The sequence below is a fragment of the Lampris incognitus genome, chromosome 6, assembly GCF_029633865.1.
Source record: "Lampris incognitus isolate fLamInc1 chromosome 6, fLamInc1.hap2, whole genome shotgun sequence".
Classification (NCBI taxonomy): Eukaryota; Metazoa; Chordata; class Actinopteri; order Lampriformes; family Lampridae; genus Lampris; species Lampris incognitus.
In genome coordinates this window covers 51,191,011-51,747,136 of record NC_079216.1, presented here as the reverse complement: position 1 = coordinate 51,747,136, position 556,126 = coordinate 51,191,011, and the positions used below count along the sequence as shown (strand labels likewise).

The following is a 556,126-nucleotide window of genomic DNA, read 5'->3' as shown; positions in this document are numbered from 1 at the left end:
AGTTCCACATCTTAACCATTAGTCTCAATACTGATGTTTTGTTTTGTTGTGTGTGTGCGTGCGTGTGTGTGTGTGCGTGTGTGTGTGTATAAGAGAGAGAGAGAGAGAGAGAGAGAGAGAGAGAGAGAGAGAGAGAGAGAGAGAGAGAGAGAGAGAGAGATTTTCAGGAAGCCTCTCCTTAGCCTCCGTTGGGGAACATGTTATGACATATATTGCACACCAGAGGGCAGTAGAGGCCCAGTGTCACTGTACACAGCCAAGGTCCCAAAGTTTGAAGCAGTTTGTCTTTTTGTCAAACGTTTGAACATCTCCTTATGATGGTTGTGATGTTATCTGGTGACGGTGGCGGTAATGTGGAGGGAACTTGGGCTCTTTCGATCTTTCAGATCAGACTGCATGGTGGGGTCACTGATGGTCTTACTGTGAATGTATGTCACGATGTTTTGTTACCTTTCCACCTCATTAGACCACCGCTGCTGAGTGAATGTGGGGATGCTGTATGTTAAAAACTACACCAGAAAGCCTGTGATCACACGCTTGGCTCAGTTACCTGGATGGCCTTTGTAAAGTTGGATGAGAAATGGGAGAACTGAGTAGTAACACTGTCCCCTTGCTGATGACCAGCTCTGAATGACTTGCCCTCAGGTAAGGCTATCGACCCCTGCCTCGGTGTCTCAGAGGAAAATATTATGGTTGCATTGTAAAGCTCCTAGCTGAGTGTGTGGCTGTGAACGCTCAGTAAATATACCCTGGGTAAATAGTTACACAAAACATCCCCCTGCAACATCACTGCTGGGGTCATTCCTCACTCTCGGATATTGTAGGACATTTGTGTTAGAAACTGTCCAGTCAGTAGCTGTGTGCTGCGGTCTTTTGAAATAAGATATTTGAATGAGCAATTAGGACCTGTCATCATTTAAGGTATCTGCTCATAACCCCAGATTTTAAACACATGTGGTGCAGGGACTCAGCGTTAACAATTTGACTGAAGTACCCCATCTGTTATTTCTTGCCAAGTGTCAGGATGATGATTTTGGGCAGCTTTAATAACTAGTTTCCATGAATGCTTGTAGTCACTCAGCAAACAGTTTAGTTTCTGTCTTCCCAAGGATGGTAGGACCCAGGACAGCTGGCCAAAATCTCAAGCTTAAATATTTATACTGCAGTTATAACAAAAATACCACAATTCTGGTGACGTTAACGAGCCGCAGGCTTTCAGAAAATATTGCATGTTAAAATGTGCTTAGATATGCAGAAAATTGCTTTATTTGATGTTATGTCTAGTCTTAACAAGTACAGTGGACCATTAAGACAAAAAACTGCTTATGCCTACTTGCTGAGTTGTGTATTCCAGTGATCACTGTCTAAAACGTATAATTGGCAAGATTAACTGTTAAAATAGTGTGTTGATAGATGGGTTATAATTAGTTGGAAATGAAAGATCGTAGGGACGGACAGCAGATACCCTAATCAGTGTTGTGACATTAAACGCAGTCCTGACAGGTGTAAATGCCTCCCTCAGCTGTTCTGCCCGCTATCCCTCTCCTCCACTTGTCTATTCTCATCCCTCTGTCCTTTGCAGGCTACCCGAGCCAGATCACAGTGTGCTCTTTACACATTATTACGTTTCACTAGCAGATATTAAGACGGCTAAATATAGTTTTGCGGCGAGGCTCACCTAGATGACCAACATTTACGGTTTGATGGAGAAAGGAAGGCAGGTGGTCAGCTGTACTGTTTGCTGGCTACTGGGGTTTGACTACTAAATTGGCAACCAAAAACTATCGGGTAAAGCAGGGGTTTCCAAACTTTTCATGCTGTGACCCACCCATGGAGATGCTATTTGGCCCAGGATCCACCAAATTTTGTTTAGTGAAATAAGTCATAAATTCTCAAAAAGCAAGAATTCACAATCCTTTCTATATTGGTCATCAATGCAGTAATCCCATTTTCAGTCTCCCCCCCACCTTTTTCTCCCCAATTACCCCACTCTTCCGAGCCGTCCAGACTACCACATGCCTCCTCCGATACACGTGGAGCCACCAGCCGATTATTATCACCTGGCAACGAGGAGTTTCACCAGGGGGACGTAGCACGTGGGAGGAACATGCTATTCCCCCCAGTTCCCCCTCGAATCGGTGCCCCGACCGACCAGAGGAGGCGCTAGTGCAGTGACCAGACTCATACCCACATCCGGCTTCCCACCCAGACACGGCCAATTGTGTCTGTAGGGACACCCGACCAAGCCGGAGGTAACATGGGAATTCGAACCAGCGATCCCCATGTTGGTAGGCAACGGAATAGACCGCCACACCACCTGGACACCACTTCAGTCTTTAGTCACAGCCTAAAAATGCCCAAATGAAACAGACAAGGCATGTCACCATTAAACATTATTTTCAGTGATATCATGGAATACACAAATCATTGCATTATTTGCATTGACTTTATGTATGTATGTATGTATATATATATATATATATATATATATATATATATATTGTCTCTAAACAAAACGTGTTTATTGTGGACATCCCGCGACCGACCTGGCCTCCCTCTGCAACCCACTAGTCACTAGTGGGTCATGACCCACAGATTAAAAAACATGGGAATAATGTTCACTGGGTAACAGTTACTTCTTTTTAATCTGCAAATATCAAACCAGAAAGGAGGTAATAATTCTACTCCATTCTCCATCTATCATTTGGAGACACAGTGGTCTTGGCATCAGATAGTAAACAATAAACAGAACATCAGTAAAAGGAGACAGAGAAATCAGAATGATGCATTCACCCACTTGTGCAATTACATGTTGGCATGTGAACATAACGCAGAAATCACAGTGGTTGAAGACAAATGTGTGCCTGGAACTTGTCTCTCATTACTGAGTTAGTGTCTGTTATGACGTCAGTATTTTTCCTCCTTTTTCCAACACTGCCTCCAGTGAGTCTGGTTCCTAATTACAGAACTTGCTTTTCCAAAAAGTTTATGTAGCCTGCAAGCGTCCCCCAAGTTTAAATAAATAAATAAACAAATAAAAATTGCCAACCCAGCTAACAGCAGCTTAGACCGCTACACCGGCCATGAGATTGGCAGAACCCAGGTCTCCCATCTTCAAATAACCCCTAAGCCCGACCCGAACGGTCTCGTTCTACACTATTATACATGAAAACGTTTAGCAGTTGCAGGCAGCTAAAATCGGAAGCAACCAATAAAGCAGTTCAAGGGACAGAAAATGCTACTTTGTGCACAGTTAATGTCAGAGATAAGTGCTTGGGGGGAAAAACAGAAGCTAGAGAGATGTATATGCTCAGGTCAGAACTTACCCTTTTTGCACGCATTATGCATAGTTTAGCTTTTGTTAGTTACAACTACTAAATAAGATTCAGCTAAATAAGGTTCCTAACCTTTCCACAGTGAGCACTCAAAATCCAGTTGTTTTCATCTCTACAGCATTTATGGTCTTTGTCAAATGTTATCTAGATGTGCCTGGTTTATAATTTTGTACTAAATGAATCAAGCTTATGCACAAAATCCCTGCCAAAGTTTTAGAATTACTACATTGTGGGGGGCGTCCGGGTGGCGTGGCGGTCTATTCCGTTGCCTGCAAACACGGGGCTCGCCAGTTTCGAATTCCTGTGTTACCCCTGGCTTGGTCAGGCATCCTTACAGACACAAATGGCCGTGTCTGCAGGTGGGAAGACAGATGTGGGTGTTTCCTGGTCGCTGCACTAGCGCCTCCTCTGGTTGGTTGCGGTGCCTGTTCGGGGGAACGGCATGATCCTCCCACACGCTACATCCCCCTGGCGAAACTCCTCACTGTCGGGTGAAAAGAAGCGGCTGGCGACTCCACATGTATCGGAGGAGATATGTGGTAGTCTGCAGCCCTTCCCGGATAGGCAGAGGGGATGGAGCAGTGACCGGGACGGCTCGAAAGAGTGGAGTAGTTGGATGGGTACAATTGGGGAGAAAAGGGGGGATCCAAAAAATTATTACATTGTTTCACACTGAGCCATTTCATGTTAGAATCATGTGCCCAACACAGAAAATGAAATATCTGATCATCTATTGTCGGCATTATTAAAACATTTGGAAGGCTTTTCCTACAGCAGAAACCTTCCCTTAAGGTTTCTGAAGCCAATCCTTTGACACTGGAAAGTTGGACATTTAATGCAAGTATTTTAAGTTGTTTGCCTAACTTTATATTCTACACTGTACATCAGAAATATATTGGATGCCCTTCATTTCACTGTAGGTCATTCTGAAATGTATTACAGTTCTTTTAGGAGATGTTAACTACAGCTACTGGCTCTCCTTAATTAGCTTTTCAATTTAAGGCATACTACGGTTGTGGAAAAAGGAAGCAAAATGATCAGGAACATTATAATAATAACATACATAATTTCATGTTCAGGATTTATTCTGCTCTATAGCCAATCATTCTACAAAAAACTCTTTATTGCAATCACTATAGAGTGGCAGAGTGCCCACTTCGAACAAGAATTAAAAAGTAACAACAAATATGGAGTTGTAATTAAATAATTATATAATTTCTCATCTCACTATTTCATATCCATCCATTATCCAAACCGCTTATCCTGCTCTCAGGGTCACGGGGATGCTGGAGCCTATCCCAGCAGTCATTAGTCCTGCTAAACATTTTTATCACAAGCACAAATACAACATCCAGAGAAAGCAATTTTTACTTTCCCTTCCCCATGTCACCAAGTCCATTTGCCATCTCCTGTACAGCAACCACAGATGAAAGGTTCTGTTCCACTTCCTCTGGACCTTCAAACCAACACATAGCGAGTGAGACCTCCCCCCCGTAGCTCACGCAGGCGTTGGCAGTGTCGTAGCATATTCAGCATCGCCTGGAAACGTTTGTCCACCTTTGTCTGAGTGAAATTGTGAATGTCGTCCTCCACCACAAAAAAATGTCCTGTTGTGGATGAAAAGCAATTTGCACAGTTCAGTTAAAATTACAGCTGTATTCATACCGACATGTTGACTGCTTTTCCAGTCACCAGTAACTATATGGGAAGGTTTACTTAACACCCAAAATTACAGTACTTCCAGACTATACACAGTCCTACTTAAATAACACCTAGTTGTTAGTTCTATAAATAAATAAAAAATGGCCAAAGCTGTTGTTTGTGATTCACAAACAGATTAGTCAACATTCTCCTAAGTGTCAGAAAATCTTCGGTTCCTACACACCTTTAGTATCTTTTGTCTCCTCATCCTTGAAGCGCTGCTTAAGTACGCGTGCACTGTTGTTCAGGCCCTTAGCATGATGATGAACGATTTTGTACTTCGCCGTTACCGCTGCGTTAATAATATGCACGGCAGCATTCAACTGATCATAGGTCACACGTCCTTTCATGTACCTGTATGGACAGTGTTCAGTATAAGGGCAAAAGACATTCAAAGGAAATTAAGCTCTTTGCAGTAAAATAATACATTAAAGAAGCCACTAAGAATATATGGCAATGTTTTTTGTTCCTTACAAAGGAATGATCATGAAGAAATCTTACAACCCTTTCATCTGGATTCTACATTAGTTAACTACATTAGCTGTAATGAATGGTGAAAGAATAATTATATACAACTGCTACTACAGTCCGCTGAAGCTAAGCAAAATATATTCATTGCGAAGGGATTCTACATACTGAGGGATGCCCTCAAACTCTGGCATGGTGATTGGCTCCATCTCTTTGATGTGGTTCTTGTCGGTCTTATTGACTTTCCTCTGCTGGACAGGGGGCATCTCCACTGGCCCATCGTTACTCGTTGCAGGTTTATTTTCACTGAGAAATTGAATGGGAGCAAAAACAAAACCCGTTAATGCTGGGTTCAAAGTTCGTTGTTACAGAATATGGTTTTAAATCTAGGTCACATACCACCATCCCGCATATCACAGAATGATGTTACTGTTGGTAAATAACATCTGAAAAAGACATAACCTGCAATTTATTCAAGGGCGATGGTGTTGAATTCAAGTCAATTTTATTTGTATAGCCCATTATCACAAATTACAAATCTGCCTCAGTGGGCTTAAATTCGTTAGGGAAAATATGCTTGGGTCCCATTATTTCCTATTCGTAATGCTCCTGATAGAGTTTAAAGGAAAAGTTAACACATGGTAAAAATATCATTAAGATAGATATGCATATAAACTAATGATTCATGATTGAAAATAAAGTGCTCCTACAACAGACATATCCGTCTCCAAATGTCGGTTTTTCAGCAGAATTGCCTCATTATCAACAATTTTAAGAATGCAATATTGGAACTATTTTAACTACTCAGAAATAAATCCCTGGATCGCTTACATAAATGGTCTGACATCACATGTGCTTAACAGACCAAGTAAGACTCGAAGCATTATGATCTCCGGCTATTAAATCAACTTTCTTTTTTTTTTTTAAACACCATTTTTCAGAAGTAAATGATAAGAGACGACATTATCAGAGTTTCGCAGCACTGAGCCTATTCAGCCCTATGTGACATCAGACTGCATGGCACCTTCCTCGTGGCATTACAACAGCGATGCATAAATACTCACAACTTTCTCATAAACAGTCAAGCATGACAGAAACCTTTCTTACGAGCTCTAAATATAACAAGCTACCAACCCATGTATGTATTCATGTTACATTTTCTATACCTTTAACAGTCTAAGCTATAACCTCCAATTGAATTGCTGCAAAATGCCCAGCCTCCTGTTCATTAAAACTAAGCAATCGAAAAAAAAACTATGACATCCTCACATTTCAGGCAGTTTTCTCCTGGGCATATGTATGGGTATGTTGTCGTTAAGGTGCTGAACAGCCTCAAAATCCATCTGGAATGACCTCTCCAATTCCTGACAGAAAAATAAAACAGCCATTGCCATTCAGCAGTCCATCTTGTTAAGGAAAAATTATTGGAGTAACAAAATAACATCTGCAAATGGACTGCATTTTATGTAGCACTTTTCTAGCTGCAACAGCCACTCAAAGCACTTTACAGTCAATTAATGTCTCACATTCCCCCACACCCACACCAAGTTTAGGACATCTATTAGGGGTGCACAATTTAGGAACTCTCATGATTCGATTCGGATTCTTGGTGTCACGATTCAATTCAAAATCGATTCGCAATTCAAAATCAATTGTCAATTCAGTACATTCATAGATTTGATTTTAGATTGCCGTTTTAAGTTACTTTTCCCATTTGAGTGCAGTAGACACTTTTATAAGTCCCCCCCCCCCAAAAAAATCACACTGAATCAAATGTAAACGTTTACTACTCAGTGTCAACCCTGAGAAGAGTTATTTTCCTTTAGTCCACTCAGTCAATAGGAAACCAAGGCGGCTCTGGGACAAAGGGTAAAAATCAATACTTAATACAAAATGCAAAGGTAAACTGCAAAGTGCAAACCTTCAAATAATAACTTATAACAAAATCAAACAAACAACAGCTGCCTGCTACATTTAGCTGCACAGTGCAAACACGAACTGTTACATTTAGCTGTAAAGTAAACCCCTGCCTGGACTGTCTAGGTTCTTCTGTAGAAACAGAAGCTGGTCTACATGTTCTGGAGTGAGCATGCTCCACTGTGCAGTTACTATGTCCCCAGCAGTTGAGAATACCCTCTCTGCCGCAACGCTATTACCAGGGATGCATAGATAGCGTTCAGCCAACTTGGCCAGTAGGGGAAAGACAGTCTCGTGGGACCTTCACCAGCTGAGAGGATCTTCTGAGAGTGATAGTGGGGAGGCCTCCAGATACTAGTTCAAGACGTTGTTAATGTAGTCGCTTAAAATGGCAAATTTGATGTAAAAGATGTTTTGCATCACCCAACCACTGTATCCAGACATGTGGAGGGGAGAGCTCAGGCACTGCAGGCGTCAGTGGTAACAGAGATCATCGAAACATATGGATGTGCCATCACAACTGCTATATGGACTGAGGATTATCACAAAGCATCATTCATATCCACCACCATCCATTACACAAACAACGATTTCGGTCTCGTTTCAAGGGTGTTGTTGCGCCCCCCTTCAAAGATGGTGTGTCAAAACCAGGAGAGAACATCAGGAACCGGCTGTTTGGGAAACTCCGTGCGTTTGGAACGGACACGTCACTGGTAGTTGGCCGTGTTGTGTTTGTCACTGACCGTGGAGCCAACATAGTTGCTGCCCTTATTTATTTTATATTTTATCAGCTGAATAAAAAACGAAAAACGTTGTTGCAAAGCAGTCCACTCGTTTTTCGGTTGCGTTTAATGGTGCAATATTTTTGATAGTACACCATATGAATGCAGAGGAGGAGAACAGAATAGAGGAGCGCTACTCCTGATCAGTGCGTCGAAAGACCCAGGGAAACGTAAAACAACCTGAGAAAAACAAACATAGGTTCTAAAATAATAAGTCAAATAAATACAGTTTAATTTTGCCCTAGAATAGGTGCACTTATTGCACTGGAAGATCTATAATTATGCACTAGTAGTATCAATGTAATTAACCCAGCCACTGAGGATGCACAAGCCAGCGCATCCTTAGTGCCGGTCCCAAGCCCGGACAAATGGGGAGGGTTGCGTCAGGAAGGGCATCCGGCGTAAAATCTTTGCCAAATGAAATATGCGGATCATAAATAAGACTTACATACCGGATCGGTCGAGGCCCGGGTTACCAACGACCGCCACCGGTACTGTTAACCAGCAGGGTGTCGGTGGAAACTATGCTACTGTTGGGCGAAGGAGAAGGAGAGGAGGAAAGCATGTCCAGAGGCAGCTAGAGAGGAGGAAGGGTAGGCATGTGGAGGTGAGAGTTGGAACTTTGAATGTTGGCACTATGACTGGTAAAGGGAGAGAGCTGGCTGACATGATGGAAAGAAGAAAGGTAGGCATACTGTGTGTGCAAGAGACCAGGTGGAAGGGGAGTAAGGCCAGGAGTATCGGAGGTGGGTTCAAACTCTTCTACCATGGTGTGAATGGGAGGAGAAATGGGGTAGGGGTAATTCTGAAGGAAGAGTATGTCAAGAGCGTGCTGGAGGTGAAGAGAGTGTCAGACAGAGTGATGAGTATGAAGCTGGAAATTGAAGGTTTATTGCTGAATGTTATCAGCGCATATGCCCCGCAAGTTGGGTGTGAGATGGATGAAAAAGAAGAATTCTGGAATGAGTTGGACGACATGGTGGAGAGGGTACCCAAGGAGGAGAGAGTGGTGATTGGAGCGGACTTCAATGGACATGTTGGTGAAGGGAACAGAGGTGATGAGGAGGTGATGGGAAAGTATGGAGTCAAGAAGAGAAATGTGGAAGGACAGATGGTGGTCGATTTTGCGAAAAGGATGGAAATGGCTGTGGTGAATACATATTTCAAGAAGAGGGAGGAACACAGGATGACGTACAAGAGTGGAGGAAAGTGCACACAGGTGGACTATATCTTATGTAGAAGGCACCATCTAAAAGGGATTGGAGACTGCAAGGTGGTGACAGGGGAGAGCGTAGCCAGGCAGCATCGGATGGTGGTCTGTAGGATGACTTTGGAGACCAAGAAGAGGAAGCGAGTGAAGACACAGCCGAAGATCAAATGGTGGAAGTTGAAGAAGGAAGACTGTTGTGTGGAGTTCAGGCAGGAGTTAAGACAGGCACTGGGTGGTAGTGAAGAGTTGCCAGATGGCTGGAAAACCACTGCAGAAATAGTGAGGGAGACAGCTAGGAAGGTACTTGGTGTGTCATCAGGACAGAGGAAGGAAGACAAGGAGACTTGGTGGTGGAATGAGGAAGTACAGCAAATTATACAGAGGAAAAGGTTGGCAAAGAAGAAGTGGGATAGTCAGAGAGATGAAGAAAGTAGACAGGAGTACAAGGAGATGCAGCGTAAAGCAAAGAGAGAGGTGGCAAAGGCAAAGGAAAAGGCGTATGGTGAGTTGTATGACAGATTAGACACTAAGGAAGGAGAAAAGGACTTGTACCGATTGGCTAGACAGAGGGACCAAGCTGCAAAGGATGTGCAGCAAGTTAGGGCGATCAAGGATAGAGATGGAAATGTGCTGACAAGCGAGGAGAGTGTGCTAAGAAGGTGGAAGGAATACTTTGAGGGGCTGATGAATGAAGAAAATGAGAGAGAGAGAAGGTTGGATGATGTAGGGATAGTGAATCAGGAAGTTCAGCGGATTAGCAAGGAGGAAGTGAGGGCAGCTATGAAGAGGATGAAGAATGGAAAGGCAGTTGGTCCTGATGACATACCTGTGGAGGCATGGAGATGTTTAGGAGAGATGGCAGTGGAGTTTCTAACTAGATTGTTTAACACAATCCTGGAAAGTGAGAGGATGCCTGAGGAGTGGAGAAGAAGCATACTGGTACCGATTTTCAAGAACAAGGGCGATGTGCAGAACTGTAACAACTACAGAGGTATAAAGTTGATCAGCCACAGCATGAAGATTTGGGAAAGAGTAATAGAAGCTAGGTTAAGAGGAGAGGTGACGATCAGCGAGCAGCAGTATGGTTTCATGCCACGAAAGAGCACCACAGATGCGATGTTTGCTTTGAGAATGTTGATTGAGAAGTATAGAGAAGGCCAGAAAGAGTTGCACTGTGTCTTTGTAGATTTAGAGAAAGCTTATGACAGAGTACCGAGAGAGGAGGTGTGGTATTGTATGAGGAAGTCAGGAGTTGCAGAGAAGTATGTAGGAGTGGTGCAGGATACGTATGAGGGAAGTGTGACAATGGTGAGGTGTGCGGTTGGAATGACGGATGGGTTCAAGGTGGAGGTGGGATTACATCAAGGATCGGCTCTTAGCCCTTTCTTGTTTGCAATGGTGATGGACAGGTTGACGGACAAGATCAGGCAGGAGTCTCCATGGACGATGATGTTCGCGGATGACATTGTGATCTGTAGTGAGAGTAGGGTGCAGGTTGAGGAGAGCCTGGAGAGGTGGAGGTATGCACTGGAGAGAAGAGGAATGAAAGTCAGTAGGAGCAAGACGGAATACCTATGCGTGAATGAGAGAGAGGACAGTGGAATGGTCAGGATGCAAGGAGTGGAGGTGACAAAGACATCTGAGTTTAAATACTTGGGGTCAACTGTCCAAAGTAACGGGGAGTGCAGTAGAGAGGTGAAAAAGAGAGTGCAGGCAGGTTGGAGTGGGTGGAGAAGAGTGTCAGGAGTGATTTGCGACAGAAGGGTACCAGCAAGAGTTAAAGGGAAAGTTTACAAGATGGTTGTGAGACCAGCTATGTTATATGGTTTGGAGACATTGGCACTGACGAAAAGACAGGAGGCGGAGCTGGAGGTGGCAGAGTTGAAGATGCTAAGATTTTCACTGGGAGTAACGAAGAAGGACAAGATTAGGAACGATTATATTAGAGGGACCGCTCAGGTTGGACGGTTTGGAGACAAAGCAAGAGAGGCAAGATTGAGATGGCTTGGACATGTGTGGAGGAGAGATGCTGAGTATATTGGGAGAAGGATGCTGAATATGGAGCTGCCAGGGAAGAGGAGAAGAGGAAGGCCAAAGAGGAGGTTTATGGATGTGGTGAGGGAAGACATGCAGGTGGCTGGTGTGACAGAGGAAGACGCAGAAGACAGGAAGAAATGGAAACGGATGATCCGCTGTGGCGACCCCTAACGGGAGCAGCCGAAAGTAGTAGTAGAGTATCAATGTAATTATGCACGAGAACGTAATTTCGCTCCGTTATTACCGACAGGTATGCATCCCCTCATTAATAGTACACAGTAAAATAATGTGTTTTCCCTGTGGGACGGGAGAAGACAAAATCAATTGAATTCTATTGTGCGGGCCTGAATGCTTGCGGGAACGGGCGGGAGTGGACGAGCACATGGCAGGAGTGTAATATGCACCTTGCGGGTGTGGGCGGGAGTGTAATATGCACCTTGCGGGTGTGGGCGGTAGTGTAATATGCACCTTGCGGGTGTGGGCGGGAATGTAATATGCACCTTGCGGGTGTGGGCGGGAGTGTAATATGCACCTTGCGGGTGTGGGCGGGAGTGTAATATGCACCTTGTGGGTGTGGGCGGGAATGTAATATGCACCTTGCGGGTGTGGGCGGTAGTGTAATATGCACCTTGCGGGTGTGGGCGGTAGTGTAATATGCACCTTGCGGGTGTGGGCGGGAGTGTAATATGCACCTTGCGGGTGTGGGCGGGAGTGTAATATGCACCTTGCGGGTGTGGGCGGGAGTGTAATATGCACCTTGCGGGTGTGGGCGGGAGTGTAATATGCACCTTGCGGGTGTGGGCGGGAGTGTAATATGCACCTTGCGGGTGTGGGCGGGAGTGTAATATGCACCTTGCGGGTGTGGGCGGGAGTGTAATATGCACCTTGCGGGTGTGGGCGGGAGTGTAATATGCACCTTGCGGGTGTGGGCGGGAGTGTAATATGCACCTTGCGGGTGTGGGCGGGAGTGTAATATGCACCTTGCGGGTGTGGGCGGGAGTGTAATATACACCTTGCGGGTGTGGGCGGTAATGGTCAGAAATCCAGCGGGAGTGGATTAAGAAAACAGTCCCACGCAGGGCTGCACGCAGTCTCTCCATGACACACACTTCACTTCTCATGTCAAGGTGGTGTGTCCGGGCGGAAACCGTGCGGCGTCATAGCGCCATCTATAGGATTTAGCGAGCTAACACGTAAAAAAAAAAATCGAATCCGGCGTTGTCGCAAGACTAAAAACCATGAATCGATTCTTGGAATTTGTGAATCGATTCTCAATCGGCAGCAACAGAATCGCGATTCTTATGTGAATCGATTTTTTTGCACACCCCTAATATCTATTAGAATCTGCATCACTTTCCCCACACGGGATGTTGGATATGACTATACCTTCAGGTGTTTTAGCTGGTCCTTCCGACGGTCCACACATTTTTCAAACTCATATAGTAGTCCCTCTATGCTACGGATTTCTTGTCCAAGTTTCTGAAGTCTGTTTTGAGGTGCCACTAAATTATGTTAAGAGTTAAAAGAAAAAAAAACCGTGTAAAATAATTATCCAGACATAATAGCATAATAGAAGATAATGTTTAGACAACGTTGCCATCTCTGTTGTCTATTTACCAATACGTCTTACCTGCTAGATCCAGCATGCGTTGTAAGGATAATATCTTATCATTTATGTGGCGGGTGATATCCTCAAACTCACTCATATTCCTGAAATGGTGAACAATTGAGAACTCATGAAAAAAACAAACAAAAAACACAGAGGATTTGAAGTCATTTCAAAAGATGGCTGGTCTGCATTTTGGACTATCATTTGTAAACAGTCAACTGGACTGCTCATTTCATCGCATACAGTACATTCAGGCCAAGCTGACTTGTTTAGATAAGTATCAAAATCAGGAATTGGCTTTTCATCGATGCAAACATACCACTAATAATTTTAATCAGCATAGGATAACTACTGTGAAAACAACTGTTAGATCAGACCTCGGAAACGCTACTTCGGGGCATATGTTATATAGCCGACCTCAACTGAGCTCAGTTTGGAGTGTTTTTCCCCCTCAGGAAAACGCATGTAGGTATGAAAGGGCATTGGAACAGTAGCATGAAAGTTGGAGCTGTCGTTTGCCTGCGTTAAAAGGAAGCAGCTAGTTAAAGTAGGCACCTTTTGGCTGTGTAAACAAACTGCAAATTAGCTACACACTTTGTAGCGTTAGCCGACGCCAGCGACTATGTATGTAGTTATCGTCTATCCTTATGGGTTCTTCTCAACTGCCCAAAAGATCCATGCACTCTTTAACAAACGTATGAATCTAGCGACTTAAACAATAACAACCAAAGAAGGTTGAATCACTTCACCTAGATACGTTAAATGACAGATACGTGACGAAACATATCTGTCAGTAAACGTTGTAACCGGATGAACTGATCCAACCTTTGATTTGCTTACCTGGATTATTGAGCATGCATCAAGACAAACAATAACGACCCACTTCGCCGCAGCCAGAAGTTTGAATTTTATAGATGGTTGTAACTTCCCGCGCTAACCTAAATGCTTCCGCTATGTTGGAGCTGATCACGGTTGCGCCATAGTTTTGGCAGGCAGGACGGCAGCCTTCTTCTTCGTTCTAATTTTTTAGCTCTTGTCCTTCTTCTTGTTTATTGGCGGATCGAAAAGCAACTTTAAATATTTATACCGCCATCTACTGTATCGGAGTGTATACATTCATGGCGGCAGATCATCTGAATGTTGATTGTATTCACTCAAAGTGATCCCATCCATCCTTTCCATCCATTATCCAAACCGCTTATCCTGCGCTCAGGGTTGCGGGGATGCTGAAGCCTATCCCAGCAGTCACTGAGCGGGGGAGACACCCTGGACAGGCCGCCAGGCCATCACGGGGCCAAAGTGATCCCATTCACCACATTGTCCATGCTATAAGCCAGACTCAATTGTCTAAGTTGAAGCAAATCTTTCAAACAGTGTATCATTCTAGCTCTTCAGATATGTCCACAACATTCAAGTATCTGCTGGTAACAACAACAACTTAAATTTATATAGCACCTTTAAAGGGACCCAACGACTCTACACATAGTGGAGCAGACAAAACAAATAATACAAGAACAGAAAATAAAAATAGCAAAGATAGCTGGGGATAATAGAAGTGACTAGAGACCATAGGCCTTGGTGAACAGGTGAGTTTTCAGGAGGAATTTGTTTGTTTTTTTTAAATAAATGTCCAAAGAAACAGCATTGTGGATATCAGCTGGGAGAGAGTTCCAAATGGTGGGGCTGCCTCACTGAAGGCTCTGTCCCCAAAAATTGCAAGCTGATATGGGGGATGGAAAGCAGGCCTGTGTCGCAGACAGCAGACTGCAGAACAGAATATAGGGGTGGGGGAGGTCTGATAAATAATTGGGGGCAAGGGCATGGAGGAATTTGTAGGTGAGGAGGAAGATTTTGTCTGAAATGCTACAACTGTCCCTAGCTTAAGGTCCTTTTTCATATGGGCCTTTAAACAAGGAGACCAATGAAAACATGTGACTGGCCTCAAATCACTGTAACATCTTCAGGCGTCTGCCAAAAGGTCTGAGACAACAGCATCCAATTAGGTAACCAGTGAAAGTGAATGTGCCACTGAATATTGACTCCCTAAGCCAATTACTGCGTACACAAATAGCTGGTAGCATCTAGCACCATCTTGATCCTTTCCAACTTCTCCTTTATTTCAGCAGCGCAGCTTATGACCATGGCAATGAATGCCAAAAATCTTTGCTTGTCCATCAGATATTCTGATCAGCTCCATTCCTTTTCTGCTCGGGTTCTTAGGACAGCGGCCTCATCATGTCCGCTCCATTTGACTGTCGGATCTGAACAAACTGGAGACAAACTCGATCGCACTTACGTAGTTTAGTTTGATAAAATTGGTTTGGTACATCAGAGTCAGCCTTCTCTTTTTGCATTTGAAATTCACTTGCAAATCCATTAGCTGGAGTATATGCAGTTTTTGAGAATGTTATTTAAAACAATACAGTAGCTTGATAATGATATTATTAATGCAAGCTTTTCTTTTCCAAAGTCCTTTTCTGTGTTCTCTTCATTGTGCTTGATCATTTTCAGCACTAGATCCCAATTAACAATAACTTTGGGAAAACTCTACTATGTGCAATTTACATGCTACAACAACAACGGAAACACACAATTTCCATATCTTTTAAGAGTTCACAGTCACTTCAAACCCTCGAAGCACAACATATTGCCTAAATCATAATTTACTACTTAGTGACTGTGGCCGTCTAGGGCTTCTCCTGTTTTTATTTCTTTTCATCAACATTTTTGGCATAATGCTTCATCAAAGAAGTGCTTCTTCCACAGGAAGCATACAAAACCCCAATCTTAGCTACTTAGCAAATGTTACGTCAGTAACTTAATGTGGTTTATGTTGGGTAGGACCAAAAAATAGGAGCTTGATTATGATGTCTGTATTACTTTAATTTTGCACACGTATATCTGCTGGCTCCCTGTCCCATTGTTAGTGTCATCAGATGGTATACATCAGATCTGTATATTTTCAACATGAAAAGAGGAAGAGGATTTCATCCTCAATGAGCCTCTTTAAATATGCTCTACAAAGAATTTGTGAATATTTATATCTTCACATTCTATCAGTGTAAGAGTCATGCAATATTTACTTTATTGAAATACATATTTTACAGGTTCCTCTGCAGTGAGGGTCAACTACACTGTTATGACATGTTTGTCATACTATGCAATGGGCCCTTCAGAGATCCCTGGTAACTGGGGTATGTACCAACTCTATTTGGCCCATATATTAAAACCCTGCATGGCTAGTTAGCTGGTTTTTGGCTCTTGTCTTGACAATGAGCTCAACTTTTTTTGGGGCAGCATGGTGGCTCAGTGGTTAGCACTGTTGCCTCACAGCAAGAAGGTCCTGGGTTCGAACCCCAGGCCGTCCCAGGTCCTTTCTGTGTGGCGTTTGCATGTTCTCCCCGTGTCTGTGTGGGTTTCCTCCGGGTGCTCCGGTTTCCTCCCACCATCGAAAAGACATGCATGTTAGGGTTAATACTCCTGTCTGTGCCCCTGAGCAAGGCAATGGAAAGAAGAACTGGAGTTGGTCCCCGGGTGCTGCAGCTGCCCACTGCTCCTATACAATAGGATGGGTTAAATGCAGAGAACAAATTCATTGTAAGACTACAATTCATTGTAATAACGCAATGACAAAATAAAGTGGCTTTCGTTCTTGTCTTCTTTATATGAACCCAGGCTTGTTACTGTTTATTGATATGGTGATGAAGGAAGTGAATGGGTTTGAGTTAATTTTTATTGGCATAGGCCATTTCAGACCAAAGGTATGTCAGTGTGCTTTAAGAAAATAAAACAGATAAGAATAGTCAAAGCAGATACCAATATAACCCACTCAAACAGACATAAAAGAATAGATGAAAGACAAACATAGATAACGTCTCATAAGCACCACCAAAATTAAATCTCAGGGAAAACTGCAAATCAGCAGACAGACTGGTCCATCTCACCATGTTTAGAGTTGGCTACAAGGAAGGCCAGCGCCTGACAACCTGATGTGTCTAATAGGCTGGTAGGTGATACGAATGTCAATGATGTATTAAGGTGGCAGCTCATTGATGGCTCTGTAGATGTGAGTTAAATCTTGAAATATATTCTGAAAATAATGGGAACCCAGTGAGAAGTTTTATAGACAACGTGAAACACGTTAGGCGGCACGGTGGCCCAGTGGTTAGTGCTGTTGCCTCACAGCAAGTAGGACCTGGGTTCGAATCCCGGGGTTGTCCAACCTTGGGGGTCATCCCAAGCTGTACTCTGTGTGGAGTTTGCATGTTCTCCCTATGTCTGTGGTAGGTTTTCTCTGGGTGCTCCAGTTTCTCCCACCATCAAAAAGACATGTCGGTGCCCTTGGCCGAGGCAATGGAAAGAGCTGGAGTTGGTCTCTGGGTGCTGCACGGCGGCTGCCCACTGATCCGAGCTACACAGCTAGGATGGGTAAATGTAGAGCGTAATTTCCCAACAGGGATCAATAAAGTATCTCAAAATGGGGGGGAAAAAACGGCATTCACAGCGTATCTTGCTTTCATGATGTGATGTATTTCATAGTAAAACAGGATATTTGGGTGGGACAAAACGAAGGGAAGGATAAGACTTCATTCTTCAGGATTTGATCAGATCATGGAAAATGTTTTATTCATATTATTGGTTGCAATGTTGCTTGCCTGCCCGCTCAGAGTTGGTGATGCAAACACAAAAGTTTTAGAGGAAGTTAAGGTGATTAAAAAATCAAAAAAGTATTTTGGTTAATTTGTGATTTTTTTTTGTGATTTCCCATCAGGGATGAATAATGTATTCTGATTCTGATTTGCATTTTTGAATAGGTGCATAATATGACGGGGAAAATGAGCCAACAAGGTAGAAAAAAATCAGTTATCATTTCACAGGTCTGCAGCTATAAGATCAAATTTTGTGTATATAGATAGATAGCTAGCTAGATAGCAAGCTAGCTAGATATACTTTACTTTTTTTTACGCGTGTCGGCCCTGGCAGGCTGCCCAGGTTGTTTCCCCTCCTGCTGCCCAATGACTGCTGGGATAGGCTCCATGGTCCAATAAGCGACCCCATTTCCCCTCAGGGATGAATAAAGTATTCTGATTCTGATAAGCAGTTTGGATAATGGAAGGATGTATGCTTTACATTAAGTTAGATGTTGCTTTGGATGGTAATGGTAATATTTTACAGAAGGAGTCAGAGTCTATGGTGCTTCTGTCATTTGTTTACAGTACAAATGAGAAAAACTTGATTTTTCAGGTCTGAAAAAGATGGCCTGATCATAATCCAAGGATCTGCAGAACTCTCTTGCATCAGTCAAGGACAGTATCAATAACCCAGCCATCACATTACAGCTTGGTAAAGTACTGTGGCTTTGTTTGGAATATGGAAACAGAAATATGAACTTGCAAAAATGACAGACATCACAGCAAAAAAAAGAAAGAAAAGAAATTGAATTAAATTATTATTATTATCTAAACTGTTAGGCTGAAGCATAAAAGAACAGAACACAAAAATGAAATGTAACAACATGCACATCCCAATCTAAGTACGCTGGGTGTCAGATAAGAGAACATATTTAAAGTAAGAGAGTTATCTGTACACGGGGATAATAGCTCCGTCGAGTAAAAGAACCCACACAATATTTCCTTGGTCATCAATGTCCCTGTTATGCTTCAAGTGCAGTGTAACAACATTAGAGCCAAGTGGGTGGAAGAGCAAGGCACCAAAAAGACAGGCCGGGGAATACCATGCAAACTCACATGCTCCCTGGAGGACACGTGGGAATGGAGAGCTGCAGGACATTTAGTTGAGGAAAAGGTCGGGAGAGGACAGGTGTTTGAAATGAAACTTGTTCAGTTGTTTGCAAACCCCTCAGCAATAGGGCGAGTTCCACTTGACAGCAGAACACCATGATATTGAGTATACAGTACAGTGACTAATTCCTTTTGGTTTTCACCTGATGTACCTACACAGGTAAAAACACAACGGCAGACCTGGATTAATAGTTCTAAATAAAAGAGGAGACATAACCACCAATTAGTTCTATCCATTTTTCTAATGATCTAATTTACAAGTGCAAAAGGCAAGCATCAATTTTACATTATAAAATGATTATTGGATGATAAAATGATTATTGCAGCAACCCCAGGGATCATTAATTACAATTTATTCAACCTTACTTAAGGAAGTTGGATTTAATACCATCTTCTATGCTTTCTGCATTTCCACTGAGAAATGAATAATCAGCACCAAAACAAGCATCACCACTACTTGGCTATTAATACATGATATCAAGTAGAGTACCATTTGTGATCAACGTGATCTTAGGTTGCTCTCTAAATGAACAACTGCCTTAATCTTTATTTTTCTGATGGGCAAGCCGGTACAGTTTGTCTGTCCTCTTGGCTTTTTAATAAAGGTACCACCTGAGCATCTAGCAGCCATAGGTTATATTACATGTGTGCACAGAGACATGACTCATATAGGCGGCACGGTGGCCCAGTGGTTAGCGCTGTCGCCTCACAGCAAGAAGGTCCTGGGTTTGAACCCTGGGGTTGTCCAACCTTGGGGGTCCAACCTTGGGGGTCATCACATGGCAAGATGAACTGGAGTTGGTCCCTGGGCGCTGCACAGAGGCTGCCCACTGCTCCTAGCTACACAGCTAGGGTGGGTTAAATGCAGAGCATAATTTCCCAACAGGGATCAATAAAGTATCGCAAAATGAAAAAAAAATATATAGCATGTGTTATTCTAAAATGTCAAAGAATGTGATGGAGATAATATTGAATGTATTATTGTACATCAAGATACTGAAGCAATCTATAAAAGTTGATTGAGATGAAGAATCTGTCCGTGGGTTTTCACCATGTGCCTATATATATCTATAAGTGGATAGTGTGCTTCATGTCCACATGAAAATATAACATGTTAACTCAATAGCTGCCTGATTGTGAAGTCATTTATTCATGGTGAAAGAGGATAGGACTAGTCTGGTTTTCCTTACAGTTTCAATGTATTATCGTACAAAATATTAAGTTGTCTTGGAGGTTTTGTGCGGTTGCTAGAACACTGTGTAATATGGAACGAGTTATTACTTGTTTTACGTCAGAAAATTGCATTGCTGAGTATCTGCTGAAATAATATTTTCCGGAGGGTGTCCTTGTGTTTAGCTAAATTTCCTTTGGCCTGCATTTTTAAACACCATAAATCATGAATTTAATATAGCATTCAATGAACATCATGTCTTCAGAAACGTCACTGGGTAATGGTTGTGTGGAGGGACACGTGCAGGTCTGAGCTTTCATTAAGACTACCTGCTCAGTGTCCACACCAAGGATTCATCCTCCACTTGTACTCATCTTTAGTCAGGCCTTGGATGTTTCTTTCCATATCTTTCTACTCTGGATTTCGTGCAACTTTATTTTAAAATTTAGTTCTTCAGGATGACTGGGCTGAAGAATCGCCTGTGAAAGTTGACAGTAGTCTGGTAACGTCCGTGAACACCTTGTCCTGCTGATGCAGCCCCTGTCACCAAACACAATAAGCACAGGTTACCTGAAGGTATCCAGGAGGTGCGTTGGAACCCTCAGCTGGCTCTGTTACACATTGCTCAAAAGTCGTCAAGACTTCATGATCATGAGCCTATCCAAAAGGAAACCCTGGACGCAGTCAGCTTCTGCTAAACTCAGCACATTCAAACAAATTCTTGGCACCCTCTTTGCGCTCTGGTGGCAGTGTCTTCTTTCATGGTAACTTGTACGTACATGCAAGGCGTAGGAGAGAGTTTTTTTTGGGTGGGGACAAAACCCTGTCGGGGGGTCTGGGGGCATGCTCCCCCAGAAATTTTTTTTAAACGGTTTTAAACTGCCATTTTATAACAGTTTTCAGCAAAGAAAAACATGTTTCATGGCCATATGATACGGCCTACCCCGGAAGATTGTATTGACAATAAAGAGTATAGAACAGTGCAAGAAAGCAATATGCAACAAAATATGCATTTAACCTACCCGCAATGCATATTGTAAATGCTGTACAGCCTTGTAAGGTTAGGTTGCTGTACTGTATGCAATGTTTTCATTTCTCATGTTAAATTTAACTAGCTAGCAAAGTTACCCAACAGCTTAGTAACACATTGTAAAGTTATCAAACTGCCAAAACACAGTACTCTGAAATGACTGCAAATGCTATATCAAACACTGTATTCACAATAAGGTTAATGCAACCCGTTCCATATTAATGTTATAAACTTCAGAATTTATTTGCGTGTGACTATCACAACGTCTCTGCCAGCTAAAGTTAGCCTTCCCGCTCATTGACTAGCATTGACAGGAGTTAGCAAAATACATTTACTTAATTAAATACATATGTTTCAACCCCAGGTTTCATCATAACGACATGTTTATCTTTTGAAAATGGCTAAGTACACTTTGTTTGTGAGGGAATAATAGAGGAGGCTTCATCGTTGCGGCCTTGAAAAGTTGTGGGTGCCACTGCCACTTCACCACAGTCACATCTCAGCGGGACGCCGCCAGTACCAAAGACATTGGGAGGAGGGGGGGGGATTTTTTGTTGTTGTTGTTGTTGTTAATAACTAATACTTTTACATATTGAGGGATTGGTAATGATTAATGCTGGCACATACAGGGGGTATATGTTCAATATTATACATATACTATATGTAGCGATTTTTTTCTGAAACCGTCAATGGTGTTGTTATAAGTGCTCAACTAATGAGGAGTGGAATATCAATACAGATACAGGAAAAAAAAGTTTTAATACATTGCAGTACAGGCCTGTTTCGTGCGTCACACACTCATCAGCGTATATATATATATATATATATATATATATATATATATATATATATATATATATATATATATATATATCTTTATTAAAAGAAACAGTGGTAGGGAAAGTGCTCAACAAATAAGGAGCAAAATAATTTAGTGAGTCAATCATCAGCTGATGATTGCTTGTGGTATGAAACAGGCTTGTACTGTCTCATAAAGAATTTACTTGACTCACTAGATTATGTATATATATATATATTTAGATGTAGGAAAAAAAACTTTAATCCTACATCTATCTTAATATTCTGCTTCTCATTTGCTGAGCACTTTTATCTACACCATTGATAGTTTCCGAAAAAAAGCCAAAACCCTGTTATATTATACATATATATTATTTATTTATTTATTTATGCATATATCTAGGAGTGGATGTTCTTGTTTATTGGGGGAGAGGCCAAAAAAGTCCCCCCCACACTCAGGGGGACTTGTCCCCTCTGTCCCCCGCGGTTTTGATGCCCTTGCATACGTGGTAGGACACATACTGATAGTTCTGTTAAAGGTAGTCTTTAAATTGCTGTAGATATAACCATTATCATTTGGAGACCAGTCAGCAGTGTAATTTTTTTAAATTTTTGACTCACACTTTTCTTCTTATTTCATGTCTGAGGTGATGACTAAACGTATTTCGTCTTTAAAATCACAGTGGTAAATAGGAGTGAATGGGAGTAGTAGAAGCACTGCACTTTAAGAAGTCCACATGCTGTGATTTGAAGGCAGACACCTTGACAGATGCATTCCCTAAAGTCCTGCAGCAGGCTTTGTAGCCTCACTGTTTGAGTCCAGGAGGAGAATATGTGGAGTGGTGTCCTGGTAAAAACCCAACTAATCACCACTTTGCTGCATTTAAGCAAAATCTGAATCTGGCATATATATATAAATCAATTATTTCTGACCAACATATTGACATGAAGTATATAATATGGAATTCTTTAATGGTACAACCTATGTGTTTCCCCATTTTGTTCTCATAGCTATGTCTTACTTTTACTATATCAAATTTTGAAGTAGCCTATATGGAAGTACAAATATGGCACAAAAGTTAAAATGATTCTAATCATCTAGACAGAATGTCTTTATGCATGCTCAATAATCCAGGTAAGGAAATCACAGAGAGGTGAATCAGTTCATCTGGATACAACGTTTATTGAGAGAAATCCCCCATTAAACAGGCCCTGGTTAAGTGTGGTTATCCTAACTGCGTGTTTTCAAAGCCAGGAAGATGCCCAAACAGTGCACCAGCCGATTGAAGAGAGAAGGACAACAGCTGCCTAAGCATAAACCAGTGGTGATTCCATATGTGGCGGGAGTGTCGGAAAAGTTGAGACACATATTTTCCAAACACTGCATCTCAGTTGCTTTCAAACCCCAAAACACGCTGTGCCAGAAATTGGTCCACCCCAAGGATCAGGTCCCCCAGCACAAACAGTAACATAGTGTACGCTGTTAAGTGCCAGGAGGATTGCTGTGACTTGTACATTGGGGAATACAAACAGACGCTGGCCAAGAGAACGGCACAACACAGAGGAGCTAACGTGTCAGGCCAGGACTCCATAGTCTACATCTACAGACCAGTGGCCATACTTTCAAGGATGAGGATGTGCACATCCTTGATAGGGAAGAACACTGGTTTTAATAGTACACATGGCCACTGTAACTCTAGTTAATGGTCACGTCAATCTGCATATGAAACTGATTGTTGGTTTAGGTTGTTATGCCACTGTATTGTTTATAAGGGTGGGGATACCTGCAGTCAGTTTAGACTGGAGTTCACTTAGATGAGCGATAAAACGTTTCTCTCAATAAACGTTGTGTCCAGACGAACTGATTCACCTTTCTGTGATCATCTTGCCAGAAGGCTGAATTACAGCACTGATTGATTTACAGTGCAAATCAACTACCATTAGTCATCCTGCTAACAGCTCTAAGAGAGCTGAAAATCCAGTTAGTATGTGTGTTGCGTGCCAGGCCATATGCTGGACTGGTCAACTCACTAGGAATTTTGCCCTCCACCATCCAACCCCCGCCCCTCACCATCCACCCACACCCCAGTCAACACAAGTCCTTTTGCTATGTCTCCTGCCACATGGGAGGTTTGATTAAAATGATTACTTTTGCAAGTCTCATACTTGGCAACAAGTTAAATTCACTTCATCTTAATTCATCGTCTTTGTCCTTTTAATCCAATCAGACTACATGGAGGAAACATGCCAATATGGAGTGAATACAGCCCACAAAAAGCCAATTCAGTTCAATTAATTTCAGTTCAGTTCAATATGTTGATATAGCTTTCCATAATGACTTGATGATTATAACTAAAAAGCAAAAAGCATTTTGTCATCAGTTAAAGTCATTAAAGGTGACACACACACACACACACACACACACACACACACACACACACACACACACACACACACACACACACACACACACACACACCAGTCTATGCAGTTTAAACCTGTCTTCATTGCCAGAGAGCTTTTTTCAGCCCAATCATTCATATGACAAACCACAGGCTTCTCCCTCTGGGACAGGCTCTATTAGAGAATGATGGCTGAATAGTTCTGTGTTTGATGATTCCAGTGGCTTTGCAGCCACCAATTTCTATGTGCTATTTACAGATTTTTGGAGTTGGACTGGTAAAATAGAAATAATAATTTCAAGAGTTTCTGAAAGAACAGTGATTTAAAATCACTGATTGCAATGTTTGGAACACCGACTGCTGTTTGTTAACTGAAAGTTGTGAACAGCAGTAGAAAAATTGTACTGACAGAGATAAGGGTTCTGTATCAGCAAGCCTGCAGACATGCACAAACAAATCCCACCAAACACGCTCGCATGCATGCATGTGCGCACACACACGCACGCACGCACGCACGCACACACACACACACACACACACTGTTCCTTGATCAGCTCATCAGTCTTATTCCTTGGCGACTTAACATTAGCCAAGTTAATGGATGGCAAGAAGACATGATTTTTCAAGGGTTGTTTCCTTAACCTTTGCCAAATGTCACCACTTTTCCTGCATTCCATAATACAGCAGATTCATTTGGTGACATTTTTCAAAATGCCATCCATCACAACTTGTCGAGTATTAAAATGCACAGCAGCGCCTGTTTGAGGATAGCTCATGGCAGAGCAGCCCCATTATAATCCTAATATAAAGTCTGTCAGGCCCGCATGGGGAGCGTCTTTTTAGGGGCAGGTTATTAGAGTATAAAGGAAACACACCCAAACAACGATAACTGTTTCAGATACTTGCTTCATCGTCACATGTATTCTCATGACAATAATCCCGATCAATGGGTGAAGTCATCTATCCCACGCTACATATTTCTGGATCACACAGACACTAGAAATTTATAATGACAAATAACCATTAAAATATATGATTTAGTTTGAAAAAAAATCAGCTAAATTGGCCAATCAACTAATTAAACACATTAGCCAGTCAACTGATTAATCAAAGAGGCACATTGGAAACATGGAAGGAAAAGAGAGAAATGCTCTTTGTGCTGTTGGCTGGTGCCCAATTGATGTGATGTTGCAGAAAATTGCTCTGAGGATCCTTTTCTTTGATAATGAGATGGTGAGATTATGATGTGAGGAGAATAACAGCATCATTTCTAGCTGTTATAATAACAGCAACTTATGTCCTCTAGAATCTACCGAACCCTTAGCACAAGCAATAAGGCAGAGTGAAGACCTGCAGGGTGTCAATATAGGGGGGAAAGAACATATCATTAGTCTTTTCGCAGACGATATTATAATTTTTCTCAAACAACCAGATGGATGTTTCCCCAACCTAATGAACCTCCTCGAAATATATGGACAATATTCAGGGTATAAATTGAATTTTTAAATCAATAAATATACAATAGGTGTATTTATTGATTTAAAAAAAGCATTCAACACAATAGATCATAACATATTAATTGCTAAATTACATACATATGCTGTGAGGAGTAGTTCTAAATTGGTGAAGTAGTTATTTAGATAACAGAAAACAATTTGTACAGTTTGCTGGCAATACATCGGAGTGCATGAAGATTGAATGTGGAATCCCACAAGGCTCGGTGTTGGGGCCGAATCCTTTCATTTCATATATCAATGACATCTGTGAAGTGTCAAAGATACTGCAGTTTGTTTTGTTTGCAGATGACACAATTTTTTTAGTTCAGGAGATGACTTAAAAAGTTTAGCAGTAATCATTGAAAATGAAATGGTCAAACTGAAAAGATGGTTTGATGAAAATAAGTTATCATTACATTTGAGCAAAACTAAGTTTATGGTTTTTGCTAAACAGAAAAAGGATGAAAATGTTTTACTGTCTATAGACGGAGTTGATATTAAAGAGTATGTGAGTTTAGATTCTTGGGTGTAATAATGGATGACAAACTGACATGGAAATCTCATATAGCATATGTAAAAACAAAGGTGTCTAAGAATATTTCTGTTCTGAACAAAGCAAAGTACGTGTTAAATCACAAGGTAATGTGAATTCTGTACTGTTCACTTATTTTGCCATATTTTAATTACTGTGTGGAAGTGTGGGGCAACACGTATATGAGCAACATAAAGCCATTGTTTATATTACAGAAAAGAGCAGTACGAAGTATCCATAAAGTGGATCCAAGAGAACACACCAACGGACTGTTTATTAAGTCAGGATTAATGAAACTTAAATATTTAGTTGAGTTACAGACATTGTTAGTTATGTACAGGGCATAAAGCAGAGTATTACCAGAAGATTTACAAAAATTATTTGTTTGTAGTTCAAAGCATGAGGACCACAGATGGAAATTTAATTTTAAACCTCAGTATACACGTACTACTTTAAAGCAGATGTGTATTTCGGTATGAGGCGTCAAACTATGGAATTCTTTAGAGAATGATCTAAAGGGTTGTATAAATATCTTTCACTTTAAGAAAATGTATAAGGAAAGAATAATTAGACAATATGGAGTTGTCAGGTAATGGGTTTTCAGTTGATGGTGAATTATTGAGTATGGCTTTTTGGTTCTTTTTCATTTCCTATGTTGCTGCAAGTATTAGTTGTTGAGTAACTGACTGAAAGACCATATATTCTGTTGTTTATTTATGTTTGAGTAAGGGGCAGGTAAAATAAGATTTTTCTTCTCCCTGCTCCTTTTCAATCATGGAATGTGTAAATTGATTTGTGTTTGATTATGAATTGCTTGTTTCTGTCTGGAGCTGTGCATTACCATGAGTGGAATAAATAGTAATGAAATGAAATATAACAAAAACACAAATTCTTTCATTTAATTATTCTCCATCCCAACAAATCAGAGATACATATAATCTGAAATGGAACTATGAAACAATGCAGTATCTTGATGTAACTATAACCAAAACAGGTCTGTGAATGTTCTCATTCATCCAGGTCATGGTCCAGTCGCACTTGATTCAACTCCTTTGGATAACCAAAACACTTTCCAACATGTTTGAAATCAATTATAACAAAACTGATGAAAACATCCAAAAGGACATTGAAAGGTGGTCTACTCTCCCTTTAGACTGCAGTGCCAGAATACAAGCAGTTAAAATGAACAGCCCACCTAAACTACTGTATTTATTCCAATCTCTCCCAATTAATGTTCCCCAAAACAACTTCATAGTCTGGGATAAGATGATCTCTAGATTAATTTGGAACAGCAAAAAGCCAAGAATAAAATTTACGACACTCCAACTGCCTACAAGCAAGGGGGTAATGGCTTTACCAAATCTTAGGGAATATTTTTATGTAGCCCAACTCAAACATCTGACCTGTTGGTGTAGACCTGACTATCAATCTCGGTGGAAAGAAATGGAAAGGGAGATACAGGGTTACCAGACCCAGATTTTGGTGGGAGACAAATATTTAACAGGGGCAATGAAACATGTTATGAACCCTACAGTAGCATTTACGCTAGAAATACGGAATGTTATAGTACAAAAATATAAATTAAAGGGAGGGGTTCGCACACTAAGGTGGTTTGCATATGACTCAAAGTTTAAGCCAGGGCCATATGATCCAACATTCAAAGAATGGGCACAAAAAGGCATTACGGCAATGTGTACAGTTCTAGAAAATGGTGAATTTATGAACTTCCAAGATTTAAAGGCAAAATATCGTCTCAAAAAGAAAAACTTTTTTAGATACATGCAGTTAAGAGACTACTTTACAAAACAGATAAGGTCGAAACTAAATGAAATCTCAAATAATGTGATTGGGGTGATTGTGGATGCATACAAAAAGAAGGGGCTTAGGGTAATCTCTGCTTTGTACCAAGCTTTGGCGAGAAGCAGGGGGGACTCAACTCTCTACATAAAAGTAAAATGGGAAGTAGCATTAACGATTCAGATAACAGAGGAAGAGTGATACCAAATGTGTGAGACACAATGTACATCCACAAACTCCCAAATATAGAGGGAATTCTGCTGGAAGAATTTAACTCGCTTTTTCATAACACCCAAAATAAAAAGTAGGCAACTTGCTGCACAGCAACAGTGTTGGAGGCTGTGTAGGAGCAAGGAGGCTGACCACTCACACATTTCCTTGAAATGCACAAAGATAGGTTATATTGGCAGAATGTAAACGTGGGTATCAACAATATTTTGTGATATGAAATCCCAAATACCTGCCCTGTGATGTATCTTGGTAACATTGATGATGTTGTGATGAGAGAAGTTCTCTACTTGACTAAAGTCTTACTTGCAGCAAGTAAGAAAGCTGTTTCCAAAAATTCGCTTAATGTTACCACTCCAAAACAGGAACAGTGGATGGAAATTGTCCAATAAATTTTTTTTTATGGAAAAGTGGGCATACATTTTGAGAGTCCAAGAGAATATATTTGAAAAGAATTGGGGAAAATGGAACATTTATATGAGAAATTACACTGACTAAATGAATGCCTAATTAAAATATTTGTTTGAATATTGAAATATTTCCAGACAACTATTTATTATTTTTGTTTTGATTTTTTTGTTTTTATTATTATTTCTATCTGTTTGTATATTTTATAGTATTCTTTTTTTGTGTTGATGTTGTTTTACTGTTCTGTTTATATCTTTTTGAAAACTTAATAAAAACTTAAGTGAGAAAAAAAAGAATCTAAATTACTCCACTGCACTGCCAATTAACTTGGCGGTGCAGTGGACTAATATGTACTTATAAGTATAGTATACCAATGCTAACGGGAGTAATGGGGAGTGCAGAAGAGAGCTGAAGAAGAGAGTGCAGGCAGGGTGGAGTGGGTGGAAAAGAGTGACGAGTGATTTGCAACAGAAGGGTACCAGCAAGAGTTAAAGGGAAGGTTTACAAGATGGTAGTGAGACCAACTATATTGTATGGTTTGGAGACTGGCACTGATGAAAAGATGAGGTGGAGCTGGAGGTCGCAGAGTTGAAGATGCTAAAATCTTCATTGGGAGTGACGAAGAAGGACAGGATTAGGAATGATTATATTAGAGGAACCGCTCAAGTTTGACAGTTTGGAGATAAAGAGAGGCAAGATTGAGATGGTTTAGACATGTGTGGAGGAGAGTTGCTGGGTATATTGGGAGAAGGATGCTGAAGATGGAGCTGCCAGGCAAGAGGAAAAGAGGAAGGCCAAAGAGGTTTATGGATGTGGTGAGGGAGGACATGCAGGTGGCTGGCGTAACAGAGGATGATGCAGCGGACAGGAAAATATGGAAAAGGATGATCCATTGTGGCAACCCCTAACAGGAGCAGCCAAAAGCAATAGTAGTAGTAGTAGTAGTAGTAGTAGTAAAAACTCTAAAATTCATGGTTAAAGCTGTAATTAAGGATTTTTCTTCATCCTATCTGGACCATAGAGTCAGGTTACATAATACTAAGTGGTGTGGTGACCCAGATCTATATAACTAGAGACATTCACCTAAGAGGACGGTGTACCTTTAAGGGAAGAGGCGAGGGGTCAGATAATGCACTTCCGCTTCAGGTTCACAGTTCAGTGTCGTTGTCGAATGTATGAAATGCAAAGTTGGAGCTAGTAAACTACTTCGACTACGTCTACTCTCACGTCTCCTGTCTCGTTGTTTTCTAACTCCACAGTGGCATCTTTTCCATGGTTGGAGACACTCTTCATATATCACTGTTGAAATTTTGATCGAGAGCACCAAACATGTTCCCACTCAAGCAGGAAAAATGATTGAAAAATGATGAATGATGATTTGGCAATGCTTCTGTTGGACTGGTGAACCAGCATTTCAACGATCAATATTAAAGTAGAACAGTGTTCCCATATAGTTTGATGTAGTTTTTTAATACATTAGTTTGACTGTGTAAGCTTTGGTCTGAAGATGCCATTTTTACAAGGGTGGGAACCATTTACTGCAAAGCTGGTGGCACACAAGCAACAATGGCTGCTACACCTTGTTTGTAGTTCTTGCTGCTAGAGGAAGGGACAGAATGGGGAAATCATGGATTTCAACTTTTTAAAGCTTGAGCAGTGTCTCCCGCTAGGCTTGGCACTGCAGGGAAATCTCTGTCATTTATGATAAAAGTGCCTGCTAACTGAATAAATGTAAATTCAGTGCATTCAGCATTGTTGCTCTATATAGAAAACAAAAGTAATGCCTTTTAGACGTGGACTCAACAGGGCGCCGCTAAGTGTTCCACAGGGGTGCTGGCCTGTGCTGATCCCAACATGCATCCCACCATTTTACTGAGTTGACTGTTAGTAGACTTAGACCCGGATGACTTTACTGATCCCAAAAAGGGCAATTCAGTTCTAAAGCAGACCCAGCCCCCCCCCCCCCCCCACAAAACCCCTCACAGGCAAGCAGCAATATGTCAGAGACAGCAGATCAGCACATGGGTACAAGGAACGCGAAACAGGAGTCGATGTCTATCCCAATGGATTGTTCTATCTAATTGCTTAGATGTGTAGTTAGATTGAACCCCCCCCCCCCAGCAGATTACTATATCCAGCGAAGTCATTGTCATGTTTGTGGAATCAGTCCTGGACAGTTGTGGAATTGTTGTGGTATCTTGTCTAAAAATCAATTTGCCGGTTGATACACTGCAAACTAATATGAATGGAACTCCCTGGTTGGCAATGATGTTCAAATGCGAAGTGTCAATAAACAATTCTCCACTTTCAGCTCTTTGTGTACCATGAAATCACAGCCTGCACCATCACACAATCAGCAGCACCTTAGCATGATCAATACACAAACTCATGCAGCTGTCCATCGTTTTCATTGATTTGCCCACTAGAATAAATTGCCAGCTGTTATACCTTGAGGGCATAATTTCCACTTTCTCTTAAAAATCCCATTTGTGCCCCCCCCCCAGCCCACTCACACACTTTTAACATCTTTGTGTTATTATTATTATTATTATTTACCACAAATATCGTGCTTGATACGCAACTGGCCCGCCGTCAGATTCTGTGCTGAGAATGTGAGCGAACATTTTGGCGTCTTTGGAGACGGACATATTCCACGCATGCGCATTTAGAAAATTGCTCGCTGACGAACGAGCAGCGGTTCGTAAAAATGAAACGCCATCAGCAGCAGCTAAATTTAATGTCTTTCTTTGGAGAGGGGATGAAGAGAAAGAAAGGAAACGTGATTTGGTTGATTACAAGGCTATGCAGTAATTTAGTCCAGGATAATCATATTTTCTGTTCAGACCTGTTGATGCTAAGCTAATGTTGACTGAGCTAACGTCGATACACTCATGCTAGGTAACGTTGTTGATGATGTTGGCTGGCAAGCGAAATAGACACCAGCCCGTGTAACTTGAAAACGAGTCCATCTTAAACCGCAGCAAGTGTCCGCCAACAATCTATGAAAAGCGAAGTCTCTTAACGTTAGACTCACACACCACGGGCTCGGTAGAATAGCCCGACTCTGCTTTCATATCCGAAGGGGTTGAGTTGCCTATGGAAGACTGGGAAGGCGAGGCAGGGAGAAGCAGCACCGAGTTGCAAGTAGGTTATGTACTGTATAAAGGGTTAGGTAATTTTAGTTTGTTGAGAATGAGAAAAAGGAGTGAACATGATAAGAAGTGAACACGGTTGAATTAAAAATGAAGTACAGTAATAATACAGCCAACGTGATTTCAATATGGCTCTGGCTTTCCCATCAGTATTGTTCAATACTTTGTTCATGTCAACTGCTTTCATGTCAGAGATCAGATGAGGTGGAGGTGCCTATGGAAGACAGCGAGGGCGAGGCAGGGAGAAGCAGCACTGAGTTGCAGGTAGTTTATAAGACAGGTTTTTCTTAATATTAAGTACTATTCTGGCAGAATTTAGCATGATGACGAATTTAATTATTTCCCGGATTTCGTATTGGTTACCATAGTCCCTAAATGTATGTAAAAATGTTGGAAATGAGATTCAAATTTTTTTTCCTGGGGTAGGACCCCCCCCCCATTTTATTGTGCCCCCCCTTCTCAAACCAAACACACCCTTGGATACCACTTTTAAGTCAAGGTACAACAATTATACCAGGTCGTTGTGAAGGTATGTATTCTATTATGCATCTTCTGACACAACCATAGTGTATACCTGATTATATGTAGACCATCTGTTGCTCTCAACAATTTATGTCAGTTTCCTTTGACCTGTTGTCTATCAGCCGTTTTCAGTAACTGGAATGTTGTTTGGATGGTGGACAATTTTACACAGACATACAATACCAGAGATTTAAAAAACAAAAACAAACAAGTGTTTCAGTTCTTGACACTCAAAACCCATTCAAAGGCACTTAAATTTTTTTAATTCACCTTCGTCCTCAAATATACAATTCATGTCTTCAGTGTCTCAAGACTCAAGTTCTTCTTTAATCTGCCTCCTCCCTTTCATCTACACCAGGGGTTTTCAAAGTGCAAGACAGTAAGCCTCCCTTCAGAGAACATCAAGTCACTGGGGCCTCCCCCATTTTAATAAAAGGCAATAATAATAATATTAATAATAAGATTAAAAAAAAAGGACTGGTTGTTAAAATCCCTAGTGTTTGCACTGCAACAGATTCAGTGGAGATCAAACTGGAGATGTCTGCCAAGGTGACATTGCCACCACCAGGACACATCATCAGTTGTGTACCTCAGCATCACAGGGTGTTTCGGCCTTTTATCACAAGACACCCTCCGCTGAGGCAGGCCCACCACAGATTGATCGGTCCTGGGTGTGTGACCTGTGGTTAGCTGTTCACCCTGGCAGCCCAGACGGCGTCTCTCCTTTTGAGCCAGATCCAGTGGCTAGTCCTCTCAGCAGTGTTGGCTAGCTCTTTGATCACTCTCTTGTGGGCCTGCCCCCTGACTCCTAGTTCCCTCAGGAGTTTTGCTGTGGAGCTGGCAACAAAGCCCCTACAACCCACCTCCACAGGGCGCACCTTCACCTTCCAGCCTCTGTCCTCTGCTTCGGTTGCTAGGTTGGCGTACCGCAGCTTCTTACGCTCATACGCTTCATCAACTGCATCCTCCCAGGGGACTGTGAGCTCAATGATGTAAGCGAGCTGGTTAGCGTTGGACCAGAGGACGAGGTCTGGTCGCAAGGTGGTTGTTGCGATCTCTGTCGGGAAGATGAGCTTCTGGCCTAAGTCCACTCGCATTTCCCAATCCCTGGCTGAGTTTAGTGAGCCTAAGTTGGGAAGTGAAGGGTTGGCCTTCCGTTTATCCCCCTCTCGAATGAAAGCTGGGAAACGCCGGGGCCCTTCCTGGTTGTTGAAGGGTTGGGCATTGATGGAAACCCTCTTGCAATCGAGTTCAGCTGCCAATCACCTGAGCACCTGATTGTGTCGCCAGGTGTATCTGCCTTGGGTAAGGCTGGTCTTGCAGCCAACCAAGATATGCTTGAGGGTTGCTGGGGCTGTACACAGGGAGCAAGATGGATTCTCTCCAAACCAGAGATTTAGATTTATGGGAGAGGGCAGGACATCATATGTGGCCTTGATGATGAAACTCAGCCTGTTTGATTCCATGCTCCAGAGCTCACTCCATGTGAGTTTCCTCTTTTCAACACCCTCCCACCTCATCCAGCGACCCTGTTTGGCTTGTGCTACGGCTTTAGCACATCTGGCTGCTTCTTCCTGTCGGCGGACCTCCTCAACCACCATAGTTCGCCATTCGGTAGTAGTCGCCTTTTGCCAGGTAGGTGTTTTTATTCTCAGGCCAAGGCCGCCTCTGCCTTGTTGAACATGGCCTACTACGTCTCGGTGGCGGAGGGCAGATTTCGCCTCCAGTACAGCTGCAGCCGGGGTCCATTTCTTCCCTGTTGCTAGGGTTGGAGCAACTCCTCTCACTATTGGGTCTCGGGATTCTGTGAGGGACATGTCCAGCCTCACTTTGGCACATTTGAATTCCTCAACCAGGCTGGAAATTGGCAGTGCGAGGGCTCCATTGCTGTAGAGTCCAACACTGCTGAGGCACCTTGGCAGTCCAAGCCACTTCCTCACCTGCGAGTTCACTAGCCTCTCCAAGCGATTGGCATGAGATAGTGAGACTTCATACATAGTTATTGGCCACATGAGTCGGGGTAGCAGCCCAAACTGAAAGCACCAAAGCTTCAACTTCCCGGGCAGTGCAGTGTTGTTGATTTTCCTGAGGCCACTGATTGTATCCTGGCGAAGTTGCTCCAGTTGCTGGGTGTCTTTGAGGTCTGCATTGTACCACCGTCCGAGGCTCTTGATGGGCTTCTCCCGGACCGTGGGGATTGGTTGATCACTAATGCAGAACCGTTCATCTACTAGTTGGCCTTTGACAATGGAGATGCTGCGAGATTTGCTTGGTTTAAACTCCATTCGTGCCCACTTGATGTTCTCCTGGGGTCTCTCCAGGCTCCTTCAGTTAACTTTTAAAAATAGATACATTTTGGTCAAAAAAGGACTTTTTTACACAATTATAAAGCTGAGTTGTAATTATTTTGAGTATTGTGTGACTGTGATTATTTGTGAGACTAATGTATTTACGTGATTTTTGATTATTTGTGAGATTATTGTGATTATAATAACTGTAATGTGGTTCTTTTTTGTATGGTTGTTTGTTTTGATTTGTCGAGTCTAGTGTAGAGGATTTGTATCCTGTGCCAAAAAAGTTGTCATTAAATTTCATTGAACATTTTTCACTGGAAGCCTAGAGTCAGAGTGAATAACTGTGTTCGGGATGGATGCAGTTATCTCTGACTCAATCAGGCTTAAAGGGGACCTATTATGCAAAACTCCCTTTTTCAGTGTTTTTGCAAATACATTTGAGCTTCTGATGGGCCGACTAACACACAAACTTTGAAGTAAAACAACCCAGTCATTTTGTTGTGGGCAGCCAAATTGAAAACTTTTGAAAAAAAGTTCAGACCCAGCAAGCCGTTCAAATATCCTTCCGCCCTTTACGTCACGGAAGGAAACTCATTATAATAATCCCGCCTTCAGTTGAATATCTCCACCCACCTGCCTTACATGGCTATAAAGGTTGACATTTTTCGCATGGACCACTAGCTAGCATAATGTCTTCGCACGGAAAATGCGCTGTTCTTGGTTGTAATAACCCGCACAAATCGCTACATTGGCTCCCACCCTCAGAGGGCAGAAGAGCTGAGTGGATAAAGTTTATTTTTGATGGCAACATTCCCGCTAAAGTTGGCAAAACACTGTTAGTGTGTGGCGGGTTTCGGCAGGTTTTCAGGAGACTGTCGATTTTCAGTGTAAAAGCCCGGGGATGTGTCCGCCGTACCGCGGGTGCTTTCTCTGGCCGGGCTGCCTACACCATACCCGGACTGGCTTTGTGTCTTTGTGTCCTGATCAATGGGCTAATTTAACACGCCTTCGGAGGGCCTCCGCCAGCTGGCTTTACCGGATGGTCGGTTCCTCCGGTCTTGCGGAACTTCTTTTTTTTTTTTTTTGCAGCGAGCAGAGTGCTGAGTAGGAGGGGCTCTAGCGCCTAGTCCTCTCCGTTGGTCCACTCCTCAGCTCTTAAGGTGGGGCTCAGCTGGACCGTTTGTCTCAGTTGTTCCTCCATGGCTCCCGCCGCGAGGTTCGCTGCTCGGTGTGTACCTCGTGGCGCTTCCCGGAAGACATTTTCTCAAAATCCTCACATGCTGAAGCGCACGCTTAATAAAATTAAAATAAAAATCTCCTCAAAGCAAGGGCCGAACTCCTGACCGGTGTTTACCGAACTCGGCCGCGGGGTCCGTCACCTACCCGTCCGTACACCCCCACCACCAACGGGGTTGTGGTTTTCGGGTCCGCCCAGCCCAGTCCGTTCAGCCGGGCTCGGCGACATGAGGCTACCTGGTTGATCCTGTCAGTAGCATATGCTTGTCTCAAAGATTAAGCCATGCAAGTTTAAGTACACACGGCCCATACAGTGAACCTGCGAATGGCTATATACACAATGATTGATACAAGTTATTTTTCACACTCAAAGAAGATCCTCAAGTATCAGTCAACTCGGTGGAGTGGATGGAAGAGGTTCTGTTTACATCTCGTTCTCACCTAGGAATGACATCACGGAGTGGGGCATGGGGTGCAGCAGCTCATTTGCATCAAATTAGCACATGCTCAATCCGTGTAATCTGAACAGGAGGTCAAGTGAGGGGTATAGAAGCATGCTAGAACACTTAATTTGAGTGGTATTTTCAGCAAAAATACTCAAAATACATGTTTTGGGGACCCCAAAGACTTCTATTAAATTGTTGAAAAATAGCATAATAGGTCCCCTTTAAAATAACCCCCCCCCACTAGAAAACTTTAACTCGCAAACTTTGACAGGAGAGAAATGAGAGGGGGGAAATCATTGAGAAGTCAGAAGAATTCGATAAACGGCTAACTGAACAACTGATGTCGAAAAAAAGTTAAATGGAGCCCTCTGACGAGGAAAATGGCGTCTTGCTAGCAAGTAGAGAAGAAGCTACTTTGCACGGGGATGTGCTGCTCCATGAAATGTCGTCTATCTAAAGACATCCACGACTTTTAAAAAAGATATGCACACAGCTATGCCCGAGCTTAAAAGGGAGTTAAGGAAAGACTTTAGAAAGAGTTGGCAACGCTAAAACAAGAGCTTAACCAGCAGCTATGTGAAGTCCGGGTGACACTCCGAACTCAAGGCCAGGAGCGCATTTCAGACGAAGAAGCATGCAGCGCTGTAACCAAAGAGGTTCTGCTATATCTGCTGACGGAACAACGCAGGCTGCGGGAAAAGGTGACTGATCTGGAAATCGGATCCAGAAGAAATAACATCCCGATGTACGGGACCCGAGGATGCCGAAGGTGACTCGATGATTGTTTGTGGAAAACCAGCTGACTATGGAGCTCCCCTTACCTGACGATATGCCCCGCCAAATTCAGCGCGCTCATAGAGCCCTGACACAGAAGCCAGGGCCCGATGCTACTCCAAGGTCCATTGTTATAAATTTCCTGCAGTTTGACATTAAAGAAACCGTCCTGAAATTAGCATGGAAGAATAAAGTTCACATAAATAACAAGCAGGTTTTCTTCGACCATGACTATGCATATGAGATGATAGAGAAGCGCTGTGAATACGGAGGAATTAAAAAAAGCACTCAAAGAGAAAGGCATTCACTTTCAAACTCCGTTCACGAGGATTTGGGTTTACTGATGTACTGGACCACGGACCTACGAGAATACGCAGGAAGCCGCACAGGAGCTGCGAGCAAGGGGATTTCAGGTGGCCACCGCCAGAGAGGATCCAGGCTTCAACATGGAGGAGAAAATACAGAAGGCATTCCCATGGCAACAAGCCGACGCCAGAGACAGAGGAAAACGAATGGAGACACGAGTGAGAGAAAAGCTTGAGGAGTTTAGAAGACCACCCCTGCATTAAAAGACCATAAATCACACGGAACAGTAAGTGAACTGAGTGGAAATGAGGGAGGTAAATTTGAGTCATTCTCTCCTTTCTTTTTCTCCCTTTGGATAGTTGCCCACTAAATGCAATATAAAGTAAGACAATTTACAAATACTGAAATTACCGATTGAGCAGGTTAGCATTATGGTATATTCAGTTTAGTTCAATTCAATTCAAAACTTTATTGCAGACTCAGGGTCCATGACAGACAAAGACAAATAGGTAAAAGACAAACCCCAGACAATACAAAGAGTAAACACAATAAAATAACATAAATGGAACAAATCAGTGTCTTATAAGAAGGCAACTATACCAGTGGTCCCACTGCCGGGATTGGTAGTGTGTGGCACCCTTGATGATTACATTATCAGAGTCATTGAGCTGGCAAATAAATGTATACGTAAGATTTCTTAGAAGAGCCTGTAAGTATTGACTCCTGCAGCCACAAACATTTCACTTGCACTACACCATCAAGGTCTTTTTAGTAGTATTCTCATAGCATCATTATAAGCTACTTGAAGCTTCTGTAAGCTTGCTTTTTTATAGTTTGTCCACAGGTGTGCAGTATAGAGTGGTGTACAATATGTAGTTTAACCACAGGTGTGCAGTGTACAATATGTTCTCAACAGAGACATCTTCACACTAACTGAACACATACCAAACTTGTGTGACAGATGTTTGCTTGTGCATACATCATGCGGCATTGACTATAAATATCATAATCATCTGTCATTTGTTCAGTAATATAATGCCCAAGATATTTCACCTTATTACATACCCCAAGATTATTATCAGACAATTTAAAATCAGGAAATTTTATATGATTGACCTCTTTGGTTCTGCAGAACACTTTTAACTAGCATTGTATTTGATATCATGCTCCACACCGTACACGAAACATATATCAAGGAGCTGCTGGAGACCAGCGCTACAGGGACTAAGGATGACAAGGTCATCTGCATACATAATATGGTTCACCAAGGTATTACCAATCATGCACCCAGTGTTACAGGCTTTCAACTGCTTGTACAAATCATCAGTATATAAATTGTAGAGAACTGGAGACAGAATTCCCCCTTGTCTGACACCATTGCTACCCCCAAATGGGGCTGAAACACTATTACCCCATTTTACTTGCATAGTCTGGTGGGCATACGAATAAGCCAGAATTCTCACCCCTCTTAGACTCAATTTAACAAACTAGTATATGTTGGACTTATTAAGGGGATATGGAATATACATGCAGGTTGGTCATTCCGCCACTAGGGAGGGCCACCCATTTGTGGGGGACATTATCCTCCACCTTCCAACAGGGACTTTAGGGGCAAGGGTCCCTTTTTTCTGGGAAATTTCTTTAGTTCTAATGTTCTTGAGTGTGTGTTATTGTTTTGTGTTTAAAGTAGGGGAGCTCTGTTTTTATTTTTTTTCAGTGTAAGAAATCTGCATCTGTAGAGGATATTGCCATATACAATATAGCACACAAAGCTAAAACGATGAGTATAGACAGCATGTGGTTAATGTAATTTCTCTAAATGCTAATGGGCTTCTCATCCCAGTCAAACAGACCAAAATTCTTACAAAATTAAAAAGAGAAAACAGATATTGCATTCCTACAGGAAACCCACATGACAGGGTAGAACATGAAAAACTAAAAAGACATGGCTTTAAATATGTATTTTCCTCCTCAAATGGATCAAATCACTAAAGAGGGGTAGTTATATTGATCTCTGGAAGAGTGATATATGAACATATATCTGTTAACATGGAGAGAGAAGGCAGATTCGTACTGATAAAGGGAAAAGTTGATGGAGTTTTGTTTACCTTCTACAATATATATTTTCCCCCTGGCTCAGAGTCAGATTTTTATATGAAAATACTGGATAGGGGGGGCGTCCGGGTGGTGTGGCAGTCTATTCCGTTGCCTACCAACATGGGAATCCCAGTTCGAATCCCTGTGTTACTTCCGGCTTGGTCGGGAATCCCTACAGTTGGCCGTGTCTGTGGGTGGGAAGCCAGATGTAGGTGTGTGTCCTGGTCACTGCACTAGCACCCCCTTTGGTCGGTTGGGGTGCCTGTTCGGGTGGGAGGGGGAACTGGGGAGGAATAGCACGATCCAGTGTTGTAGTACTCGAGTCCAGGACTCAGACTCGAGTCCGACTTGAGTCCTGATTTTTAGGACTTGTGACTCAATTTGGACTGGAGCACTGATGACTCGGACTTGGACTCGAGTATGGACTGCATTTGGACTCGGAAGTTGGAGATGAGGACTCGGACTTGTTAATGGTAAAGACTTTTTTTGTTTTTGTTAGTTTTTTTGTAATAGGCCCTAATAATTTGGCATAAGATATTGATAGCTATGAATGTCAGCTTTTTTACAGTGCCAGAGTGGAGCACTGGAGCCCATCTTGGAACTCGACTCAGACTCAACCTTGATGACTCGGACTCAGGTAATGGGGACTTGACTCGGACTCTTCTTTGGGGACTTGGACTTGAACACTGGGGACTTGAGACTTGACTCGGACTCGACTACAACACTGGCATGATCGTCCCATGTGCTATGTCACCCTGCCGAAACTCCTCACTGTCAGATGAAAAGAAGTGGCTTGTGATGTGGTAGTCTGCAGCCCTCCTGGGATTGGCAGACGGGGTGGAGCAGTGACCCAGAAGGCTCAGAAGAGAGGTAATTGGCCAAGTACAATTGGGGAGAAAAGAAAGGGGGGGGGATACTGGATAGGATTGCCATAGACGCACAAGGGACTTTTGTATGTGGTGGTGATTTTAATACCACTCTGAATCCTCACGATGACTCACTTAGAATGAGAATATTTCAACCCAAAAAAATAACAAAGAAAATAAACCGTGTTACCTCCGACCAAGTTGGAGGTAACATGGGGATTTGAACCGGCGATCCCCGTGTTGATAGGCAATGGAATGTGTTGGGCAGCACGGTGACACAGTGGTTAGCGCTGTTGCCTCACAGCAAGAAGGTCCTGGGTACGAATTACGGGGTTGTCCAACTTTGGGGGTCATCCCAGGTCGTCCTCTGTTAGGAGTTTGCATGTTCTCTCTGTGTCTGCGGTGGGTTTTCTCTGGGTGGTCCGGTTTTCCCCCACTATAAAAAAAAACATGCATGTTAGAGTTACTACTCCTGTCTGTGCCCCTGACCTGGCATGGCAAGATGAACTGGAATTGGTCCCCGGATGCTGCACGGTGGCTGCCCACTGCTCCTAGCTACACAGCTAGGATGGGTTAAATGCAGAGCATAATTTCCCTATGGGGATCAATAAAGTATCTCAAAATCAAACTCGATAATATCAGAGATAGGACTGATTGATGTTTGGAGACCCCTAAATCCATCAGTTAGAGACTATACGTTTCTTTTCACTCCCACATTCAACATACTCGAGAATCGATTAGTTATTATTTGGAACGGATAGCAGCAGGGTGCAAAAATGTCATATTGGAACAATGGACCTCTCCGATCACTGCCCAGTGTATCTGTCCTTAACAACAGCATATACAAGGAAGCTTACACATTGGAGATTTAATTCTAGCATATTGAATAAACATAGGATTGAACAGTTTGCAAAGAAAGTGTCAGATTATTAAGAATATAAAGATAATGGAGAGGTGTTCCGCCTGTGCTCTGGGATACCTGCAAAGCAGTAGTGAGAGGGAAGGTGATTGCATTTAACATCCTTTCTTAAGAAACAAAGAGCAGAAAAACTCAACATTCTTCAGGTTGAACTGAAAAACCTAGAGTCTGCACATAAGAACTCAATAGATCCCACAATTCAAGTAGAAATAATGAGGGAAAGAAACCAGATTGAAGATATATACACACAGGAAATCCAAAAGAAAATGATATTCACTAAACAAAAGTACTATGAAGGTGGTAGCAAATATACAAAATTACTGGCCTACAAACTTTGAAAACAACAGGCAGATAACACGATATATAAGATAAAGGACCCCAAAACGAAGGACACTCGCAATCAAAAGAAGGAAATTCAAGGTTGTTTTAAGGAATATTATGAAAAAATATATTCACAACCTCTGGTCGATAGTGACCAGAAAATGGAGGCACTATTCAAATCATTGAATTTGCCAACCCTTACAGAAGATCAAAATATAAAGCACTAATTTCACAGATAACAAGAGAAGAACTTTACTCAGCTATAGCCAGATTGAAAGCTAATAAAAACCCAGGCATGGATGGATTCACTCCCGAGTGGTACAAGAGTATGAAAGAGGCTCAGACACCTATTCTACTAAGAACATTCAACTGGGCTCTGAAAAAAGGGGAAACTCCCGCTTCATGGAAAGAAGTGATTATCTCAGTCATATCTAAGGGAGGGAAAGATAAATTAGACTTTGCTAACTACAGACCAATTAGTGTATTAAACCTTGATTACAAATTGTTTACCTCATCACCAAAAGACTTGAAAAATGTTTACCCAAAATTATTAATATGGACCAAACAGGATTTGTTCTGACACGTCAGACTCACAATAACATTAGAAGATCTTTACAAATTATTATACATATAAACTAAAATAGAATACAGGCTATGCTGATAAGTTTAGATGCCAAAAAGGCTTTTGATTCTGTTAGATGGAAATTCCTATTTAAGGTTATGGAGAAGTTTGGGTTTAACCAAGTAATTAGAAGCCCTATATAGCAGGCCATCAGCCAAACTAAAAAACAATGGCGAGCTTACTGATTCTTTTCTATTTGAGATATCCACAAGACAGGGCTGCCCATTAAGTCTGCTTATATTTGCAATTTTTATTGAACCACTGGCACAATGGATTAGACAGAACAACATGATTAAAGGTATACAAATGGCAGCAGGGGAACAAAAACTGGCCTTATTTGCAGATGATATTCTTGTGTATCTCTCAAGTCCAACAGACTCTCTACCTGTGCTAATGTCAGTGCTGGATGAATATGGGTCATATTCAGGCTATAAGCTAAATGAGCAAAAAACCCAGGTCCTAAATTTGAACTATAACCCCCCCTTCAGTATATTTGTTCTAGTTATCAAATGGTCTGGGATAAAAAAAAAAATTAATGTACCTGGGAATTTTTTTGCCTACAGACTTATCCATATTAGAAGAAATTAATTATGGTCCTCTCAAAAAGTAAATTAGAACAGATATTAATAGATGGGATTTAATTCCTTACCTAAATATCAGTTTGTGGAGTTAGAAAACAACGAGACAGGAGACGTGAGAGTAGACGTAGTCGAGGTAGTTTACCAGCTCCAACTTTGCATGTCATACGTTCGACAACGACACTGAACTGACTGTGAACCGGAAGCGGAAGTGCATTATCTGACGCCTCGCCTCTTCCCTTAAAGGTACACCGTCCTCTTAGGTGAATGTCTCTCGATATATAGATGTGGGTCACCACAAGTTCACGTATAGATTCAGTAAAGATGAATAGCTTGCCAAGACTTCTATATTTATTCCATGTGGTACCTATTGAAAAAACAGAACAGTATTTCTCGCAGTGGGATAAAATTAGCTCTAGATTTATTTGGGCTGGGAAAAAAACCAAGAGTAAGATATAAAACTCTACAATTATCAAAGGAGAGAGGTGGATTAGCCCCTCCATGCCTGAGGGATTACTATAGAGCAGCTCAGATTCAACCACTAGATGGTGTAAACCACTGGATGGTGTAAACCCAGCTATAGATCAAGATGGAAAGAGATACAAAGCTCAGTAGGCAAGAGACTACCAGTTAACGCGTTAGTTGGGGATCCCTCATTGAATAATCATATTTCAATCAGACCCCAATAATCCTTGGATAACTAGTTCCCTAAAGAAATGGACTGAAATAATTAAAAGGCACCAATTGAAGGGCAGGACTGAAATTTTCAAATGGTTTGCCGATCATCTGAACTTCATGCACAGTAAATATGACACAAGGTTTAGAAACTGGACTGTAAATGGTCTTACCATGTACTGCACAATCTTAAATCAAGGTACGGTTTCGAGCTTCCAGGACCTTAAGGACAATTTAACCTGCAAAACCAGGATCACTTTAGGTACTTACAAATCAGAGATTTTATTGGCAAGACATTTCCAAAAGATGACACCACAATGGGAAAGGAAATCCTTGATATTTTTCAAAAAGCCTATAAAGACGCTACTTACAAAAAAAAATAATAAAAAAATGAAAAATCTAAATTATATTCTGCCCTTCAAAATTTAAAAGACCATACCCTGAATATTAAAGTAAGATGGGAAGCAGAGGGTAATTTCACAATAACACTGGAAGAATGGGACAGGATCTGCAGACAGCAATGGTTAATGACAAGCTCTCCCTCCTGGAGAGAATTCATCTGGAAGAATGAGACTCGATTCTTCTATACTCCAGTGCAAAAGACTAACTACTCAAATCAGACTGTTTGCTAGAGGTCTTGTGGAAATGCATTGGCAAATCACTTTCATATTTTCTGGAGTTGTCCCTCTGTGGTTCCATTTTGTAGAAATGTCCACAGCGTCCTTAAGGCAATTTTAAGATGAACATCAATTTTGATTTTAAAACCATGTACCTTGGTGATCTGGAAGAGCTCCACTGTGCAAAAAGTGATGAATACTTTTTAAGGGTGTTGTTAGTTCTGCTTCAAATAACCATCCATGGCCAACCTATAAAACAAGTTCAATCCTTTCAGTACCTTGGAAGTATCCTCGAAGAAACTTAGTCTAGAACTGGATATCACCAACAGACTGAAAGCTGCCTGCACTGCCTTTGGCCGACTTTCTCATCGTGTTTTCTATGATTGTGATCTCAAGACATCAACCAAAATCATGGTTTACTGTGCAGTGGTTCTTTCAACCCTCCTGGACAGTTGTGGAGCCTGGACCCTCTACAAGTACCAAATCCATAAATTAGAACGCTTCCACCAGCAAAAACTGAGAAGTATTCTGGGAATTTCCTGGCAAGAATGGGTCACCAACAATCAAGTTCTCGAGAGAGCCGATCTCCTTTCCATTGAGACGATAATTGAACATCACCAGCTGCGGTGGCTTGGCCACATCCAGAGGATGCCAAACGACAGACTCCCAAAACAAATTTTAGACTCTGAACTGACTGAAGGTCAAAGAAAAAGAGGCGCTCCCAAAAAATGCTACAAGGACTGTATCAAGGGAATGCTTTTCACCTTCAACATCGACCCTAAGAACTGGGACAAAGTAGCAGAAAATACACAACACTGGAGAGCTGCCTGCCTGGCTGGTTCCATCAATGCCGAAACTGACAAACGGACGCATGTGGAAGAAAAGCGCCACCGCCAAAAAATCCACCAAGAACAGAGAGCCACAGAAATGGGTCCACCCCCTACCATCCCCTGTCCATGCTGTTTCAGTCTCTTCTATTCTCACCTTGGACTGTCAAGCCATCTTCATTTCAGGCACACACCTTAATCTCTTGGAATGGATGCTCGGACACGAGAGATGCCAACGACGACGAGTTGCTTACAAAAACGCCTTGACCAGAAAATGGCTTAAGAAAGACACACCAACTATAAATGAGTGGACTGACTTAATGTACAAGATATTCACAATGAAGAGAATTACATTTAAGCTAAAGACTCAAATTGACATCTTTAATGAGAATTGGTCAAAATTGGTTACCCACGTGTCAACAATAACACCTGATTTTATATGGGGAGGCGTGAATATGTTTATACAGGTTTGTGCAGATATGTATGCATATATATATATATATATATATGTGTGTGTGTGTGTGTGTGTGCATATGTATGTATCGATATGCATGTACTATATGCTGATCTGGTGTTCATTTAAGAGATGAATCCTTGTGGTTGTTCTTTTTTTTTTCCCTGATTTTTTTTTTGTTTTTTGTTTTTAGTGTGTGTTTTGTGTCCAGTTGGCACATGTATCTTTAAAATAAAACCTAATGAAAAGACAAAAAAAATCATTAAATTTTAAGGCGTTAAATGGTCTTGCTCCTACATACATTTCCATTTTATTGCCCTGTCAACCATTAAGATCCGCAGATGGAGCCCTGCTGGTTATTCCCAGATCTTGGTTTGTCACAAAGGGTGATAGGGCTTTTGCTCTTAGAGCCCCCACACTATGGAACTTTCTTTCTGTCGAACTAAGACAAACCAAGTCTCTAGCTTCTTTTAAATCTCGTCTTAAAACTTTTCTTTTTAGAAAAGCTTTTACAAATGTTTGATATTTGTTTTTATTTATTTATGCTGGTTTTATTTTTACTCTTATTTTTGTAATTTTTTCCATTAGCAAATTACTCTTCCCTTTTGCTCAGATGTTATGGTGCTATTTGTTAGTGCTTTTTATTTTATTCTCTTGCAATGTTTTTTTTTTGTATGTCATTTTTAACTGTTTTATCCTGTTCTGTGAAGCACTTTGTAACCCTGTTTAGAAAAGTGCTATACAAATAAAGTTAATTATTATTATTATTCATTGACATGGCACTCGACATTATTCATTGACATGGCACTCCTTTCCCTGCAGAGAAGTGTTGAGCACATTAATCCTTTGGAAAATATCAGACAAATAGGCCAACCTTGCCACCCAATTCATGTCCATCATGTGTTTCGCCAATGGAGAGTCGATTTCAGTGAGAAATAGGACTTCCTCGCACAGGTCACACAGGTGGGTGAGGACCTTGCCCTAGGACAACCAGTGGACCTCAGAATGCAGGAGTAGCTGGCGGAGGTGTGCGCCCATCTCATAGCAGAGGATGTAGAACAGATGAGGATTCAGAGTACACGATTTAATCAGGTTCACGATTTTTACTGTCTCACCCAGGATGGCACGCAGCTCCTCGGGTAGCTTCTTAGTTGCCAAGGCCTGTCGATGGATGATGCAGTGACTCCAAACAGTGGGGGGAGCAGCTTCTTACATGGATTTCACCAAACCACTGTGGCGACCTGTCATTGCTCTGGCCCTGTGACTACATACACTCACCGGCCACTTTATTAGGCACACCTGTCCAACTGCTCGTTAACGCAAATTTCTAATCAGCCAATCACATGGCAGCCACTCAATGCATTTAGGTATGTAGACATGGTCAAGACGATCTGCTGCAGTTCAAACCGAGCATCAGAATGGGGAAGAAAGGTGATTTAAGTGACTTTGAACGTGGCATGGTTGTTGGTGCCAGATGGACTGGTCTGAGTATTTCAGAAACTGCTGATCTACTGGGATTTTCACGCACAACCATCTCTAGGGTTTACAGAGAATGGCCCGAAAAAGAGAAAATATCCAGTGAGCGTCAGTTCTGTGGGCGAAAATGCCTTGTTGATGCCAGAGGTCAGAGGAGAATGGCCAGATTGGTTCGAGCTGATAGAAAGGCAACAGTAACTCAAATAACCACTCATTACAACCGAGGTATGCAGAAGAGCATCTCTGAACGCACAACACGTCGAACCTTGAGGCAGATGGGCTACAGCAGCAGAAGACCACACCGGGTGCCACTCCTGTCAGCTAAGAACAGGAAACTGAGGCTACAATTCGCACAGGCTCACCAAAATTGGACAATAGAAGATTGGAAAAACGTTGCCTGGTCTGATGAGTCTCGATTTCTGCTGCGACATTCGGATGGTAGGGTCAGAATTTGGCGTCAACAACATGAAAGCATGGATCCATCCTGCCTTGTATCAACGGTTCAGGCTGGTGGTGGTGGTGTGATGGTGTGGGGGATATTTTCTTGGCACACTTTGGGCCCCTTAGTACCAATTGAGCATCGTGTTAACGCCACAGCCTACCTGAGTATTGTTGCTGACCATGTCCATCCCTTTATGACCACAGTGTTCCCATCTTCTGATGGCTACTTCCAGCAGGATAACGCGCCATGTCATAAAGCTTGAATCATCTCAGACTGGTTTCTTGAACATGACAATGAGTTCACTGTCCTCAAATGGCCTCCACAGTCACCAGATCTCAATCCAATAGAGCACCTTTGGGATGTGGTGGACCGGGAGATTCGCATCATGGATGTGCAGCCGACAAATCTGCAGCAACTGCGTGATGCTATCATGTCAATATGGACCAAACTCTCTGAGGAATGTTTCCAGTACCTTGTTGAATCTATGCCACGAAGGATTAAGGCAGTTCTGAAGGCAAAAGGGGGTCCAACCCAGTACTAGCAAGGTGTACCTAATAAAGTGGCCAGTGAGTGTATACCACAGCGCCGCTTCCAATAAATGTTGTTTTTCATCAATGAAGTAATTCAAGGCCTTGAATATTTCTTCTGCCGCAGTATGAGCTGGTGGAGAATGACAAAGCAGAAACTCCCCCTGGACGTTGAGTTCTCTGATGTAGCGCACATAAGTCATCTGTGCGCAGTTGGCCACATTGGTGGACTTATCTATTTGAATGGAGAACTAGGGACACTCATGAATATCGTCCAACACCTGCTCCTTCACTTCTGATGCCTTGTCAGAGATATGGCACTGGACAGTGTTGTCAGACAAGGGGATGACATTCAACTTGGCTGCGGCAGCTTCTTCTATCATCACTGAGCATATATCCCTTGCAGAAGGGAGGAGTAAGGTTTCCTCAACGTTGTGGGGCTTACCTGCCATTGCGGTGTGTAACCCTTTGCGATATGATGCTTCAGTTGCCTTGAAATTTAAAGCATTGAATATTTCAACTGTCTTCTGTTTCTTTAATACCTTTAGCTTTGGACTAAAAAAACTCTAGCAGTTTAGACACCAAATTTTGGTGCTTGGTCTCCAGATGCCTCCTGAATTTGCAGATTCTCATGCTGTCGTTAGCCAGCAACTCTTTACAAACCACACATTGTGGCCTTGGAGCATCAGTGGGCCCGGTCCAAGAAAATCCCAACTTTAAATACACATCATCGTACTTCCTCTGCTCTCTGCTTGGTTCAAACATTTTTTGTGTATTTCCCTGCTTTTTTTTCTGCACCTGCCCTGAAAATCTTTGGCACCCCCCAGGAGAGGCGAGCCTCACACTTTGAAAACCACTGACACTAAATTGGATATAACAAGTAAAATTAACTTTGGGTCATAGCTTCCACCTGCTATGTCTAATTCTAAGAAAGAGCCTCATATGTCGTGTATGTGCACATTGGCAGAATGCCTGTGGGTCTACATTTAATTTTATTAAAGAATTCTCTGCATCAAGGTTCTGCAAAACTTTACAAGTTTCTGTAATACTGTCTGATAAAATAACTCATAATAATGTCAGCAATGCTGCTCAGGTCCACAGCTCAGTGCAACAGTGGCTCAGGACATCTCACTGTTTTTAGATTTATAAATCAGCCATCCGAACAGATTGAAATATTGTTTACATAGCTAATTATTTGTCTTGTTTTTAACTGGGAAAAATATCTTTATCACAGCTACATCGAACAGAGAAACGCTTGGTACATTATGGTTTTAACTCAATATTGAGTTGTTGTAGGTGCTACACAATGAAGTGTGACCACTGTGTGTGTGTACGTGCGCAAATAATTGAGAGTGCATATTCGGTGACAGAATGTGACCAGCATGTGTTGGTGAATTTGCATTTTTGCATGCTGGGGTGTCACCAGGGATTTTTGGCCCCATGAAAAGGTATTACAGTAGGCCTTACGTCACCTCAGCCCTGAACAATTGCTGTAACTACATCTCCAGAACTGAATGAACAACCAATTCAAAGCTTATTCTGCATTTGCAGCATTCTCCTATTAATACTTTAAGAGCTCACAATCTGATGGAAATTAGTACACGAGGTGGAAGATAAAAACTACCTTACATCACCAATGTAAAGTAGAGCAAACGCTTACTATCAGTCAAGAGGTCATAGTTCGCTTTTTAGGAACGGCATGAGTCTTTGTAGATTGCTTATCAATATAGAGTAATTTTAACAGACTAATTCCCCAAGATATGGTAATTCATAATCTGGGGGACTATCACTCACTAAGACACCTGAACTTTGTTTGATAAATGAAAAAGACGTAGAAAGAGATGACTATTTTTTCCCAAACCTGTGAATGTCATTCAACACGGCACTAGTCACCAACTCTTTCTTTATTTGGGACCCATTCACTTCGTTTCTCTTGAGGGTATGATGAAGTATACTAGCTAGTTAGCGTTATTACGCCACACTATCAGGTAGCTTATTTGCACCACTCAGGGACTGATCAACTCATCTCTGACAAATGTGCTACGTGCTACTGCTGTCTTTATTCTCTATTCTCTGTCTTTTATCTCTTTTCATTTTTGATATCGTAATTTTGCTGCTTCTTTTTTAGGAGACACAATACCCCATTGTGTCTCTCATCATTGTTGATAATTAAAAGTTCTTTAACAAGCAAGTGGCATTCTTGAAATGGCAGGACCAAACCATTTTATATAAAGTGCTGTCTGGTTGTTTACTTTTTTAAAGAAAAGAATAAGAAAAGAAATTGTTCGTTTTATTAGTATTGTTGCAGATAATGTGCTCTCTCAAAAGTTCTGTAGCCACCTTCTCTCAAGGTGCGAAGTCCCAACAAATCTTAATGAGCAACGGCTCTCAATAGTAGAAATGACTATTTCAGGATTTGTTTACTTTTTTTATGAAGAGAAGTATCAGAAACACAGACAGATGCAGTAACTGAAGAAGAAAGCCAGCCAAAATGTTTGGCTGTCTACATTTCTTTACTCCACTTTCTAATACAAATACAAATAGGCATTTGTATTGTCAAGAATGGGATCCGTTGCTTATTATGGTTTTGTTAGAACACAATCTGTGGTGGTCTGGCGGCCTGTCCAGGGTGTCACCCTGCCTGCCGCCCAATGACTGCTGGGATAGGCTACAGCATCCCTGCGACCCTGAGAGCACGATAAGCGGTTTGGATAATGGATGGATGGATGGAACACATACTCATATAGGTAGTGCAGCTTCAATGATTGATTAATTAAAAGTTATTTACCCTCTTTACCAATATTTTTGAGGGGCTGTGTCAGTCTGGGCTCTTGTATCAGCCATTTGAACTAACCTGTGCACACTTTTATCTCTATATATGGATATGCTTTGTTTGTCTGTGCATATGCCTTTGTGTGCATATGGATACTGGTGTGTAAGAGCACACAGCATGTACATATATTTGTGCACATATTTCTGTCACAGAGCTTCATCCTGTTTACCTGTGGGTGGTTGATGGTTTGGTTGTGTATGTGTGTGCGCGTGTTGCTTGGTGAGCTGCTTGGGTTTCAGGCGTTTTGGAAAATGCTATTTCAGCTATGTGCAGCATGCCAAGTGCCGAAACTATCACCGCTCACATTACACACTCACACTGATGGATGTTAATACACGTCAAAAGAGCTGCCCTACCCCCACCGCTATTTTGCTGCTTTACAAAGACTCTTTTTTTTTTTACTTCCACCCCCCCTTTTTTTTTTACCGTTGACTTTTTGTGTATTTAATGGAAATGCTCATCATTTACTCTATCATCCCCCTTGAAACATGTATAACTGTGGCCAAACATACAGTAAATTCTTGTTTAATTATATTGTGGTGTAGTCAGTCTAAAAACCACTAAGAATTGTTGAATCTGTATGACTGATTTGTTGCTTGGTCGGGTAACTGATTAATTGATTAAAGTGTCCTACACCAATTGATGTTATTTTATTTATAACGTGCTGAAGGAATCAAATGTAATGGCATGTCTCATTTCCAGTAACGCACCATGAGATCTAGGCCTTGGTATGCAGTCGCAGCTTGGGACGCACACCAATGAGTGTTTAAGTTTTGTTGACAGGAAAGTGCACAATGCATTCTAAGAGAATCCTTCAAAATCCAGCCATCCATTATTCAAACCACTTATCCTGCTCTCAGGGTCGCGGGGATGCTTGAGCCTATCCCAGCAGTCATTGGGCGGCAGGTGGGGAGACACCCTAAGACAGCCGCCAGGCCATCACACAGGGCCGACACACACACACACACACACACACACACACACACACACACACACACACACACACACACACACACACACACACACACACACACACACACAGGGGCTATTTAGTATGGCTGATTCACCAGACCTACATGTCTTTGGCCTGTGGGAGGAAACCGGAGCACCTGGAGGAAATCCACACAGACATGGGGAGAACTTGCAAAGTCCACACAGAGGATGACCCCCAAGGTTGGACTACCCCAGGGCTCGAACCCAGAACCTTCTTGCTGTGAGGCGACTGCACTAACCACTCCGCCACCGTGCCACTCCTTCAAAACCAAGATCGTAAAATACCATTATCAAACTTGAAAAATTGCTCCATAACAGACTCCATTAGTACACTCTCCCAATTGGGCTACATGCATCTCATAACACTTCAGTGCATTGTTTGTGTCAGAGACAAACAGACAAAGAGAGAGAGAGCGACAACTCTAGCAATAGAGGGGAAAGAGAGAGAAAGAGAGCAAGCAAAAACTTCTTAACAAATAGGCTTATGAACAATAGTCCGCACATTTTCAATATATGGATTCCACTTTCAACACAAGATTGCGATCCCACAGGTCAGGCGTTGGACTCCCGTCACTTCAAAGTTGACGTATTACCTCAAACGAAAGCCATGAAAATTGTTTTAGCTGTGATAGCTGTGTCATGTGAACTCACTTGAACTTGCTGAACGTACGAAGGAGCTGGAGGGTGTGTGTGTGTGTGTGTGTGTGTGTGTGCAAATTTACGAAAGCACCGTGAATGTAGAAGTGCAGCACTGGCATAGTACAGTGATGTTTAAAGGCAACGTAGCAATCTGCCTTTGTACATAAATATTAAACTATGTGGGAACTGACTGCGCATGCATGAACACACATCCTTACGATAATATGACAGGAAAAGGCAGAGAAGGGCTGTTCCTGCTCTGCGCCGCCCACAGGCAAGGTTAGGATACAACACAAAGCTAAATGGCTTGTGCAGCTCTGCCCGGCCAGAAGATGACGATGTTGAGTAATTTTAATTAGGTTATGAAAACCACCAAATGCTGCCACATTCAAACCTTTAGTAAGGTATCCGAAATCGAAAGATAAACCTAACATTAAATGAATAATTTCATTTTTGCTATTAGTCTCGGGCAGGCAGCGCCTACCTTGCCTACCCTGATGGCACATCTCCTTTCTTTTCATCGTGGTTTGCTCCTTCTTTCTTCCCATTTCTACTAAATTTCCACACAGAGGAAACGTGTAAGGAACTGGCAATGATGGGCAAACATGAAATTTGCTAAACCCCATGTGTTGCTCTCTGAATTACTTTTGACCTATTTCTACAGATAAAGCAAACTGGACTTTTAGCCAAGTCTAAAGAAAATGTAACAATGCAGTAAAAAAAATCTAATGTTACCATAACTAAAGTGTCCTGTCCACTCATTTTTTGATTTTTAAAAAAAAATGTTTTTATTTTGATATACTTTATTAATCCCCATGGGGAAATTATGCTCTGCATTTAACCCATCCAAGCTGTGTAGCTAGGAGCAGTGGTTAGCCGCCGTGCAGTGCCCGGGGACCAACTCCAGTTCGTCTTGCCATGCCCCGGTCAGGGGCACAGACAGGAGTATTAACATTACATTACATTACAGTCATTTAGCCGACACTTTTATCCAAAGCGACTTACAATAAGTGCATTTAACGTAGGAAATCAGGAGAACTACTAGTCATCAGAGGTCATAAGTGCATCTAAACAAGCATCTAAGAGCAAAACCAGTGCTAAAGTAAAAGTGCAAAAAAGAGATTTTTTTTTAAATGAGTGAATACAATAAGTGTTAAGAACAAGTAACAGGGTAGTAGTTCTTGAAGAGGTGAGTTTTCAACGTGCGTCGAAAGATGGGCAGCGACTCCGCTGTCCTGACATCAGTGGGGAGTTCATTCCACCACTGTGGGGCCAGGACAGAAAAGAGCTGTGACCGGGTCAATCGGCAGCAAGGGCCTCTGAGCGACGGGGCAACCAGGCGTCCCGAGGCAGCAGAGCGAAGTGGTCGGGCGGGAGTGTAGGCCTGGCGATAGGAAGGAGCTGTTCCTTTCACTGCCCTGTAGGCTAGCACCAGTCTTAAACTGGATGCGAGCAGCTACTGGGAGCCAGTATAGGGAAATGAGAAGGGGAGTTGTGTGGGAGAATTTAGGGCGGTTGAACACCAAACGAGCTGCAGCTTTCTGAACAAGCTCCAGAGGTCTGATTGCCGACGCCGGGGCGCCAGCAAGGAGGCAGTTGCCGTAGTCCAGCCGGGAGATGACCAGAGCCTGGATGAGCACCTGTGCCATCTCGTCGGTGAGGAATGGGGGAATCCTCCTGATTTTATAGAGGAGAAATCTGCAACCCTAACATGCATGTCTTTTTGATGGTTTGGGGAAACCGGAGCACCCGGAGAAAACCCACCGCAGACACGGGAGAACATGCAAACTCCACACAGAGGATGACCTGGGATGACCCCCAAGGTTGGACAACCACTGCATTCAAACCCAGGACCTTCTTGCTGTGAGGCGACAGCGCTAACCACTGAATCACCGTGCTGCCCATGCACACCAATAATGACGCAATTCAGCTTGTAAGTCAGTCTCTGTCTGTGCCCTTCGGTTCACATCTTTCTCATCTAGGATCACATCTAAGGATCACAAATTAAGGTTGATACGTAGGTTTCTTAAGTCATTCTGTGAGTGGTGTCACAATCTTATATTGTCTCACATACAGGTCAGGGCAGTGCAGTGAGCTATTTGAGATGCAGACATTATGTGAGTAACTCATCTATAAGATTTACACATTAAATAATCTTAAGAGTTATAGACTTGTTATGCACTTCATTTTAAAAGGAATGATTAAACATTGATAACCTGTCATCCACAGTAGAACACCTTATACTTTTATTTTGGAGTTCAGTTGGAAATGCACTAAGGACAGGGATGTTTGGAGGAGACTCATTAATGAAACTAAGCGTCGATCTCCTCGAATTCTTTCCATGTCACTCTCCCCCTTGTACTCCCTCCACTAGCTTCCTGTGGCTGCTTATATCAAATTCAAAATGCTGCCGCTGGCATGCAAACTGCAAGGGAATCTGCTTCCCCCATGCCTCCAGGCTACGATCCAGCTCTTTGGTCCAGGTCTTGGAGCCAGCTCACGCTCTATGTTCTTCTACCAGTAGTCACTTAGCTCAACTTTCATTGACCTGGTCATTGCCACCCCTGGTCTCAAATTTTTTCCCCCCTCTCATCTCCTAAATGGTGAAATTCAATACTCCAGTGAAAACAGCACTCCCCATCTTCTTTGGATTAAAACTATATTTTAGAGAGTATTTCAGTTTTACCTCACTCTCTTTTACTTGATCTTTTAATTGATTGCATGGTTATTGCCTTGATTCTTCAGTGTTTACCCTCATTTAAGATGTTGAATATAAATGCCTCACATTTCCATGCAAACAAAATGGTATATATGCAGCCCTCCCAGGTAGTTGTTGCACTACTCTTTTTTTTTCTGCTATCTGAATCTCTGAACACTCAAGTGATGTTTGATTTTGAGATAGCATTTTCATTTTTTGTGTCAACACCATATTTCATGAATGCACAAGCACCAAAAGCTTTCATTCCTCTGACCCTGGTCAGCATCACAGTATCACCCAATTTAATACAAAATAAATAGAATATTTATTAAAACAGGATACCACTTCATACTTAGTGTGGCTATCATAACCCCTACCATAGCTCTTACACACACACACACACACACACACACACACACACACAAACATTAAATGCACCTGTCAATGTTTTACCTCATCTCTCTTGCTTGGAAAATGGGATTCAAAGCCAGACAGCCTTAGACTGGCACACTCACTAACCCAGATGCACACACATACACACACTTGTAATTTGCCAAGCACATACCCCATAGCAGCTCAAGTTGCAATGGATTTAAACACTAGGCTTTTATCCAGGGTGGAGCGCAGTTCTGTAGGTTTTATACTGAAAGAACGTGGAGTGGCAGAGCTTTGGGTTGAAAACGCACCGCACATCTGCAACGAATAGAGCATTCACTCCCAGTTATCCTTTAATAGATCAGATATAAGACTTCCAATGGCCATGTATCTCACAATTTCAGTTTGGATGAAAAAAATCCCTGGCTTGACCAAACTAAAAGTTTGATTAACGATCAAATTGAGTTGAATTAACTATAAAATCAAAATTCTTGCTTTCGTACTTGCAAACACAAGCATTTACCAAAGGAGAACTAAGACTTCAGTGTGTGATTTTATTTTGAGCAACATTTTGCACTCTTTTTCAATGAAAATAATCAGTGTCATTTTTGCTCATAAAACATTTATGATTTTACCCATGAAGATGTATTTCAGCAAAGAGCAAGCCATGTGGCTGTTATCAGTAGAGGCAGACCCAAATGCAGACATACAATAGAATTAAGTAACATAAAAAGGGGCTTGTAGAAATAATGGGGAATGAGGATGGCAGGCAAGGTAGAAGGTATAGAGGTGATGGTTGATGGCAAAGCTTAGCTGAGCAGGAAGGTGGTTAGCATAGTTGAGCTGAGCAGGACAGGCAGACAAGGGAGTGAGTGTGGCTGGCTGAGGATAAGCTCGGAGCTTTAGCAAGTGAGGCAGGCAGGCAGGGTAGTAATCCTGGAAGCACAAGGAAACATGGTAAATACAGGTAATGCAAACAACATGAGGTATAACTGATTACGCTATTGCAGCGCAGCCAACGAGAGCGAGGGACTACCACTATGTTGAAACAACGATGAGTGGATGGAGAACCAGAGTAGATATACTGTTGAGTTGATTAGTTGATGGACAGCAGGTGTGCAGGCTGGGCAGGGGAGGTGAGGTGAATGAGCCACAATTAGGAGGGAGCCAGAGAGTGCCAAGGAAGGAAGCCATTCCCACACCACACACACACACACACACACACACAAGGGAAAACAGGAGACAGGAGAAAAGGCCAGTGCTGTGGCAGTGGCAAACGTGTGTAGGTTTGCATTTGAACCAAATATACTCCAGGTGGTGTCACTCACAAAAACACCTTCAGATGGAGAAGAAGAAGAAGAAAGTAAATACTGGAACCGGGCTGATGTATTTCTTGCTTGGAACAGAATTCTGCATAGACACGCAATTTGAGCTAGCAGCTAGTAGATCTGAACCATGAAGTATACAAAACTCACTTTGAAATATAAGCCTGTTTGCTGGGATGCATTGCCAGAGTAATTCTTGCATGCATCCTAACAGACAGATTTGTCAATAAATTAAATTAGCAAGGCAATCACAAAGACCAAACAAAACGATATGAGTAATATATGTCATTTCTGTTTCAATGCTAATTTCTATAAGTTGCAGAAATGGACATGCTTCAGGAAAAAACAAGCTTCATCAACGCTCTTGTGATACTGCTTGTGCTCTGCTATAGAGCACATGTCATTCGGGCGTACACTGAACTCTGCAGGCTTCAAGTCAACTGTCACCACATGGTCATGAAAGTTGGAACACACTGCGTTTTATCTGATCTGCCATTTGAAACAGGTCCAATCCAAGTGATGAAGCTGGGGTATTTTGACTCAGGAGTGGGTTTGCACCAAGAGGCTATTTCAAGGGCTATCAGCCGTTTCATATTTTCATGTCCTATGCCACTTGAAGAAGAGACAAAAACACTGGGCCCAGATTCTGTATGTAAAGACAAGATTTGATAAGTTAAGTGAAAGAATTCACGTTTTTCTTGTTTTCTCAGTCTCCTCTGTGCATTTATTTGTATTGACAATGCTCAGATTGTTGAAAAAGTAATTTATTTGTAAATGTCTTATTGAACTTCAGCCAAGTATACAGTCTATTAAAATTCAATTACTGTACATTCACAAAGGCTTGAACATACTTTGAATGAAGTAATTGCCATCTAAAAAATGTTTTGGATTATTCTGTAACATGATTAAAACAATTCATCGAGACCAATCTCTTTTCACATTTAGTCTTAATGCATTTATCAAAATCAACACACATGGCTTAAATTTACATTTGTTTCCAATATCTGTCTGGATACTTTCCTGACTAAAAAGTCAGCCCATAATAAATTGCCATAGTATGTCTCTTAACCGAATCATCCATCTGAGTATGCCTCAGGGGTAATATGAAATGAGATCTCTTCAAAGCAAATGAATTGCAATGCTTTTTCTATATAATGTCTCGGACTTGACATCGCAGGAGACATCACATTAATTCACCCTGGCATTGGAGATTAATATTATTTGAGAAGAATTTTTAAACCAGAGGTTAGAGGCAGATAAAAGACAGGGACATGGAGCAGGCTAGTCTAATTGGTAAAGGAGGGAAAAGAATATACATTTTACAACGTGGACAAAAGCTATATCAAAGAAGACAATACTATATTTCCACTTCAAATATAAATATAGTGCACTTGCATTACACTTTTTTGGGTATATTGCATAATGCTTTCGTAAAGGTTGCATTTCAAAGGTCTATGTTCTTGTAACTTTTTAAATCAGTTCTTTCCCTGAAAGATGCAAAGAAAGCTGTGCAATTGTTCTTTGAACAAAAGGCTGCTTAAGATATTGCAGAGAAAATCCACAATTAATGCACTTGGTCCAGTTATGCTTTTGCAACATGATGACTTCCAGATGAAATTTGGATTTGTGAAAATGTGAATTTTAGCAAACGTTTTAAATCGGATCGTTAATTTGTCGCCATTTTGAGGTGGCCATTTTGTGACCATGCCCCCATTCTTTTCATGTTGTTACTGCATGATTTGCGTAGTCTTAAACCATAAATAATAGTCCCAGAATCAGCTGTACTCACTTGCCCTTAATCATTATTTCTGATTGAAAATAAAAGGTGTCCATGAACATGATTTTAGTGTTAAATCATTGAGTTTTTTTGATTTTGATATACTTTATTAATCCCCATGGGGAAATTCATGCTCTGCATTTAACCCATCCTAGCTGTGTAGCTAGGTGCAGTGGGCAGCCGCCATGCAACGCGCGGGGACTAACTCAGTTCTCTTGCTACCGGTGGGTTTGACTGTTCTGCCAACATTTACCTCAACCATAGACTCATAACTCTGCATTTAGCTGTCATTAATCATAGTTTAATATTGAAACTAAAGCCACAGACCTGTATCTCTTGAATGAAACTGTGAACTGCAATGTGAGACAAGGCCAAAGCATGGTTTCCATGCCAAGGGGATGTTCCGTTAAGCCCTTGAGATGACAAGTATGTCTGTCTGTCTCTCTCCTCTCCTCAGCCTATACAGAGCTTGAGCAGGTCAAAAGGGTGATCTGAAAAGCAGCCGCAGTTGGTGCCACTTTGTTCAAATGGGTGCAATTAATACCTATCATAACAAAACCCCCACCCTGCAGACAATCTCCACTGCACCGTAATCCCCCACCCAGAAAAAATACTGTCACACCAACAATATGTAACATGTACAAACAAAATAACCTCAGTGGGACATCTCGAGTGATCTTCATCTTTGAACGTGGGTTATTTTTTTCAGCAATAACTACATTTGTTGTAGGTCACAGGGGTGCAATTAATTAAGAAGTCAATAATGATCACGGCGGCACAGTGGCGCAGTGGTTAGCGTGGTCGCCTCACAGCCAGAAGGTCATCGGTTTAAGCCCCGGAGTAGTCCAACCTAGCTGGGTCATCCCAGGTCATCCTCTGTGTGGAGTTTGCATGTTCTCCCCGTGTCTGCCTGGGTTTCCTCCGGGGTCTCCGGTTTCCTCCCACAGTCCAAAGACATGTAAGTCAGGTGAATTGGCCATACTAAATTGTCCCTAGGAATGAATATGTGTGTGTGTGTGTGTGTGTGTGTGTGTGTGTGTGTGTGTGTGTGTGTGTGTGTGTGTGTGTGTGGGGGGGGCCCTGTGATGGCCTGGCGGCCTGTCCAGAGTGTCTCCCCGCATGCCTCTCAATGACTGCTGGAATAGGCTCCAGCATCCCCGTGACCCTGAGAGCAGGATAAGTGGTTAGGATAATGGATGGAATGGATAATGATCACATTTGATTGCCAAAGAACTGCAGTGTTCATTATCATGAGTTTACATAATTTAACATAACCACAGTCTCAATTATCCTCTCTTATTAAGTCATATTCTTCCCTTGCAAATACTATTATCTTAGTAATTCTCCTTACTGGGGTGATGCTGCACTCATGCAGTAGTCCAACAAAACCAGAGGTGGTTGGGATTGCTGTCTCCCAATATACCCATCATCTCTCCTCTGTACATGTCCAAACCTTCTCAATCTTGCCTCTCTTGCTTTATCTCCAAACCATCCAACCTGAGCTGTCCCTCTAATATGCTCCCTAATCCTATCCTTCTTTGTTACTCCCAACAAAAGTCTTAACATCTTCAACTCTGCCATGTCCAGCTCCTGTCTTTTTGCCAGTGCCACTACCTCCAAATCATACAACATAGCTGGTCTCACTACCATCTTGTAAACCTTCCCTTTAACTCTTGCTGGTACCCTTCTGTCGCAAATCACTCCTGACACTCTTCTCCACCCACTCCACCCTTCCTGCACTCTTCTTCACTTTTCTTCGGCGTTCCCCATTACTTTGAACTGTTGACCTCTACTCCTTGCATCCTCACCATTCTGCTGTCCTCCCTCTCATTCTGTCTTGCTCCTACTGATTGTAGGACTTTCATTGCTCATTCCTCTTCTCTCCAGTGCATACCTCCACCTCTCCAGGCTCTCCTCAACCTGCACCCTACTCTCGCTACAGATCACAATGTCCTCCGCGGATATCATAGTCCATGGAGACTCCTGCCTGATCTTGTCTGTCAGCCTGTCCATTACCACTGCAAACAAGAAGGCTCAGAGCCGATCCTTGATGTAATCCTACCTCTAACTTCAACCCGTCCATCATTCCTACCACACCACTCACCACTGTCACACTGCCCCCATACATATCCTGTACCACTCTTACATACTTCCCTGCCATTCCTGACTTACTCATACAATACCATACCCCCTCTCTCGGGACTCTGTCATATGCCATCTCTAAATCCACAAAGACACAATTTAACTCCTTCTGACCTTCTCTATACTTCTCCATCAACATTATCAAAGCAAATATCACATCTGTAGTGGCATGAAACCATACTGCTGCTCACTAATCAACACCTCTCCTCTTAAGCTAGCTTCCACTACTCTTTCCCATATCTTCATGCTGTGGCTGATCAACTTTATACCTCTGTAGTTGTTACAGCTCTGCACATAACTCTTATTCTTGAAAATCGGTACCAGTATGCTTCTTCTCCACTCCTCAGGCATCCTCTCCCTTTCCAAGATTATGTAAAACAATCTAGTTAAAAACTAAATGTCCATCTCTCCTAAACACATCCATGCCTCCACAGGTATGTCATCTGGACCAACTGCCTTTCCGGTCTTCATCCTCTTCATAACTGCCCTCATATCCTCCTTGCTAATCCACTACACTTCCTCATTCACTATCCCCACGTTGTCCAACCTTCTCTCTCTCATTTTCTTCATTCATCAGCTCCTCAAAGTACTCCTTCCACCTTCTCAACACACTCTTTGCTTGTCAGCACATTTCCATCTCTATTCTTGATCACCCTAAATTGCTGCACACCCTTCCAAGCTCAGTCCCTCTGTCCAGCCAATCAGTACAAGTCCTTTTCTCCGTCCATAGTGTCCAACCTCTCATAAAACTCACCATGTGCCTTTTCCTTTGCCTTTGCCACCTCTCTCTTCACTTTACGCCACATCTCCATGTACTCCTGTCTACTTTCTTCATCTCTCTTACTATCCCACTTCTTCTGTGCCAACCTCTTCCTCTGTATACTTTCCTGTACTCCCTCATTCCACCATCAAGTCTCCTTGTCTCCCTTCCTCTGTCCAGATGACACACCAAGTACCTTCCTAGCTGTCTCCCTCACTATTGCTGCAGTGGTTGCTCAGCTATCTGGCAACTCTTCATTACCGCACAGTACCTGTCTTAACTCCTCTCTGAATTCCACATAACAGTCTTCCTTCTTCAACTTCCACCATTCAATCCTTGGCTCTGCCTTCACTCTCATCCTATTCTTGTTCTCCAAAGTCATCCTACAGGCCACCATCCGATGCTGCCTAGCTATGTTCTCCCCTGTCACCACCTTGCAGTGTCCAATCCCTTTCAGATCACGTCTCCTACATAAGATATAGTTCACCTGTGTGCACTTTTTTCCACTCCTGTACGTCACCCTGTGTTCCTCCCTCTTCTTGAAATATGTATTCACCACAGCCAGTTCCATCCTTGTCACAAAATCCCCCCCCCATCTGTCCTTCCACATTGCTCTCCTTGGCACCATACCTGCCAATCACCTCCTCGTCACCTCTGTTCCCTTCACCAACATGCCCATTGAAGTCTGCTCCAATCATCTCTCTCTCCGTGTTTGGTACACTCTCTACCACTTCATCCAACTCACTCCAGAATTCTTCTTTCTCTTCTCTCTCTCACCCAACTTGCGGGACATATGTACTGATAACATTCATTATCACATCTTCGATTTCTAGCTTCATACTCATCATTCTGTGTGACACTCTCTTCACCTCCAACACACTCTTGACAAGCTCTTCCTTCAGAATTACCCCTACTAAATTTCTCCTCCCATTCGCACCATGGTAGAAGAGTTTGAACCAACCTTCAATGCTCCTGGTTTTACTCCCCTTCCATCTGGTCTCTTGCACACACAGTATATCTACCTCCCTTCTCTCCATCATATCAGCCAGCTCTCTCCTTTTACCAGACTTAATGCCAACATTCAAAGATCCGACTCTCACCTCCACACTCTTACCCTTCCTCCTCTCCCGCTGCCTCTGGACATGCCTTACCCCTTTCCTTCTTCTTTGCCCAACAGTAGCATAGTTTTCACTGGCACCCTGTTGGCCAACGGTCCTGGTGGTGGCAATTGGTAACCTAAGCCTCGACCACTCTGGTGTGGAAATCATATTTATGATCCGCATATTTGATTTGGTAAAGGTTTTATGCTGGACCCCCTTCCTGATGCAACCCTCCCTATTTGTCTGGACTTGGGACCGGCACTAAGAATGTATTGGCTTGTGCATCCTCAGTGGCTGGGTGTTCTGGAGTCTTTTGTATTTCAATTTAAAGAAAAATATTTTATACAATTTTGTTTGTTTTTTTTTTTTTGTGTAAGCTGGACTTATACTTAGGGGTTGCATATTTCCAATTGGTGCCACTGGACTGACCACTGCCGTCTTAACCTGTCTCCCACAACCAATCAGAGGCTTTTGCCAAGTTATTCTAAAATATAATTTATTGACAATTTATTCAGTTGTATATTTTTGCAGATCTTACCACAATTCTTTTATTCATTGTGATTGTTTATTAATGAAGATGCCCTTTAAACTCTTGGTTTTGAAAAACCCTATATAAATAAATTTGATTTCATTTCATTTGAGGATTGTTTTCTGTCATATCTGATGAAACAGATATAGCCTCTTATTATTTGTACCATCCCAATTGTATTTGAACAGACTGATTAAAGTTCAACAAGATTTTTAATTTAGCATACTGTCATTATATAGTATTAAAGTGCTACAGCCACCACTAGAATGTGTTTTATTCAACACCAACAAATCTGTCTTTGGGGTACCAGCTAAGATAAAATATAGAGAGAGATTGTGGTTGTGCTAGACTAGTTCCCAAATGTGCATACAACTTTCTTAACACCCGAAACTGGTATCCCAGGCTATTCTGTCAATAATTAGGGTTGTTTCAGCCTGGCTTGTGAAATATGAAGTGACAAAATCTCATCATAATCTCATTATGTAAGTTTCCACTGTGTAGTCATAGATGTGCATTTAAAACATTTTCTCCTCCACCAAACTTAGCACAACACCTGGTGTGCTACAGAAACACTGATCAAAGCCCAAGTACACTGTAATGATATCGCCTGTAAATCAACTGGGGTATTGAGAAGATGATATAGATAGCAAAGTCTTTGGTCCTGGAATCTGGAATATGTACTACAGACAGACAGACATGCGCATTAAGATGCACACAGATATACAATCCAATCCAAAGAAAAAGGAAACTTAATCTTGTTCTGAAATGAGTGTTACGTGACGTTAAAACATTTGCTGTGTTTGCCAATATTTGTAGTGTTTCACGCACATTGACATTGTTATGTACCCACATACACAAGCACACAATGCATGCACACTTAAAAAAGGCACACACATAGTATGTGCATACATTTCCTTGATCTCATTTTTGGTCTGTCGTTCTCACAGACAGGAACAGCAAGTCAGTCAGTAGATGAGTTTACAAAGGAGTTAATGGGCAGTGTGGGACAGGCTGTTAATTTGAACTAATTGTACATGTTTGTGCTGAATTAGTCTGTATGTGTTAACTTTTAAACATGAATGTGTCAGGATTGTAAAACAGTAAAACTGACTGACTTCATGGTGACTTCATACCCTGCTTTGCTCCACTCTGCTTTGCCATGTCTTTAGTCTAAAATGTCACACCTTTGTATTACATTGAACTAATTTGTACAGGTGGATACTAAATATACAGCCAGATGTATGTCGGGGCTGTAAAAATAGCTGAGAGCTAAAGCTGACTACCTGCAGTACAGATTTTGACAACCACAGCAGGAAAAATACCACAAGGTGACTTGATGGCTAAAGTTAGTTACATGACCTGACATTGGATATTAATATCCTGATACTGATGAATTTCTTAGTGATTCCAAAGCAACATTTTTTTGGTTCAGTATGAATATACACTATGTTACTGGCTATAATGGGGGGGGGGGGTTCCCGTTATCAAATATTTTCCTCAGTGTAATTACCCATACTTTTTTAAACACAATCACTGTACAGGTTTCCTTATACTTTTGAAAATGTTTAAAAGCCTCAACATTTGTATTCTTATTAAGATTATATGTTTTATATACCATTCAGTCACATTTACTTGTCTTTGATAAGGTGCTGATAGGTTTCTGTTCTAAAACCAGCCCTTGATACCTGACTCCTGAGGAAGACTTTTACTAAGTAAAAAAAGTCCAAGACACACCACATTGCTGACTACTTCAAAATGTCATACAAACATTTGTATGGTCAGATGAAAGGATCAGTAAACATGGTGTGCCACTGGACAGTTTTTGTATTTAATATATATCAGGTGTCCGGGTGGCATGGCGGTCTATTCCGTTGCCTACCAACACGGGGATCGGCGATTCAAATTCCCATGTTACCACCGGCTTGGTTGGGCGTCCCTACAGACACAATTGGCTGTGTCTGCGGGTGGGAAGCCGGATGTGGGTTATGTGTCCTGGTCGCTGCACTAGCACCTCCTCTGGTCGGTCGGGGCGTCTGTTTGGGGGGGGGGCTGGGGGGAATAGCGTGATCCTCCCACGCGCTGCGTCCTCCTGACGAAACTCCTCACTGTCAGGTGAAAAGAAGCAGCTGGCGACTCCACATGTATCGGAGGAGACATGTGGTAGTCTGCAGCCCTACCCGGATCGGCAGAGGGGGTGGAGCATAGTTTCAGGACGGCTTGGAAGAGTGAGGTAATTGGCCGGACACAAATGCAAATGGGTAGAAAAAGGGAGGGGGAAAAAAGTATATATATATATATATATATATATATATATATATATATATATATATATATATATATATATATATATTTCGCATCTTTGGTAAAATAAGCCCATCTTCCATACATAAGCTTTGGCTTTTCCAACAGCTCACATTGCAGTGAGCCATTACAGTCCCGTCAAGGAGTTGTTAATAGGCTAAATATCTCCTATAGGAATGACTTGGGCTCCTTCCATTGTTATGCCAAGATGTGCAGCATTCCTGGACTTACAGCCTTACACGTGTGTTCGTGTGTGTAATTTTTTTTTTTTTTTAGGATTGTTGAACATACGTCTGTGTGATTGTATATGTGTGTCCCCAGGCCACAGTACTTTCAACTGTACACACACATTTGTGCACTTGCCTGTGTGTGTATTTGTAATAGAGAGTTGCAATGTCTTGCTGTCTGCTTAGACAGAATGGCAGCAGACAGGAATTCATTCCCTCCGTTCAGAATGAATGTTGATAAGTTCCTACACCCACATAGCAAATACCATTATACCATCCCAGTAGCAATTGTTGAAGTCCACATTGTGCATTTAACGTGTATCAGTTCGAAACCAACCGTTGTATGCAGCCGACCCTTTATCAAATGCGAATTAAATTCAGTTGGTTAAGAAAAAAAAAACAAGTATGAAATGAATTCAAGGACCACGCATCATAACACTTAAATTGTTCAAATACTAATTGCTAATTCGGTCCTTGAAATGTTGATACCTAAATGGAGGGGTAATGTTAACTGTACCAACCAGGCTTGGTGTGTAATTCTTTCCTCTCTCCTATTTCAAAAGAGGAAGAAATACTCACCCATTGTTCTTCCCAGTTTGTAACATTTAATTTGACCTCTGTTGTGTCAGAAGAACATTTTCCAGCTTGAACGTTTCACTGTCATGTGCGCGCCATCTTGGAAGTTCATTGGTGAACGTAGACCTGACAAACTAAAACAACAAAACTTGACTACATAAAACTTTATCTTCTCTTTTTGAAAAGAGATGGAAAAGAGAAAAAAAACCCCAACTATTTCAAAAGTTTTCTCCAAGGAGCACAGCGCAAAAAATGCTATAGCAGTGCAGTATAAAGACCTGTGGTTAATGCACCCATAAATGTTCATCATGTTATTTTCATGAGGGCTTTCGAGTTTCATCTATCTCAAAGGTTCTAAACGGTTCAAATGATAAATTCCTCTGATTATGTATTTACCCATTCTTACAAGATGATACAGCTCAATAGACTATTTTATTGTTTGAGTTAGAAGTAATTTTCCACAATTCTTCATTGAAAATGTGTTTTATTTCAGAGAGCGCTGATGCTGGCAGGAAACTTCATAGCCTTAAATGGTCTTTGAAAATCATTGTTTTCGGGAAAGTAAAATGTCAAGCTGGTAATTGAGCTACTGAAGTACTTAAAAAGCTTGCTTTCACCCTTCAGTAAAAACTGCAAATCACAGGAAATGTCTGCAGACATATAACCTGCTTACATAATTGCCAGCCTCCTGGCTGACCGTCTCACGATCGCTGGGAACTTGAAAGCAACTGTTCCAGGAATTATTCACACAGGTTTTGTTCACAAATATGACTGAATTAATTTCAGAGTGGACGAGCTAAAATGTGGTATACTTTCCCCTGATGAGTTAGTGATTCTTGGTAAAAGCATTCTCTCTCTCTCTCTTTTTTGTGGATTTCTCCCCAATCATACCCGGCCAATTACCCGACTTTTCCGAGTTGTCCCGGTTGCTGCTCCACCCCCTCTGCTGATCTGGGGAGGGCTGCAGACTACCACATGCTTCCTCCGATACATGTGGAGTTTCCAGCTGCTTCTTTTCACCTGACAGTGAGGAGTTTCACCGGGGGGACATACCGTGTGGGAGGATCACGCTATTCCCCCCAGTTCCTCCTCCCCCCTGAACAGGTGCCCCAACTGCCCAGGGGAGGCGCTAGTGCTGTGATCAGGACACATACCAACATCCGGCTTCCCACCCGCAGACACAACACGGGGATTCGAACTGGCGATCCCCGTGTTGGTAGGCAACGGAATAGACCGCTACACTGCCCGGACGCCTTGGTTATAGCATTCTCATTATTGGATGTGGAGAAAGCATGAATCCAAGAATCTATTCTATTCTACTCTGAACGGATTACAACTCAATCCTACAAATTTATTGCTATATGCCTAATAAAACATCTCCCTTAGTAGCACTATATAAGCTTTAGCTGATGTTGACCTTCTGTCCCACATGGCACATATATCCTGGCATGTAGAATTTGCAGTAGCAATTCATTAACCTTTACACAGACACAACTCGGTCTCATGTTGTCAGTGATTAGGGGATGACAGCGTATTTTCCAGCTCTCACAAAAGCCAGCCTGACTTCAAAAGGAATATTTATGGGACTGTGTGCGTATATTGCATACTATTTATGCCTATTTTAATTTCAGACTATTTATGTAGCACTGGGGGGAGGAGGATGAATGCAATACTCGACCCCTGGAATCTCTTCAAAGACAAATGAACACCATGGATGCATTCCATCCACTCCCTTCGTTCCCCTCACTTTGTCGTCCTCGCCATCTTTCTCTCTTTCTCTCTCCAGTCTTTTAGTTGTGCCCTCCCTCACTCTTTTTTCACACTTACCATCTCCTTAATTCTTTAAGCCTTTTCCTCACAGACTGTTTCTCTCTACCCCCCCATACACGTTTGTTTCTCTCTCTCTCTCTGTCTCTTTTTAGAACCCCCACACACGCATGCACGCATGCAAGTACACACACACACACACACACACACACACACACACACACACACAGATTCTTTGGTTTGATGTCTTTCACGGCAGGGTGATAGTAGAGCACTGCGGTGCTGCAGAGTCACACTGTTGACAAAGATGATTTACTCACACAAGATTAAATAGCCACTTATACCACGTACCCCCCCCACACACACACACACCACATACACACACACACACACACACACACACATACACACACACACACACACACACACACACACATTTATGGAGCTATATGGGCATTTATAACCCTTCTCTCAAACACATGTTGCACTGCTGTTTGACATTTTGGCTTCTGTCCAATGGGCAGGCAAAAAGGCACAAGGACATTTAAATGCTCGACCAGCACCATAAGCTGTGCTCTATCTCTGTCGCGCTCCCTCTCTCTCTCTTTCCCTCTCTCTCCTAACTCGCACTCTCTTAACAGGTTCAAAACTTCTTTACTTGCTCACTCACTCTCAGAGAGGAGAGGGAGGAAGATAAGAAGAGAGAGAATGAATCTGTTTTTCACGGCCGTCTTTCTTTTTAATCCCTAGTTGGCTGGGTCAGACTGTTAAGACGACAGACAAAGAAAGATAAGGTGTCAGACAGACAGACAGACAGACAGACAGACAGACAGACAGACAGGAAGAGCGACAGACAGGCAAAGAGGAAACAGACAACCAGACAGGATAGATTAACAGATACATACAAAAAAAGAAAAAGAGAAAAGAATATATAACAAGGGAAGTTGAACAAAGACACCCACAGAGAGATCAATAAAGCAGTTTGTCATGTTTGGTTACGGCCGTAGTAACTTCACCTGGAATGGAACTCTGAGAGAGCTGGAGACCAGCTGCCCATCATTCTGTGGAGGTAGGCAGATTCTGTGTGTGTGTGTGTGTGTGTGTGTGTGTGTGTGTGTGTGTGTGTGTGTGTGTGTGTGTGTGTGTGTTTGTGTTGAGAGAGAATGAGATAGATAAAAAGAGAGAAACAGAGAGAGAGAGAGAGAGTGTTCCTTCTCTGTTCCAGAAATGATTCAGCATCTCCAAGTGATAGTCAGCCTGTTGTAAACCACTGGTAGCACTATCAGCTTTTCCACACCAGTGCCAAATGGGACTTTCCATGGCCAGGGCCAACTCTGCATATCAAAACACTAAGGTTAAAGGCTCCGTTTACTAAACTAATAAAAAAAAGAAAAAAGAAAAGACAAAATGTCACTCTACCACTACAGGTAACAATATGCAAAACCTCCCCAAAAAGGCAGTGGAAACAAATGGTCCCAGACTACAGTTGTAGCCGAAACCCTACCTACTCAGCTCAACTGTGAGGTGGAAATGAGAGCTGATGTCTTTAGCACTAGTCAAGCAGGACTGGTATCTTGGCTATGTGACTCTGTTATGTCCTGAATGTGAGAGTGCATGCTCTTTCTTGGCTCTCAGTGTAATAGGACTTCAGATCAGTGTCATAACAAAACAGGAAAGTTAAGACCAGAAGTTCAATTATATATAATATGCATCTCAAGCTGAATTGCTGAAGATCTCTAACTAGATGAGGTTTTTGAAATTGGGATGACTATTAAATTCAATAGAACTCACCAGTTAAATGTATACAGAAGAAGCTTATTTGATAGGAGGCTCTCGTCCAAATGTTTCTTTATGTCAGTGGTGCAGCATTTTATCACAATAGGTATAGTGAAGGTAAAATTACCTAATTACACATGTTCAAAACATGAATCAGAATTGCTCCTTGAGGATTTAGCCCAAACCTGGAATTGCTTCAACCTGAACAGCCATACTCATCTTTCTCATCAGTCACATTTCATAATATATACAGTTGTATGTCGTGCAGAGCTTTGTGCATGTACGATCACACAGTCACATTAGCGCGCTGCCAAGATTTGATAAAATGAGACAAGTTACTAATGACTTGCACTTTCCTTAACTATTTTCTAACCCAACGGGCCTCACAGGGTACCGATGAAAACTGTACAATCCGCTGTGATGACCCCTGAGAAACAGGGAACGATATGAAAGAAGAAGAAGAAGATACTAGATCACAGACTTTATATGCATAATGTCATGACACATGGAGATCACTGAGAAAATAGGTTCATTTAGTTCTTAATTCTGAAAAACATAATTCTCACAGATATATTTCCATAGTTCAGTTTGGAAGTCTGTGGAGGGCTTTGTCAGATGTGGGAGTGTGACTGAAAGAGAGGATGTTATCAGTCCACTTTCAAAATTCTGTCATATTGCATTACAGCTCCTTGAGGATTTAGCACAAACCTGGAATTGCTTCAACCCGAACAGCCATACTCATCTTTCTCATCAGTCACATTTCATAATATATACAGTTGTATGTTGTGCAGAGCTTTGTGCATGTACAATCACACAGTCACATTAGCGTGCTGCCAAGATTTGATAAAATGAGACAAGTTACTAATGACTTGCACTTTCCTTAACTATTTTCTAACCCGACGGCCCTCAGTTCCACAGAACTGCTTGTTCCCAACTCTGTCAGGTAGCAAATCACATTCAGCTCTTGTCACATGTCTAAAACCTCCTTGAATTAAATGGCTGGAATACCTGGTAGAGTAGAAAACCAGTAATATAGGGGATCCTGTGGACTGAAGTTGACAACCATTGGTTTAATTCATGGGTTGAGCTCAACAACAACAACAACAACAACAACAACAACAACTTAGTTTTGTAGGATCAAAAACAAAAACAAAACAAACAAACTTGTGAAAACAAGTTTGGTTTAACATGGATTTAGGGGATTACCACCAGTGTGGCTGTGTGTGTGTGTGTGTGTGTGTGTGTGTGTGTGTGTGTGTGTGTGTGTGTGTAGGGTTGGGCATATTGCCCAACGGCTGTATCATGTTTTGTTTCTATAAGCAGTGCTTCTCAGAACTAAAGCCACAGGTCCTGTTTTAGCTTTTTTACTTAACCCCATCTTATGCATATTAAATGCCATATCATACTAAATATATTATAAGCCTACTTTTAATACCACATATTGAACACTATACACTCACTGTATGTCTCTCAATAACTCTTTATCTCACTATTTACCCAGTGGACATTTGTTATTTTAATGGGCACATTAAGATGGGTAGCACGGGGGTGGGTATTGTGGCTACATAATAGATTAGTAAAGTACTATATACTACTTGACAAACAATTTACTTCACAATTACCATACTCCAGAGCTAAGCAACGGGGAAGCATTTTAAGACTATATTACTGTGGAGGGAAATTGAATTTGAATTGTAAAAGCCTTTGGAACTTAGCTTTAACTTAGAGCAATACAAAAACAAATTCAGTTGACTTTAACTTGACTTGAGGGACATTTTGAAAGTCATCCACATACATACGTAAGTATTTGGGTGTGTTTACTGCATATGTAAGTGTTGTGCAAAGCCCTTTTTCATGTCCACATTAAAGTAAGAATTTGTGTGCAATTCCATTTGGATGTATTTTCCAGAATAAATGTTGATGGTTCAGTATAGTCTTGTCACACTTTTTATTCTTTAAAATGCTCATGGCTATTTAAAAACAGTTGGCCTCATAATGTTGTCATATCCTAAAGGTGTGTTTTATCCGAACGCGAAGCTAAATTTATGAGCGACGCAAGCGGCGAATGGGCGGAGTTAATCGAATGGGCGGAGTTAATCGAACGGGCGGAGTTAATCGAATGGGCGGAGTTAATCGCGGCGAAACTGCGAGCGTTGCAAAATGGGCGAAATTAACATTTGCTTGAGTTAAAAAAATGTCAACTGAGCGAACAGTTGAAAGCCATTCAACTTCAAGTCGTGCTATAAGCCACGCCCCCTTTACAGAACCCTCCTCAGTCAAGATGGAGGACAAGCTGATCACGTCTCCGGTTGATACTATCCACTCTATACCGGTGGTTCCCAACCTTTTTTAGTACTGTACCTCCAAAGCATTTCAAGCCAACCTAAAGTACCCCCTACTACGCAATCAATTGTGGTGATCACCAGGATATATCATTAATGTATATTATTTATATATATACAATATTTTATTTAGTCTATATATAATCAATTTAATTATACCGTTTTATAAAAAACAAGACTCAATCTCCCCAATTAATATGACACTTTAATCACATTCAGTCATAACTAATATAAGCTACTAATAAGACACGTTAGTCCCTAGCTAACGGGTCTGACCCTTTAGCCGAGCGGTTAGTGATGTCGCCTTGTGGTGCAGTACATCCGTATCGAATCCCACCGCTGCCACCAATGTAACCGGTTATTTTTTTTGCCTGGTGCGGGATTCGACACGAGGTGTACTGCACCACAAGGCGACATCACTAACCGCTCGGCTAAAGGGTCAGACCCGCCAGCTAGGGACTAACGTGTTTTATCAGTAGTTTACACTAATCAGATTACTTATAATGGCCATTGTTTATAGACTTTTAAAAAAAGATAAGGCTCAAACTCACCAATTAATGTGACACTCAGTGGGACACTTGAGCCTGTTTCTCACTCATCAGTTTTGTGTGTCTGGGGGAGATTGTTGCAACAGCTGTGACCAGGTTATTCTCCAAGTTGAGCCTGTTCCTGTGTTTAGTTTTGATATGGGTCATGGTGGAGAAGGTCACCTAACACAGGTATGTGGATCCAAAGGGCAACAGTTCATTCAGGGCATGTTTCCCCAATTCAGGATACTCCTTCTCCACAACACACTAGACCGGTATCAGTGGTGTGCTTGAGTACCTCATCTTCAGGCTCCTATCTGAGGACACATCTATGGTTTTCTTGCAATCTGTCAGGAATGCTGCTGTTAATGTCCGTCACAAACGGATTACATACCCAGTCCAGTTTGGATGACTTGTTGACAATATCAGGGAAGTAGGAGTTGAACTCATTCTTGAGCTTGGATAAATGTGTGTGTACTATTTTCACAGTCGTAGCGTTGTCACATTCACCAGTGGCAATGTATGTGTCCAGCTGCAAGAAACAACTTGTATCCCCATCTTCACATTTGCTCTGCCAGAGCTTGATCTTCTCCACGAATCCACATACTTTGTCAAACAAGCTAAGAACATGTGTGTCTTTACAGTGAAGAGAGATATTCAGCTGGTTGAGTTTGCTGAAAATATCGGGGAGGTATCCCAGCCGAGCTACCCAGTCAGCGCCGTCGAACATAGCCACAAGGGGGTGTGTGTGCTCTGACAGAAATTCCCTCACTTCATTGCGTAGCTCGAACAGCCGCTGTAACGCACAAACAGTCAGCTCTCCGGCTATGGTAAATGGCTTTTTTTGATTTAGCCACGAGTAGCGACACAGCATATGATGCCTCCAAAGCCTTGGTTGAGCCTTCTTTAGTTTTTCTTGGCTTCTCTAAAATTCAGCCAGCTTTAGATGGAAAAACTCGGCAGGTTTACCCACACAGGAGAGATGCCTGGTACTGAGGTGGCGATGTAAATAGGACGGTTTCATGCTATTATTCGAAAGCACGTCGCCAAAGAGGAAACACATTGGCTGCGGCAGCTCTGTAGTTGTGACAGTAAATCCAGAGAGCGCATATTGTAATGTGCATGTATAAGTAGACACGTTGGCCGTTAGCTGGTGGGTCTGATCCTTTAGTCGAGCGGTTAGCAATGTCTCCCGTGGTGTGGGCGATACGGGTTCGCGTCCCGGCCGCGGCCAATTACCACACTCTTCCAAGCCGTCCTGGTCGCTGCTCCACCCCCTCTGCTGATCCTGGGAGGGCTGCAGACTACCACATGTGGAGTTGCCAGCCGCTTTTTTTTCACCTGCCAGTGAAGAGTTTCGCCAGGGGGACGTAGCGCGTGGGAGGATCACGCTATTCCTCCAGTTCCCCCTCCCTGCTGAACTGGCGCCCCGACCGACATGAGGAGGTGCTAGTGCAGCGACCAGGACACATACCCACATGCGGCTCCCCACCCGCGGTAGACAGCAGAATAGACTGCTACGCTACCTGGAAGCCCTATGATTTACTTATTAGTAGTGATTTGTTGATCGCAAACGAGTCAGTTCTATGAGCCGGCTCCCGTCGGGCCGATTTCTTTCTTTCTTTCTTTCTTTCTTTCTTTCTTTCTTTCTTTCTTTCTTTCTTTCTTTCTTTCTTTCTTTCTTTTTTTAAATACAAGACAGAATAATAGGATGATCCTATAACGCATTTATTAAGCACGATCCAGAAACTTCTCACTTTGATGATAACATTAAGAGCCAAGCATGGTGAAACTTGTATGTTGTCCTTGCCTCTTAGCTCTCTTTTCCCATCAGTTCCGTTCGGTTCTGACGGAGTGTTAAAATTAAACAGCACTCTCAGGGTCGTGCGGTGTGTGGGACACGATAGTTGCGATTAAGAGATCTCTATCTCTCATTCTTCCACGCCGGCTTGCCACAGCATAAATAAAATGTTCAATAGATGTGTAATAGTGTTTGAGATTTTTCTTTGACATTATCTAAAATACATCATTTGGCTCTTGTTGCTGAGCTGAGCCAAACGATCTGGCTCACTAGAAAGAGCCAGAATTCACATCACTATAACTTAGCTGACTTCTATTGGGTCTAGCAAACTTGCTAGCAGCGTTGGTGCAATTAAAACCGCTTGCTGTAATGTAGCACGAAATTCGGTCGTTCATTTTTCAGGTAGGCGATCAAACCCGAGCGAGGAAAGTGAAGCGAGATTTCACTACCCGTTCGGTCAAGACGCACAGTAAGACGTAAGAAAGGATCTACGAGCCCATCTAATGTGATTTTGTCCAAAAAAAAAATCTTTACAACAGCACAGACACAGCTACCATTCTCTACATTTAAGTGCTGCTGATGTTGAGAGTCATTAATGTGTTTTATAATTAGTTTATCTGAAGAATGCAACAAGTTCTTTTTTAATGGCTTCGTTGAAATTTGAGGCAACTGTCTAGGATTTGTCTCCTGAGGACATCTCAGATTCAAGGCTGGGCTCTATGTTTAGGATGGAGCTGTTTATGTTCACAGCTTTCAGAGAGCTGTTTATGATCATGAGAATAGCATAGGGGAAATGTGTCTTGGGGTAGTTTTTGCTGTAAAAGGAGTCCTTGACCGCATTGCAATGTAAAATGGTTTGACCCAAACCCTGGCAATTATTAGTATGGGACTGTTCTCCCCCCATAGCACTTTTTACAACACTGTCATGGAGGAAATACACAAGTATTTGCATTAGAGAGCGAAAGATAATTAGAAACAGAGCAAGAGGGGTGCAAGTATGGTGCACCACAGGTGTACATCATAACTCATTCCATTTTCAGTGCTCTTAAGACACTAATAGGAATCACTCAAATATACAAAGACAAACAAAAGCATATATTCTCTCTCTCTCTCTCTCTCTCTCTCTCTCTCTCTCTCTCTCTCTCTCTCTCTCTCTCTCTCTCTCTCTCTCTCTCTCTCTCTCTCTCTCTCTCTCTCACACACACACACACACACACAAACGCACACACTTTTATATGCCTCTAAATGATATTGAACTGTCATAGTCTTTCTTTCGCATGAGATAGACAGACAGATAGATAGATAGATAGATAGATAGATAGATAGATAGATAGATAGATAGATAGATAGATAGATAGATAGATAGATAGATAGATAGATAGATAGATAGATAGATAGATAGATAGATAGATACTTTATTGATCCTGAGGGAAACAACATATCACAAATATACACAATTTATAATATAAACAATAACAAAAATACACACAACAGGGATAACATAAACCAAAAACTAGGGAATATACAACATATAAATAACTAAGCTAAACTGAAGTACTTGGTGCCTGTAAAATAAAATAAAGAGATATATGTTTATATATAAAGGCAGGGTGGATCAAGAGCATTGGTATGAAAATAAACTAGAAAATGCATTTCCTGTAGAAAATGCATGTGAATGCTGATAGCTGAAGGAAATTGCTGAAGCAAGCAGTGCTGAAAATTGTTGCAAATACAGCTGAATTGTAAAGGTAAGACGAGGAAGCTGAAAGCTGAAGGAAACTGCCGAAGCAATGCTGAAAATTCCTGAAAAAACCCCAGCTGAAATGAAGAATCAAAATTTGGAAGCTGAAGCTAAAATAAATTGGAGGCTGAAAGCTGAAATAAATTGCTGAAGCAATGATGAAAATGGCTGATAAACCAGCTGATATGAACTGAATGCATTTAATTGCTTAGCTGAAAATAATGCATGCTAAAGTGTAATAGTGGCAGTTGGAAGCTAAAGTCAGTACCTAAAGAAGCTGAAAATGTTGAAATCTTAACTGGAAGCTGGAACATAATCACCTTGGGAGCTGAAGTGGATTACTAAAAGAAAAGCTGGAGTGTATCAGCTGAAGAATCAGAGTTGAAAAAATGTAGTTGAAACAGCTGAAAGGAAAAATTATATACCACCAAAACTGGAAGTAGAATTGAAATACCTTGAAACATTGTAAAAAGAAATGCTTTGTATTAATATCAGACAGATGAAATGTATCATGAAACAGATGGATTGATTTTTTTTTCATTTTAACAGTTAAAATGGAGAGAACAAGTCTCAATTGTGTGTGTCTGTCTGTGAATGGCTTGTGTGTGTGTGTGTGTGTGTGTGTGTGTGTGTGTGTGTGTGTGTGTGTGTGTGTGTGTGTGTGTGTGTGTGTGTGTGTAATCAGTTAGAAGAACTAACTGAAAGTAACTGCCACATGTCTCCTGACTAAACATGTACAGACATATTTTCTGTGAAATCTGTTGAAATGTGTGTAAATCCATGTGTCTCGTATGTAGAGTGGAAACACTGTGTAGCAGGACTTTGACAGAAATGTCAGTCAAGTGTTTGATCCAAACCACAGACATCAGAGAAGTCGTTTAACACTAGAACGTCCGGGATTTCACTCCTACCGAAAACGACCATGGGTGGTCACAGTGACCGTCACGGTTTTTAAACTCTATATTCTGCCAAGATAAATACCCAATTCAGATATTAATGCATTGCAATGTTAGTATGATTGTTATTAAACGAACTGACACCAAAATTAACATTTTAATGAATATAATACTATTTTTAAACAATTTAAACTTCAGAGAGACATGGTCGAACTTGAACAGCAAAATTGAAAAGAAGAAAATATTACCCGAAAAACAAAACAGAAAACATACTGCTAATCTAACAAACGTAACAAGGCATATAAAACATGAGATGTAAAAAAGAACTGAAAGCAGATATTAAAACAGACCCAAACAACGACCGGAACTTAAAAACTAATAGAACAACTGTGGGCGGTCATTTTCACCGCCGTGGTTTTTAAACTCTATATATTCTGTCAAGATAAATACCCAATTGAGATATTGATGTAGTACATATTTTAGTATGTCTGTTATGAAACGAACTGACACCAAAATTAACATTTTAACAACTTTAATACTATTTTTCAAACAATTAAAAATGGCCGCTGTCCAACGCCTGTAAATACTGCACCACTTCGGTGGTAGTCATTTTGACCGCCACGGCTTTTACAGTCTATATTCACAAAAAAGATTTCCATCATCATCATCATCATCAAAAAAAAAAAAAGTTGACAGAATACACAAACAAAACAAAATAGGGGGGGGGGTCTACAAAAGGTACATATATAAGTATATAAACAAAATCATTTCTAAATCACTGGGCAAAGAAGCAAAAGGCTTAAACCATGGGACACAAATCAAAACAATAATAAAGGAGATATGTGCCCATAAATCTTTCTTGCCATTTTGTTAGCATACACTCTTTTAAGAGATGAGAAAAAATAATTTGAAATCATTTTTGAACCAAATAAAAGAGGGCTTACTATTTCTCCATTTACTACAATGAATATGATATTTACTCATAAGAATTATGATATTAATTATATCAGAAATAGATGAGTTTAGGTTATCCATGTAAAACAAAATATGAGAAATGTGAAAGAAAGGAATGTAATTTACCTTAAGTGATATCCAATTTTTTAAATCGGCCCAAAATCTTTTAGACACGAGGCAATAGAAGAACATGTGCTCTAAAGTTTCGCCTGTTGCATTACAAAATGTACAAGGATCTACTTCAAATTTAAAATTTTTCTTAAGAACATCTGCAACTGGGTAAACCTTATGAATTATTTTAAAGTGAGTTTCTTTAACCTTTGGGGAAATGGGCCATTTAATACATTTAGAATGTGCTTTCACCATAATAGGCAAGGCGTTATGGCTCGCCCACCCCGCGCCGTGGCCCGCCCACCCCACGCCGGCAGCCAATCGGTTCATCAGGGCCGGGCTTAGTCATCAGGGCTGGGCTTAAGTTTGGTGGCCTCCCACGTGCCCGTTGTCAGTTCATGTTGTAACCTCCCCGCAGTAGCGGCGACTCTCCTCTCACGGTCCTTTTCTCTACGAACTCATCCCAGCCCTTGGTTCATGTTTTTCCCTTGCAAGGTTTCCCCGTGGAAGTATCCTGCCTTGTTCCCGTTTGGATTACCCGCGAGTTTTTTTCCCCCTTGGACTTTCCGTTTTTTCCTTGTCGCTCATTGCCTTCCTATGTTTGAATAAAGTACGCCAGTTTTCGGCTAACCCCATCTCTGTCTGGTGTCGTGCGCTTGGGGTTTTCCACAAACCCTAACACAAGGTCTCCACATTAGGACCATGTACATACGGCTCTCTATTATAATCATGAACCACTTTGGATTTCTGAATAGCACTGTTCACTTTATTATTACATTTGTTATCCCATAAAGTACAATCGTTAATAACTAAATTTGGCAATACCGATTTAACATGAGTATATCAAGGTGTTTTGGATTAACTGAATCAGCGGTAAAGGGATCACTTTGCAAATGCTACTGTACTCCTTGTGAGTACAATTTAAATTGTATTTATTTAAAAAGGCCATGTAGTCCAAAAGGTTACTGTTGTAATCCAATAGATCACTTACAAACAAAATCCCTTCATCATACCAATTACTCTTAAATACTGATTTCCTATTTATTGTAATCATTCTATTGTTCCATGAAGTTGAACCATGAGGAGAGAAATTATGGCTAAATATCATTTTCCAAAACTGAAGAATTTGTCTATGGAAATTTGACAACTTGACAGGAATCTTGCCTACCTCAAAATCACATTTTAGAACAAAATCAAGCCCACCAATTTTTTTTAAACAAGGACCATGGTATGTGAAACCACATAGAAGTTGGCTATGTCAAGTATGCTTTTAGCCCTATAATCTTAAGAGTTCCAACCATTGATTCAAATTCCAAAGCTTACTCTTTAACTAGCTGTGATCTTTTTATATAATGGGTTTTATTTTCCATATGAATTGGAATACAACTGAGTTGGCTTTTTTAATACTATTGGAAGAAACATATAGGGAGTGACACGGATAAATTGATTTGGAGATACCTTCTGCTTTAGATAAAATGACTCTACCAAAAATAGTAAGATCTCTGGTTAGCCAGTGACTGAGAGAGTTCTTCATATCGGTTATGCAATTAGAAATACTAATGCCTTCTCTTCTAATGACATTTTTAGAAATTGTTATTCCTAGATATTTAACTTCAGACTCAACTCTAACTGAAGCACATTCAGAATCTGTGCATGAATGAATGGGATGTAATTCACATTTTTTAATATTAAAGGATAATCGTGGTGCCTTAAGAGAATAATGAAATTAGGTTAAGGGCTTTCTTTACAATATAAGGCACTCAAAGGTGGCAATGGTAATAGGGCTCCACTGCGATTCTAAAAATAAAACAGGCTTGAGCGCGCATTGAATCATGGGATTGATTTGCGGACAAACTGCTCTTCATTTCGTAGTGTGCCAAAGTGGTCTTGGAGAAGATTTGTGTTTACGATGGCTGGTAACCTTTTCATAGAGGGAGCCAAACAATCTAGAGAAGATGCCACAAAGCATTGCTGCTGGGGAACTTGTAGATCGGATTCACGATATAAAGAAAGGCTGCCTAAAGGAACAGAATTTTTGAGCTTCCCAAAGTCAGGAACCATGCAAGATGACCTAACACAGTGGGAAAAGAAACGCGAACAGAAGACAGAAAAAGCAAAGAGGTGGCTTCATGCATGTGGAAGGAAATACTTCTGTCGTCTTTCGGACATGAAGAAGGACACTTACATATGCAGTTTACATTTCTTCGGGGGGGAAGGGTTCTACGGAGGACCATCCTGACCCTATTCTTGTCATTCTTAACGAGAAAGAAATGGAGGGTCGTGCTCTTCGTGCAACAAAACGATTGAGAATGAAGCAAGCTCGAGAAAGCTGTATTGAAGTAATTACTGCTGGCCGTGTTTCAACAGAAGGATTGCAAATTGAAGATTCTAATTCCATGTTAGTCGGGGCTGACGATGGTGAGGACGATGCCAGCTATCCCTTTCAGGATAAATCTACACAGACCATCTATTGTAAGTATACTCTTGGAGCCAAAGTTGAAAGTATGGTATACAGAAATCAGTTCATAACAGAAGAAACAAATGCAAAATCCTCTAGTTCCAGCAGAGTTAATTCGATGTCGTGTGATCACATAGTACTTGCAGATGACAAGAAATGTAAATATTTTACTGGACTTGATCCCTTGCAATTTAATGCACTATTCAGTTTCCTTGGACAGCCTAAGTATGAACTGAATTACTGGAATGGAAAAGAAAATGGTGACAAAGATGGAAGGATTTGGTGCCCCACCAAATATATCAGTATTTATAGCAGTGCCAGCTCTGTAAATTCTCAATTTATCGCAGCTCTGATCACTCTTTAGCAAGTGAAATACGCTTGCCAGAAAACTTCCAAATTGCTGAAATAAACCACTCACGGGATTAAAACGACAACATTCTCCTAGTTCGCTCAATTCTTGTGTTGAAACGTATGACAGCAAGGCGTGTTGCGCATGGTTGTTTGGCTTGTTTGTCCGCTTTTCGATCCCAAGCTGCATTGCGTGAAAATTTCGTGACGTAGCCACAGAGGAGCCCTGTTGCATGTGCTTAACAATGACTCAGCAATGACTCACAGTTGTATGGCCATTGGCAGGAATGATCTTCTGTGGCGTTCTATGGAGCATCTTGGGCGTATTAATCTGTTGCTGAAGGTGCTCCTGTGTTTGATCAGTGTTTTGTAGAGGCGGTGTGACGCATTGTACATGATGGCCAACAGTTTGAGGTCAGCATCCTCTTCTCCGACACCGTTGTCAGAGAGTCCAGATTCACTCCCAGCACAGAGCTGGCCTTCTTAACCAGCTTGTTCAGTCTGTTGGCATCTCCAGCGTTCACACCACTGTCCTAACACACAACAGTGAAGAAGATGGCGCTGGCCACAACAGACTAGTAGAAATCTGCAGCACTATACTGCAGACCTTAAAGGACCTGAGGCTCCACATGAAATAGCATCGGCTCTGGCCCTTCTTGTAGAGGGTCTCGATATTCCCAGCCAAAGCTCAAAGCACATATACAAAGTAGCTGAACATTATCACCAGAGTTTATCGCCCTGTATCCATCAGGAACCATTTTCCTTGCTACCAGAACTACATCTGTAGGTCTACTTGCAGGTAACACTGTTTGTTTTATATGCTGTTGTTATGCCCCGTTTGGAGACATATTTGAACCAAGGCAGACTCCTGCTAAAATGCTAAAAAATCTCTAAAATTGGGCTGAAATCAATAATCAGATTGAACTTTTCATGCCTAAAAACCTTGAATCGGCATAATAAAACATTCAGGACAATTTTTTTCTTATATTGTGTTTTTTACACCATTCAGAATTCAGAGCTGTGATGGAGTGGTCAATTATCAAAAATACTTGAGAGCACAGTCTTTAACCAAGTCTCTGAATTCCTCTCTGAGAATAACCTGCACGACCTGAATCAGTATGGCTTTAAGCGAGGGCACTCTACCGAGACTGCACTCCTGTCTGTAATGGAATCACTGCGTTCAGCTAGAGCTGCTGGTCAGTCCTCAGCTCTATTACTGCTATATCTGTCAGCTGACTTTGACACAGTTAATCACCGAATCCTCCTCTCCACACTCACTGAGCTTGGTATCTCAGGAACTGCTCTCCATTGGTTCATGTCCTACCTCTCAGGGAGATATTTAAGAGTATCTTGGAGAGGATAATTGTCCAAACAGCATGATTTATTCACAGGGGTTCCTCAATTGTCATTGCTCGGTCCCCCTCTCTTCTCAATATACACCACCTCACTTGGTGCAATCATCCGCTCCCATGGTTTCTCATACCACTGCTATGCTGGCAATACCCAGCTCTTCCTGTTGTTCCCGCTGGAAGACCCCAAAGTCTCCGCTGAGATCTCTTCATGGCTTGCCGATCCATTGGCATGGATGAAAGAATGTCACCTTCAACTTAATCTCTCTAAGACTGAGCTCCTTGTCTTCCCAGCCAGTCCCTCTTTACAGCAAGATATTTGTATCCAGCTTGAATCAATCCAACTCAGGCCCACAAAGTCTGCTCGAAACTTGGGTGATTGATTACAACTATGATTGATTGATGATTGATTACAGCTAACCTTTTAAGGTTCATGTGGAGTCAATTGCTTGGTCATGTCGATTTTACCTATACAACATCAGGAAGATCAGACCATACCTGTCTGAGCATGCAGCACAACTCCTGGTAGAGGCTCTTGTTATATCACGTATTGCAACACCTTACTGGTAGGCTTCCCCACGTACATTCCAACCTCTGCAGTTGATCCAGAATGCAGTGGCACATCTGGTCTTCAATAAACTAAAAAGAGCTGTTCATTTCCCTCCATTGGCTCCCAGTCGCTGCCCACTTCAAATTCAAAACTGACACTCGCTTATAAAATAGCAACTAAAACTGCTCCTGCATACCTGAACGCCATCATTCAGGTCTACGCTTTCTCCAGCTCACTATGCTCTGCCAATGAAAGGCGCCTGGTACTACCACCACCGCTGCAGCAGCAGCCAGAATAAAATCAGTTGGCACGGCAGCCTATTAGATTTTATATAATTTACCAAATTAAGCTCTGGTGTAGATCTTTGCTGATTAACTGCAACTTTTCATTAGAAGTTAATCTTGAAAATGGAGTGGATAATAAATTCGCAACTATGTCCTCGTCACTAATGGTAACGTTAACTCGCTGCTTCTATGGTGAACCCACAACTAACCTGCTAGCTAGTTTATCAGGTTTATCAGCATTTTTTTCCCTGCTAGCTTGTGATTCCTGTTCCTTCGCAGTAGGGATGATATGATTAGTCAATTTTACTGTCATTTGAAATTACTCTCTCATTGAATTACTATTGCTGGGACCATTGTAAAATTAAGCTGGACCACCAATCACAGAGCTGAAAACATAGCATTTTCTTTCTAGCAAATGCAGAGGCAGCAAAATTCTGATAGGGAGACAAAGGAGCTTCTTTCATTTAACTCTTCACATTCCAACACAAACTGAATAGGCAGGTTTGAAAGGTTTATTTCCTAAGAAACATTTTTTTTAGATGTTGATTGTCAAATTACGAATTCATAAACATAAAATTAGAGCTGATGACTTTTTAAATATTATTTTTTAGAATATCTTGGGCCCTAGGGCCCTGACAGCTCCCCTCTGTCCTAATCCATCCCCCTTTTTCAACTGCGACAGGGCTACGCTTGTGTTTCTGGTCACCAAATTAACAAAAATATATTCGACTTGCCCATGTGCACCTGTTCTTGCATTTGCACTTGCACCTAGTTTCATGAAAATAGAGCCCTGAGACACAAAAATGCTGAACTAACAGGAACCAACAATAGTGTGTATTTTTCACTCAGACAAGAAAAAGAAAAAAAAAAGAAGAAAAAGAAATGAGCTATTGTTAACTATTGATAATGTTAGCCCTGGATAGACAGGCAGCCTTAGGGCTGCTGCATGCTTCAATAAAAGTGCTGTTTGGAACATTGAATAATGTTAGCTAACGTTAGAAATTTCATTTCAGACATTTAAATTTGGGAATTCGGCGTTCAATCAATTTATAACTTCCCGAAATTGACATTCTGATATCTACACCCACTTTCCACAGTGATGGGCCAGGTGTGCTTAAATGTGTAAATAGGCAGGACGTCCGGGTTGCATGACGGTCTATTCCGTTGCCTACCAACACAGGGATTGCCGGTTTGAGTCACTGTGTTACCTCCGGCTTGGTCGGGTGTCCCTACAGACACAATTGGCCATGTATGTGGGCAGGAAGCAAGATATGGGTATCCGAATTTGGGTATGTGTCCTGGTCACTGCACTAGTGCCTCCTCTGGTCGGTCGGGGCGCCTGTTCAGGGGAAGGGGGAACTGGGGGAAATAGCGTGATCCTCCCACGTGGTACATCCCCCTGGCGAAACTCCTCACTGTCAGGTGAAAAGAAGCAGCTGGCGACTCCACATGGAGCGGAGGAGGCATGTGGTAGGCGGGAACCCTCCCCAGATTGGCAGAGGGGGTGGAGCAGTGACCGGGATGGCTCAGAAGAGTGTTGTAATTGGCCAGATACAGAGAAAAAGGGGGGTTTCCCCCCCTTGTGCAAATTCCCCCTCTTGTGCAAATTCTCTGTTCATTCTTCACACAGCTACTTCTGCCTTCATTTTGACTGCTCACCGCTCACCATGAATACCTTCAAGGAATAAATCTTGGAGAATATTTGGCTTTATTAGCATTTATTTGGCTCTTCATGTCACAATTACAAGGACTTCCTGTTCAGACAACTTCTCGCCCTATGTTCTCGCCCTGCTTTTGAGTTTAGCTAGTTACGGTATGAATAACTTAGCCAAAATGACCTCCCCAACTTTGTCAGATGACACATCATATGAACTAGATCATTTTAAGTATGCAGAAGCCTTTAATTTCCTTGCTATCACAATTAACATTTGTAATTTTCTTAGCTACATTTTAAAAGTGTTGGTCCAGGTTTTCATTCAGCCTCATGGCAAAGATTTTGATGGGATATTCTTGTAGGTAGGCTTTGGCATCTGCCTGGTGCCTCATTTTGTTGCTGGTTCTGGTCTGGTCTTACACTGGTTCCAAAATGGACGTGATACGAATGAGCGAACATCAGATTGTTTCAGTTTTTCCCAATGAATATGCCCTATCCTGCTCCAATCGCTTGCCTTGGCTCTATTTTTGTGAAGTTTCGTGCACTTGCTCCACCGCCAACATATTTTCACTGGTCAAAATTGATGCTGACGTCCTTGACGTTTCTGTTCCCCCTCCAGTCAGCAGTCAGCATAGACGAAGAGAGACTAATTTACGAGGTTGAGAAGTAGCACATCTTTTTATAAGGACATTCTCAAACAAATCACAAATATTAATCATTGTAGCTGAGGAAATTATTAAAACTTGAAAAAATTACATTATTTATGAATAAATAACTTCGACAATCATTTGCGGAGGGAGAAATCACAAGCAGTAGCAAAAAAAAAACTCATTCCCTCCTTGTGCAGCGACATCGCTCGTAGTTTATTTGGAAAATTTTTCGCGCTCCATCTGCTAGAGTTCTCTTGCTTGCTGTATGTTATGAAGAGGTGTTATGCTGTTTTGTACATACTGCTCAAAAAAGAAATTGATAGATTATAGCTCTAAAAGTTTTGACAGCTGAACGCATTTGCACTGAACTAGAGTTAGGAGTTCATCTTCAAGTGGAGTTAAGATTCTAAATCTACAAAGGCAATCTTTATTAATCATCAAGAACCACTTATAATAACTCCGTCCTTGGGATGATCTGTGGTATGACAAGAGCACAGCGTTTTTACTATACATTTATAGCTGCCACTGGTCTTCTTCAGCATGTTTGATCAGTTAAACAACCAATCAGCATCACTTTTCCAAGAGGGGGACAATCACCACAAGTGAAACCACGGAACTTAGAAAGGAAAAATGATAACATATATCTGATGAGACGTAGGCATAGAAACAGAAGTTGACATTTTTCGACAAAACATAATTAAATCGAACTCATCAATATCAGTTTAGGATAGTCGTTATAGTGATAAAGTAGAAATAGGAAAAAAAGGAGAAAGGACTATGAAGAAGGATGTAACCCAGAGAGCGTTCTAGGGACTGTGAGGCAGATGCCAGCAGTGTGTATACGTGCATGTGATGTGTCCAGGCTTCATCACTTGATGGCTGCTACTCGCAGATGGATGTGTCGCGTTGATAACTTTCATGGTAACTCTACTCGTAACCTAACTTTATGAAAGACTGAGCGAGAGAGTGGGGATATAATTATGAAACTGAAAGAGAGAAGATGGAGAGAGGGGAAGATGAAAATGGGATTTAGAGAGGTTAAAGAAAACGAAAAAGAAGGAACGACGGTGAGAGGGTGGTCGAGATAGAAAGTGTTTCGTGACTCTATGCCTTGCTTCATTTGTTCATTATTAACAGAAAATTACATACAAACTTAAGTTAAATCAATGAAAGAGGAGTACTTAGTGCATGCAAGTGGATTTGCTTTCAGACTCGCTTAATTACTTATTTTGTATTCATTTAATCAGCATTACTTCACTTGCACTTTTGTACCGTCTTTTTTTTTTAAGCGCACATCGCAATTGAAATGGGGGAATGCAATTGGGGATCCACTGTCCTCACTAGCATCTTCCCAGAGTGAAGTAATAGTATGTGCTGTTTTTAATTGCTTTGTTTAAATACATCTATACTTTCTTAAATTTTGATGTGCTTAATGAAAGTATTAAGGTCACTGTTTGTGGGGACCCACTGTCAGCACAGTTTTTGTGGGTGAGCATTCATGAAATCCTACAGTAAAAACATGGGTGCGATAGAAAATAGAATAATCCAAGAAACTGAAATATCACAGTCACAATACATTTTTAAGCATAAATATCATACTGCCTGGTAGAAGGACATTCATTTTTTTGACAGGGGGAGGATGAAAATGTTCAGAGAGAGAGAGCGAGAGCAAGTATACATGTGCGCGTATGTATGTCATTGGCTGTGTGTGTGTGTGTGTGTGTGTGTGTGTGTGTGTGTGTGTGTGTGTGTGTGTGTGTGTGTGTGTGTGTGTGTGTGTTAAATCAGGGTGAATTTGAGAGGGGAAAGGATCCATGCATGTGTTGCTGTATGTTCATGCCTTTCCTGAGTAATCCTTCCTAGCTTTGTTTAAAAGTGGATCATAGTTTCACTGGCTAAGTTTAGCCACTGGACACAGAACAAGGATTTACAATCAATCTGTTCATGTCATTTAGCCTACTTAACCAAACTCATCTTCATCTTTAATTTGGATTTGTTTTCAGTTCAGCCAGCAGTCTCAAACTGCCAACCTTGTTATAGAGTCAAAGTTTGGGAAACTTTTATGAGGGAACACAGCCCAAAAAGCTTTAAATTATCAGTCAATCAAGCTTCTTTTCAGAGTACTCTGCCAAAGACGATCACACTGCAGGAAAAACAGTCTACATTCTGTTCCCTGATATGACTTTCTAACACGTCAGTGTTACTCCTTTTCAACCCATAACACACAACTGTTTGCGTGCTAGCAGTTTACTAATGACCAGAAATGGTTACTTGAAATTCAAATTACTGATGAATCCACTTTGGGATGGCATATCTGTAGAAGTACATTTGCAGTAAAATACAGCTCTGTAGATAAAAATGCTCATTTTGCTGCCCCCCCCTTTTTCTTTTTCTTTTTTAGCGTTCTTATGCTTGTGCTGTATGCAAAAAAACTTCTCACACTTTTATGTCTTTCTCTTTTTCTTTCTCATTCTTGCAATCCCTCTCTTTGTTTCTGTTTTTGCCTTTCTATCCCCTTCTCTTTATCTCTTGTCATCTCTCTCTGTCTATCTGGGTCATCTGGCACATGTTGAAGTGGTGGTGTATTTCTTTCCCATCTATTTTCCTTAGTTTGCTTGAGTTGTGGATGGATTTTGTTACCGGGAACCTCCATGCTTCAACATTAGATTTCAGTCTGATTTATACCTGAGTGGGAGATTAGTTTTATAGCAGAGGGTGCATCCCATGTCCTGAATATACTCCCACTAAAAATATGGAGCCACCACCCCGTTGACCCACCACATGCGGGGATGAGCATTGGGGTAGGGTGAAATGTAGGCCAGGCGGCAGGCAAAGGCGGGGACCGTGGTGTGCCGACTTCCACCATCGCAGATTGGTCTTCGGGACATGGAATGTCACCTCTCTGGCAGGGAAGGAGCCTGAGCTGGTGCGGGAGGTGGAGCAGTACCAACTAGATATAGTTGGGCTCACCTCCACACATAGCATGGGATCTGGTACCAAACTCCTGGAGAGGGGCTGGACTCATTACTTTTCCAGAGTTGGCCAAGGTGACAGGTGGCAGGCGGGTGTGGGGATACTCACAAATCCCCGGTTGAGCACCGGCGTGTTGGAGTTCTCCCCGGGGAATTAGAGGGTCGCCTCTATATGACTGTGAGTTGCTGGGGGGAAGGCTCTGACTGTTGTGTGTGTTTATGCACCGAATAGCAGTTTGGAGTATCCAGCCTTCTTGGAATCTGTGGGTGGTGTCCTGGATAGGGCTCTACCTCAGGATTCTATAGTTCTGCTGGAGGACTTCAATGCTCATGTGGGCAATGATGGAGAAATCTGGAGGGACGTGATTGGGAGGAACGGCCTCCCCGATCTGAACCCAAGCAGTGCCTTGTTATTGGACTTCTGTGCGAGTCATGGATTGGCCATAAAAACACCATGTTTGAACATAAGGTAGTTCATAAGTGTACTTGGTACCAGAACACCTTAGGCCAAAGAGCGATGATAGACTTTGTGGTCATATCATCAGATCTGCGTATGTTTTGGACACGCAGGTGAAGAGAGGAGCAGAACTGTCAACTGATCACCACCTGGTGGTGAATTGGATCAAATAGTGGGGAAGGCTGCCGGACAGACCTGGCAAACCCAAACATGTAGTGAGGGTGAACTGGGAATGTCTGGTGGAGGCCAACCCCTGTCCGTGAGATCTTAAACTCCCCCCTCCGGAAGAAATTCTTGTGTATCTCGAGGGAGGCTGGGGACATGGAGGCTGAATGGGCCATGTTCAAAGTCTGTATTGCAGATGCGGCAGGCAGGAGCTGTTGTCATAAGGTCATCGGTGCCTGTCAAGGCCTAAGAATCCACTGGTGGACACCGGCGGTGAGGGAAGCCGTCAGGCTGAAGAAGGAGGCCTTTCGGACTTGGTTGGCCTAGGGGTCTCCTGAAGCAGCAGACAGATACCGGGAGGCCAGAAGGGCTACCGCTTCAGCAGTCGCGGAAGCAAAAACTCGGGTGTGGGAGAAGTTCGGCGAGGCTATGGAGGACGACTTTCAGTTGGCCTCAATGAAGTTCTGGCAAACCATCCGGTGACTCAGGAAGGGGAAGCAGGGCTTGACTCAGGCTGTGTTCAGCCTGCGAGGGGAACTGTTGACCTGGACTGGGGATGTTGTCGAGCGGTGGAAAGAACATTTTGAGGAGCTCCTGAATCCGGTTAACGTGTCCTCAGTCGAGGAGGTAGAGTCTGAAGACTCAGGGGAAGCCCCACCCATATCCCTGGCAAAGGTCTCTGAGGTAGTTAAAAAGCTCCTCGGTGGCAAGGCGCCGGGTGTGGATGAGATTTGCCCTGAGATGCTGAAGGCTCTGGACATTGTTAGGCTGTCTTGCCTCTTCAGTGTCGCATCTCGGAGGTCGAGGACAGTACCTGTGGAATGGCAGACTGGGGTGGTGGTTCCCATATTTGAAAGGGGGAAGGAAGGGTGTGCTCCAGTTATTGGGGCATCACATTGCTCAGCCTCCCAGGGAAAGTCTACTCTAGGGTGCTGGAAAGGAGGCTCCGACCGATTGTCGAATCTCGGATCCAGGGGGAACAATGCGGATTCTGCCCTGGCCGTGGAACAACAGACCAACTCTTTACCCTTGCAAAAGTGCTGAGGGGAGCATGGGAGTTTGACCAGCAAGTCTACATGTGTTTTGTGGACTTGGAGAAGGTTAACGTCCGTGTACCCCAGGGCACTCTATGGGGGGTACTGGAGGAGTATGGGGTACCGGAGCAGTTGCTACAAGCCATCCAGTCCTTTTATTACCAAAGTGAGAGCTGTCACAAAGTCAAACACGTTTTTGGTTAGTGTCGTTCTCCGCCAAGGTTGTCCCTGGTCTCTAATTCTGTTTATGATATTCATGGACAGGATCTCAAGGTGCAGCCAAAGTGAGGAGTGTGTCCATTTTGGGAACGTGGAAATTGCATCTCTGCTGTTAACAGATGATGTGGTTTTGTTGGCTTCATCAGAACGCAACCTCCAGCGCGCACTGGGGCGGTTTGCAGCTGAGGGTGAAATGGCTGGGATGAGAGTCAACACCTCCAAGTCTGGGGCTATGGTTCTCTACCGGACAATGGTGGATTGCTCCCTCCGTGTTGGGGATGAGTTGTTGCCTCAAGTGAAGGATTTCAAGTATCTTGTGGTCTTGTTCACAAGTGAGGGTAGGATGGAGCGGGGGGTTGACAGGTGGATTGGTGCAGCATCAGCAGTAATGCAGACGTCGTACCAGACTGTTGTGGTGAAGAGGGAGCTGAGCCGGAAGGCAAAGCTCTCAATTTACCAGTCAATCTTGGTTCCAACCCTCACCTATGGTCATAAGCTTTGGGTAGTGACCGAAAGGGTGAGATATAAGTGGCTGAAATGAGTTTCCTCCGTTGGGTATCTGGGCTCAGCCTTAGAGATAGGGTGAGGAGCTCGGACATCCGGAAGGGCTCGGAGTAGAGCCGCTGCTCCTTCGCGTCGAAAGGAGCCAGTTGAGGTGGTTCGAGCATCTGATTAGGATACCTCCTGGGGGCCTTCTTTTGGAGGTTTACCGTGCACGGCCAACTGGGAGGAGACCCCAGGGTAGACCCAGAACTCGCTGGAGGGACAACATGTCCAATCTGGCCTCGGAACGCCTTGGGATCCCCCAGGAGGAGCTGGAGGGTTTTATTGGGGATAGGGACGCCTGGAGTGTCCTACTTAGCTTGCTACCACCGTGACCCTATCCCAGAGAAGCGGCTGAAGATGAATGAATGAATGAATGAATGAAATATCCCCCCAATAAGTAGTGCTACAACACTGGCAGGTGTCACTATGCAAAGGAGTGGTAGTTTTCCAGGGGAGATGACATGTACAGCCAAACACCTTCATTGCGACTAGATGAAAGATTTACCTTGCAGTGGAACAACGTACAAAATAGTGCCACAATGCTACATTGATTTCTCAAAATTACCATATTTTGTAATGTCAAGTTAGCATATAACAACAAATCATTACTATAAGTTGTTTTAGAGATCTTCAATAATGCATTGCTTTGGAATTGTCACCATACAGTAGCATTTTATCTGACAATCCTGCAGTAATATTATAATATTATATATAGTTTTTTTCGGAAACCAGTGGTTTTGATAAGAGTGATCAGCAAATGAAGAGCGGAATATCAATATAGATGTAGGAAAAAAACTTTTAATACATAGCAGTACAAGCTTGTTTCGTGCGTCGTGCACTCGTCAGCTGCTAATGTAATTCAACAAAGAAAACACACAGTATACATTTCCCCGTATCACGCCCCTAATTTCGGTCGACAGCAACCAATGAGAGGAGAAAACTTTTGAACTATTACAACCAATGGGTAAGTAGTTACGATGCACAGCAACTGATGGTGGGGTAGAAAACATTACAACTAATGGAGTAAGGAACTGGGGCTTGTTTGAAAGAGCATTTAAAGGACCAGGGCACTGTTGAAATACTGTCCATTTAGAATATAACAAGGTAATGTCAAAAGGGGTAATTTGTGTATTTTGGTGATACACAATTGACAATAGATTCACCAGGGGCTGCTGCTCCTTTAAGGCAGGTGTTCAGAGTGCTGACGTAGGCACTGCTTAGAGTTTTCCAGGAAGTGGAGCCATGTTTGCAGCAGCCTAGTGGTTAGCTTGGTTGCCACGAGAGATTGTGCTGTGTCGGTGTTGTTTTGTGTGGTGAGTAAACGGAATTGACTCGACTCGATCTCTCCGGCTCCTCATTCCTGCACTCCCACATTGGTGACCATGCACGTTGACAACGAACATGTCGACCCAAAGTGATGACGACACCGCTCCGGCTCCGATGCTAACAGTATGGCTCATGTTAGCGCTAGCGTCTCAGCAGCAACGGTGAAGTTGCCCAAGTTTTGGCAGCACAGTCCCCGGCCATGGTTTCAGCACATTGAAGCCCAGTTCAGGCTGGGAGGAATAACACGGGACGTTACGAGGTATTTCCATGTGGTGGCGGCGTTAGATGCCCAAATGACGGCCCGAGCTATGGGGCTACTGGAAGCCCCCCCCCCCGGCTGCGGGAAAGTACGGCGCACTCAAGGCATTCCTTTTGCAGCTCTTCGAGCTGTTGGAGATGGAGAAGGCGGATCGCCTGTTGTCACTTAACGGAATCGGCAATAGCAAACCTTCTGAGCTGCTGGAGAAGATGTTGGCCGTTTTGGGCTCGGCGGATCCGTCTTTCATTTTCACCCATATTTTTCTACGGCAGCTCCCAGCGCCTTTGCGCACAGCGCTAGCCAGCTCCTCCCTCTCCTCCACCAAAGACTACTGCGCTCTGGGTGCTGTATCAAAGAATATCCATGGAAAGTTGACTGGAAGGGAAAAGTGTGGTAGGAAAAGCTGCACAAGCAAGAGGGATGACTGTAGCCACAAGAGGATTGTCAAGCAAGGTCGATTCAAGAACTTGGGGGAGCTTCACAAGGAGTGGACTGAGGCTGGAGTCAGTGCATCAAGACCCACCATACACAGACGTTCCCAGGAACTGGGCTACAAGTGTTGCATTCCTAGTGTCAAGCCACTCCTGAACCAGAGAGAACGTCAGAAGCATCTTACCTGGGATAAGGAGAAAAAGAACTGGACAGTTGGTCAGTGGTCCAAAGTCCTCTTTTCAGATGAAAGTAAATGTTGCATTTCATTTGGAAATCAAGGTCCCAGAGTCTGGAGGAAGAGTGGAGAGGCACAGAATCAAAGCTGATTGAAGTCCAGTGTGAAGTTTCCACAGTCAGTGATGATTTGGGGTGCCATGTCATCTGCATTTGACTTGACTGGACTTTTTCTGGGCTTTTAAACCGATTATAATCAGAATGTTAGGCTCCATGTAAACATAGGTATTGTTCCAGTCCATAAAGTCTAATTTTTGGTGATAGAAAAGGCTTTTGTCTTGGGTTTTTGGTTTTGGACAGATACATTGTGTTCACTAATATGGGTTGTAAAATTTTAGGCAATAGAAATAACTTAATTTTAATCTTAAATACAACTGTAACTGAAAAAAACATGTCTTTAAGGTACAGAATAACTGATTACTCTGAAAGTGGGTTATGCCTTAAATTGTGCATGTGTTGCTTTCATTAGAGAGTGATGTGAGAAGAGCTGCAGATGAAAATAGTATCAGAGCTTATGCCTGTTGTTAGGCATCAGAACCAGACAGCTGAAACAACATACTGGGTCTTCCCTTGTTATAAAGGAAATGGAGCACATCCCTGTGTGTGTGTGTGTGTGTGTGTGTGTGTGTGTGTGTGTGTGTGTGTGTGTGTGTGTGTGTGTGTGTGTGTGTGGATGGGTCATGTGTGGTTCTGGCCGGGGGATTCCTGTCAAGGACGGAAATGTATATATTATGTCACTCTAGGATTAACATTTTATCCCCAATGGAAATGACGAGGTCTGCGTGGCTTTGTGCATGTCTGTAATCTTGTGTGTCTGTGTATGCCTGTTATATTGTCATGTTGACATTATCTGTGTTGATGTGACCTTATGAGGTCCAGAGTGCCATCGTGAAGTTCATGGGCTCTGGAAAGCTGGCCACGAGCTCAGTGGCTGACAGGATTAATGATGGTATTCCTAATCCACATGTCCTTCAGTTTCAACAAGTCCATCTGCTTCTCTCCTACTCTGTCACTTTTTTTATCGTCACAGACAGACTGACTGATGGACAGATGGACTTACACCTACAAACTCACACACACGCATACGCACACACACACACACACACTCACACACACAGCGGTTACCTCCTGATCGGCAGCAGTGTCACCAAGTGAAATCAATAGAGAGCCCACAGGATAGAGAGACAGAGAGAGTGAGGAAGACAAGACTGAGAATAGCAAGACTAAGAGAAGGAGTGAGAGGAAGGACAGGGAAAGAGAGAACGTAAAAATCTGACTGTGGGGGCCAGAATAAAAAAGGACAGAGAAAGGGAGGAGGAGAGAGGCAGGAGAGAGAGGGTTTTACATGTTTTGAGTTAGAGACATGATATTAAGGTCGAAGGTCCAAAACTGAAGTCTAATGACTGAATCTGTCCATTGATCAAATACCACACTAACACCTACTAATTCTAATACACATTATGGCTTACATTACACTTGAACAAAGCAAAAAAACAAAAAAAAGTGTGTGTGTGTGTGTGTATATATATATATATATATATATATATATATATATACACACACACATACACACACACACACAAGACTAAACAAACCAGAAAATTTGTGGATGTGGAACAATCAGGTCTACATATAAAATGTCACTTTCAAAGATAACACTTGAATGTGTTATTCAGAGGGAGTCTTATGTCAAGTGGGTTAATCCAGCTAAGTCATAAGTAGACACTATTCCATGTACTAGAGGCATGAAAATCCAAGGTTTAAAGGGCGCAGGAGAGACCAAACACCAAACTCTTTTCGCCCTCATCCACCATCTTCCATTAATGTGTACTATTGGTGACAATTCTTCAAACAGCAATTATCAATCAATCAATCACAGCACTTTTCATGCAAGTAAATGTAACGCAAAGTGCTTCACACGGTAAAACAATAACCCCCCCCCGCCTCAGAAAAAAAAACAACAACAACAGTCAGGTCAAAAAAAAAGTACAGAAAATTTTTATAAAAGTGCAGACAAGTTTAAAATTGAGTTAGTAAAATAAATAAAAGTGCCATAGACACTGATTAATTAAAAGTACCTACAATCGGAGCAGAATATATAAAATCAGAATCAGAATACTTTATTCATCCCCGAGAGGAAGTTGGGTTATTAAAAATCTTAAAATATTTTAATATATTAAAAATTAAAAATAGCAAAACATACAAAACACACACTTAGAATTTAGTTGTAGGTTATTTTAAAAAGTAAGGTTTTTAACCTGCTTTTAAACGTGTCCAGTGTGGGGGCCTCTCTCAGGTCCTCAGGCAGGGCGTTCCATCTACTTGGGGCGTAAATAGAAAACGCAGCTTCCCCTGCTCTAGCCCTAGCACGAGGGATGGTTAAAAGACCACTGCCAGTGGACCTGAGAGTTGTTGCTGGTTTGTAAGTAATTCACATGTCTTTTACATAGTGTGGTGCAAGGCCATTTAGTGCTTTGTATACACTTAACGGAATTTTAAAATCGAGTCTAGTTTTACCGCATTATACAGCCTGTCACTGTTGTGTTGAATTAGTGAAAGTACACGAACGATCAGAAAGTGACTCAGAGGCTGTGGGCTTCTCTTTTCCCTTCCCTCATGGAAACCCTTAGGGGACATACACACAAGCATGGGGAAATCGGGCGTTGAAACATGGTGGGTTTAAAACCCCAGCTACGTGATCAGGGCTTCGGTGTGTGCCGTTCACCAGTGTGTGGAGTGAGAGAGAAAAGGAGGGAGCGAAGAAGGGAGAGGTGAGTGTAGAAGTATAGCCAGTGAGTCAGGCTGTCTGTTCATGACAACTGAAAGGTCCTTCTAAAGCATGGTGGATTTGTTGGATTTAGACAGTAGTCTCAAGATGAGGCTTCCTCTTCTGTGTTTATGAACGTGTGGTGTGTGTTCGTGTGCCCATGTATCTGTGTTTCCACCAGGGCATAAAGCTGTGTTTGTGTGTTGATCTGTGCATTTGTGTGTGTGTGTGTGTGTGTGTGTGTGTGTGTGTGTGTGTGTGTGTGTGTGGTTGTGGGTACACTTGTGTCTGTGTATTTGCCTGTGTGTACACCAGCTTACAGACAAATAAGCAGTGTTTCTATGTCGATTCTAGTGTGTGTGTGTGTGTGTGTGTGTGTGTGTGTGTGTTTGAGTGAGTAGGTGGACAGCGAGCGTCACAGCTGTGTTCTCTCTGGGAGATCATTTTAAGGTCAGGACATTTAGTGTGTGTGTCCAGTGTAGGCCCATATAGCATGTACCTGTAGCAGAGACAGAAGCTTACGGACGACTTGCTTAAATTGTTACTCAAGAATGAGTCTAGTAGTTTACCGACAAGCTGCAGAGAGGGAAGGTCATTGTGTTGCTCACTAATGGGTCTTCTCAAAACTCACTGAGGAAGGACAGACATTTCCATAGGGGAGTAAATCAGAGCACTTTATTTGAAATTATAGGAATTTGTTTAACATTTATTAATCTTTCTGGGTTATGCTATGGACATTATTGTAGGCCATCAACATTTGTTCAAAAGTGACAGCTACGCTAAAGTTTATATATATATAGTATATATATATATATATAAACACACACACACACACACACACACATATATGTATATATACTTTATTGATGCCCATAGGGAAATTCTCTGCATTTAACCTATCCTAGCTGTGTAGCTAGCAGCAGTGGGCAGCCGCCATGCAGCGCCCGGGAACCAACTCCAGTTCGTCTTGCCATGCCTCGGTCAAGGACACAGACAGGGGTACTAATCCTAGCATGCATGTCTTTTTGATGATTTATGTTTGATCATTCAAGAATAATACTGAAGCAAATTATTCAAAGTAATGGAAGTTGGCTGTATTTTCTCATTTGATTTTCTTTTAGCTTCTTCTGTCTCCAAACCTCCTGTGTGTGTGTGTGTGTATGTGTGCGCGTGTGTGTGTGTATGTGAGTGCGCACACATATATCTCTATCAAATCAAAGTTTATTTGTCAGATGCACTGTAACAGTGGAGCATGACAGTGGTAGGCAATTAAATTCTTGGTCCACGAGCTCAAAGTGAAGCACAGCATTCTCAAACATGTGAAGTTAACTGTACATGAGATTTTAATAGAAAGGGATAATTAACGTTTATTTTTCATTTTAGGAATGAATATAACCAGCAGGGACAATATTAGCAGTCAAAACCTCAACTCATACGTTTACCATGCTGTTATAAGAACTGGTTATTCAGAACTTGAAGAGGGATCAGGTCTGCTGCCCGCCTGTGACATGGCTGCATACCGCAAGCTTGCCATAGCAAGGGTTTCACTCTTTGCTATGAGCCGAAGCAAGTCCGAGGTTTGACTCATGTACAGAGAATCAGTGTCAAGCAAAATTATATCCGATATCAGATTCAAGGTTAGTGTTGCAGGTCCCGGGCTGCACAGCGTGCAAACAAATAATGTAAACAAATTATATTGTCCTGTAAAACAGCAGGAACGATAACACAGAGAAGCGTATGCTGTGGTTTAACAGGTTATGCTCAGCAGATTTTATTAAAGATCACGTCCGTTGTTAAATATTGATATCTTTTATCTTTTTTCTTGTTTTGTTTCAAGTATGTTTTTATATTTTCTTTGGCATTTCAAATGAGCTTTAGATGAGATACATAAATAGCACTACAGGTAAGAGAAAAACATGTGCTTTTAATTTTGGGGTAAAAAGTCCACACGTTTTCGGTGGGTGTCGGACTCCGCCAAGGTTGTCCCTTGTCTCCGATTCTGTTTGTGATATTCATGGACAGGATCTCAAGGCGCAGCCAAGGTGAGGAGTGCGTCCATTTTGGGAACCTCAGAATTGTATCTCTGCTCTTTGCAGATGATGTGGTTTTGTTGGCTTCATCAGAACGTGACCTCCAGCGCGCACTGGGGCGGTTTGCAGCTGAGTGTGAAATGGCTGGGATGAGAGTCAGCACCTCCAAGTCTGAGGCCATGGTTCTCCCCCGGAAAATGGTGGATTGCTTACTCCGGGTTGGGGATGAGTGGTTGCCTCACGTAAAGGAGTTGAAGTATCTCGGGGTCTTGTTCATGAGTGAGGGTAGGATGGAGCGGGAGGTTGACAGGTGGATTGGTGCAGCATCAGCAGTAATGCGGATGCTGTACCGGACCATTGTGGTGAAGAAGGAGCTGAGCCGGAAGGCAAAGCTCTCAATTTACCGGTCAATCTTTGTTCTAACCCTCACCTATGGTCATGAGCTTTGGGTAGTGACCGAAAGGGTGAGATTGCGGATACAAGCGACTGAAATAAGTTTCCTCCGTATGTTGTCTGGGCTCAGCTTTAGAGATAGGGTGAGGAGCTCGGATATCCGGAGGGAGCTTAGAGTAGAGCTGCTGCTCCTTTGTGTCGAAAGGAGCCAGTTGAGGTGGTTCGGGCATCTGATTAGGATGCCTCCTGGGCACCTTCCTTTGGAGGTTTACTGGGCACAGCCAACTGGGAGGAGACCCTGGGATAGACCCAGAACTTGCTGGAGGGACTACATGTCCAGTCTGGCCTGGGAACGCTTTGGGATCCCCTGGGAGGAGCTGGTAGGTGTTGCTGGGGAGAGGGACGCCTGGAGTGCCCTACTTAGCTTGCTGCCACTGCGACCTGACCCCGGAGAAGCGGCTGATGATGAATGGATTAATTAATTAATTTCAAATGAGCAGGAAAATGAATAGTGCACACCTTCCATGGAATTCAATTAGGAAGTATAAAAACAGAATAATTGTTTTTCATTCTATTTACCAGTAGTCACTAGTGCTTACTTTCAGTTATATAATTACTTTCAGGTATGTTCTAAGGAACGTATATGTGTTTGTGAACTAGAGATGTAAACATTAGTGGGCTTCCGGGTAGTGTAGCAGTCTATTCCATTGCCTACCAACACAGGGATCGCCGGTCCAAGTCCCCATGTTACCCCTGGCTTGGTCGGGGGTCCCAGTTGACCATGTCTGCGGGTGGGAGGCTGGATGTGGGTATGTGTCCTGGTTGCTGCACTAGCGCCTTCTCTGGTCGGTCGGGGTGCCTTGTCGGGTGGGGAGGGGACTGGGGGAAATATCGTGATCGTCCTATGCACTACGTCCCCCTGGCAAAACTCTACAGTCAGGTGAAAAGAAGCGGCTGTTGACTCCACATGTATTGGAGGAGGCATATGGTAGTCTGCAGCCCTCCCTGGATCGGCAGAGGGGGTGGAGCAGCGACCGGGACAGCTCGGAGGGGTTGGGTGGTTGGCTGGAGGCAACTGAGGAGATAGCGGGGGAAAATTAAACAAAAAAAAATTAGCATTAGGCTACATAGATGTTGTGTCGCTGCTACATTTAGCCTACTTTAAATCCACTAGTCAGTGTCACCTGCAAGTATAAACCATTGCAATAGAGTCAAAGGACTACCAGAGAGCAAAAGACAGTCAGCCTCATATTACCAACGATCCATGCTTAAAGTAATAAACATGGGGAAAAAAATGCAAAGGAGCTAAGTTTTAGCTGAAAAATGAGCAGGAGATTCCTTAACAGGAATATGCGATGATATTAACCATGCTATCATTCTGCCATTATTACTTCATGCACAAAGGCACTTTCATTGACTAGAATTACAAGACTAATGCACAACTTATGCTCAACTTACACATGTTTAGCAAAGTGTCATTATGTTTAATATTCATAGCATTTTGTTTGTGCACAAAAATAACCTGTAAAACAGGAGAAACGATGAGAGAGAGGTGCATTCTATTGAGAAGCTAACAACCACTTACTATTATTACTATTAATATGCATACTTATTGTATGCATGTTATTTTGTTCGAAATAAAATGTGGTAATATATAACCAAAATGTTAACACATCTTGTTTTGCATGACAATAGTCATCGAAATTTACACCAACTTTTTAAAAAGTGAATTCAAACACTGAAATTCACGAGGTGGGCCGGTATGGGTAATTTGTCCCACCATTGCAATTAGGGACTCCTGCAGGTGGTGGGATACCTATACAGTTGCAGGTGGATCTGGAGGAGACAGCACGTGCTCGTGTTACATTCCCTTGGAGAAACCATCAGCTGAAAAGATGGCGTCTCTGTGAGTATCGGTGGAATGCATGTGGGAGTCTGCCCTCCCCACCTGCAACAGGGATCGTGCAACGGTGGAGAAGAGAACATTTCGAAACTTGGACTTGTCCAATTGGGATGAAAAAGAAGTGACAATCCCCCAGTGAATTCACATCAGAAAAAGTGGAGAGATAAAATGAAAAGATGGTGAGGGAGGCCATAGAGAGAGACGAGAGAAGAGAAGAACATATCATGTTCTTCTTTTCTCTCATAAACTGGGTTTAGCAAACCCAGTGGCTTGATGTCAGAGTAGATAAAAATAATTTCAAAATGAAAAACAGACTGACAGTCAAAATCTTATGGCAGTAAGAAGTATTAAAAATTGTTCTTTTTTTTTTCTTTTTTTTGCCATGCATTTGGTTCTGTTCTATTCTTATGATTCAAATGCAGAAACTAGTTGAAATGTCATTGACTTGACTCACCTGTCGTGTACAGTCTCAAAAGTGTGGACATAAGTCATATATTGTTAAAAATAAAAGGATAATAATCATCATTATAACTCATTATGAATATCTTAAAATTAGTCTGCAGAACAATCAATTATTTTACAAAATGGTTTACAGTTATTTTCCCACTGCTATAAAATATTATTGATAACCTTTTGTTATCAGATCATTGCATTTTCTGTAGTGTGTGTGTGTGTGTGTGTGTGTGTGTGTGTGTGTGTGTGTGTGTGTGTGTGTGTGTGTGTGTGTGTGTGTGCCAGCTCCCTGCTCTGAAGTGAAATTCTAAACCCGTTGGGGCATTAAGTTCTTTGGATTTCTTCACCTTCTCCTCTCCACACCTCCCTCTATATCTCCCCTCTTCATCTTCTCCAACCTCTCGTTCCTCAACCCCACACTCCTCATCCTCCTAATAATGAAATGACCCAGCAGAAGCTGTCTTTTTGCCCCAGAATGCCCCTTATATCCCTCTTAGTGGCCCTCTCTAGCTCTCTCTCCTCTGTTCTCCTCACTGCTTTCTTTCCCACGTTCCCAACTCCTTTTCCTCTTCTTCTCTCCTACTTCCTCACTTTAAACCTGCCCCCCCCCCATCCTTATTTCTGGCCCTCAAATCCTGGCGTCTTTCTCACTTGCTCTCCTTTCTTTTTCCAGCTGCCTCCTCCTCTTTTGCATTTCTGTCTCCATCTTGGTTGTTTTCGAATCAGAGCCAGATATTGTACAGTGTGTGTGTGCGTGCGTGTGCGTGTGCAAACGTACGTGTGTGCATGCATTTGGCAGAGGAAAAGGTAATTGAATCTAGATGTCTGATGCCAGCAGCACTATCCCTATAAATCATGTTTCAGTGACACTGCATATTCACACAGTCATCACATTACTTACACAGTGCAAATGTGAATGTGTGGCATCGCTGTGTAAATAAAAAAGAAAGTTTCAATAGCATCCTTTTATCAACTTTTAAAGTCAAATGCAAGAAATTTTCAAGTTAGATTACTCAATCTGTGAGTCACAAATACGAAACACTAACATGATGACCAAGATTTGACGGTTAGCAAAATATAACACAAGTGATCGTCTGCGATGATATGAAGCATCCCTTACACATAATTGGGATTATCCAGATGTTTCATTGATTCTGGATATGTATTTTCTTTACCTGTGTGTCATCTCATGTACTGTCCGGGAAACTTTGTATACATCATTGTAACTATAACATTCACTGCCAAATAGGAATAGAGAACTAAGTTTGGAGATTTTCTTCAAAATTTGGTTCAAACTTGGAGGATAGGAGAATCCGCAAACATCCTGTCACAGTCAGCGGCTGCATTTTCTCAACTCCCTTATGTGTCTTCCTCACGCCCCCCCCCTCCACCCCCACCCCTCTTTGTGTGGCGCGGCTGGCCTGCTGGTCTTGTCAGGGCCTTTTTATAGTGGTTGCCTTCTCAACACCCTGGCACAAATGCTTTATCCTGGAGGGATAGGATTACACACAGGCGCGTGCATGGACTGGGAAAAAGACAGACAGATGTGCGTGCAAGCACACGAGGACACAGAAACATGACCGCGTGCTTTTCAAACTAAACAGAATAAAATATAGTCCTACATTTGCGGCAACAACAAACACACACACACACACACACACACACACACACACACACACACACACACACACACTTACCGGGAAGCTGACAAACACTCTTGCAGGAAGCACATCATAGACATACTGTACACGGGTACACAGGTACATGTACACGGCACATGTGCATGCAGGCGGTGGTAGACAGACATGAAGGTAGACCCACACATACACACACACACGCGCACACACACATACACACACATACACACACACACACACACACACACACACACACACACACACACACACACACACACACACACACACACACACACACAAATCCCTCTACTCCCCCGCTCTGCCCCTGGGATCCCCAGTTAAGTTAAGCCAGAGGGAGTCTCTCTGTCGCCTCTTCTAAACAGGAGTCTTGAACGTGTGTGTGTGTGTGTGTGTGTGTGTGTGTGTGTGTGTGTGTGTGTGTGTGTGTGTGTGTGAGAGAGAGAGAGAGACAGAGAGAGAGAGACAGAGAGAGAGAGACAGAAAGAGAGAGACAGGGAGAGAGAGGCTGCAGGTTACACGTGTGACAGTGTATGTATGGGGGCGGCGACAGATTTAGGATTTCTGCTGTCCACTACTGACCACTTTGATTGACAATCAAACTGCTCTTGGTTTCTTGGTTTGGACTTCTCCACCTATCTTTCATGTGGACTCTCTTCCTCTGTTTGCTTCTCTGTGTACGTGCTTTTTTTTAATTAATTTATTTATTTATTTTCTATTAGTTACATTTCCATCCATCCATTTGATTTGGTATCTTTGTAACTCTCTGCTTGTGTCCATCTGTCTATCCAACGGACTGATCTTCCCCTTGCAGAGAGAGTTCGTCCAATCATGACTGCCACCCCCATCTCCAGTGGCTTAGAGGTGCTCCTCACATCTCTGCAGGTAAGGAACTACAATGCCTTGGAGAGTGTGTGTATATATATATGTGTGTGTGTGTGTGTGTGTGTGTGTGTGTGTGTGTGTGTGTGTGTGTGTATAAGAGAGGGAAAGAGAAAAGAGATCCAAGGGACATGACTTGTATAGCTCTGTACAAAGATATAGAGCGCTATCTATAGACATAGCTCTGATGGAAATCCTGCTATGAAGATGATTTTAAGCCTGGAGCCATTTACTTAAGATGGGTTGGCACTAAGGAGTAACTATCTAAAGTAGATTCTCTAAACACGGGTCTTTTTTTATGATGAAAAAGACACACCCATACAGTAACCTAATTATTAGCGAGTTTACTGCTAAGATGTACACCTCATATGGAGGGAAAAGCTGGGGATGCTTTTAGTTTCTCTCTGATAATTCAACTGGACCAGGTTTGGGCCTGTGGCTAGTAATTGTTATATGCCTTGAGGCACCAATGTATTCATCAGTGCTTTTTCTGTTTTAGTATGTCGGTCACTTAATGTAAGGTAAACAATTTTGAGGTTATGAACTTTTAGCTAGTTGTAATTGTACATTTGAAGACAATGTAAATCTATCAACAAATGTTAAAAATTCAAAATCCTAGTTGTCCCTGTCCCAGTAGCAGCCATTATTACCACTTTATATAAACTCTCCTCACCTTGCATTCTGGTCTCATTGTGCCCATATTGTCAACTATTAAAGTGACAACAGTTGTACTTCCTGGTGTTTAATCAGAAACGTAGTGTTGCCCCCTCTCCGTTGGCTGATGATGATCGAGGTCATTACAATCCTATGTGTAAGCTAAGTCATTTAAAGTGCTATGTGTACAGCTAAGTAATTACAATGCTGTTGTAACAGCATCTGGCCTGGACAATAAAGAAAGGTAGATATACATTCCATAGGGCTTTGAACTGAACACATAGAGAATATAAAATTGAATAGGACTTGCAGTCAGTCGGCTAGTCAGCCTTTCATCCATAGTCTTATGATGCATTCATTGACACATTTATTGTCTTACAACTACCACAGTTGGTACCATCTTTGTTTGGTGGTGTTGGTCTGTGTGATTTTCTTTCTTTCTTCCATGGTTTAAGAGGAAGCTTTAATGTCAGGGCGTTCCGGGAAACAGGTGGATGATTGACACTAGACTAATTTCTGTAGCACAATACATGAACCCACTCTTGGTGTTGAATCTGGTCTTGAGACTGAATTAAGAAAGTCTTGGATTTGCTTTAGACACCTACCTAAACGATTACTCCTTTGTTCCTGTGTTTGATTGCTATCTGATTATTCTGGCCAAAACTGGCAAAATCTCAAAGAGATAAAATGTTAAAGCCCTTGCTAATATTAATGACATATCAAAACTGTCTCCTCTTTCATTTCTATATGCCATGACCCTGTCGAGGTTCTCCCTCAGTAAAACTTGATACATGGAAAGCAATTTTAATATTGAGGTGATTAGTCAGCATATGTTTGATATTCTTCACAATCAACCATCGATCAATAGAGGTATATTCTTTCAGTTCTTTGGATAACACAGTATATTTTGTGTTTACATGGCAAACACTTTACTCTCTATAGCTTGCGTATTGCTAGAAGGCACCTAAACAAATAACTTTAATCTCTCATGCTCAAAATAAATACACTGCACTACTACAACTACAACAACAGCTACTACTAAATAAACCGTGCCTCGTTGCAACGTGTTGCTACCTTCCTGTTGTTGTATGGATTCTCACTAGAGGTGGGCCTTTTGCTTCCCAACTGATGATTTGGCACATGATGGAGAGACATGGATATGCAGTGGTCTTGGCAAGGATTATTGCTCAATTAAAATGTGATATTATATGACTGTAAAATATCAGGTTCTGGTGTATGCTGGACTGCGATAAAAATGTCTGTATAAAAAGCATCAGCGATGATGTTTAAGGCCAGCTGGTCGAAAATAGGATCAGTGTAAGAAACAGTACTGGAAAGACAAGGCTGTAATCTATGCGCATGTGTGTGTTTATGTTTGCCCGTGTGTGTGTGTGTGTGTGTGCGTGTGTGTGTGTGCATGTGCATGCAAGTGTATGTCTGCGTGTGTGTACGTGTGTGCATTTGTGATGAAACCCTGAGTGTTGGTGGATGAACAAGAGTTTTTTGTGTATTGACAAAACAAATAAATATAGTGCAGTTAAAGAACACATAGCTATAAGGAATTCTTGTGTTTGTGTCTGCATGTGTGTGTGAAGGGCACACGTGAATGAAACAGTCAGATCACGTCAACCTATATAGCACTGAAAGACACAAAAACGTACTTCACGAGCATAGCACAAATAGGCAAGACAAAGGAGATAAATGAAATCAGAGAGTAAATGAAAGCATTTGTGAAAAATAGCACATGCATCCATGAGAAAATAATTTTCAACAGGAAGTCAGTATATACGCTGGCTTCGTAAAGGCAACCTTAAACTCATTTTAATCAAACAGAAAGAGGAGCAGGTTATGTTTTTATAATTAACCCACAAACATACATTATGAAAAGATATATGTAGATATCTGTAGGTAAAGATAAAAGATACATCCACATAATCTACTACATGTACGTGTAAGTGCAAGGTGATGGCAAGATTACCGGTGATTGTAGAAACAGATGATGTCTGCGTTCACAATACTGTGTGTGCACGTGTGTGTGTGTGTGTGTGTGTGTGTGTGTGTGTGTGTGTGTGTGTGTGTGTGTGTGTGTGTGTGTGTGTGTGTGTGTGTTTATATATAAGAAGGGGAAAAGAGATCCAAGGGAGATGACTTGTATAGCTCTGTACAAAGATATAGAGAACTATCTATAGACATGGTTCTGATAGAAATCCTGCTACGTAGGTGATTTTTAACCCTATGTAATGATATTGTATTTCACCAGGGGGCCTTTTACTTAAGTTACATTGGCACTAAGGAGCAACTGTCCACAGTAGATTCTGTAAACATGGATTTTTTTTATAATGAAAAAGAAAAATCCTTAATTTAAATACAATAACTTAATTATCAGCAAATGTACTGCTAAGATGTGTGCCTCAGATGAATGTTTTCTCTTAGGGAAAAGGTGGGGATGCTTTAAGTTATCCTCTCATAATTCAACTGGGCCAGGTTTGGGCCTGTGGCTGGTAATTGTGACATGCCTTGAGGCACCAATGCATTCATCAGTGTATTTTTTTATGGTTTTGTATGTTGGTCGCTTAGTGTCTGGTAAATAATTTTTAGGTTATCGACTTTTAGCTAGTTGAAATTGTACATTTGAAGACAATGTAACCTATCAACAAATGGTAAAAATTCAAAATCCTGGTTGTCCTTTTCCCAGTGGTAGCCATGTTTTACCACTTTATATAAACTCTCCTCACCTTGCATTCTGGTCTCATTGTGCCCATATTGTCGATTAAAGTGACAAGAGTTGTACTTCTTGGTGTTTAATCAGAAACACAGTGTTGCCCCCTCTCAGTTGGCTGATGATGATCGAAGTCATTACAATGCTATATGTACAGCTAAGTCATTACAATGCTATATGTACAGCTAAGTCATTAAAGTGCTATGTGTACAGCTAAGTCATTACAATGCCATTGTTACAATGCAACAGCAACTGGAAGATAAAGAAAAGTAGAGATACATTACAATGGGCTGTGAACTGAACACACAGAGACTATAAGATAGAATACATCAGGTGTGTATATGTCTAAATGCACTGAGTTCATAAGGCTTAAAAAGCTACAGACCTCAAGTCTGCTGAAATAGAGTAAATAAAGCTCAAGAGCAAAGAACATGTACAGTTCATTGAAATTACTGATTGATCAAACTAAAATTATTTTGTAAAACACTATAACTGCCTTTAATTTTATACTTCACTTCTATGAAAGCAGACTTTTTAGGAAAACTGCCACAGAATTATTTTACATAAGCAATGGGCACATTTTTAAGAAGCATGGATTAAAAAGTGAGGATTTTACAATCACTACGTCTCTGACAGATCAGCTCTAGAAACAATGCTCTATACTTTGAGTCTAGTAAAATGTAATTGGTGGATCCACTCCAAGCACAGTGTGGTGATCCCTGGAATCGGAGAAATGCTTTATTAAAATCTCCATCCACCTGCCCTGGGGTCATATCATAACTATTTTGTCGATTAAGGTAATGTGATCGGATCAAGGAGGTTATGTTGAATTTGCATTGGCTTAGAGAAAATCTGATAAACCCATGGCCACCTGTCTCAATATAGAATGGGACTGGATCCATTGTCCATCACTCAGAGTCTTTGTTTAATTGAGGCCACTGTTTGTCAGATATTGATAGCTATTTTAGCCCTGATAGAAGCGCTGGCCTATCTAGTGTGTGTCTAAGCCATTGGGAAATCACATGTGGTATACGTGTAAAGTGGATGCTGTCAACAGCTGCAGCACTCATTGCTGTGTATAGGGTTTACGCTGCAGTCTTAAATTTACCTATAGGTAAATACGCAACAGGGCAAACTTGCCTGCCCTTTGAACATGGTTCCTTAAAAAAAAAAATCACAAATTTGAGGATTTGAGGATTATGATAATATCCTATACTTATTCGGACAAAAAGCACACAGCTTCACAGCAAAGAGAATCTATATTTTACATCACCTGCATTGTAATGAGACATAATTTTGCTGCTGTTTACAAGTTTGCTCTTTCTAATAAGTTCAGCAATGTACTAATCAGTTCAAGAAGGAAATAAAAGCAAAACAAAAACAGTATATCTATGACGGCAACATACTGCTCTAAGCTACAATCTGTGCTCTGTATTCAGTATGGCTGCATGAGCAAGTGGTTCATAGGCACCTTTTACATAACTCATTCTGTAATTAGAGTAGCTATAGCCTCTGGTAGACAGCAGTCTGTCATCACAGTACCTCAAGACACGGAGGTAAGTTTGTGGGCTCTATGAACCAAGGTAGTACCTTCACATGCAGATCGTGGTTCAGAAGATATTTGGCCACCCCAAAAGATTTCTATGATACTGCCAGGATTTGATTGTGCAGAAAATTGGCTGCTCCTATTGAACACTTAACATAATATAATTTCTTGACTGAGCTGTAATTTGGCTGATTTTATGGGATTATAAATCGTAATATCTCTTCAAATGGTGATGGGCAATACGTCTTGTGTTAGAAAGCTAAGTGAAGGTGTATGGTGGTAGTGGTCTAACCTCAGCCCTACTTAGAAAAACCTCTTAAGATGACAAACCCTGATCCTATCCATCTCCTGCCATCTTGTGAGAAAGGAAGGAATAGGTGCGGAGTGGGCAAGGTAGACAATGTGGTAACAGATGTAGAATCAAATCATGACTACAATTTGTAATAACAAAACATTTCAAAAAGGAAAAGTAAATGCTGGAACAGCACTGTGTGCAAGCATACTCCTCAAATATAGATTCCCATGCAGCATCACCAACCAAGTGCCAACAAGTCCCTGAAAAAATAACAGAGCTCTCTCACACACACAGAGGCACATCACTAGGAGAGCCGGATGGTCACAAATGGCGAAGAAACTGTTGGCAAAAGACAAAATAAAAGGCAGACAAGCCTCGCCAAAGAGGCCTATAGGGCCAGGTTAATGGGGACAGAGGATGCAGCCCGAAAGAAGTCTCACCTCGCCATAATCACGCTGGCCTCGAGCGGTACAAACCCGAATCATGAAAAAAGAGAACATGAGAAAGAGCCCACAGACATGTGACAGACAGACTAATATGCTCACAGCTATCATGCAAATGAACAGATACTGGGATAGACTGGTGTAAAAGGCTTCATGGAGAGCATGCATGTGGTGGATAAAGCAGTCTTGGCGGTCTCTGTTGTATGTAACTCAGAAAGAAAAAGGTGGCTTGAAAGTGGTACCCAGTTTTTTTTGTTTTGTTTTTGTTTTGTTTTTTTATTATTTCCCATTTTTTCTCCCCAATTGTATCTGGCCAATTAACCTACTCTTCTGAGCCGTCCCGGTCACTGTGCCACCCCCTCTGCCAATCTGAGGAGGGCTGCAGACTACCACACGCTTCCTCCGATACATGTGGAGTCGCCAGCCGCTTCTTTTCACCTGACAGTGAGGAGTTTCACCAGGGGGACATAGCGCATGGGGGGGATCACGCTATTCCCCCTCCCCCCTGAAAAGGTGCCCGACTGACCAGAGGAGGCGCTAGTGCAACGACCAGGACAAATACCCACATCCGGCTTCCCATCCGCAGACACAGCCAATTGTGTCTGTAGGGACGCCCGACCAAGCCGGTGGTAACACAGGGATTCGAACCGGCCGTCCCCGTGTTGGTAGGCAACAGAATAGACTGCTACGCTATCCGCACGCCCAGCACCCAGATTTTTAACGAAGGGAGTCTGAGAAACCACACAGGTGTCGGTATTCATCGTTCCTTTCCCAAACTGATGCCTATTTCTCACTTGGCCAAAAGCCAGTGCCTCTCTATTTCCTCAAGTTTAACATAATTGAAATCTAGTTTTTAACTGCAGATGAAAATGCCTCTAAATTTCTAAACGGAATGGTTTCGTTCAACTTAATGAAGGCGTTCTGCATGGCAATGGAAATCGATTCTGTAACTGTGACTAATTTCTTCAAGAACCAGCATATAAAAAGATACCAACAAAGGGCCAAGCGGTGATCCCCGGGGAAAGCCAATGTTCACCACAAAGTATTTAAGCCTAGAGGTAACATTACATTGAAAGACATGTTGTGTTCTCGCAGATAAAAAGGACTTTCAGCAAGAGAGAGCCAGTACTGAGAGGTCTACGTAGTTCTCAAGGTGATCTAAGAATGTGCCGTGGTCGATAGTGTCAAGTGTCATAGGCTGCCATAAGATCACGAAGCAGTAAAACTGAGCTGGAATAAAAAGCCATTGCAAGCGGGAAAATGATTTATCACTTTTATGAGCATGGTCTGAGGAGCGTAACAAAGTTATAAACCTGGACTGACACGGTTTAAAGAGATTGTTGTTGGACATAAAAGCAGTAGTTGGCTTAGGCATAGTATGTTTGGGTAAAGAATTGAAAGATTGACGATCTGTCGATAGTTTTACCTTCATAAAACAGAATGGTTGTTCAGCATTTGACTGCTACTTAAGTTGTTATGTGCCAAATCATGTTTCCACGCAAGGTTCTACATGATAGTAACTGTTAAAATAAACAACTACAAAAGCTGACTGGGATATTTCTGGAAGTATTATTGTTTTAAGTCAGCCAGTTGTTGAAAGTTCAAAAAGGATTGTGGATTGCATCTAATTCGTCAAGATTATAACCTCTCTCTGTCTTCCTCTGCAGAATGTGTGCGATATTGAGAGTACCCTGCACATCCTCAATGTTCTTGATGAACTGCTGTCAGCCGGTAATTGTTTATATACTGATATTTTGTCTTTAATCGAACTGTGTTTGAGCCACAATCACTTTACAGGCCCCAGAAGACATGTTTCTGCCTTGTCTCGAGTCACCTCCTCCTTTTTGTCCTCTTTTGTCTTCTCCCTTTCTGTTGAAATGCAATCAGACATTCTACCCTTCAGCTGCCCTATCACAAACTGAATCTGCCAATTTCCAATGTCTGTAGGGTCAGACCGCCGTATCTACTACATGATTAGTAAAGGTGGCAGCGAGGCCTTGCTTACCGCCTTGATCAACAACGCCAGGTGTTTCAGCCCCAACTATGCCGTACTAGTGCCATTACTCCACCTGTTGGCTAAGGTCGGCCTCAGAGGTAAGGTTGGATGTGTGTGTGTGCACGCGCCTGTATGTATGGGACCGCATACATGTGTGTTTGAAAACATGATTTCTTTTTCACCCTAAGCTAGATGTGAGGTCACCGTTTTCTTTGCTGAGTGAATCTTCTCTGGTACATACAGAACTCTGTGTGTGTGCGTGCGTGTGTGTGTGTGTGTGATGCTAACAGTGACGCTTGTCACTCAGCAACACTGAGCTAAGCATGCAAGAATAGGGCTTGCTGACAGGATGGAACACTGAATCCACTTACACCATTTTGGATCTCTCTCACACACACACACACACACACACACACACACACACACACACACACACACACACACACACACACACACACACACACACACACACACACACACACTCACACACACACAAACATACACTAATAGAAAAACAAAATAAAAACAAGTCACTCTGGATTTTATGGTTTCAAACTTTTAATTTCCATGTTTGTTTGTTTTTACATTTTGTTTGTCATGTTTTTGTTTTAATGTTTATGTTTTGTTTATCATGAATTTAGAAATGGTGGTTTTTGTTTTCAGCAGAGCTGAAACAGGGAGTAAATTAACATTTTCGTCAAGCCCTAGTAATGCTGTTCTCAGCTGAAATGGTCTCAAACATGAACGGTCTAAACAGAGCGGACGTGCAGCCTGCAAACCATTAATCTGTCAATGGTCTGACAACAGGGATTTGATGACAGTGCAGCAGGGGCACAACGTGGCCATTAGCCTGGAGGCGTGAGTATTAGAAGTGTCTCATTTGGGCAACAAGGAACACCGGTGTCTAATTAACCACTGCCAGAAAACGTGTTTTTTTAGCAAACGGCGTAGGAGAACCTGGGAGGATGCTGACACTCTGTTGACCGATGTGGTGGCTGATGAAGGGTGCTCAAAATGGTTTTGTTGTTTTGGTTTGTCCCTTAATTGGCCTGCAAAGGATTTTGTGTGCAGGGGTTCTCTGAATGGACTACTGTCTCTGCTGTTAGTCCACTGACTCAGGTTAACAGGTGCTAAGTGCATAGGAGGGAAAGGGAGGTCCCTTAATGTCATATCTGGAAGAAAATATACTCAATTCTTTATGCCGTGCACATCACATTTAGTCTCTTAGGTAGTTAATATTAATGTCTGTTCTGTTAATTGATTTTTGGGACACTATGTCATAATTATTTTTTTTTTTACTTTCTGTCATAAAGTTGTGGGTCATAATCTTGATACAGTAGCTGGCCGCAAAATGAATTTCAGTTTTATGATATATCTGCTATGATAGCTCAGCAGTATAACAGTTTTTGTTAACTAAATCAGATTAATACCAAATTCACATTAACCATTATTGAACTGTGGTTTTGCATTACCAATAGCATAATTCCATTGCTGTCAATATTGAAAGAAGATGGATGGGGATTCAGTTTCTGGTCTGGTTAGCATGCAATGTCAACCTAGCAGGCAGCCTAGTCAATAGAGGTTTGATCTTGAAATCAGTAGGTAGACTAGAAATGAGTGGATGCTACATTTAGGAATAGCTTTTAGCTCATGTGCAGGTAGAGAAATGTAGAGGCAGTATGTTTTATACAGGCCTTAAACAGGCATAGCTATGCTAAGTTTGGTGGGATTGGGTTTAGGGTCCCCTGAATTAAAGCATAACTGTGGAGTGATAAAGTGAACACTGGTGAAGGGAGATGCCCCACTGATAACCCCAATGGCCTGTCAGCACCCATACGCTCAACCCTGTAACACGCAACCCTGTAAAAGCTAGTTTAACTGATTTATGGAATAATGATACCTGTGAGGATGGGCTTTTATGCTAGTTTATTTCTGACAACAGAACTGGATATTCTTGTACTTTAATTACAAACAGAAATCCTCATATATTGCATCCTGCGTGCTGGAAAATGCTCCTGTTGGGACAAAAAAACAATGTTGGTGCTCATCGCTCTTCCTCTACACTGCTGAACAAATTAATCCATTGTTGACTCGAGTGGTTATGGTGTGTGTGTGTGTGTGTGTGTGTGTGTGTGTGTGTGTGTGTGTGTGTGTGTGTGTGTGTGTGTGTGTGTCCATCCATAAAGGCTTATGCTGGTTTTAATCTTGATCCTTAATCAATTTGTGCATGTGTGAATGTATTTGTCTGTATCCAGACCGCCGTATAGGTCTAAAGGCGGAGGATGCTGGTGCTGTGCTGTTGGTTCTGACGCTACTGAAACAAAACAGCCATCATGCCAGGAGGGCTGCAGCATGCCTCTGGGTTATCCAAGTCTTCTGCTCTTCAGGTAGGTACACAATACTTGTGAAATGAACATATATATTTTTAGTTAAACTACTCTCTTCTCCTTAGATCAAGCTTGCAGTAAGATAATGACGCATATTTGTTATTGTACTGTATTGTTGTGCATTTATGTATCAGCAAAATACATGAGAAAGGTAAGAAGATGTAAAAATGCAAACAGACCAAGAATCAGGCAGTTGTGTGTGTGCGCGCATACTCACACACACACACACACACACACACACACACACTGGACTGTTTTATTTCCACTAACCTGTACTGTGTCCGTGGTTCCACATTTATCAGTAAAAGAGGGAGAGAGGCCAAGTTTGGAGGTGCAGCATGGTTTGGATGCAGGCACTTTAACAGCTGATGTCTTTTACGAGTCAATAAAAACTTGTATATGTGTCTATATATAAATAGAGAAGGATGCTCTTCATCCACAACACATTCCAACTTTATGGGTTCCTGAGGTTTGAATTATAGCAAAAAGAGCCCCATGTGTTGCTATAGATGAGAAGCCCTCTACTTGAGAAAAACTGCTTTACTTGTGATCATGTTAACAAATATGGTTTTGAAGTATTTTGGATATGCACTATTGCTACTCACTTGCTACCATGCAAAAGAATAATTCCAAAAATACTGCTCTACTGCTCCATTTTCCTTCACTGTGTCAACTGCCGCTAACAAGAGTAAACACAATCATATCACACACAATGCCTCCAAAATCATTGGCCTTCTCACCCCCAACCGGTTAGTCCTCAACAGCAAAGCTATCACTCGCAAAACACTTTTTATAGAAAATGACCCCAGGAACCCCCTCTACCCATTTTTCAGTTAACTCCCATCTGGTACAGGTCCATAGCCTGGAGGAAAGCCTGCTTTGGCAGGAGTTTCATCTGCTCTGCCATAACAGCTCCAAACAAAATACCCCCTGAAAGTCTTAACCTGAATCTGTGTACCCGTGTCCCCATAATGTTATTATGTATATCTGCAGCTGAACCTGCGTACCCATGTATGAGTATGAATGTATATTTGTCTATATGTAAATATGTATGGAGGTAAAACATTTTACTGTGCACGTTGTGGCAACAAATTTTGCCAAGAAGGACAATAAAGAATCTATCTTTCTATTAGATGACATGCCAAGGCATACCACAGCAAGCCTTTTAAACTTCCAGTACTCTTTCTGTGAAACTGGGCTCAGATGCAAGTGCAGGCACACAAGAGCATGCTGACTATATCTTACATCAGTTTTTGTGAGGACATGTGTGTGCCCACCAAATCTTTCTGTACCTTCAGTAACAATAAGCCCTGGTTCACAGCAAAACTCGGGCAGCTTTGTCAGACCAGGGAAGAGGCCTACAGGAGTGGCGATAGGATCCTGTACAATCAAGCCAGGAATACTCTGACAAAGGAGATCAGAGTAGCCAAAAGGGGTTACATTAAAAAGCTGAAAAACTGGTTTTCAGCTAACAATCCTGCATCTGTGTGGAGGGGCCTGCAGGACATTACAACCTACAGGAGACCCCCCCCACACACACACACACACACTGTAGATAACCATCAACTGGCTGACTGCCTGTACCTGTTTTACTGCAGGTTTGATAAGCCCACTCTCACACCCCTCACCCTCTCCTGCCACATCACACAACTAACTGTACCCTGTGCCAGCCCCTCCCCCCTCCCCACTGACCCCCCCAGCTGCACTCGGGATCTGTGAAGAGGATGTGTGTCAGCTCTTCTAGAGACAGAAGATCAGGAAGGTACCTGGATCATGTGGCATGTCTCCATCCTGCCTGAAAGTCTTTGCTGACCAGCTGTTCTCCATCTTTTGTGTGAGCTGTGTGAAGTCCCCTCCTGCTTCAAAAGCTTCACTATCATCCCAGTCCCAAGGAAACCCTGTATCTCTGGATTAAATGACTACAGGCCCATCGCCCTGATGTCTGTGGTCATGAAATCCTTTGAAAGACTAGTGTTGGCCCAACTGAAGGATATCACAGGTCCCCTACAGGACCCCTTGCAGTTTGTCTACTGGGCAATCAGGTCAGTGGATGATGCAGTCATCATGGGACTGTACTACATCTTGCAACACCTCGACTCCCCCAGGGGCATATGCAAAGGTCCTGTTTGTGGACTTGAGCTCAGCGTTCAACACCATCATCCCAGACATCCTCCCCTCCAAACTCACCTGGCTCAATGTACCAGCCCCCACCTGTCAGTGTAAGAAAAATGTCCTGACAGACAGGAGACAGCAGTGGAGGCTGGGGAAAATCACATTCAGCACCTGGAAAATCAGCACTGGTGCCCCCCAGGGATGTGTGCTCTCCCGTCTGCACTTCTCCCTCTACACAAATGACTGCATCTCAGGAGACCTGTCTGTTAAAATCCTGAAGTTTGCAGATGACACAATGATCATCAGCCTCATCTGGGACGGTGACAAGTCTTCATACAGATGGGAGGTGGCCCTCTGGTGCAGTCATAACAATCTGACCTAAACGCGCTCAAAACTGTGGCAATGACAGTGGACTTCAGGTGGAGCCCCCCAACACTGCCTCCCCCTTCAGGTTTCAGGGACCCACAATCTCCCAGGACCTAAGGTGGGCATCCAACACAGACACAATAAAGAAAAAGGCCCAGCAGAGGATGTACTTTCTCCGTCAGCTCAGGAATTTCAACCTGCCTCAGGAGCTGCTGATTCATTTCTACTCTGCCGTAATCCAGTCTGTCTTCTGCACATCTATCACTGTCTCGTTTGGATCGGCCGCCAAACAGGACAGGAACAGACTACAACAGACAGTCAGGACGTCAGACAAAATCATTGGCACCAAGCTGCCCTCCATTCAGGACTTATATACCTCCAGACTCAGAAAATGGACAGAAAACATCACTACAGACCCATCACACCCTGGTCACAACCTGTTCCAACTCCTCCCCTCTAGTAGCCGCTACAGAGCACTGGATCCCAAAACAACCAGACACAAGAACAGTTTCTTTCCGCGGGCTGTCGCTCAGATGAACACATAACAGTCATACAGTGTAAGAAACAATCCCTGTGCAATATACTTGTAAAACTGTACCTACAAATACTAAAGTAAATATCCTGTAGTTTAAACACAGTTTTAGCATATCATCATTATCAAAAATAAATCTAAGCACACTGTGTAGACTGTATATTGTATACATGCCTATTCTGTCATGTCCATTTACCTCATGTATATGAAGTGACCTGTTAACATATTTATTCCAGCATTTTTGCACTCTGCACCATTGCACTATTGTCTTCCTGTTACAACATAATTTTTATCTTTTTTGTAATATACTTTTTTATATACATCTATATCTGTACATAGTAGTTAAATGTTTACATTTACCTTATATTTATTTTAACTGTATGTCTATTCTGTGTAATTACATGGAGAGCAATGTGGGAACCGGAGTAAAATTCCTTGTATGTTTAAGCCTACACATACATGGCCAAATAAAACTGATTCTGATTCTGATACATTTCATGGTATTATTCTGACCAACACAGCTTGGTGCAGTTGATAAAGGGGTTGGTGTAGGAAGAATACATTATAGGCAGGTGGAGTTGGGGCGGGCTTCGACCTGGCCAATCACATCAGCTCCTCTCATACCCTTGAAATGTGCTGCAGAACAGGGTTTTGCAATTTTCCTGATGGATGATGATTGAAGCCTATTCAAACCGCTCTGCATTGATTAATTTGGATGAATGAAAGCCGGTGGTGTTAAATTCTTTCTCTATACCGTCACTGTCTTCTAATTATTTTTTCCATTCCTATAGATTGTGACAAAATAAAATAAACATGTGAGCAAACAACACAAACACAACGCAACATTATAAAAATCATTAAACAGCCTGACTTATATAGCTCATAAATTGACTTCAGTGTTGTCACATTGTGCACAAGTCTACAGAGACTGACAATGGACACAATGGTTTAGTCTACAGGGTCTGACAGGAGTGGATTTTCATGACCTGATCCCGTGACTTGGTAAAATAAAAAACCTCCCGTCCCATTTTGCTGATGGGGTTGATACTAGAATTGAGTACCATCCTATGGATTTCCGACCAGATATCGGGCTCTAGTATAGACAGTTTGTACTAGTGGATACATCTATCTGGACCAGACAGACATTCATTATGTCAAGTTAGGTTGACTTTTCTGTGCATCATGATGGGCACAAATTCTTCGATTCACACTAAATTCAACAGCCACATATTGATGGTTTTTTTTCTTCTGATTAACTCATTTAGAATGTTACATTCAATCACTTGTTGCTATTGGTTTAATGATTTATTTCAGTGGGGAGAAATACATAGTCTTACATAAATTAGAACACATTTGGATAGATGTTCCCATGTCAATGCATGAAAATAGCTCAATACGCCTGTGTCTGACCTTAGACTTGGTCTTAGCTGGCAGAGGTATAAGGGCAATTTCAAGCCAAAATGGTCACCAACATTGTGCTATTCCAGCAGATCTTCATCAACATCGCCCCAGCTGCACCACCATACTCTTCTTGATGCAGGCTGGTTCCTTTCGAGCCACGGAATAACCAAATGGACGTAGGCGGGAAAAATTCCCCTTGCGCCCCAGGAAACTGCCAATCAGCCTGCATTTGTGCCTTCGCCGGCTCTGCGACAGCATGAAAATAGAGCCCTCATTTGCACTGATCTGCCCAAACAACATTGTACTGGTGTTGTATTTAGGGTGTGTCAAAGCATTTTAGGTAATACCAAATATGATGCCCAAGAGTTTACTTTGGACAAGCTCTGCTGAATACAGTTTTCCTCACTTCTATGTCTGAGTGTGCACTTTCATACAGGATATTACATTACCAAGGGTGTTAAGCTCATGCAAGCTGTGAAAACTTAACAGTATGCAGAGCAAGGCATACATTCCTCAGCAACCTAAAAAACCATAATATGTATTAATGCATCACATTGAACAGGTCACTTGTGGCTGGCATAAGCGCTTATCTTGGTCGATGTCAGCAGAATAAGTGAACATCTCAAACTTTAATGATAGTGAACATATAAACATAACCAAAAGTTTGTTCTGTTCAGTGTTGTACTGCATTTCTAGTGATTATGATTGACTCCTGTTGTATTCTGACCATTGTTCTTTGCTTGTCATCAGTTTCCACGGCCAACTTGATCGGGGAGAACCATGGGCTAGATGTCGTCTACCGCCTTAATTCCTCTTTTACCACCAGGCACTTGAACACGATAAAGTATGTACCCTACTCTACACATTTTACACACACCACTTAGTGAGTTTACCACCAGCAACCTTTATGTGCTGAATGTATCTTTGTCTCTTAGGCATCTCCTACGTTTTTGTCAACTTGGGCAAGATAGCCCCAATGGCACAGTTAAAACAGTGGTTACAGATAACCGGGGAATACAAGTATTTTGAAGTTCAGTACTATCTATCTATCTATCTATCTATCTATCTATCTATCTATCTATCTATCTATCTATCTATCTATCTATCTATCTATCTATCTATCTATCTATCTATCTATCTATCTATCTATCTATCTATCTATCTATCTATCTATCTATCTATCTATCTATCTATCTATCTATCTGTCTATCTGTCTGTCTGTCTGTCTGTCTGTCTGTCTGTCGATCTATCTATCTATCAATCTATCTATCTGTCTATACACACACACACACACACACACACACACACACACACACACACACACACACACACACACACACACACACACACTTGGGTGACAAATGAAAGGAGACACCTGAATAGTTGACCCCTACTGTGAGGGGGTCCAGGGGCTCTGTTATCCTGTGGGGGGCATTTTCTTGGCATGGTTTGGGTCCACTTGTCTCCTTAGAGGGAAGGGTCACTGCAAATCAATACAAAGTTATTCTGAGTGATCGCCTTTATCCTATGATGAGACATTTTGGACCAACAGTGCTGTCCACCACCATCATCAAAACACCAAATTGGGGTCTTTATGCATGCATATGAGGGTCTTTATGAGCATGGATGCACCTTTATCCTATGATAAGACATTTTGGATGTCTCATCATAGGATAAAGACCCTCATATGAGGGTCTTTTTGCATGCATGCTCATATGCATGAACATGCATGCAAAAAGACCCTCATATGAGGGTCTTTATCCTACGATGAGACAGTTTGGACCAACAGTGCTGTCCACCACCATCATCAAAACACCAAATGAGGGTCTTTATGCATGCATGCTCATATGCATGCTCAATAATCCAGGTAAGAAAATCAAAGAAAGTTGAATCGGTTCATCTGGACACAGTGATTGTTGAGAGAAACGTTTCACCACTCATCTTAAGTGACCTCTTCAGTCTCAACTAACTGCAGACCAAACTGACCAAATGAGGGAATATCTTTTGAAAGAATGGTGTTCATTTCGATTCAATTTATTGTCATTAAAAACAATGTGCAGGCACATGTTAAAAATGAAATAAGGGCTGCGGCTTTGCCAAACAGTGCAGGACAGACATAGACAAACACAGCAAACACAGTGTAAGATTTACACAGATGAAGACCAAAAGCGAAAAAATAAGTTAAAAAAGAACAAGAGTACAAAATATTTAAAAATATCCACACTGTTCTGGAGGCTCCTGGTGGACCAACACCTTACTAAAACACTTTTCCTTTAATTTGTCCCCCGTCTGTCTGTATGATAATGTATTGCTGATGCTTACTGGGCTCTGACTGTTGTTGCATCTTGTGGAATGAGCTCAAAAGTCAGAGGTTTAAAACCAGAGGGAAGAAAATATTCTTTTTAGTTACTGTTAGCTTGAGGTTCTGTAACACCTGTAAAGAACCTCCAATGTTGATTAATACATAAAGTAAAAAATCAAGTTGAATATATTTCGTTAACACGTAAACAATTTATTTTTCTGTGCCCATGTTCTTGTGACCTTTGCTCCACAGAGGGACATGAATATTAACTATGGAAATTTTTACTTTAATGATCTGCCCCTCTTAGATCTAAATCAAACTGTCAATTTTAGGAAATTACTTTTCATATTGTGATGTGCATACACAAGTGTTTATCACCAAAGTAGCAGTTTTGATGTTTCCTTTAAGATGTAAAAATTGTGGCACAATTTTGAAATTAATACAATTTATAGACTACTGATACGTGCTGGTGAAAAAAAGAAGCATCTGCAGGGGCACAACTACCCAAGCTTTATTGCCCCCTCTCATGTTAAACTAAATGTCAACCAATTAGTCTGTCTCATCTGAAGCATGTTCAGACTGGGCTGCCACAACAACATCATCCAAAGAGATGCATGGTCTGCTCCATGATTTTAAAAGACAATTTAAAGGATTTAAAGATGACATGGAATCAATCTGTCTTAAATTACACTGATTTCTGAGATAATTTCACGTATCTCTAGATAGTAAGTGTAAGTAACAACTCCAGACTACACGTACCAGCTGAGGAGCATTGCAAGCTTTCTGCATTGAACCATAGGGCTGATATTTGTAATGGCATACTTACTTTCCGGTACTGGACTTAGTTTTAGTTAAGCTCAATACAATAATAACAATAATGTTCTTATTGTTGTATGTCACGTGTTGGCAATGTAGATGTAGATGGCAAGTCAATTGTCTCTCTAAGTGTAAAGTTTGCTGGAGGGGTCAGAGAAGAAAGGCTGGAAATGGTCATCCTAGAGCTAGCTTTGAATATCACAACAAGCTAATCAAGAGCAACGCCATCTGTCCAACAGCATGTTTTGGGTCACAGATATAATTTATGTGACCGTTTAAGGCTTAAACCTGTGGTCCTCAATCATGTGGCATGGAAGGGTGAGAGTACACAGGTTTTCATTGCAGCTGGACTCCACACCAGATGATTTCGCTGATTAGTTCTCATCTTTGGTTGAAGGTGTGCCAATCAGTGAATTTTTTCAATTATTTTTCATTTATGAAAAATGAATGAAAAAGTTGAATTGAAGCCGTAAATGGAAAAAAAAAACAAACAACAACAATAATAATAAGACTAAAACCTTTTTTGAGGACCAAGTCTTTTTTTGTAAGTGCCTATGTGATAAGCAGCAAAGGAATGCACTTGTCAGATTAATGACTTAGTGCTGCTTGTGGTGGAAATTTATCTGTGAACACTCTGAACTCAGAAATAATTGTACAAAGCAATTGATGGTTGATGAGAAAAGATATTTAGTATTGTACAATACAGAAACAAGACAAGACAATTACTATGGTAACATTCGGAGAAACACACAAGCAGACCTCATGGGCCTGTCCCTGTATTCTCCCATTGTACCATACGGAGAACACCTCCCTGCATTCTCACTGAACGAAAGAGTTGTCTTCCTTATATACCTTCCAAGACCAAGACTTTTCCATTGGTCAACTTCAACCATATATTTTCCTATACCTCACACTATGAGTTAGTTTAAACATCTGGTCATCGTAAGCTAAGGGAGCCATATATTGAATTACAAGGCCCTGTGAGTTAAGCAGCATATATGGGAGAGAAGTCAACACCCATCCCCCATTACAAACATTACTTCCCACTGGGGGAATTCACAAGACCCTTCTTTAAAGCACATTTGACCAACAGGCATAGAAAAACAAATACACAATGAATAAATGATCATTCCTTATGGTTCATGCCAGTTTCCTTCATACACTCCACTGTTCCTTTTGACATTTTTGAACTTTTGGAGCCAAAAGAAGTGTTTATCCATCAAGAGCTCCCAGAAATATATGATAAGTCTTTGCTAGTTGTATGGCCATTACTTGTATATCAATATTACCAGATGTATGTTTTGTGCAGTGTAGCATGAAACATCACTATTATAAACTGCTCACATTTCTCAAAATTCAGTCATAGAGTCCAAAAGAGAGGCATTACACTATGTTAAGAAAAATAGACTTCATATTAATTTATTCCTGATTCAGTTTGTTGTCACTTGGCCAGTGAACTCATCAATAATGCCTGTATCTATTGTAGTCTTCATTCGCTCTCCTGGTATCATATCATTCCCCTGTCTTTCTCTGTCAGAACCTATGGCATTTGACTTGCATGCCAAGCTAGCATCTTGCAGTGCTCTAACGGGAGGATGCCAGGAGCACCAGGCGTACCAGCACCTCCACTCAGCTTGATACCAGTCATAGCTCCCCCTGATCAGCTTCTATTGAACGTGAGGCTCCCTTCCCTGCTGGTGCAACGGAATATGAAACCTGCCCCAGAGACAGCATAAATTTATAGCCCTATGTGAAAGTCTTCCATGTAATTCATCAACAGAAGTTTCTGTTGTCTAACAGAGTTAGCACAATTAACAAACTATATTGGTGTTATAGAGTTCAATTCCCAACTACTGTTCCGAATATTTTTTGGGAAATTGGCAGTTGTGAATACAAGTCATGTAAAGTTAGCAAGATATGTGAATTCCTTTAAGTCTGAGATGTCAGTCACACTGATATGTCCAATTATAGATGTAATATTGTAGTCATAGGATATGTTGGTTGGCTGCTTACCAATCTTTGAGAGTAGTAGTCATTCAGACTGTCCAACGCTGTACAACTAAATCTAACAACATGTTTAAACTGTCATCAGCAATCAACCTTTCACAAAAACTGGTTTATATGCTAGGCAATGCAACACTTGCCAGTATCCTTGCTTTTTTGGGTTTTAATGTAGGCTACGATGGTGAAAGAGATAATATACTTTCTGAACAAAATTCTCTTCTCCAAGAAATTTGGATGAAATGGTAAAATCACAATGTACCATAATATAATTAATATAATACTAGTGGAATCTGCTATAACTATTGTCGTGTTGAGGGCTGCATTTTGGTAAAACTGGGAGCAAGTGAAAACACAAGTACAGTTGCACATGGGCATGTCCAATAAAATGTGGTAAGTTGGTTACCAGAGATGCAATTGTAGCCCTGACAGTGTGTGGCACAGTTGAAAAAGAGGTTGGATTAGGATGAATACATTATAACCAGGTGGAGTTGGGGCGACCTTCAGTGTCGCGTGGAGGTCGGGGACAGTACCTGTGAAGTGGTAGACTGGGGTGGTGGTTTCCATATTTAAGAAAGGGGACCGGAAGGTGTGTTCCAATTATCGGGGCATCACATTGCTCAGCCTCCCTGGGAAAATCTACTCTAGGGTGCTGGAAAGGAGGCTCCGACCAATTGTTGAACCTCGGATCCAGGAGGAAAAATGCGGATTCCGTCCTGGCCGTGGAACAATGGACCAACTCTTTACCCTTGCAGAAGTGCTGGCATAGGAGTTTGACCAGCCAGTCTATATGTGTTTTGTGGACTTGGAGAAGGCTTACGACCATGTACCCCGGGGCACTCTGTGGGGGGTACTGCAGTATGGGGTACCGGGGCAGTTGCTACAAGTCATCTGGTCCTTGTATAACCAAAATGAGAGCTGTGTCCGCATTCTCAGCACAAAGTCAAACACGTTTTCGGTGGGTGTCGGACTTCGCCAAGGTTAGTCTTTGTTGCCGATTCTATTTGTGCTATTCATGGACAGGATCTCAAGGCGCAGCCAAGGTGAGGAGAGTGTCCGTTTTGGCAACCTCAGAACTGCATCCCTGCGCTTCACAGATGATGTGGTTTTGTTGGCTTCATCAGAACGCGACCTCCAGCATGCACTGGGGCAGTTTGCAGCTGAGTGTGAAATGGCCGGGATGAGAGTCAGCACCTCCTAGTCTGAAGCCATGGTTCTCTACCAGAAAATTATGGATTGCTCCCTCCGGGTTGGGGATGAATTGTTGCCACAAGTGAAGGAGTTCATGTATCTTGTGGTCTTGTTCACAAGTGAGGGTAGGATGGAGTGGGAGATTGACAGGTGGATTGGTGCGGCATCAGCAGTAATGCAGACATTGTACTGGACCATTGTGGTGAAGAGGGAGCTGAGCCAGAAGGTAAAGCTCTCAATTTACCAGTCAATCTTTGTTCCAACCCTCACCTATGGTCATGAGCTTTGGGTAGTGACCGAAAGGGCGAGATCATGGATACAAGTGGCTTAAATGAGTTTCCTATGTAGGGTGTCTGGGCTCAGCCTTAGAGATAGGGTGAGGAGCTTGGAGAGCTGGAGGGAGCTTGGAGTAGAGCTGCTGCTCCTTCGCATTGAAAGGAGCCAGTTGAGGTGGTTCAAGCATCTAATTAGGATGCCTCCTGGGTGCCTTCCTTTGGCAGTTATCTGGGCATGTCCAACTGGGAGGAGACCCCGGGGTAGACCCAGAACTTGCTGGAGGAACTACATGTCCAATCTGGGCTGGGAACGCCTTGGGATCCCCCAGGAGGAGCTGGCGGGCGTAGCTGGGGAGAGGGACGTCTGGAGTGTCCTACTTAGCTTGATGCCACCGCGACCCGACCCCAGAGAAGAGGCTGATGATGAGATGGGGTGGGCTCGGACTTGGCCAATTGCATTCTCCTTCTCCTCTCATTAATTTAAATGCTCCATGGCACAATGTATTGTCATTTTCTGTGATGAAATAAAATTACAGAATGGGCAAATTTGGAAAAAAATAATCACAGAATCCTCCCAAAGAGCTGTGGAGGGACCATATCTTACACAAACTGCATGTGTAGTGACAACAGCTCCATTAAGCCTCTTCAAAAATTATCTCGTTCAGAGTCATTCCTCTCAGAAACAAAGTTGGAATTATAAGTATGAATTTTAAATGTAATTTAGAATTGTAAATTATAAATTCATGAAAAAAAAAGGTTGACAAAGAGCAGTGGGATAGACGAAGTAAAGAAAAATTAAGTGAGAAAACTCCACTCTATAGCCTCTAATAGCTTCTGGTCCCCCCATTCAGAAGAACTAATTGACACTGACCTGTCCTGGTGTGAGGAAAACTTTGGAAGGAAACATTTATCAATTTGATATGAATCCAGGCTATTTTTGCACACAATTATTTTAGTATTGATTTTTTAAGAATCACGTTGATGATTTATTCAAGGAGTTTTTACTTAATCATATTAACTGCATGAATGACCACATTTTCAGAGCACTTTTGTTATCCTATACACAAAGTGTTTCATATTGAAATAAATACATGTATGGGTTGCCCCTTTCGGGACTGAAACCCTCAACCCTTGGCTGTATTAGTGCCATACTCAAGGCATCTGCTGTTGTAACAGGAACTCTACCCATTGAATCACACAGGACCGCTAGTGTTGCAGCAAAAAAGAAACACAAAAAGGAGAGCGTATGAAAAGGTACAAAGGTCATGTGCTACAGCAGAACACACATAAGTACTTGGTAACTCACTGCAGGCTTGTAGAAGTCTCGCAGAACAGTGTCGTTTTCACACAACACCAGACCTTCCTTGGTAAGGAATAAAGCAGAAAACAGGGTCATTGCAAAAGTGCAGTTGAGTTTACTTTTAGGGTATTGCGCAATAATTATATTGAGCTGGCTGACGATGATCAGTGTGTATGCTGCTTAAAACACTGCAGGTAGTATGCCGGGAGGTAATATGTGTGTCTTGTCTGGGAGTGCTTCTTGCGTTCTCTATGCATTTGTTTGTGCCCATGAGATGCAAACTAATGTTTAACATTGCGAAAACTTTACTTGCTCTGTTTTGCATACAACCAGGGCGGACCACTCTATGTGTGTGTGTGTGTGTGTGTGTGTGTGTGTGTGAATGAGATATTGGATAACATCATAACCATTACCAAAAACTAGATGCTTCTGACTCTCTTGCCAAAAAAAAAGAAAAAACCCAAAAAGCAGTACTATTCAGTAATTTTCCCCCCCCCCCGCAAATAACAGTAGCTGCGGTTACATGCACACTTTTATGTATTCTGATGGACTGGCGGCCTGTCCAGGGTGTCTCCCCACCTGCCGCCCAATGACTGCTGGGATAGGCTCCAGCATCCCCGTGACCTTGAGTAGGGTAAGCAGTTTGGATAATGGCTGGATGGATAATTTCAACTGAAGATTTCAGGTTAACTGTTTACACGTGGTGTGGTCTAATACGGTCTGGTGTTTACATGCACCGACACAATCGTTGGAACAGCTGTGTGACATGCACAAAAGTGATGAATACATCATGTATTCTTTGGCAAATGTTTGATCAGCTTTGTTTAAGATGGATCTATCGTCTGTTCAGCACAGTAGTAGCTGTTATTTTATTGCTCTTAATCAAGCAACAGCATGCTGACTCGTACTGGAAGCAACTCGTTTCGAGCCTTTCGACCATTGAGGTGTTCAACAGTCCTTAAATCTTTTAAGGTCTTCACCAAAAAACTTGTATCAACCACAGACCAGCTTTGTTTTGCTACCTACCGCCATGTTTCTGTCCGTCCCGGAAACTCGTTCACATCACCTAATGTTACCCCCATGTGGGGCAAACATGCAGAAAGAATATATGTATTCCAACCAGAGAGAAATGATCGGATTAAGCATTTGCATGGTTATTAGGTGCTAATATTTTTCTATTGAATAGATTATCAAAGGTTTTACACCACCTCTCAATCGGATTGAAAATTCTTTCCGATCCGGCCAGATTGGACCAGTCTTTTCTGATTGAGGTGATTACATGAGGCATTTTTATTCTGATTGGGCTATTAGTGGAATATTAGGGTTCAAGTAAATGCAGCTACTGTCGATAATTCTATAAGTTAGTGACTTCTAGTTCATGATGATATTTAAAATGCAAAATCATTACTATAAGTAATTTTTAAAACCACAAAGCACTGTCAAGCTAGTGATCTGTTTCTGTGCCTTTTTTTAATGAGAATTCTGCAACATCACAATGGCAGCAAGACTGTTAATTTGAGCTATGTTACAACACATCAGAATTACAAAATCCTTTCAATGAATCTGGAGTAAACGGTTTAATAAGCACATGTTTTCATCTTTATTAGATAGTGGGTTTGGAAAATTAGCAAGAAAAAACTGAAGAGGAGAGGGAAAGGGTGGGATTTCATAAAAGGTCAGAGGCTGAATTCCAGTTCACGATGTCCAGAATTTATAGTGGGCACCTTAAGAGACCATGCCATCATGACTTACCCTTAACCCTGTGGTGAACTCTGGCTTTGGAATAAATCTGACATGAATTACATGGTGAAAATGTAGCAAGTTTGCCATTTCACTCCTTTGACAAACAGCACAACACCCTGTGACCCTGATGACCCTCGCAGTCAAAACCTCTTGTCACCTCCTATAACCCAGAGATATGACACCTTGGTTTACTTGCTGCTAGTAACTTTACACTGGACAGTGTGACATTTTTGAATTAAGCACACACACAAACAGCCAACAACTGATGCCCAAGTTACCTCTCCAGACAGACACCGGGTCTTCCACTGTGAATGCCTGGTAAGCGCATGCTAACTGTGAAATGATTATTTGTGGAGTGTTTGGATTCTGGGTTTAATTAAGACTGAGGCAAAAGCGCCAAAGTAATAACCATTTGAGCAGAACAAACAAGTTCTCTTTGTGAGCTTTATTGCCTTTTGTCTGTAGTGTTAGTGTTGAGCAGTTTCCCTCCACTTTCAATGAAACCATTATTTCTGTCAGGCTTGTTTGTTTTAATCAGTTTAGAAAGTAATGTAAAATACAAGTCGGCTGAGAGGAGTCATGATCTCAAGCTGAAAAACGAATTCCAGACATAGTCAAGCAGTGAACTAGCAGAGTAAATATCACATTTATTTATTTTATAGATGCCATATGTATATATCAAATTAAAATCAAATCAATTTTATTTGTGTAGCCCAATATCACAAATTACAAATTTGCCCAGTGGGCTTAACAGCAACACAACATCCTGTCCTTAGACCCTTTCATCGGATAAGGAACAACTCCCTAAACAAACCCTTTAACAGGGAGAAAAAAATAGGAAGAAACCTCAGGGAGAGCAACAGAGGAGGGATCTATCTCCCAAGATGGACAGCGTGCAATAGATGTTGTATTTACGCAATTTACATAATACAACATTGAAAGAGGATAACAGAATTATAATGGACTTATAAAATTTATGAAGATTATGATGCACAGGATGCCAAAAATAAAGTTTTCACTGTTACTGTGAAAGCCGCAGTGTATTTCTTCAAGAAAGTATACTGTACAATATCAAATTAGCCTCGCAAATTTGATAAGTTGAGGTAATTGATTTCTGGGCAGTGCAAATGTCTTGTTAATTTATCAATTTAGTTCGATTAACTGGCTTCAGATTTTACACACTTGCAGATGTGGTCCTTTCTGACAGCAACATGGGGAAAAAAAACAACTTCTAGTTGTGTGTTGTCCTTCAAAGCCATTTCCTCTGCCACCAATGGCACAAGATCATGCCAAACTCTTACCGAGGACGAGTGAAAGTATCTCCTCTGGTAGGAGGCTTCATGGTCGAGTTTTTCCCCTGAGAATTTCAAAGTGATTAATATCTAGCCTACCTGTTGTACAAATAGAAAATATAACAATAGTTTGGAGGCAATATTATTTGTTTTCTTACCATCTACTCCTTAGTAACTTTGCTGCCATCCCCCCAACTACACCCTTATGGCCTAAAGAAAGAGAACTACAGCAGATCACAGTGATTGACAGCTCTTCTCTTACTGAAACAACAGTTGATGTTGTTGCCAGAAATTTGCATGAAAAATACTCTTAACCTTAAGGAAATATTATTCACAAGTCTAGTGTAGCCCCTTAGAAAGCTTTTCTATGGTACCTGGCTTAACAATACAGACTTTTCGGTTATATACACCAAAGAGAAGAGGAAGCTAAGCCGTGTGTGAAGGTCAGTCTGTCTTGACTGAGAAGACATTCATAGGAAGAAACATTTTCTTTAAAAGCAGACTCTGGAAAGGTGTTCAACAGGGGCTGCCAGGCAAATAAGCCCCACTTGGTTATTGCACTTTCCTTACATTTTGTGTGTGTGTGTGTGTGTGTGTGTGTGTGTGAGTTTGTGAGCCGAGTGGGAATAGGGGAAGTGTTGTGAGAGTGTAGGAGGACACTTTTCACAATTGCAAACAGGGGAAAGCATCTTCATCTGGAAAGCATTCATGCTCATGACTATTGTGTAACTATTGGATACGCTTAACTGAAATGGATTTACGTTAAAACCAAGAGATGATTCACAAGCGATGATGCGTTTGCAGCATTTTTACTGTGCAGGTCAGCGACAAATCACAATCTTGGTTAATTATGACAATCTCTAGCTCTGGAAATCGTCATGGCTGGCATTGGGGGCCGCTCATTTTGGCTCCTTGCCCACTGACGGCGGCCCCACCCTCACATATAAACTTATTTGTGATTGATGTCATTTTTGACCTGTCACAGCGTCGCATCACTTGACTCAAAATTTGAACTAAGTTGAAAGGTGGAATTAGCTAACAGTGAAGGAACGGAAGAAGGCTGGACCACCACGTCCATCGATACGATCACAATTGGACTGACAAAATGGATATCAGAAATGAGTTTTAAAAAAAAGCCCATCTCAACCAGCACATCAGCATCCTCGCTCTCCATGCCACCAGTGCTGCCACCAGCCTGTGAGGCCTCCACCTCTCTTGACGCTACAACATTGCCGGTGCCACAACCAGCATCATTGGCCTTCCATCGAAGTACAACATCACCAGCACGGCGGCACCACAACCAACAACACCGGCCTCCTGGAGCTCAGCTTCAACAGCAGCTGCTCACTCCCGCTGCTAACCGGATCAGACCAGAACAAGCACACCAGCAACGACCAGTAGCCCCGGATGACCTCAGTGATAATATGCCCAACCAGGTAAAACTGGACATGTTTCCAGCTCGAATGATTTCAGGGAAGCAACAGACTTTTGCAACTGCATGACACCACAACAGACCCTGGCTGGAATATTCAATTAAAGCTGACGCGTCCTTTTATTTTCCATGCTGCAAATTTCGTGTGTGTGTGGGGGCGGGGGGCCGCTGAGGCCTATTATTATTATTATTAGTATTATTTACAATAGTAATGATAAAATACAATTTTAAATTTTCATTAACAAAAACATTAAAGTGCAGTGAGCATGCAGTGGTGCTGTTGTTGTTATTTTGCCATTGCCATGGTGATTTTTTGTGCCCCCTCATGAAAATCAAATGCGCGTCCTATTGATTTGCTCTAGCGCCGAGTCTGGAAATCGCTGATTTCAAAGTGTAAGGGGAGGTGCACTGAGATGGGGCAGCGGTGAAGGCGAGCCACCCAGATGTGCTTTTGCAATGATCATAAAATACGTTAGAGGCTGCTGTTTCACGTCATTACAGATCCTACCTTTAAATTGTAAAAAATAGAGGGCATCCGGGTAGGTAGTGTAGCGGTCTGTTCTGTTGCCTACCAACACGGGGATGGCCGGTTCAAATCCCCTTGTTACCTCCGGCTTGGTCGGGCATCCCTACAGACACAATTGGCCGTGTCTGCGGTTGGAAGCTGGATGTGGGTATGTGACCTGGTCACTGCACTAGCGCCTCCTCTGGTCAGTCGGGGTGTCTGTTCGGGGGGGGGGACTGGGGAGAATAGTGTGATCCTCCCACGCACTACGTCCACCTGGTGAAATGCCTCACTGTCAGGTGAAAAGAAGCAGCTGGCGACTCCACATGTATCGGAGGAGGCATGTGGTAGTCTGCAGCCCTCCCCGGATCGGCAGAGGGGATGGGGCGGCGACCTGGACGGTTCGGAAAAGAGGGTAATTGGCCATGTACGATTGGGGAGAAAAAGGGGGGAACCCCCCCCCCAAAAAAAAGTAAAAAATATTCATTTATTGTTGTCTTTTAAGACCTTGCTATAACTAAAAAAAATAGAGTCAAAATTGTGCCACTGTCTGTTTACAGCAACTAGTTGGTCTTTTCAAGCATTAAAATTACATTTTACCACTCACACCACATCTTGTTTGAAGCACTCTCTTTCATAGTAATGGTGCCATTTTGACCATTTTTATGCCTCAAAGCTGCACGACATCTACAAAATTACCGTTGCTGTGGGGATAAGATTATTGTCTAGCTCTGTCTGGGGGTACATTGTTAGTGAACTAAAAAGTTAACCTCTTTGTCTGCATTTTGATATATGTATGTACGCTTCACATGCAGTGCTTTTGACACGGTTCGAGGTGGGACTCAGACACAGACACAAACAAGGCTGAGTCATGTAGTGTAGCAGTTCAAAAACTGAAAAGGCATTTACTTGACAATATCAGCGAGAATAAAAAATAAAACAGAAAAACTAAACCAGCATGGCAATTGTTGCACGGATTAAAACTTAAGACTAGGCAAGGTAAATAAATAGCTGTGAGCGGGGCTAGACACGGCAAGAGCGACTTGACAACCTGGCAAGGAGGCAATACAAGTGCAGGCTTGAATATGGTGCAGTGATTAATCCTGATGGGGAACATGTGAGAGAGAATGAGAGGTGCAGAACGAGGATAAGCCAGAGAAGGGAGGCACAGAAGGCACAGAATGTGTATCTTTCTTGCAAAATGGAACAAAAGGGAAGTTTATGAGGTTGTTAAAATGTATTTGTGATTTATTTGTTGGCTCAAAAATACACACACTGCACGCTGAGGTTTTTGTACTGCACTACTCTTATTATCACCAGTTGTTTTTCACACATAGCAAAGGAAACACCAACTGATTCTTCTGATGGTTTCCACCCAGAAAAGCTTTTATTTCATGTGTGTGTTTGTGTGTGTGTGTGTGTGTGTGTGTGTGTGTGTGTGTGTGTGTGTGTGTGTGTGTGAGAGAGAGAAAGAGAGCGATAGAGAGACAGACAGACAGACAGATCGACAAAGTAACTAAACCAACCTCCCTTTCTTTTCTAGGGCAGCAATCGATGCCTTAACTGCTCTGCTCTCCACAAGTAAGTGTTTCGTGACTTTCATTTAGCTGAGTTTTTTTTGTGTCATGATTTAGATTGAATACATAATTGTACAACATTCAGTCGCTCCCCCCCAGGGAACCGTTTTGGAAACAACAAGGCACTGGTTTAATATGCTACATTGTTAGACAGATGTCAGGCCCACAAAAAACACACCACAAATTGAAAACATTGTCCAAAAACCCATTCTTTGTGCTATATTATGAATGATTTACAGGCTCAAAAAAAATCTAAGAAACCAGCTTCATTATTTATGTTATTCAGTGTAACATGATGTCTCTGTGTCTTCATAGATCTAACTTTGCACTACCAACAACCAAAACTGACTATTTCCACCCATGTTGTTGATCCTGCATAGAAATAACATGTTGCATGGTTATTGTAGTATTAACATTATCATATGGGATTTACTGCTCATGATGTGCATGACTAGTAAAATATGAGTTCTGGCATATCAATTATTTGTGCCTCTGCATGCCCTGCACAGAACTGTACATATGGTGTCCTCCTGACCTTAGCATCAAGAGCTACGATGCATTTTTTACTGTGCTAGCCACACGTGCATGTAGATAGGTGCAGTGCATATCAGTTTTTATCATGCTCTATCATGTTTGTTCGGTCAGTAAAGAGGCTGTTTCTGTGTTTGTCCGCTAAGGTAATTGCAATACATTTGATTTATGGGACTACATGTATTATTCTCTCAGTGCCCTCTACTTTTCTTCTTGTTTATAACTTAATCCTCCACTGCTGTGGCAACTTAATTTCCCAGTGGAGATATTTAGATTTTCATCTGACTGGATTTATTCTGAAATCAGTTCAATTGTTATAAACAACAATACATTCATTAATGCAAACATTGTTGTAGAGAGGTAGGTAGAATTAGATGCCAGTATTAAGGAATTGAATTTCTCTCTTGCCAAGTAGATAGTAACAAAATGACATTTGACCCACAGGTGTCAGTATTTACATAATAAAAGAGAAATCACAACTGGCAACTGCTTAAGGATATTTTTTTCTTTTAAATGGCTATATTATTGCTCTATCAGCCAATAGCAAACAATGTGTGACCCTTCGTCACTACCCTCGCCCCACTCTGGCGATGTGAAATATGGCTGAATTTCGCAGCACCACATCTGGTTGAGAGGAGACTGCAGGACTTTGAGCTATATGCTTTTGTAGAGAACTTCTTGACATTTGTGATCAGGCTTCAACTGTTTAGACAAGAATGTACCGGGATTGGTCCCCATCCTCTCGTTTTTAACACACATAACCACTCCACTGTCTTAACACCAGGTCAGTCCAATTATAGTTTCTTCCTCTCCATCATTTCCTTCATAGTTAATAACCGACCTATGCAACGTGCACAGAAGTACTGACAATCTGATATTGGTTCAGATGCAGGGACTAGTTAGTTATTCATAATGGCATTATATATTTAAACGCTTTCCCGCTGATTTTAATAAATCACCTTACTGGAGTGCCCAAGCTTTTTAATCAGCGCCGACATTATATTTTAGTTTATAGACTCCCCAAAAATTAACTTACTCTTTTATTGAAAAATTATGTAAACTGCCATATATATATATAAAATGCCTCCTTGTGTCAGAGTGCTTATTCCTGGTATATTTACCATCCAATCTGTTAAAGAGCCCACTCACTGCTAAGGTCACATCTTTGATCTAGTCCTTCCCACAGGTTTTACGCACTTTGGAGGCCTCTTGAAACTATTGATTTCTGCACATGCAATCACAGCGCTGTTGTTTCTAATGCTCTGTTATCACCTCCCCATCCTTAAGCCATGTGTACTACCTCCCCTATCCTCTGCCTGTGGACTTTGTGATGCCTTCAGTGATGCATCTTTCCTCAGATCTACAAAGCTATTTCATATACTGACAGAGGAGCTGACTTGAGGCCAGCACACACTGGTGCAGAAGCGGAGCGGTGAATCAAATGACTCGAGTCAAGTGCTCTCTCTAGCACACACCGGCAGCGCCAGCTGGTGCCTGTCAAACATGAAAGCTGTTGTGTTTAGCACTGCTCTGTAAAGCCAGAAAACACATTTTTTCAATAGAAAATATGAGTCTCTATGAGCGTCGACACCTGGAAATTGAAGTATCCTCAGAATTTGCAGCTCATCAAGTAGATGTGCGTCCACTCAAGGCTAGACACCACCGGTGTGTGGGTTTCATATTTGCAATGAGTAGGAGCACTCCTCCTGACACACATCATCTGGCGCCGGAGTGTACTTCCGTGCCGGCCTTAACAATCTGAACAGTGATTGCAAAATCATCCTTGACTCGATTGTTCGATTCAAAGTCAGGAAAATAAGACTTTATGGCACACTCTGGCTCAGTGATCAAACCAGAGCCATTCGCAGAAATTGTAAACCGAGAGAACGTAAATGTCAAGTTCATTTACACATCCTTACAATCTTATGTAAGACAACTAGATCCACAAACTTATTTAGAAAAAAACAAACTAGCTAAACTCCATTGCCTTTATGGTGGAGTTGTGCAAGAGGGATAAAATCCCACAGATTAAGAGGGAACGACCATCATAGATTTAAAAAAAATGCATATGCAAATAACATGCAAATGGAGTTGACTACACAAGCATATGATCTGGCGTATTTTTTCAAACCGATCAAATATGAAGTAAAAAACGAAGGCCTAAAGTTGTTTAGGGTGGGCTGTAATGACATGATGGGAAAATTGATAACAAAAAATGATATTCTGACAGCTTCATAACCAGGTCAGTGTAAACTAAAGCGCCCATTGCTCACCAGGTTAAGGTAGGCGTTGGGCCATTCATTTCAGTACAGCATGAAAATCAACTTGCAGAGACTTGAGACTCGTCGGGATACGTAATCCATCACAGTGAACCTTTACTCAATTTATTCTTGTTAAAAGTTGGGTTATCATGGCAGGATGATGCGGTTGAAAGTCGCGGATTAATTTGAGAAGATTTCCAGGGCTTTTCAAGTGCATTATCCCCAAAACTATAAGGTAAATTTAACAAGTGTAGTCAATTTTATTTGTATAGCCCAATATCCCAAATTACAAATTTGCCTCAAGGGGCTTTACAGCAACACAACATCCTGTCCTTGGACTCTCGCATCGGATAAGGAACAACTCCCTCAAACAACCCCTTTAACAGGGAGAAAAAATAGGAAGAAACCTCAGGGAGAGCAACAGAGGAGGGATCTCTCTCCCAAGATGGACAGACGTGCAAAGGATGTTGTGTTTACACAATTTACAGAATACAACATTGAAAGAGGATAACAGAATTATAATGGAATTATAAAATATATGAAGAACATGATGAGGAGGATGCCAAGCGGTATCCAGACGCCACAGGAATAGTCCAGGACCCGAGCCACATGACCAGCATCCCCTTGTTTAAAAAAAAGACAACTAAATGTTCACTGTGATGGATAACACTACGGTATGCTTTGGAAAACAGTCGGGAGTAATGTAAAGTATGTAATTTGTAGTTAATTGTCTATAATGTACAAACACACCGGTATGGTATTTTTGCACGTTTTAACCCATTTCGCATTTTCTGTTGTACTGGCATTTTAATGTGGGTGGCAAACTTTCTGAAGATGATTATTGGTTGATGTTATTATGGACGGAAAACTTTTTGACCCATTTTAGACAGGAAAACAGCGATTTACATTCTCTCTGGATGTCGATTGCATGGAGGTAGTTTCTCCATACAGTGTCCATACATATGTCCATACTGCACACTGCCTGCTGAGAATAGCTGGGGGCTTTGGGCAAGTGAGAGGGGGGCCCTGTTGGGGGGGGTAACTTGATGACATTTCCAATTCTCAAAGCGTCATCATTCAGACCTGATTCTTTCAGCCCTTATTAGCAGCAAGAACACAGGCCTTTCACAGAAAATCGAGGAAAACAACATTATGCGGTTTATATTCAACATTTAACATGGATCCATGTGTTTTATAACAAAGTTGTCATCAACACTGATTGACGGTTGGAAAAAGTGCATTTAGGGTTTTATGCCCCATTAAGTGTTGGAGCATGATATCCATTGCTAACGATGCTCATTACACTCTCCACCGTTTAATATGCCGGGAAGAAGGAGGCTTTTAAAGTCCTCAGCGGCTGGAAAAAGACTCGTCATTACACATTCAGCGACTGACTTTTGCGGATTACAGCCAAAAACAAGCACAACTGCAGCCATAGAGGCACACACTTGCCGGCATGCTCAGACTTTTCCAGTTTACGGTTATAAAAATCAAACATGTTTGATGTTGTCATGACGGCTCCAGCTGACCGAAGGCGTGGTCAGGAGGTGAGCGGATTTAACCTCCGCACACTACCAGATAATGTCTCCCAACTGTCCACGGTGACCTGTCAGAACAGTGCGGACTCTTAGAAATCAGTCGCCGTGGGCAAATTGGGGAACCATTCGGGCTTTAAGTCACCCAGTGTGTTCCCAGCCATAGTTTAAATGCTAACATACCCGTGTTAAAGGTGCACAGACAGATTCACATTACACTTGACAGTTAAACCTTATAGTCCATCGAGTGTTATACAGTGGAAGGTGATGATGGCACAACATACTTTTATAACATTGTTTTTCTCAAAACACTGTTCGAATCTGAGTTAGAAACTGTTTATACATCCATTATTTATTTATTTATTTTTACAAATACAAGATAATTGATGTGGTAATGGTTTCATACAGACCTTTTATACATTTTTAGATATTCAGTTAACATTTGAAATCAAAAGTATATTTTCATTGAGAAGAAACGCTAAAGACATAGGAAGCATCAAGAATACAGATGTATGCAATATTTTCTTTTCTCTGTTCCTCTGATCGCTGCTACTCTTCTACTTTCTGTAAACAATTCATATTAATAGTGCGTAGTTTAGTGCGTTATTTCTAAGTCAGACTATCTCGAGAGAAAAGTTCAAGAGTTGGATTGAAGTAGCTCACCAATTCATAAGGAATAAGTTCTTGTGGTCATTAGCATCTCTCACTCTTTTTTTAAGGACTGGACAAGTTGAATAGATTTATCCTCCATTAAAACTGTTCTTCAAGTTGTTGTCTTTCAGTCTGGCTGAAAGTTTACAGGTCTCCATCATGTTAAAAATCTACCCTGTATCTCCGTCAGGGATTGTAGTTCTGTTCTGTATATTGTGGTTTTTACACAAATTTGTGAGGGGGTTTCTTTTTTTCTTATCAGCCGACAGAATTGGATGGACCAATCAAGCAAATCCCTATTCAAATCCTCAAATCCCCGGGATTGCTAAAGATTTGATAATTGGTTTTGGGATTCTCCACTCATCAAATCACGGCTCCTCCTCAGCCAGCTGTATTCTACCAGCTCTTCTCCACAGCATTCACAAGCTTTTCTCTGGTTTCTCTGCTTGTAAGATTTGGAGGCACGATGTCATGGTATTAAGGTATTATCTCAGAGTAACAGATAAACCGCTCATGGATTGCAGTTTGTCGGTCTGCTCTGAAGGGGTCAGTGTTGGATTGTGTGTCACACATCCACCTGTTCTGTGGCGTTGACGCACATAGCACCTGTTGGATGTCAGTGTGACCGTTTATTTGTGTTTGTGTCTGTTTTTTTTTTTTTATTTCTCTCTCACACAGACACACTTTCAGTCAGTGTCTCTGGAGACACACTGACTGAATAAAATGAATATTAACATGCTACTCTATCTCATTTATACAGTAGAGTTGGACGTAAACACGAACCCATACACACACACACACACACACACACACATGCTTGCACAATGATGAGCCAAAACATTATGACCACCTGTTTAATATGCTGTTGGTCCTCCGTGTGCTGCCAAAACAGTGTCGACCTGCAGAAGCATGGACTCTACAAGAGCCCTGAAGGTGTCCCGTGGTATATGGCACCAAATCATTAGCAGCAGATCCTTTAAGTCCTGTAAGTTGCGAGGTGGAGCCACTGTGGATTGGACTTGTCGGTCCAGCACATCCCACAGATGCATGATCAGACTGAGATCTGAAGAATTTGGAGGTCAAAGCAACACTTTTAACAATTCATCATGTTCCTCAAATGATTCCTGAACAATGTGTGCAGTGTGGCAGGGTGCATTATCCTGCTGAAAGCATCAGGGAATATCTGCTGTGAAGGGGTTTACCTGGTCTGCAACAATGTTTAGGTAGGTGATATGTGTCTAATTGACATACACATGAATAGCCGGACCCAGGTTGTCCCAACAGAACATTACCCAGAGCATTACACTCCCTCCACTGGCTTGTCGTCTTCCTACAGTGCATTCTGGTGCCGTCACTTCCCCAGGTAAATGACACACATGTACACAGCCATCCATGTGATCTAAAGGAAAACGAGACTCGTCGGACCAGGCCACCTTCATCCACTGCTCCAAGGTCCAGTTCTGACGCTCCCATGCCCATTGTAGGCACTTTTGATGGTGAATAGGGGTCAGTCATCATGGACGCTCTCACCGGTCTGCAGCTATGCAGCCCCCCCATACGGCAGACAGCAGGGTGTGATGCACTGTGTGTTGAGACACATTCCTCCCATAACCATCATTAAAATTTTCTGTGACTGTGCCACAGTAGACCTTCTCTTGGTTCTCACCAGACGGGATAGCTTTCATTGCCCTTGTGCATCGATGAGCCTTGGGCGTCGGTTTGTGGCTTGTCCCTCCTTGGACCACTGTCAGTTGGTACTCACCACTGCTGACTGGGAGCACCCCACAAGCCTTGCCATTACAGAGATGCTCTGACCCACTTGTCTGGCCATAACAATTTGGTCCTTGCCAAAGACACCCGGGTCTTTACTCCTGCCCTTTTCTCCTGCGTCCTGCACTTTGACTACGAGAACTGATTGTTTGCTTACCATCTAATCTACCCAGACCCTTGACATGTGCCCTTGTTTGGAGATGATCAATGTTATTCGGTTCACCTATGAGTGGCCATATAGTTTTGGCTCATTAGTGTAGATTATGTGTTGTGTTCTCTTTTGGCTAGATGCGTATTACTGCAAACTTCTACTTGCACATAAAAAATAAAAAAAATACATGCGCGCACACACACACACACACACACACACACACACACACACACACACAAAATTCTCCTTTCCTTCCCTCTCTTCTACCTTCTCCCTTGCCCCTTCACTTCTTTTTCCCTTCCAACTGTTTGTCCCATATTCCCATTCTTCTTTGCCCCTGCCTTTTTTGTTTCTCATTTTCTTGTCTTTTGCTCTTCCTTTTCTCTTTCTCCTTGTCTCACCTCTCTCGTTACTATTCTCTCGCTCTCTCCCTTCGCCAGCATCTTTAAACATGCTCTTTCCTTTCGTCTGGTGATGGTAATTTATTCTCTTTGATTCTCAGCTGTGCAGTAGCAGACAGACAGTGCTCTGTGTGTCTGAGTCTGTGAATACCATGAAAGCTTTTATTTACTGGGGATGCTTATAATCTTCATAAGTGATCATACTTACTGGAGTATCATGCTCAAAGGCAGCATTACGAAATGCTTTTATATATATATATATATATATATATATATATATATATATATATATATATATATCAAAAAGTTCGTTTTATCTGCCTAAAATGGGTGGTGGGGACTCACCACTGTGAAGGATTCAATTTTGCTTTTATCTGTATTCAATACTTAACCACATGACCAATTGCAATTTTCCGTTCATGGGTCTCCCTGTAAACGCATTTGCATCCACCAGTGACAATAATTCATTTCCAGACCGAACATGTTATGAAGCAATTATGGGCAATACATGGTGCTAGCATTTGAGGGAAAACAGGTCCATCCTCATTTGCTTTATACCAAATAGGATAGACAGCTTTTTACTTTTCCACTACTTTTAATGCATCTTATCGCTCTCACTTTTGCGTTTCTTAAGGCGTAATTTCAGCTCATTATGCGCCAATAAAGTGGAGGCTCAAATGAAGCAGGACACATTTTTGGCTGCCGATCCATAGTTGGAGAAAACTCACGAGGCAGTGAGAGCTCTGAGCTGTATGTTTTATGCAATATTGTACCGTGCTTCATGTTAGACTGCCAATTTGCACAGAACATCAAGGGGACTGTTTTCACTCATAAATGAGTGCATCAAAATAAGTGTGCGTTCGGTGTTTCACTTTGAACTGTTAATTCCATACTTGTAACCAACACAAAGGGAGCAGTTACAGAGTTACAGGAAAAACAAGTCATATGAGGATAACTGTTATTTCAAATACTTTCCTCTGTGTACCTACTTATACTTGGCAGTTTTCTTCTTCATATTATCTTAATTGTTTTGATGTTTTTATTTTGTTTTTGTTTTTTTTGTTTTTGTTTTGCACAGACCAGTCAAACACAACTTGACCTGATTTTAGGCAGCAAACCTTCTGGCATGCGGTATTTTTCTCAGATGACACTGCAGAGACTTAGGCAGGCTCTGAGCTCAGCATAGTCTTGCCACAGAAAATAAAGTTCCTTAACTAGTTACAGTAATGACAGCATTTATACTGATTAGAGTGTGCGTAGGTGTCAGACAACACAACAGCAACCATCACCATGTAATCCATCCATCCATCCATTTATTCATTCATCCATTTAGTGTTTTATGTATTCGCCTACAGTATATCCATTTGTTTGTTTGTTCAGACATTATTCATTTGCTCCCTCCTCTTATGTATATACAATAAAAATATATATATAAAAAAAAGTCCAGTTTTAAAGCTAAAATATGTTGTAGGTCCGGGTTGGTTGGACGTCCCTACAGACACAATTGGCTGTGTCTGCAGGTGGGAACCTGGATGTGGGTATGTGTCCTGGTTGCTGCACTAGCGCCTCCTCTGGTCGGTCGACGTGCCTGTTCGGGGGGGGGGACTGGGGGGAACAGCGTGATCCTCCCATGTGCTATGTCCCCCTGGTGAAACTCCTCACTGTCAGGTGAAAAGAAGTGGCTGGCGACTCCACATGTATCGGAGGAGACGTGGTAGTCTGCAGCCCTCCTCGGATCGGCAGAGGGGATGGAGCAGAGATTGGGACAGCTCGGAAGAGTGGGGTAATTGGCCGGAAATAATTGGGGAGGAAAAGGGTGGGGGATGCTCTAGGTCGGCCTTGTGATGGCCGGGTGGCCTGTCCAGGGTGTCTCCCCGCCTGCCGGCCAGTGACTACTTAAATAGGCTCCAGCATCCCCGCAATCCTGAGTAAGGATAAGCGGTTTGGATAATGAATGAATGAATGAATGTTCTAGGTCAAAAAAGGGCATGTTCCCTCTGAGATACCTTCCAAAAGGCAAAGATTAGTATCTATAACAACTACACTCAGCACGGTCCACAATAGCCCTATTCTTCAAGCAAAGTTGTTAAATACTTAACCATTAGGATTTCTTGGAGTGCATCTGTTTTCTCTGTAATGGTCTTCTCTAATAAGATACTGATGAGAAGTAAACTTTCTGTGGCAACCTGCCAAGATAAGAATAGTTTTATTGGGGTTTTTAGTCTGCCTATTCTGAACATATTGAATGTGAAAAGGGCTCGTGAATTTTTTGCTCATTCCCTGTATATGTCTTCTGCTGATGAATAAAACACATTGTTTTTAGTTGACTGACTATTGTGCAAAATCAGAGCAACACCATGAAGAAGATTACAAGCGACCTGCAGACAGATGACGGGGAAATGTTAGCAAGGCTGTTGTAGCATTGCAAGGCAGAGTGTCCATCTAATTTCAACTGCCCATTTTGTCATCACACACACAAACCCCACAACGCACAACAATAAACAACATATACACACAAGTACATCAAAGTTTCCTGCATATGTTGCTCCAAGTAATGCTTTGCCAGTACCGCATGTGTGTGTTTGCCTTTATAAGTTTGTACAGGCATGTTTGTGTCTGTCATTGTGTGTGATTTGCTACGTCACTCCTCAATCCTCATGAAAACAATCGTCATACTACCAAATAGATACAGGCTGTTGTCCAATCACTGTGCTACTGTTGATTTGCACTCTGCAGTGACACCAGAATACATGCCCCCATTGTCTCATAACGTGCAGAGCAACGAACATACAGAATAGGGGCAGAATTTAGATTTGGGATTTCTCATTTCACATTTTAATAGTTACAATTTTATTCAGGTACTTAATAACATAGTCTAATGGGTGATCCAAACATAGGAACGTACAATAGCTTGATGCTTTTCTTCCGACATACTGTGCCTCCAAATCTTTTATCAAATTAACATCTGACCTCAACTTTGAAAGAGTTTTCCCAGTATTGATATTAATATTGTCATCATTTGCAATTAATATTAACCACTTCCGAGATTTTACATTACACACATATATATATAACTAGATATGCTAATGCACATATCTAATGATCTTACACACACACACACACACAGACACACATACATATATATATAATCAAGTTTCCAATCCTAAAGATTGTCATTTTTGTTGAACTTGCTGCTGGTGTTTGCTTTGTTGATGGGAAACTCTGAATCCCAGAGAACGATTTGAAATTGAGACAGCTGAATGAAAGAAAAAAAAAGGTAACGCTGTTGCACGTGTGTTTTGGATATTGATGTTCTATCTTCTGGCCATCTACGAGCTTGGTCTGCAGTATCTGTTTGTTACCCACAACAACTTTGCTGCTTCTTTAGGCTCGCCACTACATATCCTATTCTCACACATTTGGCTGCTATGGCCGAAATGTAAAACACATATACCATATAGTTACTCCTGTGACTGTTTTAGCTGGCATTACAGTTAGCAACCACAAAAGCACAGATTAGCCATTGTTATAGGCCAGCAATAAAAATCAAGAAATCAGAATCGAAATAAAGTGCACATTTATTGGCTTGTACATCTTAAAAGATGTAACTTCAATCATGATTTTAATCAAAATAGCACTCACCTGCAAACTCTTTTTTGTTATATAATGCTTGTCAAAATATCACATTTCCAACATAACAATGTTGCAAGTGTGTTGGAAATGTGTCCTAATCCTGTGCATGAATACAGTAAAGGGTGGAGGTACTTTAAAACTTTTCAATTCCCAGACTAGGATGTACTCTGGGAAAGTTTGGGACAACGTAAATAAAATATAGGTCTATGAACGTAGGAGAATGTGCATATTATTTGTGTCTGCAGAAACCACACATTGGTTTCTTTTTTATGTGCAGGCCTAATAGTTGACAAGATTTCCATGCAAAGTAAATGTTTTATGAGGGAGTTCCCTCTGCTTTCCATTCCCTCTGTAGCGAGTGTGAGGAGAGCATGGCACTGACTGCTCTCATTCCCTATGTAACTCATTAATTACATGTGACAGTGTTACTGCTGGGGTAAGAGAATAGTTTCCCTTGGGTCCGATCAAGCTACAACTGTATGCACTCGTGGTACTGCGGAAGCTATTAGGCTTGTGCATGTTCGAAAGACCATATGAATAGATTTTGGCAGAAAGAGAGAAAGGCATAGATGCATGAGTGGGATGTGCATGCATGCACTTGTGGAGAGGGATAATGGTCGGAAAAGACGCCATTATGCTCTCCAGTCAAACAGTTGCTTCACAGCTGTTTGTCCATCTGCACGTGCAAATCTTTGTTTTGTGGGTGGATGTATTGAAACCTGTATTTGTGCGCATGTGCGTGTGTGTGTGTGTGTTTGTGTTTGTGTATGTACACTATGTGTCTATGTGTGTGTGTATGAACCTTACAGTTCATATGTAATGAGGTTATTTAAAATAATAATCCGCTTACCACAGTAGGACACAGGTATCTTTTGGTGGGTATGTGTATGTAAAGGTGTCTTAGTTTGTGTATAGATCCGGGATCAGGAACATTTATTTGTCGTTTCATTTCATGTACGCAAGTGCATGAAATGAAACGACATATTGTTTCCCCCAGCCCACAGCAGTGCAACACAAAGACAAAAACACATATCCAAACTACAAAAACACTTTCCAAGAGAGCGAACGCCAGGATGACTGTCGGAGCTGCTGGTCTGCATGGGCTACACATTCCTGTTTACACATTTCTGAAACACACTGGTGTGTGTAGCTGTGTGTGTTAAAGAGGTCCCAGATGATATGTTGGAGAAGGGCACTGTGTTACCTATTAGTGCATTAATTGCATTTCTTGCTGTGCATGCTGTATGCACATATTGTGAAGTGTTAGTGATACATCGGTGTGTGTGTGTGTGTGTGTGTGTGTGTGTGTGTGTGTGTGTGTGTGTGTGTGTGTGTGTGTGTGTGTGTGTGTGTGTGTGTGTGTGTGTGTGTGTGTCAGACAGAAAGCGCCTTACTTGTCCATCTTTTCACCGGTTCTCATTACTTTAGCCAAAATTTGATTATTTGAAAAGTTGCCATAATATGTACATTGGTAAATGAGTTATTTTTCATGATGATCAAAAGGATGCTGTCGTCAGCTCATGACGGCTGTGTGACGTTTCCAGATTTCCACCTCATGTTGGCTGTGGTTTGGTGGTCTGTTGGCTGTGGTTTGTACGAAGCCTCACACATGTTGAAACCCTGTTTATTTCCTTTAGCTTCGGTTGTCTCTGTATGGGTCGATTAACTTTTCTTCATCTCTCCCCCTCTTTCACTCCCGCCTCTCCCCGTCTTTCACCCCCACAGAGGCTAATGTTCACGTGGCAGTGTGTAAGGGTTATGTCGCGGGCCTCTTGCGACTTTATGAGGACTGGCACAGCAAGGATGCCGAACATGCTGCCGTGGCCATCCGTACAGCGTTGCTACGCTGCCTCCACCAGGCAACTAACTGCAGTGCGGCCAGACAGGCGCTCGTATCCCAAGGAGGGATCAGCCTCCTGTATCAGACTACACAGGTGAAGATGTTATCCCTTCTATTCATTTTTTTCTTTCTTCCTCGTTTTCTTACAGACGGAAAGCCTAGAGTCCTCTTTAAATTGTCTCTAATATTTGCCGGCATTTTATTGTGTACTGTTTGTTTGTGTGCTTGCAGAGCTGTCTGTTGACTAAAGGCCTGGAGTCCCTTGTTGAGCTCTCTGTCCAGCTGATGAGGAAGTGTCTCACTGAAACGTCTTTACCCCTGATGTCAGACCAGTCCGTGTATTCATTTCCCCTGCCCGGAAGACCAGATGGTTGCCCTCATGTTGACGTGGGAACAGGTACCTTATAGTGTGATGGCCTCAGCTCAGTGCAATGTTTCTTTAAAATGCAAGTCGGAACCTAAGCTATGTCTCAGACCTGCATCTAATTCATGTACACATTAAATGCAATTTCGTCCAACATCCCGTGGGGATAATTAAAATGTCATTTGATCCAATCTGCAGAGATAACTACGTATTTCACTGAAGCAGATGATTTTTGTTTTTAAAATATACTAAGCAACATCAATAGTATACAAGTTGGTAATTTAGCAGTAGTTGTAGTAGTTTTGTGCCATTTACCAGTCTCTCAGAGAAATTGCCTTTACAGTAAACAAATGTAAAACAGAAAGAGCCAATAGGCGATTTTGTTTTTCAAGTAAACTCCTCTCCTTGGCTGTCAGTAATGAAGCGAACCCAAAGAAGCTCTTCTTTTACTCTTCGTAGCAGCTTATAAATGTACATACTACAGACCGGAGCTCTGTTGCAGACCTTCACCGCGTGACTCATGCCCCTCAGAAGGACTTACACATGATTACCGTGGCCACAATTTCCAGCTTGGCGAGAGGAGAGAAAAAGAGGGAGGAGGAGGAAATCGCGAGTTAGGGAGAAAGAGAGGGGGAAAGGGAGAGATTTAGAGCGGTAGAGACACGTGTAGCATTTCATTATGGCAAGGTGAATTTTAAAATGCATTTCATTACAGTGATGGATAACCTGATTTAAATTGCAAGTTATTCAAAACATATCAGATTCCTAACATTTGCATTACATTTTGACTATTTTCACTTAGCTTTGAATTAGTTTGTCTAGAACGTAGATGTTTTCGCACTTGTTTTAAGACATGTTAAGCTGTCATTGTGCTCCAGTTTACTAATGTGAATAGTCATCTACATCTATTATTTTTTCAAAGCTTGCATATTGTCTTAACAGTATTTCCACAGGTTCCTTTAAGAAGTCTTTTGCCATGTTTCATGAATTGCATCGAATTGCATTACCAATATTTGTTGGGTCATCTTACCGTCATTCTGTATCGTGTAATGTATTATTCTTCATCCGTGATGGTAGCCAACCGTCATGCTTTAGAAGAACTAGTCAATCATATCATTTCTAAGATTATATTTCAGAATGATGTGTCATTGTGAACATACTGTGCATCAACAGAGATGGTATTTTTATGACATTTGGTGAGTCAGCTAGCTGGAGTTTTAATTTGTGTTAATACGGGGACAAAAAAAATGCTTGTATACTTCACCCAACTTCTCACCCCTTACAATATTTACACATGTAAAGTCAGAATCAGAATACTTTATTAATCCCTGAGGGGAAATTGAGTCCTATTACAGACATTCATGCTCTAGTAAAGAAAAAATAACAAGATACAAGATAACAAGAAAATAGAAATGAATAGGAATAAGAAAATGGAACTAAATAGAAATAGAAGATAAAATAAGAAATAGAAATACAAACAAAATATGTAAACATATGTGCACCATGCTCCAGCATATAACACCTTATGTATACTGTATTACTTCATGAAACAAACAGCACAAACACCCGTGTATTGCACATTGAATTATTGCAGTTATTGTATTGCATATTGAACTGAATTATTGCACAGAGTTACAGTACTGTTAAGTCAGTGTTTCACAGTTAAATGTAATCATAATTATAACCAAGTTATGAGTTAAGACGATGCTGACAAGGTAAAATAAGTTGAAGGGCCAGTCTAGTGACTATTGACTCAGAGTGTCTGACAGTCTGGGGGAGGAGTTGTAAAGTTTGATGGCCACAGGCAGGATGACCTCCTGTGGCGCTCTGTAGTGCATTTCGGCAGAATGAGTCTATCACTAAAAGTATTCCTGTGCCCGACTAGCACGTCATGGAGTGGGTGGGAGACATTGTCCGTGATGTCACATAACTTCAACAGCATCGCTCTTCTCAGAAACCGGAGGATGCTGTCGAAGTTAAAGTAATACTTGAGATAAAGCCATTGTTTTAAATAAACTTTACAATGATTTTGTCATTTTATGTATGGAGTCCTACATTTTCAATTTGAAATTCAACGTCGAAAATAATTATTTTGTATCTATCTTGGAAGTGTGGAGTAAATCAGAGCCAGTGTGACATCTATGATATGAAGTGACAAGTGGAAGAGTAGCATCTCAGTGAGAGAGCTGGCTGGCTTGAAACTGAATAATGTTGCCCTGACGAGTGGCAAAACATGGCTCAGCACAAATCCCTTACAACAATAAAAGGCACCCAGTTAGAGTGGTTACAAAATAATTAACTAGAAGAGTATACTCAGTAGAGTGCAGATCCCCGCCAGGCGTATCTCCTCTTCTCCGGTGCTCGGACTTGGCCAAAAACCAGCTGAGGGGTTAGCACTCAGTTGCAGTGTGAAACAGGTTTTTCAAAGGTTTTAAACCATCACAACCATGAGAGGTCCTTGATGGTCATACAGTCATAACTGTGCACAAAAATTATTTCGCTGACATGCCCAGTAGTATGTAGTATGCAAGATTAGCAGCGGACAGATACATGCGAGGACAGAAAAGTGGACAGATACATGGAGAGAAAATCAGTTTCTCTTGCCATTGTAAGACTTTTGTGCAGCGCCCAACTTGATTGAATGAGGAAAATCGGGGACTTTTTTTTTTTATATGCAGCACTCAAGCTAAAAAGATCTATGCAATAAAAAGGTTTTGCCTGTCAGTTTGTGGATGTGCAGCCTCCTAAGTGGATCCTCGCACAAATCTGACCAAGTCGAATATGAACTTGCACTTTCCAAAAAGAAAAGGTTTGCGATGTGACCATTTTGGTCTAACCCTAACCTTGTCTTTATTTTCATAATATAATAAAGCTGGGTAAACCATTTATGGTCGTGCATGCACGACTCACATCTACGGTTGACTCAGATTGGGCAGTGACAATAAAATGCAACACTTCCTGTTTTGACTGCAACCTAGAGGAAGTTGTTCCTTTATAACTTTAACTTTTTTTTGGATTATCAAAATTCTTTTGATAACTTGACCATGTTGCTGCCGAATCTTGAGTCAGCCATAGATGTGTCGTGCATGCGCAAGCATAAATGGGTTTCCCAGCGTTATTATATTAGGAAAATAAGTGATGGCCTGGCGGCCTGTCCACGGTGTCTCCCCACCTGTCGCCCAATGACTGCTGGAATAGGCTCCAGCATCCCCGCGACCCTGAGAGCAGGATAAGCGGTTAAGATGATGGATGGATGGATGGAAGACAGAGGTTATTATTTTTGGCTCATCCAGTGTTCCTCCAGTTCCCCTGTGCAGAGATCAGCAGTGAATGATTTGCTAACTTGCAAAATTTGATCGACTACTCATTTACTTTCAAGACTCATACCCAAATACTTAATGTTTTGACACTGTCACTGACTCACATCTACAGTTGACTTAGATCAGGCAGCAACAGTGGCCAGTGTTGGTCAAGCGAGCTAGAGAGTGACTGAAGAGAGGGAGCAGTGGTGCGAGAACAAACGTTTTGAATCACTGCAACCACGAGAGGTTCCTGATTATAGCATAAATGTCAGGCTGAAAGGCCCAGTAATATGCGAGATTAGCTGTGAAAACACACACACACACACACACACACACACACACACACACACACACACACACACACACACACACACACACACACACGTACACACGCACACACGCACACACACACACACAACCAAATGCAATATCCCCTCGGGGGGGGGGGGGTAAGAATAAGAGAGTTTGCTTGGTGTCCAAGAAGGCTCATGGAAATGTCATACATAGTCTGTAAGAAATTAATTATTATTGAATGGAGAAGACAGTGGCAACCCCACCATTTTATCAAGCGTAATTAATACATAGGAATGAAGCCATTAGATCATATTGGGATTACAAACCATAAATAGGCCAGATTACTGACATTCAGCTTGAATTTATTTTGAGCTAGGTTTTTTTTTTTTTTTTTTTAGTCTGTCTTGTTACTGAGCAAGCCCTATGCTGGCACTGTGATATTTCTCAACTAACTCCATTTCCACACCGGCTCCACATGGCCTACCAGTTGGAATGTGCTTGTCTGGCTGAGGTTAACAGTTAAGTGCCCACTGAGTCCTCATAAATATTAACATTGTACTGCTGATTGTTGTTTTTAGAAAAACAACATCTGCTACTCTGATGGTTGTTTTAGTGCCACCAGATAAATTGGTTTGTAGCATTTTAAAGCATTTGACTCAATGGACTTTATTTTTACATCTGACGTCTTTTCTGCCCCACCTCTTTTCTTTCTTTTGCAAGAGCAGGGGTAGAAGATGACTTAGAGGTTGACAACACGGCTTTAGACCTTGAAACGGTTGATGAGAAGGGGGAGAAACACAGAGGCAATCAGTTCAGAAGGGGAGGAAAAGAAGCTCCAGGTCTGTACATGTGGATGAAGGAAGGGGACATCAGTGAGGGGACTTAGGATCCACCAGAGAAGGAAAAGGTGCTTGACCAAGAGAGCACAGCATTGATCAGTATTTGTTGAGAAGTAGGTCAGGTTAGTTGAATGAAGGCCATTGGCAGGTTTCACACCAAAGTCCAAAGGATATCAGTACCTCTCTTGCAGAGGAGGCATGTTCGAGCACTGAAGTGCAGGATCATGGAAAGCAAAGGAGAACTAACCATCCTAGGAGGGAAAACAGTAGTGAACAGACACCAAAGATTAGATGGCCTGGAGCTGCTGAGTTTAAAGAGTAGAAAAGTATCAATAGCGATTTGTTTGGAAAACTGAGCAAACTGAAAGGAACAGCTGAGAGTGAGCCATAGTTGGTGAGACCATTTATAAACTGTGGTGTGGGGAGATTTGGACTCCTACAGGGGAAAATAAAGAATGCATAATTCAGTTAAGTCAAGACGTAGAGGTAGAGAAGCTTATTTGGGAGAGAAGACAGCTAAGGAAACGGTGGAGGTGAGCGAGTGACGAAGAAACGAGGGTGTTTCCGGCAGCCATACCAACATGTACCATGTCTCTGCCGAATGACGGAAGCTAAACAGATATGGGCTTGACTAGTACTTGGATGGGAGACCTCCTGGGAAAACTGAGTTGCTGCTGGAAGTGGTGTTGGTGGGCCAGTAGGGGGAAGCCTTCCCTCTGGTCCTAATGAAAAGAACAATTAAAAAAAAAATCCCAATGCACCAGTGCAGTGACGGGGAAACTGCTGTAGGAGATGTCGTCCTGCGGATGAGACATTAAACCGTGGTCCTGACTCACTGTGGTCATTAAAGATCCCATGGCACTTATTGCAAAGAGTAGAGGGGTTCCCCGATGTCCTGGCAAAATTCCCAACCTGGCTCTCTCCATCTGGCTACCTAATCATCCCCCTGTGTAATTTGCTCAGTGATTCCTTCCTCTGCGCCTCAAGTTGATGTGTGGTGACTATTTGGGTGCAAAATAGCTGCCGTGCATCACCCAGGTGGGTGCTACACATTAGTTGACGTGAGTTTCCCCATTAACTGTGTGAAGCACTTCGGGTGTCTAAATAAAGTGCTTTATAAATGTAATCCATTATTATTATCATCATTATTGGTGCATTGCAGGTTGAGCTGGAGAGTAGATTGTGTTGATGAAAGCAGGGCTTCTTAGAAGAAGGAAGAAGAAGGAGGAGCGAGCAAGAGCAGCATTCTTGAGGGATCTGTTTGTATTTACTAAGAAATAATTTCGCAAGGAGAGAAGTGGCAGTTTGAACATGGAAAGACAGGAGTTAATGGTAGTCGTATGGAAAAATTGAATAGTTGTATGGAAAAGGGAGCAATTGTATGGACAAAGGGAGTAGTTGTATGGAAAAGGGAGTTAGTCCAAGAGCTTGTTGTCAGACTCAGGGTCAGAGGAAGTGTTTCCCCTACGATCTTTTCCAGCGGTGGTGCTGTTGTGTACGCTGTATGTCCTCGAGCATGTGACGCTGGCCCATATTCATGCACGTCATAATAGCTTAAAATTTCAGCGTTTTCCCTAGGCTTGTATGCATGTATTTTGTGGGGGGGGGGTTTGTGGTCCTCCCCCAAGAAAATTTAACATTTTTTAATAAAAATGAAATGCAATTTCCCTTTATTTTGGACTATAAGTATTACCATATCTGTGTGCAATAAGTTGAAAAAGCTTGAGCAGATAATGGACAACACCTAAAAAGGTTAAAGACAAAACTTGCTAATGGCTGGATTTATTTGACAGTGTTAAGCGTTCATTTAAATGACAGCCCGTGGAAAGAAACTGTTTTTATATCTGGTTGTTTTGGGGTATAATGTTCTGTAGCACCTACCAGAGGGGAGGAGTTGGAACAGGTTGTGACCAGGGTGTGATGGGTCTGCAGTGATGTTGTCTGCCTGTTTCCCGAGTCTGGAGGTGTATAAGTCCTGAATGGAGGGCAGGTTGGCACCAATAATTTTCTCTGCAGACTTAACTGTCCACTGTAGTCTGTCCCTGCCCTGTTTGGTGGCCGAACCAAACCGGACAGTGATGGATGTGCAGAGGACAGACTGGATTATTGCAGGGGAGAACTGAATCAGCAGTTCCTGAGGCAGGTTGAATTTCTTGAGCTGGTGGAGAAAGTACATCCTCTGCTGGGCCTTTTTGATGATTGTGTCTATGCTGGATGCCCACCTTAGGTACTGGGAGATTATGGAACCCAGAAATCTGTAGGTTTTCACAGCAGACACCGTGCTGTTGAGTATGGTTGGGGGGGGCATTCCTCCTGAAGTCCACTGTCATCTCCACTGTTTTGAGCATGTTCAGCTCCAGGTTGTTATGGTTGCACCAGAGGACCAGCTGATCAAACTTCAGGACTTTAACAGACGGGTCACCTGAGGTGCAGTCATTTGTGTAGAGGGAGAAGAGCAGAGGGGTGAGCACACATCCCTGGGGGGTGCCAGTGCTGATTGTCGGGGTGCTGGATGTGATTTTCCCCAGCCACACCAGCTGCCTCCTGTCTGTCAGGAAGTTTTTAATCGACTGGCAGATGGGGGCTGGTACAGTGAGCCGGGTGAGTTTGGAGAAGAGAATATCTGGGACGATGGTTTTGAACGCTGAGCTGAAGTCCACAAACAGGACCCTTGTGTATGTTCCAGGGGAGTCGAGGTGTTGGAAGATGTAGCACAATCCCATGTTGACTGTGTGCAAACACTGACCTGTTTGCTCGGTAGGCAAACTGCAGGGGGTCGAGCAGGTGACCTGTGCTTTCCATCAGGTGGGCCAACACCAGTTTCTTGAAGGATTTTATGAACACAGTCTTTAGGGCAACTGGCCTGTAGTCATTTCATATTATTAAATTTGTATATTATTAATTCATTTGGCTAAAGCCCAATTCAAATCCAATAATAATGATAATAATAAACCAACTACAGCCAAAAAAATATAATATATAATAATATAAAATATAAAAAATCTATCAACAACAAGAATGCTGATTTCTCCTGGGAGGGCCGAATTCCTGGATGGGCAGGCCTGGACTCCGGGGCCTGCCCATAACGCCTTGTCTGCTTGGCTTGGCTCATGATGTGTTTTCATACCAAAGTGAAAGGACACAGTAGGGATTGGACAGTTTAGGCCTATTTGTCTACCTAAAGTGGAAGGGAATGTCTTTTTTAGTGTGACGGCAAGGAGGTTGGCAACATATTTAAGGGTGAATAATAAGTTAATAGACACATTGGTATAGAAAGTAGGATTTGGAGGGTTCTCAGGCTGCTTAGGGTGATTTGGCACCAAATTCAGGCAGCCAGGAAGGAGAAAAGAGATCTCCTTTTAGTGTTTATGGATCTTTCAAAAGCCTTTGGGTCTGTGCCACATAACCTTATGTCAAAGGCTTTATGATGAGACTAGTCAGATGATGTTGATGATATTAAAGTTTGTTTTACTACTAGTGAATACACAACTACATGTCAACAGCTGGATATATTATGGATAATAGCAGGTTGCTCTGTCTCACCCCTAGCTTTCACTATGGCCATGTAGGTGATAATTACAGCATCTAAGTGGGTTGTTGGTGGTGAGAGGATATAGGATAGGGTGCTTCTTCCTCCCATCAGAGCGCACATGGATGACATGACTACAATTACGACTACAGCTCCCTGTGCAAGTAAGCTAATGGCCAAGTTGAATGACAACTTAAGGTGGGCAAGGATGAAGGTCAAACCTAGTAAATCTTGGAGTTTGTCAATTATTAGGGGGAGAGTGGTGCAGAAGAGCTTTCAGACTGATGAGATAATTCCCTCAATAATAGAGAAACCTGTCCAAAGTCTCCGTAGATGGCATCGCTCTTTTTTAAGGAATAGGGGACAAGGCTAGGAGTTGAGAAAGGTTGTTGTGCAAGGCTTTAGAGGGCTTGATAGGTCATTGTGTGCCTATATTTTGGGATGTGTCCTTGAGTCATTATGTTAATGTGTACATGTATAACTATATAATGCGTGTGTCCATGTTTATGTGTAGGGAAAAAAAAGATACATTTGCTGCTCTACTTCATCCCCCCCCCTTTCTCCCCAGTTGTATCCAGCCAATTACCCCACTCTTGCGAGCTGTCCCGGTTGCTGCTCAACCCCTTCTGCTGATCTGGGGAGGGTTGTAGACTACCACATGCTTCCTCCGATAAATGTGGAGTCGCCAGCCACTTCTTTTCAGCTGACAGTGAGGAGTTTTGCCAGGGGGATGTAGGATCACGCTATTCCCCCCAGTTCCCCCTCCCCCCTGAACAGGCACCCCGACCGACCAGAGGAGGTGCTAGTGCAGTGACCAGGACACATACCTACAATCCAGCTTCCCACCCGCAGACACGGCCAATTGTGTCTGTAAGGAAGCCTGACCAAGCTGGAGGTAACATGGGGATTTGGTCCTGCATTCCCCGTGTTGGCAAGCAATGGAATAGACCATGATGCCACCTGGACCCCCTGCTCCACTTCATTTGACACCTGCACTTGCAGAGTATGCGGGTTGAATATAACAATGTCCAAAAATGAACTGTACTTAACTATAAGAGAAAACTAACATAACTTACTTAACATCTTACTGGGAATTTGTGGGACATGAGATTCAACAGACTCTACATTTAGCACTACATATATTGCCTCCCTGTCCACCAGCATTATTCATGTCGCCACTTGTCTGTCTCTCACTGAAAAGTGGCTCTAGGAAACTGAAGAAGTTGCTGTATATCCAAACCCTTCTGTGTCCGCCAGCCGAGCCTCTTCTTGGTCCCATCCCAAAACACCCCTTTAGCCCTACCCCTCTAGTGGAGAGGGTAAGGCTGGGGGGGGGGAGGTGGGTATACTACATAGTTGGTAGGCAGATTACTGAGGAGGAAGTGGGTATACTATATATTTCAATAACTATTAGGCTGATAGTGGGGTATACTCCAAATTTGTTGTTGGTGTAGTGGAGCGTAGATGCAGGTAGACAGAATGATGCCCTCCACTGCACCAACTGGGGGCCAGGCCCTCCTACTTAGTGTAGAGTGTCACATTTTTATTTGGGATCGAGGTAGTATTCTTCTGCTACACAGCATGGTTACCTTGCGGCAGTGATTTAGCTTGTAATGGGTGAACCAATTGTCTTTATTTCAGATATTTTGTCATTTATCAAGGTGATTCCTGTCCTCCATGCTGTATCAACAACTGCATTCTAGTCAACGATTGTGCTGGTCCATTGCTGTCGCCAGTTAAATTCTAATCTTGGCACAGTGACTCTACTGTATATAGGTCGATCATAAGCGGTTTGGATAATGGATGGACCACAGTCAATGATTTCAGTTGAATGAAAATAATGGTACAAACAGGGAAGGCCAGGGATGAAGTAGTAAAATCGGTCCTAGACCTTTGCCCAGATCAGCGCACTCAGAATCATATGGGATATTGTAAGGAATAATTCACAACAAGGTGTGCATTAAAAGGATTTTAACACTAGATACACATGGAGTGTGTTAAAATCCGTTAAAGCATACCTTTTTGTGAATTATCACACTCCACATATATATCAGGGATGGAAATTAGCACCCGCTACACGCCAAATGCGGGTGGATTTGCGTATTGGCGGGTGAATTTGCTCAACCTACCAGCCACGGTGGTGGGTAAAGAAAAGTAGCAATTTGTGACGTACTGAATCGCGAATCTGCCTTATTCCCCCCCTATGACCCGCCCTACTCTACCTCTGGTTGGCTAGTACTTGTTGCCATCGTTGGTTAGCCAATCAGAGGACGCTTGTCTTGCGAGTCTGCTAATTCACACAGACACTTTCGAGGGCGAGGAGAGAGCCAGAAAACACAATGTGGCGTTACATCGCAGGGGTTAAGAGGTCTGCAGAGAAAACATCCCAGGAGGAGACACAGGTTAAAGAGGTGAAGATGAAACGAAAACGTTTTTTTAATGAGAAGTGGAGAATAACTGACAACGGAGACAGAGAGTCCCGTGATTGGTTAGTTTACGAGGAGACAAGCCAGACAATGTTCTGTTGGGTATGTCGTCAACACGCTTCGGATGCCAACAAGAAAGCTAACAGTTTCATTATTGGGACTAAAAACCTAAAATTGGAAGCCATAAAAGACCATGAGTCATCCAAATGCCACATCCATGTAATAAAGATAGTAAAGGGAAAATCGACCCCACAGGATACCGCTGCCATGAACGCGTCCCAGTTGGAGAAGATGAGCCTACTGTTTAGAAATGCCCACGCAATCGCCAAAAAAGGAAGGCCATTTACAGATTACGTGTGGCAATGCAAGTAAATCGTAATTTTTTAAAAATCTATTCACTAACGTTAGATTAAGTGTTGAATTAAGGTCAGAATATAGCTGTCATGTAATGTCATTAGCTAGCTAACGTTACGTGTAGTTAGCAAGTAAATCGTCATTTACTAACGTTAGATTAAGTGTTGAATTAAGACCCATACTGACACAATTCCTTCTACTTGTTACAGTCTTGGTTTATGTAATAATAAAGGGAATTTTGGTGGCACTGATACACTGGTTATTTTTTGACAAATATGTTAAATGTTTTAAAGGTAGTGTACACAATTTTGAAAACCATAGAAGAGTAAACTAGATTTTGAAAATAGTATTTTAAGAGTTTAAATATTTAAAATAGCCTATTGCTTGAATATTGTAGATCTTGTTTTATTATTTTTCACATGCAGTTACACACTGCCGGTTAAAACAAGAAAGTGTCTGGTAAAAAAATTGAGTGGCTGGTAGATTTTGGAATCCACCAGCCACAGTGGCAGGTGGACAAAAAAGTTAATTTCCACCCCTGATATATATATATATATATATATATATATATATATATATATATATATATATATATATATCAACACGGCTACAGGAAAAAAGACTTTAATACATTGCAGTACAGGCCTGTTTCGTGTGTCTCGCACTAGTCAGCTGCATCAGTGTAAGACGCACGAAACAGGCCTGTACTGCAATGTATTAAAGTCTTTTTTCCTGTATCCGTGTTGATATTCTCTTCCTCATTAGTTGAGCACTCACAACACCATTGACGGTTTCGGAAAAAAGCGCTACATATACGTATATATATATATATACACACATATATGGGGAGCGGCATGGCGGGTCTTCTCGTAATCAGAAGGTCACTGGTTCGATCCCTGGCTCCTCCAGATACCATGTGGAAGTGTCTTTGAGGAAGGCACTGAATCCGTAACTGCCCCTGATGAGCAGGTTGATGCCTTGCATGGCAGCCTCCACCACCAGTGTATGAATGGGTGTGTAAATGGGTGAATGTGAGGCATGCGTTGTAAAGCACTTTGAGTGGTCGGTAGACTAGAAAAAGCCATATATATATACACATACACTCACACACACACACACACACACACACACACACACACACACACACCAATATCATGTAGTGTTTTGAGGTCAAATTCTTATTCACGTAAATTTGAAATTTGGAGGCACTGAGACAATGATTTAATTAATTCATAATTAATTAAAATGTTAATTAGATGGGTGCACCACCTGCACCACAAACAGGCAAGGGCATCTTGGTTTGAAACTAAGTGTTTAATCCATACTCTTTGCAAATTTTTGACATTGCTGACAGAATGAGTCAAACATGCCTTGAAGAGAGTGCCATCAACATTTTTTGTCATAGTTTCTAGTGTTTCTATAGGATGTTGGAATCTGTAACAAAATGAACTTGGATAGGAAAAGGCAGGATATGTCCCACCAGATTTGGCCGGTACCAATCAGAAGGCTGTATGAGTTTCTAACATCCGTTAGGCTGTGAAGACAAGCTAACTCCTAGCTGTTTCATTGGAGTGAAATGAATGATGGCGGTGTGAAATTCACGCTTGCAGCGGCCTCACGCAGTACCATCCATGCAGTGTCTTTGTCCACGTCTGCATTTAAGTTTTGTCTTCGTTTGATGGCTGAGAGAGCTTGGTCTTCTGCGTCTTGTGAGCCCAGCGATTGAGGAGGTAACACCGAGGGCGGTCTGACAGGATGCGGAAGAGGGGCAGGCTAAGCTAACTGCTAGCCCATGCAGAGTGGCAGTTCCGATAACACCGAGGGCAGTTTGGCGGTGGTCTCCCCTGGTGTTGACTGGTGTTTTTGGTGTCGTCACGTGGAGTGCGGAGAGGTGTGTCCAGGGTGTCTGGCTGGGAGAGCTGGCATTGGATCGGCTGGGGGAACCTGGTCTGCCACGCCCGGTGGGCCCAAGGACCACGGCCCCTGCCTGCAGCTACGCCTGAGAAGGAAGCACCAAGGGTGGTCTGACAGGACGCGGACGCAGGGCAGGCTAAGCTAACTGTTAGCTCATATGGACCGGCAGTTCCGACAGTCATCTTGGCTGGCATGCATTCCCTTGGACAGTGATTTTTTTTTTTTGGTTTGGATATACTATGTGTTTGTTTAGGTATATTTGTTAGTTAGTATGTCGGTTCTTGAAGTTTCTGGATATGTGTTTATTGTCTTTGTGTTGCACTGCTGGGGAAAAAATATGAAATGACAAATAAAATATTCCTGATTCCTGATTGGAATAATGTTGATTGGTGTGAAGCCAGAGTGCAGATGCCCCCCCCCTTTTTTTTTTACAGCCCTGACCATTCACATGTTTTAGTTTTTTTTTTTGCCATCATGCATATTGGTTGTATGCGTTTTACTCAGCTGCTTCATTTTGGAGAGTTTGGACGTGGTAGAACTGACGAACATAAATTCCAGGATATAGAAACTGGGATTATCCTTTGAAAGAATGATCGTTCTCTTCGCAACGAAGTCACACAACAGTCATGCTTTGCATCTATGATGTGTCCTGTATGGACATGCTATATCATTTTAACTTCAGTGTAGTCACTGAGAGTGGGAGCAGCTCTCTAGCATGGCTGACACTGAAGACTGTGATGATACAGCTGTAAATATTTGGAGAAAAGTACATTTCTGAATTCTGATCATTTTAAGAGCAATGGGACTTCGGATAAAAAAAACCCCACAAAAAAGACTATTCTATTTTTACATTGACAGTGCAATTTAGGTTTTCTACCAATTACCAAAACTGTTCTTTCATGCACTTTACATGTTACTTACTTAGCAAATAAAATTAACATGCTAATCTATTAATTGTAAATATTCAATCACAGCAATAACAAATCATTATTGCAGATAAAAGACAGTAGATGATACAACATTATGGACTGAAGTTTAATTTATAAATGTCACTGACAAATAACATGCACTTTACCTGATGCAGACAGCTTGTCTGGAGTCCAGCTGTATCAGTTTTCTGAAATTTAATAGGACAGAAACAAGGTTGCCTTTCTTTGTTACTCATCAGTGTACCACTCAGAGACTCTCGATCTCTCCCTCGCCTTCCCTCCTATTATCACACACACACACACACACACACACACACACACACGAACACAAATATTCTAACACTGACATTTGCATCTGCTTGTTCTGCTGTATCTAGATGACAGCTATGAAGAAGACAGTGATGAGGAAGAGAGCGAAGAGAACCAAGAAGCAGATAGCAAGGACAAGGACTATGTGAGTGTGTTCACAAGTGTGTGTGTGTGTGTAGAAGTTTATGTGCGAACATTGAAATGAGAGAATAAGCGGGGTAGAGGACATGGAAATAAAAGGCTTCCGGATAGATTTAATGATGTGAGGAAACAAACAGAAAGGAACTGAGGAGACAACAAGGGCATGCAATGGAGGAGAGGAAGAGAGCATAGACTGTGATTAGGAGAGTCTTGGAGGTAATGGGTTTTCAGCAAGGGGAGAAACAGCTAGAAAGTGAATGCAATGGGGACTAAATAGTGCACCAGCTGAGAAGATGGGGGGGGGGGCAACAAGAGACAATGACAAGACGGCAAAATAGCGAAGGTAATGAATGGGAAAATAGAGAGCGGTGAGTCCCAATTTCCCTAAAATCGTTTTGGGATAATAGAAGGGAGAGAATTGTGTACAAATAATGTGCAAAGAGGGAGCTGAAAAGTAAAAAGGGAACTTCTTTAGAAGAAAACATTATTTTAAAAAGCAGACATCATCAGCCAATCTTAGACAGACAGACAGACAGACGGACAGACACACACACACACACACACACACACAGGCAGGCAGGCAGACAGACGGACAGACAGACAGACAGACAGACACAGACAGACACACACGGGGGGGGGGGGGGGGGGCAGAACAGAGAAACAGGAAGAAAGGGAGACACAGGAGACAGAGGGAGTGAAGGAATACTTTATAGGAAGGTTGGGGAAATTCAGAGATGGAAAGAAACGGGTTAAAAGAGATTAAAAGGATAGAAGCAGAGAAGGAAAGAAGAAAGTGAGAGAGGAGGCTGATTTGGGGGAAGGAGTGCAGGAGAAGATGGGCTGAAATATTAACGTGGGGAACAATTTGAGTATGGAAAGAGGCGGAAGAGAAGCAGAGGTCTGGGGAGGTAATTAAGTTTTCAATCTTTTCGCATCAAATTTTAAGTTCAAGTTATTTGTGAAAAGCTTTTATTTATTCTTTATTTTTGGCGAACATTTCTTGAAACAAGTTTTAGCATCTGTTACGTGCGAACCTTAGAACCAGGGCATTATCCCCTGGCCAATTAAGATAATTTGACTCAAATATCTTGCAGTTAGCTTGATAGGTCTATAAACGAGATAAACTCACCTGCTAATTTTGTTATTGTTTGCAGACAGGTAAATGTAATGAGGCACTTAGGAGGGAGAGAAAAACAGTGGGTTGAAGGGCAGGAGAGAGTAGGACAGCATGATAAGGTAGACATGAAATCAGGACAGGAAAAGAGTTCAAGAGAAAGACAAGGGGGATCCAGGAAAATGAGAAAGCGAGGGAGTGGTATGGAAGAATATCCTTTCCCAGGAATGTATAATTCATCAGACAATATGTTTAACAGATGTACTGTATGCTTAAGTTTATGTACTTAGTCAAAGGTAGCAAGTGCTGTGTCAGTAACTAATCCTTACCCATGACGGTATGTGTGTATTTCTGCAGGACGATGACTTGGAGACAGATCTGAACAAGCTCCGTAGTCGCCCCGAACCAGACAGACCTAAAGAGCTGCTGGCACAATACAGCCGCCTCTGTCCTGAGCTCACACACGACTTCCAGGTGTGTGTGTGTGTGTGTGTGTGAGAGAGAGAGAGAGAGAGAGAGAGAGAGAGACACACATACAGTGCATCTGGAAAGTATTCACACCCCTTCACTTTCCCCGCATTTTGTTATGTTACAGCCTTATTCCAAAATGGATTAAATTCCTTTTTTTCCCCCTCATCAATCTACACGCAATACCCCATAATAACAAAGTGAAAAAGGTTTTGTTGAAATTTTTGCAAATTTATTAAAAATAAAAAACTGAAATATTGCATGTACATAAGTATTCACACCCTTTGCTATGACACTCAAAATTGAGCTCAGGTTCATCCTGTTTCCACTGATCATCCTTGAGATGTTTCTACAGCTTGATTGGAGTCCACCTGTTGTAAATTCAATTGATTGGACATGATTTGGAAAGGCACACACCTGTCTATATAAGGTCCCACTGTTGACAGTGCATGTCAGAGCAGAAACCAAGCCATGAAGTCAAAGGAATTGTCTGTGGACCTCCGAGACAGGATTGTATCGAGGCACAGATGTGGGGAAGGGTACAAAAAAATTTCTACAGCTTTGAAGGTCCCGAAGAGCACAGTGGTCTCCATCATTCGTAAATGGAAGAAGTTTGGATCCACCAGGACTCTCCCTAGAGCTGGCCGCCCAGCCAAACTGAGCAATCGGAGGAGAAGGGCATTGGTCAGGGAGGTGACCAAGAACCCGATGGTCACTCTGACAGAGCTCCAGCGTTCCTCTGTGGAGATGGGAGAACCTTCCAGAAGGACAACCATCTCTGCAGCACTCCACCAATCAGGCCTTTATGGTAGAGTGGCCAGACGGGAGCCTCTGCTCAGTAAAAGGCACATGACAGCCCGCTTGGAGTTTACCAGAAAGCACCTAAAGGACTCTCAGACCATGAGAAACAAGATTCTCTGGTCTGATGAAACCAAGATTGAACTCTTTGGCCTGAATGCCAAACGTCACGTCTGGAGGAAACCAGGCACCTCTCATCACCTTGCTAATACCATCCCTACAGTGAAGCATGGTGGTGGCAGCATCATGCTGTGGGGATGTTCTTCAGCGGCAGGAACTGGGAGACTAGTCAGGATCGAGGGTAAGATGAATGGAGCAAAGTACAGAGAGATCCTTGATGAAAACCTGCTCCAGAGCGCTCAGGACCTCAGACTGGGGCGAAGGTTTACCTTTCAGCACAACAACGACCCTAAGCACACAATCAAGACAACGAAGGAGTGGCTTCGGGACAAGTCTGTGAATGTCCTTGAGTGGCCCAGCCAGAGCCCAGACTTGAACCCCATTGAACATCTCTGGAAAGACCTGAAAATAGCTGTGCAGCAACGCTCCCCATCTAACCTTACAGAGCTCGAGAGGATCTGCAGAGAAGAATGGGAGAAATACCCCAAATATAGGTGTGCCAAGCTTGTAGCTTCATACCCAAGAAGACGTGAGGCTGTAATCGCTGCCAAGGGTGCCTCAACCAAGTACTGAGTAAAGGGTGTGAATACTTATGTACATGCAATATTTCAGTTTTTTATTTTTAATAAATTTGCAAAACTTTCTACAAAACCTTTTTCACTTTGTCATTATGGGGTATTGTGTGTAGATTGATGAGAAAAAAAAGGAATTCAATCCATTTTGGAATAAGGTTGTAACATAACAAAATGTGGGGAAAGTGAAGGGGTGTGAATACTTTCCGGATGCACTGTATATTAATGCATTCATACATGTACAAACACCTAGACACACACACACTTATTTATTTATTATTTATTTTAATACTTTATTGATCCCCGGTGGGAAATTCTTCTCTGCATTTAACCCATCCTAGCTGTGTAGCTAGGAGCAGTGGGCAGCCGCCGTGCAGAGCCCAGGGACCAACTCCAGTTTGTCTTGCCATGCCTCGGTCAGGGGCACAGACAGGAGTACTAACCCTAACATGCATGTCTTTTTGATTGGTGGGGGAAACTGGAGCGCCCGGAGAAAACCCACACAGACATGGGGAGAACATGCAAACTCCACACAAAAAGCACCTGGGATGACCCTCCCAAGTTTGGACAACCCTGGGGTTGGAACCTAAGACCTTCTTGCTGTGAGGCAACTGTGCTAACCACTGTGCCACCATGCCACCCAACTGATGTTACAGTTATTGTATGTTGCTAGTTATGGGGGGCTTCTGTGAATTAAAATGTGGTGGACCCACATGACACTACCCTGTTTGGAGAGTTATGAAACTATTCAATGTTTAAGTTAAAGACAAAAGGATAGATAAATCAAAAGTAGGTGAATAAGGAGGGAAAGGTTTTTGAGAAAGAGACCGACAGCCTGGCCAGGCTGACAGAAAGACAAGAGTCGAATTAACTTTTTTCTTGTTTTACTTCTGTTTGTGAATGCTGACAGTGAGATCATAGGCCTAGAGCTAGACGTTCCCTTAAGGCTGTGGAGAATGGATTATTGGCTTACTGAAAAAAGGGGAAAAATAATTGCACCCTCACAGAAGACTGGATTTAACCAAATGCTGCTTGATAATCATCAGCCTAATGGTGGTAGATTTCTACCAGCTATCAGCTAAATGCTGCTACATTTTCAGCTTCCGTCATCCTAAAGACTTTTAAATCTCAACTGTGGCTACTGAGTTCCTCTAGACACTTTGCTAAGACGACGTCTTGTGTCCGATCGGATATTTCATTCCAAAACGCTACTTCTGGCAGCTAAGGAAGTAAATTGGTGCATGAAATTGCATTCAGTTGCCATGTTTCCCTCCAAGTGTCAAGCAAATCTTCAACTAACTTGTGAAAACTCATAAAAAAAAAAAAAAAACTAATGAGAATCAGTACCATTTCCAATGGCTGTTTTGAAGTGATTAAACAATATCCCTATGTGCAGATATATGTGATCTAAAATGCTGAAGTAATTGGAGAAATTTAAAAAAAATATTTTGCTGTCACTTTTTTCTGACATAAAGACACATCAACTTTTACAACTTCAGACATTTTTTGTGGTACGTGGGAGCTATTTTTCATATTTTGATGTTTCCATTCAGTGTTTCTCATTTGCAGCTTCAAAATTAATAGAATGATGAATAGCCTTATGTAAACACTGGATGTTACATGTTAAATATAATAATGATCTGTGATAGCGTTGTCTTAAGGTGTCCATGTTATCATTTTACATTTAGATATAATTTGTGTGAATAATGTTTGCTCATTATTTGGTTGTGACCTTTAGCACTTGATTTCTAAAAAAAATAATAATTTGGCCTCCGATTGTTAGAAATTAATTGAATTATAGAAAAGGAACAAAGAGTGAGTCAATATGAGCAAGAGAGGCAGTGAAATGGGGCTTGGGTGCGCTAGCACGGCAAACATGGTCATAATTATCGTCACTTACATGGCTGCTGCTAGAAGGAAGGAAACATGACTGATTAAGTCAGAGAGGGAGGGAGAGAAAGTTGGGAAGAGACACAGACAGAAAGTGTGCACTAATATCAAACGTAGTCATTATCATGGTGAATGACCTGGTTGCTACCGGAGGTAGCCATGACTGATTTGGAACATGGAGAGAGATGGAGAGAAGGAAAGGGAGTTGGAGAGGCAATTAAAGTGTGAGCATGTACACGTAAAAAGAAATCGGGCAAAAGATAGACATTATGCACATATGTTTATTGAGGAAGAAGCAGAGGACAGTAAGTGATGGAAATGGATGATCCACTATGGTGACCCCTAATGGGAGCGGCCAAACAAAGAAGAAGAAAAAGAAGAAGAGGAGAGATCAGCACTATCAACATTTCAAACCACCTATTTCCAATGTAAGAATCATGATCAGAAATGGAAGATAAATGGAACAGTTGAAGTCAAGGCAAGGTCTGGAAGACCCAGACATTTCAGATAAAACGTACCACTATCAAAAAAAAGAAAAAAAGAAGTTAGACCAATGCTAACCTAGCTCTGTGATTCCAGCAACATACAGTATCAAATCACAAAATCAAATCGATTTTATTTGTATAGCCCAATATCACAAATTTGCCTCAGTGGGCTTAACAGCAACACAACATCCTGTCCTTAGACCCTCTCATTGGATAAGGAACAACTCCCTTAAAAAAAAAAAAAACCTTTAACAGGGAGAAAAAATAGGAAGAAACCTCAGGGAGAGCAACAGAGGAGGGATCTCTCTCCCAAGACGGACAACGGGCAATGGATGTTGTGTTTACACAATTTACACAATGCAACATTGAAGGAGGATGACACAATCATAATGGACTTATAAAATATATGAAGAATATGATGCACAGGATGCCAAGCAGTGTCCAGATGCCATCGGAACAGTCCAGGACCCAAGCCATGCGACCAGCATCACCATGTAAAAAAAAAAAGTAGCAAGCCCTAGCCAAGTATGGCTATCAAGCTAATAATTGTTTTTTATTTTATTTGAGATGGACATTACGGTAGCATTAGAACTGCAACATACAATTATGCACAAGCACCAGATGCACTGTATTTAGTGTAGCAAATTTGACCCAATTTCCCCTCGGGGATGAAGAAAGTATTTCTGATTCTGACTGTTAAAATGCTAATTTACAACATCTGTCCACAGGACAGGAGGCTTTTTTAAAAGTTAAAATAGAAAAAAAAACATTCTACTACACTAATGTATCAGTAAGCACAGTGCTAGCTAACTTTCAGCCTTGTCCATCATCTCATGGGTGTTACGTTTCAGTCTCAAATGCATATATAGAAATGTTTATTTGAGATTGGGTCTTCAAACCAACGCAGATCTGGATTTGCTGTGTTTCAAAAATAGTCAGTAAAGAAATTATATTAATATCCTGGTAAACTTCCCTTATGAAACAAAATGTCACTGTAAAATTATTTTTGATGTTATATTAGTTTCAGTATGATGAAATGATTTTTTACATAATCAGGAATCAGGAACAATTTACTTGTCATTTCATATTATGTACTATGTACACAAAAGAAACAACATTCCGTTTCCCACAGCCCACAGCACAAGAACACGTATCCAAAAACCTCCAAAAACAACACCACCCAAAACATAAAAAAACAGAGGGAGCAAAGAAAAAAAACAAAAAACAGCCAACAACAGTCCACCCAGTGCAACACAGTCCAAAAACTCCACCGTCCAGAGAACGAACGTCAGCCAGGATGACTCGGAACTACCAGTCGGCATGGGCTAGCAGTTAGCCTAGCCTGCCCCGCCTCCGCGTCCCGTCAGACCGCCCTCGGTGTTTCCCTCTCATGCACAGCTCCAGGCCAGGCCGCTGCATCGCTCAGGGCCTATCGGACGCAGCGACAAGGCTCCCCCAGTAGATCCAATGCCAGCTCTCCAGCCAGACACCCTCGACACACCTCCCCCACGCTCCACACGACAACACAGACGCAGACCCCCCCCCCCAAAAAAAAAACAAAACACTGCACAGTCGACACTAGGTGAGGCCGCCACCAGGCCACCCTCGGGTGTTTCCTCTTCGGGCCCACAGGACGCAGCAGACTAAGCTCTCTCAGCCAATCCAGCGCCAGCTCTCCCAAGCGAAATCGACAATCAAAATAAAAACTTAATACGATGACACAAACTTAGACGTGGACAAAGACACTGCATAATCGCCACTGGGTGAGGCCGCCGCAAATGCGAGTCCACCGCACCGCCATCTTTCCACAGTGGAAGTAATGATAACTAACAATGATAACCACTGTACTTTTTTATCCCGATGATGATAGTTTATCCTGACTGTTTAGCCTAAACCAAATATGTTGCTGTTGTAATAGATTGGGTTACCATGTTGTATCCATGCAACATAACTGGGGGCATGAAAATTATATATTTGCATTTCACAAGGCTATTCTTTTGTTTTAGTGTTGATGAATACATTCTGCACTCCAAACACATAGCATAACTGTACACAGATCACTGTCTGTTTTCCAGGAGTTGGATTCAGGTTCAGAACCAGAGGAGAGTTTGTCCTCCTCCTCATCAGATGAAGAGTCTTGGCTCCTTAATGGTTCGCCGTGTTGCCGCTCCAGGAGGGACAGGAGGAAGAGTGATACCAGCTCCCCAGAGCGGCGTCCTCGCTGTGGCTCTGACACCTCCATATCCTCCCCCGAGTGTCTTTTAGGAAAACTAAATGCCTCTGGAGAACGCACACCAGGTCAGTCTTTAAGATATAAAAAGGATTTGATTATTCTGTGGGAATCCAAGGTGATATTCAAATAGTTTCCTTTACATGCATGTAACTCCTTTAATTTAGCTAACCTGACATGAACTCCAATTGTTGGAATCTGAAATCTTTTTGTCCATCCTCAAAAATTCACAATTTGTTACAGGTGATGACAATAGCACAGAACGTCTGTTACAGTTGCCTTTTAAATGTAGCTCATTAATAATTGGAGGATAAATTCATATAAATCTGGGAAAACGTTTTTTAAAATAATGAACGCTTATGAATCGCAAAGTAGCAGAAAGTGACAAATCTGTATCACCTATTCAGAGTAATCTAATAGATTAAGTTGAAATAATTTCCTGCTGTAAATTAGTAATCGATAATAGAGCACAACATGGAAACAGGCTTCAACATATTGAGTATTAACATATTGCTAGGCTGGAGCTTCCAACTGAGGACACTGCTCACAGAATATCAGCAATTCTGAGGCATGATGAAAATTTAATAACTATTCTAGAGGTACACATGAAACAAAATTATAGAATTTATCTTAGCAGATGCTACCCTTTAGATAGCATGTTACATATTTGATGCTCTGGAAAAAAAAACCACTGCAAGTCAAAATGTTCAGTTTAAGTACTTTAGTATTCTCAGAGCAGATGGAAAAAAATGTGTACCTTTTTTGGCAGTGTGCTGGCTACTGTGTTAAAGAGCTTGAATTTAGGGGTCAAGACGTAATGGCTGTTGTAAAATATATTTAATGTAGTCCTGTTCTGTTGAGTATAGTCTCCTAAACTAGCTTATCTCTTCCACAATATTCTAATGCTCCAGAGAAAGAAGGTAGGCAGAAGCAGAGGCGGACCCCCCTCCCACCCCACCCCAGTCTGGCACAAGAGAAACGAGAATATGTTGAGTATAAAAGAAGGGAAATGAACAATAATCTTGATTAATACGTGCCTCCAATATAACATCAGCGTTTTTTGTGGCAATTGGAAACATATTGAGATTTTTCAGATACCATGATATCATGAGTATTGCAGTTCGATCTTATGATTTTTTTTAAGGCTCCATCCCCTTTTTAATACTGTAAAATGTGCAAAACTACATTAATGCAAACAAAGTGTAGAACAAAATGCATTCATTATAAGCCCCATGTGTTAGAAAACCCAAAAATGTGTGCTTCCATTCAAGTCAAGTCAAGTCAATTTTATTTGTATAGCCCAATATCACAAATTACAAATTTGCCTCAGGGGGCTTTACAGCAATACAACATCCTGTCCTTAGACCCTCGCATCGGATAAGGAACAACTCACAAAAAAAAAAAACCTTTAACAGAGAGAAAAAATAGGAAGAAATCCCAGGGAGAGCAACAGAGGAGGGATCTCTCTCCCAAGACAGACAACATGTAATGATGTTGTGTTTACACAATTTACAGAATGCAACATTGAAAGAGGATAAAATAATTATAATGGAATTATAAAATATATGAAAAATATGATGAGGAGGATGACGAGCAGTGTCTAGATGCCACCGGAACAACCCAGGACCCGAGCCATGTGACCAGCATCACATTGTTAAAAAAAAAAAAAGTCACACATCTTAGTGAGAGAAGGATATAACATTAAAACAGGATCACAAAATGTATATGAATTTATAAGATATATAAAAAGAAAATGTGATGAGGGGGATTCAAACAATTCAAACTGAAACACTCACAGATGTAGAAACAATTACATCAAACCTCTTCACAGCATCTGTTCATTGTACCTCAACAGTGCTATTCAATAAAAAAATGCTTCAATATTAAAATTGTCACAGCTTAGTATCGTGATTTTGCACTGAATTAATCTCTATCAACATATTCTATATATTTATATATAGGTTGTGGTCAGACCTCTACTTTCATTGTATACTCTTGTTCACAGAAAGTTGAATCAGTTCATCTGGATACAACATTTATGTTGAATCAGTTCATCTGGATACAACATTTATTGACAGAAACGTTTCATCACTCAGTTTAAACGGAGTGCAGGTATCTCCACCCTTATAAACAATACAGTTAATGTAATACAGTTTATATAACCAATGTCTAGTTAAGGGTAATGGCAATTTGCATATGAAACCGATCGTTGTTTTCAGTCGTTATGCCACTGTATTGTTAGTAAAGGTGGGGATACCTGCAGTAGTTTAGACTGAAGAGGTCACTTAGATGAGTGGTGAAACATTTCTCTCTCAATAAACAGTGTGTCCAGATGAACTGATTAAATTTTCTGTGATTTCCTTACCTGGATAATTGAGCATGCATAAAAACATTATACTCTTGATGCCAAAAAATGTGCAACAAGGCGTTACTCTTCTAGAACTGCCTGACTTAAAACGTTAAGCCTACTACTTCTAAAACTCCCCCAAAACTGAAAAATCAAATCTAATTTTCTTCCCTCTTTCTTCCCTGCAGTTGTCCCCCACTTTGAACCCTGTGATTTCCACAGTCAAAGCCGAGTTCTCAGCAGCAGCCCCATGTTTTGGATGAAGGGAAGGACTGCAAGGTAAATTGAAATTGCATACTTTGCTCCAAGAATTATAGAATTATTCATTCTACAAAGATATTTTGGAAAATGGCCTTCATCAAGACTCATTTATTGTCAGATTGTCTGAACACTATAATTTGATGGTGTTTTCTGTTTTATCACCTACCAATTAGTCTTCACAATGTCTCCAGTCTTCGACTTTTTATTTTTCAGAATAGATACCAGTAGTGCATCATCATCCTCGTTATTTAACTATATGAATCAGGATTTTGTGCAAAAATTCACTGAGCACATGGTATTGTAGGTGCAAAATAATGTAAAGCAATAACCCTGATACGGAAAACCTGATCTCATTTTCTGGTTAGAGTTTGATGGTATGACACAATATCACTTCTCTTTGGTTTATGACGCCCTCACCCCCACCAATTGTTTTCAGCTCCTGGCGGGAAAACTGCCTGTCAATGTGAATGCTAAAATGCTTTTCAGTCAGTTTTTCAGCAATTTTTCCTCTTGCAATGGCTATCGTGGTTAAAAGAGTTGGACTTACAAGTTTTCAAATAATTTTTGAACTATCAATTTGCTCAACAACATGGGACACACTCTGTTTGATTGAATCAATTGAGGCATGAACATGGCAACAGATGGTGCATGTAAAACTGCAGTTGCTTGCTAAGGGCATATCAAGACCACACTTTTTCTTTTAAATAAAACCACAGAGTTGTTGCTTTTTATTCATTATGACTCTAAGGAAAATGTTTTCATTAAAACGTTTTCTTGACCAAGTTAACGCTTAGTTTCCTGGTCCTATCAGTCTGACGCCTCCTTGTTTTTTTTGTTTTTTTGTGACTGGTCTGACCCTCAAGTATTCAATAAACCTAGCAGACACCCCTTGGTTTGTGCATCTAGAGAATATGCAACCTCAGGTGAAAAGGAGGAAGGGCAAGATGAAGAGGAGGAGGAGAAGGGAGAGGAGGCCCATCATCGCACCATGGTGGACAGGTTACTGGAGAGACATGGAACGTATGTCCCACACCATGACCCCAAGCTGTACCGTGCTGCATCAGCCCTAACCAAATCTATTCCAGGATTCAGCATCCTGGCCTTCCCAGACTTCTGGGGTCACCTTCCACCACCTGGACATGAGCCAATGGCACCACGCAAACCTAAGGTGCAAAGGTACTGTTGTCGATGGCGCACATTTTTTCTCCTTTTCTTTCTCCTGCTCCTGTCCCTTCCCTACCCCCACTTAGTTTTTAATCATTAATCTCTTTTGATTCTTTGATTTTCCATCATTCTTCCTTTCTTTCTTCCAATCTTTCTTTATTTCTTGGTCTTTGTGTCTTTTTTTCATTGTTTATTCAATTTGTTCTTCATTCCTTCATTTCTGTTTGCTCTTTATACCGTCCATCACTCCCCACCAATGTTGTGTTACTTTCACCTTGCCCTTTTCTTCTTCCCTTCCCTTCATCTGTCTTTCTCTTTTTCTTTAGTGTGCTATCTGTCCTTTTTTAACCAGGTGTGACAACACTGATAGCCTTATAGGTCTGTCACCAATCATCGATTTACTGTTGGAACATCCTCGATGTTGCCTCAAAATGCTCCATCTTTCTTTCCTTTTGTTAGTCTGTCTGTCTTCCTGTCTGTTGTTGCTATGCAGGTTTTTGCCTTCACTTTCTCTGTCTCTATCTCTGTCTAACCCCATCTCATACGCACATCTCTGTCACACTAACACATATTAAACACCACACACATGATCCATGGTGTGCCATCAGCAGCATGTTGCCTATTTTAGAGGTTTGATGGAAGCTTTAGAGCCGGTGGTGCTCCTCTCAGCTGCTTTCACACTTGTGTGGGTGGAGCGCTCTTAGGCTGTCCACCATCACCATCACCATCACCTTTCTCTGTCTGGTGTTGTTTTTGGTTTTTTTTGCACAGTGGACATTCTGAATATGACCCAGTGTGGTACAAGTTTATTAGGTGTCAAAACATTATGCAGCAGCAAATTGTTTGCATTTGGGATTTTTTTCAATCTAATTATAAGAATAATGACTATAAATAGATGCAACTGTAATAATTGTGGTATTCAGATCACAATTATACCTCTGATAGAAATAGGTGATGACAGACTGAAATAATCAGAAACATCTTTATAAGCGAAGAAATACATTTGGATTCCGACATTATAAACTAAGCATCATTTTACCTTTCTTGAAGTAATCACACACCATCGATGAATTTAAATTAAGAATAATGTTAATCGATGCCCCACCATATTGTAGATTTGAAGAATCTGCCTGTCTACCTAATGTTTAGGGAAAGTGATTTTTGATTACCATAATGTAAATTTTACATTAACATTATAACATTGGTATAACAAAATAAAAGGCTTTTTTTGTTTGTTTGTTTTTATAAATGGCAAATTTGTTGAAAAAGTCAGATTTCATTTGGGAAGTTATGTTGTCATCCCTGCATGTCTAAAAAGGAAAATAGTGATGGTGTTCAAGAGGAAGAAAACATTTGTAGATGTTTTATTGGAAGGCCTACAGATAGATAGATGCATTTTTATTTAAATGAAAATTGTGAACACTTCATTGCACAATTATTTTATTGCAGCTTGCTTTATCCCCATGTTGTTACTGTTGCAGAAGCGGAATAACAGTGTTTTTAGGTGTCAGAGTAATTTAGTCCCAAGTACCAGCAGACAACTTGACATCACAAAAATAGATTGTTTAAAGTTACTTGTGCTGAATTTTCTCTAAACCTGTTATGAGAAAAAAAAACCTTATACAATTTCTCTGAAACATCGTTATTGATTAATCATGTTTAAAAAAATTGTAAAATAAATCTCTCAAGACTTCCCTCCTCTGGTGCTGTTGATGTGTAATTTACGGTTGTTGCAGGCCGCTTTGCAGCCCGTCGAGTAAACATTTTGTTCCAGGCATTTTGAAACCAAATATGACAAGACTGGAATATCCTCTTAGTTATGTTACGATTATATTGCAATACAATACAATACAATATAAATGGGTGGCATGGTGGCGCAGTGGTTAGCACGGTTGCCTCACAGCAAGAAGGTCCTGGGTTTGGGGCCCATGGTTGTCCCAGGTCATCCTCTGTGTGGAGTTTCATGCTCTCCCTGTGTCTGCGTGGGTTTCCTCTGGGTGCTCTGGTTTCCCCCCACAGTCCAAAGACATGTAGGTCAGGTGAATCGGCTGTACTAAATTGTCTCTAGGTGTGAATGTGTGTGTGTGTGTGTGTGTGTGTGTGTGTGTGTGTGGGTGGGTGGGTGGGTGGGTGGGTGTTGGCCCTGTGATGGACTGGCGGCCTGTCCAAGGTGTCTCCCCAACTGCCGCCCAATGACTGTTGGGATAGGCTCCAGTATCCCCACGACCCTGAGATTAGGATAAGCGGTTTAGATAATGGATGGATGGATGGATGTACAATACAATACAATTCAATACAATACAATTCAATACAGTACAACTTCCCTAAGGCCCATGGGCATTTGATTCAAGGGAGACCAGGGTGCTTTTGAAAACAGTCTGAGTTTCAGACATAAAAGGAAAACAGAAGAGAGACAGCCATCAATTTTTGGTGCAAATACATTTAACAGTCTGAACGAGGTGTCCACCAAACGTTATGCAGCAGTCCTGTTTTTTTTATTTGGACCTGTTGACCAGTCTTATAGCCTCAGGCGGGAAAAAGGCTTTGCACCTTTTTGCTGAACATTTAAGACAGCACAGATGGTGACCAGAAGGGAGCAGCTCAAACTGGAGGTATAGTCTTTAGTCCTAAAGGATTTTTGTAGTCCATCTCCCTGACATGCTGCCCGTAAAATGAGGCGAGACTTCTCAGAGGGGCTCCAGCTGTCTTCAAGTCTTTAAGCAGACAGTTATGATGCCCTGCAGGCGTGTCTCTGTTTTTAGCTGAAGGGGATGTGAACCGGCAAATGAATGAGAAACATGGGGTGCTCTCAATGAAAGAACTGTAAGAGTTTCAAATCATGGGTTTATGCACATTATCAAAGATGGTGCCTAAAAATGTATGCTGGTCCAAAGTCTCCACCTTCTCCCCCGTGGATGACCACTGGATCCAGTCTTGGGGGCATCCTCCTAAAATCAAGAATCATCTCCATTGTTTTGGAGATGTTTAATTTCAGATGGGCAACATCATACCATCTGATGAAATCCTGAAGACCAGGGCGAAGCTTCCATTCAGACCATGAGAGGAGTGAGATGAGGACTGCATCATGGTGGTTAGGGGCAGCACGGTGACCCAGTGGTTAGCACTGCTGCATCACAGCAAGAAGGTCCTGGGTTCGAACCCCAGGCCGTCCCAGGTCGTCCTCTGTGTGGAGTTTGCACGTTCTCCCTGTGTCTGTGTGGGCTTCCTGTGGGTGCTCCACTTTCCTCCCACCATCAAAAAGACATGCATGGTAGGGTTAATACTCCTGTCTGTGCCCCTGAGCAAGGCCATGGAAAGGACTGGAGTTGGTCCCCGGGTGCTGCAGCTGCCTACTGCTCCTATACAATAGGATTGGTCAAATGCAGAGAACAAATTTCATTGTAACCTAAAATGACAAAATAAAGTCGCTTTCTTCTTCTTGTTGGAAAGACTGCACAGTCATTAGTGTAGAGAGGATAGAAAGAAGGGTAGATGAAATACACCATTGTGCGGATCCTGTGCTCATGTGTTGGCTGTCTGACATGATGCCATTTACGTGAACTTTGTGTGGTCTGTTAAGAAGTCAATAATCCATAAAATCAGGCTGTCGTCAGGATTGAAAAGGGTATCCAGTTTCCTGGCAAGGATAACAGGACACCACTAACTACTCTCATGAATCAAATGTAAGCATTTTGTGTTACAAGCCTGTTTTGCAATATAAACTGTATCAATCTAAATATATTCTTCCATTTTCAAGAGTGTAAAGTGGCACAAATTAATAACTTTTTAATATTGCTTGACCAAAGGAGTGACTGGCAGCAATGGTGACAATAGACTACCAGAATAGTTTGCATGGATATAGAGATGCTATAATGATACCATGCATATCTTAAACTGTTAGTCCATAGACTCCTAATAGTTGTGTAATTAGTGGCTAACTGCATTTACATAAATCTATGTATACAAGCAGCTCCCCCTACTGATAAACCTTGATGATGATTTGTATTTTGTATAGTACTTAATCAGGCTTTGGAAAAACAAAAAGTGCAGTAATTATTGAGAGTAGGGTCTGGGAGAAGGTTAATTTGAAAGATTACAGTGGCGTAACTACTACTTTAAAGTCCCAAACACTCTGTTTGGAAGAAAGGCTGAAGTTAAAGATTCATTATTTGTTAAATGGAAAATTAATCTTCCGTGTTGTTTGTTAAGAGCAGAGTCTGAAACGTGGCAAGAGAAATGCTTGATGTCTAATTTTGTTGTTTATGTCCCGGATGAAATTTCAGTGATAAATTATATCAGGAGAGCCGGCATTTAATTTCCTACAGCTTGGCACCAAGTAAACTTTTTGGCACATTTGCTGCCGTATGACTTGGCTGCACTAACACAAAGGTACAACAGATAAGCGCAGATAAAACCTGACACTGGAGCACTTTCTATGCATAAATAGTTTTTATTAAGGGAACACGAACTCATGAATTTATAAATTAACCTGTCAGCATCACGCAGAATTAAACCTACTTATCTACTGACATACTCATCAAAGGATTTGCTTTGTAAATTAGCTTTGCTGCATATTTATTTACTGAGCATTTAATGCTGTAATGCACAAGGAAGGCGGATGCATCACTTCCATAAACACATAAACAGAAAATTAGATATATATGTGTCTCAGAGCTGAAGAAACCCGGGTGTTTTGTTAGCAATATGAGCGTGGCATATTGAACTTCTTTGCATATCCATGTTGTGTCAGTGTTGTTCTCAGTATTGTGATAATCAGGGGCCTCATTTATCAATCATTCATCCATCCATCCATTATCCAAACCCTTTATCCTGCTCTCAGGGTTGCGGGGATGATGGTGTCTATCCCAGCAGTCACTGGGTGGCAGGCGGGGAGACACCCTGGACAGGCTGTCAGTCCATCAAAGAGCCGACACACACACACATTCACACCTAGGGACAATTTAGTTGGGCCGATTCACTTGACCTACATGTCTTTGGACTGTGGGAGGAAACCGGAGCACCCGGAGGAAACCCACACAGACACGGGGAGAACATGCAAACTCCACACAGAGGACGACCCGGGATGACCCACCAAGGTTGGACTACCCCAGGGCTTGAACCCAGGACCTTCTTGCTGTGAGGCAACCACACTAACCACAGCGCCACCATGCTGCCCTCAATCATTCATATGCAGATGTTTGTTTTTATGTACTCATGGAATTTTTTAGGCTGTAATTTTGTCTCATAGAGAAGACAGAGCCTGGGTAACTCCCGAATTTGGCCACCAGTTGGCTAGCAGTCGCATCTTATCTAATCTAAACAACAGATGTCAGGAAGAAGGCATTACAAATAACCATCAGGCCTTGTTGATGTCCTTTAGACAAACTCGAGGGCTGAAATACTGAGAGTGACCTTTACCTTTTCTCTCACTAAACGTTGTGTCCTGTGAAGGACTGGTGGCCTATCCAGGGTGTCTCCCCGCCTGCCACCCAGTGACTGCTGGGATAGGCACCATCATCCCCATGGCCCTGTGTAGGAAAAGCAGTTTGGATAATGGTTGGGTGGATGGATGGATGGATGACACATGATGCCCCTTGTTTTGTCCTTTTGAATAAATGAATGAATTTAGTAAGATGTGGCGTCCAGAGTTTTTGGGTCAGTCAAAGTGTGGTCTATAACATGTGGTCTACCATGACTAAAATCTTTCTTCCACTTACTACGCTTTTTGTTCCTTTATATTGCTTGATTCTGCAATTTCACTTTTACTTTAGCTTCTCTGCAGCTTAAGTGCCGGTGTGTGTGTGTGTGTGTGTGTGTGTGTGTGTGTGTGTGTGTGTGTGTGTGTGTGTGTGTGTGTGTGTGTGTGTGTGTGTTTGAGTGTATACAATGTAGTTGTGTGTATCTATATCTATTCTTGTTTGTCTGTCATGTTTTATGGTCTCCACTTGAAAACTTTCTCAGCACTTGCAAGAAGCCAACAGACACTGACATTTAAAAATGTTAAAAGTCTTTCATTCTGAACATTATCTAATTATGGTACCAGGCTGTCTGAGATTTATATTTATATATATATATATATATATATATATATGTGTGTGTGTGTGTGTGTGTGTGTGTGTGTGTGTAATAAAATCCAGTGAGTCAAGTAAATGCTTTGAGACAAAAAATAATTTACTTGACTCACTGGATAATTTGGCTCCTTATTTGTTGAGCACTTTCCCTGTCATTGAGTGTTTCTTTTAACAAAGTTATATATATATATATATATATCAACACGGATACAGGAAAAAAGATTTTAATTTATATATATATATATATATATATATACAGTCCTTTAACAGAACCAATACTAAAGCCGTTTTGTTTGGGTTTCCATATGAGGAAATTGTCCCATTGTCCCGAGTGTAGAATAAGATTAGACTTAATTTAACAGACCTTTCTCCATCTATTTCCAAACCCAGACTTTTTCTGTACATTTGTATCCTATAATTGGAAAACACTAATTTACAAAGCGCTTGTGGGAAAAAAAAAGCTTCAAGAGCTGAAGGCTGCTCCTAATAATTACACAGAAGCTAGTGCCAAAGCTATTTCCCTCTTTATTTTCAGTTCTTTTTATTTTTTCATTTTTCTTGCATTCTCCTTCCCTCCACTCTTCTGTTATGCATGAGTGTGCACGTGCTGCTTGAAGCGTTTTTTTTTTCTGTATTCAAAGATAGAAAATAAAGGATATGGAAATGGTGAGAATGCAAAAGGGGGAAGGAATTGATAGAGAGAAGGAGGACTAAAAAGCAGGAAAGGTTCAAAAATCATGCAAAGCGAAGATAAGAATGGGCTTCACGCCCATTCTTTTCACAAACTCTCCGAGTGTTGGATCAAAATTGTAACTCAGTATAGCAGGAAAAGGCTGCACTTAGCATAATCTGATTTTTATTTTTTATTTGTCAGAACGTCTCAGCCCAGACACGTTTCCACACAGTGCCTTTATCAGTGTGCTACTTACAGTGTTCATTCAAAGATGAAATGCCCACACCCACAAACACATCCTCATTGTCAACCAATGGTAATTGACCAATCGTGCTCACACATAATTGACAAACTTACCACGTAGTAAACATCAACACACATTACTGAACTATCAAACATCATCACATGGACAAGCAATAGAATAGGTTCATAAAAAACAGGTAAGGGACAGGTCCTCATTCATAACATTAGGTGTGACCATATTTAAAGTGAAGCTATACTAGACCTCCTCTTCAAAAGGCAGTTCTCACAATATATGTATATGTACATGTGTGTGTGTGTACAGATGCAGGAAAAAAAGTTTTAGTACATAGCAGTACAGGCGTGTTCCGTGGGTCTCGCACTCATCAGCTGCTAATGTGATTAAATAAAGAACACAGTTTACGTTGCCCAAGGTCACACCCATAATTTCGGTGGACAGCAACCAATCAGAGCAGAAAACATTTAAATTATAACAACCAATGGGGGCAGGTAGTTACGATGCACAGCAACCAATGGTGGGGTGGAAAACATTACAACCAATGGGGTAAGGGATTGGGGCCGCAACGCATGAAACAGGCCTGTACTGCTATGTATTAAAACTTTTTACCTGCATCTGTATTGATATTCTGCTCCTCATTAGTTGAGCACTTCTAACAACACCACTGACGGTTTCGGAAAAAACGCTATATATATATATATATATATATATATATATATATATATATACACACATACATACATACATACATACACACACACACACACACACACATATATATATATGTGTGTGTATACATACATATATAGTATTTATACATATATACATACATATAAAAACACATATATACATATATATATATATACACACACACATATATATATATATGTATACATAAATATATATCAACATGGATACAGGAAATTTTTTTTAATACATAGCAGTACAGGCCTGTTTCATGCGTCTCACGCTCATCAAATGCAGCTGATGAGTGCGAGACGCACGAAACAGGCCTGTACTGCTATGTATTAAAATCTTTTTTCCTGTATCCGTGTTGATATTCCGCTCCTCATTAGTCGAGCACTCAACACCATTGATGGTTTCGGAAAAAAAAAACGATATATATATATATATAATATATATAACATCCAGTGAGTCAGGTAAATTCTTTGTGAGACAGTACAAGCCTGTTTTATGCCATAAGTAATCATCAGCTGTCATTACCAATGTAACCTCTATGTTCTGGTCACGACGACTCATCCATGCAGATAAGTCAGGTTCAGGCAACAAATGTCCCATTTATTATTGTCTGGCAATGAATCAAGATAACAGTTGGTCAAGTTTGAGTTAAAATATACTATATAGTACTCCAGCTCCGTCCTCGCCACAATCATTACGGAAAGGACAGCTGATGATTGCTGAAACAGGCTTGTACTGTCTCATAAAGAATTTACTTGACTCACTGGATTATTTTGGTCCTTATTTGTTGAGCACTCTCCCTACTGTTGAGTGTTTCTTTTAACAAATATATATATTTTTATGTGTGCGTGTGTGTGTGTGTGTGTTTTACTGGGATGTTTGTGTTTGTAGTTGGTGTTCCGCAGCTCATAAAGTCATAGCATTGGATATTACACACTTGGTCCAGGTAATCCTCCAGAAATGCATTGCTGTATCCCCTATTTGAAAATCTTTGACGCAATTCCGCTGCTTGTCTCTGAAATGCCTTGTTGCCGTCACATGTACAGCGCACCTTTCGGAGGTGGCTGTGTGGTAAGCTATGTTTCAATGACGTCAGATGGAAGCTATGGTAATCTAGGAATGCATTTCAGTCCATTTCCTTGTGGTAGATTTCAGTGCATATCACATTACCTGTCTTTTGAACCAACACATCCAGGAATGAAATGATTTCATTGTTAAAATTTAATACAAATTTGATAGAGGGTAATCTTGTGTTAACATAATCATTGACTGTATCTAGCTATTCTTCCGTGCCACTCCATATAAAGAAAATGTCATCGATGTATCTGTATCGAACTTTAAGACGTTGGCAGAATAGATTATCTGAATAAATAAAATCCTATTCGAGTTTTCCCCTAAAAAGGTTAGCGTAGCGTAATTTGGTGCCATGGATGAGCCCATTGCTGTTCGCTGAATTTGCAAATAAAATTTGTTCTGAAACAGTTGTTTTTTTGTCAGAAAATCATTAGTCAGTGACACCGGAAATTCAGTGTATGGCACTTGAAACTTCTGTAAACAATAATCCAATGCTGTTATCCCTGCCTGGTGAGGAATGCTTGTGTAAAGACTGGTCACATCCATTGTACATAGCATATTTACTGCGTCAACCTTGTTTGTGAATTACCATTGGTTGACCACGAGGGTGTGTCTGTGGGTGTGGGTATTTAAGATTTGCATGAATTCTTTGTAAATAGCATAGTGAAGAAGGCACTATGCGTCTCTGCTGAGATGTTCTGACAAATAAAAAATAAAAATCAGATTATGCAAAGTGCAGCCTTTTCCTGCTTTACTAAGGTTCAGAGATCAGCAAAAAGGATAGATAAAGAGACTGAAATAGACATATCTTCAGTCCAAAAAGGAAAGAAGTCCGATCCAGAAAGAGAATTTATTCATATAGTTTGAGTGAAGGGACTACCGTATATCAAGCATAATCTAAAAAAAATATGTATAGCATGTTGCTGTGATTAGCAGCTTATTTTTTCAGTGTACCGGTTGCCACCTGTTTAAAGCTGCTAAGTGTTGAACTTTTTATGAGATTGTGTCATGCAATTTTGACTTTTTATACAGGGCTTTGATTACAAGAATACTGGTGTAAAATGAGTGGAATTGGCTTATGTTCAAGATCCCGTTAAAGAAAAATATACTAGCATTGCATACAGTATGAACTGTAAAGTGGAGTCTATTGGGGATAGAATGAATATCTAAAAGTTTCTTATTAAGCCTTAAATCATTTGTAAACTAAGTTATATACAGGAACTCAGAAATGGAAGTGAACACAGTTTAAGGAAAGGTCAGAACTGTAAGATCTAAGTAAGTGTCATTTTTTTTGTCACAGCATCCAAAAAAGGAATATGGTCTCTTTCCAAGTAACACAAACTCACTAAAGCATTCTCTTTGCAATTGTGAAAGCAGCAGAAACTGGCCTACAGACCATGCCAGTACCCATAGTATATAGTTTAATAGAAAGTAAGGTCCCAGTGGTCTCCAGCCTGCATTAGCCTAAGATAAATTGCCCAAGAGATTTGACTTCATCCAAGCAAAGATTTTATGTAAGGCACAGAAATTCCTCTCAGGGTCATACCCAAGAGAAACACCAGACATACTCATATTCCTGTTGATACCGGTTGAATAGTTTGAGCACAAAATGACACGCCAACATAACAACCAACCAAAAGCATTTGCACATGATTCAGTGATGCAACAAAGGTGGTGGAAAAGCTTGTAAAGGTTCACCAATTAAAAATTAAGTAGCAACAACAGCAGTGTTATCATAACGTATGGTGCGATGAGTGTGTTGAAGGTTAGCATAAACACAACACTTCATCATCAAGAGTGGTGTGCAACGTCAGTCAGGCTCCTCGTGTGTGAATGGCTGTTATTTGAGAATGACTGCAAAGCACTGTTAGATTCACTAAAGAAAATCACACCTACTGCCAACCTGCAGTACTGTGTGTGTGTGTGTGTGTGTGTGTGTGTGTGTGTGTGTGTGTGTGTGTGTGTGTGTGTGTGTGTGTGTGTGTGTGTGTGTGTGTGTGTGTGTGTGTGTGTGATGCTGGCGGTGGGTGTTCGGGTTTGTCGGAAAATGTTAAAATGTTGATAGATTGGTGGCCCAGTGGTTAGCGCTTTTGCCTCACAGCAAGAAGGTCCTGGGTTCGAACCCCAGGGTTGTCCAAACTTAGGGGTCGTCCTCTGTGTGGAGTTTGCATGTTCTCCCCGTGTCTGCGGTGGGTTTTCTCCAGGTGCTCCGGTTTCCCCCACCATCAAAAAGACATGCATGTTAGGGTTAATACTCCTGTCTGTGCCCCTGACCAAGGCATGGCAAGAAGAACTGGGGTTGGTCCCCGGGCTATGCATGGTGGCTGCCCACTGCTCCTAGCTACACAGCTAGGATGGGTTAAATGCAGAGCGTAATTCCCCAACAGGGATCAATAAAGTATCTCAAAATCAAAATAAAAAAAAAATCAAAAAGGTTAACGGTAGTAGCCCCTGCAATGTTAAAGAATACCATGTTAATGCCAGAAGAGTTTTAAATTGATTCACTGGATGCTAGTTTTCAGTTTGAAGACATTTTGCCATTCATCCAGATGGCTTCTTCACTTCTGACACTGGGTGGAGTTACCTCACTATTTATCCCTGTGATGGTGCCACACCTCTTTTTGAAAGAGGATGTGAGTGGGGACAGCTGTTCAGAGCACACCACAAGATCGCATGCTCTGAACAGCTGTCCCCCACTCTGGTGACATCACTCACCCGTGCCACCTCCCCTTTACCTGACCTGGGCCAGAGAGGTGACCCAGGCTGGCTGTGACCGTTCCCTCTCCCCTTCCGCCCCACTTTCCCAAATGATGCCGTAACCCTCACCCGGAACAACCGGGTGAAAGAGAAAGAAATTAATTAAGAAATTATTAGTTGAATTAAGCATAGCAAACATTGAACAGATGGCACAGTGGTTAGCGCAGTCCCCTCATGGCAAGAAGGTCCTGGGTTCGAACCCCGGGGTTGTGCAACCTTGGAGGTCATCCCAGGTCATCCTCTGTGTGGAGTTTGCATGTTCTCCCCGTGTCTGCGTGGGTTTTCTCTGGGTGCTCCGGTTTCCTCCCACAGTCCAAAGACATGTAGGTCAGGTAAATTGGAGATAGTAAATTGCCCCTAGGTGTGAATGTGTCTTTCTGTATGTCTGCCCTGTGATGGACTGGCGACCTGTCCAGGGTGTTTCCCCACCTTCCACCCAATGAGCGCTGGGATAGGCTCCAGCACCCCGCGACCCTAATAGGATAAGTGGCTTGGATAATGAATGAATGAATAAATGAAAAAAATAGAGATGTGAACATTCAGAGGAGTGATTCTGTAGACTTAAGGAGGAGAACTATATATGGCGAGTACAAAGCAGAAAATAAGGAGTTCGTGAAGGTTTTTGCCTCATCTTCAGATCTTTCCGACTTCTGTAGACCAGCCAGGGTTTACATGTAGCCTGGTTTCAGCAACAGGACAACACAGCTTGTGAGGAGTGATGTATAGAGTGGACACCAGCTTCTGTTAGAAGTCTGTGACCAAGTGTCGTTCTTGAACGACGGAAAAGCTCTGTCAGACTCAACAAAGGAAATCTCACTAAACCTGCCGCCTACCGGCGGAATGTGGAGGAGGGAAAGGGCAGAAGTATTAATAACTACTTCATTGTTAAGTAATATAGTGTTTTTTTTTGCCCTTTAGTCACAGTAGCCTGTTTCTGAAAGCAGACCCAAACAGAAATAGTCAGGGCTAACTCACTTCTCAGTCCCACTGTTCTTTTGGCCGTCATTGTATAATTTCAGGTTACACCTTGAATATGTTCATAAAATATTTTCCAATTTCCATTACAAAGGGCACTATTACTTTCATGTATTACTTTTTAATGTGGTGATAATGTTACTCCATCCTCTTAAGTTTAAATGAAAACTGCTAACTTGCTACAGGGTTAGACTAAATTTGCTCTCTCCAGTAAGCAATGAAAAGTGTTAGGATATGCTGAAATGCTCTCAGCACACCACCATATCAACTTAGTGTCCACATGTGCATAATAGGGCACATTTGGTGACCCAGTTTTATCTAGTGTGCTCAGTTATCCTGATTATTTCTACACACACACATATGCACATTTATTAAGGCTAGGCCTACACACACACACACAGCACCTTACACACATCATACACTATTTATTATTATTACTGCTTTTTTGTTCTGTTTTGTTGTTATTTAATTACTATTGTTGCTGCAGTGTTGAGGAGCCGAAACTCAAGAATTTTTCTCTCTTATACTTTTATATGAGACATAACAAATAAAGAACCTTGAATCTTGTATTTATTTAGGCACTCAAAAATTTTATTGAAAATCTGTGTGTAAATTATAGTCAGATACTAGTTATCCTTTCTCCAGAAGTATACTTCAAACATCCATCCATCCATCTATTCATCCCTTATCCAAAACAGAGATGGGCAACATGATCCAGAAAGGGCCGGTGTGGGTGCAGGTCTTTGTTCCAACCAAGTAGTTACACACCTGATTCTATTAGTCAACCTAATAATAAATAATAATTAATATTAATAATAGTGTTTTTTAATTCATTTTAATTATCTTTTTAATTAATTGGAAGTACTGATGAAGAACGAGTAACAAAACTGTAAATCTGAGTGTGCTCAAGTAAAATCGCATTGTAAAGCACTTTGAGTGGCTGTTGCAGCTAGAAAAGTGCTATATAAAATGCAACTTAATTGATTGGATTAGTCTTATTTAATAGTCTTTGCTAAGGACCTTGATTTGTAGACTCAGGTGTGTAACTGCTTGGTTCTGGATCATGGTTCTGGATCATGTTGCCCATCCCTGATCCAAAGGGTGTGCAAAGACATCCAACCATACTATACTATACTATACTATACTATACTATACTGTACTATACTATACCATACTATACCATACTATACTACTAACAGTGATCTCTGTATGGGGTTATTGCTAACAGGCAGAAGGTGTTTGAGGATGTCCAGCGCTTCCTGAATCCTGATGATCTCATCAACCAGGTTGTGTTCGACCTCGAAGAAACTAGGTAAACCACTGACTCAAAGAACACACACACACACATGCACATGCACACACACCCCATTATCCTCAATCTTGTCAACACAAGTCATTGTTATGGCTATATACTTCATTATCACAGGTTAAGTCAAACCGTGATTCTTTTTAAATTCAGTAGGATTATGAGGATAGATTTTTATATCTTTATTTATGAAATGTTATAGTAAGCGTAGTGCCCGAATGTGAATGATACATTATTTCACTGGAAAAAAAGAAATTGAAATAAAGGCCTGATACCAATCTATTCCAAACATAATGCAGTTTTCAGTCTGTTGTACTTGAAGTAACCTCTGTAATCACCCATCTCTACCTCTCCATTTCCAATTGTGTCCTTCTGTCTCTTGTATAAAAATGTCAAAAATGTACATCTTTGCATCATTTTGTCTTCCTGCTCCTGTTTGTCTTCTTTTTCCTTCCCTTCCTTCATTCTCCTTCCTTTTTTCTGTGTGTTGCTTTTTCTCACTGTCTCAGTCCTCAGTGTGTGTCTGATAGGCCGGACTCATTAAGATTTTTCTCTAAATTTGAATCTGGGAACTTGAGGAAAGCCATCCAGGTTCGCAGGTAAGAATGCACACACACACAAACACAAACACACACACACACAGAGTCATGCACAGCGGTATCTTTTTGGTTTGAGAATAAGATGATCTGTGGAAGGCAGCTGATGTTTATATATTGAACAGCATACAATATGTATGAAAGATAGGTTCAAACATTTTAACGGCTGACCGCAAGTCTTTTTTTAAATTTATTTATTCATGTACGTATATACGTATGTAATGAGAGTAACAATTGCCATTGTTCATTGATGTACCATGTTTAGATGTTATGAGTGAAACCAGTTTGCATAAACTGTTAAAACAGATGTTTGTTGGTTTTAGAAGTCCCTGGCTCCTGTTGTTGCTATGCAACCCTTGAAAATTGATTTGAGTTATGGTGTAGTTTAGTAAACATTTTATCTTCTTTCAGCTTTGAGTACTAGAATTAGGTTTTGCTCCTATCTCGGTTGAGAACACCCAACACGTTTTTGTAAACAGCACTCTTCTCTTTCCTGTGCAGATATGAATATGACCTCATATTGAATGCAGATGCTAACTGCTCCCAGCATACCCAGTGGTTTTACTTCGAGGTCAGTAACATGATGGCTAACATCCCCTATCGCTTCAACGTCATCAACTGTGAGAAGACCAACAGTCAATTCAACTATGGTGAGAAGGGGGAGATGTAGGAAGGGTGGACGTTAAAGAGATGAAAGGAGTGAGTGAGAGTGTGAGAGAGAGGAATAGGAGACAAAAAGATGGAGAGTGAAAAAAGGGCTGCAAAGGAGCAAAAGGGCTGTTTATATAATTCAATCTTTTGATGTTCTTTCTGCAACTTGACATCAAAACAATGGCGAAAGAAAACAACTGCAAGTAAAACTCACCCACAACAATGGCAAAAGTCTATGAAAGCACATGAAGAAATAGCTAAACACATGTCAAATTGTCCTCATCCACAGTACATATTGCACTCCCCACAGCCAAAAACATTCACAAATGTGACAACTATATATACATAATATATAATACATAATATATAATATATACATGTTAGACTTTCTCAGACACACAAGCGTCATGCCTTTCATTGCTGCCTTAGGGTGTACTGGACCCACTCCCCTCATATTGTTCCTGTGGGACAACCGAATATTTGACTTGGCTAGAGGAAATAGAAAATTTCAATTATTCACCAAACACACTTGTCATAAAAATAGATGCCCTCACACATAAAAAAGGTCCCAGTTTATAACACAAAGTAATTACCAATTTGGAAACACATTACCCATAAACCTTGACCCCCCCCAAAAAAAAAAAAAGATGTGAAGATTCAGGTACTCCATCAGAAGGAGTTAATGTGCCCACAACAAGCTGTACCACAAGATGTTACATTGACAAGGCCCAATGCACTGTCTCCCCCCCAACCTCTTGGAGAGTGGCATATTATAATGAACAACAATCTCCACTGTAACCCTGCATCACCTTATCAAGATGGAGAGTGATAGATTGCAGAAACGGTGGTTGGAGAGGACGGAGAGAAATTAACCCTCACTTAAACTCACCTTTCCTCTTTAGTGCTCACTATGTGAAATCAATCTTTGTGATGTGTTTGTACTCTTGAAGTCTGACCCTTTGCCTGTTCTTGTTTTGTATATATTGTGAGGGGGGGCATGTGCTACGGACAGGAAGCGGCAGGGACCTCCTAATATGATGTTATATTAATTCTTATGCAGCCAATTTTATATGTATTAGGATTATTTGAAGCACCATTTTCAACTTATTTTGTTCACAAATGTTAGGAATGGAAGCAAAAAATCAATTCAGTTACAAATCACATTTTTTTAAATGCCATAATATAATTTTTAAACACTTTATATCAGCATAATGACTCCAGAATTGATATTTTTATTCAGCATATAGAGGTGTAAAACTTGTTTTTTAAATTATGTTCAAAGTGGTTAAAATGCCTCAAGTGCTTGGCTGAAAACACATTCTTTTGTTTCTGTGAACACAAGTGTGTGGGTCAATTTATAGATGACTCAATTAAACAGCACATACTGTGGCTTCAGAAGGTATTCAGACTCCTTCACTTTTTGCACACTTTATTGTGTTGTAGATTTAATTTTAAATGGATAAAATTGCCATTTTTTGCCTATCAGTCTGCACTCAATAACCCTTGACGACAAAATGAAAACGTGTTTTTAGATTATTTTTTTTCGGAAAATTTTTGCAAAAAATTAAAAACTTGAAATCTCTCATTTCTATATGTATTCAGACCTTTTGCTGTGGCACTCCAAATTGTGGTCAGGTGCAACCTGTTTGCTTTAATTATCATTGAGATGTGTCTAGAAGTTCATTGGAGCCCACCTGTAGCGATTTGAATTGTTTGGACATAGTTTAGAAAGGCACACACCTGTGTGGCCCCACAATTTACAGTTTCATTTAGCAGATACTTTTATTCAAAGTGACGTGCATCTGTGAGTTAATACAACACAAGCAAGGATCTAGTCAGAAGGTGACAACGCAAACAAGTGTAAAAAAAAACTAGGTTTGAGTGTGATAGGACATAGGTCTCAATGGGCAGTGCACAAAGGCAAAGGTGCATAGAAGCAAATTTTTATTTTTAATAGCAACATGTGTGGAGGAATTCACACTGCATGTCAGGCCAAAAACCAAGCTATGAAGTCCAAGGAACTCTGTAGACATCTGCGATAAAATTATGACGCAGCAAGGTCAGACCAAGGGTATAAAACCATTTCTATAGCTTTGAGTGTTCCCAAGAGTACAATGGCCTCAATAATTGTGAATTGGAAGGCATTTGGAACCACCAGGACTCTTCCTAAAGATGGCCATCCTGCCAAACCGAGTAACCAGGCAAGAAGGACCTTGGTCAGGGAGGGGACCAAGAACCCAAAGGTCACTCTAACAGTGCTTTGGAAGTCCTCTGCAGAAGTTGTAGAACCTGCCGGAAGGACGACCATATCAGCAGCACTCAAACAATCAGGCCTTTATGGTAGGATGGCAAGACGGAAGCCGTTCTTGAGTGAAAGGCATATGACAGCCCACTTGGAGTTTGCCAAACGGCATTTAAAGGAATCTGAGAGCATGAGGAAAAAGATTCTCTGGTCTGATGAGACAAAAATGTAGCTCTTTCTGCAGAACTCCAAGGACTATGTCTGGCGAATACCAGTTGCTGCTCATCACCTGGCTAATACCATCCCTACAGTGAAGAATGGTGGTGTCAGCATCATGCTATGGTGGTGTTTCTCAGTGGCAGGGATGGGAGACTGATGAGAATTGAGGGAAGGATAAATGCAGCCAAATACAGAGAAGTCCTGGGAAGAAAACCTGTTCCAGAGTGCAGGCGACCTCAGACTGGGGTGATGGTTCACCTTTCAGCACGACAATGACCTGGAGCATACATCCAAGACAATGCTGGCGTGGCTTCAGGACAAGTCTCTGACTGTCCTTAAGTGGCCCAGCCAAAGCCCAGACTTAAACTCCATAGAACATCTGTGGAGAGACCTGAAGATCAGACGCTTTCCATCCAATCTGACAGAGCTTGAGAGGATCTGCCAGGAAGAATGGGATAAACTGCCCAAATCCAGGTGTGCAAAGCTTGTAGAGACTTACCCAAGAAGACTTGAAGCTGTAATTGCTGCCAAAGGTTTTTTTTTAACAAAGTACTGAATTAAGGGTCTGAATATAAATGAGAGATTTCAGTTTTTGATACATTTGCAAAAAATTATAAAAACACTTTCACTTTGTCATTACGGGTTACTGAGTGTAGATTGATGGACAAAAATGGCAATTTTATCCATTTAAAATCAAATCTACAACACAAAGTGTGCAAAAAGTGAAGGAGTCTTAACACTTTCTGATGCCACTACTGTAGACTTGCATGGCATATCTGATCTTCATGTTTGCAAGCTTCAGTGCCTGTAAGGTAGTATGTTCTGATTATTCAGTAAAAAATGTAGCCTAACACATAAAAACTTTGCAGAAATGCTGCCTCTCATCAAACAACTTACTTAGAATATTACAGAATTGTAAATATTTAAAACTAATATAATTTAGCTCATTTGCCTCCATTTGCAATTTGGTAATTTGTTTGATGGGGTCTTTTTTCCTGTTCATATTCTCATACACAAAACGAACATAAAGTAACAGAAACTTGATAGTATGGCTGTAATCCAAAAGGTTTTTAGTGTAGAAATTGTCGGTTTATAATCACCCCTCATTTTATATTCAGCCATTAAGGTGAACAGGTAAGTGAAAATTGAGGAGCAGAGAAAAGGACAGGAAGGGTATAGATCTCTATGAACAGATGGAGGCCTACTCGCTGAGTCTGATTCTTGTTTTTTCATAAAATCAATTGAAGTACATGTGGAGGATACAAATATATGGTATCTAATCAAAGGGAAGAAAGAGGGCGAGAGCAAAGGGTCAATAGAGAGCGGGTGAGAGGGAGGAAGACATGCAAGACAAGTTTCCCTTGCAGTTTACATGCAGTGTATTATTTGGACATCATCCGTCTTGAGAGGAGCCACAGGCAGTGTGAAGAAGGGGTGTACGGCAGCCATTTAAATCAAAGCTATTCAGAGCCCCTGTCACGAATCTGGAAAGACCCAAAAGCTGACGGGACAACCAGGTAAGGAAAAAATCAAGTCTTTATTGAAGTGGCAGATCCCAGGAGTAGAGCCGGAGTTGGCTCAGTGGCAGGGAGACTGGCAGGCTGAAGTCCTGAAGAGCAGAGAGCAAAAAATCCGACAGCAGGCAGGCAAGAATGCAAAAACTATGAACATCAGAGAATGCGGACTAGGACTAGACTGCAATAACCTTTAGGCAACAAACCATGAATGGCTACGTTCCAGCAAAGCCTAGTCCACAGTGGAGGCTTCTTAAAGGTGAGGGTGATTGCTTGATGGCCAGCAGGTGTGTTGATTGAAACCATGGACAGGTGTGCCAGAGTGAAGGAGGAGTGAGCAGGTGTCAAGGGAGAGGGGTTGTGACAGCCCCTCAAAAATTGGCCAAACACATTGTTCTTCTTCAAAAAAAAAAAGAGGGCATGGGGGTTGTCAAAAATTGTGCTACAATTTTTGAACATATTATCAGAGAAATTAACTGAAAACTATAAACATTGGCTTGCATTGGATCAGTGCATTATTGTCCAAAGGATTTCTTATGCGAAACACATACACAAAGCAATTCTAAGGCAATTTCCATTACGTCTGAATTTCATCAGCCATAGCTGCCACAGAAGAATCTCTCAAACTTGGATGTGGGATGTTTACTCACACTGTCATTGTTCCAAAGCAGATTTTGCCATTCGATGGCTTTGTGTTTCCAGCATCACTGCCTGAATTATGATCACCATCCAACCAACTTGCTATCAACAAGGCAGTCTCTTATTTATATGTCCACCTGCACTTTGAACACCTATCAGAGCGAGGCGATATAGAAACACAGACACTAAAACACAGTAAGCCGTGACAATACAGAGCTCTTGCTGGGTTATCTTGTTTTCTTCTCTCCCATCCTATAGTGAAGGGCTCTACAGGCCCAACAATAGTTCATACTATAATAGCCGATCTACTATAGGTAAACACCCAGAGAGACAGAATGATTGCAAAACATCCACAGGTTATGCCTTAGCGATCTCTTTCAGCTACCGACAAACACATGCACAGTTTTTTGCTCTCTCTCTCTCTCGTTTTTTTTTTTTTGCTCTGACACACAAACACATACACACATGCACAATGCATATTCCAAACCACACAGACTTGCACAACATCCATCATACTGGAAAAAGGGCTCTTTTTAAGGTTCCCAGGGAATTGGTTTTGTCTCAGGAAAAGGTGAATGAGTAGTAGACTGTTCCCTCAATATGGCCTGTATCCCATTGTGCAGAAAATAGCATTTCCTCTGAAAGATAGCAGCGCTCGGGCAGACTAGAAAGTATTCTATGTAGCGCTTTCTCACCCCAGGAGAACTGATGCTGCTTCATTCCACTGGAACAGGGGCCTCTTCAACCTTTCCATCCAAGGTAGAAAATCTAAAAAAAATATGGTTTATCACAGGGGGAACGAGGTTGGATCATGAGTGCAGACTTGCTGGTTAAATTCCCATCAGTATAGTGGAGCTTGCTGGTAACAAAAGGAACACCATCATGTGGAGGAGTCACTGAGCTTCAATCTCACTGATGCAATGCAGACGTGTAGGGCCTATGTACTTATGTATGGATTTATGTATGGTTTTTCTTTTTTTTTAAAGATATTACCCTGGACCATCCACCGTGTGAAATAGAACAATAATAGTGTCTCCCCTGTCTGTCTTTATGTGTTTTAGGCATGCAGCCTGTGTTGTACTCGGTGAGAGAAGCTCTGGATGGCAGACCGCACTGGGTCAGGACCGGGAGTGAAATCTGTTATTTCAGGTATAGGGTGATGGATATATGTTGAGTATATATGCAAGAATAAACTGTATAAGAAGGCAATACGGAAAAAAAATCATAAAGTTAGCATTAGCCATAAAATGCAAAAGACAAGTATTTTAAGTGATTACAGGGTTTCCACAAGTCCTGGAAAACCTGGAAATTGATAGAAGAGGTTTCCGCTCATGGAAAACAGCTTGAGAATGATAAAATTAAACAAATGCCTTGGAAATATTATTGAAGTTATAGAAAATTGTAAAGTTATGTTATAAATTCACATTTTCACCCATTCAGATGGCATGTTTTTAGTGCACTATTTAGCTGAGATTGCATATGTTAGCCTTACTTTTAACCACTGAGATTACACATCAGCACCTGAAGTTCGGGCGTTATGTTCAGTGACCAGCAAGTTACACAGTCTATTTAGAGACTACAGAGGCTTTCACTGATAGTAAACACTGCATAATATGACCTTCCGTGAGCAGTGTGAGCAGCTGGCGTAGATATCCGAGCAAAAGTTATGGAAAATATCAAGTTAAAAACAAAGTAACAAACAATGTAATACTGAGACAATAAATTGTATTAAGAAGCAATGAAACATTAGAATTTGTGTGTGTGTGTGTGTGTTTATTTATTTATTTATTTCGTCTTATTATTTTATTTCAAGTAACCACAACTATTTAAAGGAAACCTGTATTTAATTCAGTCATAACGCACCTGATGGTAAAATATGGGGGTCCCTTCTGTTTTTCTCATCCAGAAACAACTTCTGTCCGGCTCAGGACAGGAAGGGGGAAACTTTTTACACTTTGACCTTCACTGTGACCTTCAAACATAATGAGGATGTTTGCTACCTGGCTTACCACTATCCCTACACATACTCTGCCCTGCAGGTAATAATCGATCCATCAATCAATCGATCATTAAATCCATCGAACATTTTTTGAGTAATATTGATCAAAAGAACTCATGGTAACATAAGTTTATGTAATACTTGTATTTCATTTCTGGTGAGTTTGTACTTAAGATTTTGTCTTTAAAATAGTATTTCTATGTCTGTTTTTTTTTCTAGTACTTTTTTTTTTCTTTATCTGTCTATTTTTGTCTTCTATATTTGGAGGACCTTGGGGTGGGTGGGGTGTGTGGGGAGGGATAAATGGGGATTGTGTATGTTGTCCCATCCATCCGTCATCCGAACCGCTTATTCTGCTCTCAGGGTCGCGGGGATGCTGGAGCCTATCCCAGCAGTCATTGGGTGGTAGGCAGGGAGACACCCTGGACAGGCCGCCAGGCCATCACACACGGCTCACACACACACACACATACGCACATTCATTCCTAGGGACAATTTAGTGTGTCGGATTCACCTGACCTACGTATCTTTGGACTGTGGGAGGAAACCGGAGCTCCCGGAGGAAATCCACGCAGACACAGGGGGAACATGCAAACTCCACACAGAGGACGAACCGGGATGACCCCCAAGGATAGACTACCCCAGGGCTCAAACCCAGAACCTTCTCGCTGTGAGGCGACCACGCTAACCATTGTGCCACCGTGCCGCCCAGTCCATATTCCTTCAGTCATTAATAGTACACGCATCAGAGGCTGCTTTTCTGATGTAAGGATGATGAAAAAATGATCAGGTCATCAATGAACACTAAAACATCCTTTAGATTGTTCATCTCTCCCATACACTTCTCCAGAAGTCGTTGGAAGGCTGATGGTGCATTTGTGATTTCTTGAGGCATCCTGTTAAATTCCCAAAATCCTAGCAGGCAAATGAATGACGTCTTCTGCTTGTCAGATTCTCTCAATTCAATTTGATAATATGCCGATTTAAGATCCAGAACAGAGAACCACTTCAGCCCAGCTAGAGCAAAGAACGCCTCCTCTAGATTTGGGAGGGCATACGCATCCTTGATGGTCCAAAGATTTAGCTTTGCAAAGATAAACAGAGCCATTCTTCTTCCTCACGACAACTATGGGAGAAGCAAATGGGGACTCAGATTCTCGTATAACTCCCAAGTCAAGGAGTTCCTGAAGGTGTTTCCTTACCGCATCCACATCTCGGGGATGTATTGGACGTGCTCGGTGTTTAAAAGGCGTTTCATTGCTGAGCTTGATATGGTGTTTGACCTTATCTGTATGTCAAAAATCCAGATCATGATGGGAAAATATATCTGGCATGGAATTCAGCATATTTGTTACTCATTCCTTCCACTCGATGGGTTAGGGAGAGTCTCCAAAATCAGAGCTCAACCTTATAGGTTGAGGGCTCTCTGCATGTCAGGGGGGTTTTATTATTTCACTTTACTCTTTATGTAGTACCCGCACTATGGCATTAACATGTGCCAATACTGTTCTGGGTGGTATGACAACCCCGAGGTTGTGTATGTTATATTGACTATAATTCAAAAACTATAAAGTTTCAAAAAATAGGATTTCCAGAGAGGACCTTTTTTTAACTGCTTTTTCCCTTGTTCAATTCTTGAATATGTATTACCTGTAGGTAATTTGAATGGAAAGCATTTTATCAGTGGTTGGTACAGTGAAGTTGAAACACTGATCATAATTATATGTTCCCCTTAAGATAAGATGATAGTTTGCATCAGTAAAGAAAAAAACGTTAATGATGGGTTTTTTTTTTTTTTGGTTGAGACTGGAAATATTCTGCTGACATGGGCAAACAAATACAAACAGGAACCTGATGCCAACTGCTTCTCTCCCACACAGTTTGTGGGCCATATAAATACTTGTACTACAGTAGCTTAACCTTTTATACAGCCAGCAAATATCTGTATTATTTTCCCATGTCTCTCAATCTCTCTTTTTGTCTCTTATTCCATGTTTCTGTATTTTTTCTGTCTTGATAAAAAGATACTGATGACCTGTCTAAAATTGTACCTATAATCCACTGATTTTTTTTTAAATGTGTAACCTCCAATCTTGTCAATGAAAAAAAATTGGATCACTTTGTCTGTAAAACAGTGTGCAGTTTGATGCAGACATTTTATTTTCTGATTCAAAGGCTGTAACATGAACAGCTGTATTATTGTCACGTTAAACGCTAAACACGTTTGGCCATCATGTTAACAGGTGTAAAGTGATGGCAGTATCTTTCTGTTCCATATTCAAGATGATATTTATTATCATTAAATATGCCTCTCTTCCAATGAGTAATCTAGTATTTGTGCAAAAGTTTAGTGTTTTTTAGCCAAATTTACTTAATTCAAACTTTTACAGTTACAGTTGCAGTCAACACTGTTGTACTCATGTATAACTGTGTTCCAGTAACAATAACAACTCAAAGCCCAGCTCTGCTTTTGTATTACTCCACCTCTGAAATACATAGATTAAAAATCCCACTTACTCAGGTGTCCAGGTAGCGTAGTGATCTATTCTGTTGTCTACCAACATAAGGATCGCCAGTTTGAATCCCTGTGTTATCTCCAGCTTGGTCGGGCATCCCTACAGACACAATTGGCCGTGTCTGCGGGTGGGAAGCCGGATGTGGGTATGTGTCCTGGTCGCTGCACCAGCACCTCCTCTGGTCGGTCGGGGCACCTGTTCGGAGGGGGGGGTGGAGAACTGGGGGGAATAGTGTGATCCTCTCATGCGCTACGTCCCCCAGGTGAAACTCCTCACTGTCAGGTGAAAAGAAGCGGCTGGTGACTCCACATGTATCAGAGGAGGCATGTGGTAGTCTGCAGCCCTCCCCGGATCGGCAGAGGGGGTGGAACAGCGACTAGGACAGCTTGGAAGAGTGGGGTAATTGGCCAAGTACAATTGGGGAGAAAAGAAGAGGTTGAAAAAAGCCACACAAAAAAAAAAATCACACTAGACAAAATCAGTCCACCGCAAAATAAATTCTCCAAAGTACTCCTCAGAATCTGTTATAGCTCCTTGTCGTCTTTGCCTCTGCTTTCTCTTTAACTGAACATGTGTTTTTTCTATTGTGTTTGCGTGCTGTGACTACTCGTTTTATTATGTTAAGAACTCTTTATTTTTGCTTGTTGCTCACTCATTCTGTTTTCCTGTGCAGCATCGATTAAATTTCCTCACAGGGATCATTTATATTTTATTATCATCATCATCAGCAGCAGCATCATGTCTCTCCAGGCCCAATTTTGGCTACCGTTTTGTTGACCCTGTCAAGTTTTTTTTTTACTTCTCTAACAAATGCTCTCTTCCTCTCTTTCTTTCTAGTCCCATCTCGAGGCACTGCAGCGTTCAGTGGATCCTGCCAAGGTGTTTTTCCAACAGCAGACCCTGTGTGACAGTTTGGCTGGGAACCCCTGTCCACTGGTCACCATCACAGCTTGTCCTTCCAGCAGAGGATGGAGAGACATACACCAGCTACGTAAGTATTTGTGTTTGCTTGTGTGTGGGTATCTGGTTGTCTGTGTCGATGTGTTTGTTTGTGTGTGGGCACCTGTGGTTGTGTATGTTGGTTTGTGTGTGTGTGTGTGTGTGTGTGTGTGTGTGTGTGTGTGTGTGTGTGTGTGTGTGTGTGTGTGTGTGTGTGTGTGTGTGTGTGTGTGTGTGTGTGTGTGTGTGTGTTGGCAATTGACAGAAGCAAACAAATGGAGACAGTCAGCCATCCAAACTGAGACAAAGATATCCCATGCTTTGTTTATTTTCCAGTACATAATTGAAACCCAGTGATCCTTAGCACTCAGAAATATAAAAAAAAAGAAGAAAAAACTTGGTTTGGAGAAAAACATATGAGATTAATCATACCACATCAGCATGAGCATAATTTGAGGACCCCCTTGAAAAGGAGATGGTACATCTAAAGGGGTTATTCCTAATAAGGAATTTGCAAACATAATGTATATAGTAATAAGTTTCATTATACACTGGGTATTGGCACAAAGCAGTTATACCAGTTCATATTGTGAGTTTTTGCAGATGCTTCATACCTCCAAAGAAGTGAGCTTTTTTGCAACTGAAAATAACTTTTGGATATTGCCAATGTTATCCAGGCATTTTAATAGGAAACGATACAATAAGAATATAATACAATACAAAAATAATTTAGATAGTTTGAGTCAAGGGTTATGGTTGATTCTCTACAAGTGAACGATGATTTCTATGCCAGCAACAGCAAAGAAAAAGGGGAAACAAGTGGTCTTGTAAGGCCCTACTGACATATTGAAACTGAAGGAGGAAATTCTTGGAAGACAGATGTGTATGAATTTTGGAGAAAAAACAGTGTACTTGTAGGGAATGAAGAAAGACTCAAGCTTAATTAAGATTAAGATACTGCCTCCTTCATGAAAAAAAGGCACTTAATCTCTAACAGTTCTAATGAAGCTACAAACAGACTAAGCACAGTGCTGGGCAACTCCAAAAGGAGTCATGCAATTCCAGCAAGAACAAAACTCTTGGCCACACTTCACCATTTGCCTCTGGTTCATTTCAGTGAAAGTAGCATCTGTAGCTGGTTTATCACAGTCAGCATTATCTACACTGTCACAGTTCTCAAGTCACTGTGATGCTCTCAACACAATCAAACAGTAATATCATAGTATTGCAGGGGTCCCAAATGCAGTCGGAACGATTGAAGGGACATGTGTAAATGTGCACATATGCAGGCAAATCCAGCAATAGCAAAACTCTTGGCCACACCTCATTTATTTGCTTTTGGTTCGTTTCAGTGAATGGTAGCATCTATATCTTGTTTGTCACATTTGTGCCCTAATTAAAGGAATACAAAATCATATACAGTTCCCAATTCACTGCAGTGTTCTCAGTGCGATCAAACAGGAATTTTATACTATTGCAGAGGTCCCAAATGCAGTGAAAACAATTGAAGGGAAACATTTGCAAAATGTGTTTATAAAGTGCCGATCACATTTATTTTATCCTGCTTATTTTTAGTAGATACCACACTAAAAGGCCACTCCCATTGACACGAATTGTTGGTAACCATTCATTGATGTGTATGTGCCCGTAGACACGTATGTGCTTCCCTTAATAGATCTGGCCCTATTTGGTTTAGTAGTTATGCTATGAGTTGCCAAGTGGCAGTTGCAGTTTTGGCAAGTTTTACCTAGGGTGGCAAAAAGATGGTATGAGATTCCAATTGGAGGGGGGGGGTTATCTCCCCGAGGCAAATTTGAATTCAATTTTGTTGCACATGTATCACCCACCAACATCCACTAGCCAATTTCTGAGAACATGAAGGCCATGGTGTTATATTAAAATTTGTTAAAACAGTGAACTCTAACATATCATCAGGTCCAGCTGAACTTGTAAAATATATTTGCGCCCCACTGCTCCGGTCTGTCTGTCCATTAGTGTCTCTCTCCATCACTATCCTACTCTGCCCCTCTTTCTGAATCTCTTTCTTTACTTTCAATGGCTCTCATGTTTTGTTCTTCACCACTCACTCAGCTCTTCAAAGTCCTAAGACCTAGCTCAGCACATGCTGTACTGCGACGACAGTCTGTCATATCATGTTAGCGTACACATCAGCATTCTGTCTTGTTGTTCTTTTTTTTAGTTGTAAGTCTTGATAGTCTTAGTCTAGTTAAACCTCTAATATGCTGGATCTATAAAAGGCTTACTGGACCGTATTTATAACCCTATGGATCATCAATAAAAGCTCAGTGTTACAACCAGAGGTTAGTGCCTATAGATTACTCACCTATAGCCAAAAAGATATTCCACAACTTCAGTCTTCTATCCTCTGCAATGTGAAGCCAGTAGCTATACTCCCTCCAGAGATCCGACTGAGGAAAGGAGTTGGGCAAGGTGGTGTACACACCAGACTGTGAAAGCATCCCTTCACACTCCCTCTTCCCTCCATCATACTGGCGGATATACGTTCCCTTCTGAACAAAATGGACTTACTGCATACCTAGTGCCAGGTGGAGAGTGCCTTCAGAGATGCTTGTAACATTGCCTTGATTGAAATCTGGCTCAGTGAGGCAGTCCCAGACACCAAGGTCAGTCTCCATCACTTTTCCACCGTAAGGGCTGACAGTATTAGTCAGTTAGGCAAGGAAAGGGGTGGTGGGGTCTGCATTTTTAAGAGGTGGTGTAATAACATCAAAACCCACAGCATAGTCTGTACACCTGATGTGGAGAGAATTCCCCACTTTGGTCATTGGCTATGGTATACATTCTACCCAGCGCTAAAACCAAAGTGGCACCAGAGCTAGTAGCTGAGAGCACTAGCTCCATCCTGGCTAAATATCGTGAAGCCCTGGTGTGTTCATTGTGGGTGATTTCAACAACAGCAGACGTGATGGTGTTCTGCCCTCTTTCCATCAGTATGTGAATATTCCCACAAGGAAAGATAACATTCTGGACTTACACTACCGTTCAAAAGTTTGGGATCACCCAAACAATTTTGTGTTTTCCATGAAAAGTCACACTTATTCACCACCATATGGTGTGAAATAAATAGAAAATAGAGTCAAGACATTGACAAGGTTAGAAATAATGATTTGTATTTGAAATAAGATTTTTTTTACATCAAACTTTGCTTTCGTCAAAGAATCCTCCATTTGCAGCAATTACAGCATTGCAGACCTTTGGCATACTAGCTATTAATTTGTTGAGGTAATCTGGAGAAATTGCACCCCACGCTTCCAGAAGCAGCTCCCACAAGTTGGATTGGTTGGATGGGCACTTCTTGCGTACCATACGGTCAAGCTGCTCCCACAACAGCTCAATGGGGTTCAGATCTGGTGACTGCGCTGGCCACTCCATTACCGATAGAATACCAGCTGCCTGCTTCTGCTCTAAATAGTTCTTGCACAATTTGGAGGTGTGTTTAGGGTCATTGTCCTGTTGTAGGATGAAATTGGCTCCAATCAAGCGCTGTCCACTGGGTATGGCATGGCGTTGCAAAATGGAGTGATAGCCTTCCTTATTCAGAATCCCTTTTACCCTGTACAAATCTCCCACCTTACCAGCACCAAAGCAACCCCAGACCATCACATTACCTCCACCATGCTTAACAGATGGCGTCAGGCATTCTTCCAGCATCTTTTCATTTGTTCTGCGTCTCACAAACGTTCTTCTTTGTGATCCAAACACCTCAAACTTGGATTCATACGTCCACAACACTTTTTTCCAGTCTTCCTCTGTCCAATGTCTGTGTTCTTTTGCCCATCTTAATCTTTTTCTTTTATTGGTCAGTCTCAGATATGGCTTTTTCTTTGCCACTCTGCCCTGAAGCCCAGAATCCCGCAGCCGCCTCTTCACTGTAGATGTTGACACTGGTGTTTTGCGGGTACTATTTAATGAAGATGCCAGTTGGGGACCTGTGAGGCGTCTGTTTCTCAAACTAGAGACTCTAATGTACTTATCTTCTTGCTCAGTTGTGCAACGCGGCCTCCCACTTCTTTTTCTACTCTGGTTAGAGCCTGTTTGTGCTGTCCTCTGAAGGGAGTAGTACACACCGTTGTAGGAAATCTTCAATTTCTTAGCAATTTCTCGCATGGAATAGCCTTCATTTCTAAGAACAAGAATAGACTGTCGAGTTTCAGATGAAAGTTCTCTTTTTCTGGCCATTTTGAGCGTTTAATTGACCCCACAAATGTGATGCTCCAGAAACTCAATCTGCTCAAAGGAAGGTCAGTTTTGTAGCTTCTGTAACGAGCTAAACTGTTTTCAGATGTGTGAACATGATTGCACAAGGGTTTTCTAATCATCAATTAGCCTTCTGAGCCAATGAGCAAACACATTGTACCATTAGAACACTGGAGTGATAGTTGCTTGAAATGGGCCTCTATACACCTATGTAGATATTGCACCAAAAACCAGACATTTGCAGCTAGAATAGTCATTTACCACATTAGCAATGTATAGAGTGTATTTCTTTAAAGTTAAGACTAGTTTAAAGTTATCTTCATTGAAAAGTACAGTGCTTTTCCTTCAAAAATATGGACATTTCAATGTGATCCCAAACTTTTGAACGGTAGTGTATGTTATGGCAACATTACCGTTGCGTTCAGCGCTCGGGCACATCCTCCTCTTGGCTTTTCAGACCGTAATATTGTCTTCCTGCTTCCACACTACAAATCGGAACTGAAATGCATCAAGCCTCAAATCCGCTGCGCCACCCAACGGAGGATGCCATCACACAATTACAAGGCTCAACTGGGACATTTTTCAAGGCGATCTGGATAACAAAGTACCATTTATTACTAACTATATTAAATTTTGCATCACCACCACCATACCCACATAATTTTTTAGAAAATATCCCAACTCCAAGCCCTGGATTACTTCCCATATTAAGCATAGCTTGGAAGAAAAGCAGAAGGCATTTCAGCACAGGGACTGGGCTTCCCTTAAAGCAATTAACAGACAGATCAAGAATGACATTATTAAGGCCAAACTCAAATATAAGAACAGGTTGGAGCAGTATTTTAGCAACATAAACACAAAACAAGCCTTTCCACAAAGTAAGAACACTAACTAGTTATTAATCAATTCAAGATCATTCCACAATGACAGACCCCACAACCTTTACCAACACTCTAAACTCTTTCTACATATGGTTTGGCATCCACAAAACTCTGCTGTCTGTGATGAGCTGTTTAGTGCCCTTCCCCTCTCATGAACCCACCCACACACCCACCCTTCACAATGGAGGATGCTTGACAGCAGCTGGGCAGATGCAAACCTGGCAAGGCACCTGGGCCAGAAGGCATCCCGGCTAGGGTGCTCAAGCTCTGTGCCATGGCGCTCTCCCCCATCCTCTACTTCATATTCTGGGAATCCTATAGGACAGCATCAATTCCCACCCTCTGGAAAACATCCACCATTATACCAGTACCCAAGAAACCCTATCACTCTTAACCCAACCACTACCAACTGGTCGCACTTATACCCCAAAAGCCATGAAATGCCTGGAAAAACTAATCCTGCACACCATCCTACCAGCTGTCAGTCCATAGCTGGACCCATATCGGTTTGCCTACAGGGCCAAACAGGGGATAGAGGAGGCTGTGGCATGTCTCCTCCACTCCCTCCACCAACATCTGGAATCACCTGGCAACTTCACTTCAATTCTCTTCATCAACTTCAGCTCTGCCTTCAATACAATTCAATGCCACCAGATGATCAAGAAACTCCACCACCTCAGCATCCCTCCACTTCCCATCCACTGGGTCCACAACTTCCTTAGCAACAGAGCACAGGCTGTAAGAATAGGCACAGTAAAATCATCCACCATCATCACCAACACCAGAGTCCCTCAGGGCTGTGTCCACAGTCCCTTTTTCTTCACTGTCTACTATAAATACTCTGATGATCCTGCCATACTGGAACTACTTAATGACAATGACTACCACAGCCTATAAACACTCAATTTCTCATTTTACACAATGGTGCACAGACAACTACTTCCAACTACTTCCAACTGAATGTGGACAAGACAAAAGAACTGGTCATTAACACACAAAACACACCCCTCACTGGACTGAACCCCATCTCCATCCATGGCAAGACAGTAGAACAGGTTAACAACTTCAAATATCTTGGACTCACTTAACTCAGCTTTGATCAACACATCACTGATATCCATAAATGATCCAGCAGAGACTCCACCTCATCCGCAAGCTCAGAGCACTTTCAGTTGCCCCCCACCTCCTGTCTTTACGATACAAAAGCATAATCCAACCCATTCATCTGTACTGTTCCTACTATTTCTATACCATGCTGACTATCTCCAACAAAAACAAACTTACCAGGATCACACTTACTGCCTCCAAGATCACCCCCCCCCCTACTCAACCTCTCAGACATGAACGACGCCTTGCACTCACAATCGTGAATGACATGGATAACCCCCACAAAACATATTTCACACTACTGCTGTCCGGCCACAGATACAGGACTCTGAAATAGAGGAGCTTGCTTTGGCCAAAGTTTTGTCCCTTCTGCCATAGCAGCACTAAACAAACTGCCTCACTGACCTAGCATAGAGCCAGATTTATCTGAGAGTGTGAATGAAAGTTATGTGTTTATGAATATTGTGTGTTTATATATCTATATGTTTATCTGTATGTTGCGATGTGGTTATCTGTATGTTTCTGTGCTGACTATGAAAACAAATATCCTTTTGGACAATAAATACTATATTTATCTATCTATCTTCATTGCTCATTTCTCCCTCCTCTCTCTCGCTCCATCTTCTCTCTTCTTTTTTGAGTTTTTTCCCTCTTTTTATCCCCAATTACAATTGGCCAATTACCCCGTTCTTCCCGAGCCATCCATTGCTCCACCCCCTCTGCCAATCCAGGGAGGGCTGCAGACTACCACCACGTGTCTCCTCCGACACATAAGAAGTTGCCAGCAGCTTCTTTTCACCTGACAAAGAGGAGTTTTGCCAGGGGGATGTACCATGTGAGAGGATCACACTATTACTCCACCTCCTCTGGTCAGGCACCCTGACTGACCAGAGGAGGCGCTAGTGCAGCGACCAGGACACATACCCACATCCGGTTTCCCACCCGCAGACATGGCCAATTGTGTCTGTAGGGACGCTCGACCAAGCCGGAGGTAGCACGGGCGATCCTCATGTTGGTAGGCAACAGAATAGACCGCCATGCCACCCGGACGCGCTTTTCTCTTTCTTGACTGCTCTCCTGTCCCTTGCTCTGCTCTTCACCTTTGTCTAACTCTCCTTCCTTCTGCTCTTCTGTCTTGGCTTTTTTTTTTTTTGGAAGAAGCCGGCAATGGCCCAACTTATCACCTTCCTTTTCATTTTTTTTTCAAATATCTGCGACTCTGACCTACAGTATTCAAATTGAGAAATAATTTGTAGGTTAAAACCATACCATGGGTACATGATTCATGAGCTAACCCAGCAGGCTATGAGCTGTAGGTAGGCTATAATATTGCTATGAACAGTCAACCATTGCTGTTGTAGATTTCTATTTAATACACAGGGCTGCAAACTCATGCAATTGAGCACTATCACACATATTTCACACCCATCAAATTCTTGTAAAAACACTTTAAAAATAGAGCAACAAAAAACATATGAAAGCACCGAACCTGTCACTTACTACCAGCAGCATCAGCATCAGTGAACTACGGAGAGTCAATAGGCATGCAAGGATTGAGATGAGACGAAATTGCAGTGACATCGATTTTCCTGGATTTCCTTAGGTTGGGTGGCAGGCACAGCCATCTTTTTCTTTATTCAGGCAGGCAAAGTGAATTCTAAACCCTTGAGTAAAGAAGCTTACACCTAATACGGAGAAATATCATGAACTTTTAACACCAATTTTTTTTAATATATTAATTGCCTACAAATAGGGTGACAACTGGGTTGGCAAGGCCTTTTTTTCATGGGTAGCCACCCCTTGCCACCCCTTGGAACTGCCGCAGCCAAGTGGTGCAAAAAGGTTGCTATAGTAGATAGTAAGTTTTTACTTTTTTGTTTTTTAAGTAGTCCTTAGGTTTCATTAATAGAACACCAGGTGGCAGCAGTCCTGAGATATGAATATGGGGTAGCAGAGGGGTTAAAAAAAAGACATATGGGTGGTTGTGACACAATGTTTTCATGAATCACTTGCTCATTAGTAAATGGTAAATGAACTGCACTTTATATAGTGCTTTTCTAGCTGCAACAGCCACTCAAAATGCTTCATGATTGATGCCTCACATTCACCCACACACACATACACCGATGGCGGTATCAAACCTGCAAAGTAACAACCAGCTCATTTGGAGCAAATAGGGTTAAAGTGTCTTGCTGAGGAACACCTTGACACCTTTGTTGGGAAAAGCTGAAGATAAAACCAGCAACCCTCAAGTTACCAGATGACTGACCTGCTCTACCTCCTGAACTACTGCCACCCCAATTGCCACTTCATTATGATGTGATGAATAATTTGCTCAATATTTGAATGCAAAATTTTTTTTGTAGAAATTCCCAAGGACGTCTATTAAAACGTACTTAAACCTATTGACATAGCATCTATATTTTCCAAATGTTCCTTATGATGACTCAACATCTACAGTATTTCATTAGCGTTGGCCAATGACATCAATGAGGGACACATACTTGACACATGTGACTCATCTCTGAAGCTAAATACAAGTGGAAAATATAGTCTTTGGTTAATTATAATGCGCAGATTACCACTGATGAAGACCTGTGAAATAATTTCCTACTATATCTAGCAGATCTCACTACTACTATGGTGGCAATACATACATGTGATCAAAAAGTACAAAACCTACCTTGAGCTGGGATAACAATTTAAAAAAAAAAACACTATGCCAGAACTTGGCAAATTTTACTATCAAAAGAGCCATTTTTGGCCAAAAAAAAAAAACAAACTCTGAGGTAATCCATTTTTTTTCCTCAGCCACCTACATGGCAAATCCTCAGGCATGAGCATAAAACACCATAGCTAAGGGTCATTCAGTTCATTGAAAAAAACCACAGCTTACTAAAACAGATACTTTTTTTGTAAAATAATAGCCTATTATAGGATAGCATTCTCACCCATCTAATGTGATTTCTGTGTCTGAACATCATTGCAAATCTTCTCAATATCAGGGCTTTAAGATGTAACTATGATCTTCACACAAGACTGCAGGCTCTCATCTGTGAGGCGGAAGCAATATTTGGATTATGTAGTTCATGTTTGAGGTAGGAAGACTCGGGACTAGCCACCGCCATTGAGGTTCAGCAAAATTTAGAGGAAAAGGCGCCGGCCATAGATGTAGGCTATGACGCACATTTTAGTTGATGAAATGTTAAAGCATTTTTTTATTCTGTATGGTTAAACTAAGAGTCACTTTAGGCCTACAATAAAGATAAATGAAAACGTATCTTCATTGTACATATATTGAGAGGCTGTGCATCTACTCAGAAAGATGTCACAGTGAGTTACTGACACTGTGACATCTTGCATAAGTTTTTTGTGAGGACATGTGTGTGTCCACCAAAACTTTCTGTACCTTTTACAACAATAAGCCCTCGTTCACAGCAAAACTCAGGCAGCTTCGTCAGGCCAAAGAGGGAGCCTACAGGAGTGGAGATAGGATCCGGTATAACAAAGCCAGAAATACACTCACAAAGGAGTGATCAGTGTCAAAAAAGTGCCACTCGGGAGAGTTGAAAATCAGGTTTTCTGCCAACGACGCATCATCAGTCTGGAGTGGTATGAAAGACATTACCAACTACAGGAGACCATCCCCCCACACTGCAGGGAACCATCGTCTGGCTGATGACCTAAATGGGTTTTACTGCAGGTTTGAAAAGCAAACTTTCACACCCCTCACCCTCTCCGGCCACAATACACAACCAACTGCACTCCCTGCCAGCCACTCTCCCCTCCCCACCGAACGCCCACCCACACTCAGGATCTGTGTTGAGGACATGTACCAGCTCCTCCAGAGACAGAAGACCAGGAAGGCACTGGGCCCAGATGGTGTGTCACCCTCCTGTCTTAAAGTCTGCTGACCAGCTGGCCCCCATTTTCACACTGATCTTCAACAGATTAGTGGAGCCGTGAGAAGTCCCTTCCTGCATCTAGAGCTGCACTATCATCCCGGTCCCCAAGAAACCCCATATCACAGGATTAAATGACTACAGGGCCATTGCCCTAATGTCTGTGGTCATGAAATCCTTTGAGAGACTGGTGTTGGCCCACCTAAAGGAAATCACAGCTCCCCTGCCCGCCCCCCTGCAGTTTTCCTACTGAGTAAACAGGCCAGTGGAGGATGCAGTCAACATGGGATTGCACTACATCTTCCAACACCTCGACTCCCCAGGGACATATGCAAGGGTCGTGTTTGTGGATTTCAGCTCAGTGTTTAACACCATTGTCCCAGATATCTTCCTCTCCAAACTCACCTGGCTCACTGTTCCAGGCCCCATCTGACAGTGGATTAAAAACATCCTGACAGACAAGAGGCAGCTGGTGAGGCTGGGGAAAATCCCATCCAGCACCCAGACAATTAGTACTGGTATCCCCACCCCAAGGGATGTGTGCTCTCCCCTCTACTCTTCGCTCTCTACGCAAATGACTGCACCTCAGGTGACCCGTCTGTTAAACTCCTGAAGTATGTGGATGACAGAACCATCACCATCATTGACCTTATCCGAGATGGTGATGAGTCTGCATATAGATAGGAGAGGTTGGTCAGCTGGCCCTCTGGTGCAGCCATAACAACCTAGAACTGAACACGCTCAAAACATTGGAGATGACAGTGGACTTCAGGAGGAGCCCCCCAACACGGCCCGCCCCCCTCCTCACCATACTCAACAGCACGGTGTCTGTTGTGAAAACCTACAGATTTATGGGCTCCACAATCTCCCAGGACCTACAGTGAGCATCCAACATAGACACAATCATCAAAAAAGCCCAGTGGAGGATGTCCTTTCCCTGCTAGCTCAAGAAATTCAACCTGCCTCAGGAACTGTTGATTCAGTTCTACACTGCAATAATCCAGTCATTCCTGTGCACATCCATCACTGTATGGTTTGAATTGGCCACCAAACAGGACAGAGACAGACTACAATGGATAGTTAAGTCAGCAGAGAAAATCATTGGTGCCAACCTGCCCTCCATTCTGAACTTATGCACCTCCACACTCAGGAAACCGGAGTCAAATTCCGCATGTGTGCAAACCTACATGGCCAATAAACATGATTCTGATTCTGAAACATGTCAAGTATTTTCCTCAGATACTGCCAAAAAGCAGCCATGGTATCATGTTTAATTACCAACTGAATGCCTCAGAGCCCTGAAAGAAAAGTTAGTGCTTGCATACACACAGAAGGCAGACCCAGGCACAACGCTCATACAAACAGAGAGAGCGTAGACAGAGGAAAGTGATGTGTGGCTGGAACTGTCACAAAATGGTGAGGAAGCAGTCATGAACAAAAGACAAACAAAAAGTAGACCAGTCTCCAGGGGAGCTAAGGCCCGGGTCAATGGGAACGTCACCTGACCACCACATTGTGTACAGCAGGAGAAACTCAGGTCAGAATGGAGATAAGAGAGACAGAACCCAAACACACAATAGGCTGACTCATATACTCACATCAATCATGCAAACAGACAGAGAGTATCACTAAGTCAGTTTCCATATAATTTAAATTTTTAATCAGATTAAGGCAATCTGATTATCACAACTGCCATGTGAACACCTTAATCGAAATATCTTAATCAAATGAAGAATAATGCAATTAGCAAGCGTTTTCGTCAATCATTCAATTTACCGTGCTTTGCAAACACGCTAATCTGAGTAATTTGAAGAAATTGGTTACGTGCATGCACCAAGTCCCTCAGTCGGATTCAGGTGGTCAATTTAGAGGCTGATGTGTTTACTCAATATATATAAATGACAGAGAACATAAAAAGATACTGATCAGCTAACCAGACAGCTACTAACTTGACTTGAGTTGTGTTGGTGTGTATATTTCAAGCCTGCAGCTCCTCCACTCCACTTCTACCCATCTCCCCGCATTTTCCCCCATGCAGACCCTGTGAACTCAACTATATTGAGTTTATAATGGAATGAATGTGGATGTTGTAGAATGGAAAGATGGGGCAGACAGTCACCATGTGCAAATTACAGATGAGAGTTTTAACCAAACTGTTGCCTTTGAGTATTCACCTTAATCAGATTATTGACTGCAGTCAATAATCTGATTAATAGTTTGATTAAGGTGTCATTGAAAGGAATAATCCATGACAAGGATTTTAACGCACACTATAATTATCTAATTTATGACATGGTAACTCACCAAAAATTTAAATAAAAGCATTCACTTGTTATTGAATGTTGTAGATCCAAAATTAAACAGTCATGGAGCAAAAGCTAGCCGTTAAATTAAAGATTTTAATGTTTTGTGGGCTTGCTACTAATTCAGTATTTTGCTGTGGTTAATATATAGCATGTCAGCACATGACTTTAGAACTGTGATTAAACTTGAGCTGAACTATGTGTGCATAAATGGTTTTTAACACACCCCCTACAACCAATCAGAAATGAGTATTCTCTGTGACCCTAATATAAATCTTTAACTAATGTGAGCTCTTAATGATACAAGTTTACAAGACTTATTGGATAATCAAATTATGAAAAGGATTTTATGTTGCATGCAACCCCCCTTCCAACACTGTGTTTGAGACTTACGAAAATGTCTCCGTTTCTAGTTTTTCTCCCCTACAGAACATTAGGATATTGAGCTCTTTTAGTTTAGTGAGCACGTTTCTGTCTTGTTCCAGAAACACGGATCGTTACTGCAGGAGAAACTTCACACTTCTAACATTGAGGTGACGGCTAATAGGACCAGTATCCAAAGATCAAGAAAAGGAAATTGTATACCTATCTTATTTTAAGTAGGCAACTAAGCTTTCTAAAATGTCAATTAATAAATATCTGCATCAGAGTTATGAGTGTGTTGTTTCCTTTTCTTAATCTTTCTTTACTGATACTCCCTGTGTTGTCCTTTGTCTATTGTTTGTGGGTCAGATGCCAGTAGCAGGACTTAGTCCATGCACATAACCAATTCTCTGGAAAAACTCTGATTAAGGTGTTCTTAATTAATGTGTAAATCAAATGATTGATGGTAAATCTAGCTCCAATAATCACATTATGCTTGCGCTGATATAGCCCTTCATTAGATTAAGCTAGTAGTACTAATAATAATAATAATTATCATTATTATTATTATTATTGTTAGCTTAATAATAATAATAATAAAATAATTCATTTTATTTAAAGCAAGCAAGCAAGATTATTTATATAGCACATTTCGTACACGGCAATTCAGTGTGCTTTACACAAATAAAAACAGAAAAGGAACAACCATATCAAATATAATTAAAAGAGAGTAAGTAAAAATAAATAGGGACAGTCATATATAAAAAACAATTAAAAGAGTACAAAGTACATGAAATGTACTTTGAAATAGTAATTAAAAAGCTTAATATAATTAAAAGACAGTACTATAAAAAGAAAATGCAAAGTACAAAAAAATAGTATAAATACATAGTCACTCCCCCACCGGGAATGACTAGAGGTCTACTTACAGAATTAAAGTGCAATAGCAATAAGGTGCAAGTTTTAATGCTCAATCAAATAGGTTAATCCGCTGTGACGCAGGAAGCCAGTGTAATTGAATCAGCAGGGGAGAGACATGTTCAGTGGACTTTGAACGTGTAATAATCCGTGCTGCAGAATTCTGGATGAGTTGAAGTCAGTTGAATAAGTTTGTTGGGGATGCCTGCCAGGATCGCATTACAGTAGTCAATGTGTGATGTGACCAAAGCATTGACTAAGACTTCTGTGGTGTGTTGTGTTAAAGCAGGGCATCGTTTGGTGATGTTTTGCTGATAGAAAAAGGAAATCCGGGAGACATTGTTTACATGACTGGAAAAGGAAAGGGTACTATTGAGGATAGCACCAAGGCTCTTAGCCTGTGAGGAGAGAGGTATGGTGGCTCCAGCAATGGGGAGTAAGCAAATATTAGTTTTCGAGAGTATAGATTTATTGCCAGTGAGGAGTAGCTCAGTTTTACTACTGTTGAATTTCAGATAATTGTTAAGTCTTCCATATCTGTATATCATGGAGACAAGCAGTAAGGGTACTGGGGGGGGGGTGAATATGGGCTTAGTGGACACATGAAGATGTGTATCATCAACATAACAGTGGAAATGGATACCATAGTGGCTGAAGATGTTGCCACGGGGGAGGAGGTAAATGATAAACAGGAGTGGCCCCAACACTGAACCCTGTGGAACTACATGAGGACCTATCAAACTTTCCGACTGGCAATTCTGAATCTATACAAAATGTGTCCCGTCTGTAAGTTAGAAAGCAAACCACTGATACACAGTGCCCCCAAATCCAATGCTAGTCAGACAATCCATGAGGTGCTGATGGGATATACACTGCTCAAAAAAATAAAGGGAACACATAAGCAATGCAATGTAGCTCCAAGTCAATCACACTTTTGAGATATCAACCTGTCCAGTTAGGAAGCAACACTGATTTGTGAATCAATTTCACCTTTTGATAAATTGTCTAATTTCCACCAGGTGGAAATTAGACAATATGCTGGTCAGACCATATGCTGGTGCAGTGGGCCCTGGGTTCCTGCTCATGCATGACAATGATCGTCCTCATGTGGCCAGAGTGTGTCAGCAGTTCCTGTATGTCGAGGGTACTGATGCTATGGACTGGCCTGCACGTTCCCCAGACCTGAATCCAATCGAGCACCTCTGGGACATCATGTCTCGTACCATCCGCCAACGCGATGTCGCACCACAGACTGTCCAGGAGTTGACCGATGCCCTGATCCAGGTCTGGGAGGAGATCCCTCAGGAGACCATCCGTCGTCTCATCAGGAGCATGCCCAGACGTTGTAGGGAGTGCATACAGGCACGTGGAGGCCACACAGACTACTGAGCCTCATTTTGAATCGTCTTGAAGAATTTCCACAGAAGTTGGATCAGCCTATGTTCTCATTTTCCACTTTGATTTTGAGTATGATTCTGAATCCAGACCTTAATGGGCTAATGATTTTGATTTCCATTGATCATTCTTAGGTTATTTTGCTCTAAACACATTCCTCTGTCTAATAAATAAAGATTTTCAGCTGAAATATTTCATTCATCGAGGTCTATATTGTGTTTTTAGGTGTTCCCTTTATTTTTTTGAGCAGTATAGTATCAAAGGCTACAGCGAGGTCAAGGAGGGTGAGGATAGAGAGTAGACCAGAGTCAGCTGCATGAAGGAGGTCACTGGTAATCTTAACCAGGGCTGTTTCTGTGCTATGTTTGGGGCGAAAGCCAGATTGGAATTGTTCGAAGAAATTATTTTTATCAAGGTAGATCTGGAGTTGAGATGCAACTACCCTCTCAAGGATTTTTGAGATGGATGGTAAATTGGAAATAAGCTGGAGCTGGTTATTCCTTGGTCTTGGTTTGTTACAAAGGGTGATGGGGCTTTTGCTGTTAGATCTCCCACACTATGGAACTCTCTTCCTGTTGAACTGAGACAAACCAAGTCTCTGGCTCTAGCTTCTTTTAAATCTCGTCTTAAAACTTTTACAAATGTTTGATATTTGTTTTTATTTATTTATATTGTTTTTATTTTTACTTTTACTTATTTGGTCTTACTCTTATTTTTGCCTTGTCTGGGTTTATTTCTTTGTAAAGCACTTTGTAACATCGTTTTCGAAAGTGCTATATAAATAAAGTTATTCTTATTCTTATTCTTATTAGCATCTAAACCAGGTTTTTTCAGAGTTGGTCTGATTATGGCAACCTTAGTGAAGGGAGAATGGACCAGTGGACAGAGAGGAGTTGACAATGGAGGTTATCAGGGAGATGATAAGAGGGCAGGCATGTTTTAACTAGGGTTGTGGGAATTGGATCCAAGTGACATGTGGAGGTGCTGGACTTAGTATTAAGTTCAAAAATGTGATTTTCAGTTCGGAAGACTGAATCACATAGGACAGTGTCTAGGGACAGTTTCATGGTGCTTGCTGATGATAAGTCAGTCTGCATGACGTTAACAGAGGCCAGCTGCTCATGAACTGTACTAATTTTGGAGCTAAAAAACTTAAAAAAGCAGAGCATTGTTCATTAGAAAGGTTGCTGTTCATATTGGTTTCAGGTGGGTTGAGTAACCCTTTCACTGTGGAGAAGAGAGTTCTAGTATTCCCTTCACCTGTACTGAGGATATTTGCAAAATAGGATGTTTTAGCTGTTGAAAGAGCATTTTCATAATGGAGTATATGAGCCGAATACATTTGTTTATGAACAGCAAGTCCAGTCTTGGTGCAAAGCCTCCCAAGGTGCTGACCTATAACCTTGAGCTGACATAGTTCAGGTGTTCAGGTGTGTGTGGGAGCAGTATGGGCAAATAGGACAACCTGTGTTTTCAGAGGGGCTAAAGTCTCATGTACAGAAGATAAACTGTCATTGTATTAGTACGTAAGATCAGGGAGTGATGAGGTGGGAGCAGGAATGGGGTTCAAGGTAATTAAACTGCTAAGATAATCTGGATTAACATCTAATGTTACGGTATGATACGGTATGATCAAGGTTCAGCATTTTCGGTTTTTATTTTTCAAAGCCATCCAGCATGCCGAATTTCGCCACAAGAGGACACTGTTACATAACTTCACACGAACAGGAACAAATTTTGGATCCGTGAAAACATAAAATCCAGGTGAAAATCAGTTTAAACCGATCTGCTCCTTTTTAAAAAAAATCTGGGTATTTTTCGGTGAAAATTGGTAAAAAACCGAAAACGCTGAGCCTTGGGTATGATGCACCATTGATTTACTGAGCAGTAGGTTGGTGGTGAATAAAAAAGCTTTATGTTCAGAGATCGGTAGTTCAGCAGAGGTGATGCTATATGGTGCAATGCCAGAACAGCAAACTAAGTCAAGGATATGAGCCTTGGTATGGGTTGTAAAGGTGACATATTGTGTTGGATCAAAGGGCTCTAGCATTGCTTTAAAATATTTAGTGAACACATTCAGTGTTATCAAAATGAACATTTTAACCCTCCCCATTAGTATTATATTCAAAGACATTGCACCAAGGATGGTTAAAACTGTTGAGAGTTCAGTGATAAAAATATTCGATGCCTTAGGTGATCTTTACAGAGCAGCAATAATGTTGGGTGTAGGTCCATAGAGTTTAATAGCCAGCAGTTCAAAGGAAGAGTGATCAGGTAGAGAGAGTGGCATTAGTTTTATACTATCGTGATAGATCAGTGCGAGGCTGCCTTCTCTGCCCGAAGACCGAGGTTTGCATATGTAAACAAATCCTGATGGAGTTGCTGAATTTAGCAGTAGAAAGTCATTCTGTGACTGCCAGGTTTCCATGAGACATAAATAGTCCAGTTTGTGCTCTGTGATGAAGTCATTGTCCAGAGGGGCTTTGTTGGTGATAGATCAGATATTGTAGAGGGCAAACTTATGACAGGTAATACACGTGAGTATAAACACATGATTTAACTAGCGGAGAGTTAGTATTATGTGGTCTATATGTCGGTCATGCCGTAATATGTCGTGTGGATGAGAGGCCCGATGCCTAATAATAGTCTGCATGGGGAAAACTCTCAATGAGAGGGTTGATTACAGATGAGGCCAGTGGGGTGAACTAGCAGGCAGAACAGTACTGTGGGGTGCCACCATAGGTGGAAATGGAGGTTCCGGGAGGGAAGTGTGGGATGTAAACAGTCAGTCACGTGGAGAAGACTGTACGGCGTGCTGCAGGTTGGCCGCTAGCATTCGGCTTCCCAGCCTGTTGGGCTGGACTCTGTCAGTTCTGAAAAGGGAGAAACGATCCCAAAACAGATTAAGATTGTCAATAAATCCTATATTGTGAGCTCTGCAGGTGGAGATGAGGCATGTGTTCAGGCTGAGGATTCTGCTGAAATGCCCTGCTCCACGGGCTAGTGTCGGAGTAGGACCAGAAATAAAAGCAGACTTCCCACAAGTACTTAAAAAGCTGAAAAGGACATTAAAATCCTTTTTGGTTAATTCAGACTGCTGACGAGCTGCGTCGTTTGTCCCCCCATGAATGATCACTCGACTGGTGGAGGACGGGAGTGAGCACAGAAGCCCAGGAGCTTACCCAGAATATCAGGGAATGTCACTCCAGGGAAACAGGGTGTGGCTGCATTGAGAAAACAGATGTACCTGATTAGGGAGTCCCCAACTATTAATGTGGCAGGGGAGATAAAGGGACGAGGAGATGTCAGCCGTGGGTTCTCATGGCAGGAGAGTACACGATCTACACTGTGTTGAAATTGCTGACTGGGGGTGGGGTGTCTGAGCAAGCAAGTGTTGTGATGAGACAGCAACATCAGCTCTGAGAATGGATTTCCCTGCCGGCTTGGGGCAAGAAAGATTTCGAGAGTGTCTAATCACAGCCTCTTTCAGGATCCTATGACGGGAAGAGGAGGTCATTACCCGGGTTGAGGGCTGTTTTTTTGGCTTCACAGTGGGATGGTGAGCCACCTGAACACTGCTAGCCAGTAGCGGGGGAAGCTGCAGTGTTGGTAGGTGCCATTTTTGCAGAAGTGTCCAGATCGGGACATGTCGGAAACGCAGGAACATCAGCTGGGTGGACCGAAGTGTTATCAGACAGGGTCACGCAGCTGTTGGAAAAGGTTAGGCGAGGGGGTGACACAGCCCCTTCTGAGCCTTTCTTGTGACTGCAGACCACTACTTTAGCCCAGAACAACTGGTGGTTAGGTGTCAAGCAGGGGGAAAGCCATGGGCAAGTGGAGGGGTCCCACAGAGCTGTGTCCTTGATGGTTGCACTGAGAGAGGTAATCCGTTTGGACTGCCCAGAAGCCATATCCATGAAGCTGGTCAAAAGGGAGTATTTCTTATGGAGTTCATCAGAAAACTGTCGAACATGCTCTTCAAGAGTAGTGATCTTTCTGTTTGCTTTTTTTGAGTAGCACACAATCTTCATAGGGCAAAGTTGGCATCATTTTTTTTGGTTAGCTTAGCCACTGGCTAGAAACAAGCCACATAAAGCCCCAGCACTACAGAATGGGAGGCTTCAGTGTGATCAGGTCAGAGAGGAGTTGATGATCAAATAAAATCCATAAAATAATAATAGTGGCAAGCCATAAAATCAGTTAAAATAATCTAATGGTCCCAAGGAGTTGTTAAAAGTTATTAGTTATTAAAGTTAAAAACAAGCAGAACAACAAACAAGCCATCAGCTGGGAACCTTATAAGGTTAATGAGCCCTGTGTGAATCAAGGTAGTCTGATTAAGCTGTTTACATGGCACTTTAAATAATCAGATTTTTGCCCAAGTCTGATTACAATCAAATATTTTAAATTGCATGCAAACACATTGTGGGTTAGATGCAACAGCTTTTAGGGCAGAAGTGTTGAGGGTATTCCCATCGGCAGTATCTACAGTATAGTGCAAACTAGAGAGAATAAATTAATCTCTCTTCGAGATTGGGAGCCTCCCAAAAGGATAAGTACCAACAAGGCCGATTGACCCAACAGTAACAGCTGGTCAAATGGTAATGAGAATAAATGGGTTTAAATTAGATTCAAAATTAGAATTAAAGTGAATTAAGTTTAGATATGAAGAAGACAGTCAGCAGGAAGACTATTCCAGCAGGAATTGAACTGTTAACTCTTTTATTGCTCCCTTTTAAACTAAAAGACCTCCAATTGTCTTCGTGGCTCTTCATGTCACCCTTTCTCTTCATCTTTCAGGGTCTGTTTAAGATTTAGGAAAACAAACACTCAAATATAAATTTATTCTATGTAATTTACTGCATGCATGATTTTACTAATTTTACTAATGACAAATAAAGTGTTCCTGTTCCTGATTCCTAATTACATCAGTTTGGAAGCAGAACTGGCCAAGGTAAGATCGTTTCCTTCTCATTTTGTTGCTTCTCATTGTTCTCAGCTAAATTAAGAACCAAGCTGAATAACTGAATTTCACATACAAATAAAAAAACAATGCAAAAAGGAGGTCTCAGCAGCTATTCCAGTTTTCTCCTGTTGTATGAAAATGCATATGCTAATTAGGTCCAACTACCGGTGACCTTGCTGCTAGGTTTATGAAAGCACTAGATCGTTACCCTGTGCAGTGCTGTTGTAGTGAAGAAAAAGTACAACTTCGAAATAATGTGGGATGTTGTTAGTTTAGAATTTCATTTTCCTTATCTCTGTGAAGCTTCCCCCCCACTCCCCCGAGATATAAGTTGTTCTTTAAACATCAAGGATAGGTTAGCCAACGCAGTCCACATTCCCCTCCTCTCCTCTTGTCTCTAATTAAAAAGGCTTCTAGCACAATCATGTGTTATTTCTGAAAGCTGTTAATTATCAAACATAATCTCGTTTATCAGGATTGGCATTGCCTCCAGGTAGCTGACATACTGCAATTTCACACACACTTTGTTATATAGCTTTCTCTCATTCTGTCATTTACTCAGTTTGATATGTCTCTGTTTCACTAACATCCAATCTATGAATCTATATGTTAATATCTCTTCCTCTCTATTTATAGCCCATTTTATTTTAAGATGCACAGCACCTCATAAACCTGACTTCTAAGTCACTCACTCACAAGGTGACATACAGGGCCAGATATACCTAGAGAAGTAGCAAGTTTGCTGACAGTTGGTGCAATAGGGTGGCCAATTTAGCACGGTATTTACTAAAACCGGGCGTGATAATGAACACAGGCAAAGCCTTGTTAATCTAAAAGTGATCGACACTTGATAAACAAATTTTGCGCATCTGTCCTTTCAACTGTTCCTACTACATTCGGGGAATTCTGCAATATTATAAAATCCCCGTTTGATTGCATTGAGAGCGTCACAGTGATTTGGGAACCGTATATGATTCTATACTCTTTGCATTAGTGCATTAAGGACTTGTGACAACGTGGCTGGTAATGCTGACTGACAAACCAGCTACAGATGCTACCATTCGCTAAAATGAACCACAGGCATATAAATAGAGTGTGGCCAAGAGTTTCATAACTGCTGGAATTGCATGACTCCTTTTGGTCTGTGGCTCCAGATCTTCTTTGATTTCCTTCAGCAAATCGAGAATAATGTGAGTTGGCAGGCAATAAATTCGTACAATACTTTCTTCCTACATTGTACATAAATTTATACTTGGAGAAAAAAAGCTTTCCTTTTTGACATGTTCACTGTGTCCTGTGTTGTCTTATCTACACAGTTGAGACATGTTTTTCAGAGGCATTAAATAGCTCCAAGGACTTTATTACTAACAGCCTTGATAAAGGGTTGTATCAATCTCCTCCCAATATTTTGCGATTTGAAAAGGGGAACACCTAGAAATGCACATGCAATGAAACTGAAGCGCAAAAAGGGTTGATCCACCCATTCCCTCCTCTGATTCTAGCAAAGTGCCCATTGAGTCCTTGTTGTAAATGCCAGTAGTCACTACTTAACCCTGAAACAGGGTTTTCACTGGCACAATCTGGCCCTCAACCTCACATTTTAGCTGTACCATCTCCATAGATTTGGGATGGGGGGGATGCAATCCCCCAAAAATTAGTAGGTGCATCTAAAAATGTATGCTGTTGTAAGAATTCAAAGATTTTTTTTCTATAATTAGCATTATAGATCTCACTGCTAAGAAAATTGACAAAATATTTTTGTTTGTTTTTTTCTGCATTGCTACCACTATTCTCTCTGAAGCCCTCACCACATGATGAGTGGTCTAGTGCCGACAGTTGAACATTAGCTCAAAGAGCATAGCAACCTAAATTGCAAGTCACGGTTAGCTTTGTTGTTATCAACAGAAAAGCATTTTGAAAGGTCAATGGTAAACAGGGTTCAAAGTTCAAGTGGCAAATCTGAGGGGTGCATGCCACCCCAAAGGTAACAATACCACTTGGCTGGGTGACACTGCTTTCTCCATAGGAAAACATTGGCTCAATCGGCGCACAACGGTTTTTACACCAATTGTGTGTTGTCGGCTTCCGCCTCTACCTTGTAGTCTATCACTTGGTATTGCCCATGCACTTACATTCAAGGACTTCACAGAAACGCCATCGCCACAGACGAAAGTAATGCCTGCTTTATCACCTCTGTCGTGCTCAAACAAATCAATCTTTTGATGAAAGTTTTCAAGTGTTTTGTATGTATCAGCTTGCTTTCCTGGGATGTTGGATAACTAAAAACATGATTCAGATGAGCTAACTCTAGCTAGCTCTGTTGAACTGGTGCAAAAGCATCTGTTTTACCATTTCAGTGTTACAGTGGCTTGCAAAAGTATTCATACCCCTTGAACTTTTCCACATTTTGTCACGTTTCGACCACAAACATAAATATATTTTATTGGAATTTTATGTGAAAGACCAACACAAAGTGGCACACAATTGTGAAGTACAAAGAAAATTATACATGATTTAAAAATTTTTTTACAAATAAAAAACTGAAAAGTGCGGTGTGCAAAAGTATTCAGCCCCCTGAGTCAATACTTTGTGGAACTGCCTTTTGCTGCAATTACAGCTGCAAGTCTTTTGGGGTATGTCTCTACCAGCTTTGCACATCTAGAGACTGAAATTTTTGCCCATTCTTCTTTGCAAAACAGCTCAAGCTCAGTCAGATTAGATGGAGAGCATTTGTAAACGGCCGTTTTCAGATCTTGCCACAGATTCTCAATTGTATTTAGGTCTGGACTTTGACTGGGCCATTCTAACACATGAATATGTTTTGTTTTAAACCAGTCCATTGTAGCCCTGGCTTTATGTTTAGGGTCGTTGTCCTGCTGGAAGGTGAACCTCCGCCCCGGTCTCAAGTCTTTTGCAGACTCCAACAGGTTTTCTTCCAAGATTGCCCTGTATTTGGCTCCATCCATCTTCCCATCAACTCTGACCATCTTCCCTGTCCCTGCTGAAGAGAAGCACCCCCAGAGCACGATGCTGCCACCACCATGTTTGACAGTGGGGATGGTGTGTTCAGAGTGATGTGCAGTGTTAGTTTTCCGCCACACATAGCGTTTTGCATTTAGGCCAAAAAGTTCAATTTTGGTCTCATCTGACCAGAGCATCTTCTTCCACATATTTGCTGTGTCCCCCACATGGCTTCTGGCAAACTGCAAATGGGACTTCTTATGGTTTTCTTTTAACAATGGCTTTCTTCTTGCCACTCTTCCATAAAGGCCAGATTTGTGCAGTGCATGGCCAATAGTTGTCCTGTGGACAGATTCCCCCACCTGAGCTGTGGCTCTCTGCAGTTCGTCCAGAGTCACCACGGGCCTCTTGGCTGCATCTCTGATCAGTGCTCTCCTTGTTCGGCCTGTAAGTTTAGGTGGACGGCCGTGTCTTGGTAGGTTTGCAGCTGTGCCATATTCTTTCCATTTCCAGATGATGGATTGAACAGTGCTCCGTGAGATGTTCAAAGTGTGGGAAATCTTTTTATAGCCTAACCCTGCTTTAAACTTCTCCACAACTTTATCCCTGACCTGTCTGGTGTGTTCCTTGGACTTCATGATGCTGTTTGCCCCCCAATATTCTCTTAACAAACCTCTGAGGCCGTCACAGAACAGCTGTATTTGTACTGAGATTAGATTACCCACAGGTTGACTCTATTTAATCATTAGGTCAACATTCGATCATTCAGCAATCATCAGGCAACTTCTGAAGGCAATTGGTTGCACTCAGAGAAAAGAGGGCTGAATACTTTTGCACACTGCACTTATCAGTTTTTTATTTGTAAATTTTTTTTTAAATCGTGTATAATTTTCTTTGTACTTCACAATTGTGTGCCACTTTGTGTTGGTCTTTCACATAAAATTCCAATAAAATATATTGTGGCGGACACTAGGGGCTATGCCTCTCACCCAGCAGGACTGTGAGCTGGGGGCGTGGTTTACGTTCCCGGGCTCGCCGGGGCAGGGTTGTTCCTGCTGCAGTTGGTTTTTGGAGTTGAGGAATAAACATCAAACTCGCCTTGGTCTCATGTGTTTTTCCTCATTCCTGCCACATTGGTGACCCCGAATTGAACATGTTTGGAGCAGAAGATGTGTGTGAATCCACTTCGGCCACGCCGCCCCAACTCTCTCAGCCGGCCGTTCTCGCCGCGGCTGTGAAGCTCCCAGAGTTCTGGCAGAGCGACCCAGCCTCGTGGTTCCAGCATGTCGAGGCGCTGTTCCACCTGCGTGGAATCTCCGCGGACGACTCCAGATACTATCTGGTCGTCGCTGCGCTGGATCAGCAGTCCACACGCCGGGCCATGCAGCTGCTGCGCGCCCCTCCGCAACACGATAAATACGTCGCCCTCAAACATCTTCTGCTCCGGAGGTACAGCCTATCTGCCGCAGAGAGGGCAGACAGAATCCTTTCCCTATCCGGTTTGGGCGACGGAACGGCTGTGGATCTCATGGACAATATTCTGTCGCTGCTAGGCTCGGACGAAGGTGGGTTCCTTTTCCCGCACGTTTTCCTGCGCCAGCTTCCGTCTCCTGTGCGCGCGGCTTTGGCTAACTCCCCGTGTCTGGCCGCTGGTGACTGCCGAGGTTTGGCTGAGGAGGCCGATCGGGTCCTGCTGGCTACCAGACGGTTCTCTGTGCGGAGTGTGGCATCGGAGCCTCTGCAGCCGACGTCGGAGGACGCGGACCCGGCAGTGGTGGCTGGAGTGACTGCCCGGAGACGGCGCGGGAGAGGCCTCTGTTTCTTCCACCAGCGGTTCGGCGGCAAAGCGAGGCGCTGCGTCCCTCCGTGCACGTTTGAGGCGGCGGGAAACTCCCGGGCCAGCGCTCAGTAGCAGCTGTGAGCGCTGGCGGACGTAGTGAGCTGCTCTTCATCAAGGACACGATGTCAGGAAGACGGTTTCTGGTGGACTCAGGCTCGCAAAAGAACCTACTCCCTCCTGCTAAGACAGACAGGTCGGCCGAAGGCGGCGGCCCACAGTTAAGTGCAGCTAACGGTTCGTCCATTGCGACGTTTGGCACAAGGTTGGTGACTTTGCTTCCACGGGCGCCATTTTGAGTGGGACTTTGTAGTCGCCACCATTACTGTTCCTATTATCGGCGCGGATTTTCTGTGTCTTAATGGTCTGCTGGTTGATGTTGCAAACCGCCGTTTAATTGATGCCTTGTCTTTCGCCACTGTTCCGTGCGAGACAAGGGGAGCCGGGCCGTTAACACACGCTAACTTTTTAGCATTAGGGGATGTTTTTCAGCGTTTGCTGGCGGATTTTCCATCGGTGACTACGCCTGCCTTTTCCGCCGCGGCTACTAAACACGGGGTAGAACATTTCATTCCGACTCTGGGACCGCCAGTTTTTGCGCGCGCGCGGCGCCCGTTTTCACCGGTCGCTCAAGGCAGTGCTGTGCGCTGCGCTCTCGGATGGTAACTGGGTGGATCGTTTACCTTGGGTTATGCTCGGGTTGCGTTCGGCTCCTAAGGAGGACCTCGACGCGTCACCCGCTGAGCTGGTGCTCGGTCAGCCACTCCGCGTCCCTAGGGAATTTTTGCCTGGGAGTTCCGCTCCTCGACCCCGTCCGGCCGTTTATCCTTTTTTGTCCGACAGCACTCGGGTTCCAGGCCCCGTTCACCACTGTTTTCCGCGGTCGTTCGTGCCTGCGGAGCTCATGTCGGCTCGTTTTGTTTTTGTACGGCATGATGCTCACCGCTCACCCCTCCAACCTCCATACGATGGCCCATTTCGGGTTCTTGAGACGGGTCCTAAGGGTTTTGTGCTACATATGGGTGGGCGTAGGGAGCGTGTCACGCTTGATAGGCTTAAAGCGGCGCACAGGGTGGCAGGCGAAGTTGTGTTTCCGGCCCAGGTTCCCCGTCGGGGTCGTCCTCCTTCCAGGACCCCGGCAGTGTCTTCACGGGTTCAGCGTTCTGCTTCTCAGCCGGCTTTGGACTGTTTCACCTACTGTTTCGGCTGAGTGACGGCGCAGCCATTATGGCAGGCTGCTTAAGCCTCCAGTGAGACACTAAGTCTTTTCAGGAGTCCCTTCTGGGTGTTCGGGGGGGGGGGGGGGGTGTGGCGGACACTAGGGGCTATGCCTCTCACCCAGCAGGACTGTGAGCTGGGGGCGTGGTTTACGTTCCCGGGCTCGCCGGGGCAGGGTTGTTCCTGCTGCAGTTGGTTTTTGGAGTTGAGGAATAAACATCAAACTCGCCTTGGTCTCATGTGTTTTTCCTCATTCCTGCCACAATATTTATGTTTGTGGTCGTAACATGACAAAATGTGGAAAAGTTCAAGGGGTATGAATACTTTTGCAAGCCACTGTAAGTGTCCATTCAGGACTTTATGTAAATAATTTCTAACATAATATACTCCATTAAGAATGTGTAGTCAATACAGGCCTACATCCAATTATAAGCTTAAAACAATGGTCCCGTATTATTTCGCTCACAACAAAGTCACGTAATAGTTGTCTGTCATATCTATGACATATTGTGTCCTTGCTCTTATAATCTCACATTGCACATTCTTTATGTTCACATTCTTTGTTTTCTGCACTCTGTCCCACAGTGTATATATTTTGTGCTTCCTCTCCGAGTATAAGTAGTGTGCTTGTTTTCAAGCAAAGCACATCATTATTTGTCATAATTCCTCCCCTTTAAAATCTTTATTCATCTCCATTGACCGATTTATCAATAATTACAAATCCATACCAGCATATTTATTGGAATTGCAAAGATGTACACAGCAATAAACTACAAACAAGAAAAAAGAAATGACAAAAAGTTTAATTTCCTTGTATAACTGCACAAAAATAATCAAAATCAATCAAGACTGACTCAAAGCATATGTCTAAGTGGCATCACTGTATTAATATTGCAGTGTAGTCTAAGTTTTTTTTTTTTAATAACGTTCTTTATGGAGAATTTAAACTATTTCACACTGCGGTAGTAAAGCTACCACCTGAGGGCAACTCTGTCATGTTCCCTTCCTATAAAGTAGAGAAGTGGGCGCAGTCATATCTGGGCAATAGCATCTCCAGTAACACTTTATTTGAAGGCATTTAAATAACACTGATATGACTGTATATAGTCAATCCTTGTGTATATATCTGAAGCTTGTGTTGTTATTCTGTGTTAAGTACACCGAGAGAGCCATGAAACTGGAGTCAGATTCCATGTATGTGCAAACCTACATGGCCAATAAACATGATTCTGATTCTGACACCATCTTAATCATGTCATGACACCTGTCACAAACATGAAGTAGTCTGTATGGATGTTTATAGCTGGTGTCATGAAGTGTCACTCGGTAAATTGTGTTAGTTTCAATAGAAATTTGACATTGTTTGGGATGTCTTTGCCACTAGCCGAGATAACACAAACTGTCATAAACTTAACATAGCAGACACTATTCAGCGGTGTGGTAGCAGTCAAGTACAGGGCTTGGAGTCCTGATTTTCCCAACTTGTGACTCAACTTGGACTTCAGTGCTGATGGCTTGGACTCAAGCGTTGACTGCATTTAGACTTGGACATAGGAGTTGAGGACACTGATTTGTTCACTGATCATGAACAAGTGATCAATGAACAAGTCAGCGTCCTCGACTCCTACTTCCAACTCTGAATACAGTTAATGCTCATGTTCAAGTAATCATTGCCTGCCCAGTGAATGGTTTCAGTGAAGCTCCTCCTCGATCCAGGGAGGGCTGCAGACTACCACATGCCTCCTCCTATACATGTGGAGTCACCAACCGCTTCTTTTCACCTGACAGTGAGGAGTTTCACCAGGGGGCGTAGCATGTGGGAGGACCAGTTCCCCCTCCCCCTGAACAGGGAGTCCCCAACTATTAATGTGGCTGGGGAGAAAAGGGGACGAGGAGATGTCAGCCGTGGGTTCTCATGGCAGGAGAGTACATGATCTACGCTGTGTTGAAATTGCTGACTAGGGGTGGGGTGTCTGAGCAAGCAAGTGTTGTGATGAGGCAGCAACATTACAAGGCATTTGTTTACAAATGTGGTTGCATATTTTCAAGTCGGGTTACATTTTTTTCAAATGATGGGGTTACAGATACAATTCACTTTGCATTTATTTGTGCATTGTGTTTTACCGCTGCTGCAACTAACATATTTCTCAATCATGAGACATTTGCTTGTGCTCCTTTTGAGACTGTTCTAATTCCATAGTAAATCTCGATGACAAGGGGCAGTTGTACTTGGTTGTGCTCCAGGATCAATATGTTACAAACAGGGCAAATGTGCAATTTTGGACTAAAACCATCACATAGATGAACTGTAGACCTTAGAAAAAAAAAATTTATTGTGTAGGGGAAGTATTTACTAACGAGCGGTTAGCGATGTCACACAGTGGTGCAGTACAACCACGGATCGAATCCCGCAGCGGATGGAAGATATGCTCAGTTACAGTGGTGGTGATGGATATATTTTATTGTATTGGGAAAGTATTTGAATAAAGTAGGCCTTTAAGTCTGAGTCGAGTCACAAGTCACGGAAATCAAGACGCTGAATCCGAGAGTCTGGGCCTTGGACTTGAGCACTGCTGAATAATATCCTTAAGTTTGATAATTAGGCCTGCAATGTCATGTTTATGACAATTTGTTTTACTTTGGCTGATACCAAGCTGTTATAAAGACATTCCAAACAATGTCAACTTGCATTGAAACTGACATAATTTACCGAATGTCACTTAATGACAACAGTCATAAACAGTCATCATCGTAGCGTTCTCGTGTTCATGACAGGTGTCATGACATAACTGAGACAGTGTCAATGTTATTCACACCCTTGAGTGTTAACACATCTTGTTTTGTTTTTTATTGCGGTAGCTTGCTGAATGGGTGGGAGAAAACAAGTGAGCTGGGAAGACAACTCAGTTTATTTAGTAACACCGGATACAAGGATGCACGAAACATGATATTAAAGATGCAAGTAAGCATTTTACCTAGGTTAAGATCTTGAGCTAGTATATGGCACCCTGTGTGTGTGTGTGTGCACAGCCAATAGTTGTTAGTTCTAGAAAAAGTTAAGCTATATACAAGAAAACAGCACTTTATCATGTGCTTATATCTAAATAATTTGGGGGACACACATCCTAATTGGAGAAATATAGACCAGTAATGTATCCCAGGTGACATTAATTTTATAAAATTACAAAAATATAATACATAATTTCTGATGTTGTGATTTTATTAGTGAACAAATTAACAGATTTAATTTTAACCAGTGAGTTACAGTGTTGCTATTCCTTTACATTGCACAAATTGATGCATGCAGAAATATAGCCAAACAGAAAATCTGACATCAAAATATTAACATTCAGCATCTGTACTGATTATCAGCTAGACAGGCTGACAATTCTGGCATTATTGAGCTAGCTGTCCAAACATAACATACAGAACACTGAATTCTCTCCCTCCGCTGGGATAAATGGCCAAAGACAACAACAGTAGCCTGGCGGACTGCTGTCACCACACCTCCCCATGAAAGACAATAAGGCGCCTCACTACACAATCCATGTTTGAACACACACCCCCCCCCCCAACTTTGGAACAAACAACGCAGAAACAGCCAGCATGAGCTGACAACCAGCAAACTCTACCAATAATATAACGTGTCCACACATACGCACACACACCAGCAGAGCGGACACTGCTTGTGGACCCCCTGCCAAGATTGCTCCAAGAGTGGCTATGGACAAAGGACCTGAACCATAAAAGGACACTTGTTAATCCACATGTTTATAGTCTGCATGATAGTTTCACCGTGTCCTACCAGTAACTTTACTGAATCACAAACAGATTGGCAAATGTCTAAATGGTTTGTCAGCTGAATTAAAAATTATTAGAACCATGTCTTGATGCATGCTCAGTAATGCAGGTAAGAAAATCAAAGAAGGTTGAATCAGTTCATTAGGACTATGTTTGGTACCATTCTGCTTGCCTTGACATGAATTATGCAAATTTATAATTAAAAATGTGATTATTGATATTACAAAGTCTGAGAAAACAGCATCTGTAAAACGTAATCACCCACCTTTGGAAGGTGGCTCAGCCTTCTTAACTCAGTGTGTAAAAGGATTGGTCGGGCTACCTTACCCGGTAGGGAGGAGTAAGCCCCTGTAAAATCCATCACCTGAGAAATTAGTCTGAGTTAGACTGCGAAAGTCCAAGAATCAGCCTCTGGGAATCAGCCCGCGAGGCCACTCGACTCTATTCCTGTCCAGATCGGCCCTGGCAAATCACTGTCCTCCGTCTTCCACATCCAACTGTTGACTTCATCCAACGTTTGCTAGTACTCTCACAAAACTCAGTTAACTTGCCTCAAGTTCTTGGTGCTGTTAAAAGTTTACCGCTCCAGTTGGCTTACTTATTCCTAACCATCTGCCTGCGATTTTACTTGGTGCTCTCCTTGTAATGGTGTCCATATATGTCTGCCATTCATTACTTTACCATCACCATCCAAAATTCTTGTGGAATATAGTTGGCTTCCCCCCTTCATGTGTCTTGTTGTCAGTTCTATTTGTTTTGTTTTTGTTAATAACTAAACTGGAAAAGACTTGCCCTGGGCTTTGTAAGATTAATAAGAAGTAAGAGGATCTCTTGCAAGATTATCATTAACTGGTCTTGCTTGACTGGCCAACAAGGAGAGTCAGTTGGTCGTTTTTGTGTAAGCTCTCAGAAGAATTACCTCACTTGATGATTAATTTGATCTTCTAGTTATGTAAAGTAGTGTCCTCTATTTTCCCCTTCATTTCATTCCACATGGTTTGAGCTGAATTCCTACACAGGCAAAATGAAACTAAAGCTCCTGGCATGTGATTTAAGGGTAGTGTACTATCTAATCTGGACTACAGCCCCTAGAGGGATGGCATCATAAAATATACTGTCCAAGTGCACACATATTCTCCTTCTTTTAACATAACATTGTTAAGAGCAAGTGTCTTTGTTTAGAGCTAAAGACTGATCTAAGTATAAGCATAAAAGTTTGTAGTGAGCAAATGATAGTGTTTTCCCTCTTATAGTTATCCTCTGTCACTGTACTGTAGGTTGTAACTATGCTGTGTCTCTCTTTAGCTGGCTGCTGCTATGCCTGGTTTTTCAATATGTGGGAAAATTCGGGGGGAGTTGAGCCTTGGGGGTCACGCTATAGGGGGAAAGTTGATTTACAACCCAGAACAAATAAATACCTTGAGCTGAATACATGGGACAAAAACATTTCAATTGGGAACTGTATGAGATAATGATAAGAAGTCCAACCTTCTGCTATATCTTAGGAGCTATTAAGAAGATTGTTGGCTACATGGAAATAAAAATCTTATCTAACCACAGTTCGCTGGTCCCTGTGGGGAAATTGAATTGCTGTAAGCAGCAGTAAAAGAAATATGAGTATGGGAAGGGAAAATGAAAATAAAATAAAAATACCCCCTCCCCACAAAAAAAGGCTGTATACAATTTTCAGCAAACATCGAACTGCCAAAACATTAAAACCACCTGCCTAATATTGTGTAGGTCCCCCTCGTGCCACCAAAACAGCTCTGACCTGTCTAGCCATGGACTCCGCAAGACCTCTGAAGGTGTCCTCTGGTATCTGGCACCAAGACATTAGCAATACATCCTTTAAGTCCACCCAGCTGCGACGCATAGAATAACAGTATCAATCAACCACACACACATGCACACTTGGAGATAAACGTACATAAACCAACAAATATCTATGTGCAAATTATAGATAGATAGATAGATAGATAGATAGATAGATAGATAGATAGATAGATAGATAGATAGATAGTTTACCCTAGTTTTTAACTATTGATGTAGTATCTAATGATAAAGGTCTTATGTGATTTCTCTGCCATATATACCTAATGGCTACAACAATTTTGCTTCTTCTTCAAACCTGCTACTACCTGCTGTCTTCGTATGCTTCTTCTAATGTTGCTTGCAATTTGCAAAGTCAGAGACAGGGACAACATATATTCTGTTTTTTAATGCTCTCAGCCCATTATACTGTACACCGCTCACGTTTTGATATACACTACAGATAAAGCAATAGTACCTTCAGCATTGTTAATAATAATAATAAACTTTATTTGAATAGCACCTTTCATACATAAAATGCAGCTCAAAGTGCTTTACATTAAAAACAAGGGAAACAATAATGTTAAGGAATGGTGCACGAAAAATAAATGAATAAAATAAATAGAGTTCAAATGCTTCAATATTGTGAGGTAATAAATTTAGAATTTGCTAGTCTTCATTACCTCAAAATGTGGCTGGTGTGTCTGACCTTTTTGTCCTTGACTGTGAAAATAATGTATTGGAAATACATGTGAAAGACAAATAGGACATAAATCAAATTGACACCCAAGATATTATATGCAACTAATGTTCCAAGACTACACCATCAGCCAATAGTAATGGGCTTCCTCAACTTTACAAGCCAATAGTAATGGACCTCAACAATTTCATAAGCCAATAGTAATGAACCTTGAAGGGCCATGGGCCAATAGTAATGAAGCTCAACAATCAGTCAGCCAATGGTAATGTGGGATGACCAGGCCATATGACCAATGAGGTGAGGAAGATAGTTAATTGCTTTGCATGATTAGACATAAAAGCAATGGCCGAGGGGACTGAAAACTGAAAAAGTCACCCAAGTACCAAAAACAAGATATCGTAAACCAGGGCCAAATTTAAGTTAATTAATTAATTAATTGATAATAATAATAATACATCTTATTTGTAGAGCTCTTTTCAAAATACTCAAATATACATTATATATGATATATGATATAATAAACATAAAAGCAACACACCAAAAGCATAAAACACACAACATAATCACACATTAAAAGCAATTCTGAAAAGGTGAGTTATGATTAATGATTTGAATGTGGACAGATTGGTACAGGCTCTGATGTGTTTGGGGAGAGTTCCAGAGGGAGGGGGCAGCTATTGAGAAGGCTCTGTCACCCCAGGTCTGCTGCTTGGTCCAGTGTGGTGGAGACAGGAGGTTGACATCGGAGGAGCGAAGGCTGCGGGGAGGAGTATGATAGAGGAGCAGGTCAGTGAGGTAGGAGAGGGCCTGGTTATGGAGGGCTTTGTGAGTGAGGAGAAGGACTTTGAATTGGATCCGTTATGGGACAAGGAGCCAGTGGAGGATATGAAGGACAGGGGTGATGTGATCACGGGAGCAGGAGAGGGTGAGCAGGTGAGCAGCAGAGTTCTGGATGTTCTGGAGTCTGTTGAGGACTTTGGATGATGAGCCATAGAGAATGATGTTGCAGTAGTCAATTGTGGATGTGATGAAGTCATCATTCAAAGTTTCAGTTTCAGCAGCAGAGAAGAGTGATCGGCGGAGACGAGCTATGTTTTTTAGGTGGGAAAAGGCACTTGTGTTGATTTGATTGATGTGGTGTTCAAAGGAGAGGCTGTTGAAAATGATTCCAGGGTTGCAGATGTGTGTGTATATGTGTGTGCGGGGGGGGGGGGGGCTGTTATTGATGGTAAGGCAGAAGTTGTGGGTGGTTTTGGTAAGGGCTTTGGGACCAATAATGATCATGTCAGATTTATCACAATTTAGTTTTGAGGAAGTTGGCTTGCATCCATGATTTGATATCAGTGAAGCGGTTGGTCAGAGTGAAGTGATTTGTAGTGGTGATAGATTTAGTGGAAAGTGAAGACTGTTTCAGACAGCATGTAATTCAACAATTACACTGACCATTTCCATTCATCCATATGTTGTAAGTAAGATAAATTCTCTTTTTTTCTCTCTTTACTGTCATTTTTGTGAAGTGACAGAAAGTGTTCGGTTACTGGGGAGGAACACTGCTGATTTTTGCAGTTATCTAATAAAAAAAAGTTTTTACTTCCAAACATATTTCTGGGGAAGCTAATGAGTACTTTTTTTTTTGAAAAGCAGATGTAATCTCATTTTTCTTTCTTCCAAGAACTATATATATATATTTTTTTTTAAATACATTTATTTCTGATTTTTCCCTTTTTCTCCCAATTTAGTGGCCGATCGATCCCTATTTTAGTTCAAACTCCCACCCTCGTACTGCATGCGTTCGCCAACTGCATCTCTCCGGCCAGCAGTCTCGAAGGAGACGCCTTGTCGTGACAAGGCGACTCCAAGCCGAGCCACTGCTTCTTCCGACACACACAGAGACGCGTTCATGTGACGAACACAAGCCGACTCCGCCCCCCTCCCGAAGACAGCGTTGCCAATTATTGCTGCTTCGTCGAGTCCAGCCATAGTCGGATCTGACAAGACCGGGGCGCGAACCCCGGTCCCCAGTGGGCAACTGCATCGACACAAAGCCGACGCTTAGACCGCAAAGAACTATATATTTTTAACCTGAAAACTGAAATTCAAAATTTTTATTCAAAATAAATGCATAGCATACAGTATATTGCTGTAAATGTTTAAGTAACATTGACTGTCATACATCTCAAATGATCATATGCAAAATACGATAAAGGTTATCTTAGCTGGCTCACCTTTACTGGTGTACAGGTGTTGTTAGCCTGTCACCAGGTTGGTTCCGCCACCACTCATTCTGCATTATCCAGATCCACTGTGATGCCGCCTCTGCCTGTTTGGTGGTTTGCTACCAGCCGATTCCTAGCTGGGCCTTCAATCCCAAGTAGTCCAAGTGCTCTCCAGAGCGACTGCCCAGCAAAGCTCCTGTAGCTGACTTCCAGGGGCAAATTCCAGGCTTTCCATCTGTTCCACTGGCTCTCGAAGATGAGGGCGTGATATTACTTTAGCTTCCGCTCATGTGCTTCCTCCATCCTCTCTTCCCATGGCACTGTAAGCTTGATAAAAACAACCTGCTTGGTACCTTCTACATCAGAGGACAATCTCGGGTCTGAGGCTAGTGTAGCTTATCTCCTCTGGGAATTTGAGCTGCTTCTTAAGATCCACCCACATCTCCCAGTCGCTTGCCATGGCCAGGACCCCTTTGCCCCTCATCTCTGCTGCTGTACTCTCCCCTGACCTGAGGAAGTGGATGAAACGAAGGCCATTAGAAAGTTGCTTTCGCTTCTTCCTTGCCTGCTCCACACCAGCAGCCAGCTGTTTTAGAATCTGGTTGTATCGCCACAGGAATTTCCCATCCACCATCCATATTGATGTTGACACTCTCCCATCTATTATCATGTAGCTCAAATAACATACACATAGTAATTATACTGCCCATAAGTCACATCACTAATTAGGCTTAAGTGACTGTCATGAAGAGTGTTAACAACCTTCTATCACACATTTAATTGGTGACCTAATTAGATAATTGAAGAATCTGACATACTGGCAGAGAGTATGGAAGTATGGAATGAATAACCGGCAGTTAGTAATTAGTTAGTAATTAGTTTAAATAGAATTAGTTATCAACTAGGAAATTGTTCTTCACAGATTTTCTTTTTCATATTCTGTGACTAGAAAGTTCCAAAGTTGATCCTCCATGACCCCAAATATCAACCCTGTGGAGATGTTCTTGAACAAGACGCTGAACCTGCTCCAGGGGTGCTACCCTGTGGGTGAGCCTATACTATCATCTCGTTGTGAAGGGGCTAAGCAAAAAAAAGAAAGAAAGAAAAAGTAAAAATTCTTTAAGAAACAGAAAAGCCATCTTTCTTCTTCAATCCAGAGCACATTGCTTTCACTTTGCAGAAGCATGGGTCAATTGATAATGATTTTAACTTCTTTCATTAGTTTGTTTTGTTTTGTTTGTTTGCATCCATGTATGTATGCAGGGTTCTCCCCAAAGGATGGGGCAATGGCACTGCGCTTCTTGCTCCTCCAAGTGCACCAGCTTATAAATATTTTCCCCACAATATAAGGGGCTTGCAATAAAACATATTAAATTCCATCCTCAGTTGAGTCATTACATTTGCATGATTCCATCTAATGAAATTTCTACAAGTCATGTTTGCAATATTCATGCGGAACGTGCAAAGAAAAAGGCACAAAAAAAAGTCCATAGAAACCAGAAAACAACTTCTGCTTCACAGAACTTACCAGCCAGCTATGAGAGTGTGGCTATGTCAGGCAAAACAAATGGTAGAAGCTCCTTCTCAACATTGTGTAAAATTGTTCTTCAACAAATAGGCGAAAGGATTCACAGCCTCGGGCTGGAAGTAACAATCTCAAGGATTTCCACTGTCCATTACATTATTTTATTTTACTAGTTCATTAACTTTGATGCTTCTCTCGTGTTGAGTCACCAGGGAGGAAGTTCCACCTAATCCTTTCTGGTATGCCAATCACTGCTCGCTAGCTAAATAAATGTCTGTACTATCATTATTGTTTTACCATAGTTGATGACAGATAGTAACAAAATTTACTTTTTTTAATGTGAAAAAGTTTGATGGTTACTTGAAGTCTTTGAGGCACCGAATCCAGAGGGCTCCCTTGCCAAGAAGGCAAGACATCATAAATACAGGCAGAGTGAACTGGGCCTCAAGACCTGTGGTGTAAACATAGCCTTAAAGGTTTCTAATGGCATTTTCCTCATTAACAACTCAGTCTATACATTTCTTCCTTACATTCAAAGTTTGTCACTGAAACATCAAGGACCCTCGATGCCTCACAAAACATGTTGAATGCATTTCTGACCTCGTAAAACATTTGCAGAGCCTTTATTGGAATGCTTTGAAAGCTGCATTGCTTGCAATTTTCCTCTTATTTCTTATTGGTGGATTTAGTGCATTATCAGCACCAACTGTCAAATTGAATGAAACTGAAACAAACATAAAACTTCGTTCAGCTATTCTTGCCCCTCTGTGTTGGTAGGCAATTTTCTCTCCAACTGCAGACTTCTCCACTTAAGAAGAGCCTCACCAGTGCTTACGAGTTTTCTTTCTTTGTCATTTTGTTTTCTCTGTTCTATGTTGTGGACAGGTTTCCGTCTCTTTATTTTCATTGCAATTATTTTCCTTCCGATTGACTTTTTTTTTTAATCAAACTTTGCTTGAATATGATAAATATACAGTCAGTGACAAAGAAGCAGTCACAAGAACAATGTGTACAGATTCAGTTGAGCGGATAGGATGAAACACACATATTAAATGACCTTGTAAAGCTCGCAAATCATAAGAGCTTTTTTTGTTGTTACATTCAGCTAAAGCAAAGACGTATTGCATGAGATCAATAAACAGTCCAGGAAAGCCGGCTGTATAATTTGCAAGTTTGGAGTAAAGATATAGAAGTTAATTAATAAAATAGTTAAATAGATTAAACTGTGTGCTTGAGTTTCCATCCTGATTGAAGAATCCAAATAATATAGTATCTCATGTTGTCTCCTTTTTCATTTATTTAAGTACTTTTTTCTTTTATTTAAATACTTTTTTCAAGTATTTAAACTCAAGGCATTTGAGTTTAAATACTTGGGGTCAACTGTCCAAAGTAACGGGGAGTGCAGTAGAGAGGTGAAGAAGAGAGTGCAGGCAGGGTGGAGTGGATGGAGAAGAGTGTCAGGAGTGATTTGCGATAGAAGGGTACCAGCAAGAGTTAAACGGAAGGTTTACAAGATGGTTGTGAGACCAGCTATGTTATATGGTTTGGAGACAGTGGCACTGACGAAAAGACAGGAGGCGGAGCTGGAGGTGGCAGAGTGTAAGATGCTAAAATTTTCACTGGGAGTAACGAAGAAGGACAGGATTAGGAACGATTATATAAGAGGGACAGCTCAGGTTGGACGGTTTGGAGACAAAGCAAGAGAGGCACGATTGAGATGGCTTGGACATATGTGGAGGAGAGATGCTGGGTATATTGGAAAAGGATGCTGAATATGGAGCTGCCAGGAAAGAGGAAAAGAGGAAGGCCAAAAAGGAGGTTTATGGATGTGGTGAGGGAAGACATGCAGGTGGCTGGTGTGACAGAGGAAAATGCAGAAGACAGGAAGAAATGGAAATGGATGATCCGCTGTGGCGACCTCTAACGGGAGCAGCCGAAAGTAGTAGTAGTAGATGTTGTCTTCTTTTTTGACTTCTTCCTCCTCTTCTTTGTCATGTTATGTGTCTGCAGAAACGTGTAATATGTCAACCCTGTGCTCATGGCTAGCATGCGCGTCCTCTTGTCCATGGTAGAAGAACACGTGATACAAACAATACACAGACCAGCCCCTTGTACCACGCTCTATATCACCACAAAAACCCATCTGGATTTAGTAGTCTATATCGCTTTCACTTTGAGAGATGAAGGAAAAAAAAAGAGAATAGGTGAGACATGCAGACAGAGCAAGGAAAGGTTAGCTTGAGTTTTCTAAAGAAAAATTAATTTTGATAAATGTGTCACTGAGTTCTGCTTCTACTGAGAAACAATGAAACAATAGGCTTCTGGTAAGCGACAAGCAAGAATGAAAATATATTTGACAAGAACATTTGTCTGTGCGTCTACTCCTCTCTCTTTCACCTTGCCTCCATCTATGTAATTGTTCCTGTAATGTGTTGACAGCTTGTGTTGTCCTAGACAGAATGTAACACTCTTTCCTTTCTCCATTTCCCTTTCTGTCTCACTACAGGTAATCGCCCCTATATTGTGTTGACAGCGCGTGTCCATCCAGGCGAGTCTAACGCTAGTTGGGTGATGAAGGGCACCCTGGAGTTTCTGTGCAGTAGTGAACCTGTGGCTCAGAGTTTGAGGGAGGCCTTTGTCTTCAAAATCATCCCTATGCTGAATCCAGATGGAGTTATCAATGGCATGTGAGTGCAGAGTGCAACAAGATATAAACTTACATGTGCACATGCAGTCAGGCACACCGTTGGTTGGCTGGCCATCTGGAGTACTGTCAGTTTACCCGGTGGGCCAGTCAACCTTGTAAGCTGGTTGTGAGCCAGGCAAGATTGATTAAACAGACACAAAGGTGACACGGAAAATAAAGAGAGAACAAAAGTCTCATGATACAAATGTGGACAAATGCCGGAAACTAATTAATTTGTTTAATGAAACTGGGGGGAAAAAATCAGTGCAAATGCCAGTTCTACTGAGATAATTGTGCAGCAGCACAGGCCTATCATTGGTATAACCATGAAACATGAAATAACTGCCGCCTGACCACCTTGGATTAATCTTAAAGCTTTCCTCCAAATGAAATGGTAAATGGATTGCATTTATATAGCGCTTTTTCCCAAAACGCTTTACAATTCATGCCTCACATATTTACCCATTCACACGTACATACTCATACACCAGTGGCAGTGTCCCCCATGCAAGGTAACAACCAGCTCATCAGAGCAGTTAGGGGTAGGCTGTCTTGCTCAGGAGCACCTCGAAATTTTTTGCCAGGAGGAGCTGAAGATCGAATCCTCCAGTTATCGGACAACCTGATCTACCTCTTCAGCCACTGCTGCCCCAGACATAACCATTTCAGTGGTTTGTGTTGGTAAAATGCCTTTGGATGATGACAAAGCCATAACTGCCATATGGTGTTCCCCTCTCATTGAGGGAACAAAAGTCCCCTATACCTAATATTGCTGTTGAAGATGAAAATACCAGTCAATGAGGAGAAAACCTTGCAAGATGTGCCATAATTTGGTTTCCATAATTAGCAACCCACCGTCATAAATATATTGTTTCACCAATAAAACCTAAAGACAGCTAACTGTTGTCAAGACTGCATAGAACATCTATAAAATTGCAAAACCAAAAAGATAATTTTCTTATACATTCCTTCTCATATTGTATTGGTGTCGAGCCATGTTTTGACAATTTTGACAGCATTCCTATCTACTAATAGCTATTATTCAGGAACACTTTCAGGAATCAGGAACACTTTATTTGTCATTTCACCTCATGTACCTGCTCACATGAAATGAAACAAAATGGTGTTTCCCCCAGCCCACAGCAGTGCAACATACAGACAAAAACACATTCAAGAACTACAAGAACACACATTCAAACTAACACATACATCCAAGCTAAAAAAACAAAACACTGTCCAAGGGAACAAACGCCAGCCAGGATGAATGTTGGAACCACCGGTCTGCAAGGGCTAGCAGTTAGCCTAGCCTGCCTCGATTACGTGTCAGACTGCCCTCCATGTTTCCTTCTCGGGCGCAGTTCCAGGCAGGGGCCGTGGTTCCTGTGGCATCTGGACGAAGCAGACCAAGCCCTCCCAGCTGATCCAGTGTCAGCTCTCGCAGCCAGACACCCTTGACACACCTCCCTGAACTCCATACAACAACATCAAAAACACCACAGTCAATACCAGGTGAGGCTGCTGCCAGACCGCTCTTGGTGTTATTGGACGTGCCGGTCTGCATGGGCTAGCAGTTAGCTCAGCCTGTCCCGCTTCCGCGTCCTGTCAGACCACCCTCGGTGTTACCTCCTCAGGTGCAGCTCCGGGCAAGGCTGCGGTCCCTGGGCCCACAGCACAGCAGACCAAGGTCTCGCAGCGGATCCAGCGCCTATTGTATTTTTCACTTCATATTGTACTAATTGTAAGGTCTTTGGTTCAACCCATGCTCCCAAGATGGGATATTGGATCATATATGTAGATGCTACATCCATCCATCCATCCATTATCCAAATCGCAGTATTTTAGAGGGTCGGAACTTTAAAGTTAATTTAAAGTTATTCAATCTAATTATCATGGCAATTTAAGTTGGCATATGATTGCAAATATGTTTTTATAGCATTGTCTTTATATCTATTAATGTAAATACTGGTTTTTCAGGGGCTCCGGTTTCCTCCCATAGTCCAAAGACTTGTTGGTCAGGTGAATCAGCCATACTAAATTGTCCCTAGGTGTGAATGTGTGTGTGTGTGTGTGTGTGTGTGTGTGTGTGTGTGTGTGTGTGTGTGTGTGTGTGTGTGTGTGTGTGTGTCGGCCCTGTGATGGACTGGCGGCCTGTCCAGAGTGTCTCCCCGCCTGCCGGCCAATGACTGCTGGGATAGGCTCCAGCATCCCACGATGGATGGAGGGTTATTCAGATGTGATATCGACTAAAGGTTTCAAATTTTAAGGCTTTATTTTCCAATGTGAAACGCCGTGATTTTTTTTTTTTTTGTGAAGTATTGTTGCATGGAGTAATGACGACAACAATACTCTAAATAAGGCCAAATTCAAACATGTACACTCAGCGGTGTAGGGGTGGGTTAAGCCCCTTCCCAAAATCCATGGGTGGCGGGTCAAAATCAGCCAACAAAAACTACAACATCTATCCAAAATCTGCAAGCCTCTTCTCTAGATGAAGGAGAAACTGATATGATTTTTATATTGACTGAAAGTACATTCATAAAAATGTCAGGTGTCTGTCAATGGACTGCCACTTTTATTGCAAGTCATGGATTAGCAAATTCACTAAGAAGACTAGTAGTAACCAAACAACATTACACCATAATAGTATACATGCATAATTGCATAATATCATCATTGCATAATGCTTTTATAATGTCTCTCACAACATCGTTAATCTTCCTTGACGACAAATGAAATTTTGCATCCCACAAAAAAGGCAAGTTAATGAAAAATCTTATCTTCACATTGCATTTGCTTTCTCGATCCTCCTTTCTGCTGTCTTCCCTCTGCACCTGATGATAACTTTGCTCTTTTTATTATGAGGATGAAATGTGAACATTTACCATTCATTAACTTTTTTCCTCGTCTGTCAATTGTTGCCGCCTAATTTGCAAAATTATTGATGCTGATTTGCAAGGCAAAAGCCGGTCGGCCCCCCACTTAGGATTGGAAAGGACTACCTAACATATTTTCAAACATACACTATATGTACAAAAGTATTGGGACACCTGGCCATTACACCTACAGCAGCTTTTATGACATCCCATTCTAAAGCCATAGGCATTAGTATGGAGTTGGTCCCCCCCCCCCCCAACCGTGTCTTAATGGACCTTGCTTTGTGCACTGGGGCACAGTCCTGCTGGAACAGAAAAGGACCCTCCCCACACTGTTCCCACAAAGTTGGAAGCATAGAATTGTCCAAAATGTCTTGGTATGCTGAAGCATTAAGATTTCCCTTCACTGGAACTAAGGTGCCTAGCCCAACCCCTTAAAAACAACTCCATACTATTATCCCTCCTTCACCAAAATTTACAGTTGGTACAGTGCAGTCAGGCAGGTAACATTCTCCTGGCATCCGCCAAACCCAGACTCGTTCATCAGACTGCTAGACAGAGAAAGATCTTAGATTACAATTTTTCAGTCCGGTTGGAAATTACATCAGGCGCAGACAGACAAGTAACAGGAAATAGTGTTATGGTGGCACAAAAGTGAATATCAGACTTCTTTTTGAATCCCACGAAAAGACCCAAATCGACATCCAAAACAACCACGGACAACTGCATTCTTGGTAATAGCTCAAGCCCAAGTACCTCGGCAAGCTCTGCCAAGAGAACACAGCGCTAACGTTAACGTTGTTGACATTTGTCAAGAAAGGGATGAAGCTAGCGCTAGCACCCAAGTGCAAAGAGGAGAGGGGGGAGCTAATGCCAACGCCTCAAAACCAAGTGCAGCTGCAGAAGAACCAATGTTAACGCATCCATGCCAGCCTCATAACCACGTTTTCCCTGGTAGGCATTTTGGAGAGGAAAACTTTTCTCGTTCTTTTCAACCTGGCTGGTTTGATAAGTAGAGATGGCTACACCACAGTGGAGAGACTGACAGCGTTTTTTGTTTTGCATGCCCCCAGGCTGTGCAGAAAAAGCTAGTATCTTCAGAGCATGGTGAAAGGCTTTTTGTGGAGAGGGGATTTTCCAACTGGCGTAAAGCAACTGCTAAATTCAGTTTGCACGAGAAATCGCCAATACACACAGATGCTATCCGAACACTGTCTGGGTTACAGCAAATGCCAATAAATGCCTTTCTTTCAGATAGTGTAGCTAAAGGACAACAGACGGCAAGAAGTGTCCTGGAGATTTTGTTCCGTTCCATTTCTTTTCTCTGAAGAAAGGGACTGCCCTTTAGAGAAGACACAAAGCACGACGGCAATCTCTACGAATCAATGTTGGAGCGGACATATCATTTACCCAAAGAAAGAGAATGGCTCATGAGGCAAAACAACTGGGTTAGCAACGCAATACAAAATGAGATTATCGCCCAGTTTGCGCATTTGGTTCAAAGGACAGTGGTATCTCGTGCATCAGGCTGTGATTTTTACGGACTAACAGCTGATGGCACAACCGATATCAGCACTGCAGAGCAGTTTTCCTTCTGCCTTCAGTATATTGACAAGGATCTAGAGACACACTGTGACTTTTTAGGATTTTATAACTGCTCACACACTACAACAGAGACACTGTTTACCTGTTCGAAAGACATTCTAATGAGACTGGACATTCCTATTGCTCATCTTCAGGGGTATTGCTTTGACGGTGCCTCAAATATGTCAGGCCGTTTGTCCGGTGTCCAGGCCCGGCCGAAAGAAGTGAGCCCACACTCACTGTATGTACACTGTTGCAATCACTCCCTGGATCTTATACTCCAGGAAGTTGCACATGAGGTGAACCTGATTGTAGAAGGACTAAATTTTGTGGAGGGTGTTGCTGTGATTATCAGAGTCAGCGAAATGCAAGCAATTGTTTGAGTCATTATTTGGCTATTTGAGTTTGTGCCCAACGCGATGGTGTGTGCGAACCAAAACAATTCAGCGCTGTTACACATTACTCTGTCTTACTGGCAACACTGGAGCGTTTGAAGGAGGACAGAAGTGTTAGAGGGGATATCAGGGCCAAAGTAGCCGGACTTCATAAACAGGCACTCAAAGGCCAAACTCTTTTCAGCCTTCGCTCATGTGAAACGCTATTTGGCCCTTGAGAAGCTGTCGCGAAAACCCTGCAGAGCAAAAAGGCTAGTGCCCTCGGTGCCACTGAGTGTGTTAACCTTTTGATGGAGCGAGTAAGGGCCCTGCGAGTTGATAATGCTGTGACCGGTATGATCAATGAAGTGCCCGATGAAGGTGAATCCAGGGTAAGCAAAACACCTGCCTGGTATCATCAAACCAGAGAGGCTGAATCTTTGCTACAGGCAACGTATGAGGTCAGATGGAGAACTGAATTTTACAAGGCAGTAGATTTGGTTTACTCTGAACTGAACTCCGCAGGAGATTCGACCAGGAGAGAATGGCAGTAGTGGCATTCAGGGAGACGATTGTCCACGATGCAGCAAATGGAAAGCCGGTTGAAGTACTGGACACACAGTCTCTCAATTTACCCATGGTGTTTGACCCAGGCCGACTGCAACTGCAGCTCCAGATGCTGGGAGATGTCTTTAAAGAGACTGTTCACAAGTACAAGAGCTTGCATCAGGTCTCTCAGAACTTGGTCTTCAAACCAGAACTCTTTTCAGAGAAGCAGAGAAACTAATAAAACTCTGCATGTGCCTACCAATATCAGTTGCGTCTTCGGAGAGAAGTTTCTCAACACTCAGATGCCTTAAAACCAGGTTGAGGAGCAGCATGTCCCAGGAGAGACTTACACAGCACCCCCCACTTGAAACGTTCCCACGGCTATGGGTGGCGCAGTGGTTGGCGTGGTCGTCTCACAGCAAGAAGGTCCTGAGTTCGAGCCCCGGGGTAGTTCAAACTTGGTGGGTCATCCCAGGTCGTCCTCTGTGTGGAGTTTGCATGTTCGCCCAGTGTCTGTGTGGGTTTCCTCCGGGGGCTCCGGTTTCCTCCCCCAGTCCAAAGACATATAAGTCAGGTGAATTGGCCATACTAAATTGTCCCTAGGAATGAGTGTGTGTGTGTGTGTGTGTGTGTGTGTGTGTGTGTGTGTGTGTGTGTGTGTGTGTCTCGGCCCTGTGATGGCCTGACGGCCTGTCCAGCGTGTCTTCCCGCTTGCCGCCCAGTGACTACTGGAGTGGCTCCAGCACCCCCGTGACCCTGAGAGCAGGATAAGCGGTTAAGATAATTGATGGATGGATGGATTATTATTATTATTATTATAAACATTGTTTTAAAAATATACATGTTTTATTTTAATGAATGAAGTTTTATCATCAGTTTAAAAATAATACATGACAATTACAACCCCAATAACATGTCAATACATTGTTTAAAGACGGTTTATAAATTTAAATACAATCAAAGACAAATGCAGCAAAAACGGAATAGGTAAAAATGAGCAGTATAAAAGCCTTTTTACAATGACTGATTTTATCAAGTGATTTAAAAATGACGCTAATTTTGACAGTCTAACATTAAAGTAATTAGTGTGGACCTTGGAATGATGACACATCAGAATCCATCCATCTCATTTAAAGTACCCCTCCAGACATGTTTTAAAGTTTAAAATACTCCAAGATTGTTGATATTTTAACTTAGTTTTCCCACATAAAAAGTAGGGAAGCACATTTGCTCTTTCTCCCTCATTGAGAAATTCTGGATCTATGAATATGCAATTATCACAGGCATCACGCCCCGCCCACCACCACTACTTGCTCTAGGTTGACCGGTGAAAGAGCAGTGTGCATCAAGGTGTCTCTTGTTAGAGTAAACATCGGAGAGATTCAGCCATACACGTTTGAGCCTCAGTCAGACACAGACTCAGACTCTGTTGTGCACCAAAATCGGCAACTAGCAGACATATCAGAATGGTAAGTGTAGTTAGCTTCTTTTATTTGTTTAAGTTGTCTGTTAGCTTGTAACAGGCAATGACTGACACAGCAGTAGTTGTGAAACACACAATAATATCCACTATGATGTTACAGTGTGTTTACATCACATTGTTATTATGTAATTATATACCAGAGGTATGGCGGCCTGTCAAGGGTGTAGTATATAGTGCCGGGCACTGATACTAATACAGAAGTTGATGATGTGGAACTGGAGTAACTCTGTTAGTGATTCGTCTGGCCATGCATTCAGTGTAGTATGTGTATGAAGCACGGGTTGTCATTAATAAAGTCATCTCATGCAGTCAAAGTCAAGTCTCTGTACATATTCATCAGCTAAGTTGAGTCTTCCGGTCATGTAAAACCATAACATGGTGTCAGAAGTCTGTCCAGTTCGTAATTTTGCTGCAGTTGAGTGGAGAAAATGGAGTTTTCTACTAGCTAAAAGCTAAGCTAGCGCATACAGTGTACAAACAACGAAAGGTGAGCCACCGTCTGAAGATGGACCAGTTTACGTTACCGTTGCCACTAGTGCTGACAGGCAACTTGGGAGAAAATTGGAGACGATGGGAATGGTGCTTCCAAATTTGCATGACCGTGAGTGGTGCTGATCGTAAGGAAGGAAAGGTAAAAGTAGCCATTTTACTGCACAAGGTGAGGAAGCCCTCGAAATGTATAACACACTTGATATTGACTATGGTGAAGAAGAGACTGTTGAGGAAATTCTAGCAGCTTTCAGAGCCTATTGTCAGCCTAAGAAAAACATGGTGTTTGAAAGACATCAGTTTTGGGTACACCCTATGTCAGAATCTATCACGATAGAGATATATGTGACAGAGCTCAGGCAAAAGAGTAAAGACTGTGAATTTGGCATCTCGGGAAATTACATGATCAGAGACAAGATTATGTTCAGTATGAATGACCAGCACCTGAAAGAGACTTTTAAGAGAACCAAATCTTACATTAGAAAAGCCCATAGACACGTGTCATGCTGCTGAGACTGCTAAAGTACAAATACAAGCAATGGGTGCAGCGTCCCAGGAGAGAGCTGTACATGCAGTGCATAAAAACAGAAAACAAAAGGACAGTCAACCATGGGATAAAGGACAAAAACAGTCAGTTCAATACATACAGAACAAGGGACAAGGGAGCACATGCAGAAAATGTGGAAAATCACACAAGCAAAGGCAATGCCCAGCATATGGTGCATCCTGCCACAAGTGTGGAAAGCAGAACCACTATGCAAAGACGTGCCTGTCAGGCAAAGCACAGCATGGAAAGACAGTACATGAAGTGAATCCTTAAATAGATGCCCTGTTTATTAAAACAGTGAACATTAATCAGCTAGACCCTAAAGTTGACAAATCGTGGTACTCTGAGGTAAATGAAGGCAATATGTCTGTCAAGTTTACGTTGGATACGGAAGCAGAGTCCAGTGTCCTGCCACTGAAGGTGCTTAAGTCCATGAAAAGGAAAGCTAGGCGTGAATGGAGAGCACACCTACTACTACAGCTCACAAGAACAGTGCTGGTGGCATATGGAAGGATGAGACTGAGGTCAGAAGGGAAACTGAATCTCAAGTGCGCTACACCCAAGGCTCAAGCGAGTCTTCCATTTTATGTATCCAGGCACTCCTCCATACCCATCCTAGGGAGGGTGGCATGTTAAGATTTGCATCTAGTAAAAAGTTTGGACATTGACAATGGACGTGAAACCCCCAGCAACAAAGGAACAGCTGATAGCTCAGCACCCAACTGTCTTTGAAGGTCTGTTGGAGTTCTCTGGAGAGTATCACATCCACATGGACCCATAGGCTACACCAGTCATACATGGCTGCAGAAAAATACCACTGGCAGTAATGGACAGGCTCAAAGCCACTCTGAATGATCTGTTACAAGCTGATGTGATTGCACAGGTAACTGAACCAACACCATGGCTGAATAGCCTTGTAGTCCCTGAAAAGAAGGACTAAAAGAAGTTACGGGTTTGCTTGGACCCCAGTAATTTGAACAAAGCAATACTAAGACAGCATTACTCAATTCCTACAACTGATGAAGTTTTGAGCAAACTTGCTGGTAAGAAAATATTCCCAGTGCTCGACGAAAAGGATGGCTACTGGCAAGTAAAGCTAGACAAGGAGTCATCACTACTGTGCACATTTAACACACCTTGGGGGAGATATCGGTTCAAATGCCTACCATTTGGAATAAAGTCAGTGAGTGAAGTCTTCCAGCAACGCAACTGTGAAACATTCAGACGTCCAAGGAGTTCACATCATAGCTGATGACACAATCATCGCTGCATCTACAGAGAAAGAACGTGATGAGATAATACAGAAGGTGATGGCCAGAGCAAAAGAGGCCAATGTGAAATTCAACAAAGAGAAAATACAGTGTAATGTGAGCAGTGTAAACTACATGGGCCACACTGTCACCGCAGAGGGTGTTAAGTCAGATGAAGCAAAAGTTAAGGCCATTGCTGAGATGCTGCCACCTACTGACAAAACAGGACTACAGTGAATGATTGGCATGATCAAATACCTAGCTCAGTATATCCTTGGTGAGGCCACCATAACAGTGCCGCTAAGACAGCTGCTACAGAAGGACAATGTGTGGCAGTGGCAACATGAACATGATGATGCAGTCAACAAACTGAAACATGCCCTCACAAATGCTCTTGTGCACAGGTTCTGTGATCCAAAAAACAGCTCCTAATACAGGCTGATGCATGTAAAGACGGCCTGGGGGTGTGTCTTTTACAAGAGGGCCACCCAATAGCCTATGCATCAAGGGCACTGACTGAGATGGAAAAGAAATATGCACAAATTGAGAAGGAATTCTTAGCTGTTGTCTTCCCTGTCAAAAAATTCCGCCAGTATGTATGTGTATGGTGTGAGAGTGAATGTTCAGTCAGACCACAAACCATTGGAAAACATCCTGAGAAAGCCACTTGGGACAGCTCCTTCCAGACTGCAGAAAATGCTGCTTCAGCTGCAGTGATATGACTTAAATGTCACCTCCACACTGGGTAAAGATCTACTGATCGCAAACACACTCTCACGAGCTGTCATACAAGAACAGCACACGTCAGCAGATGACATCACGAACGAGAAAGTTGTCTATGCTTTGGAGCCCACAGATGCCTTGAGTACAGAGACTCTAGAGCAGCTCACGGGTGAAACAAAGAAAGATGAAACACTGCAGCTGTTGCAAGTCATACACAGAGATGGTTGGCCCCACAGGCACCAGGCAGATTCAAGACTGACACTATACTGGCCTATCAGACACACAATGGCTGTGAGAGAAGGAATAATGTTCGCTGGAGACAGGATAATCATCCCAAGCACAATGAGAACAGAAATGCTACAAAAGCTACATACAGCTCATCAAGGGATGCAGTGGACTAAAGCACTGGCCAGAAAGCACTGGTACTGGCCAGGAATGACAAGAGACATAGAGCAAATTGTTGAGACTTGTGGGATGTGCCAGCAGTTCCAGCCCAGAAACCAGAAGGAGCCACTGATCTCACATGACATCCCTGAGCTTCCTTCTCTTTTAAAAAATATTTCATTCAATGACACTATTAAAAAACTTGCAGAGGAAATCCTCAATGATGGCTTAAGTAATAGCTATGAGGGGGGAAAAAGGGAATTATTTAAATATAAAGTCAGATATGTAGCTATTAAAAGAAGTAAAGAAAGAAAAAAGTATACTAGAAGCTGACTTGATGCACAAACTTGACCTTCTACTGAAAAAATAAAATATTACTTTAGAAGAAGAACTTGATTTAAAGGACATCCAGCTACAGCTGGATCAAATTTATCTGGATATGGCAAAAGGAGCATTAATCAGATCTAAAGCCAAATGGCTAGAAGAGGAGGAAAGGAACAAAGATTTTTTTTTTTTTTGCTCTTGAAAACAGAAATTTTAAAAGGAAGTCATTAACTGCCCTCAATATTGATGGAGCTCCTTCTAAAGATCCAAAGGTAATTTGTAATTTTGTCACTGAGTTTTATGGAAATCTATATAAATCCAACTTTAATGCTAAATGCTACGAGTTTCCTGGGCAGGGGGAAAAATCATACCGATATCCCCTCAATTTTTGAAGAATGTAAAGCTACTTGCGATTCTGACCTATCAGCTAATGAAATTAAAAATGCATTATTTTCAAGGAAAAAAGGAAAGTCTCCAGGAAGTGACAGTTTATCCATCAAATTTTATACTCACTTTTGGGAACTTATTCAAAACTCACTGTTATGTATGTTCCAAGAATGCATCAGACAGGGAGAGATGGTGGCTACAATGAAGCAAGGCATTATATGTCTTATCCCAAAACCCGATAAAGACCCCTTATCAATCGAAAATTGGTGTCCCATCGCTCTTTTAACAATTGATTATAAGATTCTGGCATTAGTATATGCAAACAGATTAAAGAGAGGGCTAGACTCTGTTATAGCCAAAACTCTAACAGGATTCATGAAAAACCGGCATATTAGCTGTAACATAAAACTCATACTAGATCTGTTAGATTATGCAGATGCAGTAAATTCTAAAGCACTTGTTTTGTTCTTAGACTTCTATAAGGCCTTTGAGACAATTGAACACAAATCTCTTTTACAGTCCCTCAAGGCATTTGGTTTTGGAAATAACTTGCATACTTGACATTGTCAGTATGCTTTACAAAACTATTAATAGTTCTGTTATAATTAACTTTAATACCTCTAAAAGATTCCAGATTAACAGAGGGGTCCGGCAATGCTGCCCTATTTCTCCTTTTGTGGCAGGAATGAGGAAAAACACAGGAGACCAAGGCGAGTTTGATGTTTATTCCTCAACTCCAAAAACCAACTGCAGCAGGAACAACCCTGCACCGGCGAGTCCGGGAACGTAAACCACGCCCCCAGCTCACAGTCCTGCTGGGTGAGAGGCATAGCCCCTAGTGTCCGCCACACAGCCGCCCCCCCCCCCCCCCCGAACACCCAGAAGGGACTCCTGGAAAGAAAATTAGTGTCTCACTGGAGGCTTAAGCAGCCTGCAATAATGGCTGCGCCGTCCCTCAGCCGAAACCGTAGGTGAAACACAGTCCAAAGCCGGCTGAGAAGCAGAACGCTGAACCAGTGAAGACACTGCCGGGGTCCTGGAAGGAGGACGACCCCGACGGAGAACCTGGGCCGGAAACACAACTTCGCCTGCCACCCTGTGCGCCGCTTTAAGCCTATCAAGCGTGACACGCTCCCTACGCCCTCCCATATCTAGCACAAAACCCTTAGGACCCGTCTCAAGAACCCGAAATGGGCCATCGTATGGGGGTTGGAGGGGTGAGCGGTGAGCATCATGCCGTACAAAAACAAAACGAGCCGACATGAGCTCCACAGGCACGAACGACCGCGGAAAACAGTGGTGAACGGGGCCTGGAACCCGAGTGCTGTCGGACAAAAAAGGATAAACGGCCGGACGGGGTCGAGGAGCGGAACTCCCAGGCAAAAATTCCCCAGGGACGCGGAGCGGCTGACCGAGCACCAGCTCAGCGGGTGACGCGTCGAGGTCCTCCTTAGGAACCGAACGCAACCCGAGCATAACCCAAGGTAAACGCTCCACCCAGTTACCATCCGAGAGCGCAGCGCGCAGCGCCGCCTTGAGCAACCGGTGAAAACGTTCACACAAGCCGTTAGCCTGAGGGTGATACGCGGTAGTGCGGTGTACCTGCACACCAAAGGATCGCGCAAGTGCCGACCAGAGCTCTGACACGAACTGGGGGCCCCTGTCTGAGGTGATATCTGACGGAGTGCCGAAACGGGCGACCCAGGAGGAAAGAAAAGCGCGTGCAACATCCGAGGATGTTGTGGAGGATAGAGGGACAGCCTCTGGCTACCTGGTGGTCCGATCTACCACTGTGAGCAGGTGCGTAAAACCCTGTGAAGAAAGTAGAGGGCCCACCAGGTCCACATGCACGTGGTCGAAACGTCTGGCCGGGATCGGAAACGGTTCGAGGGGCGATTTAGTGTGCTGGTGGACCTTAGCGCGCTGGCACGCTACACATGCAGCTGCCCACCCCTTGACGTCCTTGCGGAGGCCAGGCCAGACGAACTTGGAACCGACCAACTTCACCGACGCCCGAACTCCAGGGTGCGAGAGGGAGTGAATAGAATCGAAAACTCGACGGCGCCAGGCCACTGGAACAACGGGGCGGGGACGGCCGGTGGAGACATCGCAGAGGAGGGCAGGACTGCCTTCCTGCATCACAGCGTCCTCTAGCTTGAGACCGGTACGCGTTGACCTAAGGGCAAGGACGTCCGGGTCGCTGGGCTGGTCGGCAGCCATAGCGGAGAAATCCACACCGAGGTGCACAGGACACACAAGCACACGCGACAGATAATCAGCAACAGGGTTGGACTTCCCGGCCACATGCTGAATGTCCGTTGTTAACTCTGAGATCGCCGCTAGGTGGCACTGTTGACGAGCAGACCACGGCTCAGTCACCTTGGACATGGCAATAGTCAGCGGCTTATGATCCACATAAGCCATGAATGGGCGACCCTCCAGCAGGAAGCGGAAATGCCGGGTTGCAAGGTGCAGTGCCAGCAACTCCCGGTCAAAAACGCTGTACTTGCGCTCGCTATCCCGCAGTTTGCGGCTAAAAAATGCGAGTGGCTGCCACGCATTCGCCACACGCTGTTCAACCACAGCCCCCACGGCTATGTCAGACGCATCGGTTGTTAAAGCTATGGACGCCGTGGGTGTGGGATGGGCGATGAGGGCAGCGTTAGCCAGGGCGCACTTAGCTCCGTCAAAGGCCTGGACCTGTTCGGAGTCCAGTCGTTAGCCTTCTTAAGCCGCAGGGCTTCGTAAAGTGGCTGAAGGAGGTGGGCAGCGCGAGGGAGGAAACGGTTATAGAAATTCACCATTCTCAAGAATTCCTGCAATGCCTTAACAGAGACCGGGCGGGGAAATTCCGCCACCGCTTGCACCTTAGAAGGCAACGGGACCGCGCCTTGCGGCGAAATGCGGTGACCCAAGAAGTCAATCACCGGCAGTCCAAACTGACACTTGGCCGGGTTGACTATCAGGCCGTGTTCGTCCAGACGACGGAAAACCTGTTTCAGGTGCGCCAGGTGCTCGTCAGCTGACGGACTGGCCACTAATATGTCGTCGAGATAAACGAACACGAAAGCAAGGTCACGCAACACCGAGTCCATCAGCCTCTGAAAGGTTTGCGCTGCCCCCTTCAAGCCAAAAGGCATGCGCATGAACTCAAACAGCCCAAACGGGGTGATCACTGCGGTCTTGGGCACGTCCTCTGCGCGCACGGGAACCTGATGATAGCCGCGCACCAGGTCCACCTTAGAGAAAATAGTGGTACCTGCCAGGCGTATGGAGGCGTATGGAAAAGTCCTGTATGTGTGGGATGGGATAGCGGTCATTGGCGGTGACATTGTTCAGGCGGCGAAAATCGCCGCAAGGCCGTCACGATCCATCCGCCTTGGGCACCATGTGAAGCGGCGAGGCCCACGGGCTGTTGGAACGCCTCACTATACCCAGACGCTCCATGATGGCGAACTCCTCCTTGGCTATAGCCAATTTTACCGCGTCGAGGCGCCGCGCGCGCGCAAAAACTGGCGGTCCCAGAGTGGCAATGAAATGTCCTACCCCGTGTTTAGTAACCGCGGTGGAAAAGGCAGGCGTAGTCACCGATGGAAAATCCGCCAGCAAACGCTGAAAAACATCCCCTAATGCCAAAAAGTTAGCGTGTGTTAACGGCCCGGCTCCCCCTATCTCGCACAGAACAGTGGCGAAAGACACAGCATCAATTAAACGGCGGTTTGCAACATCAACCAGCAGACCATTAAGACACAGAAAATCCGCGCCGATAATAGGAACAGTAATGGCGGCCACTACAAAGTCCCACTCAAAATGGCGCCCGTGGAAGCAAACAGTCACCAACCTTGTGCCAAACGTCGCAATGGACGAACCGTTAGCTGCACTTAACTGTGGGCCGCCGCCTTCGGCCGACCTGTCTGTCTTAGCAGGAGGGAGTAGGCTCTTTTGCGAGCCTGAGTCCACCAGAAACCGTCTTCCTAACATCGTGTCCTTAATGAAGAGCAGCTCACTACGTCCACCAGCGCCCACAGCTGCTACTGAGCGCTGGCCCGGGAGTTTCCCGCCGCCTCAAACGTGCACGGAGGGACGCAGCGCCTCGCCTTGCCGCCGAACCGCCGGTGGAAGAAACAGAGGCCTCTCCCGCGCCGTCTCCGGGCAGTCACTTCAGCCACCACTGCCGGGTCCGCGTCCTCCGACGTCGGCTGCAGAGGCTCCGATGCCACACTCTGCACAGAGAACCGTCTGGTAGCCAGCAGGACCCGATCGGCCTCCTCAGCCAAACCTCGGCAGTCACCAGCGGCCAGACACGGGGAGTTAGCCAAAGCCGCGCGCACAGGAGACGGGAGCTGGCGCAGGAAAATGTGCGGGAAAAGGAACCCACCTTCGTCTGAGCCTAGCAGCGACAGCATATTGTCCATGAGATCCACAGCCGTCCCGTCGCCCAAACCGGATAGGGAAAGGATTCTATCTGCCCTCTCTGCGGCAGACAGGCTGTACCTCCGGAGCAGAAGATGTTTGAGGGCGACGTATTTATCGTGTTGCGGAGGGGCGCGCAACAGCTGCATGGCCCGGCGTGTGGACTGCTGGTCCAGCGCAGCGACGACCAAATAGTATTTGAAGTCGGCCGCGGAGATTCCACGCAGGTGAAACAGCGCCTCGACATGCTGGAACCACGAGGCCGGGTCGCTCTGCCAGAACTCTGGGAGTTTCACAGCCGCGGCGAGAACGGCCGGCTGTGAGAGTTGGGGCGGCGTGGCCGAAGTGGATTCACACACATCTTCTGCTCCAAACATGTTCAATTCGGGGTCACCAATGTGGCAGGAATGAGGAAAAACACAGGAGACCAAGGCGAGTTTGATGTTTACTCCTCAACTCCAAAAAACAACTGCAGCAGGAACAACCCTGCACCGGCGAGTCCGGGAACGTAAACCACGCCCCCAGCTCACAGTCCTGCTGGGTGAGAGGCATAGCCCCTAGTGTCCGCCACACTTTCTTTTTTATTTTAGTCACTGAATTATTATCAATTAATATTGTGAATGATATAAATTTGGAAGGAATTTCGATTTTTGGTAGAGAGTTAAAAATTTCGCTATTGACAGATGACACAACTTTGTTTTTGAAGGACAAAAACCACTTGAGTAACTCTAATTTAGTTAACCAATTTTCCAATGCCTTTTCCTACTAAATCTGTCCAAATGTGAAATTTTGTCTGCATGATTGTAACAATTCTGTAATTGGAAATATCCCAGAAAAAGATTCCGTTAAGTATTTTGGGAATATATATGTAATTGCAATTTTTATAGCTAGACAACATCTAAATTTCTCAAACAAATTAAAAAAGATCAGGTCTGTCTTTAATATTTGGCTTCAAAGGGATTTATCTATTTTAGGTAGAGTTCTCCTCTCCAAAGCAGAGGACCTGTCTTGATTTGTGTATCCATCTTTATCTTTATTTGTAAACTATTCTATAGCCACAGAAGTAAATAGAACTTTTTTTAAATTTCATTTGGAAGAATAAATCCCATAAGCTTAAAAAAATTGTTCTCTCCAATAGTAAAGCAGAAGGAGGTCTTGAAGTTCTAGATTTCATGGATACTGTTAATACTTTTAAAGTTAACTGGTTACAAAAGTGTCTTTAACATCCTGATTCAATTTGGTATTTCATCCCAAATCATGTCTTTAAGAAAATTGGAGGTCTCTCTTTTTTTTTCTTTTTTAATTGTTTGCCAAACAGATTGCCGGTTAAATTGTCAAAATTCGGTCCGCGGTGGCGTAGCGGTCTAAGCATCGGCTTGGTGTCGATGCAGTTGCCCACTGGGGACTGGGGTTCGCGCCCCGGTCTCGTCAGTTCCGACTATGGCCGGACTCGATGAAGCAGCAATCATTGGCAACGCTGTCTTCGGGAGGGGGGCGGAGTCGGCTTGTGTTCGTCATGTGAATGCGTCTCTGTGTGTGTCGGAAAAACAGTGGTTCGGCCTGGAGTCGCCTTGTCACGAAAGTGGGGAGGCAGTCTCCTTCGAGATTGCCGGCCGGAGAGATGCAGTTGGCGAACGCATGCAATACGAGGGTGGGTGTTTGAATTAAAATAGGGATCAATTGGCCACTAAATTGGGAGAAAAAAGGGAAAAATCAGAAATAAATTTATATATAAAAAAAGTCAAAATTCCTTCAGCAAGCCCTTCTAGCCTGGAAGCTGTCTTATGTCCACAATTTCTCACCCCACAAAGCTTTTCTATGGAATAACTGTGACATTCTTATCAGAAACAAATCCTTATTCTTTCCCAAATGGTTCCAAAGAGATAATAATTATATTTTCAATATTTTTGATGAATTTGACAATATCTTGTCGTATGAACGCTTTATGTCTGTACACAGTTTTCATATTCCCTTCAGAGAATTTAATTCCTTAACTCGTGCTATTCCAAAAGAGTTAATTCAACTTGTGAAAAACCACTTGAGCTGTAGTGAAAATAAGATAAGACAACCTTTGCTGATGTTGGATGGAATTGAACTAACAGATGGAAAGTGTTACAATAGGCATATCCGCCAACATTTTCAAAGAAAGAACAAAACTCTACCTAGAGGCAAATTTTTCTGGAGGTCTAAAATTGAGGACATAAAGTGGAGAAGGGCTTGGCTTTTACCTTACAAGTACTGTATTTCTAACAAGGCCAAGGAAATACATTTCAAAATCTTACATAAAATATACCCTGCTAACTGTTTTGTTGGCAAGATTACAGTCATTGCTATCTCTTGTACCTTTTGTAAACATAATACAGAAACCATCCCACACTTGTTCTTTGATTGTGAAATATCCCATAAATTTTGGACTGATCTAGAGTCTCTTTTTTTTAACCTGCAATAGTATCTGTTACTATGATAATCCAAAATATGGTGCTCTTGAATATCTGATTAATTTTGACATTTTATATGCAACATTTTTATTCACAAACAGAAATGATCTAAATCACTACCTAAGATCGCTACTTTTCTCCAAGAACTGAACTCTTTACTTAAATCTCTCAGCCTTGTAAACAACAAAAAAGTAATAAGCTGTTGAATTATTATGAAACTTTTTCCCCTGAAACCTTTGTCTGATTATTTTAGATTTGTACATATGTACTCCGGCTTTGTTTTGTTTGTTTGTCCGTTCTTTGTTTTTATTATGTTATTATCATTTACTTACCGCTGTAACTGTCTGATATACTTATTGTATTCTTTTGATGTAGATGTATAATTATACTGAACCTGATATGTGCTAATACTATATACCTGTTTTTCTGTAAAATTTTCTATTGTTCAATACAAAATTTTTTTAAAAAAAAGCCGTATGAATTGCAGATTTTAGGGACGTGCATAGACAGTTCCTTCTCCAGTGTAGGAATGTGAAAACACTGCTCTAGTGACAAACTTTGCACAGATCCAAGTCAGTATAGTCAAGGCCAGACGTAAGAAAATCATATTTTTGAGTGAAGGGGTAGTATAAAAGCTTTAAAAAACTCACTTTATTGTATAGTCTATTAAAATTGTAAACCCTATTTCAAAGCTGTCTAGCCTCACCTGTTTTAGAGCTTGGTGCTCCACCACTTGATTTATTGGAGTTCCTTCTTTTTGAACTTATTCATGTTTTAAACTTTGTTTGACAGACTGCAAGTTTAGTTTGTGACAGTAAAAAAGGGTTCAGCGACGTATTTGTTCACTGTTATGCTGTTTGTGAACAGTGGATTACAGCAGACCTCATATGATTTATGACCAGTGAAAAAACTTTTACCAAGCTTTCTTTCCATTGCATTTCCAGTTGTTTCTCCTTGCACCATGTACTTATGTAGTTCTGAAAATATTGGGCTTTAACTTTACTAATTATTAGCTTTTGCCCCCCCCATCCCTCCCACCCCCAATAGCTGTGCCATTTACTGAGATGACAAATTTAGTTAGTCTGCTACTTTGGGCCATCCAAACATCACTGTGTGGGAAGCGTGTTTTTCGTGCTGTCATTATTTCAGCTGGTTATGGTTCTCCTGTAAAAAAAATGTGCAGCTCCATTTAAACTTTTAACAGCTACCCAGATGCCGACGTTGCCATAGCAACCTGCCTCGGGGCTTCTGGTAGCATTCTCTGTCACCCAACCCTGCAGACCAGACTTAGATGGGATTGAACATAATGGCTGGACAGTTTGTGTTTCTATATAGATTTTCAATTCAAGCATCCATGTTGACACTTCCAAACCTTTGTCTCACATGCAGTTACCTTTATTTAGTCTTCATTTCAGCACTGGAACTGCTGTTTTGTGTCCACGTGTAGGGGTTGATTGGAATTGCACAGTGCCCGTGTTTTCTCACATTTGTATGCTTGTACAGCTACACTGGATGCAGAGAAGGAATAGACAAGAGTCAATGGGGTTGGTAAATAGAATGGAATAAAGCCAATTCAAGACAACAGTCGCCAAGCACTGCTGAGGAAGTAAAAGCCACTTTTTTCTGGTGACACATCACTTAAGTTGGGCTAGCTACATCTTGATAAGCTTGACATGAGTATATATTAGCCGTTAAACTTCCAACAAAGAAAATCTACACTGATTCTTTCCCTGCTTTTGCTTCCGTCTCTCCGTATTCCCTTGTCTTTTTCTTCTTGTACGTGCCTCTGTCTCTATCCAAGTACCAGCACATTGTAAGGGGTGTGTGTGTGTGTGTGTGTGTGTGTGTGTGTGTATGCGTCTCTCTCTCTCTCCCTCTGACTGTGTGATGCAACCCTTGCAACACGGTTCTGATTTTTCTCAGTGATTAAGTTGGACACCGTAGGGATTTACTGTCTCTCCTAATGTCTAACGTTTACCCTGTCTCTCTCTCATATCCAGTTGCTCATCTTGTCTGTCTGTCTCTCTTTCTTTCTGTCTCTCTCTCTGTTCTCTCTTCTTCTCTCTTTCTCTCTCTCTCTGTCTCTTTCTTTCTGTTGCTCTTTCTGTTGCTCTCTCTCTCTCTCTTCTCCCCTCAGTTTTCCTCTCACTCCCTTTTTCAGTTAAGTTCTATGTGCCTTGAAATTGGCATGGAGTCAAAACAATATTGCCAAAGCATCAAAACTAGGTTTAACTTTAAATCCCTTCCCGTATGTGTGTTTGTGTGTGTGTGTGCTTGCATTCGTGTGCTTATTCATGTGTGAATGAGTGTGTGTGAACCCATGCTTGTTTTTGCCTGTGTGTGTGTGTGTGTGTGTGTGTGTGTGTGTGTGTGTGTATGTGTTTGTGTGCTTGCATGCATGTCTCAGTGACTCAGCAGTCTTGTTTTAGGACCTCAGCCCTGTTTGAATGGCTGGGAAAACTTTAAAAAGAGGGCATCTTTAAAAACAAAATTTAGGACACTCTTGGTATATTTTTATCCATATAAATGGGCACTTGATTTAACTTATTCTGTCCTGCGTACAGGCGGCACGGCGGCTCAGTGGTTAGCGTGGTCACCTCACAGCAAGAACGTCCTGGGTTCGAGCCCCGGGGTAGTCCAACCTTGATGGGTTGCCCCGGGTCGTCCTCTGTGTGGACTTTGCATGTTCTCCCCGTGTCTGTGTGGGTTTCCTCCGGGGGCTCCAGTTTCCTCCCACAGTCCAAAGACATGTAGGTCAGGTGAATCGGCTGTATTAAATTGTCCCTAGTTATGAATATGTGTGTGTGTGTGTGTGTGTGTGGTGGGGGGGGGGCTGTGATGGCCTGGCGGCCTGTCCAAGGTGTCTCCCTGCCTGCCACCCACTGATTGCTGGAATAGGCTCCAGCATCCCTGCGACCCTGAGAGCAGGATGAGCGGTTCAGTTAATGGATGGATGGATGGATGGATGGATGCCCTGTGTACACTGTTGGTGTTTTTCTCTTGGCAATATAGAATCAACAGTACAATTCTAAACCGAGTTCTTCGGCTGGCTGTTTGGCCGGACTACCATTGTCTTTTATGATTTATTAAACAACAGTCAAGACAAGTGAATTGTATTTGAATTCTCCAGACACAGGCGACCATGGACCATGGTGTACATCAGATTTCACTCATTGGTCGCTCCTCTTCGGGTGAAGGTGCGCTTATCAGTGAAATTATCGAATGTAGTAACTGGTTGGAAGGAAGACTTGCATACTCTTTAAAATTTGTGGCACATGATTTGATAGTTCTGGCACATGGTTTGATAGTTTGTGGCACATGGTTTGATAGTTCTGGCACATGGTTGTATAGTTCTGGCACATTTAAACTTTGTGGTACATGGTTTGATAGTTCTGGCACATGGTTTGATAGTTTGTGGCACATGGTTTGATAGTTCTGGCACATGGTTTGATAGTTCTGGCACATTTAAACTTTGTGGCACATGGTTTGATAGTTTGTGGCACATGGTTTGATATTTCTGGCACATGGTTTGATAGTTCTGGTACATTTAAACTTGGTGGCACATGGTTTGATAGCCTTAAATCAGTTACACTCTCAGAAGGGCTTTAGTCTGTCATCAGTGATACAGTAGCCTAGTAGTCACCCATGATTCACTGTTGTCAACAAAGGCACAGTGCATCATACTAGTAAACACAGGCTCTCTCTCTCTCTCTCTCTCTCTCTCTCTCTCTCTCTCTCTCTCTCTCTCTCTCTCTCTCTCTCTCTCTCTCTCTAAAAACAAAGATGATGTGAACGGTCAGTTTGTTTATAGTGGACAACTGATCCAAGCTTATCTCTAAGCTTATCATAAAAGTTTCAAAAATGACACAGCATTTCATGGTTTTAAAGTTATCCTTATTGGTAGCTATCCCTCTAGCTATGCTACATATCTATGTAAGGTTGTTTTTTTTTTTTGGATTAGATGTACTTTACTGATCTCGGTAGGGAAATAACCCATCCTAGCTGTGTAACTAGGAACAGTGGGCAGCTGCTGTGCAGCACCCAGGGACCATCTCCAGTTCATCTTGCCATGCCAAGGGCACAGACAGGCGTATTAACCTTAACATTCATGTCTTTTTCGATGGTGGGGGAAACCAGAGCACCCGGAGAAAACCCACCGCAGACACGAGGAGAATGTGCAAACTCCACATGGGATGACTTGGGATGACCCCAAGGTTGGACAACTCCAGGGTTCTAACCCAGGACCTTCTTGCTGTGAGGCAACAGCGCTAACCACTGCGCCACCCTGCTGCCCATCCATCCATCCATTATCCAAACCGCTTATCCTATACAGGGTCGCGGGTAATGCTGGAGCCTATCCCAGCAGTCATTGGGCGGCAGGCGGGGAGACACCCTGGACAGGATGCCAGGCCATCACCATGCCACCCATTACTCTGTGTAAATTACTGGTTGCTCCTCAACCATTTTTTGCAATGTACACATGTTGGGGTATATTGTTGAGGGAAGGAGTAAGCAAATTGTTTTGCAACCCTAAAAAACACATTGAACTGAATATATGATGCCTTTATAGTGCTAAATCAAAGTTAAAGTTTAGTGTTCTTTTATATTAACTCAGTGAGAAACAGTTATATTTAAAGTATGCCCTTAGACCCTCGATTTGGATGAGGAAAACCGCCACACAAAAAAAAAAAATTCAGAAAGTAAGGATGTGAGAAATCAGAGGAGGCATTCATCTCCCAGGATGTTGAGGTGTGCAGTAGGTGCTGAGTGGGAATGATGGCAGGGGATGCAATAACAGATTTAGAAGTATAAACATCATGAAAGGATTTATTGACTCCATTTAGTAATAATGAAACGCTGCAACTTAGAAAAGTGGATGCTGGGGTAAAAGCAGGGTAAGCAGCTCCCTGCCATTGTCACAGAGCACCAAAGTCCCATGCAGCATCATCATTATCATCTGAGCGTTGGAAAAAAGAAGAGGGCCCCCATACACACAGCAGGCAGACCCACACACGTCACTCTCTCTCTCTCTCTCTCTCTCTCTCTCTCTCTCTCTCTCTCTCTCTCTCTCTCTCTCTCTCTCTCTCTCTCTCTCTCTCTCTCTCTCTCTCACACACACACACACACACACACACACACACACACACACACACACACACACACACACACACACACACACACACACACACACACAGAGGGAGGGAGAGGACAGATTGAGGATGATGTGTAGTTGGAGCTGTCACACATGATAAAGAAGCAGTCATGAACAAAAGACAAAACAAAAGACAGACAAGATTCTCCAGAGAGGGCAGGACCGGGTAAAGCAAAATTGAAAAAAAACAAGATTTTGACAGATTTTAATGTTGTCAGATGTCATTTTAATTGGATTCTCTCTCTTTTCCCTTCTCGTATTTTCCTCCCATCCAAGTCTTTGTCTACCTTCCTCCTGTTTGTATTTCTTTCTTTCTCTCCTTTCCCTCCCATGACTAACGGAAGACCGATGATAATCCTGTAGTGTGGTGCTATGCACCAATAGGACCTTTAAAATATGGAAATATAATTCCCTTACCTGCAGGATGATTATACATTTTGCATGAAAGGACCATGAAATAATTATTTGATTGGTCTTAAACTGGACTGACTGACTGATTCTCTCATTCATTTTGTCTGTTCATCAGTGCCGCTTGTTTCACTTCTGCCTTTACCCTTTTTTCACTGATTTTGTACTCTTCACGTTGTTCCAATTTGCAAGTTTATCTTTCCCTTAGTTTCAAGTGTTAACACTTTTACGCTACAGCAATAAAATGTATGGCTGTTGAAAGTGCATTGACATAAATAGATTGGTGTTCAATTTCTCAATGAGATTAGATTCATTAATATCCTACTTTTACTTGCACGGTTTGAAAATCCAGGTGTCGTTAGTATTACTGGGGTATGTCAGTCCCCATTTCATTTGATTTTGCTGATGCAATCAGTAAATTGAGTCAGTCATCCAGACAGTGAAATCATTTCCTGCTGGGGAATGCGGTTATTAAGAGGGATGTGAGTTGCATATTGTCACTTCCTAGAAGTCGCACTTTCCAAATAAAAACTGCAAAAATGCAACACATAAAATGTGGAATTGCCTTTGCTCCATTCATTAAAGTATCCCTTTAATCAATATGCAGTCTGTTTAAAATGATTATTTGTAATTAGAAAGGATGGGAATTACTCAGCTATTTTGAGATAACTCAAGGTCAATTTTGCTACAATTCCTGCTGAGATGAACTTTAAAAAAAAATCCTTGACTTGTCAATCAACTTACCGCACAACGTTACATTCAAGATACAAGTTTTGGCATACATACAGGCCTCATTCATCAATCATGTCAATCGCCTCCAAAACAAAGCCTGGGGTGATGGATCGCTCACCTGTGAACGCAGTCAGAACCCGATTTGTTTTACACATGCATGTTGTTATTGTTGGGTCATGCAGACGCAAGGTGTAAGGTTAGGGTTATGTTGAGGTTGATGTTAGGACAAATCGGGTTTCCGGTACGGATCGGGTAGTGACAAGGGCAACACTTAGCAACGTGCTTAAACATTTTCTTATTCACTGCATCTGCTGCCAGAGATAATGCGAAAACATGCCCTCTCCGGCTGCTCTCGGCAGAAAGAAACACAACGTGAATGGCTGCCTCCAAAATTGTCGACATTGGAGATTACATTTACACCTGTGTGTTATCTGTAATGCAAGATTTATGTTCAGAGCAAGTATTGGGCAATTACAAAGGCACTGACAGGGCTGCAAATACAGGAGCGAGTCGTGTTACTCCATCATACACGAGTCTTCTCAGTCTTCTAAACATGCTCCAGAGTACAGACACAAAAATATGAGCAACTCATTTGTTCATTCATTCATTCATTCATTCATTCATTCATTCATTCATTCATCTTCAGCCGCTTCTCCAGGGTCAGGTCGCGGTGGCAGCAAGCTAAGTAGGACACTCCAGATGTCCCTCTCCCCAGCAATGCCTTCCAGCTCCTCCTGGGGGATCCCAAGGCGTTCCCAGGCCAGATTGGACATGTAGTCCCTCCAGTAAGTTCTGGGTCTACCCCGGGGTCTCCTTCCAGTTGGACGTGCCCGGTAAACCTCCAAAGGGAGGCGCCCAGGAGGCATCCTAATCAGATGCCCAAACCACCTCAACTGGCTCCTTTCGACGCAAAGGAGCAGCGGCTCTACTCCGAGCTCCCTCCAGATGTCCAAGCTCCTCACCCTATCTCTAAGGCTGAGCCCAGACACCCTATGGAGGAAACTCATTTCAGCCGCTTGTATCCGTGATCTCACCCTTTCAGTCACTACCCAAAGCTCATGACCATAGGTGAGGGTTGGAAGGATGATTGACTGGTAAATTGAGAGCTTTGCCTTCCGGCTCAGCTCCCTCTTCACCATTATGGTCCAGTACAATGTGGGCGATGATGGTGAGCAACTCAAAAGACGCAAATGTGAACGGGGCCATACACATACGGAAAAACTGAATCACATACTATGCACACACATACCCTGTCTAGACAGAAAGACATACACACAAACACAAAGAAAACAATGTTACTGTGTACCATGTAAACCCTTCCTAATCATTCACCTTTGATATAGAAATCAATACAGAAAGACAGCCAGGCCGATATACATGTACTTATATATGGCTACACACTCACACACACGTGCACACACACACACACACACATACACAGGCCCTGGGGCTATACAGCTGCAGTGTTGGACAGAGGGGAGTAAATGTTGTGGAACAGTTTCACAAAGAGTTTTAACATTGTTAGATCCCTGTTTCTTCACGTGTCTGCTGGCCTGGGACCAAACTGTGGTTGTGGGAGCATGTCAGAGAGAGATCGAAGGAGACCAGAGAAGGAAAAAAAGTAGAGAGAGATTATAGCAAGACAGAGTAAACACCGAGAAAGGCATATGGGAGGGAGCAGACACAGAGTAAAACAGAGAGTCAGACAAAGAGAGAGATTACAGCTAGCTCAGTCTAGCCCTAAAAATGAAGAGCTGTCCAAGCCAGAGCAATCTGCTCACTAGCTGATGTAGTTATAAGTCAGTAAGGCCTCAATAGATCCCGTTGATGTTGATCATCATCACTCATATGTTCAATAAACTAAAACTAATTACAAACATTTTTATTTTTTTTATGCGCAGGCAGAAAGATGTCCTCGAGATCTTTCTGAGTCATCTGCTCTGCCTCCCTTGAAAGGATTAAAATCTATTTCAGTGTTTGGTATAACTTAAGTATAAGGCATACCACACGCTATATAATCGTTAATAACAAATTCATCAATGTGTTATTAATCAGTCATAAAATGCAATCCAAGATTTTCTTTGGATCACCAGTTTGATAACCTACATTTTATCAAATTGAGACCGTCTCAATTGACATTCTCTCGGGAACCCCGTGACCAATGAGGGTTAACCGATTCACGTGTACCAAGAACATGACTTGAAAATATTGTGCAATGCATGCGCAAAAGTCGATTGTCACGAAGTAGAAATGGCAATAACAGCTACGGTGGTTAAGTTCAGGGTTAAGGTTAGGTCGAGGTTAGAAAGGCTGCCATACAACAGTTTTGGCTATCTTTGTGTGCGATTTCCGAGAGAATGTCTATGGACGCTCTCCCTACATGGGCTCCTAACCTTTTAACCCTATAAAAGTATTTTTATTAATGCATTATAACATCTTAATGATTAATAATACATCACTGAATTAGTTTTTAACATTAACAATGTGATTAGCCAATAATAACCACCAAAACCACCAATAATCCCTTTATAAGACACGACTTATTGTAAAATGTTACCCAGTGTTTTTTAGTGCTTTTTATCTATTAATGGTATTGTGACTATTGAAGCTACACAAATGTGTTTAGTGCTGTAGTGATGGTTCTTTTAGAGGTAAACAATGCACTGTAAGGTTGTACCCTACACCGTAGCTGCAGGTTGATAAGGAACATCAAAACAACAGCAGAATCCAGCTTCACTTCTTGCTCCCAGCTCCTCTACCTCCAACCTTCTTCCAGACAGTGCTGAGTAAACACGCACACACTCACTCACTCACTCACTCTCTCTCTCTCTCTCTCTCTCTCTCTCTCTCTCTCTCTCTCTCTCTCTCTCTCTCTCTCTCTCTCTCTCTCTCTCTCTCTCTCTCTCTCTCTCTCTCTCTCAGTGAGAAAAGCTGAACAGCTAAAATTATTTTATTGAACTGAGAAAACCTTTTTAACCACACTACAAAGTACAGGAGTGCTGAGGGAAAAATGTAATGGTGCCTTCATTTACAATCAATGACAGCCCGTCATATAGATGCATGGAGAGATGTAGAACAGCACAGGTAGTGACTGCTGTGGCTTTTCATCACCAGGCGGCAGGTGATGTGCCGTAGTGGCAGTCCACATCCATATGAGCCAGCTGTTAGTGTGGAGCTACGAATATCAAAGCAGCACAAATCATACACTCACCCCCTCTTTTTCAAACACAATTGTCAACAAAAAGTTTATTTCTTGAGAGTGGGCAACTAATTTTGATATAACATTGAGCTTAAAATTGATAAATGCATAGAGAATTTCATAGTGTATATCTTCTTATCTTGTGTAACCAACCTTGTACACTCCAGCCACCCTGTCAGAAACGAATTCAATAAACATGCTATTGTGCGTGTCTCTGCTGAGACTGCCTGTTGAGCTTGAACATTTATTAAGAGTTGAATGGGGCCGTGTTGTTTGGGAAGACGGGTTTTATGACCCAGAAAATATAAAATAAAATACAGGAAGTAACAATTAACCGGATATTTGAAAATGCTTTACTTTCACCCTTGAAATATACTTTGAGCCGAATACTGCAGAAAATGTCAGCGCAAATCCCAACCATAAAACATATTTAGAGGACTTCAGACTAGGTTAAAGGGATGTTACAACTTTAATATTTGGCATGTAAGCTAGTAGATGGAACATCACGTTGTCGCATCCTTAACATGTGCAGGAAAAGTCGATTACTTACTATTTTAGCAGCTACTAGTAAGATGCCTATGATCAGGGCAATTAGATTACAACTGTTTTGGTAGAGCTGGTCAATGGCAAACAGTAGAATTGGCTGCACAGAGTAGCTCCCTGCTATGTAAATGTAACTCTCCCTCATCCGTCAACCCTTGCCTTATCTACTATAGACCAGAAAACCTTATCAAACAACTCTTTCAATGAGAAGATTATCTTTTTTGTCAGGTATTGAGGTACACTCTACTTTTGAAAGTCTAACTTTCCCCTCTGGATTCAGGGATACAAATTATTGTATAATGAATGGTTGTATCGGCCATTTTCCCCTCCCCCTGAAGTTCATATTCTCTCGTAAGAGCATCCTCTTTCCTGCACCATCCTACTACATGTCTTGATGTATGCTCAATAATCTAGGAAAGAAAATCAAAGAAGGTTGAATCAATTCACCCGGATACAACGTTTACTGACATATGTTTCATCACTCAACTAAGTGACTTCCTTGAGCCTACCACATGCATATCAACTCATAATAGTACATGCCAAGCCATATGTAGTAGCTGTGTGGTCAATATTGCAGTGCCATGCTGTTAATTGCAGAAACGCGCAAATGTCCCTTTCAAAATTTAGGGCTATATTGAATTGCTTGTATTTCTTCTGCAAACACACACAGATGACATGGCCTTCTTCATAGTCTGTAGTAATCCTGGGCCTCCTGTGCATGCTCTATATTAGGTTCAGCGACTGCTTGATCTTAACCATAAATACCACTTGGTATCAGAGAGGACTGTGTTTTTCTTAACCCCTTGTAAAATCCCTAGGCATAGTATTAACTTTTTTTTTTGTTAGCTAGGTCTGTAGATCTGGACAAAAAATCGAGGCCCATGGCATACTGCTTCTGTGAAAAATTAGATATTAGATATGAAATAGATCATCATAAACCACCTTTCCACCCAAAGTACCTGGACCTTTTAGTCCCAGGAATTAAAAGGTTGTTGAGGACCAGTTGTCTGCATTTCCACCACGGTCTAAAGACCTGCGAAGTTTATGCAAATTAGTCTGCTGACGTATGAATAGTGCCGGCTGTTTTACAGCAGCATGTCTGTTTTCTCTGTCAAGTAATTCTGTTTCTTCTCCTAACGAAAGATATTTGATTGTGAGAACAAAGATTGATATTGGGTGGTATTGTTAAGAAGTATTTTCGACGGGCAAAAGAAATACAGTGCGAACATGTTTAATGTGAGCAGAGCAGTGCATCACAACACAAACGGCCACACAGTCCTTTGTATTTAGTAATTTGGGAAAATACGCTCAGTATAATATCATGTACATAAATACATGTCGGTATCTGTTATGGATGGTCCCCCAGCCAACGTTGATATAGCACGTTTTAATTGTGCGACAGCAATGATGTAATTAATGGCAGAGAAAATGACCATAGTAGTGTAGCGTGGACGGATAAATAGACCCTTTAGTCGGCTGGTTAACGTTGTCGCCCGCGGTGCGAGATATACGAGTTCGCGTCCCGGCTGTGGCGGTTCTCGACTTCCCTCCTGGGTTCGCTGCATTGGTGTCAGAAGTGGGATGGTGAGACCGTGAGGTTATCGGAAGCGCGTGCGCCCAGAGGCGTGAAGGCATCGGGAGGAGCTGATATGCTGAAGCGCGGGGACGCGCTTGTCGAAAGAGGGGGGTAGTGTAACGTGCACGGATAAGTAGACACGTTAGCCCTTGGCTAACGGGTTGGACCCTTTAGTCGACTGGTTAACGTTGTCGCCCGTGCTGCGGGAGAGCTGTGTACGCATCCCGGCTGCGGCGGTTCTCGGACTGCCCCCCCCCAATTCTGCCCCCCCAAGTAGTGTCCGAAAGGGTTTTTTATTTTACTGATGAGCTCACCTCTAAATAGAACTCTAGATAGTGAGTAGGGAGTAGTGAACGGCTGCGGACACAGCGCTGGTTTGCGGCTGCAGATTTTTACAAAATGGCGGTTGAAATAAAAGGCTGTGAGTATTCCACCAATCAGAAATGTCCAGCGATGCAAACCCCCACCCCCAAACTTCCTATACTTTTGGCTAGTACTACCCCCCGAGCAGGGACTTTATGAGGGGTAAAACTATGTCCTCGGAACTTAATTTAAATCCTTGAGGGTTTCCTAGTTCCAGCGGAAAGTTCTTGCGGTGGAAACGCGTCTATAGATTAGAATCCTAGTTCCCTGCTTTGTTAGCTTCATGATAAATTAATTACATCAAGGACTGATTGATTGATTGAGGTTTGCACTTTGATTAATTACAGATGGTGGCCCATTTGAGCTTACCTGACACCCCCCCCCCCACACACACACACACACACACACACATACACATTGAAGAAAAGTGCAGATTTGGGATTGTACAACTGCTTTTTAATTCAGTGGAATGCATGCATGTGGTAACAATCATTCCTGCCCACCCCCACCCCACCCCACACACACACACACACACACACACACACACACACACACACACACACACACACACACATGCAATTGCACACAAACAGATACAGACACGGGCACTGAGAATAAGCGGTGTCTTTTTCACTTCAGAATCAGACAGAGGAATAGACTATTACCCATTAGGAAGCACTACCTCATCCTTGCATAATCTATGCACTCAAGTGTGTAAGGATAGTTAGTTAAGTCTCTTTAAAGCTTAAATCTTGTGACACTGAGCTAAAGTTGGTCTTGTGTAAAGGCTCTAAAGCTAAAGTGGAGCTTTCTTATGCTGTGCTGGACAATACGCTAAAGCTAATGACTCAGTATGGAGCCCCATGAAGGCTGTCTTTACAAAACAGTCTGTTCCTTTTTCACATGTTCATTGCTTAATGGGAAATCCATAATGCATCGTAGGTGACTGGATGGAGCATCAAACTAAAAAAAGAGGGGGAAAAACAGAATGAAGGCCTTGGCCTAAATTCTGCTCTGTTCTCTCTGTTACTGTTTGCTTTTTCCTCCTCTCAGTCATCCTGCTGCCCTCTCTGTTCCTCTCTTTACTCATCACCCCTATTCTCCCTTTCTTCGTCATTTCATTTTGGGACAATATGCCATATTAGCATGAATGATTTATTATCAATATAGCCAAAGCATTTAATTATGACAGTAATCTACCATTCAAGGAAAATTATATTACTGTAAATATGTAGCATCCCCAAATGAATATATGAGTGTGGCTTGTCCTCTCCCCCTCGTAATCAGATGCTTCAAGCTGGCATCTGTTTTGCTGGGGATTGTTTAGTCTTGCATGACCACCTCTCATGGTGTTATCTCTTATTTGTGCGTCAATTGGTGAGCAAGCAGGCCTGTGTTTGTCTGTGCATGTGTTTGTTTTGCTGTGTTTGTATTTGTCAGTGTGTAAGTATATGGTGTGTGTGTGTGTGTGTGTGTGTGTGTGTGTGTGTGTGTGTGTGTGTGTGTGTGTGTGTGTGTGTGTCAGAGAGAAAGGAGAGATATATGTGTTTATGAATATTGTATAGCTTGATGATTATTGGCTGTCCTCCTCCGTTTTATCCTGATTGAGCTCGGTGCCATGGCAGACTGTTCAAAGGGAAAGTAAACTCGTGAAAAAATCAGTTAAACCAGGTATTATATACACTAACAATTCATATATTCATATGGATGATTGCAAATAAAGAGCTCTCGCAATTTAGGTATCTGTCGACAAAAGTTGTCTTTTTTTTTCAAGCTGAATAACTGATTTCATGAATGCTGCTGCACACAGAGGGTTAAATCATAACGGCACATGCTGAGCTCACAGTCAAATGTCACGTTTCAGTAGTTTGGTGCATGAAAACCCATTTTGAGCTTGTACAACTGTACCAAAGATAAACCAGTTGCAGAGTGCAAAGAAAATTTCATCTCCCAAATGGATAAATGAGCAAATGAATACTTGGCTCATTGCTTTAATCAGCTAAGTTCAGTCCTGTTATAACTTTTTGTAAGTGAATGTGTGAGCATTTCTAAACATATGTGTAGAAAACATATTGTGAGTACAAGTAAATTCACTAAACTGATATTCATTGAGAGATGGCAGAGAATTTGCAGACAAACAGTTGTTGTTGGGTTGTTTTTTTTCCAGATTTTCACCTCAAACCTTGTCTTTGTCTTTACATTTGATCAGATCTTTTTATTTTGTTATTTAGGTCCTATTTATTATTAGATAATTACCCCATTATTACCTGGATTTCATCAACGTAAAGCTGTTCATCGATGGAAGTAAAATGCAGGGAAGCATATATCTTAGCGTTTTAACACATTGTACTTTGTGAGGCAGAAATGTGTGTGTTTGTGTGTGTGTTTGTGTGTGTGTTTGTGTGTGTGTGTGTGTGTGTGTGTGTGTGTGTGTGTGTGTGTGTGTGTGTGTGTGTGTGTGTGTTAGGATGAAACAGATGGAGGGAGCAACAGATAATGTCAGCCCTCGGCTACAGGTATCAGAGGTCTTAGCTGTAGGATAGTCAGCCAAATATTTGGCCCTGGTACATTTGGCTTGGGTCATGTTTCAGCGAACGCTCCCCAGCTGTTTGAAGGCATACATATTACAGACCTTTCCAAACAAAGTGCCAAACATCTAGTCAAATTGTTGTTCACGTTCTGCAGAAACAGGTAGCCAAGGGGCATTGCCTTGTGTATCTATTTATGAACCTGTGTGATTGTTGATTCTTATCCCTGATAGGCTCAGTGCACAGAATAATTGAACATTTACCCCCAGAAACCTCTTTAATAGTAAGTAGTATCCCATTCTATCCTAAACCCCCAGAGGTATTGTAGGTTTCATCTGTCTGTTCCATAGAGTTAGTGGGTGATTCAGTTGTAGTGAAGTAGAAGCAGGGTACAGTTTACTGTTTGGTGCATTTTATTGCTTATTCGACACAATTTGTGTGTCTTTCTGCAGATATGGGAGTGGATGTGAGTTGACGTGTGTGCTTGCAAATGAGTGAGTGTTTGTAGATCCCTTTACAAACATGAGATGTCTGTGTGGGGGTTTCTGTATTGCATGTATCTGTACAGCACATCTAAAAACCTTTTGTATGAGTGTCCTGAATGTGTATGCAAGCATGTGTGTGTGTGTATGTGTGTATGCTCTCATGCTCCAGCTGCAGGGCTTTGGTTTCTCACCTATACTTTCAGCATCAAAGGGTCTTTACACATCATATGAAAATATGCAGTTAATGTGGCATGTTAGCCTTTAGCCATTGTCATATCAAATATTTAGAGCCCAAATGTTGACCAGGGAACATAGATTTCATCATCCTATTGCCACCTCTTCTTCTTCTTCTTCTTCTTCTTCTTCTTCTTCTTCTTCTTCTTCTTCTTCTTCTTCTTCTTCTTCTTCTCCCTCTCTCTCTCTCTCTCTCTCTCTCTCTCTCTCTCTCTCTCTCTCTCTCTCTCTCTCTCTCTCTCTCTCTCTCTCTCTCTCTCTCTCATATCAACATCAAATATTAAGAGTCCAAATGCTAGACAGAGAATACAGATTCTCCTATCATTTTCACTCACTGACTTTTGTTCTCTCTATTTCTATAGTCCTTTGTTAGTTGATCATCAAATGATATTACCATTCATAAGCCAAATGGCCTAGTTCATGCCCTCTCTTGCTATTTCTTCCTCTCTCTGTCTCATTTTGTCACTATCCACCCTTATTTTTTCCAGCATGTCCACCAACCAACCCTCTTCCTTTGTTCTGTTTCTCAATGACCTGACCCTACTGCTTTGCTCTCTCTCTCTCTCTCTCTCTCTCTCTCTCTCTCTCTCTCTCTCTCTCTCTCTCTCTCTCTCTCTCTCTCTCTCTCTCTCTCTCTCTCTCTCTCTCTCTCTCTCTCTCTCTCTCTCTCTCTTCTCTCTCCCTTCTCACTCTTGGTCTTTCTTCTACCCTTTTCTCTCCCTTCATCTTTTCCATATGTCAATCTCCAGGCACCGTTGTGCTCTGAATGGCAAAGATTTGAATCGACAGTGGTGTAAACCTGACCCGGTCCTCAGTCCTACTGTCTACCACACCAAGGGATTTCTCTACTACCTCAACAGTATAGGTCGCACTCCACTGGTAAGAGTTACCCTCTCTCTCGCTCTCTTTTAGCCACATTCTTGCTTTCATTTTCTCTTTTATTCTCTTTTCTTTGTTTTTCTACCTATGTACTATCGCCCATCATTCTTTTGATTTCCCTCTTTTCTTTCTCCCCTGTCCCTTGATTCATTCAGCTGCAGGCCCCTCTTTTCTGTCTTTGAGACATTCCTTTCCTTCTATCACCTTATTTCCTAGTTTTTTTTTTAACCAGGAAGGAAATTTGCCCCATCAACAATTAGCAGACTTTTTGAATCAATAGAAGCCTAATCACCAGCCAAATTAGTGGCTGATTATTCAAGTTATCCCTCACAATACCTGCACTCCATTATTCACTTCCACATCGAGCTACAGTTACACATGCACGAAATAAAATTGATGAATATTTGCCTCTGTTCACTTCCATTCTATGGAAGCAAAAGGGCAGATAAAACATTCGCTTCAAGGGTGTCCAGGTAGCGTAGCAGTCTATTCAATTGCCTACCAACATGGGGATCGCCACTTCGAATCCCCGTGTTACCTCTGGCTTGGTCGGGCGTCCTGGAAAGCTAGATGTGGGTATGTGTCCTGGTCGCTGCACTAGCATCTCCTCTGGTCAGTCGGGATGCCTGTTTGGGGGGAGGGGGAAATGGGGGGAATAGCGTGATCCTCCCACGTGCTATGTCCCCCTGGTGAAACTCCTCACTGTCAGGTGAAAAGAGGCGGCTGGTAACTCCGTATGTATCAGAGGAGGCATGTGGTAGTCTTCAGCCCTCGCCGGATCAGAGGGGGTGGAGCAGCGACTGGGATGGCTCAAAAGAGTGGGGTAATTGGCCAAGTACAGTTGGGGAGAAAAATGGTGGAAGGAAAAAAAAGAAAGAAAGAAAAACAACATTCACTTCCTGGCGAAAGAATTTTGCTTCTTCGCTTTGCATGGAGTTCAGCTTTGGTGAACTTTGACCGGCGAATTCACAGCCTCAACCAATAGCAAAGAAGCGTGTGTGTGATTGAGCCCACTTGGCTGTAATTGGCTGTAGTTTTCTTAGTGAGCCAGGATGGAGACTTTGATTGTTGCTGTGTCTAACCAGCTGGTATTGTACGACATTGCTCGTGAAAACTACAAACTGTTCCACAAGACAGATGCTGCCTGGCTGACAGTGAGTCGGGAGACAGGTATTGATCGTGAAGAAATGGAAAATTTATTAATAACATCAATTCATATTTCATGGTATACAAATGTAAATTGTACACCAATGTTCTGCCTCTGTATTTGTCCATAAAACTATGATAACATGTACAAGAGAGACAATTAAGTGAACAATTTTATTTATCTTTCTATGGACATCACTGTTCATTTTCCCATCACAAAACCAACACCCACTCAAACTGACTACAAAGCAGAAAATTGACTTCCGTGTGCAGCACATCCTGCACTGCCTACATTCAGAATGACAAAATATGAATTTCCCTTCAGCAGGCGGTGGTCATTCACCTGCATTCGCACATGTGTGACTGTGACCTAAAGCTGCTTTCAGACACAATTTGATTTGCATTTGTAAACATCGATAAGCCAAAACATTAAAACCACCTGCCTAATATTGTGTAGGTCCCCCTCGTGCCGCCAAAACAGCTCAGACCTGTCGAGGCATGGACTCCACAAGACCTCTGAAGGTGTCCTCTGGTATCTGGCACCAAGACGTTAGTGGCAGATCAGAAGTTGTGAGGTGGGGCCTCCATGGCGCTAATTTTTCCAGCACATCCCGCAGATACTCGATCACATTGAGACCTGGGGAAATTGGAGGCCAATGCACCATCTTGAACTCTTTGTCATGTTCCTCAAACCATTCCTGAAAAAGTTTTGCAGTGTGGCAGGACACATTATCCCACTGAAAGAGGCCACTGCCATCAGGGAATACAGCTGCCATGAAGGGGTGTACCTGGTCTGCAACAATATTTAGGTAGGTGGCACGTGTAAAAGTAACATCCACATGAATGCCAGGACCCAAGATTTCCCAGCAGAGTATTGCACAGAGCATCACACTGCCTCTGTCAGCTTGCCTTCTTCCCATAGTGCCTCCTGGTGCCATCTCTTCCCCAGGTAAACGACGCACATGCACCCTGCCGTCCACATGATAAAAAAGAAAACATGATTCATCAGACCAGGCCATCTTCTTCCATTGCTCCATGGTCCAGTTCTGATGCTCACATGCACATTGTTGGTGCTGTCAGCAGTGGACAGGGGTCACCATGGGTACTTTTTTATTTTTTTAAATTTATTTCTAGTTTTTCCCCTTATCCCACCCGATTAACCCAATGGCATATGGCTGGAACTCTTGTCGAATAACTCCCCTGGCTCACGTTTCCACAGGAAGGAGATAGTCGTAACACCAGCTTCCTTCAAACTCGTGTCGGCTGCTCTCGCCATTTTCCACGCTGAAGCCTCGCATGGATTGCATCACCCTCAGGTTGCGAAGGAGACGTAGGGAGAATGCTTTCGGTTGCTTGGCTGCAGGCGCCCGAGTGGGCCAGAGGGGTCGCTGGAGAACGACAAGTCCCCGAACACTACACCGATCTACACCCACTATCCCTCGGGTAAGGGTGGCCTAATGAATGCCTTACCCCGAGGACGCTCTGGCCGTGACCGGTTATGGTGAGTCTGGGATATGAACCTCCCAGCCACATGACGAGCAGATTATTTCGCTCGGCCATCAGAGCGGCATCATGGGTTCTTTGACCAGTCTGCATCTATACACAGCAAGCTGCAATGCAATGTGTTCTGACTCCTGTCTATCATAGCCAGCATTAACTTTTTCAGCAATTTGAGCTACAGTAGTTCCTCTGTGGGCTCAGACCAGACAGGCTACCTTCACTCCCCACTTGCATCAGTGAGCCTTGGGCACCCATGACCCTGTCACTGGTTCACCGGTTGTCCTTCCTTGGACCACTTTTGGTAGGTACTGACCATTGCATACAGGGAACACCCCACAAGACCTGTTGTTTTGAAGATGCTCTGACCCAATCATCTAGCCATCACAATTTGGCCCTTGTCAAAGTCACTCAGATCCTTACACTTGCCCAGTTTTCCTGCTTCTAACACATCAACTTCAAGAACTGATGGTTCACTTGCTGCGTAATATATCCCAGCCCTTGACAGGTGCCATTGTAACAAGATAATCAATGTTATTCACTTATCTGTCAGTGGTTTTAATGTTTTGGCTGGTGTACACTACCGTTCAAAAGTTTGGGATCACCGAAACAATTTTGTGTTTTCCATGAAAAGTCACACTTATTCACCACCATATGTTGTGAAATGAATAGAAAATAGAGTCAAGACATTGACAAGGTTAGAAATAATGATTTGTATTTGAAATAAGATTTTTTTTACATCAAACTTTGCTTTCGTCAAAGAATCCTCCATTTGCAGCAATTACAGCATTGCAGACCTTTGGCATACTAGCTGTTAATTTGTTGAGGTAATCTGGAGAAATTGCACCCCACGCTTCCAGAAGCAGCTCCCACAAGTTGGATTGGTTGGATGGGCACTTCTTGCGTACCATACGGTCAAGCTGCTCCCACAACAGCTCAATGGGGTTCAGATCTGGTGACTGCGCTGGCCACTCCATTACCGATAGAATACCAGCTGCCTGCTTCTGCTCTAAATAGTTCTTGCACAATTTGGAGGTGTGTTTAGGGTCATTGTCCTGTTGTAGGATGAAATTGGCTCCAATCAAGCGCTGTCCACTGGGTATGGCATGGCGTTGCAAAATGGAGTGATAGCCTTCCTTATTCAGAATCCCTTTTACCCTGTACAAATCTCCCACCTTACCAGCACCAAAGCAACCCCAGACCATCACATTACCTCCACCATGCTTAACAGATGGCGTCAGGCATTCTTCCAGCATCTTTTCATTTGTTCTGCGTCTCACAAACGTTCTTCTTTGTGATCCAAACACCTCAAACTTGGATTCATACGTCCACAACACTTTTTTCCAGTCTTCCTCTGTCCAATGTCTGTGTTCTTTTGCCCATCTTAATCTTTTTCTTTTATTGGTCAGTCTCAGATATGGCTTTTTCTTTGCCACTCTGCCCTGAAGCCCAGAATCCCGCAGCCGCCTCTTCACTGTAGATGTTGACACTGGTGTTTTGCGGGTACTATTTAATGAAGATGCCAGTTGGGGACCTGTGAGGCGTCTGTTTCTCAAACTAGAGACTCTAATGTACTTATCTTCTTGCTCAGTTGTGCAACGCGGCCTCCCACTTCTTTTTCTACTCTGGTTAGAGCCTGTTTGTGCTGTCCTCTGAAGGGAGTAGTACACACCGTTGTAGGAAATCTTCAATTTCTTAGCAATTTCTCGCATGGAATAGCCTTCATTTCTAAGAACAAGAATAGACTGTCGAGTTTCAGATGAAAGTTCTCTTTTTCTGGCCATTTTGAGCGTTTAATTGACCCCACAAATGTGATGCTCCAGAAACTCAATCTGCTCAAAGGAAGGTCAGTTTTGTAGCTTCTGTAACGAGCTAAACTGTTTTCAGATGTGTGAACATGATTGCACAAGGGTTTTCTAATCATCAATTAGCCTTCTGAGCCAATGAGCAAACACATTGTACCATTAGAACACTGGAGTGATAGTTGCTTGAAATGGGCCTCTATACACCTATGTAGATATTGCACCAAAAACCAGACATTTGCAGCTAGAATAGTCATTTACCACATTAGCAATGTATAGAGTGTATTTCTTTAAAGTTAAGACTAGTTTAAAGTTATCTTCATTGAAAAGTACAGTGCTTTTCCTTCAAAAATATGGACATTTCAATGTGATCCCAAACTTTTGAACGGTAGTGTATATATATATATATATATATATATATATATATATATATATATATATATATATATATATATATATATATATAAACCCAGTAAGTGAAGTAAATTCTTTATGAGACAGCACAAGCCTGTTTCATGCCATAAGCAATCATATATGTATATGAGATGAAATGTCAAGGTACTAGAGTACAGCTAGTGCCGACACTACTTTTTAGCTAGTGCAGTTAATTCCGGCAGCTGGGGGAAGAAAAAAAAAGAAGAAGCCTGACACTTGATTTTTCAACACTAATAAAAAGTCACAATGTTAATCTCTCATGACAGATTGCTGGGCCAGTTGCACCCATCAGTCATTGGTGTCTATATCACTTTGAACATTGTTCAAAGGTTCAAAAGTTTAAAAGCAATATCCAGTGCTGTTTTAGCAGTTTTTCCTTCTCTCTGTCTCTCTCTCTCTCTCTCTCTGTCTCTCTGTCTCTCTCTCTCTCTGTCTCTCTCTCTTTGTCTCTGTCTCTCTGCTCCTATCCCTTCATATGTCAGGTGTTCTGTGACTACCATGGACATTCTCGAAAGAAAAATGTCTTTCTTTACGGCTGCAGTGTCAAGGAGACCCTCTGGCAGTCTGGTTCTGCTGTTGATACTGTAGGAGTTAAAGAGGATCCTGGATACAGAGTAAGATACCTGCCCCCCCCCATCAGGCACATTGGCACTGATACTTTATGGTTACCGCAAAACAAGCAACAACAACAAAAAAAATCATTTATACAGCCAAACTGAAGTACACATTCAGTGTTCATATGTTTAATGTGTATGCATTTATGTTTGTTTTTCTGGGGTGTTTGTATTAAGAGAAGGTAACTGTAGCTAACTTTACTTTGGATAATGTGGGATTTCGTTTTCTTTTCTTTTTTTTAGTGTTTTGTTAATTTCATTTGTCTACGTCATTTGGACTGAATAGACGTGATATGGTAAAATCATAGGGGTGCTTTCTTTAAATGATCCCAAATATATCTGAAATTTTAGTTATTGCCTATGTGAACCAATACTTGTCCTGCAAAAGCTGATTTGAAAGCAGGATTTGCCAACATAAACAATGTGGGTACTTGTGTATGGTAAAAACACATTCTGGGTGTTCTACTGTTTCTGTGTGCCACAATTTAAGTTGCTACCCAGTTGTTGGTGTATTTATGAAAACAATATACATTACATGCCTTTCCCCTATTTAGCTCTCCCTCACACACGCACGCACACACACACACACACACACACACACACACACACACACACACACACACACACACACACACACACACACACACATACACACTAACAAATTCAATATACACGTTTATGCATGGTAATCAAAGATCCAAATGAATGGCACAAAGACTGTGCAAGCTATTTCAAATTAATTTTGAATTATTATTTTGCTGTCATGTAGAAATTACGTAGAGCGGTGTGCATAAGGCAAACATTTCTGAACAATCAAAAATTCACACGTTCACATTTTAATGATGTTCCCATTGGAAATCTTTTTCCATCTCCTGTCTTTGTTTTTAGCAAAGACAATTCCCTCTGATCTAATTGTTGATTGGCCTGATTTATTATTCTAATGGCACTTCTGCTTTAGCCATTGTCTAATGCGGTTCTTCAAATCAATCTGCAAAATGAGTGCTTATTAGGGCCAAGCGGGGGGGAAAGAACCATTAGGACAGTAGTCATGGTTGTCTTATCAACATTACAGCCAATAGGCAACAAGGGGTGAGCAACATCACCATGCCTCCAAGCAGCCAAATGGAGAATAGCAGCTAAATCTTAGGACTTTGTAGTTAGCATCATTAATTCACCACAAGAGGGTCCTGATTTAGATCCCAGCACTTCTCTGTGGAGTTTGCATGTTCCCACAGTGTCCATGTAGATTTTCTTCCTCTTACAGTTCAATGACATACATGCTTAGAAAATGGAAGGCCCTAAATTGCTCATAGGAATGAAGGATTGTGTGTGCGTGTGTTTGGGGGGGGGGGGGGAGGCTCTGCAGTAGACTGGTGACCTGTCCAAGGCGACTCTCTGCCTTTTGCCCAATGCTTGCTGAGTTAGGCTTCTGCTCCCACCGACCCTGAATTGGATTAAGTGGATATGAAAAATGAACTGAATGTGTGTGCCTTGGGAATAAATCTCTTTCTCCCCATATCTCTACAGACAATCCCAAAGACCTTGGACCGTATTGCTCCAGCCTTTTCTTTCAACAGCTGCAACTATCTGGTAAATTACTACTACCACAACTACTACTACTAGTATTACTACGAGCTCTTATGATAACAAGGATAGCAATCACTGTATTTTATATGTATGATAAAATTATTTTATTCACCTATTTACATTTTACATTTTAGGTATCTTTTCTGAATCTTTTTAATAGCCAAGTGCACATATAAGGAATTTGACTTTCTGCATTGCTGACGTGAGACACAGGATGTTGATGAAGTACAATAGCCATATTTAACAAAATTAAGAAAGAGGAAGAAATACTGGAAACGGATGATCCGCTGTGGCAACCCCTAACGGGAGCAGCCGAAAGTAGTAGTAGTAAGAAAGAAGACGAATTTAGGGATTAATAGGTTTTCACTGCGCAGTGTGCAAAATTAACCTCTAATGAATTCACATATATGAATTTAACTGTGTTCTGTAAGGTGTCCTTGAGTGCTCTAAAAGGTGCCCACAAATGATGTATTATTATTATTATTATTATTATTGCTGTTGTTGTTATATAAGAAACATTTCCAAATAGTTGATCTCTATTTTACAATAACTAAAATATTTTACAATAACTAAAATATGTTCCTGCTAAGAAAATATTAACAAGAATATGTGTATCCCGACCTGATAAATATTACTCATAAATCTGGTTTAATATTCTCAACTGTACATTAATCTAATTGTCCACTGCCAGGTGGAGAAGTCTCGCTCGGCTACAGCCAGGGTGGTGGTATGGAGGGAGATGGGTGTGTTGAGGTGTTATACCATGGAGAGCACTTACAATGGCTGTGACCAGGGAATTTACAAGGTGAGCACCTATAACTCATTCTTACTGTTGAGTGTACAAGATGTATATCAATCAATCAAGTTGCATTTTATATAGTGCTTTTCTAGCTGCAACAGCCACTCAAAGCGCTTTACAAGTAATTCACCAATGATACCATACCAGTTATGCCACTGTATATGTCAGCAAAAAATGGTATATTATTTGAACCTGACAATAATGTACCCACAGAACAACCTGGCCAAAATCCAACCATAGCCTTGACTTGTCCTGAACCTAACCTAACAAACTTAAAGGGATGGTTTGATTTCTGAGTTTTTTACTGTTTTTCTTACATAGTCTGACAAACTTATGGATACCGTTTTTATGTCTGTGTGTGCAGTTTGAAGGTATGTTGAACAGTGAGTTTTGCATAGCTTAGCCCAGTTGAAGTCTACCAGGATCATTAGTTTATTTCCCTTCAAAAGTAGGGAAATAAACCTTCCCTGAAACTGGTTCATAATTTTTTACTTGTTAGTCTAATGGTAATACTTCACAAATAAATGCAAGATCCAAAAACTTGGATTTTAGTTTTCTTGGCTATTTTTCTGTAATACGCCATCCAGCAGTTGAGCTAAGCTAGGCTAAACTCACCAGTCAGTGGACCGTCAAACTGCACACACAGACATAAAAAAGGTATCCATGAGTTTGTCTGACTCATGGATACCGTTTTAAACTTATGGATACCTATATAAATAGGGCACATACTGAAAAATCTCCGAAACAAAACTATCCCTTTAACCTGACCTAATCTTCTTCTTTTACCTTGCTCATATAATCACTCTTGCCCAAAACAACAGGTGATAGTTTAGATCCTATACTGTCAGAAATTATAGTGTGCTGTATGTATAATATATTTTGAACTAGGGCTGTCAATCGATTTTAAAAAAATTAACTAACTAATCACAGAATTTGCTCTGAAGACTGACGCTTATAATAATGGATATTTAAAATCACAGAATAAGTGTAGAATCAATGCAAAGGAAGTATATCTAAATTCAAATACAATTGTTTAATAGCATCTTTTTAACTTTGAACACAGTTTCTCTCCTGTGAACTACAGATTTCCAATAAAACCATCAGAGCCATTAAAATTGACTGTCAGCTTTCTTATATGCACTAACAGAAATAATAACAAAACCCAGGCCTATATGTTAAAGTGCCAGTTGAATTTCAAAACCGTCAATGCTATTAAAATTAGGTATCAGCTTTGAAGGCAGTCATTTCTTGTGTGCACTACTATTAATGATAATTAACAACAAAAAAGGTGCTCCATGTTCAAGTGCCAGTTGAATTTAATGTGTTGTGAATTCACGACGATCATTCATGATTAATCACAGAACCCCATGTGCGCTCCAATGTCTCAGCATAGTTAGAATATCTGATATTATCCGAGAGGGGATGAGGGCTGGGAACAAATAAAGTCTACTGCTGTGAGAAAGCGGAGATGAAGGTTACGCACTGTAACAGTCCAGTGAGGAGCAGAGTAGAGGAGAAACACAGCTCTCCATGCACAGACAAGCAGCAGAGAGAGCACACAACGGCAACGTTATTCACGGTACCAAAAATAACGTTTGCAACCGACCAAGGCACAACGTCGTGATGACGTTATCCACGGGACCAAATGGCAACATTTGCTTAAAAATGTTGCTGTGACGTCACAAGAACGTCACCAGAAGATAAGTCGCGGTGACCAAATAGGCACTTACTGGCGATATGCCTGTGAAACAGCCTCACACAGCCACCACAGGAAGTAAACAAAACACAAGTGTGTTATTTTCTTTCAACGCATTAAATATTTCATATTAATTGGAAAATTAACCCGTTAGTTTTACGTTAACTTATTTTAAAGATATTATTGGAAAAAGACTGTTAGAAATCATTAATGATTCTGGGACTGGTTTGGCGTTGGATGAACATAATATTGTTAGGGTAAGTTGAGGTCCAAAACAAACTCTACATATAAAGAAGGTGATTCATTATGCCACAAGACAAGCATGGAACCCCATCTACCTGTAAAATCACTTCTAAATTCATAGCCACATGTCTGTCTGTCTGTCTGTCTATCTGTCTGTTTGTCTGTTTGTCTCTCTCTTCCTCAGTCTAATCATCTAATTTGGTCTTATCCAGCTGATCACACAGGTCAATCCTCCACTCATCAATTGATTTGAATCTATTGCCAACTTGAGCTATAACTTCTCTTTTCTAGGGCTTATTCACCATTAACCAGTTCAGAAAAAGCATTTTTATTAATTAAGTATTCATTAGATCAACACTTTTGGACATCAAACAAAGCTGAGATCCAAACAGCTTTAATTAACATGTAATCAGATGGAGCAACTTTCCTGGGCTTCGCCACAGATAATAGCAGTGGGCTGGTAAACACAGTGACACTGGGTAATGGGTACCTTTCCCTGTTTTGATGCCACACATATACAACTCTAATTATGTTCCAAAGACACGTGTACACCAAAAAAATTCCTCAGGTGCCGAGTCAAAGAAATCAAACTTGAATCTGGCACACATAAAACATTAAAATGATAATAAAGATGTTAAACATTGAAACAGATATTTGGAGTATACAACGTTTTTTATTGACTGCCAATGGAACCACTGATGGTGATAGTGTCTTTCTCTATCACAACTGATTAAGATCTAAATTCTCTGGTCCCTGGCTTTAGAAGAGACTTTATTTTCATGTGTCAAGATACTTCAGTTTTGGAAACAATTTAACTATATTTTAGAAGAATTAGGTTTTGGAAAAGAATAAACGTGTGAAATTTTCAATCCAGAAGCAATGATGAAAGATTTGATTTTATAGTGGTTGTTAATTGGTACCTACCCTGTTGACAGTATATTACTGTGGTTGCATTGTCAGTGGTAGCGCTGCAGAAAAGTGCTCTATTTTTTCTCTCTATGCAAATGGGTTCGGTCAATGGTAATTATGAGTAATGCAAATCTAAAACAAAACCCTTTAAAATTCTTCAGGCGTATGAAATTTCAGCCCCAGGTAAATAAGCCTCTTCCTACAGTTTTTCAGTAAATGAATCATGACTATACATGATCATAAAGGAGACGTGGCAAGATTTTGTCAGCATTGTCACAGTAGACAACTCACATACTAGATACACACAGAACCAAATGCAACTGTCAAAAACTATGCATCGTAGTGATGTGTTTGTGAACAATTTGTTCATTTTGAACGAATTTTATTTATGACTCGGGAGTAACGAGTCGTCTCAGCGAGTGAGTCATTCATTTTTGCCTGGGCTGCACATGCATGTCACTCATGTCATTCATCTGAATTGTGACAGCTACAGGCTCAGATTCGTGCACAAACAGGTCTTTTGCATCTGAGTCTTCCGTACACTTGTCACATGGCAGCTGCATATTCAATGTAATACAGGAATGTGTATTACACAGGAATTCGACCCGGCGATCCTGTGTTGGTAGGCAATGAATTAGACCGCTGTGCCACCCAGACGCCCAAAATACTGTAATTTTCTGCCATCTTACGCGGCGAAATTAACAACCGGATGTTACATAGTACATCACAAAACAGAAAAGAAGGCGGGTTTATTTTCTAGATATATGAAATGTATTTATTTCTGAAAACAACACATCACCATAATAACGTTTTTTACATTTTATTTTACCATCCTGGCATTCCGTTGTGCAAGTTGTGGGTTTTTGATATCAACATTTTATTTTTAAATCACACCAGTAATCAATACATTGTCTTTTTTATATCTATTTTTTTCTGTAACTGTTACCTGCAAATTGTTATTTGCACATGGCAAAAGAATACTGTAGCGAATTAGGGGTGCAGCCCAGGAACTGTTGTCACAGCCGGGAAGTGAACCCGTATCTCCCATATCGCGGGCGACAACGTTAACCAGTCGACTAAAGGGTCTGACCCGTTAGCCAAGGGCTAACGTGTCTACTTATTTGTGTACGTTACAATACTAATCTTGACCCCAGAGTAAAAAAAATGAACTGGTACACAGTTACTGCAAAGAACCCTTGTTATCTAGGAACAAAACACTTTTTCTAGTGTTAAAACTTTCCATGCTGATTGGCAATGCAAATGAGTAAGAATTGTTCCCTCTGTAGTATAGCTGCTGAACAAAATAGACCGTTTTTGACAGAAAAATACATTTCATTACAAAACAAAGTATTATTTTATAAATGGCATATCTACACATTGAGCATTAAATTAGAGCATTACCAAAACTGAAGGTGTGTAACAAAGTCACCAAAAAAAAAAAACTTAGGTCAAAGAGACCATATGAAAATTGTTATCCATTCAAACATTATAGCTTTTCTGGTACATTAACCTGTACATTGATTTTGCAGCAGATAAACACATTTTACTTAATGTTTGTTTGTCAATAGGTCAAAAATCCCACCAATATACCGTTGTGACAAATTACATAAAATAGCCTCCCAGAAGTCAGATTGGCACTGAATTGAATTGCTTTGGGAATTCTAGCCAAACCAAAAATGAAAACAAAACCCTGCAGTAACAAAGTACAAAGACTTGGCTTTGACTAGGTACTCGAGCAATAAAAGGAGTATGGTCAGCACCAATAGTTATTCTCCTTGCATTCACACTTTCCAAGATGTCAAATTACTGAACAAATGCATATATAATACAGATTTACATTTGGCAAAAGGCAGTTTTTAGATAGATTAGCGTAGAAAGAAGGCAGGAATGTGTCATACAGTGAGGAATGTCCAGTGTTCTCTTCTCCATTGCCAACCAAACGTGAGTTATCACTGCTCATAAGTGTCTGAAAGTGCCTTCCACTGGGAGGATTAGCTTTTCTAAGGACTTAAGATACATCCCAAAACAGAAAAGCCCCATGTGCCACGGCATCTTGATGATTTGTGCACAGAACGTGTAAGGCATGTAAAACCATCCAGGATGTTATATTCTTTATTTTGTTGGTAAATGATGTTGGAAAAAATATGCAGAATTGTACAAATGTAGCATGAGATTTGTGGGTTTTGTTTTTTTGTTTTTTCCATTCCGTTCTGCCAACTGCCGTTAACCGTTTCCTGGAATCCATGTGAACGAAGCATTATACTTTACCAAGTGATGCAAACCATGTTGCCTCTGGCCCTTTCAGACACAACGATAATATTGTGTGTCAGAATTCGCGAATTGCACAACACAAGTTCACATTTATATAGAGAGATAAAATGATGAACTTGTCCTGCTAGAAGTTTTGAAAACTCGGCCTATTTTGCTCTGTCCTCCATGACTTCCCCAAACACCTAGTCAGATGTGTGGCGAGGACAGCTCAGATCGCCATGAGAACCGTGTCCTTTCTGTCTTCAGATGACAGCTACAGCGCCACACTAGTTCCAATGATAGAAATGAACAAATTATTTGGAAAAAAAAAATTACTGTATGAGCTTCAAAGAGCCGAGTAGGTGAAAAGATCCAAACCTCCCATAACTAGTGCATGGTGATAATTATGACTTATGAATTTCTTAGAACTAATGATAAATCAAATTAATAAATCACAGGGATTTTAATTAAAACGAGTGGATGAAAAAGTTCAATCTCTAACGGCAAAGTGAAAGCAAACACAGAGAGATAGGTTGAGTGGTAGTCACCTCCATTGCATAGGCCCGCTGGAAAGTTTTCATAGAGACGATATAGAGAAAAACACATTAAGGAGCATTACGTCTCAAAGGAATGGATAATTTATAACTGGAAGGATAAAAGATAGGCAAAAAGAGCAATCATGTTCTAAAAACTTTAAATAAACAACAAAAAATTGATTTCAACCAATCTCATTTCCAAAAGAATAACCTACGTCCACACTTTTAGTGATAGGGTATTGTCAGTAGCTGCAGCCATACACTGGGACCTCATCCCTCCATCAATCCATAACGTTGAAATAACATTGACTCAACCTGTTCTCTCTGGCCTCATTTTATTTTTACCCCTTTATTTGTTTTTCTTTGTTTGCTGATAGTGTTTGTGTTGCTTACATTTGCACCTTCTCCCTGTTCCCTTCTTTTATGAAGCATTTTTGAGTTTAAGAAAAGTGCCATATAGATATCTCATGTGATTTGTGTAACTATGGAAAAAGTTTACACTTATTACTTTTTTTTCTCTCTGTTTGAATTGTCAAGTATAAGAAATGAAACTGTGGTTTTAATGTTGTCATTTATCTCCTCAAAGATCACCTTAGAGAAAAGATATACCTGCACTTAGCTTTAGGATATTCCTTAAGGATATATTCCAAATGTAGTATATCTTCAGAAATATGGTCCACGACAAATTTAAGTTTGCAAATGATTGAAATCATCACTTAATTATAAACATCCAAGGAGACAAAAATTATCAAATTGAGCATCATGAGCCTCATAGGTATGCAGTACATACAAAATAGAGGATGGTTTGTACCCACAAGAGGTGCTGTATGTTCTTGCTGTGAGTTAGCGACTGCACTGTTTTCAGTCTCACTTAGCATTCCTAGCGAACCCAAAGCTGTGCCAGGGCTGCAGCATTGCACATGACACACTGGGCTTGGGCCTCTTTGACGAAATGCAAATAAATAAGGTGCCGTGTGTGCATATAGAAAGGAAATGTGGATTCTGGTTGTCTTCTGTAAATTGTCCAATAAAGTAATCTTCTTCTATGAGAAAACTGTCAGTGGAGAGATAAAGGCAGTAGCCGACAGTTCATAGATAGAATAAGTTTTTTGACTGGATTTCAAAGAAAATGTTGATGCGATTATATGCCACTGTATCAGTGTGTGTGTGCGTGTCTGTGTGTGTGTCCCTTTTTGTGTTTGTGTTTATTAAGAGTATCATGCTGAGCTGTTGATGTGAGCAGTGTCTGAAGTCCTCCGCTTATGTAGTTGTTTATCACTGCTGACCAAAGAGAGGGAGGGATGGAGATGTGGCGAGAGAAGCAGAAAGCCAAACCACCTACTCCCTTCTCATTAATGTTTTAGGGTTCCTTCTCACAGCATGTACGTATTACAGCCACAGTAATGCTTGCATTACTGACACCACACAAATCAACTTTCAAAAGCTCAAACGCATTAACATTTCCAGGCATCCTTTAATTTCTGGTGGTACTTTTTAATTCCTCGGATGTGTTTATTTTTATGTCGGCAACTAAATGCACCCTTAACTATTTAAACATAGCAGTGTGGATGTTGCTTTGACATACTTAAAAATGTTCAAAACTAAAGGCCAGCTGTTGAAAGCGAAGAAGCGGAGGTAAAGGGAATCTTAGGGGCAACTTTCCCACCTTACACGAGGCCTACACTTTCCAGTATGCCATGATACGGCACCATGAGCGTCTTCTGTTCATCATCATCATCATAACCTGTTTTGTGTTCGTGTTGACAGAATCAGTAACATGCTGTTGGGTGAATTCCCTCATCATAACCCCCCCCCCCAGGATATTTTCAATAGCGGTCAGTCGTGGCGGTCAATTCAAATTCATTGACACCAAACGTTAGTTCTTTGCTTGCACACTACGGTTGTGCAGACCATCATTAAAAGACCAGTCTATTTAGTGTTAGTAGTATGTAATGGAGGGGGACTTTGGAGGCCTGGTCAGGGTGTTCACTCACAAAGCTACTGAACAAAAAGCCACTGATGTTTCACTTAGCTTACGGAATGTTTTTTTTTACGACCCCCCCCCTTTTTTCTCCCCAATTGTACCCGGCCAATTACCCCACTCTTCCAAGCTGTCCTGGTCACTGCTCCACCCCCTCTGCTGATCCAGGGAGGGCTGCAGACTACCCACATGCCTCCTCTGATACATGTGGAGTTGCCAGCTGCTTCTTTTCCCCTGACAGTGAGGAGTTTTGCCAGGGGTATATAGCATGTGGGAGGATTACGCTATTCCCCACAGCCTCCCCCACCCCCCCGAACAGGTGCCCCAACCGACCAGAAGAGGCGCTAGTGCAGCAACCAGGACACACCCACATCCAGCTTCCCACCCACAGACACAGCCAATTGTGTCTGTAGGGGTGTCCAACCACCAAGCTGGGGGTAACATGGGGATTCAAACCGCCGATCCCCATAGGTAATGAAATAGACCCGCACACCACCCGTACGCCCCCAGCTTGCAGAAATTTAAGCAAGAGAAACGTGAACGTAACATAAGAAAAAGATGTTTTACCCAAATAGTTATTTTCCACTGTAAACAACTACACAACTTTTTTTAAATTAAAAATTGGGCTTGGATAGTCCTATGATGGCACAGTAGTTTTGATGGTGTACAAACTGAACCTTTGATAAGCGTTTGCATGGAATGATCTCCAGAACCATGCTGCAGTAAATACAGAACATAAAACATCAAAACTGCTTTTTCTTTTTTTTTTTTTACCAACTTTATATTAGGGACCTAAAGAGCAGAAAAACGTCTAGGGTGTGTGTCTAACAAGAGTGCCAATATGCTCTGAAATCTGTTTAGGAAGGACAAATCTGTCCATTTAGTTCCTATGTTGACATAGATTTAATGTTCCCCACTTGGTCCAGTTGTGTATTGAATAAATTTGCAGCTCACTAATTAACATCAAGACCCCTAAGTAAATACTTCAGTGCTTTGCTTCAAACATTACAGAATATTGAGATCATCTTTGAATGTGCAAAGCCCTGTTTTTTGTTCATGAAGTGGAACGACAGTAAGAGTAAATGTGGAAATGTACCATTAGATGAAGTGGCGCTCAAGATTTATGTATAAGCCTTTGGACTGATTAAAACATTTCAAAATGTGTCTCAATTTGAAATTAAGACACAATTAGAAATGTGTCTTAATTTCAAATTAAGACACATTTTTAAATGTTTTAATCTGATCAGTAGCATATCTCTCAATCTGAATTTAAAATCACTATTTGAGGAATATTTCTTATTCCAACAAAGCCAAAAAGAGGACAATGTGGGAGTGCAGGAATGAGGAGACGGAGAGATCGAGTCGAGTCAATTCTGTTTACTCGCCACACAAAACAACACCGATACAGCACACACTCTTGTGGCAACCAGCTAACCGCTAGGCTGCTGCAAACATGGCTCCACTTCCTGGAAAAATAAGCAGTGCCTACGTCATCACTCTGAACGTCTGCCTTAAAGGAGCAGCAGCCCCTGGTGAATCTATCGTCAGTTGTGTATCACCACAATATAACATTTTATTCTTCAGGTTTAATTACCCAGAAATAGTTTACAGAAATACCTGTCCACGGGGCATCCGGATCTATTCCATTGCTTACCAAAACGGGGATCCTAGTTCGAATCCCTGTGTTGCCTCCAGCTTGGTCGGGCATCCCTGCAGACACAATTGGCTGTGTCTGCAGGTGGGAGGCCACATGTGGGTATGTGTCCTGATTGCTGCACTAGCGCCTCCTCTCGTCAGTTGGGGCGCCTGTTCGGGGGAGAGGGGGGACTGGGGGAATAGTGTGAGCCTCCCACGCGCTACGTCCCCCTGGCGAAACTCCTCACCGTCAGGTGAAAAGAAGCGGCTGGTGATCGGAGGAGGCATGTGGTAGTCTGCAGCCCTCCCCGGATTGGCAGAGGGGGTGGAGCAGCGACCAGGACAGCTCGGAAGAGTGGGGTAATTGGCTGTATACAGTTGGGGGGAAAAAAGGAGGGGGGGACCTATCCACAATATTGTGTTGTCAGATATGACGTGAAAGACATCAACCATGAAAAACAGTCTTATTGTGAGAGCAAAAATGGGTTATACTGTTGAATATCAGTATTTCCATGCTGCGTTAACTTCTGTGTGTGATGTAGCATGGTTGGCTGCACAGTATGGATAATTTACAGCGTTGACTAAATACTGATTTCTCAAAATGAATTTTGTAGTACTGCAGCTTAGGGATTTTCTTTTTAAAGTTGTAGCACAGTGCGATAGATTCATGTCTCTGAAAGTCTGGGTGAGATTTAAGTGGGTCACCGGCCTTTGCATGACATTTCAAACGGAAAAAGAAACAACACATTACATGACTGGGTATGCTGAAAGGAAATTTACTCACCAGTTCCTCGGATGAAGAAGTTGCATAAACATAGTTCTGAAGAAATACACCTGGGAACTTTTAACTCTAGATTGTCATTAGGAGATTTTGAAGGTAAGGGGAAACTTGGCTTGATAAAATAAGGTAACTTTTTTTGCCTCAACTCATCATCTTTAAATTCATTTTGGTCGCACAGTATGATGGCTGTGGGAGATTGATGCTATCATCAGATCAGCTCCCTAGAGGCTTTGTTTTCACGATGCATTATGCCCGCCACCGGGCACAAAACCTCTCACGAAACTTAGAGATTGCTTTATGGCCCACAAATAAGTATAGTGATTATTGTACCTCATCTGTGAGCATAGCATCTCTTCTTCAGTGATAGCCTTTTGAACTACAGCTTAAAGATGTTGCCAAAATCCAAAAATATACAGTAACTTTAATACATTTTACAGTACTTTTTTGGCTCCGTTTTTCCTCCATTGAATTGAGGGTTGAAGAATAGAAGGTGTCATTCATTGTTTATTGTGACTACGTGTTTGTGTGCGAGTGTACAGAAATCTAATACACTGTGATTCAGGGGTGTACGGTTAAATTTGTCTTGTCCCCTGTATTCAGTTCAGTGTAGTGTTTTTCAGCAGTGTGAATCGCTTCTCCTCTTCTCCCTTCAGCAGCATCCCCCGATAAGTTTGCATTGCAAAAAATAGTTGCGGAGCAGCCAGTAATTACAAAGATATGTAGCATAGCTAATAAGGAGAAAAATACAACCATTTAATGCTGTAATTTATGAAACATTTACATTTGGTGATAAAGTTGGACCAGTTTTCCACTCTGTTGACTGCACTTTTGCGAGAGAGACAGACAGACAGACACGGAGAAAGAAAGAGATAATTCTTCCCCCTCATTTTCTCCCCAATTGTATCCAGCCAATTACCCCACTCTTCCAAGCCATCCCAGTCATTGCTCCACCCCCTCTGCTTATCCGGGGAGGGCTGCAGACTACCACATGCTTCCTCTAATACATGTGGAGTCGCCAGTCGCTTCGTTTCACCTGACAGTGAAGTTTTGCCAGGGGGACGTAGCGCATGGGAGGATCACGCTATTTCCCCCAGTTCCCCCAGTTCCCCCTCCCCCCTCGAACAGGCACCCTGACTGACCAGAGGAGGTGCTAGTGCAGTGACCAGGACACATACCCACATCCGGCTTTCCACCCGCAGACATGGCCAATTGTGTCTGTAGGGACGCCCAACCAAGCCAGAGGCAACACGGGGATTCGAACCGGTGATCCTCGTGTTGGTAGGCAATGGAATAGACCACTACACTACCCGGACGCCCCAGGAAGAGAATTTTTTAAATCTAAAACATTTAATAAAGAGCTCTTTATTAAACAGGAAAACGAAATGTAACAATGACACATCTTTTGACAATATCAACAAAGTCAGTCCTTTACCTTAACACATCCAAAAAAAGAGTTCTCCCTTCTTTTTCTCCCCAGTTGTACTTGGCCAATTACCCTACTCTTCACGTCCGGCTTCCCACCTGCAGACACGGCCAATTGTGTCTGTAGAGATGCCCGATTAAGCCGGAGATAACGCGGGGATTCGAACCGCTGACCCCCGTGTTGGTAGGCAACAGAATAGACAGCTAAACTACCTGGATGCCTTCCTTTTTTTTTCTTCTTTAATTGTAAAACAAGTTTAGTTTTAACAAAAAAGACTTTAACATGACATCTTTTTAACAATGTGTACAGTCACTTCTTCAAAATAACCTGTCCAATAAAGACTTAATTTAATTTTCCATCACAGAACTTATTCACATATCAATAGAGAGAGAAAGAGAGGGGGGGTAGCCTATGTGTGCTAGTATAATATAATGCACATTGGTTCTGATTTGTAGCTGACAGTGGGTCATGGGTGACCACTAGGATAGAGTAAATCACTGCAGCTTGCCTACTGGTAGCTAATAGATAGCCACAGTTTCCTGCTAAATGTGCCCCCTCATTCAGAAGAAATTCCCTTGAAAATATCTGCACCAGCTTTCAGTGGCTAAAGATTACATTTTGCATGAGTCGTCCCCTTTGCAGTTGTGTCATTGTACTTACTAGGAAAAATACAGCTCTTTTTTAGTGTGCTTGTACAGGAGCACTGTCTGGAACGTGGGTTGGCGTTAGGTGGCTCGCTATATCACAGCAACCGCCACCCTCCCCACCCTCCCCACCCAATCCCTCTCACATCCTGTTTATCCCCCCTCCCCCAAAAAAAAATATGGAGTGGCTAGAGTCAGGCTGAAAAGTTTGCGTCTCATTTCCTCTCACAATTCTTGGATGTATTTTTTTCCCCCTTGAAAACTCAGTATACCAAACTGTGTGATGCATGCTGACTGTCAGTTTAAACATGTACAACTGGGGAGGGAGATGGCTTAATTACATGTAATTTTTGGGTTTCTGGAATCAGAGTGCAGACGATGCGACGAGTGGAGAGGGAGGAGGAGGGAAGCGGTGAAGAGGTTTAAGAAAGAGGTAGGCGATAGGGGCGAGAAAATGTCAAGCGACAGGGGAAGGAGACGAGAGCGTGAGGGAGTAGGGTTAGGAGAGGAGAGGAGATGAGATGATGGGGGAGATGAAAGGAGTTCAGGGGAAGAGATAATTGGGGTAGAAACACAAGGGAAGGAAATGAAAGAAGAGGCAATAGAGGAAATAAGAGGAGGGGGTTAGAGAAGTTGAGGAAATCAAAGGAGAGGGGGCAGTTAAAAAAGTGGAAAGGAAAGGCTGTTGAGAGGGAAGAGAGAGAGACGGCAGCGAGAGGAGTGGCAACTGCAGTTGGATTGCGAGCATTAATCCCCGACCATTCACACACTGCATGGAGATTGATTTTGTTTTCCAGGCAAAGCAGTCGGGATTTCTATACATTCTGCACATGTGAAGCTTTTCTACAATCTAAATTATTGAACAGCTGTTCCTTACTTTCTCTCAAGCACGCACACACACACACACACACACACACACACACACACACACACACACACACCCTCTCATGGAAACATAATGGGTCGATACATTAAGGATCTCAAGGGAAATAGGTATTGCAATGGATACACCAAAAAGACACTCAACCAAACAGACACACACAAACACACACATGCATACACATAACACATACCACATACACACTGGTTCCCACAGCCGTGGGACAGGCACACACACAGGGCCCCGTTTGTACTTTTGCATGCAGGCCACGAAGCTCCTTCCAGCTTACAGTACCTGGAGAGGAGGAAGCAGGAGGAGAGTGAGAGGTGTAGGAGGAGAGAGGAGATGGGGAGATAAAGGGAGGATGCGCTGATAGACGAGGAGAACAGAGAGGGTGAGGTGATATCGGAAAGGGAGAGAAGCGAAAGAGACAATGAAAAAAGAAAAGTGTGAGGTGGCAGTTGATAGGAATTAAAGCGCGTATTAAACATCCATCACGCCCACATTAAAAAACAGCTGCTGCAACACCGTTCTCTGAGATTGGCAAGCGTGACCTGACTAATTAGTCTGGTCACACTTGCCAATCTCATTAGCATTCATCCATCACTATACAACAGCTCCACCTCAGCAAATTAATTGGCTGAGGGGTGGGGTGTAATTTTATTTGAGTCGACATCAAAGATACTGCAATCACTAAAATGATTCATACATTAATGCACAGTGAAATGAATGCATTCCCAATCAAGGTATATGCAAATGTTGCATTGATTGTGAGTTGATCTGAGTGAGAAAATGCTTTAGGTTTAATGTAAATTCATAGAGCAAATGCAAATGTACAATATGCAATGCCTTGCAGACCATCCTCGGTTCATTTCCTTTAGAAAAGGAAATAAATTAAATCAAACTTTGCATTGGTGTGTCTGTGTGCGTCTGTATCCAGGGCTTGCAAACAGGCACCAGGGAATTGGAGGAGATGGGAGTGAAGTTTTGCCACAGTTTGCTGTCCTTGAGACGAGACATAACGGCTCTCTACAGCAAGAAACTCATCAACCACATCGACCTGGACCACAATGTGCTGGACCACAACTCATACAAGTAACTAGTTGTGTGTGGTATTTGCGTGTCATGCATATGCAAGTTTGTTTCTCTCTTTCTTGTCTTATCTTCTTCTCATCTCATCTCAGTTTCTCTATAAGAATAGAGAGTCAAGTTGTTTGTTTTGTATAGCCCTAAATCACAGCTACAGTAAAGAACAGATACATACAGTCAGCAACAATGGATCAAACTGGAAAAATTCCACAGGGAGAAAAAAACTTCTCAGGAAAATAGGGGAAAAAAACCCAGGAAGACCATCAGAGCAGCAGCTTGAACGTCTGAAAGTTAAATTATATCTTTTTATCATTGAATTTAAACAGCTTTCTGTTCTGGTACGGTGTGTGGCTAATATGAGGCGAACTTGTATTTTGGGGTATAGGCTGTGGCAACAAGTTTCCCCAGGTAGGACAATAAAGACTCTATCTAATGATCAGTGATTCTAAGGACAAGGTTAATTTTAGCAATAAAAATGTATAGCTAATCAACAGCACCACTTCCAAATGTGATAAATATGATTAATGTCTTTTAACACTTCGCTCTCTCTAGTCAAGGCAGAGATGCAGCTTCAAACAGTTGACATGTGCGCACATGCACACACACCTACACGCATGCACTCGCCTTCTCATGGTACAGCTTTTTTACCACATTCTTTCCTCACCAAAGAACCAATAAAGAATGTCATCCAAAATCAGAACTACGCAAACAAACATTTTTATTGTACTGCATCAGATTTGTCCATGTCATTCTTTTTGCCATACTTAACAAACTCAGAAATGCTGAATACATCTAAATAAAAATAAAATAAACTTAAAAGCGATCAAAGGAAACTTATGGGTGGAAATATAAAAAATAAAAAGATAAAGAGTTGAAATAGTCACAACTTCACATTTAGTCCCTTCGTTCCTGATGATTAGGCCATAGGCTCTCATCACTTTTGATGTTTTCCCTCGCAATGCACCAAGGGAAAAATCTCGTTGCATGACGTATCCATCCCTGGCAGCCCTCTGCACCTATTGCCAGTCAACCAGCATTGCCTCCAGGAGGGAGGGTCATCGGTCATGTTGCCGGTGATCCTGTACCTTCCATCTCCAAGCGGAGAAGAATTCCTCAATTGGGTTCAGAAAAGGAGAGTATGCAGGGAAGAATTGCATCATCGTATGGGGCTGTGCTGCAAACCATTCATTCACAAGGTGAGAGTGGTGGAAGGAAACATTGTCCCAAATGGTGACATATGGAGTCATGCCAGGTCTCAACAGCCCTCTCTCTTTGGATGGAACCAGTCTTTCATTCAGTGGATGAAGAAATGTGATGAGGGTTTCTGTATTGTATGGGCTGATAGTTGGTATGTGGCAAAGAACACCATTATTGGAGATGGCAGCACACATGGTGAAATTTGCGCCCCCCCCCCCTTACCCGGCACTGTAACAGTGGCCCTCTGCCCAATGATGTTCCTTCCATGTCTCCTCATTTTAGAGAGGTTGAAGCCGGCTTCATCCACATAAATGAATATGTGATGTGCCCCTTCAGCCTGAAGCTCCATTGTTCTCTGAGAAAATGGCAAATTCATACAGCAAATTATTCCAGTTGCATGTAACTGTATGGTTTGACAAGGCATTACTATTGACAAATCCTTACCTGCATATACTAGACTCTTGCCTCCTTCACTATGTCAGAGTTTCTTTGGATTGGAACTCTGTACGGCTGCTTCATTCCGACATAGTTTCGTGTAAGGACTCAATCAATAGTAGCCAAACTCACATTGTTGATATTTCTAAATGCTTCCTGACGTGCCATTACTGCTGCCTGGATTTCACACAGTCTGATCACATTGTTTGCCACAACCATATCTACAATGGCAGTATCCTGTTCAGCCCTTAAGATCTTTCCTCTGCCACTGGTGTGTGGTAGTCTAGCGACTGTATAAAGCAAATGCGAAAAGCATGCCAGAATTGACATTACGGCAGTCACATAATGCACATAAGTTGTTAAGCTCAAGTGGGAGAGAGACAGAGGTGTTGATAGCCACACTGGGTTTAGATTTAGTCCATAATCACCTGTAGCCCCCTCCACATGTGCCATGAGTCACAGCCACTGTAGTCATTTTCCAGTTTGTCCCTATATTGTCTTTTAGTGACTTTGATGACTCTCCTTAAGTCATACCTGGATTTTTTTTGTAGCATTCCTTGTACCCCGACTTAAAAGCAGTGGTATGCTCCCTCAGCCTCAAACAAATGTCACTGTTAATCCCGGGCTTCTGGTTGAGGTAGGAGTGAATATGTCATACGGGGATACAGTTATCCACACAGAATCTAACATCGCCAGTGACCGATTCAGCATACTCATCCAAACTCAAGGCTGAATCCTTAAAAGATTGATCAGTTTGTTGATTCAAAACATCGCTGAAGTTTGAATTTGTGTTCTGTAATCCTGGACTGTAGTGTTCTCACAGCGGGCTTCGCACACTTCACTTTCTGCTTGTAGGCAGGAAGCAGGAGCACTGACAGGTGGTCAGATTTCCCGAAGTGAGGTCATGAGATAGACCTGTAAGCTGCCTTGACCATGGAGTAACAGTGGTCAAGAGTCTTATTGCCTCTGTTTGGGCAGGTGACATGTTGGTAAATTTGGGTAGCACAGATTTCAGGTTACAGTGGTTAAAGTCCCCTGCCACAATTGAAATGGCCTCAGGGTAAAAGCTCTGCTGCCTGCCTGCTAATGGCTCCATACAGTTTTTCCAGCGCCACTGTGGCAGTAGCTTGCAGCAGTATCTAGACAGCAGTTAACAACATGCAGGGGAATTATTTTAGGAGATAGAATGGTCTGCGCCTTATTGTTAGTTGTTCCAACACTGGCGAGTAGGATTGAGAGACTATTTCCATGTCAGTGCACCATGAATTGTTAACAAAGAAGCATACACCACCTCCCTTTACCTTGCAGTAGTCGTCACGGAATGGTCCATGTGGTGCACAGAAAAATTCCATTTGTATAGTCCTATCAGGTGTATTAGGGTCCAACTATGTAAAGCAGAACACACAACAGTCCTTCATGTCTCTTTGAGAGCTTATTCGGCAATGAAGTTCATCCAGCTTGTTGTCAAGGGACTTGATATTAGACAGCAGTATGCCAGGAATCGGGGGCTGGATAGGATGCCGTCGTAGCCTCACCAGGGTGCCGCCTCGTTTACCTCACCTCCAGCAGTGCTGTCTGTAGCCATTACTGCATGGTGGTACCTGTTTGTTGTAGGTAATCTATCTTGGCGAGTCCCATGGCTTCCAGCTGTTGGGAATGACTAATCTTATGTCCAGTAAAGTCTTGGGATCATAGGTAATTGTGCAAGAAGTGTTTTGTGCAACAAAAGTAACATACATATGTCTTGATGCATGCCCAATAATCCAGGTAAGGAAACTCCAGAAAGTCTAATCAGTTCATCTGGACAAATAGTTTATTGGGAGAAATATTTCATCACTCATATAAGTGACTTCTTCAGTCTCAACCGACTGCAGGTATCCCCATCCCCACACTATAATGTTTATAAGGGTGGGGATATATCTCAACTGCAGTCAGTTGGGACTGAAGAAGTCACTTATATAAGTGATGAAACATGTCTCGTTTTGTTTTCATTATTTCTCTGTTTCTGTGTTTTCTAAGACTATCTTGCCCAAACTAGGAGCAGAAGGTCATTTAGTAGAGGGTAGAAAATCATAACACACAATCAAATGGGGAAGCTAAGAATGCAGTAGGGCAAAGCAGAACAGCACAAAAATAAAGTATACAATTCAACAGAAGAGAGTGGAGCAGCAGCAAGGATACAGGGTTGCATATAACAGAAGGGATTTATCACTCAGCAAAGTACATGTGTTGGATCCAAGCACACGGCTATGCCCTCTGCTATCATAGTATAGTGAGGAGGAAGAAAGAAAACTTGGCAGTCATTTCAAGGCAGGGTTCTCTGGAGTGGAAAAGAGCCACAGGGATTTCAGAGAAAATCCAAACATGAATCCATGGATATCTTGAAACTGTTGCTGTAAGTAGTGCAAAGTGTGAAAGAGCTTTTTCAGAACTGAATTATGTTGTCACACCATTGCACACACAATTTAGAAATACATCATCTCAAATTGGTTGGAACACAACAAAATATGTGAAAAAGTGAATACTTACCAGAGGGTCTGCTGACCACTTAGCCAATTGACAATGATGTCCCTACTTAAAAGGGTTCAACATAACATATTTGAGACCTGAGTAAATAGGACTGTATAGACTATACAGCCGGCTGTATTTCTTCGTAAGTTGTATAGAGAAACGTTTTTTATTAATGCGGCAGATTGAAATAATTGTTGTCTAGAATTATATTTGAGTACAACATGATATATACCATTTATGAAAAAGTATCAAACAGCACTTTTGGCAATGCTGCTACACTCATGCATGCATCATTACTAACCCTACTAAATTAGCCCCCACACACACAAACCCAACAGCTACGAATGTGGATGTGCAAGCGAATCAGGATTATACACTGTGACTTTGGTCCCACGGCACACCAGTGTGTGCTGTGGGATTTTGTGAAACCATGCGTTATTATTGCAATATACAACTAAAAAGTTATTCATGAATCTTTAATTTTCTGTCAGTATTTTGTACACATTCATTTCCCAATATAGAGACAAATTATCCACCTAAAAAATAATTTATTTAAAAACCTGATGTGGGAATTATTAGAGCATGACACATCAAAGGCCCTGATTGACAGCCAGTGTGAAGGAGGATAACAACATGAGGAATCCATGAGGGGTAAAATGGATCGCTTTCTTGTGTGGAGCAGACCACCACTAACAACCAGTGCAGACAACGCACCACCTACAGAAAAGAGGAAAAACACTTGTTTGTAGACAGTATCACGAAAGCTTCATGTGTTATGTCTTCAGCTGGACCGGGGATGTGAACATTCCTAAGCCTGAGTGCGTCATCTCTTGGGAGAAGCTGACTAATGCTACCATGGTGCCAAGCAAGCTGAAGAGGCACTTGGAAACCAAACATCCCTTCCACATTGAGAGAGGCTTGGCGTACTTCAAATGAGCATGGGATCTGAACCAGAAGCAGCAAGACCATTTGATGGCTTGTGTGAAAGTGTCTGATAAGGCAATGGAGGCAAGTTATATATGCAAGCAGAGCTTATTGCAAAGCAGAAGAAACGTCACACAATAGCGGAGACACTCATTCTCCCTGCTTGCAAAAAAATTGCCGTGTCATGCTAGGTCCAGATGCCGCAAATGCGGTATCAAAAGTGCCTTCGTCTGACAATACAATCAAAAGAAGAATTGACGACATATCAGATGACATTGAACAACAATTGACCGAGAAACTGCAGATGAGCAGCAAATTTTCTCTACAGATAGACAAATCCACTGACATATAAGTGGGGCTGCCCAACTTCTGGCAAAAGTCAGGTATGTTGATGATGACTCTATTAAAGAGACTTTTCTCTTCTGCAAAGAAACAGAAAGCCATACAGCGGGAGGAGAAATATTCAGGGTAACTGATACCTATTTAATAGAGAAAAGTCTGACCTGGGATATGTGTGTCAGTCTTTGCACAGATGGTGCAGCATGCATGACTGGGAGAGTGAGAGGATGTATTGCCAAAGTGAAAGCACAAAACCCAAATATTGTGACACTGTATTTTGCATCGAGAGGCATTAGTTGCCAAAACCATGCCCCAGAGTTGGCTGAGGTGCTGGATCAGGCTATACAGATGGTGAATTACATCAAATCAAGGCCCCTGAAGTCTTGTCTCTTCTCCTGTCACGGGGCCCTGTCCTGTCTTTATGAGCTTCAAGAAGAGTTTTTGGAGTTTTCCAGTGAACACACTGTCCCACATAAGGACAAGCTTGCAGATGAGAGGTGGTGCACCAAGCTTGCTTACCTTGCAGACATATTTGGGCATCTTAATGAGTTAAACGCCAAGCTTCAGGGGGGGAATGAAAACATTCCATCATCCACAGACAAGATTCGGGGGTTTATGGGCAAGCTTACCCTGTGGTACGAGGCTTTGGAGCAGGGCTCCATTGACATGTTCCCACTGGCATCAGCTGCGACACAGGGAGTGCGCTGTATTTGCCAAACACCTTCAGACATTAAAAGAGAGGTTTGAGCACTATTTTCCACATGTGGCCGACATCGACTATGACAGGATTCAAGACCCATTCAGTCAGGAATCCTCAACAGAAAAGCTCGTTTTGAGAGAGAGAGAGAGAGAGAGAGAGAGAGAGAGAGAGAGAGAGAGAGAGAGAGAGAGAGAGAGAGAGAGAGAGAGAGAGAGAGAGAGAGAGAGAGAGAGAGAGAAGATTGCGCAGAGCTCTGTATGAGCCACACATTGAAGCTCAAATTTAGTGAGCTCCCCCTGGATCAGTTTTGGTTGCCTTCTGTATCAGAGTACCCAACCATCTCCAGCCACGCTATTGAACAACTTCTCCTTTTCCCCACTGTCTACCTGTGTGAGCTGGCATTCTCTGCTCTGGTTCACATGAAGAGCAACAGGAGGTCACAGCTCTCTTTTGAACAAGACTTGCGAGGGGCCCTCTCTTCAACACCACCAAGGATTAAAAAGATCTGCGAGCACCGACAGGCACATGTGTCTCACTAGTTTGGAAGTAGGCAAAAAAATATTTACGATAGCAGATGTTTTAATGCTGCAAGTTTAAGTTACATTTATAATTTCTGACTAAAAGTTTTCTGTTCAACTCGATGTCAAGTGCGTTGACACTATGGTTGTATTCACGTTTTGCATGCGAGTTAGTTTTCATTCTCAGTGCGTCTCTTTTTTCTTTACAATTTTAGACTACAGTTCTGTTTTCAAATCAATGCATACACTGTTGATATGAGTTTACTGGTTACTGCGAATTAGTTTCCGTTCTCAGTGCATCTCGCCTAGCTTGGTCTGTAAAGAGTAACTGCATCTTGCTTGACCAGGGATGCTGCTGTCTTTGGCTAGCTCTCTACTCCTTTCTCTCTCTCTCTCTCTCTCTCTCTCTCTCTCTCTCTCTCTCTCTCTCTCTCTCTCTCTCTCACACACACATACACACACACACTTACTTTTGTCTCTCCCTCTTTTCAGTTTTGATTTTGTGACCTGTCTGGTTTAAATGGTTGTGTTGCTGCTCTTTTTGATGAAATTTACAAAGTTTAAAATGAATTCTTGAATTATTTTGTTAATAAGTATTTCATGAGTAATGTGGTTGATTGTCAAATTTTATTTGGCATTAGTAAATAAAAAATAAACGTTTACAGAGTGATAAGCGTGATAATGGGTTATAGAGGCTATTTTGCACGGATATGAGTACAGGTATGCCTTGAGATTGTGGCTTGTCCTTTGGTGTGCCTTGGGCAGAGAAAGTCTGAAAACCACTGCTGTAGGCTATACGCTACAAAGACCATGTAAGCAGGGGTCTGAATCTTTAATTCAGTCTTGGAACCATCACACTCTTTGAATGTAGGAAGAAAAATTTGTCAAATTTCATCAGTTTGAGCAATAAAGTACAATCTTATCTTGTCTTAGTGGATGACACACAGAATATTGTTTGATGGTGTCGTGTCAGTTAGCTACTCCACGCTTTAAGAGTCTAGTCTAGTTGAACTTTCAGTAGATAGGTCCCTTACTGTGCTTCACACTCTCTGTGGTTGTTTTCTACTGCCTAACAAACATATCACTTCTTTTACCTACTCCTGGGCTGTACTGCTTTGTTGGGTTGTTTCCCTGCTCCTAAGCTAATGATGTCATCACAGCTGAGTGGTCACTGCTGATATGGTCACAGCCGATTGGTCACCCCAAACAACAAAGCTAATACAATCTGAAATACAAACACTCAGTTGGCTACTATGTCTGGCAGAGTTGTTTTGCATGGGTTTTTTTTGTTTTGTTTTTTTTTGGGGGGGGGGGTGCGCGATCATTATTTTCATCTTGCTCCCTCTGTTAGAAGAGAGAGATGTTGACTGAAAGGGAGTTAGTCAGAGACAAAGGGGCACCACGGGTTGAGAAGTATGCTTACTGACAAGCCATTATACAATAGGCAGGGCAGGTTCAGTCTGGAAACCCTTGTTGACTGCTGAACTAGATGGGCTCAGCCACATAATTAACCATGATTTAGCTATGCACCATTCACAATCAGCCCTCCTTAAGGGTGGGCTATTCAACTGGAGGAAAACAGCTGGTGCTGCTTACATATGCTTATGCTGCTGTTAGGCTTGCTAAGTATCTGCTCACCCATCTCCACCCCACCTGCCGTATGTTTAGCCTCCTATGTATTGTGTGGTCGATCTGTGCTCCTTGTTATTGATAGATGTAACTATACTCCAGGTAAAGTCTGTACCACAAGCAGATCTATTCATTGCCAAAACTAAAAGTCATACTGACATCTAATACAAGGAAATATAAACGTTTTATATACGGGAGTTGTTCTGACCGACCTGAAAGTGTGAGATGCTACCATCTAACCAGCAGATAGTTTTCCATTCACATCTCACGGAGCTGATATTTCGCTTTTATCCAAAGCCACTTTTATCCAAAGAGAATGAGGCATTTGTTGCCATTTGTATATTTGTGTTTCCCACGACACTCCGGATGAGCCATAGGCAACCCCAGGGTTTGACTTAACCTCAGCATTTGCAACACTAGTGTATTAGTCCACTGTACCACCCAAGCACCTGATAGAGGTAGATATGCTGTTGAGGGCAGGCAAAAGGCAGATGATACATAAACATTACATGGGGGTCAGTAGCTGGAAAGAGAGACCTGTGGGGATAAAAGATGAGCAGAGCAGGAAGACAGATCAACAGAGAGACAGATGGACGCAGACTGAGCCTGTGCATGTGAATTCATTTTTCTTTTAGACTTCATCATTTTCCGTTTTTCCTTTAGACGCCATCACTGTTCAACATCATCAGATAACTTTGGGTTCGCGAAGCGAACCCTAGTTATATGAACAACGACAAAATGGCTGAGAGGGTTATTGCATTGTGACATCATCCACAATAGCTCGCTGGAAAAAAGAAAAACGATGGAGGTGCATTCCCCGTGCCAATCCCGGACAATATGACCCCCTGTGGTCATATGTCCTCCCACCGACCCCGTATTGGCACGCCCACCGGAAGCGCTATTCCTCTTTGTAAGTCAAACCATCTCCAACTAAATGAGCACCACACCTATGGCCCGGGTAGGAGGAGAACGGCTCTATTCTCAGCCATTTTGTCGTTGTTCATATAACTAGGGTTCGCTTCGCGAACCCAAAGTTACATTTCACGTACTCCAAAATGGCTGAGAGGGTTATTGCATTGAACAACGACAGGATTCGTGCCTCCGTTCCCTAGCCGTCCAATGAACCCTTCAAACCCCTGGTGGGAAGGGGTACGCGTTCTGATGAGAGCATCCTAAGAGGCCTGCTCCAGAACAGCGTCGGCAACCGACCGCACCTTAACGTGCCGGTAATAATGCCGTAAGAAAGTGGTCTCACCACTCCAAACCGCCGCCTGGCGGATGACCTCCGAGTCGATACCTGACAACACAGCTATCAACATAGCAGTCCCTCGGGTAGAATGCGCCTTCAGCTTAGGAGCTGTTTTACCCGCTTTGATATACGCCTCCGTAATACCATCCACCAGCCAGTGTGCTAGCCTCTGGGTGGAAAGGGCATAACCTGGTTTGCTCACTCTGTAGGTCAACAGCAGCCTGTCAGACCTACGAATATCTGCTGTGCGCCGCATGTAAATGCGTAAAGCCCGTACAGGACACGAGAGGTGCAAGCGTTTCTCATCCCTAGTCACCAGTGACGGATGAAACGCGTGTATCACCACCGGGGCCCTACTCGTCAGGACAGACACAGTTTTGGGCACGAAGCTGGGGTCTGTAAAGAGCGTGACCATCAGATCACCAGAAAACACCATCCCCTTGATGGTGAGTGCAGTGAGCTCACAACCCCTCGCTGCGGTGGTAAGTGCCAAGAGCACAGCCAGCTTAGCCGAGACATAACGCATGTCTGCCGTAGACATGGGTTCAAAGGGATCTTTCTCTAGTGCGCGCAGAACAAAGGAAGCATCCCAAGTTTCAGCTCTCGTAAGCTCCTTAGCTGAGAGCTTCTTAGCACCCAACAGGTACTGCGTCATGAGCGGGTGCGTGAAAACCGTGCTACCCTCGATCTTCCCCCCGGAAGAACGTGAGAGCCGATACACAGACTTTGACCGAGGAGAAAGACCATAGTCTATCACTCCTACAGACCTCCACAAAAGTCAGTATAGGGCCAATCCCTACTGACAAAGGGTCCATGTCGCGTTCAGCGCAAAATTGGTCAAATCGATTCCAGTACCCCTGGTGCCTGGAATACATGGAGTCTTTACGCGCCGCTAAGATGACACGAATCACTTGCGCACTAAGTCCCATAGCTAAGAGCCTTGCTTTGTAAGCATCCACGCCGCTAATCGGGAGCCTCCTATCCAGGGGCCCTCCCGTAGCAGCCCTCCTGCTTGCGTGAGCGCGTCCGCCCACTCCGGGACGTCGAACCGCTCGCCTACTATCCAGGGCACTATTCGCGGAAACCACGGGGTGCTCGGTTCGTACGGGGCCACGAGAACTAACCGACCCCCTGTGCGCTCGAACTTGACCACCAGGTCTAGGAGGCATCTGCGCAGGGGGAATGCGTAAAGCATCTCCTCGGGCCATGGATCTAGTCCAAGCGCGTTGACCCCCAACGGCGCTAGGTCGGACGGGAGCATCGAGTACCAACGAGGGCACTTGTAATTGAGTTTCGATGCGAACAGATCCACTTGAGCTACCCCGAACCTCTCCCAGATCATAGCCACTATGGCTGGGTTGAGGCTCCAATTGTCCGCATGCGGGCCGCCTCTCGAGAGGATGTCCGCTGCTTCGTTGTCCTTCCCAGGAACATGAAGCGCCCTGATTGATAGCGCGTTGCTGTTGACCCAAATCCAAATTTGCATGGCCAACTCTCTGCAATGCTTGGACTTCATACCGCCTTGGCGGTTGATGTAGGCCTTGGCCGTCATGCTGTCTGTGATTATCAGTATGTGACGGCCTACGAGATCCTGAGCGAAATGCTGGATAGCCAGCCAAATCGTCTCCGTCTCGCGCGCATTGATGTGGACCTTCTCCCCAGACGGCCACACTCCTCGCGCTGTTTTGTAGCCAAGGATGGCCCCCCAACCCGAGAGGGACGCATCCGTATAAATCGTTACCTCGGGTCCCCTGGGGCCCATAGGGACCCCAGACATGTCCACGCAGGCTCTGTTCCAGTGGTCTAGGTCCTGCGCTACCACGCGCGGGACCAGGATAAGATGGTTGTTGTAACGGCATTTGTTGCCATATTTCAAGAAGTGAACTGCGAACCACAATTGCAGTCTCCTCATGAACAACGGACCTAAAGGAACAACTTGGTGAGCCGATGCCAGAAGGCCCAGCAGCCTCCTGATCATCCGATAAGTGACATATGTCCCCGGGACGAAATTTGCTAACGTGGTCCTGGTGGAATGCCATCTCTCTTGCGTAAGGGTTGCGCGCATGGATACCGTATCCAAACTCAGACCCAGATACGTTGCCTGGCACGAAGGCCATGGCGCGCTCTTCTTTATGTTGATAGTGAAACCCATGTACTCCATGAATTCCATCAACTCCTGAGTATGGAGTATTGCTTGTTCCGGCGACCGGGCCAACACCAACAGGTCGTCTAGGAACCATGCCAAGCGCATACCTTTGCGCATCAACACTCTGAGCGCTGCTTTCACACACCTTGTGAATGTCAGAGGAGAGAGGCGATATCCGAACGGGAGGCATGTGTACTGGTAACACTGACCCCGGTAACAGAACCGAAGATACTTTCTGTGTCTTTCCGCAATCGGACAATGATAGAAAGCATCTTTTAGGTCGACCGAAGTTAGCCAATCGGACTGTGTCGCCATTGACAGCAGAACCTTTGTGCGTAGCATTTTGAAACTGACCTTCTCTACATACTTGTTGAAGGGTTTCAAATCTAGGATTGGGCGCATGCCCCCATCCTTCTTCGGGACCAGAAAGTAACGGCTGTAAAACCCGTCTTCTCTTTCTGGGGGGGAAGCACCGTGATTGCCCCTTTCGAGAGTAACTCTGTGAGTTCGTTGTCTAGGATTTGTGCTTCGGCCACCGACCCCGGTTCCGTATGCACTATTCCCAAGTACGGGGGTACAATACCGTTCTCGAAAAGGATTTGGTGTCCGTGGGCTATCTGATCCAAAACAGAAGCCGACGGGACCAATTCCTTCCACCTGTGTAACATGCGTGACAGAGGTCTCGTTGCCTCCTGTACCTTGCTGTTCAGGTAGCGCGCGTAAGTTGCGCGTAAAGGGTCTGGGGAAGCCCCGCCCGCCATGCCCTGCATCCATGGGGGGGCTTCGTCCTTGTAAAGGAGACCCAGATGGGGGAATTGGCGTTTTGAACCTTTCCAAATTACCATGTGACCCATCAGAGAGACTAAACATTGTCGCATCATAGTCCCCTCCCAGGGGCTCATTTGCGCTCATGTCATTATTATCCAATATTTCCAGCAGGGATGTTATTACATTGTTATCATCATCTTTACCTAAAGATTCAGACAGACAATCAGACTTGCGTTTCAAACCTTTTAAAACGCAATCACCATCATCACCAACATAAAAACTTTTATTCACATTCACAACCTTTGGAATAGAACAAGTAGACTGTGCATCAGAAACCAAAATAAAAGGCGCAGTGTTTAGCCCTGCGCACGCTGTGTCCCCTGAACAAGCGTCTATATCGCCGGAGACGGCTCTGGAATCAGTCTGTTGGTGTGGGTCGTAACATCCTGACGAAACACGTCACTTGGCAGCTCCCTTCTTGGAAGTGTCTGTGCTGTCCGGCTTGGCCGCCTTGGCCGCTGGATCTGTGGAAGACTGGGAGTTTGGACATGAGCCCTGTCCACGCCCGCGCCCCACTTTACCACCTCTTTTTGGATAAGTCTCTCTCCATTTCTGCTTGCGCGCAGGCTTGTCCCCCTGCCCTTTGCCCACCGCGGGCTTAGGGGTAGGCGGGTTCTTCATCATCGGGAGAAGCTCCTTGTGCAAGGTTTCGCGCTCGGCCTGGGCGGCCTTGTATTTGCTGATAATGTCCGTGGTCGTTCCTAGCAGGCCCTGGTTCCCTGCACAGGAGTGGGCCATCCACTCCTTGCAGAATTCCTCTTTTACCCCGGCTGTCTCTAGCCAGAGACGTCTGCGCGAAAGGGTGGAGGCAGCTGCGCTAGAACCGCACTCTAGAGCGATGGAATACAGCAGCGATCCCAGGGAGTCAGCTATGCGTTCCATTTCCAAGATGTACTCACAACCTGCTTCGCTGGCCACTTCGTCACCGAACTCGGCCCCGTAGATACCTGCTGTAACGATGGCGGCTTTGCTTTGCTCGACGTTTGATAGGCTGCAGAGCTTGCGCATGTACGCCGTTATCATCCCAGCCGTTGAGACGAGTCCAGCTGCGCGTGTACTGGCGTGCCATGCATCACACGCGTAACGATCCACCTGTTGGCCCCACTGCGAAGGGTGTTTGGGAGTATCGCGAGACCCCACCTTGGTGTTAGGGTTGAACGATAAAACGTCCCTCTCTGGTTGCGGAATTTTCCAGTCTTTGTAGTTGAGGTTCCTAACCTCGACTGCTAAGACGTCAACCCCCTTCTGACAGAACTTTGAGGACGATTTAAGTAGCGGATGCGCCTCCGCCCGCTTAAACGCTCGTTCGATATGAGGATAAGGTGGTAGAGTGGAGTCCCTGACCCTCTCTGCCATTCGTGGAAAATCGGCTACCACCGGATTTTGAGGATTGCCCGGCTCGGTAACGATGTCGGCAGACTTGACCGCTCGCGCGAACAGATCGCGGAAACTGGCGAGGAATGTTTCGGACCCACGTTGCATGGCGTCGCCATCTTTGTTTGGTTGAGACGAACTTGGCTGGTCGTCTTCCACGCCCTGATCGTCTACTTCCTCAGGCAGTGAATCCTTGGGTTCCGCACCCGCCGAATAACATGCCACGGATTCACCAGGGAGAGATAGGATCTCATTGATCCAGTCCTCTCTAACTATCCCGGATGGTGGGATAGCCTCTGGCTCCAGAGGGATGCTAATGCTAGCCGCCGTCCCGTGACTGTAGCTAGGAAGCATCGGAGGGATGTTGCTAGCCTCCGCCCCATGGCTATAGCTAGCCGCCTCGTTAGCAGGTGCGAAGAGTTCTGCAAGTCCCCATCTTTGACGGTACAGGGCAGCCCACCTTTGGCGCCCCGATCCTCTGATGGTTTTACAGAAATTGCAGTCGATCTCATTACGGTCTACATCCCTCAAGTAGCCCGTGTAGTGAACATGCGGGATATGGGAGACACAGTCCGGATGGGGGTCCCATTGGAGCGTCGCCGGTTTAACACACCCGCACAAAGCGTAGAATCCGGCCACATCGACCGGATTAACGAACATCTTGGCGATAAAATGTAAGCTAACTATAAGTTAGTATCTAATATACCAGTATATCACTAGATTACTTGCGTATTTGCAGTTTTCCTCTTAGTCCCAGCGAGAGAAACAGCCATCGACCGATCTCATTTAGTTGGAGATGGAAAGAGGAATAGCGCTTCCGGTGGGCGTGCCAATACGGGGTCGGTGGGAGGACATATGACCACAGGGGGTCATATTGTCCGGGATTGGCACGGGGAATGCACCTCCATCGTTTTTCTTTTTTCCAGCGAGCTATTGTGGATGATGTCACAATGCAATAACCCTCTCAGCCATTTTGGAGTACGTGAAATGTAACCATTACTTAGAAATAAAGACTGCTGTGGTAAGACCTTTAAATCTCTAAAAAACACTTAAATTGCAATTGACTTTCAAGGAGAATAACATTCAATATGGGCATGATGCAGAACTTAAGAGCTACACGGTGGTGTGTACATTGGTTTCGAGTTAAGTGAGGAACATCATCTACAAATTGGCTTAAGTGAGAGTCCAAATATGTGTATCACTGAGGATGCGCATGGAAGTCTTCACCCTCCCCAAACACTTTTTCCCCCCTTTTTCTCCCCAATTGTACTTGGCCAATTACCCTATTTTCTGAGCCGTCCTGGTCGCTGCTCCACCCCCTCTGCTGATCCAGGGAGGGCTGCAGACTACCACATACGTACGTCCTCCGATACATGTGGAGTCACCAGCTGTTTCTTTTCACCTGACAGTGAGGAGTTTCACCAGGGGAACGTAGTGCATGGGAGGATCACGCTATTCCCCCCCAGTCCCCCCCCCGAACGGGCACCCCGACTGACCAGAGGAGGCGCTAGTGCAGCAACCAAGACACATACCCACATCCGGCTTCCCACCGGCAGACACGGCCGATTGTGTCTGTAGCAATGCACAACTAAGCCAGAGGTAACACGGAGATTCGAACCGGCGAGCCCCGTGTTGGTAGGCAATGGAATACACGCCCCATACTATATGATTTACATCACTCCGTGGCAGTCTGTTGGACAGAAATAAGTTATAATATCACTTGTGGTACGTTTTTATGGTTTAAGGTACAGTAACTTCTGAATATTATGTTTGAGAAACCACCAGCGCTTTGTGATAAAACTTGGTCTTTCCCATCTTATGAACTGAGAAATAAAGTCTAGCCTTCTTTCTAACATCAAAACTTTTCAAATCTATAGCTCAGTCTATAAACTAAGGAAAAAATACATTAGAAAAAGTGACAGTATGAGAAGAGTGTCGCAAGAATGTCACATTAAAAAAATAAAAATTAAAGATCAGCCAAAAAAAAAGGGGGGGGCCCAACTCCATGGAACAGTTTAATGTGAGGAAATCTCAGTGTGCACCCCTCAATCCACAAACCACTCCTTTAAGATACAAAGAGGCAGTTAATTAGAAGTCGCATGGGTCCCCACAACTTTAATAGAAAATCAAGTGCATTGTTTCCTACTGCTGCTTAATTATTTTTTACTTTTTTTTGCGTTGTTCCCATGTCTCTGAGCTAATGATGTCGATGTGGCTGATTAGTTCCTGCTGACATTCTCTGACAGCAAAGTTAATAGCTTCTGAAGTTTAAACACGGGGTTGGTTTCCATATCAAGACCTGGACGGCGGAAGAGGAGAGGGTGGGAAAGAGAGATTGACAATTTCCATGTTTACACATTGCTTGTCTGTATTGAAAACTCATAGATGGATACATAGATAGAAAAACGGAGAGATTAACTGATATATATTTTAACAGAATGTAATATTTTAAGGATTTTGCGAAAAAAAACTCCATATTTTCAACTTCAGGCCAGTATATTTCAGACCCTTGGGGAATGTGAAATAAAACATGTAAATCCCCTTGAAGCCAAAGAGCAGACAACTTGGTCCAAAATCTCAAGCTCTGGTCCTGATTCTTCGGATGAGTGGAAGACTAAGAGGTAAAAAAAGGGAAAATGATGATGACAGGGAAAAGGAGAGATAGATGATAAGATAAGAAGAAAATGATGGAAAAGGGAAAAAGAGAACTTAAGAGTGAAGGACAAATAAGGCAGAAACAGGTGAAGTATAAGTAAGCTGAAGAGATACTTAGCCACTGTTTCATTGCTACAAGTCTGTTCAAATACCAAGTGTCTCAGAATTATCCAGAGCCAATGTTTCTTTTCTTAGGGCTCTTTCACACCTACCTCATTTGGTCCGGACCTTCAGACTTTTCAGTTTGATCCTAACCAAAATTACAGGTGTGAAACTTCCCCCAGGCTATGATCCGGACCAAACAGCCAAGCCTTGGTCTGACGAAAATAGGTGGTCTCAGTCCAGATCAAACTGAACCATGGTTTGATTAATTTCTAGTGTGAAAGCACTTTTTGGATGGTTTGGACTTTTGGAACAATTATAGGAAGTTTCGGCAGGCTATCGTCAGAACCGGAAAAAGGAAAAATGAGCCGCAAGAGCATGTGGGGAGAGTAGGAGACCAAGTTTTTAATTGATATATGGTCCAACAATGTTATAAAGAGACAATTAGAAAAATACTGACACTTTCCTGTTATTTTTTGTGGGTAGTAATGCCGTAACTGAGTTGTTGCCGGAAATGGTGTTGGTGGGCAATTTTCCCTCTGGTCCTAATAAAAACAACAAATGTGCCACAATGCCCCAGTGCAGTGACAGGGACGCTGTGCTGTAGGAGATGCTGTCCTTCGGGTGAGACGTTAAGCCGAGGTCCTGACTTACTGTGGTCATTAATGATCCCATGGCACTTATCGCAAAGTGTGGGGTGGGTTCCCTGGTGTCCTGGCAAAATTCCCAACCTGGCTTTCTCCATCTGGCCACCTAACCACCCCCCATGTAATTGCCTCAATGATTCCTCCCTCTCCACCTCAAGCTGATGTGTGGTGAGCGTTCTGCCGCAAAATGGCTGCCATGCATATCACCCAGGTCAAGTCAAGTCAAGTCAATTTTATTTGTATAGGTGGGTGCGGCACATTGGTGGTGGTTGAAGTGAGTTTCCCCCTTCAATGTGAAGCACTTTGGGTGTCTAGAAAAGCGCTATATAAATGTAATGATTATTATTATTATTATTATTATTATAACAATATTATTATAGTGGCAACAAAATGAATCTGTTCATTCATGTTCTACATTAATTCAAACACCAATAGAAGGCTAACCGCCGAATTGACACCAGACTGACATCAGGCGCGCGCCCATCTACAAACCAATAAATGTCATGTATAGGGAGATGCAGCCCACGTTGGTGATGATGACAGGACGTAGGTACGTCATATAAAGTTCTTTAGTGCATTTGCATGGTCAAATGTGTACAATATAGCAAAAACATTAATTTGGTTCGACTTTCAGGTTTGAAAAGGCCCTTTATGTCTCTTAAAACCTTTTCCCTTGGAGGAGTTCATTTCAGCAGAGTGACTTCTGAGAGCTGAGCCTCGTGGAAACTTTTAAGCGAAGCAGACCCAAAGATATAGAAGAGATCTTTGAGAGAGGAAGTGATATTTGAAGAGCCTCAGCTGACTCAGGGCCAAACCTCCAGTGCCTTCCCCTCTTGTACTTGAACTCGGCCCAACAGAAAACTGTGTCTTTTGTTCTCTCTTTGGATTTCTTTTTTTGTTCTCGTGTACTCTCTTTCTTTGTCTATAACACCTACATTGTCTGTGTGTTGCTTTTCCTATCGAGTCTTTCTGTCTTTCTCTTCCACTCTATCTCTTTTTCTCTATCATTACTCCCTGTGGTGTTTCTCTACATCTTTGACAATAGATTTTATAGCTCTTGTTTAGCACACTGATTCTCAACCAGTATGGTGGAGTGCCAGGGGCTGCACCTCACCCCACGATTACATGTCACTATATTGGAAGCAATCAGTGAACTTTCTGCCAGTGAGATTTTAAAGGATGCCTGACAACAATTTAATGAGGCTTATGTTGGGGGAAAAAATCAAACCTATCCTTTTAGGTTGATTTGAATTATATAAATGGAAGGGAAACTTGCATAAACAGAAGCACAACTTAAGTTATAATTTAAGGTACAAGCAGCAATGATCTGGATCTCAACTTTAAGACCTTGTTTAGGTCAAAACTGCTGGGTACCTCTGCATTGGAAGTTTGGTGAGCACACAGTTCACTGGGTGAGGATACTGAATGTGAATTTCAGTAATCTGTAACAAGCTATTAGCCTGTCAGTGCATTGTTCTAATTTAATTAGAATTTGATTAATTTAATTATTTAATCAAGCTTATGATACACACCTGGGCACAGTCTGGGGGGGGGGTCCCTTCCCATTTCTGAAAATGATGAAGTTGCCTCCCCAATAAGTTATTTCCAAATAAAATTATGTAATTGAAAATATGTACTTAATAGAAGCTGACTCCACTTTTGAAATAATTCACAGATAAACACAATATGTCCCCCTATGTGTCCTGCTCAGTGGTCTGAACCATTGCATATACTAAACTAAGTGAGAATTTGGGAAATGAAATTAACAGTTTACTTCATCCTGATACCTTTGCTTGCTGTTGGACTACATTTCCCAGATTCCATCTCTGTAGTACGTCAGAGTTGCGTCTTCAGTGAGTCTACTGACTGGTATGACTGAGGTGTCCGGGTAGCGTAGCGGTCTGTTCAGTTGTCTACCATCACGGGGCTTGCCGGTTCAAATCCCCATGTTACCTCCGGCTTGGTCGGGGGTTCCTACAGACACATTTGGCCGTGTCGGCAGGTGGGAAGCCAGATGTGGGAATGTTTCCTGGTCACTACACTAGCGCCTCCTCTGGTCAATCGGGGTGCCTGTTTAGGGGGAGGGGGAGCTGGGGGGAATAGTGTAATCCTCCCCCTGGCGAAACTCTACTCTCAGGTGAAAAAAAGCAGCTGGTGACTCCACATGTGATACATGTGGTAGTCTGCAGCCCTCCCCAGGTAGGCAGAGGGGTTGGAGCAGCAACCGGGATAGCTCAGAAGAGTGGGGTAATTGGCTGGGTACAATTGGGGAGAAAAAACTGGCTGGTGTGACTGCTAGGACCATAGACTAGTCTTGTGACTGATGCCTTGTAACTAATTTTGTTCAATTAAAAAGATAAAGTCTACCCATCAACAGAATAAAAGGTATAAAAACATAACCAGGCTGTGTTTACCGCCTCAAGTGACTTAACTTATCCCCAGCCAGAGCCATATTTGAGCTAGCTTGCTAGCTAATGTTACATTGATCATGCCTGTAAAACTTCCAATAATAGCCCGGCAGGGGATGTAGTTGTTTGAACAGCCTACTGCACCCGGCCTTTATTAGAGACAGGTCGTTATTTGAGACGGGTTCATATGATAGTTAATTTAAAAATTCGGAGACTCATTCCGTTTCTGATGGTGAGTGTTTAAAGTGGGTGTGGAGAAGCTACATACATCTTACATGGTAATGATCATCTAGCTAACATAAACGTTTACTTAGCTATTTAAATGTGGGCCAACTTACATTAGTTAGCTACTGTGAACTTGTGCTAACGTTATAGCCTCCAGTACACCACATTAACACCCACTGCTCATTATGGCATACATTAGTTATATTAGAGTTAAGTTAAAGTATATTAATTCCTTCCATGATTAACCTGTGGTGTGTGTGTGTGTGTGTGTGTGTGTGTGTGTGTGTGTGTGTGTGTGTGTGTGTGTGTGTGTGTGTGTGTGTGTGTCAGAGTTTATCAAAACATGGCAGAGAAAAGTAAAAAGGTGGGCATCAGAAAATTTGTTGTAGGTTTCAAACTCCACTGTGTAAGTAAGAAGACCCCTGTAGTATCACAAATGTACTAGTTGATAAAGTCCTCAGGGAAAATTAATGAATTATGTTCAATAATTGTGCCATTAGACAACAACAGTAAAACGGTCTGTTGAGGGCAGCAGCAGCAACACAGAAGGACGGAGATGGGGAGTCTCAGGTAAGGTTTCAGTTGTAGTCTTGAGAAAATTCCATGTTTGTGGTCCCCCCTAAGTTGTAATGACATCTGCGCCCTTGAATATACATTTATCGATCAAACCTCCTGAGTTTAGGTTTGACTGTTTTTGATAAGGTTTTAAGTGGAGGCCACACCTCACACGTTAATAGGGCGTTTTTTAAATATCAAAAATGTAAATAAAAACCCATGGTGACTCTAGGTTTCACCGGTTCAGCGCTATAAGCCTCCAAAGTGCAAAAAAAAAGAAGAATTACATTAATTTCAAGAGGGTTCCTGCAGGGACAAAAAAAAATTAAGACTTTAGTCGCAAATATTTCTCCTTTGGTTGCATTCAATCTTGAATAGAACTGAATGGGTTTGGTCTTGAATCAGTCTTTTATTGGAGTTATTTGAGATTTTTGGTGTTTTCTTGCACTGAATGAATAGAAATTGAATTAACTGCAATCAAAGATGATGAGAAAAACCTCAGCAGAAGTTATTTTGGAGCTGCTAAACTTGTTTTCTAACCTCTTGGTTTTTACTGTTATTGTTCATCTTTTATAGTGAAATTGCAATCTGTGTAGAGGGAAATCAATATGATTGTAATTATCCTGTTAGCTTGAGGGAAATCAACATTATGATCAACATCCCACTATCACTTTACCATTCCCTGATTAAATCATTTGCATACCTCCATGCTATGCCTCCAAACTGTGAAAAGACAATAATCATCAGCTCATTTATGATGTAAATTAGATTTTACTGACCATTTCTCCATTTTGAAAACCTCATTTTCCATTATCATATCCAGACATAAAAAATAATAGTTGAGTCAGATTCTCAAGTCTCAAAATCTACAATATAAAAACACAAAATTCTCTCGAGAAAGATCTGGTTGAGATCATTGTCACCGAGTGGAAAGGGGAGCATTCTGGGTCATAGATGTAGATCACAATTATTCATGCTAGTAATCAAAACTAGAGGGCTAATGGGTGTCTTCCTTTAGAGTAGCTGAACACGACTCCCTGACACATTAGGGTGCAGGACAGAGGAAAAGTGGACTGGGCTATGAAATATAAGAAGGATCATAAGCCTAGAAAAGAGATAGAGGAAAGAACATACGGATATGAGTGCCAAACCCGGGGTAAAGAAGTGATTGTTACCCATTTAATTTCTCATTTTTAGACTTAAGATTTTTCTTTTATTAATGATGCTAGGTGATAGTGCAGCGACCAGGACACATACTCACATCCAGCTTCCCACCCGCAGTCATGGCCAATTGTGTCTGTAGGGACATCCGACCAAGCCGGAGGTAACACAGGGATTTTAACTGCCGATCCCTGTGTTGGTAGGCAATGAAACAGACCGCTACGCTACCCAGACGCCCTGAACCATATGTGTTAACATGAAGAGGTTGACTAGAATATGCGAAAAAATAAAAATTATGGGGCACAACACAAAATCCCCCTCTGATTTATGTCATTGTTAGTAACCATTACATTCATCATGTATTTCACAGCCTCAGAATCCATTTTAAATTAGCGCTAAACTGTTATATATAGTTTGAATATCAGCTCAGACACGAAATGTAAAAACAAACGAGTGCAAAAAGCAAAGATGTAAACAAACTAAGCTTGAGCATCACTAAGCCTTTGCAGATAGGCCTTTACATTGTAAGTTATCAGTTTTTGTCAGCACACTGCAGAGAAGGTGGCCTGCTTAATTCTTATTCACAGTGCAAAGAGAACACACACCAATGCATACACACAAACACACAAACACTCTCAGGCACGTGTAAATACACAGAACTATCAGCTCATCACTGTATAATTCTCTCTCTCTCTCTCTCTCTCTCTCTCTCTCTCTCTCTCTCTCTCTCTCTCTCTCTCTCTCTCTCTCTCTCTCACACACACACACACACACACACACACACACACACACACACACACGGATATAAACACCTCACTGTATTGTAGGGTTGGATTGTAAAGGAATATAAATAATCATGTTCAGAATACAAAATTAAAGTATTCAGTATTCTGAATATTCTGTATTCATACTGTCAAAACACCAGTCAGATTACAGTTCATAAATTTTAGGAGAATTGGCATTTCAAGTGGGGCAATGTCTTCTCGTTTCATTGGCAGGTAAGCCATCGCTCACATGCAAATTAAAAAGCAAAGAAAAAAAAGGAAAGAAAATTTCTTGAGGGGTAGGCTTAAGATGTGGTCACATTACCATTGATGCAGCGGAAATGTTGATAAAGTATAGCTTCCATCCATGTTTTGTAAATGGCAGCAGTGGCTCATGAGGTAGAGTGGTTGTTCGACAAAGGTAAGGTTGCTGGCTCGATCCTGGCTCCTCCTCACCTCATGCTGAAGTGTCCTTGAGCAAGACACTGAACCCTTAACTGCTGCTAACAAGCAAGGTGACACCTTGCATAGCAGCATCTTCCATGAATGTGTTGTGTGAATGTGAGACATTAACTGTAAAGCACTTTGAGTATGAGCTACAAGCGGGATAATTCCATTTTAACCACAAGGGAACAAGACTGTTAAACACAAAAATAATTTGCATTTTGCAAGCCCCCTGACAAGTAGGGAGGATAGGACACAATAGTTACACACACCCTCCAGATAATATATATATATATATATACACTACCGTTCAAAAGTTTGGGATCACCCAAACAATTTTGTGTTTTCCATGAAAAGTCACACTTATTCACCACCATATGTTGTGAAATGAATAGAAAATAGAGTCAAGACATTGACAAGGTTAGAAATAATGATTTGTATTTGAAATAAGATTTTTTTTACATCAAACTTTGCTTTCGTCAAAGAATCCTCCATTTGCAGCAATTACAGCATTGCAGACCTTTGGCATTCTAGCTGTTAATTTGTTGAGGTAATCTGGAGAAATTGCACCCCACGCTTCCAGAAGCAGCTCCCACAAGTTGGATTGGTTGGATGGGCACTTCTTTGAGCAGATTGAGTTTCTGGAGCATCACATTTGTGGGGTCAATTAAACGCTCAAAATGGCCAGAAAAAGAGAACTTTCATCTGAAACTCGACAGTCTATTCTTGTTCTTAGAAATGAAGGCTATTCCATGCGAGAAATTGCTAAGAAATTGAAGATTTCCTACACCGGTGTGTACTACTCCCTTCAGAGGACAGCACAAACAGGCTCTAACCAGAGTAGAAAAAGAAGTGGGAGGCCGCGTTGCACAACTGAGCAAGAAGATAAGTACATTAGAGTCTCTAGTTTGAGAAACAGACGCCTCACAGGTCCCCAACTGGCATCTTCATTAAATAGTACCCGCAAAACACCAGTGTCAACATCTACAGTGAAGAGGCGGCTGCGGGATTCTGGGCTTCAGGGCAGAGTGGCAAAGAAAAAGCCATATCTGAGACTGACCAATAAAAGAAAAAGATTAAGATGGGCAAAAGAACACAGACATTGGACAGAGGAAGACTGGAAAAAAGTGTTGTGGACGGATGAATCCAAGTTTGAGGTGTTTGGATCACAAAGTAGAACGTTTGTGAGACGCAGAACAAATGAAAAGATGCTGGAAGAATGCCTGACGCCATCTGTTAAGCATGGTGGAGGTAATGTGATGGTCTGGGGTTGCTTTGGTGCTGGTAAGGTGGGAGATTTGTACAGGGTAAAAGGGATTCTGAATAAGGAAGGCTATCACTCCATTTTGCAACGCCATGCCATACCCAGTGGACAGCGCTTGATTGGAGCCAATTTCATCCTACAACAGGACAATGACCCTAAACACACCTCCAAATTGTGCAAGAACTATTTAGAGCAGAAGCAGGCAGCTGGTATTCTATCGGTAATGGAGTGGCCAGCGCAGTCACCAGATCTGAACCCCATTGAGCTGTTGTGGGAGCAGCTTGACCGTATGGTACGCAAGAAGTGCCCATCCAACCAATCCAACTTGTGGTTGCTGCTTCTGGAAGCGTGGGGTGCAATTTCTCCAGATTACCTCAACAAATTAACAGCTAGAATGCCAAAGGTCTGCAATGCTGTAATTGCTGCAAATGGAGGATTCTTTGACGAAAGCAAAGTTTGATGTAAAAAAAATCTTATTTCAAATACAAATCATTATTTCTAACCTTGTCAATGTCTTGACTCTATTTTCTATTCATTTCACAACATATGGTGGTGAATAAGTGTGACTTTTCATGGAAAACACAAAATTGTTTGGGTGATCCCAAACTTTTGAACGGTAGTGTATATAAACTTTGTTAAAAGAAACATTCAACGGTAGGGAAAGTGCTCAACAAATAAGGAGCAAAATAATCCAGTTAGTCAAGTAAATTCTTTATGAGACAGTACAAGCCTGTTTCATGCCATAAGCAAACATCAGCTGTCAATAAAGCTAATCGGGAAAGAACATACCCTTTACTGCCTCGTCGTGCACATCACGTGCACAATGTGCACAATGCACAATGTGCACAATGTCCAATGGGGAAGGGAGAGGTGTGACATTAAATTTTTTTTAAAAAAAAACACATGATCGCTTATGGTCCAATGGGGGGGGGGGCAATATTATTTGTTGAACGTTAGCATGCAGCTGTAACTAATTTTTAATAAATTCTGTAATTAATAGAAGACTCTCAAAATTATCATATAATGAGTCCATCTTCAATGAATTCAATGAAGCTATACCCCATACCAAGATCTATTACTAAAGAGCAGCTACAATTTTAAGCTCAAGTACAACCCACCATTAAACACTGACTGCCAGCAAATCAACAAACAAAGCAGAAGACGAAACATCACCTGGTACAACCCACCCTACAGTGATACCGTGGCCACAAACACTGGTAAGCAGTTTTTTGAACTTTTGGATAAGTGCTTTACCCTGGATCATCAACTGAGGAAGATATTCAATAGGAACACCATCATAATTAGTTACAGCATGCCTAACATTCAACAAACAATATCGTCCCACAACACAAGAATCATGAACAAATCAATGGCATCTTCATCACAACCGGACTCCCCCAACTGCAACTGCCTTGTGAAAGACTCATGCCCCCTCGAAAGAAAATGCCAGACAAAAGGAGTTATCTACTAAGCTATGGTGACGAGAGATGACAACGGCAAAATAGAGACGTACTACGTCGATGTAACAGAGGGAACATTCAAAAAGAGGTTTAATGCACATGTGTAGCTTTAGAAACAAGAATGCAACATCTTTAAGCCGTTATATTGGGTCATTGGCGGACAGAAACATTAATTATTCAACCACCTGGAAAATCCTCTCAAAGAACAAAACATATTCAACCAGTAGTAAAATGTGCAATCTAAGTCTAACTGAAAAGTGTTTTATCATTTGCAAACCAGATTTGTAATTACAAATAAATCATGCCAATAGACAAATATCAACCCCCCCCCCCACCGGACCGTTAGCAATCACGTGTTTTGGAAATTTTGAATGGTGCACCTCTCCCTTCCCCATTGGACATTGTGCACGTGATGTGCATGACGAGGCAGTATGGTATGTTCTTTCCTCAAGTAGCTTTATTGACAGCTGATGATTGCTTATGGCATGAAACAGGCTTGTACTGTCTCATAAAGAATGTACTTGACTCACTGGAATATATATATATATATATATATATATATATATATACACACACTCACTGGCCACTTTAGTAGGTACACCTTGCTAGTACCGGGTTGGACCCCCTTTTGCCTTCAGAACTACCTTAATCCTTCCTGGCATAGATTCAACAAGGTACTGGAAACATTCCTCAGAGAGTTTGGTCCATATTGACATGATAGCATCACGCAGTTGCTGCAGATTTGTCGGCTGCGCATCCATGATGCGAATCTCCTGGTCCACCACATCCCAAAGGTGCTCTATTGGATTGAGATCTGGTGACTGTGGAGGCCATTTGAGTACAGTGAACTCATTGTCATGTTCAAGAAACCAGTCTGAGACGATTCGAGCTTTATGACATGGCGCGTTATCCTGCTGGAAGTAGCCATCAGAAGATGGGAACACTGTGGTCATAAAGGGATGGACATGGTCAGCAACAATACTCAGGTAGGCTGTGGCATTGACACGATGCTCAATTGGTACTAAGGGGCCCAAAGTGTGCCAAGAAAATATCCCCCACACCATTACACCACCACCACCAGCCTGAACCGTTGATACAAGGCAGGATGGATCCATGCTTTCATGTTGTTGACGCCAAATTCTGACCCTACCATCCTAATGTCGCAGCAGAAATCGAGACTCATCAGACCAGGCAACGTTTTTCCAATCTTCCATTGTCCAATTTTGGTGAGCCTGTGCGAATTGTAGCCTCAGTTTCCTGTTCTTAGCTGACAGGAGTGGCACCCGGTGTGGTCTTCTGCTGCTGTAGCCCATCTGCCTCAAGGTTCGATGTGTTGTGCGTTCAGAGATGCTCTTCTGCATACCTCGGTTATAATGAGTGGTTATTTGAGTTACTGTTGCCTTTCTATCAGCTCGAACCAGTCTGGCCATTCTCCTCTGACCTCTGGCATCAACAAGGCATTTTCGCCCACAGAACTGCCGCTCACTGGATATTTTCTCTTTTTCGGACCATTCTTTGTAAACCCTAGAGATGGTTGTGCGTGAAAATCCCAGTAGATCAGCAGTTTCTGAAATACTCAGACCAGCCCGTCTGGCACCAACAACCATGCCACGTTCAAAGTCACTTAAATCACCTTTCTTCCCCATTCTGATGCTCGGTTTGAACTGCAGCAGATCGTCTTGACCATGTCTACATGCCTAAATGCATTGAGTTGCTGCCATGTGATTGGCTGATTAGAAATTTGCGTTAACGAGCAGTTGGACAGGTGTGCCTAATAAAGTGGCTGGTGAGTGTATATATCCCCTATGTTACCCTTTTCGAACCCCAGCTATCGCTATACTTGTCCTCACAAGTATGAGACCCTCCGTCAATAACTCTAACTGAATAGTTAATCAGAAGAATCAGTTCCGTTATCTTCAGCCAATCACAGCTGCTTCTCAACCTATAAGTCTCACCATGCCTGTTAATTTAGCCCTTATAAATGGAAGATCTTTAGCAAATAAGACCTTTGTTTGAAATGATTTTATTACAACCTACAATTTTGATTTCCTGTGTGTAACAGACACCTGGCTTAGGTCCGGTGATGTCAGTTCTTTCGCTGGGCTTTGTCCCCAAAATTGTTTTTTAATTCCCCCAAACTAGCTGGTCGTGGAGGTGGCCTTACTGTGGCTCTTAAAAATAATTTGAACTGTAGCCTCATCTCAGTGGAAAAACCTAGCTTTGAAGTGCTGATGTTCAAAGTCAGTTGTTATACTGCTGTCTGCTGTAGTGTTATTTATTGTCCCCCTAAACCCAATAGTACCTTTTCTTCTTCTGTTGTTCTTAGCTATGACAAATCTTATAGGTTGGAGACTTTAATATTCATGTGGACAACCCCACTAATAGTTTTGCATCTGGATTTTTAAGTGCTTGTGAATCTTTTCACCTAAAACAGCATGTATCACTTCCCATACATGAACGAGGCCACACTCTTGATTTAATTTTTACTGTAGGTTTATCTGTTAACTCCCTCATCTTGAAAGATTTTGTCTCTGATCACAAAACTGTCTTGTTCGATGTCACACTTAAAGTAGCTACTCCTTTCTCAATACATATAGTTCACTCTCACATCTTTAATAAGAGATCTGCTGTTAATTTTTCCTCTGTTTTCTCTGCTCAGTGTAGCAGTTTAACTCATGATGTAAATGACTTGGTTGATCAGTTTAATATTTTATGTTCATAAGTTTTAGATTACATTGTTCCTGTTAGGGCAAGGTCAGGGCACCACTCAAATCCATCACCTTCAGTAAGTGAGGATATTTGCCAATTCAAAAGAGAATGTAAAAGAGCAGATTGAAGGTGGAAGAAAACTAACCTACAAGTCCACCTCCTCCATATGAAAGAGTTATTGCCTTCTTAAAATGTATTAATCGAAAAAGAGAAACTTACAGGTTTCACAAACCTCATAGCTGTTAAAAAGTCCAACTCTAGAGTTCCGTTTAGCAACATTGATCGAGTTGTAAACCCTGCCCTTTCAACCAGTTGTTGATATTGTGTCACCCATGCACTTATCCTCCTGTGGACTTGGCAATCTACCCCCCAGATTGTTCAAAGCAGTATTAGAAGTCATTACCTTGTGTTCTCTGTATTGTAAATTAGTTTTTGTCCCCCAGTTTGTTCCCTGACTATTTCAATCAAGCCTGAATTCAGCCCCTTTTAAGGAAACCTGGCCTTGATCCAACACTCCCTCATAAGTTCAGACCAATCTCTAAATTACCCTTTTTCTCAAAAATCGTTGAAAGGGCTGTTGCTACACAACTACTGGAAATTGTGGGAGCTAATGACGTTCTCAACCCATTTCAGTCAGTTTTCACCAGCTGCATAGTACTGAGACTGCTCTGCTGAAAGTCATTAATGATATGCTTATGAATGCAGATTTTGGTCATCAGTCCATTTTAGTATTGCTATTTGTCTGCTGCCTTTGACACTATTTATCATATCATCTTCCTTGATAGACTAAAGCACTGGGTCAGCATAAATGGAACTGCCCTCAGTTGGTTTTCCTCATATTTTACAGAAAGATCTTTCAGGTTGCCCATTGGGGATTTGTCTCAGCGTCGGCTTATAAGTCATGTGGGGGTCCCACAAGGTTCAATCCTTGGTTCCATTTTGTTCAGCTTATATATTCTCCCCCTTCATCATATTATTCATCAGTTTAAGATTGTTGCCTACCACTGCTATACAGATGACACACAGGTTTATGTTTCATGTATCTCCAATGTGTTTAATAATTTGGATACTCCATATTGTTGCCTTACTGCTATCAAATATTCAATGTCACTGAATTTTTTACAGCTGAATATGGACAAAACAGAAATCTTGGTTATTGGTGCAGACCAGGTTTCAAAGATAATTAGTCCATACCTCAGGCACTTAGCATGGAATATAAAAACCTTCTGCTAGAAATCTTGTTGTTGTGTTTGATTAAAACCTGAATTTTGACCATCACATTAAGAAATTGGTTCAATTCAATTCAATTTTTATTGTCATTAAAAACAATGTGCAGGCACATGTTAAAAATGAAATGAGGGCTGTGGCTTCACCAATCAGTGCAAAACAGACACAGACAAACACAATATAGGATATACACACATGAAGACCAAAGCTAAAAATAAGTTAAAAGAGAGCTGGAGTACAAAATATTTTAAAATATCTACAGACATTCAGTGGGTAGCCAGGTTCAGGTGGGCAACAGCTTGTGGAAAGAAGCTGTTTTTGAGCCTGGTAGTGTGGGCTCTGAGGCTCCTGTAGTGCCTCCCAGAGCGCAGGGGGGAGAACAGTCCATGGTTGGGGTGGGTGGGATCTCTGCAGATGCTCAGACCCCTTCGAAGGCAGCGTTTGTGATAAATGTCTTTTATGGCTGGGAGCTGGGTACCGGTGATATGCTGGGCCGCCTTGACGATCCGCTGCAGAGCTTTCTGGTCTACTGAGGTGCAGTTGCCGTACCACACTGAGATGCAGATGGTCAGGATGCTCTCTATGGTGCAGTGGTAGAAGTTGGTGAGAATTTTGGGGGGGAAGACGGGCGCTCCTCAGCCTCCTCAGGAAATTCAGGCGTCGTTGGGCCTTTTTCACAAGGGCCTGGGTGTTTAATGTCCACGAAAGGTCCTCGCTGATGTGGACTCCAAGGAATTTAAAGCTGGAAACACGCTCCACTTCAGTCATATTTTTTACAATTCAGAAATATTACCAAAATCAAAATATTGCCAGGGCAGCACAGTAGCTAAGTGGTTAGCATGGTTGCCTCACAGCAATAATGTCCTGGGTTCAAACCCCAGGCCATTCCAGGTCCTTTCTGTGTGAGGTTTGCTGTTCTCCCCGTATTTGTGTGGGTTTGCTCTGGTTTCCTCCCACCATAAAATACATGCATTTTAAGCTTAATACTCCTGCCTACGCCCCTGACAAGGCAATCACAAAGAACTGGAGTTGGTCCCTGGGCACTCCACTATGGCTGCCCAGCCAGTGTGTGTAAAGAGGATGGTTTAAATGCAGAGAATGAATTTCATTGTATGTATGTACAGTGGCAATAAAATTATCTTCTAATCTTCTAATCAGTTCAGCATTGCCTAAAAACATTCTAGAACAAATCATCTATGCTTTTATTCCTTCCTGTCTGTTCACCATCAGCTGTTCCCTATCCTACTAAGCACCTCCCTGAAGTACATAGTATGACAGCCCTCTTCACAGCTCCAGTTGCCAGTTTGTTCTAGTGTGCTCCCTGGTGTTTACCTATTCTGTTCCCGTTAGCCTGTATCTTTTTTTCTGGTTCTGTTTGCCCAGTTCTGAGTCCTGCTTGTATTTTGATCTCTTGCCTGCCCCTTTTGTACTGTCAACTGATGCAAGACCACCTGTGTATGAACCCAACCTGTCTACTGACTTTATGAGCTTCTCTGTCTGCCTGCCTTACTCTGCCTGTCTGCCTGCCTGTCTGTCTGTCAGCTTCCCTGCCTGACTGGCCCTCTTGTACATATTTCTTGCACATATCAGGACCTCCTGTGCTTGACCCCATGCCTGTTTATCGACTACGAGACTGCCTGTCATTTTCATCAAACCCTTTTTTTTAAACATATCCTGGCCTTTGCCTATGTTTTAGCATTTTGGTCTTAATTTTAAGTCCTTATATATCTACATGTACTGCATGCACCACACATCAGTAGAGCACAGCAAATTGGCAGATGGTCAACACATTGAGATAATGGCATGGAGATACCAGTAACATTAAACAACAACATAATATAAATAACACTAATGATGTAGCACAACTTTTTTTTACACGTTTCCTAAATGTAATCTTAAAAAGTTAGTCTTTTTGAGTACTGTAAAACCCTGTAGATGTCTCACACACACGCACACACACATACACACACAAACACACACACACATACACAAATATAGGATTAGCATGGCATATACTCTCGCTTTCTTTCGTTCTCTTGTATCTGTTTTAATGACCCACCCCATCAAACACATGTAGAGCATTGTGTACATGTATAACATGCACATGTTACACTGTACATGTTACTATGGAGCCCAGTATATCCTACATCACCTTCTTTTTTACTGGCACACACACACATACACACACACACACACACACACACACACACACACACACACACACACACACACACACACACACTATGTCTCTTTCTGTGTGCATGCCTGTCTTTCTGTCTCTGTTTCTCCCTCTCACGTCCCCCAACATGTTTCCATAATGTTCACGTGTAATCAGATTACTGGTGCTGGGTTTTCTGTCAGCTGTCAATCAACACGATTCTGTCTCAGCTCAAGGTCACACTGTCTAAGGAGACTGGTGCCTGGCTAGTTAGTGTTAGCTCTGCAGCATATCATATCATTTGGGGAATTTTTCTTGTTTCTTTGTTTGCTTTTGTTATTTAATAGTTAGTAAAAAATTAAGAAAAAGTCTAATAAACTTATCGCGTAATCATCAGTTATCAATTTAATCAGATTTGCCACTGGTAAATATCATCTCACCTCCTCTCACAGAAGCAAGTGTTTTTTCCATTCTTTTCAGTGGTGTTCTTCTCCTAATAAACATTATTTGATTTATTGCAACATAGTAAATGTAATGTTGAGTCTTACACTACAGTCAGTGTCAGGGGTTAAGGTACAGTATACACCTCCTTACTGTTCTGTTCTGTATCATCCAGTCTTTTATAGTGTGTTCTTCTACTCCAGTCGTTGTGTTTATTCTACTGTCTTTGTGAAGCTAAAAGATAATTCCAGAGCCCAGAGAAGAAAGTTATCAATCTCAGCACAAATTGTCTCATCTCAGTGATTCTATTGAAAATAATTAACTTCCTTTCCTCCCCTCTTTTCCCTACCTTGGTTCCTTTTCCTTTCTTTTTCTTCCCCGCCCATGTCCTACCCCCCCACACACATACACAGTTGTTTTGAAGATGATGAGCCTCCTTGTGTAGAGGAAATAGAGTATTCCACCAACATCCGACTCAGGCTAAATGCACCTGAGCTGGATTCAGACATCGATGGCAGCACATCCAGTGCTGAGGAAGAGGAAGAACAGCATGAAGAAGGGCATACAGGGGGAAACCATGACAGAAGTAGCAACAGTGAGTCACGCCAGTCAAGTCTGAAGTCTCGCCTTTTCCCTTACCTTATCGAGCAGGGATCAATAGAAAAGCTAAATATGAAGAGGACCACGTGTAATGGCGTGACTGTTGCCAATGGACCGCACCTCACTTAAAGGAATTCAGAGTTCTAAATGTCAATGTTTCTGTTTTAGGGTTCGTGAAAATAAATATCCAATTTGGTTTAGTAATCGCCAGCTAACCAGGAAAGAAACCTAAGTAAATGAGATATACTGAAACCAGGGTCTTTCGTCATCATAATTCTGAAATGTGTGAACAATGCTGATTTTCTCCAGTACAGTTCAAAATGCTTTATGCTAAATGTATGTCCAGGTGCACATCCTATTTTGCAATACCTTGTCATTTAAAAAGTGTTTGCTGCTTTCTTGTACACATCAAACGTATACTTAGATCCTCACTATGGGACTTAGAGTCCGATTTTAGGCCCAGTATTTCCATGTCAGTTGTCAATGCTGGCCCAGTCATTACAGGCATGTTAATGCCATATTTTGCTTAAATTAAGGGCTAAATGGTCTGTAATTTGAATATTGCTGCAGTAGTGTTTTAACCTCATTGATTCACTTAGTTGAAATAATGTGTTGAGTTAATTTCACCAGTCTTCAGGGAAGCAGGTAAGCAAAGAAGTAAAGAGATTAATTAAATTCAGAATATTGGCAGTGTGATCTGTGACACATCGTATTCCACCTGTGAGCCTGTAACTGGGAAGGAATTGGTAATATCCAGTTCCTGGTGCCCAGCATGGTGGATAAAGAGAGCTGATTGAAACCCCCCCTGCCCCTCATCATTACACTATGGGGAACTCTGCTCTGAATTCTGGTCTGAGGAGATGTAGGTCTTGGAGAATATGCTAAACAATACACTATGTATGCTCTACATATCTTTAGTAAATTAGACAAAAATTAAAATTGCTTGGTGTCTCACGTGAACTGTTAAAACAAACTGCATATTTTGAAGATTTAACTGAAACGTAAATGAGGTAATCTCTGAAAATTAGCTGCCTTCTTATGACAGGAGTGATAATGTACGAAAAGTACAGTGTAAAATATTGAGTACTGAACAAAAATGTCTGATTAATTTTAATACAGTAGACCCATGTAATTGAATTTGTTGTCCTGTATGTGTTGCTAGTTCTGAAATTAAAAAAAGTGAAAGATGCTGCTGGGGTTTTTTGTTTTGTTTTTGTTTTTTTGTTTGGTTTTTTTTTTTTGGGACCTGGTCTAATGATTCAGTCATTTGGTAAAACTTAAATCCATTATAACAAGGTACCAATTAAAAAAAAAAACACTGTTGACACAAGAAATACATTAGCTGGGTCCACAGTGCACACACAATTTTTTTATTCATCTAAGTATGTGTTTAAAAGTTTGTCAGAGAAATGAGAGATGCAAAACAGAAAAAGTTCAATAAGCTGACAATGCAATGGTTTTTGTTTTTTGTTTTTTTAACTTCAAGATAGCAATTTTCATTGAGAGCTCCATCAGCTGGATCTGAATTGTCCAAAGTACCTGTTGACATTAATTGTTGAATTACTTTATTTAAAACATGAATTAATGTTTTGAGTGTGGCACGGTGGCACAGTAGCCACACATTGGTCACACCAGCCGCTGAGGATGCACAAGCCAGTGCATTTTTAGTGCCGATCCCAACCCCGGATAAATGGGGAGGGTTGTGTCAGGAAAGCCATCCGGCTTTGCCAAATCAAATATGTGGCTCATATATTGCTGGGTATATTGGGAGAAGGATGCTGAATATGGAGCTGCCAGGGAAGAGGAAAAGAAGAAGGCCAAAGAGGAGGTTTATGGATGTGGTGAGGGGCGACATGCAGGTGGCTGGTGTGACAGAAGAAGATGCAGAGGACAGGAAGAGATGGAAATGGGTGATCCGCTGTGGCGACCCCTAATGGGAGCAGCCGAAAGTAGTAGTAGTAGTAGATGGTGGTGCAGTGGTTAGCACGATTACCTCACAGCAAGAAGGTCTTGGGTTTGAATCCCGGGGTAGTCCAACCTTGGGGGTTATCCTGGCTCGTCCTCTGTGTGAAGTTTGTGTGTTCTCCCTGTGTCTGCGTGGGTTTCCTCCAAGTGCTCTGGTGTCCTCCCACAGTCCAAAGCTGTGCGTTAGGTGAATCGGTCATACTAAATTGTCCCTAGGTGTGAATGTGTCAGCCCTGTGATGGCCTGGCGGCCTGTCCGGGGTGTCTCCCCGCCTGCCGCCCGATGACTGCTGGGATAGGCTCCAGCATCCCGCAACCCAAATTCGGATAAGCGGCTTGGATAATGGAATGGCATTAATGTTTTGAATTAAGTAAGAATTTACTTTTTTTAAATCAATGTACTGAAAATATTAGTTGCATATCGATTTCTTGATTTGAGTAAATTTCAGAAAAAATGCTGTAAAGAAAGCATACTGAAGAAGTTGCTTGTATTGCTCAACATTATGATGTGAAGGTAGAATGAACCCATCTCAGAAGACTGTACTTACACTGCACCAGATGTGGCAATGACCAGTCTTGGTTTGGATACAGCATATTGAATATGTCAGCAAGCATTTATGCGAAAATTTTTACATGATTCACACTGCCTGTGTATAGTTTGTTATTTCTAAAGATTCTGGACACATCCAAAAGCCCAGGGTCCAGGTCAGCTTGTTCCAGATGGTGACTCTCAAACAGATACTGTATGATGAAACATTATGGGCAGTTTGTGTTACCCTGAAAACCATTAACTAGTCCCTTGGAGAATTGTGTCGACTTTGCACAGTTTCAGCAAAATCCAGCAAAAGGCCTCTGTATTATCACAGAACTGTTACTGAAGGAAAAAGAAAAACATTGAAGCGATGGCGTTTTCATGAATCATTAATTTCAGTCAATCAATAGTCACTTGAAAGTGGTTGTAAACAAACACGTCATTGCAGCTCTGCTGTTTTATTTATAATTCTCTTCAGTCTTTGGACTTCCAGACAAGATTGATTGTAAAGTCAAATATTTTTTTGATCAGGAAAATACAAAGTAGTGTGATGCAACACAGAAAAAAAAAATTTTTTTACAGTTAAATCTTGAAAAGGATTTTAATGTTAACTGTGATGTCTGCAAATAATTTTTCTAGCAATCATAGTTTTAATGTTAAGCTGTGCCAGACCAAGCCAAGCACTTCCTTATGTAAAGTAACACCTCACCACTTCAGTCTCTTTATTTGTCATGGCTTTGAAACCTTTTCCCTTTCCGTGTTCTGTTTCTTGTGTGAAAATGACATTTTTAGAATTTGACATTTAGGAAAAGTGCATTATAAATAAACTATTGTTAGTTCAGAGGGTGGGGTTTGGCTGAGGTGACTCATGGAAATCTTGGAGCAAGGCGGCATTGTCAGAAATAAGGCAATTAGACCTTTAGCAAAAGTTCAGCCCGGAAGACTCTTTTGCACGCATACATAAGCCTGTAGTTATATTTCTTATTTTATCCTGCCATTCTCATCGCTCACGCATAATCAGTCAATTTCTCATGCCGTCATTGGGGTTGTCAGCTGAGCTATCGGTTGTTCACATCACCTGTTCTCATCTAACCAATAGCAGATCCACACACCTGCATTGTTAGCCTATCATCTTACTGATGTCTTTTTAAATTATTCTTTCTCCACCTTTAGTGTGTTTGTGCTGTTGGTATGCACTCATCTGTCATCGTGCAGGTCATGTATGGCGAGTTTTTGTTTTGCTTTTCTGCCTACTCTTGGGCTGTCATCTTATTTTATGCTTTTCTGCTAACTCTCGGGCTGTCACCTTATTTTATGATGACAGACTCTGAAACTGACCAATGCTGACTTGTTTGAAACAGCTTCTACTTCATCGGCAATTCGGTACAGTACTCGGGTTGCAGCTCGGCAAACAGAATCAGGTTCAGAAATTCTGAAGATGATAAAAGCCCAGGGTATTACTCTGGCTCTGGGGCTGGATCTCTTGCAGCTTTAAGATTTGGCTAATGAAGTGGTTTGCGAAACACCAGTTTGAGATGAGCCCCCTGCAACCTCTGGCCCTACAGCAGCTCCTGGTCACAAATGCACAAAGAAAACTCATCATCTAGCTCTTCAAGCTAAGTGTAAGGATGTCTCTACAAGCTCTGTGCATCCCGGTCAACCAAATACTGCCATTTATCCATCAGATAATGCCCTCACATCAACTCTGCAGTCTCTGGTAAATAATATTCATGCAATTGATACTCTCCTCCAGTGTCTGGAGAATGTCCAAGACTCCTCATCTTCCTCTGCAATGCTTATTGCCTCTCAAATATCATTGATCCATGCACCTGCACCACAGCCATCCGTTTCCAATTTAAGTCCACCAAATGTGCCACAGCGGCCCCTGGCCTCTGCTCCTATGCTAGTTTATATATATATCTTATAAATCCATATCTTGTTTCAATATTATAGCCTTCTCTCACTCTGTTGTGTGACTAATATTTTTTCTTGCCTCTTCTCCCACTTAAGTGAATTGTGTGATGTGAGTCTGCCCTGTGTGCATGTGTATTCTGTTCTCCTGTCAGGTCTACATGGTGATGCTGGTCACATGGCTTGGGTCCTTGGTTCGCGTTGGCATCTGGACACTGCTTGGCATCCTCCTCATCATATTCTTCGTCTATCTTATAATTCTGTTATCCTCTTTCAAGGTTGTATTCTGTAAATTGTGTACACACAACATTCATTGCATGTTGTCCATCTTGGGAGAGAGAGCCCTCCTCTGTTGCTCTCCCTAAGGTTTCTTCTCATTTTTCTCCCTGTTAGAGGTTTTTTTGTTTTTGTTTTTTTTGTTTTTGGGAGTTGTTCGTTATCCAATGCGAGGGTCGAAGGGCAGGATGTTGTATTGCTGTAAAGCCCCCTGAGGCAAATTTGTGATAATGGGCTATACAAATAAAATTGACTTGACTAGGTATGTTTTATGTTCCTTTTGGAGCTAACATCTCTCCTTGATTAAGGTAAAAAATGTTGCAGGGAAAAAAACATTAACCTTATCAGTTTAATATTCCCATCTCAAGAATGTGAAAACAAAGTTTCCGCCAGGGAAAACTTCACAACTGTTATTAAATCTGCTGATCCACGATTGTCAAGAGATATGTTAATGGGTGAATTTGTAATTGCTTTTGGCATCCATCATGATGTGATGATACGCTCTGTCTACCCAGATCGTAGACAAGAGCTGGACACATATTTGGCTCTGTTCGGCGATTTAAACTTGAGGTATGGGAGAAATATCAAAGAAAGTTGAATCAGTTCATCTGGATGCAACATTTGACAGAATAAATATTTGAAAGAATAATCTGTCAATAAATGTATCCAGATGAACTGATTCAACTTTCTTTGATTTTCTTACCTGGGTTATTGAGCGTGCATAAAGACATATGGGAGAAATATTTCTTACCAGTTCCACAAAGGGTTTTCCCATAAAGCAGCACCTTACACCACTCAAACAAACAGCCACTTGAACTGGTCTGTCTTGGACACTGAATTGTTGGCCACGCTAGTGGGTGGCTCGCAAGCAGTGTCATGCATTACTTGTGGCAATATGGGTCATTCAGAGTCTCTTTCTGTTCTCTGGTTCCATTTTTCCTCCCAACAGCATTGGGCCCTGCCCAAAAATAACTATAATCTATCTTCCTCTCAGAGAGAAAAAAACTGACAGCTGCGGCTACAGGATGCATACCTTCAACAACCCGCCCATATGCAATAATTTCAATAAAAATGTGTACACTTACGCAATTGTGTTTTTCTCCACATCTGCAGCAACTACAAAGACGCTCGTCCAAGACTGATGTGCCTACACTGGTCTCACCCTGTAACAGCAGAATCGCTGTGGTTCAAAGACTTATTAAAAATTCACCCTTCTATTACAATAAATACCCCAGCTCTTGCGTCTGAACAGTCTTCTCATCCTGATTCTGTATTTGTTGATCATTTGCTCACTGGTATTTCCCAAGGGGTTTCGGGTAGGGGTCGTCTCCTCCCTGGCCTCTTCATGTGTCCAAAAACCTCCAGTCTGCTCTAAATGAAAGTAGTAGTATCTCAGCTAGTGCAAGATAGTGGTGGATGGAGGGTGTTGGATCTGGGTATGGAAGAGATGTTACTGAACAGGGGAACCCAGGCTGAGACACGGGCTGAGACCCGTGTTGGGTTAGATATTTATTATAATGCAAGGAGAAGGTGGGGGTTAGGTTAGGAGAAGCTCGGGCTGATAGCCGAGGCTGGGGCAGGGGCAGTTTGAAGCCAAGGTAGCAGGTCCGAAGAGGGATCTGAAATGGTTGAGCAATGCAGGGCTCCAGAGCAGAGAAGCCGGCAGGCCAAATGAGTGGTGGGAGACAGGACTGCAAGGGAAATGGAAAACAGTGTAAGAACTGGGGAAAGCAGGTAACATGAGCTGAATGCTGAATATCAGAACTGATTTTCAAAGAAGCTTGATGCATAGGAGACTGATGGGTAGCAGAGTCTACGATCTGGCGAAGACTGGGTGGAGATGCTGCTACACTGATGAGGAGATGGGCAACAGATGTGTTGACTGGCAGTGAAAGGAGATCAATTAGTGAAAGGTCAAGGGAGAGATTTGAGATTTTAACAATACTTTAATAAAAATTACAAAAAAGTTACAAAACAATAATAAACAGGATAAAAATCAACATGGTCAGTAACATAAGATTCACAGAATCCAAATCATGTCAGTACACTACCAAAGGTCAGCTCATCATCCACAGCACAGCAAAGCACATTTTTATAACACCACACACTGCAAAAAACCTTCCGGATTTTATCATTTTGTAATAATAAAAATCTACTTTTAACATCTTTGTTCTTCTGAGAACACCTGTAGCCCAGAATGTACATGGGTTTAGAAAAGACTCCCCCAAACACTCCAAAAACATATTCCAGCATTGTAAAAAGGGGCAGCAGTCAACAACATTCCATGAAACAATGACAAACAGTTCCACAATTAGTGCAAAATGGGCAATCGTGGCTAACATCAGAATAAATGAGAGAGACAAAAGCATTAACAGCCACTGTTACGACCCTCGGTCTGGAGAGGGTGCAACTATTAGTGTACCGAGTAACAGTGAGGTGAGGGTGCAACACAGTGAGACATAAACGTATAGATATAATAAAATAAATATATTTATTAACAATGACAGGACAAGGGAACCGAACGGTTGCCAAAACAAACTATTAACAAAAGTAACCCACCCTTGACAGTGCTGAAAAGCACCAAACCTAAAGACAAAAAGGTGGCAACCGCTGCTAACCTAGTGTGTCTAACAGAGGTAAGCTACGTGATGGGGTGTTTGCCCATGGGCATCTTACCTTGATCCCCTCGCCCAAAAGAGCTAAACAACTAAACATAACTCAAAATAGTCACAATGCAAACTAAACCAAAAACGGGCCAGACGTTACAAACACAAAGTAACTACATCACACAAACTAAACTAGCTGGCCGGTGAACTGAACACATGTGGGGGTTTAAATGGGAGACTGCACAGCTGATGAAAATTGGATGATTCGTTGACCGGTTGATTAGGTGATGAGGAGCACCTGGCGGATACCTGAATGTAGAGTCAGAGTGATACAGGAGGCAACACAAAACTATACGGACACACCCGTGGCCGTAACAGCCACAATACCATGTAAAACCCTCCACTGCAGGTCTGCAGCTCTTTTGATCAATGGTGGTTCGTACAGTGTTCTCCACTCAGGTCCAACACTTTCAACTCAGACCTAAGTGAGCTCTCCATGGAGTGTCAGGTTTACCATTTAATTTGTCCCTGTGCAAAACTTGAACAAACATTTTATACATTGACCTTCTATTTGGATCTTTAAAAGAAAACTCAGAGGAATTCCCATCACATCATTCTTATCAGGTTTAACAAAGCCATTTTATGATACTGATGCAACAGTGTTCGCTCATCACTTGAGAGAGCTTCCTTCCATTTGTTAAGCAGTAGAGTGACAATGTGGCCACAAGAAGCAAAAGGCATTATGACAGTAAGGTGAAAAGCTCTGTATTACAGCCTGGGAATGTGACACCTCGCGGTGTTCCAGGCAAGCCGAGAAACCACTGGGAGGATGTGGTCCACACAGTTGTTCATCAAGTCAGTTAAGACATTCCTCTTTATGAACTCAGACCTGAAAAGGAAAAGGGGAAATCAAGGATACTCCACCGCAATCTCCTCCAACCATGTGACTCTCTGCCACTTGAAATGCCAGTACAGCCACAAAAGAAGAACTGTGAAGAGAGCTGAGAAAGTGCAGCAGTCAGAGGAAAAGGATGATGATCATGAATATTATCCAGTCCACCTCAGCAGCAATTTCAGCCCTGTCAACTGAAGACATTGGACCCTGTGAGTACTGATGAACCTGCTGAACATGTACAGTTGGAGGGAAACATGTCACCTGAGTCAGAGAGAGAACATGGAGTGATAAACTTGAGCGCTTACCTGAGCAAGGCGACCATTATGTTAAGGACCCACCTGTGGAGAAGGCTGTCCCTTTACCTGTCCCAAGTGAGCACAACAGGACCAGTGAGCAAGGGAGTTGGCGGCCTAGATGACAGCACAGGCGACCTAAAGTGTTCACATATGATCAACTTGGCTCACCAGCTTACTACAATTTGAGGACACCACCACATCATACAAACTTTAAGGTGCCATGGACACACACTGTGCAGCCATACTACTACCAGCAACCCTATGGACATGGATGGTAGGAGCATTGTTATCACACACCACACATCACTGAATCGAGTAAATGCCTGTACATTACACTGAAGACAAAGCAAATGGACTGTTCACAGAATTCACATTCAAAGGGACTGTTGAACATTAGATGCATTTATAGACTGATAACAGCTCAACATATACAGTGTTGGGAGGGTTACTTTTAAAATGTATTCCGCTACAGATTACAGAATACATGTCATGAAATGTAATTTGTAGTGTATTCCATTAGATTACTCAATGTGAGTAACGTATTCTAAATACTTTGGATTACTTTAATATTTTCTTACATTTTGTGTAACAGTATATGTAGCATTCACACAATACTACTTACTTGAGTAGACTATTCTGTTTCTTCTATTGTATCAACAGGCTGAATGCATTTGAGTCATCTTAAATATATATCAACAAAAACTAGAAGAGTATGTAAACACAAAATATCTATAATTTTTTAATCTGGTAAAAAAAAAGAAGAAAGAAGATAACTTTTCCTTGTCCTTTTCTTTATTTCCATAGCCGTTAGAATGAAAAACTTAAGACAAAAATGAAAATATAGCATACTGTTTTACTGAATTTACTGTTGAACTAACATTTAGGTATCACTTTCACTGCATTTTGTGTCGTAATCCTCTTAAAATAAGAATGGCACCAAAGGAAAAAAAATCATTTAAATTGTAACTGTATTTGAATACAGTTACTCATATTTTGTATTCTAAATACATAACGCCGTTATATGTATTCCGTTACTCCCCAACACTGAAAGTATACCACATGGTTGCAGTCAATCATATCTCTCATGGACCTGTATCAAAGGAGAGTGTAATTGCTTTGGACATGCTGTGTGACTGTGTTAACTGTTTCTAGCCAAATGGACACTGTAGGTAACACAGACCAAAAGAGAATACTGAAGGACTCTGGGTTAACCCACATGAAATGTATTAAAATGTATTAAAAGAGTTCCAGCCTGTAAAAGTACACTTACAGAGCATAAGGCAAGGTATAGCAACAGTGATAGTATGTAATGTTGCATTGGTAGGTAGTTTAACCCCTTATTTACACCCAAGGTCAAATGTTAGGATGTTGGGGACAACATCTATTTTGAGGGGGAGTATGTAGCGGATAATTTGAAAATAATTCAATTTTCTGAAAATAATTTAATTCCTCTCAGAGTTATGCAATTTCTCTTCGTGTATTCCATATTCATAACATGGTTTCACTTCAGCTATGTTGCTAAGGTTATTGGGATAAGGTTAGTAGTACAAATAGGTAATGCAGGTTCTTGTCTGGGTTAATTGTGCGTCGATCGATTGGTAATGCCTCAAAGCTCCATTAGGGAGAATCGCGCTCCTCTCTGTCACTCAGTACAGACGAGTCAAGGCGAGAGATGTGTGCTGGTTTCTTCGTCCCTCTCCGCTCACTATTTCCCCTGTTTAAGGTAACTGCCATACACAAGGCACTATAAACTTTGCGACAAATGTTGATAATGGTTCATGTGAGAGCCAGAGGCGACTTTTGTTCTTTTACGTTGTTACTTTTTTGTTGTTTTTAAAGAGTTTCGGGCAAACTCAATCACCGTGTAAGCTAGCTGCTGCTATTGTATCGCTATAGCGTCCGGCTGTTCTGCCATTGTTTGCATTTAAGCTAGCGTTATATAAATATTATTATTATTATTATTATTGTTGTTGTCTTGGATGTAAGAGCCCCAGCATCCCGGCGACCCTGAGAGCAGGATAAGCGGTTCAGATAATGGATGGATGGATGGATGGGTGTAAGAATGTAGAATGCCCGCACACAGGATGTTTCCGCTGCGCACACAATAACGGAGGAGGAAACCGGAAATAGAAAATAGTGCACGTTATTTATTCCACCTGACATAGACAAAGATTACAACTACAAAGAATAACTGCAACTTAAACCTTTAAAAATCACGCAACTCTCCCGGGGGTTGGTGACTTCTGGCACGACGCGAGCTGAGTAGACGCATGTACGGCTTGCTCCCGCTGTCGTATTTAATTTTTTTTTACCTTTTAAACCTCATCGTTTTCAGTACAAACTGTGTGCAACAGGTTTATGAGTCGGTACTAACGATAAGGACTACACGATCATGTCAAAGTAAGGGGGAAACAGTTGGAAAAAGTCAAGGAATCCTCGTCTGCTAGCGTAGCTGCTTGTGTAAACTACTAATAAGACCCGTTAGACCCTTTAGCCGAGCGGTTAGTGATGTCGCCTTGTGGTGCAGTACACCCCGTATCGGATCCCGCACCGGGCAAGAAAATAACCGGTTACACTAGCAAGGCTGCTTAGCATAACTATGGCTAAAATTAGCTTGCCACTGGAAGAACATAGAGCAGCTATCGCGGCTGATTTCAAATCATCTATGGAGTCTCTGGCATTCAAACTGGACGGCTTGAGTTCCATTGTTGCAGACCGTGGGCGGCGTATCGGCTCTTTGGAAGATAACGCTAATGAGGTCGACCAACGTCTCCAACAATTTAGGAATTTATGCTCCGCTTTGCAGGGAGAGAACGAATCACTCAAAGCTAAATTAACAGACCTGGACGGCCGCAGTAGACGCCAAAAACATCCGGATTGTTGATCTACCCGAATTGATAGAAGGTTCTTGCCCATCAGAATGTTTTTTTCCCCCAATTTCTCGTTGACGTACGGAAATCCTCCCTACACCCCCAGAGTTCATACCGCGCGCACCGGAGCCTTGCACCCAAACCTGCTCCTGGAGGGAGGCCACGACCTGTCATTCTATCATTCCACCGCTTCCAAGTTAAAGACCTGGTGATCCGTGAGGGTCGCAGACGAGGTGATCTGACCTACAACAACCATAAGATCCGCTTTTATGACGACTTCAGATCGGACGTGTTAAAGCAGCGCGCTGAGTACAAAAGTTTGACTGAGCTGTATAAGCGCGGATATATGCCGGCTCTTCTCTACCCAGCCAAGCTGCGCATTACCCTACCTAACGGGAAGAAGACATGGCTCCTGTCCTCCTCAGAGGCTGCCAAGTTAGTCGAAGACAACTCCTTAAGCAAGTGAATTGACATACGCTCCTGTTGTTATTATTGTGCCGTTTATGGCTGATTTTTTTTCTTCTTCTTAGTTTCTTCTTCTAACAATTACCAAATAACTGACTAACTGCATTCAGGACAAGTTGTGCGTTTCTCTTTATCAACATTCGTTTTAATGACGTAGTCATGTATTTGTCTTTATTTATCAGACTATTACTGATCTCTTTTTCAAAATAGGCTATGAGAGCAATGGACTTTAACTATTATTTCGACGGGAGTTGAAAGACAACTGTTACTGCTTCACATATACCTAACAGTCACCCCCCTTCCAATTTTGTCTTTGCTTTGGTAATTGTATAATCTTTTTTAAAACACATTATTTGCCTGACTGACTGGAAGTAGAGGGGAAGAACACGATATACTATAATTACATATTTCCGTACTGTTCCGAAGCAATACCGTCTTTAAGACTTCCCTGATATATGTTCAATATCTTATTATAATAGTAAGGTTTCAACACTTAAAGATCCTGCATATGCCTGTTGCCAACACTTTAATGTCTCGCTAGAGGTATTTAAAAAAGTTCAACTCTTGTTTTTGTTTTTTTTTAAGTTTGTCAACATAAGGTGGGAGTAAAGCGATAGAATTGAAGAAGTATTAAGGTATGCTGATTAGTGTATCAAAGTGTTGTTTGTTGCTGTTCTTCTCTGCAGTAACTGGGTTGGGGTTAAGGGGAGAGGTTGGCTTGGGTGGAGAGAGGATTGTATGTTCAATGTTTTGTTAGTTAGGTTTACTGTTATGTTTTTTTTTAAATTCATGGTTTCTTTGCTCTTACTTGTGTGCTACTTTAACTCAGCAGGCTCAACCCAGTCAGGTGCTATACCCTTAGTCTCAGTCCTGCTAAACAGGTGGTGGTGCGAGTCATGGGGATGGATGCATGAAGGAAAGACACTTGGCCAAACCTTAACATTAAGTATCACTTACACCTTGTCACCGCCAAGTGGCGCTTTAAGATTTATTAGCTGGAATGTCAAAGGGCTGAATTCTCCTGTGAAACGTATAAAAATCATCAACCATTTAAATCATTTAAATGCCAAAATTGCCTTTCTACAGGAAACCCATCTCAAGGCTTTAGATCACCATAAACTTCGCAGAGGGTGGGTAGGCCAGCTTTACCATTCATCTTTTTCAAGTAAGGCCCAAGGGGCCGCAATTCTTATTCATAAGTCAGTCCCATTCTCTGTGTCTTAAGGTTATATCAGACTCCAACGGGCACTTTATTATAATTACAGGGAAAATCTGTGGTAACTGTCTGACTTTGGCGAATGTGTATGGTCCAAACTGGGACAATGAGGACTTTTTCAAAAACTTCTTCTTCTCTCTTCCTGACTTAAATTCCTGTCAACTCATCCTCGGGGGAGACTTGAATTGCTGCCTCGATCTTTCACTTGACCACTCATCTAACAAGCCCTCTGCCCTATCTAAATCATCTAAAGTCATCCAGCTGTTTATGGCGCAATATGCAATCTCAGATGTTTGGCACTTTCTTAATCCTAGCGCCAAGCAATTCTCTTTCTTCTCTCCTGTCCATGGTACTTTCTCCCAAATAGTTTTTTTTTCTTTTTACTCACTGACAACAAATTACTCTCCTCTGTTAGTTCATGCTCTTACAGCCCTATAGTAATATCAGACCATGCAACGGTCATAGTAGACATCTCTCTTACTGGCAGATCCTTGTCACAACTCCCTTGGCGTTTTAATTCATTTCTACTCACAGATCCCGATTTTATCAATATTATTAGCAATAGCATTGATGCATTCATCTCGACTAATGTTAGTCCATCCGTATCTGCTACAACAGTTTGGGAGACATGCAAAGCCTACCTGTGAGGAAGAAATCATATCATATGCTGCTTACCAGAGAAAGATTACCTCTGAAAATAGTATTAGTCTGTCCAAGGCTATATCAGAACTGCAGACTAGGTGTGTAGACACACCTGACTCTGGTCTTTTTAAAGAATTACTAATGAAAAAGGCTGAATTTGACGTCCTGGCCTCTAATAAGGCAACGGAATCACTACTAAAAACACGCCATAATTATTACAAATTTGGAGATAAACCAAGTAGACTACTTGCTCATCAAATTCGGCAATCATCTTCATCAGTGCATATTACCCAAATTAATACTGCGGATGGAATAACTATTAATCCTTGTAGCCAAGCTGGCTGAGCAGTGACGCACTGGAGGCAGTGTTATTAAAAATTGCAAGATGGATTTATTGTCTTGGTTAAGGTATCAAGTTTTGCCGGTCAGGAGAGGGAAAAAACTAAAAACAAAACTCCCAATATAATCTCAATTCCTAACTAAACTTTAAACTGCAATTTACCTTCAATAATTAAAGTAAAAAAATAACACTCAATCCTAGACAGGTGTTGACCCCTGCTCACCTCAGACCAATCTCTCATAACCCAAACCTGGCCTGGCATTTCATTCCCTGGTCCAGTCCATTGCACTTTACTCAAATCAATCAACTACAAAAATATACTTTCTCTGTTTAAATATCATTAAATACATCTAACATCTTACAATAAACAACTCTATCAAAAGACAATTACTCAATTCATTACACAACACCCTAAATAACCATGAATATCTATCATAGCCCCAAACACCCCTCTAATCCCAGATACTTAACCCCATCTCAATTATGACATCACGCCCTCCACAGTTCAAATGTCCACTCCGACTTTCTGTCGGGTTCTCTCCCCATCTAAAACCGTAAGACTGTCAACTGCAACAGTGAGTACCTGATGAGTTCATGTGATATGGCTAAACAGTCCATAATTTCTTAACATTCAGCCGGCCGATTTGAACGCCAGGTAATATTACATTTGCGTTTATGTCTTGCAGACGGGGGAACGATCGCGTTGCGATGCTGTCCATATATTGTGGAGCGACGTTGATTGTCGGAGTGTGTGTGTGAATCGTGTGCACTAATAAACACTTGTTTGTCAATATTGTTGTCCGTCTAGTTTATTCTGATCCGGAATGTAGGATGCTGGCTAGTTCTGCGGTAGCGGGCAGCCGCACCGTTACAATCCTCAAACCATCAACAACCGATTCAGGGACTTTTATGCTTCATTATGTACATCTGAGAGCACATCCGATAAGACCCAATACGAAAACCTTTTTAGGTCTTTAGACATCCCTTCCATAGATCCCGAAATATCTGCTTGGTTGGATGAACCCTTCACAGTTGGTGAACTCAAAAGTGCTCTAATGCTGATGCAGAATGGGAAATGCCCAGGCCCCGATGGCTTCCCTGCTGAATTTTTTAAGACATTTTCTGATAAATTATCCCCATTGATGCTAAATATGTTTAATGACTCATTAGAATCTGGCATACTCCCCCCCTACGTTACATCAAGCTGTTATCTCTCTTATACTAAAAAAGGATAAAGATCCCCTTCTTTGCAGTAATTACTGCCCCATATCTTTGCTTTGTGAAGATGTCAAGCTTTAGCTAAGATGCTGGCAACACGTCTAGAGTCTATCCTAACGACTATTAATTCCACAGAACAAACAGGGTTTGTTAAGGACAGACACTCTTTTCATATTGTCAGACAGCTATTTGATATATTATACTCACCTTCATCCTCAGAGTCCCTGGAATTGGTCATTTCAATGGACGCCGAGAAGGCATTTGACCATGTGGACTGGCCCTATCTGTTTTATGCACTAAAAAGATTTGGTTTTGGTAATAACTTTATTTCATGGATTCAACTTTTATATACATCCCCCATAGCTTGCGTCACCACAAACAATGATTCTTCTGATTATTTTCCCCTCAAACGTGGAACTCATTAGGGCTGCCACTTTCTCTGTTACTGTTTGCCGTTGCCATCAAACCACTCAAAGCTCTCAGGTCTAGTCAGATGCAGGGCATCTCAAGGGGAGGCTATGAGCATAAACTGGCGTTATATGCTGATGACCTTTTACTGTTTATCTCTGATCCAGACAGATCTATTGCCCCATTGTTTGCTTTGTTGAAGGAGATTGGGCAAATTTCAGGGCCCGGCGGCCTGTCCAAGGTGTCTCCCTGCCTGCTGGGATAGACTCCAGCATCCCCGCGACCCTGACAGCAGGATAAGCGGTGTCGATAATGGATGGAAGTTAAATCTTCATAAAAGTGAACTCATGCCCATTAATGCCACAGCTAGTGTACCCCTTTTCAAAATTGCCATTTAAGACATCGCCGTAAAGTTTCAGATATCTGGGTATCTGTGTAACTAGGAACTATTCAGATTTGTTTAAATGTAATTCCTCCCCTCTACTTTCTAGTAGGGCTGGGCGATATGGCCTAAAAATAAAATCTCAGATTTTTTCACACCAAACTCGATTTACGGATTTTTTTTCCTTCTTAAAAACACACAACAAATAACAAAGAAATTATTCAAAACAAGTTTTGCTTTTATTTTGTTTTGATTTTCCCTTTTGGGATTTGAACAAAATTTCCCCTTAGGGTTAAAGTGCAACAAAACACAAGTCTTGAAACAAGCGTTTAAACAAGATGGCAGGCCCTGCCATTGTAAAAAACAGCAAAAATGTAACATTTCAGCACCTTTCTACTGGCTTCAAACAATGTCCCAATTTACAGGGACCTAATCTCCCAGTTTTGAAAACATATCTAAGAAAATTTTCACTTCTCTGACAGCGATACAGTGCACCTTCAAACCAATGTAAAAAAAAACATAAAAGTGCTTCCTCTTGAAAAAAAAAGTTTCTGATAAAACACTTTATGAAAACATAAATTTAACATGTCAGATTACATGCCATTACAAAAATAGATAATTTTCCCCATTGGGATTGATACAGTGCAAACAAAACTTTCATTTAAGTTCACATGTTGTGCATTTAAACAAAGGTACCTCTTGTATACAAAAATTATTTTGTCCCTATTTTGAATCCTTGAATATGTATACAAAATCAAACATCTGCATGTATTGCATAGTCAACATCAAATTTTAGTAAATGTACAGGATGTGAGGTGCTTGCAATGCTGTCTTTAGTTTTTTTGTTTTTACAAAGTTTTGGCAAGGAATACAAGCCTGTCTACTACCTCTGGCTTGAGCCATGCCCTGTTGCATGTAACAATGCCACCCCCCACACTAAAAACCCTCTCTGACGGGGCACTTGTAGCAGGGATAGAAAGGTATTTCTTGGCCAGATTACTGAGCCTTGGGAAGTTTGGTTCGTGGCGCTTCCACCACTGAAGTGGATCAGTGTCTGGATCGGGGGCGTGCCTATAGTCCCCGGGTCGTATATTCCCCGTTTCGAAAAAAAAGGGTCCCATATTCCCCGTTTTCCCCTAAAAAGGTCCTATAATCCCTGTTGCAATAGACACAGGGGAACATAGAACCCTCTTTTGGAAAAAGGGTCCTATATTCCCCGCTGTTTCCAGGGGAACATAGGACCTTTTTCCAAATAAAGGGTCCTATATTCCCCGCTATTGCCGATCGAGGAACAAACCGGGGAACTTAGAACCCTTTTTGCAAATTATTTCCTTAACGGGTCCAAAATAATAAAAACTGGGGTCATGGCTGAGATGTAGGCTACGACAATCTATTCCTCCGCTGATTAAATTAGGCCGTATTACCATTGTTGGTTGTTGTATATCGCAGGCCACCTTCAGTGCGTATCCAAATTCGGCCTATAGAGGAGGCTGTAATTTGCTTTATTGTTATTTCTTACCAATATTTACTGCAGTAGGCCTAGTTAGTTGGCTCTCCGGCTCAGCATGGACAGTCGGCAATCAACGCAAGTTTGTCTTGCAGTAGGCCCGCCTACCAGTATAACCTAGCCATTTCCACCTTCGCTCAAAGTTCAGTTTGCACAGCACTGGACACTTCAGCCACTTTCTTGTTACTTTGCAGTTCGTTGTCCATATTAAATCACTTGGCAGACTTTCTTTCAAAAAGACTTTAATGATGAACTTTTTAGGCAGAGAACTTAGACCAGGACTTGGGAATTTAGGACCAGCACAAAGTATCTATCAACGGGGGCCGCCTACCTTACACAATAGGCTAATTGCCTAATAATAATAATATGTGCTTCTCAAAAAACTAAAGGCTTGTGGAGGTGCTAAACCAAAAACATGAATCAAAGACGAACATCAAAGGATGTAAGGTAACACTCACCAAATGGTAAAAAAATAACAGAGGCAGTCCTCTATTTCACCATTTTGTTGTTTGGCATCAGTCATTAAGGTTTCTGAAGAAGACCACCCGGCCAAGTTAATGACTGATGCCAAACAATGAAATGGTAAAATAGAGAATTGTGTCTTTATTTTTTTTTATTTGATGAGTGCTACCTTACATCCTTTGATGTTCTTCTTTAATAATAATAATAATAATAATAATATCAATAATAATAATAATAATAACAGCCTAATAATAATAATAATGATAATAATAATAATAATAGCCTAAATATAAAAGAGGCCTGATAACAAATAAAAATTACAGGCATAATACTATCAATAGTAACACTGATAATAGGCTATTAATAACAAAATGCTTCTAGTAAAAGCTTGGCTGAAAAAGGGTTGGTCTATGGCAGAAGCCCCCCAGAAAAGGCATGGTCTAAAACAAAAATCTCCAAGGCCTAACTAGCCTAACGTTAAGGCTTTTTTCTTCTTCAAAAAAGCAAAATGAGTAGTCCTAGTCCATTAGGCTACTCAACAAAGAGGGGCTAAAACCCTGGATTTGACGTTGCCGACGCTGCAGGACCCTTTGCGCATTATAGATCCTTCTGATTGGGACTGTTGGCTCCCTCGCAACTTCTGCAATCACCCCCTGTCGGAATTCTGCACGGTGCACCATTTCTCCGTCAGGGGGATGCACGTGTTCCCCAACATCGTGCACAATAATGTTAGCATCCACGTCCTCCACTTCAAATCTATTTGTGATCAGTGGCACTCTACAGTTCCACCTCCAGCACCTCCATCTAATGGCGTCTTGATTGGTGCGGTGCTTCTGATATCTGAAGTTCTCATGTACCAACACTTTGCCCCCTCGATCACCATCCATAACTATCGCCATTGTTTGTCTTCTTGTAGGCTAGTAAGCACATGACAGTGAGTCCACGAGTTATCACCGATAACAACCGATTGTTGCAAACTGTTGCAAGTTGGCGGGCGGTTTAGACATTGGTGAATTTTGATCATGTGATTTAGAACACCAGGAAACTTGCGTGCAGATGACCACACATCCACGACAAGTTTTAAATATTTCCAAACTCGAAATCATGTGTGCCTTTGGCTATTTATAAATTATTTTTCGAGCAATATGTGTTTTGTGATTCAGCTTTAGCGTTGTTGATTAGCCTTTCATTCATATTTTGTCAAAAAGGTGTATTCATTAGCCTAGGTCTATGTCCCGTTATTTCTGTAGCATACAGCATCTTAGAATCTTAAGAGACCAGGCAGATATTGTTATTATTTTATTGTTATTACCATGCTATATTAGCCTACTTTATAATTATAAATATTTCAATTATCCAATTTTTAGCATTTCTAATATAAGGTTATATTGTTATTATTATTATTATCATTATCATCATCATCATTATTATTAGGCTATTATCATTATTATTATTATTATTGTGTTATTATTATTATCATTACAATTATGATGCTTAAAGGGCCTTACTGAGCAGATGGTTTCTATCTGATATCTGTCAGATGCTTTTCCCAATAAGCTGGTGTGGTTATGATGGGAACGACGGCTTTCTAGCGAACATCGAAGAAGTGGGTCGGAATTGGCCTATTGTCGATATCAGCTAGCTTTCGCAGGAGTCTATCCCTGGTACAATGCGCTAGACCTCTGGGAGATGGACTGCTGAGGACGGAACACAACATCTATACTCAGCTCCCAGCACTTCTCGCACAATGTGCTACTCATACGCTGAGTTGGCGGCACCCGGGATCGAACTCACGACCTTACGATCCATAGGCGAGAGCTCTACCGACTGAGCTATGCCCGGGTACAATTGCCCAAGGAGCATAGGCTTACTATATTACATTCAGACACAGACGAGCCAGCTCACCTACTCGGCGAGGCACATTTTCCTCGATAAGTGACACATTTCACGCATAAATATCAGAGAACTACCGGGGTGGGTTATGCGCCCAAATATAGGCTATAGCCTAATAAGTTGAAATTGGTTTAGTGTCGAAAGTTTCCACATACTTTAGCCAACCTGGACTTTGTGAATTCGTTTTTGTGATATAAAAATAGAAATCGTATGATTCATTGTCTTCTTAATAATCTGCCCTAAATAATGCATTATTGAAAATGCCCTTTTTGCGCCAAACAGCGTCAAACCTGCTGACCGGGGAACATAGGACTTTTCTTTATAAAAAGGGTCCTATGTTCCCCGGGTGCCCTAGGGGAACATAGGACCCTTTTTATAAAGAAAGGTCCTATGTTCCCCTGCACATACAAAACGGGGAACATAGGACCCTTTTGGGGAAAAGTGGGGAATATAGGGCCCTCTGTATACAAAAAGGTCCGATATTCCCCGGTCTCATACAAAGCGGGGAACATAGGACCCTTTTGGGGAAAAGTGGGGAATATAGGGCCCTCTGTATACAAAAAGGTCCGATATTCCCCGGTCTCATACAAAGCGGGGAACATAGGACCCGGGGACTATAGGACCCGGGGACTATAGGGAGGACCCCTCTGGATCTGCTTCAGGGGTCAACAGGTAGGTTGCCAGCTCAGTCTCTATTTTCCCTGCTTCTGACTGGTGGGGAGATGGCAGTGGCACATTCTTCTTGAAGAAGGAAGCTAAAGTCATTTTCTTATTCGGTGGAGGCTGTGCTTCTTGACACACCTGCACAGCTAGACCAGGCTGCTGTGGTGTACTTTTTTCAGCAGGCACAGGCAGAGACATCAGCTCAGTGACAGCCCTTTTTTTGACTTGTTCCATCTTGCCTGGGTCAATGTAGGTTGTTCGGAACCTGGGGTCCATCAGTGAAGACATGTCTAAGAGTTCATCCGTCACAGGGTTGCTGTATTTGTCATCAAAGTACCGAAGAATGTTTGTTTTTATAGTTTCAGTGAGCTCGGTGTCTTCCTCCTCTGGCTGTAGGAGACTGGTTTTGAACAAATGGAGCACCGGTTTAATGTAGGAAACGCTAACATAAGCCTCCCCCCACAGGGCGTCAGTAAAGTCTTGGAGTGGTTTGACAGCTTTATTTATGGACTCTAAAACATCAATGTCTTGCCAAGTGGGCACGAGATGCCGACTTTTCTTGTCTGACCCTAGGACACGGGCTATGGCCTTCTCCTGTTCCAGAAATCTCTGTATCATTTTTTGTCGTGAACCCCATCTGGTCGGGGACTCAGTTATTAGCTGATGAGGGGGTAGACCAAGCTCAGTCTGTACTTCACCCACGTCTCTTCTTTTTTTCCAGCTATAGGAAAAGGCAGCAACAGCCTTTTTACAAACCCCAATGGCACGTTCAATCCGTGGGTCCTTCACACCATTCTCTGTATAATAAATAAATAAAGAAAACACAAACAAAACAAGTTTTACTGTGGCATGAACTACATTCACACACTACATTCACACAATGTGACACAAGTCTTTTTACAAATTTCAACATTTTATTGACGCAAACGAAAGACACACACAAACACAGGGCATGTGTACCATTATGATGAATTGTGCCTGTACATTTAGAGTAAATGTATTAAATTGATTAAAATGCATTAATCGTGAATTTTGCACGTGAACATCATGCATTAAGGGGGCTTGTAGCACCCAATGATGTAATAATTTCCTGATAATGTAATAACTGATTGAAAATGTAATAAAACTCAATAATGTAATAAATGGTAAATAGTAAATGCAATAACATGTCCTGACTGGTATTGTAATAACATTTTTACTGATAAAGTAATATCTTATTACGTCACTGGGAATTAAATACATTTTCAGGTCGACCATTTTTTCCACATCACTTGAATGCATCATTAGACTCTTACCTATAGCGTTGTGCAGTCTTTGTCCAAAGCAGTGGAGGTTGGTGCCACTCGTTGTCTTTGAGAGCTTTGATTATGTTGGTGCCACTGTCTGTTGTCATACAGATGAGTCGGTCTTCAGCAAGGTTCCAGGAGTTCAGAGCATCTTTTAGCCCCTGGGCAATTATCTCACTTTTGTGATCCTCAGGGAAATACGCTATTTGGAGACAGACGCTTCGCAGTCCAGTTGTTGATAAAATGTACAGTCGAACTCATGTAGGGCTGCATGGTTCGGCTGGACCATAAGTCTGTTGTGGTGGAGTAAAACGACACCTCCTGCAGCTCTCTAGCGCTCTTTTCCCGTGTGCAGTTGTACAGGTGAGGCATGGCAACTCCGGCAAAATGCTTGCGGCTTGGTAGTACATACGTGGGGTCGAAAGTTTTTAACATGTGGATAAACCCCGGCTTTTCCACAGTGTAAATGGGGACCATGTCTTTAGTCACATGCAGTGCGACTGCATCGGTAAGTTTTCCACCGCGTCCCTTGTCGTAAGGGACACAATGTGAAAAGGAATCGGCTAATTTGGATTGTTTTTAGCAGGTGTTTGTGGGCTGCGGTCTTGTGAATCCCGCAGAGAGCAACATTTCTCCCACTCCACTGCATGCCTCTGCTTTAGGTGCTGAAATACATTCGTCGTACTGCTGCTACCTTTAGTTGCAACAGCTTTAGAGCAGACTTTGCAGTAGGTCGTGGTTTGTTCGCTGTCGGACGCCACAAAACCAAACCAGTTCCACACCACCGAGGACACTGTGCCTTTTTTTGGGACGAGCTCATCCTTGCTTGCTGCCATGTGCATTTGTGGAGAAGCGGGGGGAGGGGGGCAGCGGGGCAGCGTACTCTGACCTACGGGAGCTCAGGAGGAGCGCCAGCGGTGGAAGTTCATGAGAAAATCGATTTTCATTAAAATGAAATCGTCCTTAATTACAAATTCGAATGAATCGATAAAATCGATTTATCACCCAGCCCTACTTTCTCGACTGACTCAAGACTTCCACCACTGGTCTCTATTGCCTCTGTTTCTTGCTGGCCGGATAAATTGTATAAAAGTGAATGTGCTCCCCAAATTCTTGTATCTTTGTCAATGCATACCTGTTTTTATCCCAAAGCATTTTTTTCCACTCACTTGATAGTTTGATTTCTCAGTTCATATAGGAAAAAGAAATCCTCAGATTCATAAAGATGTCCTACAAAAGCCAAAAGAATTGGGTTGTCTTGCATTACCCAACTTTTTATTTTACTATTGGGCTGCAAATATTCAGTATTTTGCACTGGTGTTATACTAACAGTCAACTCCCACCATGGTTGCAGATTGAGAATGACTCATGCAGTTCCTCTCCCCTCTTGTGCCTCCCCGCGGCATTACCATCTCAATCATGCTCTAGTAATGTAATAGTTAAAAACTGTCTCAAAATGTGGACTCAATTCAGACATCATTTCGGATTCCAGGCAATACCTCTTTCATCCCCTGTACGCACCAACGCTTTGTTTCCTCCCTCTGACACTGATAGGACTTTTTCTACAGGGTCAGACCATGGGATTGCTTCTCTGAGGAATCTTTATATTGATGGCATATTTGCATCCTTTGTTCAGTTAACCAGGTCATTTAACCTGCAGAGGACCCACTTCTTCAGACACTTGCAAATCCGAGACTTTATTCGCAATCACTTCCCTGGCTTCCCTGCTATCCCTCCTTCCACCTTGGTCAACACCATTCTCAATATTAATCCTTACCTCAAAGGTACTATTTCAGAGATATACAACACACTCCTCATATACCAACCCTCATCCTCTGATCATTTACTCAGGACTTGGTCTGAGGATCTCAATATTGAAATAGAACCTGAGGGTCTGGCAGTCAGTTTTGAGGCGGGTCCACACATTGTCTATTTGTGCCCATCATGGGGTTTTACAGTGTAAGGTGGTTCATAGAGTGCACTGGTCTAAAAGCAAACTAGCCCACATCTACCCTGGAACTGAGCCAAACTGTGATATATGTTACTCAGGACCAGCTGGTCTCATCCATATGTTCTGGGCTTGTCCTACACTGTCCTTGTTTTGGAAGTCAGTTTTTGATTCCTTTTCAGCTATCGCGTCTACTTATATCCACTTCTTTCCCTTAGTTGCCCTGTTTGGTATCCTACCCACTGGCCACTCATTGCTGTCCTATTTTGTGGAACTTGCAGCTTTTCTCACATTATTAGCAAGGCGTATTATTCTGATGCACTGGAAGAGCCCCCATCCCCCCTCTCATACCAATTGGATAAAGGATGCCCTATCCTTTGTGAAGTTGGAGAAAATTAAACACTCCCTTCATGGCTCTAATGGACAATTTTATAAAATCAGGCAATCCTTCCTGGGACATGTCAGATCCCTCCAACTGGACTCTGTCCCCATTGACAAGGTACCCCCCCTGCACTGTACCAACATCTTGTACTTCCTGTCTGAGTTCTGTTTTCCCCATATAAAAAGCACACAGTATGTATAGTATGTTACTGTCACCAAATTGTCTTCTTTTGCCTTGAAAGATTTTTTTGTTGTTGCTTTCTTTTAAAAAACTATGTATATGTGTTTTATGTTATGCTATGTTCTGTTGCATGTGTTGAAAATCTTATAAATAAATCATATTTAAAAAAAAACAAACTCCCGGGGGTTCAAGTTCAAGTACTTTATTTGTCACATGCACAGAAATACAGAGTAAAACGTGCAGTGAAATGAAAAGGGGTACTCAGTCTGTTACTGTCACTGAAAAAAGACATAGGCCTAGTATATAGAGATAAAAGACAAAAGATCAGTACATTCTTAAGTCAAAATAAAACAAAAAATAAATAAAAAACAAAAACCTAGCTGTCTCAAGTATATGAAAGGTCATATATGTTGAGAGTTCTTATGGCCTGTGGATAGAAACTTCACTTTAGTCTCTCAGTTTTGGCCCTAAGACTATAGAGGCATCTTACCAGACCCCAAAAGCCCGAACAGTCTGTTGTTGGGGTGAGAAGTGTTGCTCATGATCTTCTTGGCTCTCATCCTCACCCTTCTGGTGTAAGTGTCCTGCAGGATGGGGGGGGGGGTGTTCTGGTGGTGCGTTCATTGTCTGCAGGTCAACTCGGTCACGGGCAGAACAGTTTCCATATCAGGCGGTGATGCAACCTGTTAGGACGCTCTCCACAGCCCAGGAATAGAATGTCTTCAGGATGGAGGGTGAGACCTTGAATTTCCTCAGCCTTCGGAGGAAGTAGAGCCTCTGTCTGGACTTCTTTAGAGTGTGCTGTGTGAGAAGAGTCCAGGTGAGGTCCTCAGCGATGTGTACGCCAAGGTATTTAAAGCTGGAGACCCTCTCCACAGGTTCCCCGTTGATCTTTAGTGGGTTGTATCCTTTCCCCTGCAGTCTCCTAAAGTCCACCACCATTTCTTTAGTCTCTTCATGGTCAGGTTGTTGGACTGGCACCACTGTGCTAGGTCATCTACTTGATTCAGATAGGCCTGTTCATTGTTGTTGGAAATCAGCCCTATTACCACAGTCATCTGCAAATTTGATGATTGAGGTGGAACTGTCCGTGGCTTTGCAGTCATGTGTGTAGATATTGAACAGCAGAGGGCTCAGCACACAACACTGAGGAGCACCGGTGTTGAGGATCAATGTTCTGGAGGTTAGGCCACCCACCCTAACCACCTGGGGCTGGTCAGTGAGAAAGTTTTACACCCAATTGCACAACGGGGTGTTGATTCCTAATGACCTCATCTTCGTGACCAGATTGAGGGGGACTATAGTATTAAACGCTGAACTGTAGTCAATGAACAGCATACGTATGTAGTTCTCTCTCCCCCCATCCAGGTGGTTTAAGGTGGTGTGCAAGAGGGTGGAGATGGCATCGTCTGCATCTGTTGTTTTTATAGGCAAACTGGAGGGGGTCGAATGAGTTAGGCAGGGATGAGCAGATGAAATCCTTCACCAACCTCTCAAAGCACTTCATCACTACTGACGTCAAGGCCACTGGTCAGTAGTCATTCAGGCATGATGGACTGTTGTTCTTTGGCACAGGGAAAATAATGGAGCGCTTGAAGCGTGAGGGGACGACGGCTTGGGACAGGGATGTGTTAAAGATGTATGTAAACACTGGAGCTAGCTGGTTAGCACAGGATTTTAAGTGCAAGTTGAGACCTTTAATAATCACTTAACTCTCCCGGGGGTTGAGACCCTCCTCCGGGGTCCGAGCATTTGTGCTGGTCCAGCGTCAGCCAGAGTTTGGTGTGGAGGTCCGCCGGTCCATCAGAGTGCGGTGTCTCCACAGATGGCAGGAGAACCTCTTCATGAGCTGGAGAGCGGCACAGGCACTCCTATTCACCCCACTATCTCCCACTTTTTCTTGCCTAATACAGGAACCTCGCTCTGCAGCCCGCTAACTATCTTAGACGCTGGCAGCCCTAAACGGCATGCGAACGGCATCTACCCCCCCAGTTCTGAGTGCAAGTTCCTGCTTGCTCGGCTGGGCTCCAGCCACGTAATGTCTACCAAGCTCCGCTCTCCAGAGACACGTGTGCCCACTCACTCTCTTCTTTTCAACCCTCCCCCCTCATTGCCAAGCACACACTCGCACAGGTGCCATTAGTTTAGCTAATTACGTCCTTGTGATCACTCACTCTTACCTCCTCTACCTCCCTGCCTGGCACGCACACACTCACTACACTAATGTAGCGAATTCGGGGTGGGGGGGGCAGCCCGGGAAACCGCCGCAGCCAGGACCGGAGCCTGGGTCTGCCGCACCACGGGCGACTATGTTAACGAGTCGACTAAAGGGTCCGACCCATTAGCCAAGGGCTAGCGAGTCTACTTATCCGTGCACGTTACACTACCCCTGTCCTTCGGGAAGCGCGTCCCCATGCGTCACCGTATCAGCTCCCTCACGCCTCTGGGTGCATGCGCTTGTGATGGCCTCACGTTCTCACCATCCCACTTGTGACACCAATGTAGTGAATTCGGGGGGGGCAGCCCGGGAACCGCTGCAGCCAGGACGCGAACCTGGGTCTCCCGCACCATGGGTGACTACGTTAACCAGTCGACTAAAGGGTCTGACCCAGTAGCCAAGGGCTAGCAAGTCTACTTATCCGTGCACGTTACACTAGTCACTGAGAGACTTTCTGTAAGGTGCTTAAAAAACATTATTTGATCCTTATAAGAAGTCAGTTCACGTGTCAGCTAAAATACACAAATTAAAAGGGTAAATGTATTTCATGTATGTTACAATCCATTTTGTACATGGGTTAAGAATATAATTAACATTATTTAGAAAAACATAGAAGACTAACTTAGTTGTGGAAACTGGTCCTGAGACTGAGTGTGTTCATACAGAAAAATGTGTGAATCTGGTTGTACTGTATATAATTACCAGAAGATGAGGGAAGGCGAGAGATGTTTGCTGGTTTTTTCATCCCTCTCCCCTCACTATTTCCCCTGTTTAAGGGCACAACGATAACACGAGTCAATTTCAACTGTAGGCGGGAGGCAAGAGGAGATGTATTGTTCATGTTAACACCTGCAGGCTGAACTACATGTCCCAGGTCACCATGTTAGACACACAGAACTGCCTGAGCAGAGTTGTCCCCACTTGACACACTACACTGAAACGGGTGCCACGTATGATTTATTCCTGGAACAGCCAGAACAAAGAGCTGTGTTGTCGCAGTCTTTCTTTTTTTTAACAAGTTCCACACCTTGGAACAGTCCACGATAGAATTCAGGTAGTTCCTTGATGTTAAGCTTCTTTAAGTCCATTAAAACAAAGATCTATTCAGTCCCAGTCCACCTAGCTGACTCAAAATGGTGCAAGCCAGCGACCTCCACACTAAATCAGTTGGACCACACAGAACCCTTTGTAGGAACTTTGCTTTGTAGGTAGCCTCCCTGCTGCTCAGGCGGATCAGGCCCTGTCCTTCAACCCTCAGCAGATACAGCATACACTGGGCCATCCAGTGCAGCTTGTACCAGAAGAAGTTAACAAGAAGAGCCTGGATCTTGGACAGCAGGTCTGGTGGGAGGTCAACAACTGACAGGCGATGCCATAAAATTGACAATAGCAAATTAATAGCGATCAGGACTCAATCTCTGTAAGACATCTTGGTTAAAATCCACTTCCACTTTGCTAAATGACCTTTGACCTTTTCAAGAACATTTTCCCATTTTTTAAGAGCCAACAGATTGATCATGTAAAAATACTCCTAAATATTTCAGCCCCCTCCCCCCGCCCTTCCAAATCAACCCTCCGGGTAAACTGAGCTTTTTCTCCAGTACACCTCTAACACAGAGCTTTGCTTTTGATCCAGTTAACTTTGGCTTAAGGTATTAAACCAAACTGGACAACACCCCTCACCAATATGTCAATATCTTGCTGACTGTTCACCAGAATTACCAAATCATCTGCATAGGCTGATAGTTTTGAGGGTGCATTACAACCTGGAATAGTTAGACCCTGAAGGTCAGATCTAAGTTTTTGTAACAAATGCTCAAATGCTAGGGAATACAACATGCCAGAGAGGACACAGCCTTGTCTAACTCACCTTTGGATTTGAAAAGGAGTGCTCAAACCACCATTAATTTTCAGCACACCTTAATAATTACCTTAATAAAACCAGGACCAAAACCAAAGGCACTCAACAAAACAGCTTACGGATCTCTAAAAAGTCTCGAATCCGAATGATGTTATCTGAAATCAACCTGGCTGGTACACAGTAGGTCTGGTCACAGTGAATCACTTTTTCCATCACTTTACTCAGCCTGGTTACTAGCACTTTTGAGAGGCGGTATAATCAGTGTAAAGCTGTGACACAGGCCTCCAGTTTTTAATGGACTGTAGATCACCTTTCTTAGGCAGTAAGGTAAGAACCCCGCCCTCCTGCAGCTTAGTGGCAGACTCCCTCTGGTGAGACTATCATTTAGCACTGCCAGCAGATCATCCCCAACCACCAACCAGAAAGACTTGTAAAAGTCAACAGGCAGACTATCAATTCTGGAGCTTTCCCACTCTGCATACTCTGCAGAGCAGCATAGAGTTCATCAGAATAACGAGTTGCTTCCAAATCTACATTCCTCCTCTGTTCAACCTGAGGGAGATCAGTATAAAAGCTCTGAGACACTGTCTGCCCCTCTCTTAAGCTCACATTTAAACAGGTTACTGTAAAAACTGACAGCACACTTACTAATTTCAGTATGGCCAGTTAGCACTTGCCCAGTGTCAGATTTTAAGCTGTGAATGAACCTCTTCTGAGTGAGAGCATGCAACAGCTTCATCACCTCACCTGTCTGATGTTGACCATCTCTGTATCCACCTCTTCAGTTGAGCGGTCTTTCTTGGTTGGCCCTTAAGCGCATCAAGACACACACCAGAAACACAGCGGGACAGGATCGACTGGGAGCTTTGGCATTGATGTCCATAAAAAAAGGCCTTCTGATGAAACTTAAATCCAAGGACAAACTGCATGATGCGCCATTGCCCACTTCACAAAGATAAGGTAAGCTGCCTAATTTTATTTTACTCCAAATCAAAGCTGGCATATTCATTTTACATATTGTGATGGCACTTAACAGCTGGTTAATGCCACACGTTGCTCATGTAACGTTAGGCCTACTATATTCAATATTATGGCGTAAGGTTTGGCATATTTTGCATATGACTGTATTGCGACTTTGCTCATGGCATATTCTGCATGTGAAGGTTGATTTTTTTTTTATTGTTATTTCTATTCTTTGCTCATGAATTGCTTTGACTTGGTCTGGTTGGTTTGTAAAAAAAGAGGTTTTATGATGCTGCATGCCAGCATTGTCTATGGTGATGTTGTAGGCCAGAAGTGGAGGCCATGTCAGGTGCATTTTCATTGTTTTCCAAGTATGGACAGAGACAACGGCTATTTGATATCCAATAGATTTGATTTTGGTGGATCTTGAGGCACTAAGTTACTGACGGTGTGTGTGTGTGTGTGTGTGTGTGTGTGTGTGTGTGTGTGTGTGTGCGCAGGTGAGCTTTGTGGGTCGGAGGTTTTCACCTGTGGTGCTACGATGAGTGCACAATGTGTGTGTGTGTGTGTGTGTGTGTGTGTGTGTGTTATCAGAGCTGTTCACATATTAAAAATACCCCTAAAATTAGGCTGATTGCAATATCATTGCGCCGTTGAAGGCCCACTGCCAGGCCCCACGGTTCGCTAGTGGTATGAAGACAAGGAGGAACAAAAGAACAAATGAACTTTAGGACTCTCAACATTTTGTATACAATCATGAATTCTGTATGTAATCCGCAGTGTCTGAACATTAGATTTTCTAATGTTTGATGTATTCTGTAACTTGGTACCAGCCCATAAGTGTGTGAGCTACACAAGCTGTGATATTAACTTGTTTCTGTCACTGCCACATTTGATATTGTGCTTATGATTAAACTTGTTGGAAAGCTAAAATTATGACCAGGCTAAATTTCATAATTGCGAAGATGTATAACCAGTTGTGTGAAGATCTTAGACAGATCTCAAACAAAGAGGATTTCCTCCACTATAGGGAAATGGAATTCCAAGGTGGAGTTATCACCTTTGAACCTGGAACATCCTACCACCTATTTAGATAGGTCAAAAGCTATTTAAGAGAAAAGTCTCATCCAGCTCATGCTTTTTTTCTGAACTCTCTTAATCTGAATCTTGCTCATTACACTAAAACTGGTGGCTTTTACTCTTAATCTGAACACTTAATGATATCTGAACTCTCCACCATTCAGCAAAGACTCTGACGCTACATGTCTTTGTATCCAGATGCTGTTACATAAAAGCTCTGACATAGCACTGTACAAGTGCCTACATATTGTAGTTAATCAAAATAAATATTGAGACCTTTAGGTCACAGACTGCCAAGTGTATAACTGTAAAAAGCCTGCCTCCTAAGAAGAATGTTATCCATGTCAGCGTCCAGACTGTGACTATGTGATCGAACATGTGATAGATGGTTTTTTGACCCCCCCCCCCTTTTTCTCCCCAATTGTACCTGTTCAATTACCCAACTTGTCCGAGCTGTCCCAGTCGTTGCTCCACCTCCTCTGCTGATCTGGGGAGGGCTGCAGACTACCACATGCCTTCTCCGATACATGTGGAGTCACCAGCCACTTCTTTTCGCCAGGGGGATGTAGCACATGGAAGGATCACGCTATTCCCCCCAGTTCCCCCTCCCCCTGAACAGGCACCCTGACCGACCAGAAGAGGTGCTAGTGCAGCGACCAGGTCACATTACTTATCCGGCTTCCCACCCGCAGACACAGCCAGTTGTGTCTGTAGGGACGCCCAACCAAGCTGGAGGTAACACGGGGATTCACTTGACGATCCCCGTGTTGGTAGGCAATGGAATAGACCGCCACGCTACCAGGACCCCCATAGATTATGTTTTAATGCATTGAAGTGGACCACTACTGGATTTTTTTTCATCATTTTGCCTTATGTTGCTTCTGTATTCAGCAATACAAATTTCTAGACAGCCCTGAGTTTTTCCAATGTAGGCAAGAACACATGAGCATTTGGTCATATAACTAACATTTTGGGTATTGCATGTGATGACTGACACCTTTTACTTTGAGGTGTTTACCAGAATGGGGTCGACTAAAAAATGGCACTTAGAATGAAGTTAACATTGTGTAGTTGCCATCAGGAACAGAAGAGAGGAAATGTGCGGGTCTTTCTTGTCATTTGTCTGCCCCAGGGTGCGAAATATGGGGGAGCTTGGCTCCCCTTAATAAGAGATGAGCTCCCCTGAAAACATCTATCCATTATCCAAACCGCTTATCCTGCTGTCAGGGTCACAGGGATGATGGAGCCTATCCCAGCAGTCGTTGGGCGGTAGGTGGGGAGTCACCCTGGACAGGCCACCAGGCCATCACAGGGAAACATGAAAATGCTGAAATCATGAAAACAAGATTTGTGCATTTTTTTGGGGGGGGGGTCTCTAAAATATTGACAATATGCTATGCATTTCTATTTTTTCTGTGTCTTCATCATCATGGATCATACGTAAAATTAGACTTTTATTGATGCATGATTCATACATTAGGATAACTAATTCACTTTTAATAAAGATGTCGGTATGCATGCAATTCTTGCCATCACCATCGAAGCATGGTGGTGCAATCAGAAAAAAACCAAACTTCCTGAAAAAAAAACCCTCTTAATCCCACTCAGTCTGTGCCGAGTCACCATTATTCATTTCTATTTTGTAATCAGCATACAGATTACTTTGTCAAAAAGAAAACGAGAGCTTAGTCACAAAATTTGGATTTATTAAAAAAAATCGAAGCCAATCGAAGAGCAACCAGAGCAAGAGGCGTCTTCTACAACCGACGCTGATGCTACACTTGCTGGTATTGCTGTCAGCTGGGATTGCTAAAACACTTGGCGAACCAGCACCAGGCAAAACGCTGGAAAAGCTTTGTACAGCAAGCAGGACATACCTTCCCACCTCATCTGAGTGTGAGAGGAGGTTTTCTGCAGTTAATAATACTGATGACAAGAACCGCAATAGGTTGCGTGAAAACAGCCTCATTGATCCTATTTGTGGATCTTAATGGACCCCCTTTGGAGAGATTCGACCCAACGCCCTTTATCACATCTTGGATTAAATCAGGTCATCGCCAGTCCACATCAGTCCTCATCATCTGGACGAACAGTAAAGCCAGCTGATCCCAGGCCTCTGTGGTCGCTTCTGTTTTAAGGTAAGGGCTATTCTCAATTAACTGTGTTATTCACTGTTAGCACTGTATTGTATGTGATGGGTGCTGATGACGACTGGATCCCTTTCAGGCAGCTTGGCTTATTTCTGTTGGTATTTACAATGCTCATGCATGTGTGTGTTGTTATAGGCTGGTTTGTTGATACGTGACCCTTGCATTTGATGTCTTAATTATACCGAGAAATTATTGTGCTCATCTGTATGTGATGGGTAACTTTAACTGTTGTTGATGGGGACTCAATCCCTTGTAGGCAGGCTGGCATGCTCTGTTTTTGATTTATGTGTTTATAGGCTGTTTTGCTAATTGACCTACCCGTGTCTTATTTGTGCAAGGAAATTATGCAAAATATACTGTGCCCTGCTTTAGTTGGCCGTATTGTAGCATACTGTGATGTTCGATTTTGATACCAAGTGGAGGTAGTGGAGGTTTGATGTGGTCATTAACTGATTATAATATTATTTTGCTGTTGCTGAATTCATGGTTCACCTTATCCGGACAATATGGAACGACAAGACAATAAAGCCAGGCCACATTACATCAGTCAAAATAAATGTATTTTGAGTGTTTTCAATGAACAGATCACTCATAAATTGCTTTGTTAAGGCTCTTGTACATCTTGTACATCTACATTTTTTTACATGCCTAACAGAGCACATTCCTAACAAGATGGCGCCCCCATCGTAACATACAACACGGCTGACGTACCGTCACATTCCCTATATATCAGATGTGCTGACATAAAGCAAGTAGGCGTACATGCTTGCAGCTATAAATGTTTCTTTGCAACAAGAGCCACAGTCAGCCCTTTCTTTGAGTCATGAGCAAGCCCCCCCCCCCCCCCCCCCCCAGTAAAAACCAAGTGAGCTCCTCAAAAGCCATTGGAATAGTTTGCACACTGGCTCAAACAATAAGGTTGCATATGTTAGGTGGAAATTTATAAACAAAGAATGGGGGAGGGTCTTGAAAGGGTTTCTTAAAGTTGGGGTCTGAACTCAAAATGTACCAATGTCTTCTCACAATGTTTTCAAAATTTCCCTGATGGAGAAAACTGAAATATGTACACGACAATCATCTGCTGGGTTACTGCATTTGCTATTGAGACATTCATTCTGATCACCATTTTTATATCTGTCAGCATTTTGAATCCAACTCTCCCCCAGCCCCTTTCTCTGAACCTCTTTGTCGACTGTAATCAGAACAGCAAATATACTGTATCCTGTAAAATTGACTAATAGGTAGACTCATTTTTAGAGTAGGGTGAAAGCTTTCACCATGTAAGAAAAAGTTTTTGTTTGCGAGTTTTTGATTGAGACCAGTTTTAAGTACATCACAATCTAGAAAAATCAAAAGACCGAGAAAATTACTCACAACTCAGTGAATCGAAGATGGTAGCTATTGTCATAAAAAAATTGTTGAAAATTGATGAGTTCATGCTCTGTGCCCAGCCAAAGGAGGAAAATATCAATATTTCAGAATCAGAATACTTTATTCATCCCAGAGGGGAAATTGGGTCCTATTACAGACACTCACAATCTAGTAAAGGAAAACTAACAAGATAACAAGAAGATGTAAATAAATAGAAAGAGACTTGTCTATTTGCCTTTCACTTGGTGTTTTTCTCTTGTAACAAGTGGGTGGGAGGAATTACAGGGCTAATGGATATATGAAGATTGGGTAAGAATTGGATTAGGGATTGATTACTGTTCTTGTTGCTGCTTTTTTTCTACTGTTTGTATACCCCACTATAATAGGTTCTCTTTATATATGTATGAAACCAGTTCAATTGGACATTTTGTATATAGAACAATGTTTTGTATGCAACACTGGTTGAAAAATCAATAAAAAGATTAAAAAAAGAAATAGAAGAAAAGAATAAAATAAAATATCTAAACATATGTGCACTATGCACCAGCATATAACACCCTATCTATTCTGTATTACTGCAGCATGAAACAAACAGCACAAACAAACACCCGACAGGATAAAATAAGTCGTAGGGCCAGTGGCCACAGGCAGGAATGACCTCCTGTGGCGCTCTGTAGTGCATTTCGGCAGAAGGAGTCCATCAATGAAAGTACTCCTATGCCTGACTAGCACGTCATGGAGTGGGTGGGAGACATTGTCCATGATGGCACATAACTTCAACAGCATCCTGCCCTCAGAAACTGCCGCCAGCTCCAGCTCCGCCCCCACAACGTCGCCGACTCGCCGGCCTTGCAGATGTGGTGGCAAACTTTGTGATAAAAAGAAAATAGTCAGCCTTGTCTCTCTGAGTAAGTGTAATTCACAGAAAATTGAACATACATGGTCCCAGTCTCGCCAAGGCAAGAAGAGCCCAGAGCATTAGATACATGTTTTTTTTTTTTTTTTTTTTTATAGGAGACAATTTGCATATCAGGATGGAATGTGGTTTTCTGCTGACACCAGACAAAGGGAGCAGCCCCCTCCCCCCCATTTGCAGGTGCAAGCTACTCCCCCCTCTGCCATAAACATGGAGAAAGCAGCCATTGTCTCAGCACCAAGGGCACACTGAGTACATAACATCTAACTAGTAACAAGTGGCTGTTTTTGTCTCAGTACAAAGGTTACAGGAGAAGCTGTACAAGCTTGTATTTTTTTGATCAGATCAACATTTTTATTGATCATGCTCCACCAGAAGATAGTGGATTCAAACCCTGCTGCTACCTGATTACGACTTTAAATTCATTAGGTATGCCTATGCTGTTTATCCAAACCTGTGGGTCTTCTGTATGTTCTCGTTTTTGACATGATTGTGCTGTTTCGGGGTGCCATTGTGATTAGCTGGCATGATGTGTATTTGCTGAGATAAGACTACTCTACCACATAACCCTCTACAAGCCATAGGTAATATGCACCTTAAGCATTTTTTTCCACATAACCAATAAATTTCAGGGACAGAGAGTCCTTGCAATAACAGTATCGAAGCCCTGGCAACATTACATGCACTGTGGCTTTTACCATCTTTGGTACAACTGATCCCTGTATCTGAATGGATGACATACGTGATTAGAGCAGTTTGCTGTGAAATTACCTACGTCTCACAGGGTGCTACCATCCTCCAAATCTACTGTTGTTAGCTATGTCAAAGCCAAACTATCTTTATTGTCCCTTGCAGGGAAATTAGTTTGCAGCCAGAACTCTCACACAAAGGCAAAACATACAAACACCAAGGCGGAACTGACAACAGGACATAGTGAGCAAGGAGAACCAAAGTAGTTCAAATATAAAATATACAGACCAAGGAAACAAGTGAACTGCAGACAGCAGATACATACTATCTACTATTTAACAACTGGATGGCAGTTGGGACAAAGGAAGCGCTGTATCTCTTAGTCCTAATACAGGGCATCCTCAACCGACGACCTGAAGGTAACAGCTCAAACTCTGGCCGAAGGGGGTGACCTTGGCACTCCAGAGAGGAAGTAGCCTTTCTGAACACCCTCCTATTATAAAAGTCAGTAAGCTGGGCTTTGCTTCTCCCTGAAATCTGGCTAGCCCATTTGATAAGTCTATCAAGCCATTTTTTTATTTACTTCATGCCATCAGTGAGACTACCATGGATGTGATAAAAACATTCAAAACTAGCTGTTGGCCAAATGGGAGGTGCCCAGGGTGGGGCAGGTCCCCCATTAGGTTCAACTGGCGGGCAATTTTGGTTGATGAAATTGTCCGAGTTGCCGGCACTAGGTCTTCCACTACCATACAGTACCAGGGACATGTGACATTAGATGATAGGCTTGACTGAACACATGACTTGGTGGCCTTGACTGCCGTTTCCGTTGTCACTAACACCTGGTATGGTCCCAACCACCTCGGTTTGTTCCAAGCCTTTCATCTGTGGTCCTTCACCACTACCCGGTCTCCGAGACGCAGGTCATATAATGGTCCCTCTGCCAGTTCTGGTAGGGCTGCTTTGACCTGCTTATGTACATCAGAGAGCACAATAATGCAACATTTCATCTTCGACTGACTGGTGTGGGGAAGGTGTCTTTGGGCTGGCCCACTTCCTGTGTTCAACGGTCTTCTAAATAATATTTCAAATGGACTTAACCCATTCTTTTGTCTTGCCCTTGCCCTCATATACATTAGGATGAGGGGGAGAGCCTTTGTCCATGATAGTCCTGTCTCTTTGCAACATTTAGCCAATATATTTTTTAGAGTGCCATCTGGCTGTCTGTCGCTCCTCCACTAGCTGGGTGAAAGGCACAGTGTTGTTTCAAATCTATGCCTAAATAGTCTCCCACACCCCTGAGGGCAGCATTCACAAATGGTGTGCTGTTATCGCTGCAAATTTTGCTTGGGATTCCCCAGCGAGGAATAATTTCCTGGATTAACGCTTTAGACGCTGCACTTGGATCTTGTTTTGAGGTCGGAAAAACTTCCACCCATTTGGAAAACACATCTACTCTTACCAGACAATATTTTTCCCCTTCGCTTGGCGTTAGTTCACTAAAATCCATTTGAAGATGATCAAATGGTTTGTACGGTTGTGGATGGTCCCCTTGATTTACCTGGAGGCCACAAACATTGCATCTGTGGTGCTCTTTCATGGCATGAAACCATAATGCTGCTCGCTAATCACCACCTCTCCTCTTAACCTAGCTTCTGTTACTCTTTCCCATATCTTTATGCTGTGGCTGATCAACTTTATACTTCTGTAGTTGCAACAGTTCTGCACATCACCCTTGTTCTTGAAAATCGGTACCAGTATGCTTCTTCTCCACTCCTCAGGCATCCTCTCGCTTTCCAAGATTGTGTTAAACAATCTAGTTAAAAACCCCACTGCAATCTCTCCTAAACATCTCCATGCCTCCACGCGTATGTCATCAGGACCAACTGCCTGGTGGTGGTGGGCTTGGGTTGGTCGATGCCTCATTTTTTGACTGTCTGGTACCCATTCTTTCAATTTTTGGTCTCTCTTTTTTCACATTCCTGCTTGGTGACGATTCTCTCTTTTTTTCCCCTTTTCACTCCTGTTTGTTAACCCTCACTTTATTATTCCTCACTTTTTTTTCTCTTAAGCACTTGTGCGATTCACTAGCGGTGATCAGCCCTGATAACGATTAACCCTTGTGTTCTGTTTGGGTCAAAATGACCCGTTTAAAATTACAACTAATAACCATAAACGGTATTGGGTATTATTTTTATATAACTATTACTATTGTATTGCTATAAAATCCAAAGGTGGCTCGGGTCAATATGACTGGTGAACAATACATCCTTTGCCACTTAGTGAACAAAACACGAGGATTAATTAATCAGCATTTACCTGCCTTAGTAATCTTAGTTCTCTAGCGGGGATTCAGCTCTGATAATCAGCATCTACTGGCCGTAGTAACTCGTCAGTTATACAGAGTTGAACACAATGTAAGAATTTTGTGCACCGTCTCTCAATTTTTTGTAAAAAAATTATCTTACCAGAAAGACGGATCATAGTTTACCACTTTGTTTTTTTTCCCTTATGGATCACAGTGGTGAGTGAGTCTGGTCCTCAGGCATCAGGCCCCCACTTCTATACATACCCTCTTTGATGGGGAGGTTGAGGCTGAAATCCCAGCCTTCAGGGTGTGCACACGGTTACCTGCTGCGCTGAGTCCCAGAAGCCCCCCTCCACACGAGTGTTCCTGCCAACAACACCAAGTTTGTGGTGGCAAACTTTGTGATGAAAAGAAAATAGTCAGTTTTGACTGAGTAAGTTTAATTCACAGAAAATTGTACATACGTGGTCTCAGTCTCGCCAAGGCAAGAAAGAGCCCAGAACATTAGATATATGTTTTTTTTTTATAGGAGGGGACAAACAACTTGCATATCAGGATGTAATGTGGTTTTCTGTTGACACCAGACAAAGGGAGCAGCTCCCCCATCTGCAGGTGCAAGCTACTACCCCCTCTGCCATAAACATGGAGAAAGCAGCCATTGTCTCGGCACCAAGGGTGCACCGAGTATGTCACGTCTAACTAAACACAAGTGGCTCTGTTTGTCTCAGTACAAAGGTTACAGCAGAACCTGTATAAGCTTGTATTTTTCCATTACATGGATCAGTTTATTGAGCCTGTTTGCATCCACTACCCTCAACCTGCTGCCCCAACACACAACAGCAAACAGGAGAGCACTGGCCACCACAGTCTCATACCACATCCTAAGCATTGTTTGGCAGATATTGAAGGACCTCAGCCTCCTCAAAAAGTAGAGATGGCTCTGTACCTTCATGTAGAGGGCATCAGTGTTCTTAGGCCAGTCCAGTTTATTGTCTATAAACACCCCAGGTACTTGTAGTATTCCACTGACCCCCTGGATGGAAACAGGGGTCACTGGTGTCATGTCCCTCCTCAGATCAACAGCCAGCTCCTTTGTCTTAGTCACGTTGAGCTGCAGATGGTTCTGCTCACACCATCATGAATCAGGAACACTATTTGTCATTTCACCTCATGTACTTGCGCACATAAAGTGAAACAAAATGCCGTTTCCCCCAGCCCACAGCAGAGCAACATACAGACAAAAACACATTTAAGAACACATATTCAAACTAACATATCCAAACCAAAATCACTGTCCAACAAACACCAGCCAAGATGACTGTCAGAACCGCCGGTCTGCATGGACTAGCAGTTAGCCTAGCCTGCCCTGATTACACGTCTTGTTAGACCGCCCTCCGTGCTTCCTCCAGGCAGGGGCCATGATCCCCGTGACAACCGGATGAATCAGACAAGCCCTCCCAGCCGATCCAGTGCGAGCTCTCCCAGCCAGAAACCCTTGACACACCTCCCCACACTCCACAAGACATCAAAAACACCAGACAACGCCAGGTGAGGCCACAGCCAGACCACCCTCGGTGTTATCGGAACTGCCGGTCTACATGGGCTAGCAGTTCCTTAGCCTGCACCGCTTCTGCGTCCTGTCAGACCGCCCTGTGTTAACCTCCTCGGGTGCAGCTCTGGGCAAGCCCGCGGTCCCTGGGCCCACAGAGCGGTAGACCAAGCTCTCCCAGCCAACAAACGAAGACAGAATTTCCCACCACAGCCCTGTACTTGTTCTCCTCACCCTTGCTGATGCATCTGACTATAGCAGAGTCACCAGAGTACTTCTGAAGATGGCAGGACTCTGTGTGGTAGTTGAAGTCCGTGGTGAAGAGGGTGAAAAGGAATGGAGACAGGACCCTCCCCTGCGGAGCCCCAGTGATCTTCACCAAAAGGCTATGTTAGAAAAAAAAACATTGATAGCAGAGTTGAATATACATTCATGTTCAAAATGACTGTTACGTTCCCCGTTAAAGGTCCAGGGGATGAGGGGAAGTAACAAAGAAAATGAAGGTATCCCGGGGGGGGAATAGGAAAGCTGGGAGGCGGAACCAGGTGTAAAAACAGGTTTATTAACAAAAACTAACCCTAAACCAATAGTATGTACAACAAAAAGGGCAACTGAAGATGCTGGCTGTTAATTAACCAGGCTTAGAAAACAAGCAAAACTCAGATCAGACCAAAAAGAAACAAGAACACTAACACAGGTTTTACCCTCCTTCTCAAGGAGTATTGACCATTAACACGAACTCTCTCTCTCTGGTTGCCAACAATGGCCCACTGGCCAGCGCTCTCACTCTGGCTGCCAACAATGGCCCACTGGCACTCTCTCTCCAAGTCTTATACCCAGCTGATGAGGAATTGGAATCACCTGGGCTCAACCAGCAGCTCCACAGGAGGTGGGGCATTACCTGGAGAGGGAAAATTACACACATACACAACACATGGCACTGGGGCCATAACAATGACCCACAAATAAACTTGCATACTTCCCACTGCTGCCCCTTTGACCTGCAGAAAAAAAGACATCCTTGTGCATAAAAAAGTTTTTTAATGGGCACAAGCTCGGTTAATTCCTTAATACAATCAAGTCTAGGTGTACTCTAAGAGTGAGTGTCCTGTAGGAAAGAAAAAAAAAGCAATAGCATCAGTGCCTCCATCATGCTGTATGTTTGTATAAAGTGATTCAACATCAAAGGTAACCAATGGTATAATTTCAGTTGGTAATTTAACATGTTTTAAGATCATAATCATGTCCATAGAGTCTTTAACAAATGAAGGGAGGGATGCAATGTGGTCTCAGGGAAAAAAAATTTATAAACCCAGAGTTTTTCTCAGTATGCCACCAGAGGCATTGTTTGGCTCTTGAAGTATTGGAGGCCTAGCCCAGCTCAGAAATCTTTAGATTTTCACCCGATAATTGAACCATTTTCAAGTTATTTCGGAGTAAATTGAATATAAGATGTGACACACTGTGCTCTACCAAACAGTTCGGGTCAGGTGCGTAGTCTGGCTTTCACAACATCTTCTTCTTCTTTCGGCTTATTCCCTGTTTCTCAGGGGTCACCACAGCGGATTTTATAGTTTCTTTCGGCACCCTGTGGGGGCACAACACCAATAGCCGCTGTTGTTACTCCGGGCCTGGACTGATCAGGTATGGAGCCTCGACCGATCTGGTATGGTCTTGTCAAGCCGCATATTGATTTGGCAAAATTTTATGTCAGATGCCCTTCCTGACACAACCACTAACCCTATGGATGGGGGCACAGGTAAAGCGCTGGATGCCATCCCAGTATTCATGGACTTGTGCCCATGGCTTTCACAACATGAAATCAAAATAAACAAAATGATTGCAATCTGAATTCTCATTCAGCTTCGTTATTATTTTTATTTTCAGCAAGCATGAGTAAAACCCTAAGAAAAACTAAAAGCCTTGACATCTTTATGTATGCTCAATAATCCAGGTAAGAAAGTCAAAGAAATTTGAATCAGTTCATATGGACACAATGTTTATTGACGGAAATGTTTCATCACTCATCTAAGTGACAGTCACTTAGATGAGTGATGAAACATGGGGGTTTCTCTTCAGTCTTTCTCTGGTTTGTCTTCAGTCTGAAGAGGTCTCTTAGTTTAGTGATTAAATGTAACTATCAATAAATGTTGTATCCAGATGAACTGATTATGCCTTCTTTGACCTAGAATAGATGATTACTTTAAATCAAGAAAGGTAAATCCACAGGAATTGTTGGTCTGTCTGCTGAATTCTATACTGATTTTTGGGAAATCATTAGTGGACTACTATTTAACATGAAAAAGGAATAAATCAGCCAGGGGGAGACTGTCACTACAGTGAAAACAAGGCATTATAGCCCTCATTCCTAAACCCGAGAAAGATCATCTATGAAAAGACAATTGGTGCCCAATTACCCTTTTATCTATAGATTATAAGATTTTGGCCTTGGTCTATGCCAATAGATTAAGAAAAGGATTGGGTCATATAATAGAAGAAACTCAAACTGGCTTTGTGAAAGACCCACATATAAGCAGCAATGGTTGTTTGACCTGTTGGACTATGCAGATGAAGTCCACTCTGAGGCTCTCACTTTGTTTTTTGACTATTACAAGGCATTTGAAACAATTGAACACAGCTTTCTTCTTCAAATTCTGCAACTATTTGGCTTTGGAGATAAATTTGTACACATAATTGATTTGTTATCTAGAAATACAAATAGCTCTATATTAATTTTGATACTATTATTTAATAATATTAATTAATAGTATTTACAGTTAACAGATGGGTACACCAAGGTTATCGAATTTCTCCTTTTTTATTTATTTTACTTTGAGAATTATCTTGGAATATCACCAGTGACAAGTTTACAAGGAATCTCTAATTTTGATTTAAAAAAAAATAATAAAAAATCAGGATTTCGCAGTTGGCAGATGACACAACCTTATTTTTTAAAGAAAAAAAGTCAATTGCCATGTGCCATTAACTTAATTAATAAATTCTCAAATAACTCAGGTCTAAAGCTAAATATATCAAAGTGTAAAATGTTGTCCTTACATGAATGTTGTGATTTTGTAATGGGGGGTATTTCAGTTAAGGAATCTATCAAGTATCTTGCGATACATACTGCCAAACACCTGATGGCTAGGCAACACCACAATTTTGCAAGTAGAATCAAAAAGGTTGAAAATATTTTTAATCTCTGGCTTCAGAAGGATCTCTCTATTATTGGGAGAGTTCTCCTCTCCAAGGCATAAGGTGTGTCCTGCTTGGCTTACCCATCTTTGTCTCTATTTGTTCAAGACTCTACAGTTAAAGAAGTAAATACAATCTTTTTAGATTGTGTATGGAAAAACAATTCACATAGGCTTAAAAAATCTGTACTTTTCCAATTCTTGAGACTATGGAGGTCTTGAAATTCTGGACTTTAATAATACTGTAAACATATTTAAAATTAAATGGCTGAAAAGATATCTCTCAAATCCCACATCGATTTGGTATTTCATCCCAGACTCCATTTTTAATAAAATCGGGGACCTTTCTTTCATTCTAAAATGCAATTATCTCCTGAATATGTTATGTGTCCGTTTATCCAATTTCTATCAGCAAGCCTTTTTAGCATGGAAATTGGCCTTTAGTCACATGTTTTCCCCTCATAAATCACTTCTTTGGAAAAACAGTGACATTACATATGTCATCAGACATATTAATCACATTCTAAGCATCTTTGATGATTTTGGTAATGTTTTATCTTATGAACAGTTTATAGCGGTTCATGACTTTCTCATTCCATTTAGAGTTTAATTCCATAATACATGCACTTCCTCTTGGATTGACTCAGTTAATTAAAAATCATCTATGTGATGGGGAAATTAAAACTATGCTTCCCTTGCTAATGTTAGATGGAATTGAACTCACTGACCCAAAATTTAAAAAAACAAAAAAACAATAAACATTAGAGAAATATTTCAAAAAAGGAATAAAGTGATAGCTAGAGGCAAGTTGTACTGGAATTCTTGTGTTGAGGACATCTACTGGAGGAGGGCTTGGCTGATACCTTATAAATACTGTATTTCAAATAAGGCAAAAGAGATTAATTTAAAATTTCTACACAAAATATGCCCAAATAATGCTCTTATAGTACAGTTAAAAATTGCTGATGGCTGCTGCTCTTATGTGGAAATGATGAAGAGACTCCTGTTCACTTGATTTTTAGTTGTGCAGTAACAAATATGCTTTGGAAAGATCTAAGATCTGACATTTTCTTAAATGCAGACATCACACATTCCTTTACCCTCAAAGACATAGTTTGGTATTATGGCAGTTCACAAAATTAAACCTTGGAACATGTAGTTAATTTTATAATTTTATTAGCAAAATTATTTTTTCACAAACAGAAATATTCTAATTCCTGACCTAATTTACAATATTTCCTGCTTGAACTGGAATCTCTTTTATGATCCATTAGAGTATTAAATGACAATAAGAGCACAACATTGTTAAAATACTATTATAATGCCTTTAAAGAATCCTCTGATGATCCTATAAATTAATACTAATTTAATCTTATTTATTTTCAATTTTAATGCCTTTGTTTATTTTTCTTTCTTTTTTCTTTTTAATTTTCATTATCTTTTATTCATTGTATTTATTATTTTTTCCTTACATAGAACACTGTGACTTGTTTTATGTTAATAGTTTGCATTGTTCACTGTAAGATTTTCATTGAAGTCGTGCTCTGCTGATATTTTGATACCTGTACTATCTGTACGTGTATCTTTCCAGTAAAAAACAATGCATGCACTCCATAACACTTAGTAATGATACTTCTAATCAAAGTTTGGTAGGAAGCAAATGGTTTTATCAGCACATAACGTGACTCTGGGAGCAGGATAAGCATTTTGGATAATGGATGGATGGTTACTTTATTTGATCAACTTTTTCCAGTTATGAGTTTGAAAACCCACATTCATTTTTTGCATTCAAAAACGTGATTTTAATAATAATAATGGATTACATTTATATAGTGGCTTTATCTAGACACCCAAAGCACTTCACAGAGAAAAGGGGGAACTCACATCAACCACCACCAATGAGTAGCACCAACCTGGGTGATGCACGGTAGCCATTTTTCACCAGAACGCTCACTACACATCAGCTTGAGGTGGAGAGGGAGGAATCATTCAGCCAATTAATCAGGGGGATGATTATGTGGCCAGACAGAGATAGCCAGGTTTGGAATTTTGCCAGGACGCCCCTACTCTTAGCAATAAGTGCCATGGGATCTTTAATGACTACAGCAAGTCAGGACCGTGGTTTAACATCCAAAGGTCAACATCTCCTACAGAACAGTTTCCCTGTCATTGCACTGATATTTGATTTTTTGTTAGGACCAGAGGTTAGATGGCGCCCTACTGGCCCACCAACACCACTTCCAGTAGCAACTCAGTTTTCCCAGGAGGTCCCCATCCAAGTACTAACCAAGACCACACCTGCTTAGCTTCCGTCCTTCGGCAGAGCCAAGGTACATGTTGATATTGCTACCAGCCAGTTTTCCTATCTAAAATCCTATGCTTAAAACACATCAATAAAGAACACTGAAGAGTTCACCCTACACTAAAGTAAGTAATAAAGAGCAACATAATGCTGATTGCTGTATATTTGTTGCTGCATTGAATATTGGCCTGTAGCTGGCATCCAATAGTGTTGCTGTGTTGTATGATTGTCAGCCCATATGGAATAATGAGCATTGATCACTATTTAGTCCCTGTGGGATGGAATAATGCATTAATAGTTTGCTTTTGAATAAACTGATATTGGTTGGTGAGTTCAAATAATCGGTTAAGTCTATATATAAAACAAATTGATAAATAACATGTTTATGATCTAATCATCACATCACAAAATGAGAGATTTGGTAAGATTGTGGTTGGCATATGCTGTTTGCATCCTTTTTATGACCAGGACAGGAGAGAGGAGAATAGAACAGGAGGAGAGAGCAGAGGAGATGAGGCGTGCGACAGACAGATGAGACACCAAAAGAGCTACTGGAGAGGTGAAGAAGAGAGTATCAGATAGACAGATAAGACACAGAGTTAACACACAGTTCAAATTTGTTACAGTTCAAAAAGAGCCATTGTCACACAATAGAAACAGAAGTTATCAGACCATGGTTGGTCAATTTTCAAAACTGAACAAAGCATTGGCAACGTACAATCTAGCATATGACTGCTTCATCAACGTCAAGGCTCTTCAAAGAAAGTTGAAGATGGGGTGGGAGTGTTGCCTTAATTGTCTATATTCAATTTAACTTCTAAACTTGAATCTAAATTCCAGTCTTTTGAGGCTCTTATTCTAAGTCCATGTCCCTCAACTATGAATAGACTTGGCTCAGTCCAGATTGTGATACTACACTGCTCAAAAAAATAAAGGGAACACATAAGCAATGCAATGTAGCTCCAAGTCAATCACACTTTTGAGATATCAACCTGTCCAGTTAGGAAGCAACACTGATTTGTGACTCAATTTCACCTGTTGGTAAATTGTCTAATTTCCACCTGGTGGAAATTAGACAATTTGCAAGACAACCCCTATAAAAGGAATGGATTTGCAGGTGGTGGCCACAGACCATTTGCCTGTCCTCATCTTTTCTGGCCGATCTTTGGTTAGTTTTTCATTTTGCTAGTGCCCTCACCACTAGAGGTGGCATGAGGCGGTATCTGCAACCTACAGAAGTTGCTCAGGTAGTGCAGCTCATCCAGGATGGCACATCAATGCATGCTGTGGCAAGAAGATTTGATGTGTCTCCCAGCACGGTGTCCAGAGCATGGAGGAGGTACCAGGAGACAGGCCAGTACACCAGGAGACGTGGATGGGGCCGCAGGAGGACAACAACCCCGCAGCAGGACCGCTATCTGGTCCTTTGTGCAAGGAGGAACAGGAGGAGCACTGCCGGAGCCCTACAAAACGACCTTCAACAGGCCACTAATGTGCAGGTTTCTGCTCAAACAGTGAGAAACAGAATGCATGAGGATGGTATGAGGGCCCGACGTCCACAATTGGGGCCTGTGCTCACAGCCCAACACCGTGCAGCCCGATTGACCTTTGCCAGAGAACATCTTGGTTGGCAGATTCGCCATTGGCGCCCTGTGCTCTTCACAGATGAGAGCAGGTTCACACTGAACACATGTGACAGACGTGAGAGAGTCTGGAGACGCTGTGGAGAACGTTCTGCTGCCTGCAACATCCTCCAGCATGACCGGTTTGGCGGTGGGTCAGTGATGGTCTGGGGAGGCATATCCTTGGAGGGCCACACAGACCTCTACGTGCTAGCCAGAGGTACCATGACTGCCATTAGGTACCGGGATGAGATCCTCAGACCCCTTGTCAGACCATATGCTGGTGCAGTGGGCCCTGGGTTCCTGCTCATGCATGACACATTCCTCTGTCTAATAAATAAAGATTTTCAGCTGAAATATTTCATTCAACGAGGTCTATATTGTGTTTTTAGGTGTTCCCTTTATTTTTTTGAGCAGTATATATTGACCATTGATCCATATACTTTTTTTTTCCTGTTTCAATGTTATAGTCTCCTCTCACTTAACGTGTGACTACTGTGTTTTGTTTTGTTTTTTCCCTTGTCTCTTCTGCATATTTGAATGGTGTGATGTGAGTCTCTTGTGTGCTTGTGTGGTCTGTCCTCCTGTCAGGTCTAAATTGTGGTGGTGGTGGTCGTGTGGCTCAGACCCTGGGCTGTTCCGGTGGCATCTGGACACTGCCTGGCATCCTCATCATATTCTTCAGACATTTTATAATTCCATTATAATTCTCTTATCCTCTTTCAATGTTGTATTCTGAAAATTGTGTACACACAACATCTATTGCACGTCTGCCAATCTTGAGAGAGAGAGAGAGAGAGAGAGAGAGAGAGAGAGAGAGAGAGAGAGAGGGAGAGAGAGAGATATCCCTCCTCTGTTGCGCTCCCTGAGGTTTCTTTCTATTTTTTTCTCCGTTAACGTTTTTTTTTTTTTTTTTTTTTGTGGAGTTTTTCCTTATCCGATGCAAAGGTCTAAGGACAGGATGTTGCGTTGTTGAAGCCCACTGAGGCAAATTTGTAATTTGTGATATTGGGCTATACAAATGAAATTGTCTTGACTTGACTTGACAGTCTGCTGATTTTTTTGGTTTTTGTTTTTATGGTATAGTATAACATCTTTGGCTTCCAGTTTAACCAAATGATTGGTTTGAGTGTCAAAGTAGTCCTCAATTTTTTCCAGAATTCTGATGTGCACTGACGATCATTAAATGTTTAGTTGTTTTTTCTTCATTTTAACAAAACCTTCATTTGTTATAGATATCCACAAATTTGTTGGTGGGATAGATATTATGCACAATTTTGTAATGTACTTCTTTCAGTTTATTGGGAATAACACATTTTTGTGGGAGAAGCCATGTTGTGTCTGAGTGAATATTGGAAAAATGGCAGTTCTGCACAAATGTTCCCCATGGAGTAATTTTCACTTTTACTGTAGAAATAATTCCTTATATGTTTAGTAGTACATTTTTTACTTTTAATATTTATTCTATAAATAAAGAAGGTAGGTTCTAATTCCTGTCACTCTTCATCAACTGAAGGATTCCTCTAGGGATAGCATTTATTACCATTTTATATTGTTTATAAGTGACAGGGAAAAAAAATGATCCGAGAAATTCCTCATTGCTGAGAATTTGAGCTTCTTCATTTTGTAAGTCTGCATACAATCAATCTAATCCCCCAAGGTGATCTAACACGTCCGCGCACAAGGATGCATGTCGCATGCATGAGTGCCAGTAGCTAATTAGCATTGTCTCACACACACACACACACACACACACACACACACACACACTACAGATGAGCAATATACTAATTCAGCATGACATCTTACCAAAATTGTTATTTTTAATATGTTCCCAAGATTAACATAGATAACTTTGGTATACAAACATCGAAGGAGCAATAAACTACCTAATTCAATTGTGGCTACAGCACACTTTGACATGTTTGTTTTCTATGACTGTCATCCTACCAACATAATTAACATAGAAGGAATAGGTACTGGGGGGGACCCAAGAATAAACTACCATAAGAAACAGCTGTCATAGCAAAATGTTAATTTATTTCTTCTAAAAACATTATTAGTTCTGTAATTAATGTCATCTGAAAAAAAATTATTTAAGGAACGTTACAGTTGGCTTGCATGTTGTGTAAAATGAAAATATATACCTTAGGGTCCACAGAGATTTGAACTTGGGTTGCTGGATCTGACATTGCCAATCACGGCAAGCTAATTTTGTTTCTGTTTTTTTGTGGAAATGCAAAACGTAAGCGATAAGACTCCAGCAAAGGAAAAAAATAGAAATTGATCACAACAAATCTGTCTCCACATACCAGATCGAAACTAATGGACAATGATAAATTAAAACTGTCTCCATATCTGACTCTACCTGAACTGAAAAAAAAATGTTGCCTCATGTTTTTTTTTTTCATCCCCCCCCCCCTTTTTTTTCTTTTTCTTTTTCTTTTTCTCCCCAATTGTATCTGGCCAATTACCCCACTCTTCTGAGCCGTCCCGGTCACTGCTCCACCCCCTCTACCGAGCTGGGGAGGACTGCAGACTACCACATGCCTACACCAATACATGTGGAGTCCCCAGCCACTTCTTTTCACCTGATAGTGGGGAGTTTCGCCAGGGGGACGTAGCTCATGGGAGGATCATGCCATTCCCCCGAGTCCCCGAACAGGCGCCCCAACCAACCAGAGGAGGTTGCAAGTGCAGCGACTTGGACACATACCCACATCCAGCTTCCCACATACAGACCCGGCCAATTGTGTCTGTAGGGACGCCCGACCAAGCCGGAGGTAACACGGGGATTCGATCCCGAGATCCTGGTGTTGGTAAGCAATGGAATAGACTGTTACAATACCCGGACGCCCTGCCTCATGTTTTTTTTTTCAGTACAGGTAGAGATGAAGTAGTGACATGATTTTACAGCTTGCCAGAGCCCCCCCCCCTAAAAAAAAGTGATCCTTGCGCTACAGAGAACACTCTCTGTTAACATGCAGACTCAGACAGATCTTTTGAGGGCTCCAAAAAAATAGGGGATTTGATACCTGTCAAGGACTCAAATTGCATAGAAAGAATGAAGAATGAACGCTAGTGTATGGAGAATCGTGGGGATATTGATTTATCAATCACAACACCGAGGTGAAAATTTTCAAATTACAGACGAAAGAAAATACGGATCTGATACGCCAGGATTAGTGTTAATGCGTGATGAGAGGACTTTGATACAGCAACATAGCACATATCAGATCAAGAAGAGAGAACAAGGCTTTACGGACATCAAATTGAAATGAGAGCAATACTGTGCCTCAGCGCATATGATCAAACAGGTCTTTTTTGCCGTTCAGTAAACACACAAGTTGTTAGGAAGCAATTATTTCAATACGGGCCATCTATGTGAAGAGGGAACGACCATTCCTGAACTGAGGGGGGGGGGGGGCTAAGAGTACATCTGTCGCCATCTTACAATGCTGTGACTGCAACTATTCCCCAGTTCTCTGTGAATAGTACACATTGTAACTCTATTTAATTGTCACGGCAATTTGCATATGAAATAATTGTTTGCAGTCGTTATGCAACGGTACCTGCCTTCAGGTTAGACTAAAGAGGTGACTTGAATGAGTGAAGAAATGTTTCTCCCAGTAAATGTTGTATCCAGATGAACTGATTCAGCTTTCTGGTATGAGATTCTGATGTTACAGGCTGTGTGATTTGTACTCATACTATTATTCCCATGGTTATACTTTTTAAAAGAAAAGAGAAACTATTGAAATCATCAACATTTTGTTTTATTAAACTAGGCATATGTCCTAGAGACACAGGCTACATTTCACAAGCACATACACATGGAAGATTCAACGCACTTCACATAAAAACATGTTCATTACAAAACATCATGTTACAATTTACAAATGATAGTAATGTTACACAGCCCCCCCCCCAAAAGAGGCATCTTATCACACACCACCCTGAATTTCTATACTGTTGACTTGTTGATCAGATGAAACCTATTTCAATAACAAATATTGCAGAACTCTTGTGTGTTTTTAGTGAGGTGGTAAGCATGGTGTAAGTAAGTTTGATCGCTAAGCAAACTTACCCCATAAATAGTTCAGCAGAGGTTTTGAGGGCTGTCTTTTGGCCAGATTGAAGGCAATACACTGAATTTAATTGAATGCCCTGTTGACAGCAGTGGTATTCAATGTATTGACACCGGTGTCCTGACAAATAGAGCTACCACTCAGAATGACCTACCAACACGATGTGCTCATGTACAGTGCATTTCAGAGGCAAAAAAAAAAAATCAGTAGGACACGCCCATAATTTTAAACTACCCATGGTTTTCATGGTGGAGATGGCAGTCTTGTACAAGTAAATTAAATGAAATTAATTTAGATTAAAATGTTATCTTTAACATTAGCAAGACAAAATCAAACTAGAAAAATGCTTTTCTACAGAAAAAGCGTGTGAATGCTGAGCTGCTGAAAGAAATCGCGAAAGCATTGCTGAAAATGGATAAATAGGAAAAGTCAGAAAGTCACTAGCCTACCTGAAATACCTGGAAACTGAAATGTGAAATGGCTGAATATTTTTAAAGTTTTAAAGGTATGAAAAACTGAAAAATTTGCCATAATGTGCTAAATACATAAACAGTTTGATTGTTGAATGGTTTCTGTAGTTTAAAGTATGAAAAATTGGAAGTGGTGCAAAGATTTCAAAGTGCTCCCAGTCCCATTACAAACACACACAACAAGGCTGTAACAAAACTTGCAAGCATTTGCAGCAATGGTTTATGTATGGAAAAGGTTTGAATAGTCGGAAATATGTGACCCCCGTTGGTAAAAGAGTCCCCAAGTAGGCCTAGGTCATTGAACTGCAAAACCTGACCTGAACATTGTTCTTCTAAAAGAAGAAAAAAGAGCTACAGTACATCAGAAGAAATGGTCTTTATTTGTTATGAGAGGAGGGGTAGAATGAGAGGAGAGGTAGAATTAAAGGAGGGGTAGAATGAGAGGAGGAGGGGTAAAATTAGAGGGGTAGAATGAGAGGAGGGGTAGTGATGAAGATGAAGAGTGATGGAGAGGAAGGGTAGTGATGAAGATGAAGAGTGGCGATGAAGAGGAAGGGTAGTGATGAAGATGAAGAGTAGTGATGAAGAGGAAGGGTAGGAAGGAGGGTAAGGTCGTAGGAAGGTAGGATAGCAGGGAGGTTGTAGGAAGGAAGGTAGGAAGGTAAGAAGGTTGTAGGAAGCAAGGTAGGAAGGTTGCAGGAAGGAAGGTAGGAAGATTGTAGGAAGGTTGTGGGAAGGAAGGTAGGAAGGTTGTAGGAAGGTAGGAAAGACGGTAGAAAGCAAGGTAGGAAGGTTGTAGGAAGTAAGGTAGGAAGGAAGGTTGGAAGATTGTAGGAAGGTTGTGGGAAGGAAGGTAGGAAGGTTGTAGGAAGGTAGGAAAGACGGTAGGAAGGTTGTAGGAAGGAAGGAAGGTAGGAAGGTTGAAGAGGGAGGAAGAGCAGTTAAGAAGTGGCAGAAGCTGATCAAATCTACCAGGTGTTGAGAGTTGACAGTAATTAGGCTGGCAGTTGAGTTTCAAATTGATATGTGATGTCACAATAGGACTGAACATTCTAACAGGCAAAGTGTATGGCAGAATTGCTAAAATTTAGAGCTGAATTGTTCAAAAACTATAAAATATTTTTAAAATCTGAATAGGATTCTGAAAGAGCTGAATGTCCTGAACTGTTTAAGCTTCAAATGGGGTTTCTAGCTCAAAGAATGAAGGAGGGGATACAGTCCAAAGGTGATGAGGGTTTCAACCTTCAACCTTTCAACCTAGACTTCTATTGTTTTGAAAAAGTAGAAAAAGCTTAATATGTCTAAAAGTATAAAAGATTTAAAAAAAACCGAAATGTGAGCCTTGATGGGCTTAAAGAGATGAACATTTTGATACCTGAATCGTTTCAGTGGCTAAAAGTATGAAGGAGTAAAAGAGGTGGAGAGTTGCAATTGTCCCCCATTGACTCCCATTCAAAAAATTGAAAAAGTTGAATATTTCAAAAAGTTTGAAAAATCTGAATGGGGAGCACTAATGTCCTTAATGAGTTGAACATTTTGATAGTTGAATGGTTTCAGTAGCTAAAAGTATGAAGGAGCTACAAAGTGTCAAAAAATAGGCGGAAGGAAAATAAATAAAGAACTGCAAAGCAATAGTGTGAATGCTAGGCATTCACACTAATAATTATTATTTCTCAGTTGTTTTGAATAGCTTATGACAATCAAACTAGCAGTTTGGGTGCATGGAAAGAATGTATTTTGTGACTCTTTTTGTTGTTATGAAGACATTGCTCTGATACAATTCCTGAAGTTACATTTTCTTATCTAGTTTAGCTAGTATCTGGCGCTCTATGGGTATATGAAAGTGGGGCAGTTCAGATACAGTTAATATGTTTGACAAAGACATAGCTAGAATAGCATTTCAGCCAAATTCGCTAGCTAGCCTACTACACTGCTCAAAAAAATAAAGGGAACACATAAGCAATGCAATGTAGCTCCAAGTCAATCACACTTTTGAGATATCAACCTGTCCAGTTAGGAAGCAACACTGATTTGTGACTCAATTTCACCTGTTGGTAAATTGTCTAATTTCCACCTGGTGGAAATTAGACAATTTGCAAGACAACCCCTATAAAAGGAATGGATTTGCAGGTGGTGGCCACAGACCATTTGCCTGTCCTCATCTTTTCTGGCCGATCTTTGGTTAGTTTTTCATTTTGCTAGTGCCCTCACCACTAGAGGTGGCATGAGGCAGTATCTGCAACCTACAGAAGTTGCTCAGGTAGTGCAGCTCATCCAGGATGGCACATCAATGCGTGCTGTGGCAAGAAGATTTGATGTGTCTCCCAGCACAGTGTCCAGAGCACGGAGGAGGTACCAGGAGACAGGCCAGTACACCAGGAGACGTGGAGGGGGCCGCAGGAGGACAACAACCCCCGCAGCAGGACCGCTATCTGGTCCTTTGTGCAAGGAGGAACAGGAGGAGCACTGCCGGAGCCCTACAAAACGACCTTCAACAGGCCACTAATGTGCAGGTTTCTGCTCAAACAGTGAGAAACAGAATGCATGAGGATGGTATGAGGGCCCGACGTCCACAATTGGGGCCTGTGCTCACAGCCCAACACCGTGCAGCCCGATTGACCTTTGCCAGAGAACATCTTGGTTGGCAGATTCGCCATTGGCGCCCTGTGCTCTTCACAGATGAGAGCAGGTTCACACTGAACACATGTGACAGACGTGAGAGAGTCTGGAGACGCTGTGGAGAACGTTCTGCTGCCTGCAACATCCTCCAGCATGACCGGTTTGGCGGTGGGTCAGTGATGGTCTGGGGAGGCATATCCTTGGAGGGCCGCACAGACCCCTACGTGCTAGCCAGAGGTACCATGACTGCCATTAGGTACCGGGATGAGATCCTCAGACCCATTGTCAGACCATATGCTGGTGCAGTGGGCCCTGGGTTCCTGCTCATGCATGACAATGCTCGTCCTCATGTGGCCAGAGTGTGTCAGCAGTTCCTGTATGTCGAGGGCATTGATGCTATGGACTGGCCTGCACGTTCCCCAGACCTGAATCCAATCGAGCAGCTCTGGGACATCATGTCTCGTACCATCCGCCAACGCGATGTCACACCACAGACTGTCCAGGAGTTGACCGATGCCCTGATCCAGGTCTGGGAGGAGATCCCTCAGGAGACCATCCGTCGTCTCATCAGGAGCATGCCCAGACGTTGTAGGGAGTGCATACAGGCACATGGAGGCCACACACACTACTGAGCCTCATTTTGAATCGTCTTGAAGAATTTCCACAGAAGTTGGATCAGCCTATGTTCTCATTTTCCACTTTGATTTTGAGTATGATTCTGAATCCAGACCTTAATGGGCTAATGATTTTGATTTCCATTGATCATTCTTAGGTTATTTTGCTCTAAACACATTCCTCTGTCTAATAAATAAAGATTTTCAGCTGAAATATTTCATTCATCGAGGTCTATATTGTGTTTTTAGGTGTTCCCTTTATTTTTTTGAGCAGTATATTTACAGAGACTGTGTAGAAAAAACATTGCGGAGTTAAATCAAGCACACGTGAGTCATTCTTAATGTGCATGAACTGATATGCAGATGACTTCTTGCCAGAGACTCGGGGTTCAAACCCCCATTGGGACAAGTCTCCAGTAAGAGTCTGTGGCTTAGGCTGCAAATATTATACAAGTCAACCTACAAAGATATGAGTGAGAGTAACACAAATAGAGTCATACCAGCTTGGACATTGCCCAGGTTAACAAAGTCTGTGTCAGGTGTTGGGGAACCAGGGCAACCTGATGAGAAATGGGCTACTGGAACAAGACATTCATAGTCAAAGGCCAAGAATCCGGAACTAAGGGAATTCTACTATAACAGTAGACCCCAGGAGAGGTGCTGTATGAAGCGTATGTGGGGACTGTGGACCATTAGGAGACCTATTTCCAAACTGACTCAGAAGCAGGTAGTGGCTCAATGCTCGAACATCAATAGAAGGAGATTACTATGAGATAGAGAGGCTCCAACAGGATGACTATACAATTCAGTATCCTGAATGGCCGCCCAGTAGGCAGGAGATACCAGAGGACAGCACCCTCCATGGAAGAGAAGTTTTAAAACACTTGGTGCTTTTTCTGACAATGTGTACGTGACATGGCATGTCTAGCTGACAAAATTTAGTACCTCACATTGTTTTTACATTTTTATTTAATTCGACTCGTCAGGTCTAAAGATTCATCTCACGCTTTATTTTGGGGTCACACTGTCTCTTACTTTGAATTCTGAAAAGGGGAAGTGGATTTTTGTGTGTGCATGCGTGTGTGAGGCACTTACACATGGGTCCTAATTTTAAGGTATCACACACTATTTGAATCCAGTGATCCGAGTTCAAATCTCAGTGGGACCTCAGGTACATATTTTAATTTTACACAATATGCAAATTAACCGTAACTTTCCTAAAATATTTTTTTGTTTTTCCAGATAAAATTGATCACATAACGAATACTAATTTGAGAAGAAACAAGTTAACATTTTGCTATAATGGTTGTTTCTTACAGTAGTTTATTCTTGGGTCCCCAGCCTCTCCTCCAAGTCAGTAGTATTTGTATGTTTATTATATTGGTAGGATGAGGGTCAAAGAAAACAGACGGCTGTTGTAGCCACAAGTTGAATTAGCTAGTTTATGGCTCCTTCGATGTTTCAGAGTTATCTATATCAACAATCTTGGGACCATATTAAAAATCTTGAGAAGAAGTCATGTTGATTAGGTTATTGCTCCTTTGTATTGTACTGAGCATGAGATTTGTGTGTGTGTGTGTGTGTGTGTGTGTGTGTGTGTGTGTGTGTGTGTGTGTGTGTCTCACTTTCAGTGCTAATTAGCTGCTGGTACGCTTACACGCACGTCCTCGTGTCCCTGCATCCTCGTGCGCTTGCATGTTCACTCATGAGGGGGAGGCGCAGAGGGCAGGGCTTAGGGGCGTAGCTTACATAGATTGGTCAGGGGTCAGGACTTAGGGATGTCATAAATCAGGCAGGGGGCCTAGCTTGCATTTGACTGGTCAGGGGGTGGGACTAGCTGACAAAATTTAGTACCTCACAGGTTACCTGTCAAATCATTGATCTTGTTTTTAGTGGTATAATGTGTAAATGCTTGCATTAATTTGTAAATGCTGACTCCAAATATCAGTCAAAATGCTGAACCAAAAAACTGTATACAACCCTGAATAGTGGAAAGACCTGACATTCATTATGAAAAGTGCCAAGAATGAATTTCATGCATTTTTCATGTTTTGCCGAGCCGACGTTGATGTGAGATGCAAAGGAAAGGAAAGCTATTGAAGACAGGTAGTTAAAACAAGTATGATAGTTGGTCAAATATTAGCCTTCTTCATCCTCAGCCTCACCCACCACTTATGCAGCTCAGTTCTATCCAACTGCCTTCTAAACCAGCCACAGTTCAACACTGTTTTTTCAGCAAAACCGGAGCAGTCACCTGTCACTCACCAATAGGGCTTCCGATGTGATAAAAACAAATATGTGAAAAAATAATGTATAGCCACAGAAAACAGCTTGCTCAGTTTGAGAGGAAAAATGCATTGAAATAAATAGAAAATTTGGATTTAGAGTTGTTTTTTGTTTTTGAGAAAACTTCTGTAACATGATGCATAGTCCATTGGGAAGTATATTAAATTAATGAAAACTGGGAAACAATGGGATCTTTTTTTTTTTTTATTTCCCTCTTTTTCTTCCCAATTGTACCCGGCCAATTACCCCACTCTTCCGAACCGTCCCTGTTGCTGCTCCGCCCCCTCTGCCGATCTGGGGAGGGCTGCAGTTTTATCCCACAAGAGATTCTATTACTCTACACCCTTGGGAGACCGCCGTAGATTATATCACTGAGCTTGTGTGTGTTTGTACATGAGACGGAAAAGAATGGATGCATGTGTGCACCTTTGTGTCCTGTCCGTGCATCATGCTATGGCCCTGAAACATGGTCAAAGCATTTCTTGATCACCCTTGCAGATCAGTATATGATGTGTGTGTGGTTTACTGTAGTGTGTATGCACGTAAGTATACTATACATGTGACCATGTGTATATAATTGTAGATGTGAGCATGTATTAGAATGTGTGTCATGTAGATAAGAGAGGTAGAACATTCATTCCAATTTCTTTATCAGCTAAGTACGCTAGATGAAACTGGCGCAGCCTGATCATTAAGCCATATAATTACAATGCAATGCAAGGCTCCAGTGTTTTTAAAGGCAATAGCCCAGCTTGAGTTTTGTCAGCGTGGTAGATTGCTGAACAGAATGGCTTGGGGGAGAAAGAAGACAGCCTTCTTTTTCAAGAAATTGACTTTTAATTTAAAAGCATCTATCTCTTTCTGTCTTTGTCTCTTGAGTGTCCACTATTCTGTCTGTTTTTTACGATCTGTCCAAGTATTTTTCTGGTTGTGTGTGTGTGTGTGTGTGTGTTCAGGCTGTGTTTCTGCCTCTCTATCTTTCTTACACACTGTCTCTGTCATGTAATTTCTCTCCTTGCTTGCGCTGCTCTGTTGTCTTGTCTGTGTCGCTCTTCCGAGAGAAGTATCCCCAAGGAAAATATTATTAGAAGATTGCATGTTTTCGTCTGTCTGTGTCGCGGATGAAAAAAGAGGAAGAACGCATGAATGTGTGAATTCCGTCTGAAGATGAAATACTGTTCTTGCATCCAAGTACCTGACAGGAAAGTTCCCATTGTGAGGATGAGGCACACAAGTGAGATGGATAACATTCACAAAACATACCCCTAAGTTCTTGTATTTCATTACTGTAATAGTAATTTCGCCTAGCTGAAAATTAAATAATTTTCCTCCCAGGCCAGCATTTCTTTAAACTTGTGTAAAAGGTGTTTGGATGACGGTGGCCCAGTGGTTAGCGCTGTCGCCTCCGAGCAAGAAGGTCCTGCGTTCGAACCCCAGGGTTGTCCAACCTAGGAGGTGGGGTGGGGGTCATCCTCTGTGTGGAGTTTGCATGTTCCCCCTGTGTCTGCGGTGGATTTTCTCCGGGTGCTCCGGTTTCCCCCACCATCAAAAAGACATGCATGTTAGGGTTAATACTCTTGTCTGTGCCCCTGACCGAGGCATGGAAAGACAAACTGGAGTTGGTCCACGGGCGCTGCACGGCGGCTACCCACTGCTCCTAGCTACACAGCTAGGATGGGTTAAATGCAGAGAAAGAATTGCCCCACGTGGATTAATAAAGTAGTAAAAAAAATAAAATAAAAAAAACCCAGTGTTTTCTTGATAAGAGAGAAATCTTTTTTTGCTTTTTGTTTTTTGTTTTTGTTTTTGTTTTTTTTTGTATGGAAAAGCCATTGCAAAGCTCCTCTAGCTCAGTGCTGCATTACAAGGTTGTTTGATGATACAAACAGACAGTTAATCTCCTTGGTAGCATTACTTCATAAGGCTTCTGTCGGACCAATGAGTAACTTTGAAATTAATACCTAATCAGACTAGAAGGGTGAATATCGGAGGGCACCGTCGACTGCATACTGTATGTTTTATCCTGAGATTTTTGTCCTTGCATGTTGTATTAGGTTTTCAGATATGCAACTCCTAAAATCTACCATCAAAATCAAATGCTGTGAGTAAAAATCGCTGTCCCATTCAAATAAATATATTGTAATTGGGATAAAAAAACACTTAATGGCTTAAATAAAGTGTTTGTTTGCATGTTGTACCTTTTATGGATGTTATCACCATTTTTGCTGATCACTTCTTTTAAGCGGCAAGTTAGGATGATGGATAATGATTTGTTGTTTTGATAGACTTGTTTTGACGATATACAGTATCTAAAGAAAATACAAAGTGAATGTGGCCCACTATAATGCTTGATTTTAAATAAGATTCTGATTAGTGTTGTAGGATTGGTTGCATGCTAGCAGCAGAGATTAGAAGTTGCGACCTCCAAGCACCTCGCCATAACCGGAAGTGTACTATCCCACTTCTTTACTGCCAATGTCTTCCTCTGTATAATTTGCTGTACTTCCTCATTCCACCACCATGTCTCCTTGTCTTCCTTCCTCTGTCCTGATGACACACCAAGTACCTTCCTAGCTGTTTCCCTCACTATTTCTGCAGCACTTGCCCAGCCATCCAGCAACTCTTCACTACCACCTAGCGCCTGTTTTAACTCCTCCCTGAACTCCACACAACAGTTTTCCTTCTTCAACTTCCATCCACCATTTGATCTTCGGCTCTGCCTTCACTGGCTTCATCTTGTTGGTCTCCAAAGTCATCCTGCCAATCACCAGCTGAAGCTGCCTAGCTACCTTCTCCCCAGTCACCACTTTGCAGTCTCCAATCCCTTTTAGATCGTGCCTTCTACATAAGACATAGTCCACCAGTGTGCACTTTCCTCCACTCTTGTACATCACCCTGTGTTCCTCCCTTTTCACAAAATCGACCACCATCTGTCCTTCCACATTTCTCTCCTTGACACCATACCTACCCATCACCTCCTCATCACCTCTGTTTCCTTCACCAACATGTCCATTGAAGTCCGCTCCAATCACCACTCTCTCCTCCTTGGGAACCCTCTCCACCATATCATCCAACTCACTCCAGAATTCTTCTTTCTCTTCCATCTCACACCCAACTTGCGGGGCATATGCGCTGATAACATTCAGCAATACACCTTCGATTTCCAGCTTCATACTCATCACCCTGTTTGACACTGTCTTCACCTCCAGTACACTCTTGACAAACTCTTCCGTCAGAATTACCCCTAGCCCATTTCTCCTCCCATTCGCACCATGGTAGAAGAGTTTGAACCCACCTCCGATATTCCTGGCCTTACTCCTCTTCCACCTGGTCTCTTGCACACACAGTATGTCTACCTTTCTTCTTTCCATTATATCAGCGAGCTTGCTCCCTTTACCAGTCATAGTGCCAACATTCAAAGTTTCGACTCTCACCTCCACACTCCTACCGTTCCTACTCTCTCACTGCCTCTGGACACGCCTTCCCCCTCTCCCTCTCCTTTGCCCAACAGTAGCATAGTTTCCACCGGCACCTTGCTGGTGAACAGTACCGGTGGCGGTTGTTAGTAACCTGGGCCTCGACCTATCCAGTATGGAAATCTGGTTTATGATCTGCATATTTGATTTGGCAAAGATTTTACGCCGGATGCCCTACCTGACTCAACCCTCCCCATTTATCCGGGCTTGGGACCAGCACTAAGAATGCACTGGCTTGTGTATCCTCCCTGGGTTTTCTCAAGTCAACAGATTTTTATGCTCAAAACCACACCATCAAGTCTACCCACAATCACCACTGCTAACCCCTGAACCCACTGTGTTAAAGGGACCGCCCCTTCCACATGGTGAATATCTAACCTTAAAGTAGGTTACTACACACGCCCCCCCAGATTTCACCATAGCAAAAAAAAAAAAAAAATCAACGTGACAGGGGACAAATAATGCAGTCAAATGGCTCCTCTTGAAGAGTGGAGGGGCAGCAGGTTGTCCAAGCGGAGGCGACTGGGCCAATTGAACCAGCTTGTCCAAGTCCAGGTGAGCCAGCTTGAGGTGGTCCACCGAAACCCACTCTGGCTTACTGCTCACGTCCACCACAAATATCTTAGCCCCCGCTGCCAGGAAGCGGAAGGGGCCATCGTAGGGGGGCTGCAGGTGGGTACGGTGGGCGTCATGCTGGATGAAGGCATACCCGGCCGACTGCAGGTCCTTGGGGATGTAAGACTGAAGGAGGCTGTGCTGCGAAGTTGGGACTGGAGTGAAAACGACAGCAGACCAGGGTGCCACGCCGTCCGGGAGAAATTCCCCCGGGACCCGCAGTGGCTGGCCATAAACCAGCTCAGCCGACGAGGATTGGAGGTCTTCGTTAGGGGTGGTCTTTAGGCCAAGCATGACCCATGTCTGTGAGGCTGGTCTGAAGAGCGGCCTTCATCGAATGATGAAACCACTCACATAAACAGTTGCCCTGCGGGTTGGACGCCATGGTGTGGTGGAGCTTCACCCCTAGGCTTTCAGCGATTGCAGTCCAGAGCTCGGATATGAACTGTGGGCCCCGGTCAGATGGTGTGCCAAACCGGGCTAACAAGGACCCGATGAATGCCTGGGCCACCTCAGCAGATGTGGTGGATGACAACGGAATAGCCTCCAGCCACTTGGTGGTCCTGTCCACCATGGTGAGGAGGTGAGTGAAACCACAGGAGAAGGGAGGGGGTCCCACTAGGTCCACATTGACATGGTCGAAACACCTCCTGGGCACCAGTAACAGTGCCAGGGGTGCCTTGGTGTGGCAGTGAACCTTGGAGCGCTGACACGCCACACAGGTGCCTGCCCAGTCCTTGACGTCCTTCCTGAGGCCATGCCACACAAACATGGCCTCCACCAACTTCGTTGACGCCTCCACGCCTGGATGTGAAAGGCCATGGATGGTGTGAAAAACCCACTGCCTTCAGCCAGGGGGCACCATGGGCCGGGGCTGACCCATGGAGATGTCACAGAGAAGCGTGGCCCCAGTGTCGTCGAATACAACATCCTACAACTGCAGCCCAGTGTCAGCGGTCTGGTAGGCCTTCACTTCCGTGTCTGCAGCCTTGTCTGCAGCCATGGCAGCGTAGTCAGAGTTCCAAGTGGACAGCCCCCAGCCCCCGTGGTGAACTCCAAGATGTAAGATAGCTGGCACTGCTGGCACCCTGACCACGGCTCGGTGGCTTTTGCCATGGCGAACGTCAGTGGCTTGTGGTCCACAAACACAGAGAACTGGTGGCCGTCCAGCAGGAGGCTGAAGTGGTGGACGGTGAGAAACAGGCCAAGAACTTCTTATTGTTTGGCGAGGTCAATTGCTTATCAGTATTTTCAATTTTGGCATAAAAAAAGGTCATGAAGGTGTTACATTGAGTAGCTGAATACAGGTGAGGTGCAAAAGTGTCCGGCTGATGAATATTTTCAATTTTGGCATTAAAAAAGATCATGAAGGTGTTACGTTGAGCAGTTGAATACAGATGAGGTGCAAGAGTGTCCTGTGGCTGTAAAGTATTGTTTACCATGGAAAACAGGGCTCTGGTGTTCCCTTCGCCTGATCTAAGTAAATTTGCATAATACAATGATTTTGCTGTGGATAGAGCCTCTTTATAATGAAGTATGTGGTTGCCATACATGTCTTTATGAAAAACAAGGTCTTTTTTTCATGTAAAGGCATTCCAGGCGACAGCCTTTAGCTTTAAGCTGGCGTGGTGCAGGTGTAAAACAAAGGGGCAGTGTGTAAAGGAAACAGACCAGGTTTTTAAAAGAGCAAGATCGTTTAAAAGACTATAAAGTCCATCATTGTAATGAGAGACCAGTTCATCTGGGGTGGATAAATTGTCTTTGCTGGGGAGGTTATCAGTTCCACTAGAAAGAGCAGATAAATCAATATTCTTAATATTACGGAATGAGATGGAGCGTGACAAATTTGTTTTGGATACTGTTAAGTTAACATTGGAAGACACTAACTTGTGGTCAGAAATGGGCAAATCAGATGCTTTGCAATTAAGAGGAGTTACACCAGAGCATCAAATCAGATCAAGTATGTGTCCTTTGGAGTGTGTAGGAAAATCAATATATTCCTGTAATCCAAAACTATCCAGCCATTATGTAAAATCCCTTGTGAGAGTATTGTTGACATTGTCCATGTGTATATTAAAATCACCCAGCAATATTACATTACGGGATAAAGAACATAAGAAGGTTAGAAAAACAGAAAGTTAATTTAAATCGTTGTCAGGCTTTGGTGGTCGATAAACCGTGGCTAGTATAGTAGGATTTGGCCCATTTATTTGTAGGCCATTGGACTCGAATGAAACATGCACAGGCACAGTTATGGAAGACGGAAGACACTTTCCACTTTTCACTGTAAAGTATCGCGACCACACACCCCCCAACCCCCCCACCGCCGCCGGTGTCACATCCAGGAGGAATAGTTTGATTCAATTGTGAAAAGTCACTGTGTTGTTGCACCTTTTCAGTCAAGCGTAAAAAATCAAACTTACGATCATTCAGTAGATCATGACGTAGGAGTCCCTTGTTGGTTAGTGAGTGGATGTTAAATAACCCGATGGTGAGATTATTTTTTTCGGTTTGATGCTAGCCGGCCTGGCTAGGTTAGCTAGTGTGCTGTGGTCAACAGTCTGTTGGGACTTTCTTGAGGGACCAGGAATGGAAACCAGAAGGAATGTATTGGTTTTGTGTCATCGAAATTGAAGCTCCGGCGGGATCCACAGTGAATGTATTTCTGACAAAAATGATGAACGATATCCCGGTAAAGATGCAATGCTGGTGGTGGCTCAGACAGGTGGGGTCGTAGTCGAAAAAGTTCTGCTGTCGTGTATTGAAGTAACGGTGTTACTGGATGGAGTATCAAAGATAGGGTAATCCAGGTGAACATAATCCATATAAACAGCTCATTGATGCACATTATTGCCGGTGTTGTACTAAATGTATGCTCCGGAGTAGAATGACAGTATCTGGGGGAAGTGAGGAATCGAGCAGCCAGGTATAAAATAATTGGTAGCCCAAAACACACAGGATTGTCAAATAAAAACAAAAATAAATACAGGAAATGTTTCTGAAATTGTCAGCAGAATGAGCTACTGATCATTTGGCTAAAGGAACAATAGAGACAACAACAGAGTAAAATTCAATAGAGCTCCAGACTGCAGTGGCAGCTAGTTTCGCCAGCGTTCACCCGACCAGAAAAATACAGTAAAAACAGTACTATTAGACAGAAAACATTGTAATTTTGGTGTCTCTGGCTTAGCTCTCTCATGGCTTAAGTCCTACTTATCTGGGAGAACACAGTGTGTTTTCAATAATAATATTACATCGAAATTCTCTGACATTAAATATGGCGTACCTCAGAGCTCGGTTCTTGGCCCTCTAATTTTCTTTCTTTATATTTCATCTCTTGGCCAAATTATATGCAGTCATGGAATAAATTTCCATTGCTATGCAATAATGCTCAGCTGTGTGTGCTTATAAGGGCTGATGATCATACTCAAATGACTAACTTAGAGGCCTGCTTGGCTGCTGTAAAAAATTGGATGTTGCTAACTATCCTGCTTTTAAATTCGGATAAAACTGAGATTCTGGTCATTGTCCCTGCTAGACACAGATAACAAATTTGATCAAATAACAATAACAATTGAAACCTCTGTGATATCACAAAATGTGAAAGCCAAAAATCTAGTTGTTATGTTTGATCCCAGCCTTTACTTTGATAAGCACATTAAAGAAATCACTAAAACTGCCTTTTTTCACTTATGTAACATTGCTAAAACTTGGTCTTTGCTGTCCATTACTGCTGCACAGACTGTAATACATGTATTTGTTTTATTCAGACTTGATTAATGTTCTGTTTTCAGGTCATTTCAAATGCTAGTACTGAAAAGCTTCAGATGGATCAAAATGCTGCAGCTAGAATCCTAACTAAAATTTAAAAAATGACCATAAAATTTGACCTTGTGGTGACCCACATCTATATAACTAGAGACATTCACCTAAGAGGTCAGATAATGCACTTCCGGTACACAGTTCAGTGTCGTTGTCGAAGGTATGACATACAAAGCTGGAGCTAGTAAACTACCTCGACTACGTCTACTCTCACGTCTCCTGTCTCGTTGTTTTCTAACTCCACATTGGTGACCCCGACGTGATCGAACTACTAATACGAGTATGTCTGACAACGACGACGCCGGTGCTAACAACATGGCTATTGCTAACGCTAGCATTTACACCGCTACTGTGAAGCTACCCGACTTTTGGCAGCATAATCCACGGCCGTGGTTTCAACATGTGGAAGCCCAGTTCCAGCTGAGAGGGATAACGCAGGATGCAACGCAGTACTTCCACGTAGTGGCGGCGTTAGACGCATCGACAACGGCGCGAGCAATGACGCTGTTGGAAGCTCCGCCAGCTGCTGGCAAGTACGATGCTATAAAGACATTCCTCCTGAAACTATTTGAACTGTCGGAGCTGGAGAAGGCAGACCGTTTACTGTCCCCGAATGGCCTCAGCGACGGCAAACCGTCTGAGTTAATGGAAAAAATGCTGTCTGTGCTGGGATCGGCTGATCCGGCCTTTCTTTTCACACACATTTTTCTGAGGCAGCTCCCCGCACCTGTACGCACAGCACTGGCCAGTTCTCCTCTCAGTCCCGCCTCCAAGGACTACCGTTCTCTGGCTGCTGAAGCAGACAGGGTTTTCCTGGCCAACCGGCAACAGTTTGTGCATGCCCTGCTACCCCACCAGACCGCCCCACCACCTGTGTACGACTATATGGACACCGCGGCTGCGGTGACAGCCCGCCGCCAACCTGACGACGGGCTCTGTTATTACCATGCCAGGTTTGGGGCAAAAGCAAAACGGTGTCGCAAACCCTGCAGTTACAGGGTTCAGGGAAACGCCAAGGCCGGCGCTCGTTAACGGCTATGGGCGCCGGCCGTGACTGCAAGCTGTTGTTCATCAGAGACTCCTTGTCGGGCCGGCGGCTGCTGGTTGACTGGCGCTCAACGCAGCATACTACCAGCACAAGCTGTGGACACGATGACCAACAGTCACGGCCCCCAGATGGACGCCGCCAACGGCACGTCCATTCGGACGTACGGTATCAGACATGTGGACGTGTGTTTTGGCGGCCGACGTTTCGGCTGGGACTTTGTGATGGCTGCTGTATCCACCCCGCTCCTAGGTGCGGATTTCCTCTGTGCTTTCAACCGGCTGGTGGATGTTAAAAACTGTCGCGTGATTGATGCCGTCTCTTTTGCGTCATACCCCTGCACGCTTGGGGGGGCTGGAGCGCTGTGCCTCGCTAACACACTCTCCACCGGGGATCCATACCAACGCCTGCTCGCAAATTTCCCCGAGCTCACCACACCCACCTTCTCCTCGGCGGTGGCCAAGCACGGCGTGGAACATCATATCACCACAGTGGGCCCCCCAGTTTACGCCCGGGCCCGACGCCTCGACTCGGCCAAGCTCGCAATAGCCAGGGAGGAGTTTTCGACTATGGAGCGCCTCGGCATTGTCCGCCGTTCTGACAGCCCGTGGGCTTCCCCTCTTCACATGATTACTAAGGCCAACGCCCGTGCGGGGACTACCATCGCCTAAACAATGCCACGACCCCCGACCGGTACCCCATACCACACATACAAGATTTCTCTACCCACCTGGTGGGCGCTGCCATCTATTCCAAAATCGACTTAGTGCGGGGGTATCACCAAGTGCCGGTCCACCCACTGGATGTCCCAAAAACGGCTGTCATCACACCCTTTGGGCTCTTTGAGTTTTTACGTATGCCTTTCGGCCTTAAAGGGGCGGCGCAGACGTTTCAGCGCCTTATGGATTCTGTGCTCCGCGACATGCCATTTTTGTTTGTGTACTTATACGACATCCTCGTGGCCAGCGCGTCGGCGGAGGAACACATGACGCACCTCAGACAGCTGTTTGACAGGCTCAGCGAACACGGCCTCATCATCAACCCAGCTAAGTGTCAGTTCGGGGAGTCGTCCATCACCTTCCTCGGGCACCACATCACTCCACAGGGGGCCGTTCCCCTCCCTGCCAGGGTTGAGGCTGTCACCATGTTCCCCTGCCCCCGCACTGTACAGTCGCTGCAGGAATTTCTGGGCATGGTGAACTTTTATAACCGTTTCCTGTCCCGTGCCGCCCACATCATGCGTCCCCTGTATGAGGCCCTGCGGGGTAAGAAGTCTAAGGACGAGCTGGACTGGTCTTCGGGGATGGACGAGGCTTTTGTGGCCGCCAAGACCGCGCTGGCCAACGCTGCGCTGCTAGCTCACCCGTCGCCTGCCGCCCCCATAGCCCTTACAATGGATGCCTCCGACTACGCCGTGGGGGCCGTGTGTGAGCAGTGGGTGGGGGGGGGGCTGGCAGCCGTTGGCGTTCTTCAGTAAACAACTCCGTGAGAGCGAGCGCAAATGCAGCACCTTTGATAGGGAACTACTGGGTCTCTTCCTCGCAACCAGACACTTTAGGTTCCTATTGGAGGGCCGACAGTTCACCGCTTTCGTGGACCACAAACCGCTGACGTTCTGTATGGCCAAAACCTCAGAACCGTGGTCTGGGCGTCAGCAGTGCCATCTCGCGGCGGTTTCCGAGTTTACCACGGACATACAACACGTGTCGGGCAAGGATAACTTCGTCGCCGACTGCCTTTCACGGGCGGTTGTTAACGCCGTTCACTTGGGACTCGACTACGCCGCTATGGCAGCGGACCAAGCCAAGGACGCGACCGTTCAAGACTACCGGTCGACCCCTACGGCGCTACGGCTGGAGGACGTGACGTTCGACGCGGCCAACACCACCCTCCTCTGTGACATCTCCACCGGTCAACCGCGCCCCCTGGTGCCTACTTCCTGGCGGCGCCGAGTTTTCGACACCGTCCACGGCCTTTCCCACCCGGGAGTGAAGGCCTCGACCAAGCTGGTGAGCGTCAAGTTTGTTTGGCCTGGGTTCCGTAAGGATGTTAGAGCCTGGGCCGGCTCGTGTGTGGCGTGCCAACGCGCCAAGGTGCACCGCCATACCAAGGCCCCTTTGGCGCCGTTTGTGGTTCCAGAGAGGCGGTTTGACCACGTCAATGTAGACCTGGTGGGTCCCCTGCCCCCCTCCCGTGGTTATACGTTCCTCCTCACTATTGTGGACAGGGCCACCAGGTGGCCAGAGGCTATTCCCTTGTCCTCCACGACGGCAGCAGAGGTAGCATGGGCGTTCATCGGCTGCTGGGTGGCCCGTTTCGGCACGCCGGGTGACATCGCGAGCGACCGGGGCTCCCAGTTTACCTCGGAGCTCTGGACAGCGGTAGCTGAGCACCTGGGGATGAAGATCCACCGCACTACGGCGTACAACCCGCAGAGCAACGGACTTTGTGAGCGGTTCCATCGGGACATGAAAGTCGCTCTGCGGGCAAGCCTCACTGTCTGCGACTGGATGGACCGGCTCCCATGGGTCATGCTCGGCCTGCGTTCGGCCCTGAAGGAAGACCTCCAGACCTCCTCCGCTGAGCTGGTGTATGGCCAGCCCCTGCGAGTTCCGGGGGAGTTTCTTCCGGATGCTACGGCTCCCTGGTCGGCCGCCTCTCACCTCAGTGCGTTCCGGAGCGCTGCCGGTGCCTTCGCTCCCGTTCCGATGTCTCAACACTGCCTCCCCCGGTCCTACGTCCCCAAGGATCTGCCATCGGCGAGGTACGTCTTCATTAGGCACGACAGCCATCGGTCCCCGCTGCAGCCCCCGTACGACGGGCCCTTCCGCGTCCTGGAGGCGGGGGATAAGAACTTTGTGGTGGACATGGGGGGCAGGCCGGAGCGGGTCGCTATAGACCGTCTCAAGCCCGCTCACTTGGACATTGGGGAGCCAATGCAATTGGCCCTACCCCCGCGGCGGGGACGCCCTCCTAGGTCGGCCCCGGCACCTGCCTCTGTTCCTGCTTCGGCCCCGCCTGTGGCCCGGGTTTCGGCCCCATCTGTTTCCCTTCCTGTGAAGCGCAGCCGTTATGGCCGCAGGGTCCGCCCCCCGACTCGTCACTTGTTTTCCCCGTGACTTTGCACTATGTCATTGACTGTTCTGTTGTAGAGTCTATTTTTATGTTCATGACTTGCGCTTTTGCTGTTTTGCATTGTTTTGTGTAGGTGAATTCTGGGGGGGCCTGTGTGGTGACCCACATCTATATAACTAGAGACATTCACCTAAGAGGTCAGATAATGCACTTCCGCTTCCGGTACACAGTTCAGTGTTGTTGTCGAAGGTATGACATGCAAAGTTGGAGCTAGTAAACTATCTCGACTACGTCTACTCTCACGTCTCCTGTCTCGTTGTTTTCTAACTCCATAACCTCCTCGTTAACGCTGTTCCCGTCATCAACATACCCATTGACGCCTGCTCCAGTTACCACTTTCTCCTCCTTGGGAACACTCTCCACCACTTCATTCAACTCACTCCAGAATTCTTCTTTCTCTTCCATCTCACACCCAACTTGCAGGGTATATGCGCTGATAACATTCATCATCACACCTTCGATTTCCAGCTTCATATCCATCACTGTCCAACAATGTCTTCCCCTCCAACACACTCTTGACATACTCTTCCTTCAGAGTTACCCCTGTCGAATTTCTCTTCCTAGCCGCACCATGGTAGAAGAGTTTGAACCAGGGTCCGAAATTAACACTCGCCACCAACCAATTCAAACTCGGTACTAGCCTACTCTATTCTTTTAACTAATGTTAGAAAGCAATACCAGTTATGTGGCGATATTTAGAAGGCGCAAAACCACCATCAAAAAGACAACCATGCCCCAAAGAGGAGGAAGAAGCCACCATCACCACCAAACTGAAAAAAAGAAAGTTAAGTGAAAAGTGGAGGTATGACGATAAAGGAGCTGCGAGAGGTTGGCTGGAGTATAATGCACAGACCATGATAATGAGTTGCTCCGTAAAAAACCGTAGCAATTCATTTGTCATCGGTAACAAGATAATGAAGGTAGAAAACATCAAGGAACATGAGACCTCCAGATGTCACATTACCTTTATGAATGCCTCTCGGGCTCAATCGGTGCCTCTCCTCGCAACATCCTCCGTAAAGGGGCTAATAGCCATGTCCGAGCAGACCAGCATGAAAATGCAGAACATGTTTAGGACTGTGCATGCCAGTGGCAAGAAGGCCAGACCACTCTCCAGCTTTGAATAGATATGCGAGTAAGTGGATTTAGTTGTCATCTCAAAATATCCTTAAGTGTTGGCTGTAGCTAACATTAGCCAGCTAGCACTAGTATGTGACACCTAGTTTGCACTAACATTAGCTGTGTGCTAGGTTCAACACCATGAAACAGGTTAAAACTGATTGGCGGTCCAACCTCAACTCAGACACTCTCGGATCTACTGATGGTGCAGTGGTCATCTCCCGAGATCAGGGAGTATGACCCAACCAGTGCTGTTGATCTGTGGCACCAAGACTCTGTCAGGAGCAGGAGGCCAGACTTCATGGACAGTGCAAAGAGTGGCTGCTGTAGAGTGAGTAGTCTGGGACTAGGGATGGGCATGTGTAGCACTCGAGTAGTTATAATAATACTGCAAATAAAACATGAAATCATACTTTTAATATTTTATCATTTATCCATTGACTAATTTTACAAACAAATATTTTTGCTTCAGATCTGCTCTTGTCACATTTTTAAAAGCTTTTATTCAACACAATACTTTATTCTCTTATTGATATGTACTGAAAACGTATGTATGGCACAAAAAAGGCTACTAATTATTTTGGCCGGTAAAAAATATACTTCGGCTGGTAGACTTTTTCATCTACCAGTCACCTTGGCTAGTAAGCCAAAAAGTTAATTTCAGACCCTGGTTTGAACACACCTCCGATGCTCCTGGCCTTACTCCCCTTCCACCTGGTCTCTTGCACACACAGTATATCTACCTTCCTTCTTTCCATCATATCAGCCAGCTCTCTCTCTTTACTAGTCATAGTGCCAACATTCAAAGTTCCGACTCTCACCTCCACACTCCTACCCTTCCTCCTCTCTCACTGCCTCTGGACATGCCTTGTTCCCCTCTACTTCTCCTTCTCCCAGCACCTTGCTTGCCAACAGTACAAGTGGCGGTCGTCGGTAACCCGGGCTACGACTGATCCAGTATGAAAATCTGATTTATGATCTGCATATTTGATTTGGCAAAGGTTTTACACCGGATGCCCTTCCTGATCCAACCCTCCCCATTTTGGACTGGCACTAAGAATGCACTGGCTTGGGCATCCTCAGTTGCTGGGTTTAACTAAAACTAGAAAATTTAACCATATTATACCAATTCTTGCCACCCTTCATTGGCTCTCTATCCAGGTTAGATCAGACTTTAAGGTGTTTCTGCTGATTTATAAAATGCTAAATGGGCTTGCCCCATCATACCTGTCTGATCTCCTTAAACCGTACAGTCCATCTTGAGCTCTCTGTTCTCAAAATACAGGGCTCCTGTGTGTACTCAAAGTTAAAAAGAAGTCAGCTTGTGGCTGGGCCTTTTCCTATTGGGCCCTGCTCTTGTGGAATAACCTGTCTGCTGCCGTCAGACATTCAGAGTCTGTTGAGTCCTTTAAATCCAGACTTAAAACTCATCTTTTTGCCTTAACCTACAATTAGTTGGCTTTAAATTAAGTACTTCACGACCTGTACTGCATAGCGGGTCGGTTTCTGGCTCAATGAATTCACCAACCACTGTTCTGCTGAGGAGATTATAGAGTATAGATTATTGACTATTGCAAACTGTTCTCTTCTCTCATATCTTTTCTCTCTCTGAATGTCTCCTTTCTCTTCTCTTGTGTATGTGAATGGTGTGATGTGAATCTCCCCAGTGGGCATGTGTAATCTGTCCTCCTCTCAGGTCTCCATGGTGATGGTGGTCGCCACCGGGACACTGCTTGGCATCCTTCTCATCACTTTTTTTTAATATATATCTTATAAATCCATATCCTGGTTCAATGTTATATCCTTCTCTCACCCCGATGTGGGACTAATGTTTTTCTTGTTGCTTCTGCCACATATGTGAATGGTGTGGTAGGAGTCTCCCCTGTCTGCATGTGTAGTCTGTCTTTCTGTCAGGTTTACATGGTGATAGTGGTCATATGGCTTGAGTCCTGGGCTGTTCCGGTGGCATCTGGACACTGCTTGGCATCCTCCTGATCATATTCTTCATATATCTTACAATTCCATTATAATTCTGTTATCTTCTTTCAGTGTCATATTCTGTAAACTGTTTACACACCACACAACATACATGGCATGACTGTCCATCTTAGGAGAGAGATCTCTGCTTTGTTGTTCTCCCTGAGGTTTCTTCTTATTTTTTTCTCCCTGTTAAAGGGTTTTTGTTTTTTTTTTTAGGAAGTTTTTCCTTATCTGATGCGAGGGTCTAAGGACTGGATGTTGTATTGCTGTAAAGCCCACTGAGGCAAATTTGTGATAACGGGCTATACAAATAAAATTGACTTGACTTCTAAGCAGGAGGTGGGATTGGAGGAGATGACAGAGTTTATGACAGAGGAGATGACACACTAAAAAGTGCCCTGGGAATTTTACATTTTTTGTAAACAAGATCAGACAATTATAGAGCAGTGGCATTTGTGACAGCCAGCTGGTTTTTAACCAAGAGATCCTTCAAAATTTGAATTGAAATCTGCAATTTATCCCGCTTCCACCTCCACATTCTTTCCTTCTCTACTATTGTTATTAAGCCATGGTGAGGCCAAAAGCATTGGTTTTTAGTTTTACCAGTGCAACAGAGTCAAGGGTGGCCGAAACAGTACTAATAAATAAAGAGATAAGTTCCTCTGTGCTCACATGAGATGGTGCAGCCTCGATACAGGCAATGATGGGAGCCTCTCTATAGGTTTTTGCAAACTTAGTGGCAGTGGAAGAATTTAGAGTGCAGGAGAGGAGAAGAGCAGGGTGGACAGGAGAAGTGTGTGGTTAATCAAGGTCAAAACTGATTGCCCCGGTAGCATAGTGGTCTATTCTGTTGCCTACCAACATGGGGATCGCCGGTTCAAATCTACCTCCGGCTTGGTCAGGTGTCCCTATAAGACACAATTGGCCGTGTCTGCAGTTCGGAAGCTGGGTGTGGTTGTGTCCTGGTTGCTGGACTAGCGCCTTCTCTAGTCAGTCAGGAGTGCCTGTTTGGGGGGAGGGGGAACTGGGGGGAATAGCGTGATCCTCCCACATGCTACATCCCCCTGGCGAAACTCCTCACTGTCAGGTGAAAAGAAGCGGCTAGCAACTCCACATGTATCGGAGGAGACCTGGGGTAGTCTGCAGCCCTCCCCAGATCGGCAGAAGGGGTGGAGCAGTGACCGGGATGGCTTGGAAAATAGGGTAACTGGCCAAGTACAATTGGAGAGAAAAAGGGGAACCCCCCCTCCCCAAAAAAAAAGGAAAGATTGCCGTGTGATGAGATAGGTGAAAATCTTCTATCATAGGGTTGGAGATATGGACCCTCTGGCAATGTCTACACACTGCTGTATTACTTCCCTTATGCCACTTTACAAGATCTGGGACTGTAACTATGTATTTTGATTCATATTCTTTATTTCAGGCTTGTTTTTTCTACTCAGAACAATTACTCAGCTGGTACAATATACACAGTACTGGTAGCGTCACACAAATAACACTTGCTGTTCAGCTACACAATAAATGCAATGTTGTCTGAGTCAGACAGATACGTATATAGTAAGCGCTAAATGTATGGAGGGTAACATGTTCAGTCTGTGGTCTAAAATGGGTCTTACATTTCCCCTTTATATTGTATTTTTTCTGTTTTGCCTGTACTACATATGAACATTTGTATTAATTACAATCTAAGTTTTTGATTTGTCGCTGCATCACTATACAGTATGATGAATTCCTTACTATTTACTGGACTCAAAAAACAAGGTGATGCTAATTTTGAAGTCTCTGCAGCATGTAAAACAAAATGTTGAACCTAATATTTTTGTGCAAAACTTTTGATTGATTTAGAGCTTATTTGTATTCTAGTTCCTTTTATTGGCAATGGTTTGTTTGCTGTGATACTATCGCAACAATGAAGCTTGATCTGTTGTTCCTCTTGAGACTGAGAAATAATTCAAATCTCTATTGGGAAATTACAACATAGTTCTCCTTTAAAATGATCTGTATTCCCGTTTAATACCTGTCTAAGGGCAAAGAGAGGATGCTGTTTGCAACCAGTTAAACACACACAAACACATACAGACACAAGAGGACACACAAGTATGAATTAATTCACTCAAATAAATGCAAAAATACAATTTATGCAGTTTTGGGTTAAATATTGATATATCACCACAACTCATATTTTCTTAATTGTTGTCGTGTGCTGGCCAAGAGTTCTTTGCTGCAGCTGATGACCAAATGTATAATTTATAAGAGGAAAATACTTTCTAAGTACTTTATAATAGGAAAATATAATAGGAAAAATCTAGATGATATTTGTGTGCTTTACAGCGGAAGGTTTAATTCGTTACTGCGTTATGATATAGTGCAAGCAGGCTCTGTTGATAGCTGATCGTGCTGTTATATAAACATTTTGGAAAGAATGGAAAATGTCCTGTTATCTTTGGTTTGTTTGCTTGATTACTTTTTTAGTCTTTAACATTTATGACGTTACTATTAGTCAGAACAAAGTTTGCGATTTAAACTTAGCACAATTTTTATGAGATCGTTTACAAAATTTAAATTTATCGGTGTTCTCTGTTCTTTTTTTCATCTTTGCAAAATGCTCAGAAATAGAACATTTCAAGGGGAGGCTGCGCTGCTAGCATAGACAAGAAAGGGGAGAATTGTTAACTGGAATCAGGCTGTCTTTCTGATCAGTAGGGGTGGTATTACATTTATTTTGACATGCGATGGATCCCTGAACAAAAGTGTTAGGACACGTTTGCATTCAGGATGCATTGAATCCACCCAGTCGGGGTCTGAAGCTGACAGATTTACCACAGGAAATAGGAATGTTACCGTATCTGCAGAGTAATATTGAGATTTCATCCAGGACTGACATCCCGTATTGAAACAAAGTCGTATGGTTCTATTTTTCACTTGAATACCTTGTTTAAGTGCACGGTAATTCCATCTGTCTGCAGAATATTGAACAGAGCCCTCTACGGGTCAGGGGCATGGAGAGATAAAAACAAGCCTAAAATATTTGATTGCACATGGAGGATATAACTTTTTATGAGCTCAGATTTACTACACATTTTCTTATGATATTCTGCTATGAACAATGTTTTTCAGCAACATGTTTGATGAATTAAAGCCCATTCCTCAGGCCAACATTTTATCGCGCAATTATTTGGTCAGGTCTTGGCAGGAACCTTTGGATTTGGGCATAAGTGTCAAATCTCTACTAAGCATATCCACCAGGCATTTACCATATACACAGTAACTCTGAGAACGGCTGTCTCTACAGAGAAACAGTTTTTCATGCTGCCCAATACTATTGACTATTGTTAATGCTTGATCATTAGCACACCTACTGTAAATCTAACACACCCATTGTCAATTTTATTTGTTGTAGCCGTGTTACTTACATCTTACCAATGTCAGCCTGGCATTATTTTACCCTTCTATGGTTTTTAATCTTAAAAGGTCGCAAACTGTCAAGCGTGTTCTGGTGTTAATTTTCACGTTAATGTTCAAAGCAGTACAGTACTATGTGGCATACTGAACTTGGTGTATTGAAAAGTAACAGACCAGCAGACAATGCATTTACTGTAAACAAGCTAACCACTTCAATTGATGTTGGTTTAAACATTTGCAACATGCGGGGGCGCTGTGGAGCAAGCAATGGAGTAGGACGTGTGTCGTTTAGCTCTGCAGAACAAACAATCAACTAACGAATTAAAAGGCACTTTATTCGCATTTTACCCGGTGACACGGCATTATTAAGGTATCAGATTAACATCCACGCTGTATCATGGCGCACAGGACCGCTAAAGGACGTAAGACCGCCGCGTGTACGCCGAGGCCTATTTCACCCGCGGCATCCTCAACCTCGAGTGAGAAGGAGACCGCGATGCTGAAGACCCCGCCGGGGCTCACGCGGAAGACTTCAAACGTGAGCTGCTTTCCTCCTTGCGTGCGGACTTTGTTGCCATGATGAAAACGGCGGTAAGAGCGGGCTTAGAGAGCGAAATGGCAGTAATTACAGCAGACGTTCATGCACTTAGAAAGGGGTTCGAAGACTTTAAAACAGCCATGAACACAGAATTAACCACACTGCGCAACACCATGGGAGACAAAGAACGGAGCCTGACTGCCTGCTCTGACGACGTTGAGGCTCTGAAAATTGAGGTAAAGTGGCTGGGAACCCTGACTGAGTCACTACAAAATAAATGTGAAGATCTAGAGTCTAGATCCAGGAGGAACAATATTAGGATCGTGGGGGTACCAGAGGGCCCTAATAGTTGTTCCACAAGTTCGGTTGCAGACCTGCTGCAGGAAGCATTCAACCTTGGTGATGCCCCTTTGATAAACAGGTCTCACAGATCACTACAGCCGGTGCCAAAGCCAGGACAGCAACCCAGGACCATTGTAGCATGTCTGCATTACTACAGTGATTGTGCTGATATATTACATCTTGCCAGGGAGAAACGGAGGATTAAGGTGAGGGACATGACAATATCAGTCTTCCCTGACTACACTGTACAGGTGGCCAAGGCCCGCGCAGCCTTCGATGGCGTCAGGCAATAGCTCAAAGGTCTAGAGGGAGTCCAGTTTGGTATTTCTCATCCGGCCTGACTTCGTATCACATATAAACGGCTTGGAGAAGATTTTCCTGTACCCAAATCAAATCAAATCAAATCAATTTTATTTGTGTAGCCCAGTATCACAAATTACAAATTTACCTCAGTGGGCTTAACAGCAACACAGCATCCTGTCCTTAGACCCTCTCATTGGATAAGGAAAAACTCCCTAAAAAAACCCTTTAACAGGGAGAAAAAATAGGAAGAAACCTCAGGGAGAGCAACAGAGGAGGGATCTCTCTCCCAAGACGGACAGCGTGCAATGGATGTTGTGTTCACGCAATTTACATAATACAACATTGAAAGAGGATAACAGAATTATAATGGACATACAATTTATGAAGAACATGATGCACAGGATGCCAAGCAGTGTCCACATGCCAACGGAGCAGTCCAGGACCCAAGCCATGCGACCAGCATCATCATGTAATAAAAGAAAAACTTATGTGAGGAGTGGAAGGGCAGGCAGCATCCAAATGGCGGCCACCATCACCACCAGAAGAAGCCCAGTCCCACGTAATGCAGGCCATTATTCCTCATGCTGCTCGAGACACCATCCAAGCTACTTGATGAGGTCCAGACCAAAGTGAAGGAGCATAAACTGATAATGATACCGTGATTCCACATGTTTTGACACTTGGAAATATAACTGTGCTCTCTGACGCTAACAGTGGGCACAACAGTTAGATGAGTATTTATTCTGGACTGTTTTGTTTCAATATTTCAGAGATTTGGTGCTCTTTTTAAGGGCTATATTTTGATAAGAATGTTTCCTCCTCAGGTTTGGGCTATTTTTGCCTGATTTCATTATTAATGTTTTTATTGTTGCTGTTATGTGTGTTACTGATGACATTGTTTTTGTTTGCTGTTATAAGGTTTTTACTATTCTGATTATTACCTTTTGTGCCTTAAAAGTCTGACAAGGCATGTTCTGCAGGCCCTAGTTAGCTTTCTGGACAACAAGCACTTTTCATGTGCTTTTACTTCCTTAGTTTAAAAGAGGTTGGTGCGATCTTCCATTTGGGGGGGGGGGGATCTGGATAGGGATATAGGACTTTTTTTTTCTTCCGTTTCTTTCTAATTTGTTTTCTTTTTTCTATTTTTATACATTCCTTTTCATTTGGAAAAGAATAAACATGGGGACTATAAGATATTCATACCACTTAATCCCATTGCACAGCTTGTAATAAATTATGGCATCACCTACAAACCCCAATTTCAATGAAGTTGGGACGTTGTGTAAAACATAAATAAAAACAGAATACATTGACATGACAAAATAAACATTCCAATGATTGGCCCAGAAGCCCAAAGCAGCCTCAAAGCTACTATAACATGTCAAAAAATCACTCAAGCTATTTACTCGATGCAAAGTGGCAAAGCAGCAGGGCCAGATGGGTTCCCCATAGACTTTTATAAATCTTTTTCTTCAAAATTATCTCCCGTCTTATGCTCCGTATACCAGGAAACACAACGGGAACAAAAGCTACCTTAAACGATGACACAGGCAATCATTTCGGTTCTATCAAATAAAGGCAGAGATCCATTAGACTGTAGTGCCTGTCGGCCAATAAGCATTCTGTGTTCTGACTATGAAATTCTCCCCAAGATCCTCTCCCAACACATTGAAACTGTGATTTCTAGCATCATTGCACCAGACCAAACAGGTTTATACTGGGTAGGCAATGCTTCTACAACATGCATAGACTGTTTAATGTGCTCTATTCATCTCATTCAACCCAGCAAACAGAAGTTGTACTCTCCCTAGATGCCGAGAAAGCGATCAAATGGAAGTACCTTCTGGCTGTTCTGGAAAGATTTGGATTTGGCCCCGTATTCATGACATAAATCGGACTACTTTATACAACCCCAAAGGCGTCGGTACAAACCAATTCTATATGCTCAGACTATTTTCTCCTCCATCGCGGCGTTAGACAAGGTTGCAACCTATCTCCATATTTATTTAATATTACTATTGAGTCCATGGCTAAAGCTATTAGAACAGAAGAAAATATAGCTGGCATTGTGAGAGGGGACTCTACCGATAAAGCTTCACTTTATGCGGATGACCTCCTTCTCTACATATCTGATCGATAGAATCCCTACCTCGGCTTATAAATATGTTTCACCACTTCAGAAGACTTTTGGGCTATAAATTAAACTTCTCCAAAAGTCTGCTTTTTCCTATTAACCAAATAGCGTTAGATCTTAACTACAATGACTCTCAATTTAAGCTGGAACACCATTATTTTACCTATGTAGGAATCACTATTACGCGATCTTATAACAATCTATATGGCCATAACTTTAAAAATGTATTAGACCGTACAAAACTAGATCTTGTGAAATGGGCCTCACTACCAGTTTCCTTGGCAGGCAGGGTTAATACAGTTAAAATGACAGTGCTGCCTCGTTTCCTGTATCTGTTCCAAATGATTCCTTTCTTCTTACCTAAATCAATGTTTCATGACCTTGACAGTCACATCTCTTCATTTGTTTGGAATAGATCCAGGCCACGATCAAAAAGATCCATTTTGGAGATGCTTAGGTTAATGGGAGGTCTGGGACTGCCTAATTTTATGTTTTATTACTGGTCAGCCAACATAGTTAAATTAATGTACCGGATTGCAGTGTTTGAAAATAAAGGTGGCCCCACCTGGGCCCTTATGGAGATCCGTTCTAATCCCAAAGTCTCTCCAATATCCATACTGTTCTCCACTACCCGGGGGAACTATTAAACATGTCAATAATCCTGTGATTAAAAAACTCTTAGAATTTGGCATCAATTCAGAAAACACTTTAATTTCAATAATACATGCGGCCATATGCCCTTGACACATAACTGTATTTTTCCTCCTTCTCAGACTGATGCAGCATTTCAAATGTGGCATGACAATGGATTGATCTTTTTTAGCGACCTATTTGTAGATGGCATTTTTGCTTCATTTGAAATTCTCCAAAAGGACCATAATATCCCAAAGACACTTTTTTAGATACCTCTGGGCCCGCAGCTTTGCCAAAGAACGCTACTCGTTTCTTGTCCTGCAGGAAAAGAGCATATTAGACATCATATTGAACTGGGACCCAGATACCAAGGGAAATGTTTCTAAAATATATAAGATTATCCAAGCTATTGGCTCACCTTCCTTGGACAAAACAAAATCAGCCTGGGAGCAGGATTTAAACATCTAGCTCACTGAAGAGATATGGAAACATTCCTTACAGTGCATTCAGACCACCTCTCTCTGCCTTAGGCATGGCCTTATTCAATTCAAAGTGTTACATTGTTTACATTACACGAGAGAAAAACTGTCCAAATTCTATCCCAATATCGATCCTACATGTATTAGGTGCCACCTGAACCCAGCCACAGTTGGGCACATGTTTAGGGAATGACCATCTTTGACTACATTTTGGGGTCCTATCTTCGAATCTTTCTCATTTATTTGTTGTAAAACAATTGAATCCAGCCCAATCACGGCCATTTTTGGAGTTCCCAGTGAGGGCGTGGACATCACTACACCCCGAGCTAACTCAATAGCATTTGGCTCACTTCAAGCCCGGAGACTGATTCTTCACAGTTGGAAGTCTGATAAGCCCCCATCATTCACAAGTTGGATCAAAGAAGTGCTATCTTAATTCCATTAGAAAAACTCAGATGCAACGGATGTAAGTCCCGTCAGAAATGTATGGATGTCTGGTCTCCCTTTATAGAATTCACTCTTGCTCTATCTTTTTTAGAAATACCAGAATAGATATACCCTTTTACTCTAAGTATTAGGACTAAGAATGGGTGATGCTTTGATAATTAGGAATAATTTAGCTGGAATAAGTGCCTTATCCATGTGTTATTGTTGATGAGCCTGTCCGCCTATACTTAAATACTATGTGTATTGAGATGTGTGAGAATGTATATCTCTTTATTTGTGTAGAAGTAAGTGCATATACTGTATATATCACTGTGTCTGTACATGTGTGCATGTTTGTGTGCATATAAGTACTTAGTACAGTGGTACTCACTAATTTTCTTAGGAGAGCCACTTATGAGTAAGACCATTCCTCAAAGAGCCACAGAGATTGCAGATATAACTCGGGTGTTTGTTTTTTTTTAATCATCACTCTCAAGATATTTACCATCTTTGTGTATGTTTAAAAAATATATAGTACCATGCTTTCCATCCTTACATCTCTTTTTATTCTCAATTAATAATTACATTGTATTATTAAAATATATAATACTTGTTTGTGAGTTTGTAAGGCTGGGAGTGGAACCCATCTTATATATGCATGTGCATACGCTCACTCATCCAAGAGGCTTTGATGAGAAGCCTCTTTTATGAGAGACGAAACGTCTTCACGGATATATCCCAAGTCCAGTTGCACTTGATTCAATTCCTTTGGATAACCATGACCTGGATGAATGAGAACATTCACAGACAACAGTCAACTACAATTAAAATCAAATAACTGAGATAATCAGTACCTCCCTCAGTAGATTCCTTCTTATATAAAAAAATTTAAATGTAAAAAAAAACCAGATATCCGTCCATCCATTATCTGAACCGCTTATCCTGCTCTCAAGGTCGCGGGGATGCTGGAGCCTATTCCAGCAGTTAGTTGGTGGCAGGTGGGGAGACACCCTGGACAGGCTGCTAGGCCATCATAGGGCCGACACACACACACACACACACACACACACACACACACACACACACACACACACACACACATTCATACCTAGAAATAATTTAGTACGGCCGATTCATTACATGTCTTTGGACTGTGGGAGGAAACCAGAGCCCCCGGAGGAAACCCACGCAGACACGGGGAGAACATGCAAACTCCACACAGAGAACGACCTGGGATGACCCACCAAGGTTGGACTACCCCGGGGCTCGAACCCAGGACCTTCTTGCTGTGAGACTGCGACCGCACTAACTACTGCACCACCGTGCCACCAAAAACAAACATTATTAAATAAATAAATACTTAAATAATGACATAACATGAACACGGGACCATTTAATAAGATGGCTTAAAAATAAAATATAAAACTGAATAATTATTTTTTGAAAACTGTAGAGATGTACAAAAGGTTCAGAAATAAGAAAAATGTCAAAATAAGCTACTTTAATTCAGACATTTACTCTTATTTCTTCCTTTTACAAACTACCTCAATATTCAATTTTCTCCTTAGAATCTGTGTATCCTGGCTTTTCTGGAGTCAGTCGTTTATGACATCATTGTAAGAGATCTGACGGCTAACTTTGTTGCTGATACTAATTAGTGCAAGTGAACGCACTCTTTCTTGTCCCGTTGAATATCTCAAGCCTATTAACTTAATATTGCGTTTTTATGATTACCATTGACATAATATATCACAAAAAACAAACGAACAAAATAGCCCCCTTGTGGCCACGGGGACCCCCAAGCATGTGCTTAGTTTGATTATGCGTCGGGCCAACCCTGCATTCTAGCTTGGGTTTTTGCAATGTCTGCCCCCATAATTCTGAGGTCTGTTCTCTGAGTGTGCTCCATCGTCGTAAGAATGTGATTTCATCTCTGTCTGTTAGGCTTGATGTTGTGTCCACAAGACACACGACTCTTAACAATCCCTATTACACATGACATAGTACTTAGACCACCGTCAGTATGGAACTGAGAAAACAATGTTGTTTAAGGGGCTGATGCCGATTTATCTTTTTCAGTTTCTCTATTCCTTCCCTTCATACTATTCTCCACATCCTCTTTATTTACATCTCCTTCCCTCCCTCCCTTCTTACCCCATTTCTCACTTTTGCTCCCTTTCTTTCCCTGTTCTGCTCATCCTCTCTCTCTATCAAGCACCCTCCCACCCCCACCCCATACCCCTCTCAGCTCCGTTGACTTTGTAACTTATAGAAAAGATAATTCAATTTCATGTTCCATTGGCTCAGCCAACGGCTGATCGGAAATAAGCTGTGGCATCCAACTGCCTCAGGAGTGATTTTCTTTCTCCCTTCTGCTCACTTTTTTACCCTTTTTTCTTTCTCTCAGTCTGTCTCCTCTTGTTCTCTGTCTTTTCTCTCTTCTTTTCTGTTTCCTTCTCTATATCCTTGTCCATTTTCTTGTCAGTCTCTCTCACACACACACACACACACACACACACACACACACACACACACACACACACACACACACACTTTCTATCATTTTCTCTCCCTCCACTTCTAGGTTTCAGTCACAGTTGGTTTCCCCCTCCATGCTTCTTCCTCTCTTCACACCTCTAGTTCCAATTTTCACTCTCACTTTTTCTGCATCTACTTCTGCCCATCTGTCAGCAGAGCTAATGTTCTCATTTCATATCGTCAGTGTCCTGCAGACGCCTTTTTGTATCTCAAAAAAGTAAAGTTTGGTGAAAACTCTGTTCGTAATATATTACAAACTACTGTTCATGATATTATGTAATTCTTCATCAATATGATATTGTCTTGTCTCAAGGTAACAAAAAACATTTTTATATGGCTGGCTGGCACTAGCAAAAGTACAAATGCAAGATTTATGTTGAATACAAACAATATGATATGTAGATTATTTGGAGCCCTTTGTGCAATTGCTTGCCTGCTTCACAGGTTGCAACGAATTGAAGTCTCTTTGGCCATTTTAATTTAATTCAAAACTTTATTGCAGACTTAGGGTCCATAACAGACAAAGACAAATAGGTAAAAGACAAACCACAGACAATACAAAGAGTAAACACAATAAAATAACATAAATGGAACAAATCAGTGTCTTATAAGAAGGCAGCTATACCAGTGGCCCCACTGCCGGGATTAGTAGCGTGTGGTACTAAATCTTATATTAGTTAAACCCTTGATGATTACATTATCAGAGTCATTGAGCCGGCAAATAAATTTGTACATGATATTTTTTAGAAGAGCCTGAAAGATATTGACTCCTGCAGCCACAAACATTTCACTTGTGCTACACCATCTAGGTCTTTTTAGTAGTATTCTCATAGCATCATTATAAGCTACTTGACACCTCTGTAAGCTTGCTTTTTTATAGTTTGACCACAAGCGTGCAGTATAAATTGGTATACAATGTGAACAGAGACATCTTCACACTAACTGAACACATATCAAACTTGCGTGACATATAGTGTTTGCTTGTGCATACATCATGTGGCATTGCCTATAAATATCATCGTCTGTCATTTGTTCAGTAATATAATACCCAAGATATTTCACCTTATTACATACCCCAAGATCATTATCAGACAATTTAAAATCAGGAAATTTTAGATGATTGACCTCTTTGGTTCTGCGGATCATGATAACACTCTTACTAGCATTGTATTTGATATCATGCTCCACACCGTACACAGAACATATATATCAAGGAGCTGCTGGAGACCAGTGCTACAGGGACTAAGGATGACAAGGTCATCTGCATACATAACATGGTTCACTCAGGCATTACCATGCACCCAGTGTTACAGGTTTTCAAGTGCTTGGACAAATCATCAGCATATAAATTGTAGAGAACTGGATACAGAATTCCCCCTTGTCTGACACCGTTGCTAACCCCAAATGGGGCTGAAACACTATTACCCCGTTTACTTGCATAGTCTGGTGGGCATACTGATAAGATATAATTCTCACAGGTACCCCTCTTTGATTCAGTTTAACAAACAACATTCTGTGATTAACACGATCAAAAACTTTAGAAGCTTTTGTTTCTGATAGCCGAAAAAAAACAAGTTGAACCTAATACAAATCCATTTGTATTAGCGCCTCACAGCTTTCATCACTCTTTTAAAAGATATTTCCTTACCTTATGTTCTTCTTTTGGACTCACTGGTATTTATCCAATTCCTCAATGTCTCTGATGACCAGCACTTTGGCCTCTGCTGGTGTTCCGTTTAATTTTATGAAGACTTTAATTTGTTGACCATGTAGATTGGATTTTCCTCTACTTTCTCAGGAAGTGTGCCCTTCTGGCGATGTCCGCATTCTTTTTAGTCAGATGTTCATTTAAGTGGACATCTGATCCCTTCCATTTTTTCCCTTGCCTTAGCAATGTGGTTTTATGCTTTCTGTTTGAAAACCTTTTAATTATGGCTGGTTTATCACTTGTTTTTCCAAGGGAGAGGGTGACATGCCTCAATGTAGTTGTTATCCACTTCAGTTCCCTTAGACTAAAGGAAAGAAGTCACCTGATGCTCCACAGAGTTGGAGTCCTGCTCACTGAATTCCCCACCGTTCATCATCGTCACTGCCCGGGCAGTGATGTTTGCATCAGTTGCATCAATTGATTGATTGCATCAATCAATGTTTGCATCCTACCTGATGGATCGCTCCTACCAGGTGACATGGAGGGGATCTGTGTCAGAGCCTCGCAGACTGACTACAGGCATTCCACAAGGTTCGGTTCTGGGTCCTCTCCTGTTCTCCCTGTACACGACATCCCTTGGTTTTGTTATTCGCTTGCATGACTTCTCTTACCATTGTTATGCCGATGACACCCAGCTGATCTTGTCCTTCCCTCCCTCTGACACACAAGTAGAGACACGCATTGCTGCGTGCTTGACTGGCATCTCAGAGTGGCTGGCGACACACCACCTGAAACTCAATCTGGACAAGACAGAGCTGATGTTCCTCCCGGGGAAAGGCTGCTCACACCGAGACCTGGCCATCACCATTGACAACACCATCGTGATGCCAACTCGGACTGCGAGGAATCTCGGTATGATTCTGGACGACCAACTGTCGTTTGCTGCACACGTTGCATCGGTTGCTCGCTCCTGCAGATTTCTCCTCTATAACATCAGGAGGATTCGCCCATTCCTCACCGACGAGATGGCGCAGGTGCTCATCCAGGCTCTGGTCATCTTCCAGCTGGACTATGGCAACTCCCTCCTTGCTGGCGCCCCGGCATCGGCCATCAGACCTCTGGAGCTTGTTCAGAAAGCTGCAGCTCGTCTGGTGTTCAGCCGCCCTAAGTTCTCCCACACAACTCCCCTTTTCATGTCCCTGCACTGGCTCCCAGTAGCTGCTCACATCCAGTTTAAGACTCTGGTGCTAGCCTACAGGGCAGTGAAAGGAACAGCTCCTTCCTATCTCCAGGCCATGGTCAAGCCCTACACCCCCGCCCGACCACTTCGCTCTCCTACCTCAGGATGCCTGGTTGCCCTGTCGCTCAGTGGCCCTTGCTGCCGATCAACCCAGTCACAGCTCTTTTCTGCCCTGGCCCCACAGTGGTGGAGTGAACTCCCCATTGATGTCAGGACAGCGGAGTCGCTGCCCATCTTTCGGCGCAGGGTGAAAACTCACCTCTTCAATAACTACTACCCTGTTACTTGCTCGTAGCACTTATTGTATTCACTCCTTTAAAAAAAAATCTCTTTCTTGCAATTTTACTTAATTCTGGTTTTGCGCTTAGATGCTTGTTTAGAGAGAAGATGCACTTGCCTCGATGACTAGTAGTTCTCCTGAATTCCTACATTAAATGCACTTATTGTAAGTCACTTTGGATAAAAGAGTCGGCTAAATGACTGTAATGTAATGTAATGCATATGGCCGGGATTTAATCTCTAACCTGGTGACAATGATGTCGTTCATTTGTGTGTGCTGCTCCAAATCATCTACATGGTTCTCCAGGAATACGATCCTCTTAATCTTTCTCTGTGTTTTGTAGCTTCAGGGTCTAGACTTCTTCCACCAGGTCCAAAATCGTTTTCAGATGTAGTTTACTACCATGTCTTTGTCTGCACACCCTGAGTCTGCAGTAGAGTTTTGAGTTGAGTTTTGTTTGTGGCCGCTAGTTAGCTTAGCCACTTAGTTAGCTTAGCTAGTCACCTGTGCAGCCGTAATCTTTTTCAGTCCCAACAAGCAAACCCGGCTCCATGTCTCTCCCGCTTTCGTCCGCAGTTGCCCAATAGTGATTTGATATAAACCGATGTCTTTCAGTGGAAAAGCAGTCTTTCTTGATGTAAGGGGGGGGGGGGGGATCAGGTCTTGGAGCTTGCAAAAGGATGGACCACTCAGTCCGCCATCTTGACTGGAACTCGACCAGAATATTATTAGATGAGCTCTTTGTTTGCCAAAATATGGTAGGTAATTTGCACTGGATTTTTTTCTTTACAAATTACGGACATGGCTGATCTGCACGGGATTAAGATCATAGACAATTAGAGCTCCATAGGTAATACTAGTCCCATGCAACTCTTCAACAGTACTTTGAAATTTGATCTACAAAAACACAAGAATGGGGACATCCAGGTGGCATGGTGGTCTATTCCGTTGCCCACCAACATGGGGATCAGTGGTTTGAATACCCATGTTACCTCCGCCTTGGTCATGCGTCCCTACAGACACAATTGGCTGTGTCTGCAGGTTGGGAGCCGGATGTGGGTATGTGTCCTTGTCGCTGCACTAACACCTCCTCTGGTTGGTCGGGGCACCTATTCGGGGGGAAGGGGGAACTGGGGGAATAGCATGATCCTCCCACATGCTACATCCTCCTGGTGAAATTCCTCACTGTCAGGTGAAGGCAATAGAGGCAATAAAAAGACATTTAAATCAGCATCTAAAGATAGAAAAAAAGCTTAGAAAGAGGGTAAAAGTTGTGCATTGTAATATAATAATCAAATGCTTTAAATTTGATTCGATAAAAGTAAGTGGCAAAAAGAAAAATCTTCAGCCTTGATTTAAAGGAACTGAGTGTTGTAGCAGACCTGCAGTTTTCTGGGAGTTTGTTCCAGATCTGTAGTGCATAAAAACAAAAAGCTGGGACAGGGGCAACAAAAGGCTGGGAAAGTTGAGGAATGCTCAAAAAACACCTGTTTGGAACATTCCACAGGTGAACAGGTTAATTGGAAACAGATGAGTTTCATGATTGGGTATAAAAGGAGCATCCCTGAAAGGCTCAGTCGTTCACAAGCAAGGATGGGGCGAGGTTCACCACTTTGTGAACAACTGTGTGAGCAAATAGTCCAACAGTTTAAGAAAAACGTTTCTCAAAGTACAATTGCAAGGAATTTAGGGATTTCATCATCTACAATCCATAATATCATCAAAACATTCAGAGAATCCGGAGAAATCTCTGCATGTAAGCGGCAAGGCCGAAAACCAACATTGAATGCCCGTGACCTTCGATCCCTCGGGCGGCACTGCATTAAAATCCGACATCATTCTGTAAAGGATATTATCACGTTGACTCAGGAACACTTTGGAAAAACCATCGTCAGTTAACACAGTTCGTCGCTACATCTACAAGTGCAAGTTAAAACTCTCCCATGCAAAGCGAAAGCCATATATCAGCAACACCCAGAAACGCCGCCGGCTTCTCTGGGCCGAGCTCATCTGAGATGGACTGACACAAAGTGGAAAAGTGTGCTGTGGTCTGACGAGTCCAAATTTCAAATTGTTTTTGGAAATCATGGACGTCGTGTCCTCCAGGCTCAAGAGGAAAAGGACTATCCAGATTGTTCTCAGCACAAAGTTCAAAAGCCGGCATCTGTGATGGTATGGGGGTGTGTTAGTTCCCATGGCATGGGTAACTTGCACATCTGTGAAGGCACCATTAATGCTAAAATGTACATACAGGTTTTGGAGCAACATATGCTGCCATCCAAGTGGCGTCTTTTTCAGGGACGTCCCTGCTTATTTCAGCAAGACAATGCCAAGCCACATTCTGCACATGTTACAACAGTGTGGCTTCATAGTAAAAGAGTGCGGGTACTAGACTGGCCTGCCTACAGTCCAGACCGGTCTCCCATTAAAATGTGTGGCGCATTATGAAGCACAAAATACGACAACAGAGACCCCGGACTGTTGAGCAACTGAAGTCGTACATCAAGCAAGAATGGGAAAGAATTCCACCTACAAAGCTTCAACAATTAGTGTCCTCAGTTCCCAAATGTGTATTGAGTGTTGTTAAAAGGAAAGGTGATGTAACACAGTGGTAAACATGCCCCTGTCCCAGCTTTTTTGGAATGTGTTGCAGGCATCAAATTCAAAATGAGTGAATATTTGCAAAAAAACAATAAAGTTTATCAGTTTGAACATTAAATATCTTGTCTTTGTAGTGTATTCAATTGAATATAGGTCGAAATGTATTTCCAAATCATTGTATTCTGTTTTTATTTACGTTTTACACAATGTCCCAACTTCATTTGAACTGGGGTTTGTACTTCTCTGCAACTCCTGACTTCCTTATACAATACCACACTGCCTCTCTCAGCACCCTGTCACATGCTTTCTCTAAATCTGCAAAGACACAATGTAACTCCCTCTGGCCTTCTCTATACTTCTCAATCAACATGGTCAAAGCAAACATTGCATCTGTGGTGCTCTTTCGTAGCATGAAACCATACTGCTGCTCGCTAATCATCACCTCTCCTCTTAACCTAGCTTCTAGTACTCTTTCCCATATCATCATGCTGTGGCTGATCAACTAACTTTATACCTCCGCAGTTGCTACAGTTCTGCACATCGCCCTTGTTCTTGACAATCGGTACCAGTATGCTTCTTCTCCATTCTCAGGCATCCTCTCACTTTCCAAGATTGGGTTAAACAATCTAGTTAAAAACTCCACTGCCATCTCTCCTAAACATCTCCATGCCCCCACAGGTATGTCATCAGGACCAATTGCCTTCCTACTCTTTATCCTCTTCATGGCTGCCCTAACTTTCTCCTTGCTAATCCACTGCACCACACTTCCTGATACATTGTTCATTCAGTGTTGAAACAGCTGCAGCAGTTTGATCGATTTTTAGAGACTTGTAAAGACAGGGTTACAGTAGTCAAGTCGACTGAAGATAAATGCATAGACAAGGTTTTTTTTTGTTTTTTTTTTAAATCTTGCCGACACATCCATCCATCCATCCATTATCCAATCCGCTTATCCTGCTCTCAGGGTCGTGGGGGCATAAGTCTTTTAATTGTTGATGTATTCTTCAGGTGATATTAGGCTGACTTTGTAATAATATTTTTCCCCATTTTCTCCCCAATTGCATTTGTCCAATTACCCCACCCTTCCGAGCCGTCCCGGTCGCTGCTCCACCCCCTCTGCCGAGCCGGGCAGGGCTGCAGACTATCAAATGCTTCCTCCAATACATGTGGAGTCGCCAGCCACTTCTTTTCACCTGACAGTGAGGAGTTTTGCCAGGGGGACGTAGCGCGTGGGAGGATCACGCTATTTCCCCCAGTCCCCCCCCCCGAACAGGCACCACGACAAACCAGGGGAGGCGCTAGTGCAGCGACCAGGGCACATAACCACATCCAGCTTTCCACCCGCAGACACGGCCAAATTTGTCTAGGAATGCCTGACCAAGCTGGAGGTAACACGGGAATTCGAACCGGTGATCCCCGTGTTGGTGGGCAATGGAATAGACCGCCACACCACCTGGACGCCTAACTTTGTAATGATCTTAATGTGGATATTGAAATTCAGGTCTGAGTCCATGACTACGCCAAGATTTCTGGCTTGGTTTGTGGTTTTCAACATTACAGATTATAGCTAATTGCTAACTTTTAATCATTCTTCCTTGGCTCCAAAGACAATTACTTCAGTTGTATCTTTGTTTAATTAAAGGAACTTCTGAGGCATCCAATCATTGATTTGTTCAATGCCCTCATAATTATAGTAACATAGTTTGTTGTTTTCCATAATCTGAACTAGTGGGATCACATATGTAGATGTTAAAAAGAAGTGGCCATAGGGTGTCCAGGTGGTCTATTCCGTTGCCTACCAACACGGGGATTGCCAGTTCGAATCCCCACATTACCTCCAGCTTGGTCAGGTGTCCCTACAGACACAATTGGCTGTATCTGCGGGTCGGAAGCCGGATGTGGGTGTGTGTCCAGGTCGTTGCAGTAGCGCTTCCTCTGGTCAGTCAGAACGCCGGTTCAGGGGGGTACTGGGGGGAATAGCGTGATCCCCTCCACACGCTACATCCCCATGGCAAAACTCCTCACTGTCAGGTGAAAAGAAGCGACTAGCGACTCCACATGTGTAAGAGGAGGCATGTGGTAGTCTCTATCCTTTCCCGGATCGGCAGAGGGGGTGGAGCAACAACTGGGACAGCTTGGAAGAGTGGAGTAATTGGCCAAGTACAATTGGGGAGAAAAATGGGGGAAAAAAACAAAAAACAAACAAACAAACAAAAGAAGCGGCCCCAAAATGGAGCCTTGGGGAACTTCACAAGTCATTTTTGTCCGTTGAGATTTGTAATTACCTATAGACACAAAGTAGTCCCTGTCCTTTAAGTAGGATTCAAACCAGTTTAATACTGTGCCAGAAAGTCCCACCCAGTTTTCCGGTTTTTTTAGTAATATGTTGTGGCCGACTATGTCAAATGTGGCACTGACATCCAATATCAGGACTGAGATTCTGCCAGTGTCTGTGTTTAAGTGGGTGTAATTAAAGACCTAACGAGCAGTTTCAGTGCTGTGGTGTGGTCAAAATCCTGACAGAAAGACATCAAAACAGTTGTTTAGTGCCAAGAAGTTGTTCAGCTGTTGGAAAATGGTCTTTTCCAATTATTTTACTTAGAAACTAGAGTGTTGATATGGGCCTATGATTGTTAATTAGTGTAGTGTCTAGATTGTCCTTTTTTAAGAGTGGCTTGGTGACTGAAGTTTTCAGGACCTGTGGGAAGAAACCTGAGAGAAGAGATGTGCTGTCAATTTGTAGAAGAGCCAAAGCTATGCAATTAGAAACATTTTTGAAAAAGCCTGTTGGCATAACATTAAAGCAGCAGGAGGAGGATTTCAGATATTGTGTAATGCTTTCAAGTTTTTATCTTTGATTGGATCAAATTGTGTCATGCTATTCGAATTGATTTTAGGTGGACACGGACAACAAATCCCCTGTACCTAGTAGGGAAGCACTGGCTGCCTATCTAATTTTCTGAATTTTGTCACTGAAGAAGGAGGCAAATTCATTTCAGGACCTGGTAGATAGAAATTCACAGGCTACTGTCACAGGAGGGTTTGTTAGCATGTCAACAGTAGCAAACAAGGCACGTGCATTATTATTGTTTCTGGCAATGATGTCAGAGAAGTAGGACCGCCTTGAATTTCTCAGTTCCAAATTACAAATGTGCAGTCTCTCTTTAAAGCTCTCATAATGAACAGTAAGCTTTGTTTTTCACCACCTGTGTTCAGCTTTTTGACGCTCTTTTTTTCTATTTTCACCAGCATGGCATATTTCCATGGGAATTTTTTTCTTACCAGAGACCACCTTCACCTTAGTGGGTGCAAAGGCATCAATACTACTACTACTACTGCTACTTTCAGCTGCTCCCGTTAGGGTTCGCCACAGCAGATCATACGTTTCAGTTTCTTCCTGTCCTCTGCATCCTCCTCTGTCACACCAGCCGCCTGCATGTCCTCTCTCACCACATCCATAAACCTCCTCTTTGGCCTTCCTCTTTTCCTCTTCCCTGGTAGCTCCATATTCGGCATCCTTCTCCCAATATACCCAGCATCTCTCCACACATTTCCAAGCTATCTCAACCTTGCCTCTCTTGCTTTGTCTCAAAACCATCCAACCTAAGCTGCCCCTCTAATGTACTCGTTCCTAATCCTGTCTTTCTTCATTCCCAATGAAAATCTTAGCATCTTCAACTTTACCACCTCCAGCTCCGCCTCCTGTGTTTTCATCAGTGCCACTGTCTCCAAACCATATTACATAGCTGGTCTCACAACCATCTTGTAAACCTTCCCTTTAACTCTTTGCTGGTAACCTTCTGTCGCAAATCACTCCTGACACTCTTCTCCACCCACTCCACCCTTCCTGCGCTCTCTTCTTCACCTCTCTTCTGCACTCCCCTGTTACTTTAGACAGTTGACCCCAAGTATTTAAACTAATATGCCTTCGTCACCTCTACTCCTTTCATCCTCACCATTCCACTGTCCTCCCTCTCATTCGTGCATATGTATTCCATCTTGCGCCTACTGACTTTCATTCCTCTTGTCTACAGTGCATACCTCCACCTTTCCAGCCTCTCCTCAACCTGCACCTTCCTCTCGCTACAGATCACAATGTCATTCACAAACATCATAGTGCACGGAGACTCCTGCCTGATCTCGTCCGTCAACCTGTTCCTCACCATTGCAAACACGAAAGCGCTCAGAGCCGATCCTTGATGTAATCCCACCTCCACCTTGAACCCATCTGTCATTCTAACAGCACACCTCATCATTGTCAAACTTCCCTCATACATGTCCTGCACTACTTCTCTGCAACTCCCGACTTCTTCATACAATACCATACCTCCTCTCTTGGCACTCTGTCATATGCTTTCTCTAAACCCACAAAGGGTTAAAGCTGAGTGGGAACGATATTGTTCAACCAATTATGGTGAATTGTGCTCATATAGTCTGCTACAGGATCCTTAACGCCCCTTCTGTAGGCACCCCAGCCTCCGCACCTGTTCGGCGAAGCCATTGCAGCTGGGCCATCTGCCCCCCTCCACATTGACTTTTTTTATTATGGTGAATTCTGGGGGGACATATGTAGTGGACTATATGGGCACAATTCACCATAGTATCTGGTTAATTTTTAGTTTTTCTTTACCAGATGGTGAGTGTCTGTAATAGTACCCAATTTCCCCTCGAGGATGAATAAAGTATTCTGATTCTGATTGTGGTGATTCTGATTGACTTTGTCATGGCCCATTTTGTTCCCACAACTTTTTGAAGCCTTTAGTTGAACTTAGTGATGAATAGAATTACGTTGGGTCACATCATGTCATTAAGAGAGAGACCAAGCATGCTTGCTGATCATTAGATCTAAAGGCCTGAATGCACTGGGAGCAATTTTTGATGCACATTAAACCCACTGTCGGCATCCAATGTTTTCAATTGATTTGCATTGCACACCTTGCCAGTATTCACGTGCTTCAAACTACCTTGATGCATGGACTCCGTTTCGATTTTGAGGCATCAAAACAGAAATGGACAAACTAGATCTGCTGTTATTTTACAACAGGCAAGGGGAGGCAAACAGCCATCTGGTAAAAGCCTCTCTTCCCCGGTGGCTGAGTTGCCGTGAATGTATCACCAACCCCAGTGTCAGCTGGGTTCACCGTTCACATTTATTGAATTAGTTACTAAGTTAACTTGTGCCAGCGATATCTCATCTCATCTTATCTCATCTCATCTCATCTCATCTCATCTCATCTCATCTCATCTCATCAGTAGCAGCTTCTCTGGGGTTGGGTTGTGGTGGCAGCAAGCTAAGTAGGGCACTCCAGATGTCCATCTCCCCAGCAATGCCCTCCAGCTCCTCCTGGGGGATCCCAAGATGTTCCCAGGCCAGATTGGACATGTAGTCCCTCCAGGAAGATCTGGGTCTACCCCGGGGTCTCCAGTTGGATGTGCCCGGAAAACGTCCAAAAGAAGGCGCTCGATATGCGGCCAATATGCAGTAATATTATCAGCTGAAAACAGGAGAAAGCAACTGCCTGTCACAAGTCCACTGCATCAAACCTGAGTGCACATCGCATTTTTAGTGAGAAAACACACACTAACGTTAGGTCAAGACAGTCAACAGTGCGGCTTCTTACTTACAAATTGTTCCCTGGATTCCTGTGTGTTTGCGTCCAGATGATGTTGCACTTGATTTACTGTTCCCTCCCTTACCAAATTCGTTGAATGCATGACCATGGGATACTACTAATAATAATAACAACAATATCATGGTTATATATCACAATTGTACTCAACTGGAGTTTTTTTCTCCTCCATATCCAGTGTTTCTAATGATATATAAAGTAGACCTAACTTTCCCATAGTAAAATCTAGATGTCTGCAGTGTGTTTAAAAGTGTCAGAAGACACAACAAAAAAGAAGGCGTCAAAAACTCTCTCAATGCGCTCAGACCTTAACACGGTCTCCGTATTTGGGAAAACATGCATATGTGGTGTGCTTTTTGGTTATGAGCCTTTCATAAACTTTTTATTGTTTTGCATGTCAGTAACTTCCAAAACACTAAAATAAAAGATGAATATTCATCTACCATGATGTATTACATCGTCCATGTAAGCAGGTTAATGTTATAGCATCTTAACACACATAAAAAGTGTAAGCAGCTTTTAAAGGTGATCCTTAAAGGGATACTGTTTACATGTGTCGGCAGTATATATGGCCCATTGAAAAAAGGTGTGAACACATCGAGCCCGTCATTGTCTCCAGCACTTTTCGCAACAAACTTATGCCCATGCCCTTATGAACCTTCATCCTTCAATGAAAATAGACAGTGAAGAAGTGCTCAAACAATTTGATGCGACTGGGAGAAGGAGAGTAAACTTGAAATGGGTAGGCCAGATTTAATTATTCATTAATCAGTCAGTGGCATTTCTCTCTCCCAGCTCTCTCTCGATGTGTGTGTGTGAGTGTGAATGGTCAGGTTTCTGTGTGTACCCTAAAATTAAATCCTGCAGGCGGCCCTGTCAAAGTCAATACAGATTATAGACAGCAGTTCAGTTAAGTCATCAAAAAAGTTTGCATAGAATTTGGGTGGCATATAGATATTTAGAAATATAGCTCGAGAAGAGGAATTCAACTGAAGAGCCACATATTCAATAGAAGCAAACTTTCCATAGGATATCTTGCATTGGGAGCGAATCATTAAACACAATGGCAACTCCACCTCCTTTCTTATGCTGTCTGGTTTCGCTCAAAGAAACAAGTTGGGAGGGGTGGACTCGATAAGAACAGCTGCACTGTTAGCTTGGTCTAACCAAGTGTCAGATAAAAACATAAAATTGAGATTAAGCTTGATGCTAAAATTATTGATTAAAAATGTTTTTTTCCTGTCAATGACCTGACATTTAGTAAAGTTCAATTTAGGAGATTTAAAAAGTGACAACAATGCAGGTGTAGTTTATTTGAATGTTTTATAAGGACATAAGTCACCAAATGCAACGATTTGATAACATTGTTAACGTTAATAAGTACATGATGTTTAAACACTGTAATAACTGGTAAATATAAATTACCAAGATTTATGAGGTGTTGGGAGACAATCCTCCACCCCCTGCTTGGACTATTGACAGGTACTGTTGTCAAGAAAACATTATTGCTGGCTACATTTGAGTTAGAGTTTTGCTGATCACGTAAAGGTGAATCAGTTCATCTGGACACAAAAACGTTTCATCACTCATCTAAGTGACTCATTCAGTCTCAACTGACTGCATGTATCCTACATATATGCAGAAGTAACTTCTTCTGTCACTTCTTCCCCAACCTTATAAACAGCACAGTGACTGTTGTGTAGCCCAAGGCTAGTCTTTAGCCATACACCTTAAGACCGACAATGCCCATCCCTTTGGGTTTAAGTGGGAGACACTTACTCTAATCTTTAAAAAAAAAAAAAAACACAGGTTACCACAGTGAGGTTATGAGTATGTTGCCGAGCATCAATAAAGAAACTGTGTCAGTTTGTAAACCAAGAGATTTATTTACAATCTGGATTAACACAGGCAACCAGTACCAAGGTGAGACAGTCAAGATCCATAACAACCCAATGTTAAAATGACTGGATAACATTAGGCTACCATAACAATCACAGATATGATGGCCTACCACTGAAAGAAATGTATCTCAAATAAAAGCACAGATGAAAAACGTGGTACAGCATTGGCCAGATGTAGCTTAAAATTACTTTAAATTCATACCAATATGACATCACAATTCATGCCATGTGAGTTACCATCACTTATACATCAATAAAAGGGTGCTTACCACTTACACCAGCAGCACTGGATGATAAACATGAGTTGTGATTAGAAGTAGTAAAACAATGTAAATGTGTGGCCAGTGTCAACACCTTCTCCCTTGCCGAAGCAAATCCCAAATGCTTTCCTCTTTCAACTAGCCACACAGGATGATAAGGGGTAGAGACAGCGCACCTGCAACTGATAATCAAATTAACATAAAACACAGTCTCACGGTCAGCAGCCATTACACAGCAAATCAAGACAAGGTAAACATGCTAAAAGGACAACAAAACAGGTGCAATATCAAATCAAGAAATTGATATGTCAGGTAAAATGTGCGAGGTTAAATCAAGAAATTACTATGTCAGCTAAAACACGAAAGAGTCAACAAAATTAGAACATGGTTATAGATCTATTTTCAAAGGGCATTCAAACAGTGATGCATCCTGTGGCTGTTACAGCTGCACACTCTACAAGTTGAAGACAGAGATCACATAGTACCCAAATTCACGGAGCTAAGGCCCCTTGTGTTTCAAAACACAAACTCTTGTACTGGCGGCACGGTGGCACAGTGGTTAGTGCGGTTGCCTCATAGTAAGAAGGACCTGGCTTCCAGCCCTGGGGTAGTCCGACCTTGGGGGGGTCATCCCGGGTGGTCTGTGTGGAGTTTGCATGTTCTCCCCGTGTCTGTGCATTTCTTCCGGGTGCTCCGGTTTCCTCCCACAGTCCAAAGACATGTAGGTCAGGTGAATCAGCCGTACTAAATTGTCCCTAGGTGTGTGTGTGTGTGTGTGTGTGTGTGTGTGTGTGTGTGTGTGTGTGTGTGTGTGTGTGTGTGTGTGTGTGTGTGTGTCTGTCAGCCCTGCAATGGCCTGGTCGCCTGCCCAGGGTGTCTCCCTGCCTGCCGCCCAATGACTGCTGGGATAGGCTCCATCATCCCCGCGAACCTGAGAGCAGGATAAGCTGTTTGGATGATGGATGGTGGATGGAACTCTTGTACTGCCAAAACACAGAACTAAAACATGTTGTTTAAGGAGCAAATGTTCAAATCAAAGTCAACAGTTTGTACATCAAATGCTTTAATGTAGCAATGCTGACCATTATATTAAAGCCCCTCCCCCCAGAAGCTTATTTCCTTATTCACCCTTTTACTGTAAGCGATTAGATCCTATGTGAACAAACTATGGACTGTAAAAGGTAAAACAGTTTTAGTCATTCTAAATAATAGATTTTTCTGTTCTCCCCATGCTTGTTTGAGTTAGGAAGGGTTGTGATGGACGTAGGTGTTGTCAGGTAATTTGGCATCATCACCATGCTTCACAAGGATAGTTGCTGATACTTGCATCTTTGATATTCAAAGAAAATCAGCGTTAAACATGCAAACATTATAGAGCACACGTAACTTTACACAGTTATTGAGCTTGGGCCTGTCGAGCATGATCTCAACATCATGATGGGCAGCTGTCACTGACCATCAGAATATTGGGTTTTTAATTTACATTGTCGAGGACCCTGTCAATCATTTTGTGATTAGTTCAAACTCACATAGTCTAGATCAGACAGCTACATTGGGTTTTATGAGCATATTTAATTATTGTTATTGATTGATTGTTTGTTTGATTGATTGATTGATGTTTTTTTTTCATTCTAGCTTTGGTGAGTGCTTTTTAGGTTTTACATCTTAAAACTCATGGATTGTTTTTATGTTTTTTTTTCTTTCTCTTTAACTAACCTTACAGTCAAGTCAATTTGCCTCAGTGGGCTTTACAGCAATACAACATCCTGTCCTTAGACCCTCGTATCGGATGAGGGACAACTGGTGCCAACTGTTCCGGTTTACCCATAGTAGCTACGGATTTGACCCTTTGCTACGGTGCTACAAGAAAGGTCACACATGCTACATTTTTTCTGGAAACCCCCCCCCCCCCCGGTTTCTACCAGTCCGATGGCAGAGTTTAATTTAGTTATCCAATGAGAAGCCGAAATAGGCTAGACTAATCACGACCACGACAGTTCAATAACATCTGCAACGTAAGCGGTCTTTTTCTATGTAGCAAGAAGAATCTGCGTGAGTTTAGCGAGAAAATGAAATGCAGTGCCAGTGACGATGGCGTCTACCTCAAAGAAAGGGAGGACTTGCCACCAAAAGTTTAGAGATGATTATTCTGAACTATTTTCATTTATTAAGCACAATAAAACTATCAAACATGGCAGATATGCAAATGTCATCAGAGACAACAAATCAATTGACGGATTTGCCACTGATCGAAGTGTGTGGAATTATCAACGCAGAGATGTTATTTACCAATTTTATTATAGAGCACAATTTACTGATTGCCATTTCAGATCACATAGGTCACCTCGTTTAAGCTGCGTTTCCGGACAACAAAATCGCCTCAAAGTATTCGTGTGCAAGAACCAAGACAACTGCTATAACACAAACCTTTGCAGCTACGTCGATGGCCGACTCGGCCACTGTTGTATACTCCTATTTCTACTTGAGTATAACTTCAAATAAAGAGGCAGGAGACGGAGGAGTATTTTATGTGGTCAGATGTATTCTTGTTGAAAACCCGGAATCTGCATAACCATAACACACAAGGTATACAAGAGAAGCGTGACAGTATCTCAGAAGGGACAAATCTAGATGGCCAATAGTACATAACATATCCCACCCCCTTTACTTTTGATGTTCCCTTAACAAAAGTAAAACATGTACCTTTATAATTACTTTTAACAAATTAACATGTGTTAAATACCAAAACTTGTTTTGACAATATAGAACTTTTGCCTGAACTAGGGAAAGAGGGTAGACTACCTCATTTCCCGGACTGAACCCTGGGGATTATTATGTCCCAATGCGGCGGGTTAGTCCCTAGACTACAGTGTCAGTCTATTCGGGGTTCGTCTGTCTGTTCTGGGGGGGGTACGACCTGTGGGAAAGTCAGTCACTGTGTCTCTGGGTAGGGCCTGTATGGGTCCTGGTCTGGGCGAAGTGCTGCCTGGCGTAGGCACCTCAGCAGGCATAGGGGTGTCTGGAACTATATCCATTCAGGACACTGGCATCTGGGGATCTTCTGGTGATGGAGGTGGTTCCTGGTAGGCCTCCAGCTCTGGATCAAAGGATAATGGCTGAGGTGAGTCAACACAGGAACCAGAATCGTGGAGTAGTCGATCAATGTGTCTTCTCTAGATTAGATGAATACTGGTTTCTACTGTGTAAGACACTGGACCTAACTGTCGCTGGTGTCCATTTTTGCCTCTTGACATAGTTCCGGGTGAGAACCCTGTCACCAGCTGTGAAGCTCCAAAGCCTTGCTTTCCCTCGTCTCTCTACCTGATCTCTCTGTTGACGGGGCGCAACCTCTCTTGTCTTTTGTGGTCTCAGGAGGTCCAGACGAGTGTGGAGTTGTCTCTTGAGCAGAGCCATGGCAGGAGACACCTTTGTGGTAGCATGAGGTGTGTTTCGGTAAGACAACAGGAAGGCACTGAGACGCCAGTTGAGGGACTGCGTACCTTGAGAGGACTTGAGTGCTGGCTTCATGGTCTGTACGAATCTTTCTGCAAGCCCATTTGTAGCTGGGTGATACGGCGCAGACTTGATGTGTTGGATTCCATTCTCTTCTATGAATGTCTTGAACTTCAGACACTAATTGTGGGCCGTTATCACTAACAAGCTGCTGTGGTAAACCAAAACGGATGAAGATAGACCTTAGCTCTTCAATGGTTCTCTCTGAGGAGATGCTCTTCATGACGGCAACCTCAGGCCATTTGCTATGAGCCTCAACCACCACTAAAAACATGTAGTTCTCCAGCGGTCCAGCAAAGTCTATATGGACTCTTTGCCACGGTTCTTCAGGCCAGTCCCATGGGTGTAATGGAGCCAGCTGTGGGAGGTTTCTCAATTTCTGGCAGGCAGAACATGACTTTGCTTTCTACTCTATAGCTGCATCCAGGCCCGACCACCAGAAATAGCTGTGTGTGATCTCTTTCATTTGCACCACACTACAGTGTCCAGAGTGGAGCTCATCAAGCGCTTTCTCTCTTAGTGGCGGTAGAATGATGACATGATAGCCCCACAATAAGCATCCAGACTGGACTGAAAGCTCGTTCCTTCTCACCAGGTAAGGCTTCAAACTCTGTGTCATCTCTCCTCTCCTTCCATAGGTGATGATGTCCATAACCTCAGAGAGGACTGGATCAGCGCGTGTGTGTTTCTTCGCATGAGTTGAGGTCACTGGAGCAGCAGGCACTTCCTTGAAGTAGAAGATCTTGGCTTTTGTTGGCTCAGCGTGTGTGACAGGTAAAGGGAGCCTGGAGAGCCCATCTGCGTTCCCGTGCCAGTCTGCTTTCCTGTACTTTATGTCATACTGGTGAGCGGACAATAACAGAGCCCATCTCTGCATGTGACTGGCTGCCAGTGATGGTATGCCAGTGTGGGGACCAAAGATAGAGGTGAGTGGTCGATGGTCAGTCAGTAGCGTAAATTTCCTGCCAAAAAGATACTGATGGAATTTCCGCACTCCAAATATTATAGACAGTGCTTCGCGCTCAATCTGTGCGTACCTGCCTTCTGCCTGGCTCAAGTTCCTCACTGCGAAGGCAATTGGTCTCTCTTCCCCTGATGGTAAGATGTGTGACCTACTGCACCTATACCATACAGCGAGGTGTCACATGCCAACTGAAGTGGTAGTTTGGGGTCGAAATGAGTGAGGGCCTCTGATTCAGAGAGGGCCAACTTGACTTCTCTGAAAGCTGCCTCACATTTGTCTGTCCACTTATATATATTGCTTTTGTTTAAAAGCTTGTGCAGTGGCTTCAGCTTATTGGCTAGGTTAGGCACGAACTTTGCATAGTATGTCAGCAGGCCAAGGAATTATCTCAGCTGACTCACATTCTTTGGGGCGGCACATCCACAATAGCCTTCACCTTTGACGGTGCCTTGTGGAGTCCATTACTGTCGATTACGTGGCCCAGGTACTCAACAGAAGATCTGAAAAAACTCACATTTATTCTTCCTTACTCTCAGACCATAATCCCCCAGTCCTTGTAGTGTTGCATCCAGGTTTCTTAAGTGGGACTGCTCATCTGGACCTGTCATCCAGACAGCACTGGACCCCTGGTAGCCCACTCAGAATTTGATCCATTGCTCTTTGGCTGCAGAAATAGTGAGGGAGACAGCTAGGAAGGTACTTGGTGTGTCATCAGGACAGAGGAAGGAAGACAAGGAGACTTGGTGGTGGAATGAGGAAGTACAGCAAATTATATAGAGGAAAAGGTTAGCAAAGAAGAAGTGGGATAGTAAGAGAGATGAAGAAAGTAGACAGGAGTACAAGGAGATGCAGTGTAAAGCAAAGAGAGAGGTAGCAAAGGCAAAGGAAAAGGCGTATGGTGAGTTGTATGACAGATTAGACACTAAGGAAGGAGAAAAGGACTTGTACCGATTGGCTAGACAGAGGGAGCAAGCTGCAAAGGATGTGCAGCAAGTTAGGGCGATCAAGGATAGAGATGGAAATGTGCTGACAAGCGAGGAGAGTGCGCTAAGAAGGTGGAAGGAATACTTTGAGGGGCTGGTGAATGAAGAAAATGAGAGAGAGAGAAGGTTGGATGATGTAGGGATAGTGAATCAGGAAGTTCAGCGGATTAGCAAGGAGGAAGTGAGGGCAGCTATGAAGAGGATGAAGAGTGGAAAGGCAGTTGGTCCTGATGACATACCTGTGGAGGCATGGAGATGTTTAGGAGAGATGGCAGTGGAGTTTTTAACTAGATTGTTTAACACAATCCTGGAAAGTGAGAGGATGCCTGAGGAGTGGAGAAGAAGCATACTGGTACCGATTTTCAAGAACAAGGGCGATGTGCAGAACTGTAACAACTACAGAGGTATAAAGTTGATCAGCCACAGCATGAAGATTTGGGAAAGAGTAATAGAAGCTAGGTTAAGAGGAGAGGTGACGATCAGCAAGCAGCAGTATGGTTTCATGCCACGAAAGAGCACCACAGATGCGATGTTTGCTTTGAGAATGTTGATTGAGAAGTATAGAGAAGGCCAGAAAGAGTTGCATTGTGTCTTTGTAGATTTAGAGAAAGCTTATGACAGAGTGCCGAGAGAGGAGGTGTGGTATTGTATGAGGAAGTCAGGAGTTGCAGAGAAGTATGTAGGAGTGGTGCAGGATACGTATGAGGGAAGTGTGACAATGGTGAGGTGTGCGGTTGGAATGACAGATGGGTTCAAGGTGGAGGTCGGATTACATCAAGGATCGGCTCTGAGCCCTTTCTTGTTTGCAATGGTGATGGACAGGTTGACGGACAAGATCAGGCAGGAGTCTCCATGGACGATGATGTTCGCGGATGACATTGTGATCTGTAGCGAGAGTAGGGTGCAGGTTGAGGAGAGCCTGGAGAGGTGGAGGTATGCACTGGAGAGAAGAGGAATGAAAGTCAGTAGGAGCAAGACGGAATACCTATGCGTGAATGAGAGAGAGGACAGTGGAATGGTCAGGATGCAAGAAGTGGAGGTGACAAAGGCATTTGAGTTTAAATACTTGGGGTCAACTGTCCAAAGTAACGGGGAATGCAGTAGAGAGGTGAAAAAGAGAGTGCAGGCAGGTTGGAGTGGGTGGAGAAGTGTGTCAGGAGTGATTTGCGACAGAAGGTTACCAGCAAAGAGTTAAAGGGAAAGTTTACAAGATGGTTGTGAGACCAGCTATGTTATATGGTTTGGAGACAGTGGCACTGACGAAAAGACAGGAGGCGGAGCTGGAGGTGGCAGAGTTGAAGATGCTAAGATTTTCACTGGGAGTAACGAAGAAGGACAGGATTAGGAACGATTATATTAGAGGGACCGCTCAGGGTGGACGGTTTGGAGACAAAGCAAGAGAGGCAAGATTGAGATGGCTTGGACATGTGTGGAGGAGAGATGCTGAGTATATTGGGAGAAGGATGCTGAATATGGAGCTGCCAGGGAAGAGGAGAAGAGGAAGGCCAAAGAGGAGGTTTATGGATGTGGTGAGGGAAGACATGCAGGTGGCTGGTGTGACAGAGGAAGACGCAGAAGACAGGAAGAAATGGAAATGGATGATCCGCTGTGGCGACCCCTAACGGGAGCAACCGAAAGTAGTAGTAGTAGCTCTTTGGAACAGTGCAGGGGCAGAAGTAATCCCAAAAGGGAGCCTATGGTACCTTTACAGCCCTTTGTGTGTTACTATGGTCAACAGTTCATGTGACTCTGGATCCACATGCATCTGCAGATATGCCTGACATAAGTCTATCTTACTAAACTTCGCCTGTCGTGTCTTTTTGACAACATAACGACACATTTCAAAATGCATGGGGTCTATTCCCATACTAGTTTCACCACATGCAGTACCATGTCATTCCAATGGAGGGAAGAAGGGTGAAATTGATGTAGGATTAAATGCCATGCATTTTTAAATATGGCGGGTGGTCTTTCTATTATTTTATTTTTTAAATATGACAAATTCTACAGCACCTGTTAAGATAGACGTCACCATGAACACTGGTACATACCAAGAGATTTAAATAACAAAACAATTTCATCCTCCCCACACCTTCCCAATGAGCTTACAAGATTTCAATTTTCATTTAAAAATGTAACTTTATAATGCAATTCACTTATGATTATCAGCTTATATAAGTACACATATTATATAATTAAATATTAAGTGTTTATAGACACGTTTATACAGTTTAAAGCATTTTTAATCATGAAAAAACTGGTTTAATTAGGTGGTTTTAATGTTGTGGCTGATTGGCGTAAATACTGATCTAATGTCATCTAATAGTCTATGGAGAATTTCCTAGTTAAAGGGATCGTTAACCCACCCTAAAAAAATGTTAGCTTTTCTCTTACCTTGGAAAATTGTCGTATGGCATCCGATTTAAAGGAACAGTGCTGCGTTGCAAAGCGTTGTAGTGGTGTAAATATACAGTAATTTAACATACAGTACTTGATGTAGTAGTTCTAGCCTTATTCACCGACTGTTGTTGACCCTTTCAAGTACACATGTGAAATGAATAAATCAACAACAATACATTTAGAATGGTCTGAGGTACTTTTTTCAAGTTCACTTCACCACCGATGCCCATGTTCTGGTTTTTATGGGCAAATTCTGGTTTTTCACCCTTGCTGTTTTGGTTTTCAACTTTGTCAATCTTGGCACCTCTGCAAAAAAAAAAAAAACTTTTAACAGGGAGAAAAGATGGGACGAAACCTCAGGGAGAGCAACAAATGAGGGCTCTCTCTCCCAAGACAGGCAATGTTGCAATGGATGTTGTGTGTACACAATTTATACAGAATACAACATTGAAAGAGGATAACTGGATTATAGGTAGTTTGTACCAAGCTTTACTGCATTAAGACAAGGGACACTTGACACAATTCATCTAGGTAGTCTGATAAAATCCATTAGACTCATGAAAATTCATTTCTGTCTGCTTTTAACCAGTTTTCATTATCTGTTCTCTGTCAGCATTTGCTTAATTTCTTTGCTTGTCCTGAAGTCTCACACCATTTTTAGCTGCACAGCCATCTCCTTTGTTATCACGCTGAACTGACCTTTATCAATCCAATTAGGTCTCCTTGTAATCAGATCACTGTCCAGGTTTTATTGTGGAGCTGTCTTTTGACTGATGCCTCCCTGCTTGCTCTGCCCTTCCCTGCTTCCTTGAGTGAAGATGCAAACTTGCTGAATACAACTGAGGCTTGTCTCATATTCAATTGGGTTGTAGTGGCATACATTTGTTGAACTCATTCAAGAAGAGGTCTTTTTTTTCCTAACACCTGTCCAATGCTGCATATTCATTGTGTGCCTTCTCTGCCACCCACCTTACCCCCTTAAACAATGTTGTCTTTTACTGCCTGCAGGTAATGTGATGATCTCCTTATCCTTCCTCCTTACCCTTCATTGTACATTTCCTGAAAATGGGACATCCCTTTCTCTACGAAATTAACCCTTCCAAAGACAATCCCTATTCTCTTATTTCTTTCCCTTTCCTCATCCGATTTCACATTTCACCCTTTCTGTAAACCCCCCCCCCCAGCTCACAAAGATGGATGTAGACTGAACTGGGTCTTCTACAGAGGCTGCTCCACAACTAACCTCTCTGCTCGCTCACTTCATGTTTCTGAGCACCATTTTATGTTCCTCTCAATTTCCCCTTGCTAACCTTCCTAAAGTGGCTTGTCCTCACACTATCACCACTGGATTTAACCTGCGGCCCCTATTGCCCCACCCCCACCCCCTCCTATGTCCTTCTATCACATCCCCTATTAAGTTTTGCCATCTTTTCATTTCTGTCTGTTCACTCATCTTCTTTTGGATTTTTGTCCCTGCAGCTTGTCTGTCCCTACCTGTCCCTTCTCTGTCTGAAGCTTTTTAAACTGAATGTAACAGGCAGCTGAGAGAAGGGGACTTCTACTGGCTTTATTGTAACAAAACTGAGAAGGGCAAACAAATAATTTTTCATTTCTATTAGCTTATTGTAGTTTAATGTGTATGGATGGTTGCAGCTGGTGAGGGGATAGCCCACTCCCTATCTAAATTCCTGAATAGGCCATTGAATTGAAAGGCCATGGCACCAGATAGCATCATTGCATCTTATTAAATTTTGCTAACTTTCTAACTTGATACTGTGGTGGAGGTTCTCAATGTGATTTCTTAGGTTCAGAATAAAGAATTAAAAGCAGACAAAAACATTCTAGTTTAAAATTTACTTTGATTAAGGCAAAATATGATGCCAAGCATGACCCAGTGGCATGGCTGACTGGACCAGGTCATGGCAAGCGAGCACCCTTATATAGGATTACAGCATTACCTGACAACCCCCCGGCGGTTGACCTAAGTAACCCATAACCACCAATATGCCCTATTAAGCATTGCAGGAGAGCTGGTATGACATGGGGTTTTTTGTGTTATGAGAGATCTCAACCTCATCATCCGTTTTCTGTATCCTAGGATCCTGTATACGGCACCCCCGTCCTTGGACCCTCGACTCGAATGAGGAAAACTTCACAAGAATTTTCTTTTTTTTTTTTTTGGATAATTATCTTTATTGCAGAAGAGTAGTATCTCAACAGTGACAGTATACTTTGCAGATTTTCCAAAATTAGAGATTTAAACAAAAATAAAATAACAAAATTAGTAATAACAAAAAATAGAGTACAAATAGTACATACAAATAGTGAAAAATAAATAAATACACAAACAAACAAACACAAATAAATAAAAATTAACTGGATAACATAGAAATAAAATAAGCATGATATAACAAATAAGATGACGGTAACTCTCGCATGTTATCCCCCCCCCCCACACACACACACAACTCCCCACTGTAACTGACTGTGGCTGGGGTGTGGTCACACACCTAAAATACAAACAATCTCAGGAAGAAAAGGGGGGGGGGAAACAAACAATAAAACATATATACAAAAGTAGGCGGGTATACAATGGGATTAATTGGAAGGCAAACGGTGCAAAACATTAAAATGGATTATAAAGGGCTGCCATAGTATATAAGAAAAAAAATTCTCCCTTGGGCCTCTCAGTGTATATTTTACTTTCTCAAGTTTGAGAAAAAAACATGACATCTTTAAGCAATTGGGCTGTAGGACTCATGGCAGAGTTCCAATGTAACATAACAGTATGATGCATATGGCTATGATAGATGTGAATGCAACTACTTGTTTTTAAGAGCAAATGTTTCATTGGGTTTCAAAAATTGCTGTCAGTGGACATGGTTGCAAGTTGAAATTGATTACAGAGGACATAGTTTAGAAAAACAAAACAAAACATCCCAATAGATATGTAGATCTGGACACAGGAAAATATTTGACTTGGACCCAGCAAACATGCCTCTTTGGGGCCTATGTGGGGCCACTGCGGGCAGGAACAGAGGGCCCACTGTGGGCCCCGTTACCGGCATGAAATGCGGGGCACGTGTGGGCCCCACACTAAAGGCCCCTGGTGGAGCCCCAGTGGGCAGCAGGCTGAGTGTGGGCTGCCCACACTAAGCAGAGTGGGCCCTCAGTGGGACCCATTGTGGGCCCGCAGCATGCCCATAGTATGCCCACACTTTAGGCTGAGAGCAGTGGTCCCACACGGGCCCATAGTGCCCCATGTGTACCTGGTATGCTAGTGACATTTATTGACAGCCAGCTCAAACAAAAAAATGAAGAAAATATAAATTATACGAAGAAAGAATTTATTGAAAATTGGAAACAATTGGAATTAAAAAACAAAACTATATACCAAATTAAATGCTTTTATAAACCAGAACAACAAACATAGAACCACATTTGAACACAATAAGAACATTAAATCTAAAAAAAAACCAAACATTAAATCTGTTTTTTTTTTTTTTTTTTTTGCTCCTTCTGCTCCTTCCTCCATCTCTATCTCTGGCATTTTTGAGCTACATTTTGATGGCAGCTTCCACCTCGGATGCTGTGGCCCAGCTGCTTTTTGTCACAGCATCTGAAGAAAACAACAATTGAAATGTAAGTGCACAGTATGAGTTAGCCACAGGTGGAGCATTTAATCTAGCCTGGGATTCCATTCACCTGTTGGGGTAGAGGCAAATCTCGAACAGAGATGTCTCAAAACCTGGGTAAGTAAAGCCAAAATGATCTGTATGTGACCGTGTTTTTTTATTTAGGTAAACTTACACTTTGATTGTTCCGTGGACTCGGGCGGGGCAAAATTCAAATTAAACTACCCAAATCCAACTTCTTGGAGTATTTAAAGTAATGAGGATTGGCACCACCTCGTGACCAAGCCCAAACTGAACCAGGGCTATAAGCTATATTTACTTGTGTACTGCTAGAGTGATGGAGTGTGTCAAGTTTATTACTGCACACATGCACAACATGTCAGATGTATTGCAGACTATATGAGACTAAATTAAGCTGCTGTTTGTGTATGTTCGCTAAATTTCTGATGGTTCAAAATTATTAAAATTGTCAAGTTATGAGTAATAGTTAATCTGTAATTAAATTGGTTAAAAAACAGCATGAGCTGCTCTATGGGAACATTCAAGGGACAAAAAATTAACAAAAAAACTAGTGTTATTTCTCTTAACTATAACATGAAACCGCTGCGACAAACCACAAAGTTGAGACGGTACTTGTCTTGTTGGATGGGAAGTTTTAGTATGGGATGGACCGGTTGTACCTTGGACAACTTGTTTACATTTTACTGTCATTTTTGCAGAGGTCTGACTATATGCAGCATTGGGCATGGGCGGTAAATAAAAAGTTTGAGTACCGCTTACCCTAAAGCAGTTGTAATCTTAAAACGTTTTAACTATACTGTCAACAGGGGGTTGACCTCAAAGGTCAAAACTGCTGTGAGCCCCGCATGGGCTAACCCACAGAGGACCCATGTGGGCTTACTGTGGGCAAGACTACAGTTGGGCTTGCCCACAGTAAGCCCACATAGGTGCCTCAAAGGGCAAAACTGCTGTGGGCCCTGCATGGGCTGACCCACATGGGGCCCATATGGCCTTACTGTGGGCAAGAGCACAGTTGGGCTTGCCCACAATAAGCCCACATAGGGGCCTCAAAGGGCAAAATTACTGTGGGCCCCGCATGGGCTAACCACATGGGGCCCATGTGGTATTAGTGCGGGTTTGCCCCTGCCCACATTGCCCCAAAGTAAACCCACACCTACCCACAGTGGGCCCGCACGGGCATGTTTGCTGGGGATTGCATGGTGTGTTATGACATCTACTGCATGTATCTTCAACATCTGGATATATTCCTGAAAGTCTAGATTTGGAAAGATGAGCCTTATTCAATACCTTAAGGCTTAGTTGAGCACAAGATGTGGTAGTATGTACTCTGTCTATGGCCACGTCCCACCACACATTATTTAACTGCATCCCAGCTCCTGTTCCCATTTATTTTTAGCACTTCTGTCTTTTTCAGGATTTGATAAGGTTTTTTTTTTCCAAAAGTTTTGTTGTCTGCTCTTGTCAACATTTAACAATTGTTTTTGGATATTTGATTTGGTTGTGTATTTCAGGCATCTGAATGACAACTGGAACTTCATAGTCTCATTACATTGGCTTGGTGACATTCTTCTTCTCCCCTTTTTTTAGAATATAATTGGGTTTTATGCTCATGTTTTGTCATGCTGACATTCAGATTTCCTCTTCTCCCCCTTTTTTGCAAGGCATAAATTCACAAAGTTCAAGTCAAGTCACTTCTCATATCCTTTGTAAGTCAGAGAGAGTTCTGCTCGTGGTCTGTTGCATGGAGCATGGCACCACTGAAAGTCACTTTTAACAGAATGCAATGGTACCGGCTTCTGAGCAGCCACCAGAATATGCCCCTCCAACCTCTAAAACCTGTCTTGAAGGCTGCAGGCTGCCTCATCTCACCCCTCTTGAAATTCTTGTGTCATCTGCCTCCACTGGCTGCTTGTTTTGAATTCAAAGCCCTGGTGTCGGTAAACAAGTCCACAGAGGGATTTTCATTCCCTTGCCTCCAGGCCTTGGTCTAGTCCTACGTGCCACCCTTGCGCTACATTCTGTTACTAATTCACTTGGTTCTCCCTTTTTGGTACATCACTCCCCCTGGTCATGTCTCTCCTCCCTCTTGGCTCCCTGATGCCAGGTTAGCCTCACTATGGTCAGAACAGCAGAGTTGCTCTTTGTCTTGTGTTGTTGATTGATTGATTTTTTTTTCTTTTTCAAGCAGTAACTCACATCACCCTATCCCCTCTGAATGACATCCCTTCTCTATTTTGTTAGACATTCAAATTCTTTTGTTCCACTTTGCTCTTGCACGATCGATAGCCCAGGAGTATTGAGAATATCAAGTGAATCTTATTCTAGTGTTGTCCCCATTGTAAATTCCTCTGCTTTAAAGGATCTGCTTGATGCGTTAATTGTAAATGACTAAAAAAAAGGGGGGGGTGGGTTCAAACGTTTGAACTATGTACACTTTATTTATTTACTTGTGAGATACACAAAATCAATAAACTATTTTGGCCAAGTTTGCAGACTCGTTTAGTTTGGCACAGAGCACCCAGTAATAATCTCCAGATTGAATCCTATTTATTCTGCTATGGTTGTTGGCGCTCAATATGCTCAGAATATATACCATTCACAGGAATTTCTCAGCCTTATGTTTTAACAAAAAAAGAAAAAGAAACGAGAAGAAAAGCAGAAAAGCAGTGTTATAAAAAAAACAAAAGTATGTGCAACATTATTTTGCAGTTTCTGGGTCCATTAATGATTAAGGCTATCCTGCAGAGATAAGTCTGTCTCACAGCTGCAGCATTATAATTCATAATCTTCTTTCGGCTTGTTCCATTTCTCAGGGGTCACCACAGTGGATATTATAGTTTACATCGGTACCATGTGAGGGCACAGCGCCAATGGTGGTTGTTGTTAACCCGGGCCTCGACCGATCCGGTATGGTCTTGTCAATCCGCATAATGATTTGTCGAGATTTTATATCGAATGTCCTTCCTGACACAACCACTAACCCTATGGACAGGGGCACAGGTAAAGCGCTGGATGCCATCCCAGTATTCATGGACTTGCACCCAAGCCTGTTGCCTAGCATTATAATTCATAATAATCTACATTATTTTCCCTCAAATTATAACAATAACTTTAATACCTCTTGAAAGAGTCTCATTCATGGCAAATCTAAGTCTGTAAAAAGAAATAAAAAAACCATTCAAAGGCTCTCAATGTTTTGAACACACAGATATGCAGATACACAAAACAGAGTGTACAATAAACAACTGCAAAGACACAAATATATGGGAAGACATGTAGACCCACACATACCACACACACGTTCTACATGCACAGACTACACAGACTTGCAAAAACAACCGCTTTCCACACACACACACACACACACACTCCACAATTGCATCCCATATCTAAAACACAACACACACTGACACACTGCTAAGTGCTCCATGCCAGGGCTGCTGCACAGTCAGATAGGCGTTAAACCAGCTGTGAAATTTTCCTCCAGCAGTGTGGTCTACACACTGGAAACTGAATGGGAGTTAATAGTGCCTTGACACAGGTGGAGTACATAATATCCCCAAGGGAGAAATGGCCTCTGCCAGGACATAGACTCCTCCACAAACCCCATTTAGAGTTCTCACATCTTTCTCACTACCATATTTTACATGTGGAGTTTTTAGGTAGCAATCCAAATATGTATGACTGGAAGATTAAAAATTAATTCTCATACTGTTCTGAAGTAGTTGTCATCATTGCTTTTCCCAGGGTTGCTGTTATTTGTCGAATGAAACATTAACAAGACTTAAGTTTTGAGTAATAATAATGAGGGAATATGTTATGAAAAATGTCTTTCCAAATTATCTCTCCAGAGACCTCACATTGGCTAAAGGAAAAAAGGCAGAACAACTGAGATCCATCCATCCATCCATTATCTTAACCGCTTATCCTGCTCTCAGGGTTGCTGGAGCCTATTCCAGCAGTCATAGCGCGGCAGGCAGGGAGACACCCTGAACAGGCCACTAGGCCATCACAGGGCCCACCCACACACACACACACACACACACACACACACACACACACACACACACACACACACACACACACACACACACACACACACACACACACACACACACACACACACACACACACACACACACGCGCGCGCATTCCTAGGGTCAATTTAATATGGCCGATTCACCTGACTTACATGTCTATGGACTATGGGAGGAAACCGGAGCCCCTGGAGGAAACCCACACAGACACGGGGAAAACATTTAAACTCCACACAGAGGGCGACCTGGGATGACCTACTAAGGTTAGACTACCCTGGGGCTCAAACCCAGGACCTTCTTGCTGTGAGGCGACTGTGCTAACCACTGTGCCACCATGCCGTCCAACTGAGATCAGTCAAATCAAATTTTATTTGTATAGCCCTAAATCAGGTGAATCTACCTGACAGGTAAATTCACGCCTACTGGTTGAAGAAGCTAACAGCACTCCATGAATGCCTGGCGACACAGATGAACCAGCTGCTAATATCAAGGTCTCAACCTGACTGGCTAACACAGGGGAAAAAAATACTGATCATGTAGGGTACAACACCTTCAAACTACCAGCCAACCTCTTCACAACATGGAAGATCATGTCAGGCATCATAGCAGCTACGCTGAATGGGCATGAGTCAATACATGATCAAAACTCAGAAAGAAATTGGGAAGAACACCAGAGGGTCAAAGCATCAGCTACTGGTTGATAGAGCAGTCACCCAAGACCCTAAGTCCAGACAGAACAACCTGAGCAAAGCCTGGATTGACAATAAGAAAGCCTTAGATTCAGTGCCCCACACCAGGTTACTGCAGTGGTTGGCACTATACAAAACCAACAGGACACTAATAGCCTTCATCAAGAACTCAGTGCAGCAGTGGAAAACAACACTAGAGGCCAACTCAAAGACACTCACACAGGTAACCATCAAATGTGGCATATACCAAGGTGATGCACTATCCCAGCTGCTGTTCTGCATAAGCCTGAACCCCCTCAGCCAGATCATCACAAAGAGTGGCTATGGATACTGGTTCAGAAGTGGAGTTACCATCAGCCACCTCCTATACATGGATGACATCAAGCTGTTTACCAGGAATGAGCAAGACATTGACTCGCTGATCAGCCTCACCAGGATCTACAGCAATGACATTGGGATGTCATTCGGACTGGACAAGTGTGGTCAAATGGTGGCAAAAAGAGGAAGGTGGTGAGCACTGAAGACGATGGATTACCAGATGGCAGGATAACAGTCATACAGGACAGTTACAAATACCTGGGTATTCCACAGGCAAATGGAAACCACAAGGAGGCAGCAAGGAGGTCAGCTACAGCCAAATATCTCCAGAGAGTGAAGCAGAACCCGAGGAGCCAGCTCAGTGGGAAGAATAAGATCCAACTTATCAACACATATGCCCTACCAGTCATCAGATACCCAGCTGGAATGATAAGCTGGCCAAAGGAGGAGTTAAAGGCCACAGATACCAGGATATGGAAACTCCTCACAATGCACGGACAGTTCCACCTGAAGTCCAGAAGCCTGAGACTATACGATAAGTGAAAAGATGGGGGCTGAGGGTTAGTGAATGTCAGGGCCGCTATCCAGGTTGAAACAAGGAATATCCATGTGTACATCAGAACGAGGGGCCCCCCGGACAAACTTATGAGTGAGTAACTCAGGCAGCAGAAGACAGGGAGCGCAGAGGAAGAAGAAGTGGAGGTATCATGGAAGATCAAGCCCCTCCATGGGATGTACCATCGACAGATAGAAGGTGTAGCTAATATCAAGAAATCCTACCAGTGGCTAGAAAAGGCTGGACTGAAGGACACCACAGAGGCTCTGATCGTAGCAGCACAGCAACAGACACTCAGGACCAGATCGGTTGAGGCAGGGGTCTACCACACCAGACAAGACCCAAGATGCAGGCTATGCAAAAACGCCCCTGAGACAGTCTAGCACTTAATAGCAGGGTGTAAAATGCCAGCTGGGAAAGTGTACACTGAAAGGCATAGTAGCTGGAATAGTGTACAGGAATATATGTACTGAATACAGACTGAAAGTCCCCAAGTCCAAATGGGAGACGCCGCCAAAGATGGTTGAGAATGGCAGAGCTAAGATCCTGTGGGACTTCAAGTTCAAGACTGATAAGCAGGTGCTGGCTAACCAACCAGACATTGTGGTGGTCAACAAGGAACAGAAGACAGCAGTAGTGATCAATATAGCAATCCCGAGTGACGGCAACATCGGGAAGAAAGAGCATGAGAAGCTAGAGAAATACCATGTGCCGAGGGAAGAACTAGATTGGATGTGGAAGGTGAAATCCACAGTAGTCCCAGTGTTAATAGGACCACTAGGGGCTCTGATCACCAGACTGGGAAAGTGGCTCTAGCAGATTCCAGGAACAACATCTGAGGTCTGTCCAGAAGAGTGCGGTCCTAGGAACAGTTAAAATACTGCGCAGAACCTCAAACTCCCACCTCTGGTAGAGGACTAAAGCTGATTGCTATATGGCATTAAACAGGCCTGTACTGTCTCATAAAGAATTTACTTGACTCACTGGATTTTATATATATATGTGTGTGTGTGTGTGTGTGTGTGTGTGTGTGTGTGTGTGTGTATTAGGCGGCAGGCGGGGCGACACCCTGGACAGGCCACCAGTCCATCACAGAGCCGATACACACAGACACAAATTCACACCTAGGGACAATTTAGTACGGTCAATTCACCTCACGTACATGTCTTTGGACTGTGGGAGGAAACCAGACCAACCGGAGGAAACCCACGCAGAGAACATGGAAACTCCACACAGAGGATGACCCCCAAGGTTGGACAACTCCGGGGTTTCGAACCCAGGACCTTTTTACTGTGAAGCCACCATGCTAACCACTGTACCACCATGCCATATATATATATATATATATATATATATATATATATATATATATATATCCACAACACTTCCTGGTTCACTATCCCCACATCATCCAACCTTCTCTCTTCATTTTCTTCATTCATCAGCTCCTCAAAGTACGCCTTCCACCTTATCAACACACACTCTTCACTTGTCAGCACATTTCCATCTCTATCCTTCATCACTCTAACCAGCTGCACATCCTTCCAAGCTTGGCCTGTCTGTCTTGCCAATCGGTACAAGTCCTTTTCTCCTTCCTTAGTGTCTAACCTGCCATACAACTCACCATATGCCTTTTCTTTTGCCTTTGTCACTGCTCTCTTCACTTTACACCACATCTCCTTGTACTCCTCTCTACTTTCTTCACCTCTCTGACTATCCCACTCTTTCTTTGCCAACCTCTTCCTCTGTATACTTTCCTGTCCTCCCTCATTCCACCACCATGTCTCCTTGTCTTCCTTCCTCTGTCCAGATGACACACCTAGTACTTTCCTAGCTGTCTCCCTCACTATTTCTGCAGTGGTTGCCCAGCCATCCGGCAACTCTTCACTACCACCCAGTATCTGTCTTAACTCCTCCCTGAACTCCACACAGCAGTCTTCTTTCACAGGAATCTGAACACAGGGTGAGCCCACTCTTATATATCCCCCTGTGCTCCTCCTTCTTTATAAAATATGTATTCACCACAGCCTTTTCCATCCTTTTTTTTCTTTTTTCTTTTTTGGATTGGTGGGAAAATGGCGGCGTGAACTCACATTTATGGCGGACTCCCCCAGTTCTGACTATGCAGTGTCTTTATCCATGGCTATGTCTGCATCTGAGTTTGTGTCATGTGAAGAATTACGTCTGTGATCGTCAATTTCGTTGGATGGCTGGGAGAGCTTGGTCTGCTGTGTCCTGTGGGCTGAGGGACCACGGCCCTGCCTGGAGCTGTGCCCGAAGAGGAAACACCGAGGGCGGTCTGACAGGATGTGGATGCAATGCAGGCTAAGCTAGTTGCTAGCCCATGCAGACTGGCGGTTCCAACAACACCAAGGGCAGTCTGGCGGCGGCTTCACCTGGTGTCAACTGTGCAGTGTTTTTGTCTGCGTTTGTGTTGTCGTGTGGAGTACGGGGGAGGTGTCTGGCTGGGAAAGCTGGCGTTGAATCGGCTGAGGGAGCCTGGTCTGCTGTGTCCAGTGGGCCCAGGGACCACAGCCCCTGCCTGGAGCTGCGCCCAAAGAAGAAACACCGAGGGCAGTCTGACTGGACATGGAAGTGGGGCAGGCCAGGCTAACTGCTAGCCCATGCAGACCAGTGGTTCTGACAGTCTTCCTGGCTGGTGTTGGTTCTCTGGACAGTGACATTTTTGGACTGCATTGCAAATTTACTGAATGTACTGTGTTGTTGACTGTTTGTGTTTTTTTTCTTTGTTCTCTCCGTTTTTGTAAGTTTTTGGTGGTGTCCCTTTCTTTTGGATATGTGTTTTTTGCCTTTTGTGTTGCACTGCTGTGGGCTGGGAGAAATGAAATTTTGTCTGTTTTGTGTATGAAATTACATGAATGAGATGAAAATAATTTTTTTCTGATTCTGATTTCTGCTTCAACTTCCATCGTTTGATCCTTGGCTCTGCCTTCATTCTCTTCCTCCTCTTGGTCTCCAAAGTCATCCTACAGACCACCATCCGATGCTGCCTCGCTACATTCTGGTGCCTGATCATAGTTTTGTAGACTTTCTGACCCAAAGATGCAACGTAACATCTGCAATTCCCCAACTGTGATCCTTCAAGATTCCTTGGCCTGTCGAACCATCCTCCTCACCGTGTGGGGTCAGTTTCGACGCATCCTCTTCCAGGCAGATTCTTAATATCTCCAGTTGCTTTAAACTTCTTAATTGTTGCCCTGGTAGAGGAAATGGGCATTTTAAACCATTTAGCTATTTTCTTATGGACATTTCCTGATTTTTGCAGCTCAATAACCTTTTGTTGCACATCATTACTGAACACTCAGGTCTTTGCCATAATGATCGATGACTATAAGAATTTGGCCTATGTTTCACCTCATATTTATACCCTCATGAAACAGGAAGTTATGGGTGACCGCTTTAGTGCCCCTAATCACTCAGGGGAACTTAAAAAAGTAAAATATGAATGGGAATATACTTTAATTAGGTTTTACTCAAGAATTTCTGTGGGTGCCATATATTGTGACACATGTTTTTAAGAAAAATATTTATAATAACTTTTTTATTTTTTCAAGAATTATACTTCAATTACAGATTAGATTTTACTTAATATTTTGAGTGAAAGGTCAAGAGAATAAACAGCAAAGACATTTTTATAGACATTTTTGCTCATATTTATCAAAGGTGCCAATATTAGTTGATGGCACTGTAACTTAAAGGTTTCCACAGGGAGATATTTACTGATGGAAAAATGTGACCTGCACTGTTAGAAAATTATCCAGTGCACAAAACACTTTCACAGTCTGTCCTTAATATTTCAGAGATGCTGAATTTTGAGCAATTACATCCACAGGATTTCTCCCACTGTCTATGTTACATCCCTCAGTACATATAACACTTTGTGATAGGCCTGTTGTCTCAAAAGCACTTGATAAATCTGAGATAAATCTGACTGAAACTGAGACATGATAGCATTATTCTCAAAGACAACTTCAAAACACACACACACACACCTCAAACAATTATCATTTGACCACTGAGTTTTATTGAAATATCTTCATTTGTGATGTTAAATTTCTCACCTAGTTGGGAAAGACATTGAACTTGGTTTACGTTCATGTGGGTACAGCATTGTGAAGTTTAACACTACTTTAGCGAGGATTTGGACGGTGCAGTAAGGCAGGCCTGCTTGGTCCATTCAGTGGCTTCTTTTAGATATATTCAAAGAACTCTGGGAAAAACTTTACATTTTCCATTGTTTCCTTCTAAAACTCAGCTAGATAATATATACTGGAGACCAGTGTTCACAGCAAAGGGGTTGTGTCCCATCTATACAACCTTATCACAATCATCACACCGTCACAAGATCTATTAGTAAGACAGCAGTGGGAGACTGATTTAGATTACGAGTTTCAGGATGATGAGTTTGACGGAGTTTTAGACAGAATCCATTCCTTCTCCATCTGCACCCATCACGGTCTTATCCAACTCAAGTTCACTCACCGAATATCCTGGACCAAGTTCAGGCTGTCTAAAATTAACCTGACATCGACCCTGTATGTGATAGATGCAAGCAGGCTTACATTGATTCACATGTTTTTGCACTGCCCGACATTATTAACCTTCTGGAAGTCAATTTTTGACACTATTTCTAAAGCATTAAAAACAGCGACGGACCCTTCCCCACTCATTGCTCTTGGCCTCCCACTCAAAAATGTTCCTCTCCCTAACTCCCAGAGAGATGCCCTGGCCTTCTCCGCCCTAATCACCAAACGGCCGATCCTCATGGGCTGGAAGTCCACTCAACCACCTTCTCATAGACACTGGATGAGAGATTTAATGAGTTGCTTGCATCTTGAAAATATTAGATAAACACGAAAAACACGGCAGAGAAATTTCATTTGATTTTCAACCCATTTATTTCTCTCTTGTCCTCTCTCAGCACTGGCCAGTTCTCTCCTCCCTGACGCCCCAAGTCTAATTCACTCTCGACTATCCCCGTGAACCTAAATCTACCTCATACCAACATCCAGTGATGTAGCCCCCCTTTTTTTAGCTTTAATTGTGTTTTTGTTTTTTTTTCCCCTGTTGTGATAGTGTCTAATTCGGTCGTTGCTGTGTGGGTAGTGGGGGGAGGGGGAGTGTTATATATTAAGTATTTTTCAACTGTCGTTATCTTTTGTCTTCTCTTTTACATAAAAATAATTTTAAAAAACGTAAAAAAAAAAGATATTCGAAGAACATGTTTAGAAAATGTATTACCTGAAGAGTGGCACTGTGGCGCAGTGGTTAGTGCTGTCACCTCACAGCAAGAAGGGCCTGGGTTTGAACAACCTTGGGGGTCATCCCAGGTCGTCCTCTGTGTGGAGTTTGCATGTTCTCCGTGTCTGCGGTGGGTTTTCTCCAAGTGCTCCGGTTTCCGCCACCATCAAAAAGACATGCATGTTAGGGTTAGTACTCCTGTCTGTGCCCCTGACCGATGCATGGCAAGATGAACTAGAGTTGGTCCCCGGGTGCTGCACGGTGGCTGCCCACTGCTCATACCTACACAGCTAGGATGGGTTAAATGCAGAGCGTAATTTCCCTATGGAGATCAATAAAGTATGTCGAGGGTTAGGACACTCTTTCCACAAGTGACACAAGCAAAAATGTTCAGGTGCCAAAGTGGAAGCTGTGTTCATTCTGAGGATGCCTACCACCACACAAATACTAAAAGACTGCAATTTCTAGGAAGGCCGTGTTTTGCAATGACCATCAACAAGTCTCAGGGTCAGATTTTAAAAGTTGCTGGCCTAAACCTAACATAGCCCTTCTTTTCACACAGCCATGTTTTATGTTCAACGATTAAGTGTAGGATCCCTAAACTCATTTTTCATTTTGGCACCAGAAGGTAAAAACTGCTATCATTGTTTATGAAAGAGCCCTTCAATAATTTCATGAACTTGACCAAGGGTAGTATGCAGTCACTTTGTTTTTATGTCATGTTTCATTATACCATGTTATATGGTTATCTATAAGATTAAAGAAGTGTTGTTAAAATTTAGAATATAAAGAATAGAACACCTCGGACACATTCTCCATTTATGTTGTTAGGTTGGGCAAAATTATTTCCGATATTCCCCCCCACATTATATGGTTTAGGTTTTTATGTAACTAAGCAGATTTCCTTTTGGCCCAAAGCCCTCATAACCTGGCAAAACATACTTTCAGCTATGTAATCAATATTTGTGGACATACATTTTAATTATTAATGCAAAGTGATACACTGTGTGTGTGTGTGTGCCTGCATCACTGTTTGAATACATGACAGGTGTTAGGGTTTGCACCCGACCCCAAGAGCACAAACACAGAAGGCACAATATAGCGGGACCAACAGGCTAATTTATTGAAGAGAAAACTCAGGAAGTCCACTCTCACCAGGAAACGCGAAGTCCACCTTTAAGCCGGGAACCGTGGAGTCGCCCTTTAATCCGGGAACAGTGGAGTCGGCCCTTAATCCAGGCAGGAGGGGGGGGGGTAAACAGGAGGATACCAAAGGAGAACGGAAAATCACAGCAACGCTGGAGTGAAGAAATCCTCTTCGTAAACGGAAAGCAGCGCACAGGGGAAGGGGAGCAACGAGGAAGGTCCAACAGAGAAATCTCCGGGGAAGATCCAGGTAAGTAAACAAACTTCGATGAGCAGGACAAGCACAAGTACTCTCCCAGGGAACGGCACGAACTGGCAACAAGCTGAGAGTGACACAGCCAGATATAGGGAGGTGATTGCCAACAGGTGAGTGGAGGGGTAACGAGGAAACAGGCATCAGGTGGAGTTGGCAGAGCTCCGGGTACGCTTACACTGCAGAGCGGGTGTGGAGCGGGGAGACGTTGAGCCTTGGCCAAGGTTACACTGCAGAGCGGGTGTGGAGCGGCGAGACGTAACAGTACCCCCCCCTCTACGGGAGCCACCTGGCGACTGACCTGGCGCCCCCGGGTGGGCACGGTAGAAGTCGGCGAGGAGAGAGGGATCCATAATGAGCTTCCGCGAAATCCAACTGCGCTCCTCAGGTCCATAACCTGCCCAGTCCGCGAGATACTGGAACCCGCGGCCGCAGCGCCGGACTTTAAGCAGCCGGCGGACCTTCCATTGAGGATGACCATCTACAAATTGCGGAGGCGGAGGCTCAGGAACCGGGGGCATAAGAGGACTGCTGGAGACGGGCTTAACTCGAGAGACGTGGAAGACAGGATGAATGTGCATGGAGGAAGGCAGCTTCAGCCGAACAGCTGCCGGGCTCAGGACTTTCTGGACTTCAAAAGGACCAATGAAGCGGGGCGAGAGTTTCTTGTCGGTTGTCTGGAGGGGAACGTCCTTCGTGGACAGCCAGACCCTCTGTCCCTTCTTGTACTCCGGCGCAGGGGTACGTCGCCGGTCAGCCCCTCTGCGAGCGCGCTCCCCAGCCTTGAGCAGTGCTGTCCGGATGGTCCTCCAGACACGCTGACAGCGTCGCAAGTGGAGCTGTACGGAGGGAACGGCCACTTCATCCTGCTGTGGGTCGAACAGGGGAGGTTGATACCCCAGGGATGCCTCGAATGGAGAAAGTCCAGATGCAGAGCTGACCAGGGAATTGGTGGCGTACTCTACCCACGGTAGGTAGTCACTCCAGGTGGAGGGCTTGCTGTTACATACACAACGCAACGCTGTCTCCATGCTCTGGTTTGCCCTCTCGGTCTGACCATTTGTTTGGGGGTGGTAGCCCGAAGACAGACTTACTGTGGCTCCGATGCCTTTACAAAATGCACGCCACACTTGTGAGGTGAACTGAGGACCTCTATCGGAGACTACATCTGATGGCAGGCCATGAAGCCGGAAGACATGTTGCATCAAGAGGTCCGCGGTCTCAGCAGCCGAAGGAAGTTTGGGAAGGGCTATCAGATGGACGCCCTTGCTGAAACGGTCTATGACGGTGAGAACCAGTGTTTCCCCGAGAAGGTGGTAGTCCGGAAACGAAATCCAAAGCCACGTGAGACCAGGGGCGGCTAGGAATAGGGAGTGGCTGCAACAGACCAGATGGCGCCTGGTGAGAGGCCTTGCTGCGGGCGCAAACAGTGCAGGCCGCTACAAAGCTCTTGACATCCTCCCGCATAGTTGGCCACCAGAAGCGCCGAACGACTGGGTACGACTAACTCCTGGGTGACAGGAGAAACGACTGCTATGACCCCACTGAAGAACTCGAGACCGAACAGCATCTGGGACGAAGAGGCGACGGGGTGGCACGTTACTCGGAGCGGGTTGAGCACGTTGGGCAGTGCGAACAGCCGACTCAAGACCAAAAGTGACCACACCGACCACTCTAGCCGCAGGGAGGATGGGTTCAGGCTCTTCAAACGCGCCTTCCTTCGGGTGTAGCCGAGACAGGATGTCAGCAGTTGTTGCATGATCTCTGCCTGCTGACTCGCCATCGCCGCCTGCTGGACAGCTAAAGCTTCCACAGAAGCTTGCAGGGGTTGAACTTGAGACTGGAGACCCTGCACAGCAACCGAAGCCTCTTGTAATTGCTGGGAATGGGCGTTGGTAATCTGAATTTGTTTTACTAGGGCTGCTTGCACCGGATTGGCTGTGGGTGTGCCGTCTGTGCTGGCTGGGGTCGTCATGGCCAGTTCGTACTGTTAGGGTTTGCACCCGACCCCAAGAGCACAAACACAGAAGGCACAATATAGCGGGACCAACAGGCTAATTTATTGAAGAGAAAACTCAGGAAGTCCACTCTCACCAGGAAACGCGAAGTCCACCTTTAAGCCGGGAACCGTGGAGTCGCCCTTTAATCCGGGAACAGTGGAGTCGGCCCTTAATCCAGGCAGGAGGGGGGGGGGTAAACAGGAGGATACCAAAGGAGAACGGAAAATCACAGCAACGCTGGAGTGAAGAAATCCTCTTCGTAAACGGAAAGCAGCGCACAGGGGAAGGGGAGCAACGAGGAAGGTCCAACAGAGAAATCTCCAGGGAAGATCCAGGTAAGTAAACAAACTTCGATGAGCAGGACAAGCACAAGTACTCTCCCAGGGAACGGCACGAACTGGCAACAAGCTGAGAGTGACACAGCCAGATATAGGGAGGTGATTGCCAACAGGTGAGTGGAGGGGTAACGAGGAAACAGGCATCAGGTGGAGTTGGCAGAGCTCCGGGTACGCTTACACTGCAGAGCGGGTGTGGAGCGGGGAGACGTTGAGCCTTGGCCAAGGTTACACTGCAGAGCGGGTGTGGAGCGGCGAGACGTAACAACAGGTACACTTGTGAATTCTTGCATGTGAATGGTTATGCACTATATGACTATAATTTGCCTGTCATCATATGTGCATGCCTTTGGACTCATGTTTCTGTTTGTACAAGTAAAGCTTTGAGTTTAAATTATTTGTGTGTGCATGAGTGGTTTTATAGCTGTCGACTTTTTGCTGAACAACAAGCTTTAGTGGTTAGCAAATTTGTGTTGTGGGTACTACAAGAATAATAAGCACAGTATTTCTTATGTATTCAAATTTGTCCCAAGATGGCTTCATAAAGGAAATAATTTCATTGCAAAGAAAATCTTCAGATGACAACTGTATTTTAAGATGTTTTTCCATAATAACGTAAATCCTCTTAAAGAAATTATATTTGAGTTTAGCGACAACCCTAATTTGTTTTTTTGTTTTTGGATCTTTTTTTTCAGCCCTTTTTCTCCCCAGTTGTATCCAGCCAATTACCCCACTTTTCCGAACCATCCTGATCTCTGCTCCACCCCCTCTGCTGATCCTGGGAGGGCTGCAGATTACCACATGCCTCCTCCGCTACATGTGGAGTTGCCAGCCGCTTCTTCCCCCTCCTCCCCGAACAGGCGCCCCGACCGATCAGAGGAGGAGCTAGTGCAGCGACCAGAACAAATACCCACATCTGGCTTCCCACCCACAGACACGGCCAATTGAGCCTGTAGGGATGCCCGATCAAGCCGAAGGTAACACGGGGATTCGAACTGCTGATTCCTATGTTGGTAGGCAACGGAATAGACTGCCACGCCACCTGGACACCGTCCTAATTTTTTTTTTAACCTGAGGGTTTTCTCTGTGCTACCTGCTGTCTTAATTCACATTTAGCTATGACCTGAGTGTTACTATGAAAATTACCAACTAGAGTAGACTCTTTGACTCAGATATCTGTGGCAAATGAGCAAATGGCTACAAGTGCAGTCTGCAGATGCGGCAAGGTGTGCAAAAACCAAAGAGGTCTAAAGATCCACCAGACCAAGATGGGCTGCTTGCAGAAGGAGCAAGTGGTGCAACGCACAGTGCCAAGTACCTGATACAGCACCTAGTGAGACAGAGGAGGTGCTAGGCCCTGAGACACCCCCACAGTACTCAGAATCTCCAAGCACCATGAACTACACCCCAAAGTAAACCATCAAAACATCATTGGGTTTTGTGGCCTGTTGCCAACAAAGAGTCAGAGTGGCGCCAGTTCAATGAAGATGTGGATGTAGCCCTTGAAGCCACAGTCAAGGGTGGTGCAGATCAGAGGCTCCAGATAATGAGCACTTTGATAATGAGCATCACTTTGGAGAGGTTCAGCGTCAAGGAACAATGAGCCACCAAGACTACTGCAAATCCAAACTGATGGGAAGTTAAGATCACCCAAATTAGACAAGAGCTGATGACACTCAAGAGCCTGTACAGGAAGGCAAGTGAGGAAAAGATGACAGCCTTTTCAGTACTTAAAGGCATCGTAAGGGAAAGGCTAATCACCTCTTGGTGCACTGAGTGGCACGGGGAGAGGGGCAAGGAAAAGGCCTGCAAGCACAGTGGATTTATTTCAAATCCATTTGGATTTACAAAGAAGCTGCTGGGGCAGAAACGCAGTGGTCACCTGTCATGCCCTGAGGAAGAGATCAACTGCCACATTAGCAACACCTACAGTGACAGCATGAGGGAGCAAGACCTTGGCCACTGTGCAGCCTTTATATCCCCACCCAAACCCAGCAACCTGTTCAACATCAACAAACCCACACAAGGTCTTCAAAAGGTGCCCCAGGCTTCTGGAACGCCTTTGTAGATATACAGGGTGATTTGGAGGTGGGGAAAGGTGCTGCAGCAGTTGAGATATGCAGAAAGTGTGTGGATTCCTAAGGAGGAGAACACAAACAACACTGAGCAATTTAGGATGATCTCACTCCTCAGTGTGGAATGTAAGATCTTCTTCAAGATTGTTGCCAGACACCTTATGGGATTTTTCCTGAAGATCTCCTACATTGACACCTTGGTGCAGAAGGGAGTAGTCACTAGTGTTCCAGGATGCATAGAGCACACAGGTGTGGTAACCCAACTAATTCGAGAGAAGCGAGAAAGCAGGGGAGACCTGGCAGTGCTGTGGCTGGACCTTGCTAATGCATATGATAAATCCCACACATGCTGGTAGAATTGGCCCTGATCAGACACCATGTCCCAGAAAAAAATCCAAAACCTCATCCTTGAATATTACAACAACTTTAGCCTGAGGGTGTCCTCTGGGATCTCAACATCAGCAATGGCATCGGCTAGAAAAGTGCATCATCACTGGCTGCACAATTTCTGTGTCCCTGTTTACGCTGGCCATGAATATGCTTGTGAAGTCTGCGGAAGTGGAGTGCAGAGGTCCCCGGTCCAAATCTGGTACCGGACAACCCCCGATCAGAGCGTTTATGGATGACATGATGGATAATGGTAACAACTACATCAGAGCCTGGATGCAGGTGGCTCCATCAAGGATTTGAACGGCTTATTACATCGGCAAAAATTAGCTTCGAGCCCACAAAATCCAGGTTTCTGGTCCTCAGGAAAGGAAGAGTAACCAACCAGTTCAGCTTCTCTTTGGAAGGCACCCAAATTCCATCTGTGACTGAAAAGCCAGTCACGAGCCTGGGTAAGATCTTCATCAGCAATCTGAAGGATGCAGTGGTGCGCCAGGCAACCAGTGATGACCTCAACAAATGGCTCTCCACAGTGGACAAGTCAGGGTAAGTTAGTACTAGTGACTAGTACTCTAGTCACTTTAGTTAATAATTTTTGACAGTGAAATATTCATGATGACATTTCATAAAACAATATGAAGTTTAAACAGATGGCTGGTCCAAGATATGAGTAACACATTTCTATGCTTATATATATAAAATTTATTTCTGATTTTTCTCCCAATTTAGTGGCCAATCGCTCCCTATTCTAGTTCAAACACCCACCCTCGTACTGTATGCGTTCGCCAACTGCAACTGTCCAGTTGGTAGTCTCGAAGGAGACACCTCTCCACTTTCGTAACAAGGCAAATCCAGGCCGAACCACTACTTTTTCCAACACACACAGACACATTCATGTGACAAACACAAGCCGACTCCGCCCCCCTCCCGAAGACAGCGTTGCCAGTTATTGCTGCTTCATCGAATCCGGCCATAGTCAGATCTGACGAGACCGAGGCGCGAACCCCGGTCCCCAGTGGGCAACTGCATCAACACAAAGCCAATGCTTAGACCACTACACCACTGCGGACCCCAACACATTAATATTCTTAAAAAGATTTTGCTCTACAAAGTGCAAGGCAGCCAACTCTGAATCTCACACAATGTTCTCTGCAGAATGATGGAGGAATGGTGTTTAATTTCAAAAGAAAAAAAAAGATGCCAGTCTTTACAGCAATGTCGGCTATATTGTATAAAGCCTTGTAGTAATTGCATCACCACTTCAAACCACTCTTCCCAATTCTATATGAGCTAGTGCAGATGTCATTTGACTGCAGATGTGGGTGTATCTGTACTCTTACTGTTTTGAAAGTGATCATTCTGACAGTGTTTCGGGAGCACAAACTGTATGATCTATTATTTTGCCAGGATCATCCTCGTGATTTTTTCCCCTTTGCTTTCCCATCCTCTCTTCTTGTCTCTCTCCCTGTCTCGTTGTGAATTTTAGTGTAGCTTCCATGAATTATAGATATATGACACATTGGAAATCATGTTTCATCTGTTTTAGAAAACGAAAAAAAACAAACAGGATATACCATGATAAACCATCCCATGCTGGTTGGAATGCAATTGCTCTCACCCTCTCTCACAATAAGATGTATTTAAAGTAATCTAATACTTTACCCTCCTCTTTCTCTCTCTCCCTGTTTCTTGCTCATGCCTCTATACCAGTTTCTATCTCTGAAGCTTTTTTCATGGACTGGTGATAGCAAGGCTCATATTGAATTTTCAGCATACCATAACTGAGGAACATGGTGAACACCGAGGCCTACAAGAAAGGGCTGTAGCAAGTCAATTGTGGCAAGTCAGGCTAGTACTAGACCCGAAACACCTGATGACCCCAGGTTCATTACTGACTATGTGTCCAGGTTAAACCACATGGTGTATCAAAGCACTGGATAGACCATTGTCTTAAATACACCTGTAAGGTTTGTTAAGTATGAAAAAGGGCACTTGTTTGCATATGAAAAAATGTTCTTACTTAAAATAACAAAAGTTATTTAAACCATTAAAACGATTAGTTTCCGCGCTGATTTTTTTTTTTCTTTAATCCATTGTGGCTTGAGTCACGAAATGTAATATTTTCTTAAGGTCTTAGAAATATTTTGGTATGATAATTTTCATGTTTTGATTATTAATGATTTGGTTTCCTGGATTCTAAATAATGGGGTTTATTTTCAAGAACAACACCTTTGTTTTGTATATTTCAAGGAACCCAAGGATGTTTTACACTAGATAAGAAAAAGAAAGATTAAAACAAAGATCACAAGAATACAGACTATATGCCTTAATAAAAAGGTAGGTTTTCAGTACTGTTTTAAAATTGTCCAAAGAAGCAGTGTTGCAGATCTCTGCAGGAATAGAGTTCCAAAGGGTGGGGGCTGCCACACTAAAGGCTCTATCCCTACAAGTCTGCAGGCTGGTGTGGGGGATGGAAAGCAGGCCCGTGTCTGTGGATCGCAGATTTTAGGACGGAATATAGGGGTTGAGGAGGTCTGGCTGGTACTGGGGGTATGGGCATGGAGGGGTTTATAGGTGAAGAACAGGATTTTATAAGAAATGCGGGACATTACCGGGAGCCAGTGGAGGTGGACAAGGGTGGGAGTGATGTATTTCCAGGGCTTGGTGCGGGTAAGCACCTTGGCAGCTGAATTCTACACATACTGAAGCCTGTCTAGGGCTTTGCTAGGTACCCCAGACAGAACTCCACTGCAATAATCCAGACAGGAGGTGATGAAGGCATGGATGAGGGTCTCTGCCACGGAGTCTGAGAGTAATGATTGGAGTCTGGAGATGTTTCTGAGGTGAAAGAAAGCAGATTTGGTGACAAATTTGATGTGTGACTTGAATGAGAGGGTGGAGTCCAGAATAACACCAAGGTTGTGGACTTCTGGGGATGGGCAGATGGAGAAGCCATCCATGTCAAGGAGAAGATTGCCAACCTTTCGGAGCAATGCTTTGGAAACCACAACCATGAGCTCAGTCTTTTTGGTATTTCACTTGAGTAGGTTTGATGACATCCAGATTTTTATTTGGAGGGGGCAGTTAACAAGGGATTGTGGGGGGCGGGGGGTGAGAGGATGGTCTAGTGCCGAGATAAAGCTGCGTGTCAGCATTGCTATAACTACGGTATGTCTATGAAACTCCGCTGTGGTACCTGCAAGCTTCTCCACCATGGCAAGGTGGCAATCCAGGAGAAACCAGATCATATACTCCCCTGGTTTCCCTGTCAGATTATCTTGTCTTGTGTGTACAGCAAAGCTATCCAGCATTCTCTAGCCTAAGTTCTACCTGGTCACCAAGTTTGAAATGTTTTGCCTGTTCCTGGACTTTGTTTCTCTTCCTGCCCCTTGTTGGATCTGATTGCCTGTTTGGACTGAATACCTTGGTAATTTGAACGTGTGCTTTGACCCTGTTTTGCTTTTGTGCCTGCCCTAGACTATCAAACTTAAGTCTTCGGTATCCTTCCTGTCTGAGTCATGCGTTGGGGTTCTCTTCTGCCAGTTTCCTTGGGAAATGTGACACATGGAGCACTTATATTCCTCATTGTCCCCCGTTTTCCAAAAAAAGAAAAGAAAAGAAAAAATGTATTTGAGATTGTCACATTTTTAATAAGAATATGCATTCTGTTAACAAATTTCAAAGTCTGAATATTGAATGGTATGGTATTTGATGTATTTGCAGAATATGTTCTCTTTTGATGACTGTATGACACACAGAAGGAAATAGTAAGCATTTTGTAAGTCAGTTAAAATGATATGGATGTCATGTTTAGACTGTAAATGATGCTAGTGTAACAATTTGATTATATTTTGACGTGTCATTAGTGCAAGCGATAATATGAAACTTTACTAAAAGTTCTTCTGGATCTTCTCGCCAATGTAAATTAATGGGCAAGGCCAGCACAGCCTCTTACTGCCTCCATTTGGACCCATCTAAGTGGACGCACAGACCACACCGCAGTTTTCTGGGTCGGGAATTGTCGGACTAAACTCAGGCAGCTGTCCAAGCTGAGATGGGCCTCCAGCCTACTGATCAAGAACTGCATTAAGTCATCTTTAGTCAGCAAGGATCACCCAGACCTCAAAGCAGGTTCTCGTATCGATTACCTGCCAATATCTGGCTCAATGTCTACAAAACAAAACCTCCTGCCACGGCCTCCGCTGCACAGCCAAATTGTATTGCGTTCAAGGGCCCTCAACCTTTACGGTGCAAGGTGTACCATACATCCTTGGCTCATAACCTGACCAAACGAAGCCCACCGCTGTTATCGGACCAAACTCGCCACAGTGGCAGCAAACACAACTCTGGTTTGAATCTCATTTGGTGCTGTGTGTCAGCTTAGAACGCATCTCTGGTCTGGTCTATTTAAGTTGTCTTTGCAATAATAATAGCTCAAATGCTGCCGTTACCAACTGCTGGGGATTAATTAATCTCATGGGTGATACTTGAATCATTAGTCTCATATTCCTATTATCTCATCCATAAATTTTGTTCATTCATTTCCCCCACTGTTATTTTAAACCATTAATTTCCCTGTTTATTTTCAATGTCGTATTTTTCTTTTATTTCCATGCTTCCTTTCCAATTAATCATTTATCAGTTGTTTATTTTTACCCATACCACTCATTTAGTTAATCATGACTTGTGTATAATTGACTTGATTTAGTATTGAGCCCATTGCTGATTAGAGATCAATAAACTTCAGATTATTTGATCATACAGGCCAGAGTGAGATATAGTTATTCTCTATAAGATGGTGCCCCATGTCATTAATTCTAAATTCTAACCAATTATTAACTGAAAATTGATAATCAATTGTTAATTGATAAAACTCTTCCAAATTTATGCATTCCCAGAAGACTCTTGTCTTCAATGTGCTACAATACAAATTATTTTCTTTTTTTTTCTATTTTAAAAAAGGAAGTGAAGTGGCTGACCCTGGTGCTGGACCCTGTATCAAGAAGCCATTATGGATAGTTTAGAGTCCATCATCTTTTTACTTTGCTTGAAAGATAAAACCACTGCAGTGTTGTCAACAAGAGTCAACACAGTGGACCTATATTTCTAAGACACAATTTAGACCATCTGGATCTTAATTATTTTCTGCTTGACTATGTCATTATTTTCCCGTTTTTTTTCAGAATTTGAAGACCATACAAAATGAAAATATGCCCTGTATCTACAGACATTATGCAATGCTGAATGAAGAAATCATTGCATAGCATAAAATCATTGTATTTTGAATTAGGACACCAAGACCAAGCCAAGAACACAGGGAGCCGTAGGTAGTGAACGAAATTAAGTTTTATTTCCCCAAAACATGAAACAAGGGCAATAAAACCATGTCAGTTGAAAAACAGAATACAGACCCCTTCCAGTCATGTTTTAAGACGTATTAAATGCTCTGTTTGATATAATCAATTGTCCGATATATTTTTTCTGCAAAATATGTTCAATTATCTTGTTAAAATCCTTAAAATTACATCCAGTCCTTCTTCCAATTAAAAAAAAAAATCCAGAATCTATGAATATGCAAATTATCCCTGCCCTCAGATCAAATCTCCCCCACCCGCCTGCAGCTCCCCACCACTTGGCAAGACGTAATGTAGGAGTAATTCAACCATACATACATAAACCGGAAACTGATTCTGAAGAAGAGCAAATTCGACAGGGTCCCGTACAAATGGGGGTATCAGAATGGTAATGTATTTTATGTATCACTCTCTACAACGTTAGAAACCCAATGGTTTAAAACGTTTATTTGGGAAGGGACATTGTACATTAATCAACATTTGAAACAAATGTAAATGTACCCGAGTTAGCTGATAGGCTAGTTTCCATCGGCAGTCCCTTTGACTGATGTTGTTTGGCATCCTAGGATAATTAAATAGTACAAAAAAGTGCAAAAAAATTAAAAATAAACATACAACATAGGTAATATACAATAAAAGAACAAGAACAAACAAGAAAATATATACAGAATATACAAATAATGTCGAAAAAGAAAAAAACAATTTACAAAATTATACATATATATATATAAAGTCATTTTTTTTAAATGTACACTACTCTATTCCCATTGGACAGTTCAAATGTATCAATGTCCTAACCTAACCGTAGATTGGCCCATCCCCCTACCCTGTACCGCACGTAGAACGTAGCCAACCGTTACAGTAAATGACATTTACTGTAACCATGTAGGCAGCTGATGAGTGCACTGAGCATGGAACAGGCTTGTTCTGCCATTTAACAATGAGTGGCTGTTGCAGCTAGAAAAGCGCTATAAAAACGCAACTTGATTGATTGATTGATTGATATATTTATATAAAGCAGACATACAGCAGCTAATGTACAATACAGTTAAACAACATGTTAAAGATGTGTGCGAATAGCATCAATGTTGACATTGTTGGTTTTTAATAAGCCACTTATTTGCATTGCACTTAAATGAATAATATGATGGGGACTCTCTAATTGATTGTGGTACTGAGTTCCATTGATGTGATGCTCTAAAGGAGAAGACGGCTTGACTAAAGGCAGTTCTCCTGATTGGGATTGTGCGGTCCCCTGTAGTTGCACCTCTAGTAGCACTGTTTGTGGTAGAGTTGAAGATGATGAAGCTGGACAGAGGAGGAGGAGCTAAACCATGCATGAGCTGCTCAGTGAATTCATGCAACAGAATGGCATTCATCACATTCGGATGGCTCCTTTCCACTCAGCCTCAAATGGTTTGGCTGAACGGGCTGTGCAGAAAGTGAAGGAATGCCTGAAGCAGATGACAAGGGTCTCATAGAACACGGCTTTCACATTTCCCTTTTAAATACTGCCTCACACCACAGACTACAACTGCATGAACTCCAGCAGAGATGCTGATGGGACGTAGGCCCAAGTCAAGATTGGACCTTGGCTGAGCATTGTTTCTTCTACCACCAGCCATCAAAGGCTCTAAAAGCTAAACCTTCCACCATTTTGTGGTTGAGGTCCTTCTTCATTATGGATTTCAGCTCTTTGACAATGACTGACAGCACATCATCCACTGGGGCTTTGTTGGGGTCCTCCTTTTTATCCTTGTATCCAGGAGGTGGAACAGCAGGGTTACATGTTGGCATGCTGGGATGAGGCCAAGGGTGACTGGATCCACCTGCACTGCCAGCTGGCTTAGCACCCATGGAAAGGGGTTAGTAGGGGCCCCAAAATGGCAAATATGCACAGCCACCCATGACATAAGGATAGTATTATGTTTGAAGGATCACACCATGACTCAGTATCAGCGTCAATGCAACATTTGTTTTACTCTCCATTTCAAAAACCCCTTACAGCAGACTCAACCATTAATTCAAGAACAACCATAAAGGCATCATATACCAATTGCAGCACAATAGAACAGTGCTAACCCAAATGCAGCACTGATGACTCAGTGTGCAGACATAACACCCCCCCCCCCCAGCAGGGTTTCAAACGTAAAAAGTTGACACAAAGTCTGCTAGGTGACCAGGGCATGAATCTGTGCGAACAGGTCACGGGGAGGCATGAGGCTGAGGCTTAGCAGGCCGAGGTGAGGAGGCAGAAGGCAGGGGCAGCTGAGGCCCCGGGGCATCCTGCCATGCTGAGGGAATGGTTTTGGGTGTGTCACCAGCTATGTGTGGCGGAGATGGCTCCTTCCGGAGGCAGCTAGAGTGCCACTGAGTGCCATCATTGAGGGGATAGGTGGCTGGGCCCAGCTGACGGGTGACTTGGAGAGGAGAAGACCAGTATGAGGCCATTTTATTGTCCTGTTGGGGCCTATGGACCATGACCCAGTCTGAGGCATTGATGTCTGGCACATTGGCTCGATTTGACTGGTCAAATCGTTGCTTCATCCGCCCCTGCTGACGGGTGACTGAGGCTCTGACCCTAGAGGGAAGTGCCTGGGGTGTAGAGGGGTGGAGCCTCTCGATGGGCATGTTTAACTCCTGGCCCAGCATGAGAGAATGGAGGCAGAGAACAGGTCCAGGCCCATCAGGTTGGCCCCACGGCAGGCAACATGAAAGACAACACTGGGCACAAGCTTGATTCCATAGCGGACAGTCACTCGGAGAGAGCCGACCAGATCAATTCTAGAGTCACCATAGTTGCAGAAGGCAGGTGAGAATGCGGACAGTGGTAGTGAACTGAAATAGTGTCTGTAAGTATCAACATTCAGAAGAGATACATTGGCGCCGTTGTCCAACAGCAGAGGAATGCACTCATAGTTGAGGTTGACTGTGCATAATTTGAATGGCACTGGCCCAGGGGTCACATTGTGAATAATGGTGGATGCACACTGGGAGGCATTGGTCTCTGACCCAGCTGGGGAGGAGTGACAGACGTTAGCAAAATGATTTTGCTTACCGCAGCTATGGCATGTCCGACCACAGGCTGGACAGTTCTAGGCCCTTGAGGTATGAGACCGAGATCCACAGTTACCGCAGGGCTGTTTTGGGCGGGGCCGAGAATGCTGTCGTTGCCCCAGTTGCATGACATCCGAGGAGTCCACGTCTGCTTCCCTCTGGCTGTGAAGCATCCCGGGGGGAAGCCTTGAGTAAAGAGAGCAGTATGAGGAGGCAAGTTGACTGGGGGTGGCCACTTGCTGTGTAGGTAGCATAGCTGCACACTCTGCTGCGCTCTCCACTTGCATTGCAATGGTAATTCCTCTAGACAGCAATATATCATCTGGTTCAAGTAAAAGTGTCTCATGCACTTTAACACTGTTGGTGTGTTCAGTCAGCTGGTCGCAGATCATCTCGTGCTGCAGTGCACCAAACTTGCACGAGCTAGCCAGCCCTCACAAATTAGCTACATACTGCTGCACAGACTCACCGGGTAGTTGGTGTCGCTGATGGAATAAAAATTGCCGAAGGAGGGCACTTTGTGGAGCAGTGAAATGGGTGTTCAGAAGCCCCACAGCTGTGTCATAGTCAGTGATGGTCCCTAGCGTCCCAAGCACATGCTGACCCTCAGCTCCCAAGCAGTGCTGTAACAGAGCCTTCTTCTGCGCTGCGCTCACTTCGCTCAGCCCCGAGGCTATGAGGTAAGTTTTGGAAGGATTGTAACCAGCGAGTCCAGGGTATTGGAGGCTCGCCAGGCAATGCCAAAAAGGGGGCAAGTGGTGGAAGAGAAATATTAGCCATCTTTGTCGCCAATATTATGTTTTAAGGATCACACCATGACTCAGTATCCGCGTCAATGCAACGTTCGTTTTACTCTCCATTTCAAAAAACCCTTACAGCAGACTCAGCCAATCAATTCAAGAACAACCATGAAGGCATCACATACCAATTGCAGCACAATAGAAAAGTGCTAAACCAAATGCAGCACTGGTGACCCAGTGTGCAGACATAACAGATAGGGCCCTCTAGTTTGAACCATATGGCTTAGCATCTGGGTCTGCATCTGGAAAGACATGTAGACACTACCCCACTGTGGAAAGCAGTTTATAAGGTCAATTTGCATCATTGGCATCATGCCAGGAGGGTAAGGACCATAGGTGGCGGCATATGGGGGTGAACGCCAGGTGGGGCAGCCGGGGGGGATCCTGGAGGAGGGATGGGAATGGTTTGGGGCATGGAAGACACTACAGATTTTACAGCAGTGCCCTTAGTACAGTCTCCACTTGTGATTGGTGTTCCAGGCTTTTCATCATGTCTTCCCCTGATGACTGATGGTCCATATCAGTTTTGTCGGTGGGAGTGTGGTTTCCAAAATGACCTTCTTTGAGGTTGCTGGTATCCATCTTCTCATGGACAGGAGAGCTGATTCTCTTGAGCAGGGAGGTAGTTCCAGTGATTGACTCTTCATCATCTGAGTCTGGCAGTGGAGTTGGACTTATATCCTCTAAACCTGTACTAGACGGGGGAGAGTTGCTGCCTACAATGAGATCCGTATGTATAAGGAGAGATTGGAGATAGCTGAGAAGATGAGGATGAAATAGGACTTCCTTCCATTCGCACCTCGATGTCCGAGTCACGTTCAGCCAAGAAGGGCAGACGCTTTGTCCTTTTCTCCTTGAGGAGCATCACAATTCGGGAATCTTGGCTATTTCACTCTGAATCAAGTGTAGGGGTACCAGGTGAAGGGCAGGGCTCAGATGTTTGAGGAGGTGGAGTGGTTGGGTGGGGCTCACATTCTGGTGGGAGTTCAGGGATTGGTGGGGTCTTACATACTCTCCTTCATGCTGGATGGGATGATGGAAGGGGGGCTCGGATGGAGGAAATGTTATGAGAATAGGGGCTTTGTAGGAGAAGGCTGACAAAGTTGGATGGAGCAAGAGGAGGTCGTGTATGGGTAAAACATAACACAGAGGGTGGGGGTTCAGGTGGGGTCACCTGAAGCTGTTTGAAGGGAGCTTGGTCAGAAGTTGTACTTCTATAGGTGGTACTCTGTTACTGTGGCCTCTGTGACCTATGGTGGTAGGCATCCTGCAACTTGCCTTCCTGACTTGAAGACTCCAGATCCTTCAGCCCGACTGGGCTGGTATGCAGCCGTAGAATGCCTGCTGGAGTAGTTGGAATCTTGAGAAAATGGTGTACCTGTCTGGCATGGGGTGTGAGGGGTGCCCTGGGATTGGGGCGTGTCTTGCCTTAAGCTAGAGTATGCTGTGTCCATAGACAGAGGAGTGGGGGTGCTACTGGGGAGCACTGTTCCTCCCACAGCAGACACACTGCTCTCAGACAGCCTTTGGCTTGCCTCACATACCAACAGAACATCTGTTGGCTATGAGAAGAAACTTCTCTGGCCTCTCCCCCACCAAGAGGGAGTGTCCAGGGTGTATAGTAGTTGCCATTCGTAATGAGCTGGAAGTACTTCAGGCGATTCTCGCCTTTAGGGTCAAGCTCCACGTGGATTATGCTGCCCATGACAGACGTGTTGTGAAGAGTCTGGATGGCAACTTTGGCGGCCTTTACAGTCTCAAAAACAACTTTAGCAATCCCCAGATTTGTTCTTTGGGTTGTACAAAATTTCAACGTCTTCAATGTGCCCAAATGTTTTGCACATCTGTCAAAAAGCCTTCTCTAATGTTATCATTCAGCCTTGCAAATTTCACCTCCTTTGGGGGTATGTACCATTCGATCGATCTTAAATTTCGGGACCGGTAGATTGGTTTCCTTGTATTTCGTCCAGAGATGACCAATTCTCTGGTCTCGAATGGTATCGACTGGCGGAATTCCGGGGTTGGTCATGCTAAAAGTGTGTCCATCTCACCGATACAATTTGTGTGATCCTTTCTTCAGCGCTGGATCAATAATCAAATTGTAACTTCACCAATGGTGACTTCGCTTCTCCCATGAACCGCAAACGGGATGGCTATCCATGCTGTTCGATAAATCTGAAACAATAGAGCTACTTGAACTCTGCTTTTTGCCATGGTCTTGGTTCAATCTATTTCTTTCTACCGCCTTGGACATGATGTGGTCAAATGTTTTGTTATTTAAGAAAAAACAAAAAACAAAAATTGTTTTCGGCTCGCTAGTACGAGAACATGGTTTTGCTTGAAGACGCCCGGTTCCTCGCAAATGTTAATTGATAATGTGAGCCTTTGGCTTGACTACGTCATCAATCAGCGAATAGTGTGTTGCTAATGTTAGATCAACTTCATCCCTCTCTCCAGCTCTTGTAATGTTCACAAATACATGGGACGACTGTGTGAACAAATAACTGGGGCTTTATTTTATCACTCTCGTTCTGTAGTTCATACATCCGTCGTTGCCTCCATTTCCTCCATCCGAGCCCCCTTCCATCCTCCCATCCAGCGTGAAGGAGAGTATGTAAGACCCTCACAACCACCTCTACCAGCTGCGACTGATTTCTTGTCAAAGAGAGACTAAAGACTCCACCAATACCTGAAAGGGCATTGTATGTGTCCTGCATACATGTTCCTCCTTCCTACTTCCGTACTCACCCCATAACCCCTTGCTTCTCTTAAAGAGGTGTTCTCTTAAATTCTGAACATCACATCCCTCCAACATTCCCAAACAAAACGACAAAACATACTTGGCAAAAGGGGAATATATCAAAATAATAAAACAGTTTTCTTTGACTACAAACAGTGTCCCTTTTTTTTTTAGTACGCAACAGCAGAAATAAACAGTTTTCTGTGACTACAAACAGAGTTTTTTGTTTTGTTTTTTCTTTTCGCTTAGTATAAAGTCTTTAAGGTACTCTGGCCACTTCTGAACTACCCTCTGTGGGTAGCGAGGGATGCCAGAGGTCTCCGGGCCCGATGGTGCCATTGGGGTTGGCCTGTCCATGTTGGTGTGAGCAAACCCGCTGGGACCACCTATGGGTTCAGTCTGTTGAGGCATGGTGCTGTCATGTTCTGTAGCTAGTGAGAGGGGCACTTGCTTGAGGTGTGATGTGTTCCTTGTCACTACTTGCTGCTCACGTTATCCAGTGACCATTGTTCCTTTGACTGCAATGACTTGGAACGGATCAGGATGGAAAGGGGATTGGAACTTATTGTCTAGTCGCAGTCTTTTGACCAACATGTGGTCTCCCACTTTCAGAGCAGAGGGACGACAGAAGCGTTTGTCGTGGTGCCCTTTCATCTTCTCTTTTGCTTGTGTCTTTGGCTCTCATGAGCTCGTCCGGGACTGGGCACTGGGCACTGGTCAGTGTTGTGTGCACTTGCCTACCGAACATTGCTGTGGCAGGGGGCGTCCCAGTGGAGCAGTGCGGTGTTGTTCTGTATGCTCTCAGGAAGTGATTCAGTTCTTGTTGAGTGTTTTTGTGCTCCAGTGTTGCAATCCTGAGTGTTTTTTTTTCAGGGTCTTCATGAATCGTTCCCCTTCGCCATTTGCTTGGGGCCAGTATGGAGTTATCTTTATGTGGTGGAATCCCAGGTACGTAGCGAACCTGCTATCCGCTTCTGCCTCTTCTCTGCCGCCTGCCATCCTCAAATACCTTTTCCCTACTCTCATCTTTCCCTTGTCTCTGTCTTGCAACTGGGTTCACTAGTCTCACTCTTAACAGTCTCAGGAGAAAGACAAAGAAAAATAAACTGACCAGTCGACCAACATGTCAGCTTGTACTCGCTGTGTCCCCAGGATAAATGGATGGCACAGCATCGAGCTTCAATACACGTTTTATGACAAAACCCATCTGTTTGTGATACATTTTCAAATAGTTACTGCAAACCCGCATTTTCTCTGGAAGTTTTGCTGGGATATTACGATTTTTTTTCAAAATAAACTGCATCCATTTCTCTCGGATTTTTGGATCCTTTGGTAATAAATGAAAGCTCAGTTTTTCCTTCTGCGAATTTGTAACCAAAAACAACTTACAGCTAGCAAAATTACGGTAAATAGCCTCACCTGGCTTCTCCTCTGGCTTGCATCGCTGAAGCGGGTGCACATAATATGTAATGTACCGCCCTGTCCATTAACTGGATTGGTTCCTTAGGTTTGTGACATACAAAACCCCATCGGTGTGAATCTGTTTTTTTTTGAGTTTGTCCTTGCTACACCGCAGTTTCAAAGCAGATATGCTCAGCCATGGTGTTGACTGCTTATTTTACCCCTGGTATATCTTGTAACATTACCCTAACACCACTTGGACATGTTAACAAGGTGAACTTGATTTTCATCAGAGGGGCTCTTTAATAAAACCACGGTGAACAGAACAAACTGACCTGCCTAAATGACGCACAGGGAGGCATAAACAAAAACACACAACAAACAGACGGCAAAGACAAGTACAACAAACCAAACAAATTAACTTTCAACTTAGTACAAACAGTCCAATATCTAAACACCACAGTTATCTAGCAAGCAAGCAAGTTTATTTATATAGCACATTTCATACACAGAGAAATTCAGTGTGCTTTACACAAATAAAAACAGAAAAGGAACAACCATATAAAATATAATAAAAATAAAAACAAATAACAATCATATATAAAATATAATTAGAAGTGTACAAAGTACATACAAATACATACATCTAGATAAGTGATGAATTAAAGAAAACTTAATATTTACTAAACCAGCCATTTATCAAACTAATCAAAAAACATTCACATCCCTGTGGTGCCCAGAGGAATGGATGCTTCCAATTTGCCCCTCCCCCCCTGCTTCCAGGTGCTGTTTGAATGGGGCTGAAGCCCTCAGCCTCTGAAAGTAGACAGAATGGCAAGGTAGGTGCCTCACAGGGAAAAAATAAAACAGACGTTAGAAACATGCAAAGAAAATAAAAACTATGGCATTAAGAACACATACTTTACAAAAATGTGTGCACGTCACGTAAGAAAATAATGTACTACCGAAATTCCACAAATAAATAGTGCTATAAAAAAACAAACTGTTTTGTTATTATGACTTAAATTTGAATACTGACTGTGACGTTTTGTTGAACTAAGAAAAAATGATTGATGTTTTGGTGTGGTACTGTGGGGAAGGGATACTTATTGTGGGGCTGGGCTACAGCCCTCTCACAGCACAAAATGCAGTACTCATCAGTATGGTGCACCATTGCATGTGTCCAAACCCCTGGAGTAGATCTGGAGAACAGTGTTTTAGCAGTAGGCAGCATTTTGCTGTTCTGGATTGTGCCTACAAGCAGCAGTGAAAATCCTGTCCCCAGTGCTCAACCCTGTAATCATAAAACCAATAGAGAGCGGATACTGAAGATCATCCCTTTTCCTTTTCTGGTGATGAAAGGCCAAGGCCTCTGACACACAGGCCATCACAATCATCAGACAGAAAGCAAAGGGAAGGGATGTTGAAAAAGGATGAACCAAAAAATTAAAAGAAAAAGAAATAGCAAAGAAGAATGGAACAAGAGAGGGAAGTGACAAAAAGTGGAAAAAAATGGGTGAAAAGAAATAGAGACAAAGCAAGTGACAAAAAGATGACAAAAGAAATAAAGATAGCATACAATGAAAATGGAACAAGTCACAGAAAGGCATTCAGCCCAACAACTCATCATGACATCTTAAATGAACTTATAACCCTGTCAGTCTCTTTTCTGACTGGTTGCTGTAAAACCCATTAAACCAATCAACGCCAACATTGACCTTCAAATGTCTTGTGTTTCCAGGGGCTCATGTGGAGCACTATGATGACAGCTGATGAGAGGGTAGAGCAGAGGTAATGGCCCGCTTCTCCTGTAACAACTCTCCTAGTCTCTGCTGAATTTTAGGGAAATGGTATCGTAACCATGTTTTAGCCCAGCAGGACCCAGTGGCGCCACTGCTGGTGGTAATAGTAGCGGTTTAGCATCCCTATTTGACCTTATTTTCATGAATGGCAAACCAAAGAATTGGAAGTTTTTGTCTGAATTCTCCATTGCATGCTGTATTATCTGTTGACCAGAACCACTATACTTTACACCATAGTGTGCACTTTGAATCTGTCATACAAGCTAAATCAAATTGCCTTTTCTCTACTGACTTTCTATTTCATCTTTACACTAAAAAAGGCAAAATTGCTCCAAAATTATTATGGATAAATTAAGAAATGTGTTTTTTGTAGCGGTCACAAATACAGTTGATAGAATTTGCATCATGAAACTATTATAACACCTTGCCTCTTTAACCCATATGAAGCCCACAGTGCGCAGTTGTCCATTTATCAGCACAGTAAATGCTCTCTAGTTACTGTAGCAGTTAATTAGATTGGTCAGAAGGGAGTTGTATTGATCGGCTCAGTTAATTGGTCATTTTACTGTCCAATCCCACAGGCCCATTCACCACCACAGCTACTGTTACAGTACAGGCAGAGAGAGCGAGAGAGAGAGAGAGAGAGAGAGAGAGAGAGAGAGAGAGAGAGAGAGAGAGAGAGAGAGAGAGTGTGTGTGTGTGTGTGTGTGTGTGTGTGTGTGTGTGTGTGTGTGTGTGTGTGTGTGTGTGTGTGTGCTTCTTTGAGAGACAGAGAGAGAGAGCGAGCAGAAGAGCAGGCTAAACACAAAAACCGCAGGGCCACATAAGCAGTACTAACAATGGTGATGCATACTGAGGATTTGCATATTCTGTTTCATCCAGCTAAGATTTTGACTCTCTGTGGCCTTCTGAAATTAAATCAAAAAACCCTACTTAAAATTCAGACAAGTGGAGGACAATACTGATTGACACCTGTGACATCACCAAGAGAATTGTTTGGAGGAATTTTAAAATGAACTGAAGAATTTCTTATCTGCGAGTGTGCCTGAATGTGTCCAAAGAATATAGGGATAGATTACAATATGCACAATACTTCAAGATAAGCCCTTTCGTTTCTCTGGGCTGGGACCCACTACTACTACCACCACTACTTTCGGCTGCTCCCATTAGGGGTCAGCACAGCAGATCACCCGTTTCCATCTCTTCCTGTCCTCTACATCTTCCTCTGTCATGCCAGCCACCTGCCTGTCCTCCCTCACCACATCCATAAACCTCCTCTTTGGTCGTCCTCTTTTCCTCTTGCCCAGCAGCTCCATATTCAGCATCCTTCTCCCAATATACCCAGCATCTCTCCTCTGCACATGGTCAAACAATCTCAATCTTGCCTCTCTTGCTTTGTCTCCAAGTCGTCCAACCTGTGCTGTCTCTCTAATATACTCGTTCCTAATCCTGTCCTTCTTCGTCACTCCCAATGAAAATCTAACATCTTCAACTCTGCCACCTCCAGCTCCACCTCCTGTCTTTTCATCAGGGCCACCATCTCCAAACCATACAACTTAGCTGGTTTCACTACCATCTTGTATACCGTCCCTTTAACTCTTGCTGGTACCCTTTTGTTGAAAATCACTCCTGACACTTCTCCACCCACTCCATCCTTCCTGCACTCTCTTCTTCACCTCTCTTTCACACTGCCCGTTACTTTGAACAGTTGAAAACAAGTATTTAAACTCATCCGCCTTCATCACCTCTTCTTCTTGCATCCTCACCATTCTGCTGTCCTCCATCTCATTCACGCATATGTATTCCATCTTGCTCCTACCGACTTTCACCCATCTTCTCTTCAGTGCATATCTCCACATATCCAGGCTCTCCTCAACCTGCTCCCTACTCTCACTACAGATCACAATGTCATCTGCAAACATCATGCCTGCTTGGCAGCTCAGCAGCTGTCCAGTGTTGTTTTGCAGTGCCTTGTCCTTCTCCCCCAGTTCTGGAACACATATGCAGCACACACCAAAATGATTGGCCAAGGGTTTGCAGGGGAGGGAAGGTGTGAGTCATTTGGATGGAGGGGAGGTGGGCTGTTGAGATCTTACCTGTGACGCTCCTACCCCTGGTTGCACCTTGACAATGTCCTGAAATTTTAATCTCAGTCACACTAGCTTAGTACACAGACCCATTCACACAAACCAAACTCCAAACAACACCCACTATCAGGTTATGGTTGTCTGGGCAGGAGGGGTGTGAGTGGTTTGGGTCTGATGAGCTTGGACGACTCATACTCCCACACCCCGCCATTTTAACTCACACCCCGCCATTTTAACTCCATACATGACATGAGGATAGGATAGACAGTATGTTGGCGGGTTGCCATGGGTGGGCGGTTGGCCGGATGGGCAGCCGGGAGGGCCCCCTGCCCAGGTGGATCACTCTGTCCTTGATGCTGGGTGGTGTCCTGCCTGCTGCTTTCTGGCAGCACTGTGGTGAGTACCGCCAGGTGCTTTCCGGGGCCCCTGGGTGGAGGCTCATCATCATGATTGTGGGCATGGGTGCAATGGGTGGTGGGGGATCAAATGTTCGGCTGACCACAGGCACTGGCACGGCCCTGTCCATCCCGGGGGGGGGGGGTTACCATCAAATGCACTGGGCCAGGTGTATTCATCTAGGTAGGTGTGTGCTCAGTGTGTGTGGCAGAATGGGGTGTCTAGCCAGCGGTGATGTAGTGGGCCTCACCCCTGTGCCGGGCGTGGATGGAAATGCCACCCCCCCACCCGCCTGCTTGCTGGGTGGGTGGTCCCGGCGGTGCACTGATTTGTTGGTAATGGGGCCCAGCTCCGGCCTGGTGGTTTGTGCTTGCTGTCTGCAACTTGGGTCCCACGCCTGCGGGTGCACCTTGTGCCTGCGCTTGGGGGTTGGTGGTGAGGGTATGCCTCGGGGGTGGGGGCCCAGCTTGTGCTTTTGGGGGCTGGTTTGTGTTCCTCTGGGGTATGTGGGGCTGTTATTCTGTAGGGTCCTGGCACCCCCGGAGGCACGGCGTCTTCTGGGGTTATGGTGCTTTGGGCTCTGTCTGTTCTCTAGGTTGTGGGGTATCTGCACAACTGCAGGGCCTGTGGGTGGCTACAAAGCCTGTCTGCTGCTCGGAGGCACTTCAATAAGTCGTGAATCTCAGACAGCAGAATTTATTGGGATTCATCCCGTGCACTCAGGAGCTTCTGAGAAAAGCGGAAGATTGTGTGTGTGTGTGTGTGTGAATTAATTGTAAAGCACTTTGAGTGGCTGTTGCAGCTAGGAAAGTGCTATATAAAATGCAACCTGATTGACTGATTGACTCACAGGTGGACGCTTCACGTACACAGACACTGCGAGCATCTGCCTCACACACTCCCTCGAACACTGTCTGGATTACATCCTTCTTCTTGGTACTTTCTCCCTCCTCTTTCTTTTTTTCTTGTCTTCTTTATCACTATAACTGCTATCCTAAACTGGTATCAATAAGATCGATTTAATTATCTTTTGTTGAATACACGTGAGTGTCTGTTTCTATGTCTTATCAGACACGTTGTCATTTTTGGTTTCTTAGTTTGGTCCACTTGTGGTGATTGTCCCCCTCTTGGAGAAGTGATGCCGAATAATTGTTAAGCTGATCAGGCATGCGGTAGAGGGGGACTCGGGGCAGCTATAAATGTATAACAAAAACCCTGTGCTCTTGTCATCTCACAGATCATCCAAAGGACAGCATTATTATAAGCTGTTGTGATAATTAATGAAGATTGCCTTTGCAGGTGGAGAACCTGAACTCCATTTGCAGATTAACTGTCTAGGACACATTGGCATGCAAATTCCCTGTGCTGTATGCCAAGCATGCTGACGGCACAGGTTTGTTTTTTTTTTAAAAAGAAAAGACTGTCACCAGCTGTTTCTGCAACATGTGTTTTCAATTTCTGTGTATTTGTTATTGATTTTTATTTCTTCTGGAGGTCGCGTGAAAAATGAATGGCCCTAATGACTCTGGTGCCCATTGGACTTAAGAAATCTGCCAGACTGTGGAAAACAGAGGTTTAAGATATCCACAACCAACCTCAACACTCTCTGAAGGTCTTAGTACATGTTTTTTGCACCAAAGTCAGCAAATATAGATGATATATTGCCTTATTTTTGTTCCCTCTGCCTTGATTTTCCCTGGGGAAAAAAACAAACAAACTCAAATACATAAATGGTGGAACACATTTCATTAAGTCAGTTGTCAAAAGTCAAGTTACTGCACAAAAATCAACAAAAACTCACATGAAAGGAAGGATGACAGGAGTGTCAGTAGTGGTGAGGCAGAAAAGGGGAATCAGTGACAGTTGTTCTTTGTGCATTTATCATCCTTCAGGGTTAGTAGATGTGCAAGAAAATATTAATTCATCTGAGTATCATAATATTTGTCATAATATTATGTCTATTTTCAAGAACACTGCATGAGTTCATAAGATTACACACAGAGAGACATGGCAGCCGCACCACCTCAGTGTTGTTTCCATCTTGTAACAGGGCTGCACCAAAACAGAACCAATACAACAGGTGTCACCAGCGCCTCACTTGCTATGACTCTGATTATTTAGATTTTATGGTTTGATTTTTATTTTATTTTATTGAGGTGTTTTATTCATGACATCACATATTACACATCACAATATGTTGAATCATCACACTTGTATCGTGATACGAAACATAATGCCAAATTCTTGCCTTACAGATCAGCGTCTGTAAGAGAGGGAGAAAGTGAGCTCTGCACTGGCTCCCCCTCGCCTGTTCTTCTAGCTCGTCTTGTGTCCTCTGGGATAATTGGGAGTCTGCCACAGCTTTGTATAATGACTTAGAAGTGCCATTAAGCCACCTCTGTTTCTTCTTCCTTGACAATTCAATGGATTGAGCCCTGGCCTTTCTGTTGAACTGGCAAATGGAGTCAGCAGCCCCTGCTGCTGCCCGGGGTGTTGATCCTCTGCCAGTGCCACTGTCAAGAGTAGTAGAGGCACAGGTAGTGTACCAATGGTAAACGGTCTTCTGCCTACCATCAAAATAATCTTCTGAACAGCAGCATCTAATAGGCATATAGATGCAGATTTAATTTAGTGACCTAAATTCAATCTGCTGCCCATCAAAAACATAAGGCTTTATTGTATTACGGAGATGTCAGTTCAAACTCCAATTGCTATCATCTGTTTTTTGTCTTTTTGAGTTCCCAGAAGGACAGTAAAGAACTCTTTGGGTTTTTTTACTTCAAAAATATAAAAGGATTTGCATTATTTATATCAGTGTCCTGTAATTCTAATCTCATTTAAAAAAGGATTAAGTGGGAATGCTGATTGGCTTTCATTGCATGTTGAGCAGACACTGATATGGTTTAACAATTATATGCAGGACCAGACGACTGCAAAAGTCTGGGCCAGAATTTCCTTGGGCAAACCAAGATGAAACACTTTAGGTGTCCTTTGAATGGCTAAAAACAAGCTGTTGACAAATGTTAGTATTTTAATATTTCACATATTTGCTCGTTGCTTAAAAAAACAGTAGCTGCTACTGCATGTTTGCTGAGATTTAGCAGCAAGTTTTTGATCAATTGTCATTGATCGTAGTGTCATTTGAACCTCCCGGTTTTCATTCCCTCGCCTCTAATGCCATGCCCCAAGCTTTATTTGCTTGTTGAAGAAACAAATTGCAAACTTATGAAATAAATTCAGCTAATCCTTAGATGAGAAACTAGCTTAACTTACTGCCCAAACTATGTAATTGTTCTCAATAAACCATGCTGCTCTGCCTGCAAAATGTATTGAATCATGTTTGAGGCTTACTTGTGAAAGCAACTTTGTGATGTGTGCTGCGTTTTTGAATTGAGGTGGTTTCTGAAAACATCGCTCTTTGTGTTCCAGTTGACCAGTCATTCAACTGCTTCTTGTGCATTCTTCTTTATATTTATATATATATATATATATATATATATATATATATATATATATTAGTGGTGGGACTTGATTTAAAAAATTAATCGAATAAATTATGGGCGTTGTAATTAATTAATCGTAATTAATCGCATTTTAATCGCATATCGATATTTGACACCAGAAGCAACATTTTTCAATTCAAACAGGTCTTGGTAGATGACTAAATCAATGAATAGACACATACATAAGTTTAAACAACAAAATCCTGTTTATTTTGTTCAAACAAGTTTGTTTTGTAAACACAGTACTTTTTGTAACCCCTGATCTTCTACCACTGAAAGTGGTCTACAGTCCACAGCAATCCATTTCGCCAGTGAGTTTGTTAATTCATCAGACGTGGACTTACGCATCTTGGCTTTGAACCCCGTCATCTGGTGGAGAGTTGGTTGGCGACTCTGCTTGGTTGTACTAGAAGCACTAGCGTTAGCATTAGCTCCGGTGTTCGTACTAACTGCAACGTGTTTCGCATTTAGGTGGTATCGGAGGCTTGAATAACTGCGGTGGAACGCAAACTCTTTGTTGCAGAGTCTGCACACAACAGTGCTCTTATCTAAGCTTCCATCCGACCGGTTTTTAAACGTAAATTTCCCATCAACAGAGCTAAGCAACGCAGTCTTCCTTGTCATCCATCACATCTGTCGTTAGCCTACCAACTTGTTTGCCAAACCTACTCCGCCTTCCGCTTGACTGACGTCACTCGGTGCGTCGGTATAATCCGTATGCCAGAAACGAGTGCACTGAGAAGCGTTCCGTGTTGACTGGAGGGTAAAAATAACATGCGTTAATTTTTTTTAACACCGTTATTTTTCCTATAATTAATTATCGAATTAACGCGTTAAAAACCCAGCCCTAATATATATATATATATATATATATATATACACACACATGCACACACACACACACACACATATATATATATATATATATATATATATACACATATATAATTTTTTTCCCATGAACCATCAATGGTGTTGATAAAAGTGCTCAACAAATGAGGAGTGGAATATTAAGATAGACATAGAAAAATGCACTCATCAGCTGCCATTGTGGTTCAACCACACACGCACACACACACACACACGCACACACACACACACACACACACACACACACACACACACACATACGTATATATATATATATATATATATGTGTGTGTGTGTGTGTGTGTGTGTGTATGCAATATTTCAGTTTTTTATTTTTAATAAATTTGCAAAAAAATTCTACAAAACCCTTTTCGCTTTGTCATTATGGGGTATTGTATGTAGATTGATGAGAAAAAAAAGGAATTTAATCCATTTTGGAATAAGGCTGTAACATAACAAAATGTGGGGAAAGTGAAGGGGTGTGAATACTTTCCGGATGCACTGTCTATGTTCGTGATATAGATTCCGCAACAAAATAACCGAGAAACACAAAGATTATTCAGAAACTATTACTTTAAATAAAAGGATAAAGATTTCACTGTGTTGGTTTGGCTCAGTTTTGTGTGGGGAGATGCCTGTTGAGATATGACACCAGTGTATTTGTATGACTATGTGTTACTGTGTACTATTATTTTGTTTACGACTTTGTCCACAAGTGGGCGGTGTTGCGCTTGCATGCGCGGATTGATTACGTCACTGAGACGCCGTTCATTTTCTTCTTCTCCCAAAACGACCGAATAAACGGAGCCTGCATTTTTCCCTCCAGCAGAAGTTCGGTAGTCAGTACGATTCTTTATAACGGTTTAATAATCCACTTCATCTGCGCAGAGATAGACATAAAGTATTAGTCTAGTCTTCTAACAGGTTATGGGCCCAGATAACGTTGGATTATTTAGTAGCTTGATAAAAGAAGTACTCAAAGTGTGATAACCTCGGATGGCGGGATGCGCGCAGGTTAGCACGGAGTAGCAAGTTAGCAAGTGTGAAGCTAGTTAGCGTCGAGTGAGGCTATCGGGAAGCTAACGGAACGCTAAGCTAAGCTAACGCTACCTAGGGAGATGGAGCGAAAGAAGAGCAGTTGGCCCACATTCAACGGACAGGCCGATGAGTATGAACTGTGGGAAGAGCGAATGCTCTGTTGCATGCATGGTGTGGGGCTGAAAACCACCATTCTTACCAAGCCCGTGGGACCTTTGACAGTGGAAGAGCAGGCCCTAGACGAGGAGCGGAACGCGGACGCCTACTGCGCATTGGCGCCTTTATTGGACAACACAAGCTTGGGACTGATCTTCAGAGAAACGAAGAACAACGGTAGAGAGAGTCTACGGGTGTTGCGGGAACATTACATTGGTAAGGGCAGACCCCGGATTGTCACTCTGTATGTAACATTGACTGGGCTAAAGAAAGCTGATAATGAGACGATAACCGAATACATTATCCGAGCTGAACAAATCATTACGGCTCTCAAAGGGGCGGGAGAAGCACCGAGTGAGGGACTAATGATGGCCATGGTGATGAGGGGGTTACCCGAGAGATATAAGCCATTCACTCTAATGGTGACACATGGCGACAGTGAGTTGACATTGGGAGAATTTAAGGCCAAATTGAGAAACTTTGAGGCGGCTGAAGATGTAGCTAATGCTACAGCATCGGACGAGACGTCCGAGAGGGTGATGAAGGCCCACGCAGCACCTAAGAAAAAGCCAGTGAAACGCTGTGAGGGAGATGATGAACAAACGGTGTGCTGGCGATGCGGTGACAAAGGCCATCGGAAATCGGACTGTTCACGCAGCGTGTGGTGCAGCTTCTGCCGGGTCAAGGGTCACACGGACAAAGTGTACAAGAAGAAGGACCGCGCTGATGGAACCAGGTGTGCACGCGAGCAAGGTGGCAGCGGCGGTGGTGGTCACGGAGCAGGTCGAGGTCAGGGACCGGGGAATGCTGCGGAAGAAGAGAAGTACATCTTCAGAGTGCAGGCTGGAGAGACCAGCTCAGCAGGACCAGGTCGACGGCAACAGTTCAAACCAGGATTGATTGTGGACTGTGGGGTTCTTCCCACATAGTCAATGATAAGAAGAAGTTCAAGAGCTTTGACAGCTCGTTCGAGCCAGAGAAACACTGCATGGAGCTGGCGGACGGTAAGTGCACCTTTGGTGTGGTGCAGGGCAGGGGAGATGCTACGGTATGTCTGCTCGACAGTGAGGGGCGACGGTGTAGAGTGACACTGCGGAACGCACTATATATTCCATCGTACCCCCAAGAGCTCTTTGTGAAGTCTGCGACAGCACACGGAGCCAGTGTGTTCTTCGAAGAGGGCAGAGATGCCCTGACGTCCCCGGATGGTACCAGGTTTGACATTTTTGTACAGGGGAAAATGTACTATTTGCAAACTGAATGTGTTGTTAAAAAGTGCCATGTGAGCCATGATATAGAAACTTGGCATGAGATAATGGGCCACTGCAACTATGACAATATCATAAAGCTACAGGATATCACTGATGGTATGCATATAAAGGGTAAAGTGTGTAAACCTGGCAAAGAGTGTGCAGTATGCATAGAAGGGAAGTTTACCCAAAACAGGAACAGGAAATCTATAGACAAAGCCAAGACACCACTGGAGTTGGTAAACACTGATTTAGCCGGTCCTGTGGCAAACGAGTCCATTAATGGTTTCAGGTACATGCAGTCATTTACAGATGTGTGCACAGGGGCAGTGTGTGTTTATTTCTTAAAAACAAAGAGTGACACAGTGCAAGCGACCGAGAAATTCGTGGCAGATGTAGCTCCCTATGGAACAGTGAAATGCATAAGGTCGGATAATGGAACTGAGTTTACAGGCAAGGAGTTTCAAACCCTGTTGAGACGGAACAAAATAAGACATGAGACGTCCTGCCCATACTCTCCCCATCAAAATGGCGTTGCAGAGAGAGAAGGATGCACACTATTCGAGATGGCAAGGTGTATGCTAATAGATAGTGGTCTACCAAAGAGCCTCTGGCATTATGCTGTACAGGAGGCAGCCCACACCAGAAACAGATGCTTCAACAAGCACACAGGCACTACGCCATACACGGCAATGACAGGAAAAAAGTGCAACATGGCTAGAATGCAAAAGTTCGGGACAGAATGCTATGCTTACCAGCAGGACAAGGGAAAGTTAGATTCTAGATGTGAGAGGGGGCGTTTTGTAGGACACGACAAGAACAGCCCGGCCTACCTAGTCTACTACCCTGACCAAGAGAAAGTACAGAAACACAGACTAGTTAAATTTGTACACAAGGCAACTAGTGAAAATGAGACTCAGACACCAGGTCTGCACCCAGAAGACTGGGTAAGAGAGAGAAAAAGTCTGTTGAGACAGCTGCAACTCAGCCTAGAGTACAGAAAAATGTACAGACTGACAGTACACAGTCAGCACCCGAGGATGATGACGAGGAGCACCCAAGGGTGACGTCACAAGCCTCAGCCAGTGGGAGGTACCCCCAAAGGGAACGCAACCCTCCGAGATACCTGATTGACTATAGTCAGGGCGACAGTGATGACAGCTCACTCACTACTATAGATTATGCATACAGGGCAGTGTGCGGTGTCCCTCTGACCTTTAAAGAGGCCATGGAATCGCCAGAATCAGAAAAGTGGTCCAGGGCAATGGACAAGGAAATGGAGTCTCTAAGAGACAACAAAACATTCACCCTTACGAAATTGCCAGAGGGCAGGAAAACAGTGGGAGGAAGGTGGGTGTATGCAATAAAGACAGATATAGACAGACACGAAAAGTACAAGGCTAGATTTGTAGCAAAGGGATATAGCCAGAGAGCTGGGGTGGATTATGGGGAGACATTTTCGCCGACAGCCAACCTAACAAGTGTTCGAGTGCTTCTACAGAAGGCGGCTCAGTATGACTTGATTTTACACCAGATGGATGTAAAGACGGCCTATCTTCATGCCCCCATAGACTATGACATATACATGGAACAACCTGAGGGTTATATTGAGAGGGGAGAAAAACTAGTGTGTAAACTAGAGAAGTCAATCTATGGCCTCAAGCAGTCTGGCCGCAATTGGAACTTACTGTTACACGAGTGTTTGACAGGTGATGGTTTTACACAAAACCAATCAGACCATTGTGTGTACTCCAAGGAGTCAAAGGAAGGGAAAACGATCATTATAACCTGGGTAGATGATCTTATCATAGCATCAAGCAGCACAGAGATGCTGAGTAAAGTGAAAAAGATGCTGTCCACAAAATTCAGGATAAAAGGTCTGGGCAGGTTAAAGTGCTTTCTTGGGATGGACTTCACTCAGTCCACCAACTGTGTAACAGTTTCACAACAAAGGTACTCTGAGAAAATATTGGAGCGTTTTGATATGCAGGAGTACAGGGTAAGAGAAACCCCATGTGAGCAGAAATTAGACTACTCAGAAGATGCACCAAAAATGTTAGATGTGAAAAAGTACAGAGAGGTGGTTGGGAGTCTAATATACTTAGCTACATGTACACGTCCAGATTTATGTTTTGTTGTGAGCAAGCTATCTCAGCATTTTGCAGAGCCTACTGAAGAGCAATGGGTGACAGTAAAACATGTGTTTCGTTACCTTAAGGGCACCACAGGCAAACAGCTCTGTTACAGGAAGAGCGACGAGAAGCTTGGCTTACAGGCATATAGTGATGCCGACTGGGCTTCAGATACTGCGGATAGACGCAGCACATCAGGTTACTGTGTGAGCATGAGCAGGGGAAGTGCACTTATCTCTTGGAAAGCCAAGAAACAAGCTACTGTGGCACTTTCTACGTGCGAGGCGGAGTATATGGCTCTGGCTTTAGCCATCCAGGAATGTATTTATGTTGAACAGTTACTGAGAGGTATTGATTCATATGAATAAAAGAGAACAGTGGTTTATGAGGACAACCAGGGGACAATAGCTTTAGCGAAGAACCCGGTGTGTAGGCAACGCTGCAAACATGTGGATATCAAATACCACTTTATAAGGTCTACCATAAGAGAGGAAAGGGTGTCATTGGTGTATTGCCCTACAGACGAAATGGTTGCGGATGTAATGACGAAGCCCGCATCCAAGGTAAAACTGAAGACATTTGCTAAGGCAATGTTTGGTGTGTGAAATGTGAGTGGTATGGGTTATACCAAGTTTTTTTTTATTTTGTTCTATGAATATGAAAAGGTATACAGTAAGCACATGATTCATAAGTGGGAGTGTTGAGATATGACACCCGTGTATTTGTATGACTATGTGTTAGTGTACTATTTTGTTTACGACTTTATTTGTCCACAAGTGGGCGGTGTTGCGCTTGCATGCGCGGATTGATTACGTCACTGAGACTGTTAATTTTCTTCTCCCAAAACGACCGTATAAACGAAGGCTGCATTTTTGCCTCCAGCAGAAGTTCGGTAGTCAGTACGATTCTTTATAACGGTTTAATAATCCACTTCATCTGCGCAGAGATAGACATAAAGTATTAGTCTAGTCTTCTAACAATGCCAGTTAAGGAGCTAGGAACTTGTGCAGAGGAGTAAAAGTGAAACACAAGGTATGCACACTTGTATGATCAACCAGTATAACCAGTTTTCAACCCTCAAATTAGGTGAATTGGCTCTAATTAGTTTGCAGGATAGCTAGTTAGCTTGAATTTAGTACAGAGGCTAAGTGTCGGCCCAATTATCTCATCAAAAATGTTTTAATTGTTTTTTTAAACTAGCAAGTATTAGCCACATTGTCATGTAATTCAATGTGAAGGGGTTTATGCAAACAAAATCAGACACTGCTAAAACCTTTGCCCAGTTGCTTGCTCTTGGAGGGAGTGTGGTGAACTTGATTTTGTTAATAATATTCTAGCTTTTTTAAATGTATGATTTTTATTTTGCTATGATGACTTCAGGATCAATATTTTTAATGAAGTTATGTTTAAGGGAAAGTGATAGAGTACACATAAAAAAACAAATTTTAACCAAAGTGCCGAGAAGTTTAAAATACAATTAAATAATTAAAACAAAATTGGTTCGCAACCTTAAGTGACAAGATTCGTTTTTTTTCTTTTTAGTTATGACAGTCTGATTGAAATAGCAGCGCTCAAATCTAACACTAAAATAGGAAATGCTATTTCTCTGTGTGACTGTGGCTTCCGTTTTGGAGGCTTTCAATTTGAAATCACGCAGGAATTCGAGTATTTAACATTTAACATTAATGTAGCTCATTTAAACTTTGAATTCCAAGCGTCCATCAAAGTACAGCTGATGAAAAATTATGAAAATGTAGCGCTACGGGCAGTGAGGTGCTGAAAAGTGTTCAGTAAGTGTCCAATGTTTCTATGAAATAAACCAAATGAAATCCATCATAATTGTATGCGTTATTCAGAAATGTGTTCATCAAACAATATGGATTTGTTATGAGGATGCTAGCCAAAGATGTCTACTGCCGCTGAAAGTAAATTAACCAGCATTAGCTAACAAAAGCAGGGATCAAAGTTTTCTGTCACAATGACGGATATAGTCAAATGAAAAGATTTGTAAGGCAAGGTTGTTCACTAGAGTAAGTTAATGTTCACTGAGGTCCCAAATCAGTAGTTAAATAGTTTACTGAGGCTACCTGGGAATGTGATAGGGCGCAGTGAAGGTGAGTGTCGTATCCATATCTTTGGCTGCTGCTCGCAACATTTGACACAGTACACGTTATATTATTTTCAAGAGAAAGTATCCACTTGTGGTGGACACGTATTGGGGACAGAATTCAACCCAGGAACTAAGGGTTAAGTCATGGTTGCCCTGGCAGGTTAACGCAGGGTTAAGTTATGGTTGTCCAGCCAGTTTTCTGATTATTCTTGCCACCTCCGCTCAGTCGAGCTGTGGTTTGGTTGCTCTCTGATTTACCGTGGATTAAAGAAAGTTGCCTACACGGCTAAAGTGTGAACCTACGGTCTTCTCCGTTCCTTCGGCTCTACACTGGTGACCCCGACGTCGGTTTTCGGATAAGTTTTCTGAAACCACACACATTATGGCTACGAACGCCGTTGCAATTAAACTGCCGGAGTTTTGGGAGGCTTCCGCGGCTACATGGTTCGCGCAGGCTGAGGCACAGTTCGCGCTCAGAGACATAACAGCAGACGAGACCAGGTACTACTACGTATTGGCAGCGCTGGGGTGCGCTACGGCTTCCAGGATAAGCGGTTTCATAACCAACCCACCGGCCGATGGTAAATACGCCGCACTTAAACATCTCCTCCTTGAAACTTTTGAACTGTCAACAACGGAGAGAGCACGTCGCCTCTTCGCAATTCAGGGCTTGGGAGATGGCAAACCATCGGAGCTAATGAGCAGGATGTTAAACCTACTGGGTCAAGAAAAGCCATGTTTCCTGTTTATGGAGCTGTTTCTGCGCAACATGCCGCCCCACGTCCAGACTGCGCTCGCTAACTCCACCATCACTGATCCCCGTGAGCTGGCAAAGGAGGCTGACCGATTCTTCGTCGCTACACAACGTTCCTCCCATGCCGGGGTGCTGGCTCCTACCTTCACTGGCCCCCCGCCGACATCGCGGGCGTGGCCCGACGGTGGCGCCACAGCATCAGACCGCTACAAGCCCTCTGGACTCTGTATGTACCACGCTCGATTTGGTGCGAAAGCTAAACGGTGCCGTTCCCCCTGCAACTACAGGCCGACGGGAAACGAGAGGGCCAACACTCAGTAGTGGCCATGAGTGTTGGCGATACGAGCAGGTTACTCTTCATCCTCGACACCATCTCCGGTCGGCGATTTCTTTGTGACACGGGCGCACAGAGAAGCGTGCTCCCTGCTACTGACGTCGACATCATGGGCGGGGAGCGGGGCCCCCAGTTGGCGACGGCTGACGGCAGCCCTATCCACACCTACGGCGTGCGGTCTGTAGAACTGTGTTTTGGTGGACAACGTTTCACGTGGGAGTTCGTCATGGCCAATGTAACGCTTCCCCTCCTCGGAGCTGATTTTTTGTGCGCTTACGGTTTGCTAGTGGACATTCAGAACAGCCGTCTGGTCGATGCCTTAACCTTCTCCTCCTTCGCATGTACGCGGAGGGAAGCGGCCTATGCAGGTCTAGCCAACTCTCTCTCAGAGGCAGACAAGTTCACCCGCCTCCTCGCTGAGTTCCCTGACCTCACCCAGCCTACCTTCTCTGCACCCACCGCTAAGCATGGGGTGGAGCATCACATTGCTACGAAGGGGCCCCCGGTCTACGCCAGAGCCAGGCGTCTCGACCCCGCCAAACTCGCCATTGCCAAGTCTGAGTTCGAGCACCTGGAACGCATGGGGATCATCCGCCGCTCTGACAGCCCGTGGGCGTCCCCACTCCACATCGTCGCTAAGCCTGATGGAGGTTGGCGCCCATGCGGGGACTACCGCCGACTAAATGACGCCACCACGCCCGACCGCTATCCTGTCCCGCATATCCAGGACTTTTCTGCAAACCTGTCTGGCAAATGCGTCTTCTCAAAAGTCGACCTGGTCCGTGGTTATCATCAAGTTCCCGTGCACCCCTCAGATATCCCCAAGACAGCGGTGACTACCCCATTCGGCCTATTTGAATTCCTACGAATGCCATTTGGACTCAAAAACGCGGCCCAGTCCTTTCAGCGGCTGATGGATTCAGTGCTCCGTGGCCTTCCTTTCCTCTTCGTCTATTTGGACGACATACTCATCGCCAGCGCCTCCAAGGAAGAACACCTGTCCCATCTTCATGCCCTCTTCACACGCCTCAGCCAGCATGGGCTGATCGTCAACCCGGCGAAGTGCCGGTTCGGGCTGACAGCCATTGATTTCCTCGGGCATCGCATCACTGGGGACGGGGCAGTCCCCCTGCCCTCAAAGGTGGAAGCGGTGGCGGCCTTTCCGCGCCCCCAAACAGCTCGTGCGCTCAGGGAGTTCATCGGGATGGTGACATTCTACCACCGCTTCATTCCTCGAGCCGCCTTTATCATCCGGCCACTGTACGAGGCGCTGAAAGGCATGTCCCCCAACCAGGCGGTCGACTGGACAGCAGAGCGGGACCGTGCGTTCACCGAGACTAAAGCTGCGCTCTCCCAGGCTACCCTGCTAGCGCATCCTTCACCTACAGCGCCTATTTCCATAACCACGGATGCATCGGACTATGCTGTTGGTGCGGTTCACGAACAGTGGGTGGGGGGGGCTTGGCAGCCTTTGGCCTTTTTCAGTCGCCAGCTTACACCCCGAGAGCGCAAGTATAGTACTTTTGACAGGGAACTCCTCGGTCTCTGGCTCGCTGTCCGGCATTTCCGTTTCCTGCTAGAGGGCCGCGAGTTTACTGCGTACGTGGACCACAAGCCCCTCACGTTTGCCATGTCCAAGACGGCCGAGCCATGGTCCGCTCGCCAGCAGCGACAACTCTCCTACATTTCGGAATTCACTACCGACATCCAGCACGTCGCTGGTAAGTCTAACCAGGTAGCTGACTGCCTCTCTAGGGCAGTGATTGGAGCGGTCCACCTAGGCCTTGACTATGCACAGATGGCCGTTGACCAGGCCACGGACCCGAGCATCCTCCGTCTCCGGGCCTCCGACACGGGGCTCCGCCTGCAGGACGTTCCTTTCAGCGACACAGGTGCCACCCTCCTGTGTGACGTCTCCACAGGACAGCCCAGGCCCATCGTCCCGCACAGCTGGAGACGCCCCGTATTTGAAGCTGTGCACGGCCTCTCTCATCCAGGCGGTAAGCCATCCGTGCGCCTGACCTCTGCTAAGTTTGTGTGGGAGGGACTTAAGAGAGACGTGAAAGCGTGGGCCGACTCGTGTGTTGCCTGTCAGCGGGCTAAGATACACCGCCACATTAAGGCGCCCCTGGAACGCTTCGCAGTGCCGGAGAGACGATTTGACCATGTCCACGTCGACCTGGTTGGTCCCCTACCCCCCTCCCATGGGTTCACCTACCTCTTCACTGTGGTGGACAGGACTACGCGCTGGCCTGAAGCTGTTCCCCTGGCATCCACGACGTCTGCTGATGTGGCCCGGGCTTTTATTGGGTCGTGGGTCTCACGTTTCGGTACGCCTTCCGACCTTTCATCTGACCGCGGGCCACAGTTTACCTCAGAGCTATGGAGTGCTGTGGGTGAGGCTCTGGGCGTCAAGCTTCATCGCACTACCGCCTACCACCCTCAGGCGAACGGCCTATGTGAGCGCTTCCACCGGTCCATGAAGGCTGCGCTTCGGGCTACTCTCAAGGACTGCAACTGGGTCGACAAGCTCCCATGGGTCATGCTGGGCCTGCGGACCGCCCCGAAGGAAGACCTACAAGCCTCCTCTGCGGAGCTGGTGTACGGCACGCCGCTGCGAGTCCCAGGCGATTTCATGCCCAATGCAACGCGTCCCTGGTCAGCTGTGGACCAACGAGCCTCCTTGCTGGACGGGGTCAGAGCTTTCACACCCGTCCCTACCGCCCAACACGGCGCGCCGGTGTCCCAGGTGCCCCCAGGTCTGCAGTCAGCAGACTACGTGTTCATCCGTCACGACGCACACCGCCCCCCTCTGCAACCCCCTTATGACGGCCCCTTCCGCGTCCTGGAACGGGGAACTAAGCACCTGGTGGTGGATTTTGGGGGCACGGCCGAGCATGTTTCAGTGGACCGAGTTAAACCCGCACACCTGGACTTGACGCAGCCGTTGGAGTTAGCCCAACCTCCTCGTCGCGGTCGTCCCCCGGCTCCGCCTCCTCCCCCCGTGGAGGCCCGAGCTGCCTCTTCTGCTCCTCAGGCCGACCTCCACAGGCCCGCGTCAATGCCTCCCAGAGACACTCCGGCCCCTGTTATCCGGAGCCGCCGCGGACGGCCTGTTGTCCCCCCGCGCCTGCCTGACTTCGATTACTAGGGCGAATTCTGGGGGGGCTCATGTGGTGGACACGTATTGGGGACAGAATTCAACCCAGGAACTAAGGGTTAAGTCATGGTTGCCCTGGCAGGTTAACGCAGGGTTAAGTTATGGTTGTCCAGCCAGTTTTCTGATTATTCTTGCCACCTCCGCTCAGTCGAGCTGTGGTTTGGTTGCTCTCTGATTTACCGTGGATTAAAGAAAGTTGCCTACACGGCTAAAGTGTGAACCTACGGTCTTCTCCGTTCCTTCGGCTCTACACACTATTATTTGTTAAAAGTCAGAACATTTCCTAGTATTATATTGTAGTGAATTGGGGGGCAGCCCGGGTACCGCCACGCGAACCCGTGTCTCCCGCATCACACGCGAGTACGTTAACCAGTAGCGCGAGTCGATTTATCCGTGCACGTTACACTACCCCCCTCCTTCGGGAAGCATCAGCACGCGCTTCCGATGGCCTCACGGTTTTATCATCCCATTTATAGCGAATTCAGGGGGAAGCCAGGAACCGCCGCAGCCGGGACGCGAACCCTAATCTCCCGCACCGCGGCCGACAACGTTAACCAGTCGATCAAAGGGTCTAACCCGTTAGCCAAGGGCTAGCGAGTCTATTTATCCGTGCACGTTATAATAGTACTTTCTGTTATAATGTGAAAATGACCGATGTTTGTCATCCATCACAAGAGTAAGTTTGGGTGACTAAACGTATCTTCAGATTTGCGGCCGTCATTTAGCTAGCTAGGTAAGTAGGAAGTGAATCTTAAGCCAATAAATGTAGCATTAATTGAGGAATTGAGCCGTCGCAGCCCAGAAATAAGGGTTGTTTTTTTTTAAGCATTTGCATTGTATACTGTTGTTGGAATGAAAAGTTGTTCGATTGGTGTTCTTATCTAAACTAAAATTATTGAATTGTGAAGTGAGGTTCTGCCGGGGCATCATATGAATTTACTCCAGATTAGCCACACTGGACGTTTAAATATCAAATTTAATGCCATAAAATTGTGTGTGATTTTGTGAGAGATTAGAGACTAAATGGGGGAAAAAGTGAGCTGCTATGTTGCCGATATGTTTTGGGGTATTTCTTTCCCCTTCCGTTCTATCTTTTGTGCAGAGCTGATTGTAAACATGAGATGTCACAGCTATGCTTATTACTATGTGTTGTATGCTGTGTGACGCCTGGGAGATTTAAAGAAGGCGGGGGACTACAAATCTCAGTGCAGCTGTTTCCTGAGTGTGACGTCACGTCCTGCCCATTCGTTTGGCGGGAATGGCTGATCGATAATTTGTCACCGCTGGCCGGCACGCTAGTTTATGGGACTGTATGGCGCACACTCAGAGGAAGGAACAGTGTTTCTACACACCTCGCTCTCCACTGCAAACAAGACTTCAGCACCATCTACAACGAACAGGACTGACCGCTCATGGGAGCTGGGATTGCGTTCTTCGGACCACAGAGAGGAGACGTCCTCGCGGGCGTCCCGAACCGGCTCACGGCTGCAGTGACGGTAAGCATAGCTGCCAGTTTACTCGCCTCAGTTTTCATATCAGCTGTGTTTGATTTTCTCTTTTCATGTCACGTTGTGCTACTGCAGTGGCAAGTTCTGGTTGTGTGCTCGTCACAGCTGTACCATAACAATGCCCTCAACGCTGCTCTGGACGCCCCTTAAGCTAGAGCCTCTGCATGAAGTCGCTGTTATTATCTTTGCACTTCTTGTCACATAGTCAAAGGGCTAAGTCATTTATGTCAATAATAGAATCCCAAAGTCCCACTGAAAAGCTGAAGGAAACGGCAGGTATTAGTTAATATGCTGTTGGCATTAATTTTGTGTTAGGGCGCTGTAAATCCCGTTGAGGCACAGGTGAATTTAGTTATTGTACTGTTTGTTGGCTGCAGGTCAGTGTGCCTGCCCTGCTTGGGGGGGGGTATGCATCTGTGCCCAGGGGCCCATTTTCTCATAATCCGCCTATGGTGATGCATTTAACTGAGCGCGAATTCTAAATTCTGGTGTTAACGTGTTGTCCCTGTTTACTGAGGAGAGTTTGATTCCACGTGTCCTCAATTTCACTGTGTCCTTTATTCTACTATGTTATTAAAAACTAAAAGAGAAACTTTATTCCTGTATAGTGTGGTGACCCACATCTATATAACTAGAGACATTCACCTAAGAGATAATGCACTTCCGCTTCCGGTACACAGTTCAGTGTCCTTGTCGAATGTATGACATGCAAAGTTGGAGCTAGTAAACTACCTCGACTACGTCTACTCTCACGTCTCCTGTCTCGTTGTTTTCTAACTCCACATTGGTGACCCCGACGTGATCGAACTACTAATACGAGTATGTCTGACAACGGCGACGCCGGTGCTAACAACATGGCTATTGCTAACGCTAGCATTTACACCGCTACTGTGAAGCTACCCGACTTTTGGCAGCATAATCCACGGCCGTGGTTTCAACATGTGGAAGCCCAGTTCCAGCTGAGAGGGATAACGCAGGATGCAACGCAGTACTTCCACGTAGTGGCGGCGTTAGACGCATCGACAACGGCGCGAGCAATGACGCTGTTGGAAGCTCCGCCAGCTGCTGGCAAGTACGATGCTATAAAGACATTCCTCCTGAAACTATTTGAACTGTCGGAGCTGGAGAAGGCAGACCGTTTACTGTCCCCGAATGGCCTCGGCGACGGCAAACCGTTTGAGTTAATGGAAAAATTGCTGTCTGTACTGGGATCGGCTGATCCGGCCTTTCTTTTCACACACATTTTTCTGAGGCAGCTCCCCGCACCTGTACGCACAGCACTGGCCAGTTCTCCTCTCGCCGCCTCCAAGGACTACCGTTCTCTGGCTGCTGAAGCAGACAGGGTTTTCCTGGCCAACCGGCAACAGTTTGTGCATGCCCTGCTACCCCACCAGACCGCCCCACCACCACCTGTGTACGACTATATGGACACCGTGGCTGCGGTGACAGCCCGCCGCCAACCCGACGACGGGCTCTGTTATTACCATGCCAGGTTTGGGGCAAAAGCAAAACGGTGTCGCAAACCCTGCAGTTACAGGGTTCAGGGAAACGCCAAGGCCGGCGCTCGTTAACGGCTATGGGCGCCGGCCGTGACTGCAAGCTGTTGTTCATCAGAGACTCCTTGTCGGGCCGGCGGCTGCTGGTTGACTCTGGCGCTCAACGCAGCATACTACCAGCACAAGCTGTGGACACGATGACCGACAGTCACGGCCCCCAGATGGACGCCCCCAACGGCACGTCCATTCGGACGTACGGTATCAGACATGTGGACGTGTGTTTTGGCGGCCGACGTTTCGGCTGGGACTTTGTGATGGCTGCTGTATCCACCCCGCTCCTAGGTGCGGATTTCCTCTGTGCTTTCAACCTGCTGGTGGATGTTAAAAACTGTCGCGTGATTGATGCCGTCTCTTTTGCGTCATACCCCTGCACGCTTAGGGGCGCTGGAGCGCTGTGCCTCGCTAACACACTCTCCACCGGGGATCCATACCAACGCCTGCTCGCAAATTTCCCCGAGCTCACCACACCCACCTTCTCCTCGGCGGTGGCCAAGCACGGCGTGGAACATCATATCACCACAGTGGGCCCCCCAGTTTACGCCCGGGCTCGACGCCTCGACTCGGCCAAGCTCGCAATAGCCAGGGAGGAGTTTTCGACTATGGAGCGCCTTGGCATTGTCCGCCGTTCTGACAGCCCGTGGGCTTCCCCTCTTCACATGGTTACTAAGGCCAACGGGGGTTGGCGCCCGTGCGGGGACTACCGTCACCTAAACAATGCCACGACCCCCGACCGGTTCCCCATACCGCACATACAAGATTTCTCTACCCACCTGGCGGGCGCTGCCATCTATTCCAAAATCGACTTAGTGCGGGGGTATCACCAAGTGCCGGTCCACCCACTGGATGTCCCAAAAACGGCTGTCATCACACCCTTTGGGCTCTTTGAGTTTTTACGTATGCCTTTCGGCCTTAAAGGGGCGGCGCAGACGTTTCAGCGCCTTATGGATTCTGTGCTCCGCGACATGCCATTTTTGTTTGTGTACTTAGACGACATCCTCGTGGCCAGCGCGTCGGCGGAGGAACACATGACGCACCTCAGACAGCTGTTTGACAGGCTCAGCGAACACGGCCTCATCATCAACCCAGCTAAGTGTCAGTTCGGGGAGTCGTCCATCACCTTCCTCGGGCACCACATCACTCCACAGGGGGCCGTTCCCCTCCCTGCCAGGGTTGAGGCTGTCACCATGTTCCCCCGCCCCCGCACTGTACAGTCGCTGCAGGAATTCCTGGGCATGGTGAACTTTTATAACCGTTTCCTGCCCCGTGCCGCCCACATCATGCGTCCCCTGTATGAGGCCCTGCGGGGTAAGAAGTCTAAGGACGAGCTAGACTGGTCTTCGGGGATGGACGAGGCTTTTGTGGCCGCCAAGACCGCACTGGCCAACGCTGCGCTGCTAGCTCACCCGTCGCCTGCCGCCCCCATAGCCCTTACAACAGATACCTCCGACTACGCCGTGGGGGCTGTGTGTGAGCAGTGGGTGGGGGGGGGGGGCTGGCAGCCGTTGGTGTTCTTCAGTAAACAACTCCGTGAGAGCGAGCGCAAATACAGCACCTTTGATAGGGAACTACTGGGTCTCTTCCTCGCAACCAGACACTTTAGGTTCCTATTGGAGGGCCGACAGTTCACCGCTTTCGTGGACCACAAACTGCTGACGTTCTGTATGGCCAAAACCTCAGAACCTTGGTCTGGGCGTCAGCAGCGCCATCTCGCGGCGGTTTCCGAGTTTACCACGGACATGCAACACGTGTCGGGCAAGGATAACTCCGTCGCCGACTGCCTTTCACGGGCGGTTGTTAACGCCGTTCACTTGGGACTCGACTACGCCGCTATGGCATTGGACCAAGCCAAGGACGCGACCGTTCAAGACTACCGGTCGACCCCTACGGCGCTACGGCTGGAGGACGTGACGTTCGACGCGGCCAACACCACCCTCCTCTGTGACATCTCCACCGGTCAACCGCGCCCCCTGGTGCCTACTTCCTGGCGGCGCTGAGTTTTCGACACCGTCCACGGCCTTTCCCACCCGGGAGTGAAGGCCTCGACCAAGCTGGTGAGCGTCAAGTTTGTTTGGCCTGGGCTCCGTAAGGATGTTAGAGCCTGGGCCGGCTCGTGTGTGGCGTGCCAACGCGCCAAGGTGCACCGCTATACCAAGGCCCCTTTGGCGCCGTTTGTGGTTCCAGAGAGGCGGTTTGACCACGTCAATGTTGACCTGGTGGGTCCCCTGCCCCCCTCCCGTGGTTATACGTTCCTCCTCACTATTGTGGACAGGGCCACCACGTGGCCAGAGGCTATTCCCTTGTCCTCCACGACGGCAGCAGAGGTAGCACGGGCGTTCATCGGCTGCTGGGTGGCCCGTTTCGGCACGCCGGGTGACATCACGAGCGACCGGGGCTCCCAGTTTACCTCGGAGCTCTGGACGGCGGTCGCTGAGCACCTGGGGATGAAGATCCACCGCACGGTGTACTAGGCCTGTCAGATAGCATTTGAAATTCGAATGTACATTCGAATTATGGTAATAATATTCGAATTTGAATATGAAAATATGAAATTCGATTTTTTGTAATATATTTTTTCCCCCTTATTAATATTATTATTATTAATGCACACACGTTTAAATGGAAATAAATGATGGTTTCGTGAAACGTATTTTATGAAAATAAGCATAGCCTACATCCGTAGTAAAACCGGAAATTAAAAAGCTCTTGTCAGTTCCCACGCCGAGCGGGCGGGCTCATAGAACACAGGAAATGGCGGAATCCGAGAAGAACGTTGGCTGTGACCCAAGCGCTAGCACTAGCACTAGCACATCTCCTGCGAGAGTCATTCATACTCCACAACATCTGAGAAGTTACGTATGGAAATTCTTTGGGTTTTGGGCTGTTAATGGGAAAATCGAAGAGAGAATATATCCACACCTCGGGAAGATGGCTCAGAGATACCTCGCCGTGCCAGGGACATCCGTGCGCTCTGAGCGTGTCTTTTCTGATGCGGGAAACATAGTCACCAAAAAAAGGAGCGCTCTCGAGTCTGAACACGTGGACGCTTTGGTTTTTCTCGCAAACCACTATTAGCACAACTTCTTATACTACTACAGTGAGTAGGACTCTTGATTTTATTTTTTAAGCCCCGTGGGTCATGGATAATTTACTATGCCTATGTTACTTACGGTAAATTCGTTAACACCATCTGGCCTTTTCCTAGTCAGATTTATTTTACTTGTATGTTACTTAGAGTAGGCCCTAGTTAACATCATCTGGCCTTTTCCTAGTCAGATTTATTTTATGTTTAGGGGTGCTCAACAACAGTTTTTGGACTAATATGTGCGGACAATGTGCTGGAGTTGTATGTTGTCATAAATATGCTGTTAATAAAAACACGGGCTACAATAGACTTACTCTCTCTGTATTGATTTTTGGGGGTGATATGCAAATTCAAGGTATTCGAATGCCATTCAAACCTCAGTGTGTAATATTCGTTCGAGGCCTATTTTTGGCATTCGTTCACAGCTCTACGGTGTACAACCCGCAGAGCAACGGACTTTGTGAGCGGTTCCATCGGGACATGAAAGCCGCTCTGCGGGCAAGCCTCACTGGCTGCGATTGGATGGACCGGCTCCCATCGGTCATGCTCGGCCTGCGTTCGGCCCCGAAGGAAGACCTCCAGACCTCCTCCGCTGAGCTGGTGTATGGCCAGCCCCTGCGAGTTCCGGGGGAGTTTCTTCCGGATGCTACGGCTCCCTGGTCGGCCGCCTCTCACCTCAGTGCGTCCCGGAGCGCTGCCGGTGCCTTCGCTCCCGTTCCGATGTCTCAACACTGCCAGGATCTGCCATCGGCGAGGTACGTCTTCATTAGGCACGACAGCCATCGGTCCCCGCTGCAGCCCCCATACGACGGGCCCTTCCGCGTCCTGGAGGCGGGGGATAAGAACTTTGTGGTGGACATGGGGGGCAGGCCGGAGCGGGTCGCTATAGACCGTCTCAAGCCCGCTCACTTGGACATTGGGGAGCCAATGCAATTGGCCCTACCCCCGCAGCGGGGACGCCCTCCTAGGTCGGCCCCGGCACCTGCCTCTGTTCCTGCTTCGGCCCCGCCTATGGCCCAGGTTTCGGCCCCATCTGTTTCCCCTCCTGTGAAGCGCAGCCGTTATGGCCGCAGGGTCCGCCCCCCGACTCGTCACTTGTTTTCCCCGTGACTTTGCACTATGTCATTGACATTTTTATGTTCATGACTTGCGCTTTTGCTGTTTTGCATTGTTTTGTGTAGGTGAATTCTGGGGGGGCCTGTGTGGTGACCCACATCTGTATAACTAGAGACATTCACCTAAGAGATAATGCACTTCCGCTTCCGGTACAGAGTTCAGTGTCATTGTCGAATGTATGACATGCAAAGTTGGAGCTAGTAAACTACCTCGACTACATCTACTCTCACGTCTCCTGTCTCGTTGTTTTCTAACTCCACAATAGTTTATTTCACAGCTATGTGTTGGATGGATAGTGAACCTGAATCATTTAGCATTGGGCATGGCAAGGTAGGAGTTGGACTATGCAGACAGGAAAGGTCTGACCTTTCCTGTACTGGAAAAAGCGAAAGTGTCTACTCCTCAAGGTGTGTATTTCCACCGTACAAGATAAACAACCCCCGTGAGGTTTTAGGCTACAACGACAGTTTTTTTTTTTTTTTTTTTTAATGCCGCACAATATCGGGCTCCTCATGTCGTTTTCCATTTGGGTCTCGTCTGTTAGTTAAAGGATTTTCACAGGTGGCAACCTCTGAGAAATTTTTGAGAGAATGCGATTACTTTGCTTTTCAAGTATCTGAGCATAAGAGTTAGTAAACAATATCATATAGCTATAACTTTTAGGGCCTCCAACTGTAACTGAATCCATTGCAAACTAATTTTTAAAATTGCCCATGCAGTTTGAAATGCCACCATGGATCAGCCCCTTTAAAGATGCCTTTCACCATGTTGTTTCAAAGACTGACAAAACATAGGAATTAGAGGTGAAGTACATCAATACAGTGAAATGTAAGGCGGTGGTGGCTCTGGGACCCACATTAAGACCTTTCTGCTTTTTCATACCTTTGTGTTTTGTCTTATAAATTTGTCGCTTTTTACGGTATCATCAAGTTTTACACATCCCCAGAATCAGCACAACCTCAGCTACCTGCATATGTCACTCAATCAAAACTTCAATACACTATATATAACGTCTATACACTTTGATTTTCAATTAATGTATTCCAAAGAGCACTACAAACCATATTATAGAAAATAAAAAACCTCAACGTAGAAAATTACACACATTTCTTTGGATTGTGCTACAGGTGATTTGAAGCTTCTTGCTTCGTTATGAGTTAAGCCCATTCTTTTGGGCAGTGTCAGTGGGTTTTGGTTTTTTTTTTTCCGCCAGGAATTTTCTTTTTTTTTTTTCCTTCTGCTTTTACATACCTTTGTATTTTGCCTTATAAAGTTGTCTTTTTTACAGTATCAATCCCCAGAATCAGCACAAGTCTTTTATTAAGTGACATATTGCATATGTCACTCAATAAAGACTTCTGTACACTATAGTTATGAGTTATGCCTATTCTTTTGGGCAAGGTCTATGGGCAGTTTTTTTTCTGCCTTGTCTGGTTTTATTTCTTTGTAAATCACTTTGTAAAATTGTTTTAGAAAAGTGCTTTATAAACAAAAATTATTATTATTATTATTCTGAGCTCAGATCCTGAACGGGGAACAGGTGTGGGATACACAGGGTTGACTGATGACAAAACCAGGGGTAGGATCTGACACGACAAGACAGGTGAGTATGTCAAAATAAAACAGGAAGGACAACAGAAATGATTGAGGTTATGATGAGTTGACTGAACTGGGAGAATGACTTGAGGCTATGGGAGACACTGACTGAAGTTATGAGCTGACTGAACGGGGAGACATCATGACAGCAACTGACATTCGCATTCATTCCTATTGGCCAAGCTAGACACTACGTTCAGCTATGACAGCACCCACTGGAGCCAAAGGAGTTTCCGATTCAGAAATGTGACTCTAGTTTTATTGACAGTATTTAATGGCTCACATGGACACAAAGTGGCTTGCTAGTTAGTGCTGTTTCTTTTGTTTAACAGGAAAACAAAAAATGCACGTCTCTAGAAACCATTGCAGAGTAATGACATGAAATTCGCATATACTGTGGGCCTCTTAATAATTACTAACTTTCTTTTTTAATTAGTAATTAGAATTGTACATCCAACAGTGCAGTAGGAAGAAAAAAAGGCAAGCTCGCGTGCCTGCTACAGAACACGGAAAAGCCAGTGTGTCTTCTGTAACCGTCTCTACTGAAGTGTCTACAACCACCCCTCAGGCATCAGTTAGACCATGACCTATTACAACCCAGAGCTCTATAAGCCAATTTGTGCCAAAGACCATGAACCCATCAAGACAAAACACAGTTGATGAGGAATTGGTTAAAATGATTGCAAGTAATTTCGAACCATTCTCAGTCATGGAGGACAAGGGATTTCGAAGCTACAATCTCTCTCAATCCTATGTATGTTCTTCCAAGCAGGAATACACTCTTCCAAACAACCATTCCAACACTGTGTGACAGAGAACGTGCTTCACTGCAAGAAAGGGTTAAAAAAGGTACAGCAGTTTGCCTGACAACTGACTGCTGGACATCCAGAGCCACCACTTCCTTCATGTCTGTTACATGTCACTTCATTGAAAATTATAAAATTGTGTCCGGTCTTCTGAACTGGTAGGAGTGTAGCGACAGACACACTTCAGAGAACTTGGCAGAGGAACTTCTAAGAGTGGCAAAAGAGTGGTAAGTAGAAAACAAAGTGGATTGCTCTGTTATTGACAATGCAGCTAACATAACCAAAGCTATCAAAAACCTTAAATGAACCCACCGCCCGTGTCTCGCGCACACAATTAACTTGGTTGTAAGAGATGGCACTGAAGGTGGTGAAGCCCACTGTGGACAAAGTGAAGGTGATGGTGGAGATCTTCCATAAAAGCAGAGTAGCCACAGAGAAGCTAAAGTCTAGTTAACACCAGATGGGTATGCCTGAGCTGAGGCCCAAACAAGAATGTGTTACAAGGTGGAATTCAATATTTCATATGCTGACACGTTCTGGAGTCCAAGGATGCAATCATCTCTACCTTGGCCAATGCACCTGTTGATGCTCTGAGCTAAGACAAATGGAAGGTAGTGCAAGAGACATATACTGTTCTGGAACCCTTTGAGCAGGTCAATGTGGAGATCAGTGTAGACAGATACAGTGGACAATTGTTATTACATAATTTATCATAATATTGCATATTAGAGGTCCATATTATAGGTGAAAGGCAGTAATAATAGACAATAATAAACTGAATAAAGTCGATATACCACATAATAAAGTATAATTTTCTGAGTTTTCTCTTTTTAAAGCTATGTGACAGCCTCAAAAATGCTATTCTCTACAAAGGTCTTAATCACCTGTTCGCAGTTATTTCAGCTGACTGCACTAATTTTGCATAATTTGTAGTATCGCTTCTATTCATCTGTATAAAAACAGCTGGACGAAACTAACAGAAATGGCATATTTCCATCACAATTTCCATCGTTTGAGGTTTGACTGGCACTCATTGCGTCCCTTCTGCTACGGTTTAATGGCAAATGCAAAGTATGTGCTATTAAACAGTTTTTGTAAGCAAAACGTTACATCCATCCATTCATTATCCAAACCACTTATCCTGCCCTCAGGGTCACGGGGGATGCCGGAGCCTATCACAGCATTCATTGGCCGGCAGATGGGGAGACATCCTGGACAGGCCGCCAGGCCATCACAGGGTGAGTAAAACATAACAATATGTTAGAATTCTTGTTTCTGTTTTCTAAAGTAATTCTTTAAGTGTTTCTGGATTTTGTTTTGGTCACTTTAAGAGTCACGGGATGTCAGTAACAGGAAACTGTCATGTAATCAGGAAGTAAGTGAGCATGACACGGAGAGCTGTTGTTTTGCTATTGTTGCTATCGTTGTATCTGAGTTGGTCCAGCGACGTCTGCATAGGTCTTGTGGCTATGGTAGCATCGTGGGTATGTATTGGTTGTTTTATCTTTATCTACATTTGCAGATCATTAGTTTTGGGACAATTTTACATTCTGTGAAGTTGGATGCTAGAAATCTTCTGAGTTAGTATTGCTAATGGCTACACTGTTCCTAGCTCATTGGCGGTTCATATAAGAGTAATTACAAATGATTGAACAGATAATTGATTACATGTTAAAATATGATGCCATGTATTACATTTGGAGTTGGAATATACAAAGAATACAACCTGTAACAGTAAAGAACAAGGGGATTTAATTCATGTTAAAGACAGTTGGTATCTTTATATTGTGTATATCTGTACATGTTAAACGCAAGCGTAGTGTTGATTATGCCTTTTATGTTTTTTAGTTTCACCTTTCCTTGCAACATCAGTAAACCTGTGGACAAGGAGCCAACTGTCTTCAGAGTGTTGATGTTAGGAAGACGTTTATCTGACTGTCAAGTTATATAGAGCACATATATGAAGGACAGCACAGTTATACACCTTGAGATGTACATATGCTAGGCGTCTAACAGTTTGTTAGGGTTTTTGGGATGTTGGTGAGAAATGGCAGTTGCATTGTGTTATATCGTGTTTGTATAGTTTTGGTTTTGATCTGGATCGAGGTCTGATACGCTGCTGTTAGACCAACAGCGGTGCATGAGGTTTCTGTCGCTGAATGGCTCTGTGTGTGTTTGTGTTTGTGTGTGTGTGCATACAGTGTCTGTGAGCACTGTTTTGAGCTGGAGTCTGATTCTGTCGTACTTTTGTATTGTTCAGTGTGTGTATTAGCCACTCTTAACACTTGCGATTGTGTTTGGTCATGCATGTGTATACTGGTATATCCACAGTTCCGTAGCACCCCCAAGTAATAGTCAAGCTCCGACTGAGCACCCCCCATAGAAATCCACTTGTGCCACCAATGGGCACATGAGTGGAGAATTAGTGGCACCAACTGTTTATCTTGAGGTGCTTAATTTCTAATATTCAACAACTGCATTTCAATGAGCATCTATTAATATTAACATCATGGATATAGTTTCAAAGCCAAAAACCACAACACTGCTGTGGGCGCTAGTGTGAGGCTTGTTATTCAAAAAGTGTAATTTATTACTGAACATTACTCTTTTCAAAAATAATATTGCTTTACTTATTATTCCCTGCAAAGAGTACATCTCGTTACATCCCACAAAATTGGTAATTGTATCTTGAATGTGAGGGTAAGCGCTGCTAAGGCTTCAAACCTGTAGCGTAGGCAGAAATTACAGTGTGGGTGGGCACAGAGCAAGTTGGGTGGGCCAGCGCCAGCTCCTCTAAGACCATTCATACTTTGTAAGTGCATATGTAACCAAATTAGCCATTACAACTATACTTGCCTAAATGCACCACAACTTAATCATAAAAGCCTTATACATCATCGGAGGTAATGTTACAGTCACCGAGACTAACGTTAACAGCATCCAATAGCCTGGCACGGCGGCCACATACACACCTGACAGATTCAACAGCATCATTAATCAAGCATATGGATACAGGTACACCGGCACCAACATACTCTGTAACATTAAAACTTACACTTGAACTTAGCCTGGCACGACAGCCACATAAACCACACACACACACACACACACACACACACACAGCATAAAATTCAACTGTGTACTCAACAAAAACTATACCCAATAAACAATAATATTGAAATGGGCAATAGGCTACTACAGTCTAATTGTAAATAAGCTTACATTTGATGATTACAGCTACAGAGATGGAATCTGGGAAACAGTCCAATAGCAAGCAAAGGGATCAGATGAGGTAATCTGTTAAAGTCAAGCTGAAACGGCATTTCAAGAGTATCTGTTTTCCTATCGTGATGTATATCCGAGTGAACAGGCAGAATATAACATTGGGAATAATTTGATTTGAACATTGAAAGTGGGCATGTTGCTAGCTAGCTAACTAATTAATCTTAGTTTTGTGATGCTAAAAGTTGAAGATTGATTGATGTGCAGATGCCATGATATTATTGGTTGGTTAAAGCCTACGTAAACACGCATCATATTTTGTTTTACAGGAAGAAAACATGATTGGATTTTGATATAAGAATGCAAAAGAAGTGTTTTTTGTTTTTTGGCATATATTGTTAAATATGTGCACAGTATGACCAGGGATGTGATATAATAGGGTTTAAAAAAAAAAGGCATTTTTCATTTTATCTCGAATTTCATTTCCCAAATTCCCGCTTACTTCAATATATGCAACTTTTCAGACCACCAAGCAGGATACATAGCAGGGACATAAAACCTTCAAGTGTTTTGTTTATGTATGAATTATTTCAAAAGTGCAGTCGGCTTCTATTAAATACATACATTCAATTACATAATTTATTTAGAAATAATTTATTGGGAGGGACAACTTCATGTTTTTCAGAAGTTGGAGGGGGTGTGCGCCCAAGTTTTTCTTAGTTCAATATAAATAAAACATTCAATACACATGTGTAATAGTGTTTGATGTTTTTACATTATTTAAGGTTTTATACCAAATGTAATTATAATTACTTTGAATAATTCAATGATCTATGTGCATACATATCATATGTCAAAACATTGCTAAATTTGGCTGACTTATAAAAGCCAGCCATGGGCCAAGTCCATGAATACTGGGATGACATCCAGTGCTTTACCTGTGCCCCTGTCCATAGGATTAGTGGTTGTGTCAGGTAGGGCATCCGATCTAAATTTTGCCAAATCATTATGTGGATTGATAAGTCTATACTGGATCGGTCGAGGCTCACTACCGGATCGTTCAAGGCCTGGGTTAACAACCACCGTCATTGGTGCTGTGTCCTCTAGGAGTACCGATGGAATCTATAAAATACACTGTGGTGACTCCCAAGAAACAGGAAATAAGCTGAAAAAAGAAGATAAAAGCCAGAAGTTGGACTAAATGAAGAGCTATTTGGGAGCCAAAAGAGCCAGCTCTTATTACTGAGCTGAGCGAAGTGGTCTGGCTCACTAAAAAGACCCGGAATTCCCATGCTTTCCAGACTAACAATGTACTAAAATAATACATTAATGCATTGGTAAATCACAATGGGAGTGGGGAAAGAAGCTGCAGAACCTTGTGCAGAGTCTGCACCAAATTATATTTAGTCCTTAAAACATTATTTTTTCCTGTTTGATAAAAGCTTTATTTCTGGCTTGGTGATTTTTCTTATCCATTGACACCATTATTGGTGCAAAGTTTGAGAAAACCTAGCCACATCTACTAACAATAAACATGGCTGCCATTAACTGATTTAATGCTATGTTCCAAACGAAGAAGAATATGGGAAGTTCCTACTTGATTTTTTTTTCAATAAACTCTTCATTCAGGATTTGTAAAATACAACAGCTAAACAAGATATAAATCAACACAATACAGAGCAATGACAAGAAAGAAAAGAAACAAGAAAAGGGGACAGGACAAATAATACTTCTTTATTGAATTTGGAGTATACTTGAAATAAAAACTAATTTTCAATAGAATCAGAATCTAATTTATTTGCCAAGTGTGCCAATGCACAGGAAGAATTTGACTCCGGTACATATCAGCTTCTAGCACATGCAGGCATCATTCACACAAAACAAAAAAAAAGAAAAGGAAAACAAAACAACAAACACAAAACAACAAACAGAAGAAATAAATGGAACAGCAGCAGGACATTGAAGGCAAGCATGTATACACAATAGGTATGTCGCAACTATACAGAGATTTGTTATGGCTGAGTAATCCAACCTCGCCCATATATTTTACCAGATTGCTTCTATTGTAGTGACCTACTTAAAGGTTAGATATTCACCATATGGAAGAGACGGCCCCTTTAAGACAGTGGGTTCAGGGGTTAACCGGGGGATTATGGGTAGAAATGGGGCTGTGGTTTTGATGATTGAAAACTGTTTACTTGAAGTTTGTTTGAGGAAATAAATGACCCCCATGGCTGTGTGGTCAAAAGGAGAAGTGGTCTCGTCGCCTTTCTTTCATCCTCCACATTGGTGACCCTGACGTGATTCCACAATATACTATATTGCCCATACACTATACCATATACCATACCACAACCCATCATGTCCATATACAATGCTATATACTCCCACTATATTATGTTATGTACCAGAACTATACACTATACATTCACCTACCAACCACCTTACAAATATATATGATATTATATACCTATGTTACAACCAAAACAATGACAGCAATAATTGTAACCAGTATACAGCAGTTGAATGTATATTTACAACTGTACATTTGTATTATACAAACATTTGCATTGCACATCTGATTTAAAGAGGTAGTGCACATCGTAGATATGTAGGTGAGACATCTTGACCAGAGGGGGCTATTTACAAAGTGTCATATTTACATCAGTGTCTGTTCCTGCACCATGCGGTTAAGTGTTGATGAGAGAGATGAGCTGTGGGGAAAAAAACTGTTCCTATGTCTGGTGGTTTTGGTGCCCATTGCTCTGTAGTGCTTGCCAGAGGGTAGGAGTTCAAACAGACTGTGTCCTGACTGTGGAGGGTCTGTGCTGATTCTGCCCGTCCATTTCCAGGCTCTAGAAGTGTACAAGTCCTGCAGGGTGGGCAGTGGAGCACCAACGATTTTTTTTCTGCTGTCCTTGCTGTTCTCTGTAGTCTGTTCCTCTCCTATTTTGTTGCTGCTTCGAACCAGACCTTGATGGATGTGCACAGTAGAGATTCAGTGACTGCCGTGTGGAACTGGCTCAGCAGCTCCTATGGCAAACCAAATTCCCTCAATTACCACAGAAAGAACATCCTCTGCTGGGCCTTTTTGACAATAAAGTTGATGTTGGTCTCCCACTTCAGGTCTTAGGAAATGATAGTCCCCAGAAACTTGAAGGTCTCCACGGTTGACCCAGGACTGTTGGATATTGTGAGGGGGAGCAGTGCTGAGGGGTGTCTCCTAAAGTCCACTGTCATCTCCACAGTCTTGAGCATGTTCAGCTCCAAGTTGTTCTGACTACACCATAGCATCAGCAGCTCAACCTCCCACCAATATGCAGACTCGTCACCATCCTGGATGAGTCTGATGACCGCAGTATCGTCTGCAAATTTCAGTAGTTTTACACAGGGTTCATACACTCATGAAAAACCTGGAAAAGTCATGGAAATCTAAAATGCAATTTCCAGGCCCTGGAAAAGTTATGGAATATATATTTTTCTTTAAAGTTTTGGAAAAGTCATGGAAATTTTGCTAAATTTGCGTCATATGTAATTACTAGTTAATCCAAGCATAAAAAATAAAACTAAGTTGGCGCTTAACCGTCACGGTATTTCGGTGGCATGTGAGAAGTTTTTTCAGTCTGTGATTACAGGCCCTCCCACTAAAACTCCGGTGTGCTAAGGTAGCAGGTGGCAAACATGCTGTGCCAATATGCCAGGGAAGTGCAGCTTCAATAATACATGGCTTTATAAGGATAAGCACCAATTGTGGCTGGCAAAAGACATTGACCTAAAACATGCTAAATGTAAGGTGTGCTGTAAAACTTTTGATATTTCGAATATGGGCAAGGCTGCGCTTGTTGGCCACATGAAGGGGAAAAAGCACAAGACAGCAGCTGCTACAGCTACACAGCAATCCATCGGTGAGTTTATGAATGCTGGTGTATCGAATACATCCAGCAACGCTGCTGCAGCTGCAACAATGAAGAAACGGACAACTTTGGACGTTTCAACAAAAAAACGAAGTCCTCAAAGCGGCGATTATGTGGGCATTAAAAATTATGAAGTCACACTGCTCATTCGAGTCATCCAAGTACATGAGCCGTCTTTTCACAGCCATGTTCCCGGACAGCCAGATTGCAGCAAGATTTGCCTGCAGTGAAAGAAAGTGTGCATATGTCTGCACATTTGGGCTTGCTCCGTATTTCAAGAGGCTCTTACTGGCAGAAATGTACCAACAAACGGCATACTATGTAGTGCTATTCGACAAGAGCCTAAACCACCGTTTACGTCCAAACAAATGGATTTACACATGAGGCTGTGGGAAGGAGCACAGGTTGAGACTAAATACATTAGCTCAGAATTTTTGGAACATTCCACTGCAGTTGATATCGTTGAAAATATAACCAAAGCGCTGTCTGAGACAGGAGTTCATAACCTCATCCAGCTGTCTATGGACGGGCCAAACGTGAACTGGAAAGCATCTGAACTAATATAGAAAGAGATGCAGAAGGAGGTGAACAAGTCACTTCTCAACATTGGATCGTCTGGTTTGTAGATGGGCCAAGTTTAACTTTATTTAAATATCAAGATCACGAGCATTCCTTTCACATTTCTTTCAGTAATTTCTGTTGTACAAATAACAAATGCAAGTTCCACTTCAACTTTATCAAACGTCTTTTTGTGACATCTGTCACTAGATTGCTCCATCAGTATTGCCGTCAGTAGCCTCGTCCACTTTTAAGGCGAAATGTTTTCTTTCAATTTTTCAATGAGTTGTTCTTCTAGGTCATTTGAAATGTCACATATACGTCTTACAACTGTATCACGCCAGAAGGACAGCCTTCAATTTTGCGGCGCTTGTCTCATCAAACATAAACTTAGCACAAAAAGTAAGGAAATTTATGTTTGGTAGATTATTTCTTTGTTGTAACAATGCTTCTTGGCAATACTTCTTATATCAGGCACCTGATTGTCAGCACCTGGGGTACCAGAAGCTCAAAACAAGAGTCAATAGCAACAGCAAAATAAGCTGTTTGGCATTGGCAGAGAAGATTTGGCAAATTTTTCATGGGCGCAGCCCACATACTCAGTTCTGCTGCTCATCCCACAAAAAAAAAAAACCCATATACTTCAAAAACCACATCCAAGGATGTAGGGTAGCACTCACCAATTTGAAAAAGGAAAGGGACAGTGCCTCATTTTCACCAATTTATTACAAGATATACATACTGACTTGTCCTGTATCATGTGACCACTATGAAGCCCTATATAGATCACATGCCATTAGTTAAACTCATGCTCTGATGAAGGCCTGTAGCAGTAGGCCGAAACATTAGCATGTTTTGCTGGCCAAAATAAATTGGTGAAAATGAGGCACTGTCCCTGTCCTTTTTCAAATTGGTGAGTGCTACCCTACATCTTTGGATACCATTAGTGCTTTATTGTTCATTGATGCAGCTTTTACAAAGCAATGTTCCTGCTGAGGTTATGCACCAAGTTTTCTCTGAAAGAACTTGAGTGGCTTATTGACGTGACTGGGGTGTAGTGTCTCTAAGTATCTACTTAATTTGTTTGGTCTCATACTATCAGCGGCCAGAGTTTTCAGACATAAAATACACACTGGTCTTTCCTCATCTCCCAGCACATTCACTGTGAATCCAAGAGCAAGGTAGGCTTCGTCATATTTTCTTAACTTTGTTTTTGGTTGATTACCGTCAGATAAGTACTTTGTCTTGCTTGTCTCAGAAGCATCGCCTGTCTTTCTTTTCATCCATCAAATATCTCTCCATTCTGTGAACCTACAGGCTCTCTGTCTCATGAAAGCACATTTTGTTTATTGTTCCACCGCGAAAAAGATTCCGACGTTAAAACAGTAGTTCTGCACTACAATCCCCCCCCCCAGTCATGCCCCCTCAGTCATGCTTCTGTGCCCCCTGGGGGGGGGGCGTGCCACACACTTTGATAAACGCTGATCTACTCTAACTCCAGTTGTACACCAGCAGCCACAGCCTGTCACAAAAAAATTGTGCAGATATTACTTTTAATACTTTAGTACGGCGCCCCTAAGGGCACATGGGCGAATTTTTTTTTTTTTTGTTAACTATCACGTGCGCACAAGATTGTAACTTGTGCGCACGAGATACTAACTGGTGCGCACGAGATAGTTAACAAAAAAAAAATCGCCCATGTCCCCTTAGGGGCTCCGTACTTTAGGTCTTTGTCAGGGGAAAAAAAAAATTCAATTGATGATTTTATAATCAAGCACAATCTCAATTTTATGATTTTTAACTGAAATCTAATATACCCATCATCGCTCCTCCACACATGCCCAAGCCATCTCAATCTTGCCGCTCTTGGGTCTGCGGTGGTGTATCGACACTAAACATCGGCTTTGTGTCGATGCTGTTGCCACTGGGGACCAGGGTTCGCACCTCGGTCTCGTCAGATCCAACTATGGCCGGACTTGATGAAGCAGCAATAATTGGCAACGCTGTCTTCAGGAGGGGGGCGGAGTCGGCTTGTGTTCGTCACATGAATGTGCCTTTGTGAGTCACTTTGTCACGAAAGTGGCGAGGCGTCTCCTTCGAGACTGCCGGCCTGAGAGATGCAGTTGGCGACCGCATGCAGTATGAGTGTGGGTGTTTGAACTAAAGTAGGGATCGATTGGCCGCTAAATTGGGGGAAAAAGGAGGGAAAAAAAAGAAAATCTTGCCGCTCTTGCTTTGTCTCCCAACTGACCAACCTGAGCCGTCCCTCTAATATACTCATTCCTAATCCTGTCCTTCTTCGTCACTCCCAATGAAAATCTTAGCATCTTCAACTCTGACACCTCCAGCTCTGCCTCCTGTCTTTTCATCAGTGCCATTGTCTACAAACCATATAACATAGTGGTCTCACATGGTCTCCCAACCATTTTGTAAACCTTCCCTTTAACTCTTGCTGGTACCCTTCTGTCGCAAATCACTCCTGACAATCTTCTCCACCCACTCCACCCTTTTCCAACTGCATACCTCACCACTGTCACACTTCCCTAATACATATTCTGCACCATACTTCGCTGCAACTCCCGACTTCCTCATACAATACAGCACCTCCTCTCTCGGCACCCTGTCATATGCTTTTTTCTAAATCTACAAAGACACAATGTAACTCCTTCTGCCCTTCTCTATACTTCCCAATCAACACTCTCAAAGCAAACATCACATCTATAGTGCTCTTTCGTGGCATGAAACCATACTGCTGCTCGCTGATCGTCACCTCTTCTCTTAACCTAGCTTCTATTACTCTTTCCCATATCGTCATGCTGTGGTTGATCAACTTTATACCTCTGTAGTTGCTGCAGTTCTGCACATCACCCTTGTTCTTGAAAATTGGTACCAGTATACTTCGTCTCCACTCCTCGGCATCCTCTCACTTTCTAAGATTGTGTTAAACAATCTAGTTAAAAACTCCACTGCCATCTCTCCTAAACATCTCCATGCCTCCACAGGTATGTCATCAGAACCAACTGCCTTTCCACTCTTCATCCTCTTCATAGCTGCCCTCACTTCTTCGTGGCTAATCCACTACACTTCCTGATTCACTATCCCCACATCATCCAACCTTCTCTCTCTCTAATTTTCTTCATTCATCAACCTCAAAGTACTCCTTCCACCTTCTCAACACACCCTCCTCACTTGTCAGCACATTTCCATCCAATCCTTGATCACCCTTACCTGCTGCACATCCTTCCCAGCTCGGTCCCTCTGTCTGGCCAATTGGTACAAGTCCTTTTCTCCTTCTTTAGTGTCTAACCTGTCATACAACTCACCATACGCCTTTTCCTTTGCCTTCGCCACCTCTCTCTTCACGTTACACTGCATATCCTTGTACTCCTGTCTACTTTCGTCATCTCTCTGCCTATCCCACTTCTTCTTTGCTAACCTCTTCCTCTGTATACTTTGTTGTACTTATTTGTTCTACTACCAAGTCTTCTTATCTTCCTCCCCCTGTCCTGGTGACACACCAAGTACCTTCCTAGCTGTCTCCCTCACTATTTCTGCAGTGGTTGCCCAGCCATCCGGCAACTCTTCACTACCACCAAGTGCCCGTTTTAACTCCTCACTGAACTCCACAGAACAGTCTTCCTTCTTCAGCTTCCACCATTTGCTCCTTTGCTCTGCCTTCACTCTCTTCCTCTTCTTGGTCTCCAAAGTAATCCTACATATCACCATCCGATGCTGCCTAGCTACATTCTCCCCTGTCGCCACCTTGCAGTCTCCAATGCCTTTCAGATCGCGCCTTCTACATAAGATGTAGTCCACCTGTGTGCACTTTCCTCCACTCTTATATGTAACCCTGTGTTCTTGAAATATGTATTCACCACAGCCTTTTCCAACCTTTTCACAAAATCCACCACCATCTGTCCTTCCACATGTCTCTCCTTGACACCATACCTGCCCATCGCTTCCTCATCACCTCTGTTTCCTTCACCAACATGCCCATTAAAGTCCACTCCAATCACCACTCTTTTACACTTGGGTACACTCTCCACCACTTCATCCAACTCACTCCAGAATTCTTCTTTCTGTTCCATCTCACACCCAATTTGTAGGGCATATGCACTGATAGCATTCATCAATACACCTTCGATTTCCAGCATCATACTCATCACTCTGTCCGACACCCTCTTCACCTCCAGCATGCTCTTGACATACTACTCTTCCTTCAGAATTACCCCTACCCCATCCTCCCATTTGCACCATGGTAGGAGAGTTTGAACCCACCTTCGATGCTCCTGCCTGACTTTACTCCCCTTCCACCTGGTCTTTTGCACACACAGTATACCTACATTTCGTCTTTCCATCATATCAGCCAGCTCTCTCCCTTTACCAGTCATAGTAACAACATTCAAGCAGGGTTCGTACGGTCATGAAAAACCTGGAAAAGTAATGGAATTTTAAAATGCAATTTCCAGGCCCTGGAAAAGTTATGGAAAATAATATTTTTTCAGAAGTTTTGGAAAAGTCATGGAAATATATCTAAAGTTTCATCAATTAATCCAAACAAAATCGATGTGTCATAATAAAATGTAAATTGCCACGGACCGTCGTGATATTTTTGGTGGTGTGAAAAGTTTATTCAATCTGGCTCAGTCTGTGTTACTGGGCATGCAGCGTGCAAGCGCGTAGGAACTGCAGGCACGCCCACTAGCCTGGAGTTGCTTCTGCTAGCAAACAGACGATTTCGACAAAATGCCAGGGAAGTGCAGCTTCAATAATACATGGCTTTTTAAGGGTAAATATCAATTATGGCTGGCAAAAGACACTGACCCAAGACGTGCTAAATGCAAACTGTGCTGTAAAACATTTGACATTTCGAATATGGACGAGGCAGCGCTCGTTAGCCACTTGAAAGTGAAAAAACACAAGACTGTAGCCGCAGTTGCTAGCAGCGCAATACCCATAGGTGAGTTTATGAACGCGGATGCTGTGAGGACATCCAGCAACACTACTACAGTTTCCACAGCAACAAAGCAGACAACTTTGGACGTTTCTGCAAAAAATGAATTCCTCAAAGCGGAGATACTGTGGGCACTAACAATCATGAATTCACACTACTCATTCAAGTCACCCGAGGACACAACCCGTGTTTTCGCCGCCATGTTCCCGGACAGCCAGATTGCAGTGAAATTTACCTGTGGTGAGAACAAGTGTGCCTATGTCTGTACTTTTGGGCTTGCGCCGCACTTTAAAAGAATCTTACTGTCAGAAGTGTCCCAACAAAAGGCATATGTAGTGCTGTTTGACGAAAGTCTAAACCACCATTTGCAGTCCAAACAAATGGATTTACATGTGAGGCTGTGGGATGGAGCAGAAGTAAAGACTAAAGACTACACATTGAGTTCCAGACTTTGCATATTCCGTCTCTAGTTTTAGGAGTGGAAGTTAATTTTGGAAGATTTATTTAATTTATTTATGTTATGTCTTTTTTTTATATTGACAACTCATGTACTGATTACTGAGTAATCAGTAGTTAGCCCTGGCATTCCTACCCCAATGCATTATTTCTCTCTGTTTATCACTGACAGAAAATGTGATGGCATTTTTATCTTTTGAGACATTGACAAAAATGTTAAACCGTTGGAATTAAAATATGAGAAAATTTATCTTAAGTGTGCCTGTCTGGTGTTTTTTTTGTTTTAGAGCGGCACCATACATTTCAGATGTAAACCTAATTTTACTTAGTGTTACGATAATTAGTTTTCGGTGGTCCCATTGAGATAAAATAATTTCTTGTGGTCATGGAAATTCAGTAAAAGGTTTTGGAGAAGTCATGGAGAAGTCATGGAAAATCATTGGTGAAAAAGTGTAAGAACCCTGTTCAAGGTTCCGACTCTCACTTCCACACCTACCCTTTCTCCTCTTCCGCAGCCTTTGGACATGCCTTCCCCCTCTTCTTCTCCTTTGCCCAACAGTTGGTAACCTGGGACTCGGTATGGAAATTTGACTTATGACTCGCAAATTTGATTTGGCAGAGATTTTATGCCAGATGCCCTTCCTGACATAACCCTCCCCATTTACATTACATTACATTACAGTCATTTAGCCGATGCTTTTATCAAAAGCGACTTAGAATATGTACATTTAATGTAGGAAATCAGGAGAACTACTAGTCATCAGAGGTGATAAGTGCATCTTCTCTCTAAACAAGCATCCAAGAGCAAAACTAGTGCTAAAGTAAAAGCGCAAGAACGTTTTTTTTTAATGAGTGAATACAATAAGTGCTAAGAGCAAGTAACAGTAGTATTTCTTGAAGAGGTGAGTTTTCAACCTGCACCGAAAGATGGGCAGCAACTCCACTGTCCTGACATCAGTAGGGATTTCATTCATCACTGTGGGGCCAGGACAGAAAAGAGCCGTGTCCGGGTCGATCGGCAGCAGGGGCCTCTGAGCGACAGGGCGACCAGGTGTCCCGAGGCAGCAGAGTGAAGTGGTCGGGCGGGGATGTAGGGCTTGACCATGGCCTGGAGATAGGAAGGAGCTGTTCCTTTCACTGCCCTGTAGGCTAGCACCAGAGTCTTAAACTGGTTGCAAGTAGCTACTGGGAGCCAGTGTAGGGACATGAGAAGGGGAGTTGTATGGGAGAATTTAGGGCGGTTGAACACCAGACGAGCTGCAGCTTTCTGAACAAGCTTCAGAGGGCTGATGGCTGACACTGGGGCACCAGCAAGGAGGGAGTTGCCATACTCCAGCCGAGATATGACCAGAGCCTGGATGAGCACCTGTGCCATCTCGTCGGTGAGGAATGGGCAAATCCTCCTGATGTTATAGAGGAGAAATCTGCAAAAGCGAGCAACGATGCAACATTTGCAGCAAACGACAGTTTATCCGGGTTTGGGGCCGGCACTAAGAATGCACTGGCTTGTGCATCCTCAGTGGCTGGGTTGATGACTTAACTGAGCTGCGGTCTGTAAGCCATATTGGATTTGACAGTGTAATTATTGCTGGTGGTTTAAACATCCATGCTAACAACCCCGAGGACTGAAGAACTAAAGAACTGTGTTGTTTTCTTGGTAACTATGGACTGACTCAGCAAGTGACGGAGCCCACACACAACAAGTGGCAAACTCTGGACTTAATTATCTCTATTATTTCATTTTTCTTTTTCTTTTTTTGTGGATTTTTTTCCCGCTTTTTCTCCCCAATGTTTATCCGGCCAATTACCCCACTCTTCCGAGCCTTCCTGGTCACTGCTCAACCCCCTCTGCCAATCCAGGGAGGGTTGCAGACTACCACATGCCTCCTCTGATACATGTGGAGTCGCCAGCCGCTTCTTTTCACCTGACAGTAAGGACTTTCGCCAGGGGGATATAGTGCATGGGAGGGTCACGCTATTCCCCCCAGTTCTCCCTCCCCCACCCCCAAACAGGCGCCCCGACCAACCAGAGAAGGCGCTAGTGCAGCGACCAGGACATCCGGCTTCCCACCCACAGACACATCCAATTGTGTGTAGGGAAGCCCGACCAAGCCAGAGGCAACACGAGGATTCGACCTGGGGATCACCGTGTTGGTAGGCAATGGAATGGATCGCTATGCAACCCAGACACCCCATGGGTCTGAACATATCTAAGGTCGTGGTGACTGATGTCACTCTGTCCATTCATTCCTGTGTTTTCTTTGAGAGTACTATCTCCATGCGAAAAAATGCTCAAACAGGTAATCACAAAACAGCATATCATTGAAAGCACCAGTGAAATATTTATTCAGGCTTTATCTTCCACCCCTGCCCTCTCTCGAGTCTCAGTCAATGAGCTTGTAGATAATTTTAATTCTAAAATTACAGATATTATTGATGCTATTACATCCGCTAAGGTGAAGTTCGTCTCTGGTAAGAAAATATCTCCATGGAGATGTGCCATGCTGGTCAGAATAGAAAATAGAGTGTTGCAAAGCGTGTAGCGGACCCCAGCCAGACAATGGTGAAGCATACTGATGTTTCCAGAAGCCTTTTTTTATTTTCAGCCCTTATCCTTACTTTGAACTTAAATTAGTGTCTCTACCCTTACACGTTTCTTCTTGAAATACCTTAAAAGCTAAAGAACAGACAAATAACATAGTGAGCTTTTACAAACATAAAACCATTACCTGTATGCCATATTAACCATACATGTGAGCATTAATCAAAATGTTTACTGACTTATAGCTTGTGGCATACACATTAAAAGCTGGGAGACTAGCATTTCCGTGGCATTAAAGCAATTTATTTAAACCTTACTGGTGGGAGATAATGCATGACTGTTAAGATAGCGATATATGTAAAACTACTTCACTGTTAAATCAACCAAATCACATGTAACTGCACGTAGTCATACACACATTAAATCTCAAAATACCTTGTTCCCATTCCAGCCAGGTGCTTAATTTTAAAACCATAAAAGCTTTACATTTCAGAGCAGCATCGTATTACCTTCCTTACTAGCGTATTTACGTCAATTTACAACTCTTTCAGATGTATGATCTCTATTCTGCCAGAAGGGCGCCAAAATAATAGCTCCATAACATAAGACCAGGATATTACAAAATAAAAGCTTGCAGGAAGTGGTTACCTTATTAATAGACCTTATTTGGAATAATTTACACTTCCACCAATCATGAGTGAATAATGAAACAATATACAGTTTGCATTAAGAATGAATGATTTTTGACTGAAAATTACCCTACCTACATAAGAATACAAATACAGTAACTTATGCCACAAGTAGAAAGCCCTTACAAGCAAAGTAAGACTATGGACTATGAGAAGGGGGTATTATGAACGATAGAGAGAGGGAGCATATTTAGCTGGCCTCCAGCAGCAGGACTAGCTTCTGGACTAGGCGCTCAACTTCGGACATCTTGTGGAGACGTTCCCCTTTCTTGCCAAGCCTCCTGTCACCAAGGCAGAGCTTAGCTCTTCTTATTATCCGCCCTTGTCAGTAATGGGTCCTGAAACTCTGCCCATTCTCCACTCTTTCCTGTGCTCATCATCTCCTTTCACAATTACAATATCTCCAACTTGCAGATTTCTTTGGGGGGGGGGTATGCCAACACTGTCTGACAGCGATGTTGGCAAGGTATTCTTTTTGCCAGCGACTCCAGAAGTGTTCTGCCAGGTATTGAACATGTCGCCACCTTTACTTCCCATACATGTCTTCTCTGGCGAATTCTGCCTGGGGAGGTAAGGCTCTGGCAGATTTCATAGTCAGAAGATGTTTGGGGGTAAGAAGCTTGAGGCTGTGTGGATCAGTGAGGTCGTTAACAGTCAGTGAGTGACTGTTGAAGATTGCCATAGTTTCATAGAGGCATGCTCGCTGAGAAGCATCATTTAGTCTACTGGAGGGCAGAGAAAGCGTGGACCTTAGGATGCTTATCACTGTCCTAATCTGTCTCTCCCATACCCCTCCAACATGACTTGAATAAGGTGCATTCATGCTAAAGTTGCATTGTTTCTCAGCAAGAAATGCAGCCAGCCGGTTTGCATTAACTTCCTTTAGAGCTTCCTTGAGTTCATTTTGGGCTCCAACAAAGTTGCTGCCTTGATCGTACTTGATCTGACGAACTGTGCCCCGTATGGCAATGAAACATCTAAGGCCATTGATAAGGGCGTCTGTAGACATGCTGTCAAGCATCTCAATATGGATGGCATGGGAGCTAAGGCAAGTGAAGACTATACCTCTTGTTTTCTTTTCTCCCTTGCTTTGTAAGAAATGGGCCAAAGCAGTTCATGCCACAGAAGGTGAAGGGGGGCGATGGTTCTACACGTTCGGAGGTAGATCAGCCATCCTTTCTCTTCTGTTGGTCTCCGTTGCCGTCTACATGTGATGCATTGACAAATGTAGGATGATACTGCCCAGTTGATTCCTGGAATCTAGTAGCTGTTGGACCTGACTTCATTTATGGTGAGACCTTTGCCTTGATGTTTAACCCTTTCATGGTAATGTACAATCATCATCCTTGTAATGTGATGATCTTTTGGGAAGATTGTTTTGGGTAAGACGCTAAACTGCAACCGCAGGCTGTAGAGGGGTAGCACCTTACCTCAGCAAGGGCCCTTTGGCTAAGGACGATGTCCCTGCTGATAGATCTGGTCCTCCTGCATGTCTGTATGGTACTTCCCATGGTGCCAAGTCCAGCCAACACATTGGGATAGGAGAAGGGAACTCTGATTTCAAATCCACCTGCTGCCTTGTGGGTTGCTGCCTCTTTAGGCAAAGGCTAGGAGAAGGAAAGACTCCGACAACAAATCCACCTGCTGCCTTGTAGGTTGATGCCTCTTTAGGCAAAGCTAGGAGGCGGTAATTCTGAATTCAAATCCCCGGGCACAGTCTACCCAGCTGTCGGTACCCGGGAAGGGTAAACAATGGCGGCTCCACTCAGTCAACGCGGCAGCAGTTCCGGCAACCAGCAGATCTGTTTGTCAACTTGGCGGCAGATCTGTTTGTCAACTTGGCAGCAGTTCTGGCATAAACCAACAGGATTCTTCTGTGGCCGTCTCAGCTACGCTGTGCCACCGAACAACAGAAAATCTTGCCAAGGGACACTATAGAGCACCAAATAGTGTCGTCATCTCGGGTGCAGCCTCATATTTGAATATGGAGATAGTGAATCATTACTATCTTTGTATTAAATTGTGTTTTACTCATTTCGGGTGAAGGCATGTATATTTCGGGATGATTGCTGGCTTCTTGATGGAGTTGGGAAGAGAGGAGTTGCACAGTCTTCCTCCCACCCTGAGGATACCATCCTTGTCAAGGAAAGCATCAAGAGAGTGCAACAGATTCAGAGATGGTAGGGAGGTCCATTTGCTCAATAGTTTCAACTCTTCATGATATAGTACATTTTTCTGCAGGTCTTTGATTATGCAACATTCTGCATCTTCGCGTTCCATTACAGTGATGAGGCCGTTTGTTTTGTTCAACATGTCAAGCCCAGAAAGTGACTTTGAGTATTAGAAAAGCGCTATATAAGATTGATTTATTAGAAAGGACATGGTCATTTAAGTTGATTCCTTTGTATCTGGCCGAGCAGTCAAACACCACGCGACGTTTGTCCGGCTTCTTTGTGTGATGAACGCCATGATGGGAAATGTACCATTTCTCGCCTTCACTCCCACTGTCTTTGATCTGCTCTGTATCTCCCTTTTCGATGATCTCTTCCATTAAGTTGACATACTGCTCCTTATGTTTTCCGTCCTGTTGCAATTTCCTTTTGAGGTGCTTGAGGCATGTCATAGCTGCATCCTTGTTGTCAGGCAAGCTTGGCTTGGTTTTGAAGGGCAGAGGCATTTGGTAATGGCCATATATGTTTTTCTGTATGCCTTCATCTAGTTTATTGAGGAATGTAATGTCACATTGTGACACCTTTTTGCTGTCTTCACTGCCATTCTTGAAGTCGGATTCTAGGATGCAGATAAGATCAGCAGGGGTTGTTGAAGGCAGCTCTTTAATGGTGACTCTGTGACACAAATGGCTTGTGCACAGCAAATTGTGTCTTTGTGATGAGCGGCTCACAATGCTCCATCCTAAGTCCGTCTGTATTGCATAGGGTTCCTCGTCACCTCCTAGAATGACTTGCCTAGGTACCATTGCTCTAGAGCAGTTATGGCCTATGAGAAGACCTACCTCATAGTCTTTAAGTGGTTGGATCTCATCTACTATTTCTATGAGATGACTCCATTGTTTGGCTGTCTCGCAGGTAGGAATGTGAGCACGGTTTACCTGTATGCAGTCTTCCGTGTAGGCCACTGAAAGATTGACTTGAATGGCGGAACTGTATCCTCTTACACGAAGGCCAGAAACACTCTCACTTGTGAGAAGTATATATTTTCCATTCAAAGTAGTCAACTTTAGCTTCACCGGATACTTGTCAGTATCAAGACTGTCGCTGACCTCTTGGTCAATGAATGTACTATCACTTTGAGTGTCAAGTAAAACATAGACAAGTTTGTCTGCACTGGGGTTATTTTTGGAAGATACCCATATTGGTAAAACCACTGATGTGTTGGATGAGCCTTCTCCTGCTGCATTGATGTTGTAGCGGCATTTGACCTTCCTTGTTGTCGTGGAGAGCTGTAGGATGCTTTCCCTTGCAGGTGTCACAGAAGTGATGATAATGACCGTCTTGTGCGTTGTGACTGGGTTTTAGGCAGCCATAGTAGAGTTTTTTCTCCTTGACATAGTTCTGTCGCTCCACTAACAACATGTCTGTGAACTTGGCGCATGCATGAAGCTGATGCCTTTTGCCTTGGCACAGAATATATGGAGTCTTGGCCTTTCTCTGGTCTGCCCTTTGGTTCTCTTTATCAGTGACCATTTGAGTTGTGAGAACACTGGCCCTGTTTCTCTTTGTGTCTCTGAGATTTCTCTTCTCAGTGCTAGGGTCTGATGAACGAAGGGCATGGAGAGACGTAATTGGGTTGCAGGCAATCTCTGCTCAGTTGATGTGAATCTGGCAAAGTCCTTAAAGCGTGGAAGGATGTGCTCTTGGTTGAATCCATGTGGACAGTGTGACGTAGCAGTGGCAGCAGCAGTCCCACCATGAAGACCCTCCATCATGGCCTGTCAGAGAGGTAGCAGGTTTTCAGGATCATTGAGGGACAAGCTCTTACTGTAGCGGACCCTAGCCGGACAATTGTGAAGCATACTGATGTTTCCAGAAGCCTTTATTTATGTTCAGCCCTTATCCTTATTTTGAACATAAATTAATGTCTCTGCCCTTACACATTTCTTCTTGAAACACAGTAAAAGCTAAAGAACAGACAAATAACATAAAATTAGCTTTTACAAACATAAAACCATTACCTGTATTCCATATTAACCATACATGTGAGCATTAATCAAAATGTTTACTAACTTTATAACGTGTGGCATACACATTAAAAGCTGGATGGCTAGCATTTCCATGGCATTACAGCCATTTATTTAACCCTTACTGGCAGGAGCTAACTTTCAGTTCAATTCAGTTCAAAACTTTATCGCAGACTCAGGGTCCATAACAGACAAAGACAAATAGGTAAAAGACAAACCCCAGACAGTACAAAGAGTAAACATAATAAATAACATAAATGAAACAAATCACTGTCTTATAAGAAGGCAGCTATACCAGTGGTCCCACTGCTGGGATTGGTAACGTATGGCACTGAATCTTATATTAGTTAAACTGTTGATGATTACATTATCAGAGTCATTGAGCCGGCAAATAAATTTATACATGAGCTTTCTTAGAAGAGCCTGAAAGGTATTGACTTCTGCAGCCACAAACATTTCACTTGCACTACACAATCTAAGTATTTTTAGTAGTATTCTCATAGCATCATTATAAGCTACTCGAAGCCTCTGTAAGCTTGCTTTTTTATAGTTTGACCACAGGTGTGCAGTATAGAGTGTTGTACAATATGCTCTGAACAGAGACATCTTCACACTAACTGAACACATACCAAACTTGCATGACATATAGTGTCACGCGGCATTGCCTATAAATATCATCGTCTGTCATTTGTTCAGTAATATAATACCCAAGATATTTCACCTTATTACATACCCCAAGATTATTATCAGACAATTTAAAATCAGGAAATTTTAGATGATTGACCTCTTTGGTTCTGAAGATCATGACAACATTCTTACTAGCATTGTATTTGATATCATGCTCCACACCAAACACGGAACATATATCAAGGAGCTGCTGGAGACCAGCGCTACAGAGACTAAGAATGACAAGGTCATCTGCATGCATAATATGGTTCACCAAGGTATTACCAATCATGCACCCAGTGTTACAGGCTTTCAGCTGCTTGGACAAAGCATCAATATACAAATTGTAGAGAACTGGAGACAGAATTCCCCCTTGTCTGACACCATTGCTAACCCCAAATGAGGCTGAAACACTATTACCCCATTTCACTTGCATAGTCTGGTGGGCATACCAATAAGCCAGAATTCTCACTAACGTTAGCATGAGTGTTAATATAGCAATACATGTAAAACTACTTCACTGTTGAATCAACCAAATCACATGTAACTGCACATAGTCATACACAAATTAAATCTCACAATACCTTGTTCCCATTCCAGCCAGGTGCTTAATTTTCAAACCATAAAGGCTTTACATTTCAGTACATCTGAACTCTTTCAGATGTACGATCTCTATTCTGCCGGAAGGGCACCAAAATAAAAGCTTCATAACACAAGACCAGGATATTACAAAAGAAAAGCTTGCAGGAAGTTGTTACCTTATTAATAGACCTTATTTGGAATCATTTACAAAGCTCAATGCAGGTGGCGAAAAACAAAACGTACTAATTATAAAATCTATAAAGAGAGACTGTACATTTATAATTTGGAACTGGGAAATGCAAGGCGGTCTTACTTCCTCAGACATCATTGCCAAAAACAATAATAATGTACGTGCCTTGTTTGCTACTCTCGATAGGCTAACAACCCCCCCAGTGACAGTCGCCTCTAAATGTCTATCTACTAGGGCCTGCAATGAATTTGCCTCCTTTTTTTAATGCCAAAATTCAGAAAATTAGACAGGCAGCCAGTGCCTCCATACTAGGTACAGAGCATGTGTTGTCCATAAGTCCACCTAAGATCAATTCAAATAGCGTATCACAATTTAATCCCATCAACCATAAAAACTTGGGGGACATTATACAACATCTGAAATCCTCCTCCTGCTACCTTGATATTCTGCCAACAGCCTTTTTTCAAAAATGTTTCTAATTGCAAGGCCTCAGATCTTCTACAAATTATCAACACATCTCTTCTCTCATGTCTCTTCCCACAGTCCCTGAAAACTGCAGTCATCAAGCCACTTTTAAAAAAAGAATAATCTAGACACTTCACTAATGAACAGTTATAGGCCCATTATCAATCATAGAGTTTTTAAGCAAAATAATTGAAAAAGCTGTTTTCCAACAGCTGAACAACTTCTTGGCACTAAACAGCAGTTCCGATGTCTTACAGTCAGGATTTTGACCACAGCACTGAGACTGTTCTTGTTACAGTCTTTCATGACATCTGCTTAAACACAGACAGTGGCAGAATCTCAGTCCTGGTATTATTGGATCTCAGTACTGTATTTGACACAGTTGACAATATAACATATTACTAGACTGATTGAAACTGGTTTGAATCCTACGTAAAGGACAGGTACTACTTTGTGTCTATAGGTAATACAAATGTGACCATTCCGAAATTACCCTTGGAGTTCCCCAAGGCTCCATTCTGGGGCCACTTCTGTTTAACATCCATATGCTCCCACTAGTCCAGATCATGGAAAACAACAAAATATGTTACCATAATTATGCAGACGACACACTGATTTACATAACCATATCACCAAGGGAATATAATCCCATACAAGCACTGAGTAAGTGCATCGAAGAAATCAATGATTGGATGTTTCAGAATTCTCTTCAGTTAAACAAAGATAAAACTGAAGTAATTGTCTTTGGAGCCAAGGAAAAAAACGATTAAAGTCAGCACCCAGCTACAATCGATAATGTTAAAAACCATGAACCAAGTCGGAAATCTTGGTGTAGTCATTGACCCAGACCTGAATTTAGATAGCCACATTAAAACAATTATGAAGTTAGCCTACGATCACCTGAAGAATGTATCAAGAATTGAAAGATTTATGTTTCAGCAGGATTTGGAAAAAATTGTCCATGCATTTATCTTCAGTTGACTTGACTACTGTAATGGTGTCTTTGCAGGTCTTTCTAAAAACAATACATCAAACAGCTGCTTACTAAGACCAAAAAAGTGGATCACATCACTTCAGTCCTGAGGTCACTACATAGGCTCCCTATCCATCAAACAATTGATCCTAAAACCCTGCTCTTGGTTTATAAAGCACTGAATGGTTAAGAGCCAAAATACATTTCTGAGCTACTGCTGCAATTCAATTCAATTCAATTTTATTGTCATTAAAAACAATGTGCAGGCACATGTTAAAAATGAAATGAGAGCTGTGGCTTCACCAAACAGTGCAAGACAGACACAGACAAACACAGCAAACACAGTATAAGATATACACACATGAAGACCAAAAGCTAAAAATAAGTTAAAAAAAAAGAGCTGGAGTACAAAATATTTAAAAATATCTACAGACATTCAGTGGGTAGCCAGGTTCAGGTGGGCAACAGCTTGTGGAAAGAAGCTGTTTTTGAGCCTGGTAGTGCGGGCTCTGAGGCTCCTGTAGCGCCTCCCAGAGCGCAGGGGGGAGAACAGTCCATGGTTGGGGAGGGTGGGATCTCTGCTGATGCTCAGACCCCTTCAAAGGCAGCGTTTGTGATAAATGTCTTTTATGACTGGGAGCTGGGTACCGGTGATATGCTGGGCTGCCTTGACGATCCGCTGCAGAGCTTTCTGGTCTACTGAGGTGCAGTTGCCATACCACACTGAGATGCAGATGGTCAGGATGCTCTCTATGGTGCAGTGGTAGAAGTTGGTGAGAATTTTGGGGGGTAGACGGGTGCTCCTCAGCCTCCTCAGGAAATTCAGGCGTTGTTGGGCCTTTTTCACAAGGGCCTGGGTGTTTAATGTCCACGAAAGGTCCTCGCTGATGTGGACTCCAAGGAATTTAAAGCTGGAAACACGCTCCACTTCCACCCCATTGATGTGGTAGGGGGACTGGCTGCAGCTTCTAGACCTCCTGAAGTCCACAATCAGCTCCTTTGTCTTCTGCACATTAAGGACAAGATGGTTGGTAGTACACCATGATGTGAGGTGCTCAATCTCGTCTCTGTAGGCCTTCTCATCATTGTTGGTGATACGGCCAATGACTGTGGTGTCGTCTGCAAACTTAACTATAACATTTGAGGGGTGAGTTGGCAGGCAGTCGTGGGTGAAGAGGGAGAAAAGGAGGGGGCTCAGAACACAGCCTTGAGGGGCACCTGTGCTGAGGGTCAGGGTGATGGCGGAGTGGTCACCTAACCAAACAGACTGAGGTCTGTTGGTCAGGAAGTCCAGGATCCAGTTACAGAGGGAGAGGTTGAGGTCAAGGGAGAGGAGTTTGGTGATTAGTTTGGCGGGGATGATAGTGTTGAAGGCAGAGCTGTAATCTATAAACAGCATCCGGATGTATGTGTTGTTAAGTTCAAGGTGAACAATATGAACTATCCAGACTGCTCAGATCGTCTGGGACAGGTCTGCTTTCTGTCCCCCAAAGTCAAAACACATGGAGAGGCAGCTTTCGGTTTTTATGCACCACATATCTGGTACAAACTCCCGGAAAACTCCAGGTCTGCTTCAACCCTCAGTTCTTTTAAATCTTTTATTGAAAAAACTTGAAGCTTTGATTTTCATCTTACACTGCACTGTAACACTTACTGTCTTTTTATTTGTTTTTAAATGTCTTTTTATTGCCTTATGTTGCTTCTCTTAATGCCTTTTATGTTTTACATAAAGGACTTTGAATTGTCTTGTTGCTGAAATGTGCTATATAAATACATTTGCCTTGCCTTGCCTTTAAAGGAGCCAACTCATAGAGCCGGCTCATTCCTGACCAACACATAACTACTAAAAAGTAAGACATAAATTCATCATAAGTTATCTTGCGATCTTATCTTGTGATCATGGATCAGTGACAGGGAGTCTGTGTCGTGACTGGGCTTTGAAGTCCCGCCGAACTGGACTGTTGTTTGTATTCCTCACTTGGGATGGAGCATGATTATTCATTGCCATTTGCTGCGCGTTCTGTCAAATGCAGGACACTTTATACAGAATTAACAAGCCAGCCTGATACACCAGCTGTGTGTAAGTTCAAACTTAGGCTAGTTATATAACGTAAATTCTTACTAAGTTGTGATTTATGCAGCCGTTGCACCACAGAGATAAGTTACAACGTAAATCTAAGTAACAACTACTAAATAGTTACACATGCCGTAGGATAGCTGTAAATCATACAATGTAACACAATTATACTCCGGAACAGTAACACAGCATTTTTTTCTGCCACACAGCATATTTTTTTCTTTAATTGCATGCCATTTTCCAATCCAGGAGAGACCTAATTTATTGATATATTTCAGTATCAATCTAGCTTACTACAATAATCAGGGATCAGGAACAATTAATTTGTCATTTCATTTCATGTATTTGCGTACATGAAATGAAACAAAATATTGTTTCCTCCAGCCCACAGCAGTGCAACACAAAGACAAAAACACATATCCAAAAACTACAAAAACACATACACAAGCTACAAAAAACTGCAAAATCTACAAAACTATAAAAACACATGTCCAAAAACTTCCTTATCCAACATAGCCACACAAAAAAAAAAAAAAAAATCACTGTCTAAGAGAATGAACGCCAGCCAGGATGACTGATTGTCGGTCTGCATATACTAGCAGTTAGCTTAGCCTGCCCCGCTTCCACATCCTGTCTGACTGCATCGGCATTTCCTTTTCGGGCGCAGCTCTGGGCAGGGCCAGACCAAGCTCCCTCAGCTGACCCAACGCTAGCTTTCCCAGCCAGACACCTTCGACACACCTCCCCGCACTCCACACAACGACACCAAAAACACAGTCAATGCTAGGCAAGGCCGCTGCCAGACCACCCTCGGTGTTATTGGAACTGCCGGTCCGCATGGGCTAGCAGTTACCCTAGCCTGCCCCGCTTCCACATCCTGTCCGGCCATCTTTGGTGTTTCCTCTTTGGGCGCAGCTCCGGGCAAAAGGCGCCTTTCACGACACTCAAGATAACCTTACATCAAATACAATAAACAACAAAGCAGTTAAAAACATGAGCGCAATCAAAAATAAAACACCCAATAAGCAATAGAGCATACATCAGCAGGAGTTAAAACAAGATGATGATGCAGTTAATGCTTTTAAAGTGAGTATGCTAGTTTAAAGGTTCTAAGAGCAGTTTTGATTTCTGTATTGGAGTCCAGTAAGCAGATCTGACGAGGAATGGAGTTTTCAGGATAACGCGCTGTCGGAAAATGGGCTTTTGGTCCAATGCAGGGGTCTCCAACACGTCGCTCGCGAGCTACCAGTAGCTCGCGGCCCCTTTTCAAGTAGCTCGCCAAAGGGTTAATGAATCTTTCATAAATTTGAAAACTTTTTTTTTTCTGATTTTCCCCTTTTTCTCCCAATTTAGTGGCCAATCGCTCCCTATTTTAGTTCCAACACCCATCCTCGTACTACATGCGTTCACCAACTGCATCTCACCAGCCGGCAGTCTGGAAGGAGACGCCTCGCCACTTCCGTTACAAGGCGAATCCAGGCCGAACCACTGCTTTTCCCCCACACACACAGAGACGCATTCATATGACGAACACAAGCCGACTCCGCCCCCCTCCTGAAGACAGCGCTGCCAATTTTTGCTGCTTCATCGAGTCCGGCCATCGTCGGATCTGTCGAGACCGAAACGCGAACCCCAGTCCCCAGTGGGCAACTGCATCGACACAAAGCCGATGCTTAGACTGCTACACCACCGCGGACTATAAATTTGAAAACTTGATGAGTCAAATTTGTTTGGTCACTTGGAAAACCTGTTTACATTTCTAGCCAATCAAATTCACAGGTGTCCCGCCCCCTCCTTACACAAAATTATTATTGGCCAATTAGTTGTCAATCAAACAGTTGCACTGCTGTCAAGCTTGATGAGTCAGTGGTGATGTGAGACGGACAGCAACCATGACCGCTGCAGCTGCCCATACCAGTAAGAGGCTAAAAACATACTATTTTCACAGAGAGTGGGAAACAGAGTTTTGTTTCACGAATGTAAATGACCAGTGTGTGTGTCTGATGTGTGGAGCTAGCGTGTCAGTCGGTAAAAGATGTAACGTGGAGCGCCATTTCACCAAAGTCCACAGCAAGTTTTCATGGGACTTTCCTGCAGGTAGCAGTCCACGAAAAGAGAAGATAAAGGAGCTGAAAACTACGCTTCAAAGACAACAGTCTCTGTTCACAAGACCAACGAAGAAGGCCAATGCAGCAACAGAGGCTTCATTTAAAGTGGCGCACATCTTAACCAAGCACAAAAAGCCCTTCACCGATGGCGGGATTGTAAAGGAGGCTATGACTGCGGTGGCTGACATGTTATTCAGGGACCATAAAAGTAAGACAGAAATGTTGTCTGCTATTGCCGATGTACAACTTGGTGCTAATACTGTGGCAAGGAGAGTGTCTGCGCTGTCTGTGGATGCGGTAAAACAGCTGGACTCAGACATGAACAGGTGCAAATGGTTTTCAATTCAGTTTGATGAGTCTGTCGACTCCAGTGATACAGCCCAGCTAGCTGTTTTCATTCAGATGGTGTTTGATGACTTTTCCACCAAAGAAGAGTTTTTGACCTTACTTCCACTGAAAACCACAACCAGGGGAGTTGATATTTACAATGCAGTGAAGGACTACTTTGTAGAACAAAAGATCCCTATTGAAAAGCTGGTGTCTGTAACAACTGATGGAGCCCCTGCTATGACAGGTCGTCACTCGGGATTTATTGCACACTGCAAAGCGGACCCGGACTTTCCAAAGTTTCTGAACTATCACTGCATCATTCACCAGCAGGCTATATGCGCAAAAGTTATGGAATTTGACCATGTGATGGCGCCTGTTAAGATCATCAACTCCATTCGAGCAAAGGCTAAGCAACACCGGAGCTTCAAGCTGTTGCTGGAGGAATGCTCTGCGGAGTATGGGGATCTCCTCCTCCACACTGAAGTCAGATGGCTAAGTCGGGGAAAGATACTACACCGCTTTCTTTCCTTGCTGGGTGAAATCAAGGCATTTATGGAAACGAGAGAGGAGGATACCACCGTATTTTCTGATGCAGAGTGGCTACTTGATCTTGCTTTCCTGACAGATGTAACTGAGAAAATTAATGACCTGAACAGTACACCAGGAGACGTGGAGGGGGCCGCAGGAGGACAACAACCCCGCAGCAGGACCGCTATCTGGTCCTTTGTGCAAGGAGGAACAGGAGGAGCACTGCCGGAACCCTACAAAACGACCTTCAACAGGCCACTAATGTGCAGGTTTCTGCTCAAACAGTGAGAAACAGAATGCATGAGGATGGTATGAGGGCCCGACGTCCACAATTGGGGCCTGTGCTCACAGCCCAACACCGTGCAGCCCGATTGACCTTTGCCAGAGAACATCTTGGTTGACAGATTCGCCATTGGCGCCCTGTGCTCTTCACAGATGAGAGCAGGTTCACACTGAACACATGTGACAGACGTGAGAGAGTCTGGAGACGCTGTGGAGAACGTTCTGCTGCCTGCAACATCCTCCAGCATGACCGGTTTGGCGGTGGGTCAGTGATGGTCTGGGGAGGCATATCCTTGGAGGGCCGCACAGACCTCTACATGCTAGCCAGAGGTACCATGACTGCCATTAGGTACCGGGATGAGATCCTCAGACCCATTGTCAGACCATATGCTGGTGCAGTGGGCCCTGGGTTCCTGCTCATGCATGACAATGCTCGTCCTCATGTGGCCAGAGTGTGTCAGCAGTTCCTGTATGTCGAGGGCATTGATGCTATGGACTGGCCTGCACGTTCCCCAGACCTGAATCCAATCGAGCACCTCTGGGACATCATGTCTCGTACCATCCGCCAACGCGATGTCGCACCACAGACTGTCCAGGAGTTGACCGATGCCCTGATCCAGGTCTGGGAGGAGATCCCTCAGGAGACCATCCGTCATCTCATCAGGAGCATGCCCAGACGTTGTAGGGAGTGCATACAGGCACGTGTAGGCCACACACACTACTGAGCCTCATTTTGAATCGTCTTGAAGAATTTCCACAGAAGTTGGATTAGCCTATGTTCTCATTTTCCACTTTGATTTTGAGTATGATTCTGAATCCAGACCTTAATGGGCTAATGATTTTGATTTCCATTGATCATTCTTAGGTTATTTTGCTCTAAACACATTCCTCTGTCTAATAAATAAAGATTTTCAGCTGAAATATTTCATTCATCGAGGTCTATATTGTGTTTTTAGGTGTTCCCTTTATTTTTTTGAGCAGTGTATAAGAATCTTCACCAAGCAGCTCTGAAAATGTCTGCTTTGTTTGGGTCTACATACCTCTGTGAGTCGGCCTTTTCTGACATGAATGTCATGAAATCAAAGTTCAGAACAAGACTGACAGATGAACATTTAAATGACTCCATAAGAGTGAACCTGAGTGGATACACTCCAGCATACGCCTCTCTTGTTGACTCCATGCAGTGCCAGTCATCTCACTAACTACAAAAGACTGAATACACATCATACATACAACTGTATATGTGAATACGCTTGTGAAGTGATACAGTGACATGTGGACAGATATAACAAAATGACAAGTGAGTAAGTAATATCTGTGTATTTGTAATTGCATTTTGTTTTGACAGCATTCATATTTTAATTTGATAGTGTGAGATAGACTAGAAAGAAATGCATGCAGAAATGCAAAACGCACATGCAGGTGAATTAAATACTTTTTGTGATGTTTTAATACAAATTGTGAGTTGTGGAAACCAACATTTTGTGAATGTTCAGGCAAAACAAGCTTATTCAGTTTGTTTGGGTTGAAATAAGCTATGAGAATAAATGTTACAAAACACGGGTAGCTCTCGGCCATTTTCATTTTGTAAAAGTAGCTCTCAGAGGAAAAAAGGTTGAAGACCCCTGGTCCAATGGGACGTTTTTTGGACAATTGGGATTTCTGAATAATGGGCCGTCGGAACAATGGGCATGGCACCCGAGTTTACACATTGAAACAGCAGGGACTGCCAATTGTTACAACGGCCCATTATTCCACAACCCCAATGGTCTAAAAAATGTCCCATTGGACTGAAAGCCCATTTGTCCGGCAGCCTGTGATCCCAAAAACAAATGCCCACTGCTATGAAGGCCCGTTGCTCCGAAAATACACACTCTCTCTGGAGTTTTTTTTGCCCTTAATATCTTAGTGTATTTTGATGGGCAAATGTGAAACTACTGTGAGAATGTCATCTCTACTTCACCAGAAATATCAGCTTTCTTGTTTATCTTCGGACAGTTCAGCTCAATGATTCGCAACAGAGTGTGTATATTCGGAACAACAGGCCTTCGGAGCAATGGGCTTTAGTTTTCGGGATAACAGGCTGTTGACCAAATGTGCTTTCAGTCCAGTGGGACATTTTTCAGACTATTGGGGTTTCGGAATAATGGACCATCGGAACAATGGCATGGCACCGAAACGGTGACATCGAGCACCTTTATGATAGTGTTCATATATCTGCATGTGGACGTTGCAGAAACTCAATAACTGATAGTTTCAGCATCAAAATACTTTGTTAGGCCGAATAAAGGTAATTAAACATGCAGGCAAATGCTCAAAGAAAACATAAATCACATCTTCATTCTAAATATCAGCAGCTGATTTCTGTAATTAGCACATCTGCAACCGGAGTGGGGGGGGGATTAATTAGTGGACTCAGCAGGGTTTGTTTGAAATGAAAACCTGCAAAGACCTGAAAGGATTCCTTCATCCTCATCACTACACTCCAGTCCACTTGCATGCCATGGCCATGGCAGTTCCTCCATTATGCAGTCTTCTAATCTGGTAAAACGATCTACACAAAAACTGAGACACAGGACCCAGAGTCAAAGTAAAGCAAACACTTGTTTGTTTCTTCTTCTATCGATCTAGACATCTAAATGTCTTGCCTGTTTATTTGATGATTGGCCTGACTTTTTGACCTGGGGGAGGTGCTGCCTATCATTCAGCACACTTTGATGAGTCACTTAATGTGGGCTTGGACTCTACATGATAACTGAAAAATATTTTGTTTGGGTATGTCCTTAGAAGTGACTGGGAAGGCGGGGGGTCAAAAATGACCAAAATACATTACATGAAAAGATTGAAAGTGCCTTGAATGTAAAAGGTTAACTTTTAAGGAAGTTTAGTAAGTGAAAAATGAAAAGGTAGACAAATGGACAAATGCTTCCTCTTTTTTGCTCTGCATGTACTCACCTAGTCATTTCAGTGTTCATTATTTTCTTTTTAATTCTGGTTTTATTTTGCACTGAATTTCATTAACAGTTCATATTTTGTCTTCAAGATGCTACCATGCTTCCAGTCTCATTCAGGGAAAATTTCACTTCTGCTCATTAAGCAAATATTCTTTTTACTTTATATGAAGTCTGCTGTATCAAGGATTGTCTGATTTTCTTTTTTATGTATTCTGAGTTCATACATTCAAAGACCTATGTGGAATCAAATCAAAATAAAAAGTCCCCTTGTAAGTCTATAAAGACTTCCATCTATTCGAGCAGGAGTCAAGCTTTTACGGATGAATGCTTGTTCAGATGTAGCTTTAATAATAAGCCTGTAATGTATTTAGTAATGTCTCATTTTCCATTAAGCTGCTGGAAATATTGTTCAATCTCTGGACTCTTGATGGGTTCCCTATGGGAGGCTGATGGTTCACTTTCTACAAGTGTAATTACTGGTGGCTGCACTACAAGAAAGAGCAAATCTGCAGCACCAATTTTAAAGCGGTAACACATGATTAGTCTGGTATATTATGTAGAGCAAATTACAAAGCCACATATCCTTCTTTTACACACACAGAAATAATTTCTGCCTCATTGAGCGGAGCTCTTTTTACATCTGAACAGGAAGAAATCTGAGTCAGTGTGTTTTTCAGCAGCCATGAGATGAACGATTCTGACTAAATTAATTTAGATTAAAGTCTTTGTGTGCTTTTGCAAACATTTGCAGCCTCATCTCTCGATTACGTTCTGGGGAAAGTACTTTAATCTTGAGACCCTTGGTTTCCACTCAGAGACTGAGTCCAGCCTCAGTTGGCATCTACCTCCCCATCCTAATCTAATAATTAAATCAATATACTAATTTGCAAATTCGTTGTTATTCTAAATGACAAATCATTGTGCAAGTCAGAATGAATTTGTATTTGTGTCCTGGATTGTTGACTACCTTACTGGTAGACCACTTTATGTGTGCTTGCAACACTGTCTGTCAGACAGAGTGGTCAGCAACACTGGGGCTCCACAGGGGACAGTCCTATCTCCCTTCCTTTTCACCCTCTACACACCACAGACTTCAACTACCACACAAGTCCTGCCATCTTCAGAAGTTCTCTGATGATTCTGCAGTAGTCGGCTGCATCAGTAAGGTTGAGGAGGCTGAGTACAGAGCTATGGTGGGAAACTTTGTCACATGGTGTGAGCAGAACAATCTGCAGCTCAACGTGACTAAGACAAAGGAGCTGGTTGTTGATCTGAGGAGGGACATGGCACCAGTGACCCCTGTCTCCATCCAGGGGGTCAGTGTGAACACTGTGGAATGCTACAAGTACCTGGGGGTGTATATAGACAATAAACTGGACTGGGCTAAGAACATTGATGCCCTCTACAAGAAGAGACAGAGCCGTCTCTACTTTTTGAGGAGGCTTAGGTCCTTCAACATCTGCCAGACAATGCTTAAGATGTGGTATGAGTCTGTGGTGGCCAGTGCTCTCCTGTTTGCTGTTTTGTGTTGGGGCAGCAGGTTGAGCGTAGCAAACGGATGCAAACAGGCTCAATAAACTGATCCGCTTGATCCAGGTATGACTTAAGGAGAGCTGCCAAAGCCGCCAAAAGACAATATAGGGACAAACTGGAAAATGACTACAGTGGCTGTGACTCATGGAGCATGTGGAGGGGGCTGCAGGTGATTACAGACTATAAATCAAAGCCCAGTGTGGCTATCAACATCTTTGCGTCTCTCCCAGATGAGCTTAACAACTTTTATGCCCGCTTTGAAGCGCACAACTTGGACCCAGTGACAGCAGCACAGTGCCCACCTGATGAAGTCGATCTACAAGTGACAGAGGCTGATGTGAGTAAAACTTTTAAAATGGTTAAGGCTCATAAAGCTGCTGACCCAGATGGCATCCCTTCTTGTGTCCTCAAGTAGGGTGACCAGATTTTCAAAATCCCAAACCGGGGCCCTAAAAAATGTACCCCACGTCCATGCACGTGCTCACAAGCTTGTCTGTCTCGCCAGACATGATATATTAAAGGATTTTTATCTTCTCCCACCAAAAAAAACACAGGCTAGAGAAGCCAGGACTCGGGATACCCAGCTTGAAACCGGAACAATCACAGACAAACCTCAAGGCATGTTACACTCGAAAATATTACCTGAAAAACAAAACGGAAAACACGTAATGCTAATCTAACAAATGTAACAAGGCCTATAAAATGTGAAATGTAAAAAAAGAACTGAAAATAACCATTGAAACAGTACCAAACAACGACCGGAACTTAAAAACTACTAGAACGACCGTGGGCCATCAAAATGACCGCCCACAGTTTTAAAACTCTATATTCTGTCAAGATAAATAGCCAGTTAGGATATTAATGCATTGCATATGTTAGTATGTTTGTTAAGAAACAACTGACACCAAAATTAACATTTTAACAACTATAATACTATTTTTGGCCCTGTGATGGTCTGGCGGCCTCTCCAGGGTGTCTCCCCGTCTGCCGCCAATGACTGCTGGAATAGGCTCCAGCATCCCCGCGACCCTGAGAGCAGGATGAGCGGTTTGGATAATGGATGGATGGATGGAATACTATTTTTCAAACAATTTAAAATCGCCACCGTCCAACGCCTGTAAATACTGCAACACCTCGGTGGTAGTCACAGTGCTTCTGAAACAGCGTCTGTAACCAGACATGTTGGCAATAATCAAAAATAATGTTTAGACTATTACGCTGCACTGGAGAATGCTAGTGTGTTTCTAGGACAGAGCAATGAACTTCGCGAAGGAAATGACGCGACCAACGCGCGTCATACATAGTGACATGATGCGCACGATCGTGCGCAAATTATGAGCAGTCTTTTTGACGGCTCATGGTCGTTTTAGGTAGATCTTATAACTTTTTTGTGCAATTGATCTAAAACTCATTTTAATGCAAATATAAGCAATTTTAGGAGCACTCAGGGAGTGGCAGGTCTGTATCTTTTTTTCTTTTTTCACAAAGTTATTAAACTTTGGAAATCCAAAACCATCAGAATGACGGCCTTGGTCATTCTAGTGTTAAATTCACAGATGACGCCACAGTGATTGGACTAATAAGTGACAGTGATGAGAGGGCCTCTAGAAGGGAAGTGGAAGATTTAACCATATGGTGCTATGATAACATAATTGTTGACTTTACATCTGAAGATATCAAATTCATATTCCCATCAATCATTCATCTGTTGAAATTGTGGACAGTTTTGGATCTCTCAGTTTACACATCACAGACACCCTCACATGGTCTCTCAACACCAACTGCATCCTCAATAAGGCACAGCAGAGATTGCATTTTCTGAGGCATCTCAATTCTGGAGTGAGTACCAAAACGCTTATGAACTTTTATCGCAGTATTATTGAGAGTGTCTTGACAGGCTGTATCACAGTGTGCTTTGGCAACCTGACAGCTCAGGATTGCAGACTGCTTCAAAGGACCTTACAGACTGCAGCAAAAATCTTTGGCATGGAACTAGCACAACTTCATTGTATTTACACAACTTGCTGCAAAAAGAAAGCCCAAAACATCATTAAGGACACAAGACACTTTGCTCATGTATTGTTCATGCTCTTTCCATCTAAAAAAAATGCTATTGGAGCATCAAATCACCTACCACCCATCTCAGTCATAGTTTATTTCCACAGGCAGTCAGGTTGCTGAACAGCTGAGGTACCCATATGCACCTTGCATTGGTGTGTTATCGTGTACTGTATATTTTGTTTAGAAGAAGAAAGACACTATAGTTTGTCATTGTATTCTTACAACAAATTGTATTCTTATAACGAATTCGTTCTCTGCATTTAAACCATCTTATTGTATAGGAGCAGTGGGCAGCTGCAGCGCCCGGGGACCAACTCCAGTTCTTCTTTCCATTGCCTTGTTGAGGGACACAGACAGGAGTATTAACCCTGACATGCATGTCTTTTTGATGGTGGGAGGAAACCGGAGCACCCGGAGGAAACCCATGCAGACATGGGGAGAACATGCAAACTCCACACAGAAAGGACCTGGGATGGCCTGGGGTTTGAACCCAGGACCTTCTTGCTGTGAGGCAACAGTGCTAACCACTGGGCCACCATGGCACCCAGATTATTCTTTCAGGATTTTCTGCCTTTATTTGATAGTGATAGTAGAGAGAGAGAGAGACAGGAAAGGCAGGGGAGAGAGGGGGGATGACATGCAGCAATGGAAGATATTATGATATTATGTGGTACATGCGCTACCAGGTAAGCCACTGAGGCACCCCAGTATATAGTACAGAGTCTGTTTTTTTTAGATGGCATTTCCTTGTGTTTTGTTCTTGTCACTTATGTTAAGGCTGAGAGAGCCAGAGCGCAAAAATTTCATAGTGAACTAAATACATCTACATATATATAAAGCGAGAGTGTATGTTTGTATGTTCGCTTAAAACTCCAGAAACACTCATTGTAGAACAAAAAGAAAGGTATCTTTAGAATCAGCACTTTCCAAGGGTTGCACAGTTAGAAAAATATTTCAAAAACCAAGTAAAAAATTTGATTTATTTGCGAAATTGAGTTTATTTTGTGGCAAGCACTAGCTCTTCCTCTCCGGTCACCTAAGCCGCTCTCTTCTCTCTATAGTACCCAGGTGTACTATAACTCACGGACCACAGCGATACCTACAGGTCAATTATATATATAAAGCAAGAGTGTATGTTTGTATGTTTGCTTAAAACTCCAGAAATACTCATTGTAGAACAAAAACAAAGGTATTCTTATATATATAAAGCAAGAATGAATGTTTGATGGTCGCTTAAAACTCCAGAAATAGTCATTGTAGAACAAAAACAAAGGTATCTTTACAATCAGCACTTCCCAAGGATTGCACAGTTCAACAAATGTTTCAAAAACCAGGTAACATTTTTGATTTATTTGCGAAATTTAGTTTATTTTGTGGCAAAATGTGGCATCTTTTTGATATTCAATGCCATATGTTGTTACATCATATCAATCAAAAGAATTTTTCAGCCCCGATGCCAGGATTATTAGTACACATCGTCACCCTGGATTTGCGGTTGCAAGAGTGAGAGTGGTGAGCACTCTTACTTTTCACAAAGCATGTGACAATTTTTAGTTGCCACAAGACATGCAACATGGTTTACGCTTGAGCACTGAGCGATTAATACACACATTGGCAAAGAAGCTTGATGCGTGGATTAAAAATTATGACATTTGATCATTTTCGTTAATAACATTCGTTTATTTGACATTCGATTATCACATGTATCATATCATAATAAATTATCCTATATTTCACCATCAATTATATCGTAAAGATCAGATCGTATTGTTTGTTTTGGTGAGAACATTTTCCCCGGCTAACGCTGGGTACCTCTGCTAGTCTTCACTTTTATATATACATATAAAGCAAGAGTGTATGTTTGTATGTGCACTCAAAACTCCAGAATGCTCATTGTAGAACAAAAAGAAAGGTATCTTTAGAATCAGCACTTTCCAAGGATATTAGCCCACTTTCCACCTGGCATGAAACCATACTGCTCCCCTCTAATCGTCACCTCTCCTCTTAACCTAACTTCCACTACTCTTTCCCATATTTTTATGCTGTGACTGATCAACTTTATATCTCTGTAGTTGCTACAGCTCTGCACATCACCCTTATTCTTGAAAATCGCTACCAGTATGCTTCTTCTCCACTCCTCAGGTATCCTCTCACTTTCCCAGATTGTGTTAAACAATCTAGTTAAAAACTCCACTGCCATTCCTCCTAAACATCTCCATGCCTTCACAGGTATGTCATCTAGACCAACCACCTTTCCACTCTTCATCCTCTTCATAGCTGCCCTCATTTCATCCTTGCTAATCCACTGCACTTCCCAATTCACTATCCCCACATCATCTAACCTTCTCTCTCTCATTTTCTTCATTAATCAGCCCCTGAATATACTCCTTCCACCTTCTCAACACACTCTCCTTGCTTGTCAGCACATTTCCATCTCTGTTCTTGATTGCCCTAACCTGCTGCATGTCCTTTCTAGCTCGGTCCCTCTATATAGTCAATTGGTACAAATCCTTTTCTCCTTTCTTAGTGTCTAGCCTGTCATACAACACACCATATACCTTTTCCTTTGCCTTCGCCAACTCTGACTTCACTTTATGTCACATCTCCTCATTCTGCTGTCTACTTTTTTCACCTCTCTGACTATTCCACTCCTTCTTTGCCAACCTCTTTCTCTGTATAGTTTGCTGTACTTCCTCATTGCACCGCCAAGTCTCCTTGTCTTCCCTCCTCTGTCCAGAGATACACCAAGTATCTTCCTAGCTGTCCCCCTCACTATTTCTGCAGTGGTTGCCCAACCATCCTGCAACACGTCACTGCCACCCAGTACCTGTCTTAACTCCTCCCTGAACTCCACACAGCAGTCTTCCTTCTTCAACTTCCATCATTTGATCCTTGGCTCTACCTCACTCTCTTCCTCTTCTTGGTTTCCAAAGTCATCCTACAGGTCACTATCTGATGCTGCCTAGCTCCATTCTCCCAAGTCACCACCTTGCAGTCTCCAACCCCTTTCTGATTGCGCCACTTAAATGAGATATAGAGGGTATGCGGGTGACGTCACAGATGCGGAACTCACAGATGCTGAACTCACAGCGGTAATGCGGCACTGAGTGGCAGCATTAACGTCCAGTTTGAATACAGCGAAAACACATCTGAAATGGGAACGAGCTGTTGTGTGATAGACTGCACTAATAGATTTCACAAGAAATCAGAGTTATCTTTTTACAGACTACCGAAAGATAAGGTAAAGAGAAACAAATGAATTGCTGCAATTCGCAGAAACAACTGGAATCCAGGCACCGAATTGTGGATTTGCGGTTCCCATTTTGTGTCAGGTAGGCTAACGTTAGGCTATGTTGGATTTTTGGGTAACATTAAATGGTAAAATCATAAAGTCATGATGTATTGACTGTTCATCAATTAAATATTTAGCATCTTTCATAAGTTTTTGTCAGCATATTTTTTTTTAAAAAAGGCCTTGTGTTGTGTTCTACAAACAAAGGAGAGAATGGTTGGCTTAACTTTACAGTTAAATATTTGTACAAACCTGTCCACATACAACCAGACTGTCCATCGGTGTCCTCGTCACTTTAATTTTGCCAACAAATCCCGCCTTGAAGTACGACCAAGCGTCAAGACTTTTGTATACCTTCAGGCTTTACATTGTGTATTTTCCTAGCGTAGAAATCAAGTACATATACAGTGCATCCGGAAAGTATTCACACCCCTTCACTTTCTCCACATTTTGTTGTTACAGCCTTATTCCAAAATGGATTAAATTCCTTTTTTTTCCTCATCAATCTACACACAATACCCCATAATGACAAAGTGAAAAAGGTTTTGTAGAAATTTTTGCAAATTTATTAAAAATAAAAAAAACTGAAATATTGCATGTACATAAGTATTCACACCCTTTGCTATGACACTCAAAATTGAGCTCGGGTTCATCCTGTTTCCACTGATCATCCTTGAGATGTTTCTTCATCTTGATAGGAGTCCACCCATAGTAAATTCAATTGATTGGACATGATTTGGAAAGTCACACACCTGTCTATATAAGGTCCCACTGTTGACAGTGCATATCAGAGCAGAAACCAAGCCACGAAGTCAAAGAAATTGTCTGTGGACCTCCGAGACAGGATTGTATCAAGGCACAGATCTGGAGAAGGGTACCAAAAAAATTCTACAGCTTTGAAGGTCCCAAAGAGCACAATGGTCTCCATCATTCGTAAATGGAAGAAGTTTGGATCCACCAGGACTCTTCCTAGAGCTGGCTGCCCAGCCAAACTGAGCAATCGGGGGAGAAGGGCCTTTGTCAGGGAGGTGACCAAGAACCCAATGGTCACTCTGACAGAGCTCCAGCATTCCTCTGTGGAGATGGGAGAACCTTCCAGAAGGACAACCAACTCTGCAGCACTCCACCAATCAGGCATTTATTGTAGAGTGGCCATACGGAAGCCTCTGCTCAGTAAAAGGCACATGACAGCTCGCTTGGAGTTTGCCAGAAAGCACCTAAAGGACTCGCAGACCATGAGAAACAAGACTCTCTGGTCTGATGAAACCAAGATTGAACTCTTTGGCCTGAATGCGAAACGTCAAGTCTGGAGGAAACCAGGCACCTCTCATCACCTTGCTAATACAATCTCTACAGTGAAGCATGGTGGTGGCAGCATCATGCTGTGGGGATGTTTTTCAGCGGCAGGAACTGGGAGACTAGTCAGGATCAAGGGAAAGATGAATGGAGCAAAGTACAGAGAGATCCTTGATGAAAACCTACTCTAGAGCGCTCAGGACCTCAGACTGGGGCGAAGGTTTACCTTTCAACATGACAATGACCCTAAACACACAGCCAAGACAACAAAGGAGTGGCTTTGAGACAAGTCTGTGAATGTCCTTGAGTGGCCCAGCCAGAGCCCAGACTTGAACCCCATTGAACATCTCTGGAAAGACCTGAAAATAGCTGTGCAGCGACGCTCCCCATCTAACCTTACAGAGCTCGAGAGGATCTGCGGAGAAGAATGGGAGAAATACCCCAAATATAGGTGTGCCAAGCTTGTAGCTTTATACCCAAGAAGACTTGAGGCGGTAATCACTGCCAAGGGTGCCTCAACCAAGTACTGAGTAAAGGGTGTGAATACTTATGTACATGCAATATTTCAGTTTTTAATTTTTAATACATTTGCAAAAAATTCTACAAAACCTTTTTCACTTTGTCATTATGGGGTATTGTATGTAGATTGATGAGAAAAAAAAGGAATTTAATCCATTTTGGAATAAGGCTGTAACATAACAAAATGTTGGGAAAGTGAAGGGGTGTGAATACTTTCCGGATTGACTGTAAATATCAGGAAAGTCGATTTGTGGCCAAATGTTAATGTCCATGGACCATTAGTTATTTGGTAAACTGTATGGGTCACTGTCAAATCCAACTTCCTTTAATTTAAGCAGATAATCTTGTGTTATAATCCCGGTTTCACTGTTTACCGTACTAGAAGCAGCCATGTTGCAGGATGTTTTGCCACTCACTGCGACTGAGGGGGGCGTGTTCCAGTGGGAAAGTGACGTCAGTGCATACCATCTATAGTCTACCTGTGTGCATGTTCCTCCACTCTTATATGTCACCCTGTGTTCCTCCCTCTTTATAAAATGTGTTCACCACAGCCTTTTCCATCCTTTTTGCAAAATCCACCACCATCTTTCCCTCCACATTCCTCCCCTTGACAGCATACCTGCCCATCAACTCCTCATCACCTCTGTTCTCTTGCATGCCTGTTAAAGTCTGCTCCAATCACCACTCCCTCCTCCTTGGGTACACTCTCCACCACGTCATCCAACTCGCTGCAGAATTCTTCTTTCTCTTCCATCTCTCACCAACTTGTGCTTGTATCTGCTGATAACATTGATCATCACACGTTTGATTTCCAGCTTCATACTCATCACTCTGTCCAACACTCTCTTCACCTCCAACACACTATAGGGCGGCATGGCTCAGGAGGTAGAGTGGGTCATCTAGTAATCGCAAGGTCGCTGGTTCAGTCCCCGGCTCCTGTGGAGAGCATATCAAAATGTCCTTTAGCAAGACACTGAACCTTTAACTGCTCCTGATGAGCAGGTTGGCTCCTTGCAGGGCAGCCTCTGCCATCAGTTTATGAATGTGTGTGTGAATGGTTGACTGTGAGGCATACATTGTAAAAAAGTGCTTTGAGTGGTCGATAGACTTGAAAAGTGCTATATAAAGTGCAGTCCATTTACCATTTACACTCCAACATACTCTTCCTTCACAATTACCTCTATCCCATTTCTCTTCCTGTCTGCACCATGGTAGAAGAGTTTGAACCCACCTCCGATGCTCCTGGCCTTAATCCCCTTCCACCTGGTCTCTTGCAAACATAGTATATCTACCTTCCTTCTCTCCATCATATCAGTCAGCTCTCTCCCTCTATCAGTTATAGTGCCAACAGTCAAATTTCCGACTCTCACCTTGACACTCATACCCTTCCTCCTCTTCCGCTGCCTCTGGACATGCCTTCCCCCTCCCCTTCTCCTTCGCTCAACATTAGCATAGTTTCCACCGGCTCCCTGCTTCCAACAGTAGCAGTGGCGATTGTTGGTAACCTGGGCCTTGAGGTTTTATGCCGGATGCCCTTCCTGACACAACCCTCTGCATTTATCCGGGCTTGGGACCGGCACTAAGAATGCACTGACTTGTGCATCCTCAGTGGCTGGCACTGAAAAGTTGAAAAACAGGTTTTCAGCCAATGACCCTGTGTCAGTGTTTAGGGCCTGCAAGACATCACAAACTACAGATGACCCCCCCCCCCCATGCTGAGGCAAACAAAGACCTGGCTGATGACCTGAATGTCTTTTATTGCAGGTTTGAGCCGGATAAATTCACACCCCTCAACCTCTCCAGCCCAGCAACAACAGCCCCCATCACACCTTTGGCAACCCCCCTATGCCCCCCCGATACTCAGGCTGAGCTCAAGATACATTTAGAAGATGTGAGCCAGTTTTTCCAGAGACATAAGACCAGGAAAGCACTGAGTCCAGACAGTGTCTCCCCATCCTGACTTAAAGCATGTGCTGACCAACTGTCTCCAATCTTCACGGAGATCTTCAACAGATCACTGAAGCTGTGTGAAGTCCCCTCTTGCTTCAAATGCTCCAGCATTGTCTCACTCTCAAATAAACCCTCCATTACAGGACTGAATAACTACAGGCCTGGCACTCTGATGTCTTTGTTTATGAAGACTTTCGAATGAGTGGTGTTGGCCCAGCTGAAGAATGTCACAGGACATCTGCTGGACCCCCTGCAGTTTGCCTACCTGGCAAACAGAGTAGTGGATGATGCAGTCAACATAGGACTGCACTACATCCTGCAACATCTTGACTGCCTAGCAACATACGCAAGGATGCTGTTTGGATTTCAGCTCGGCTCTCAACATCATGATTCCAGAAGTCCTCACCTCCAAACTCTCCCAGCTCACTGTATCCCTCGCCATCTGTCAGTGGATCACCAGATCCCTGAAAGGGCAGTAAACACTGGGTGAGGCTGGGGAAGTCACTTCTGGTAGATGGACAGTCAGCACTGGTGTTCCCTAGGGATGTGTCCTCTCCCCACTGCTCTTTTGCCTCCACACCAACGACTGCACCTCTAAGGACCCAGCTGTTGGACTACTGAAGTTTGCAGACGACAGTCATCGGACTCATCCAGGATGGTGATGAGACTGAATATTGGCGGGAGGTTGAGCAGCTGATGCTCTGGTGTAGTCAGAACAACTTGGTGCCGAATATGCTCAAGACTGTGGAGATGACAGTGGACTTTAGGAGACAACCCTCAGCACTACTCCCCCTCATAATATCCAACAGCCCTGTGTCAACCCTGGAGGCCTTCAAGTTTCTGAGAACTACCATTTCCAAAAAGGCCCAGCAGAGGATGTTCTTTCTGTGGCAACTTGGGAAATTTGGTCTACCACAGGAGCTGTTGAGCCAGTTCTACACTGCACTCATTGAATTTCTCTTATGCACATCCATTATGGTCTGGTTTGGAGAAGAAACAAAACGGGATAGGAGCAGACTGCCACGAACAGTAAGGACAGCAGAAGAAAAAAAATTGTCGCTGCCCTGCCCACCCTGCAGGACTTGTACACTTCTAGAGCCCGGGAACAGGCAGGAAGATTCAGCATAGACCAGTGTTTCTCAACCCAGTCCTCAAGGAACCCCTATCCTGCATATTTTCTTTGCAACCCTGAATAGGTACCTGTTTGTAGTTATTCAACCAATCAGCAATGAATTTTGTCAGATGTTGCACACCTTGCATAATTAAGTGCTGCGAGATGATTGGTCGAGTAAGTACAAGCAGGGCTACCTATGCAGGGTTATAATGAAAATCTGCAGGATAGGGGTTCCTTGAGGACTGGGTTGAGAAACACTGGCATAGACCCTCCACAGTCAGGACACAGTCTGTTTGAACTCCTACTCTCTTGCAAGTGCTACAGAGCAATGGCACCAAAACCACCAGACATAGAAACTGCTTTTTTTACCACAGGCCATCTCTCTCATGAATACTTCACAGCGTTGTGCAGGAATAGACACTTATTATGTAAATATGACACTTTGTAAATAACCCTCTCTGGTCAAGCTGTGTCATCTATATATTTACGATATGCACTACCTCTTTAAACCAGATGTGCAATTCAAATATTTGTGCGATACAAATGTACAGTTGTAAATACACATACAAGTGGTGTATACTGGTTACAAATAATTGCTGTTATTGTTGTGGTTGTAACATAGGTATATAATTTATGTATGTAATATGTAGTTGTGAGATGGATGGTTAGTGAATATTTGGTGTATACTTCTGGTACATAAAATAAAGTAATATAGTGGGAGTATATAGCATTGTATATGGACATGATTGGTTGTGGGATTGTGGTATGGTATATGGTATAATGCATGGGTAATACAGCATATAAGCAATATGGTATAACATACGGGCATAGGTTGTTGATTACTGAACCATAACAAAACGATGTATAGCAGCTACATACCTGTTGCACATACATGCTTGCCTACAATGTCCTGTTGTTTTTCCATTTATGGCTTCTTTTTAGTTTTTTGTTTTTTTACAGTCGTAGACATGGTAAAAGTGGAATTTTCGCTTATATATCTATATACGTTTTTAAAGCAAAACAGGACTCCACAGTTGTTCTGCCCTCACGAGTTTTCAGTTCTCTTTCCAAATGTACTGTAGTAATGGCTCACTTGACCTTGACCATCTGATGTATTTTTAATACAGGTGGGTCTGGCAAGACCAATGAATTCTGGCACCTGTATCTGAGACTATGAATTGAGGTCTCATACAGGGCAACACTGGAACAGTAATTCGGCCAAGGAGTCAAAACACATCCAAAGCCACCTTGCCCAAACCCTTGTGGTGGAGACTTGAAGAGGACTGATCACTGAGTACATTAGAGTAAATCAATACAATTTCCATGAACTCCTTTTGACTTCTCAGACAGCCTCCCTTTACCAAACATGGCTCTAGTGCTGTCATTTTATTGATTCATTTACACTACTGATTCATTTAATTTACACAAATCGCTTTATAATTACATATTTGTACATATATGATTGAAATATATATATATATATATATATATATATATATATATATATATATATATATATATATATATATATATATGATCAATCTGAAGCCCAAACACTAGTACAGTATTTATCCTTTCTACAGTAAAAGCAAAGGAATGTCCTCTGTCAAAGTACTGAACCCAATAATGTATATTAATGTCATCTTATCTTTGTACACAAAATTGTCATGTATGGAACGCACAACTTTTTGGATTATTTTAACTAAGCTTGTCATTTCTTCTAGGCTGATAATGGGCTGTTCCTGGACCCCTCTCTCTGTAGCATAGTTGCTGATTATAACCATTGTGAATATCAATATATGTGTGTATATCTATCTATTTATCTCTCTCTCTCTCTCTCTCTCTCTCTCTCTCTCTCTCCCTCTACACACACACACACACACACACACATATATATATATATATATAATATATATATATATATATATATAAAGATGGATGTAGGAAAAAAAACTTTAATATATAACAGTACAAGCTTGTTTCGTGCGTCCCACACTCATCAGCTGTCAATGTGGTTAGGTTATCTATCTATATATAGATAGATATGGTTTTCACTCCTCTTCATTTTTGTGTTTACATATTTACAAACAATTTTCGCCTTTATAAACCTAATTGATACTGCCGTGGCGTAGCGGTCTAAGCATCGGCTTGGTGTCGATGCAGTTGCCCACTGGGGACTGGGGTTCGCGCCCCGGTCTCGTCAGATCCGACTATGGCCAGACTCCATGAAGCAGCAATCATTGGCAACGCTGTCTTCGGGAGGGGGGCGGAGTCGGCTTGTGTTCGTCATGCGAATGCGTCTCTGTGTGTGTCGGAAAAACAGTGGTTCGGCTTGGATTCGCCTTGTCACGAAAGTGGGGAGGCGCTTTCCTTCGAGACTGCCGGCCGGAGAGATGCAGTTGGCGAACGCATGCAATACGAGGGTGGGTGTTTGAATTAAAATAGGGATCAATTGGCCACTAAATTGGGAGAAAAAAGGGAAAAATTAGAAATGAATTAAAAAAAATAATAATTGATACTGCCATGAAAATATACAATGTCGGTGGGAAGACAGTGGTGACAAAGATATTAACAGACATGGTGACACTAAATTATCATATGATACTGTAGGTGACAGTGATGTTTGAACTTTTTATTGTAGACTCAAAACCCATGAGGATTCATTTCAACATGTGAAATCAGCTATAATGCATTTTTAAAAGGACTTTACTATTCATTGATGTGGAATGCTTCACATACGTAGGTATCAAAATGGCATGCCACTTTAGAGGTATATTTTACAAGAAATTGATTCAATAAGCATTTGGAGCAGCCTTCTCAATAGCATTTTTTTCCTCACTTGGCTCTTTCTCCACTCTGCTCTTGATCTTGACCATTGTCCATTTGAAACACTGTCACCTACAGTGGTGCTTAAAAGTGTGTGAACCCTTTAGAATTTTCTATATTTTGCATAAATATGACCTAAAACATCATCAGACTGTCACACAAGTCCTAAAAGTAGGTAAAGAGAACCCGATTAAACAAATGCAACAAAAATATTATACTTGGTCATTTAGTTATTGAGGAAAATGATCCAATATTACATATACATATTTGAGTAGCAAAAGTATGTGAACCTCTAGGGTTAGCAGTTAATTTGAAGGTGAAATTAGAGTCGGGTGTTTTCAATCAATGGTTTGAAGTCTGATCTTCACAACACATGTTTGTGGAAGTGTATCATGGCAAGAACAAAGGAGATTTCTGAGGACCTCAGAGAAAGCATTATTGATACTCATCAGGCTGGAAAAGGTTACAAAACCATCTCTGAAGAGTTTGGACTTCAGCAGTTCACAGTCAGACAGATTGTGTACAAATGAAGGAAATTCAAGACCATTGTTACCCTCCCCAGGAGTGCTCGACCATCAAACATCACTCCAAGAGAAAGATGCGGAATAGTCAACCAGGTCACAAAGGAACCCATGGTAACTTCTAAGCAAATAAAGGCCTCTCTCACATTGTCTAGTGTTAATGTTCATGAGTCCTCCATCAGGAGAACACTGAAAAACAGTGGTGTGCATGGCAGGATTGCAAGGAGAAAGCCACTGCTCTCCAAAAAGAACATGGCTGCCCATCTGCAGTTTGCTAAAGATCACGTGGGCAAGCCAGAAGGCCATCGGAAAAATGTTTTGTGGACGGATGAGATCAAAATATAACTTTTTGGTTTAAATAAGTGTTATGTTTGAATAAATGAAAACACTGCATTCCAGCATAAGAACCTTATCCCTTCTGTGAAACATGGTGGTGGTAGTATCATTGTTTGGGCCTGTTTTGCTGCATCTGGGCCAGGATGGCTTGCCATCATTGATGGAACAATGAATTCAGAATTATACCAGTGAATTCTTAAGGAAAATGTCAGGATATCTGTCCGTGAACTGAATCCGTGGGTCATGCAGCAAGACAACGGCCCTAAGCACACAAGTCGTTCTACCAAAGAATGGTTAAAGAAGAATAAAGTGAAAGGACCTGAAGCGAGCAGTTCATATGAGGAAACCCACCAACATCCTAGAGTTGAAGCTGTTCTGTATGGAGGAATGGGATAAAATTACTCCAAGCTGATGTGCAGGACTGATCAACAGTTACCAGAAATGTTTAGTTGCAGTTATTGCTGCACGGAGGGGGGGGGGGTCACACCAAATACTGAAAGCAAAGGTTCACATACTTTTGCCACTCACAGATATGTAATTTTGGATCATTTTCTTCAATAAATAAATGACTAAGTATACTATTTTTGTCTTATTTGTTTAATTGTGTTCTTTTTATCGACTTTGTAGGGCTTGTGTGAAAATCTGATGATGTTTTAGGTCATATTTATGGAGAAATATAGAAAATTCTAAAGGGTTCGCAAATTTTCACACACCACTGTAAATACATGCACAGTCCACCTGAGTGATATGTTAAGTAGCAACCATAACAAACCAGTTAAGTCATGCTAATTATCAATCACTGATGTTTTCACAAATTACAAGTCACAAAGTTAGAAAGTTAGAATCAAAACTGAAGTTGAAGTTTCCATGAAGTTGAAAGACAATGGCCGGCCTTCAGCCATGACCTCATGAAAGGTTTTGGGTTGAAATATTCCAATGGGAGTCAATGTCAAAAAACTAAAGTGTGCTTAAACTCTGCTCCCGTAGACGGTTCCGCATCTTGCGATCAATGCCATTGAGTGCAGGGAAACCTCTTTCACACTCTGCAGAGCTGGGTAGAAACGTTTTAGCAGCAATAGCATGTCTCCTCAGTGTGCCCCCTTCAGTCCCCTGTAATTTCCAGTCCCTGTACTCCTCCACAGCCTCCCTTGATGGCTCCCCAAGCAGCTTGGCTAGTTTGTGGACCTCTCGTTCACCAAGCAGAACCAGCTCGCCACGATCAGCCGGCCAGCAGCTTTTGTCCAGCGGTTTGAGTAGTTGTACAAGATCGGACTCGGGTAGACATTTCACTAGATCAGTGTTACTCTTTACGCGGCTCGCGAGCCGCATGTGGCTCGTGAGACTTTGTTTTGCGCCTCATATAGATCCACTGATAAGAACATAGCTATAACTTACTTCTATAGGTTCCGTTTGTGTCCTGTTTTAGCACATTGAAATGAATTATCCAGCAGATGGCAGCATACTGAAGATACGTCAAAGAACGTAGCCTACGTAACAGCGTGGGATCATGGGTAGACTTATAGCCTATGTGTGTAGCTTTGTATTTGCGAAACGTTTTTTTCATGTTGATAATGCTTATGTATAATTGCATATGTATATGCATACATAAGATGGGTTCCACTCCCAGCCTTACAAACTCACAAACAAGTATTATATATTTTAATAATACAATGTAATTATTAATTGAGAATAAAAATAGATTTAAGGATGGAAAGCATGGTACTGTGGCGGACACTAGGGGCTATGCCTCTCACCCAGCAGGACTGTGAGCTGGGGGCGTGGTTTACGTTCTGGGTTCGCCGGTGCAGGGTTGTTCCTGCTGCAGTTGGTTTTTGGAGTTGAGGAATAAACATCAAACTCGCCTTGGTCTCCTGTGTTTTTCCTCATTCCTGCCACATTGGTGACCCCGAATTGAACATGTTTGGAGCAGAAGAGGAGTGTGAATCCACTTCGGCCACGCCGCCCCAACTCTCACAGCCGGCCGTTCTCGCCGCGGCTGTGAAACTCCCAGAGTTCTGGCAGAGCGACCCAGCCTCGTGGTTCCAGCATGTCGAGGCGCTGTTCCACCTGCGTGGAATCTCCGCGGACGACTCCAGATACTATTTGGTCGTCGCTGTGCTGGACCAGCAGTCCACACGCCGGGCCATGCAGCTGTTGCGCGCCCCTCCGCAACACGATAAATACGTCGCCCTCAAACATCTTCTGCTCCGGAGGTACAGCCTGTCTACCGCAGAGAGGGCAGATAGAATCCTTTCCCTATCCGGTTTGGGCGACGGGACGGCTGTGGATCTCATGGACAATATGCTGTCGCTGCTAGGCTCGGACGAAGGTGGGTTCCTTTTCCCGCACGTTTTCCTGCGCCAGCTCCCGTCTCCTGTGCGCGCGGCTTTGGCTAACTCCCCGTGTCTGGCCGCTGGTGACTGCCGAGGTTTGGCTGAGGAGGCCGATCGGGTCCTGCTGGCTACCAGACGGTTCTCTGTGCAGAGTGTGGCATCGGAGCCTCTGCAGCCGACGTCGGAGGACGCGGACCCGGCAGTGGTGGCTGAGTGACTGCCCGGAGACGGCGCGGGAGAGGCCTCTGTTTCTTCCACCGGCGGTTCGGCGGCAAGGCGAGGCGCTGCGTCCCTCCGTGCACGTTTGAGGCACCGGGAAACTCCCGGGCCAGCGCTCAGTAGCAGCTGTGGGCGCTGTGGGCGCTGGCGGACGTAGTGAGCTGCTCTTCATTAAGGACACGATGTCAGGAAGACGGTTTCTGGTGGACTCAGGCTCGCAAAAGAGCCTACTCCCTCCTGCTAAGACAGACAGGTCGGCCGAAGGCGGCGGCCCACAGTTAAGTGCAGCTAACGGTTCGTACATTGCGACGTTTGGCACAAGGTTGGTGACTGTTTGCTTCCACGGGCGCCATTTTGAGTGGGACTTTGTAGTGGCCGCCGTTACTGTTCCTATTATCGGCGCGGATTTTCTGTGTGCTAATGGTCTGCTGGTTGATGTTGCAAACCGCCGTTTAATTGATGCTGTGTCTTTCGCCACTGTTCCGTACGAGACAGGGGGAGCCGGGCCGTTAACACACGCTAACTTTTTAGCATTAGGGGATGTTTTTCAGCGCTTGCTGGCGGATTTTCCATCGGTGACTACGCCTGTCTTTTCCACCGCGGTTACTAAACACGGGGTAGAACATTTCATTCCCACTCTGGGACCGCCAGTTTTTGCGCGCGCGCGGCGCCTCGACGCGGTAAAATTGGCTATAGCTAAGGAGGAGTTCGCCATCATGGAGCGTCTGGGTATAGTGAGGCGTTCCAACAGCCCGTGGGCCTCGCCGCTTCACATGGTGCCCAAGGCGGATGGGTCGTGGCGGCCTTGCGGCGATTTTCGCCGCCTGAACAACGTCACCGCCAATGACCGCTATCCCATCCCACATATACAGGACTTTTCCATACGCCTGGCAGGTACCACTATTTTCTCTAAGGTGGACCTGCTGCGCGGCTATCATCAGGTTCCCGTGCGCGCAGAGGACGTGCCCAAGACCGCGGTGATCACCCCGTTTGGGCTTTTTGAGTTCATGCGCATGCATTTTGGCTTGAAGGGGGCAGCGCAAACCTTTCAGAGGCTGATGGACTCGGTGTTGCGTGACCTTGCTTTTGTGTTCGTTTATCTCGACGACATATTAGTGGCCAGTCCGTCAGCTGAAGAGCACCTGGCGCACCTGAAACAGGTTTTCCGTCGTCTGGACGAACACGGCCTGATAGTCAACCCGGCCAAGTGTCAGTTTGGACTGCCAGTGATTGACTTCTTGGGTCACCGCATTTCGCCGCAAGGCGCGGTCCCGTTGCCTTCTAAGGTGCAAGCGGTGGAGGAATTTCCCCGCCCGGTCTCTGTTAAGGCGTTGCAGGAATTCTTGAGCATGGTGAATTTCTATAACCGTTTCCTCCCTCGCGCTGCCCACCTCCTTCAGCCACTTTACGAAGTCCTGCGGCTTAAGAAGGCTAACGACCCTGTCGACTGGACTCTCGAACAGGTCCAGGCCTTTGACGGAGCTAAGTGCGCCCTGGCTAACGCTGCCCTCCTCGCCCATCCCACACCCACGGCGTCCATAGCTTTAACAACCGATGCGTCTGACATTGCCGTGGGGGCTGTGGTTGAACAGCGTGTGGCGAATGCGTGGCAGCCACTCGCATTTTTTAGCCGCAAACTGCGAGATAGCGAGCGCAAGTACAGCGTTTTTGACCGGGAGTTGCTGGCACTGCACCTTGCAACCCGGCATTTCCGCTTCCTGCTGGAGGGTCGCCCATTCACGGCTTATGTGGATCATAAGCCGCTGACTTTTGCCATGTCCAAGGTGACTGAGCCGTGGTCTGCTCATCAGCAGCGCCACCTAGCGGCGATCTCCGAGTTCACAACGGACATTCAGCATGTGGCCGGGAAGTCCAATCCTGTTGCTGATTGTCTGTCGCGTGTGCTTGTGTGTCCTGTGCACCTCGGTGTGGATTTCTCCGCTATGGCTGCCGACCAGCCCAGCGACCCGGACGTCCTTGCCCTTTGGTCAACGCGTACCGGTCTCAAGCTAGAGGACACTGTGATGCAGGAAGGCAGTCCTGCCCTCCTCTGCGATGTCTCCACCGGCCGTCCCCGCCCCGTTGTTCCAGTGGCCTGGCACCGTCGAGTTTTTGATTCGATTCACTCCCTCTTGCACCCTGGAGTTCGGGCGTCGGTGAAGTTGGTCGGTTCCAAGTTCATCTGGCCTGGCCTCCGCAAGGACGTCAAGGGGTGGGCAGCTGCGTGTGTAGCGTGCCAGCGCGCTAAGGTCCACCAGCACACTAAATCGCCCCTCGAACCGTTTCCGATCCCGGCCAGACGTTTCGACCACGTGCATGTGGACCTGGTGGGCCCTCTACCTTCTTCACAGGGTTTTACGCACCTGCTCACAATGGTAGTGTTATGTCTGCACACATCGACAGTGCTGCATTTGATTTGGTGCTGTTCTATTGTGCTGGGATCGATTGGTGATGCCTGCGGGCTCTGGGTTGTTTGATCGGGTCTGCCTTTGATGCTGTGTCAGTCTAAATAAAGAATGCCACGGAGAGGTTGTGTCGAGCGACAGCGCTGTGTCCTGACGTGATTTCTAAATACAATATTGGCGACGAGGATGGCTGATATCTCCCTCCCACCACCTGCCCCCTTCCTGGCATTACCTGGCGAGCCTCCGGTACCATGGACTCGCTGGCTACATAGTTTTGAAAATTACATCATCGCCTCAGGGCTCGACGACGTGAGCCAGGCTAGGAAGACGGCTCTGTTGCTACACTGCTTGGGAGCAGAGGGTCATCGTGTGCTCGGGTCTCTGGGGAACGTCACAAGCTTTGCCGAAGCTGTGGGACTTATGAGCACCCATTTCGCTCCTCCACAGAGTGCCCTCCTTCGGCGATTTATATTCCGTCAGCGACACCAACTGCCTGGTGAGTCTGTGCGGCAGTCCGTAGCTAATTTGCGAGGGCTAGCTAGCTCATGCAAGTTTGGCGCGCTTCAGGACGAGATGGTTCGCGACCAGCTAATCGAACACACCAACAACGCAAAGGTGCGTGAGACTCTCCTGCTGGAAAAAGACGATCTGCTGCTGTCCAGAGCAATTACCATCGCACTACAGGTTGAGGGAGCAGCTGAGTGTGCTGCTATGCTAAATACACAGCAAGTGGCCACCTCCAGTCAAGCTGCCAACGACTCCTCTCTCTACTCACGGCTGCCCCTCGGGACGCAACCCAACCAGAGCGAGGCGGGCGCCGACTCCACTGGGGACGTCTTGCAACTGCAACGACGGCGTTCTCGGCCCCGCCCTCAACAGTCCTGTGGTAACTGTGGGTCTCGGTCTCATGTTTCAAGGGCTCAGAACTGCCCTGCCCGTGGCCAGACATGCCGTAGCTGCGGTAAGCACAATCACTTTGCCAACGTCTGTCGATCTTCCCTGGCTGGGTCAGAGGGCCACACCCCCCAGTCTTCAACTGCCGTCATTCACAAGGTGAGCTCTGCGCCAGTGTCATTCAAATCATGCACAGCCAACATTAATGATGTGTGCATCCCCCTGCTGTTGGACACCGGTGCAAGTGTGTCCCTCCTGAATGTTGATACCTACAGTCAATTTTTCGGTTCACTGCCACTGTCCGCACCCTCAGCTGTCCTCTGTGGGTATGGTGACTCCAAAATCGATCTGGTTGGCTCTCTCCAAGTGACTGTCCGCTATGGAACCAAGCTGGTGCCCAATGCAGTTTTTCATGTGGCACGCCGTGGGGCCAACCTGATGGGCCTGGACCTGTTCTCCGCTCTGGGGTTCTCCCTCTTAGACACAAGGGGGGCAGCAATCCTGACTGTCGCCACACCTTGGCAGCAGAAGTGGCCATCGCTGTTTATGGGGCTGGGCTGCCTCTCCGCCTTCACCCATCAACCTCTCCTCAACCCTGCTGTGAAATCTGTCATCCAACCCCTGCGCCGCATCCCGTTGGCTCTCCGTGATGGGGTCTTCGCCGAGCTGCAACAACTGCTGGAAGCTGGCATCATTGAACCGGTGGACGCGTCACCTTGAGTCTCAAACCTCGTGGTGGCTAAGAAGAAGTCGGGGGGCCTGCGTGTCTGCGTCGATCTACGTGCAGTAAATAAGGCAGTGGTCCCTGATAAGTATCCACTGCCCACCTCAGAAGAACTCACTGCTCAGTTCTATGGCTCTGAGGTGTTCTCCAAGCTCGACCTCAGACAGGGGTACTTACAGGTGCCCCTCCACCCCAGCAGCCGAAACCTCACAGCCTTTGTGACACATGCAGGAGTGTTTCGCTACACCAGGATGCCTTTCGGTCTCAGCTCCGCCCCTAGCTGCTTCCAGAAAATCATGGTCTCCGTGCTGGCTGGCATACTGGGCGTGGCCATTTATCTGGACGATATAGTGGTACACGGGCCCACCAGTGAGATCCACGACAAGCGCCTTAACATGGTCTTCGCAGCCCTGTCCAAGCACAAGCTAACTCTCAATGCTGAGAAATGTGTCCTCTCTGTGCCAGCCATCGACTTCGTGGGGTTCCGGCTGTCAGCGAGCGGTGTAACTCCACTACAATCCAACGTGGACGCCATTCAGGCCATCCCTGAGCCCAGCTCGGCCGCCCAGGTTGCCTCCTTCCTGGGTATGACAAGTTACTACCTGAGGTTTCTTCCCCAGTACTCTGCGACCACAGCCCCCCTGCGCCAGCTGCTGCGTAAGGACGAGCCATGGGTGTGGTCAAAGGCATGCAGTGACGCTGTGCGTGATCTCAAGACTCAACTGACTTCACCACCAGTGTTGGCTCACTTCGACATCTCCAGCTCCACCTTTGTGACCTGTGATGCATCAGCCACAGCGATAGGGGCCGTGCTGTCTCAAACCCAGAACGGTGTGGAGAAGCCCATTGCCTTCGTCTCCCGTGCCCTCAACCTGACCGAGCAGCGGTACTCCGTGGGTGAGCGTGAGGCGTTAGCCTGTATCTGGGCTTGTGAAAGGTGGCACCTCTATGGCCGCTCCTTCACCCTCAGGACAGATCACCAGGCCCTGACAGCGCTGCTGTCCACATCTGGGACAGGCCACAAACCCCTGAGGCTGCACCGCTGGTCTTACCACCTCCGCCAGTACAACTTCAGCCTGCAGTTCACCCCAGGCAGAGACAATGTGGTCGCCGACCTGCTCTCTCGCTCTGTCTCCACCCCAGCTCCACAGACGGACACTGACTGTGTGGAAAAGGACATTGTCCAAATGCTACACACACCCCTCCAGGCCACTGTCTCTCTGCAGGAGCTGAGGGCAGCCTCCGAACAGGACCCTGTCCTCTCCCAGCTCCGCACCTACATCCAGAACGGCTGGCCTCACAAGGTCCCAGAGGAGCTGGCTGCGTCCGCCCGAGTCAGACAGGAGCTCTCCTGCTGGAACGACACCTGCGTGGCACGTGGGTTTTGCACAATGGTCCCAGCTGCTCTCCGTGCACGTGTTTTGAATACGGCGCATGAAGGCCACCTGGGCATTGTGAAACTGAAACAGCGCTACCGAGACCTGGTGTGGTGGCCGGGGATAGACAGAGATATTGAGGCTCTGGTGAAGGACTGTTCTGCCTGCCTTGTGAGTGGCAAGACTGGCCACCAGGCTCCCCCACCCCTGCAACCTCTCGCCTGGCCCTCTCAGCCCTGGGAACACCTGCAGTTGGACATTTGTGGTGAGATCCATGGAGTTCCCCACCACCAACGCTTCATGGTGGTCGCCTACGATCTACACTCAAAATGGCCTGAACTCACCACTTCCGGCACTGTGACCTCACAGATCATCATCGACTTCCTGGACTCTCTTTTCTCTCGCTGGGGCCTCCCAAAGGCCATCACCACTGACAACGGCCCTCAGCTGGTCTCTGCTGAGTTCACTGCTTATCTCGAAAGCAAGGGCATCCGTCATATACGCACTGCGTACTACCACCCCCAGGCCAATGGCGGCGTTGAACGTTTTCACCAGTCACTGAAGAACGGCCTCAGAGCACACATGGCCCAAGGGTGCTCTTTCACGCAGGCCATCCGTCACACTCTGCTGCACTATCGGGCCACACAGCACTCGACCACAGGCGTCTCCCCAGCCTCTCTCATGCTAGGCCGGGAACTGTGCATGCCCCTTGACAGGCTCCGCCCCTCCACACCTCAGGCACCTCCCTCTGGGGTCAGAGCCTCAGTCACTCGTCAGCAGACGCGGATGAAGCAACGGTTTGACCAGTCAAAACGAACCAGGGTGCCAGACATCAATGTGTCAGACTGGGTCAGGGTCCGCAGGCCCCACAGGGACAATAAAAGGGCTTCATACTGGTCCTCTCCTCTCCAAGTCACCCGTCAGCTGGGCCCAGCCACTTACCTCCTCAGCGATGGCACTCGGTGGCACTCCAGTCGTCTACGGAAGGTGTCAGCTCCGCCACACACAGCTGGTGACACAACCATAGCCATTCCCTCAGCATGGCGAGACGCCCCGGGGCTTCATGCAGCTCCTACACGGGCCCCAGACATTCCTGGGCCTCAGCTTCCCCTGCCTTCTCCCTCCCCACCTCAGCCTGCCCAGCCTCAGGCCGCCCCGCGACCTGTTCGCACACGTTTACGCCCTGGCCACCTAGAGGACTTTGTGTCAACCTTTCATGTTTGAAATCCTGCCGGGGGGGGGGGGGGGGGGAAATGTTATGTCTGCACACATCGACAGTGCTGCATTTGATTTGGTGCTGTTCTATTGTGCTGGGATCGATTGGTGATGCCTGCGGGCTCTGGGTTGTTTGATCGGGTCTGCCTTTGATGCTGTGTCAGTCTAAATAAAGAATGCCACGGAGAGGTTGTGTCGAGCGACAGCGCTGTGTCCTGACGTGATTTCTAAATACAATAGGTAGATCGGACCACCAGGTGGCCAGAGGCTGTCCCTCTATCCTCCACAACATCCTCGGATGTTGCACGCGCTTTTCTTTCCTCCTGGGCCACCCGTTTCGGCACTCCGTCAGATATCACCTCAGACAGGGGCCCCCAGTTCGTGTCAGAGCTCTGGTCGGCACTTGCGCGATCCTTGGGTGTGCAGGTACACCGCACTACCGCGTATTACCCTCAGGCTAACGGGTTGTGTGAACGTTTTCACCGGTCGCTCAAGGCAGAGCTGCGCTCTCGGATGGTAACTGAAACTTCCCTCTGCAGCTTTTCAACCCCAGTGACTTAGTGGAGGTGAAAGTGACGGGGAATCATAGCTTTTCATTGGATTCATTTGTCAGTCAAGTTCATGGAAAAAAACAGGTGTCCCTGATGTTTTGAACCACATTATTCAATTTATGGCGTGGAATAGCTATTTGCACATCCGAGCAGAGCTGTATTGAGTCGGCTTATGTGAACAATGAATGTCACCTTTTCCCTCATTCATATGAATATAATGCATTCTGAGTGTATCCTCAAGTAAGTGGATTTTATACAAAGTTTGATCATTTGCGTCCAAATGCGTACAATAATTGGGCTGCAGATCAAAATTATCGTGTGGCTATAAACAGGTAAATTTCGAGAGGTTGTACTAAACTGGCCATAATCAGAAAGAGTGTGCAAACAAATTAAAGAGCAAACGTAAGGAAGATCACATGATGACTATGATTTCATAACAACTTCATAATTCTACCAGTTGTTCTGACATGTAAGGCAATATTATTTACGCGAATCACAAACCCCCATGGAAATAGGCCTTACCGTAGATATAAAGGCTTTCAGACTACTAAATAATTCACTCATCACAAATCATAGGACACATTTCATACCGCCTGATCCAGTTTCATATTTTGTTTTTTTTAAAACCTGATATAGGTGATATGGGGACTCAAAGGGGCCAAAGAACGTCTATCTATCTGTCCCCACAGTTAGTATGTCTGCCCCTCTCCCACCCTGCCCCCATGTCTCGCTCACTCCTCCTGTCTCACTTTCTCCTTCATGCTCTGTCTGTATGTCTTTCCATCTCATTTCCCTTCATTTCTCAAACCTACCATAACTCTCTTCATTTCTTTCCCTCCTCCTCCTCCCATCTTCTCTTTACTCTCCGCTCCCTCTCTCTGTAGTCTGTATGACTGGTAATGTGATGCTGAAGGTAGGTAGTATATCCGCTCATTGTTTGGATTTGCATCTGTGTATGCCAAAGGACTGTTTGTGCGTGTGTGTGTGCGCGTGTGTGCGCTCTTGCTCAGCTTCATTTGTGAGGACCAATTTAAGTTTTTAACTATAAGAGTGAAAAAAACTTTGCAAAGAGAACATTTTGGCCAGCCGTCACTTCTTTAAGGGTCTATTTTAAGGTTAGGACTTGGGTTTAAGGTCCTCGCAAGTAACTGTGCGTGTGTGTGTGTGTGTGTGGATTATACCTTTGCCATTTTTCGTTTACATAAATTTGGATTGTAGTAGTCATGAGCACAGAGTGAGTTGGGGGGGAAAGAATACGGTGATTGACGTGATGGATTCAATTATAAATGTTTTACCCACTTCTAGATGATCATCAACAACTATGGTTTGGTTTCACTTTTTCAAGTGTACATTTTCAAATATTAATCTACAAGGACAAATGAAAAAAAAAATACCAGAACAGCCCCTCAGACATTTGTGGACAGTTTATGATAGTGGATTAACGCCATGGCGTGTGCACTAATATAGGTGGGTGTGTGAAGCCAGATGGTGTGTCATCCACTGAAGAGGTTCCCATGAGAGAAACTGATGAAAAAGAGAGGGATATTGATGAGAGGGAAGAGATGAAAAGACCCGACAAGGAGGGGAGTAATCTGTCACATGCATGCACACAAACAATCACACGCAAGTACAGACTCTTGTGCTTGTCTGAGTCCACAGATATTGGAGGGGAAAAAAATAAAAATGTGACAATGAGAGACGAGAAGATAAAGGAGGTAAATTGATTTAAACAGCTCCAAATGGGGGGAATAAACGAGAGAGAGCGAGAACGAGACAGAGAATAGCGCATCAGAGACTGACAACAATAAAGTACAGAAAGCGAAAGAGAGAAAAGTGTCCCTTTCTCACCCATAGTCCACTTAATGAGGCATTGAATAAGGTTTGTCCCTGTGCCAAGTAAATTACCTCTCCTGAAGGAACAGCAGTCACATGTAAATGGCAGAGAAGAGGCTAGAGAGGAGAAAAGCATCATTCTTAGCCAGGCTGGGTTTAACGCGCTTAATTGTTTATTAGCTGGTGCGACACAATATCTTGGCTGCTTTATTCACCCAGCCTGGTCTAAAATATAAAGATCTAAATTCATGTTCATAATTAAGATTGCTTTTGTTCATTTAAATTTTCAGCCTAACCCTTTCCTCTTCCACAGGATCCTTATTGGATTATTAAAGAGCAAGTTGGCTATTGACACGCTACGTCTCACCACACAAAATTATTATTGTTATTAATATTATGAATAATGCTGCTAAGCAGTTAATATATCGCTCATACCAATCCTGACCTGAAGAATAGATTCCACCTCACTGCCAGTGACAGACTAACAATAATATCATAAACCAATAAAGGGAGTGTTTACATGAATTTAACAGCAGTCATGTAAACGCCTTTATCTGATTATCTATATCGATGTATTGATTGATATCAGTGTGTCGCTGAGTTCAAAATCTGGTGGAGCATAACTTGATTACACCTTGAACCTTAAAATACCTCAAAACACCTTGATTTTTGCTTTATATTTTGATTTATTGATGCATGTGTAAGTCTTCACCGGGTTGCTTTCAACCCACCCACCCCTTTTTCTCCCCAATTGTACCTGGCCAATTACCCAGCTCTCTGAGCCATCCCGGTCGCTGCTCCACCCCCTCTGCTGATCCGGGTAGGGCTGCAGACTACCACATGCCTCCTCCGATACATGTGGAGTCGCCAGCCGCTTCTTTTCACCTGACAGTGAGGAGTTTTGCCAGGGGGACGTAGTGTGTGGGAGACTGATACTATTCCCCCCAGTTACCCTCTTCCCCCTGAGCAGGCGCCCAGACCGACCAGAGGAGGCACTAGTGCGGTGACCAGGACACATACCCACATCCGGCTTCCCACCCGCAGACACAGCCAATTGAGTCTGTAGGGATGCCCGACCAAGCTCAAGGTAACACTGGGGTTCGATCAGGCGATCCCCGTGTTGGTAGGCAATGGAATAGACCGCTAGCTACGCTACCCAGACGCCCCACTTCCAACTTTTCAAAAGTACTCTTGTGAAAAGTCTCCGGGTACAGAGATCTGGATGTTGTTTACACAGTAAAAACACAAACATGGCTAATGGCTGATGTCATGGTGTCTGCAATGATGCATAACGAATGAAAAGATGCTAAAACAGGTCCCACAGATGTGTTTGAGGACTGTCACTGAGACAATCGGGAGCAGGAAGTAGTATAAGAGCATGTTATTACATTGGTAGTAACCAATGTACCTTACACCAATTATTAACAGTCCATGTATTAGAGAAATTGCATTATTTGCAACCATGTAAGCGCTTTAATGAAAATAAATAAATGGTGCTGTGCAATGTTAAAAAAAATAGATTGAAATAGGTCCAATTATTATAAATATTGAAACTTGGTTAATGTTTTTTTCTTTCTGAGCTTGATGATCAGGAAGACAATACCATGCAGTGCATACATGTCTGGAGGTGCAGCAATAGAGCGGAGAATTGGGCGCAGCTACATCACCAGTCTCACCAGTGTAGAAGAACAGCCATGGGAGAAACCAGTATGTCTTCATGTCTACCAGACAAGTGGCTGTTTTTGTAAAAATGATACTGCTTAAAAGCCGATGAAACTTGAGAAACTTCCAGATGACTGTTTTGTTGAACGTGATCTTCATAAGAGTCCATGGGAATTCATAGTTAGATGCTCTTGTGTTCTCGCTAGCCAGCAGTGGAAACGTGATATCTGGAGAGCGACTCGGAGGGATCTCCTCTTTTTCGATAAAAGACACACACACACACACACACGCACACACGCACAGGCACAGGCACACACAGTAATAGAGTTAAAACGCAGAGCAAGTGAGCGTAACAGTGGAAGGAGAGGAGACAGATGTTAAAGAGAAAGGGACGGGTTGAAAACAGACAGAAATGAGGGAAAAAGAGAAAGAGAGAGAACGGCCACATCGCAGATATGTCTCCTATTAAGTATTAATGACATGAACTCAGAGGTCTCCTGCCTGGCTGCTTGAAGAGAATTTATGACAAGACAGACAGACAGACGTTTACCCTGCAACCCTATACTTATCTTTCTCAGATAGCAGTCTGTTCACGCCTGTGTGTGTGTGTGATTGACAAGCATCCACCCAAGAACCAAAAAGAACGAGGGAGTATGTTTGTGTGTCTATGTGCATGTGCATGTGTGTTAATGCATGCATGTGTGTGTGTGTGTGATTGACAAGCATCCACCCAAGAACCAAAAAGAGTGAGGGATTATGTTTGTGTGTCTGTGCGTGCATGTGCGTGTGTGTTAATGCATGTGATTGTGTGCGTGTGGGTGTTGGTGATTAGCAAGCATCCACCCAAGAACCAAAAAGAACGAGGGAGTATGTTTGTGTGTCTATGTGCACGTGCATGTGTGTTAATAAATGCATGTGTGTGTGTTTGTGTGTGTGTGTGTGTGTGGGTTGGATCATTTGAGGTGGATTTAGAGGGTTGCCCATTTTTCAGATGACCGAGTCAACTTTTTGTTATTCAACCTCTGAAACACAAAATTGCGGGATATTAAACAGGAGGCAGCTCATTTCATGTAAATGATCTGCTGAAGTGAAATCCATCCGTGTGTGGAAGCCGTTACACCACCCGGCCGGAGAGAGAAGTAACATGGCCGTCAATATCACAGCAGCAGCGGTCCCAATATTAACCGTGTTACTGAATATGCTGCTGTAGATACTGTACCCATTATATCATCCACTTTTCTTTCTTGTCGTTTTCATTACATTTCTTTTTCTTTCTTTTTTTCCTCAGTCACTTTACCTTTTGCCTGTTCACTCTTCAGTGTTTTTCATCCAGCTGTCTTTCTCTCATGCTGTCTCCCCTATGTAGTAACTCAAGCAGTATTACCTGTGTTGCATCCACCACACTCCTGCTGTACTGTATACTGCACTGTATAAGCAGAAATGTCAGTATTGTGCTATATCAGGGCAATTACATATAGGTCACAGCAACCTCTGTGAGACACACACACACATGCACAAAGGTGCCATCACCAGTGTAAAAGTAACATTGCCAAACTTTCTGGACAAGCACAAAATGGTGTATGCATTAACGAGTCATAAAGCTACCTACTTTTGAACTGTGTTCTACTCTTACAATACACAATAGATACACAGTTCTTGTGAACTGTGTATCTATTGTATGTTTAAATTAGAAATATCTTAACAATATAACTATGGATCATATCACTCCAATCCCATATGGAAAAGAAATAGAAAAAAACACATAATAATTTCCCATTGCCTCCAATAGTAAATCTTTGTTTTATATGTATTGCATGTCTTAGAAGACTTATACGTCTCGTACTATTATTTACTCATGAAAGTGGCAATTTTCACACTTTTCTCATACAATGTAATTATAAGAATTAAGCATGAATCAAGGAAACATTATGTATGTTGTGTATAAGGAAACTGAATGGCAAATTACGTTTTCCGTATGTGTTCCATAAAATGTTTGTAGTTTTTAATTATATATCTCAGTTGTAAAGACATATGCTTTTTACATATGAATATATACTAATATATGTATGTGTTTTGTGTGTTAAGTGTATCTACTTTAAAGGGAAAATGTGCTTTCTTTATAACTTTGTTAAAAGAAACACTCAATGGTAGGGAAAGTGCTCAACAAATAAGGAGCAAAATAATCCAGTGAGTCAAGTAAATTTTTCATGAAACGGTACAAGCCTGTTACTTATGGCATGACACAGGCTTGTACTGTCTCATGAAACATTTACTTGACTCACTGGATTGTGCTTTCCTTATATGTTCTTCATAAGATTGTTATATGTCAGCCAAATGAAATTACCATAGCAGTATAAAAAATACATACTTTTTATGTATGAATTCATACCATTTCATACGAGTTTCTATAGTCAAAAACACATTAATCACTTACTGAAGTGGCATGACTTCATTTGTTCCTATACTGAAACTGTGAACTTGGATCAAACTGGGTTTAAAACTGACAAGACATGGTTTGCCTGGTCAGCGCCCAGAACAACTAATTTCTACCATACAATGATATAAATGCAGTCTGTATAGATCCGTAATACCAAAAACATGGCTGTTGGGCAAACTTTTAATTCAGTACTCTTTAATATCAGGAAAACCTTGGTGGGATTACAGTGCCGACAGCAGTAAACAAACAGCTGTTAACCCTGGCTTAGAGAAACCGTGTTTTCACCGTGTTGTCTTTGAAAACACGGTTGGAGACAGATGTTTTCAAAGACAACACACACACACATTATATATATATATATATATATATATTTATATATATGTGTGTGTGTGTTGTCTTTGAAAACACGGTTTCTCTAAGCCAGGGTTAACAGCTGTTTGTTTACTGCTGTCGGCACTGTAATCCCACCAAGGTTTTCCTGATATATATATATATATATATATATATATATATATATATATATATATATATATACACTACCGTTCAAAAGTTTGGGATCACCTAAACAATTTCGTGTTTTCCATGAAAAGTCACACTTATTCACCACCATATGTTGTGAAATGAATAGAAAATAGAGTCAAGACATTGACAAGGTTAGAAATAATGATTTGTATTTGAAATAAGATTTTTTTTACATCAAACTTTGCTTTCGTCAAAGAATCCTCCATTTGCAGCAATTACAGCATTGCAGACCTTTGGCATTCTAGCTGTTAATTTGTTGAGGTAATCTGGAGAAATTGCACCCCACGCTTCCAGAAGCAGCTCCCACAAGTTGGATTGGTTGGATGGGCACTTCTTTGAGCAGATTGAGTTTCTGGAGCATCACATTTGTGGGGTCAATTAAACGCTCAAAATGGCCAGAAAAAGAGAACTTTCATCTGAAACTCGACAGTCTATTCTTGTTCTTAGAAATGAAGGCTATTCCATAAGAGAAATTGCTAAGAAATTGAAGATTTCCTACACCGGTGTGTACTACTCCCTTCAGAGGACAGCACAAACAGGCTCTAACCAGAGTAGAAAAAGAAGTGGGAGGTCGCGTTGCACAACTGAGCAAGAAGATAAGTACATTAGAGTCTCTAGTTTGAGAAACAGACGCCTCACAGGTCCCCAACTGGCATCTTCATTAAATAGTACCTGTTAGAGCCTGTTTGTGCTGTCCTCTGAAGGGAGTAGTACACACCGGTGTAGGAAATCTTCAATTTCTTAGCAATTTCTCGCATGGAATAGCCTTCATTTCTAAGAACAAGAATAGACTGTCGAGTTTCAGATGAAAGTTCTCTTTTTCTGGCCATTTTGAGCGTTTAATTGACCCCACAAATGTGATGCTCCAGAAACTCAATCTGCTCAAAGAAGTGCCCATCCAACCAATCCAACTTGTGGGAGCTGCTTCTGGAAGCGTGGGGTGCAATTTCTCCAGATTACCTCAACAAATTAACAGCTAGAATGCCAAAGGTCTGCAATGCTGTAATTGCTGCAAATGGAGGATTCTTTAACGAAAGCAAAGTTTGATGTAAAAAAAATCTTATTTCAAATACAAATCATTATTTCTAACCTTGTCAATGTCTTGACTCTATTTTCTATTCATTTCACAACATATGGTGGTGAATAAGTGTGACTTTTCATGGAAAACACGAAATTGTTTGGGTGATCCCAAACTTTTGAACGGTAGTGTATATATATATATATTTCCCCCCTTTTTCTCCCCAATTGGACTTGGCCAATTACCCCACTCTTCCGAACCATCCCAGTCGCTGCTCCACCCCCTCTGCTGATCCGGGGAGGGCTGCAGACTACCAAATGCCTCCTCCGATACATGTGGCGTCGCCAGCTGCTTCTTTTCACCTGACAGTGAGGCGTTTCATCAGGGGGATGTAGTGCGTGGGAGGATCACGCTATTCCTCCCAGTTCCCCCTCCCCCCTGAACAGGTGCCCCGACTGACCAGAGGAGGTGCTAGTGCAGTGACCAGGACACATACCCACATCCGGTTTCCCACCCGCAGATATGGCCTGCGTCTGTAGGGACACCAGGCCAAGCTGGAGGTAACGTGGGGATTCGAACCGGTGATCCCGTGTTGGTAGGCAACGGAATATACCACTACACTATCTGGACACCCTTTTCAAAGATAACATTTAAATTAACTACTGACACGATAGGAATATCGTTCACAAATTGTCTTGATATTGTCACACACATGTCATGCCTGGATACAGACATGAAGAGCACATGCTTATTCTATTCCTATTCTAATATGGGAATGGTGTCACCAACAACTAATTATTGTCATTACAAACAGGTGTACACATCTAACCGATTTGCCCCTTCACATCCAAAGACACGAGGAATGGCGGAACCTTATCTCTATCTATCCGAGTTAGGGATATAGTGTGAAAAACACCTGAAGTGTTGCTGATGTTCTCTGTGTCTCTGGGGCAAAGCTGCAAAATCTGTTGTTCTTCCTGCCACCAGTGACCTCAGATTATTTGATGTTCAAGAGTTGCACCTACATATGAAAAAAAACCAAGCAAAACAATGTAGAAACTTAGTATAGTAAGCCAAAATCAGGAAATACACAAAAGTGGAGACAATTGGCGAAACATCTATTGAAAATCTGAAAATGTACAGTAAATGGCATCCACTTTAATTTTGTCCCGTGGTAGATGAGCATCTCCTCTGCCTCATTTGTTCCTGCGGTGAGCAAATGCCTCACAAATACTGTGGTGGGATTTGTATTGAGGACATAGGCCCATGCCAGTTTCTCAAGTATGCCCCGATCCCAGGATGGATCTCCACCTGGTTAGACAAGGACACACGGTGAGCATTTAAACTT

The 556,126-nt window shown here is 43.0% G+C and overlaps 2 protein-coding genes, 1 long non-coding RNA gene and 1 pseudogene across 3 annotated transcripts; 1 reads left to right on the top strand and 3 right to left on the bottom strand.

The window, feature by feature from the left end:
* Positions 1-4,331: 4,331 nt before the first annotated feature.
* On the bottom strand, positions 4,332-14,037 carry ska1 (spindle and kinetochore associated complex subunit 1). The gene is made up of 7 exons (XM_056282527.1): positions 13,900-14,037; positions 13,081-13,160; positions 12,837-12,952; positions 6,774-6,868; positions 5,673-5,810; positions 5,221-5,390; positions 4,332-4,942 (listed from the first exon to the last, which is right to left on the bottom strand). The coding sequence occupies exons 2-7, from the start codon at positions 13,154-13,156 to the stop codon at positions 4,794-4,796; spliced, it is 744 nt and encodes a 247-aa protein (XP_056138502.1). The 5' UTR covers positions 13,157-13,160; positions 13,900-14,037; the 3' UTR covers positions 4,332-4,793.
* Positions 14,038-68,902: 54,865 nt separating this feature from the next.
* LOC130114340 (cytosolic carboxypeptidase 4) lies at positions 68,903-323,210 on the top strand. The gene is made up of 27 exons (XM_056282197.1): positions 68,903-68,984; positions 103,016-103,086; positions 110,408-110,471; positions 110,688-110,834; positions 112,992-113,123; positions 118,285-118,378; positions 131,935-131,972; positions 144,627-144,835; positions 144,973-145,138; positions 159,070-159,146; positions 160,614-160,730; positions 166,665-166,887; positions 169,355-169,445; positions 170,334-170,603; positions 184,328-184,411; positions 184,915-185,004; positions 185,503-185,651; positions 191,328-191,415; positions 192,173-192,305; positions 195,619-195,772; positions 234,368-234,548; positions 268,335-268,464; positions 273,827-273,958; positions 275,486-275,548; positions 276,237-276,350; positions 290,263-290,417; positions 322,895-323,210. The coding sequence occupies exons 1-27, from the start codon at positions 68,903-68,905 to the stop codon at positions 323,208-323,210; spliced, it is 3,570 nt and encodes a 1,189-aa protein (XP_056138172.1).
* LOC130114341 (uncharacterized) lies at positions 99,237-101,925 on the bottom strand. Its single transcript, XR_008810390.1, has 3 exons — positions 101,722-101,925; positions 101,448-101,475; positions 99,237-99,265 (listed from the first exon to the last, which is right to left on the bottom strand). It is a non-coding gene; the product is annotated as an uncharacterized LOC130114341 (long non-coding RNA).
* Positions 323,211-457,366: 134,156 nt separating the features above from the next.
* LOC130114571 (histone-lysine N-methyltransferase SETD1B-A-like) lies at positions 457,367-459,217 on the bottom strand (annotated as a pseudogene).
* Positions 459,218-556,126: the final 96,909 nt, after the last annotated feature.

Excerpts from the sequence above, each read along its gene's own strand:
- ska1 (XM_056282527.1), bottom strand. The coding sequence starts at position 13,156 with ATGAGTGAGTTTGAGGATATCACCCGCCACATAAATGATAAGATATTA. Across the intron at positions 6,869-12,836 it reads ACCAGCTAAAACACCTGAAG|GAATTGGAGAGGTCATTCCA; the intron begins GTATAGTCATAT and ends TTTTTCTGTCAG. Across the intron at positions 5,811-6,773 it reads AGGAGAAAACTGCCTGAAAT|TGAAAATAAACCTGCAACGA; the intron begins GTGAGGATGTCA and ends TCAATTTCTCAG.
- LOC130114340 (XM_056282197.1), top strand. The coding sequence starts at position 68,903 with ATGTTTGGTTACGGCCGTAGTAACTTCACCTGGAATGGAACTCTGAGA. Across the intron at positions 113,124-118,284 it reads CCAAGTCTTCTGCTCTTCAG|TTTCCACGGCCAACTTGATC; the intron begins GTAGGTACACAA and ends GCTTGTCATCAG. Across the intron at positions 234,549-268,334 it reads GATGGAGTTATCAATGGCAT|GCACCGTTGTGCTCTGAATG; the intron begins GTGAGTGCAGAG and ends GTCAATCTCCAG.